At 41.4% G+C, this 467,949-nt stretch overlaps 3 protein-coding genes across 3 annotated transcripts; 1 reads left to right on the forward strand and 2 right to left on the reverse strand.

Moving 5' to 3' along the window:
* Nucleotides 1-127,033: 127,033 nt before the first annotated feature.
* COL4A1 (collagen type IV alpha 1 chain) lies at nt 127,034-255,413 on the reverse strand. Its single transcript, XM_086482085.1, has 52 exons — nt 255,351-255,413; nt 198,692-198,742; nt 180,689-180,778; nt 180,554-180,598; nt 178,971-179,015; nt 178,799-178,861; nt 178,644-178,697; nt 178,472-178,498; nt 177,084-177,167; nt 176,909-176,971; nt 175,829-175,864; nt 175,228-175,269; nt 173,055-173,144; nt 172,447-172,482; nt 172,239-172,298; nt 169,994-170,038; nt 169,717-169,770; nt 169,198-169,239; nt 168,241-168,334; nt 167,530-167,565; nt 165,775-165,939; nt 163,816-163,911; nt 162,799-162,882; nt 161,990-162,060; nt 159,154-159,345; nt 158,140-158,308; nt 157,778-157,870; nt 157,577-157,681; nt 155,992-156,089; nt 155,136-155,286; nt 154,692-154,805; nt 154,116-154,283; nt 153,474-153,563; nt 152,726-152,878; nt 149,788-149,886; nt 149,607-149,696; nt 148,607-148,746; nt 147,600-147,730; nt 147,419-147,495; nt 146,584-146,682; nt 146,012-146,062; nt 143,933-144,118; nt 143,140-143,273; nt 139,581-139,653; nt 138,836-138,907; nt 136,488-136,616; nt 134,967-135,065; nt 134,605-134,817; nt 132,942-133,119; nt 130,016-130,130; nt 128,817-128,989; nt 127,034-127,115 (listed from the first exon to the last, which is right to left on the reverse strand). Exons 1-52 carry the CDS (start codon nt 255,411-255,413, stop codon nt 127,034-127,036), a joined length of 5,010 nt encoding a protein of 1,669 aa, XP_086338211.1.
* A 723-nt stretch (nt 255,414-256,136) lies between these two features.
* On the forward strand, nt 256,137-399,441 carry COL4A2 (collagen type IV alpha 2 chain). Its single transcript, XM_086482086.1, has 47 exons — nt 256,137-256,180; nt 256,314-256,374; nt 297,926-298,006; nt 348,539-348,673; nt 348,756-348,800; nt 350,928-351,044; nt 351,757-351,828; nt 353,377-353,412; nt 353,505-353,567; nt 355,872-355,907; nt 356,577-356,618; nt 357,124-357,198; nt 358,442-358,486; nt 359,654-359,716; nt 361,283-361,327; nt 363,100-363,153; nt 363,418-363,484; nt 364,948-365,049; nt 365,434-365,589; nt 366,619-366,711; nt 367,009-367,175; nt 368,500-368,572; nt 368,657-368,763; nt 369,644-369,845; nt 370,616-370,675; nt 371,461-371,523; nt 375,047-375,154; nt 377,048-377,269; nt 379,492-379,653; nt 380,230-380,400; nt 381,520-381,663; nt 382,913-383,038; nt 383,370-383,551; nt 384,978-385,041; nt 385,426-385,500; nt 386,095-386,202; nt 387,172-387,279; nt 388,606-388,677; nt 389,075-389,200; nt 390,578-390,694; nt 392,263-392,424; nt 392,560-392,658; nt 393,342-393,488; nt 394,104-394,220; nt 395,052-395,243; nt 395,588-395,874; nt 399,187-399,441. Exons 1-47 carry the CDS (start codon nt 256,137-256,139, stop codon nt 399,439-399,441), a joined length of 5,148 nt encoding a protein of 1,715 aa, XP_086338212.1.
* A 6,321-nt stretch (nt 399,442-405,762) lies between these two features.
* RAB20 (RAB20, member RAS oncogene family) lies at nt 405,763-433,668 on the reverse strand. Its single transcript, XM_086482087.1, has 2 exons — nt 433,497-433,668; nt 405,763-406,590 (listed from the first exon to the last, which is right to left on the reverse strand). Exons 1-2 carry the CDS (start codon nt 433,666-433,668, stop codon nt 406,070-406,072), a joined length of 693 nt encoding a protein of 230 aa, XP_086338213.1. The 3' UTR covers nt 405,763-406,069.
* Between the last annotated feature and the right edge of the window lie 34,281 nt (nt 433,669-467,949).

Raw genomic sequence — 467,949 nt, forward strand, 5'->3', positions numbered from 1 at the left:
TTGGAACTCCTCACACGATTAGAGAAAGTTGCTGTTACCACATCAAAGGCACAATATCATAACCAGTTTAAGCCAGTTTGAAAAGTCATGGCCACTAATGGAGCAAGTTCTTCCCCCTCGTCCTTGGCCACAAGAGCCTGCTGCCCCTGCCATGCTGGCACGCAAGGTGACATGGATCAATTTGCTGATCTCACTAAATACCGATCCTAACAAAAATAAAAGGGTGTATTTTAGCTGGATCAGAGGAGACATGAATGCAACATCAGGACAAAATTATAACTTTTAGGAACAGTGCAGTCTTAGATCACCACCCCAATGGAATGACTGATTAGTGACTTTGTATTCAAAGAAATCTGGTCTGTCTGTGGTTAAAACTGCTTTTGAACACTTTTTAAAAAAAGAGTCTGTGTAGTCAAGTTGCTTTTTATAAGCCCTATGCTTTCTAATATAACAACTAAAATTTTCCAAAAATTTCTAGAATTCTAAATATTCTAAGTCTTGGAATATTTATGATGGTGTTCCACAACAATAAATACTATATCTTCTCTTCATTATATCACTCAGTGAAGGTGATGTAAATCAGTTATGTGCCCATGATCTTAACTCTTGAACTACTCAGAAAAAAACGAAATGGGATTCAGGCTGACTTTTATGAATGTGTGCTGGCTTTATGCTAATTCTCAACAATGAGCTTATACAATTAACAATTGTCAAACTACTCTCAGATCAATATTGAGTTCCTAATTATATTGGTAATTCTTCTGTCTTGCATATCTGGTGCCAGGAGAGTGTTTCTTTAGCATTGATAGATCAGAACTTAATGACAGGAGCAGCCAAGTTAGGCTTATTCTTTTGGCCCTGAATAAGGCTGGCCAAAAATACAATAAAGCAGTAACGTGTTGCTCAAAGGTAACATTGCTTCACAAGGAAAATGTTTAAATAGGTTTTAATTACTATTTTACTGTCTGAACACTGTTCAGATTCTCATCTATTAGTCATTGTTGTGCTTAATAGTGTTTCTTCTGTGGCTTAGGAACTTTTATAACCATAGTCTACTTGAGTACATTTGAGTTAATTTTCCTCACTGTAAAGACTGTCAGGACAGACATGGGAATGGAGAACCCGCCTGTGTCTTCTTGTCAGGATCCTCTGCCATCACAGAAACCTCATAATGATTTTCAGGTCACCCATTTTACATTGACATTCTTCTTCAACACATCTTAGGTTATTAATCCAATTTATTCCTATTAGAATATTGTTCCAGAGCCTTATTTTTCCAATGGTGCTGATAATTGTTTGATTTAATGAAATGGCAAATTGCAGCACATTGTCCCGTTTCACTGAGAAGACATTGCACTATTTATGTTTTCTATGACAAACATGATGAATTCTAGTTATAAGAGAATTTTAGGTGAAGTTTAGTCACAAAAGAACTGTAGCAACAGCAAGACCTAAATGTCTTAACTCAAATTGAAAGATAATGCATTCATCATTTTTTTTTATTGTTATACCTCTAATAAATTTAAACAATCTGTGAATTGTTCAAAACAAGGCACTCCGTCCAGCTTGCATCAAGTTATCTCTGTGGAAAACCAATATAAATGAGGTGTAGCAACTAATGACACAGGTCTTCTCCTTCCTAATGCGAGGCTTAATTTTTCATTGGTAAATCATAGTGTGCCTGGATCACTGATGGCATAATGGGGAATTACATTTCAAATTGACTTTAAAATTAGTTATTTCCTTTACACTTTTAATCATTTAATAACTAGGCACTTAAATCTTCAAGTGATCATTTGTATTTCATTGTCCTTCCTTTTCAGTACTAGGTAAGAAGTAATTAGAAAGCTATCTTCTTTGCAGCTCCTTTCATTTTAAAGTAATACCTGTTATTATGTGTGTAATCAGAAGCAGAATGGGATAGTTTTAAATATATAAAATTAAAATGGAATTACATCTCATAGCCGCAATAAATTAATAAAAAGAACACTGTGACTATTTTTGCAAAAAGATTCCTTAAAATTACTCTAGAATAAAAAAAAATCTTATACTTATTTTGCCTTGTATTTTATTCTGTAACTTGTGTTAGAAATATATACATATATTTTTTAGGTTATTTTAATCTTATTAACTAGAATGCTACTATAAACTACAGAAAACAAGTGATAAATTTAGTGTGTATCTTATAAATATATTAAAAAACAGAACATTAAAAAGATCTTTTTGAGTGACAAAACTAGGAGTAGTGGCAATTTCACATTTATGAAATGGAAACATTTTGTTGAAAACATGTTCTAGTTTCAAAATGAATGCAAAATTATTTTTTTATATAATTAGCATACACACTTGCAAAGGTTCAGATAAATTTAGAATTCAGTCAAGATGAAAAACTACTTAACATGCACAAAAAGGGACCGACAATTAAAGAGCGGAAGGGGGTTAGGCACAATAGTGGGAATACATAATTCAAAATGACACTCAGCAATCTACTTTGGAATAATATTAGTTGTATGCTGATTCTCCTGCTTGGCAACTCAGAACATATTTTGACTCAAAACAGGAAAATAAAAGGTACTTCACGTAGTTCTGTTTGGGAGGATGGCAAAACCTGCAACATTCTCTGTTTCAGGAGAGATCCCTATCAAATTAAATAAGACTGCTGTCTTTCACTTGGTTTTCACTCAAAAAACATAATTCACTTATGCATAAAATTCAGTGCATATTTCTTAAAGTCCTCAAAATATCCACCCCAATATTTTAGCTCATGAAGGAAAAAGTAATGCAGCTTGACATGGACTAGTTTGAAACAGACGAAAACAAAAAGCAGGAAAAAAAAAAAAAGCAGAGGAAGCAAGTTAAATGAACACATTATGGAAATTCTAAGTCTTTTCGGGAGACAAAAAAAAAAGATGCAGTTAAATTATTCTTAGCTTGGAGTTTTATTCAGATGTTTTCTTAAGGCTTTCAGAGGAGGAGAGTTGAGGAGGAGAACAAACCACTGTGGAATAGCTGGAAAACATAGCAGAAAGGACAGGATATGTGGCATGAATGATTACAGAAAACTGGCAGATAGTGACAGAAGAGTCAATTGACAAGAGCAAAGGTCAGCATAAAAGAAATCACTCTTAAGGCCCTGAAACATGGAGGAAAATGTCTACACACTGAACAAAATTGTTTATTTAGTTTTGCTTTATAGCTGCTGCATTATGAATTTCAGTTTCTGTTATCTGGATAAGACAACTTTACTCTTCGATTCAGACCTTGCCAGTAAATTAAAATATCTGATTTTCAACACAACCCTTCAGAAAGAGAATATTAGGTAACATAGGGCCGATGAGTAAGTATAGTTATTAAAATGAATCTAATCTAATGTACTCCCTAAATCTAGTAGTCATTTAGTTCGTTGTTAGACTCTCAAAAGCCAAAATTAAAAATGAGCTGACAAAAAAACATATTTAAGAAGAGCAAGTTTGAAAAGAACAAAACATTATATAGCTCCAAGCTTTGCCTCATGTTCACAGGTAGTGATCAAGTTACTTGCTTATTGATGGTGAGTGAGGTGGCTGACCATTAACCTTCCTGGATGCTATCAGACATTGGAAACGCCTTGAATCCTAACAGGTATCATCAGGTACCAACGTTTGAGAGCCCTTTAGTTTCTTGCAACTATTCCGCGTTAAACTGCTCTGCAGCCACAGATAGTTCTGTTCAAGCAGCTGTTCTGGCCAGAGGTGGTCCTTCCTCATCTCATTATTTCTGCCTTTTACTCATAGCTTTTCACAGAAGTAGCTCTGGGGGTTTGCACTATCCAGACTGACTTTGACAGAAGTTAAAGAACACTCACTCATGTCCTTCTGCAGACAGTGTTACAATGGTGAGAAGGTGGGGCCCTGCTGGCTCTAGCACAGTAAAACCAGAAGTAGTTGACTGTTTATAGGCTGAAGTTTGCATTGTGCTTATGGGATCAACTTAATAATTTAATAAATTAGCGAAGTAATGTAAATACAGGTAGATACTGCTGAGGGAAGGATTGTAGAGAAGCCTTTGTTTTCGTTTTTGCAAACCTGTGAATAGATGAAAACATAGAAAGTTCCATTACATGTTTTGAACATTGAATAGGTAGGACATACCTCACAGACCTTCAGAAAGATAAAAAACAAATTCCAGCATTTAGAAAGTGTTTCTTTAGCAGACTGTCTCATGTGGTTGTGTCCTTGGGGACATGGAGAGATGTTCACTGCAGAACACATGAACTTAAAGATATTTTTCATTTTCTAGCTGCCTAGCATCACTTCTCTATGAGACACCACTTCCATGGCAGAACAAACCGTGTTGAGTAATCTTCATCCACTGCAGTGCAACACCACTTAAACTTATTTAAGCTAGTTTTTCACTGAAGCAAATGAGGTGTATTCATGTAGTCAGTTCTAACATCGCTGAACACTAACCTCCAGCAAAGCTTCTTGACAACTGAAAGTGGCAACTTTTTAAAATCAGTCTGTTGAAAGTCAGTACTGGTTATCCAGGCTACAAGTGATCACTTCCTGCAGGTCACTGCAGAAGTGTAAAAACCAGCAATGTCTTAGCAATAGCTAAAAGTAGGGAAATTACATCATTGGCAGTTCTACCTCTACTCTTAGACACCAGAGGCACCAGTTGGAAGCCACCTTTTATTAAGGTGGCTTCTAAAGCCATAGGAATATTGAGCACTGAGGAGTTATCTTTGGTAGCATCTCCTTTGGTCAGCTCTTTTACTTATTGGTATGTTTTCAACGCTGATTATATGATGCAGTAGACCTGCTTAGTGCAAGTAGGTGGCAAAGTATTTGCCTGATCAGGGATACAAGAAGCCAAAGTGTTTAGTGAATGAAGAAAACAAACAAAAGGACCAGTATAAAACTGCTATCTCGAGTTAGAAAATAAAATGCAGAACTTCACCTACCATGAAAATTTTATAGAATGAATATTAATGTTATGAAGAGAAGTAGGGTGGATTTGCATTATGTATTTGACTTGTCCCTGGAGCGCAGAGACTGACACAGACTTGTGACTGCATTAACTATAGCCAAATTTTAATTGAAGATGATTGATTGTTGAGCATTCTGTTAATTAACCTTTTTATTCTGTATTTTCCTACAGAATCTGAAACGTCATTTCAAAGTAAGTTTTCGAATTTAATCATCAAAATATATGGGCATGCTCTTCATTCACAAAAGATGCCTTGTAATAGCAATTCAGGAAAAAGAAAACAATGAACGACACATATAATACAACTAGATTTGAGCTCAGAAATGGTTTCATGAAAAAACGAAAAAATATTTAAAGCCGGGTTAGTTACTTGTCATTTCAAAGCTAGAAGCCCAATCCTCAGAAGCTCATAAGGGACGGGTCCTCATGATACAGAGGTAAGGTCTCACAGCTCCATTTTAATTAAAAAAAGACAGTAAATTAATTTAAAAAAATTCATGCCCAGAAGAATCTTACACCCCACCCCATCTAAATGCAACCATTTTGAGCTTTTATTTCTCACCTTTATCTTGGATTCGAAGTTAAATACGTGTTCAACCACAAAATAAAATTTCTTCACCATTTCTGCATTATTTGCTAATAGGTTTGCGCAGTATATCTGATTTCTCATCCTGGCATAATACAAAGGTCAGATTTCTGATATGAGTGATTGAAATAATTTGCCCAGGATAAGAAAGGTCGCATGTTTCCTGGTGCAAAACAGCCTCTTCCTAAATCATGTACTTTTCTCCAGCATTCACATGTACTGTGAAGGAACATTCTACATACAGTGACATGGAGAAAGGGAGAGATCCTTCTCCAGTTGATACTAGTCACCACAAGCAGCTGTTCTACATCTAGTCAGGCATCACTCCACCGCTCTCCAGCTGCCCCACAAACGGCATCTTTGAAGCATCTTGTCAGTGACAGTCTAGTGCAAATTTCAGCACCTTTACTTTACAGTGCGAAACAGATCATGATTCACAGAAAACTAGAAGGAAAACAAGGCAGTTAAAATGATTTACTTGTTTTGGGACGGCACACTGTACCATTCAGATTGAGATTTAGGGCAGGATTAATCTAAACACTGAAGTCATCTCAACACTGGAGAACTAAGCCAAATTGTTTCTCTGCACTCCCTCAGTGTGTGTCCAGGAAAAGAGATAGACACCACCAGACGGTGATCACCCCATCCTAACACGACTGTCAAAGACAGTGTGATGAATTGCTTCCTAAGGTACCTATCTCTTTTCACTGAATACAGAGGAAGCACAGACTAGACATCTTATTTTATAGGCTAAAATTAGGTGAGATTAAGGCTACCCAGCTGCTCCAAAGTCAGACAGCATTTATTTTCCTTTTATGTACTTCATGGGGGTGCAGATAGCAGGATCAGGAAAGGGTGAACAGAGCTCAGTGAGTGGGTAGTTGTTCAATATTTCTTTTTAGACTCATCTCTCAACGTGTGCCCCATCCATTATTTACTGAACACTGCACTGAATAGAGAATCACTCATTTTCTCATGGGCTTTTCCATGGTGCTCTCATTGTAGTACTCTATTTCTCTGCAAATATTAATGAATTTATCTTCCCAACACCCTGGTGGTATTATCATCTTCCTCTTACATGTTGTGAGTGGAAATGCTGAAAAAAAGTAAAAGCCTTCCTCTGATATTGTTTCCCCCATGTAACATGTTTCCAGCTGGATTTTTCAGAGTATTTAGCAATTTTAGGCCTTCATAAGGTCAAAGTACAGTTCCTATTCACTTCTGCTGCAATTATTGGTGCTTAGCATTCAGCTGAGTAGTCTCTAGGTGTTTTAAGATGGATGCCTAGAAAAATGAAGAAAAAAACGGGACCCAAATGCCTCCATTTGAAGGTCTCTGCCGTATTCATGACACACTTTCCAAAATTTGCAGCCAGCAGATTTGGGCCTTTTTGACTGTTCAGCTTTGACTCATTCCCTTCTGAATGCACTTCCTGTTATTTCCCTCCTGGCTGGGAGATCTGTGGCTTTTTGGGCTGCTCGCTGCTAGATGGATGCTTCATATATCCTCAGACATAAACAGCTACAATCCAAGCCATGTCTGAGGTACCCTGCTGATGTGAACAAGCTCTGCAGGACTGTGCCTAGATGGAGTGGAGGTGTATACTGTACTGGGGACAGAAAGAGCCCATCGGCAAGTTAAATAAAGAAGTCCATAAATGGAACTTGAGAATTGGACCCCTGATCGTCGACATTGCTGGCTCTTCTATGCCTAAAAGAAATTCACAGGGGTAATTATGTCCTGGACCTTCAGAGCATCACAGAGATCACAGCGCGATGTGCTTCACGGCATGAATACCCATCTTGCTTGAGGAGTTGTGCCTGAGCAGTGTGGGCATAAACCTCTCCATGCCACTTCGTTTTGGCAGCAGGAGCTGGTCCTTGATTCTCTTATTTAGCAAAAATACTACTCCAGGGCTGTGCAGTGAGAGTGAGCCCTGCTGTAAGACAGAATGACCTGCCAATATCTGGCTGAAGGGTGTGACTCTCCTCTTTCCGCAGCTCTGCCCGCATAGTGTCAGGCTTGAAATGAATGTATGGAACAGTACATGCTCTTCTACTACTTTGTTGTGAAAACACTTGTAGTAGTGTGTTGTAGCTGGGATGGGCTAAAGACATAAGAACAGCAGGGTTTTCAGGAAGAAATTCTATTTGTTATTAACTACGAAATAATTAAAAATAATTTTTAAATCGCCTCACTCTGTAAATCATGCTTATAATTCAAAAGCAAGCTTTTTTTTCTTTGTTAAACAGCTCCAACCCCTGAAAATAACAAAAGAAAGCCTTTTTTTTTTCTGAAAGGGTTGCTGCCAGAAAAATGTTTTTGCCAATGCTGTGATCTGTCTAGGCTGTGTGGCAGGGGTACACCAACTGGTTATGTTAGCTGAGTGAATTTCAATTACCCTATTAAAATAAAACAGACTGTTGCCCTTAAGAATAAAAGAAAAAAAGCTATAGGAAAAATTTAGAATAGAAGTCATCAATATCATGGTCTGATTCTAATTTAATCAAAGTTAAATCAATATAAGCACAGTTTTTATAAAATCAGCATAAATCTTGTAAATGGATATAAAAATTGAATAAATATTCAGTATTGCTAAGCCAGTGGATTTCCAAAGTTAAATATGGGATTAATCAGAGTCCATCAGTCTTCATTTTCCATCTGAACAAATATAAAGAAATTTTATTTTATCAGCCTTATTGATCATTTTTACAATTGACATTGTTTAGTTTGCACAAACCACTCGTGCATTGCTACATTCTTGCTTTTAATGCAAATATTTTGTGTAGGAAATTGTGCAAAAAATAGATTTGACATTGCACTGCTTCTGTATTCACAAGTCCTTCTTTATCTCTGCATCCATTAGCTGACTGCAATATGGATTTATTTCAGTCTGCCTCTTGCACCATCAAGGTCTTTAAATGAAGTTCTGCCCCTGTACATGAAAAGACTTCTTAATTCGTAGTTTCACATTATACAGAGATTAACAGTAGAAGGTTATTAACAGTGCAAGGTTATTAAGAGCATGTTTAATATTATTTGAACGATAGCAGAATCCCATGGAATCCCATTTCAGTATAACTTTATTAGCGACAGAAGTATTCAGCTAATTCCATGCTTTTCCTAGAATGACCAATAATAAATTACTGCAATTCAGTATGCATTTTGAGCTCCTTTTCAGCTAGCAGTCGACTATTTTGTGGTTTATTAGAGGCTATGGCTGCTCAGTGTAAGCGCTGAGAAATTAATGCACTTTACCAATGGCAAAGCTAACAATAGTGTTACTATTATTTCACAGAAATATCTTTCTGGTTTACATATAGTCATGGCAGACAGATTTAGAAGTTTTTGAGTTCAAGTCTAGCATTCAGTAAGCTAATTTCCTAAACTCTGATGAGAGCCAGATCTCATCATGTTTCACTTCAGTGTAATCCAGGGAGTAAGAGAACGGTGGAAGCATGGAGGCTGATTTGGTTTGTAATCAGCTAATTTGGTTTGTAAGGTGCTAGAGGTGAGAATTTCTGGATCTAACTGGGGCTTACAGTTAGCCACTCTGAGCTTTGTTAATAATCCTCAGCAGAAGGTCTTCGCCCCCAGAGCTCAGCTGACATCAGGGATAGCCCCTGAGCGTCTTTCCCTCTGCCTTGCCACAGGCACCTACATGGACACTGACCCGACCAGACCTGTGACTAGGAAACCCTCTCAAGATCCCTCACAACACCTGTGCTGGAGGATCGTTCCACCATCAAACCACATGTCAGATGTTTACATCTTAAACTGCCATGACTGTTTATAAAGTAATCATAAGTCTAAGCTCTTAATCAGCACCTACGCTGAAAACACCATAGACTTAGAGGAGTCAGCTAATACATTAAGAGCATACACCTACTCATTCCAAACAAAACTCTTCTTCTCCTAGCCCAGGCAATACTTTCCCCATAAAGCTCCAGAATCTCACAATAGGTCCCAACTCTTATTCCTTTATGATTTGCTCACAAATTTCTGGCAAAACCAATGTAGATGTGCAAATATGCACTTCTTTAAAAACACTTGTTCTAGCTAGAAAGATAAAAGGATGATTTGCTGTTGAAAGATAGACTTGTTTTAATTTTGTTACCAAACTATGCTTAACGCTAGGAGCCTTGTTTTAACAGCACTTTATTTAAATTCACTGCTGTTGCACAGCATCTGAAGCATATCCTGTGGGATGCTCATATAGATGAGCCTCTGGCAGCTACCAGTGGTTTTTAATTTTCATATTGTCCGGCCCTACTCAGACCAGGGCTATAGTGTAGTTCTACACTTGATTTTCTCTGGTGGCAAAACCAATTTAATAGATTTTCATCCTTTCTTGCTGCAGTTACTCATTCCCTCTCTTGTACCACCATTTATCACCTCCTTAGCCACGCCTGTGTTGCAGGACAACGTGTGTTCAGTGCCATGCTCTAAATTAGATTAGTGAAATGATCTGGGTTGAAAAGACATTTCTTTTTCTGAAGGATTTTTCATAGTTTGGAATGTTTTGCTGATCCTATTGAGTAAAATCTTATCAATGACTCCACTGCTAGAACTGAGGAGATAAATATCAGTAAGGGAATGGAAGCAAGCAGCTAGAGAGGAAAAATTGGCAGAGGGAAAATTGACCTCCATCCTTAGATGCTGTATGTTTTAATTCCTTCTCTGGAGAACCAGAACTCCTGTTTTCTATGATATGGAAACCCTGCAGTGCAAAGAAATCTTGAGAACAAATTTGGTAATAACTGAAATCCACAGAGCTGTAAAAATCCTGAGAATGCTTTGGAATTTTTATTCAGACTAGAAAATTGTTATTTGTTTCCTCAATTTATTGTCTATTCAGCTTTCTGCCTGGCTCTTGGATCCGCAGCTCTGTGAGAACTGACTTTGCACTTTCAATTTGAAAAACTATTTTTCTGATTCAGAAGGGGGTTTTGCTCCACTGTCATGCACAACTTCTTGTTGCCTGACTTCTTTTCAGCCTAAGAGTATGAGATAATTGACACAGAACAAACAAAAGCTTGAATACAAAACCTATGACATTTGTGAAATGAACAGTATTTCTGTACACAGTGCATAGAAATAGACAAAAAGAAATTGTTCATTCTGTGGCTGAGATCCCAACAAACAATGAAAACCTGGAGACACCTTGCCTTTAAGCACAGGCAATAGGTATGTAGGGCATACCTACCCCGTTGGAGTGATAATATTTTTAGACTCGTGTTCAAGTACGGATAGCTTTGGTAGCAGTTACTTTGCAATGAAATATCTAGGTAGTTCAAGATAAACTGATGCACTACATGGTCTCTGAGGAAGAGCAGAAGTTCAGCAAAATTATCGAAGGAAATGGTGAAAAACAGAGAGTATTTTAGCCAACTTGTCATATGACCAGAACTAAAGAGGAAGGCAAGGTCAAGGAGGTGACAGGCTGGGATATCAGCCCATGGGCAGGGTCAGGATCAGGCACAGTGAGGGGAATCAGGGCCGGACACAGCCCGGGATGGCTGGGCAGGGCTGTGGGGATGGGCACAGGCTGATGCCAGGCCTAGGACATGGACCCATGGCTGGGCAGGGCTCTGGGCAGCTGGAGACTGGCCCTGCTGCTGCTGCATCGCTGGGGCAGGGGCTGATGGCCCCGGGGGGCTGACATGGGGTCCTGGCCCATGGGCAGGGTGGAGGAGCCCTGGGTTGGGTGGGGACAGGGAGGTCCTCAGTGCCCTCAGTGTCATGACAGGCAGAGAGTCAGGTCAACGAGTGGTGGGGTAAAGGAGGATAATGTCTTAAGATAAATCTGCCAGAACTCATTTGTCATGAGTTAGGTGAGAAATTACAATGAAAAAACCCACCCTACCAGATTTAACAGTTTGCTGAATTCAGTTTGTTGTGATATTGATATAGAAGTAAAACAAACTCTACACCTCTAAGCCACTGAAAAGCAATCATAAAATTACTGTGACCAATAAACATACCACAATGGAAACTGAAATGAGAAGTAAAAATTTGAGGCCTCGTCTTGTCCTATATGTGAGAGGAGGGGAGTCTGCTCTATCATTGAAAAACATTACAGGGAAGATTTTGCAGAAAAAAGTTCTTGCAAATATGTTTTCATTCAAGCCTGCCTGATCCTGCCTCCTTCCTGCTCCCACTACATTCCTGATTAAAAAAAGTATAGGATTTGATATGTGGCTCTCTTGCTGCTCGCCTTTCCCTCTTATCTCGTGGGTCTCTGTAGGCTATTAACACCCAAGGGGAAGATAAATCTTTTGCTCCCTTGTGCCTTATTTTATGAATAGGTAAATGTGTTTTTTTTTTTTAAAAAAGTGTAAGTAGAGAGCCATTTGGGGCAGGGGGGTGTCCTATCTTGAAAAAATAGTTTCTCATTTTTACTGGAAGATTTTCTGAAGGACTGAAAAGCTCTCTGAATCTTTGACAGCAGAGGGATGGGCGGTGAATTTTACAAGGGCAGCATCTGGGCATTCGGGCAGGCGTGCCTGCTCCAATCCCCCCGCTGCCTGTTCCCCTTCATCCCACCCGCATGTCAGTCACTGAGTGGCAAAGGAGACTGAGGAACCAAAGATGCTTACTTTCACAGTTACATCAGCTTGTGCCTAACAGATGTGTCCATCTACAAACCTCCAAACAAGAGGGCTTGGTCCGTAGAAGCACTGAGGTGTGGGAAGGATCTGTCGTTCCCATTAGACAGCTGCCCGTTTTATTGTGCTCTCTTCTGAGTTCCCTTCATTCAAATTCTTGAAGAAAAGAAAACATAACTTTGCTTTTCTCCATTATAAACCCCACTGTACTTTGTTTGGAGATGGTTATGAGAAGATCATTGTTCTAAGCTACTGGGTTTAACAGTTTATTTTGAATTTGAGATAAGAATGGGTCCTCTGCAATTCTCTTACTGCTACTTTTGGAGAGTTTGTATTTTATATGAGGCTGTATTGCATCAAATAACTAAACCATGCTTTTTCCCCAGCGATAGTTTCTAATTACTGCTTAACTATAAAGCCGAATGAGGAATTAGATGGCCAGTAGAATGACAGAGACTTCGACATAAACATTCAAAATGAAAAATAAACTCACTCGGGAGTGGAGGGGAGGAAAACAACAACATATGCAACCCATTTTATAATTCAGGACAGTCTTGAACATTTCAGCTATTGCTTCAGCTTGGCAGAACTAAAGCCAGAAAAAGGCAGATTACCAGAACTCGGCAGCTTTAGGGTTTGTGTGAAGACAAGGTGATTTATTTTGTTGACTTTCTCTAGTGAGTTTTATGTTCTGATTTGTTGATGTATAATTATGATAATAGTTCCATACATCTAATGTAAAAAGTCTTTAATTTCCAGGTATCACTTTCAAGCTGTCATTTCACAATATGCTGTCCCCAAGCACTCATTCCTGCCTCCCCATATTGTACCACCTCCACAGTTGTGTCAACACAACTGTTCGTGGAACTGCAATCTAAACTGGATCACTGAACTGATCTGGATTAAAAATAACATTTGCTTTGGAGGGGACAGGGCGTGGGAACGAGAAACTTAAGGGCAGAAAAGGGCCGACTGAGGTGGGGGGAGGAGAAAGGGTGGGAATTCATTAAACTAGTCTGACCACTGAAGTTGAGCTGTTGCAAAACTGAATTCATACTCACCTTTTAGCTAGCACAGCCATGCTTTTCACCTAGTATTAATAAAATCAGACACACTGAACTCTCATTCCCATTACATCTAATGCAAACAAGGGGAGAAATTCCATGAAGAGCTTATGACCTGCCAGTCAAGACTATCCATTCTATGTACTGTTCATACTATACCAGATGAGTTAGTAGCAAACACCACCACTGCAAATGTCTAAGCCAGACCTCAGGGAGGTCAGTGAAGGTATACCTTGCTAAATAAGCAAGAACCAGGGAGTGATCTCTAGCCTTGGTCTTAATCATCCCCACAGGTGATTTGTTATCTCACTCCCCAGCTCTGCACTGGCCTGTCACATCTTGCTCATTTAAGGCAATTCTTATATAAAAAGGACTAACCTGAAGCAGTGTGGGTACAGGGCAGTGGAGACACGTGGACTTCAAGCCAGTTACTCATTCCTATCCCACTTTTGTTATGCAATACTGAGTGACCTGACCAGCCGCCCTTTGCTTTCAACAGGCTTTAGGTCAGGATGCAGAAACTGGAATGCCAAAAGTTGCTCATACTTGAATTGCACACAACAAGATGTAAGCAACACATATACTTGTAGCCCCTCTGTATATTTTGCTTAAAATAGATCTGGAACTAAAGGAATTCAGGGATTGAATTAGAAACCGACTCAATGAAAAGATGATTCCTTCTTGTAAAAAGTCACCACGATTACCCAAAGAACTGGAATAATAATTTAATGATTTGAGTATGTCAAGTAAAAACTACAACCAAACACTGGAGTGACCCACACATAATTCCCTTCTTTATAGCACAAGTATCAACAGCACATAAAATTGTAATTAAATATACTAGCTCATCTGCCATAGGTTAATCAAATAGCTGCTAATATCATTGCTAAGATGTCATCAGCTTGCATAATGCTTTTGTCATATCTTAAAGTATTACTTCATGTATTTATGTCAGCTTTCTCCTAATGGACAATCATTTCCCAGATGTCACATCAATCCATATAAATAAAAAGCCTAAGTAATTTGCTAACTTGGAGCAGTGAGGGTATAGTTAGACTTTTGTTATCAGAACACCCTTGGGATTATGGCTAGAAGAAAAGTGACTCTGTTTAATAGAAAAAGATATGATCTTATGTCCCCTTGTGAAGAAAACCAGTACCAGCAAATTAGTGTTTCCCCATTTTCTAATCATTATTCTTTTACTAGCTGTCAACCCACAAATAGTTGTGATTTGCAATCTAGCCGGTTCTGTGCTAGGATACAGCCAAGTATAATATCTAAGTTAACATATCAGACATCATGTTTGGTGGAGAAAAAGTCATCAATGTTTATGATTTCTCTGAATGTCATGCCTGTGAACACTGTCAATGGAGTAGTGGGTTGTGATTGTAGGCAGAGACAGTCAAATGCTCTTTCTTAATTCTGCTTAAGCAAAGGTTGTTTTTCGACAAGGTTATGATTGTCACTGTCATAGACCAATTAGTGTCCTGTGTCTTATCTTTTGCCAAAAGTGCTATGTAATACTTCATGTACTGTGGCTCCCATATGGAACATTTGACAGTGAATGACTGCACAGAAATAATTAACCAGGCTTGAATTTACCAAGGGAGCTACAGGGGCAATAGGGTTCCTTCTAGCACAGGATGCCATGGTGTGTAAGCTTTTGCCTCGTGTATCAGGGGCAGAGCAATGTGACCGTGCAACTCCTCCTTCTGATCATGGATGTCTTTATCCTGTTAAGAAAAATCATTAGGTTTTTTGTATTATTCCAATTTCTCCCACGGGCACTGGACAGGTAAAGAACAAACCCAAAATCCACAATACGAAACTCTCACTGCAAATTTTTTTCACAGAAGTAATTGCCAGATTCTAACTGAAGGCAACCTACATCATTTTTGAGGAATGAATCTACACCCTCTGCCTCAAAGTAGAGTTGCAGAAGGGAATGACAATCTTTGCCTACCTGCAAATGCCTCCACATTTTTATAACATCCAAACAATGCAATCATAATGGAAAAGAAGATCCAGTAAACAATAGCTCTGTAAGTGTGTTGTATGAAGAGACACAGAGTTCAAAGACTATGATTTAACTAACTCTTAGAAATGGAAGAAACCAAGCAGAATGATTTTCCAAGTTCTGGAACAGGAAGACCTGCAGTGTCTAGAGTGACAAGCAATTTCTGGGCCATGGTTTCACACCACAAAGCATTTATCTGCAAGATTTTTAGTTCCATGTTCAACCTCAGAGCATGGTGCTACAAACAATTTTTCAGCAGAGCTGAGGCTCTGCTCTCAGCCACATGCCATAGGGCAGGGCGGCAGGAGAAAGGAAAAAGAGTATCTCCAGCCAGTGTTCTCACTGAGAGCTTTGTGCTATGACACCACATCTTGAGTGTATTAATTTTCAGATTCTCACATTAGGTAAGTCAAAAGACTGAAAAACACAACCTCTGAAAAATGAGGACCTTTTAATAACAGTTCAGATTAAACTGCCAAAGACTGAGACACCAAAATTCATTAGTCACTCAAAAAAAGAAAAAAAAATATATTTATCTCTAGGAGTTGTTTATCTAATTCCTAAAGGTAAAGTCTGCCAGCCAAGGAGTACAAAGATTATTCTTTATGGATTTTGGTCTGTCTCAGGCAAGAAATTTTGTTTTAATTAACTTTTCTGATGTACAGATATCAGTTTCTTCTTGTAAGCATTGGAAAACTCTGTAGGAAAGTGGTGGGTTCCATGAATAAAACAAACGAATTAAAACCTGCAAAACATTACTGGCAAGCCTGACCAGAGAGTTTTTAAAGCTAGAGCTAAAGCCATTGCAGACAGCAGATGAAGTTACTGTGAAATAAATTAATTGTTTTGTGGAGATAGCTGGCAGAAATTATATTCCCTTATACACGGAAAAACAGAGTGAGAACTATTTTAAAATACCTAGAAGCTGTGGATTTAAGCCAGTTTTCCAGCAACTTCATAACTAATAAGATTTATAGAAAGCATAGGATGTCCTGTGTTTCTGAATTTATAACTAGAAAAAAATCGGCAACACTGTCCAAATACATATATTTTGCTTCAAAATTTATCTGTAAAGTAATACAACTTGTTTAGATTCAGATTAAAAATTACGTTTAAAAACTGCAGCCTACTGAATGGGGACCACCATGACCCCTGTTCAGGTATCAATAAAAAGCTCAACAGGATTTTATTAATAGTTAAGAATAGTGTTCTCAGTTTCCCCAGCATGAGTCATGAAGCTGAGTAGGCAATTATGTAAGACAGTTTTTGGTAAGTATAAAATGACATAAAATGGGTCATTTTAGTTAGAAAAACAGGACAATTTTATGAAATGCCATGTTGTTTGCTCCCAACAGCTTCAGTAAATATTAAGGTTGTCTGTATCTCAAAAATTAAGGCTTGTTTTGCTAAAAGTTATGTTGATAAATTTTATTGGTAGATTACTGCATATTACCAAAATATATTAAAAGCAGATTGCCAGATACTAATAAGGATCCAGGAGAACAAAGAAAACAAGATGCTCAAGGACAAGATTCCTGGCTGGTGTAAATCAGAATAGTTCCTAGATTTCAAAGAATATATATTAATCTATATCTGGTAAAGATTTCATTCTGTAAGTGTACACAGATGCAGACAACACTTTAGTGAATTTGGTTTTTTCCTGAAGGTCTACATACAGATTCCTGCTTATCCCATCCATTCTCACTCACAGCAACCTGCACATTCAGAACCTACCCAATGTGATCAAGAATGGGGAAAACAAAGCCATAAATTATCTATCCTCGGGAAAGGAATTTTTGTTCCTGTGTTTTGTTGCACTTGAGGACTTACCTATCGAGAAATTCTTTCTGGTCTCCAAGTAGGAGCTTGGCAGTTTCTTTATGAAAAGCTGCACTTTGGCTAGGATCCCCTGACAGGAGGAACATCGTTATTGTTGAGCACACAGAAGCCCTCAGAAACCAAACCACCATGCTCACTTCCCCATGGATGACGAATTGCCTTCTGAAAGGTACCAGATCAACAAAACTGTAAGTGCAGATAAACGGTGGGCTTATAGAAAAGCAAATAGTTTCTCAAATTCACAAATACCTTTGAAAGCAGATGGTGCCCATGTATGTCACCAAAGACTAGTTCCTCAGCAGTAAATCCTGTAGAAGTATGGTGTCCGGTAGAAATAAGACCAGCTGCATGTCCAAAATAGCTTGTGATACAGGATAGGCTGAACTGTTAGGAAATTAATATATTTCAAAGTACATATGTTTTGTACATGAGGTCACTTCAGGAGGGCCTTGGGAGTAGGTTAACAGAGTTAGCAACTTCAGTGGACAAGGACAGAGAAAGTTAAATTGATGTGAAATATGAGGGTAAGTGGTTACATTCTGTGCTCTCAAACTAGCATCTGGGGAAATAAAAAAAATCAGCAAGAAAAGTCTCCGAATGGTGGTCCTAAACTTTTAGGATCAGATATGTCTGTTCTCAACTCTTTAATTTTACTTGCAGACTGCCCCATGCCCTTTTATTATGAAGGTTCATGGCAAGCAGTTTAAATGTTTCCAAGGACCAGAAGTGGACAACTTACCACAGCCTTACATTACTCAGTCTGGGAATGGCATAATTCTCATTTACTGTTGATGATCATCTAAAAATGTTTTATTTTACAGACAGCTTATTGGACTACTTTCAATTGTCCTGAAATAAAATGGCAGTGACGGCTTAAGGTCAAAGTCTGAAATAATGACTTACATGATAAGGACTATCTCTACGAGGAGCCTAGGAATGTCTTTCTAACCTCCCTCCTCCTGACCACCATCAAGTTTGTAGCTGACATACTAGGAATTTTATTTGCTGTCTTTGGAGCTGAGCAACTATTTTAACACTATTGCTTATATTCTTAATAATTTTAAATAGCAGTTCTCTCAATTATTCTTTAAAAAATGTCTAAGCTATCCGCCAGATGACTCCATCAGAGAAAGCTTTATCTCTCTTCTCGCTCCTTTGCTAAAAACTGACAAAATGTATTAAGAGATAAAGTGAATTCTGTTGAGCATATATCTATTTTGTGATAATCGATATTTCACTTCACATTTGGTAGAAAAACTAATTATATATCCTTAATTTAGTCATTCTGAGGTAGATTTTAGAAGGGAAAAATGCACGGATTTGAGAAATAGCAAAACAAAATATATCCCTGAAATTTAGTTAAAGGATACTGACGTCACACCACACAGAGGAGCTGGTAGGGGACACTACTTTCTACATCTAGTCACCTGTCATGTGTCAGCATCTTCAAGGTTACCCCTCATCACATGAGAGGCCTCAGTTTCCACTGAGCATGGAGGCTACTATTACAGCAAGCTTAAATCTAGAATGGTTGTCCTCCCCCGTTCCTAAGTGTTTAAAGCGTCTGTGCCTATCTCATAAGCTTTTTCTGGCCTAAGGACTTTTGCTATTTTACAGTTCAGGGTACAGTGTGTGCTGTGCTCTGGAACATCTACTATCTGTATATCACATACAGTTGAGACATGAATCATTCCATGGCAAGTCAATTACTTATTACATTACAGATTGTCCCTTGCTTGTAGATTTCTTTCTGCCTGTGTTAAAACAGCTAAATCTTTCTGTATACTACTTTTATTAAACCTAAACCCTGCAGATATATTGTCTTAGTTGCCTTATATATTTTGTATCAAACTGTGGCATAATAATAAAAAAGAAATAATTTCTCTTTTCTTCAAATTGACGCCCTCCTCCCCCCCGAAATATCCAGATATTTAAGAGACTTCTGAACGCATAATGATCTTGAAAGACTTTTGGCATACAAAAAGAGAGTTTGAACTCTGAAACAAAATCAACTTAAAAAGTTATAAATTACTGAGTATTGCTATCAAATCACACAGCCTATTTCTTAAGCTCCAACAAACAAGTCCGTTTATCTTTTGAACTCAATGATCTTTCCTCTACTTAGTTATAATCATAGATTCTGCATGATTTTGGGACAATCACTGAAGCTCAATAAATTCCACAATTTGCAAAAAAACCTATCCTGTTTTCATGTCATGAATAGAAAGAAGTCAATGGACTGCTTTTCAATGGAACTTACCGCCTAGGAGTGCCTAGTCCCATTGGACATAGTGGAATGACCTTGCATTGAAGTGAAAATATGACTTCAGAAGCATGATTTCTCAGTACTGATTTTAGAAGATCTGGAAAAGGCAAACACATTACTACGCCTTGGGTACAGACCTGGGTGTGTATATGTTGGTTTCGATAAAATGACACAATTTATTTATAAGGCATATGTAATAATATCATCATTGATACATCTTGGAAAATTCGTGGACTTTGTCATATATGTGGACATGCTTGTAAGTCTGTGTAGTGGGTTTGTCTGAGATGGAGCCCTCATCATGCTGTGCTGTGCAGAGGTAGCTAGAAAGCTGTCGATAACACACCAGTGTTCTGACTGCTGCTGAGCAGGTCTCACACAGCATCAAGGCTGTCTCTCCAACATTTCCCTAGTAGGCTGGGCATGGAGAAAAACCTGGGAGGGGATATAGGCAGGACAGCTGACCCAAACCGACCAAAGGCATATTCCACACCATATGGTGTCTGCTCAGCAATATAAGCTAGGGAAAAGAGGAAGAAGGCGGGGACATTCATTTTATGTTTGTCATCTGGAGCAACTGCTACACGTACCCAAGCTCTACTTCCCAGGAAGTGGCTGAACATTGCCTACTGATGGGAAGTAGAGGCTAAAACTCTTTTGTTTTCCTTTGCTTCCGTGCGTGGCCTTTGCTTTTGCTGTATTAAACTGTCTTCACCTTGACCCGTGAGCCTGTTGTTATATTTTCTCTCTCCTGTACAGCTGAGGGTGAGTAGAGTGATAGAGCGGCTTTGGTGGGCACCTGGCATCCAGTCAGCATCAAACCACCACAGTCATTTTTAGCACTCATCGTGGGGCAAAAAGAATTCAAGATAAAGATAATAATTGAAGAGGTGACAGACAATACATGAACTGAACAATGTTAGAGAGTGGAATGATTGTGGGACATATATGATGTTGTAATTGTGGTGAAGAGACGAGGAGTGTATTGTGTGTAAATTGTCCATTTTCATTCCATGTTGTGATGATAATTTAATTTTGGTGTGGGGAATTCTTTTTGTTAGTGTGAGTGAAGTTTGTGAAGATTGTGTGATGAATGTGTATTTTAATGATAACACTTAAATATGTGATTCACAGAGGCGAGGGGCGGAATGTAATGGATTTGAGTGGCAAGGTTTTGATAGCGGGGTTTACAGGAGTGGCTTCTGTGAGAAGCTGCTAGAAGTTTCCCCTATGTCCAATAGAGCCAATGCCAGTTGGCTCCAAGATGGACCTGCTGCTGGCGAAGGCCAAGCCCATCAGTGATGGTGGTAGCATCTCTGTGACAACGTGTTTAAGAAAGGGAAAAGTTATTGTGCAGCAGTAATTGCAGTGAGTGAGAGGACTGAGAGTATGTGAGAGAAATATTTCTGCAGACACCAAGGCCAGTGAAGAAGGAGGAGATGCTCCAGGCAGCGGAGCAGTGATTCCCCTGCAACCTGTGGTGAAGACCATGGTGAGGCAGGCTGTCCCCCTGCAGCCCATGGGCGGTGGAGCAGATATCTGCCTACACCCCATGGAGGACCCCATGCCAGAGTAGGTGGATGCCTGAAGGAAGCTGTGAACCTGTGGGAAGTCTGCACCGGAGCAGGCTCCTGTCAGGACCTGTGGCCTGTGGAGAAAGAGAAGTCCACACTGAAGCAGCTGCTAGTGACCCCATGGGGAGGGCCATGCTGGAGCAGTCGGGTCCTGAAGGACTGCACCCCATGAAGGAGACCCACGCTGGAGCAGTTCATGAAGAACGGTAGCCCATGGGAAGGACTCACGCTGGAGAAGTCATGGAGGACTGTCTCCCGTGAGAAGAGACCCCACATTTGAGCAGGGGAAGTGTGTGAGGAGTCCTCCCCCTGAGGAGGAATGAGCAGCAGAAACAACAGTGTGATGAACTGACCCCAAACCCCATTCTCTGTCCCCCTGTGCCGCTCAGGGAGAGGAGGGAGAGAAATCGGGAATAAAGTTAAGCCTGGGAAAGAAGGGAGGGGTGGGGGGAAGGTGTTTTAAGATTGGGCTTTATTTCTCATTACTCCTCTCTGAGTTGATTGGTAATAAATTACATTTTTTCCCAAGTTGAGTCTGTTTTGCCATGACGGTAAACACTGAGTGATCTCCCTGTCCTTATCTCGACTCCTGAGACTGTTCTTATATTTTTCTCTCCCCTGTCCAGCTGAGGAGGGGGAGTGATGGAGTAGCTTTTGTGGGCATCTGGCAATTAGCCAGGGTCAACCCACCACATATTGAAAGCCATTTAAAGAATAATGCACTCATCAGGCACAGTCAACGTGGGTTCACAAAGGGAATGTCCTGTTTAATTAATTTGATATTCTTCTATGATAAGGTCATCTGCCTACTGGATAAAGGGAAGGCAGTGGATGTAGTTTTTCTGGATTTTAGTATGGCCTTTGATACTGTCCCTCACAGCATCCTTCTGGGTAAGTTGTCCAACTGTGGGATCACAGAATCATAGAATCATTAGGTTGGAATAGACCTCTAAGATTATCAAGTCCAACCATCAACCTAATACCACCATGCCCACTAAACCATGTCTAGAAGCGCCACATTAACATTTTTTTTTTAACACTTCCAGGGTTGGTGACTCCACCACTTCCCTGGGCAGCCTGTTCCAATGTTTGACAACCTTTTTGGTAAAGAAATTTTTCCTAATGTTGAATCTAAACCTCCCCTGGTGCAATTTGAGGCCATTTCCTCTTGTCCTAAGTGGTTTACAGTGAGCTGGGTGAAGGACTGGCTGAAGGGCAGAGCTCAAGGGGTTGTAGTGAATGGGACTACATCTGCCTGATGACCAGAACGGGCCACCACCAAATTCTAGGGCCTGTTCTGTTCAATGTGTATATCAACAATCTAGATGCAGGAGTTGAATGCACCATTAGCAAGTTTACTGATGATACCAGACTGGGAGGTGCTGTTGACTCACTTGGGGGACAAGATGCCTTGCAGAGGGATCTAGATAGATTGGCGCATTGGACAATGGTTAATGGGATGAAATTTAACAAGTCCAAATGCTGGATCCTGCACCTAGGACAGAGTAACACTGGGCACAAGTATAAATTGGGAGAGGAGTGGCTGGAGAGCAGCCCTGCAGAAAGATTCTGGGGGTGCTGGTCAGCAGCAGACTCAGTAGCAGTCAGCAGTGTGCCCTGGCAGCCCAGAGGGCAAACCCCATCCTGGGGTACATCAAACACAGCATAACCGATCAAAAGAGGTGATTATCTCACTTTACTTAGCATTAGTGCAGACTTACCTCGAGTACTGTGTGCAGTTCTGGGCCCTGCAGTTTAAGAAGGAGGTGAAGCTTCTTGAATGCATCCAGAGGAGGGCAACAAAGCTGGTGAGAGGGCTGGAAGGCATATCCTATGAGGAGCGACTAAGGACCTTGGGCTTATCTAGTTTGGAGAAAAGGAGGCTGAAGGGTGAGATCATTGCTCTCTACAGCTTCCTGAGGAGGGGAAGTGGAGAGGGAGGTGCTGATCTCTTCTCCCTGGTATCCAGTGACAGGATGTGTGGGAATGGCTCAAAACTGCACCAGGGGAGGTTTAGACTGGACATTAGGAAGTATTTCTTTACCAAGGGGGTGGTTAAACCCTGGAACAGTCTTCCTAGGGAGGCGGTCGATGCCCCAAATCCATCAGTGTTTAAGAGGCATTTGGACAAAGCCCTTAACCACATGCTTTAACTTTTGGTCAGCCCCAAACTGGTCAGGCAGTTGGACTAGATGATCATTGTGGGTCCCTTCCAACTGAAATATTCTATTCTATTCTGTTCTATTCTGTTCTATTCTATTCTATTCTATTCTATAGATGCAATGTGGACATACAGTTCTGGAACCATAATAAATCTCAGCAAGACAAATCCAAGTGCTCTCTCTTTGCATTGCAACAGCTGCCGATAGAGTTGTACCACAAGTATTGAAGAGAGCTCTATAAATATTAAAACACACTTATTGGGACACTCTTACACACTGCAGCCTTGTCATCTGTAGAGTGGTCACTCCAAGTTTATTCTAAGAAAACTTGTTCCACAACCTCACGTACACATGTATGCAGAAAATAGGCAGAGACTGAATATATTACTTGAACAAATCTTGTCAATACCTCATCATTAAGTAAAGGTAGTCTCACAGCAATTTCAGTGGAAGATGAATTGTATGTATCTATCCCTATAAGTAATCAGTGACAACCAAATAGTAACCCACTATACATAGAGTATATATGAATTTACATAGCATTTATCACTGATCTGGAATATATTTTCTTATATTTCTTGCTATTGTAGCCAAGAATTTTACATTTAAGTTAAAGATCTACAGTTCACATTTAAATATGGAGGTGTGTCGAAAGCCATCTGGTGAAAAAAACTAAACAGAAGTTTATTTTATTTATTTATTTCCTTTAGACAGCACAAGAGAATGCAAAGAAAAGTTTCTACAACACATTTTGCATCAGGGTGTAACATTTCTGCTGTGCATTGGTGCACAAATTCCACCATTTACATTTTTGTTGGTAAAAAAATAAAAGGTCAATGAGCTGTGATAGTTTCCAGTTCAAACAAACCAAATGCATTTACATAAGAGATGTATTCATGGCTTCCATGTACTGCTTTATCAGTAGGAGTTAACAAGGAGGGATGTGGTTTCCCTGTGCAGGGCCAACGTTCCACTCATACTAGCAGAGAGTAATGCTACTGAGGTTATGAACATCCCTTCTGATGTTTCAAAGCTTCAAATCGAGAGAGAGGCTTGGCAGGTAGCAAAAGCCCAAGCAGTATAAAAGGCACAGAACACTGATATAGGAGCTTAAATTAATACAGTGTTTCATTCCATTATATTAAACCCCCCTTTTCACAGTGAATTCATGGAGCTCCTTGTTTCTGCAGTGAATAGTTTTCAGCAGCAAAACTGAGCAGACAATAAGTTTATGTACTAATTGTATCTTCAGATCTAAAATGAGTGACATCATAGCATAAAAATCAGGAATAGTCATGAGGTACAGGTATGGATTTATGTTGGAGTAGTAGGAAGATTTTTTTGTCAGTAAGTTTTTTCCTAAAACCCAGCTACAAGGTGATAAATATAAAATACATTTGTCAAAAGCCATTAATGCAAGCCAAATATGATATGGCTTGGAGAAAATTTACACTTGGACTGCTAACAACAGAACCCATCTTCAAGGAAGCCTGCATTTAGGGAACACACCTTTGTACAGCTTTATTCCACAGCACTAAGTTACTTGGCAATTTTTAGTCCCTTTTCCTCTCCATGTCTGCACAGACTTGGAATCAAATATTTTCCCTGCAGTGAGCTTTGTCTACAAGTTTTGTGTATTGTTTTAATTTTAAGTACTTGGCTGGTAGTCCGTTCACAGCAGTAGTAGCATTATAAACAAATTGAGAATGCCACCTTCCATCTCAGCAAAAAAATGAAAAAAATTAAGCAATAAATATGAGCTGAAATAAATTCTGCAGACCCTGAAGACACTATTTGTATGAAATTGCAAGTTACCTGCGGATTCAACAGCCCGTTCCCCTTAACTTCAAAGAGCTGGTGTCTTTAATATGTCAAAATACTAAGTAAGTATACTTTCTAAATCTGTTGTCCTCATTCCGGTATGTTGACAGCAAAATTAGGGAAGAAAAAAATTAAAAGACCTCTGTAATTGTCATGATATGAGAATGCCAAAAAAACCCCAAGAACAACTTGAAGTCAATGAATTTCTGAAATATGTAGAAGCTCTGTCAAAACATCATAACTTAGATTTTAGAGAGAAAGGGAAAAAGGTACTTCAAGTACAGACCATGAGAGATACTTTTAACCAGGGAAACAAGGCAGTAGTCATGTTGCCTGCAATGAGAAATGTCTTATTAAATTAAAGGTTTCTTCCCTGTTTTCTGTAGGAAGCTAGAGAGCCCAATTCCTGTCCTGCCAGTGTCTGGTTTTACAAGCAGCAAAACATTAAACAAAACTTTAGCTTTCCTATAACGCTAAATGCCCTTAGGCCTCAAAAGAGAGGCCAAAGAAGGACAGTATTGCTCTCTGCACTTTTTGACAAACGTCAGCCTATTTCTGCAGTCCTTGACTCAAGCAAGACTCCTGGTAGTGCCAAAATGTCAACCACGCTCATTCTGAGGCCCAGGCAAAGCTAGGTTTGAGCACCTCTGCTCTTTGGAACATCAGGCCCTCCGTTGCTAACAGGATAACATGTGTGTTTTCCATGTTTGCCTGGGAAAATAAGAATTTTCTTCCTGTCATACAGATGAAGTGCCAGAAGCCAAATATCACCTTAAATAAAAATAATAAAATACAAAACACTCAGAGCCAAAATACGATTAATGCTGTATTTTTTGGGGAAAATAAAAGAGCTAGAAAAGTACTGCAGAAGGCTTTTAAGCCTTAACCTCTAGCGAATAATTGGCAGCAAATGCCTAACAATTTATATGAGGGAATAAAAATATGCTTTGTGTGTGTATGTGTGTTGGCTTTGAATACCACGATCACCCTCCAGCTAAGGAGCCATTTACATCTGCCAGCCAGCAGCCAGACACCAGTGGGGAGTTGGCAGAGCCCTTACGGGCTCATTGTGTGCAAGTCCAGCCAGTGTGCAGAGCCAAGACTCCTGCTCGGGCTCTCCCCAGCAGCCAGAAGAAGTGGATCCCCTTGACTAGCTAAAAATGACCTCCTTACCTGCCGGCCGAGCCCAGAAAGGTGTTGAGCTTGGGTTAGTTCAGATGGACACTGCTCCCCACACAGCCCACAATGTCATTCCTGTGGCTGTTGGTGTATGACCTGCTAGGGGCTCTTTGACAAAGTCTAATAGATTTCACTCAAAAGTTTTGACTGCCTCAAAGTTTCAGCCTATGATTTACAAGCTTTCAGTGTACTGCAGTCCTGATATGTAAAGCAAAATGTAGTTATCGGAACAGTGTCTCCTCCTACTATTGTTCCAGCAGAAAAAAAACAACAACCAACCAAAAACCTGAAAATCTAGTGGACCTTTAAAAAGTTATTTATAGACAAGAACAGGTCTTGTCTTAGGGCAAAGTCAAAAACCCTATCTTGCAAAGCAGTAGCAGAGGTAGAGAGCTGGTGGTACCTGAAGGAAAAGAACCTCAGCTCAGCTCAGCCACATGGGGTAGTGATTCCATGGGGCAGTGATTCCATGGGGCAGTTTGCTTTGATTTATTTTCTTGCAGTGAGGGAGAGGGAGTTTCTGGATACAAGTTTTGCTGTAAGTCAGCCACATGTGGGTTGTGGAGGGGAGCACAGTGCGATACCACGATTGCCACAGGGTCATTGGGGAATAGGGGCAAATAGACAGAGAAGAGGCCTTCCATTGAGTATGGGAGATGAAGCTAGAGAAGACAAGACCACCCAAGGCAGCTATATGATGTGTGTGAAGTAGTACTGGTGATGAAACTTCCACAGCAAGCAAAAGCCTGTTGACCAGAGCCGAATTCCAGTGTCACAGCCCCGCCACCACACTAATGGGAAGTTGTGAATGAGTCTACCTCTTCCTTTCCCCAGGCATTTCAGAAAAAACTTGCTTTTATCTAACTGTATGTCATCTTTAGATGTTACCCACAGTCACAGAATGTGATTCATTAGCATATTTATGAACTGAAGCAATCTTAAACATAGATATACATTATACCTAGAAATAGAAAGCACCCAGGGTTCAGCTCTGCAAACATGAATGCATTTTGTCAACAGACATACAGTGTATCATGACATTCACAGTGATGGACATATCTCCTTCAGTTCCTCAATACATTGGTCCTAAGCAAACACGATTAGTCAGAAGGCTATGGCACATGCCATTTTGTATTTCAGACGTGATCTTTTAAACAACTCGATGAGATTATATTTGCATTTTGCAGGTGGACTATGAAATGGTGGCAGCAAGTCTAGAATTAACACTCTCTCTTTTGTTTCATTCAAATTTGATTTTTGCTCTCGTTTTCTTCAGTCTCCAGGAAAATTTCTCTCAAGCTCAAATATACTGCCAGATGATATTTTTACTGTCCTATTAATTTTATTCAGGTAAGTCCTTTGGAAGTGGGAAATTAAAAATTATTTTTAAACTAGCTAGGGTATGAGGTGGAGAGGGATGGGCTACAGCTGAGATTTTCACAATGTGGAAAGGATTTTTGTATTTATAAATGAAAAAAAAAAAAAAGTTAGATTTCGAGGCCACTGATAGAAAAATGTGAAGATTTAGTGAGTTTTTATTTGTCATTACCAACCACAGCAGTCAAGATTCATGAGTCAAGCAAAAATTAATGAAATTGGCTTAAATGTCAAGTTTTACACGTGATAAATTTGAAGTTCTTTGTATATATGTCTGGTTTTAAGCCTTGAGCATTCTTTATAGCAGTGATGGCTAGAAAACATCTATTAAAAAATGGAAAATCTTCTACATCTAAGGGAAAAGGTGTTAAAGGAAAAAATGTAACGAAGCTCTGTAAACTGAAGTATTATCTAAAGTTTTGGAACTGTGGAGTAAGTTCAGTACTAGAAAATGCTTTGTGATAAGAGATAATTTGGATCTGTCATCACCAAAAATGCTGATGTTGGGTTTTAAAGTCCAAAAAAGTTTCATTTTGAGGGTTTTGGATTTTGTCTACAAAATAGTTTTGAGGCGGCTACACTGAAGAAAATATTTGAGCTCAAACATTATGATTAATAAAAAGTATTGTGATCTATTTTTGTGACTAACCTTAGTAACTTAGTCTGGAGCATTTCGGAGCCCAGCACATGCTTTGTAAGTGCAGTGAAAGAAAAATCTCATGGGAGGAAGAGAAGTTCATCCTGCTCCTATGGAGTTTCTGATGTTCAATGGCAGCAGGGAGGGAAATGGAGAGGGTCAAAAGCTCCGTACCCTGAGGCCTTTCTGGCGAGCAAGGACTGCACCAGCAGCAAGCTCCTCCCAAGTTCCACAGGTTTCTGCATCCCCACCTCTGAGAGGAAACCCTTCGGAGTGTAGGAAAAATAAGTCTAAAACAGAAAATAAAACTCCTTGAGCTGTCTGAATCCTTCATTCAGTAAGTGGATGAGGAGATAATTTTGAAGTAGGTAGTGAGCGATGTTAGCAAATGGGTAGACGGGAGCGGATGAGTGATGAGACAATGAATAAGGATGGAAGGAATGGGTGGTAGGTGTGATTTGAAAGGGCGTATCCCAGAGATGCTATTTTACAGCCTTAACAGGACTCCCCAGCAGAAGATAAAAAGAAGCAGGAGAAGCACCTGAGTCACCTGCAAGATCAGCTGTTGTCAAAGCTTTCACCGCCTTCTTTCTTTCTTTTAACATCTGCATCTTTTATGCAAGGATTGTAACAATTAGGCCTCTGAAATATACTGTCATCCCTAATTCCAGTCTAATTAGGACTTACTTACATGCATGTCATGATCTCATTGAATGGAGCTTCTAGAGAGACACATGAACACCTCCAGCTCTGGTAGAATAAACTTACAACACAACTCCTAAAAAGGCTCAGGCTTGTGTTCCCTGGCCAATTCAGCTGGGATAGCTTAGGCAGCTTGCACCCGCAACTATCCCATCCCTCTCCCAGCAGTGGCTGAGCCGGACAGATACACGAATCACCGCTGTTTACAGTTTGTCCTATAGTCATAAACAGAAACTGGTAGTGGTTTTATGCTAATGCTAATCAGACGTTAATATATCATGCTGGAAATTACAGCAGTGGAGGACTGGATGTCAACCCTATTTAAACCTCTGTTTTATTGTGGTTGAAACTTTGAGCAGGGTGGGCAGCTGGGACAGCAGCCACTTCCCAGCTAAATCTTTTTCTAAACATGAGTCAAAGCCCAGACTTAAACAGTCTTCAGCTCATGTCAATAACACTGAGATCTTAATAAGTTTCAGGCTGTTTTGTGACTGAGACTGTTGCATATTACCAGCAACGGCAACAAGCACTTGTGAATGATTCGAAACCTGTTTTTAACACATCCTCTGAAACACAACTCCTTGGAACTGGTAGTGTGAAGAATCCACGTTTATCCTGCATCAAACATTCTCATGTGAAATCTGACTTTTGTTTCTAACATCATTTACCTGTAGCATCATTTACGTGGGACTGTAAAGGAGCGCATCGGACCAGCATTTGAAAAGTGTGGTGTACTGCAACTGTCCAATTCTGTAATTGATTTCCAAAGTAGTGAAAACTAAGGTTTTTATCTTAGGCCTGTGTCTCTTCTAGGTCATTGACAACCTGAAGTAGAGTGTAGCCTCCTTTATGGCTTAAGGTTACACAAAAATATCTAGAGTACCTAAATGATCCAGAAGTTCCACTGCCAAAGGTAACACCCTCACCTTTTGCATCCAGGTCTAATTTAATGAGGTTTAAGATTTCAAGCCTTCGAGATACTTCAAAGAATAAGATTTCTGTATGAATGTAGGCAATTATACCTGATGAGTTTAAAAATAAAAGGAGAGAAACATTTAGTTAAAAGCACTTTTAGATAAGACTACCTGTTTCTTAATGCCCATGACAAGCTCTGCAGTTTGGTTTATCTCCTCCTGTTGCTGCTTGTAAGATTTCCATAGGAAAAGGCAAACCTGCTGAATGACTGTACAGGGTGACAAAGAATATCACTGCTTACAGAATGTTGCTTCAAGGACTCAAGCAAGGAAGAAGTCACAAAGTTTTTCTTTTGCTCCCATCTTTTGGTAACAGAACAGGGAGCTACGTTATAGAAAATATACAGACAGGGACAGAGAGAGAAAGAGATTTTGTCAGGAGAAAGGAAGAAGAAAGGAGGATACCTACTCATCTACTCTTGGGAAAAAAATTTTAACTGTATATTGAACCGAACATCAGACTAAGCAGCCAGTAATGACATGCATGAGTGTTGTATCTTGCAACATAAAGGAGGAAAAGTGGTTTTAAAATGCTGACAATAAGTGAATGAATGAAAAAGATTTGCTATCCAGAATGAAAGACAAAATAGCTAACATGAGAATCTGCCTTGTTCTGAAAATAAAGATTAAAATAGAATCTTACAAAAAAACCCCACAACAACACAGTAGAGAAAACTACAGGTGTTACATATTTTGGACTACGACAAAGCTTTGTGAAGGACGGGGCAATATTACTGCACAGCTGCTCCAGCTCCATCACTTGGTCAGTGGTCTTTAGTAACAGCGACTGCAGACCTCTCTGCAAAAAAGCAGAGAGAAAGAGGGAGTTATTTTCCTCACGTTGGTCAACAGTGAAAATAAAACCCTTAAATCTTTTGCTGATTTTTATGACCTCATTACCTCACCAGTGCTCACAGTAGAGAGTATTGTGTAAAGCATAGTTCCTCTCTAGAAATAACACTGTTACTAAGGTAAGGTGTTTTTGTAAGAAAGCCAGTCTTGCAGTCGTATCACGTTACAATGCATCCCGGCCAAAGCGAATGGAAACCTGCAGCTCACAAAAAAAAAAAAAAAAAAGAAAAAATCCGTTCTGCTACTTGCTCTTCCTCCATAAGTAAGAAAATAGAGTACGAAACAACTCTTCTGGTGACGCACAGTTCAATATGGTTGAAGTGTTATAATGTGTTACTTGAGTCATAACTGACAGGGTGCCAGCCTTACATTTGTTAGAGCAAACAGAGATCAGCTTTAAATTTCCGTGCTGTTATGCAACTATGCTATTACTTAAAGGACTACTTGTACTCAAACAAGAAAGGCCATCTACCTTCCTGTTACAATGCTGATATAATTGCCTCTACTATAGACACATTTTCGTGCACGCACATATATATTTAAATACAGGTATACATGCAGCATTCTAACTGCTCTATGGAATTGCTCACTACTTGGCCTTCAAGGATCCTCCCTCGTTTTTACACAAGTTTGAGGCCTGGGGTTGCTGCAGCTAGTGAGGAAAGAGGTGACCACATAGACCAGCTGACCATGCAGCTCAATCCTCTACCAATCTCAGTAGCCAGCAGGACTTACACACTGAAATGTAAGAAGGCAACTATCGTATTTGCTGCTGCTAGTTTCTCAAAAGCTAATGCTGTTATAACTTGCCTCTCACTTTCATTAATCAGTAGTTAGGACAGTCACTGTATTTACTCAGTCTCTGTTGGCTTTGTGGGAGGTATTCACTAATAGCTCAATGTACAGAAAAAATACTTTCAGTAACAGTATTTGGAAGACTGTTAACAAATAAAACTACCACATCACTACTGAGAGTAACTTGATCTCCAGGTTTCATTGGGCAAGGGATTACCTCGCAGTCTAGAAATGACAGATCCTAGGGTGTACCTCCAGGATAGCCCAGGAAATGGTTGTGCTTAGGTGTCACCGACACAGTCAGAAGGCAGGCCAAACTGACAGAGCCTCCTGAAACCCAGAGGGGGCTGGCCGTGTGGGAGCTGCTTGCCTTTAGGTACTGCAGCAGGCAGCTTACTTCCTTTCAGAGCCTAAATCAAGATAGCAGTGCTATTCTAGCTTAGCTTATCAGAGCAAATCATATGACTAATGATTAATCATTCAAGTATTTATCACTTCAGTATAATTTCTGCATACTATTATTGGGGTTGCACCTTCACTGGTGTGGCCCAGGCATGATTTGAGCTGACATTTGGGGAGCATCTTTCAGCAAAGAGCTTTAAAGAGCTTGAGAGCCTGAATACTGACAACAGGTGAGGCTGCTGTTGGCTTGGAAGCAAATAGAGGAACAAGCCATGACAGCTGTGAGAGAAAGCAGAAGCAACACAATTTGATATCGTCTCCAGGCTGCCCCTTCAGGTCATCTCTCCAGTCCCAGGGCTCTTCATCCCCCATGATCTGTGAAGGGAAGAAGGCTAGTGGCAGGGAATGTGGGCAAAGGGCCTGAACTCGACAGCCCTGAGGCATGTGCCGCTCTGGCAGTGATCTGATACTGCTTGCACAGCCCCCGGAAATGTACTTGCTGCATGGCTGTGCTCCATCTTTCCACCTCACCATATGTTTCCTCATGCAAGCAGTGCAAACACTTGAGGTGTCTTCTTTCCTCAAGGAATCCAAGGAAGTTTGTGCCTCACCTTCTCTGGCAGTGAAGGCATAAAGAAAACTGAAAGTTAATCGAATGATGGTATCTCTTTGGATTACAGCATCTTAAGTTCATTTCTGTCCTTTAGTTTCTTCAATCCAAATGCTGGAAGGGAGAATTTCTTCTCAAAGAGTTGTGTCATGGGACTTTTCTCTTTCTTCAGCTTTTGATGGAGTGCAACTTTCACCTAATTTCTTTTCTGATCTGCTCTGGGACAGCTAACTGGGAAAATAGTTAACTCTGTTATCATACTGGTATTTCTGGATTTCTCTACAGCCTCTCCATCAGCACAGGTTCTCTCTCCCATTTCATTTTTCTGTATTTGTGTAGGCAATCCAAGTGCTGTAATTTGTCCAGTCCAACTCCTTCCCTAGTCTTTTCCACTAGTTGCTTGTGATTCAGTATAAAATACTTTTGTCCTACCAAATGTGTGTGAGGGTTGGGGGGAAGAACATGCTCTACCCTATCTCAGTTCCCCAAGCCAAGTTGTGAAGCTGTCAGATTAATTTAGGATTTTATTCAGAGGTTGTTGCTATTGGTCTCTATGAAGGCCACCATCTACCTTCCCTTCACCTTGCAGTGAACGGAGAAGATGGGGCTATCACAGAAATGTCAGGGCTAGAGACCGAGCATTTAATGCAGACAAAAGAATTAGTCTTTGGCTTATCATTGAAGGCAAAACAGAGTGTATCTGGATTCCAGTCCTTTATTCCACCTTCAGTTTTGTGTTTTAAGTAAAATAGCGATTGGATGACATATAGGAACAAAGGACTCCATGCTCTCATGTTATGTCCACTGAGATGCAGTCTCATATCTTTCCATCTCATTCCTCAGAAAGGCTGAAATCTCTTCTGTACAGTAACACAGCTTTAATTGTTGGGTGAGAGAAGCTGGTAGAGAATGGCATGGAGAGATAGGAGATGTTGATCTGAGGGCACTGAAGTGGATTTTCCATTTCCTGAATAGATGCTTTGACCACTCAATTATGAAAGAAGAACACTACTTAATCCAGTTTTTTAAGAAGTGGCAACAGTAACATTGCTTGAGGAGCCAAATCCTGTGGGTATGTTGTAGGTGTGCTCTAATAATGCTCAATAGATTAGGATCCCCTGGTTAATTATGCACAGTGAAGTTGAGCAGCTAGATTTCAATCACACTTGAGACTGTTCATAGAGGGTGAGTGGGAAATGCATTGAGTTTCCATCAAGGAGCTTGCAAGTCAAGGCAAATGGGAATCTAAAATTGAAGGTTTGGTCCTATACATTTGCCCTTTTTTTTGGGTCCTGCTCCTTAAGTCCTGTCTTACATCTCAGCCTGACTTGTAATGGTGTCTTCTTGTGACTCCTATCATAAGAACAGGAAGTTTCTACCATGCTTACTGTTGGCCAGAGTTCCGTGAAAGTGTGACAATGAATGACACAGAAAATATGAAACAGCATGAAGACCCACTTCTTACTGTCAGAAACAAGTCAGATGGCCATCAAATAAACAAGACCAGTAAATACCCCTGTCATCCAGCCCTAGCACCTGTCCAGGAAAACCTAGGTTCCCAAATACAATCTCAGACTTTTTCTCTACAATCACTTACTGACATCTCATCCTCGTAAGAGGAAGGCAACTTCAAATTCCACTCTTATTGCCTTCAGAACTGAGTCCTCACTATTAGATAATCCAATGCCTTCCTCACTTTGGGTCACATTCAGGCAGCTGTTACAAAGGGAATGCTCTCAAACTGCCATGTGGCCAGAAGGTTGTCTTTTCCCTTCAAAAACTTCCTACATAAGGACAGAGCAGGAACAGAGTTTTCTGGTATGATTTAAAGGGCAGAAACTATCATCCCTGTGTTTGTATACGGATGCTCTCTTGCCAGGACAAGCCAACATGATGCACATACAAATCAGTGCCATGATTACTTTCCTACTTCAGACTACAGCTGGTGTTTGGCATTCGTCAGCCAGTTATTTACTTACCCAGTTATCGTGTCTCCGCGGGGGATTTTGTAGACCAGCAGTACAGCCTTCCCTTCTCTCTCACCCTCCCAGCATGTGATCTACGGTGCCCTGAGATGCCCCCATCACATAGCCACACGCATGCACATCAGACACATGACTCCCGCACCCTGGACCACTGCCAGCCATCATTTGACCCAGTTCATGGTATCTTATACTCAGTCATGGAAGAAACTGCACAGCCTGTACTTGCATTCCTGTGAAGACGGCTTAAGCTTGTGGACAGAATACATTTCACAAGATACGGCATGTATAATTTCTGATGTTCAGGGTATGTGTACATATTAAAATAAAGCTGTCCGTAAGAATTTGTGTGTGCTTGTCTTGGGATAACTGTGTGCAGAACCAGGATTTGGTTTTAGGGCAAAAGTAAGAGGAGCACTGCCCTGCAGGCATTTTAAAAAATATGACTCTTAATAAAGTGATGATAGTCCTATTTTTAATTTGGCTTCTGTGTCTGCTCAGTAACGATTTTTCATAATGATTTATTGGCCTAGGCTTTTTGCTGTGCTCTTCCTGCTAACACTTTAGGAACAGTAAAAAGCCTTGGTCCTAAAGTTTAGTGCTTTATAGATGTATTCTGGAGAGAAATATCAAAAAGTGGCTTGAGTTAGCCAGATTTTTTTGGCTATCTCATTTCTGCTTGGCTCAAGGCTTACTTATTAGACATTTTCACATTCATATCCCTGGCAATGGAAAAGCTATACATTCAAAAATCTGGCACGTGCACAAAGATGTTCACTGTCGTTCACGAAACATTTCCTAAGGTTGTAGTTGCTTGAATTTCAGTTCCTTAATTAGCAGGATGCCTTCAAAAAGCCATTTGCAGGGTTCTTTTCACAGTTGACTGTTCTATCTGAAAAGCTTCTCCTAAAATTAGATTTACAGTGGGGCCTGACCTGATATATCCATGGATTTCTAAACCAGTTTTCTTTTGCCACTCAGAATTTTTGTCCTGGTTGAAGAAGACTCTATTAACCAGTGGTCATTTTTGATGCACAAGTCAGGTACGAAGTAAAGCCAGCACAGCCAGGATGTGTTGACCTTATACCATGTAACATCCAGTCAGTAGCTTATGAGTAGTCAGTCTGACACTATCAAAAACTAAGTCTTGGTGCATGTGTACAGATAATCAGCAGGTCTGACATGTCCCAGAGGCATTGTCCTTGGGGTGCTTGCTCTGCACGGTAGGCATGCAGAACTTCTTGGACACTAGTACAGAAACCTTCACCCATCCTGCTGTCCTTAAAAGTTTTTGTCTAGACAAGAGAACATTTTTGGCATAATTATTCTCTTGCATTTTAATTTTACATGCAAATAATTAGAACTGTGGTGTTATAATATCATTTCAAGCAGGCCATGCAACTTGTACAGACCTGAACAAAACTCTTAGAGGCCATTGGGAAAATAAAAGAAGCTAAAATACTGACAAGTCAACAGAGTATGTTACATGAAAAAAATAAAAGCTAATGTAGTTTTAAACACAACACTAATTAATATAGATACTGAAAGCTGATGAAGGAATATGGTCCTCTTTGACAGCACTGTGTCTTTGGACTGATTGACAGTAACTGGTTACACATGCGCACACACAGACACTCATTTTTGCTTTGGAATGTATTCATTACCACTTTTAACAGCAGAAAGTTTTCTACATTTAGATAAAGCAATGGAAGGTTCCAAGGAAATAAAAAGAAAAGGGGGTGTTATTGCCAGCCTACCATTCATTTCCCTTTGTACACCACGTGTGGTACAACTGTGTGTGGTGCCAAATAAAGGCCCCAAAGTAGAGTAAGGAATTAATACAGATTAAAAAGATATACTTTTTCTGGGTGTTTTTCTGGGTTATCAGTTTCTCAGCCTGTTTCGCTGTGCAGCTGTACAATGGGAGAGCATACGGATGGGGAGATATGACATGTGAACTCGCTCTGCCACAAAAATAAATGTTCATCTAAACGGGATCTTAGTCGATTTATCATTCAGGCAAGTAAAGTAGTTCATTGCATTTGATGTGTTGTACTCAAACTATAAAAAATTCCTTATCTCCTTAGTAAATATTCAAACCTGGGAACTCAAACTTGATTTATTTTTTACTCGCTACAAATACATCTGACATAATCATCTAGCTTTGTAGATGTGCTTGAAACAACCGCACACACTCTAAATGGCTTTAGGAATGTAGAAATATAAGAATTTTTAGTAAAATTACTGACATCAGGATTATGTGAGTAACCAAAATCTTAACACAGTCTATGTATTTTCTTGTTATTCCTATATTCTAGAATGACTCCTCTATAAAGACAGTCTAATTTGGAATAGAAATAATTTCATTTAGGATATTTACCCTGCTTTGTAAGTAGAGTAATTATTCTGGAACTTGCTCATTTACATTTTGGATTAGTGCCTGCAGAATGGCTCAGAGGAATAATTATTTTGGAAGAGCTATTCTGATCGATTTCTGCATCTGAGGCCCTGCAGACCACATGTGTCACCAGAGGCAGTCCAGAACTCCACAAAGCACTAATTGAGGCCTTTGACTTAAAAGGCTTCGACACTATTTGATCTAATATTTAGAATTAACTATTTATAGTAAAAAAATACAGTTATCACACTTTTAGGGCACTATTTATAACAAGCTAAAGACAGTATACAATCATTAAATGCCTAGTGTAGGAATTCCAGTGCAATACAGAGGGGATGTGTTTGACTACAATATGCTGTTAGGGCCTTGATGGTCCCCATGAAAAATGCTTTGTGCCATGACACACTGGGTATTCACTGCTAAAATATAAAACTCTTAAGAAAGATTCCTGGCTCTCGTGTGTAGGTACCAGGTTTTCACTGAGGTGGTCAACAAGCTAACTGAGAAGCCCAGACCAAGTTCTTTTCTTCAGCGTAGCACCCACAGGATGCCAGCCTAAGATCCCGTGGTGGAAATGTCCACCAGCACAGCACCAGGGATGAGGGACTTTCTGGGCAGTCAGAGCCTTATATCTCTGTCAAGGAACAAGAAGAGTAGGATGATTCCTAGTTTATTTGTGCTGCTGGAAAATTATAAGACTGTACACAGTGTATCTCTGCATTGATATCATGGCTCACATAATTTCTTCCCATGGAAAAAACCCAAGGTAGCATATGCCAGGAGCAAAAATCTCCCGAGGGATCGTCTTGTGGAGAACTCCTCATTCCATTGGGATGGAAGAAATGCTTGTCCTACAGGAATGATTGCGGGGTCTGCCCCAAACAGTGTACTTGCCAGAAACTCAAGATTTACACCAGTAGGAAGGAGAAATCAGAACCTATTCATTAGCTGTTCCATAATAGATTTAAAAATACAAACTTGCAAGGTCACTTACATAAAGCCTGCAATACCATATGCTCAACACATTCCAGAACACCAAACACATGAATCACTGCAGTTATATTCATAAAAATACTCTTCTACTCCCCCAGCACATCACACAATGATGTAGTTACAGGAACTTTTTTCAGGTGGCAGCTGATTTAAGAGGTTCCTGCATTTGCTGCTTATTCCTACCCCATAGCTATAATTGATCACTTCCTCAGTTGTGCTGGTTTAATTCTGTGGAGCTCTGCCAGCCACCATACTGGGTTTTGAAAAACTCAAAACAACAAACAAACAAAAAAACCACCAATAATTTTTGCCGGTTGTTTGAAAAAAACCTTGGGTTATTTCAGTGATGTAACTGTTGCTTCAGCACTGCTGAGGGGGCAGTGACCTGCTGTTCAGTGACAGGAATAAGCAGCCAAAGGTGGGGAAGGTAAGAGCTCTTAAACCAGCTTTGCAATCAGAGACAGCAACTTGATCAAGATGTATTCTAGAAGAACAGCAAGAACAGGGACGTAAGAGAGCATGCCACCACAAAGCATCCTTCTCAGAAACTTTTGCATGATTTTAAACAGTAAAGAAAATCAGTAGCTGTACAATAACATGGCTGCATAACAGTGACAAACCTATGAATGTCCTAAGTCATAAGTGAGAGAGATGGGTGAGTTGGGCTGGGACCAGCACACAAGGGCTCTATATCTTCTTTGATTATTAGACCTTCTGAAAAGCCTTTTTAAATGATGTAGAATAATTAAAATAGTAAAGCTGAATATTATCAAAACATTTTATTAAGTTAAGTTTTTTAACTTGGACTCTACTGAAATGCTATTTTACCCTAGCCCTTTTAAAAAGCTTTCTGTGTGTATTCTCTGTGTGTGTGTGTTTATATATATACATATATATATATACACTAGCAAATGGTATGAATCCTCATCTGTGTTTGCATTGTTTGCCCAAGCATTCAGACTCAATAAACCTGCAGGGTTTTTTCTCTCTTTCACTGGAGTAAAACAAGGAAGCCTCAGTGGAACTGACAGAATTAAGCCATTCTTAAATAAGCGCTGGTGAAAGATGAAGCAAAGCCTCCATGCCTTGGTATTTAAAATGAGGTCAGTTGGCAGACAAATTTCCAACGTAACTAACTTACTAATCAATACAGAAGAACTCTCATTTGTTCTATAAAATTAATTCCATTTGCTTAAGAAAGTTATGGTGTTCTGAATATTGAATGTTAGAATAGATGCATGCGTGGGGAAGATGGAATGCAACTATGATCAGTGTTTGATGGAAGTTTTTCAGGAAGATATTGCTTCTTCAAGAAGAGATAATTTATCTGGGAGGAAAGTAGGAAAATTCCAGTATGATTTTATGTGTTTTAGGGCTCTTGGTGTGTTGTTGCATATTGTTTTACGAAAATAGAAATGCAAAAAACCTCTGAAAACTTAATATGTTCCAAGAGAAAAAGCTAAGACATTCACAAATTAAATTCTTCTTTAACTTACTTTTCACTGAAAAACAGTTTTTCCATTCTACTGCTTTTAGAAATCAAACAGCAGGAAATATGGGAATGAATATTTTCTTTATCTACTGTTTGATGGAAAGACTATCAGATGGAAAGACTATCAGATGGAAAGATATGTGTCTTGAGAACTGTTGTCTCTAGAATAAGAATTTGATCATAGATACAAGGGCCTTTTGATTCTGTTACAAGAAACTATTAGTTTACGAAGAAGGCTCACAAGAAGTTCTGTTTCAGTAAACAGAGTGGAAGCAACGAGGTGCTATTTCCCCACTGGCAGCATTATGGGCTTTGATTTAGTAGTGGGGATGGTACAGCTGAGGGTGGTTGATGTGATTAGACTCAGCCCTCTGCCCTGCTTCTTCCAAGAACTGAATTTGCTCATCCGTATGAGAAGACAAAACGGATACCTTACTGCTATCTGCAGCTGCTTCATGGAAGGGTATAAAGAAGATGGAGCCAGACTCTTCCCAGAGAGGCAAGGTGGAAGGAGGAGAGGTGATGGACACAAGCTGTAACACTGGGAATACCCTGCTTGATATAGGAAAAATATTTTCACCATGATGATGGTCAGATACTGTAACAGGAGCCCAGATAGGCTGTGGACAATCTGTCCATGGAGATATCCAAAGCTTGACTAAGCAAAGCCCTGATCTTTGAGCAGGTGAGTTGGAAGAGACTACCTCCAGCAGTCTGCCCCATTCTCTATCCTCTGCTTCTGTACAGACAGCAGATCTATTTGTGAAACCACCCTGGAAGCACTGCTGAGTGGTTCTAGGTAGCTGTCACTAGCTTTGATTTACCTGAGACGTTTAGGCAATGAACTGAGACATTTCAGTACCCAGCTGATGGGTGGGCTGGAGTTGAAGGAGCTGATTTGGCATCAGAGCTGAAGTAACCTCTTGGGTTTCCTCAGTTATGCCTCCCTTTCCTAGTCAGGTACATCTCAGAGAGGTCCCACTGATGTCTCTTTGTCTCCTTCTCTCTCCAGCACTCTTAATGGCTGAACTGGGGACTTTATGGGTATTATTGGTATAGAAAGAAAAATTTATTTTCTGTGATCTTACATACAGACCCACAATGTGAATGTGTATCCAAATAACCTGTGTCAAGGAAAGAAAGCTTACTTATCTGTAGGTACTCTACCATCATCACTCTCTTTAACCTCAGAGTTCCTATTTGGTTTTATGCCTTCTGTTGTTTTCCACTCATGCAGCTAAAGTAGTAGTCTGGGCTCTTATTACCCTGACTGCCTCAGAGTCCTCTTCTGTGGCCTCGACAAGAGCCACTAACATCTGTTCACAATGCTGCTGCAGGGATGGCTTTGATTTATCACTATGACAACATCATCAGTGCTGCATCCCAACACGGCTTCTGCTTTCTCCATTGCATCAGTCACTAAGCACTTGTCTTCAAATCCCATCTATAAAGAAATCACTTGCTCCACTGCTGGACTGCAGTTTCCTCTAGGATGGAGCTCCAGCCATGCATAACACTAAACATCAAGTTTAGGAAAGGAAATGAAAAGTTGTGGTGTATACAATGTTAAATAAGGATGGATCGACATAGGCTGAGTGTAATAGACAAATAGGAACTGAAAAGTTTCTGAGAAAGGTTAGTTGTATTATTACTTTCTGTCATGTTAAAATTTTTCACTGGCTTTTGAGGTTTACCCAAATGAGTGGGGGTTTTAAAAGGCTTTTAATAAAACTTTTCTGCTGCTTAAACTCAGAAGTACTTTACTTGACTCAGAGGAAGTCACTGACTGAGCTGCATGTGGCTGCTGGAGGGATATAGCACTATGCAGTGGCAGTAAGTTTGTCAGAACCTGGCCGTAGACATAAAAGTCCCCTTGAAATACTCTCCACTTACGTCCTACTCTGACTTTAAATGCTAAATGTTATATTCGTTTTAGCAAAACAGCTTTTCATTGAGACAAACAGGACAATGGAGCTTCCAATTCCATACAATGATATGTATATGTGTGTAAATTTCTGTGTTTGTTATGTACTGATACAGAAACTTGACAAAGCATTAATTTTGCATATAGCACTTTCTGAGCCATGCTTGATAAAGTGCTGCACTTGGCTACAATTCAAGATGTAGCTTGATATTTATATGCTATTTTACATTGAAATATGATTGCATGCTTTTAGATTTACAAAACTCTAGTCTTGCCAGGAAATTCTTGCCTGTAAAGCTATTTTAGGACTTTATCAGTTAAAAGGCTTAAGAGCTAAATTTTGTCCTCACATTGACTTAAATGGATACTGCATATGCGTATTCAGAGGCAAGCTTTGGCCTTAACTTTGATTTAATTGTTTAGCATGGTTAGAATTACATACTTAAAAATCCAGGGTGATTAATGAGTCTGGTGACAGTTTGTGAACTCCTAACATTTCTCTGATGCTTGGAAAAAGCTCTATATTTCTTTCTCTGACACACTATACAAACAATAACTTAAATCCCCATGTGGTTTCTATCTGTCACAAATAGAGATGATTTAAAAGTTTTAATGAAAAACTGACTTTGAAAAAGAAAATTTTCACATAGCATATTTCCTTCTTTCACTTTTTCTTATCAACCAGTTAAACAACTGAAACGTTTCTAGTGTTCAGAATCAAACAATTTTAGTATTGCACAGAAAATTTTAAATATACCTGATTTGTTTTCTCCCTCAGTGAAGTTTTTGTAACTGTTTTGTAAAATTCTGTGGAAAATATTTACTGTTTTCTAACTGATCTGGAGACTTGAGCCAGAAGAGCAAAGGCACTTGGTCAGTAGCTGCTCCTGGCAGCCATTACAAAGTTAGCAGCCCATTGGAATCCCCCAGGAATCCAAGCTTTAACTTAGGAAAATAAATATGTTTCCAACCCTAACCACTCCAGAAAACACTGAAAATATGGACTGGAAGTAAATCAATGTGTTGTTCCTTTACTGACTGTGCAGACAGCCTGAAATAAAGCCTGGAGAGATGGGAGGGACTAGTCTACAGTAGACTACTACCTCAAAATCCTTGATATCATCATTCAAGACTTAGCATCAACTGAATTGTAACTGTTTGTCATTTTAGCAGCAGCATTCAACTAATGTGCATGCATTATGATTCTAAACCAGCTGTCAATCTTCTCTGTGTGAAGACTGCCAGAACATCCCCCAAACCTGAAAAATATAACACATTGATTTTTATATCACTCAGAAGTCAAGTCACAGAGGGCCTTGTTGCATAAACTGCTAATTAACAAAGAACAAAAGGCTAGTCTCTGCCCTAAGGAGCTTGCAGTTTAATTATGATTGGAGTCAGCGTGTAAATACCAACAGAAAATAAATGAGCATAAGGGCTCACTTAAGATTTCTCCAGGGAAGCAGGTTTAAAAGCTGTCCGTCTTCTTTCATCTCATCTGCTTCTTTCTAGAGGTGATTCCATTTAAAAAACACCACCACTATTTTTAGTACAGGTTTGGAGGGGCTGTTAGCTTAGGTCATTTCACTTTTTGGGGCTGAAGTGTAACCTTGTGGGGAGCGGGATCGGCAAATCTGATGGGACAGCAAGCAGTGTCCCATGAGCAGTTGGTGCTTCAGCCTGAGACCTGCCGGTGCAATGGAATTGCTGCCTTTGGGGTTGCAAAAGGGGACCGCTGCCAAAGAGCACAGCAACACAGCAGGGTCACAGGGGTCAGCTCAATAAGCAGCGGTGTCAGTGTGTCAGCTCCAGGGAAGAGTCTCAGAACCAATAATGGTGTGTTTACAGAGTGGAATAGCAGCAGCGAAAGCACAGAGTAGTTGCTTGAAGCATCACGGGTAGTGAAGGTCAGACTCTTTGACAAAGAGGAGGTGGGAGTCAACGTTTCCTTACTACATGGGAAGATAGAGGCCAAATAGGAAGAAAATCGGAACAGCCTGGAAGATGAAGCCTGGTCAGTTAGGTATTGGCTGCATAATAGCCATTGTCAGTACAATGTCTTACAATTGTGAAGTTAAATGGACAAGAGCTGAAATTGTGTTATTTTATCTCAAAACTATGAACATGCAACATTAGAAAGAAAATGTGAAGTCAAGCAGCAGCAGAATTCCCCATATTTTGCAGTGAAACATGACAAATTTCAGTGTCTGGTATATGGCAAACTGCACCTATATTACAATGTGCTGGCTATGGGACAGGTTACCTACCTTCTATTGTCATACAGATAAAGGAGCAGCATTGTCTTTTCATTATAACACACCTGACTTAAGGGACTGTTGTTCTGACAGTGATATTTTTCTCTAGACATTATACATACAGTAGCTATTATACAAGGTGGAAAGAACTCTTCTCTAAGTCTATTATCTGTAAACTCCAACTGGGCCTTGCTGAATCCCCCATGTAATTGTTATGCTTTGTTCAGCTTATAAAACACCTCTGTAGACCACCACGAATTTATGGTACATGGCAGCTTTAAACTAGTTTGTAAAGGTTTAAAGACAGGAGTTGAATTCCCTGGATTAAAATTAATTTTAAATGCTTCAATGGTGTAAGCTCTCTTATTGAAGACTGATGTGCCTGCAGGCTCTATAAAACGCTGGCATTCTAGGATTCAGAGATATTCTCTGAGTCAGGTTGCTAAAGGATATCACACACCAATGGCAATTACCACTCTCCCTTTTGTGGTCACATATGATGCCATAAAACGGGCCCCAGACTTCCTTATTTAATTGCCTGGTTTCTTTTCATCTCAAGCACAGCGCAAAAGAAAAACATTTAGCTCACCTTTGTAAAATAGCGCACACTTTCTTACTGTTACGCCTTTGAAATATTGCACATGACAGCGAATATTTAGAGAATTTCATGAATAGCAGAGACTTGTAAGCAGCTTTATCCTGGGGATATTTATTGGCCCAAAGCTTTGGTGGCATCATGCTTCAATGGTATTGAAGAGGTAAGACTAGTTTATGCTGGTGAATGTGCGTGTGAGCAGACTCTTCCCACCTCAGAAGGGTGACTTGTCTCCTAGCCTGGCTACCTAAGGAACATGCAATTGATGTGCAAGTCAAACATTTGCATAGTTTTCATTAGACTGTTTTGAATGCAGAGAGATGATAATGCTATTTTGCAGCACTATTATCATATTGCATCTTCGATTTGACAGGTGATACACGTCCTGGACCCCAGTGTGATCTTGGACAAATTGCTCCATGGAACGGAAAAACTGCATGTTTATGCCTCAGTTTACCCAGCTGTGTATTAGGAAGAGTATAATTTATAGAAATCCTGCCATCCTCACTGAAAATGGTTGGAGAATCACTCATGAAGGTACTAAGTTAGTGTGAAGTATTTAGTATTGTTACACAATTCAAAATTAACAAAAGATATTGAAACTTTTCACTAAACAATGAAAGATGTTGGGTTTGCTAGGCAAGCTCAGTGACAAAGACACCACCAAGATTGGCTATGTGATGTCTCAACAGCCACCCAGCGTAAGGAGAAACAGGAATGATGTGAGAGGTGGTGAGCAGAGGAGGAAAGGAGAAACGATCAGAGAAGGGAAGCAGAAAGGAGAATGGGTGAAGTGAGGCTCTCCTTTGCTGCATTCTCCTCTGGTATGACCCAAAGTTGAAGTCCAGGGCAATGCAGTTCTTGCTCAAATGGCTGGAATCAGATTGCTGCAAAGCAGATGACACTGCACCTCCCTTTCACCTGGCTGCAACCTCTGTTCAGACATAGAAAATCTGCAGAGACACTATATTCCGCATCTGTTAACCAGTGCCACCAGTAAGCCGCCTTCCCTGACATCCTGTGTTGACCTACCAGTCAATCCCCAATACAGAAGGCAGCCAATGGTACCATCGTATACTACCACCTCCCACTCACCTCCTTCTCTCTACAGCACTGTAGCAGGGCCCAGGAAATCCTTCTTCAAGGAACGACTTATTTCCCCTTTTTTGCCTACTGACAGAGCACAGAGATGGTAAGCAGGCATTTTGCTCTTCCCACTATGCCTGAGCTGCCAGCTTCTCCCAAGGAAGCGTCTGTCGGTCTCTATGTAGGTCTGCCCTTGCGCTAGTCAAGCAGGAAAAAATCTGGGTCCCTCTGATCTCCAGGCAGCAGGATGTCAGTGACAGCGCCTACAGAAAAAAAGGAAAGACATTTTTGTTAAGACACACATTTTCACACCTCAGAAGATAAAGCTTCATCTGTTAAAAGTTATGAAATAGTGGTTAATATTTGTCCATAATGAGCTCTGCACTAAAAGATAGATTAAAGAAATCATTCTTTTTACCCATTTGGCTTAGCAACAAAAAAGAAGAGGAAGAATACACCCACAGTAATAAAGATACAGGCTTTTAAAGTCTGTAATCACTCTGTTTTGCAGAGAATGAATGAATCAGAACTCAAGGAGCTACAGAAAAGAATTTCAGGGGAAGCATGAAAACAGTTCTCCTCCATAGTTGGATAATCTCACTAATGCCTGGAAAAATAAAACCTCCATATTCTAAGATTGAATATTTCCTTTTATATTCCTTATACAAATTCATATGTCTGTTCCCTAGCACATATTGCCACTAGGCTACCCGTTGTTGTTCTTGTGCTAAAGAGGATTCAGAGGCAAAAATGTTTAAAAAAAAAAAAAAAAAAAGGAAAAGAACCAAAACCTTCAACAATTAGGTCACCATTCCTTCTCTGTTAGCTGCAGGGGGAGGAGGTGAAGAGCCCACCTTTACGGGCTGTCACTGCCAGACTGCTAGAAATTACTGTCCTAGGGACCTGCTTGCTGAGCTACTTGGATAGTCAGTCCCTGACCCACATCCATCAAAAGGAGCCAGGTTAAAGCTGAAACAGGGTAAAAAGTGCTAGCACAAGCAAATCTGCAGAGGGGACAGTGTTGGGGATTGCCAAGCACTCCCACTGTGGCATTGCTGCTGTCAGCAGAGGACGTGTGGTCAGTCTCTCGGAGCTGAAATCTGTGGGGACTTGACAGTCTTTAAAGGGAAGGTTTCTATTACTGAACCTACAGTGTGCTCAGCCTGGTGGTACCTAACAAGCTGGCACCCCAGGGGCGTGAGACAAGTACACATACAATTAATTCGTCCTGGTGGTATTTTCATAAGAGAGTGGTTGCACAGAACATAAATGTATATTTTTGGGAAAGCCCAGCCATGAAAATATGACTGCTAGTAGTTAACCTAGTTGATGAAAACAGAAATGAAACGTCTTAGTCTAATTTTAGTGTGATAAACTAGGGATCGAGCTCCAGCTAAAATATAAATGCACTGAGAATGTAATTCTGCGTTTCATCATACTTACTTAAAAAATTAACTGATATCTAGAACAATCTTTTGAGGAACTCATTTTGCATTTGAAACAGTTGAGGAGCTTCTCTAGGATTTTTTATTTGGTTTTTTTTTGTACCATTTGTCTTGCACTTAATATCGCATTCAGAGACTAGCTGTGCTTAGTCATTCAGATGCTCAAGTCCAAGCGGAGCACTTGTGAGGGGGTATAGGTCCTTAATCCTGTGTCTCTAACAGCCAAACACAGCTTTAATTGTATTGCTGTAGAAGGAATGGCCAAAAGATACATTAGGCAAACCTTGCAAGGCTATGTAATATCTTTTATTAAACCAGCCAGTAAAAAACAGACAGCTTTTTGGATAGGCCATCTTTCTTCAGGCTTGAAATCAAAACTTTTGTATCGTCTTCAGTAAATGTTACTTCAGGATTGGATTGGCATGGGAAATTGTTTCTGTCATAGATGAGAATGAAAGATGACTGATCAACCACTCATCAGTTTGCAGAAAGAATCCCCACAGAACAGTGCAGGAGGAGAGGTGAGGTTCATAGGGGTGTGCCTTACATCTGCAAATTTTTCTCCCAAGAAGATGAGCGAGGTTCCCTTTGTATGTGCACTTAACTTCAGTATATACCTGGCATATTTGATGGTCACTTTTCTTTGCAGTTCTGAGCAAAAATGAAATATTACTGACCCTACAGCGTAAACAGGTGTTAATTTATTTAGTATGCCTTGTGACTTATTGAAGCAAAACACAGGGGTCTGTCATACAGGCTCACAAAGTCTGATTTGATTCCAGAGTTTGTCTCCCACTTTCCCCACCACAAAGGCCCTACTCCATGAATATATGCACAGTTTATCTCCTATCCAAATTAACTGGTCAGCCTCTTCTATGATCAGCTGGTTGATTGTACTAGACACAGAAAGGATCTCAAATATGTGCTGAAAAAGACAAATTCTCCCAGGCTACAACCTCACATCAAAGCTTCTTCCTTCCCACCACACATGCGTGTGAGGGATCTTCCAGATCTAGTGGTCCAGTGTGCAGGGGAGCTCCTGTCATATGTACTAATCTACAGCACCTTGTGCACGGGGACAGAACAGACTTAAGTCCAGCTGAAAGACAGTAAAAGCTACCATCAGGTAGAGGTGTGCTTAAAGGTAATGCATACACAAAACATCCTTCATTCAATGTATACAGAAGCAGCAGTTAAACATTCCTTTGGTCAGTGGCAGCTGCAGTACTAAGATAATGCCCACAAAGCAAGAGCAAAACCAAAGCTATGTGAACTGATAGGTTTCCCAGGGGCTTGCTTGCAGAAACAGGATCCAGTAGTACTGATTTATTTTGCAGCTGGGTGTGAGACAGTCAGAAAGTGAGTACAATGCCAGGAGGAAAAGAGAAATCCAGTAGTGTGTTGCCTTCAGGCAGTGCCTTTTTGGGTAAATGATATTTGGGGGGGGGAAGTACTAACCAAAAGGACATGTCTGAATTCCTGAAAATGGAAGCTGCCTCCTCCTCAGTATTACAACGTTCAGGAGAACAGAACTTTGAAATGATTTTTTTTTAGTGTTTAATACTTAAGACTGTACCAAAAAAATTCTTGATCCACAATTAGCTACTTCTTCTAAGACAAAACTATCCTGTGAGTTCCAAATATCAGCATTGGGTGCTTGAACCAACAAGCAAAACAGAGTTTCCATGGCAAACGGAGAAATTTCACAGGCAAATGAGGATGCATTTGTTCAATGTGTTTTGCCTTAGCAAGTTTGCAGGGAGTGTGCAACAAATCCACCTCAGTTATTCAAGTCCTTGTACAGCACACAGCTGGCATGGCAGCATTTTCTTTCATCAGGTTAATTTTAAGACAGGACCAGAGACATGAAACTGTAAAGATTTTGCAATTTTTAATTAAGAAATTGTGCAAGTATACGAACAGCCACATGATGAACAAACTAACCAGACATGAAAGAGTTATGTTTACACAATATGTACAGTAATAAAAGACTCGTGTAAGGAGAGAGTTCCCCTCAACCTACTAGAAAACAGTGTATCCTGAATTACCTTTCACTGCGCTTTCATGAACACTCTCATATTTATCATCATCCTCTTTATCAGAATTACAAGCAGAGCTGAGCCACATAAAACTTGTTGGCAAAAAGTGAAGAAGACAGCGGGCATTGCAAACTGTACAGCACCCTGAGAACAGACACATTTTCTGCCAAATTAAAAAACAACACAGCATATGCCCGTGGATGGAAATGCAGACATCACTGGAGGAAAAACTTGGAAGTTTCCACATGAACTTTACCTCCTTCCTTTCCAAGACGGCAGCTGCCAGGCTGCCTGTATCTTGCAGCGCTGCAGGGCCCGAGGGCAAGGCAGAGCCTTGCAGCTGGCACTGCGTGGTGGGGCCACGACCAGCTGCGCTGATGTAACGGCCTGATTAAGGATTAATCCGCAGCAAGGCGGCAAGTTGTACTTTACCTGATCAGATGATTAACCTTTGTTTCTGAGGAAGGACTGGCTGTCATCAGGAAGGGCACTCAGATGGGCCCATGGGGAGCAAGAGACTCCTTGGCGTTTTTTTCTGTAGACTAAGTGCCCAGATTTGAAAAGCACAACACATGTAAACAATGAGAGGATGAAGGAATGGCATGAAAGCACCATGTTTATGAAAGCAGAGAACCTTATCCACAGAAACACAGTCTTGTATAGTCAATATTGATATGGCCAGACCCTTAAGAAGAGGCATGAAAAGAACTTGGAAAATTATTATATCATCTATCTCTACACATTTGGTTCAGAAACTGTTCAAACATGGGCAAATTTGCCCAATATTAACACACAACTGCACTCTGTGGAGTTGCTGCTGCCCTCTCCCTTGTCCGCCAGACCCTTTCCTCTCCTTTTAGATTTCCCTGGCTCAGTGGAAGATCATCAACCTACATTTGGGTAATAAGCACTACAGAGAAGTCGTGAGAATGCAGTACATAAAAAAAGGAGATGTTAAAACAAATGGAAAAGGTATATTTAAAACGTAAAAGTTAAAACAGAATTTTAAATAGCTAAAAGAAAAAAACCCGTATTTTAGAAAATAACCAAACTACCTGATAAAAACTCTGATTCCTTTCCTGATGGTAAGCGGTGTGTTATTCAGTGAGATCAGTCAGACTTCTAACAGATTATGAAATTTCTTTAAGTTTATTGTAACTCCAGCAATAGCAACAAGAAAATGGCTTGAGTCTTATTAAAAGTGGTGCTGACAATATAAAAGTTATTCCTTGAATTTCAAAAGCATTTTCGAGGAGATTTAAAGGAATTTATTTAACCTCAGAAGAAAAACTTGAAAGGTTACAGCTGAGTGATAGGACAAATCTTGGGCAGTTTTTACTCCAAAGGCTGCAATAACGATTCAGAACTTCCTTGAATTATTTGAGAACTAATTCCAGAATTAGTCTTGTTTCACACAGTGTAATTGAGATCAGAACCAGGTCAGAGGTTTTCTTCATGTTACCTCAACTGACTGTTTAATAAACATGAGCATATTCCCTTTTTCTTTCACTGACAATATCATGGACTAACCTGGAATTATTAACAGGTTTCTCCAGCACTAAAACTGACTAGTAACATTGCTAGCATTGTTTCAAAAAGTGCACAGTGAAAGAATATTTTCTCATGGGAAGTAATTTAACACCAGTGTGTAAAAAGCTGCTCCTCAAAAGGTATTGTGGTTATAGGTGTACACATATATATCATTTAATGAGTTCCTATACAGATGTATTGCTATTTCATCAGAAACTACCACCTCTGATGACAGGTGTCTCTCTAAATTTGACCCTATTTATTTCAGTTACTTCTAACTGAAAATGAGGGGATCTGACATTACTCAACCACATAATTTGTAATTTAATCATAAAAAATCTCTGTATCCTGTTGCACGGGGATGGTATTCAAATCTCTGCCTGTTGCAAAATATGTTGTTGTTTACCAGAAACGTGTAAATTGTACAGACACACAATGAAAATGGTTGAAATTATGTAAGCAAGAAGAATAAATCTCTCACATGGATTTTATATTATGGCATACTGGATTTCAGCTGAAAAAGGACAAATTTCTAAAAATATCCATGAACTTTCATGCACGCATGACCCAAAATTTCAGTTGTTCTTTAAGAAAGTAGAAGAAAAACAAGTTCATCAATTAGATATACCCGGTAAAGAAAAATTATTATTGTGGAAATGTGCAGAGAAACATCACAGTTACATCACAGTTACTTTTCAATCGTTTGAAAAGGTAATATTTTTCTTTGCATATTTTAAGCCTTAATCTACACAGAAACATCTATGTTATGGATATGACTGGTTTCATAGGTTATGCAGGTAGCAATCATATTTCACTATATGAAAAAATTATTTAACTAAGTTGTTTTGTGTTAGTCTGGCTAAACTACACATATCCTGTCTGTGTATCCACACATTTTAAGCTCTAAATGTATTCACAATATTGTACCCAATTATTATGGCAACTGAGAATGGTATTACATTGACATTTGGGATCAACATCATTTATTAGTTTATAAAATATAAGCCATGAAAATATACTTTTTAAAATTATTGAAAGAACTGAAGTAGTTTTAAGGTCAAGCATATGATGTCAGCATTACTTTTACAGTGTAATTTTTAAGATAAAAGATTTTATTAAAAATTTTATTTAACATAGGAAGTTTGGAATAGAAAATCTCTTCTTCAGAGGATTGCAGAAGGCAGTGCTCGCTGTTACTGCCTCTAGGCCTGACCACAGAAGAAATATGAAATATTGAGGAAACATAGCTTCTAAGATACTACAGACTGAATTTTCACATCGTATGTAATATTCTAAGAACAATCCTAAAATAATGGGAGACCAGATTGTTGGTAAAACAGCTTGTAGAGAACCATATCTAACATCCCATCCTTCCTTAAGACCTATAGAATGACCCACAAAAGACACACAGTCTTCTTATATATTTATTGTAATCTACTTGACAATGCTGGATATAACAGGCTTAGCAAGGACAGTAATTTTACTTCTTTTTTTTAAAATTTTTCTTGCACTTTTTAAAATAATTTCCCAGCCTTTTTAAAAAGACTTAAATTCTTCTGTCAGCCTCAACAGATCAGCATTCCACCATTATTGAGAGAGTAGGTAGGTTGGTCAGTACTCTTATGAGCAACATTTTTTGTATGGCAAAGTTGCTGTAAATGCTGTACAACTGAGGTCAATGAACAGAGAATCAAACAGATACAGTTCTCTACCCTTACTGTCTTTGTAGCACGAGAATTAGCATTTAACAACACAGCACTGATTCACAGACTGGTTTGCCACCCTGAGTCTAACAGGAATTGTTTCAGAGAAAGGTGAAAGAAAACTCAGAATGAACAGCTGCATAATTATCTAGCCATGGGGGAAATACCTATCTAACCTCCACCAGCTGGTAGTTCTCTTACACCATAACACACCATAGGTGTGTACATTTCTTAGCCTGTCTAATTAGCTGTGAATGTTCTTATTATCTCTATAAAAGTCTAATCATTTTTCAAATCCTGCTAAGCCCTTTGCCTCAATTATCTTCTAGCAATCAATCCAAATAGATAATTACGTGTTGCATAAAGAGCATTTCCTTTAAAACATGTTTAAACTTGTTGTTTCCCAATTTCACAGGGCATCCCCTTTCTCTCATGTTATGAGTCCCATGAAAGAAACCACCCAATTTACATTCTCTCTCTATTTAAATTTCCAATATTTTATCTCTGTCTCTCAGTCCCTCTTACTTCTCTCTTTCCTAGCACGAACTATCTCACGCTCTCACGATGCAGAGGTTTCTGCATAATCCTCGTGATTTAAGCCCATTGCCATGAAACTTCAATTCAGGTTTTGTTTTGTTTTGTTTTGTTGTTCTTAGATGTGACTACCATCATTTGGCAAGCTCTCAGTTTACATAACCATATTCTTCTCCATCTTCTTGTCTATCTTAGCATTGTTTGATTTCTATTACTGATGTTACATTACAAGCAGATATTTTCGTTACAGTTCAGATGGTGAAAAAATGTTTTCCCTGCATGCTGACAGTCACTTTTGACTCCAGCAATGCTTAGATGCTCTGTTTAATCTGAAATAGATAACATTATTTGTCAGACATAGCTACAATTATAAAAATTGTGAGACAGGCTTAAATAAAAGCACTTTGGATTTCAGGACTGAGTGCTTTTCTATTAAGGATGGTTCAGACTTTTTCAACAAAACATTTTTATTATGGAATTCAACTTCTATTTCAAATGTTCTGCCTTTCTAGAGAAACATTCAGTGGTAAACTTTCTACGTGTGTTAAGATCACACGAAATTGTGACAAAAATAAGTGTGCATGTGTGAGAATGAGGGACAGAGGAGAAAGATTGCCAATGCTGTAGAGTCAGAGCTCTTCCCTGGGGTGGAGAGTGCAGAGGTTCAAGACTTTGAGTGCTGAAGTCCACTGATACGTGCTTGGCTCTCCTGTCTACCAGGAGCTCCTGGCGTTTCAACAAAAAGCTGAAAGGATCCAAACTGCTCAAACACCAATTTTTCATACAAAATGCAATTCTTGTTTTTTGTCAGTCTCATCCCTCAGAATCCGCTGTTGTGCTAAGACTTTCACAAATAGATATTTTCTTTGCAGTGCTTATTTGCTTCTGTTATGTTACATTCATCTCGGCATTCTATAATTCTAATTTTGGTTACTGCTCCAATTAATTTACTAGTTACTGAAGAACTAGTTTCTCTGGTTTTGATCTCATGAACATCCCTTACAATATTTTTGAAAGAGAGATGCTGCCTTTACTGCTATCACATTTTTTGGTACAGAAACTGATTGTAGTACATTGCTTTGTGTTTCTACCCTTCTTTTCTCATCTACCTCAGAACTGCTCCCCCAGAACTGGTCACAGAATTGTGTTAAACTTTATTTATGAATGTTAACTATTATTTGTAAAAAGTGCACAGACTTCTCCCAGCTACCTTCTTGCTTTTCTATCAGAGACACATTTCGCTGCACATTTTAATTTTTACATGTTTCAGGGACCAAAGTGATAAATGTTTATTTTATTTTATTTTATTTTTCTTTGTAGCTGGCTAAATAAGAACTAAGGGAAAGCTGGCCAAGGTATGTGAGCTCTTGGCTGTACAGCTAGAGGGGTCTACATAGAGAAACAGGCTGCTGTAGAGCTGGCAGGCAGCGGGGTTGACAGGATTCAGTGAGTCTCTGGTGCCAAGGCAGGGCTCAGCAGCAGGGATGGCAAAAGTCTGCCCCAGACATACTATGCTTTTCAAGTAGGAATTGCCCTGAGAGAAAAGGGTGGGAGCAGGGCAAGCAGCTGCTGAGAGTCAAGGAATTACAGATCAACAAGCATGTATGGCTCATGCCACCGGTTGTCTGGAGGTGGTCAGATGTTGATGAAGGTGGGTCTATTATAACTTTAATTTGCTTTTGCTGACAGCCATGTAAACAGTATGCGCAATCATAACACAAAACAACTTGAAGACAGAGTTGTACTGTTCTGAAAACCTGAGGTCCCCCTTGCCTTTTCAGATACCTAGGCAGTATTTTACAAACACATCTAGTGTACGGACTTGATAGACTCCCAAAGGCCCCAACCACCAGCCACCCCCAACCTATACACTTAGGAATATTGAAGTAATTTCCCCAACAGTTTTTGAAGTTTTACGTGATAAAGCATGAGGACAGAAGCTGGCATTTATGACCCTACAAGGTGTAAGGCACCTCCCCCTTTCCAAGGGTACTGTCACTTGCTGTGAGGCCTCCATGAGTGTAGGCTCAGCAGGTTTCACCTGCACGCAGTGCATGCTTGGCACTGCATCGTTCAGGTTTTTAACACTTGTGTAATGATATCTGGTACATGGCCACTGTTCAGCTCTGACGTGTCAGGGCAGTTCTGTGTGGAAAGAGGCTTTGGGGAAAACTGTTTAGGTGAGGAATGCTGTGAACTCTTCCACATGATGTTGGGTTTTTGCCCCACAGCATTATTCTCTAGCTCTCAATAAACCTCTGCCCTCAACCATCCCAGATTTTGGCAAAGTGTGTCTTTATTGTCGCAATAGTGGTGGCTGTTCTCTCTACAAACACACACATACTCCAACACAGAAGCTAAAGTTGAATTTTGTCTTTCTAGATGGGAACTGATGAAGACTTCACCCTCACTGATGCTTGGCTTGCTGACCTTACCCATGAAGGTGGGAGTACTAAAATGAAGACAGTAGAAGTTGAGCTTCTAGATGTTGTGTATATTATATGTATAAGCAGCACAAAACTTGGCTACCTGGACTTCACATGCCTCATCAGCCAAGTTTTGGATCTGCAACTCATAATGTAATTTGTTAGGAACATAGCAACCTCTAACATCTAACCTTCTCAGGTGCAACCATACCTAATCCCCCTGTGAGCAGTAACCCATGTGTGGCAAGTGGACTCAGTTTCTGGATGCTAACCACTTCCACACCAGCTGGGTGTACTCAGTTTCTACATCTGCAGTGTTAGTGGGCTTCTCAGATGCAGACCTTCTGTCTGTGCTTTCCTTGGTTTTCCAGGCTCAGGAGTGCATGTGGCTGAGTTTGCCAGAGCAGAATCTGCAGTTCTGCTTGCCCCAGTTCGTTATGCATGAAGCTTTCATGCCAGGGGTGTACAAGTCCCAGCTTTAATCCCTGATTAAACCTGGCAAAGTGACAGAGAAGGAAGAAACCTAAACTTAACTGAAGTTTGCTGACTGCTAAAAATCTTCACATATATATAAAATTCTAAAAATTCTTTTGATATAAAGCACCAAAGAATTACTGAGATTCTGTTAGTCTGGCTTTTTGCTCTTTCTCTAAGTCAGGAGCTCAGAGCTTTGAGGACGAGTTCTTTCTGTCCACTCTTTGCAGCCACTTCTGGAAGGTGTGATATTACTCTATTTGCTCAGGTATTTTCTGTGCACAGTCAGGTGCCACATGCTTAGGCCAGCGATGAGCACTGGTTTGCCACAGTTTTAAGCAAGGAAAATATAACAGGTGCAACCAAGTTTTTGAGAGCAAAAGCTGGGGAATGCTGTGACATAAACAAATAAAAGCATCCAATTTGTCTTGCTGAACTGATCGAGTGGGAAAAAAAAAGCCAAAACCTTAGAACAAATGAAACTTGAAAACAAAGAGGTCATGGAAAAGAAAGGATAGATGTAGGCATTCATTACAAAAATGGCACGGAAAAAAATCTATTATTACTTTTTCAGGCATCTAAGATGTGGGAATCTGAGGTTCAATTTCCTTCTCTGTCTGAAAATATTTGAACCCTTTCCTCTCAGTAGAGAGAAAATGCTTAAATACTCGTTGGTACAGAGAGAACAAGCTAATGGGTGTTCTGAAGGAGTTTGTGCATCGTTTCAAATGTCAGATTCAGCGCATGTTTCAGGATCCCATACAGATAGAAAAGCGGTAGCTAGAGAGACTAAGAACTCATGACCTATTTCAGAGCACTCAGACACACTGCTTGTGGGGCTCGAGGTCCAGGTGCAAATCCACTTAAGCAGAGAAAAGAGCAAGACCTAGGCCTTCTGGGCTGTTAGCAAAAGCTCTTTCTCCTGGAGAAGGGGTGAAAATCAAACAAATGTAATTTCATTTCCTTTTTGCAAATAAATAATTCAAGACAAAATTCAGAACTCTCTTTTTGTGCTCAGCTATAATGTCTTAATGCTTTTTTTTTTTTTTTTAACTGTTTGTCTCACTCTATTTATTTGGGTTAGAGAGGTTTTTTCCATATGAAATTTTTCCATAAGTTATTCAGAAATGAAGACAAAATGAGCTCTCATGCCAAGCTGGATGTTGGCTACTTGTGCAACTGTTTCCTTAAATACAAGTCATTTCTGGGAACACCAGACTTCTACCATTACAAACCAGCTACATAGCTTCTCCTGGAATAAAGCAAATTCTGCTGTCTTAAGTATTATCATTCACCTGTAAACATGCATGATACTTTTGTAAAAAAAGGCAAATCATCTCTTTGTCACATCATAAAAGACACTATAAACTGCAACGATAATACCAGGTCTGTCAGAAAGTCCCAAGCAAGTGAAATTTTACTGTTTATGGGTTCCGGGTGATGATTACTAGGGTGGATATTCTCAGGCATGTCTGCTAGTTGTTGCTTGAAGCCTGGGCACCTTTATTCATTCATTGACTAAACACAGCGTGAGTCATTAGCCTTTATATTTACACACATACACATACGCGTAAGTACACACACGCGTACGTACACACACACATGCCCTGAACAGCTGGGCTTCTAAAAACTTTTAAGCTATAAACATTAATAATTAATTCGCTCTGGCAGCTACCCGCGCTATTTCCTTCTAAGTCTTTCATAACATCTCCTGAATACCTCCTCCTCGCCTTTCTCATCAATGGGAATTGTTCTGCAGGCACACCCACCTGCCAGCACACACGCACGCTCACACACGCATACGCAAACACACGCAGAGTAAACTGAAAATGGTAAATATGCCATTCAAGAAGGCTGTAATGGAAATAAGTTTCCAGGGCACAGAGTAAGTCATTGTATACTAAAAAAACACAAAGTGTTGTTCTTTTATGTCAGCTCAATGTCCCAGCTCTCTTTGCTCACTAAGACAAAAAAAACACACACAAAAAGTAAGTCAGAGGAGAAAGTGAAATAACTTGTGAAATATTTGTCAATTCAACTCTTTCATTAGAGAAAATAATTAAAATAATTATTTCAAAATGTGGAAATACTTTTCTTGGGAAAAAAATAAATGAACAGGCACCTGACCAGCTCTGACAAATGTCAGCTGAGGGCTTAGATCAAACATTAAACCTTCAAGTGTCTTTTTTCACCTAAGGTGGTAATGCATATTCAGCACGGATTAGGAACCACAGATTTAAAGGTATTTGGGTGCTTAACTCTCATGTTGTCAAGCAGTCATAGACTTTAAAAATTTTTTTTCAATTGAAATTAAAAGTCTAAAAATAACTTTAAACCACCATAGCTCATTCTGAAGGGCATCTCCCTGCTAAATTTAACATAATTTCTTAAATGACTCCAGGATAATCAGTCTTCCTGCCAACAGGAGCCATATAGCATATTTGCATGGCCAAGAGTCATAAAGTACACACCATATACGCAGGAGATCCAAGGAAAAGAGGAACACGAGGGCTAGTCCCAGGAGGCAGGAGGTTGTTTTGACAAAGGGTCTCATTACTCCACCGTGAGATGTGAAAAGGACATGAAAGGCCCGTGCTCGAGTCTGCAGCCTCCTCCCCACTCCAAGGTCTGGGTTGCCCTCTGGCCTCAGCTCCTGTACAACCTCGAGTATTTAGGGTTGTTCTTACACAGGTGTCTTCTCCAAACTGCTTATGAGCCATGTGCATGTTGGTTACCTGTGTTCAGAAGCTGAGAGACAGAGAGACAGAAAGGGAGAGAAAGTAAGTCTCCTTTATTAGGCAGCTCATCCTAACTGTCTCCATTTAGTGTCTAGAGAGACTGGCCTTACGAGGTTGTGGTTAGCCTACATGAATAATTCCCTGTATTTTATTAACTTGAATTCCTCATTCTTTTTCAACTGGTAAATGTATTAAAAGGAAGAAGATGGCAGCTGCACCGAAGAAAGTTGTGTTTTAGCCTTTGTTACTGCTGTTTGTAGGTTTATACTTGAGCATCAATTATTGCCATTGTTCATTGTTTCTTCTCAAAATAGAGAAGACAACCCTTTCCTGCCTCACAGGGATGCAGTGGCATCTAATGAATTCTTGTGTTGTATTTTCAGCTGCAGGTTAAAGTACTGTGTGTAATGGACAAAGACAGCACTTTCAAACATTTTTCTGGAATTGTGAATGTTCTTATGAACCATTGTTCAAAGAGCACTCTAACGCTACGGTGGTGAATGAATGGACACAGAAGGTGTAGATGTGGATGGAAGGAAACTGTCAGCTTTTCCTCCATCAGAAGCAAAGCTTCTTTTCTTTTTCTCTTTTACACATCCAGATGTTATTGCTTATCTCTTTCTATAATGGGTCACGATGGATACACTGTTGTAGATTCCAGTTTCTCCTGCCAGTCTGTATTTTTGCTGGTTACCATTCTCACAGTCAGCTGATAGATGTAAGGAAACACAATTTCTTCTTACCCTGTCTAACATCTAGTCTGTGCATCACCATGGATTCACACCATACGCCTACTCACTTTTTCACTTTTTATGTTAGGTAACTAGTTAAATCTACTCTAAGCATTAGCTCAAGGGATCAGAGAGAACAGTGCTTATTTCTAAATAGGACTGAGGAATTTAACAACCATTAAGAACATCTGTAGCTATGCTTCTGTCCCCTTCCTGACACACAAATTTGTGCTGCCTCTGATCGCCTGGAGGGACAGGAAAGCCTCCATGGCATGCACCCAGTTCACATCTGGTCAGATAAGTTTCAGTGCTTTCACTATGTTGGCCATGGCAAGAGACATGAAGACTGATAGGCAATTTCTGTAATTGCATGTGTCTGAGGAACTATTAGCCAGCGAGTAGGGTTCCTGCTGTTACAAATATAACAGGCGGAAGAAGTGTGCTGTCAAAATGAATTAAACACAGCTCTGGTTTAATTAGCAAATTGGGACTGCATTGCAACTATCCAAGTATTTGTACTGAAAATACACTTTAAGTTGCATCGTCTAAAATAGGAAAAGGTCGCTTCACTTGTGCAAACGAAGGTACAGGTCCCAGCTAGAAAGAGCAGAGGCACACAACCTCTACCAGACTGCTCAGAGATCATTTTTTACTCATCCTCACCTCCAGCTCACAAGAAGAGCAACAAAGATGCCTTGAGCAGGAAGGTCACTGCCATCGGCCATGCTTAGTCCTAAAGCCTTGACTGCAGAGGCACAGAGCCTATAGGGAGTCCTGTTGGTAGGGAGTCCCTCAGGGAGGGCACAGACATTAGTGGCTGTTGGGAAAAAGTCTAGTCCTGGCATGGAAAACCTGGATTGTGTATGTACCTGTGCAACCCTATGTTTGCCCACAGCCTGCCACAGCTGTTCCTTGGAAGAAATACCCTGCCCATCACTGTCTTCTGTTTCTTACTTTACCTTGTTCCTAACTGAAGCTTTGAATTTTGTTCTTCATTGGGAATGAAATAGTACCAAAGACAGAGTGCATACATCAAATATTTATACAGGATCTTCTCTAAGACTTGAATCGAGCATGTGGGGGTTGTGGGGGGATAAGTTGTCCCCTAATAATTTACTCTGATATGCTCTGATTTTATAACACGGACCGTGTTTTGTACAGCACTCTAGCAGGTAATATGTAATTCAAGGATAGTAAACATGCTTTTTTTTCCCCTTCTGTATCCGTCAGCCTGCATTGCTATCATTCAAAAACCTGAATAGCAAAATGTATAAGACACATAAAAAACAGGAAAAAATGTGAATATTTATTGATAGAGCTCAAGCTTAGAAGGAAAAGGGTCTGATGAAATGAGACTTTGGTCACATGAGCAATTCAGATTAAAATAAAATCAGCCCTTCCTTCTTTAATTCACTACTTCGTGGAGAGCAATTAAGGAAGCACAGAGTGCAAACATTCCTGAGTATCATCCATCACCTGGCTAATCTGCCTGCCAATCTGCCCAACCATACCTTTCCACTATCTGTTTCCTCTTTCTCTTCCTACCTGCCCTCTCTACCCTGTTTAGATCCCTTGTTTAGGGGAGCAGAGAAGGTGAAAGGAAGGAAGGAAGACAAAAATTTAATAAGAGAAGAAAACTAAGGAATAGTTTCCCCAACTGAGTGGAGATGTGTTAATTTACAGGTATGGCTGATGATGACTTTTCACAGCTGCTGTCTTTTATCACCATCATCACAAAGGTTAATCCTAGCATTTCCATTTGAAGCAATGTCTTCCTGATTTTCTATTTTAGAACATACTGATCCATTCTAGGACTCATTTTTCAGATATACACATGGACAGGAAATCTTTTAGATCACTAATGGATCAGGAAAAAATACCTGTGATGTGACTTTTCCTGAAGTATCTGATACTGGCTGCTGCCTGGAAAAGAATGATCCATTTCAATCCAACAGCTTTTAAAATCTTTCTTATTTCCCTGTGGCATAGTGTCGTCACCATTTGTTTTCCTCACCTTATCCCCAACCAGGTTATCTGAGACAATACGTAGGAAATGGTTAATATTCAACTACAAATTCAAAAATACTTTCGCACTCAAAGCATGTTGGGTATGATAAAGGGTCTGAAAGGAATCAGAGGAGGCTCAGATGCACAAATGGTTATGTCAGTATACTCCCACACCTCAGGGAAGTATCGAGTTATGCAGAATATCCCTTTATAGACACGCTCACTTCCATTCCACAGACATCTGATAACATCTACATTTTAGCATATGAAATAACACAAATGAGTGTTATAAACAATAGGAGAAAGAGAGGATGTCGAGCATAATATTTCTAATCTCATGACTTAGTGTAGATAAACTATAGGAATCCAAATCAAGTGAAGCTTAATTTCTTACTGACTCATTAATAACAGGAATCCCCACTGCCATGATCAGCTAGTGGCTACCCCCAGGGTTGTGGTAGAAGGTCCTAAGAAAAGGGCTCAGGGAGGAGCAGGTAGCAGGGAGATTCATAAGCTATACTGAGAATGTGTTCCTTATGCTGTTCAGAATGGGAGAAGAAAAACAAGGACACCAAGATGACTCTTACCAGCACAGCAGGGCACTGATAACACAGGGTTTTTAAAACGGGATTTGCTTTGATTTATCTCTCTTATGGCTCTGCCAATCAACCAGGACTGCCTGCATACCAGAAATTACTTCCTTGTGTTCCAGGTAGAGACCCTGAGCCTCGTTTGCCACAGTGCACGTGTGGCTGGACTCTGCTGGCAGCTTCCTTGAAGGCCCACAGCTATCAAGGGACTCTTCACGCCAGGTCCTGCTATTAAAAAAGGCAAAAAGGAGGCAGTGTGCAATATCGTTTCCTCATCTGCCCATCTGAACTCTGAACTGGCATTTACTCTTCCTTGTTTTGCAGAATATCACTCAGGCCTGGTTAATGCCTTCTCACTTTATTCGAACGTCTGGTTTCCTATCACCCTTTTTTTAGCCTGAAGATTCTTCTAGCCTGTATAGAAATGGTACTTGATATTTGATCTAGGATTAAGCAGGTCTGATTGTAAACACCTTTTTTCAGGTGTTTCAGGAGATTTTGGTGCCCGATAGTCTGCAAAATCTCAGCAACAATTCATCTTGAAATATTGGAGAATCTTGTTTCCAAAGAAATGCATCAAAAGAGCAAAATGAAACAAAAATCTCATATTGTTTATCATCATTACACTCAATAAGTGTAAAAAGATACGTAAAACTTGAATACTTGTGCTTAATTGTTGAATTAGATAAAACTCTTAATTTATGTTCCTACTAATCCCTCAGGTTGTAAGGAACAAAGTTAGATGTGATCACACAGCTGAACCTCAGACAAACACCTTGTGATGATTCATTGATGTTTATCCAACTGGAAGACACAAAGTAGTGAAGAGGAAATTGCCAGACACCAAATTGGAAAGCTTTCGTTTAATTTTTTAATAATTATAATTCTATGTCAGAAATTTGCTTTTAAAATATGTTATTATGTGCAAAATTTTGCACGTTATCTCCTAAAGAGAGAAAACAGAATTGATTTAAACCACAGCCCTTTGTTACACCTTGGTGGAATAAAAGAATCCAGTCCATTTTTTTCCACTTTGCTCAGTTCCAAAAGTATCTTTTAAGAAGAGAAAGGAAAAAAGCACATAGATGCAATATGATAAGTTTGCTGTCCCAAAGTACTTAGATTAATTCTGTTGAATCTTTTCAATTCTACATGACTTTTGGGAGGCATCTTCTTGGACCACATACTGCCAAATGAAAAAAAAAAGGCCCTCTACATATAACTAAGGAGGTAGGTTTGCCATCAACCTTGGCCTTTTTGGACACAGTAGGAGGCATCCAGCTACAGCGCAACATAGTAAGTTCAAGGGAGGCAGCTTACAAGCCACATCCGTGTTACTGACCTATATATAGATTCTTCCAAGTTCGCAGGTCCAACTTTTATATTGGAGTGGGTCAGATGCAAAAAAGCAGCCCCATACCTGAATTTCTGAGAAGAGGAAGTGGGCATGGAAACTAGACCAGGCATCCTGTAGGTATTACACCAATCTACAATGTCACATCTCAGCTACAAGGCCAGGACACTAATGTCAAAATCTTAGCTTGTTTCGCTTCACCCTCTGAAGGCTGAGAAGAGAGTGTGAGGTAATGTCTACACGGACACTGTGGCTTGTAACAGGTGTGAAGTTTTAAAGACACTTCTCTGTTTCCCTCCGTTCCAGCATCTTGTTCCAGGTGGCAGAATGATTTTGGTGTGCACAAATTAAATATCCCTTGGAGGAAACTAAAATGAAATCGCCGCTTCAGAAGGGCTCTGATGCTCAATGGAGACAGTGGGTTTCGAGCCAGGGTGTGGGCCACATTGTCACTAGGTGTTACGTAAAATATCCATGCTGTGAGGAGTCTCTTGACTCTTCCACAGATCACACAACACCATAAACCATCTCTCCTGCCATGCAAAGGAACAACTGCCATCTCTGCCTTTCTGTTCACCAAAACCTGCTATGCGTCAGCTGCTTTTGAGAATGAGCCTTCATCTTCTACAGGGGTGTCTCTGGGTTTGCTACTTTTCCCTTGGTTACCAGCCCTACCTTGTCAATGTTTCCTTTTCCAACTTGCAATCTTTGTCTTGTCTGTCAAAGTATCAGCCACCTGCCCATTCTCCTAGAAGATTCACAGAGACTTGAGGAAGTAACATCTTTCATAAAACTGTGAGATGAGCAGGCTGAAAACTTCTGGAGCAGTTGAATAATACAGTGGCAGCATCAGCAGGTTGCCAGCAATGTTGCATGAAATCAAGAACAGAAGGGAAGATTTTCTGAGACAAATAATCACACTGTGGGGACAGGAGAAGATCTGTGTCCATTACAGACATCTTTAAAAGTTCCGTGGCTGGGAGTCCACCACAAAGTTGGCTGCTTGTTTGAACCCCCATAGCCATGGGTCACAGTGCCACTAGGCCAGTACTGACATGGACACCCCACCCCTAAACCCTGAGGCATGTGAGGGCATTCTGAAGGGCTCCTGCTTTGGCCACTCCCATCATGACCTGCAACATTTACCCTCTCTCAAAGATAACTCAAGCATGGGTAAGGGTATGGTTTCTTACTCATGTCTCTAGGCTGGGAGAAGAAGGAGTGAATCTCCAGTGGCTGTATTACAGATGTATATTTAGAGCTGTGGTTTAGCATATTGCTGGTCTGATCACTTTTGCAAACTATTCTCCAAGCATTATAAGCTGCCAAAGAATTTTTCCATGTAGCAACTGTCTGCATCTGAAACCATTCATCCAATCCCACCCAGCAGGAGCATCTAGCTCAGTCCAGACATCCAGGCAAGCTGGAAATGTGGCACGCCATGGTGATTCATCCCTCTTAGCCTTCTTTGGACTAACACTCTGGCATGGTCCCTTCCCCTTCCTGTATGCACTGGATTATCAACTGAAGATGTAGTGATGGCACCGTGCACAATAACACTATGGCTCCCATTCCTGCCTTCAGTCATGAGACTGAAAAGCAGATGCTGAAAGGTTTCTCTGTATTTACAACACAAGGATGCTACTGCAGTAGCAGCTGGCTATCACTCCTCTCCATCTTTCTTCCACATTCTCACACCAAAAAAGAAGCTGCGTGGTTCTGCATGCTTGTTCACGCCCAAGTCATTCCAGGACTTCCCATGATCATGCCTGTTGTTCCACAGAAATCCATTATAGCACCAAATAGTCAATCAAGTTTTTGAGAAAATGTGCTTCTAGGATCACAGCATCTAGAGCATAGAAGCAGTTTTGTTCCCTATTTGAGCAGGCAGACTGCAAACTGAAGATAATCTGTGGGTCTTGTATTCCTGAGAGAAAAGTGGAGAGATTAAAGGGTTCTCCATCATATTTGCAGGCTCACCACCGCTTCTAATAGAAGTCCACATCATGGTGGCTCATGACCTGGAGAGACATGGGAAAGTGGACATATGTTGGCATCAGCAGCAACTTCAGTAGTTTGGTTACTGGAAGGAGTGCCCAGCAGGGGTTTGCACTGCCCCTGTCGCACACAGCCCCAGATCATTCCTCAGTCTGTCAGGTGGTAGTAAGGCATCCAGCAGGTTTGTGACAAATCCTGAGGGGTTGCCCTCACTGCAATGAAAAACTTCATCTACTGCCTCTGTGAAGCAGAATGTCTTGGTTGAATATATACACATTCCAGGCAGTGAAAGCAAAGTAGGGGATCATTGTGAGCACGGAGGAAGTTTTTTGCTCTCACTACCCAACAGCAACTCTCTGCTCTGCCCCTCTCAACACTTGAACACTTGAAGCTTCTTGCTACTCTGCCTTCCTCTGTTGCAGAGGTTAACTCCCTGCTGGAGACTTTGTCTCCTGTGTCAAAGTGCTGGACATGGCATAGAGGTAATTAATCAGTACCTGGTGGGCTATTGAGACCTTGGCTTCACCTGCTTTTCAGAGGAGTCTGTCAGGGTCGAAAAGGGTCTATTCCAGCTCTCCAGAAAGCTGTGCCCATGACAGCTTGGAAGTGGTGTAGAGGATGACCACAGGCAACAGAACAGGACACTGCACCCTCAGAGGTACAAAGGGACTGACAAACTTCCTTTCTTCTCCTCCAAGAGCCCTCTCTTGAAGATGTGGCTCAGAGATTGCCTCATTCTTCCTTTGCCCACCCATCCCAACACTGGTCTAAGCAGACGGCTCAAGAGGCCACCCCAGAGGATGGAGCAGTGCCTCAGGCTCAAGGGAACACCAAGGAAGAAAAGAGAGACAATTCAGAGCCAGTGTTACAAGGATTATTCCAGATGCTTAAAAGGTACAGGACCTCAGGAGCAGGAGAAGCGATAGCAACAGCACCTCCTCCACCTTTGTTCAGAGCTTCAAGCCCTAGGTTCCTGGGAAGAGAAGGAACTGGAGGAGAAAGGGACTTGAAGAGAGACCTCCACACCAGCAATAGCAGGTAGACAGCCTGGCAGAGAGAGAATAAGCTCTGGACAGCACAGTGACTGCTTTCTTCTCTTCATCAGGCACAGTTACAGGCATTGTGTTGCCCTTTTGATTCGGCCATGTTAGCCAGTTTTTACCAATGTTATCCCTGCTGAGTTGTGTTACAACACTGACAGCAGTGGGCACTGTTCCTCAGAGGAATGTTCGAACTGTTGACTGTGTTTCCTTTCCTACCCCCTGCATTCCTTCCCTATCCCTCTTTCTTTGTCCTTGCTCCTAAGCAGTTCTCAGCTTTCCCACTCTCTACCATGTTGATCTCCCTACAAATGATAGAGCCTGTCAGCTCAGGAGGTGAATTCACCTGTGCTAACCCATTTCTGCTTAGCTACAGGTATTTCACCCTGATCTAAAACTCTGGCCCATCCTAGCATGTGCAGTACTTTTCTTCATAGGATAAGAGCAAGCTGCTGGAGAAGGAAGTATGAGTTGTAGACACTGATGGCCCATCATAGCACAGGAAGGGTGTAGTATTGGTTCCTTGAATAGCTGTGTCATTGCAGAGAGTTTGGCCCCTAAGTGCTTCATGTGTGGGAAGGCAAGCACAGTTTCTGGGACTCCAGCTTTAAGTCCCTCTGGGGCAAAGGACATCAGCAACTTGTGAGACTGGAAGGGCTCAGTCTCTCTGTGAACTGAAGATTTGAGGCAAAAACCTAGGCACAGACGAGATGGGAGATTTTTTCCTAAAATTTGAAAAGAATGAAGGAAGAGTAAGAGAGAGTTTTGTCTGACGTGGGAGGAGAATCTTCCTGATGAGGGGTCCCTTCCCACCGTTCAGGGCCAGCTAGCTCTGCTACTCCAACACATATCGATTGTCCCATCCCCCAAGCAGCTTCAACTAACAGAGCCTTCAACAAGCTTCCCTCCCACCACTGTGTCTGCTGCCAGCTTCCTGCAGTACCGCATGCAAGCAAACCACCCTTAAGGCCCCCTTCTCTTGTCAGATCTTTGCTGAGCAGTGAAAAACACACCCACCCGCAGCCCCTTTCACCTGAGCTGCATGTATAATCTGGCTGCTACATCCCCCAGAGCAGCTACTCCAGGAAAGACCTCTGAGGGCAGGAGACTCACCTCAACGGAGAGTGGGGGTGGTTTCCTGAGAGTTATTGAGTCAAAGCACATACTAATATGCAGAAAAAGTCATAGGAGGCAGTGAGAGCTAGCAAAGACTTAGCTAAATTAACTATGCTGAAAAGGGGTGGTGTATTGAGTGCTACTAGTGAGCAGCTGATGTTCCCCCTAGGGCTATAGAAATCCCCTGTAGCCTCTCCTGGAGGAAAAGGAAGACTAAGCAGACCTAAAAGACATTTCGTTTGTTTTTTTTTTTCTTTTCTAAACTTTCTGATTTCCATTATGAAGTTTCATTTCTGGAAAAGATGGGGACATTTAAATGTCTTGTCTCAGATGCTCTCCATCAATAAAGGAACAGATAGCACCCCAAGCATGCATGTCATGCTGGGTGTTTTGTGTGCAGAGTGCAACAGGTTGTGCGCAGTTTTTCTGAAGAAACTGTTCCTCACAATTTCGGTCCAAAATGCATTCTCACACAGTCCTGCAGGGCACAGCAGGCCCCCATAACTTGGAGGACATTGGCATTAAGGCTGCTCTGCGTAGCCCTCCACCTTGCAGTGTGTTGGCCAAATGCACGTGACTTGCAAATGCAGTAAGAAGCTCCCTGCAGTAAGGGAGCATTCCCATCCTTGGTGGTGTAGTCCTCAGCACAGACTCGTGATCCAGTGATGCATGGATATGCAGCACCTCTACAGGGCCTGTGTGCCCTGAATGATCCTTGGTCAGCTTGAAAAGATGGTCCCAGCACACCACCGACTTCAGGGCCAGAGCTGCAGAAGGCATGGTAAACTCTATCAAGGTATCTTGGCCTGCCTTGGACCTGAACAAAAAGTGGTGGTAGCCCTTGCAGTCTAGGTGATTGTAGCTGCCATGCACTGGAAAGTGGATGGGAAAGAAGTGCCCTGCCCCACTCCCCTGTGACACAGGCTGTTCTGCAACCCCTGGATTGTAAAGGGATCAATTTTGCTGATGTAACCTATTTGCACTATATGTAAGAAGCAGCTGTGGAGAATGGTCTTGGAGAGCTTTACTACATCCTACCCATAGTGCACTTTCCCATCCCACACTGGTTAGCCACAGACCAGGCTTTGAAGTTTATAAGGCTCCGCAGGGCTACAGCTGCTATTCTGAATACAGATACCAGCTTGCAAAATTTCATGTGAGGATGGTGAGGTCCTGGCACCAGCTCACAAGTGAGGTTTTTGATGGTGCTCCACTGCAGTGGGAAATTTCATACTCACTACTGGTCATCCCTGTGGTGATGTAGTTCCAGTTGTCTCAATTCAACACCAATCCAGCTGGGCAAAGTAGTCAGAGCAGACACAGAAATCCAGGAGTGCAAGTGTCAGTTCCCTCTGGCTATCCTGCTGGGGTACCCACCGAAGCCACAGAATTCACTCCTTGCCTGCAGCGCAGTGCAGCAGACATTGTGCAGGCTATGAGGAGGGAGGTGGATGGAGGTGCAGGTGATGTCCTACAGAGACAGCATGAGCAGGAACAGAAGCGATGCTTTCATATGTTTGACCTTACACAGACAATAGCTGTGAGGAATCTGCTGTGAGCAGTGACATGAATCTACATGAGGCAGATGGACAGTGTGGCACTTCCTAGAGGAACGTGAGATTCAGGAAGAAAAGGTCTGAAACACAGATTTTCTTTAGAAAACTTTGAAGCACATGTAGGGGCATTCAACCGGAATAAATCGTATCCCAGATAAGCACCAAACTGCCTGTAAAGGATGTAACACAAGAGTCTCAGAACTGACTACTTCAATCTAACAATCCAGACTTATTACTGAAATTAATTTGCTAATGTAGGCACAGCTTGACTCTATTCCATTAGCACCATGGAGGGAGAAGGTCTATTTAAGCTTTCAAGTATACTTGTATGAGAAGAGGTACAAATAAACAGGCTATTAATGTTATATCTGGAGATTAGAAAGTTTCTGATCTTCAGTGCAGTGAGATCCTGGAACAGCTTTGCAGTAGGAGCTGTGGCAACAAATTATAACTACTGTTAGCTGGAGCTAAACAGGCAAAAAGGGATAGAAATTGTGGCTGACTGTAACAGCCTGAGACTGAATTATGCAGCTAAGGCAGACTCCTTCAGGTCCATAGTGCCAGGTACAGGTGAGAAAATCCCAGGGTCCGCTTTGGAGTCCTCCACCGTGGACTACAGCAATGGACGTACTTAAGGGAAGTGAGTATACCCACCACCTTTCAGCTGCCTAGGAAGACAGGCTCCAGGTCTTAGACAGCAGAACTAGCAGGAGGTTGTGGTAGCCTCTGGAAAGTTGAGGTGACATGTGGGTTCCACAAAGTGTCACTGCAACTCTGTTCCCTCTACTAGCTTATGGTGTTGATAGACTATGATGGGGTCAGCAAAGCAGAAGCAGACAGCTCAGTTGTGTCTCTGTCTATAACCAGAATCTCTCAGTAGTTAACAGAAGCACAGTTTCAAGAATGGAGTTTGATGAGTTGTTTGTGAAAGCAATTATGCGACATAGTTTATTTTTAGTTCCCCCAAATCAGTGGGAAAATCTTCCATTGATTCTGAGAGGTTTCATTGCAATCCCAGCATAAGTATATGCATTACAAAGGAAAACAAAGAGTAAGCATCCTCAAATCTTTATTACAGTTACCTTTGCTTTTGCAAAATGTAATATCTAATTAAGTTTATATAAATATATATATCTTTAGTGTGCATATTTTCTAAGGCAAACAGTTCTCCATTTTCATTTGTCTTCATTTCCTGACAGTTGACAGAAGGAAATATATCCATACTAGGGTTGTTTTCCTAACTTAGCGAGAGTAACTAGCATGAATATCTGAGACTGCTGCCCTGCTTTGTACATTTTCAAGACAACATTTCATCTTCTCGTGGCCATGCTATTTAAAACCACAGGACCTCTACCTGGCTTGTTTCAACACAGCTTCTTACAAGCAGCATCTTAGCTATCTTCACTAATCAATACACTTGACATCTGTCTAGATTCATTGAGTCAGAGACAAAGAAAGACCATTATATCATGTAATCCAACCTCTTGTATATATGTGTATATAAATTATAGAGATAGTGCTTGACGGAAACCTTTAAGTTATACTTCATTCTCTCTCATTTTATCTTTTTTGTCAATAGTCCATGCATTGCAGAACCTGTTCACATGCACGTTCTTAACGTCTTTCCAGTTTAAGGATTTGGGTCTAATCTTTCAAAACCTTCCTACATAGTTCTTACTCAGAGCTATCTTATTTTAAAAATGAGAATATTTTCATTGGCAGGATTGGTCCAAAGATTTTAAATTAGTTCAAGACAGTTTCCTGCTAATTAGAGAGGAAAGAGCTCCATCTAGCTGTTTTGGGTCCAAAGGTGGAGGTTGGCATGAATATGTGCCAGAAGAACATAGAAATAGTAACAGAAGGACAGAACATATCCAGTTCTGACATCTCACAACTCTGTTTTGGAAAAAAAGAAAAACACCTCTTTCCAGACACTTTATCAGTACTGCATTAATATTAAAGCAATACCAGGACTAATAAACAAATGCATTTTAAGAAGATATTTGGAGGCAAGGAGAATCTTTCCAACCACAAATGCACATAATTTGCTTTCATTTTAAGACATAATTATCCCCAGAAGAAAAGGTACAATGAATTGGAGCAAAACAGTCCACAGTTCATTTTGTGTGCCATCTTTTGTTGCATCACCTCTTCCGCACTAATAAATAAACATCAACTGCACAGTGAATAGTTTTCAAATGATTCAGCAGAAGTTATTAATGTTTCATTATTATTTCTACTGCAGCAGTGCCTGAAGGTCCCAGTGGGGAATTGAAACCCCACCATACAAACAAATAAGGGCAGAGCTGGTCTGTTTGTGCGGAGCTGTGACTGGAGCTCGCACACAGAAGGCCAGCCTAACTTTAAACTAGCAGGAGTGCTGTTACTACGTAGCTATGGCAGCACAACTCTCAGCTTGGGTTACGCAAACCACCTGAGAAGCTGAATAAATAACTGGACTCTGTGCTACCTCAGCTATTTGTCAGGCCGTATCCAAGGTAGCTACTTCAAAGCATGTTCAAATACATCTGCACAACTTGCAGTGATATCTCTGACTGCCATTACTCTGACAGATGATCACATTCACTGGTCAACAGCTGGAGCAACCAAAGATTTTGTGGGTCTGCACTATTCTGTAGCTGCTTTTTCTACTGCTGACGGTCACCACCACCATCACAGAAGAAATCAGGCAGAAAGCCATGTGCTTTGCGCTTTGGCATCTTAATCTGGATCCACTGCTATCAGCAGCTTAAGCATGAACTGGAACAGCCAAGGTGGATTCTGATCTGCTTAACCTTTTCAGGGCAATAACTTCATGCAGGTGGTTACTGGTGGTGGCAACCAAAGCTAGCGCAGTAGCCTAGTACTGCACTCCTCTGCCAGGGGAGTGAAGGGGAATGAAGCAGTAAAGCAGGAAAGAAGAGTGGCTTTTACCAGAACAGCCTTTGGAGGCAAAGCATATACCGTAGGCAACACAGAGTGTTGGTTTCAGAACTTGTAAGAAAATACTTGTGCAAATATTTTAACAATATTATTGAATAAATTCTACCTTGAGTTTATTAATGAATAAACTCTACTGAAGAATGTAGCTCTAATTCGGCTGACATAAGCAGCCCATCCCTGCACCTTGCCAATAGCTACTGACCAGCCACAAAGCAAATAAATACACAGTTGTCATTATCAAAGTGCTCCAGAGCATTAAGCATGGCACTCACTTTTTTTCCCCAGGTATTTATACACACACAAATTGCTGTCATCGATGCGGCTGTTGTAGATAGTGAAAAAACAGAATACCTGTGAATGCAAGTGTTGCAGCACTGACACATAGGAAAACATAGGCAATACAAGGGGAAGTTCCTAATGGCACAAGAAGGCAGAGATGGCAAAGATTAGTCATCTTCTAACAGGAAACACTTTTAGATAAAAGAGTTTTCCAAGCTTCAACACAGTAAGATTTATTTCAGATTTGTGAAGGAGCTGAAGGATACAGCTGGAAGACGGCGATTGAGAGATAATGTCTGTCTTCTGCAACGCGAAACTAATCTACAGGACTCAACCACAGAAACTTCATGGGAGGATTCAGACAGTTCTAGTGACCTTGCTTATTTGCCTCTGAAAAAATAGAAGAAAACTGATCAAGTCTTCCACTGGTCCTCATTGAACTTTAAGAGTATTATAGAAAATCCAGAGTTTGCTGTGCAGCCTCTCCCTTTCCTAAAAATTTTAGATTAAACTTTGTGTCTGAAGTAGATTTCCAACAACACAACTATTTTATACACCTCTTTAGCATGTGAATTATCTATTTTCCCTTCTCATGAGTGGGAACCTTCCATGATTGAGAACCATGCTGTAGAAAGACATAATAAAAGGTTGTTTAAACCATTAAGGAAGATTTTAAGAACTTTTAGGGCTTTCTGTATCGGAAATAGTATCTTCATTAGACTTTCTGTCCTGGCCACTTCTCCATCCAGTGGAAGTACAATGCAATCTGGTTTGGTGTAAAAGTGTCACAGACAGAGCTTTACATAAAATTTTTACATTGAAGAGTTTTCTGCTTCTTCCTGAAGCAACTGAAGGATTGAAAATGTACAGAGGGATCATACAAATGATCTTACAGTCACTTTGGAAAAGGTTTGAAATTGCTAAGAAGCACTTGTAGTTTATATCTGAATTCTCCCTTGGTGGTATTCATATGCTTCATGTGGGCCAGAAGAAATGGAATTTAAATCATAAAAGAAACATCCTGGCTTACATGAGGTGGGTTTCCATGGCATTTGGATGCCATAGGGATAAATTATATCCACTTCAGTGCCTTCTAACATGCATTCAGAACAGCACCAGTGTTATTCTAGTTCCCATTTATGTCCCATTTGAAGTGTGAACAGCAACCTATGAATACTGCTGCTACTGCTCTCCCCTCCCCGCCCCCAAAAACTGTGGCTTGGAGGAGGCTGCTCATCATACAAAACATGCCTGTACAACTTTTACAAGTCTCTTGCTACTTGCAATTTATATGCAAGTGAAGGGTTATGAAATGGTTTCAAGAAAAGGATCTGGCTTTCCTGAACTAAACCAGAGTTACTTCTCATTTCCTGAAGTCACTTACTCCTTGGCTGTGTTGCTGAAATGTTTTAGGCAGTGTTGTATTTCTAGATAGTGGGTTTTGGTCTGGTAAATGTCTTTCTATTCTGACCAGTATACATGCAAATTAATGTCCTTCTTAATAACAGTGTTACGAATTTCCCCTGCAACACGCCTTTTGCCATGGATTTCTGAGTTCTACCTTGTCACGTAGTGTTTCTAGAACTGCTTTGCAGGTAGAAGGAACTATTTAAAACAAACTGTGGGCACACTTTTAACTATCATTTTAAATTTTATTAGATTAATGTGAGTAAATCTGTAAACTGTAAGTAAACCTGTAAACTGAGGACTTACAGAATGGAACTAGCTTCCATTTTTGTAGCTATTTCTAGCACTCCAAAAAAATTGCATTGATCTTTGTTAGTGTTATGCTGTATCTGGCAGGGATTTCAAATTCTAGTCTGAATGAAATGCATCTTTGTATGTATTTGGCTTTGAAAGCAGATAGCCAGCACAGAAAGACAGACCCTAGGCACAATGACTCTTGCACTTGCAAAATTAGCAAAGTAACTTTATAAAACGAATGACTGCAAATATAATGAAGAACAAGAGCAACCTTAAATCTTTAATTCAAGGATGATCATGGTCATGCTAAATTCTGTGACAATTCTAAATCTTGAAGAACTGCTGTAAAATGTTCAGCTCTTTGGAATCCCTTTTCATCTTCATTGTGTTACTGATATTTTATAAGGATACAAACCTTTATAGCACACTGCATTGCCCAGTTTCATATGAGTGCAATAAAATCTTCAGGTGGGAGTATCCCTTTAAGATGGCATTATACCCACCCAAAAAGTGTGTTTAGTTTGAAGGGAGCCCTTTGGCTTCATGGCAGCAATATAAGGTTCTTATGCCCAACGTGGATCACAGAGCAGATGGAGGTTGTGTGAGTCATGCTTATACACACCTGGGACTTTTAGAAGGTCCAGAAATGCAAGGTAGGACAAGAGATGTGGCAGATGGATGCAAGGTCTCAAAAAAATGGAAGAAATTTTGGGGTTTATATTAGCCTCTTAGCAGTTATGGACTCAGGCATATCAGTCTGCAATGTATTGCTGAACATGTCTGCTTTCATGAGATCCTTGACAAAGTATCTGTGTAATACAAAGTCTATCTCTGTCAAGAACACAGCTTCCCCCTCACACCCCCACTTTTACATAGTCTCAAAAAAGACACATCAGTTCACCAAGACACAATGCCTTCAATATCTTCCATCAGTATTTCCCCTCCAGTCCTGCAAAATATTGCTTCCTTCAAAGAGGGCCTTGCAGGAGATGCTGCAAATGAGTACATCATGATGACCTACAACAGCTAGCATGCTGAATATGGACACAGGGTTATTAGGAGAAGGTTTTCATTTTATATTCTGGGACGTATGCCCCTTGTTCAGTTGTCTCCCTCAAGATTCAGAGTGCCAAACATTTTCCTTACCCTTGTTTCAAAACTAGAGCAGGTCAGGACTCTTCCCTTGTCAGATGTAGCTAGAGGAACAGAGGGTGATGACAGCAGTCTCCTCTCTCTGCCCAGAGACTCCACAGGTAGGGGATAGCTCTGGGGTGTGGGAGACACAAGGCTAAAGGCATTCTCCAGCTCTGATCAAAAGCAGTCCACAGGCATATGGTAACTAATTCATTCAGAGGCATCAGGTAGAAAGGAGAATAACTCACGTTTTCACCTGTAATAGGGACACTCAGCTGCATGCTGGTGGATATCAGAGCTACAAGGCTCAGATTAGCTCCCAAGGGGCCTCACTGGCTAAGGTGAGCATCATTCCCCAACCTGCCCTCTCACTTCTACCCCCTTTCTCTGGCATGTCTTCCACACACCCCTTTTCAAGAAGAAGAAGGTTTGCATGAGCCTCACAGTATGTGTGCCAAACATAACCCAGTGGCTAGGACAAGCCTCAGAAGCAAACAGGGCTTCTCAGGGCATCTCCACCCATTGTGTTTTCCAGCGAACAGCCGGGGTGGCTTTCTGCCCAGCTCATAGGTGTTTGCAGCCCCACCACTCTGAGATACTTTCCTCTCCCCACACACTGAAGAGAGGGGCCAGACACCTGGCTGAGGTCTGCCACTTCAACACAAATCTGGACATCGAAAGGTGACATGCACAACCTCTGAGCCCTTTTGGGGTCCCAGCGTAAGAGTACCATTTGATGAGTCTCTTAGTAGTTTCTGTTTTCTTCCCCAGAATCTAAAGTTATATCCTGAGTTTCAGCTAGCAAAGAACTGAAATGTCCAAGTTACCCTCTAAATATTAACAGACTGTTGAGAAGCGGAGGCCTTGCCAGTTACCGCTTTAACTTCTTGGACTGATTTAGCAGTGTGTAATGCATTATCAGCTTCATGCTGGCAGCTCATGAAGAATGGACCCAGTTTGCCAGAAAGGCAATATATCAAAATAAACATGATATTTAAAACAACGCTAGAATATTATCTACCGTGCCCATTTCTTTCTGAGGACAACGACAGCCTCCAACACCAGTCTGTCTTGCACTGACTGTATCTTACCCTAACATATATTAACTTTATGTCCGGTAAAAATTGTCAGAGGTAGTACCCATACTGCGTGAGTTTTGTCCAAAAGAGTAAAAACTGTCTAAAAATGAATTGGATGTGAGGAAATGGTAAAGAGATTTGATCCTTGAAGAAAGGATGGCAGGTGGGAATGCAGCAAGATCAGCAGGGACAATTATGATCAGAGCAATGTCTGCAAAGTCCTAAGAGGGGAGCGAATAGCCCAGTCTCACCTCCTTCTTAGCATTGATCTTGCTGGAGACCTACTGGCAGAAGCTTCACAGTCAAATGAGATAGCCAGATTAGCATACACACTTCAAACAGATCTTTATTAATTTAGTTTTTCTGACTAAAATGGTTTCAGAGCAACCACATAAGCCTGTCTGGTAGCTGACTAGAAAGAAAAAACAAAGAAATCGTATGATCCTACTGCATGGAAAGATGTGGTGTGGTAACCTTTTCCACTGGTTAATTCGGATAGTGGCAAGCATGTTAGCTGTTGAAATGGTGACTTTAGGTCCGGAAAAGAGATCTATCCCCAGGCTATCATGAATGCCTGAAAGGGTACAGAAGGGATTGTGATACCCTGCTGTAACAGCCCAGGAATATGAAATCATCTAATCCAGAAACAAGGAGTTTTCAAAAGATCCTCAAAAGATTGCCTAGTTCAATCCCTTCATTCCTTTCCCTGCCCCTCCTCCAAAGTCTGCTCTTGGCTGATGTTCTGACCTACTCTTTAAAATCTCCAGATGGAGATTCCAGCACTCTTCCAGTGCTTCTCCGGCCATACCATTACAGTGTATTTCCTAGTGTCTCAACCGTCTCCCCCTTACTGGAGTTTAAGATCATTCCTTCTTTCTTTATCAGCCATCAGCTTGGAAAATAGATAAGCGTAGCTGCTTTTTAGATATTCAAAATCTATTAAAATTTTCCCCCTCCGTCTGCTCCTCTCTAGACTAAACAGCCTTGGTACCTTCAATCTTTTCTCATGGGTTATGTTTTCTAGACCTCTACTCTCCTGTTGCTTTCCTCCAGATTCTTTCCAACTGGTTCACATCTTTCCAGAAGTGCAGTGCCAAAAACTGACCTTCCAATATCTGATATTCAGGCTGAGTTTATACAAATAACCTAAGTTTGAATGATAAGCAGTGTCTGAACCTAATAAGTCAGTAAAATTTGCAGCATAACCCAAAGGTAGGTTTAAAAATGAAATGGAAATTATGACTTTGATTTTACTTTTAGAAGTTCGGAAGTTTTTGGCATGTGTTTGAAATACTGATGTGTGTGTTTGTGTATATATATACATGTACACTTTTCTGCCAGTTAATACAAACATTTATAGCTGAGGCCATAGCTGCTGTTGTTCTTCCTGTAACAGATCTGGATCTATAAATAAATATTTGAAAAGATGAAAGATTAACTTCACAGCAATGAAAACTTTGGCAGATCTCACTGATCGTTCACATATGTAATTATATTCAAAAGGACAGTTTCCATTACTGCTGTCTGAAAGAAATCAACTATAAGCTATCATACAGTTTTTCTCCCAATAAGCTTACTTTGTCTTGCTGGAGAAAAAAAGTCCCAATTAAATAGCTGTTTGTTTTGGTTAAAATTTTTGTTTCTTCCGATTAGGAATTACATTAATTATCTAATTTTCCCCTTCCTAACTTTAGGAAGCAATGACATCTTTGTGAACAGTCAAGGAATAATGGAAAAGACCTAAAGTCACCATTTCAACAGCTAACATGCTTGCCACTATCAAAGAAGTAAATACATAACGGGTGTGCAGCACTATGTGTACTTTTCCTTTCACGTGCAGTGGGTGGAAATTCTCAATTCTAAAATTACTGGAATTACATCAGACTGTAACAGTTTGTTCCTTTCACAATTTGTTTTATAAAGTTCTCATTCCTACATGTGTGCTGCTTATAGAATGTCAGTCTTGTTTGTCAAAGGGTGCTGTTTGTGTAATGAATACTGTTTCTCCTTGTGTCATTTTGTTTTTGTGGAATAAATTGCTATGCAATAATGTTTTATAGATCAGTAATATCCACCCATCCTTTAAAGGCTCTTAAGGCTATGGCTGCACTCCACAATGCAGTGCCAACTTCAGATATATGATCTATCATTAACTGATTCTCAAGAGCCAGTTTGCTAGCGAGTTAGCAAGCTAGTAAATTAGAAAGGAAGTTTGCTTTCTGAACACCGGACCACTGTGCAGCGTAGAAATTCTTTTGCAGGTCTACCCTGAAAATAGGTGCAGGTGGTCCACAGCAATCCTTGAGAGAGTACGTCTGAAATACTCTCCAGCACCAGATACCTACCTCTACATCTACAGTTGCATTGAAAATTCACACGCACCCCAATCTGAAACTAGAGTATAAAAGTCACTACAAACAGGTTCTTATAAATGAGGTTTGGGGGAAGGGGTATGAAGCAAAGTGCCTTCAGCACCAGATCTCTTGCTATGGATTCTTTTTCTTCAAAGAACGCCAACAACATTCATAAAATCATTGTCCTTAAGAAGAAATGCAGATTTTGAGTCTTCATTTACTGGAATATTTACAAACTTCTGGTGAGGAAAGAGAAGGAGGCAAACAAATCTAAACTGGGCTGAAAACTTAAAGTAATAAAGGTGTCTGATCAGAACTACAGCTTGTACTTACAGATAGTTTTAAAATTTTGTCATAATTACACAGATTATATGAAGTAGAATGGCTACCAACAATTTAAGGAATAAGAGTGGAAATTATATTTATATTAAGGTAACTTCTCTACACATATATAACCCACTGATAACTGACCTTCACTAATGGAAGAAGAAAAAATCATGTTTTGCTTAAATTGCTTCAGACCTTATTCAAAAGAAGCAATCCAAGAAAAAGTAGGCATCATTCTGATTTTTCATGCATTTCACTACTTTTATTTTTTGATGGCTTCACCCAAACCCATTATCAGAATTCTTCAAGGCAGAGGGAGAGGAACAGAAACATTTCAAGGCAGGAACAGTCAAAGATTATGTGGAAAAAGAAAACATCAAACCTTTCAAAATTTAATAGGCACTTGGACTGTGTCAATAGTCTTTGTTTTATGAAGCAAAAGATCAAAACCAGAAAAAAAAAACTTGATAAAAATCATCCTCCCAGAAGAAAAAGGAGGTGTCATTTATGGATTAAAGTAAGCTTCTGGCACTACTGGCCTTACAGTTGTCGGATGTCATAAGGAGACTCCGGTTCCAGATGCCAACCAGAGAATAACCGTGTTCAAACTGCGGTGAATCAGGTCAGCACTTTTATTGATTTCGTAACATGCATGATCACTGAGTTTTGACTGAGATTGGCTCTTATTAACCATAGTTCCTACATGATGTCAGCTGCAAGCTGTATGAACATGAGTGGAGGCTCACACATGTCACGACTGACATGCCTGTCAACTATTCATTCTGATAACTCTTTGCAAAACCTCACATGCAACTCCGTTGATACTGTATCTTTGTCCTGGCATACATGTGTGCATATGATGCTTTAGTAAGCACAAAACTCTTAGCAACAAGAAAAACTAAAGCCATGAATTAAGTAATTTTTTCCGAGTGACAGTTTGGATATGCCAAACTAAACCTTGAAGTCCTGCTTCCAGCAGGCATTCCCTCAAGAGATGTATCTACCATGGAAAACCACTAGCCAGCTTCTCTTCCATCCCAAATGAAATGTGAAGTACAGTTGGTTTTAAATTAATACTTTTCAAAAACATACAAAAGCTAGGCAAGTAATAGCTCAAGACTTAGATTTGAAAAAGACATAGGCCTCAATCAAATCAGAAGTTCCTAAGAAAATCCCAAGATCTAAGGAGGTAATTAATATTGATTCAGAGAATTCTGAGACTCCAAAGTCGACTGAGGCCAATATGACTTTGAAAGCTTATTTAAAAGCTTTTGATGAAGGACTAGACTAGAAGAGGGGGTGTTGGTGAGGAGGCATGTGGATTGTCATAGCTCTTGCTTGCCCTGTCTTAGACTGTGTTCATTGCTGTTGCTTTCTCTATGTAAAGAACACCAAAGCAATTATTCCAGAATAGCTTTGTTAATCTTTTTATCGGGCTCCATTAAGAATATAGTAATTATGTGAGATTATAGCACATCATTAGCCCTCTAACAATAAAAGCCCAAACCCGCAAATGTCACAGTTGTATAGCCATTGTCTCCTAATCCACAAAGCTTTCACGCCATGAGATATTTTCTGAAGATACTGATAATTGAACTGATTTCTGAAGAGTACAGCTCTATCTGTGAACAGGAATTAGCAGCACAGATGCCAAACCTGACATACAGGTAAGCCCCTGAGTGACATACAGCAGGGCAGGGCTGGGGTGTTGTAGACATGACATCCTGACAAACATCAGTGAGAGGCAGCAGCTCCCAGCTCCTGGGAGAGAAAATGTAGCATCTTGCTTTCTGTGAGAACCCCAGGGAAACCTCAAGGGGTTTACATGATAAGTCCAAAGCTTGGTGTGTTGTGGACCTCTGGTGTGAAGGAGAAATGTCTGACTTTCAACTTGCCATCTCAGGGTTCCCAGCCAGATGCTGCAGCACGGTGCCATTATCAGCCCCTTTGCAAAGACAGACGAATAGGATTTCTAAACGCACCAGGACATTACTGTGATCAGCAGCACTATGGATATCCACCCATGCTGCACAAAAGGCAATTTCACGTGTGTGCATTTTGGCACTTTCATGCAGAGATGAGAAGCAATGACCACACGTACGTAGGTGCAAACACACAGCCTGTACACAAAGCTTCATGAAAGGAAATGCACCTTAGAAAATATGGGCCCAAGATTATGCAGAGTGCCTCTAAATGGGTTCTTGCAATGTACACTAGAATAATTTAAGAGGTTATTACTCTCAGCTGCCTGCCCACACAGCCAGCAAGTCTGCCCAAAAGCTAAGACTTACTGCAGTTTCAGTGAATACACCAGGCTATGACCTCTGTAGCTGAGAGAAGGGTATATCACCCTTTCTGCTGCCTCTGCTGCTGGGGTAATAATGCCTGGCAGGAAAATGGAGCAGGTATTTTAAATCACTCCTACATGAATAACGAAAGTTCGTCTTGAGGTACTCTCAGTAAAGCCAAACTAGAACACCAATGTCCTTACAGTTATTTGCTGCCCTACACCCTCACCTGTGGAGGCTTTGAAAAGTTCAGAACCTATGAATTAATCCAATAAAGTCTTTAACACTGATAGATGTATTAAAATGGGGAATGAAATTCATTCCTTCTGTAATTAGCCAGGAGAGGAAAAGCAGGTAACAACAGATGAATCGTGTATCGAGCGTCAAAGGGAAATCTCATTTTCTGGAGAGTCTTCCAGCTTTCGCATTCCTCTGGAACATCCAACACGTCTCTCTTTCTGACAGTGGGGTTTTAAATAAAGAAATGCTCTAAACTAGAGCCAGAACCTCCAGGAGATCTGGTAGACATAACATAGATCCCATTTACATGCCCCTGATTGTACTCAATTCTGTAGTTCAGGCTTCTTATCTCTGTTAGTATAACTGCAAATTAGCACAATATGTTCTTTAACCAACCATGTCAGCAGACCCCACATTGCTTGCCAAATAATTATCTTCAAACTTCAAAGTCACCCTTGGAGGCTTTTATGTATAGCACTGTATCTTTTAAAAATAAAATTCTTATATATTCTGAATCTAAGCAATGATTAATCACCAGCTGATAGAGTTAAACCATGTCCTCATGTGAATGCATGCACCGAAATAGCTTGCTTTGCAGAAGCAGGGTGATGCCTAGATGAAACTGAGAAGTGAGAGCATTATTTTTTATTCAAGATACTGTCAGAGAAAAGAAAGAGCCTTTTTCTGAGTGAGACAGTTGATAGACAGAAACCACCCCTCAAAACACAGGCAACACGCAAAACACAGGCAACACACAAGGCTGGTCAGAACTGACACAGTGACAACATCTGATGTGACAGTAATGGGGGTAAAATCAAAAGAACAAGTCAATTTGGCACAAACCAAGAATTACTCCTGATATTTCTTGTTGAAGCAAAGGGAAACCTTGAGAAAATTCTTCAAATGTTGCATCAAATATTTCATTTTATTCAATTCTCTCTTAGATGCTGGTAATAAATGTAAAGAAAATGGTGAGTTGGAGTCACAACAGTAGCAGGAGGCTGCAGGAAAGGAAAATCAACAGTTATTAGGGCATGTACCGTGTGGGAGGACAGGTACCCAGACCTCAGCTATACTACTGCTCAAATGCATACCAGTACAAGTAGGTTAGAGAGTCAAAACTGCACATTTTTGTCAGAGATTATATCAAAAGGCCATCTGCCTCAAGCCAGGTGGCTAAGGCGTTTCTGTCACACGTGGGTGACGTAGCTCCAGATGACCTCAGCCCGAGAAGGGAAATTAATCCGAATCTGCAGCGAGTCCCCTAGGGCCTCCACTACCACGAGACTAGCCTCAACCAAAATGAAACTACACAAACTAAACCAAGACTTTTCTGATTATCCGTTTTTTTTTTCCCCCACTGAATTTTGTCCTGACTTGATCAGCATTCCCAAGACAACTGCACTCACATGTCATGAGTCAGGCGTCCGTCAATAAAATAAAATGATCCCCTACTTCTGCCTGGAGCCTGGAGATAAGCACTGCCAGGATGGGGATGGGTAGGTAGCGGGGCAGGTACCCTCTGATGGAGGATCGAGTGTGTGATTTATTGCACAACCCCTCACGTGAGCAGGAGCACACAGAGATTCGATGGATATCAGACAGCAAGCACTGAAGGTGAGAGTTTATGCTGAGGATGTCGTTCTAGAATGAAGCCCAGCAGGGAAAGTTCTTTGCATGACGTGCTGCTGGAGGGTACTCCCAGCAGCAAGTAAAGAAACTGGTTCCCCCATCCAGTTCCTTTCAAATTCATGGCAATAAGGATCTCATAGCAGTTTGTCCTGTTAACAGAAACATCCTGTGCTGCCCTGAATAATGACTAACCCTTGGTGACAAGCAGGACAACAGAGTGAAGCCTGGAGCATGAGTAAGATCTGTACTCCCCAGGACTGTTACACATAACCGGCTCACCAGTTGCCTTTGCTTAGGTAAATGTCACATGTACTAAATAAAGGCTGTGACTAATCGATTTCTACTGGGAAGGAATGAGGAAAAACAATTGTTTTGTTGTTGTTTTTATTTTTAATACATCCAATTACTGTAGACTAGCAACAGTTGCCAGGACAAGCTGTTCCAGTTTCATTCCTGGTGCCAGGGAAACAGACCATTTTAAGGAGTGGTTCGTACGGGCAAAGAAACAGAAATACCCAAAAAGCTGGAGTGTCAATATACAGTAAAGCACATTTAAGAAAGCTGGCAAACTGTTTGGGATTAAAGCCCCTGAGAGAGGCTGCTGAGGTGAACTATTACAGGTTTATTGTTGATCTGAATTTGCGAACAGCATTTGAAAACCCGGCAGAACATTGGTGAGATTTATCTAAGGGGGTCTCCACAGAGATCTAGCTTGCTCTGATCACAGCTAAATTGTTGAAGAGTTTTCGGATCTACCCTGAATTTTCTCCAGGCATGGCCTAGTAATTACTTTCTAAACCACAAGCAATAGGAAATTATTTCGTGTATGGGATTCAGCTGGAAAGATACAAAGCCCTGCCAGACCGACTTCTTAACTTCATGAAGTAACAAGAAAATTCCTGCTAAAAGAGTTCTGCTGCTGCATCCCACCTTCCCCACTGCCTTTAGGGTTTCATTTGGAATTTTATTTTCAACAGAGCCTCTGTGCAGGAAACACGAATCAGTTAGTACAGCCCTTAGGTTCTGGATGGAAAATGGTGGTTTGTATCCCAGAGTACTCACAGCAGAAGCATTTTAGCCATAGCTAGATATGAGTTCAGTCACAATAATTATGAATATGTATTAATTATGAATAATAATATTAGATAATATATCTAGACAGGATTTCATTGCTTCTTGGATTCAGAATAGCCGTCTCAGGTCAAATTTCTTATTCTTTAAGGTTTGAAAAATTATTTAGGCAAACTTATACTGCTAACGTAAGCAGCCGTATGCTTATCTCAACAACCTTTTAGAGTCAGCAGAAGTTAAATGAGTCTGCCAGGTTATAATTCTTTAAAAAACAACCACAGATTATTAGCAGTATTGTCAGCTCCAAGTATTTCAGAAACCAGTCTCCTCTCTTCATCTTTTCAACTACAAATCTCCCACCCTTCTGGCTCCTTGATGTCTGTTTGGCATGGAGACAGTGCCCTTCCACAAGGGGAAGACAGACAAAACCAATGAAATTAAATTGCCCTGTGAAAATTTGTTGTGAATCTCTTTTTGGTGAAATATTTCTATTCCACTGGGAATTACAGACTATTTGCTGTACATTCTTCTCTGTAAATAAGGTTTATTGTTCAGCCTGCGTCTTCCGTGAGACACCACACTATCCTCTATTAGCAAGAGATGAGATTGCATCTGTGGGACTGCAGTTCAGTTCGTGAAGGGGAATTACACACAAAGAAGAAAGAAAACCCCAAATAGCCTTACTATAACTTCTGCAAGACTCTGCAGTGGAATATCTGAACTGAAACTTGTGATCAGTTCCTACCTAAACCCAAGTCAGTTTAAAGCAAGGATTTCTTGTGAATTTTTCTTCTTGAAAACCCAGTTTTCCATCTGAAGCAATTTTGAAAATGTATGACTAGTCATCTACCTGCCCCTCTAAGATTTTGTCTAAATTAGATAAATCCTTCACAGTCAAGATTATGTGCCCTATTTGTTCTGTGCAGTACTCAGAACATTTATGGTTCCCATAATAAACACTTCACCTTTTAGATGAACAAGAGTAGATATCTTAAATTCTGAACAAAAAAACCCTCCAACAAGACAGAACAATTCCTTCTTTCACATGATGGCATATGTCAGCTAATTAGCCACATGGGACAGTGAACACTGCAGGAGACACAGATGGCAATTTGGGGCTGATAGTCCTACAGCAATGGAATAGCACATTGTTTGTTGGCAGAATATATTGCCATTTTTGTGCTGATGTCTGTGGAGTAATCATAGCAGCTCTTGGTCTTGACAGTTACAGCTTCTCTCAGAATAGATTCTTATAAACTTACTTATTATTACTTTCTTGAAAAGTTCATCTTCATGATAACAAAAAAATAAATATACTACAGCTGTGTAGGATGTGATGGGAAGGTTTGAGTACTCTTCAATTTATGGATCTGCACAGGTACTTTGGTTACATCCTAGCTCTATTTTGCAAAGAGATGCACAGTTTACTTTCCTTGCTCTTTTATCCCAAGACCATATAACGGACAGAGCATGTGGGATAGATACACTCTCCAACTATGACACCAGATTAGATCATCAGGAAACCATGCCGCAGGTTACACTATGACACACACCCATGCAGATTACCTGTTAATTTCTTAATAGTATAGCAAAATAATCATGAATGCTTACTTTAGCATTTTGGGACCAACCTCTCTAATCCCTCTCCATCATCGATAAACTCATCTCTAAATATTAAGGGTTGTCACAGAAGGCAACTATCGCTATATTGAACTTATCATCCCTATATTAATGTTTTTTGATATATTTCAAATTCATTTTAAAAATCATTACAGTGCTGGCACCATTGAAAGGCTCTGTTGGTGACTTGGCACCCTTGTCAACTGGTCATCATCACCCTGATAGGGGAAACTGGGAGGGACCAGCTCTATGATCATACTTCTGCAGGTTTTAGATGCTGATCTTATTCATGCCAGGCATAATGGAAAGCAGGAAAACCTACACTGACTGGAAACATCTCTTGAAGACTTCCCATCAATTTTCAGAGCTAAAGAATGATTCAAGAATTTCTCTGCAGCAAGATGTCTTCTCTCATTTATTTCTGAATGCCAGTGAACTTTCATGGGTTATGACTTTGCTGCGAAACTAAACAGGGCCGTGGATCAGCCACAATGTTCATAGGCTCCCTTGCATAGGTAGCTCCTTCCAGCCAATATTCAAGCATGATTCAGAGGAGAACATAGGCAAAGGCCTACTTCCAGTAGAGACAATGGGTAAGAATGGCTTATTTGGTTGAGAGAAGAAAGATTTTAGCTCTGTCATTTCACTGACACTTGCTTGGTGGGCCAGAGAACACACTCTACTCTTCTTTTTCAGTGGGATACACGTATCCTTCAGGACCTGCCCTTTTCAGATCTGACTGAACAAATTTCATGGAAGTAACATCCTCACCAGTTCGTTCTAACTGTACCTACAGAGGTGAGAGTACCAACAAAAGTCTGCGTAATACCTTGAGGAAGATGGGCTTATAGTTTGCCTATTAACCTGCTTCCAAACATAAAAATCCTTTTGCTTTCTGGCCCAGAGCCCTAGAAGGAGAGTGCTTGCATTGCAAGCCTCAGTCTGCTCCTGCCCCCAAGCCAGAGCATGCATCACTCCCTTTAATACCACTTCATATTTCTCTGCCAGGCTTCTCCTTTCTGGAAACTCTTCTCCTCACAATCTCTTTCCATCACACCCCTGATATTCTTCCAGACCTTCTCTCATTTCCTGGCTGTTTTCCCCAAGCCTCCATTCCCCTATACCTCCTCTCACATCCATTCATCCTTTTATCTGGCTTCTCTTTTATTATTCTGGTAGACAGATTATTCCTGAGCCCCACGATGCCAACAAGTTCCCTCTGAGATTGCGTTCCCCGAAATTTCCTGTTATTAAACCCTCATTCGACAGGGCTTGTAACACCAGCTCTTAAGAGCTAGCACACTTGAGTACGATCACAATCTTAGATTGCATTGCTACTGTAAGACTGGAAGATATGCCTTAGGAAAGAAGAAACAGCTCACTTTCTGCAGGAGACTGTGTTCTTAACAGCATATGACAGAGAAAAGCAAGACAGCACCAAAGCCAGACCTAGCACAAATCTACTGCTGTGCTCATAAAAAGAGGAAATGTTGTTAAATCTGTTTCAATGAGGTGTTTTTATGGGATGTTTGTTCCTGCAGCACAGAAAGCAAGCTACTTTTCCTGGAGCTCTAAGCCATAAAAGGTTACCTGCCTCCTCCCACCAGAACCCAAAGAGTCACATAAATGATTGATGAATGCGTTCCAAATGCTGTGAAAGTAGTTTAGTTAAATATATTGAATTTGATGAACAGAATCAATTATAAATGTGATATAAACGGGTGCAAACACCACAGAAGTTTCACCTGCTCACACAGGTTTTGAATTAAGTACTCTTTAAGGAACACTTCATAGGACAGCAGATAAATCACTCAAGCAATAGATTAGGAGAAAACCCATATCTGAAGACAGGAGGACAAGCAAAAAGGTATTTGCAAATCATTTGCTACTACTGGGAATTTCCAAGAGAGGACAATCCTTAAATATTATTGCCAGAGCTTGAAACTTTGTGGACATGAATTTTAGGCTTCGTAAGTGTACGGAGGGAAAAAAAAACCTTCTCTGGATTTGAAAAATCCTTTGTCTAGAGGGCAAACTTCATTAATAACGAATTTTGTATTCTTACTGTTACAGGAAAAAGAGGTAGAAAGATGTACTCAAGACCTAACAGCCATTTCAAATTTCCAAGGGAAACATAGACACTGTCGATAGTACATCTCATTCCCTTTAAACATGCAACTGCTTTTCAAATTCCAGAGGCCAAATATATTACTGAAATGTCATATGCTTATAGATCCTGTTACCTTTATTCAGCACCCTGCTCTTCCCACCTCCCTTTCCTCCGTCATTACTACTTAGTTTGTACAGTACATCCAGGACACAGACCTCATTTCCCACTGGTGCTGAAAACAACTTGGAACACAATTAGCCTTGTCAAGTCCTTCACTGGTATGCCATATAGGGCTGCCAGCTTTCCAAGCAATTCAATAATCCCTAGAGCACTGCCGCAGGGTTTGCGATTAACAGAGGTGTTTACATGTCTGAAAATGTACCAGGCTAAAAATAGAAGTAATTTTCTTAGCATCCTGTGATGTTGGATTTGTTCTTTTCTCTTTCTTTCCATTTGCCAGATTGACAAATAAAGCCTGTTTGCTTAATTTCTTCAACTGATATAGGAGATCAACAACAACAAAAGAACAGCATCACGGTTCTGTGGTGGCGGAGGAAAACAAATCCCAAACAAAATACTCTCTGTTGCAGTCCAAAAATAGAAGAACACCCAAGAGCGCTAGCAAATTGATCTTTGCAGCACAGAGCATAATTCCAAACTGGGATGTCCAAAGGAAGGGGTGGTGCTCAGTATCCCCACGCAGACTTTTTGGTTTGAAGGCAAGGCTCTGCTGCTCCATGGGGAGAGGTGAGAGGCATACACAAGTACCAGGAGTGCTTCTGAGCTCCTGGTGTGAGAAGGCAAGTAGGTAGATTCATATTTAGTTCCCTTTGAGTGGATCATGTGGGATAAAGACTTCCCTAGAAAAGAGCAGCATGAAGAAACAGTGCTCTGGGAGTTCCTGGAAGGCTGGCATCTCTAAAAGGAACATTTACATTTTTTGTACTCTTTTCAGAAGGATGGTTTGCAGAAGGCTAGGGACAGAGCTGTTCTTCCTCCTCCCACCCCTTCTAAGGCAACACATCTCTCAGGAGCCACAAACACAGTCCCTGTTGCTTAGCAAATGGGTTCAGCTCCTGGAGACCACTGCTTGGCTGTTGTTTCAGACAATTCCCATTTGTCCTTGCTAGGGCAAATAAAATCTAGCAGTGCTAGCCCTGGACTGGGAGTCTGTGGCACTTAGCCTTGGGCTGAGGATTGGTTACTGAACCTCTTTTCTCTTGCAGTAGAAACTCAGACAGACTCTCGTCCCTGTGGCTACCTGTTTAATGGTCACTGCCAGGCTGAAAACCTCTCCTATAAACATCAGGAAAACAGAGCTCTGAAACACTTAGAAAACTTGAGCCCACTTCATGCCATAGAATGGGTAGGAACAAGTCCATGCTCATCATGAGCTTCATAGGAGTGAAAAGAACAAATTTCCTTGAATTAAAAGTGCACGGAGAGCATATGTCAGAACCAATGTGCTTACATCTGCAGATTCCTAAAATCCTAAATTGAGTAAAAAGCCATGGGTGATACTAGCATGAGACAGTACCAGTCATATCAGGGTGACAGTTGAGTGAATTCTCCATTCAGCTCCATCCCAGCACAGGGTCTAGTGTGATGCAGTTTGGGTCAGCTCTGAACTAGGGCTTGTTCAGAGCACAGTGCTGGATGATTTGAATTTCTTTATCCTGGGTCACTGTAACCAGACCTGGTTTGATCATAGCAACTGCTTGTTCCAGGATATGCCCCCATTTGGGCTTTTATGAACTGTTGTCAACTTTTCAGCTTTGCTCTTATTTATACTGGGTGATTTAACTCTTAGATGGGTTGGTTCTTTCAGTGCTGTGCTTGTGAAATCGACAAAAGGCTACTAAAAGGCTACAGACCCAGATTCTTCCAGAAAATGTTACAGATTCATCTAGTATGGTTCTTCATATGCTGCATTTAGCATTTGACACTCAAAGCTGACCGAGAAGTAAATACATTCACATGTCAGCGGGTTACTATAGGTCATTTCACAATTAGAGGTGTTGAAGATCACAGGTGGCTCCTGTGTGTTTCAGGTGGTAGGTAACCCCTACACATATTCTGAAAGACATAATCATCTTTGAAAACTGAAACCTTAAAGAGGGACAGAGGTGGCAGGTACTCCTTTAATCACAGGAATAAAGCAAAATTCAGGAAACCAAAATCAACAGCCAAAATTTTCCCTATGAACGCATTGCTTCCAAATATCCAGGGCTCAGGCCTCAGAGTGTTTTAAATGGTGTTACATGGGGCAAATTCCTAGTGAAGCCAGTGTAAATTTTATCCCTGTAATTTTTAATGGAAAGAGGACTTATTTTACCTCCAAATCACAATCCACTCTATATCTGTTAAAGTCATCAATTCATCTTTCCCTGACTCTCAGCACAATTGCTCACAGTATAATGTGATGTAAAAAAAAGATTATCTGAGGACTCTTACCCTGTGATATCATTAATAAAATGCCTGTCTGACTTTTGGTTCCAGAGTTCAGCAGGAACAGTCGTTCTTTTTGTCCCCAGGTGTTTATCAAACTTAACACAAATGGCCTAGTACCAGAAGGTTGCTCTGTCCTTCTAGGACGAGAAAAACAAGCATCTGTAGTTTCTCTATCAGTATTTGACAGAATGGCCTAGCTGTGAAACAAAGGAACATTTTGATACTTTACAAGCCAGTGTTTCTTCTGCTGTTTTTAGTCTCCTGAAGCCTGCCTCCTGCATGGTAACGGTAAAGCAGCAAACCCCGACACGTTTGTTCCTGACTGAACTCTCCATCAAAGCATTTATCTTTCTAGCTAGTACCCGTGGACAGGAGACACAAACTTGACTAGCAAGACTGGAACAAATTAAGACTATGAAGATTTTTAAATATGCTAAAGGGAGATATCACATTTTAACAGGCCAAGTTTGTAAAATGACCCCTTCATTCTGGCATCTTACCACACGATTTCTGTCACTCAGCAATCAGGAGAATGCTTCAGCTGCCAGATGAAGGAGTCGCCTCTAGTTGAACACACAAGGTCTGATTATTCACTACAGTGTGTGGTGTGACCAGTTTTCCATCTCCAACATGAGCGCAAAATCCTCCTCTTCAGATGAGAATGTTATTTTTATTTTGTCCTTCTTTCATTTCTACGGGACAACGTATGGCGTGTGCCTGCTGACAGTCACTTTGGCATGGTTAAAACACGGTGTAAGGGTCATATCCACACTGTTTGTGTGGCTGATCAGCAGCTGGGCTTCATACTGTGCATGAAAAGAGCTGAGGACATTGCAAACGGATTGAAGACAATTCCATGAAGAATATAATTTTCAGTTCCTTTTCTTTCATTTCCGTAATTTCCTCTCCTTTCAGACAGCTTCACAGATATTTGCCATGGCTGTAACATTTCTCTTTATCTAAATATATTATCCACATTTTGGATAGATTGTTAGGAGGATCATAAAATCTTTCATCCCTCTGTCTCCAAAATCTGAAACGTATCTTTCATTTACTCAGTGCCAATCATAGGAATGATATCTTGCCACCGAAAAGATTTTATCCCCAAATCTAATTCACTAAATGGGTCACTTTAATGGGTGACCTATAAATGGTAGACAGACAGCTCTGGAACGAAAATGTGGCTACTTAGCCATTATGGCAAAGATCAGTAGTTCACAACTGTGGAAATACTGAGGTAACTCAGCTTTCCTAGATGGAAGTGTAGCATAAAGGAATGAGAACTTAATCCCATATTTATAACCCCTGGCTGAAGCTGTAGACATATGTCCTCTTCCAAATCCATCTAGGTCAGCTGAAGATAATATCATCTCCCCTTCTCTCCCAGCTGTTTTTTTACCACAGCATAGCCAGCGTTAAGGGTGTCTTCTTGTACCTCCCTATCCTGGGCTGCTGTAGGAGTTCGAAGGTTTGCATATAGTGCAGGTTTTTGAACGTCTTTGCCCTGACTTTTAAAGACTTATATCTAGCTAAAATCACCCATGCACCTTGTGACTCTGTATCATATCTGCAGTTAATGAGGCCGGTCAGATTCAGTGCATATCTGATGTAAAACCACAGAAAGCAGGTACAGAAGGTCTGACACTTCCAAGAGTTCTGCTGGAAAATTCTATATTAAAGAATCTTTACAAGTAAATATGAACAGCAAAAATTAGTACTGCATTTATTTCAGTCTTGTTAGAGTTTAATTTAAACTGTAAAATCATCTAGATGATTGTCTGTCCCAGTGTTGCCACTGGAGTTTTGCCACTGGAGGCAGGAGGGAACTGGACCCTGGAATTATACCTCTCAGGCTGGTTTTGAGCTTACACTGAAAAATATACAAATGTGATGTCCCATTTTCTTTCTTCATTGTTTTTTTCTAAAGCCACTCACACTTAGGGAAGTTGTATATTTAAGGCTGTGACAAATGAAGCTGAATGTTTTGACCTGTGAACGATATTCACTGGAGAAGCTCCTAGCAGAATGTGCTTTAAATATGATATTGTGTGAGAAGTGGTATAACGACTGTGTGAGTTTCAATCCCCTTTACATTTTATTTCTGCTAAGGTCAGATTCCAGTGTATGATGTGTACTCGTTCGAAGTTCAGTGATCTATAAATAGCAAATGCTTTCAAGGTTTACCTTACTGGTCTTGACCTTATTGAAATCCCTGTTGTATGCACTGAACATAAAGAGCAAGCCACTTGACTCATAATTCATCACAGTGTTCAAAAAGGGTGCTTTACAAACAAATTGACATGTACAGAGTTCATTCTTTTCTAGTTTTTAGTTTTTATCATTAAACAACAATCAAAACTATAGAGGTGTACATTTTAAAAGCATTTTCTGTTATATATAGATCAAACATTTGGTCCTCCACTTATTTTGATATTGAAGTTATCCGTGGTGTAGTGTATTACCTCTTCCTATTACAGTATGACTAGAAACTGCTGAATATTTACAATATCATGGCTCTTGGGAGATACACGTGAGATCATTAATAGCAGATAGTATAATACATTTGGTCTTCTTTTTCAGAATATAAGTAGAGCTAATTCTGTGTGAGAGCAGGTGTTGGAATACTTTTCTGGAGTGCTAGCAGTATGGCACTCAAGATCATTCTGGTACAGAATTAGCTCTTCAAAACCCATAAAATCTGCTTGAGGGAAATAGATGGAGATCTTTTTTTTTTTTTTTTTTTTTTTTTTTAGTTACACCATTACAAGCCATTTCTACCTTACCTGAAAAGCCAGCTTGTAATATTACATGTAAAGATAATCTGTGCTTACCTTGCACTTCAGGCTGTGCATGTGGCTGTGTTTTATGAAAAAAAAATAATAATGTGCACCTTATTTTGTAACCATTATCATGTACTTCTATCATGTGAATAATGGATTGCCTAAGTAGCAGATTTCTGGGAGTCACTAAGCCTCAGATGGCAGATCATCACATGTGTGCAATTTTTTTCTATAAATAACTTGCTCATCAGGGCCTGAGAATATATGCCATATTAAAACGGTCCTTCTTCTATTTGTGGCCTAATTTTCAGAGAATGTTCCTTGTCCCCTCAGAGCTCGCCTGTATTGCCATTCTCCCCACACCAACACTTTCTGCTGAACTGATCCTTTTTCATGTATACCATGAATTCTTCCATCTTTTCAGGTTAAGTTTTCACCCTGTGTACCTGCTTAGCAGTAAACTTCTCCAAAACTTAACTGTAAGTGTACAGGGGAGATTTGAGCTTTAATTTTTCTCCTGTTGAAACACACCAAATACTAACCAAAATATATCGCATGACTTCACTCATAAAAACGTCTCTGATAAAGTCTGAATAACTGTGCAGGGCCTGGGATTCTTGTAAGGCGATTTCCTAACTTTTCGATGCTTGTAGTATTGTGTGAGCCTGAGGCTAAGACCTTCCATTTGTTGCGGACCCTGGTCCTTTTGCTCCACTGTCAACAGTTTAGCCTGAAGTAAATTCCTTTACTAAGAGGCACTGGCACTTAGAAGCACACCACCTTCTCTTGGAGATCATGCTCTATGGGAACAAACTCAGAAGAGATGCAGACAGTGGTGTAAATTACCCTTAAGAGTAGTAAGAAATATTTAGGCTGGGCTCAGCCGTTGTCAGATTCTTCACCATCGGCTGAGCGGCAGTAATCCTGTGTATGTGTAATCTTGTAGCAAATGTGAGGTAATTGGATTTAATTGAGCCTGCAGTAATAAAGAGTTAAAACAAGCTGAATTATCTTGCATTTGCTGCAGACTAAGAACATGCAAAGGCAGATACCAAAGCAGCTGGTGTGTGTTACTCTGGACTCGTACAACTTCATTGTGTGACTGAGTCTGCTGTGATAGCTCTCAAAAACCGCAGATAGGATTATCTGCTGTGATACTAGTTATACCAACGAGAAAAAAAAAAAAAAAAAAAAAAAAAAGTTAAAAAATAGACCTTGAGGCAGATCTGATTATGAGACTGGCTAGACCACAGCACTGCCCTGCGCAGGCAGGGGAGCAAGAGCTGAAGGCAGTGGCAGGGCAGGCTGGGCCCTCACCCACCCAGCGCAGACCCACGGTCCCCAATGACCCCAGGACAGTCACTGGGGTCTGACAGGGTGTGGGGACAGGGACAGGCCGAGGGAATGGGCTGGGATGTCAAGTCGACCAGGCAGGTCTGAATCAGCAAGGCTGGGCACAGACACTCCGGTGGGCACCATGGGCCAGGGCCCAAGAAGAAAAGGGGTCCCCAAGGCCAGGAGGCCCCCAGGCAATCTTCTCACAGCCCTCTCACCACTAACGGGCCCTAAATTGCTTCACAAGCAGGCCAAAATAACCATGCTTGGAAAGATAGCAAACCCTCAATGTACTCAGTCCATGCAGCTTGAAAAATAAATGGAAATTGTGAAACAAAAACTACACGGACAGCAAAGAAGCAGCACGGGACAGAAGGAAGGCACATGTATGTCCTTTCCCTGGCTAACTGCAGGCTCAAGGATTCAGGGAGAAAAGGTGTAAACAGCTATACAAGTGGCATAGGGACATCTAGAGCACTGCAAACAATTCAGAATAAAATGGAAAAAGATCTGGAGACCGTTTCTGAGATCCTACAGAAAGTGTCAGAGAGGCAGAGAAATAGACTGGGTGTCTTCAAAGATTGCACTGCATCCACAACAAATTACTTTTTCTTCCTCTTAGCACACTTTCTGGGAAACATGAGCCTTGAGAGCTTTCATTGTACTTATTTTCTTAATATCTTCCACACACATTTTCTTAAATGCTCTTTCTCCCATGGTAAACAACATTTTAATCAGGGACATGTAAATAAACACTTAGGTCCATATTCCTGTCTACATGCGAACTAAGCAACAGAGAAGGCAGTATCAGTGAGACGTGGTTCTGGTCTTTGACCCTACTGGGAGACTGACTCCATCTCCAGCACAAACTGGGACAGCTTGAAGTTCACAGTAACCTGAATCTGGATCTCTGGAGCTGAGATGTATCCTAAAACCAGGATAATGTGTGTTAGAGCACACGGGACTAAGTCTGTCCTTGTGTCAGTGAGTCCTTTACACACCTGGTTAACTTTGCTTCTTTTTTCCCTTGGACCAACACATATATGAAAAGTAACTGGAGTGAGACCAGGTTCCTCCCTTACTCTTTTTCTTGCAAAGACCTGCAACACCCAGAGACCCTGGAAAGTTACTTCTCTGTCAGCTAATCTTGGGTTAGCCCTAACAGACAACACCTTCACAGCTACAAGAGGACAAGGAAGAAGGGGTACTTCTGATGGGGTGACATGAACAGAAACTGCCGGTGGCACTGAGATTTCACCACGTACCAGCAGGTCAGAGCTCACACAAAGGCTCTGGGTAGCTCTTCGCTTCACCATCTCATCCAGGGTGGTAGAAATGGCTCCTCAATTCCTCTTGCAAAACAGCCCCACCTCTCCCGGCTCTGCCGAGTTTGGGACTTTTTTGGCACCTGGTGCAACTGGCGGCCAAGCGCACACACCCTGGCGTGCAGGCTGCCAAACAGCTCGCAGCCCAGCAGCAGCAGCCAGGCAGGCCCCATGGTCTGTCTAGACCTCTTCGCAGCAAAGGTCTCCCTGAACAACCCAGATTAACCATGCAAGGTCCAGGCGAACAACTTGGACCATGCCACACAGCTCTGCACTCTACAAACCTCTAGGATGCAGCAAGATAGCTGAAATCCCAAATGGCATCTGTCTTTAAAGCTCTATATTCTATTAGCAAATGGTCTATTAATTATACCCCAGTGACTAGTTGTAGCAGCAGTATCCAGTCTCTCTAGCTAAAGTAATAAAAATAACCCAATCACTTCTCTGGTTTTCCCCCTCAGAAAGCTGCTGTGCATTAACTCAATCCATCATACAAAAGATTTCATTTTGTTTCTGCATTTCAGCCCTAAAAGGAGGCTGTCAAGCTTTTATGATAAAAAAATAATTACCTCCTTCAACAGTGGTCCCATTTAAATGGATGTTTTAAAGAGACATCTTGGGTGTATTTTTCCTTTCTTTCACCCTGACAAGAAGAAATGAAGCATTTCTCAGCCCATTATTCCCTCTCTCTTCCAAATTCACATAAAAAAAAAAAAAAAAAAAAAAAAGCTGGCCATATTTATTATCTCTTATCTCTTACAAATGGTTGTTTGTTCAGTCAGAACTTGATACAAAGCTAATTGAAGTCAGTATGCTTTTTGAGCTGTCTTAATTAAGTCCTGGGTGAGGTGACACCAAAACACAGTTGTCAGTGTAATGTATTTTACTAGAATGTTCAGTAGTTGGTGTTTTAAATCAATAAATGATTTATTTTTCCTCTCTATACTAGGTGGGATTGGTAGCAACTCCTGCTAAGAAGCTTGCCTGGCACTTTCTATGATAATATTCTTAACAAGACTTCCCATTATAAGATTTGTCAATCTCTACACATACGAAAGACTTGATTGAGGCAGACACCAGATGATGAATTTTTGTGGAAAATTTGGCACAGCAAGGTCCGGCCACCCACAAGAGTGGGTGTGGGGAAAGAATAGAGAACTGTACTTTTTAAAAAACTTTTAAAACCTGTTCTTAAATCTGGAGGTTCACAGAAGGCACTTAGAATCTAAGGGGGAGATGAGTGGTTTTTTTCTGTCCAGCATGGTCCAGTTATAAGCCTTTGAAAAAGAGTGATTTCATCTGTTGTTTAGAAATCTATAGCTAGTTGTGTAGAAATTGCACCCTTCCTGCACATGTTCCAGGTGGAAGCTGCAGAGGGCAGAGCAAGACTTCAGTTTTACCTGGGCAAAGTGGAAAAGGAAACTGGAGCTGGAGCGGCCAGGTCAGGGAAAGTACTTCGGGGGAAGGGTGGGAAGGGGGCTGTGGGCAGATGGAAGAGGCAGCAGAAGGAAGGACCTTTGGAGGCAGGACAGGAAGAACAAGCCTGAGAAGGGAGATTTGGACCTGGCAGAAGTCTGGAGCAAGGGGAAGAGAGATGGAAATGGGCAGTTTGGAGGGTGGTTCCTGAGAAGGAGCAGGAAACAAGCATAGTTAGGAAAAGAAATAACAGATGGGCAGAAAAGAGGCTAAGAATGGCCAGATGGAGAGGCCATGGGCTATCCTTTCCCATCAGACTATCAGTGTACCTACTGACATCACTAAATTTCGGAGGAACACCCCTGTATCAATAGGATAGAAAACCATTCTCCAGTATGACATTCAAAAACACGCTTCAAATCGTATGCAAGTTTCAGGTCTTATCTTTCTCTTCACCTCGCCTCAAAGATTTTTCTCCCATCACTTGTGTTTCTTGCAAAGCTCCTAAGCTAGTGGCTCTGAGGTTCTTTCCCCCTTGCCCTTACTTTGCTGTCTTTGTTAGCATTAGAAAGATAGCACAGGGGAGCAGAAGACCAGCTGCAAGTGTGTGTGTGCCCATACAGCTCATGGCTAATTCAGCCCTAAGCACTCTGTATATTACATTTCTTTATAGACTCCTACCTATACTGTAGGAGTCTATATTTACGTTTTAATACTTTACTGTACTAAATGGGCAGCAGATCCGGTTATAAGAGAACCTTGCAGCCACCCAGTCGACCAAGAAGCCAAGGAGCTAAGGAGGGAGAACTGGGGCTATTACTGCTGGACTCACAGCAGCATACTCCATCTGTTTTGGACTGCTCAACCCTGGTGCTTGCAATGAGTGTCCAAAGCACCAGCTGCTGTTTCTAGGTGCAGCATCTGGGACTTGCCCCTCGGGTTGGTGTCACAGATCAGGGGGTGAGCTGTGGAGTATGTGAGACGAGTACAGGAATCAGTCAGTGGTTTGAAGAGAGAGGGAGGACTGGGATTCTGTAGGAAGGAATAGTGTCCATAGATTGGGCCGTCCCTGGGAAGGGTGCCCAGAGAACAAAAGCATAAGCTGGAGAGGGTTGATCTAGGGAAAAGGGGAGGGGGTGAGGGCACAGAAGGTGAGAGACGCTTGAAACAGGGGTAGGGAGGTCTGGTTTGGGTACTCAGGGGGCACATGCCCATACAGTGTGTTGCTTTTCTTTCCGGGATTTCCCAAACACAAAATTATGTGCATATGTCACACAGTCCGGTATCTCTGGGAAGTGACCCACTGGATAGAACTTTCATAGAAAATCTGATTATGTCCAGAAACACGTACATCTTCGGATTTTTCAGTTATATGGCAGTGTTTGCTGTTTCTGTGCAGTGACTATGAAATAACAGACAAATGTGCATTAAGAAAGAACAAAGGACAAACAATGTCTACTTCAGCATTATTGAGAGAGGAAAGAGTTTATGTGGTGACAGTGAAATAATTGTCTTCACATGAAGTACCTGATACACTTAAATGGTTTTTGCTTTTGAAGACTAATTTCCCATCTTAATAAGATTTGTGTGACTAAACAGCATAGAATATAGTATTAAGAGAGCCTCATTCCAGTACTTCAATTATCTATCTGGCCTGTGAAACCTTATTTCTGCTATAAATAACTGCATTTAAAAATCCCTGGTTTAAAGGCAGTGATACTTAGTATAATATTAATTACAGTGCACTGCCAAGCAGCCAGGAAAATGTTCCTATAAGCACTAGATGAGCAACAAAGCATAACCATAAAAGGAAAATACTCTATAGAATTGACATGACATAACATGTCACCCTTATGACAGAATTCCCAGCATATCTACATACTAGCAAGAAAAGCAGAAATCCTATGTGATAGCTGTATTCCTCTCTGCTTTCAGTCTAGTCTTAGAACGGTTTTTATAACCTGCCTCCAGACATACTACTTGAGATCATTTCAAGTAGCTAATCAAATAGCTACAGCTTTATTTTATTGGCAAGTGCCATTTGCATTGTATTGGAGAGCTGCAGAACTGGAACCTGGGGAATCTGGGGAGCAGTCACTGTGAGGGAGTCAATTCACCCTCTGCGGCCTAGGAAGTTCCTCTAGGTCTTGAGGTAATAATTAGTAAAAGAGTTTTTGCTTTGCATGTTGATTGCTTTGTTACATGCAGCTACTCTGATACTCAGTAATTCCACTGAGATATTTTCATATCTGATGAGAAAATGCAATTAAACACGGCAGCAACTCTACTGTGGAATATCACAGAATCACAGAATGGCTGAGGTTGGAAGGGAGCTCTTGAGATCATCAAGTCCAGCCCTGCTTCTTAAGCAGGGTCAGTAAGATTTTAAGTATTCCCAAGGAAGGAGACTCCATATCCTTTCTGTGCAACCCACTCCTGTGTTTGACCACTCTCACAGTAAAATGGGTTTTTTTGTGTGTGTTCAGATGGATGATTTTTTTTTTTTTTTTTTAATTTGAGGCCATTACCTCTTGTCCTGTCGCTAGGCACTACTGAAAAGATCCTGGCTTCCTCTTATTCACGGATATTTGTACACATTGGTAAAACCCCCCCCTCAGCCTTCTTTTCTCCAGTCTGAACAGACCTGGCTCTTTCAGACTTTTCTCATAGGAGAGATGCTTCTGTCTCTTCATCAGCTTTGTGGCTGTTCACTGGACACTTTCCAGTATGTCCACATCTCTTGTACTGGGGAGCCCAGAACTGGAACCAGCACTTTGAATGTGCCACAAGGGCACATTTCTGGCTGCTCATGTTCTGCTTGTTGACCCTCACATAATTTTCTGCAAAACTGCTTTCCAGCTGAGTAGCCCCCAGCATATACTGGTACACGGGGTTATTCCTCTGCAGATGCAAGACTTGGCATTTCCTTTGATGACATTAATGAGGTTCCTCTTTGCGCAGTTCTCCAGCCTATCCAGGTCCCTCTGAATGGTAACACATCATCTGGTGTATCCACCACTCTTCCCAGTTTCGTATTGCTTGCAAACTCAATGTGGGTGCACTCTACCCTGCTATTCAGGTAATTAATGAAGATGTTGAACATTATTGGTCTCAGTATTGACAGTATTTGCCTCAAACTGGGCTTTGTGCCACAGATTGCAACCCTCTGGGTCTGGTCATTCAGCCAGTTTTCAATCCACTTCACTGTGTACTTATCTAATCTGTACCTTGTCACCTTATCTATAAGGAGGTTGAGGGACACAGTGTCAAAAACCTTACTAAAGTTAAAAAACATTCACCACTCTCCACTCGTCCACCAAGCTAATCCAATCATTAGAGAAGACCAACAATCGTTTAAACGTGATTCCCCATTTCTAAATCCTTGCTGACCAATCCTGATCATCTTTTTGTCCTTCACATGTCTGGAAATGGTTTTCAGGATTAGTTGCTCCATTACCTTCCCAGGGATTGAGGTGAGGCTGACCAACCTGTAGATCCACAAATCCTCATTCTCGCGCTTCTTGAACACAGGAGTGACATTTGCTTTCTTCCAGTCCCCAAAAACATCCCTCAGGCACCATGGCCTTGCAAAGATAATCAATAGTGGCCTTACAGTGACATCAACCAGCTCCCTCAGCACTTGTGGATGAAATCTGTCAGGGTCCATGGACTTCAGTATGTCTGGTTTGTTTAAGTGCTCTCTAACATGGTCTTCCTTCACCAAGGGTAAGTCTCATGCTCCAGATTTTCCCACTGGTCTCAGGGAACTGAGATATTCTAATATTAGTTATTCTTATATAGAAACAAATTATCTTATACATAAACGAATACACAAATATATAACATTTATTTATAATAAATATTAGATAGATCCTCCAAGCTACATAGGTGTTTTATTTTTTATTAAAAATATCTGCTTTAGTCAATATATATAAAATAGTATGTAATATTCGAATACTCAGGGGGGACCTGCAAGCTTCCTTGTCTATAAATTGGTAATTTGGTATTCTGTTGAGTAAGGAGGCAGCAAGATATGGGCTGCCACAAACTTTAAAGAAGCATCAGGGAGGAAGTGTGAGAAGATGAGCAGGCTGTGAGGGGTAAGACCTGACCTTTCCTGCATTGGGGAAATAGTGAGAACTTTTTCAACCATTTGATATGAAAAATAAAAAGATTTTTTTTGGTTGATGTTGTGGTTGTTACAATCAGCTTTCCTCTCCTGCATTTATTTTCATGGGCTAGATTCAGGTCTCTTTATCCACTCGTTAGTCTCAATACCCTGCGAGTCAGGGGAGTGCTGGCCGGGAAGTGCGCGGTGATCCAGCTCAGCATTCCAGAAATTCACATTCTCCAGTTAGGTACCAACAGGCGCATTTATGAAAATGAAAGTTTTTAGTACATTATTCTGGCATTTCATAGTAGGGAATCCAAAAAGCAATTTTCAGTCTTATAAAATTGTTTTCCTATCCTGCAGCCTGAGCTGCAGGGCAAAAATATACCCTTCCACAACCCCACTGCTTTCAGCTGAGGTTTTCCAAGGCACTAGAGTCAGCTCACGTAAATCAAACAGCAAGATCAAAGGCAGTGCTGGAAAGACTCAGGCTATCAATTATGATGGAGTATAATAAATGGAAGACCTAGTGACATTTCATTTTATATCACACATGTAATTGTCAGGGCTCAGTGACACGACACTATCAAAAAGTGGTGTGGTTCTTCTGAAAAGCGCTGCTGCTTGATTATTTTTCTCCCTTCTGAGTGGTTGCATCTTTCTAAAGCCCTGAGCTTCTTTCTGAGATGTGGTTTCTTCTCCCAGCATAAAAAGTAGTTTGTTTGTGGACTGCCCATCTAATTAGAAAAGCAAGCCACAGATGTTGTTGAAAGAGAATTAAATTCCGTAACTAAGCCTCTACTCACTGAAAACATACCTCTCTTGGAAAGGCTGCAGGAGAACTGTGCCACAGCTCAGCTGTTTATAAGCAGCCTTCCATTCACTCCCGTCTCTGGGACCAGATGTGACAACAATACCATCGGCCGCTTGCTGTTCTCCGCTCGCCTTTTGTGCTCGTGCTCCCAAGGTCCTCTCTCACCACTTCTGAAGCTCAAATCTGTGCATGGCTGGCTCTACCCCAGGCCACACTAAGTTCTCCTCACAGTATTGGGAAACGCCTCATCTTACAACCAGCCCAATTATTTTTGTTGTTGTTAATTGCAGAGCAAGTTACTGTTAATATGTGTCAAGCTTTTACAAGGTAGCTATCAATTAATCTTGAATTCTGAGATGACCAGTCAGTTTGAAGTACATTGTAGTAATTTCAAAGAAATAATGGCAGTGGCAAACTCGGGCCTAAGAAGAACATATGTTTAACACAGATGGTACGTATTCAAACACTTGTACAGTTGAATCCGCTTTTAGAGTCTACAGATATAGCCACCTTTTACATATACTGTAAGAAAGTCAGATTCCCAGATTTCCATTTGTACATCAAACCAGTTATATTATAGCCAGGTGTCCTGTGTACGATCAAATTGTTCTGTTCAAAAACAAAACCAGATTGCTATAATAGGATCCCATTGTATCTGTGAGATTAATCTGTCTTAATACTAAGGAATAGCATCTGTTTTCAATGGAACAAAAATACCTCAGCCAGTATAGCAAATAACGCTGTAAAGTTTCCAGACTTTCCACAGAAAGGATTCCTTGGTAAAGGTGACTTAGGCTTCCCATGTTTCCACATTGAAGACTGTGATTCAGACATTTCCTAGGAGGGAATAATTGGATTGGCTTTGTGTCAGCAAAATGAAATGTTTAAAAAAAAACTCAAACCAACAACAAAAAAACACTATACAAAGACAATTTTAATTTAAAGTTGCAGAGTTGACGGGCTCATGAAACAAGGCATGGCAAACTAGATAGTGGAAGAACGTGTCCTCTGATTCCTTTAAAACACCTTTTACAAAAGCTTTTTATATAACTGTGGCATAGGTCCTTCGTAACACAAACTATTCCTTGTTTTGAGCAACATTACAGATACATATCTTGAAGCATATTTTTAACCCTAGGATGACGTTAGGTCTCATCTGACCACAGTCCATGACATCTTCAGAAGAAAGGTTACATCACTGTAAGCAGTAACTGGCTACTAAGTTTGACAGATGTTTTAATACGATGTAAATTAAAAGTCTGGTCAGAACATTTACAGTAAGATCTGTTGTTAGCATCAGTTTACCTGGTTTCCTGTATAAGAAACCTTCTGATATGGTTCCTACACACATCATGCAAGAAACTGAAGTTAGTTCCCTCGGGCGGGAAGCAGGAACACTGTATAGTGACCCTGCTTCTGCAAAAACTGTCAGGCGTAACATTACTCTTAGGTGTTGTCCCACTGAAGTCAATTAGATTATGGCAACTGTCCTGTCATGCACAAGTGTTTGCAGGGTTGGAGGCTGCTGATAATGGCAGCAAAAATGAGAAGCTTTGAGGATGGAAGTAATTTTAAGGGACAGCTTGAATGAAAATTGCTTTAAACCAGCAAACTATTTTTACGTACTTTCATTTTAAATGAAATACACAATTGGTTTTCAGATAGACTACACATCTTACAAACCAGCAGCATTTCCGACTCCAGGCACTTGCAAAGGTTTTAAAGTTTTATGATTGTGGAGTTATTTCTAAATATTTTTGAGTGCTTGAGATACTTTGTTCTTGAAAATGGACATGAATTAAGCCATGTGTTCAAACAGGCAGTTCAAAGACACATTGAAACAATTTGTATCAAACAAAAGGCTCACAATGAAAGGAACAGCCAGTAAGTATAAAAGCACAAACTGTTTAAAAACAAAGCAAATGGAGCCAACGTTTTACCATCACTATTAGACAATCAGAAGGAACTTAAACAAGTGCTTCCTTTTACTACCATTGTCCATGGTTTGACTAACCCCTCCCTGTGACACTGGTTTTACCAGTCCTCCTCTCCTTTCTGTTCTTCTATCCCCAAGCCTTTGTCTCCAGAATGAAATGCTATGCCGCACAGACAGCTCCCTGGAACTGGTTTTAGCCCAGCCTCCTCACAAGCAATATAAGTGAAACTGGAAAATGGCCCCAGAATAAAAGTGTTCATACCAGTATGAAATCATTCAGATAAAGTTGCACCACTGATTACATGAATATTTTTTTTTCTTCTGTAGACCATACCTGAATCTTTTCAATTCCTCTTCTGGAACTAGTTCCCTAGACTGGGCTTCACTTCATCTGGTTTTAGATGTTTAGAACTCAGATATCAAAGTGCAAGTTGCTCAGTCTTACCTCCCCTTGTGGTTAATTTAAAAAAAAAAAAAAAAAAAAAAAGTATGTGAAGTATGTGTATCAGTTACTACCAGCAGGTATACCGTAGTATCATCTTGAGTACCATTTTCAGATTACGTGGCTCACTTTCAGTGAGAGCCTGTATATACATACACCTGTGAGGGCAGCAATAACGACTAACTTGGAATGAGCATCTGTATGGGAATCATATCAGGTTTAAAACATCTAAATTTAGGAGACCCTGGAAAGCGTCCCAGCGGCTCATTTTAAAACAAGTATCTAGGATTCTATTCATCTGGTTCAGATGTGCCCCTAGACATAAGTGTCCAGCACCCATTTCAGATGCATGCAGGTATCTGAGACATCTGTGGGCTGGCAGATATAATACAGACCTGTTTGTCCTACTCGTTTCAGGAGAGTCAGCTGTAGGCCAGATGGCACAACCCAGGGCATCTCAACTGGCACTAGATGTCTATGTTTAGACAGCTGAATCATGCCCCAAGCAACTTGTCTGCTGAGTTTCTCTCTGGTTCCCACTGACTAAACCACTGTTGACAGCAGTGGGAGCTTAGACAAGTGGCCCATATGTAACACCTATATACCGTAACCACAATTTAGGCATCCCAGACTCACACTGAATCCCACCTATCACTTTAGGGTGAGACTCATTCCTTCCCTCAATTTGATCTTGAATGCTGTGATCACATTGACCATATGTCTGTGGATTTAATTGATTTCCCTGTAGTCTGTATTTTTCCTATCTTGATCACAACATGCTGCTGCTTAAATGAGTTTGCCTTATCCTTCCCTTTAGTCATATCTCAGAAAACCACTCCTGTCCTGTGCTCTGTTCAAATTTGAGCTCCAAATAGGTCCTTCAAGAATAAAATAAAATCTGCATAGTCATGAAACGGGCATGAACTCAGCCTCTTTAACTAGGCTGGGGTCAATACCCACAAATGCAGAAAATGTGGTGAAGTCTGGCCTCCGGACAGACATTCTGCTCTTGATACAAATGTGTGGTTTTCACAACAAAATCATGCCATCCAAAAGCATAGTAAACATTAAATTTTTCTGAGCTAAGCTGTTTGAAGTAAATCACAATGTGGGGAAGGGGAGGATGAATGTGTTGGTGACAACTTTCCAACCCTAAAATCAGCAGTGACAGAGTTTTGCTGTTGCCTTGCCTTCTGGCTGATTCTCAACACCAGACTCTGCACCTCTGTCACTATGTTCCCTCACCTGACGAAAAGCATTCTTTCTTATTTTTATTCATTACTTGGTTTTGCAACTTTGACTTCCATTCCACCATACATGTAAATTGAAAACCACTAACCCATATACATACTTTAAATAGAAGGACGCATAAAGTCAGTAAAGCCTAAAAAGGCATTATTTTCTCTGTTCTTTCATAAAAAAAGTGTTTTTTCTTTTTTCTTTTTTAAATCATGCATTAAGTTCTATGCTTCAGGCCTAATCTTGAAAATGCATACACACATGAGAAATTTTAATCATATTCTCATTTGAAATCAAAGAGATCATTCACATGTGTTTGCAATATCACATTTTTCAATTCCGTATAGAATCATAGAATCATAGAATTATTTAGGTTGGAAAAGACCCATAAGATCATCCTTGAATAGGTTCACCTTCTTATTAGTCTGCAGAGTGCTATGTGCGTTTTGAGTGCAGTTCAGTACCTGCAAGATTTATCTTACAAAACTGTCATCGGTGAAAAGGACCTTTAGCTGAGCAATAGCAGGTTAAAAAGTACACAAATTGAGATTCAATAGCTGTTATTTCTAATCAGCCCTGATGTGAAGGAGTGAATTTTATTCTCTTTCCTAGCAGTTGGCAGTTTCACCTTGTGACTTCGTGTCTTATACAGTTAGCAGAACAGAATGGCAGCTTTTACTTGTGAAGTTATTGTAAATGTTATTCATAACAAGCTAATTTGTTGTTGTTCTGCTAAACTGGAACTCTTGTTTCTCAAGGGCATTTACTCATTGTGATTGTGAACTGTTGCATTCACGTTTTATGTTTGGTTAATCTAGTGAGCACTGTAACCTGACTTGTCCTCTCTGAGAGAGTGGTGTGATCATAACTCAGCCCTGAAGGGTGGGGTTACAGTCTAAAGTCTCTCAGAAAGGAAAAATAGATGGTATTTACCCTGGGTAAAATCACTGCTGTTATACCACTGAAGTTTGGCTCAGTACCAAACAAGTCATGAAGAAAAGACTCCTAGCATAAAGAAAAAAACCCACAACAGAACATGTCTCACTGATAATTCTATGTGTGTGAACATACCAACGCAAACAGAAAGGCAAAGAGGCCTCGTGAAGATGTTACAAATATCTTGAGAGTCTTTCTGTGATTTGAAACTGGCTGCAGAAACTCTACTGCTAAGCAAAGCTGTTTCCTTATGAAAGTCTCAGGCCCTGTGAGAATAAAAACTATAATCTTTATTCAAAAAAGAGGCTGCTGCTTAGCAATTTTGTCAGTCATATAACTAACTTGCATGGCGTTGGGTCTGTGTGACATGTGACTGTATGTTATAGCAGCAAGAAGTGAAACAGAGGCATGAAGCCAGAGCAAACGAGCAAGTGAGAAATACACGGCTGTGGAGCAGGGACCTACACCCAAAGCTTGAGATTCAGATCCTAACACCAGAGAATACGCTGGATGAGAGTCTCCTCTGGCCCTCCCTTATTTCAATGGGTATTTTTTTCTTTGTGAAGGGGGTTTTTGGTCCACTCCAGTAGAATTCACACAGCAGCAGCACATCTGCCAATGTGGGTGGCCCTGTGCGCTCTTTCACACTGAGAAACCGAGGCTATCTGCAGGGTGTTGTGAACCACCAAGACAGGCATGATTGTCCTCATGCTCACTAAAAACATGAAGTAACTGACTGCTAAATAACTAAGCATACTGAGTTCACTTTAAGCTGAAATAGCAAAGAATAATAGCAGGTATTCATTTAACCTTAACTGGTTCTGAGCCGAAGGATTTGGCGTTAAAGAAATCATAAATTATGTTTATGTCCTGTGACAGACATTTCAGGAGTGTCCAGACTGCACGTAGAAGTGAACTAACTAATGCAGGCTAGCTGCTAAAGTTTAGAAATAACCTGCTTGCTCCTCACTCCCCCATCAGAGCCAAGGGCTTGACAAAGTCTTTTTGGCTGCATGTCTGGGCTCCAGCCGACAGCAGCACATTACACGAGCCCGTGTGTAACATAACTGGTTTCAGCTGGCTTGCAGAAAAGTCCCTTGAAAACATCATTCCTGAAACTTTCTTTTCCCAGCTAAGGATAACAGAAGTGACAATGATTACATAATGTTAATGTGAAGTTTATAACCAGCCTATTAACTAATCTAAATAGCAGCCTCATGCATGTTGTTCTGCACACTTCCAGCCTGTTTTCCAGGCTGGGGCTAAAGACCTCAATTCAGGTAGTATGGGTTTGGTGTAAACAGTAAATTCGTGCCTAAACTCACAGTTAATCCAAGCCCAAGCAGCCCCCACTCCCCTAGATTTTCTTCAACCCACAGGGTGGATGTGAATCAAGTTTGGGCTCACTACATGGTTAAAGCCATGTTCAAACAGCAGTGTGGGAGTATCTACTAATCTTTGGTCTTAAATCAACTCTTCACATAGCTCCAGGTTCACTGTGACTTGGAGATCTGTTTTTCATGTGGCAACCATTCCTGTATCTGTTAAAACAGCAGGAGGGAATGGTCCAGTCTTCATCACTATAATTTCATAGTGGTTTTGTACGGACCCTGACCATCCTGTCTTTTCTAAGTGTTTTATTATGTATGACCATTTTCTACCAAGCTGGATTTATTTGGTTAAATGGATGATCCTTTCCATCTGCCTGAGTTCACATCCACTAGACTGTGTCCCACTGTCCAGCTGCATAGCCCCTCTAGCTCTTCAGTACTAGATAAAGGATTCAAAGTCCAGGATAAAGTTGCACTTAGAACTTAGTGAAATAACATGTCAAGCAAAAGCAGATTTCATTTGCTCAATTACCTGTTTTAGCTGTAGCGTCTTTTAATAAGATGATATCCTTGCAGTGAGAATAAGATTTTACAACAAGGACATAGGTTTTCTTTCTTTCCATCCGACGTGCTGAAGATCCAGAGATCTCTTCCAGTCCTATGCTACTTAACAAACAGTCTGTCTCCTTTGCTCCAGGATGCAGACTTTTTCTGTGACATCAGCATGGGCTCCTTCACTTCACTTGGCTTTTCTTTTTGGCATATATGACAAAACTTAGCAGGTTGTCAGTGCAAAACACAGATACAGAATGAAGCACTGTTCAAGCCATTTGCCTTCCAAATTTCCAGGAAATTTCATCTCTGTTGGTTTTAGCGACTTCATTCTGCCACTCAGAGTATTTCATGCAGGTAATATTAGTTCCCAGTTAGCGTCTGGATTTTTTTCAGAAACAGCTCAGAGCCAAGGGCTCTGACAGAGCTCTGCTTTGTCTAGTATCTAGCTAATGATCAGCATTGTTGTCTTCTGGAAAATGGAGGACAACTAGTTTCAGTGGTGTATGCTAAGGATTCTTAAAGGTATAGCTAAATTCACTTCATAAGATCTCTGATTTAGAAGCGAAGTCACTGTGTTACTGCTTTTAATAGTCATTAGATTCCCACAGCTAGCAAAAAAGTAACTTTATGTAGTAGCTTTTGGGTTAGTAAGCAATTCTAGGAAACAGGTAGGGATAACCTTGTATTTTACATATCAGTGTAAATGTGTCTCTTGGAGAATCATCTTTCTTTAGCACATTCCTGGACTGCCCCAAGTGTCCTGATTAATTCAAGTCAGGTGGCTTAGCCTTGTAAGTTATCTCTTTGTCAGGATGAAGATGGACACTAACAGGAGCTTAAGGGGCAGATTTTGGTTCATTTGTTCTCTGTCTCTTTTTGAATTAGCTGCTGTAAGCCATTTAAAACTTTGCCAGTATTCCTTTTCCTAAAAAACTCACACATTTAGGATATGAAAGCAAATAGGCCCAAAGGGGTGGTAGGCTTCACTTCAGATCACATCAGTACTGGGAAAGTCTTCAGGAAAGCTTGTAAATGTAGTGATGTTGCATTTAAATGACAACAAAGTGCTTTGGTTTATGATACCTTGTTGGATTCAGGGGTTAGAGCCACTCCTTAGCCCCGCTGCAATTTACAGCACAGACACACAGAAAGAGGCCACTGCCAGGCATCTCCTCTGTGCTGCTGTTTCATCTCTTTTTAGTGACAACGAGATGCAGTACAAGTGTACGGGACTGCACAACAGGGGGGTACAGGGCTCAGCTGGGAATGAGAGCCTGGATGGGGAACTACCTCCTCTCAGAGACTGCAGAAAGAAAGGAGTACACTTTCTGAACGGGAGGAGGTACAAATGCATTAAAAATGCATCCAGTCATTACAAATGCATCCTTCAGGTAAGACTCAGATTGTGTTACTCAGTGAAGTGAAGCAGGCAGTATGAGTGTTTTCGTTTTATGTATTATGTTTGATGGCTTGTTTATTTTCAGTTTGTGTTGCCTTTGCTTTGGATACCGCATTTGTGCACAAGTGTTTATTTCTCTTTGCATTACAAGGGCAACCTTCCCTTTCCCGCAAGAATTGACTTCAAAATCTGATTCAAAACATGACACTGTGTGCTGGATGTTAACCGCTTCTTCGTGATTCTCTCAAAGGTATGGGCTTACCCCATACACTTGACGACAAATAACAACATCCTAATTAACTGTTACTGCAACCAGAAACTTTCTGTCTCTTCATCTTTTTCTCACCTACCATATCCTTTCCCACCACGCTTTGTCCAGTTCCTCAAAATGATGAGCACCTGCACAACCTTGATTACAAGTTCAGCAAAAAGTGAATTCTTTGATGCGCACATTTGGATGGTTTACAGGTGGAGAGCTCATTTTCTGTTAACCCCACTCCACTGTTAATCCCACTCCACTGTTAACCCCACTACCATTTTCTGTTAACCCCACTCCACTACCACAACAGTGTACAGCTCAGCTTATTCAAGGGAAGCTGCCTTATCTCACTGAGGCACAGATGCGTCCTGCATCTGAGAGCAGCTGAAGCTACATCCATATATCCACACGCATCCATATGCACCGCATATGTACATAAGTAAGAAACTGGAAGGGACCAATTGGGCATCCCTCCCACATATCCCCGAATAGTCAAGCAACATTTAGGGAATTTACATGAGCTTCAGAGGTCTGATTCTGCCCAAGAAAGGTAGGTCAGGGCCAAAATAGGCAGCTGTTTTCACAAGCCTCTTACAGAAGTTTCCGAGTAGAGTGGGGAACAACTGTAGAGCTCATAAGTCTGGAGGATCTGAAGCCAGTGGAAAATCCCTGAGAAACAGCCTTAAATTACAGCAGTTCCTATAGCTGCTGTGGGTTACACCCAGCAATGTGTCAGTTGCTGGAACGCGGTCAGTAATGGAGTGAGCACACCTTTCCCTGCCTCGCCTGCTTTTTTATTTCTCAGAAGACTCAAGAGTCTCTTATTCTGAACCTCTAGCACTAAGTTAATAAAAATAAAGATCAATGATTAACTACACATGCTAGGTTTTACTTACTGGAGCATTTAAAAATGCTGAGAATGCAATTTCTCAACCTGTGGGTTGAAGCAGTCGATGGGGAGGAGGCGCAGAAGCAGCAGAGCGAGTACGGAGCGGTGCAGTAGGAGTAGGAGGTGTAGCCTCCTCAGTGAACTGCAGTTGCCAAAGGCATCACACCCTGGTGGGAAAGCTACAGCCCCCGTGTGTGGCAGAGACTTCATGGGCTATCAAAGAGTGGCATGTCTCCATACAGGCACGATGGTCACTGTCTTTCAATGTTTTTTCCTAGAAAGCTGATGAGGAAAGGAGCCTTGGATTTTGCAACCTGGACCCCATTCATGTAAGAAAAAGAAAATCAGACTGAGGAAATAACGACAACATAGTGCAATATCACTGATCAAACCAAGAATGTGCTAGAAAGGTGAGATCAAATTTGGAGGGTCTTCACAGAATATTTTTATTTTTCAGAGTGCTATATTCTCCATATCTGTGTCTTTTTGATTTACTCTCTTGCCGTGGTCCCTGCTCTACATTTAACTAGATCTTCCCCAGCAACATGGAAAAGTATCTTGGTAATTAGGGGCTCAGGAAGGCTGTGGCACCAGCACTGAGGTCTAAAGCAGTGAGTCTGTGGGATCCCACTGACTAAGGTGTCAGATACCGCTTCTGAACCTGAAACCCATTTCTATGAACCATGATGCTGTCCAGGTTCAAGGGTCTTTGAAGTACACAGGCTTTTATACTGCATTTATAATACACTTGGTGAGAAGCAGTTAAAAAATGATAGAGTAGATGTTGCACAAGATTGGAAGCAGTGAGCACAGATAATACTGAAGTAGATATTGAAGGTACTGAAGGAGAGAGAAATCATGGGTACGATTAGTGTGTGAGGATGGAAGGGAACTCTGGAGGTCACCTTGTCCATGTGTTAGCTGTATTGTAGGAAAATACCTTAGGAACATTTAGAAAGAAGGCCTCACTTTTTTAGGTAGCAACAAATGAATGACACGAGGCATTCTTCACGGGAGCTTGAAAAAGTACAAATAGTTACATCTGGGTGAAGAGTTAGGTAAGGTAACTATAGAGACCACAAAATATTCATATAAGATGACGGTAAGAGAGTTGCCACGTTAGAGCTCATTTTGGTGGACAAGCAAATATTCACTGCTGATTTAGAATATTAATGCTTGCCTGTATATTAATGATCATGATTGGGTTAAATTTATTTGACCACAGTACTGCTACTAACCAGTATTATATTTTATCAAGCTTTAAACAGTCGTTTTTTAATGTTTAAACTAATTGGCAACATAATAGATGGGAATGTATATATAGAGTGAGAAATGTTTTAAAAAAGCACGAGGAAATGTTTAAGAACTAGTCCTTGGATGCTAAATAAAAAACTGTGATTGAGCAACTGTGAAAAAATGCAATGGATTAAAAAGAAAAAGATGCAGAGTGATAAAGAAACCCTCAAAATCAATATTTAGCATCTGGGAAGGAAAGAAAAATGTCAGTAATGATCGGTTTTAACTTTAAAAAGGAATGAGATAGCGGAAGCTGAAGGAATCAGCAAAATGTCACCAGTCACAGTGAATGACCAATCAAATTTAAAATGATAACAGAGCTTTAAAAAAAGAACAAATTAGAAACAAAATGTACTCTTTAAGTCATGCTCAGGTCCGTTACAGGATACTGGTGGTGAACTGTAAACAATGATGAAAAAAAACCAACCCAGAACTCTTAATTCAGTTCTTTGTTCCATATTTGAAAAGAAACACTGAACTATTCTGTTGGCAAATTTGCCATTCACAGTAAAAAATGAGCAACAGCATCTGCTTTATTTGAACACTTCTGAGTCAATATAGTGTATGTTAATTTATGCCAGTGGTCAAGATACATGGATCTGGGTTACTGTCCCCAGCCAGGATTTATCAGCAGTGCACAACTGGATGGGAATAGCATCACTGGAGGAGAAATATTCTTCATGCTTTTATGTCTAATATTGCTGGTTAGAATAATGGAATCATAAAACAGTTCACGTTGGAAGGGACCTCAGGAGGTCCCTCGTGCACCCCTGCCCCAAGCAGGGCCACCTGTGAGGTCAGACCAGGTTGCTCAGGGCTTTGTCCAGCTGAGTCTTGAAAACTCCCAAGGATGGAGCCTGCCCAAACTCCCCGGGCAGCCTGTCCCTCTGCTCCCCGCCCCCCCCCCCCCCCCCCCCAGCCTGCCTGTCCTCACAGGGAAAGGTTTCAGTACCCAGCCTGGACCCTTCTCGTTCCAGCTCATGCCTGCTGTACCTTGTTGCCCTGCCACACGGAGCTGTGAAGGGCCAGGCTGCCCCCTCTCCATCCCCTCCCCGTAGGCACTGGGGTGGCTGTGAGGTGCCCCCAAAGTCGTCTCTGCCCCAGGTTGGACAAGCCCCGCTGCCCCAGCCTCCGCCCATGGGACAATGCTCCAGCCCTGAGCACTGCAGGGGTGACCTCACTCCAGGTTATCGGTGTCTTTCCTGCACTGGGGGACACCAAACTGGCCACGGTACCCAGATGTGGTCTGACAATGAGTGCTGGGCAGAGGCGACAACCCCTGCCCCAAGCTCCTGGTGGTGCTCCTGCTGATGCTGCCCTGGATGCTGATGGCCGTCTCTGCTGCCAGGGCTCGCTGCTGGCTCCTGCCCAGCTCTCTCCCCCAGAACCCCTTCCTCAGAGCTTGTCCCCAGGCAGTCTGTCCCCAGCCTGTATCACTGCAAGAGACTCTTCCTTCCCAGATGCAGGACTTTGCATTTTGTTTCTTGATTTTTCATGAGGTTCCTGCTGGCTCATCCCTCCAACCTGTCTAGGAGCCTCTGAACGACTGCCCTTCCATGGAGAGTGTTGTCCGGCCACACTCAATTCAGCATTAGCTGCAAACCTGATGACAGTGTGCTCCACAACCTCCTTTAGGTCACAGATAACAACATTAGGCAGCACAGGTCCCAGGACAAACCCTGAGGAACCTATCCCATTGTGTGCTCCAGGCAGAAAATGATCCACTGACCATGACCCTCTGAGCCTCACCATCTGGTTTCTTACAAATCTAGCTGTCCACCCAGCCAGGCTATAATACCGCAGGAGAGAGTGTCAAATGTTCATTTGTTCACATGGATATGTTTTTGATACCATTTCAGACGTTCACTCAGGTCATGGTTTCATGTCAGCGTTCAGTCACAACATGGTTTAAAGTAAAGCCATGTACTCTCCTTCTCTCCCAGATAAATTTGCTCCTGAACAGAGGTCTTCTGTTTTGGTCTTAAGATACTTCATCTGCACCAGAACCTCAGACTTCCATGAACTGTGGCCTCAGGTACCTGTGGGTCATTAAGAGCAATGTGGAACTGACTTTTTGGTACTTCATGCTATACTGGCAATGCTCATATAACACACTGAGCAAAGGCATGCTCTGACCAGAGGATTCTTTCTTCCGTTTTTCTCAAGGACATGTCTCCCCTCACATGCTTATTTCTCTAAAGGATTACAGAAGTGGAACCATTTGGTCCAGAATTCAGGTACTTGAGCAAAAGTCCAAGTCTTTTCACCCAATATGCCTAACAGTCATTCAAAGGACGTTCATGATTAAAACCAAGGACTATGGTAGCCATGTGGCACTAAGACTTGTTATTATTAAGATAGAACGGAACAGAAAGTGATGTAAATGGAAAAGATGATGGATGTTGACCTCCTTGAAGGTATCTTCTTTGTGGAGTATGTGAGTAGTTATTTGAGTTGCGTGCACTGCCATCTACAGGTTGTCGATACAGCACCTGCCGGGCAACGTTTTGGGTTTTTCTTTTTTTCTGTCGCTGACCCTGGCTTCTGTTCTGTTTTTCTGCAGTCCATGAACATTCCTTTGGGTAATGGACATCCTTGGACTAGATTTATAGTGACAGTGACCTACAAGTCATGCTGATGGAAAATTCATTATGATTTGGGATTAGTTGCTAATCTTTGGGATTATTAAAACTATACCACTTGGACATTCTTCTTTTTCTTTTAATTGCCTGTGTTATGAACAAAGGGCACAGCCAGTCTAGCATCTGGTGTATGTGTATAATTTCTTATGAGCATTGACAGACAAATAAATACAAGCTATTTTCAAAGTGACCTTCTCCTTCCATCCATATTAGAATGTTCTGACAAAATTCATAATTGACTGAAGTCTTTTTATAGCAGCAATGAACATATGACCAGGGACAGAGTTTCCAGGCTGCCCTGTCTCTGCTCAGTTTCCTGTCATAGCCATGGCTCCAGTTGGGCTACATACGATCAGGGTAGCGATCTCTGGCAGAGAGCAAAGACTCAGCAGCCTCCACTGCAGGGATTTGACTTCACAGCGGATAGCATTTCTAACTGGAAATAACGACACTTTGGAAGTATCTAGCGAGCCCCAGCTGGCCATATGTCCTATTGTTCACAGAATGAAATGGAGATTAAGCCATCAGCAGTAGTCTACAGACAATTTGTTCTTAAATTCTAGAAAAAACCCTATTTGTTCTCTCTATAACACATTACAAAATTATATTGATTTTTAGTACAGTTTATGGTTCTTGCTTCATCTTATGGTAAGAAAAAAACTCATGGATTCATGACAAAGACTTAAACTATACTGTGAGCTTCCTGGCAATGGCACCAATTGAAACAGCTTCTTGTTACTTGACTATAATACAAACCCCCTTGAGTTCCTCTGGGTGATGAAATAGCTTCTTGCCTTTCAGTTCCTGAAAGACTGAACAGTGTAGCAGGAACCTCAGCAATCTGCCACAAAGAAAGAAAACATAGGACAGCTAGCAGTTTGCAATTTTAACCTCTTTTTGTTTGTTACCCAACGTATCTTCACATTCCTCTGAAAGTATCTAAGGACCACGATCCCATCTAACAGGGTACCAGTGTGGAAAGAAAATTTTGACTCATTTAAAAAAGAAAATATCACCGTTCTTTGGCAATATGCCAACCTGAGACACATAACTGAGTGCAGTCACTTGTGAAATAATTAACGCTCGCAGTGGCTTGGTCGATGTGATAGTTTGAATGACAAATGCCACTGCATTCCTAATGTACTCTTCGTGACCTACACATAGACACATATCAAATAACATGTGTAAAATCAGGCACTTTGCCAGCATTCAGCTGCCTAGGCACAGATGAAGAAAGTGGAGCAGAAAAAGTGCCTTTAATTTTAGTTATGATTGATTTTGTGTTAGTACTGCAGTGTGAATCATTATATAAACATAGTATTATCATATGGTCTCTTAAGATGCTTCGACATTTCAGAAAGAATGCTTTTACACATCTGCAAAGTACTGGCAGTAATTGGAAGTGAGTGTGGACACAACAGCAGCAGCGAGTGTGGGCAAGGCCTCAGAGCAGGCACTGAGTGTGTGAAGAAGTCGGGCTCTAGCTCTACTCCCAGCCCATGGCTTGCGGGTGTCTTTGCCTCAGCTCCTCCACCTGTAGAACAGGGATGATCAATCACATTGCCAAAGCCTGGAGCAAAAGGCAGCGTGTAAGGTGGAAAGCTTGGCATTTGGTGACATTTTTGTGTTTATAGTGCACTTTGCTGTGGCCACTGAGAAAGGACGGGAGCAGCAGGTAAGGAAGCAAGCCAGGTGCTTTCTCAGGACACCCAGATGGCAGTATGTGCCGTGTCAATGATGGCAAGAGCATGTATATTTCCTGCTTCACAGGAAAATCATTCATCCAAGCAGTTTTTAATCCATGATATTTAACTGAAGTCCATTTTGTTTACAATGTAAGGAAATTGCTTTTGCTACTGGGTACAATTAGTTATTTAGAGAACATATCCCAAAAAGCGATCTTGAATGTATACACTTGTTATACTTTGAAAGACTTCTGGAAATTCATGTCCGTAAAGTAGTAGGTAGCAAGCCAGAAGAAGACCTACAAAACTGAAAGATTAAAAGTAGTTCTTAGAAAGCCGATCAACTTTCCCACATAAGAAAAAATTTAAGTGGCAAGCTCTTCACAGAGAAACCCTTGGTGAGAAGCTGTATAATTGGGCCAGGAAAATTAATATTAAAAGAGACACTGCAAGCTAGGCTGTATTTTTTTTTAAGTAAAGGTTTTTGTTATTTGTCCTTGCTGTTTAAACCTTTTCCAAGCAGACTAAGAGAACAGAAAATTAATTAAATCAGATGTTTATAGTTTGCCTTTAGAAATGGGCAGACTTTACATATATTTAGTAGAGGAACATGAGAGTGTAGAGCCTTACTCAGCACCGTAATTCCTGCTTTAATGTAAGAAAGCAAGATATCTTTGCATCATTTTGTGGAGCATTTTACTGGCTCTTGTGCTTCCACCCCGCTGCTCTTGTTACCTTGTCAAAAGAAGACTTATTTTGTTGCAGAAAATGTTTTTGGGTCTATTGTTCTGAGAATTAACTTCTAAGCAGGACCAGATGAGGATGTGCCCCTAATATTGACACATAGATGTTACACCACCCCGAGGCAAAACGGAGGAGCAGACATTACATGGCGTTGTGGTGTTTGTCTCTGAATAGTCTGTAGAGGCAAAGGACAGGGAGAGACAGACGCTTGGGCTAACACACAGGGCACGCTGAAGAGAATGAGATTTTGTTGGTATTTTTAACCATTATATTGATAACAGAGAGCAAAGGTCAGCATAGATGGTGGTTGAAAAGGAACAAGTCTCTTCAGTTTGCTTTCCTTTCATCAGGAAAACACACAGTTTGTACACCCAGCCACAGCTTTCAACAACGGACTGGCTGGAGATGAGTCACTCAAATGAATAATCCTTTTTAATCTCTATGAAAAACATCCTGTTAGTGTTGCCATATTCTAGGAATTGTTATAACAGGAGCAGCAAAAGGATTAAGTGCTTAAACCTGTCCCACCAGTACAAGTTTACTGCAGCAGAATCTCTCTGTCAGTAATGAGTCTCCACTTCTCCTTACAAAAGCAAGAGAATATTCCTATTCTGTGTTTCCTTCTCTGTAACAAGCCCTCTAGGACCCACCAATAATATGGCTATTTTAAAAAATTAAAATCTAGATCAACTCACAGCACATGCTGAGGATGAAATAAAAGTAAGGATCACAAGTTCACCGAGATCAGACCGGAGGCTGTTCTCAATGCCTTTCACTGAGAGCATTACACTTCTGCCAACAAATCCCCCGGAGAGCAGGAATCCTGTAGACTCAACACTGTCCTTTCTGTGCTTTGCAGTGCGGTAACGTGTCTCTTTCAAAAGGTGAGTGGTTCTAGGAAGTGATTAAAATATGTAGGATATTCTTTATATCATAAGGCTGAAGCCTGTGCTTTCAGTACCAAATGCAAAAAGGCTGTCAGCTATAAAGAATGAAAAAGCTATCCAGCTACCTGACAGGAACGATTAGTCTCATGAGCTACGAAAATTGCTAGAGGAGGCAGATGACTGCTTTGTTTTCCCCACAATACTTAAAATGGCAAGAGCTTGCTAAAATATTTAGTGTTAATAAAAACTGATGACAAGCTCTTATCGGTCTCCTTTCCAGAAGTGAGAGTTCAAGAAGATTGCCTCCTTTCACTGGCTCTGTCACATTAAGGTATCAAAAGATGTTGAAGGTGATACAACACAGAACCCACGGAGACATCCTCAATTAATCTCAAATAAACTGACAAGGCTTTATCATCAACAGGTGGCCTAGTGATGCTTGTTTTGAACCCTTCTTTTTAAATACGTCACAAGGGATTTTTCAAGGTGCTCAAGCCTCAGCAGCTCTGCTAGTTAGTGTGAACTAACGTTGACTTGAGCAGAAGCAGGGTGGGATGACACCAGCTGTATTTGCACAGTAGGGCAGGTGTTGTGTTTGTAGACCATGCACCTTGGCCATGTCCCAACCCCAGTGCAAATTTACCCCACAATGCACCCTGCCAGTCCTAACTCACTGACGGCCCACATCATGAACCTGCTGGAGCTCACCACCAGCTTGCCTGCCCTTTCCTGTGCCTCTGGGCTTCTTCCCAAAAGCAAGTGGGGTGGAAAGGGAAGAGTCTGCACCTGTACCTCCCTTCAAGGTGGAGCTGAGTCAGAGATAAAATTTGCACCTAGATCTCCCCAGCTCTTGGCACATCTCCCACCTTCACTGAGTAATTAAAAACTACAGAGCAGAACTTCTTAACTCTTACACAGTAGGTTCACCCTTCTGTCAGCTGAATTTTCATAATGTTTTGGACAAGTAGTACAGATGATGGGATAATCATTCTTAGATGCAAAATATATATAAAATTATTTTTATATATATAATAAAATATTCTAAAATATAGAATAAAATATATATTTGGTTTATATATGAATACATTTCTATATACACATAATCCATAATAAGAATCCCACCTGAACATAGGAGGGCAATATCTGACAATAGGAAACTACAGACACAGCCGACAGCCGTGCCTTTCTTTTCATTAAGTGCTAACATAGCTTGGGTTGGAAATCGTCTTAGTTCTTCAGTCCTGCCAGCTCAGGCAATCCCATCACATAACTACGCCAATTTGTCAGGCCTTAACATTTTTTTGCACCTACATTTTTTATTTAAAAAACAGCTCCAAATCCCCCTCCTTTGATGGTGATAAAGGACTCTCCATGCTGAATTATTTTGTGGTAAATTTACACCAAATTTACTAAGTCCATTCTCTATTAAACAGGAAGAATTTTTAGTCCCCTTCTTGAAACTGTGTGGAGGAGATTTAGGCTTCTGACTTTGGAAAAAGGACAGCTAGGATGGATCAAGGAAGACACTTATAAAAGTCCATATGCCAGAATGCCTGGAACATCCTAGCCTAGCCATCGTTCCTGCTTCTATACTGAGTCTTCCTGGAGCCCAAAGAAAAAGAGAGTAACATGCTGTCTTTCCTGAAGAAAATTTATTGCCTCATTTCATCTATCATTAGCTCACTTCAAAGGCTCTACTTTGAATACCATCCATTAGTGATTTTCTTCTCCTCTAGGAAAGTGACTGAGAAGACAGAAAGCAACTCTCATCAGGTGCCTTCTCTCACGTAATTTGACATCTTATGTACAATACCCACATAGCTGCTGCAACTCTGGATTCTATATAAGGCTGTATAAAGTAAAAAGTCTAACAAAAGTTATGCAATATTAAAAAATACAAGTATTTATTTTTTTCACCGCTGTCCAGGAGTGCCAGACAGTTTGGGGCAGAGCTGGTCCAGGAATTAAAGGACAAGACTTACTTTCTAACTAAGCGCATGTAACTTCATTTCCATTTTTCCTGCTTGTAAAATGGGAGCCATGGCATTGCTATTGTAAACAACATAGAAATATATGAACAAAAAGTCCTGTACATCAGTTTGTTCCAAGTAAAAGTTGAAGATAGTTACTACTAAACTGCTACGGGTTTACTTTATAACTATGTACATAAACAGAGCAATTTGTCTGAGTTTATGGCTGTTCATAAGTTAGTATCCAAAGTACTTTCTTACAGGAAGCAGAAAAAAAATTAGTTGTCGCAAGTCTATGCAACTACATAAAATTAGATTCACTCTATAAAAATGACAAGAATCTCCTTTACTGAACCTTAGTGCCTCACGGAAGAGGTGTCCACGTGTGAAAGGAGGTATATGATCTTACACATTCCCTCTCCTAGTACTTGCTGCCACATGATGAGTTAATATTTGAGTAGACAGTGCTGTATCTATGACACCTGTTCACCAGGGAGACTAGGCCAACAACTGATGTAATCTACCTTATTATACACTTAATGATAGAGGAGAAGTGCTGCTTTTTCAGGTTCCCACGTCTGCTTTTCATTTCCTCTCCTACACATTCCTGAGGGGTCATGTTCAGTGCCTTGCAAGAGCAAACAAACAACTACAAAACTTCTCTTTCAGGAGCAAACAAAGAACTACAAAACTTTCTCTCTATGATTCTTTGCAATTTGCCTGAAAAAGAGGAGAAAAAATTTAAAAATTTCCACTGTACTGTGTGTTTCTGGAAAGAAATCCACTTCATGTTAATAGTTATTAATATAGACATGACAGCTAGATTTTCCTGACTACAACAAATCAGGACAAAACATACCAAAAAATGCATTGTTACTAAAGCTGCATGGAAGAGCCCACGTTTTTCATAGTGGTGAATCAAGCGCTTGGCCATAGCTTCCAGATCCTCTTCACAAATGTCCTCTCAGACAACCTCAGGCTTTGACTAGTAGGACCTACTTGATTTTTCAGGTCTGTTCTCTGAAAAAGCAAGTGGCTGTAAATGAAACCTTGCAGGGGCTCCAAAGCACCCCATCTGAGCAGAATCCCAATTATTCTCTCTGCAGAGCTATTCATCCCTGTGCTCCCAGTGCCTTCCTCTATGAAATGCTTCTGACTTGCACCACTAGCAACCACAATAATCTTCAGAATCTGGATATAACTTTTATTTAAGATGTATAAGGTTGTGTTCAGGAAAGTCTACTCAACCAGTGCGATTTCTATTATTTTTTTCAATTTGGCTTTCGTAACTTCTGTAGCTTTCCTCTTAAGAAATCCCCATCTTCACAGGGAATCCCTCAAATTCCCTCCTAACCGTAGGTGATTACAGCATTCCAGGTATTGCCTTTCCTACTCTGAGTAACTGCTGTCATAATGTGAACATACAATGCAGAGAATATTTTCTCAAGTTTCGATTTCAGATTTTTCCCTCCCATTTTACACAGGTCACCATCTCTCCCTGAAGTAAGATTTGCCTTTGAACAGAGGAGGAGGAGAACTGCAGTGTATTTTTATTGGAATGCCAGCACTTCTTTTTTTTTTTCTGTGTGTTTTTTTATTGGGAAAGGAAGGGCTGAGAATAAGACAGGGTGCATCTTTCACTGCCCTGGGCTAGTTCCTTTCCTTAGTTCATAGACAATGCTAAAAGGCTGAGATGGGATTAGCTTTGAAGAGATGGTTGACAGTTCCCAATTGTTGATCAAAGGTAGTCAAAAAATGGGTGAAAAACTGTAGTCAGTCTATGTGGAAATGAAAGCAGTCATTTCGCTTGTAGGTGTGCCTGTTGAGGTACCTAGAGTCTTCACTCACTTCTGTCTGGTACTCACCTGTCAGAATTCACACAGATGCTGCAACACATCTTCCATGCTAGGATAATACAAGGTAGATCTCAATAGACCTATAAAACAATACGTACTGAGACTCCACTGGGAATCAGTGTCTGAGCATCACAGCTAGTGTGGGGATTCCCAGATACATTTTTGACAGTGGTCCACAGAAACAATTCTTGACACGGGATTCATGTGATTGCTTTTCAAGTCCCTATGATTTTGTTGCCACTTTGATCACCTCCCACAAACAGGTTCATGTCCAAAATTAGGCTGGAAAAAATGCCGCTATAATTATTCAGAGGAAATAGGAAGAGGGGAACATCTTCCACTGCCAGCTACCATGCCCACAAAGATAATAAAAGCTTTGGCAGAAAGGAGCACTGGGCATGTGCTAGCACTCTCCACTTTGAACCTCTTCCAGGAATCGATGGTGAGAAATAACCACTTTGGTGTGTGCCTGAGAGGTATGTTCTAGAGAAAGCATGCAGTGAGTTACACCGATCTAAAACCTGCGTGCTAAGAATAATAAAAAGGTTTTATCAATGCTCTTTACACTGTTTTACAAGGACTTTCTCCCCTGCCCAGGCCATTTCACATGTTTATTTACTACAGTGTAAATCATACTTCATGGAGATGAGATGACAAATGAAGGCTGCCACAATTCTGCATGAAATGCAACATGTTTTCTTAGGCGAGACAGGAGTTGACAGAGCATCAAATGATCATGTTCCATCTATAACTTTCACTCTGTCAAGTCTTCTGTCCTCTGCACACCAATTATAATAAATATAGCTGACTGCATACAGCCAGAGGAAAATGAAGGCAGCTCTCTAACATATGTAAAACTAAAAGATTCAGACATTTGTAAATCTTTTGATAGTTTACATAAAAGCAACGCTCTGTTCTCTTTGGTTTGAAGACAATAAGAAGCTGGAAAGGAACACATCTTTACAAATCAACATTGAAATATAAGTAAGAGTATGCATCTCAGAGTAACATCCTCTTACAGTGGAGGCTGAAAACAGAAGGTGGTGTCAGTAAGCCTGGCTGGGTGAAATGTCTCTACCATAGGAAGCATTTCTGAGTTCATGAGAAGTAGTAGTGATTTATCCTCCCACACCTCAAGCAACACAAGTGTATTGTTTGCTAGACAGAAATAGCCAAAACCCACACAGCCCTCTCCCTGCATTTTTTGGAAGGCTTTCTTCTGGCACTCTGAAGGAAAAGAATGGTTTAAGAAATTATACTTTCAGGAAATTATTTTTTGAGGTTGTTCTGACCGTTAGTACATCTTTCACAAAGAACATGTGGTGCTTCTTGCTCAGCTGTTAGTGCTAAAAGTAAGTTTGCGTATTATTTTTTATTTATTATTATGCTGTACAGACACCCCCCCTCCCAATATTACAAACTCACAATTAACATCAAGTTCATACTAAATAAACTTCATACTAATGGATGGGTGGAATGATTTCCTTCTCTCTACACTCTTACCTCAGTCTGAAAACAGAGGCTGAATGCTTCCATGTGCCCACTGGATACTTCTTTTCTTAATGATTAATTATATCCCAGACCACCACTGGTCTCAGCATTAGCCTGAGCTTGACGGTATGTGTTTAAGGATCCACAGTGGTCTCTCCATGTCCCCACTGTGTTACCTAATCCAGAATGTGAAGTTCCTAAGGAAGATTATTTCCGTATGAAGGCGGCAGGAATGCAGCCGGCAGCACATCGCTGCTGCTACGTGAAGAGCAGAGGAAGCCCCACCGCAGCCTCAGGATGAACGCTGCTGGACTCCGTCTGAAGGTCCAACTGCAGGCATGGCCAGTCGCCATCACTGGAGCACGGGACGGAGATACAGGCAGTTACCAAGCCACTTGTGACTTCAAATTGTCAGGGGTCTTTCCTTGTGCCAGGTGCCATACGTTCTGTTTCCTGGGTTTAGCGGGTGCTCTGGGACCCGTGTGCCTGGCCCTGTGTTTCACATGTTTACATTTCAACGTGTGTAGTCAGTGCAGACTACTCGAGATTTGTAAAACATGAAAGGCAGGAAGGGATTTTCAAAAAGTCACCCAGCTTTACAATTTCAGTCATGAAAAGGTATGGCTTTAGTACAATTACTTTTCCGGGAGCCTAGTATGGGGATATTGTTCTCAGGAGTCCTGTTTCATAGAGAAAAAGTGTATTTCATCACAGAAGTCACCACTATGAAAAGGATAAAAGATACCATCACAAACTGAACGTACATCTGTCAGAAAAGACACACAGGCCGAGAGATCATTTGTTTCAAAATATATATTGGATTTTTCATTATATTCTATTTTTATTTTGCCTCTGTATACATTATTTTAAATTTTTTATTACTGAAGACTGCCCCATTCCTATTTCAGAAGGAAAATTGCTGCCGACTAGAACATGTCAGAGTAGAGACAGAGACTTGGGAAAACAGAGAACTGCCAGGCTGCTCTACATTGTAGCGGAACAGAGAGCAAGGCAGTTGTTAGCGTGAAGTCCCGAGCACCAGTCTCAGCACACAGAGAGCACGGGCACCACCTGCTGTTTTAGAAATGTATTTATTTGGGTCATGACAGTCACTCTTCAAGTCCTGCATTCAAAAACAGGCCCACTAAACAAGCTGTTCTTCTGTAGGAAAGCCTTCTGCCGACATTTAAGCTTATGCAAAACAATTGTAACAAATGATGTGTTTGCAGTTGCCTGTTCACACAACGAACTGTACTGTAGCAAAAATAAGTGACAGAATATGGGATACTTACAGAGTTTCAGAAGCAAGAAAGGGTTTCACACTTCTGTTCTGCTTTAATACATGGGCTCTTCCTCACCCAGGGCATCAAAGTCTAGTGTTCATAACAGTTTGAGTAGATCTGACTGGTATTCAATAACCACAGAAAAGATTACTCAACTGACTTAAGTAGAAATACCATCTTTAGTATGACAATGGTTTAGGTCATTTTATGAGCTGGAGGTTATGGAATAAATAATCGCAACTAGATAAGACATCAAACTATAGTTCAAACAGTTTTCAAAAATTTTCAAAGGACCTTGTTTCCAAAATCCTCCTAGTTGAGAAAACACAGGTGAGTACACACCCAGCTGCAGCAAGTAGTCCCTTCACTAGCAGAAGGAACTGTTTTCTTATGCACAGATTTGATTTAAACATACATGCGGGACTTTATAAATTCAACTGTCGGACAGTTCTGAGACAATTCGAACCAAGCACATTAAATGCCCAGCTGACCAGGAGATAAGCTGTAGAGTGCAATTCAAAAGTCTGAGCAGCAGCTCGAATCCTCTGAGTAAAGAGAAGGCTGAATGTCTGCTTAATTCTTCCTAGATGCCACAAGGAAACACCCTACAGTCTTTCTCCTCGTGAATAACAAGTGGCACTTGGGAAAACCCTGCATCAGGCTGATTAGACATAACCAGACTCTTTAGAGGCTGCTAAGGGACTTTTTGTGAGGACTGGTCATTTATAAATAAAATGATCATCTGTTAAAACGTCTTCCATGAGAGTTAAGAATCAGTGCCAAAGGAAATCCCTCAGCCAATGTCCTCAAGGACTTTAAGTGAAAGTGAGTTCAGAACAGTAGCAGCAGCAGCAGTCTCTTCATAAATTGGGGAAAACAACAAGAAACATTAACAAATTATGTGCTTTTGCCAAGGAAAAAGAGATCACGGCCCATGTCCTCTTCAGACAATCAGAGCCAAGATTTACCTTGTCCACTTACAAGCAAAATTATATGACACATTTTCATTTTTATCCTGTGTAATTCAGTTCCAATTTGTGCACGAAAAATTCAAGGGAAGAGTGAAAAACATGTATAACGTGATTGCTTCCCATGAGCTAAAATGAAGTTAGCAGACTTTTGTAACACGTTCACATTAAACACATTTCAGCAATAGATGCATAACCCATGTTTTGTCTGTCAGTACCGGTTCTTACGAGGCAACAATAGAAGTGTCAATACAGTGTCCTGTTTTCCCCTTTTGAAGATGCTTTGTACATCTGAAAGATGTGCAAAACAAAAATAATCTAGGATTGCATCAAGCTTGTGCATTTATTGGTGGCTTATTAAAATTAGTTCATTGCTGTAAATGGATACTAATAACAAATCAGTAAAAACTTTTTCTTTTCTTCTGTTTTTTTTTTTTTTTTACACAAATAGTTTTATTACAAACTTGAATTCTTAAGAAATACATATGTAAGAAATTACACAAAGGCCTTGGCATTTGCAGCAAAAATCTTCTGGGACTTGCATGGTAATACAAGGACATGTGTCTTTTTGGACACAGATGTGCTCAAACAATGGTATCATTGCATAGAAATTCTTTAGAAATATTTCCGAGGCTACTCTGAAGATTTTGGTTTTGGCACAATATTAACAAAATTAAGGCCTTATAACTTTTCAAAATCAAGTCATTCAGTGTGTGAGTAGTGTTTAAAACCCTGAAAAATATTAAATACAGAATAAAGACTATAAGCTCAAAGCAGGATTTGCTAGAATAAACACAAATAGCTATTAACCTGGGTTCAGTCTCTGCAACTTCAGCATTGAAATGGCCTATGTAAAATGAACATTTCACATCATACTTCGGCATTTAACATCTAATTCATGACACTGAAAAGAAGAAAACTTTCGTAAGCTTCTTTTTGAAATTATAAACTCAGAGTTCGATTTGCCTAATGGTTGATATCTATATAAATTACTAAAATATTTATATATATATTTTTTCTTGACCATTGCTGAATCATTCTTTATTCCACAGGAAAGTTTGTTCTACTACATTAAGAAGCTGCATAGTACCAACATAGCAGAAACACTTACTTGCCTATTTGGGAAACCAATTTCCAATTTGGCAATCTCTTCCAGATGTAGTCCCGTTAAAACCAACAGCACTAAAGACTACAAACAGAAGCAAAGGTTTGCAGGATGGCACTCTATGTTGTGAAAAGATGGTTATGTGTTGCTTAACCACAGTCTGTAATCCCAAAACTCTTTTTTACATTAGTATTGCTTTGTACAGGAACAATAAGTACATACCCAAGAGTCTGGGATTTTGAGACACCTAGATAACAACAAACTTATCTGGGGAAGAAAAATGAATCTAAATATATAATACAAGAATGAGAAAGGGGGGTCAAACAGTATAAGGCAGAACTGCATACCTCCTAGCACCTTTGCATTTTTTCTGGATAAATGCTGACTTTTTATTCTATCAGTGCATTGCATTTATATAAAAAATACATATATTTTGATCAAAAGTGCCATTTGGCATGTCAACATTTGAAGCTTATCTTTGTTGTCTCTTCTTCTTCAGCAAGGACAGGGCCAGTAAAGCAGTGTGTGTTAGTTATGCAAGTTCCTAAAAGGCACTTTACTGTTTTCATATTGGACAACAATGAGGTACATATGATATATGTCTAGGCTTCATTGCTGTTAAACGAATAGCACCATATTGTGTGAAATTAGTTGAAATCCAAAAGTCATTATGTTTTTCTCATACAGACTTGACAACGGCTAACATTCGAGCGCAGATCCCCTGCCTTCAAAGTTGAGGGAGTCGGTTTCCTATTAAAAACAAATCAATGAAAAGACCCATTAAAGATGGTTGAGACAAACGGTCCGTTTTCAGGTTGACAATTGACAATACAAACTTTGCATGCAGCCAAGTGCCTCTTTAAGCTGTGCTGAATCAAGGTGTCCCTAAGCTCTCCAAAGTATAGGCACTTTCAAGTTTGTGAAACTATCACAAGATTAGCTTTAAACACCGTCCACTTCCAGCTACTTCAGAATTCAGTTATGTCACAATTTTCTTAACCAGAAGACACTGTTTAATCAGCAGTTTGAAAATATGCTGGAATTTGGGTAGTAAAAAAAAAAAAATTAGGCAAAGAAACTGAAGACATTTGACTGTTCATGAGTTTCTGCTAACTCTTGTGACTTTACAGAAAAATGAAAAGCCAGTAAAGGAAATTACATGATGTCTATAGAAACACAAACCAAAATCTTTAGACTCTAAACTGTCATAAGGAGTTACTCGTAGCAACTGGGAAAAAAAATATTTTCAGACAAAAGTGTGCTTACATTTAATGCCTTTCTTTAAAAAGCATTATGAGTTTATTGGAAACTGCAGAGTATTTGTGAATTATGATAGCAGGACAGGCCCCCTGATCTGGGATTATTTTATTAATTTGAAATACAGTTTCTGGCCAGAAAACGGTGTGAAGTTGGCAGGTTGCCACGTAGGACTCAATGAATACAAACAACTGTAGTGCTGACTCCTCTAAATTTTCCTCTGACCAGCTTTCCTCTTTCCTAGGGAGCCAGTCCTTACCCTAGTGTTGGCAAATGGGCTCTTTCAGCGGTAGCTTTTCTGGTTGGTGAGATTATCATAGCCCCAGTGCTCAATTTTTCTACCTACTTAGTCGACAACTATCTCATAGACAAACAGTCAAAACTGGCTAAACAACCTGCTTCATTTTGACTGAGACAGGCTAAGGAGCATTTGCAGATCTAGAAGACATGAAGAGATGAAGGGTACCAGCAGTGGCAGCCTGGACTGCGGTGGAAGAGGATGCTTGCCTGCACTCCAGAGGAATGTCTGCTAATCAGGTAAGCTATGCTGACCTAGGAACCGGTCTATATGCCAACATATTAATAAAATTCACACGAAAACATTAGACTGTGTTGAAAAATACTTATGTGCAGGAGACCAGAACAAAGCCTACTACCACTTCATTCCTGAAATGAGAACAACAGCAGGACTCAAGAAATGCCTAAGGCCTCTGCCTTCAGCTGCATTTTATCCAGACATACTTCCTCCAACATTAGGGAAAGGTAAATAATTGTTCAGCTCACTTCGTTCAACACCTGCACTAACTTCATTTGGTTCTGTTATGTGTTAACATCCACTAGGGGGAATGCTACATTATAACTTAATTTCAATCAGCATGTCAGCCTATCCCAGTTACAACTCAGTGAACACAATCAAACATAGTGGAAACGCAAACACTGTCAGAATATTCTGAAAAGCAAAATACTAGGTACAAATGACACATTGTAAACACTAATGGAAGACACATTCATTAATTCCCCCAAAAGCCATTATAATTTTTTTCTTTTTGTTACAAAAATCATTAACTGCATATACTAACCAGGCTTGGCCACAGCCAATACTTGAACCATGTATTACATTCCAGCAATATCTCTCTTATTCAGTGACAAGGCTTGACTGAGTCTCAAATACTGATATATAAATGATGAACTTACTTGAACATCTCATTCCTCTCTATAGTGGCAAGCCAGAAGCTGTAAGCATTTGCATAGTAATTGCAGGTGCCCCGGCCATGGCATTCAATGAAGGGAGCGCTGCGAAACTCCTCCAGGCAGGAACCGGGAGACGCCAGGGCCTGGCCAGAGCCCTCTGCACCAGCACTGGTGTGCTAGAAAAACGCAAAAGCATCAGAGAACGACTCTTTACCTCTTCTGCTACAACATCGATTAACTCTTTTGCACAAATATTTCTCCACATGCCTCTCCCTTGTCCTCTGTTGTGTCTGTCCGCTGTTTTGTCCCTCAGCTCAAGGAGGAGCAAGAAGGCGGAGCTGAAGGGCTCCAGAGGTGGCACTGGGTTCTCTCCGTTAACGGCAGCACAACGCAGCAGGAACACCACCTTCAGGGCAGCCGTACGCACAGAAATCCTTCAGGACTGACAGCAGGACCCAAGCTATCTCTATGCTAGGAACAGGGCAGGGCCAGCTCTCTGGCCCAGAAAGCATACAGACTGGTATGGTTTATATCTGAAGAGCTTAACTCAATTCCTGCCCCGTATCACAGAGGCCTCTCTCCCACTGCCAAGTGCTAACAGCTCTGGATCCATGCTGTTTCTCAGACCATGCCCAGACCTTGCCTGGGAGAGCGGCTGTTGATACAGGCTGTGAGCATGACAGGAAGCATGCTAACAGCTAACCACAACGGAGGACTAGGTTGGCTCTTCCAGGCCACTCCTTGGCCCTACTTATTTTACTAGTATAGATACAGCTGAAGAAACGGCATAAAAGGTCAAAAATGCCATTTGAAAACTGAAGGCTTATTCATCAAAAAATGCGAAGAGGGCAGGCACTGATCTGCTGCCACCCTAGGAAGCCACTGCAACACAGATGTAGAAGGACAACGGAAAATTGCGCTATGACTTCATTTATTCAGCACTGGGATCCTGTGCTGCAGCTGCAAAGCAGAAAGCAAGCTGTGTGCATTTCCCCAAAAGTGAACAACTAGTTGTTATTGCATTATTCTCATTTAGCAATCAGCCAGAATCTTTTTAAAGTCACCAGAAAGGGTAGAGGTCTAATGCCCTTCTAAGACTTGAAGCGACATAGTCAGATATTAACTTTCCCAGAGCAGAAGCGTAGATCAAACGCCCAAAACAAATTATTTTCTCAGCGCAGAGTATGCCCCAGTGCACTTACCATGACAAAGGAGTAACCAATCCAAAGTGAACTCCAGCCTTCAGGACACGATGGTATTTGAATTGTTTGACTGTGAACAGCTATTACCATAGCAGGAGCTTCACACACTGAGCATCTAGAAAGACCAAGTCATGAATGAGCTACATGCACTTGAGGACTAATACTACTTTTTTTTTTTTCAGAAGTTAATTTCTGTAAGGAATCTTGAATTAGAAAATGTTGTCACCTTCAAAAACAAAGGAAAATAAAAATGTTTCATTTACAAAAAAATCCAACTGGTTCTTTTTTTTTTTTTCCATTTACTTAAAGACAGCTTAACTATTAAGTCTTATTCCCATTAGCCTCCCCGTGAGCAAAGAACAAGAGACTTCTTATCTGGATATTTAAATGTATTTGTCTTTTTCTAGTCCCATTTGTACTGCAGTTTCTAAAAGTGCTCAGTGTCACGAACGTGAGAGGCAAATAGCCAAACATTGTAACTCAGCAAGTATCACTTAAAAGTGGTCTACTGTGATCAGAGACAAGTAACAGCAATCCATCACCCTAAACATAGCCCTGAGCAACTTCCAGAGAGAAAGCCATCTCTCTGGAAAATGTCTTACAAAGGTCATCACTGCTAATCTAATCTAATGCAGATTCTTCCCCATGCATTTTCCTTGAAAGTGGCTTTAATTTACATTTGTGGTCTTTACCTCCCAGTAAGAAATTTCTAGCAAAGTAACAGGAACAATGAACTTGAAAGCAACTCCAGAAAGCTATGCAGCACCAGTTCTTTAACTTCAGATAAATTCCTTGTGTCTCAGAACTGCTAAGTTACTGAATAATCCAATGACTAATTGAACCTTCACAGGAGAACCATAAAAAGTGTGAGTTGGGCTGGAAATTTTAATATGGGAGCTGGTAATAAGGAATTTGGTAGATATAATCCATTTTTTCTTGTACAGCTCCTAAATTGGCTACTGCAGTTAGCAATGATGAAAACGATTCAAACTAGATACTTAGAACTAAACAGTCTGATTCCTATCATCAGAGCAGTGAAAAGAATCAAGTGCAAAATGGATTAAGTTGGATTCTGAAGAAGCGACAGAAGCAAAGGAATTCAGAATGAAAGCCTTCTATTTCTGATTTGTGAAGACTGGCTTTCATACCTACTGCCTTCATCTTCACTGCAGAAGCAAGAAAGTTATTTTAAGAAACACATCAATGAAAGTAAGTTAGAAGAAGAATGTAAAGCTGTCTCTATTCTTGGAGCTCTGCTTTGCTTCAAGCGATGTCTGGTATTTCATTGGAAGGCCTTACATGAAAAGAAGTCCCATGACTCAAGGCAGCAAGTGACACTTCTATACCTTTTCAACTTTTGGACAGGGAAAACTGTTGGTTTAAAAGCCTCGACTAATAAAATAGCTCAAAAGAACAGTCTTCTCAGATTCCCTGCTGGTTTAAAAAATCTGTATTGCAATTATCTCACTCTCTGCTATGGCTAAAAAGAGAAAAACCCATATACACACACATGCACACATAGACATACAGATATATACACATGTACATTTTTACAGTGCAAAAGCTACTCTATATGCATAAGATAAGGCAAAATGATGGTGGGTATCTCCTTGAGCAACAGTTTCGAGAATGATTGCTAAAGGTTCTTTTGTGTGCTTGATCAGGAATGGCATAAAAGGACCACGAATTTCAGAGGCCGGTCATTTGGTCATTTGAATTTTTCTGAAAGTCAAGCCCCTTCCATTCACATCCAATGAACAATCAAAAAAATATGACCAACAGAAACTACAGTCTCTCTTGAGAATCTTGCCCTCAATCTGCCCACTCATTTTCAAAGCATAACAATTTCTATGGCACTAAACCAAAAATAGAGTACAGAGTACAACTGCAGACACAAGATACATTCTATTATGCAAAATAAATATCAAACGTTTTGCAGCAGAGTGTTTTTAAGATACCAAGGTATCAAGACTACAACCCACTGATGATTTGAATTGTCCTTTCTCTTGGATGGTATATACAGACCCGTGAAAACAATAACAGCCATCTCCACTCACATTCACTTTATATGGCAGGAGAAGGGATCAGCAAGAGCTGATACAGATTAGAAGCAATGATAGGAACCGTAGTAATGCCTGTATCTAATGATTATCATTTAAGTTATAAGTTGGAGATTCCCTTGTCAGATTCTTATCTAACTACAGTGGTACAGTTCACCACACCCTTGCTCACACCTCTGCCTTCACCACTAGGCGTATTATGCCAGGATAGTTTTTTGCCAGTGACCTTAAAATTTAAAATGGACTAAAAGTTCAACATGTTGGATGGATGCAGAACACTTATGTCTGATATAAGTGCCATACTTTATGCTAGCTGAGAATCTGGAATTATTAAAACATAGATGATTGATTTTGCAACTGTTTCCTCTAATTCAGACAATAATGGCTGTATTCAAGCAGTACGTCCAAAACAATGGAAGAAGCCCGGAAGTCTACTGTATGATAAATAATACAACCATTTGCAAATAAAAGGAAATTGAGCCCTAAAAAGCTTCTAGCTATAGCTAGTCAGAAAAAGAAGAATTGTTTTGGACAGGAATTGTGAATAAATTCAAAACTTTTTCGCCTTCAAAGTACATCACAGCTTTTGCAAACCATCATTTCAAAGTAAATCTTTTCATTTCAATTGGACCCAAAACAGACCATTTGTTTGGGTTTCCCCCAAAATGGATTTATTTTTGATCAAAGTCTAAACTGAAAACATGCACACTTTGAAATATTTTATCAAAGGAAGTCAAAATTTAAATTTAAAGGCAGGAAATAAAAACATACAGATTAAAAGCTTTTTCCAAAAAAAAAAATAAAGTACGAAACACACTTTTCACAGCCTTCTTCATTTTACAAACACAGCAGAACTGAAACCATACCTGCTGATGAATGGTCTGATGTTATCACCAGTGATGGGAGCCATATTCATTGGCATGGGTTCAGGAGTGGACAGCCAGTAGGAATAGTCGTTCCTTGATGCAAAGTTACATACGTTGTTGATATTGCAGAATAGGAAAGGCATGGTACTAAATTTACGAAGACAGCTTCCTGCTGTGCCTGAAATGTTAAGTGAAAGGTTACTTGTTAACCCATTTTTGTTAAACCATTGCCAACTGCCAACAAAGTATTTCCAGAAGCAGCTAAAAAGTAGATGACTCTTGCTTCGGAGGGCCCAGTTCTCTCAGAGGACGTGACTTCTCTTAGCTCCATAAGGAAGGAACAGGGAAAGACAAGGAGTAGCCCAGTCTTGCCTGTAGAATTATGGAGTAACTTAAGTTGGAATAGATCCCTAGAGGTCATCTATCCTAACCCCCTGCTAGTTAGATCAGGTTGCTTGGGTCCATAGGCAGCTGAGTTTGAGTATCTCCACAGAGATTCAACAACCTCTCTGGAGTCCCATTCCAGTGTTTAGGCATCAGCATGGTAAAAAAGCTTTTCTGTATGTTTCACTAGAATATATGTCTCATACTTGTCCACTGCTTCTTCTGCCACTGAGCCTCTCTCAGAAGAGTTTGGCTCCACCTTCTCTTCCCTCCCTGTAAACAGCTGCAGACAGCAATAAAGGCCCCCCCCATAAATTTCTATTAAGGCTGAGCAAACCCAGTTCCATCACGGCTGTCCAGACCTCACTAGCCATCTGTTGTATTCACTGTGGTATATCAACATCTTCCTTATTCTGGGAGGTCCAAGTCTGGGCACAATCCACCAGATGTGGTCTCACAACTGCCAAACAGAGGGGAAGAACCACTTCCCTCCATCTGCTGGTTGCACTTTTGCCAGCAGCGCCCAGTAGATTGGGCAGCAGGGAATGGGGTAGTTGTTGCAAGAGCACGCTGCTAACTCATGTTCAGTGTTGCTCACCAGGACTCCCGGGTCCCTTTCTGCAAAGCAGCTTTCTAGCAGTCTGTACTGCTGCTACTGGAAATAGCAGTCAGTCCCTAGCCTGTTCTGTTGCATGAGGTTATTTCGTTCTAGGTGTATATCTTTGCATTTGACTTTGCTGAACTTCTCAAGGTTCTTCTCAGCCCTTTTCTTCAGCTTGGCTACCTCCCTCTGAATGGCAGCTGGGTCCACTAGGGAATCAACTGTTCCTCCCAATCTGGTGCTACCCACAAACTTGCACTCATCACCCAAGTCATCACCCAAGTCATTAATAAATTCATTAAAGAGTATTGGCCCAGCACTGGTTCCTGATCAAGAACCACCACTTGGACTTTGTACACCTGATCACATCCCTCTGAGCCTGATGGATGCACCAATTTTCCATTCACCTTATCATGTACTTAGCCAGCCCGTACCTTACTAATTTGACTACAAAAATACTATGGACGACCATGTCAAAGGCTTTGATAAAGACTTTCATAAATAAACGGACACTGTTTCCACTACACACCAAACCATTATTTGTACTAACCTAGAAGGCATAATAAAGCACCAGCTAGCCCAGAATAATTACGCAGATTTGTTCAATACAATTCTACAAAAACTACAAATTTGGTTCGTTATGAATTCTAACTGAATTTTAATTTGGTCTCTGCTTACCCAGATCTTGGCCATGTGCTCTTTCATTGCCTTGTACATAAAGCAAGGAGTAGCCATGGTAAATCAGTCTTGTTCCAAATGGACATGATGGTTCTTCAGTGGTTTGACTGTGTCTGGTAACAAGGAAGCCATGAGCAACAGATGGTGCACCTGGTGGGCCCATAGCTCCAGGCAAACCTTCAGGGCCAGGTGGACCAGGGAATCCTCTGGGCCCTAGGATATAGAGAGTCTCCTTTTATCTCTACAGACAGCAGTACTCTGCCTACATAACTAAAGAAGTTAAATTAAGACACATTCATACCTAATCTGCTATGTTATTTTTCTATGAAGGAATCAAGTCTTTGAAGAACTCACGGGCTTACCTGGGGGACCATAAGGGCCAACTTCTCCTTTTTGCCCAGGTTTACCATCAAACCCTGGACTACCAGGTGGTCCAGGTACACCTGAAGGTCCTGTCACCCCTGTTGAAAAACAAAGAATAGTTATTACTGGATATTACTTCATGTTAGTTATGACTTTTTGACTTTCAATAGAGGTGGCACAGGCACACTACAGCATAAACTAAACTCATGCAGATTCAGTGCATATATTTCAATATCTAGAGCACATATGTGGGTTACTGCGAACGAAGTGATTATAGTAGAGAAGAACAGAGAAGTAAGCAGAGGGTGTGCTTCTAAAATAACTACTATTTGCCTGGAATATGAAAAGGAAGGGCAGCATTCTCTTCCCTCTCTGCTTATCATATGACTCGATCAAAAAAAGACCATAAAAAGCAGGGTCATGAACAGTGGGAAAATCAGTATTCTCTTAGCTTCTTCACAAACAGGTTTTCATATATATATATTATATCTTCCCTTTATAGATTTCTAGGGATGCTTTGAGTCCTACACAAACTCAGTAACTCTGACTTTGGGAAACAGGGAGTTAAAGCCATCAGCACCGTACCAACGTTTCTGTGGCACATCAGAAGCTTTAGATAGTCACAGCTGTCCTTTTCCTGATCACTCAAAAAGCAATACTGTGTTCATGTATTGAACCGACTACTAGAGAACAGCAACAGATCCCACAAGTCTATGCTATGTTCAGTCACTGTGATTATTACATAGCTATTTCCCAATGGACAGCAGTTGCAGAGTTGCAACGCCACCTTCAAGAGTAAACTTCCGTATCTATTGTATTAAACAGAAAGAAGATATTAATTATATTCCATCATAATTCCCCGTCATCTTCTCATAAAACAATCAGGAACAAAGCTTTCCCTTAGAAACTTAATAGCTTAAGAACGCCTCTGAGCTTCCACGCTCCATGTCCTGTCATTCTGAAGGACATGTGTCCTTATGCCAGCATTTCATTTGTCTTACTCTTTGCTCCATTCTCTTATTCCCTATGTGTTTAATTTTTGCAGTTCACCTTTTCTTTATAAAAACTGCAAAGTCTGGACTAAGAGACAAAATCTAGGACTATGGAACAAGCTTCCTCAGGAAGCACTTCCCACTCCAAGATCAAGCTGGTTTTCCTCATGCTTGTCTTCTCCCAGAGACACACAGTAACTGAGTTTGGATTCAACACTAAAAACAGAAGATACCCTAACAAATACTTTCTGTGGAAAGGATGAGCAGTGTGTTACAAGTCATTCTGCTTACTGCTGATCTCAGATACTGATGTGATGACCCCATTAAAAAATCACTGGCATGTGTTTCTGGGACGCCTTTCCATGAGCTTCAAAAAGAAGGACTCTCATCCTCATTGCTGACACAATTTAAATGGCTTATAAAAAGCTGGATAATATTATACCAAAAATCTTCTACAGTCTAGTCTACCATTGGTCTATTTTTACATTACTTAAAATGTATTTCTACTGGCAAGTTAGAAACTCTCACCTTGCTGTCCTTTGGGACCTGGAAGTCCCGGGAATCCTTTGAGACCAACTGGCCCTACAGGGCCAGGTAAGCCAGGATCGCCTTTAACAAGCTGAAAAGCACCCGGGGGGCCTGGGGGGCCTTGTAAACCTGCCAAAGTTAACAGAGGAAATCAGCACCTATTTAGTATTGCACAACAAAAAAGTGAGAAAACAATGTTACCTTGTTTTGCCATTTATGTTGTCAGAGAACAGACAGAGCCTATAGCTACAAGATATCAGTGTGTCCGAGACTGTATACGTGCATTGAGTAGGGTCATACCTGTCAAGAAGCCAAACCTGAAGTTGCATGAAGGTAGAAGACAATGGGGTTCAAGGCACAATGAGGGAAACAGCCTGGGCTGGGCCTCTGCCACTGACAAGACTCTGGTAACACCTAAGTTATCTGCATATGCTGCGGCTGAAAACCATATCGCTACCTCCTACATTCCCATCTCCCACCAGACAGAAGAGAGCAGGCCCACAGATGCAGCTCTCATCAGAAGCTGCGACCAGGGTGTGCAAACAGGGAGCGGAACTGTTGAGGGTGGCACTGGCAGTTTGCGCAGCAGTCTGCTCAGAAGAGCTGCACGCTCTGCCGGTTATCAGGCTGCTGCCTGCTCTGCTCACCAGCAGGCTTAGGCTGCAGCCCCCACAGACTCACCAACTCAGAAGCTTGAGGTCTCAAGGGAATTAGAATTAGAAGGATAACATCTTTCAAAAGAATTACCAATTTTTAAGTGGACTCTTTTTCTAGGAACTGTAAGGAGACCGTGACCTGCTGGAAGAACATGGTGTCTGCCACTGCAACTGCAAGGCTGCAGCTCAGACCCAAACGGAAGCACTACAGCCTATCTGACGTCTCCACCCAAACAAACCTGCCAAGGACTGAAATAGCTCTCCAGACCTTAGGTTGCATGGAGTTCTCTCAGCAAGTTTCTGGATGACACCCAGCTGAGTGGTGTAGTCAATACACTTGAGGGAAGGGATGCCATCCAGAAGGACCTTGACATGCTTGAGAAGTGGGCCAATGTGAACCTCATGAAGTTCAACAAGGCCAAGTGCAAGGTCCTACACATGGGTTGGGTAAATCGCTAATACCAGTACACACTAGGGGATGAATGGAATGGAGTAGACCTGCAGAGAAGGATTTGGGGATACCAGTAGATGAAACGTTGGATATGAACTGGCAATTTGTGCTCACAGCCCAGAAAGCCAATCGCATCCTGGGCAACACAAAAAGCAGTGTGGCCAGCAGGTGGAGCGAGGTGATTCTCCCCTTCTGCTCTCATGAGACCCCACTTGGGAGTATGGTATGCAGCTATGGGGTCCCCAGTACAAGAAAGACATGGACCTGTTAGAGTGGGTCCAGAGGAGGGTCATGAAAACGATTAGAGGGCTGGAACACATCTCCTATGAAGAAAGGCTGAGAGAGTTGGAGTTGCTCAGTCTAGAGAAAAGAAGGCTCCAGGGAGACCTTACTGCAACATTTCAATAAATAAAGGGTGCTTATGGGTGCTTATAAGAAAGACAGAGACTTTTTATCTTAGATAACGGCAACGATTTTAAACAGAAAGAGGGCAGATTTAGATTGGACTTAAGGAAGAATTTTTTTTACAACAAGGGTGGTGAAGCACTGGCACAGGTTGCCCAGAGAAGTTGTGGCTCCCCCCTCCCTGGCAGTGTTCAAGGCCAGGTTGGATGGGGCTTTGAGCAACCTGCTGTAGTGGAAGGTGTCCCTGCCCATGGCAGGGGGGTTGGAACTACGTGGTCTTTAAGATCCCTTGCAGCCCAAACCATCCTATGATTCCATGGTTCTAGCATACCGTTTACAGATTCTAATAATGACAAAACCTCAGTATTGATTTTTCAGAGCAGGAGATAAACACATTCATTCTATACCCAATACTTAATGATAGAACAAGGGGCAACGGGTGCAAGCTGGAGCATAGGAGATTCCACGTTAACACAAGGAAAAACTTTGTCACTGTGAGGGTGACAGAGCACTGGAACAGGCTGCCCTGAGAGGCTGTGGAGTCTCCTTCTCTGGAGACATTCGAAACCTGCCTGGATGCATTCCTGTGTGACCTACTCTAGGTGGTCGTGCTCTGGCAGGGGTGTTGGACTAGATGATCTTTCAAGGTCCCTTCCAACCCCTAACATTCTGTGATTCTGTGATTCTGTGAATCTGACCATTCAGATGCTGACACCATAATATCTGGTTTCATATTCTACATTTTTACACTGAATAAAAGGAGATATCCATCGATTAGTCACAAATAACCATTTTAACAACAACATCTGGAAAAAAAGCAAGTCTTTACATTATACCTTTAGATCCAGGAAGGCCTTGGTCACCTCGCTCACCCTTAAGGCCTGGGAAGCCAGGAGATCCTTTCGGGCCTGAAGTCAAAAGAAAATATTTACATGAAAACTCAATAAATTTCTTGATTTGGAAGGACACATGCAGAATAACCATGTACGACCCCATGACCATGTAAGGGCCATGACTTTATTCGCACAAGTACTTTTTAACTGTTTGAAAGAACAAGATACAAACAACAGCACAAAGTCACCAAAGAAATTATGACTGAAAACAAGTTGCTCTTACTTGAATTAATATTGTATTTCTCTAAATTATAAGGGTTTTTTTCTACTAATAACTGCCTTTTTTATACACGCAGTGTTTTCACATTTACGATGGTGACAGTAGCAGCAATGTAGTCACCTATGGAGACATACTGAGCCTTTGTTTCCTCATAATACAGCTATAACATTTACCTGTCCAATTCTGAAGAAAATCTTGAAAATTCTTGACTGCTAATGTCTAAACAATTGATTTTACATTCATCTTTTAAAGCAAGTGCACACTTAAAATTGGCAAAGCAAGACAACAGGCAAAAGGCAAAAAACCTTGAGAAAAATCTCAGCATTCTTGTATGCTTTTTGATGCAGCTTTCGACATCCTGTTTCAATAATTTGGAACATAGAGCCAACATTCTTTTAGCATCTTTTTTGAGAGGGGAAGGTTATGAAAGTGACACCTTTGCATACTTTTTAGGAATAGTCTTCTCACCTGGAACACCTGGAACTCCTGGAGGTCCTAGATCACCCTTTTGACCAATATCTCCTGGTAGACCAGGACTACCCTGTATAAGAGAAAATGTGAAGTATAGTTATCCTACACTATTATGATAGGACTCTCAAATAGGATGTGTATTTTTGAAAAACTATAGCAAAAATAGAGAAAAGCCATCAAGTTTAAAGAATGGTTATTCTCTACCATGATTAGATAAGAAGCTTCTTTTAGAGGAACAAGCGTGGCACCTTGTTCTTACTCCCTTATTTTTTGCCTTACAAAGATACTAGATCAGAATAAGGTCTCACTAACAGTATAGTTAATAAAAAGGTTCTCAACCATAGACTATATTGTTATGAAAAACAACAGTAAGTACAAATCTCAGCAAATAGTAATTTCAGTGCGGACCCAGTAGGTGGTTGCTAGTGAGATAATTAAATTGGGTAATTCTAGACCACAGCAGACTTGAAAACTTCCGCATTCACACGTGGAATGAAATTAAATGTGCTCAACAAGTTATAATCCTCTGAAGATTTTTACTTTTCAACAGGGCTAAAATACTCAAGGACTTAAACACTTCAAACACGATGCGAACTCCTCCTTCTGGTGAGGGGGTCTGGAAAACATGTCTTATGGGGAGGGCCTGAGAGAACTGGGATTGTTTAGCCTAGTGAAGAGAAGGCTGAGGGGAGACCTTATTGCTCTCTACAAGTACCTAAAAAGAAGCTGTAGTGAGGCCAGCGTTGGTCTCTTCTCCCAAGTAACTAATGACAGGACAAGAGGAAATGGCCTCAAGCTGTGCCAGGGGAGATTTAGATTGGATATTAGGAAAAATTTCTTCACTGAAAGAGTGGTTAGGGATTGGAACAGGCTGCCCAGGGAGGTGGTGGAGTCACCATCCCTGGAGGTGTTCAAAAGATGTATAGATGTGGTGCTTAGGGACATGGTTTAGTGGTGGGCTTGGGAGTGTTAGGTTAATGGTTGGACCTGACGATCTTAAAGGTCTTTTCCAATCAAAATGATTCTATGATTCTGCCTTCACTGTTATAAACTGCTCCCCTGAAATTAATGGTAACAAGTTCACTGTAGCCTAACTTCAAGGAAAACCAAGCCCATACTTCAAAAGACACTGTAAATAGTAATTTAAATGACTGCCAATTTCCTTTTCTTCTCTTGTCCTTTACAGACCATCTGCAAAAAGCTTGTCAGTATAGTTCAGAGTTTCTCCCTGTTTGAAGCAATATGGCAGTGGTAGTCCCCTATATAATAAAACATGGAACATAGGTGGAGGAAAGAAACAAAATCCCTTTGCTAAGTAACCTTCCGAACAGAGGTTGGAGTACCCGGTGAAAAATAATACTAATGGTAGGATTCATCTCATCACATTTGGAGAGCAATAGAATAGGCACATAAAGGAGTGATTTTTCATTTGATAAGTTAGATGTTTATATTAAGGTGCGAAGAATGGCTCGCTACAAATGTCTAATTCTTTCCACTGACTTTAAAGGGAGAAGAGATGACTAGCTCAAAAATGGATGTCAACAGTAGACTTCCAAAGTTACACAAAACAAATGCTACCCTCGGAGTGGTAACTGTGGTATTAATGAAGTAAGGTTCCCTGGTTTCCTTCATTCACATAGTCCCAGTATGGAGGACTGTTTAAAGAAATGGCCCTGGTTTTGTATCATAACATGTGAACTTCTACAGCACAAAGCAGGAGAGCTAACATTCATTCAAAAGACAATCTCATTAAAAGGGTTCTCTTAAATTACTTTTTTTTAGGTTATAATTATAAAACTGAATGATTTATTAAGAGGAGGTTATTGGAGGCTTTCCATCAAAACACTTTTTCCACAACAGTATGCAGCTTCATAAACTTTTTTTTTTCCATCAGATACAGTTTGGCAAACATTTTGTTTTGGATCTGTTCCAAACAAACAGAACTATTTCAGCATATGAAAATGATGAAAATGTTTCTTTTCTCATTTCAATGTTAAAATGCACAGATAAATCCATGGGATTTGTATTTTACGGTCTGATCTCCGCAATCATTTTTTTTGGATAGGATTTTTGGACAGGCTGTGTCACCCATGTTGAAATAAAATCTCCCTTCTGATGTAGGTTACCATGTACCTGGAGACCTGATGAGCAACTGAGCTGTAATCAGGGCAGAAGCCTGTCATATTGGGGAGGACGAAGACATTAGAAATGCATCTTAGTAGGTATCACAAGAGGAAGTTTAATTTTGAAGTAACTTGCTGGAGCATTTCACACTGAGTTAACAAACCAACACTAAGCATTGTGGCTCAAAGACAGTAAAACATTTTCTTCTGACCGAAGATACGGAATTGAAATCCTTTGGCATTTCTCATTCTTGAAAAACAGTTTTGAACTGGAATATCAACCTGTGAAAGGCTTTAGAATTTCCTGTGGTATCGAAATTTAGGTCTCTGTAGAAATATTGCAAATTCTTAAATTAGGGAAAAATATACTAGAATGTCATTTTTTAATTTACTACCTTCAAAGGTGATATGAATACGAATATGAATATGATATGATATGATATGATCTCAAAGACAAAAAGATGTAGCCAAGTTCAGTGTCAGAACACTGAAGCAAATCCTTAATGTCTCTGTGAAGTGACTCCCGGATGCAGAAAAGGATGCTGTAGATCTTTGCATTATCAAGAATAATGTGGACCTTTTAAGTCCACTGTCACTATCCTTGCTTTTCACATCAGGAACTTATTCCTGAGTCTTCCTTCCTTCTGTACACCAGGAATAGTTGACTCATACCTACCTAACTTTCTTACTCCTTCTTCCATAAATTTCATTGTTATTATTGTTGTTCTTACTGGGTTTTTTTCTCAGTAGGAAAGAGGAAATGAAAAGTTAAAATATAGAGTGTATTTTTCAATGTGGAAAAAGGCAGCAGACACTCCAAGAGAAAGAGTATAGAAGACCAACTATTCTGGGTGACTGTCCTATTCCACTTCATTCCCCCTAATATACAGAAAAGGGACTGTTTTAGATCAGGCAAAATGAATAATATATGACAACAACATATTAATAGCATTGCCTGTTTGTATTTCTAAATCAGCAGCTATATTTCATCACTGACAGTACTGAAAGTGCACTTTATTTGAAAGGTTTGATAACAAAACCAAACAGTTCAGGTATTTTCAGAAGGCAATTTATCGTGAAATATGCAACCTTTAAAATTAACTACTAATGCATTTGCAGGATTTATGGATGTGCTGCAGCCATCCTGTACTGTTAATACACTGTAAATTATATTCTGGGTGTTGTATGTTACCACTCACTATCTATAAATTTCTAATAAGTTCATTAGCTCACTGGGGCTTATTCACAGGCAGGCTTTAAAAGGAGAGAATTGAAATGTTTTCAGGCTGACTTTACATAGTCAGCAGTGAGTCCAAAGGCACATTGAGCATAAAGGATCGTTATTTTTGAATGAGAAACATCTATGATTAATATATCCATTAATTACAAGAACCAGCTTTCAGCAAATCTGCAATGTACTGAAAGTAACTTACTGGCAGTCCCTGGAAACCTGGATCACCTTTGACTCCCGGACTCCCAGGAGTCCCAGGCCAGCCATTGCTTCCCTGCTCTCCTTTGGCCCCTTTCAGTCCTGGGGGTCCTGGTGGCCCTGTCGGACCAGGTAAACCTACAAACCAGAGGAATAGAGTATTTAGTGGCAAAATTTGTTCAGAGCAGTACCTGATAGAGGACAAGCTGGATCAATCTACAGATGGGGAGAACCAAAGTAATTATAAGTAGGAGAATCTGTTGCAGGGAGGTCCATATGACTTCCCATCTGACTGGACATATGTAATTTAGCAGCCTGTGGCTGACGGAAAATAGCAGAGAGTTTTATATATATGTGCAGAGCAAACAGACGGTATGTTCTCAGGTATGAATGTTGTAGAGACACTTTGCAGCTCTGCTCTACTCTTCCCCTTAACCTCTGGCACAGGGCCACCGCCAAGGTAAGGCTGTGCTGGGCCATGTTGAAACACACTGACACTCCAGAACATAGGAACACACAGCCATGGCTGCCTTGAAACAGTAAATAAAGTCCAGAGGCAAACATGGAAACGGGAGGCAAACTCTTCAATGTCAGAAAGACTTCTGGACAAAACCAACCACCTGAGGACATAAAAGCAGCCTGTTCCAGGACATAATGCCAAACTGCCTGTGAAGGGGAGCTTTTCTTTGATATGTGAGTAGAGGATAAGCAGGCATATGCAATATTGACTATATTATTAATTAATTAGGTGAGCTTTGACCAACAGCACTACATTACTACTAAAGACAAAGAATTACCTGGAAGGCCAGGTTGGCCTTGGGGTCCTCTGTCTCCTTTAGGGCCCTCAATTGCACTTCCTGGTAGCCCAGGAAGACCTTGGCTGCCTTTAGGGCCTGGTGGACCAGCATATCCTGGTTCTCCTTTCAGACCTGGGATCCCCGGACTCCCTGGGGATCCTGGAAAACCCACATCACCTTTTGCACCTAAGATTTAAAACAACCCCAAAACCATCATTAGAGAAAGGATCACAGACACTGAAACCTTCTGCCTTATTATCCACTCATAGTAAGCTTTATTGCTTAAGAAAATATTCACCTTGCCCGTATACATTTGTACAAAAAACTTTAGGAAAACTGTCTTATTCTCCACATTATGACATAAAGTATGAGGAAAAGAGTAGCTTGACTGACACATCTTTTCTTAGCTAAACTGATCACTGGGCTATTTTAATTCACTCTAAAAATAGAGGAACATTCAGCATCACTCTATCAGTCCTTCCACAAGGAATATAAAGCCCCCAAACCCTCACTTCATTACAATTATTACTGTTGTATTTGAGTAATGCATGTTTTGCTTGACTAAGCACAAAAGGACTTCCTCCTGGAGAAAAAGGAAGTATTTTTTTTACGAAGATTTAGAAACTCAGTAGTTACTTTCAGGCTTGTACAAATAGTTAATACCTGGAATCCAGTCAAATTATAGATCATGATTGAGCAAAAAGAATATAGATTAGCTGGTATAAGTATAATAATAAAAGAAATAAAATGTATAAAGAAAACTATCCATAGCTGTTTGCCTAAAGGGAACAGGGTCTTTAAATCTTGGGCTTGTTTATTTTGGAGCTACAATACATTTGGAACACAAATGACGTCAGTTGGATACCTATTTACTATAAACCCAGACATTTTTAAATGAGCTGTGTTGACAAAATGACAGAAATGTGTGAGGTGAGAAAAATGCTCTCATAATCATGCATTTTACATAGCTCACTGAGCTACGATTAGAAAATTTGCTGATTAAAATAAGTTCTCTAACATTAGGGCTTTCTCAGCAATTTAATGACTGTTAATTACTCTGAGATGGTAAATAAAAGATATTCTGAAATTCTGGTTTTTCACTTTTGATTGTCCACACAGCTTTCCTGTATTTATAGAATGAATGAGTGAGGTAGGGCATTGGCATTTCAAGCTACAGAAGTTCTTAAAAATCCGCCATGTTGTGTTAATTTCATAGACGGACTACTCAAATCTTTTTTGTTTTCTGGATGTTTAAAATTGAAAATCTTCTAACTGCACACAAGTTCCTTTATCAGCAGCCGTTTGATATTTCTTCACTACTGTGTCTATTGCAATCTAGTGTCTAGGACATACGTGTTTCATAAAATGGAGCATGGTGCGTTACAGAATCCTTGAACAAACACAGACTCAAGCCAATCAAGCGGTTCTCACAGCACACTTTGGGAAGACCACAAGTGGTCCTGAAATTGCAAATAGCTATGTGCCCATACCCAAGCTAGTAAGTCCTAAGTCCAGGTAATAACAGTTTTCATTAAGATCTCATCACATCTCTCCTGTCTTTTGCATCTCTGCACCATGCTCCTGTGCACAGCTTATACATGCTCTACTGAGCTACAGAGGATAACTGTTTTAGCAGTGAACAAAATTGCATCCGGGCTGCACAACAGATTCAGGCAAAAAAATTACTGCAGTATCCTGGCCACGAAATTACTATCTTTAGCTGTCTGGTGCACAGAGCATCACTAGACTTCGATTCTTGCAAAATTAGTAGGTAAACAGAAATACTTGGAGTCAAAAGCACAGCACACAAATACGGGAGTTATTCATATTACCTCATCACAGCACAGGTTGCAGTAAATACCACACTATGAATAATTACCTATTTTAGGGCATATCTAACTCATGTCCAAGATGCTGCCACTGTAACAGAAATTAGTATTTGAGCCTCTCAGAATTACTGCCTGCTCTGAAAAGGCATAGCACGTAAAAGAATGAAGCAGAAAGTACGTCTGAATTACAGAATTATGTTTATAGCATGTTGGGAGGCAGGTTTGCTGCTTGTTTAAAGAAGTGTTTTACCTTTGTCTCCCTTTGCACCAGGAAATCCTGGAAGTCCTCTACCTGGAACACCTGTAATATAGAGGCAGCAAAAAATTAGAAGATGGAACAGTACTTAAATTTAACCTGTAATGAACAAAACTCTACTAAGCAAACATAAAATTTACATAAAAGGTTTATTCAAAAGTTCTTCACGGCAGAGACTGCCTTTGTTATATATCAGTATTGTATCTAGCACAACGGCTCCTGTATGACTGAAAACCCTACCCTAAGAAAATGCAAGCTTGCTCCATTATTTCACAGCTAAGTTGCGGACAGAAATTGACTCCAAAACACGTCAATTCTTTAAAGTATTGCCAGCTTTTGTGAAAGAAATTCTTTCAAGATTACGCTGATTAAACACAGTTGCTCATCCAAACGATCAGCTTTACAATGATGGATGATAGTAGTTTGCAAGACACCATATTAACTTTATTTTCTAAGGTTCCATCCAAAGCACCTTGAATCCAGCACACCCCTCTACCAGCTACCCTTGTGTAGCCTGTCTCTCTGCAGTTTTGTACTCCTTAAACTTAACATGACAGTCACGTTACCTTGTTCACCCTTTGCACCAGCTGCACCTGGAATCCCATCATAACCCGGTTCACCCTTCTGTCCAATGGAACCAGCAGGACCCGGAACGCCAGGTTCACCTGAAAAATCATTGCCATTTTCATTTCACCTATGAATCACCAGACTTATTTTTTTACACCTTTTTTCCCTCTAAAGAAAAGCTTAACTTATTCTTTTGCTCTGACAGAGACCAAGCAGATACTACATGATGACTTCAGTGTGATGTTCCCCTGAGGTTACGTCTGAATTACATCAGTGTGGAACAGGGCTCAAGTATTACAGATTTTGACTTAGCTAATTATCACGAATCTCAGTGAGTCTAGAGTGCAGGAACTCCAGCAAAAACTTGTGAATAGCACAGACCATTGTCCAATGAGATGATGTGTCCTGGGTAAACTAAGAGCACAAGGCTCCAAGTTCAAAAACGTTATACTCATAACAGCAACGGATTTGCTCTCCTCTCTACTCTACATACTCTTTAACATTTATGTGATGATGCTAATGTGGTGATTCAGGTTTGGACCCACGGATCAACTTTATTGTTTTTACATGAACTCAGAAACAACAGAACTAATGGCTATAGCAACAACGAGTCTTGTAGAAGGTGGTAAAATCTCTTCCACGAACAGTGCAAAAGAAGTATTAGCCCCACACCACACTGACTCAGATTAACCTCAGAAAACAGCACTGCCCTTTTTTGCTTATGAAATGAACAAATGCACCAGGAAATCTCTGAGCCAAGACGAACGTAGAATGTCACAGTATTTGTTTCAGCCACTGTCTGGAGGTGAACAATACTTTAAGTAACTTTTCTACCTGGTTCTCCTTTTAAACCTGGAATGCCACTTAAGCCAGGAAGTCCTTTTTCACCCTTTTCTCCATGGCGGCCGGGGCTCCCTAAAGAAAGGAAGAAGACATGGGTTTACATGCTGGATATTTGGTGCAAGTGTCACATTAATTTTTCACTGTAATTTCTGTTTTATTAAAGCATAAACACTTGCCTGGAAATCCTGCCATGCCAGGGGATCCTTTGGGACCTGGGGCACCCGGCATTCCAGGCATTCCTGCACTACCCTTTTCACCCTTATCTCCAGATAAACCTGGACTACCCGTTCTTCCTGGTTCTCCCTAGAAGAAGCAGCACACATTGTAAAATCCACACATTACTTCTGAAACAGCTTTTCCTGTTTGCAATGGTAGATGTCACCCCTCTTATCCACCAGACTTACAAAGAATTTCGTTCTTTTTCAATTTAGAAACAAAGTAATTTAGGATCAAATTTGGCATTAAATTCCACTATCTGAATTATTGACTTTTCTAGCAATTGCTTAATACCTGCACATGAAAATGAGTAGTTTTCTATGCATTTTTATGCCAGTTTTTACAAAGTCTTTTCCAAATTAGCGTCTTAACATATTACACCTAATCATTTTCAAAAAATCTTTTTTTAAGTCTTCAGCAAGTTTGCTACTGGATTAGTAAGTTTTATTTTTACAATTTTTACTTATAAATTCATGATTATTGTCATCGTATAGCTATGAAAAGAAATGTGAAACAAATGAGAATCCTATTAGAATACAATTAGAGATTAAGTTAACTTTACAAACAGTATTAATACAGTCCTCTTTTCAGTAGTATCTAAGCATTTTGTCTTCTTTGTAAAAGTACAGAAACACTATTTCAGTGTGATTATTTGCTCTGTTGTGAGAAGTCCTTTTCATTTTATTTACTTAATATTTTTAAAAATTCTTCTCCTCCCCCACATTTCTAGCACTGTAAATGAGCCTATTCTGAAGAGACAGAATAAATAAGAACCCTGGAGATAACGGTCCCATCAAACAGAATGCATCTAAACCTGCACATATGCACACTTTTCAAGCTTCTCATCAGATATTTAAATGAGCATAATAGAAAATATAATAAAATAGCTTAAAAGCCAAGAGCATCTTTTCAAATGAGGCACTTGGTACAGACAGGCAATTAAATCCTTAGAGGTGTAAATACCTTCTCACCAGGAGACCCTGGAAAGCCAATTCCAGGAAAACCTGGTGCTCCTTTGTCTCCTTTTTCACCTTTTTGCCCAGGGAACCCTGGCGTGCCTGGTGAACCTGGTACTCCCGGCAGACCCTTTTCTCCAGGTGTTCCTAGTAAGAAAAAAGGAAAAATGGGCGTATCAGAACTAGTGGTACCCTAGCAGTGTTGAGAATGATTTTTCAGTGTTGCCTTAGCCGTTTAGAGATAGAACAGCAATGTAACTCACTAAAATACCTAGTAAATTAACTTCTGAGATTCACTCTCTAAATGGGACTTTTTATGGGAAGATAAGCTCTCCTCAAAAGAGAAGGTTGTAATCTTGGATTCAGAGTAAACAGAGCTCTTGCTAAAAATAGGATTTGAATAAAAATTTATGTTGACTTGAGTAATGTCTAAGAGGACCATAGTGACAAAGGGATTCTGCTGTAGCAAATTTTTCTGTCCTCCTTTACCATTTCACCTTTCATTTCCTAAATATGCTAGGCATAAGGCAACCTGAATGGAGATAGTTTCCCTGTAGAGATACAGGTTCTTCTCCATTCTATTCTTTACCAATCCCCTCCACAACAACACTTCCCAGACCACTACAGTTTGTAATTAACATACAGTACACAGCAACTCACCAAACTTTTTAGAAGGGAGAAAATACACAAGAAGCTTAATGCAGTCCACACACTAGCAGAGACAGAGACAAACAGGTACCACATGAAAAACTGTCTGCCTGCAACAAACACATAGATCCTGCATATCTAGCTAAAGGATTCACACGTAGAAACTTAGGAAACCATCATTTTATTTGTATATCACAATAGGATTGAGAAAGCAATGTCCCAAAAGCCTGAACTTCAGACACTGCAAACAGTGCAACCATTTAGCAGATCTGCACCAATGAATGTTCCATACAGGTCTCTCATAATGTTCTATATTAACTTGTGGAAAACAGTAATAAGAAATTCCCAGCAATCAGTACCTGGTAAACCCATTTCACCAACTGATCCTTTCTGTCCTGGAATTCCTGGATCCCCCGGGTATCCTGGAGGGCCTTGATCACCTTTTGGTCCTATGGACAGCAGAGGAATTAAGAGTCCCATTAGTTAATGAGGTTTAAAATACCTGATGAACAGTCACTTTGTTGCTAACTTCAGACATACCTGGATGTCCTGGAGTACCAGGTTCACCATCCTTCCCTGGAATTCCTGGTTCTCCATATTCCCCACGTAATCCTTTTTCTCCTGTTGCTCCGTGGTCCCCTGGATATCAACAAAACAAATACAGTGAGATAATTTTTATCAAAATTTACTGTAATGCCATATAATAATCCTTCTAGTTAACTTTTGACCACTGTTGCTTCTCTCCGCTGAACAAGGGAATGGCTGAATTCAAGCTTCATACTTTGTACAGTAGCGTCACACTTGAGTAAAACACAACTCTGGTCACTAAACCAGGGCTGAGGAAAGGCTGCAAACTATTACAATTTTACAGGTGTCTGTGCAAGTTATATCTTTAAAAGAAATTGCAAACGAACGCGTTTGAGTTAGATTAATGAGTTACTTCAGAAGTGCCAGACAATATCAGGTGTTAACAGAAATGATTGATTTGACTGTTCTGCTGTCTAAAAAGGTACATGTGAACAACGAGTTCACAGCCAGAAATGTGCTGTTTCCTCAGTTCTATCTAACGTTAAAGCATCTTCATCATTCCAGAAGGCCCCACCTCTTATTCTGTGGTGTGCCTCTTCTCCAGCTTTAAGGTCCAAGCTTTTTGGTCATAACCCTTTCTGTTAGTGTTGCATATAGGTGCAGGACAACAGGTTACTGGAGATAGCTCACTGAATGTTTTTAACTAAGCAGATTTTATTAAAAACATCCCAAGATGTCCAAACCCAAACATTTTCATTAAACATCACTGACAATCTTCCATAAAAATACCGAGTCTTTTCTACACAGTTTGTATTTTAAAAGCTTTTTAAAACATTACTGTCTTACTCATGCCTAGAGAGATGAAGGCAGCTAACAGATCAGCAGAGTTATGGAGTATAACCAGGTTATTTTTCTCTGCTGGTACTAAGTACCTTTGGGTTGAAGAGGATGAAATGGGTAGAATAACAGCAGAAATTTGCAGGGTGGGGTCTGTTTGGAACCTACCCTTCCAGGCTGTGTGAGCCAGGCCAATCTGTAGACTGTGTGTGGTCAGGAAAAGGTAGCACATACAAGTTTGCAAGCGTGCATTATTAGTGCTGGAGAGATGAAGGAGTTAGAAACCAAAGAAATGAACCATTTGAATTTCTCAGCAAAGGCTTCTTTATATGCATGTAACCAGTGTGCCTAATTTGGATTTCTGGAAAGGAAATAAAACTAATTATCAATCAGTCAACCTACAGGCCAACAGCAGATAAGACAGGAATGAAAAACAACCATGTGGGTTTGTTTTAAGGCTTTTCATACCACCATATATATCAAGAGCAGAAACACATGAGAAACATTACTCTAAATGAAATCTTTATAGGCTAGGAGCCTCATCAAATACAAAAGTGCTCTCAAAAGCTGCATCTCAGCTTGGAGACTGATGCACTCCACACTTGCTCCTGCCCTCCCTTGCAGTCCCTGGCTGTCCAAACTGGGAGGCGCTGCCAATCCACAAGGCTAGGCTTCTCTGACACCAAACCAGGACATAGGAGCCCAGGTCTCATTCTGACAAGATGACTTCTGAGAACACTTTTGTATTTGATGTTCCCGCAGTTCAAATATAACATAGTACAGTTATTGGTGATTCACTGACAAACTGAAAAGTAGTCTCAAGTGCTCTGTCCTGGGTTCAACAGAGAATACGTGGAGAAATGTGCAGATGACACTAAACTGGAAAGGGTTGAAAAGAGGACAGGGTTAGACTGCAGAAGGATTTTGAAGAGGTGGAGTAAAGGTTGAAGATCAACATAATGAAGTTTGAAAAGTGTAATACACCCCATATGTGGTCAGGAGAAGTCAAAAGCATGCATACAAAATCAAAAAACAACTGCATAGACAGCAGTTCAGAAGTAAAGGACTAAGGATTATGGCTAATCACACACTGAGTCAGCTGTTGTTTCAAGAAAGGGAAATTTCATTCTAGCAGGGCCTGAGTTGATGTACTTCACTTGTTTCAGCAAAGCGCATATAACTAGGATGCAGCCAAATTGGAGAGAAGTCAGAAAGGGTAACAAGAATTGTAATTATTTCAGAAAACACGATACACAATGAAAGGCTGAGCGATGTGGCTGATGGAAATGGAAGATTATGTGATCTCAGTAGCTCCCTTCAAAGCCCTATACTTCTATTTCGACTAAAACAGATGTAATTTATTTAAAACCTCCTATAAGATTTTTAAATAAAAGAAAATCATAATTTAAAAAAGGACAAATAAAAATATATAAAATTACACTATGTTTTCTTTGAAAAGAAAAACAGGAGGGAGAATGATCTTAAACAACTAAATTTTCATGTAGTAGTAAAAATGAAAACCCAAGAATAATGCATTGTCTAAAAAACATAGTATCTCTACCATCATTAATAGAAAGCTGATTGCCTTTCCCCTGAATATTTCCAGATGTTTCTAAACTGACATAAGTTGATCTTTTGGTATCAGTGGCACACATGTGTGTCTTTCCTGAAACTTCTTCAGGTCACAAAGAAAACACGTGCCAAAAAAGGCTGCCCACTTTTCCTTCCAGTATCAGTTCATCTTCATGGGCACAACAGCGTTTCCACCACGTTTTACATGAAAGACAGCTTTTCTCTTCTGGCAAGCTCTAGTCTCTACTTTTAAAATTTCTTTTCTTTTGAGAGAGTCTTCTGATAAAAGAGGTAAAATGGATCTTTTAAGGGCAAATTGAACCTCTTCCATCCAACCAAAACCCCTTCGGTCTGTGATTAATCTTTGTTTCTATGAAGTTGAAAGACACTTGGAAAAATATCTGCATTTGCTGTGTGAAATTCTTTAATCTTATTTTAAAAACTACTGTCTAAAACTAAGACACAACTGAACTCAAAGCATTGCTGCTTAACAGTATACGAGTGTTAATTGCACTTATCCACAGTTAGAGACTGAAGTTACCTTTTTCTCCTTGATCTCCCTTTTGGCCTTTGAGACTAACCATGTCCATGGTGTCCATCGTTCCAGGTTTTCCTGGGAGACCAGCTTCACCTTTATCTCCCTTGACACCAGGATCACCCTGTGGTCCAATTACACCTTTGAAACCTTGGCTACCTATAAAAGGATAGCACAGAATATTACAGCAGCATATAAAATTTTGCAAAAACATTTAGTAGACAACAACAAATGAAATTAGCTATTTATTCAAATTTTGAGCATGAAATACTATCTCAGTTATCTCATATGAAGTGTTTTATATCAGGACTTCTCAATAGCTCTGTCAAAAAAGCTGACATATTTTTCCTGCTTCACAGCCATTAATTCTAGACTCTCAAAACAATAGGGATAGGAGTTTGGCAGTAATACAGGGCATTATTTGAAGGATTTAATTAAGACCTTCCTGCTGGCTTTTTATAATTTCAAACACAGTATTTTTCTCGGAGTAATATCTATAGCATCCTCACACCTAGCAAATCTTTACGTTGTGGAAGAACAGATCAAAGATCCTGGCTCAGTGCCCAAATACATGACTGCTCCTAGGATATGGCTTTCTAAATTACACTATTTCTAACTAACAGGAAAGTTACTTAATGTAAAATGTTCCTTAGGCCAAGCATACTCCCTATATTTGGTTATTTCCAGACTTGTCTTCTGCTAGGAAAAAGGTGGAATTTACAATCTTGATCTGGACAAAATCTCTCTCTCTTACCTTTTTCACCAGGCGACCCTCGATCTCCAACTGGTCCAGGAGTTCCTGGCAATCCAGGAGTTCCCATAACTCCCATTTCTCCTTTGGGTCCTGAAACCAAAGTGAAAGAGTGAATAACAGATATGAAGCAAGCAGTGTAAAGTACAAGAAATGGAATTATTTACTCCCTATCATATTAGGAATTGCACTACTTAAGGAAAAATGGGACAAAGAAGATGATTAATGTAAAATAGTCTGATAGAGAAAACAACAGTAAAAATAGTGTTATGAAAACCAGACAAAAAAACAGTTTGTAATGGGCTTTTGACAGATTCTTAAAACTTCCTATTACAGTAAACAACGTTGTCATTAACAACGGTATTATTAAAATCACATTCTGTCACTGAAACTGTCAGAATAATCCCCTTTCATTATTACAGGCTAAAAGCTAGTTCCTGCAAGTTGCTGGATTTGATCCACCAAAGGACTTGAGTAGCAGTTCAGTTACACATGCACAGAGCTACTTTACTGACGTCAGCCTGTGTGTTTTCCCAAGCTTGGGCTCTTTGACGGATCAATTCCTAACTGAGTGAAAGGGCATGCTACCACAACTTCATAAAACAGTTGTCAAAGATGCTGGTTTCTGAGGGAAAAGATGTTTACCTGCTGATCCTTTCAGTCCGACGGCTCCCTGCGGACCCGGCAGGCCGGGTAACCCCACAGACCCTGGTACTCCGGGCTGGCCCTGGCTACCTTTATCCCCTTTTGGTCCTGGCATATCTAGACCTGGGATACCAGGGAAGCCCCTTTCTCCTTTTATTCCAGGAAATCCTAGGAAAAACAGAAGATACAGGATTAGTCCTTAATAGAGCACGGGCAACACCGTTAACAAGAGTACGTGATAATGTCCACCTGCAGTTCAGAAATTACATAGCATGAAGAATGAAGACTCAAAGCCAGACAGCAGAAATAATCCTAATTTTCTAAGTGAGGCTTTAACCCTGTATATATTACCCACCTATGACCTGAGGACACTGAACAAAATGGCAGGCGTTTTCACAGGAGGCTTCGCCCTCTGTTTTGGACCACATGGAGGAGGCCCACCAACATGCCCCTCCGTGCACCCCCACCAACCTCACATTGAAAAACAGTTCATGAGCAACACTTTTGCCAACACCAATATCTATTCGTGCCAAAAGTCCGCTCCTAAGCACCTCCATAGGCGTGTTTTCCTCTCACCTGGCGGTCCCTGGGGTCCCGGTTGTCCAACGGGTCCCGGTGATCCCTGTGGGCCCAGCCCCGGTGCGCCCGGAGGGCCCTGCAAGCCTTGCAGTCCTGGGAGGCCAGGATTGCCTGTTGGGAGACAGAGATCGAGTGTCCTCTGATGTTATTTGAGATCTTGTTTGCCGAAGATGCTAGACAAGGTGCTTTGGAAGCACTTGGCCAACAAGACCTCATTTCAGCCTCTAATACCTCCTGCCTGGTCTCGGAGGAAGGGCGGCTCTTTGCTGCTAGCATTTGTTACCAGTGGTTGGTAGGAGAAAACAAGGGGAAGGAAAAAGGGCAATACCCTGAGATACCAGTAGGATATCTCAGTGATGAACAGACTTTTTGCTGCATCTACGGAGGAATGACTTAGAAAAGAAACAGAAATACAGAGCTGTATTTTTCTGGCAACGTTACCTCTGAATCCTTGCTGTCCAGGTATTCCTGGAAAGCCTTGCTCACCACGTAAGCCAGGCAGTCCTGGATTTCCCTTTTCTCCAGGGATGCCAGCTGGGCCGGGGGGGCCTGGCAATCCCTTAGGGCCAGGGAGACCTACACCAGGTTCACCCTAGCCAAAGAAACACAATAGATTTGGAATCAACATATCAAAACCAAAAATTCTTTCACTTACTGTATTTTAAATCTCTCAGAGGCGAAGTGCTATACATGACCAAGTGCTATACATGACAGGTCTTATGAGGAGCAGCTGAGGGAACTGGGGTTGTTTCATCTGGAGAAGAGGAGGCTGAGGGGAGACCTTATTGCTCCCTACAACTACCTGAAAGGAGGCTGGGTATTGGTCTCTTCTCCCAAGTAACAAGTGATAGGACAAGAGGAAATGGCCTCAAGTTGCACCGGGGGAGGTTTAGATTAGACATTAGGAAAAATTTCTTTATTGAAAGAGTAGTCAAACATTGGAATAGGCTGCCCAGGGAAGTGGTGGAGTCACCATCCCTGGAGGTGTTAAAAAAAAGTGTTGATGTGGCACTTAGACATGGTTTAGTGGGCATGGTGGTATTAGGTCAACGGTTGGACTTGATGATCTCAGAAGTCTGTTCCAACCTAATGACTCTTATGATTCTATGATTCTCAGGAGATAACCATAAGCCCTTTAATGTTAATGTCAAGCATTCATCCATCTACTCCTTTGTGTGCATAGTGGGAAACACAAGATGAAGGACAACTTGTTTTTTTTTTTAAAGAGCAGGATCTTTGCACACATTCCTGTTAACATGGGCAGTCATAGATAACAGTATTAGCAGCTGACACCTACTTTTTGACCTTGTAAACCTGGTACACCTGGCAAACCATCCAGGCCAGGCGTTCCTGGAGTCCCCGGCAGACCAGGAGAGCCAGGCTGACCTGGGAAACCTATAAAACAAAACAAAACTCACATCATTACTGTCTCTGCCTGTAAGCGTCTACTGTTTCTTTAAGCCTCTACCTGAACTATTCATGTTCTCACAGGGACGTGTTTAAAAAGGTCTGCATAGTCTTTTATGTCAAACTTCCCAAATGTCTCAATAGAGATCCAAATGCTGAGTTTCATGCAGCATTTGGCTTCTGATGAGAAACAACCACTCAGACAAAATAAATGCTGAGTGTCTCTTCTTAAATGAATAGCCTTGTGCGTTCATGTCATTGAGAAAAATCCTGTCTGCAAAACTGGGTTCCCAAATCTTCTTCATAAAAGGCAACTTAATGTGTGGGGCATCAGACTGAGGGATGCACAACAAAATCCATCTGTGAATCAACACCTTTAGTTCAGTATATGTCGTGTGACACGTCCTACACGTCCCACTGTGGGTTGCACACAGAAGGTTTCTACACCATAGCTGGCCCATGCAATGTGCCTTGGGAATGCAGAAAGGAATACATACAACATTCTGCAAATCACTTAAAGATACAACTCACTCAACAACAGCACACACTCAATGAATTGAGATGAAGCTCCTCTCCTAGGCAAAGGTCTCAGGGAGTTGGAAAACCAGCTTTTAGGCTAAGCCCCAGGAAAGTCATTAGGCAGAGCTGAATTCAAGGAAGAGTCCTTGAAAGAAATGTATTTGATATGTCATTCCTTTCTTGCTGGCATCAAAGAGCATACAGCAATCTTTTTCCAGACGCAATGGGCCTCTTCTGTTCATGTTCATCCCATGCCAGTCTCGGAGGAACTAGAAGTGGTCACAGGTATTCACTCTTTCTGACCCTCCCAGTTCATTGGTGTGTGGAATCATAATAATGAAATAATAATGAAGACACACGACAATTTCGGGGATTGAAGTGGCTGCTAAAAGTTCAGTCATCTAGTTATAAATAAGTAGCAGCACTATGAAATACATCTCTCAAAAATCCAAAACTAGAATACGAACATTTAGACTCCCTCTAAGCTATGTGCATACCCTGACAACGGCCATGCAGGGAAGACTAAACTTACACTGAGTAAGCTGCTATTCTAACCAAACCACTCTCAGCTGCCTGGGACACAGCAGATCTGCTAGCTCTGGCCCAAAAATGTTATAGCTATGTCAGCATGTTTTTTTGACCAACCCCACACAGTGCTTCATTTCTCAGAAAGATCACCTCATCTCCCAGCAACCTCAGTCGCTTCAATGTAAGATACTGTACTATATCACTTTCTATTCTGGCAGTAGCTTTGACACTGTCTGTATTTGCACCACATCACCACACAAAGCAAATGTGTGTTGAAAGTATGCTTATTGTGGTGCTTGCAGACTTTTGCCAGGGAGGTTCTTCAGCTGCCCCTCTCAAATCTCATGCAGCCAGTGCTGGATGATAGTGCAGGCCCCCATCTGCACGCCAGTTATGCCAGCTCTGTTAGATGGATAACTTTATCTTACCTTTGGGTCCTGGAGGTCCAGGGAATCCTATACCTGGCTGCCCAACAGCACCTTTTTCTCCTGGCAGGCCAGGTCTACCTGGAAGCCCAGGGTTCCCTTTGTCACCTTTGCAAGTGAAAACAAGACAAAAGTTACTACTAAGGCTAGCTTCTGGGGAACAGAGCCATTATGATCACTAGACAAAGATTAAGACTACTGTACCTTGGGGTCCAGGGAAACCAGGTGGCCCAGGAAGGCCATCCGCCCCAGGAGGTCCGGGGAGTGGTACAGTTCGTCCTGCTTCACCTTTTGCTCCTGTGAATGTAAAGATATTTACGATAATTATGTACAGGAACTGGTGAAACTAAGCAAGGGAAGTTTCACCTAAACCATCCCATTTGACCTAACACTCTTCAAGAAAACTGCCCTCAAAGATTTGCAATTGTACTGCTAAAAGCAAACACTGATTTAAATTAGAAAGTCTCTTTAGTCCAGTCTTAAATTCTGGTGATCCTCTAAGCTGTACCACTTAAAGAGCACAATACTTTTTTTTTTTTTTTTAAAAAAGCATACTGTAGCATTACCTGGAAGGCCTGGTAAACCCGGGGTTCCAGCAAAGCCTCTGTCTCCTTTGTCACCAGGTAACCCTGCAGCACCTATCCCAGGAGGGCCAGGAAAACCTCTTTCACCACGTACTCCAGGGAATCCAGGTTGGCCAGGGGGACCACGTTCTCCTTTCAAGCCAGCTGTACCCTAATTTTTGGAAAGTATAAGTGTACTTCTTGCCTAATTGGCAAGACAGAACATGCTATCCTCTCTCTTTGAATGTTTTGTAACTTGGATTTAGCACAGGTATCTGTAATGCTGAAGAAAGTGGATTTTTTATCACTGAGTTCAATGGAAATATAACTGGGTTCCACATGGAATAGCACAGGGAAATCATGCCTAGAGTGCAATGCTAGGACCTGCATACACTGGACCATGTAGGCTGTGTTCTCAGTGGTGGATCTGGGAGCAGAAGTGAGCTCCACATTCAGCTCCACATCCGTATCAGGTGAACTCTCTATCAGTGCAAGACTATGAAGCATTAGTTTCCACAATAAGAGAACTATGCTAGAACAGAGTTGAATCTTGTCTTAACAATCTCTACCTGGATAACTGCATTCCTTCAGTCATCTAAATCATCCACACTAGCTGTCACTATCAAGCTGTGAGAAAGGGAGAAAGGAACAAAACTATTGTCCATGCACACAACTTTGTGGGGAGAGCAACCTTGCTCTATACTTCTGAAAGTAACAAGCCATGCTGACTGCATGAGTCAGATCACATATTTGCAAGACATGTAAAAAGAAAGGGTCACAATCTAGCTCTGACATAGTCTGTTGAAGTTCCAGGAAACTGGAGTCTTCCTCTGAGGAAGAATGAAATACTCAAGGTAAGGACAACATGTGGAACAATCAATGAGGCCAATTAACATAAAGCATGTATAGGGCATAAAAGCATGTGAATTCTGATCTGAAAGACTGAATGTATAGGACAGTATGTAAATGTAAATAAACACACAGTAGGACAATATGTAAACATAAAGAAACACATACCGCTGCTCCTTTTGGACCCTGGAGACCTGGCAATCCATCTTTTCCTGGTCTTCCTTCTCTTCCAGGAGTACCTGGTTGTCCTGGGAAACCAGGATCTCCCTTTTCACCTTTCAGGATAGAATCATAAGAAAAATCTCCTGGTTCTCCTTTTGCCCCAGGGCTGCCCATAAGTCCTGGAGTGCCGGGGGGGCCCTGAAATTTCATAAGTTCAGACGTTATCAGTTGCCCTTCCAACCCTTCAACTGATACAAAAGAAAACAAATCTTCATAAATTACAAGTTGACCCAAATCAATTCAACTGTGAAGTTTTTGATTGAGGAGGTCAAATGAGAATATTTTCCAGGACACAGCAGTGTGAATAAAGAATTAATGCAAACCTCCATGTCTTGACCGTTTTGTCATTTATCACATCACAGGTATATCATTTTAGACGGTGCGTATAAACTTACACCACTTACACAAGAACTGCAGGCCAGGACACCAAAAAACTACTCTGAATTTTCAATAGACTACCCATTGGATTTCAGTTATGCATATTTATACGATGTTGAGGCTTTATTTTAAAAAGGCATTTTCAGAGTTGAAGTATCTGCCCCACCTTTAAATGCTGAATTCTGTAATACTGTGCAATCTATTTCCCTGATGCAAATGCAACAAAAGCATCTCTACATTTCCATGCTAATTTACAATACCAGCAGAACTAATATAGGAAAATAACACACTTCCAGTACGCAAAGACAAACTCAGCCAAACTTACAGGGTTAAATTGCTTATATAAGCCCCACCCATAATTTTCTTTCTTTCAAAACCTTTTAAATCAGCTATAACATTCATCAAATTTCTAGACTGTATACAAAATTAAATTAGTTCTCTCATACAAACTCAAACGTTATTTGCACAAGGGCCAAGGCTAACTGAAGGCTGAAAGCTTCTCCCTGGGTAGTGTATTTATGACATTTAGTTGATGTATAAGTACACGTTTCCCTTCATTATTAACATTCATTGATTCTGTACAATTAACAATCACAGTCAGTTGGTACTATCAGAATACTATGCACATGCTCAGAAAAGAGTTTTGTAAGCTTTCCTGGGACGAAGTAATCTTACCTAATAATATACCTATAGGATTTCCAGAATTCCAGTTTTTCTAGGACTTAGATGAACTTTTCTCATAGGAACAGCATCTCTAATTTCAAGTGAATCAGAGCTACTCACTAGGGTAGTAAAGCACAAACTTCATGGGTAAGGTCCACTGCTTATAGCTGATATGTGCCCTCTGCTTAAACCTGAACTAGAACACAGTCAAAGGTAATCTTTCCACGAGCTTTGGTGGGTCCTGGATCAGATTCTGATGCTGTAGCATGGCTCTAAACATTGTGAGCTTGTAAGGCTGGCCTCTGTGTAGTTTTTCCAAGCTAAACTATATGCTGGATCATCACCTGGCTGAACTCTGTGGAGCAAAACAAGCTTAAAAGCATTCAGAACAGCAACCAGTTCTTGTCTGATTAAAGACACGAACAGAACTTAAAAGGCAATAAAAGGAAAATATAAAAGTGTGGAAAAACATGTGCTGGGAACAAATGCCAGGCACGAAAAAAGCTTAAATACATTAGGTTGTCTTTTATTTTTCTCCACTCTCTTTTACAGATCCCATTGATGTTATAGTAAATTCAGTCGCTGGGTAATACCATCTTATTTATTGTGGTGGAAATAGAGAATGGACTGCATCCTAGGTAATTTTCATTGGCTGACTTCAGGCATCTAGGCTTTATTTATATTCAAGGGAAGAAATAGATTCCTACGAGTAAGGAACTCGTACAGGTGGGTTGGTTTAACGTCTGAAGGTGCCTCTCGCTCACCACTGGTAACAAAGGGAGCTTGCACAACTCCAGTTTGTGTAACAGATAGTGCACATGAATGTCACGTGTTACCAAAAGTGATCAGCTGGAAGGAGAAAACAGCTTTGGGAAAAAAAGTCTGGGAAGACTGACAAACTCAGGCTACTTACATTAGGTAAGGTGTCAAAATCCATGTTATATACAGGAACATGTACGCTAAGGTAGGTCTTGACAGCATATCACAGTGTACGTAGGGACACTCAAGTGAACTCTGACAAGATCAAATGTAGTTGTGCTAGTACAGTGCTTATCTAGGAGTAATGTGTTACATTTTAGATGAGTGCTACGCTTATGGCTGTTCTGCTTCTGATATCCAGCCTTATTCGCTGAGAGTGTTTTGTGCTGTGTCAACATAAGTTACAAGTGATCATATTATCAGGATACCATCCACTTTCACAGCCTTCCTTTCTTTCTTCAAAACTACACAGCTTTCCTGCTAACTGATCTATGTTTTATGGAAGACACTGCACACATTTCCCAAAATTCAGACAAACTGCCGAAGCACATCACATGCTACTATTAGATTGCCTACGCTACACTAGATGGCACTGTCTGTCTCTCAATATATATGTACACAACAGCAAAGAGTTACTGGAATGATTCACAAGAAGGTCAGGGTAAGACCTGCATCTGTTCCCTGTGAAATTCTACTTTTTACCCAACTCCTCAGCTTAACTTGCTCAGCCAGAAGACTGTGTGTCCTGCTGAGTTCCTATGACGGGCAAACACAGAAATATTACTCATTTCTGACAGCTCTTTTTTTACTCTCATAGCTCAACCACACTGCTTCCTAGTTTATTTTGCTAGGCATAGTTCCTTATTATATCACTGTGCCGGTCTGTTTTTAAACAGAACAATTACACAACCACACCGATGATCACATGTTTTGTGCTCACACGCCCCGTAGGACACACAGCAGTTGGCAAGGCATTACTTACAGGTACCCCTGGAAGGCCATCAAGTCCAGGTAAGCCTCTGTCACCCTTGAAACCCGATTGTCCTGGAAAACCTTATCAGAGAGACAAAAATGCAATTCTATTTATTACATGCTTTTACAAATAGCATGTACGTGAATTCTTTGTGATCCTTCTCAAAGTGTCTCATTCCATCCCCAGTTACATCAACATAATGGTGCTGAAGTCAGTGAAGTTGTCTGGATTCCTGTGCTTATGTGCTGTATGTGACTGCATTCATAAACTCAGAAGTTGGTGATTCATTTGTCTTACGAAGGAATTCACCTTACTATTTAGACCTATCATGTAACTACTGCAGTCTTGAAACTACCTACACCGTATTAATTTCTGTTAACAGCCACTGGAACAAGCACTAGCTATGATATCACAGCATGTGGCACTGCTCTCATATGGTAGCAGAAAAATAGTAAGTTTTTCTGGCCACAGAATTTGATGCTAGGATTGGAAACATAAGTATGGGCTGCTGCCAAGCCTGGGCACATAGGGCAAATGCTTCCCACATTATTTTTCACTTTCACAATCTTCCGTGAAAATATCTGGGCCACAGTTTGCAAAGACCCTCCACTGTGGCCAAGTTCTGCTTCCTTGGTAATTCTTGTTGATTGCACTGGAAATTTTGTATCAGGCCAAAAATAGGAATATTCCATGCTCTTTTCGTTAATTTCACAAACAATTTGATTAGTGGGACAAAAAGTAATTAACTTTATCATATATGCTGCATTTTTAGGTTTTAGCCTACTTAGTTCTTTCTCAGGTAGTTAATGAGATTTTACCTGATGGACCTGGTGGCCCTTGTGGTCCTGGAAGTCCAGGAGGTCCTACTTTATCACATAAGGCACAGGCTTCACCTTTGTCACCTGAAGAAGAACCCCAACAAAATTAATGAGTAACAATGAAAAGGTTTAAGGCAACTGCAAGCAGGTGGATTCAAGGGCAAACGTTAATTTAATACACTTCACGTTGAAAGAATAAAAATAAATGTGCTACTTCTAATGACATGCTTCAAAGAGAATTTATCAGCAAGCTGATATTCATATTCAAAATTCTTTAAATTATTTAAAGGAATGGCATGAAAATCAACTTAAGTCTTATCCTAGGGATAATATTTAACAGAACAGTTAAAAGGGACCAGGATGAAGAGGATCAAAAAGAAGAAAAGAAATACACACTGGGTATAGAAGTAATAAAAAGCTTAAAGCAGAAAAAGCAGAACCTCTATAGTCACTACGATTTTGCAGTTTTAGAAAAGCACCGAGCAGAATGAGATTAGCAAGGATCAACCATTGTGTAAATTAGTGCAGCTCATTTTTTTATACGTCCATTTAGTAAATGCTGCTAAAACAGATGGTTTACAGTCCTATTCATAGGCACTACATTTTTAGCTTCAATTATACTCATGACAATGATTCATAAACCATTTCCATTCCCAACTCATCTGCCCCTCTCTAAATCTTCATCTCAGAATTCACGTCTTAAATCGCCACAAACAGTTCCAATTTACGTTTCCTTTCTTCCCAGCTCCTCTTTCAGCCCTGCGCCATCCTGTATCACTTTCTATCAAGCCATAGGCTAAGTAAATTGTAAGTGAAGTTTGCGCCACACGACTCGATACACAATATCCTTCTTTTACTCACCCCAGACTCAAGAAACATCTTCCAGGTCCATGAACTACATGTTTAACTAACTTCAAGTACACTTTTCTGGATCCAGTCTAACTTGCCTAGCCTCTTTACATACCCAAGCTCCAGGGTACAGAGCATTAGAAAGCAATCACTTTAAAATAGTATTACCTTTCTCTCCCATCTCTCCTGGAAATCCATCTCTTCCTGGAAGTCCAGGACTACCTGGTGCACCAGGTTCTCCCTGTTGGCATTGATCGATTCCATCTGCAATGGAAATAAATAAAGAATAATAAAGAATTAAATAAATAAAAATAAATATAAACAAATAAATAAATAATATTGTTTGACAAGTGCAAGTTTCCATTATAGGGCTGCATTTATGAATGTCCCAGCTGAACATTATCTATGAAGAGTGATAAGTCAGGATAGCATTTTACTTTTCTATTTGATTTACTTGGAAAAATTGAACTGGGATTCTGTATTCTGATTCCATATATACTGCTTAAGAAATCCTGAGAATTACAGAGAAAAGACAGGCTCTGCCATAATAAGGTTACAAACAACTTTCACATAAAATCTACTTTTATTGTAAGTTTTGTCTAAGAAAAGTGCTGTGGGTAAAAAATTGCTGGTTTGACCCTGAAGAGAATGGAGAATACTGACATTCTGAAGAAATTTCATTAAGTAGAGTTTTCTGTACCCTGACTTATGTTTTCAGTGCTTTAGCAAACTTTCTAGGACACGAGCGGCTTGTTAACATTTATCACTTCACACTGATCAAGCTTCCTGAAAACAAGAAACTTCATATGTTAGGAACTGAAATAGGTAACAAATGGGAATATCTAGCAAGCTTGATATGAGAATATAAATTGTTCTTACTGTTTGATGACATGGCGCAGGTTCTGACCCAACGCAACATGACATCATTTTGGCCAAAGCCAGTAGTCAAAATGTTAATGTCAAGTTTGGCAAACAACAGTTAAATGAAAACAAATTGTTTCCCATTATGCACTTGAAGAAAGCTAAAGAAGTGTCTGGCGAAGAAGCAGAATTAAGCAGTGACAAAAACATGTTGTATGAAAAACAGGAATTGCTCTTATTTTTAGGGCAAGGTGAGATTTAGCTATTTAATTCCATATTGTAGGTGCTGGATTTCATACTGCTTCACTGCCAAATGCAGCAACAACTAGGCATCTTCAACTGTATTCGAATAAAGTACTTTTGGTTTAGCAATCCATTGAGAATAATGCTCCTTTCAATTGTTTTAGACTACCTAAACTACTGTAGCGCGGATATAATTCTTTATGTTCAAACGACAATTTAACTCACAATCTCATTATCACCTAAAGCAAAAGTTTTCCTTCATAAAAGAGTTAAAACATCAGTTGTAAGGAGCAATTAAGCACGGACCACTTTCATACATACTTTTTTCATTGCTTCATTGCAGAGTAAAATCAAAACATTTTTGTCTAAAAATGCTTCATCAGAATCTAATTATACATAGCTGTGTAATGTTGTAACCTTACTACTAATATTATTATGTATTTGTCACATCATTACTAGCTTTCCATTAACCTCTATAAAGCATGTATTGACCCCATTCTCTTGTTAGATAATTTCATTTTACAATAAAAACTTCTGGTAGGCTAGTATCCCTGTTCAATATGTTACATAGATTTGTACTGCAGGCTTGTAAATTGTGAACAAACTGAACAGCTGTCTTTTGTGCTAGCTAAGTGGAGAGCTTTATGCTAAGAATGATTACTAGTATTTTTTTAATTGAAAATCTACAAATATCTCTAGGTTGGCACATTAGGACACAGAGGAAACCAGTATGTATTAAGGTCAATTTTTTGGTTATATTTTAACAGTCCACACTAAACTTGTGAAGAAATGTTACAAACATTTATTTAGCAAAGAATCCTTGTCCCACGAAGAGAACAAGCAGCTTGCTGCACTGTGGAACAGCTTTTACTTGGTCCACTAACAACTCAGATATGTTTCTTCTACGATGTAGACGCATTCTGATTATACCTTTTATAATCTTGTCTCTTTTTTATTTTTTATGTACATGCAATGTGCATTATTGAGTTTTCATTGTGAAAAGCAACTGAGTGCTTTACCGACCTGTTTTGCCTGGAGGACCTGGTGGGCCAGGCAACCCTGGGGGACCTGGGAAACCATCTCTTCCAGGGGGTCCGGGTAAAGCGAATCCCGGAGAACCCTTTTCACCTTTTTCACCTCTCTCTCCAGGCACACCAGGTGATCCTACCCTGTCTGGAAGTGGTCGACCTTTGGACAGGTAAAACATACATGAAAAAAGTGACAAGTGAAAAGACGGTAATGTTATCCACATATTAGGTTTCGGAGAGAAACAGAGAAATGTTAGTGCAAAATAAAAAAAGGACTGTATTTTTACTATTGCTGATGTATAGAAAATTTGTATTATATACTCACTACAGCTCAGAGTAACTCACTTCGGTTAGGTTCCCAGATAAACACACTTATTCTGTACTAAGTGCCTTTCTGAGATTTAGCTGAATCAACTTTTGCTGGGTAGTAAGCAGTGGCGACACAGGAGTTGATTTAGCTATTATACTTAGAAACTATCACGCACTTTCTTATCTCATAATAAAGCAAATCTTAAACACACCTAGAAAGGGACAGCGTGTCTAAGAACTTCAGTAAATAAGTATTCAACTTATGCTAGCAGATTTCAGGAATGCTAAAAACCAAAACTGTTTGTAGAAATAACAAGAAAACAACAGCCAATAAACAGAAGCAGTTAAACCGATAAAAAAAACCCAACTACTTAAAATCTCCTTTTAGCTACTTGTACAGTCACACAGGTCTTCATACTTTAACGAGTTATTTCAGTTGACAACTAATCACTAGACTTGATCACTAAACCATTTTGAGCCTTCAACAACATTGCAGGAAGATATGAAAGTCACACAAATCTCAATTTCTGTAGGGTAAGGACAGACTAAGAGCTACCATTCTTCTTGTCTTGTCATGCAGAATCCTTTAGGGACTATTACAGCCTGCAGTATATAGTATCTCCCTGCTAAATAGTGAAAAATTTCCTGGAAACTATCTGACCCTGGTTCTCATGAATTTCATATGAAGCTCGCTGTCAAGCTAGAAAATACGAGCGAAGGAGGTAATGGTAGTATTACTGCAGGACGTGCTAGAATCAGGTTTCCACAGATGATTTGCTTAATTTTTAAAAAGCAAACATCATGGTTTAGTTCAACATTTGTACATGTGCATGTATACATACAGCAGTGTTGTCATGGATATGAAGATGCTAAGATGCTGAAAAATGTGGCATTTGCAGGCAAAAGAAGTAATTTTTATTAGATCAAGTGACATGGTCAAAAAAAAAGCAGGAAGCCTTCAGGAATGACTTTGACCTAATAAATGTCACTATTTTTCCCTGCAAACCTTGTTTTATTATATTTATGAAAATACATATAGAGCTGAAGTGAGAGCAAAACAAATTATCTACATATCGGCATACATACATAGGTACACATGCACATACCCACACACATATTCACATTTTACAACACTTCTTGCCCAATGGGGCCATACTCTTTGGGCTATCTCTGACAACCTGTGCAGACTACTTACTCAGTTTAAGCAGAAAGTTATGAGGGCTCTACACAAAGAGCAAGGCTGGAACACATCAGAGACATGAGAAAAGCAATCTACAGGAAGGGTCTAGGGGGATGATTAGACCCCCGAAGAGGCCACCGCCCGGGTGTTCTGTAAGTCAGGCAGTAACTGGCAGCAGCTAAGGAGATAATCTCTCAGGACTCTTCATCCAAGAAGAACACAAGAAAAATGTGAACAAATTCAGTGGCCATAAATTCATACCTGGAGGTCCTGGAATTCCTTGTATACCAGGGAAACCTTTAGAAAGAAAGGTTTTCAATTAGGCAATGAAGTCAGCAATCCCAACATCAGTGAACTACTATTTAAGTACTATTTAAGTATGCATACTGTTTAAGGACACATTACAAGCTAGTATGCCCTGAATCAAAGGTTAAGTTAAATAATCTATAGATATCTGCAAACAATACATTTAAGGAAAAGGCCCTGGTGCGTGCCATCTTCTCCACTAATCTTTCTTCCATAAGGTAAGGTCTGTAATGGGGAAAATAGGAAAGGGAATTCTTGATTTCCTCTGTTTACTAGAATTTTGTAAATTATGCAAGCCAACTTTAAGATTAAATTTCAGCTACTGACTTTTTTAAAGGAGTCTCAAGATTCTCTGCACTATTATCCTCTTTATGCTTGTGCTGGTTTCCATTTTTCTTAAGTAATCTCAGTGGATCATTTAACTGCCATAAAACCAGATCCCAGTTTATCCTTTTCTAATGTATAACTAAAAGGCAGTCGTACTTATGATGAGAAGAAGTGTCCTACAACTAAACCAAAATGTAATAACCTGAAAGCTATTAAATAAATAACTGGAACTTCTCACTGTCACATAGAGCTCCTGAGCTCTCAGATTTTAAATCTAATTTCCTTTAATAACAAAACTAAAAGCATAACTCAATCAAAAAGACAAGATGAAATACATACCTTTTTCACCTTTTTGACCTTTCAGACCAGGCAAACCTGAAGCTCCAGGCTCTCCTTTTTCACCAAAGGTATCTACCGGTCCAGGATCTATAACCTGAATCACAGGACAAAGATTAGGACACTAGAAACACAACTGTGCCCTCGTTTGTATCTTCCCCATCTTGACCTGATGGTACAGAGGCCATTTTGTTTTGTAATAACAATTTTGAGCAGTTTTGCTACACTTGCAATTTCAGCGATACGTAACAACTGCTGTGAGAGGGTTGTAGCTGCTGAGGAATTACCAGAGAAAATAAATATTTCCTGTTGTACTAAAATTCCTTCATATCAGCAGTAGGATTAAGTGGAGAGCTTTATAGCACCTTTCTGAACAAGAATGATTCCAAGAAACCTCAGCATGGTCTAAGCACTGACCCATTAGGCTTGCATTACCCATAATTTTAAAATATTCTGTTCTGGCAATTTCTGCTAACATTGATCTGATCTTGACATATAGGATAATAACATTTACAATAAAATATTCAGGAAGTATGCACATTTTTTCAAATCAAATTAGCAGATGTTGGGAATTTTCCCCCATGTTGGGGAAGCAACACTATCAATGATCTGTTTGTTGCTGTCTAATCCCATTTTTTATTTGAAATGTTGAAAAAAACATAAGACTTTTAAACTGTCTTCTGGATACTTTGTATTGATTAGCAATGCCTATCATTTTCATATTCAAAACATTTGAAATTCATCTCTGTTGAGAGCTCCTTTCCCAAATTTCAAACATACTGAAAAGAACTGTAGCCAACTTTTGTTTCCATTAAGAAAAAATAAGGACATGACTGATCAGCATGAGATCAGAACATGCATAGTCTCTCTTTTCTTCCTCATTGTTTGAGCACTTTTGACTTTCACAAAATTTATATTTTCATTTAAGTTTAAAATAAAGTAAGAATTTATTTTACTTACTCTTCCTGGAGGTCCTGGAAAACCTCGTTCACCTTTGTCACCCTAAATCAAAATACAATTTACATTTTAAATCTAGATCAGATTTTCTTCCCCACAAAATAGGATTTCCTTAGCAAATAAACACTTTGATACAGATTCATACAATTTCCAAATTATAAGTACCTGGATCATTATAATAAGGAGTAAACAGTTAGTTTGCTGTCCTGTATTGCTTTGCACTATGTAAAGAGAAACTGGAATTTTTAAGAAAGTATGTTTGTGCATATGCTGGCTGGGCAAAGAGCTTGTGAAAATAAAACTTGCATTAATCTATTCATGTAGGAGATCTAAACCAGGGATACTTAAGCTACCTTAATTTTGACTTTTCCTAGTCTCTGAGTGATGACTTTACAACTTAGTAACTTTGATTTAATATTGCTTTGTGTGCATTCATTGCTTTAATGCACACCTATGAACACGCCATACAAGCTCTTAACTTCTCACTCTGTGTGATGGGAAGCAAAGGCCGCTACTACGCACCTTTGTACCAGGCTCCCCGGGTCGTCCTGGAATCCCAAATCCACCAGGCAAACCCTGTGTGTAGAAGACAGTAAAAGCAGAAAAGACAAATATAGTTGCATTTTAGCCCTGGAGGCATCAGAGGTTTAAATTTTCAAATCAGTCACTAAGTCAGCGAAAGCAACAACTTTTAAGTAAACAATTCACAAGGCTAGAAAATTTCAACCATTTACAATACACAGACAGTTCTTTGTTGTGAATGTAAGAAACAGTACTGGAAATTCAGTAAAATACATACGGGTTCTCCTTTTGGTCCTGGATCACCATCTTTTCCAGGCTTTCCCTGTAAAACACCAAGTTCCACTCTGCTTAAACAGATGGCCACATACATGAAGTTTGTAAATACGGTGGGTGAAACACTAGAACAGAACAATCACTACTGTAATGCATTAATCAAAGTGTGCTAACACAGCTCACAGTGCAGCGGGTATAAAACAGGCCAGCTGTCACTGCCTGGTCCCTATGACACTCAACATCCTACAAGCTGTAGAATTAAACAAAATCCTGCAAATCTGTTCCCAGATCCAGGAAGAACATTCCTTGACTGGGAAGTCAAGGAGGCTTCAAGACAAAATATATCAACAGCACAGGAACTGGAAGCAGACCCAGAAACTTTTCCTTTCATAGCAATCCCTTTCTATATGTCTGTACTCTTCAGCCTCACAAAATCTTTATTCATAGACATCTAGTGGCTCAGTTTCAGCAGAAGCCTTGGAGAGTGGCTCTGTATCAGATCGTGTGTTAATCTAGTGGTAAAAAACCCTTCCTCTAAATCGAAAGCTATAATTTCAAATCACAAAGCAGATGATAACCTAGAATCCAAGACTTGCTCTTCCAGAGCAAAACTATTCACTATTACACCACTGTGTTAGCCTACAGAGGGGATTATATTACCTTGAGGCAATCAACAGGTATGTGATAAATAACCTAGATGGACTAACCTACTTTTCAGTATTCCCTTCCTCTTCCTATGGGCTACGAAGGGACTGACACCTACAGTTGTGTCCTGGTTTAGGTAGCCTAATCCACTGGAGGCTGGCTTTTAATTGGTGTCACAGTGCTTAGATTGTATGTGTATCATAAGCAATATGAAGATGTCCCATAAAACCAAGAAAATGTATATAAAACCAAGAAGATGTATATACTTAATACACAAAGTAACAGTGCATGCAATTCAGTCTAAAAAAATAACCCCACCAGTTTAGGTCAAAAAATTCCATCTAAAACAATGCAATTGAAGGATAAAAATGACACAACAAATGTCAACAGGCCACCAGCAGCTATGGTATCTTATAAAGAAGGGTTACAAGTAATTTTTAATGATTAATTAAAAATATGATCTGTAAAGTCAGAAGAGTCTTCTAATGTACACTGTGATTGGTATTAATCATATGGTTTGATTCCATGAAACTAGAATATCAGATCTTAACATCTGTTCATCTTTCAAGCCTCATCTTAATTTCAGAAGTAGCTATGATTTCCTTGAACAGCAACATCTGTATATAAAATATCTTAGAAACTTTGTTCAAGGAACTCTGCAGAAACTGAAAGCTGTTATTTCTGAACAATTCAAAGATGTTCTGGTTTCCTCAACAAGTTCTAGGCCAACATTTCTCCACTGTTTCAGCTTTCAACCCCTCATTTACTGTAAGAGTAAAAATACATGCATCATAGCAAAGATAACGCCATCACGTATGTTTATTGGAAGGACGACAGAACATTTGACCTTGAAATACAGCAGAGACGGACATGTTCTCTTTTCCAGATTGAAGTACAATTCAATGCCTATAGATGCCCTGGGTCTTTTTCTAACAGTTTATGAAGACCCACAATTTGAGAAACAATACTTCAGATACGTTTGCATGTAGCAAACGTGTGCTTTTGCTATCAGCCCAGCTATGAAAGATATAGCACGACTCATGCAGAAGTTGCATGGACAAGACTGTGATAAAGGTCAGACTACGCAGATGTAACAGACCTTATGCAAGCATCTACCATCAGGCTAGAAACCAGCAAGTAGACATATCTCAGTCATCTAATTCCTCTCATTCATCATCATTTGTAGGAAATGGTACCTTTAGACTAAGCAGGCCTGTTTTGTAGATTGCATGTTTAAGAGTATTTGAAATAAATTCAACATGTTCCATTTACCTAAAGTCATTCCTACAGAGCGATATGGTTTGCTTTGCTTTTCCTTCTGTTCTGGAATGACTTAATCTTGCTTCAGTTGGGATCAATGGAAGTCATGCCTTTGCCTTCAGCACTGCAAGCTATTGTTAGGTGTCTTTAGTTATCTGAAAGCATTTTACATACTAATATTACTGCATGTTATTACTACCTGGACTTCACCTGTCCTACAGCAAAACTTGATTGTTTGAAAGACACCAAATTTGCTGTTTCACTAATGGTTACTAAGTTTAATCAGCTTATGGAAACAACACAATAACTGTAATTATGGTATTGATAAAGTTAAGCATACTTACACGTGGACCAGGCTTCCCAGGTTCACCCTTTTCTCCTTTGAAACCTGAACCTGGCAATCCCTGGAAAATAAATACACACCAGATTAAAAACACTGACAAATTCTAAAGTAAATTTGCTTTCATCAAATATATATAAAGATATTCAGGGCCATTATCAGATTCTTCACAGTTTTTATAGTAATAAAAAAAAAATCTACACAATACTCACCGGGACTCCCTGTTCACCCTTTTCACCTGGATCACCCTAATAAAATTATTAAAAAAAAAAAAAAAGTAGATTAGTAAGGAAAATCTTAACCATTATTCATTTAGGTTGTAAATCATTTAAATTTTCATGTCAGCAGAAGCACATTTAACCTTGTTCTCCACTTCAAGAACAATGCCTAATAGCATGATGTGCAAGAAGTTAAACATGAAATACGAATCTGCTAAGCTAGTTTATTATACTAGTATATATTGCTTATACTGCCTAATACTATAACTGAAAAATTCATTAGCAGTCAGATTCCATGAATGTGATTCTGCATATGAAAAGTCCAGTTTAAGCTACTTAAATCAAATTTTTAGAATACTTGGTGTTTACAGGACTATGCTTATCAATTCTGCTTCCTCAGAAAGCCCTCTGCTGTATGCGTGACTTATTTATGTAATTATTCATGCATTTATCATTTATTATATATTTTTCAGAGAAACTTTTTGAAACATTGACTGTAAGCGACTTAATATTTTCTTTTTTCTTTTTTACTTCTGTTTGCTAATTCCTATTGATCATACTTTAATGAAGAGTACAAGAAGATTAATCATTTAAGGTCTCACCTTTTCTCCCCTTATGATTTCACTCCCTTTTTCTTTCATATGTGGTGCTGGTCCTGGGGGGCCTGGGGGGCCCCTTACCCCTTGTTCTCCCTGTCAACATCAAATCCAGGATAGTCCACTGAAAACAGTACTAAGACCAATAACATTAAAGAGAACTAATACTCGCTTTAAAAAATACGTATCTAAATGGGTTTTTAAAAATTCTTATTTCAGCAACATCAGTCAGAGAAACGGTTACACACACAGTTATAAGAGACACAACTATATAATGGGTGACAGACAGAAACTGCCCTGAAGAAAGATCTCTGAATCTCCTGTTAGGGTGAAGATTGATTAATACCGAGTATCAGGAACATATCCAATTAATTATTGTAAGAGCACAAAAGTTTCAATGCCTCCTTTAAGAGGAAGGAGATTAGGAGGAAAGAGGTCAGGTATAGAAAGTCAATGCCTAAGGGAAAATGTTAGTCCAAGCTTATAGTGTTCCATCAGCTTTACAACTGTCCGTAAAGGCCAACTTAAAGATGATAATTGTGGAGCATACTTTTTTAGTATGTATGCGTCCATAGCAGGGTCAGAACCTAATCTCCTTATATAATGCAAAAAGCACCACCTTTTACAGTAAAACACCTCCGAAAAGGTTTGATACGTTTCTGTCAAGAAGTAATGCATAGCAATATCATTAATTTTTCGCAAAGACAAACCTGAGGAGTCCAGGAAATCTCCACATCTATGACAAACATTTTTCAAGAAATTTTATAAGTTCACAACATCAACGGGTGACGTCGCAAACAATTCTATCCATTAGGAATTGTGTGGCTCAAACTGCATAAATAAGGTAGTGGACAAAAAAACCCACCTAAGTAACATAATTTACTTATACTTCAAAAGGCCTCTGTCAATGACACTAATGAGAAGCTTCTGGAGAAGGGCTCAGACACACTATCAATTTACTGAATAACCCATGACTGAATGCGTTTCTTGGCTTCTGAAAACACAACATTAAGGCATTTTAGCCTAGACCTCTCAGAGGGAGTGGTAACAGATTAAACCTAACATGTTTTACCTCCCATTTGATGCTGGTTAAGAGAATAAATGGGATTCTGCAGCACATTTTGGCTTAGTTTTGTTCAAAAGCAAACCAGTCTGTGTGCTCTGAAAACTGCTCCTGGTTGAGCCAAAATACAGTAAAAGGGGACAACTGAAGGATCTGATTCAAAAGTATACACTACCAAATCAAACTAAAGCAGACAGGAGCTCAAGAGTCCTATCAGAATTAATTCTGATAATTCCGGACAGCACATTAAATCTCATCCCTTAGAACTAAATCAATCTCAAATAAATCTCATTATGAGTCCTAACACACAGAGTAAATGTTTCCAGATCTGCCTACTGCAAAGTCACAGCTGGGAAAAAGGATAATGACCTCAATTAATTTCAGGTGTAACATCATCATGAACAAAGTTCATGACCATTCATAATGTTTGTTCATTTGGTTCTTGGTGAGGCCGCACCTCGAGTACTGTGTCCAGTTTTGGGCCCCTCTCTACAAGAAGGACATTGAGGTGCTGGAAGGGGTACAGAGGTGGGCTACCAAGGTAGTAAAGGATTTGGAGCATGTCTCATATGAGGAACAGCTGAGGGTTCTGGTGCTGTTTAGCCTGGAGAAGAGAAGGCTGAGGGGAGACCTTATTGGTCTCTACAACTACCTGAAAGGAAGTTGCAGCAAGGCGGGGGTCAGTCTGTTCTCCCTAGTAACAAGCAACAGAACAAGGGGAAATGGCCTTAAGCTGCACCAGGGGAGGTTCAGGCTGGATATTAGGGAGAATTTCTTTACTGAAAGGGTTGTCAGGCATTGGAACGGCCTGCCCAGGGAGGTGGTGGAGTCACCATCCCTGGAGGTGTTTAAGAGACGGGTAGATGTTGAACTTAGGGACATGGTTTAGTGGTGTTGGTAGAGCTAGGACAAAGGTTGGACTCCATGATCTCGAAGGTCTATTCCAACCAAAACTGTTCTACGATTCCATGATTCAGGTGTAAATTACAGATTTACTCAAGTCTTCAAAAAATTACTCATTTTCTCCACTGACCAATTCCAACAGCTTATTTATTTAAAACAAAGTATCAAGAATATTTCTGACAGCTGTTCTCTAGAAAGTTTCAAGAGTCTTACCTTTTCACCTTTGGGACCCTGAAAGCCCAAGCCCATGTAGCCCTGAAAATATAAATTACACATACTTAGTCAACTTTTATCAGCAGTGCATACATGCATTATGCATACATACACACATATGAAGGTATTTTGTACACGGCAAAAGTTAAGAGAGGATATAAAAGACAGAACATGTCTTTTAAACGCACATGTAAAACAAATAGATAATTATGCCCTAATCCCCCCTGCTGTTTTTTTTAAGTCCTGGTTCATGGTAATTCGTGAAAAAAACAGAACTAAATTTATCAGATAATTCTATTGCCAGTATGCTCTTTTTTTCAACGTTTTAGTGAAAATTTTTATATTACTTCAAATAATCATAGGATGTTGTAAGTACTACTGATCTGATCAAGTCTGATGACAGATCTAAATAAATTTGAAAAACCCCCTACAAAATGTGTTAAAAATCTCTCTTTATGATGCCTATTAAAACATAAAAATAGATTCCAAAGTGTTGAAAACCCCACTCCTTTAGGACTATTAGTTTCCAGATTTTTGTGTCTCTGGTGTGCCAAATATATAAAAAAAATAGACTTAATCTTTATAATAAAAAGAGTCTTACCTTCTCGCCTGGCAGTCCTGGTGGCCCTGGGGGACCCTACAAGACACTGCATTTTAGCATATATATGTATATAGTACACTAGGTGGAATAATGCATTATTCTATCAAGACAGCAAAAATGCAAATCTTTCCATTAAACCAAGATGTAAAGTCTTTTTCTGCTACTGTGCGTAACTCACAGCTTAGAATAAATAATAAAACCAAACAGAATCCAAGACACCTCATCAGACCTCGTTTTGCAGTTAAAAGTGTTGGACCTAATTAGCATCTAGACAAGAGACAATCAAAAAGAAGTCTATGGTACTGCACTGTAAAATAACTTTATTGCTGATTTTTTTTCTTTTTTTTTCTTCACTTTTGAATGCTAAATATTTGTCCTCACCTTTCTTTCATTAAAATTGTTCTTTTTCACATCAGAAACCGCAAAGCTTGACTAAACTGTACTACCATTTTCCGTTACATCATTTTCAGTTTTCTCCAGAAGGGTAAGAAATCTCACACAGCTCAATTTAACAGCCAGAAACACTGGGTGGACTTTTACCAGATGAAAATAACTGATCCCTGCTAGTGTTACCTGCATCCAGTACAGGAAGAGAACATATTAGGTATTTGTTAGACCTGGTAAAATGTCAAATAGCTGAAATGCCTTCAGCATTTGGCAATTACCATAATAACAGACAGTTGATATCCTGCTTTCCACAGTACTACTTACTGTGGTTGCCCATAAGAACAACCTCAACAAATATTTTGATTTAGATCTAGCTGCTAGGTTTGTGGTTTATCTTCTATAAATTAAGTGGGGGAAGAGAGGAGAGGAAGAATAGCTATTACAATGCCTCCCACACAAAAATACCCTCCAAGCCTGCAAGAAGAGAAGATGACTGTAGGAGCAGCTGCTATTGAAAACCTATGTTACCTAGTCATTCCTGCTACGATAGAGTCCAGGAGGCTAAACAGGAAGCCTCGAACCACAGGTTATCTTTCCCAAATCCCAACAAACATTGGCTATAAACACCTTGTATAATCTTCCTCTAATAAAGCTCTGTAAGTAAAGTGCAAACCATCATGACAGAAAACTTACTGGATCTCCTGGAGGCCCTTGTGGCCCCATTGGTCCCTGAAACCCTGGAGTTCCAGGTGGACCCTATAAAAAATTAAAATGGCATAATTAAAAAGTGATATTTATTTGGTAATTTCATAATGCTGATATAATTTTAATTGAAGCTCACTGCTATTCAAATATCATTTAGACTTACAGGTAGTCCAGGTTGGCCAGGAAAGCCTTTATCACCTTTTAGCACACTAGGAGGTAAAAGACCAATCACTTCACCTGGATCTCCCTATAATAAGAAAAGAAAAAAAAATACTTGAACATCCATTCAAATACATTCAAAAACACTAATATTGAGATGAGAAGAAAGTTGGAGCTATGCAAAGTTCAGAATCATCTGGAAAGCTGTCTTAAAAAAAGTCACCTGACTTCTTTTAATTCAGCTGAAACACAGCAAGAGATAGTAAAATTTAAGACCTTAATTGCCAAATGTCCTTTAAAGCCACCTGAAGAAATTCCAGTAGCAAATCTTCCTTCATATCCTAATTTCTTATACTGTAATGGGTAATCAGAAAGATTTTCCCACCAAATCTATCACAATTACAGTGTCACCACACAACTGGAGCATCTGACCTGTCTGCTGAGAGAACTGGTAACCTCTCAAGCTCTTTTCCAGGCTGAGATCTTCAGTCTGATACCTAATTTTGACATAAAAGCCATTTATGGCATCCTTTTTCTTCAAAAAAGGAATCCACTTTGTCTTACTTTAGAAAACTATTCTGATTGTTATTCACTTCTTCATGTCTCTTTTTATTAATAGCACAAATACCATTTTTTCCTGCATTTTTGTACAAAGTTGCAGTATTGTAAGTGATTTTATTTCAGGAGTTCTGTACCTATGCCTAGGGAAGAAACATTCAAGTACTTCAGTGCTTATAGACTAAGTCAGTTCTTCACTTGTGAGTGAAAGAGAAAAGGGCATTTTACAACTTCAGGTAGTCATGTCGTTACAAATCTGAGACTACCTTTAGACTTATATTTAGCTTACAGGTCCAAATGATATCTGTCCATTTCAAAGAGCAAAAGCTCTCTGTTGATATCCAGTATTTCATTCTCCAGTTCACCTAGTTAGTTAGTTAAAGTTTTTCTTCATGAAAACTGTTTAATATGCATTGGATGCTTCTCATATTGGGGGCTATATGACCTTCTTCCACAAACATTATCTGTGTGAAACTACTTAGAGAAATGAAAGGCCAGTATCAAAGCAAATGTTTGAACCATAAAGCCTATCTAAATCTGCATACACAACTGGGTGGCCACCATCCTGTTTATACATAGTTAATGATATGTACTACTTTTTTCTGTAATACTCACACTTTTAAGACCTGCATGGAACAACACATATGTCCAATGGTTATTAACTGGAGGTCACCCCACTGTCTTTAGTGGGACTGCAGAACAGAGTACAAACTTAAACATGGCAGTACTACTTTTCTGTCCTTAAGTAAGGACTGCTAGTCTTAGGGAGTGTAGATTTCACCTTAATTCTTATTGTTAGAAGCAGGATGTGAACACACTTAGATTAAAATGTACCTTCATTCCAGGAGGTCCTGGGGGTCCCTGTGAAAACAGACATATTTGATGTTATTGTTCCTCAGTATTGTATATTTTACATCTTATACTCTATATCACTTCATATAGTTATATTTGCATTTCAAGAATCAGGGTCGAAACAAGCGAATCAAGCATGAAAGAATCTACTTACTATGCTCCCAGTCAGTCCTGGTAAACCTGGGGGACCTACTGGACCTCTTTCACCCTAAGGGGAACAGAGAAATTGGTTTTGTTTGGGGAACATATGCTTGAGGGATGTTTTTATCTCAACACAGAGATGCTGTTATAAACATATATATATGTCACCTTTGTGCCATTACATCCTGGAATGCCAGGTGGACCAGGAGGGCCATCTTGTCCAGGAATGCCCTGCATGAAAAGAAAGTAAAGAAATTAGCGATATCAGCAATAACACAGGTCGGATGTCATGATTAAAATTTTGATGTTCTTTGTAAAAATACGTATACTTCATACATACAGGAAGGCCTGGGTTTCCTGGAAAGCCTGATACTCCTGGTGGGCCCTGCAATGGAAAAAAACCATAAACTGAAGGGACAAACCCACCAAACAGCAACAACAAGCTGCAGCCCAAGTCACACCTCCAACAGTCAAAAAACAAGTAACAGTTTCTTTTAAACTTCTTTGACAAAATAGCTCTAATTTTCAAAACCTCTCAAACATGGCACTCATTAATCAATAACTGAAAGCAACTTTTTATGTTTCTTTAAGTTTTTAAGCAGCAATATGTATTTATTTCAAAGGGAACTGGACCAGAGCCTTATGTACAGGTAAAAAGGAATGCAGAGGTGCAGAACCATCGTGCTCAAAATGAAATTTACCGTAGGCACCTCTTACTAGCAGAAGAGGATGTTAATACATTGCAAAGATGTTTCTCTATCTTTCATGCTCCACACCAGTCTATCAATTCATCCTTATTATCAAAAAACCTACTGGGTTGAGATAACTCTTTCTCCTTGAATAGCTTTTCACTGTAATGAATCAGGAGTTTGACTTGGCACATCATTTTCATCCTACCAGCTTATTTATTCATGTAGTATTTCCTAATACATGCATTATGAAGCAGAAAAGATGTATGGGAATCCTGTGCTCAGATAGTATATTTGCATGTTCTAATCGCTAAAACACAGTCTACTTGCACTGTAGCACACAAACACATTTGCCAGGAGATGCCAATTTACATTAACACTCAGGATACCCGAGGCTATCATGAACATCACAGAGTGAAATAAGGATTTCTTGATTTAGCAGACTACCCTCTCTGTAATAGCTCAGAAACTGCAGTTGATTCAGTAAATTCGATGTGCTGCAGCAACTGCAGGCAAACGGAGAACAAAACTGAGACGGCATTTTGAAAATCTGTGGACAGGAGGGTATAGCTGAAAATGTATGCATCATTACTGGCCAAATCATTTGAATCCTCTTTGATTTGAATCTTCATTACATTACAAAACATGTAAATGCTCGAATGAGCTTGGTACCTCACAAAATCCCAAAAGACAAGGCTCTGGCTAAAATAATATGCTAAAAAAAGCATTATATAAGTGGCACATTAAACAGAAATGACAAAAGGAAGGTTACAGGCAAAGTCAAGAGATCTTTGTCCCTGGCTTTAATTTGGCTCTGCATCTTGTGAGCATTTTTAACATGTATGGGCTCATGGGTGTTCTCAGCTTCAAGGAGGTTAGATGGCAAAGATAAAGGAGAATTTTGCATGAAGTAATAAGGTTGGTTCATATTCAAGCTGGAAAAAAGCTTCTCTGCATGTCAGAAAAATATCAAAGGCATACTAAAACCAGTGCTGCTGATACAGTGGTAAGTACCAGGTGAAAATGCAAATGGACAAAGGCACTGACTGCCCAATGCAGAAAGAACTTCAAAGGCAAAAGCAAGAATTTTGAAATTATTGTGCAGCACAAGGGATGTCACTGATTAACTCAAAGAAGAAACTAACCTCGTCCTGCACATGAAGGCAGCCATGCAGAGTTAAAGCCTTACAAGGCTGCAGACATCAGAACTGCAAAAAAGTAAGTTAGAACTCACCCTTGTTCCCTTTGTTCCTGGCAGTCCTGGTTCTCCAGTATCACCCTACAAAGGAAAAGAGATAGCTTTGTCTTTCCTAGGGAAAACAATTTAGGGAAATCTGAGTGTTTCGCACACTAAAGCTTAAGTTCTTACCTTAAGCCCTGGTGGCCCAGGGGGACCTTCAGGTCCTTGCATTCCAGGAAACCCAATCACACCCTGTAGTCCCGGCAAGCCTCTTTCCCCCTGTGGAAGAAGAAAAGTCATTAGCAACTAAACAATTGAAGTTGCTTCTTCAAGCAACCCACGTATCACTGTTTCCATGCTCAAACCTGTTAGGTGGTAAGAAGTTATATGTGACAGCAAACATGTCATGTTGGTATTTGTAAGAAGGATTATTATAAACAAAGAAATATTTCTAGTTCAGTACTAGGTCGGCAGAGGCTCTGTGGCATAATAGAAAATCACGCTTTGAATGTCAATGAAACCTTTTTTCTGTCTCCCTAGATAGCATTGTTCACAGCATGTTTATACCCCTGGGATCAGGAAGGCCACTTTCCCTCTAATAAGACTTGTCTGCATTCCTATAGAGATACCACTAAATCCTGGTAGAAAATCTAACACCCCAAATTGGCAATTAAATTCCTGAAAACCGCAAATATCACTGTTCAGTCACTAATGTATGAATGGCCAATACAACGCCTCTTCTTAATCATCCACAACAGCAGATTTTGGAGACCAGGCTTGTCACTCAAGTCTTGAATTTCAGGGTGGTTGAGAAACAGAATGCTTCAAGATACAGGATCTTCTCAAGAAGCTGAACACACTGATTGTATTTGTCATCCTTTAGGTTCTTCTTTAATGCTGTATGGGATATCTGTGTTTTCTGTGCTGTCCCTGTCCCTACAACCCCAAATGTATTTAAATCAGACAAATCTAGAGTCAGAAAATCCATCCACACTCTAGATCAATATTGCAGCTATTATATATTCACTATAATTGGACTCCCAGTGAAACCAAGAGGAACACTGTCTGAATAAAGGCTGCAAAATCTACGCATAGGGGAGAGGGAAAAAAATTATGCATGTCAAAGTCTGAAAACAGCAAATCAAGCAAATCAAATGCCAAACATTTCATGTAGGAAGTAACCAGAGTTGTCCTTTCAAGGTGTGGTGTGAAACAGGCAAACACTTCATATTGTCCAAAAAATGTGGGAATACTGGATGAATAAAACATTAATGAGCAACTGCAAAAAGAAAAAGGTATAAAGGTTTGGACAACAATCAAAAACCATGGCACCTGTTTTAGGAACTCAAAACATAGCCCAATTTTCAAAAGATACGAACAAGAAAATAAAATTGACAAGGTTCAAAACACACAAAAGGAAGCTATGCAAAAATTTAAGTATTTTCAGCAAAACAGTGAGATGAGATTGCTATTTGTAATTACCAAACAATTTAGTATTTGGATTTTAGGATGGTGAATAACAAGAAACTATTCTCCTGTTTGTTCAGGACAAAGATTCCCAGCAATACGGTAGTAACTTGCAGGGGTCAGCTGGGGACTGAGCACACAAGAGAAGAAAAACATCTAAGTCTCGGAGAGCTCACTCTTCAGGTAGGTATAACAGGCATCTTGCAAAGAAAAGGTTACAATACGCATGGCAGAGGAAACAGTGATGACCCACAAACATGGTGCTAGTTACAGTTTCGGAAGATGAGAGGAATTGGGAGATTTGTGGAGTTACTGGGTTGATGTTGGTTTTTAGCTCCTTGGCCAGGATTTTGTTAAGAAGTTGAAAAGACAAGGGAGAAGAGAGGTGATTGACAGGTAAGAATAGCAGGGCCAAGGAGAAAGGAGGGAAGAAAACTATAACTGAGATGGTAAGAGCATGAGAAAGTGAAATCAAAATAACACTCACTTGTTAAATTTTCTTGCCAGGAAAAATTCTCCTGCTGCTTCTCCTCTCCTTCCTCCCACAAGAATAAATTTTTCAATAAAAAGATACTTTCTGAGGCAAACAGTTTTTCCTTGAAGTGCTGAAATGGCATGATTGCCTCTATCTAATCCCCAGTACTCTTTGTCATGGTTTGAGAACAAAGTGGCTAGTAACCCAAATCCAAGGCAGCGTGTCAGATCACAAAACACAGCAAAACAAAGCAAACAGCAGAACAGTGGAAGAAATATATTTCCAGGTCAGCTGAAAGAAGTAAAAAGTCCAAGTTCTGAAGTAACTAAAACTGTTTTGAAAAATATTTTAAGGAAGAATGTATCAGTATTCAGGACTCCGAATAAACATTGAAGTAACTAAAAATCTGGAGGCTGTCTGAAAATGTTAAAACAGATTACTGAGGTTCTTAAACCCACATCTTGGCTGGCCAATTGGCACTGCAGGAACAAGTCTATTGCTACAAAATCAGATGTTGTGTCACTTCAGACCAGGATTTCACACTGAACCCTGGGGATCTGCTCTCATGACTTGCTGGGATATGGACTAAGGAGGGAGAAGACACTCAAGTACATAGGGTTTTCCATTGCTGAAGGAAAGCACAACATGTACAAATGAGAAGAAAACAAGAGTATTTTGACATACAGAGAGAAGTACAAGTCATGCGTAACACAACTAATACTTTCTGCACTCAGGAGTTCTGTCCATCTGAGGATTTCAACACTCTTTGAACCACTGCACCCTGCAACACACAGAAATAGTCTTTCCTCCATTCTTAAGGAAAGATAAAACTGAAGTTTACAGATCAGATTTTCATTTAGTCTAAGGTTCCCTTTGGACTGTTCTGGCACTGTAAAAGGGCCTTAATGTGCCTGTAAATCACTCACTAAGGTAATGACCACTTCAGCTTGCCAAAGAGGTTAACTCAAGGCTTGAAATAAATAAAAACTTGGGCTTCCAAGGGAACTACACTCAATTCTCTAAAGGCTGTCTTCAACCTCCCAGGCTACCCTGTCTGAGGGGTAAAACATAGCTGCAGGAGCAGAGCCGAGACCATACCGAGTCACTTTGAGCTAAGATACATCCAGGTTTCCCTAGAAACATTTCATTTTACTGACTTGAACTGTTAGGCCAACAAGAAGAACAACTGGCTATTTGTCCAGGACTTCTGGACTTCCAGTCAAGCTACTGGATGTCCCAAGGCCCGGAGAGTGTAACTCTTGAGCATGTGGAGGCTGTACCGTCCCAAATACTGCAGACTCATGGTTACTCATACTGGAACTGAGCTCATCTTTTTGCCTGTGATTAGCCAGAGGGAAGTAAGGAAACAAGACTCTGTGTGTGAGAGCTGCTGGATCCCTCTCTGCATGCTACCTGCCACCTTGGCCACTTACTCTGACAGGGGAGCATGGACTTACACACTGCTTACACCTCTTCCTCTGCCCTGCTTTCCCAATTGATTTTACTGCAAAGCAAGTTTAGGGTACGGCAGTCCAAAGTAAGTATTGGGTAAGTAGTCCAAACTTGTGCAGTCTCAGGCTACACAGTTAATGGGACCTTGCTCCTCCATGTCATCCACGGAAACTCAAGAGAAGTTAGGGCAACCTATTCCACCGAGACCCAGTAACAGACCTACAGGTGTCTCCTTGGTTCCAGTCCCTTTCCTTAGCCCAGGTATCAGACCGCCTCTTTATACAACAGTCTTAGAAAACTAGTGTGACTAAACTTGTAAGGAAAGAAGCAGCACTAATGAACAAAGGTCTTACTTCAATACTTCTGCTCCAGTTACTACCAACCTTCAACATGCAATATTGTTTTGGCATCAGTGAAATTACACAAAATTACAGTAAAATTCTGTCAGTCTCAAAGTATCTACACTGAACCAGAGAGTACAGAAATGCCACCATCTAGAAGCTGTAAAGTCATGTGAATGCAGAGCTCCACGTGTCCTAATGTCACTGGGTAGATTAGCCCGCAGACATCACTGGGGCAGCAACATTTTACTGCTGCTTTCCTACCCAAAGTGGCTTATTTGGAACTTCAAGGTCAGATGAAGCTATCACTTATTATGCTATGCAGTACAGACATAAGCATGTCCCGAAGATGCCTTGCACTGCAAGGAAATACTTGAGCAACATCCTTTCCCTGCTTGCCTGTCCAGTTCCTTTCTTCACTCAGTGTTCCAGCCAAACAGCCCAATGGCCAGTGTTTGCACTACACTTACGCTGCAACTCATTAAGCATCCACACTATATAAACTGGCAAACACCAGATCACCGCTGCTACCCCACGTATTTTTTCGGTCAGCACTGAGATTTCTAGCTGCTATGTGCGAAAAGCATGGGACTCTGACTGCGAGGGCTATGTATTGTTCAAGTTCCAATATTCACAGCTGCAAAATCTTGGCAAGTAATATTGAAAGAGCTTCTGCTTCTTACAAATCAATTCATAAGACTCAAAAATTAAACCAGATGTAACCAAGTCATCTGTACCTCTGCTGATTCAATGCAAACTGTCAGAGAGCACAAAGGAGAATTCATTACTCAGCTCACAAAAGTTAATATTCTGCCACTCAGTTGCTGAAAATGCGGAGGTGCTATGTAAAAAGACAGCAAGTACTCAGTCACTGTTGCACTCATTTAATAAGCAAGATGCCTGTGTTAGTCCAGCTTTTGTGAAATGCATCCAAATGCCTTTTCATTACATAGTTCAAATTAAAAGCAGCTGAATGGGCTTCTAGAGGTGAACCTGTTAAGTGCATAACTACACGGGCTGATATCGTTTCTGGCACCTACCATTCCAAATTAGTAATGAAATGCTGTTTGACACATGAAACAACCGCAGACTACTAAGCAAGAGAGTCACATGAAGTAAGTAGTTTCAGAAGATTCAGCTGTAATAAATTAAGTGTTGAATGGGGAGGAAATAATCACCACCCTACTATAAATTATTTCCCCTATTATTTTGCCTGGGGACTGCTGGACTGGGAGATTTTAGACTTGAGAGACTGGTAACATGGATATAAATCAACCGTTTGCAGAAGTGTGGGCTCACAGGGTGTCTGGGTCCATACAAATATAATGTTCTCAGGCTCTCCAGAGACTCAGGCACGTGGTAAATAACAACGTGCAGATCTTCCCGAAGCCATTTGAAAGATGCTTGATTTGTCTCTGCCAGCAATTGCCCTGCAGCTGAGACGGCAAGACAGACACATGCCTGCCCTTCAGCCAAGAAGGATAAAACTCGGTCTTACGGAGAGATGTCATAGGGCAGCTGAGCTGATCTACTCAGCAAAGGTGGCTCTTCTTCTCCTCCTCCTTTCAAAGGAATGGTGTCATCTGACCCATCTTTACACCAGCTGGTATGATTCCCTCAGCCCCCACTGCAGCAGTTCAGATCACCAAACTTACTCGCTTTTCTTCAGCACTTGCTCCGCCCTCAGTGAGCTGAGGAGCTCATCAGGTGGCCAGGCCGCTGCCAAAACAGATGCGAGGAGGATGTAGCAATGCAGGATGCAGGGCGGAAAGGCAGCAAGAGCAGCTTCTCACACCAGCGCAGTGGGGTTTGCTGGAGTTCATCCACCAGCGCTCCTCAGCTGTGCCTTCGCTGCAAGAGGAACTGAGCTGGGAGCCAACAAGCGCTTGACCTTGCCAGAGAAGCCATCTTCAGACCAGTGTTGCCACTGACTCCAAGGTCGTTACAAGCTCAGACTTTGTCTCTCGAAACATACGTGCTCCCCTCTTCCCAAAAGGTAATGTTCATTGAACTGAAATGTCACCAATGGCATGTGTGGCAAAGAAATCCAGCTGCTTCAAGATGAAAATTGAGGATGCAGTTTCCAAAAAGAGAGAAATAGGGCCTGACAATTCAGCATTCTTTTCTACTTTTTTCTTATCCTCAGTCTGATTCTAGAAACAGTCTCAAACATTGCTTTTGAAAGAGATGAGTTTGAGGCCTAGGTGCAACTGGTAACAAGAAAATCTATAATCCAAAACATTCATCACACCTTGATGCTCCAGTGTGACCTTGTCAAATCTACAGCGATGCACAAGTGCCTTGTAGTGCCCTAGATGGTTTCTACCCAGACTATCCCAAGCCACGTAAGAGGTGAATGCAGAGTCTGTATTTGCTCCTTCAGCTGATGTAACTGTGAGTGCCTGTGAATGGGCTGCAAGGTGTCAGACCAGTAATTGCACTGCACAGTGGGAAACACTATTGTGCAATCTGAGTAGCACTCTCAAGTCACTGTGTTTCTCTCCAAACTCTTTTAAACTTGTGTGGCAGAATTGTAATTGGCTCAGCGTTAGAAGAAATGGAAGCGAGGAATATCCAGCTCTTTATTAAAAGAGTATTTTTAACCACCAGAGGGAGCACTGGCCCTGAGTATCTTTCGGGATTAAAATAAACATGTACAATAAATATCATCTGTTTGTCCTCAGCTGCACTTACCATTTTCAGTACTTTATTGAAAGTGTGAAGTGGATATCAGTCAAACAGAATTATTGCTATATGCTCACAGCACAGCAAGTGTCCTCAAATGCACTAAGGATGCTTAACATTACAAAATTCCCACTGCACATTCTTCAGCGCTAGAATCTCTATCTGTGCTATAGCTATACAATTCTGGAGCCACACAAGTAACAAGTAATTAATTACACAAACATAACTGAAGAAATGCAAACAATCTGTGTAGGAGCTCTGTAAAGATCTTGGCTCACCCAGAAGTTTTCGAGATGAGTCCCTGACAGTATTCAGAATGGAAGAGGGGGGTTTTGGGGACAGTTGGCGGGGGGGGGGGGTAGTGGAGAGTCAGAAAATTCTGGATTCTTGCACTGCCAGGAAGCATCTGAGAAAGCTCACTCACGTGGAAGCATGAATCCAGCATTTTTGGCATGACCAACAGAAGGAGCAGCCACGACAGTTTTACATCACCTGCACAGCTCTACAGCCAGGCTGGCTATGGGCTGGATGAATCCCCTGCACAACTTCAAGCATTACCGAGGCCACTCTTCGTTATCTGCAGACACGTATGTTGACAAAGTGCTACACCAACAGCTGCTGGGGAACAGCACTCTCTAGTCAGGCCCTCTCTGCCACAGTGCTAGTTCTGCCATCTCCTTCTCCCTTTGCTCCCTCCCTGGCGACTCTCACCTGTGGGACTCCTTCAGTCCTGCAGCCAAACCAGCCCTCAGGCTGCACTTTGAGGCGGGAACACTGAGAAGCACCCACTTACAGTGCAAAAGTCAGTGCCATACAGGTTCACACACATAGGGGCAGAAGCTGCACTCTGATCACCAAATGATGGCATCTCACTCAGCTCTGCTTCTTCATTCCCTGAAAGGATTACTGTTCCTACTGTGAAAGTATGTGTTGCTGAGCCTCATGAATTTACAGCACTGGGGAACCTGTGCAGTCTGATACAAAATGAACCCAACCTGTCAATAGTGAATCTATCAGTATAAACACTTAATTAGAGAGCTGTTCAGGTTTATGGTTCACGGACTGAGCCTGTGCCTCTGCCTCCTAAACATGAAAGAATGCTTAGACTGAAAGCATATTTCAGTGTCGCCTCATGGCTCCAGAGCATTCCTCAGGAAGCTGCTAAGTGCTTCCCAGGAGTATAAAAATAGAAATAACAATCTTTGATTATCCTTCTCTCTACATATCAGTATGTATGTGCTTAGTTGGTGTGCAAGTAAGTGGGTGGATATACAGTGTGTCTGAATTTGATTTAGAAGTTGGATAAGAAGTTAAATAAGCTGACTGAACTGAAATTAACATCCAAAACTCAGTCATGGCTACAGATCAGCCTCCATTTAATCAGTGTCAAGCAACTGGTTGCCTATCAGCATCACACAATTTCACTTAAACCAGCTGCAAATAATGGCCCCTCTCTAAATAATTTACTGAGCCTTCTTTATATAATTCCTCTTCTTCCTCACGTTGTAACTACTTCCCTACTTTCCAACTTCTGTACTCAGTTTTTTCAACTGAGATGCCCGAATTTCCCTTTTAGGACTTCTTGAGCCATACATACTCTTAACTTAAGCTCTCAATGTTTCCTTACATCTGTGAGTCTTTGGCCAATGTACTCTTTGTGCAATATTTTAGTCCAGTGTAGATAAATGATACAGATCCAGAAGTAAGTAGGATACTGAGGAGGAACGTATTGGTACTTCCAGCAAACTATTATTTAGAAGATTTTCTTATTTTGCCTCCATTAAGGAAAAAAAAAAAGAAAAACAAAAGTCACTGAAGTTTAGTGGGGTACATACACCTTTCAGTCGTTCACAAAAAATAACATGCAAGACCCATAGTTTGAACATTTTCTAAGCCAGGAGTAGTCCACCTCAAAGCATGATCAAGAGCATTGTATATGAAGGACACAAATATGAATACAAGACTAACACAGAGCAGAAGCCAACAGACAGCAAGTTAACTTTATTTTCCAACTGTGGAAATCTGCCTGCACAAAGCTTAGCACCAAGGTATGTGCTTCATTTTCTTTATGTTTAAACTTTTCTTGATTTGGGAAAAAAAAAAAAAACAAACCCCACAGAGCTTCTGATGTTGGAGGAAGTCACACAAACCTTTTACCAAAGGTGTGCATGGTCTATTTCCAGATTTTTATTTTCCCCACACCAGATGTGGGTCAAGGAGCCTCTTCCCATCGGTTAGAGCCACCCTGGGGAATAGAAGAACCTCAAAGAACCACAAAGGAAGAGGACATTTGAAGGACAAATGCCATCTACACTGTAAAAAAAAAAAAAAGGAAATTCTATCACCTGGAGACAGGTTGAATCAGAAGGGTGCTATATTTCCCACCCCTTCTAATCATCTGTTGAACTCATTAGGTCTGAGTAACTCTTCCTTTGTTTTATTGCACATTGTGTTAAACCACTTCCAGTGTTGAAGGTCCAAGAATATAAGGGGTAAAAATGCTCCACACCCTTCCTCCTTCATTAGTGAAAATTATGTGGCATTTGTTTGCATTTGGCACTGTTTAAAGGCTTACATTTAAAGATGAAACAGCAGGGGAAAAAAAAAAGTCTTGGACTTTTCAGGTTTTTTTAATTTATTTTTGTTCAGATCCTAGACCTGGAATGAAATGTGACGTTACATGCAAGTTTTATTCTCTTGCCAAAGGTTTGTCACGGACATATTTACAGAAAATAATCTCTTCCATAAATAGTAAAAACATGGGCAGCTGGTCCTAGACAGTACAGACTGCAATAAAGTTCTCATAATGAAGTAGCTCATCTCTTAAAGAGTACGTGACAGACAGTACTATTCTAGACAGTGTTATTCTAGCTGCTTTTTTGGGTTAGGATTGAAATGGCATTTCTGAAGCTTTAAACATTTTGAAAGTTGCATAGGAGTAAAATATCTTTCCAGAAAAGCTAGAGGAAATATTCTGGCTTCTGACTTTTTATCATGAAAATACCACAGGGCAGATAATGTTGTGCTTCAAAAGTGTATATCAACGTTTCTTCAGTTTAATCTGCCTCCTGACTCAACCAGATCCATTAGAGAACAGACACTACAATATAATTTTTTTGTAGTACCTCGAGGGTTGTTCAGCCTAAATCAATTAAGTTAACAAAGATGCAATAAGCATTAATAATAACGAAAACAAATATTTTCCTTATTTCAACATTGGGGAGGATATTGGCGTCGCTGTCAGTGAATGCCAACCAAAAGTTGCTCTACTGCTTAGCAGGTGCCTTTAAAGTTTCATTTTCGACAAAAAGAAAAAAAAAAAAAAAAAAGAAAAAGAAAAATGAAAAAAAAAGGGCAGGCTGCGTGCCGGGCCAGCCGGAGCATCGGCGAGCCGCGCTCGGTGACTGCCACCCAGAGGAGCCCGCGGGGAAGCGACACGGCCCCCGCCCCCCCCCCGGGATGTGACAGTCACACGGGGCCGCTCCGGCATCGCTCATCTCCCGTGCCCTTCCCGAAAGCTGAGGTGCCCAAGGAGGGGCAGGGTGCGGAGGCAGTTTTGCTACCAAAGGTTCGCCTACACCTGGAGAGGTTCACTTTTCCAAGCACTATCTTTTTCCTTTTTATCTGAGGTGAAGTGTCCCTCAGTTCCCTTGCCTTGACATCGACATAATTTCACTGCATTTAATACCTTGACCTTCCTAAAGAGATCCCTTTGGAGGAGTTTTACGAGGCTTCGTGTGTCCTTGTTGGATTTCCAGCTCCCACCTCCACGCTTTCAGACAGAAATGAATCCTTAGCTCACGAAACTCGTCAAAGGTGCTGCACACACCTTGGCAGCAGCACTGGCCACTCCGTTCGCTGCTCTACTACACCAACCATTGGTATTCTTCCCTTTTTTTCACCTAATTCCTGACTGCTCCTCTGTATCAGCATCCCTCCCCTCCATTACTACTACTTAAACCCATTTGATTTGCAGGTCTGCGGCATCTTTCAGTCCCTGCTCGGCAGTCGAGCAAACTGTTCTAACAAAACTAAGGGTTACCAAACCCCCTCAAGGCTTCCAGTATTCTGCTAACCAGCCACGAAACAGTTTTGCTGCATCCGTTTACAGTCAGTAAGAGTGCTGACGGAGAAAAGAGTGAGACGACATCTGATTTGATGCCAGTGTCTGTGTTCACTCACTCGCTCAACTCAGTATTTACTTTAACTGTGCAGGCTGATCTTTGACACAAGCCTTGGTGAGAATTATTTTCGTTGGCATATCAAAACATTTTAAAATGTTCCAGCTAAACTTCAGTGGAAGCTGTCACATGCTTTCTTTAAGAGCTGCAAAATTTATGAGTAGGTTTTGCCGTTCTAGTTACTCTTAAATATTCTAAGGGACAGAAACATGATTTTCCAGATGGGAGTCTAAGTTGGCTTTCCCTTGGCTTTCCCTTAATTTTGCTTTTCCTCTGTTGTTAAAGATGATATAGGAGAACATTTTACCTGTTACTGAAAGCTAATAATTATTTTCATCATTTAGGTTAACTTTCTTTGCTACATTGTCTATAATTCAATTTACTTACTGTTCTGTAATACTTGCTCAGGTGTTATATGTGCCTGACAGGAAATGTAAAACCTTTTCAATACCTCTTAAAAATGCTTTCTCAGCTGGTCTTGCTCCTTCTGTAATAGTAAGCTTCTCTCTTGGCTAAACTAAAGAGGTTCTCCAGCTGGTTAGGAACTTGCTTGTGTGATAAAGTACTCCCCTATCAGTTTTTTAGCAGCTACTTCAGGTTTTGTCTTTGAAAATCCCACTTTCATGCTGCTTCTTACTGATTTGTCTCCTTCCAGGCATATATGGTTACAAGTTTTGCTATTGCTTCTGCTGGAAGTGTTCTTGAGAATATTGCATGAAATTTGGCTTTTTACCCTTTCTTAATGAAATCCAAACTTTAAGGGAATTCAGATCTGCTTTTCTGCAAGCCAGCATCATACGGCCGGATGTTTTCAATGACTAATGTAAGTTGTGACCTCTTACTGAAAACATAGGTCTAAAATCTGAAATAGGAGGTAGCTGAGCAAAGAGAAGCAAACAAGTAACTACCTCGAATATGAGATTAAAAAAAATAAATAAATCAAAAACGAACCCCCAAACCACTTTTTGCTCTTGGTAGAAAGACTAGAAAGCGACTTGAGGAGATTATCATATTACTGTGTTCCCTAGTAATAATTATACATGCCCAGGTTGCTTCTTTCTAGTAGTAATTGTATATGCCCAGTGAATACCGCTACAGAGAAAATGTAGGCAGAGTCTGATTATTAAGTGCATCAACTATTAAATTCTTGTGTGGGAACTAACATATCACAGAACCCTCAATTATAATGACTCGTTTGGTCTGAGATCCCCAGCAAACACAATATAAATTGAATGGCAGAATGATTTAAAGAAGCCTGAGGGGTAAACTACAAAATGTAGCTACCGCTGTACCACAGACATTTGCTGTCCCAGAATCTACACCCACAAAACCCCGTCAGCATCACAGAGTATTAGCGGGCAGTCAGATGAACATAGAGAAAGCAGAAGCAGACTGCAGGTGCTGCCATGCATATGACCAGATACTAAAAAACGGCACGCCAGGACTTAAGTTTCATAATCATAATGTAGTCAGCAGATAGTGGAAGTGAGACTCCGTTTGCCTGGACTAAATTTTAAATTTGGGAAGACTCCAAACTACACACGGGTATTGCACAGGCGCTGGGCGGCTTCTGCTTCCCAAGCACGCAGATTTCAGAGAAGTAGAGATCTCACAGGTCTTTTCTCATCTTACTTTGATCTCACATTTGGGAAACTTTACTGACTTCACTGGAGGCTCACATGCTTCAGATCAAAATAAGGCCCTGTAATCCTTCGAGAAACCATAATGAAGACATACACCAACAGCAGTCGCACAAATGTAAAATCAAACCCTGTGAGGCCAGAGAGCATGTTTTATTCCATGAACAAATGCCTGAGATTATTATTAAAGCAACACCTTTACAAGCAAAGGTACGCATCTGGCAACAGCTGCTTAAAAGGTCATTTTATGCCAACTGAAATACTACTGTGTGACAACCTTTAAAAGTCAGCTCTGGAAATTAAATATGAGCATACTCCATCACACAGTATTACTGGGATATCTGCTTTTATAGCACTCTTTCCATAGAGGTAAATTCATCAGTGTAATCCACTAGTTTGTATTAAAGATATGTACTGTACTGAGTACAAAACTACATCTCACTATAGAAAATGTTGCCAGAGACATTCGGTTCCAATTTGGCAAACAGGACAAATGGTTCCAATGGCTATTTCAAATGAAGAAAACCTGATGGCTCCAGATGCTACTTAGCAGTTTGGTCTGCAAGTTGGGAAACTGTGGAAAACTTTCAATACTAAGCACATCCCGCTCAATATTATTTATTCAAAGTCTTTTGACATGTCATTCTTTTCAAGAATAGCAGCTTTGTTGGTGTGCTCTCTTTACGAAACATAGATGTTCCTTTTCCCTGATTTGAATTAAAAGGATGATTTTACTCTGAGTGACATAAAGAAAGGCAAATCAATAAAAATATACTATTGTCACTGCAGAATTGTCAAAAACGTTATGACAACAGCCTGATTTTCGAAACTATTTATAAACCACAAGTCTCCTTGAAGAACACCAGATCTGCAGCGGATCAGTATCTTTGGTTGCTTTATTACAGTCTTCTGATTTCCCCCTTTCAGGAATGGTTAGATGATTTCGTATTATCTATTAGCACTTTCCAGACTACAAACACAACCTTTCCTCCCACATTGCCCATCAACCCTCTTGTCAACTTTATGTCCCTCTCTGGGATGTATAATCTAGCTGTGCTTTCCTTGGTGTACTCGGTTCATAGCCTTTCCAACTCAGGCATGAACAGGTAAGTTCCTACAGCAGCCACTTAAAAAGAAACACTGAGCAAAACCATGGAAGAACTGATTAAAACCTAATAGTAAACGTTGAAATAGTGCCAATGGAAAGTGTGAAAATGAACATTCTTGATTAAAAATGTCCTTGGTTAAATTTTTTTTATAAAAATTATTAAAATACAGGTTGAATACGAAAAGTAATTACTGATTTGCTCCACTAGAGGAACTGATTTGTTGCCGTCTGATATATTATAAAGGAAACTCAGAAGTACTTAATAGTGATATTCTCACTGACTGCCAGAGCTTCTCCCCAGCAAGGAGTTTTATATTGTTTTAACTCACGAATATCACAAATATTTTCCTCTATCAAAATAGATAGAAAAAATAACAGGAAAAGCCTTGAAGGCCGTCGCAATCTGGTAAATCCTAAAAACCAAATGAAAACAAATACACAGGGACACAGTCGACTGGAACAGTCAACTCTTCATTACACAGAGAACATGGAAGCACAGTCACCTGCAAACAGCAAAACCTTGTGTGACTTTTAAGACTGTATGAGTGCGCAGGAGAGAAAAGACTGGTCACTGCTCCTCTTGATGGGGGACCACAGAGATGTCCCAGTGACTGTCAGCCTAAGCCAGTAACAGAGCTACCTGGCTTCCACACCCAAAATGGCTCAAGCAAAGCCAGTTTGTGTATTTCTGCAGCATGGTCAATACACATGGGGATGATGTTTGTATAATAATGTAGGTATAATAATACAGATCCAGTCTCAGAATTAGGCAAACAAAAATACTCCAATATAAAATGATTTGCTAAAGTTTTCTTACATCTCAAACAAAAAAGCTCCAAAAGCAGCAGTTACGTAAGAGTTAATTCTATTCTTAAAATGTGCAATACTTCATGTGCAATGAATGGCAAAATCACATTTGATACTCTTCTGACTTTAACTTTTAACAGGTAAATGCTGAGGCAGCGCAATCATCATAAGGTATTTATAGTAAAGAATGAGAACTTATACTTTAATGTTATTCTAACGGATAAGCATTAGAAGATTAATCGTTCTGTATTAGTTACAGCAAAGTTCCAGTGCTACCTTCATTAATACATGTTTATGATATGGAGTAAAATGAGTTTCATGAATGAAAGAATGAACATTCTTGTAAAAAGTCAGTGCATGGAGAATTTTACTCGGCTCTATACAGTCTTTGTTCTAAATGGTAATTAAATGCCTAACGTGCTTTTTCTACACACATTAATAGCTAGCACTTCTTACTGCCACAGCTGCTTGAAATTGTTCTCAAAAACTAGGTAGGCATAAAAGAGAAAACATAGCTTCTGTCTTCTTCCGAGTAACCCAGTAAAACGTAGGCAAGCATTCAAAACCAATCAGTTTAAACAGATCTCACACTTTAGCAAGGTTAGAAAGAACAGTCAGTTATTATGCAGAAAACCAAATAAAAAGTGTAAGAGGAAACAAATGAAGATGTTTTAGGCTAATCTATCTAATGGAAAACAGTAAGGTGTTATTTATTATTGTATTATTTTAGCAATATTATGTTTTTCTAAAATTTCTGCACCTTTTGTTCAGCAAATACTTGATACTTGACATTATACAGCTTAAAATAACAGCCTGATGTTCAGTGTAATAATAAAGGCTTTATAGGATAAGAGCCATCTGTTGCAATTGCACTCACTTTCTGAAATTTTCTGAAAGGGATGAAAACCCTTAGACTTTGTCAATTATATGCCCTTGATAAAGTATGAGTCATCTTAAAGGAGTTTGGCAGAGATATGCAATTTTCATGGAAACAGTCTATTGAGAGAACATACTGAATGTATTCTAAATATGACCATCCAAAGGGTCATATTGATGAAAAGATCTCAAATGAGAGAGAAAAACATGGCAATGTAATTTACTCCTCCATGTCCGAAATGCCATTGGGTAATATTTCTTCGGCATTTCACAGCCTTTAAGTCAAATACTGTTTTTCAGCACTTTTTCTGGTGAGATCATTAATATGATTATTTGGCCAAATGTATTTTAATTAAACCCCACCCCCAAATCACAGGGTCTGGGACTTCTTCCCACACGATGGTAGGAAATATATCTCCAGATGTTAATAATTAAGGCATTAAAGGGTAAACCCAGCACCCACTTCCGCAGCTGCTGAAGCTCCCACGGCAGTAAACTGGTGTGGTTACACATTGCTGAAGAGTGTGGGTGGATTGGAAAAGTCCCTTCAGCGTCTGTGCACTTCTGCACAACATGGAAGCCAGATCAAAAGGATTTCCAGTGTAGGCAACATGTTGGCTGTGGACAGTGCAGGGCAGAATGGGTATGTGCTTCCCACGCGAGTGGTTACGTGAGAAGCAGCGAGCAGACGTTCTCTAATGTGGTCTCCTGGGGTACCACAAGAGCTGGGCATAGCAGCCCTCTTCTGGCCTGGATCCTGGTGAGGATAGATTCACACAGATCTCTGAGGTAACAGGTACCACTACTGATGTGTGCATTAATGGGAAATCTGTTTAGCAGAGACATGTTTCAAATCCAAATGTGTTGGTTGGAAAGACTATTTCTAGAAACATTACAGAGGCAAGTAGGAAGGATGCTTCCCTCGCTTTCCCTCACCAGCTTCTGTCTTCAGGCCTGGGACTGGGTAGCAGGCAGTGCTTTTTCTAGACAGGAATTAAAGGTAAAGAATTGGGATGAAAAGCTGCGCTAGGCTGAAACAAAGGTGGGGAGCAGATGTTTTTAAATGAAACTCAGTTTTTTGTTCAAAATCCTACGTACACATTTGAAAGCCCCAGAGTGTTAATATAATGAGAAAGCATTGATATATATTGATCTGAATCAAGTTACTTTCGGATGCATTCCAGAACACCTTCAAATGCCTTTCATGAATATTGTTTTCTAGGTATAACTATTCATTCACCTCTCTACACATCTCTAATATCAATAATTAATCAATTTCCTACACAGTCTAAAAGTATGTAAATATTTCACTATACACATTCAAAATCAGAGAAGTTTGTGATGGAACCCAGCAGGAAGACTGAGGCGTACACTGAGTTGCTGGACAAGTTTGCATGAGATCTGGAATTTACTATGACTTCTGTTGCTATGGACTGGTATTCTTCTCTCTTCTACGTTTTTAAATAACTTACATTAATTTGAGGTAGTTTTGGCTTCTAGTGTATCAGATGAGCATCTATTTCTTTCAAAGAGAACTTTTTGAGACTCTGCACTATGCAAATTAAAAATGCCAGCAAGAGCTTTAGCAGAGTCAGGATTGCGGCTGGAAATAAATGAAGCATAAGCTTTAATACAATTTATTTCCTCAAACTATCATTTTAAAAAATGATCTAGTTACAAGATGCTGGCATACTCTGTGAATTGAAAACTAATGGCTTTCAACAAAAGAGTTATAATGTAATATCTCTCTCATTCTGCAACAATTCATTTGTACTTTTTACTGAAAAATAAGATACAAGACGTCAAGGAACAAATTCAGAGTTCCAAACCTTTCCCAAATCTTTGCTTTATTTGCTTTTAATATATAGCTGACTTTTATTAAATGGCTATTAATGGGTCATTAAAAAAGGAGACTTCATCAAAATGTTTTGAACCTCAACAATTTTTAACTGTCTCACAAATTAGTCTATGTTTTGTTACCAGGAAAATGATCTTTGCTTGGGTCTCCAATTAAGTCATTTACATTCTTCTGGAAAACACCAAAGAAAAGCCACCAATAAACATTCTTAAAACCCTCATCCATAAATATGTAGCTATCACATGTGAGACAATGTAGAACACCAGCTGTATATTTATTTTAAAAACCAAAACAACCCCCCAAAACAAACAAAAAAACCCCAAACAAACAAAAGCCCCACCTCTTCTAAGCACTCCTTTGGGTAACCTAAACAACTTATCTTGAAAAATGTTTCCAGTGCAAGCACAGGATGATAAAACTTTTGGTTTGCGCTCATTTATAATGGTAGATATACAACACATGTTCATGCACAACAGAACACAATGTAGATTAAAATCTCTACAGCAAAATCGGAGGAGATAAGGAGAGTGATTGAATGTCTACAATATTTACAAAAGTGGGTAATTTGCAGGGGGAATTCATGGAATGCTTAAGTACGCTGTATTTTTTCTTCACTGTTACTGCTTTGAAAGAAGCCTTTAAAGTGCCTTTTCTGTTTCATACACAGTTTGGATAGCTGAACTTTAAAACTCATTCGCAAGGTTCTGTCAAAAAGTTTTAAATATTATTTCTTTTTCTTGTCCTGCAACACATATTCTGTATTTGAGTTGATTATTAAACTCCTTCTTCCTATTGCAGGTCATTGCCTCCCAGGGCTAACCCTGGTCAGGGTACATTGCTTATGATGCATCACAGCCTTCCTGGAGAGCAATCTGCACAGCGGGCTGGAGGGGAGCATTTCTGGACTGAACTGCTCGCTTCGCTTCCAGAGGTGGTCAAGATGTCAAGCCTGCTACCCACTGAAAAGACTGGAGGTGAGGTCTAGGAAAGGTGAGAGTGCCAGGTTAGCATTCCGCTCGATGGGGAAAGAGGGAAGGCATGGCCAAGCACCGGGCTAGGGGCTTCACCCTGCAGTGAGGGCATTTGGCTGCGTTCTACCCCTGGCTCTCCCGCCCTCTGCTGCTGCAGACACCGAGATGGCTGCTTTTTGGAAATCCTGCTGAAGAGCTCATGGCCTGGCCTTGACAATGCCTCGTGGCAGCGCAAATGTTCACTGAAACCAATGTCTCACCTGCCTCCCAGTAGATTATACACCGTGTGGTTCAAATAAGCAATAGAATGAGGTGGAGAGAGCTGACTCACCTTTTGCCCTTTTACTCCACTGCAGTCACATTTTCCACAACCAGAACAACCCTGAAAGTAAAAGAGAAATTGAGAATTAATTGTCTGAACTGGGTGACAGGCAGAACATATCACAACAAGCCACGGATGTCAGCAGTACCATCCTGACCGCAAAGCTGGCCAGCATGGGGAGTGTTCGCTTAAGCCCAGTGCAATACTTTGTTGTCTTTATATAGATGTACATTTCTGGTCTCAGTACAGTCCAATAAAAGACGCCTTTGTAAAAGACGAAAAAAGCCTGCTACAGTTTTTAACCATAGAAAACTCTTATATTACTCCTATATCACAGCCTTTTGGGCCACCATTTAAAAAATAACTAATTTTTGTAGAATACACACACACTCTGCATCTAGCAATATGAATGTCTCAATTTAAAACAAGTGGATTCTCCTCTAGGATTCTACAGTCACACATTCAAAGCCCAACAGAATATTTAAAACAAAATCAATCCAGTCAGAGAAGCATCTGTTTAATATCAGTTTGTTAATAAATGGCTTGCGTTCTGATAGGCACTTAACCTCTATAAATACGTGCCATTGCTTTGAGGGGAAAGGGATGGTGAAACTGCAGTTCATGATTTATTTTCTACACTTAAGGAGAAAAATATCAGATATGAAGAATGTGGGTTTTGTTTCTTTTCCGAATACAAAAAATATTGTCTACACCCTCTGGGTGTTTACCATGAGATCTCTTAGTATCGATTTACTACATTTTTTAATCAGTAATTGTCAATCTTCAAATAGGAAGAGAATAGATTTTAAAGGAAGTTAAATATTGGTATAATTACCACACACAGGGAACTATATCAAGAAGTACATTTGGACACATTTTATGAAATAAAATCAAACCATAGCCCCTCAAGAGGGAAAACTGTTCCTAATGTTACATATGAGATACGGAGGCAATTGTTAATGTTTACTAGCCAAGCAATGCCTAGCTCCAGGGTTCTGGTCCTGTTTCTTACATCTAGCATATTTCAAGTGATCTTTCTCTCTTGCCCTCTGTAATGACTAACAGCAATTATCATTATGATGAGAAACCTTCCACTCAGTAAAAGCACATTTGTTGCAGCAGGAGAATGCATAGAAAACACGAATAAAAATATAACCAGTCTGAATTATTCTCAAGTAGATACTATAGAGATCCTTGTTTTCTGAAAGGCTTTCCTTAGCACAGCCCTCATGGGGTTTCTGCACTAAAGTCAAAATACAGCCAACTTGCACCTCCAGAAAACAACGGTACTTCAGCATAGATGTTGACGGACTCCCAAGTCTATCTGGATTCTGTGAAGTGAAATTCTGGAGAGCAGGTGGATGGGAGGATTTGGGAAAGTGGTATTTTCATCTCAGGAAGGAAGGAAGATAGACTGTGCAGCTAGTCCTGACAGCTGAACTCATCACATGAAATAATCCTAAGAGCCACTTCCCTCGGAAGTGAGGGAGAGATCTTGATGTAGGTGTTTAAGGAAGGGAGCTTAATATTAGTAAATGCTACTAAAAGCTTTCATGCCTTTGTTCACAAAAGCCTTAAGATGCAAACTTGAGACATTTGGGGGTTGGTCTGTTTGGATCGAGTCAACAGCAACCATAAGATTGGGATTGCTATGACATAATCATAAAGAGCCACTCATTTTTTTGCAAAACATGAAAGGTGATAACATATCAAAGAAGTCAGATTGACACACAGTTAAAACCTTATAGTCGCTTTGTGCTACTGAATTATTTCTGTGCGCTTAAGTGCATCTGGGCTACTTCACACTTTCCTCCTCATAGTCATGAAGCAACTGGTGAGTAACTCAGTAGTCTATTGCTTTTACTATTGTCATGCTCCTCAGAAACAAACTAGGATGAAAAGCAAAGCGTTTGTATCGCTGAATATTCCACCAACGCACACAAGATCCTTCAGCAGCCCCATCAAGCTGTTATCTGGAAGCAGTCAGGGACGACACCTCTCCAGAGCCAGCTCTCAGCACGGATGCTGGGCACTTGTCCCTCCACATATGCAGGCTTCACAGTTTACTGGGACCTCGGTATTTCTGGGAAATTAAGAGCAAATGTAGCTAATCCATTTTGAATTTGGAAAAACCCCAATGAGACCAATAAACATCATCACTCTGGAAAGTTAAATAATACAGCAACATTTTTATTTGGTAAATACATTTTCTTTAAACGTGAAGCACTAAAGAGAAATAGGGGTTTAATAATGAAAATAAAATTATTAAAGGTGTCAAATAAAACTGAAGTACCAGCTCCTGAAAAATCTGTTGCTTTCATTGAGATCCTTTTTGTTTATGTGTAGATCCACTGAATTTGTTGTTTGAAGTCAAACTTTCTCCATATTCACATAAAGCAAAAATAATTACATTTGTTTCTCTTGCATTATTATGGCATTTGACCATGCTATATTATAAATGCACAGAAAAGTGAAAATTAACACTAATTAGAATGAGTATCTATCATACTGCAGAAAGACAATTAGACCTGAAAATGACGCCAACACAGGCTGCAACACCAGCTCAGTACTGACCAGGAGGGAAAAGCACCAGTCATGGATTAAACTGCTTTACTCCTTGTGGTACACGGTTATGCCTGGAAAAACATCAGGCCTCCCATTTCAAAAAGTGGCCCAGTGTGACCTTTCTTAGTTTTTCAGACCTGATGAGATCACAGCTGGAGGACGTATGCTTGCAGCTCATACTTCCTCCTCCAGCATCATGTAGAATGTTATCAGTTTTATCAACACATCCCTTAAATTCAGAAGAAGTCTGTTTTAATTGCATCTGGGAATGTAATTAAAATACGTCATAGAATCATTATAAACATCTGTTTTCAAGTTAATCCCCGCATATTTCCTTCAGCCTGTTATTTAACAAGCACTGTTTTAGAAAAAAAAAAAAAAACAAGTATGTTATTTATTTTTAAGTTGGGGTTTGTTCTTATATTTAGCATGGCCGGAAGAATGGACTTGTGCTTTCAGGTCTCTTTTCGTGCTCCCAAAAATGATGCCATTATATTCAATTTTTCCTGTTTTAGAATAACTAAAGGCAAGGAAGGTAAGAAGGTACTGAGCATCAGGGAGCACAGCTGCATAACGTCCTATTTGCAGTCAAGTCCTGCAGCCTGCTATGCCAGAACAGGCCACCTGCGCTACAAAACCCTGCCTTTACTGTACAGTAGCATCGTCTCCTACTGTCACTGACTGCAGCCTTTGCAGGTAGATGGAAGGTTGGCCAACAAGGACAGCCACTACTAGATAGAATTTCCCTCAGCTGAGAATCTGAGGGATGTGATAACATCCTGCACATACCAGGAGGAAGTTATGAGTTTCTTTCTCTTGATCCTCTGAGAAGGTGGGAGGGCAAGACTGGAAACACCTTATAGATCTAAGGTCAATTTAAGTAGGTCAAAGGGGCATTTAAGTAATGAGGTGAGAAACTGAGAGAGAGCAAGATAGGTACAGGTACAGCAGGTACGGGAATCAGGGTCTGGGTTCACCTAACCCAGTGTAGGTACAAACATCTCTACTAGTCATTGCAGTCTCCCTTCATTCAGTGGCAAGAAACAGGCACTTCTAGTCTGGGACCCATCTCACCTATTTTGGATGTTTGCTTTCAGTGGAGATGAAGTACATCTTGGAGGACTAAGCAGGAGAGAATGAAATGGGCAGAAAGTAGTATGGGCTATGTATGAGAACAAGGGGAAAAATGCAGAGAAAGGAGGATCAAACAGAGGGCTAGAGGTTACAGACAGAACAGGACAGTGTATAATGATAGCTCTTCATTCCTTGGAAAGCGTTAGAAATTTAACTGAGTATCTTTCAAACTGTGAACAAGGAGATCTGTATTTCTGGTACTCACTTAGGAATGACTTAAGAACTTTACACATTCAAGTCCTAAGTGGGAAACTTCACCCTGAAGTAATAAAGATAATCATCACAAGGTAAATAAATCAAAATTACGCAAATTATTACTTAGGTCTAAACTTTTATGATTTTAAATCAGTCTCATGATACAAAGAATCCAGTTCATGATTTCCCACCACACATGACTAGAGATAATGAGACAAATGAAGAGAAATAGTTTTGTCCTGTCTCTCAGACATCCTCTTTAAAGCAACGCCTTCCCCAGGAACTGCATGAAGCTTGGAGCAATCACTGCCAAAACAGAGAAGGAATGGTGCTGGGCAGGAAGAATAATCTGTGGTGGGGAATGAAAAGGCAGGCTCTTTATCCCTTGTCCAGGAAGCAGTTACAGACTAATCCAAAGATTTTGGCCAGGCGCACCGTGATATCTCACCTATTTTGCACGCTGAGCTAGCAGTTTGCAAATAGCCATAGCTCCCCTGCACCACAGGCCTGCCTCTCACGTAATATTTGACGACATTAATTTGATCTTACTCCTCCCACAAAATATCAGTCAGCCCAGAAGCAGAAGCTCCTTTTAGCGATACAAATTGCTTCATTTCTTGACAAGCATTTCCGTTCTGTTTCATTCTCCCAGACTGTCTGCAACTGATAAGCTTAATGAATCACACTAGCAAATCACTATTAAGCTATAAAAAGATTACATCCCTTCAACATCGCACATATGAATGTTCTACACGCATACTGAGTATTTACCTAAAGGACAGCAATTAATTTACTATCATATTAGCATATAGTTCTGAAAAAGTGACACTCATGATTGGGCGTCCCAACCTGGACCTCCACCTGCCATGAATCACATATCAAGCCTCAGGAGTACTAAAGACCTGTGAGTGACAGAGCTGAGAAGGCTGCTAAAAGTTCCTGCAGCAGACAGAAGAAACTCTGCTCTGCAATTCAGCCTGGAAGACATCTGTCAGACCGTAGCTACAGACTTTCATTGTGTTTTGCCCTGTTTTTCCACATCCAGCTACTTTCCTGGCATTTGAGGACTATTGCTTGGAACTCGCACAGGAACGATGCAAACAGCCAGATGAGCAGCCTAGGAGGGAGATGACTGCCATATTTGGACATGCACCATTTCTGGAGGCTACAGAAATCTCCAAAAAAATACAAAGGCCGAGTCAGTTCTTGGATGCTCCTCTCTCTTACAGAAGTACATTTTTCAAGACAAAACATAGTTCTTTTTCCCACAACATCAGCTCAGACTCTGCCGGCTGAGTTCCGTTGCTGAGCTGCCTACCAGCTTAGGTTAATTGCATAGGTATCAATCGAGTTCAAATCTCACCCTGTAAAGCACACGTGTAAGGCAGAAATCAAATAAAATTCTCACTGTTTGCTTAACCCTGTTCATGTTGAAAATCTTATTCCAGGGCATACAGTCACTTCTCCCACCCAAAACACTGTGTCTTTCAAACGACTGGAAATCCTGTAAACAGGTGAGTGGTGAGACTAGCACAGATATCAAAATCCTGTGACTATTCACAATGTTTGTAATTCATAGCTGAAATGCTTCAACAAGTAAATAGAGTCATAATTATGTCATCTCATGATTCATTCATTATGAAATGACATATTCTATTTAGACATGAGACTTAAACTGGATGTGTTTTCTGATGAAACAGTGAAGATTTCCCACTCTATGTTGCTTAGTTCACACCCCAATTGGAATTGTTTTCCAATACAAGTTCCAAGTTCAAACACCAGCAATGGCTATGCCAATGGGATGGGGATGGCTGTTTGACAGTGACAGCTTTATGTCTGAATCTCCTCCCTCCACACAATCCACCCTTTCTACACCGGGGAAGGCCAAGGCAGACTTATCCCTACATAGCAAACACTGCGCTTCCACCTACACATGCGTACAACTCACGCAGCTGACAAAAGAGCTCGATCAATAGATGTCTTTAGTTTCACATCGCACCAAATACAGGAATAGGGAGGCGATGCCAACCGCAGGACACTTATCTCGCATTCCTCTCATATTTTCTTCTCTCTTCAGAATGTCAAAATAGCTCCCTGGCTGTATTACTATTCTTGTCTTTAACCTTTAGATGTAACTGTATTGAATGAGCTGAACTGCTCTTTTGTATGTGAAGTACCATTAGAGGAAATCACTGCTATATTCCAGTTAATATTTTTTTAACTAATTTTGTAGCCCATTAACAACTTAAAAAAAATCATGTTGCTAAAACTTCTGATTTACACTTAGCTACAAAGAAGAGGATAATAAAAATATCCAGACTGTCTTAGCAAGTTAGCAAAATTTAGTTACTTGTCTTTGTAATATTAGATTTACTTTAGCTTATGGAAACAGATGGCTACACTTTAACAGCAAAAAATCCTCTTTTTTTCTTAAATAAACATACCAGGATGAAAAGCTTCATTGTTTCAGTATCTGACCATACTGTATTTAAACAAAAGGATAACAATTGTGATTTGTAAGAAATAAAAACTCTCACCTATTAAAAAAAACCCAGATGACAGACTTACAAACTTCTAGTTCTGCTTAGCCACAAGTAACAAGGTATGTATTAGTATTAACATCTAGTTACTAATACTAATACTAATGTACTAGCTACAACTGCATTTTGACACACTATTTTTGAAAGGTTGTTATGTGTTGTTATACTGGTTGACAGGAACTCTGGGGGGGGGAAATTAAATTTGTCCTCACTAAACTAGGGTTTTAAAACATATTTGTAAAAGTGTTGGCAAAGCAAACTGATTGCTCACTGTGAGTACATCATTCTTGTTTGCCATAATTTAAAACCAACCAACCACAAAACCTCAAAGTCCCTCTCCTTCAAAATATTTGAAACTTTGCATTAAGTGTTTGACCCAGACTTAAGAGTTGTTCTACCATACACTGTTTTCTGCCTCACTCAGAGGTTCTGAGCTCACTGCTCTTAGAAGAGGAGGAAACCTGCTGTGCTGTGGAGCATTCCAAAGACAAGACTGACCCCTTCTCTCCCATTGAAATGATTTCATCTCACATGGCACACTGAAACCTTATTAGATCGGAGGCAGGAACCTAGCATCTTCCTTCCTTAATGTCAGTCCAAAGCACTGGAGTATAAAGGCATTTCCACACTCTCTCACCCTGCCTCCACAACAGCTGGGTAGCTGGGCACTGAACTGCATTACCCATGCGTGACAGCAGCCCTCCCAAGCACCAGCTGGGAAACAGGTACTCGTCCACAAGCTGAAGAGTGGATTCAAAGCCCCTCATTGCACTGAATGTGGGCATCTGTAAAATTCAAGGAAGCAGCCATCAGGAAAAAGCAACTCTTTTGTGAATCCAGGTTTTTATTTTCTTTGCTCATAACAAATGAAGAAAAATCAGAAAAGCCAAACTGTACTATTTAAACATGCCTAAAAAGCGTCTCTGAAATTGTTTTTTTCTTAATAATTTTATTATGCTTACTATTTTAGCTTTGACTATTTTGTTCATAGAATATGGTTTAAATATTTATTTCGGCAATTCTAAAATCAAATATTCCATCGAATCACTAACTTGCTGACAAACTCACCCACTTCTGACCAAAATGTACCAGCTAATAATTTTTAAAGGTTATACTCTGTCTCCATTAGTGTTTGAATTGGTATTTGAACTCGAATTGGAATTTAGTTCAAATTGAAATCTGAACTAAAGCAAGTAGAGGGGTATATCATCACTATTCTCACCCAAAAACATGAGCAGCTTAAGTGTAACGCCTAAACAGAAAACAATACTTCAAAATGAATAAACGACTAAGGCTAGTTTGAATCACAGAGACTATTATTTTTTATGACAAGTAGCATTAATCGGTGATTAGAATGGAAACCTCGGCATGAGCACTCGCAAAAGTACTGCGGGAAGCACCGGAAGGCCAGCTGTGCACAGATGGGCTTCAGTGGGGCTGCCAGCTTCGTGACAGTCAGAAAGGAGAGAGTGACTTGGTGCACTGTCTCTCACCCTTCGTCATTCTCATACCCTCTTCCAGGACGAGGGTAACTGCTGCTGCTTGGCGATGACCGTGCTAAAGGATTGACCTTGGTCAAATGCCTGAAGAGTGGGAAGTCTGTCTCTTGCGGGACGTTGACACAAAGCCAGTTGTCCTGGAGTGACAATTTGAACTTCAACCCTCAAAACCCTTCAGGAAAAGGAACAGTGATCAGGCCCAGTCAGCATGGGTTTATGAAAGGCAGGTCCTCCTTCACTAACCTCATCTCCTTCTACAACAAGGTAACCCGCTTAGCGGATGAAGGAAAGGCTGTGGATGTTGTTTACCTGGACTTTAGCAAACCCTTTGACACCATCTCCCACAGCATTCTCCTGGAGAAACTGGCGGCTCATGGTCTGGATGGCTGTATGCTTTGCTCGGTAAAAAAAATGGCTGGATGGCTGGGCCCAGAGAGTGGTGGTGAATGGAGTCCAATCCGTTTGGTGGCCAGTCACCAGAGGTGTTCCCCAGGGCTCAGTATTGGGGCCATTCTCTTTAATATCTTTATCAACGATCCGGACAAGGAAATCAAACGCACCCTCAATAAGTTTGCAGAGGACACCAAGTTGGGCGGGAGTGTTGATCTGCTCGAGGGTAGGAAAGCTCTACAGAGGGACCTGGACAGGCTGGATCAATGGGATGAGGCCAACTGTGTGAGGTTCAACAAGGCCAAGTGCCGGGTCCTGCACTTGGGTCATCACAACCCCACGCAGCGCTACAGGCTTGGGGATGAGTGGCTGGAAAGCTGCCCAGTGGAAAAGGACCTGGGGGTGCTGGTCGACAGCCGGCTGAACATGAGACAGCAGTGTGCCCAGGTGGCCAAGAAGGCCAACAGCATTCTGGCCTGTATCAGACATAGTGTGGCCAGCAGGAGTAGGGAGGTGATGGTGCCCCTGTACTCAGCACTGCTGAGGCCGCACCTCGAATCCTGTGTGCGGTTTTGGGCCCCTCACTGCAAGAAAGACATTGAGGTGCTGGAGCGTGTCCAGAGAAGGGCAACGAAGCTGGTGAGGGGTCTGGAGAACAGGTCTGGTGAGGAGCGGCTGAAGGAACTGGGGTTGTTCAGCCTGGAGAAAAGGAGACTGAGGGGAGACCTTATTGCTCTCAACAACTACCTGAGAGGAGGTTGTAGCGAGGTGGGAGTCAGTCCCCTTTCCCAAGTAACAAGTGACAGGAAAAGAGGAAATGGCCTCAAGTTGTGCCAGGGGAGGTTTATATTGGAGATTAGGAGGAATTTCGTCACCAAAAGGGCTGTCAAGCATTGGAACAGGCTGCCCAAGGAAGCCTAAATACCATCCCTGGAGGTATTTAGAAGTTGTGTAGCTGTGGTGCTTAGGGACATGGCTTAGTGGTGGACTTGGCCATCCTACATTAACATTTGGACTCCATGATCGTAAAGGTCTTTTCCAACCTAAATGATTCCACACTTCTGTGATTCTAACATTGCCATGCCTTCATTTTCAGGACTTAAAGCAGAGAATAGAAATTAAGCACAGTTCATATATAATTGGTAAACCCATCAATTTCAGATGTCTATGGACAGATAAATAATAGACAAAAGGGAACATTTTGTGATTTTATAATGTTAGCAAGCTTCACTCTTTCCTCCTCTCCCAAGTCCTTTCCCTCCTAATAAAGAAAAAAGTTGGCAGCTTATCGTCATATCTTCATATCCTTTTTTTTTTTTTTCCCCCCTCTTTTTCCCAGCAAATCATGGGTAGACTTTAACTATGACTGTCCAGGGAATTCCCTGAACCAAGCGAAAGCTTATTGGTTTTACAGCTTTCACCTCCTAGGTCACCAAATTAAGTTCAGCTCTAGTAAGCAATCACTGGAAGTTTCTACCATGTAGTAGGCTAGTTAAAGTCATTGGTTGTGTCATTTCCGTGGATCCAGTATTCACAGAGCACAGAAGAACAGTGTCATTCAAAATGTCCCGTAGAACACCACCTGCCTCTGGCTGCCAAGCCAGGTGGGAACAGCTCTCCCCTAGGTCCCAGGTCATATCTGCCAGGCCTATGTAAATATCTCAAAGGAGGAAATCAGTGCAACCCAACGATCTGCAAAGGCTCATTAAACCTTGCACGGGTAAGAACTAAAATACTCATTCTCCTGAAGACCTCCTTTGGCGTTAGGTTGATGATGTACATGAGTAGGACAGAAGAAAGTAGAAGTGGTCCCCGCTCATTTCTCTGCCAATGCAGAGCTGTTCTCCTAATAAATCTTTAGCTTTAGACCAGATGAAAAATCTCCTGGAACAAACTTACACAGTGGAAGACTGTGGCACTTCATGGTTACTGTTCTGTCAGTGCATCAATTAAGCATCACTGTTGGTCTGGGGGAAACTTTAAGCGAGTCCCAAATTAACATATAGATAATATCTGAAAGGAATGGCAAGTTACTGTCTGAAATACCAACATGCATGATGAAATTTGAACTAATTACAACAATTCAGCTCTAGTTTTATTTAAAAGCCTTGTACAATTTTCAGAAAAACAACTGATTTTAAGAAAACCTCTACAGAATACAGCGGAAAAAAATTCATTATGGCTCTTGGGACGTAAGGGGCTGTTTGTAGTTTTTGGCAGTGTTTCTTCTGTTTGTCGGGGCGGGGGGGGGGGGGGCAGTTGTTTTGTTGTTGTTGATTTTCATATTACCAGAATCCTACAGGATGTTCCTACAAAAATTGCAGACAGACCACAGATTCTTATCAGAGATCTCCAGTGTATTTTAGCCACTCAATGGAATATTAGTTAATTTTTAAATGCCTAATATTAATTATTTCAGAAAACATTTATTTTGTAAGTTATCATCAGTTGGAAGTACTTCACTAAAAAGAAGTTAAAAAAGAGAGCCACATCTTCTTTGTCAAAAGAACACCAGATTGCTGGGGCTGAAACTTTGCTGCTAGGATGTAATTTTTGACATTCTTTTCCAAATTCCCTGGGGATCTGTCCTGGAGGGAGGGTCATGGGAGTCCCCTGAAAGCTGCCCTTGAACATGACTTTCCTGTGGTGATGTGAACATCGTTTTCACAAAGCAATGCAAATCCAAGGGGCTTCCAGTTAGTTCACAGGAAATATAAAGTTATTCCTGTTGTTCCATATTTGGACAAAAATGACATTTAAAGCAACTGTTTCCTCTAAGTACATTCTTTTACAGGAAGCACTGGCAACAATCAAGGTATTTGCTTACTTAGTGCAATTTTCAGACTATCACATTATAGTACTTGGTTCTGCACAGCTCAAAGCAGATAATTGGTTTGTGAATACTAATGGTGTTATCCTTAACCTATAAAGCCTCCCATCAGCATTACCTACTAGCAGGTCTGTTTCCACAGGCTGCCAGATACTACTTAGCCTTCAGCAAGCAGAGAATACCGTATTTACCAAGTGAATATCAGTCCAGTCAGTTTTGTATACCCTTCTCCTATTTAAGAACTTCACTTTCAGTTACATTTTCAAAGAAGTAAAAAAAATTCCAGGTGCCAGCAGGATCATCTGGTGTTACAGTCACTGGTGTTACTTCACCAACACCTGAGGATTAATTAGAGCATGCTCCATGACTTTCTGACATCCAGCAACAAGCACTTTCAGGAACACAATCCTAAATTCGATAATGGTAATCACTGCCACTAATCACCACCCTGCTCTTCTACTTTGTTAATGGGCAAAGTGGAGCCAGGTGATACAAGTGAGAAGCTCCCATTCCTCATCTCGCTAACTTAAAAAAAAATTGAGGGAAGGACAGGAGAACCTGTTGCAGAAACACCATGGCTGTTGCAGAGCTTACCACTCGCCTCACACACAACTACTCTGGTGCATACAAAGCAAACTGCCTCTTGTCCTGCATGACACTTATCCAAACACCCCGCCTTCTAACTTGCCTTTTTAGTGTAACTAGCATTAGCAGTTACTAAGCATATAAACTGAAGGGAAACCAAACATCAAACTTCATTCTCATTCATGAGGCAGAGTGATTGCAGTCTCCGAAACAAATCGTGCAAGTTTGTTTTTCTTGCTGCCTTCTGGGATAGATCCGCATGACTTCCAGCACCTGCTAGAGGTACAAGGCTGGATCCAGCTGTAGCCTGGCAAGATCGAAACAGTGTCATTGCAATGGTGTCCCATAACTGCTGCCTTTGCCAGAGGTGGCCAGTGATTCCAGGGGGACAGGCAGCAGTCTCCTTGCTGTCTTCTCAGTAAACCCACACCCGCAGGCCTGAACTGCTTGCCAGAAATGTCTCGTAGCTTCTCTGGCCTCTGGGCTTTTTGGTGTTTAGTGCACATCTGCATTTTCACAAGCATAAGAGTACTCATAATAAGTCTGAGTATGGGTGCTCCGTGTCATCGAAAGCCTGCCCCAAAGCAGCTCCATCAGTCAGGCAAAACGCAACACCACCGAAATTAGGCAGAGGCAGGAGTGGCCACCAGCCCAGCAGGCAATGCAGCCCCTCCCAGCCATCCTCCACCTCCCAGCGCTCCCCCAACCCAGGCTGAAGACAGAACCAGGCTGAGAGGAAGCTGCCATGGAGGACTCCCTCCTTCCCTCCTCTCACACACAGCAGCCCTCTCTAAGCAGCAATCGGGAACATGGGAAGAGGTGGCTGCTGCCACTGGAGCAAGCCCTTACGCCCACAGCCTGGGCCCAGCCTGGCCCACCAACAGGAGGACAAACCACAGCAGTGTGGCCACAAGCCAAGCTCGTTTGCTGTGGGACAGTTTCTCAAAGGGTGAAGAAGAAAAATGTCCCTGTTAATGGCCACGTAACCATTCTTCCTTGTAATACCATTCCTCCACGTAAACATGCTTCCTTGCTTGCATTTTCATTTACCACTGTGGCTAGCAGGACACGAATGCCTCGCTGCTGTTTTAGGCACCAGGTGTTACACCCAGTACAGCAGCCTAGCCATGGTGCTAACCACCTGCAGAGCTGGCCTGCATGTGCCACCATGGGCCACAAAGGGCTCAGGACCATCCCTGGGGCTGCGGAGCCATCGCTCTGATGGAGAGGACATCTCTTCGCCACGCTGTCCATAGCCATCGCTAAGTCCTCCCTTTAATAACCGGTACTCGCCTGGCCCCTGCAAGTCCCCATCACAGCAGGGAGTGGAGCAAAAGAGCAAGTCTTCAGGGGAGACGCAGCCCTCCAGCAGCCCTCCAGCGCCCCAGCCCTCGTGAAAGCTTTTTCTGAAGGCAGAGGAGATGCCTCAGGAGGGATACACAGGAAGTCAATGAAGCCATTTTGCAAATGTTTGCAGCGAGTCCATGAGTGGTGCTTTCCTTTCCGTTAGCTGATAAACATGAACGTCGACATAAACAAATACATTTAAAAGTAACAGCTTTAAAACAACACAGTGCTTGGAAGCAGAGGGCTTCTTCCTTGTCCATCCTTGCCTAGACTAAATAAACTGAGAGGTGAAATCCTCTTAGATGGGATGCACACCAAAGGACATGAGAAAAACACAAGAAGACAAACTGGGCTTTCAGGCTTGGGCCCAGAGAAGAAACCCAGGTGACGTATGATCCAGCACAGATACAGACTGCTGTGTTTTGAACTCATACTGCCCAAGCACGGCTTTCCTCTCTGGGGGCTCTGAGCACTGCATTTTCACTTATGCAACTCTGAATTTCCCGTTAACACCCTCCTGCAGTGTAATTCATTACCAACGGAGCAGGTTGTGTGCATGTGCAGGTAACACCATCACCCTGGGCTGGATCGTGCCCAGGATGCCACCTGCCTCCATGTCACATACGCTGCATGAACAGTGTCTGTCTGCTCCTTCTTAGTCCTCTGCTCCCCATCACCAGTTCCTTCAGCCCTCCCCGAGTCTGATTTTGCATGACCTAGGAAACGACGCAGCTTTATGGGGGTAGGCAGTACCTGCAGCAAGGGCTCTGCACGTGCACTGGCAGCAGTTCCTCAGCAGATACAGACTGCCACCACAGAGTCGCTCCCTGAAAGCTGTACCTGCACAGCATGAACATGCCCCATGCACAGCCCCGTCTGACAAGACATGGTGCAGCATCCTGTTACCAAGATTTGCCCCCCTAAGTGTCCAATGCTGCAACTTCCATAAGGAAAACCTTAAGGTAAGTCCCCAATGACCTCCATGGCATGTTGCAGGTATATATGACTTCTCATTAAAATCCTTCCAGGAAGATTCTGTCAGATGGAGTATTTAAAGACTATCAAATTTTGCTAGACTGTATGCAATTTTTATTGCATGAATTTATCAGAACTGCCTAAATGACTTCTTGACTAAAATAATGACCATTTCATGTGACGTCTTTTCTTCTGAAAGTAACCTCAACCTTTTCAAAAATTGTGACAACAAAATAATAAATTAATAATGATTAATATAAACAATTGTAAATACAGTGTTCGTACTTCACAACACTAGACAGGAGGTTAGCTCACTCACCTCCTCAATAACAAAGGGAAGAGGAGTCAGGTAAGATAGTGATAGCCTGACTCTGGCCAGCAGACTCAACAGAGTCATAAGATTGTTAATGAGCAATTAACTGGTAGATTTTAAGAATGTTATGGTATTCTGGAAACAGCAGAAGTAACCACAACAGTTCAACATCCTGATCAAACACAGGATTTAAAAAGCATGTAGCATGTTTAGTCTACTTATCAGCCAGCCAAAAGTTTCATTTTATAAACTGACTTTTCTTCCCCACAGATCTCAAAGCTCTTCCAAACAGGTTCATTCTATGGCAATACCACTGCTACAGTAAAAAAGCTGCATTTAATTGCTATAGTGAAAGATTTCAGCCAGTTGTCGCAGACAGCCAGTTCTAAAAACTGCAGCATCACAGGGCAGGCCTAAAATTGGAAGAATATTTCCTAAAGTGAAATCTGTTTTAGGATTGTTTGCATTATAACCCTAACACAATTTTTGGACTGGAAGCAGTACCAGAAGTTTACCCTACACCTTTCTCTAAAATATTTTAACAAACCGTCAGTCAACAATCTACCTGGGCATCTTCTCTTAAGCTCCGAATTAGAACTTCGGTTCAGTTAACCTAATAATTTTTGCAACAAATTGTCAGTCATTTATCTGTTCGGACTCCTAAAAGGCCATAAGGGGAAGCATTGTTTTCCCTGCTCCTTAGCAGGCCACTGAATTCTCTTTTTCACTCCTGTGAACGATGCCATTGACTATGAGCTGCGTTCTCTTCAGGTCACATCAGTATCTTTTCTCCTAAAGGCTGCACGCTGCAGAAACACTTCACTCAGTTCTAGTTACATTTCAAAGGACATTGCTCTATATTTAAAGACTCCAGATGGATATGGCCATGGCTGTTGAGGAGTCCCAACTTGAAAAGCTCACAAAAGCCCTTGTTCAGTAAAGTAGCAAAGACTCAACTACAGCTCAGAAGCACAAAGACAACTAACCAAAGGGGAAAAAAGTGCTTTTTATTTCATTTGCTCTTGCAAGCAAATGATCCCAAAGGCCTCTTCATTCCTCTCTGAGAAGCACCAGCTAAGTGGTAATACTCAGGGGCTTGTCCAAGTGGTGTCCTTTAAGAAAGGGCCTAGAGATAAGAAAAAGAGGAAAAAAAAAAAAAAACACAACCAAAAAGAAACCCCAGCCCTCAAACTACCTGTAAAGTTCAGCATACTGACAGATAATTGATAAGCAACCCCCAACTCACTGTTTCAGTTCACAAGTCCACTTTGCAAGAGCTTTACAATGTCCCATGGCTGAGGCAGCACCTCACATCTGGAGCAAGGTGCTGGCTCTAGATCCTTCACAGGCAATGGCAGAAGCAGGGAAATATCTCCCTCTGTAAGCAACAGCCTCTCTCTTTCACAAACACACTTGGGCACCCATAGTTTATGATGGTTTATGGCTCCCTTGTACCTAACTTCAACAAAAAGAATGAAGATGAGCTTTACCACAGCCTAATCTATGGATTGCAACACTCCTCTGAGAATTAGGAGCTATGGAGAGGAATCCATGACTTCTGCTACTTGATGAGCAGCACTACTACCACACTACCACACTGGGATGTAAAAGCTGACAATGACTTGTATGGCTTGCAAGAATTCAGGGCACTTGTGTACATTAGGCTTACAGGGAGTAGATGGATCGGATCACTTTTGGGATGTTGCCGGCTTCCTCATTCATCCACTGAACATCAAACTTGCTTGGGAAGGAAGGGGAACTTAGATGCAAATTACGTGGTCCAAACCTCACACTTTGTCCCATTAAATCCACACCTGAGGTGGTTACATCTTCTGTTGGATCCAGTTCTTAGTCAGGGCATAAAGGATTTCAGAGAAAGGCAATGCAAATTATCAGTGTAGCTTTTATTGTCTGGGAGCCCTAACCCTCTAACTCACTCTGAATTCAACTCTTACATAAATGCACCAGAATATTCATATTGGCAGAAACTATGTCAGCTCTTCCTATACAAATCAGTTCTTTAGTCCAGAAAACATATTCACTTGCAATTGGATTGTGACATTCCAGATGTACTGTGACATTCTAGATGCACATTGCACTAGATATGCAAATAAGCCTATCTATTAAAAGAGCAATTGGTCTTAAAATCAGTAACTAAAGACTAAACTAGACTGATCGTCAAACAGCTTGTTTTTTTCTTTTTCAGCTGTGGAAGTCACTTTTAGTAACATAGCTGGTCAACTGGATTCTTTTGGCATTTTTAAAACCTAGTCAACAAGGAAAAATCAGTACTACCCACATGAACTCTAATTTACTTGTCTGGCCCAAATGAAAAACAGACACAATTTTCTCAAACCCATATTTTTCAAAATGGACATTTGAAAACCTAATTTTAATAAAAATTTACATGTTGGAACATTCGAGCAAAATAGCAACAGGAAATATTATTTTAGTGTGCAACATTTGCCAGACGCAAAAGGAAACAAACTTGTCAGTCCTCTTTTTCTTTTATGTTTCTTTGTTGACTAGACAGGAAGCTGACAAAAATTGATTTTTGTCCTCTTGTAAAGCATACAGTGTGATTTTTATTGTACCACCTCAGTTGCTGACTACATTTGGTAAATAAAAACATACTTCATGAGCATCCAGGGAAGTGTTTAATATCTGACAGTTTACAGAAATGCCATACTAATTAAGTACAAAAAGAAAAGTAAATAGCTTTCATTGCAAAAACGGAAATAATGTGATCTAGAAGAAAGGCTGAAAATCCATTCTTTTCTATGGCAACTTCCTGAGTGATGGAAAAGCTATAGCTGAGTAAAATTAAACATTTGCCTAACCTGCATTCCACATGTAGGGGTCAGCAGAAGTGCAAACATTGATGAACATTGAGATATAGCTGTAAATATTTTGTGAGCAGTTTATTTAAAAACAGTAAGAAGCAGCCAGATAATGTTCAGCTATAAGATTTCTTCCACTTACTAATAACAAGCAAGCAGACACAAACAGGCTTCAACATCCTTGCTTGCTATTTAGAATGAAAAAAATAAGCTCAACCTTCCAGCAAAAGCTCAATGCTAAAGATCTCATTCTTTGTGAAAAAAATTAATCAAAATTTTCTGAAATCAATAAACATGGGTTATTACAGAGGAGGGCTGAGTATCAATAAGAGGCTCAATGCACCCAAATGGCAAGACGAAGGACGCAACAAAGGCCATTCCTCCTGCAACTCACTGAAGGGATGGTTCACAACAGGTAAAGCCACAGAGCCCAGTCTTGGGGATACCTGCCACAGGTTTGTCCTCTCTCTTCTGCAGCCTTAACTCTACTCTTGTGCTGCCACTGGCACACACCAAACCCATCCTGGGATTAAACTACATGAGGATTAAACACAGTGAGTTTTTTCCTGGTTTTTTAATGGCCCATTTTAGCTTATTGAACTACCTTCATGCTGGGGTCAATCTAAAAAAACGCCGCCACAGTGGAGGGGCACGATGATGCAAGCATGACCACAGGTTGAACTGTCTAGGAACAGTCTTATGGGAGGGGGTTAAGATTGAAATAGGCTTCACAAGTACTTTAGTTATCAAAGGCAATTATTATTTGATAGGGCACTGAGATAAATTGGTAAGTTGATATACTTATGAACTACTGCATGCAACTGTGACAGAAAAACATGGAGATCCCCAGAGTTTACCTTTAAAATTAAATACTACTGGTCATACTGATCCAATGGCACCTTGGCTTGTATTAGAAATAGCATGGCCAGCAGGAGCAGGGAGGTGATTGTCCCCATGTACTCAGCATTGGTGAGGCCACACCTCGAGTACTCACTTTTGGACATCTCAACACAAGGACATTGAGGTGCTGGAGAGGGTACAGAGGTGGACAACAAAGATGGTGAAAGGCCTAGAATAAGTCTTATGAAGAGCGACTGAGGGAACTTGAGCTATTTAGTCTTAAGAAAAGGAGGCTGAGGGGAGACCTTGTTGCTCCCTACAACTACCTGAGAGGACACTGTAGCGAGGTAGGTGCTGGTCTCTTCTCACAGGTAATTAATGACAGAACTAGAGGGAACAGACTAGAGCTGCACCAGGGTAGGTTTAGGCTAGACATTAGGAAACATTTTTTCACTGACAGGGTTGTCAGGCATTGGAATAGGCTGCTCAGGGAGGTGGTTGAGTCACCATCCCTTAATGTGTTCAAAGGTTGTTTAGATGTGGTGCTCGGAGATATGGTTTAGGGTGTACTTGGTAGAGTAGGGTTGACGGTTGGACTTGATGATCTCAAAGGTCTTTTCCAACTTGAATGATTCTATGACTCTATATTCCCTTCTCCAGTAGTGCAACTTCCACTTACTAGAAAAGATACTTCTGGGTTTTTTTTGGAATTGGTGAAAGGAGGTTCAAAGTATCTCTAAAGTTATGCTGGTCTAAAATCGTGAATAAATTTGATAGTTATTTTCCATTTTCTATACCAGTATGACTTCTGTTTAATAGCCTCATTCCATATTGTTTTGTAAGATATTGTGTCCTGGTTGTTTTTTTCAAAATAGGTTGACCAACTTCATATTGTTATGGATATCAGCTGAATTCACAATAGCTGTTAATTGTAATGTGACTGCAGCTTAGCCAGCCTTCTTATTTGTCAAAAATGATCATACATCATGGCACTACCAACATGGCTGCATGCCATAGTTTGCAAATTTCAGGGAACTCAGGCAGATGTTGAAAAGAGGCTTCCTAATGCTCTTTCCTGGAACCTTCCCAGGCTGGGAACACCTCTGGAAGATGTGTCATTCAGACCACATCTAGCATTACACAATCTGTAACTTCGCTAAAGAAATTTAAAATCTCTAATTACCTTGCATCCTTAAGTGTACATGCTTGCAATCTGCAGTATGTTCCTAACACAAGCATAAATACAAGAAAATTATCCTCAGGTAATGAAAAGTTACCTGAAGTCATGTACAAAAGAAATGTGAAGACTCACACAGTCCTAATCGACAGGCATTTTGCTAGAATTAAAGCTGTTTGCAAACTATAAATTAGTCTAGCTGTTTCAGAACATTCTGAGTAGATTCATGAATGAAAAAAATGTTCAGCTTAATTTCACTACAACAAGAAATGCAAATATTGACAATTCTGAGTAACAAGTGCCCTCAAAAAAACAGGAATAAATGTGATAAATGTAAGCAAAACCACCCAAAGTCACATCACGAGACTGCCTTTCAACGCCAGCACATCTGCAAAAGTCATATTAAAACTTGAAGTTCAGAACATGTCATTCTCATGGCAACATCCTTAACGCACCAGATGTATTCCCAAATCACTCCCCAGAACAGACCACACTTTTAAGCACATATCTAAATAACACTTTTTTTAAAAATCCCATATTTACGCTGCGTGAAAAGTTAAAGAAAACTGAAGTCATTAAAATCAATTGATCTAGTTACTAAAAGTGGCTTGTTAACCAAAAGGGCATCAATGCCGTCTATACATAACTTTAAAATTGTGACTAGGGCCTTAAAGATGTGTTGCAAGTATTCATGACTATCAGGGCCCTTTCATTTTTGGCACAGTTCTTTAGATTGGAGTTATGTGAGTTTATGGATATCTAGGATTATTTTTTTATTTAAAAAGTGTCTTCCCCTTGACTGTGTCATAGATCAGAAATCTGCAAACTAAAGATCAAACATAGTAGATAAATTTCAAAGAAACTGAAGGGTAATTATTTCAAAACATTCTTTTTAAGCCAAAATAACACTTCCTCTGGGCCCAGCTCACATTTCTTGCACAGGGATAATGGTAACTCCATTTGGATTTGCTCATGTATCATTTTTCTAGCTGATGTAATTCAAAAGTTGAAACAGAAAAAAAAGAGTCAAATATTAAATAATTCAAGCTTTTAAGGCTGATTCAGTGTGTTTGATAAAGTTAGCATTAGCATATTTTAACAAGACTTAATATAAGCAGAAGTTTTATAAGGGAATCAATCCCTTAATCTCACTCATGCTCACTTTAAAGAAGATAACTTATTTATATTACATTTTTACAATATTTATTGTTCCCTGTCTCTAACAGTTTATTTGATCTTCAAGCAAAATAATTTGGGTTTGAAAAGTACCCTATTAAGATGAAGAGAAAACATTTCATCAAAGTCATATATAGTGCTAGAAAGAAACAGAAGTTACTTTTAAATAAAGGACTTTAATAATTAAACTGTGCAACCTTCAGTAGTTCTCAGTCATCGAAATGGAAGAGTTTACATCCCTATCATCACACACAAACAAAACTGGAAGCCCAGGAAACATGTGGAGCAAAAGTGCTCTCACCTACAAAAAACAGACAGGTAAGCTCAGCCTATTTCCCTGGCAGTCCACACCCCAAAACCATCTTGACAGACTCTTGTGTTTAACTCTTCCTTCATTTCTTCATGAAGTATGACCTCTATAAGCATCACCCTAGGCTGGCACTACTCAGAGCACTCAGGGGGGAGAAAGGAAAGCAGGAAAAGGCATCAAGATGTGGGATTAGGAGCTCTGGCTGACAAATAAAGCAGCATGGTTGTCTCAAGGAGGAGAAGGATGCTGGGATTCCAGAACCTGCAGGCATATTCACAGAAGCACAGTTAAGGCCATAGGTCATACATCGCAATTTTATTCTATCTGGCTTTCCTTTCAACTCCAACTAAAAAAAAAAGCAGAACTAATTTCTGATCAAGAGACTTCAACAGAATTCAGAATCCAAGCATCTGTACTCACAAACATGCTCGTGCCCCAGCATCTCCCAGAAGGAACATATCCCACAGCGATTTACAAAACATACATGGCAGCAGAACAGCTATGAGGATGGACGCTGTTTGCCAAAACAGAAAACGCACCCAGACTGAAAGAAGAGATGGCTGGTTTCTTTGTTTCATATGCATCCATAGTATTAGAGTCCTTCCCACAATTCCCTCGAAAAAGAGACAAAAGTGATGGCAAACACGCCATGCGAGTCAAAAGGCCTTCAAGAGGTTCTGAACATCCAACAAGTTTTGAGCAACTAAAGGAGAACATTGCTGGAGAGGGGCAACACTTAGAGCATCCAAGTTTAAAAAATAAAAGTCATGAGAAACACTGCTGGAAAAGACAAAAACACCTGCAAAGCTTAGTTTAGCAACAGCATTAACATGTACTTCCTCTGTACAAACCAAAATAAGTCACAGTTTTCAAACTTGCAAGGCACAAAGCAGATCCACTGCAGCAGATTCTTCCAACAGTGTTGCACCCATCGCATCACCTAGCACCCTATGATCAGAAACTCCAGAGTACACAGTGATTTTGAAAAATCTTGTTACTCGTTTAGATTTGGCTACAGAAGCATAACCTTGGGCACCCATTTATTTAGTAAATACAATTAGATTTTATCTAATTTTCCAAGTCAAAGAGCTTTAAGAATTGAAGAGGCACTCCAACTACCCAAAATAAAACAAGATGACCATGAATTCTCTAACATCCAGTGTAGGATCCTGTCTTTACTGCTATTTATTCCTAATGTATATGCACTCAACACAGCAGTTTTGTTTCTCACATGTGAAAAATTTTACATTCTCTCTGAAAACCAGCACGTTATGACACCATCTCATGTCTCCACACTTGGCAGACTTTCTGAAAAGATCCAAAATAATACAACCAAAGTCAAGAGCTGCTTGGGTAAAGACAGTTACTTTAACTGCAAAAAAAATTCCAGTTTTAGCTCAGAGGCAGGTCATCATAGAATGTATTGAAGTAGTCTTCTTGAAATGTCTACATATCAAAAATATGAATGCTTTTACACCACTCAAATCAAGGCCTGATGCCACAGTAACTCGTATCACTTTTTAGATCACAGAATTACCATTTCATCCCTTGGAAAAACTCTATACAAAAATAGCATCTGTGGGAAGATGGAAACATTAGGTGATTAGTACCACACAAGATTCTGCTATACTCATTAGGACAGCAGCCTTCTTCCTTTGGTCTTATTTTTCACATCCTTCCTTCCTTTTAGATGGCTGTGTGTGACCATTTTGTAAAGAAGAAAGCATCTGAATTTTATCTTTGCAAAATCTCAAATTTATTATTTCCAGAAATTTTAAATCATTGTGGAGCAGTAATGGAATATAAAAAATTACAGGTATTGCAATATTTGATTCTTATCCAGAAAAATGTGTATTCCTTTTACAAAAAACCAAAACACTTAAAAATGTTTTGTTCTCTTAACAATGGTGACTAATTTCAAATACCGCATGAAAGCGTTCATTCTAAAGTCAGAAGTAACCTTGACTTACATACTTTTTTCCCCTTCTCGTAAATTCTTTTGGTCTTTTCCGTTTTGAGTGCTACTTCTAATATATGTACAACCTGCCCTGAAACATCTTAAATACTTGAATCACAAGCAAACTTCAAATAGGCTCTAACAAACAAGTGTAAAAGCACAGAAAGCTTTAGATCATTTCTGACCAGAAGACGCCACTGGCAGTAAAAGGTTGACCTAAAGGTATTGTTGGCAGTGAAAAGCTCAAGGACAAGCCAAACTGGTCTCCAAATGCTCAAACTGTTCTTTTCTGAAGAATCCTTGGGTTGGCTTCTTTTACCTTCACACAGAGCTGGACAGGCACACACCCAAGCTGACAGACATGTTGCCAGCTCCCATCCCAACCCTGCTCTTGGCAATCTGTGGTGCGCCCTCACTAAGCGTGTCCTGTGTATGGACTTTCACACCAGAGACAAGTACCTGAAGACTTATTTTATAGCTTACTTGTACAGTAACACCACAGATTTGTTACACCTTGTAAAGGCATGCAGCATCACTGATACTTGGTTGGTGGTCTACTCTGCCTATTCACATTCTTTAACTGGATGCCACAACAAGATTTGAACTCAGATGACCATGAAGTGGCAAGAGATGGTCTAGCAACGCAAATGCAAGGATGGTAACCTGGGTAATGGAGCTAGAATTCATGAGCCTACTACTTAGTTTGCACGACCATTCTTAAAGCAAAGTTAACTTACAGTATGAACTATAATGTATAAATGCATCTCATAGATGTGATTTGTAAGTCAGTGGATTAGTTGCACAATTGTAAGATTTCAGACAGCAGAGTTGCCGTATCATAAATCCCAGTTTCAAAAATCACACTTCAAAAAAACAGAAGTGGAGGAAAATCCCTCAGTGGAAATTATTCCTTGAGAAAAAAAAAAAAAATGTTTTACCTGTATCTTTCAGAAAAATGATTAGAAATTTCTGAGATGACTGCCAGAAGTGACAGTCACTCATAATTACATAGAACAGAAATACTTACAATGTATGCAGCACACTTCCAGAAAGGGAATCCAAATTTCCTACAGCAGGAGCAGCTGTAGGAAAGACCCTTCCTTTTACTTAGCAACCAGCCAGTTGCTGTTCCTCCTCTCAGTAACAAGGACTTCTTTAAATCCAGCTCTGGAACAGACAATGTCATCTTTTGTTGTGCAAACCCACCCGAAAGGACAAACTGTGACCATGGGACCTCACACCTTACTCCTAAATGTCTGAAACACATATGAGGTGTAATTGTTTCTTCTTATCAGCAACAGTTCATCTTCTCTCTCTGACATGGTCTGTACTGAGTTATTAACAACTTTGCTTTGTCCCTCCCTGTAACACTAAGTGCATTAGTGACCAGGTATGACAATCCTGACTTCCTCATATGTGGGTGACACTCAAATGGAAGCCACAATTGTATCTGCATTGGGTGATGCAAATCGATCACACACAGGGTCTTGCTGAGATTAGGACATGGGTTAGATCCAGCGTGAGGATGCTTAATTCAGAAAAGAGATGTGTTGCCTGAGAGGTGGGGGAAGTTAGCTGGAAGAGACTGCACAAGTAGTATCAACTCTATAATCCCTTAGTGTATGACAACTAAAGTGAAAGAGAGGGGAAATGTAACCTTTACAGAGTATACCAGCTTTCTGGAGACTAATAAAACTTTCAGGCACTAAAGGACTCCCATGGTTTAAAAACAACAACAATAAAAGTACCAAAACCCCCTACTTTCAGTTGTCTCAGTACAGTTCCAATACTCACCGAAGCTTTTCCTGCAGTTAGAGCAGAAATATGATGAGGTATAAAAAGCAGAGTAAGAGTAATTTAGAATAGCAGCTTCACACACACTTGGAGAGAGTCATATGTAGGTCTAATAAAGGATTATCAGATTCAATTCTGAATGTTATCTGTTTATTTTAAATTAATGGTGGCAGTATGTTAGCCATTTGGGCATCAAATATCTTATTTAATTTATAATAACTCCTAGAAGTGTACATTCCATAATAAAATGGCTATAAAAATAAATTCTGCTTACAGGCATCACCTTAAGAATTCTTGAAAGGTACTTTCAGGATTTAGAAAAGTGATACTTACTGTATTAGAGAAGTGGATTATAGAAATGGATTATTACAGAAACGGATTTTCTACAGTCTTTGCCTTTCCCTAGTAAAAATAGTATTTGAGAAGTGTATGTTGAACAATTGCTTTTCAGTGACTACACTGAATACTGTAATATTTGTCATCCTATTTTCACTTCAAAATAGAAGCCTACTCCACTTTGTATTTTCACTTTCAAGAAAACCAGCTGACTTTTCACGTACTTTCAGTTTTCAAAAATTAGTCCCTGGCAATGATATAATCTCCCCTCCGAACCAAAAGATATTAGATTACAATTACAAAGCACTGAAAACAGGAAATGTTGCAAACTCTGACACAGTATTAACTATGCTGGTTCAAATGACACTGTGAAATTTTCTTAAAGGTGGTCAGTCAGCACTTGTCTGCATAGCTTTTTGACCCTTGACTTCTAGGAGAGTTGCGTGAGAAACAGCTTCTTTTAACGGTGAAGTCATCACCAGACCATATGGATCAAGTAGGGATATTTAGGATACTTCAATAACCATGCCTCACTTGTATTTCATTACTGAAGGCATTACAGTAAGAAATCTAGAAACAAAAAATAGAAAAATAAGTCTTCACTATGCTCTCTTTGTTGACAATGCTAGAATTGGCCATTGACAATCACTTGGCCAGCTGGATATTCATGCCAACGGAGGCAAAAATTTTTACTTATTGTGTGGATCTTCGTAATGCATACATTTCATTTCAGTGAACTCCCCCAAAGACACAAATCAGATAAGCTCCCACTACCAGTATTCATTAGACCAATGGACAATCTGGCTGTATTGTCACCAATTTACTGAAACAGTACTGAGAGCACACCACTCTCCATGAAGTTTCTTTTACACGGTTTACTAAGAGAAGAGAGAAAATATTTCTAAGAAAAAAAAAGTGTTCTTTAGAATAGCAGCTTCAGCAGCAGGTTTGGGATGAGCTACCTCACCAACTGGGATGAGCTTTGCTCTCAGTCTAGCATCATGCACTCAGGATTTAACCAGACAATAAAAAAAGATAAAATACCAAACTTATTTTAAATATACGTACATTGCAAGTACAAGTACCAACATAATTCAATGACATGCAAATCAGCAGGGGGCGGGGGGGGGAAGAAAAAAGTCAGCCCTTTAACCAAGATTAACTGGATCAGCAGATGAAATGAAGCACCCTCCCAGGACTAGTACACCGGGCAGGATGATGGCAAAGGAGCCTTAGGGTAAAGATGACAGGGGATGGGCTCATAGGCAGCTTCAGAACTGGACAGGACTGACAGAGAAGAGCAGCAGCAATCAAAACCCTGGGGAGGCTCTCCATACTGGGAGACCGGGAGGACAGAAATTGCACAAAGTCAAAGGGAAACATGGGAAACAGTTCTATTTCTGTGAAAAAAGGGCCAAATGAGAGGACGGACTGCAGAGGCCACCAGGACAAGGGCATCAGCCCATGGTACCTTGGGAAAGGTGAAGATGATGTCATTAGCTGTAACCCAGGGCAGATGGAGCAAGGGTGGCCTACAGCAAGGGAACCAGCAGAGTCTCCTGTTGCTGAGGAAACAGAGGTTTGAGACAAGAAACGGAAAACTGGAGAATCTGAAGGAGTTCAATTTGTAGGGTGAGAGTGGTGAGCGGGAGACATCAGGCGGAAAGAAGTGCTGGGAAAAAAGAGGATTCCTCAAGAAGGGCCAGAGCAGAAAACTGAGACTGGGTCAAGATTGTGGACTAGAAAGAGAAGAGATACTATAGGGAGGTCTCTCTCTCCACCCCTGTCCCTCCTAGTCTGTGTGCGTGGACACACACACAGGGCTGCCATTCAACCCTAACCCTCAGTTAATTTTTTGGTTTGCTATCCAAAATCCTTCTCAGCTTGGCTTACTTTCACAAATAAGCATCTCAAATTTCTGTAAATCATAAGTAAGGGGAATACAGGCTAAGTTTTCATCTTTTTCTTGGCTACTAAATAATGAAGAAAACCACTGAAAAAAATAAATAACTGTTTGCACGTCTCTATTGAACTGTGTTTGCCTGCAGTTTAGAATACCAAAGATCTGGTTTTTTACTATTATAATTACACACACAAAGTCTAAGCTCTGAAAAGAAATGTTATCTCAAATTACAAAGACACGTCACTGTAACAATGTGGTCGTCCTTTTCGCACTAGGGGAAGCATTATCTTTATAAGAAATACATTGCCTAAAAAAAATGCCTCGAGATACTAAATCCATGGCTCATGTAATTTAATGTAAGCCACAGATACGTGCAAGGTCATATGCTAAGTAAATTAAGAGAACAATGTATTTGCTCTGTCTTCTTGCTTAACTCCCGAATACGTATGTTTTGTGTAAAACATAGGCAGTCTGAGAAGCTGCGCTACGTGGGAGGGCTAGCAAGAGGGCTGAGGAAAGACCCTTTCAAAAGACAATGGAGTTTTCTTTGACATTGACTGGCATGTTGGCAACAGACATCCCTTGCCCTGAGAAACATTAAAACTCCTCTCTGCTTCTAAACAGGTCTTCACTCAGCCTCACTTCAGCCACATTCACTGAAGTTTTTCAAAACGGCCTCGTAACTCCCATGCGCATTCAGCCTCAAACACGATTAAAAATTCACAGTTATGGGTAATATGAAGAATCTGGGAGAACGGTAAATTTAGCTACAAAGAAAGAACAGCACCCAACAGAGGTAAGGCCTTTCTAAGAAGTTTTTTTCTAAAACTTCCTGTTTCTCTGATGAAAAAAAAATCTTCGCTAAGATTTCTTCTTGGGTTTTGGTTTTTTTTTTTTTTTCACTTTTCTTTGCTGAGATTTGAAAAAAATGTAAACCAAGGGTCAGGAGGAACAGGCAGCTGGGCTCTCCATCTGGTGCACAGCCCTAAAAGAAGTGCTAAAGTTCATCTAAATCTTTTGTACATTTATTTTTCACTCAGTTTGAGGCGCATTCAAACAAAGCCATTTTGCTTGTAACAATCTCCCATAGCCTCCTTTTAACAAAAAAATGAATTACTGAAAAGGACTTCCCTCTTGCATCTTACAAAGAGGGAGATGGCGAGCAAAGAAACAAATGAATATAACATGTGAATAGATTTGATTATTTTTCCAAGTGTTCACTGATGCACACTGAAACTGAATTTAATTGCCAATGTTTGACACTGCTATAGGACACCATATATTGCCTAGCAGGCCTTCACTTCCTCTAAAGCAAAATTAATTTCTCTGAGGGTATCTTGTAGCTCAGTGTCTACATGTTAGATTTCTGCTCATGTACATTAGCAGTTAAGAACCACGTTTCCTCTTTAAGTTAAAAAACTAGAAAATAATATCTGAAAAGAGAAGCCAAGAAGCTACTAAGCCTGCTGTGTTGCGGAAGGATCAACTACACCTGTTCCTCATAGTGCTTGTCTGGTCTTTCTTAAAACTTACCAGTTTAATGACCAACCCGAATCCTTCTCCTAGCAATTTAATGATTCTTTCCTTACCTGCAGAACAGTGAGAATTTATTCTTACCCACTTCTCACCAACTTCTTATACAGTGCAAGACCTGCGCTTTCTCCTCTCATCCTTTTTTCCAGACGGGGTACGCAAGCCTCCCATGGAGGACTGTATGCTACTGTCTCCCTCCATCATTTGCATGTGACATTCGCATCACGAAGCAGATGAGACATGTTAAAATCATTACTGAATGCACTGTTATCTGCTGCTTCGTCACTCACCACTTGTTACTGGGTTACAGAGCCACTGAACTGATTTAATACGGCTGGTGCCAGCATAAGCCGCGTGGGTGTTTATTTACACGGGTGCTTCCACTCTGTTTAGTCGGCCAGGGATCTTTTTGGGGAACTTGAGAAAAACTGATTAGTCTCGATTAGTTCATAGGTATTCTCTTCCCACCTTTTAAAGAAAAGCAAACAAAAGCAAGTATTACAGCTGCTCTGCCTAGACTCCTACCTCACATCACTTCTCAAAGGTGACAGCTAATGATTGTAAGATTGCAACAGCCTACTGGCCAAAAGTGAAGCCGAGTCTATCTCAGTCAATTTCAGTCAAACAGTCACTGCTATCACAGGGAATCATTCTGTTACTCACCAAAAAAAAAAAAAAAAAAAAAAAAAAAAAATTTATCTTTTCACAAGCTAGTGAGCTGAACTGGCTCAGAGTAGGACAATTACAGCAACAAGAGAAGTAATGAGAGTACCAGTGCTAGGAGTAAGGAGTTAGAGCCGATCGGGTCATGTGTAACGTACTACACCTTGGTAGGTCTTACAGGCTGGAAGTTCAGGCTTAAGTCCATGGGCCAATTCTGTAGGTCTACCAACGTTTGATGTTACCACAGTCACCAAAAGTAGAGCTCTCCTCTCCTACCAGCAGCACAAGCATGCAGTGGATTGGGTCGGTGAAAGTCATTTTCCAAAAAACTAAAAGGGTTTTTAAAACATCAAAATTTTTGAGCCAAATCAACTCCCTGCCCTGCTTTACCATGTAACTGGATGAATTCCCACAGCAGTACAAGAAGGGGCAGAGTTCAGGAGTGGGAGTAAGCTCCTGGGAGTGGGCAGGGGCAGGAGAGAAAGATTGCTTCGTCTGATCGCTCTGCAGCTTAAAAAAACTAGACTGTGAGTACTGCCATGAGTCTGAGTCATGAGGGTCAAATGATTTTAAAATATCCATCTAATTTAAGTAGGTTCTAGCCTGCTCCCTCCCAAAGACAGCTCAGATTCCTGATGATGCATGCATTAACCACCTGAATATGTAAGCCTCACTCATCATGAGGTTTTCATCTCCAATTACTAAGGTGCAACTTTTTGCCTTTGGTTTTCTCTTACCATCTGCAAGCACAAGGAGTATTCTCTCTTTATTATGCCCCCAGTTCATTTTATCTCATTTTGCCCTTCCCAAGTTTGTCCCTGTGTGCTTGTGGTACTTACCTGTAATGGTTCCTAGTAATTTGGCCTCACTGCCATTTTCTGTGTAATGTGCTCCAACTCACTCAATCTCTTCAGTGAAGCTCTCAGTTAGTTTCCTATCATGCTTTCTGTTTTTCTCATTGTGGTTGTATAGTTTATGCTGCTTGAAGGTCTTGTTTCCAATAGGATCCTACCAAAGCATCCCTGAGTCTACTGAAGAGAACCTACTTCAACTTTATTCTTTCCACAGTTTTCTACTTCCTCCCCTTTCAGAAATTATGAAAACTCTAATTCACAATCAGCACCAACCATAATTCACAATTCATTGCCATTTTCATAATCTCTAGAAGTTGTCCCCAATAGGTGAAAAGCAGATCTAAAAGACCAATAACTCTAAAATACTTCCTAGATGTTTATTCCCTTTTCGGATTAAAAAGTTGCTCTGAATTTCCCATTTTCCTATGACAAACACTACACCAAGCAATTGCTGTATCTTTATGTTAGGGCTCAGATTTTTAGGATGTATGTTAATAAACAGGACATTAAGTAATAAAAACTGTAAGACAAGAACACAAACTAGGAAAATATGCACTCACAATAAACAGCATTATGAAACTTCATAAAAATGGTGGCACAAATGAAAAAGCATTTGATTGTCTGTCCATTCTGATTTCTCTGCCGCCCCCACAAATATCCCTGGACAGCAGACACATTATGCCTCTTATTATAAGGATGTGTATCTAATCCATTACAAGGCATGCTTGGTTGCACAGCGCAAGCTGTAGTAAGCTGTTAGGTTAGCACCAAGCCAAACATTACTCTCAATGAAAAAGAATACGAGATGCTGGAGGGGGTAAGGGGGTGGGTGAGAAATGCTTGCTATATTACACAGTGCACTGGGTAATAACATTACTTGAAGCATGTGAGGGAAAGAACCTGGGAGAGGTACCTTGTCCTAGATGTTCTAGCTGCACTTCAGCCCTAAGCATGGAGTTTTGATTTCTCCCTTATTATCTTTCATCCAGTTCAGTACAGCACCAAATGAACAGGCCGTAGCTACAAGCATCACTTGCAATAAATGCATTATCCATATTAACCACTAATCGACAATATAAATAACTCTTCCAATTCAAAACATGGAAGCAGACACGTTTGCTTCAGACTCAGTTTGCCAACCAAAAAAAGCCCCATTCCTTTGATGTAAGATCAGAGAATGCTGGTTAGTCAAGGAGGCCGTATGATCTCAAAGCTTATTTAGCTTGTAAATTCTCAGGCAGTCATCATCATTTGTTCCACAGTAAAGACCCATTTAGTGAAGAAAAAAAAAAAAGGACCCAATGGGAACTTACTTGCCTGTTTTTGGTTATTGAGAAGACTTTCATTGATATTCCTGGCTTGGTATATTTTTTCCACTGTACACAAAGATGACAAAGGTCATGCAATACAGCATTTAAAATTTCTCATAGAAAATAAATGAACCATGACTCATACATGGGTACAGCACGTTCTTTACTTTTTTCCCTAAAGTAAGAGATAGTACCAAGTTTTTGTTTGCAGCTGCACAAATGGAATATGAAAGATACATATTCCTGAACATATGTTTCTAAAATTCACAGTGGAATAATTATGCCGAAGTCTTCAAAACTGAGCATACACAAGGCAGTCTGGAAGAACATCAGTAATCTTCAACAGTAAACATCTAGTGACGCACATCTCCAACATGTTGCAATATAGAAGATTAAGACAAAAGCCATCTTCAATTAACAGATCAATGATGGCATCTGACCATTAGTCTTCCAAGTGTTAGTCACATTTGGTCAGCACAACAAGGGCTCCCATATGTTATGTCTTCACTTTCCCCTTATTCTCCTGTCTAGGTAGATCTCTGATAATCATAGAGTACTGGGCCCTGGGCAGAAAGAGAGGAGAGGAGGGGAGACTGGGCCAGCACAACAACTGATGGAGGGTAGGTGAGCTGGTGAGGAGGAGGGGGGCTAGCCTCAAGTGGGAGGGTTTGGGGACAGGAAGGTTTGAGGGACATCTCTGTGTCCCAGAGACGTGCAGAAAGCGTGTTTCTGGGTGCACAAAACCAGGAAATATAATGGAGGGGTTGAACCTGGAGAAGAAGGGCTAAAAGCAGGGTTATGGGACCACCACCATCACAGTCACCTTCCCCTCCCCCTTTTGTTTCCCTGCTGTCACCTTCCTCCCCACTGCAGCAACAGGGCCCTCTCTCAGGGAACAAGTGGACACAACAGAGGCTTACTTCGGTCCCCTGCTGCCCTTCATTTGATGCCAGGAACACGGCAGCCCTCTGAACAGAAATGAGTTTATCCTGGGCAGATGGGCCCCATGCCTCCCACTTGCCTAGAGCTAAAGCAAGGTAGGGGAGGGAGAGCACAGCACCCAGCACCAAGGGCATCCAGACTCCCAAGTGAGCTCCGTCATGATGGCCATCAGCTACCTCTGCATGGATGCTTCCTCTCTAATCTCTCTTTCAAGTGATAAAACTTTTCACATGTGAAGTCCTCTGTTGTCAAATCCATCAGTCTTAAACTTTAGGGGTAATCATGGCCCACCTGATTTGGATGCTTTTGCCTCATCAAACATACTCAGATGCACAGAATTTCATTTATTGCACTCTATATTAAGTTCAGTAACTAACATACTAACTTATTAACTGAAGAAAAAAAAAATCAAGGCAATGAAGTACCCTACATCTACAGGCTTAGGTAGCTTTCATTTGCTGAAGCAATTTTGTGCTTCATAAATCAAGTTGTATATTTAACCAATTTAGGTTAATATGTGTCAGGGAGCACAGCAGAGGAGGGGGTGGACATTTTAGCCAATCTTTTAATCGACTCCTGAGCTTCAACTATTCAATCTCCTGCCTTTCAACCCACACGGAGGCTCATCCTGCTGTCCTTAGGCTGGCAGAAAGTTACAGTATTATGAAAAAGCCGAGGCAACAAGGCAGAAACACAAGCTCATTTCTGTTATGTCATGTAAAGTTTTGTTTAGTGCAGACATGAATTAAATTGGCAGATCAATTTAATAGAGCAGAACACATGAGTGAAGCGCACGACGGCTTGCGTTCCATTTCTGTGTGACACAGCGCTGCCCCTATTAACTTCAAATTATCTCCTTTTATGGGCCTCGAGCTTTTTGTATTTTTCACAACTGTAACTGGATGACGGGTTAAATACTCGGAAGAGCGCAAGAATGGTTTTCTTCTGCAGCCAACAGAGAGAGGGGAATCGCTGAACTCACTGCTTCTATGAAACAGGAAACTGCATTTTGGGTGCATCTGGTTCACGCTGCTTCCCACCATCACCCTTACGCAGCCATGGTTTAGTCTCCCTGTCATGGAGGGAACAGGAAGCTCTGTCAATGCTTTTGCTTCCAATTTTCCACCTGGTTATTCAAAGTGTGTTAAAAGTAAAGAACCCTTCCCAAATTCATATGCCTATATTTTGAAACAGGTTGGTGAGAATTTTATTTTACAGCTATACTCCTCTTTCCACTTGCCCACAAGCAAAACCAGGCTAAAAATCTCCACGGAAGCATTCCCACAGCTTTTCAAAATCAAAATATCACTGACCATCGGAAAAAAGCAGGTGTGTTAGTTCAAGCCCACAGGACAAAAAAACAGGACAAACACCAGTGTGGAGTGGAACCAGTGCCTAGTCCAACTTGCTTAGCATAAACAGTGGCCACGCTGGATGCTCTCTCCATCTACCACTTTCATTGCTGAGAAGGATACTGGGAAAGGAAATGCCTTTCCCTCGTTTCTACCTTAGATAAAATCAAAGGCAGGGAGAGAGCTGAGGATCCATGCTCTCCACAACACCAGAGCCCAGCACTGGCAGCAAGCGACATAGAAAGGTCACTAAAGCTCAAGAGTGCATCTACAAAACAAACAGTCAGAGGAAGGCAGCAAAGCCCAGAGCCTACACAAAGGCATCTTCTTTTCTCTCCTCATCTGCTGGAGCCATCTCTCACCTACAAAAGCAACTCTGTAGACGCTAATGCGGCCTGTAAGTTGTATCGTTCTCTGCAGTTCTTCCATTTAAATACAAAGAGGGGCTCAAACCACAGAGGTGAGGAGGTTCAGTGAAACAAAGATACCATTTGCACTTAACTCAGACCACGCAGAGCTCAGGCCTCTCAAACAGTTTTAGAAGCAGCTGCTCTTCGAAAGACCTTGCTTCCGTGAAATCCCTTTCAGGCCCAAATGTCCTGTTTCTCAGTGAAAACAGGCCTGTGCAAGATTCAGATTTTGACCTAAAACTGTAAAAATTTTTAATGAAGCAATGATCCATCTAAATACTGAAATTTATAACTTTCCTGAAAAAGCATATGCACTGCACTTTAATACTGAGGTGCCATACTCTGCCCTTGGGATATACTATACCCCATACTATCCCACTTGGGTTCAGAATAACAATTTACAGGAGATTGGTTCATACTTTCTCTGTATACTACTTTTTCTTGACTTTTCCACCAAACTATGTGGGTCCAGCAGAGAGGAGGTGATGGAGGGGAAGGAGGTTGGTGAGTTTTGCCATCCTTGTTGGTACATCTAAATCCTGAGTGCCTGAAAATGGAAGTTGATGTTTCAACGCCACTTTGGCCTACTTTGTACATAGAGTAAATAACTGGAAACAACATTTGCGTTTCTTCCTTGTGGCACACATTGTTCAAGTTAACAGGCCCAGCCACAGCCCCAGCCAGGAGAGGGGACCTCTGGTACTGCTCATCTGCGTACAGCCCTTCTGGGACAGGTAGGACTGCGCAGGGCAGCACTCACAGTCACCAATTGAAGCCTTGGTGACCCCTCGATGGCATATCCCATTGCTGGAAAGCTGGACAAACCACCTGGTGAGAGTCCACAGCCTGCTCTGTCTGATCGGTTCTGCACTTTGAAAAAGCTGGTTCGCAGCCAGGAATAAATTTCTACAGATTACAGAGCATCACAATAAATCTCTCCATCTTCTGCTTCCAGTGTATGGCATTTTTTTATTTTGCCTTCTCTAACACACAAAATCCATTCACAGCACATGTACTTCACTTAAAAAATTAAAGCCAAACAAAACTATTGCACATACAGCCCCTTGAGGTACAGCTGAAAGAATTAACATGGTACAAAGATCACAATAATAGGAAGACATAATTTAAGATATATGTACTGCAGAAGTCATAATCTAGGCATCCATCTATTTCCTACTAGCTATAATCAAAACTGCTCTACTGTGAAAACTAGACCTACCTGCTAACAAATATATGTACTAATTCACATGGTAGACATCCCAGACTTCGGAAGAAATAAAGCCTGGCTCTCAGCACACACGTACATGCACAGGCATCTCTATTGATATGAAATTATGAATTAGAAGCAAAGGAGCTAAAGGCAGAGCTAACAACACAAATGTGCATTAGCAATTTGAGTCTAAGGATGTAAACTTATTTAGGGCGAGAACAAGATTTGCATTATATTGGCATTACTTCACTTTCATACTGTTGCTTAATCTGTATATCTAATTCTCCACATAAAGCTTGACTTTGTGCTGCATAAGAAATGCCTTTACACTCCACCAGCAGGCTCTGTCCGTTCTACAAAAAGCGAACATCCATTTATTTCATCTAAAGGTCAAAAGCGAAATGCCTTTGGGAGATCCCATGCAACCTTAAAATAAAAGTCGCATTCCTAAACCCCGAACTATCTAGAATGCAACACAATGTCATTATTATTCCTTTGAAAACATAAAACAATTACTTACTTATATTAAAAGCAAAACTCTTTAAAAGAAAAGATCCTAAAACCCAATGAAATACCAACAATGAGAATTTTAAATCTTGCTCTTCAAAAAGCACAACTTTTTTTCCTTGCAGTTTTATGCATTATGGAAGTCATAACACCCATAAACATTTAAAAGACCTGTGATGTAATTCTAATATTTGTTTACTTTGAATTAAAAGAAAACAGTTCTTACTCAAACACCAGTAGTAAGCAAAGCAGCAACTCCCATCATTCCTCAAACTTTTTAGTCATTCTTACTAAACTGTACGTTTATGCCATGATACCTACCTGCAATTATTCATCAATATTTACTGATCCCATTTAGCAAAATCAGAACACAGACCTCCAATGGAGCACGAACATTGGGCTGCCAGGTTTCTTCTAGTTTTCCCTTTCATTTCTTAGTTTTAGCACAGCCTTAAGCCCAATGTTCAAGATCTAAACTTAAGGTCACTGAAACTGTGGGGAGGTTTCTAGTCTTTATAAGCTTTGAAATTGTTGCATGTACAAGCTGTAAAACACCTGCTATAACACTACACTCAAGCCTTCTAATTTTCCCTTTCTACTGTATTTCCGCTCAGCCTATTAGTAGACTGAAAACTATGTATTTCTTTTTGTCCTAAGGGCTGTATAAAATTACATCACACTGCTTATCCAGCTTTGCAGTGTCAAATTACTTTATTCAGGAAAGGCATACAATGATCTTTTGAGACAACTGAGACTTTTTTTTTTCATTAATTACTACTTTAAATAGATAATTAGAAAAATCTCACAATACACTCTGGGTGTTTAATATGTTTATAATGCACACCAGCTTTATAATTAGTTTTGAGGTGCTCACTGCCATCAGTAGACAGCTGGGGCAACCCGCTACCAATGGTGCATAGAAGGCACTATGTGTAGAAGGACATGCCTTGTCACAGTGCCAATGCTGATCTTCTGAAAGATATTCTCTAAGGAGAAACGTGCTTAGTAATAGTAATATACAATTTTCTATTACCACAGATAATTCAAAACAGGTTGCAAATACCTGCATCTGTCTACATGAAGCCTAAAAATAACTGTGTTATGGTTTTACCACTGGTCCAGCTGAATTCATAGATTTTATCACTTTCCAGTTGCTTCAACAAAGCTTTTAGCTAGTTTTAAAAGCTTCATATCTATGAGATGGAAAGCAGGTTCGCAAGGAAGTCCTGTAGTGTCTGACCTTACCATTTTCTCACCGCAATTTTAAGCATTGGAGGGGACAGTGATAAACACAACACAGAACACCACCAAAGCAAAAACCCATGGAACAATTTCCAGGGAAAAAGAAAGACAATTGATCCATCAGCTCTTCCATGTTTTCAGACATAGGAGTTATATCTGGCGATAGTTCAACAGAAAGACAGGAACACCAAAAGAGGAGCACAGACTAAACACTGCTGTTGTAATGGGTACATCAAACAGATTAAGCATCTTGTAAACTGGGAACTGCCTGGTCATCAGCAGTTAAAAGGTAAAATGCTCAAGTACATACAATGCTGACATCAAAACCTGTGGTTTGCTGCATACACTTTTCTTGCTTATTACAGGCAAAGCTAGTAGCCCTGCCAATGTATGTATGTACGGTCAACTGGCTTCATGCGAAGAGAGAAGGGTAAGACGAAAATGATAGTCAAACACACTGGGACTGCACTATCAGGGCAAAAGAGTGAGAAGAAAAAGCATGACAGGTAAAATAAATAATGTAAAAGGAAAATAACCGATACAGTCAGAGGAAAGACACTGGGCTGAGAAACAGAAGAAAATGTGAAGAGTGCAGTCTCTTTACTGCAGCAAAACAACAGTCTGGATGAGACATGGAAAAATGAGTTTCCATTTCATCACTGCATTCAGTAAGTAAGTACGAAGCCTTTGAGAAAGGATTTTAAACACCACACCATTCTCCTGCCCCGAGAAAGTGATGGGATAACTGAAAGCAGCAGTGAACTGGTACATCTGGTCAAGGCAGGTGATTCTGCCTCTCTACTCTGCCCTCGTGAGACCCCACCTGGAATACTGCATCCAGCTTTGGAGCCTCCAGTAAAAGAAAAACATGGAGCTGTCGGAGCGAGTGCAGAGGAAGGCTACCAAGAGGGTCAGAGGGTTGGACACCTTTCCTACAAAACCAGGCTGAGAGAGTTGGGCTTGTTCAGCCTGGAAAAGAGAAGGCTCTGGGGAGACCTTATAGTGGCCTTCCAGTGCTTAAAGGGGGCCTATAAGAAGGCTGGGGAGGGACTTTTTACAAGCGCCTGCAGCGATAGGATGAGGGGTGATGGCTGGAAGATGAGAGAGGGCAGGTTTAGACTAGATATAAAGAAGAAGTTCTTTACTCTGAGGGAGGTGAGACACTGGAACTGGTTGCCTAAGGAAGCTGTGGCTGCTCCATCCCTGGAAGTGTTCAAGGCCAGGTTGGATGGAGCCTTGAGCAACCTGGTCTGGTGGGGGTTAGGGGGGGTGTTGGAAGTAGATGATCTTTGAGGTCCCTTCCAACCCAAACCATTCTGTGATTCTATGACTCTATCTCATCACAACGTCTGTGGCAGAGCTACAATTCACAACATTCCCTTCCTGAAAGTGTCAAAATGGAAACATGATGACATTTTTCTTTTCTTGTTAGATTCACTTTATTCTTTCAATTATTTTTGAAGGTTTTAGACGAACAACCATCTTCCATGGTGAGCTAAGGCAAATTAGGAAATGCAAAATTAAGGTGCTCTGTGAGAGCTCCGTATAAGCCCTGCCTTGAGCAGAGAGTTCCTTCTTCCTGAGCAGCTCTCTTGCTTTCCTTGAACAGGCTGAACTCATTGAATTACTATTGCTCTGAAGCAACTCAAGCCCTCCGCACCAACCTGGTCTGGCCAAGCTGGCACCACCTTCTCTCCCTTGCAGCCTTGATGTCTAGCAAGGGAAAACGCTTTTCTTTTCTGAGAACGGGCATGAGCTGTGAGAGGGCATAGCCATCCCTGTCAGCGCCAGCCACACTTAGGTCAATTTAAACAGAAAATGAAGTCCCAGCACTAGGCTCTGCTATCATAAGGCACGCCGCCTGCATGACTGCTGCTTGGTTGCTGCAGGTACTGGAAGATGCACAGAGAGCTGAGGCAGACAATTGCAAAGACATTTCATGGTTAAGGCAGTTAAGTGGTGCCCTGGAGAAGGGGATCCAGTCCCTGCCTCTACCATGAAATCCCTTGATGATGTTGCACAAATCATTTCCATGCTTTTCCGAGGCAGTCATTAATTGTACATTCCCCATTTGCAACGTGTTTGGTGTTGGATCTTTTCTCAGACCAAAGATCTCAAAGACTTGGCTTCAGATTAAATTACTATGTTAAAAGCAAACTATGAAATGCTACTGAATGCTAATTAGGAGGTACTTTTGACATTACTTTCTCTATGCTTCCTCTCCCAAAGAGTCAACAAATGGCTATGAAATCTTTAGGAAAGGTTCAAGCATCACTCTGGCTCACACAAACAGAATGGGGTGAAATAGCTGACCACAGCAACACGCTGCCTCTTCCATCCACGCATAAGCTTCTAAAAATCAGCGCATCACAAAAGTGAAGCATTCAGATATTATTGTGATAAAAGCCATAGGAAGCTCATAAGAAGCTGGAGGCAGTTTTTCTGCCTTCAAAGCACAACTTGATGATAAGATCTCAAATAAGAAACAAGTCCAAAAAGGAAAAAAAAAACCTGCATCCTCCCCCACTCAGTGAGCACAGTCTGTTCTGTGTATTGAATGAGATGGGATCCTGCGAAATCCATCAAGCAATTAAAGACTAGTATGATGCGAGAGGGGCCATATTTAGGTTGCACAGAGCCTGACTATTAAAACAGAATATTCTTTAAGGATTTTCTCTGTGCGAAGATATCTTAGTGTCATTACAGCATACGGACAGCAGTAAGAGGGAAGCACACTTGGCTACACATCATACAAACACATTTAATGGCCACCACTGCTTCACACTCAAACAAACAAGAAAGGCAGCAAGACTGCAATTTGGGGAAACCAGCTAATAGCTGGCTGCGACCAGAAGGTCAGCCCCACTCAAACTCCACCCCTCCTTTAGGTCAGTCCACTTCTAACGTGAAACCACACCTTGAAGCTGTGGTTAACGCAGCTCCTGCAGCACAGCCCAAATCCCTGCTGCTGTTAACAGCTGTGGTCTGGACCCGCTCCCACTCCCTCTCCTGTGCTAACGCCGACCATCACGCAGCCAGCCATACCAGGAGCCAACACTGGGAACCAGCTGGCCTGAAACGGGCTCTGGCTTACAGCAAAATGAACGCTGATGCTAACATACATGAGGAAAAGGAGTGGAAATGTCTCTTTTGGGAGCCCTGCGGGATGCAGCAACTTTAGCATCAGCCAGCAAGTCAGTCCAGCCTGCCTCCCTATCCTTCCAACCCTGTTAAATTAATCACAAAGCTTTTACAACAGAGAACAAGTATCTTGACTCCCAATATCTTGCCAGCATGGTCAATCTATTCTCCTAATCCTACTATGACAGCTGAATGAAGGTTTCCTCAGCAGCCTGGCTCTTCTTATCACTCTTAGGAAAAGCAGCAGATTCTTTTCACCACTGATGGGTTCTGCTACACCTGCTTCACTGGTACTTGGTATTACTGGGGCGAGGAGCTCACAGCAACTAGGAGCTTTTTTAGTCTGAATTCAACAAAGAAAATTGTCTGTACGAAAAAAAATAGCACTTACAAAAGCAGAATCACTTCCACACCTCACTTTACAGCCATGTTTAAATTTCAATGTTTCTTCTGCATATCTCAAACTCATTGCAATTTCAAGGGAAAAAGACAGCAAAGCAAGCTGATAGGATGCTTGCTTTGCATTTCCATCTCCATTTCTGTATTTCAACACCTAAATACAGGAAAAATTACTTTCATAACAATGCTAGAGTGATTTAGTCTGTGTAAGTGTATCCAAGACAGGGAAAGTATTTAAATGCCCACCAGAAACAGTGAGTAGTAAAGACAATGAAAACCAGAAGCTGTCTGCCATACTTCCTGAACCAGACTAACATAACTTTTCTAAACAAAAAAAAACACATAGGGGTGCCTAAAATTTTGGGATGAGAGGTAGTTTCATGCCTTTTACTTTGTTATGCCACACTTATCTCACCCATACTTCAACTGATGGAGTGTACAACAAGTATCCCTGAGAGACAAAGTACTACAGTATACAGATGTGCCTATTTTGGAAGCAGTTGGATCACTTTTCCCAACGAGGTCAGAGTTTTCGGACCAAAATAATAGCTCTACTGTTTGCTATCCAGCTGAGAACAGCTTGGATTCTCTATCTTGTCCAACTCTGTCAAATTAATCATAAAGAATTAAATCACTCCTCCCTTACTTTTAATTAGCAGTGGGGGAAGAGGAGAGCAGGTAACATATTCTCATATTATGACATTGAACTTTTGATAGTTATTTAACAATCCAAAGCTTATCATCTGCTAGCAAGTCTTCCCTTTTTTCTTTTACTTTATTTCCCCTTCTTTCACTGGAAAGGAATTTCATGTTCAGGAAACTGGAAAAAAAAAAAAAAAGTTAAAATTTCCATTTCCAAAAGATTTTTTTATTTCACTAAAATAAATTTAAAATAGATACCTTGGCTTTTTTTTTCCTCAGACAAATTGGCAGGCATCATAAGACATGTCGGTTTAAAGCTATTCTGTCCAATTACTTTTATTTTTTTCCTCTACACAGGATATCAAAATTCATATCCATTACTTTTACTCATCCAAATAATTCAGTGAATACTTGCCTTTTCTTGTAAAAAAAAAAAAAAAAAAAAAAGACTTTTCTATTTTGGGGTCCTAGGCACAAACAATTTATAAGATATGCTCTTAAATATACTGTAGTTAAAGTTAGGAACAATTTTGTTCTCAAGGAGGGTCACAAAGAAATAGACAAAAGCTTCAGATGGAAATCCCCAGCTAATCCTGTGCACTATCCTGAACTCTCTGACAAAATTTCCCTTGGCCATCCCTCTTTTTCCCATTCTGATATTTAGCCTCTTTATTTAAAGTTTTTGTCTCTGTGGTTACTGTAGAAACACCTAAAAATGAAACAGCAAGGGCCAATACAGTGAACAGCTGACAACCCAGACTTACATGTTAAGTGACGGGTGTGAGCTGTCAGATTTTGGGACATGAGCGCAGCTTTTATTCCTGAAGCTGGTGATACTGAAAAATTACTATTCAATCTAGATCAAATGAATTTTTATTACACACTTTCAGGCTTTGTATAATCCCTGTCAGAGCATCACACGACTGACTTATATCCTACTTTGAAGATCAGGAAGTTTTGTTATCCTTGCTTCACTTTTGGGAAAGGGAGACACAGGGAAGCTAAAAATACTGCTTAGGGCTGCCAAAGCAGCTTGTGGCAAAACAGGGAGGGGACTCCTGCTCCCACACATGCAGCCAGCCACATTCACCTGCAGCTGGACCAGATAACGCCTGCAACATCTCCCTCAGTCCACCAGATCAGCAACAAGCTGACCTGATCCTATGACAGGAACCAGATAAGCAGCTGATCAGCTTTACAGAGCTAGAAAGCCACACTACTTGCTCAAACAGGGTATCTAAGCAGCCAGCTGGAGCTGCTCAGGGAGAATTGTTCCTTTTACACACCAAATGAAGAAGAGGAAAAGGAAAGAACGGTACCAAGAGAGCTACTCTAGGACAAGCTCCATATAAATATGCCGGATACATCAGGCTGCAGTACCTGAACCTGTTTGCAATTCTGCTTGTAGCTGGGGGAGCAATTGGATGTGCAAGGCAGGGGAACCACTGGAGATGCAACAATCACATTGGATCCTTCAGAGAAAAAACGTCAGCCCTCGCTGGGTTTGTGGCATGGCAGAGTATGTCTGCAGGCAACATTAGAGATTTGTTTCTGAAACAGACACTACCTTTGGACAGGGCGCAACATCCATAGCTTCATATCTAAAAAGGTCTGATGAACATCCCAGAGAACAAAGCATGGAAAATGGAAAAATAAAACCTTAGACTGCACAGTGAGAAAGTTCATAATTTAACCTGAAAGAACAGGTTAAAAAAAACCTTTATTTTTACCACAGAGTCAGAATCTAAGTTATGCCAACTGTCGGCAAGGGAAAAGAAATTCATTGGAACCTGTTACTCTTCCTTGATTATCCATCTAGATCCGCGGTTCCAGCTTAGAAGTGAGAAGTCCCCACAGGGGAGTATCACACTTTTCCTGAAGAAAAATAAAAGGGAATGGGGGGAATGGTGAAAAAAAAGTATCCACAACAGATCCTTGCTTACCAAAACGAGGTTTTATCTACATTATGCATAATGCATCTCTTAGTCTTAAAACGAGTAAGCAGTGCTAGATATGTTTGCATGAAATCAATCATAAAATACTTTTGAATATTACATGTAATATTGAGGGCGTTCTATTAACAGATATTTTGTGAGTAGCCACCAACGGCATATTTCTGGAATTAAAAAAAAATGCTGAAAGAGATAAAGTGTCAGTATTAACTTGCAAACAAAAATTAAAATTTCAGAGACAATTATGTGCACAGGTATTTCACACTATAATTAAAAAAATAAATAAATAAAGGAGATGCATCTGGTGAAACAATCTTAGTCAGGAAATAAAATATGCCAACATATAGACATCACAGTGCACTTTGCATAGGACTGAGAATGGTGCAGACTGCAGTGCAAAGGAATTGTGTTTGGCTGATACTGCTGGTTCCAAAATGAAGTTGTTTACTCAAACTATTTATAATTTTAGAAAGAATTCTGATAAATAAAAGTACAGCAGTAATATTTTTATCATTACACTAGCAATTATTTTACTGCCTATTCTGAGACAAAAATACATAATGTACATTTCTTTTCCAAATTTTTTCTCCAAAATTTTCCTTTCCAGTATTTCTTGATAAGGCCTGGAAAAAGAAACAAAACCAAAAAGATGAAAGTCACCTTTTATCCCTAAACATTTTAGGCTGCTTTTTCCCCAAAACATATGTATTCCTGCATTTCACAGGGGTTCTGGATGCTGTGATCTGTACCAACAGTCAGTAGCCCTTAAAAAAGAAACAATACACCAGCTGGGCACAGCCACAAAACTTTCTGGGTTTCGGTCAAACTCCCATTCTTAGTCCCACTTCCCTGAAAACACCTCTGGACTAAAACACTACCAGAAGATCCCAACCAGTCCCCTTTGCACAGTTAAGAGTTACAATGAGAAAAGCAGATACCAAGACATACATCCACAGTCTTTGAAGCTAGTGCGAACCGTTCAAGTAACAGTGGGAAATACTGAACCGAAACCTATAGAAAAGGTTGCTTTGTACTGTAGTGACAACATTTTGGAAGACAACTCTTTGTTAATGTCTTTATTATTTAAAAAAAAAAAAAAAATCTCTTTGATGACTCAGCCTAGAGCCCCAGGAGGTATTTCTCCCTTGCTAATTTACCTTGATCACTACACCTAAGCAGTTTCTCACCTGTCAACACATGCAGAAGCTCTCAACGGCTTCCTGACAATTAGACAATATATTTTAATTGACTAAGTTTTTAGGAAGCGATCAGCACATCATCACTACATCCCAACATTGAAACAAACATATATGAAAAAAATAAAGCAGTTACAGACACGACATTGGATTTTCAGTCTAGGGAACAGGGTAATGCTGCTTGAAAGGGAGCAAAACAGGCACAGGACATCTGACCAGCCTCTTTTTTTTTTTTTCTCTCTGTAAATCTGTTAATATCAAGTAACTCTCAGACAAACAAGCTGATGAAACTCATTTTCACTCTGCTGACCAAGACCGCTAACCTAATTCTCTGCACATAATACTTCAGTGACAGATGTAGTTTCTCATGTCATAAACAAATTGCTGAAACGCACTAAGAGTAAGAAAAGACACATAGATCTTACTGACATGTTCTGGCCTTTTTATGACTTGTTCCCTCCCCTTTCTCATTGCCTGTAGGTTTTGAAGGGGATGCAACAGGCATTGCTCTTGCTCCCTACTGCAGTCAGCCGGCGAGTTCAGCTTCGAAGGCGACTCCAGGCAGGGACAGAGCAGCACTTCCACCTTGGCCTCTACTGGAGATCAAGTATTTCCAGTCGTGGTAAGACAGGCCAAGGATGCGGGGATCCCTGCCAGTCATCCTCAGGCTCACGGGAAGCAGTGATGGGATGTGGAGCCCACCAGCTGACCCGCGCTCCTCTGCCTCTCCTGTGGGATGAAGGGCGGCGGATGCTGCTGCTGGTCCCTCAGGAGCACATCCCTGCTGCTGGCCAGCCCAAGCCTCAGCTGTGCTCCTGCTGCAAACGCAGGTCCCAGCAGCCAGCAAAAAGCAAACGGTGCTGATTCACCTGCAAGGCTTTCTGTGTAGGAGGCAATAGCCAGGGAAGAAAAAGCCACTATGCCTTTTTCGTACGCCGCAGTAAAGCAGGTGTAAGGAGAAGGCTGAAACGCCACCTCTCCCACAGGGAGCATGGGGTGACAACTAAGTGCGGCTGTTGGTCTTACCCAGCCAATATACTCAGAAATTATTTCTCCACTCAGCTGTTGTCTCAGTATTCCACCACAACGTGCAAAGTGCCTTGACTCTTCTACAGTTCCATCCCCTTCCCGCCCCCCAAACTGAGGCATGCAAACAGCCAGTCTAAAGAAGCAGACACCTGCGTAAGATCAGGCTTCTCCATGACAGACCCAAGTCTTACACTTAATGGGTCACTAAATAATTCCTGCAGCCAGTCAGATATTGAAGCATCAGTACCACAATTCAGTCAAATGACTAATTCCTATGAATCATCTCACTCGATACTGGGCTATCAATTGAATAATTGGTACCAAGGGAAGCACACAGATCACTGCCCACCACCAGCGACAACTTTAAGATTGGTTAATTATGAACATACATCAAAATTCTGCCTTTAGTGTGGTGTGACTCAGATTCTAAAAATGCTCTCTTGGCAGCTTCCATCTTATACTATAAATCTAAGCACAGGAATTCTGCACTTTACACTTTCTATTACAGCAAACAACAGTGATGAGAAACAGATCACTTTACATGCAATATCATAAATTTTGTTTTAACTAGTGATGTTGTACCCAAGCTTTACATTTTACCTAACATTCCAGAAATTCATTAGTTGTCTTTAGGTACAGAAAAACTCCTATAACAGGCTCATGCTTTAAGTACATCGCAACATTCAATTCTTTTCAGGAATACTTAGAATCATTTAGGTTGGAAAAGACCTTTAAGCTCATCAAGTCCAACTGTTAACCTAACACTGCCAAGTCCACCACTAAACCATGTCCTCAAGTGCCGCATCTACACATCTTTTAAATACCTCCTGGGACACTCAACCACCTCCCCGAGCAGCCTGTTCCAACACTTGATCCAGTAATGTATGCAGCTTCACAGAGAACTCATTCTCAGTCTTCATGACTGATTTGATATGATTTATATATCTTCAGATTTAGAACACTGAAGTAATTTTCTAGACAGCTGAACCACATTTATCAGAAACGTAGGGGCGTTACCAAAAACAATAGAAGACATGACATAATCACATATGCACCTTCCCATATCAATCGATTTCATACATTTCTCTTGCACAATATAGATACACACTGCGCCATGTGTAAACCCGTTCCATGTAATTGCCCATTACCGTTGCAATGATGGCATGTATCTGAGCGAGCACGGGGAGGGAAATGCACAACTTTTCCCATTTTGTTCATGAAATGTTCAGACTTTAATCTATGACAATGAATGGGGATTTACAAAAACAAAGAATTGCTTATGGGGCCTACGGTACAGGGTAACAGGCCAGCTAACAAACCTGAGCTCAACAGAAGATAGATTCTCAGTACGTAGCCTGTTTTGGCACTGCATTAAGTTCTATGTGCTGTTCTCTTTTACATGCTAAAATGATTCTATTTAATTTTAACCAACAAGAGAATATTTATCAAAACAAATAATATTGAAATATTGACATTAAACAAAAATAAAATGTCTTCTGCAGAAATGGAGTCCAGACCTTCAGGTCTGTCAATATACATATTGTGTGAGTGACTAAAATTGTCCACAGCATTGGTAATTTGCAAACTCTGGACCAAAACGCTGGCTTTTGTTTCAAGCTGCACAGGCACCAGGGAGATCCCAGCTCAGGCCTTAACACAGGTTCCGTTAGTCCTGATAATATCTGACATGTGTTTTGTGCAGTTATACCTTCTGTGGGCCTGGAAGCATCAAGGAACAGTGTGTCTACAGGATCACACAGACCCTCTCCTCTTGCTCTCCCATTGCCAAGTCCATTCCAGCACCAGCAGCTCCTGTGGTATCGGTGAGAAAGTGCCTCTGAATGCAAGGAAGGTGTTCAGAACAAACACCTTTTAGTAGGTGTGTATGTTACCCTTGCAAAGACTGTGGTGACACAAATGGGTATAAAGCAATCACTTGCTAGGCTTGTTCCTTTCAGGATTTCATTTGAATACGTAAAGAAGAAAACATGATTTTTATAATGATGGCACACAGAATCATCCTCACAATATTTTCGACCTGTGCAGTTTTCTGGCTTTGCCCTGTCATCATCATCTTGTTTGGTCTCCTTGATGCTCTAGGAAAAATCCTTCCGCACTTGTAGCACCTTCAACTACTCTAAAAATAAATTAAATGGAAGCTGAAATCATTAGCAGCTTTGAGGAACTGACTCTGCATCTGACAGGACAGAGGTCACTGAGCTAGAATCATTTCAAGGTTGGCGGTTACCTGCCTGCCATGTCTCAGGGGCTACCATTCCAAGCTTTTCTATGCTCATGACACATCCAGTCCATTTGAGATCACAAGCTCTGTGCCAAGCAAGCACACCATTCCTGGAAAATGCATCAAAAATCAGCATCCACTGTTTGTCTGACCAGTGTGAATCAGAGCACATTTTCAAAGGCATGTCCCCAGCAAGATGGATTTGTTTTTCTGCATGGTTTGAACTATTATTTTGGCATTCTCAAGAGCATGAGACGAGACATTATTTAACCCAAAGACTTTAGGCAATGGTACAACATTTGCTATATCACCAAGGTCCATAATGGGAAGTAAGTTTCAAAATAGCAATAGAAAGTCACAGACAGTAACATCACCAGAACGCATGTCTGAGTCTTCCCCCAGCTGGGATTTACTAGTAATGATCAGAGGAACAACCCCTTCCAGGCTGGGACTGCCAGCTGGGGGGGTCCTTGCAACCAGTGGCAGGGGCCAGGAGGCAGAGTCAGCTCCCACAGTTGTTCTATAGCTAAGCAAAACTGCAAGTGCAGGGCTCTAGCACTTAGTCCTTTCCCTCTTTCCTGACTTTTTCTTTTTGTAATACCAGTTTTTGACAGTCTCCTCTAATCCCTGGCTTCTGGGATCCTCCTTGCCCTGGTTTCTACTCCACCCCCTTGGGATCAGTCACACAGCCTTGACTCCTCAGAATCACTGCACCATTTTTTAAAAAGGATAAAAACATAGGCTTCCTAGGACAATTTTAAGCAATATCACAAGCATTTACGTAGTTTTAGTCTTCCTTGCCTGTTTTTATAAACTGTTAAAAACACATGTGTATATACAGCTAAAAAATATTCTGAGTTTTGGCCCTTGCACATGCATCTTGGCTTTATGGCAGCCAGAATTTACCCTTTTTTTTATTCTACTAGCAGATAACTGACTTACCATTGCCATAAAAGGGACAGAGCTTCAAGCACAATATGAAAATTCCTGGAATGTTTGAGTCTACCCTCACTTAGCTGATTTTTCCCTTAATATGTGCACTATGAATACAAACCATTAATGTACTAATTTTTCTTCAAACTTTTGTTCTAATTCTTTACAGCCCCGTAAGTCCATACCAGTGTAATTTTTCAGCCTTATTTGGGTTTCATTACAATCTTAGGATTTGTTTCAATGCTTTTAGATTATCAAATATTTCAACAGAATCCTTCACTAGACTAGAAAACAAGTTTTCTTCCACTAGATAAACAACTGGACTAACAAGACCAAAAGATTTTCAATATCCAGTCAGCACATAGCTATCCAGTGAAAATGGGCTAATTTGTTTTATCCCTTAGCTGCAACTGAAACATTTGCCATGACAAAAAAAAAAAAAAAAAAAAAAAAGCGCCTTTCTCAGTTTGGTATCTGTATACTAAACCAAGGACCCCATAAATTATCTATTAAAATAGAACCAGCTAATAAAATAACACATTTTCCCGTAGGTTAGTGATTATTTGCATGAAAAATTACATACTTTACTGTGAATTTCCAACATGAATATCTATAGAAATAACCCTCACATAAGAATGGCATCGACTGTACTGATGAATTAGAACGCTGTCATCTCCTAAACCATTTAGAAATGCTCTACCAGGTTAATGCCCCACTGTTAAGACAACATCCTCACATACAAGAGGCATAGGAGAGGGCACCTTGGCTAGAAGTAAGGTTGAGCATCTTGGTGAAACCACAGACCTGCCATGTAGCCAGAGAGATTATAAATCCCACAACAGCTGAGACAAACATAGGCAGAGAAAAGGCTAGACACTCGTTTTTAAAGGTAGTAGAGGAGAGGCAATGTTAGTTGCTTCAAGTAATTGTCTTCTAACAAATGCTAGGGAATACCACCAGACTCCTGACAGCTTTTTAAAAAAATAAATATCTAGAACTGATTTGTGGCTTTCAGTTTATCTCAATTCAGAGATGAAGTACGGACTCTGCAAACTTGAGCTCTTCAGCACATCTCCTCTGCTGCTACTTTAACAGCTGGACAGGGTTCTCCACTGGGGTGACAAACTTTACCTAAAAACTTATTTCTGCTTCCCAGTTGTAGCATTTGAAATGTTCTTTCAGGTATACATTGTTATCTACAGACAGGATAATGGAAAGTTTGTCCCATGCTTAATCTATAAAAGGCTATATGTCTCCTGAATGCAAAAGACCTAACTCACTAGGTTTTTAGCTAAAATATTCTAGTTCTTCCTACTCACCCTTGTGTATTAAACTAATTCTTGTATTTATTTTAGAACTTTGATAATTTCTTCCACCAGTTCCCTCTCAGCCATCTTGAAAACTTTCATCTCAAAACGTTGTCACTGCTACTAGCGGATGAAAGCCACATGAAGATGAAAGAAAATGAATTATTACTTTGCAATTTGTTTACTCTGCACACTTGACAGCACTTTGTGTTTCATCCTTTACATTGTTCTGTTGAAGATGCACACCCTTCCTCAGCCGCTGCAAGAGGCTGTTTGCCAGCAGCAGTAAAGGTGAAGGCAGCAGGGGCACACAGAGAGAAAAAGGCAGAGGAAAGGAGGGGAACAGAGGATGTTTAGTAGTTCTTCTCTTGGATCCACCCAAAAAAAACCCCAACCCAACCTACATAAAATTCTATAAAAGTAGCTGAATAACTTTGCTAAAAACACAGTTACACCTTCTACTAATCAGGTTGGCACAATGTTGGAAAATCTCACACCATGTATTTCAGAACATGTGTGAGGACAGCATCCTTTAGATATGCTCCATGAAAGTAACATAACAAAAAATAAAAAATAAAAAAAAAAAGAAACCCCATCTTTTTCCAACTCTTTCAGGTCGTCCTTCATTTCATCTTTGGCCATGTCTCTTTTATTATGTTACTGTAAGGCAATCCAGGCCAAAAAAAAAAAAGGAAAGATTTTTGCGGGCTGTGAGGCGAGGCTGACTCATCTCCACCAGAGCGCGTTCCCAGGCTGCCGGCTCCCACAGCACCTGCCACCTGCTACTGCGCTGCAGCACCTTGCAACCAGAACTGCACCGACGTCACTGCAACACCCCAGCACGGGTATAAAAGCAGGACTCAATTGTCATTGGAACTCATAAGTACAAGTTTTCAGACACCTGATGACTTGGCAAATTAGAGGTGAAAAGGGGTATTTCTTTCATCTAAGCTAAGAAGAGCTAATGCAGCCTTAAGGCTTACAGTGGTTTTTGGCCATGTTAGAAATACGATAGAAGCAGGCACAATGTTAAGAGGTTTCCTCAAAAACACATATTTGAGATACTGGATCAATCAAAGTGGCAATAAGTGATTCCAGAGCTGAACAGAGTATAGCAGAAGTACAAGGGACTGGAAGCTAAAGTGCTTTTAAATGTATACTACTGTACTTTTTTTTTTTACTTTTCAATTTAGAAAGTTTATCCAAGCTCCTCCTTCTGTAAGAGAATATGTCAGAGATAAAGGAAGATTAAACAGTTTGTTGTTTTGGAAACAAAAACGTTTGGTTTTTGAAACACTTACTCAAACCTGTTTACTTATATACATATATTTTTCTCAATACTAAATAGAAACTTAAAGCTAAAATGGACACCATTTTTTTCTGATGAAATCTTTGATCATCCTTTATCTGTTTACACGTGTCGGATAAAAACAGACAATGGTTTTTGCATTATCTACCTATACTCTTTACAAAAAATACATCTGCCTTTTTCTTTACTGCAAGTCACTTCAGATTAGAATGGAATAATTGACATACTGTAATTTGTCAATTCAAAGTAACTGACATATCGACAATGTTTTATCTTGTTCTGTATTTTACTTCCACTCTGTCCAAGATACTGCTACATAAAGAGTTTTGGAGGGCTAATGACATGTCTCTTCTATATGTATTAAATCGCCAAGGGAAATTCCAGCCAGTCACAACCCAGAGAAATAAAAAATTTATCCTCCCACAAAGATCGTTAAATTGCAGCAGTACTTCACACTTTCAACTACTCACTAAAGGCACAAGTTGCTATTCCAATCAGGTCATAGCCCATGCCCAAATTCTTCCCTTGGACCAAATTTTGCAAGGTGTTAAGGGCCTTTGTGATGGGAAAGTCATCGGAAATTCTGGGAAGGGAGCATTGCGTAACTTTTAAACACTGATGAAGTAAGTCAATTTATTCTCATGTTGAGGTTGTTGAATCTTCCTTTGTTTAGTCTAGTTCTATAAAAAGAACAATATTCATAAGCCTGTTCCCAGTGATGGTTTCTGACATTTTTAAATAATTGTCTTAGCTGCTTACAGCAGCTACCCTACATTGCTCTATGTGATCAAGGCAACTGACAGTATATACATCCAGCATAACCTCAGGCGTTATATAACCTAACCATATCCCAGGATTATATATGCCAAGTGGACAAGTTGCAATGAAACACAGCAGTAGTCCTGCAGATCTCTGATACACACAAACACTCAGAGGCGAAAACTGCTACTTGGGATGACAGTCCAGGAATGCACCTGCGTGTGCTGACACTCAACAGCTGGCTCCAGGAATGAAGTTCATGGAGATGAGTCAGGACTGACTGCTCAGGGTGGCTCAGGGACTGCACTCTCCAACACAGCCGGCAGCAAACAGGCATGTGTTCCCAAAACAGCCTACCCTTCTCTCCTGACTCTGGCACCCTGTGCCGTGATGCCATGGAAAACGTGGCCAGAGGGAGAGGGGAAGTGGGCAGGAAGGACAGCAGGGACAAAGAGGTTCTCCTGGGAGCAAGGAGTCACCAGGTCTGCCCACTCATCCCCAGAAGTGCCCCTGCATTTTGCTCTGTATAGATAGTGACCAAACGACACCCCACTGCTGGGGGTGGACAGGTTGAGTCCAAGACGCCACTTCCCCAGCAAGCACTCCTCGCCACGGGCTGGATGGCCACCTGCCTGCCCAAGCTCTCATGGCCCTCTGTGGTGCACCCTTGGCCACCCCAGGTGTCATACCCCTTCCTGCCAAGCCATCTTGCTCCAAGAGGAGGAAAGGAGAGTGCTGTACTTCTCTTCTTCAGAACCTCCTGTACACCACCATAGCCTGGCAGGGGGAACCAAACCCATCTCCCATTTCCCTCTGAAGCCTTCTAGCCTGAGAGCTCCTTAACTTACTGCAAGTTCATTTGGGCCTCTCCTTCTGACCACATTTTCTGAATTGAAGCAACCATATCTCCATCCTGTATTAAAACCTGTCAGGGTTTGTTAGATGTGCTTTTGGTATTGACAAGTCCTTGAGGACATGCAGGAACAAGGATGTCAAATGGCCTTAAGGGATAGGTCTCACAACATGGAAGACAGTAGCAGCCCTAGACATGAATGGCTGCAGAAGGCAGATGCGCAGCCTAACCTTATTTCACCAGTAAAAGCACACCCAAGCGAAGCGCTGCCAGTCATTCAAACTCAGTCATACAACTTCTCTTCAGCACATGCCAAGCGCCCAAGTCATTTTTCTTATCTGCTCTTGGTTTATGTGCCCTGTACATCTTCATCTCAATAAACCGTGTTTTTAATGAAAAAGGAACGGAAAAATTGTTCAGATTAGTTGGAAGCAATTTATTCTTTTTCCTTTCGGCCTAGAAATGCATGTGTCAGACTGCAGCCTCAAATACGATTTAAAAATAGGAGGAGTGACTTGAGGAAGGCAGGAGGGTGATGCAGCAGAGCTGCCTCTGCTCAGCCACAGGAGGGACACAACTCCCCAAACAGGGCTTACCCTGGGACAGGAACCTCCTGGCCTCCCACCAGTGCATCCCCAACTGCCACCACACACTCGGCTCCAACAGCGCTGGTGGAATCAGCATTGCCTTTGTGGAAAAAGTTATGCATGCTTTTATCACTGTTTTGGCCCGGCTTCTCCTAGTAGCTGGATAGAGCTCGCTCTCAGCTCTGGCCCCGTTCCCGTTTTGCCAAGACTAAAAGTGGAAAGGGAGATGGGTTGGGAACTTGGAGAGACCGCTAAGCCCACGGCCGAGCAGCGGCAGATAAAGCATCTCCCCCGTTCCCCCAGAGCTACATGGCAGCCAGCCCACTTGTATGGAACACGACTCGCCCAGGGCTCAAGCGCAGCTGGAAGACCTCACTCCATTGTCGAAAGCACAGGGACCAGCGCGGCAGCCGCATCAACAAGGTACCGAAACATGAAACCGGGATTTCCACGACATTGTCATCTCTCAACCAAGCAGTACTAATGTTAGGAAACGGACTTTCTTCAAAGGAAACGGCAGCCTGAAGAGTGTCAGAAATGAGAGCCCCTGCAGAGATCCATCAAAACAAGCTTCTCCTATAACTGCCTCGTGGGAGAAGTCTCTCAGCCTGACCTGGAAACATCTTAATCTACTGCCCTGTCTTCCACTCTGCTCTCCTTATACTTTGACAATTAATCTCCTGAGAAGAACACAGAACAGTACAAAAGCCCAGATCAGCTATAATTAATATTTTAATTATAATTGGTCAGTGAGCTTCCAGTGCCACATCTGGATGCATTTTACAGTGCCACATTACAACCAGTGGGAGCTGCAACAGAGCAGCTCCCTTTTCTGTACTGAGGCACATGATTTTGACAGTAGCTGGCTCAAGGCTGGCTTTCCTATGTCAAATGCCTCTGTCAGAGCAGTCCTTCCAAATCTCCTTGTATGTATTTAATCACGGGTATGTCAGTGATAAAAACAATTTTTCACTCTGCCAGCCCTGCTACACAGCAGAATCGCTGCCACCAACATAGCACGTTTGCATTCACAGGTACGGTCTCAGGTCTCATTTGGTTACGCCTGCACAACCACAATGCACTTACGAAGAAACTTTTTTTTCCTGTGAGGGTGACCGAGCACTAGCACAGGTTGCCCAGGGGGGTTGAGGAGTCTCCATCCTTGGACATATCCAAAACCCAGCTGGACACAGCCCTGAGCAGCCTGCTGTAACTGGCCCTGCTCTCAGCGGGGCGTTGGACTCCACGATCTCCAAGGTGCCCTCCAGCCTGAGCAATTCTGTGACGAAGGCCACAGAGTAATTAAGACACAGCAAGACTTTGGCTTTTAAAAAAAAATCTAGATCATACAAGCTACTTTGGGGCAGGAAAGAACCCGCATCATTTTTTTCCAGGAGAAAAGAAGTTGCTCCATTCAGCCTGTGGCAAACAGCACTGCATACAACCTTGCCTACCACGCAGTCCTCTGCTAACACAACTACTCTTTAAATGTAAACAGCGGGAACACTCTCATCTGAGGACAGCGTGAGCGCTGGGCCAGCTCTGCCAGCTCTCCAAAAGCAGCAGTAAGAGGTCCTGCCCAGATGTACAGTGGATCACACCACCCAGCCACAATACTCAGAAGCATCAGCCTGGCTCAAGGACCTCCAAAGAGAAGCCCCTCGACCACCACCCACGCCTGGTGTGCTGCCGGCCAACAGCAGTCTCCATCGCCTTTTGGGTAGTTGCTAGTGACAGGCAACAGCGTGGAGCTGCGGACAATGCCAACAGAACTGAATTAATTGAAAGGCCACCCATGTACGGCTGAAAGTTTATCTAAGGCGACATAACTGCAAGGAGCTCAACTTCCACAGCACGCTTGTGTTTCCTGGTGGTGCTGGTGAGGAACTGGAAATCTGCAGTCAGCATAGCATAGAAAGAACGGTTAATTATGGGGATAACTTCACCATATAATTAGCAGCTCCAGATTACATTTTAAGGAATCTTAATTTTAATAAAGCAATTTATCCAGCACATACCAGACACTTCTAAAACAGAGCCTCTTCAGAGTTGCTACAGAAGACCTGAAATTGTACAATTGATATTAAAATTTGTATCTTCTTTTAATAAGCACTTGTACTCTTCCCTACAGAGTTTTCTGTCTTTGACAGCCATGGTTTACCCAATGCCTTCAATTCACAGCGCAAGACAGGACCATATCTCACAGACAGACATTTTTACCTCCAGAAATACCGAAATCAGAACTTGATCGTGAATCATTCACTTTAAAAGACTTTAATTAATTAAAATTAATTATATCCTGAAAGGAACAGAGTTTAACCAGCTTAATGCCAAGTGATGGGTAAATTGCCTGAGAGGTGCATCACTGAGTGATTTACTGCAATCACAGCAAGCCTGATATTATCAGCCCAGGAGCGACAGATAAAGCATCAGGAGTTCAGCGCATTTCTTACTTCAGCTGATTCAAGGCACACATACCATCTGCATGGTCACACAGAGGTATTGTAATTCATTACAGAACTTAATTTCACCTGAAACTGCAGAAAAAGTTTAAAATAACCCTTTCCCATACTTCCTTCAGGGATTAAAATGCTAATATAAGATCTTACAGCAGGAAGCACAACAAAAATCCATCTGCCCATGCCTACTGATGAGTTTTCTGCACCCCTGAACCTCACTACTACCGTGTCACCCTAACCAAACACCAGAAAGCAAGGAGACACCAAGAGATGACGGATTTCAAATTATTATGTCAACTGCCCTTTACTTAGAGGTACAGACAGAACAGCACAAATACTTCAGGAGGGCCAGGAAAGAGAGCCCTTTAACTTAAGGACAGCCGATAGCTAATAGTGATAAAATTAGCTCCCCTAGCAAAACCTTCAGACTACTTGCATACTTTCGATTTTAAATGTCTGTGGCTCAATCTGGCTCCATCGGGAAAGATGCCAAAACTCAACTTTAACCATTAACATCAAAATCCTTCCTGGCCTCCAGCCCACTGCCCATCGCGGGGGTCAAAGGAAGCGAACAGGGCACTTCGAATCCAAGCAACCAACCACTTTTTTTTTTCTCCCCCCCTCGCCCCCCTCCCCCCCACCCCCCCAGCCCACCTTTGTTGGTTGTTTGTTTGTTTTTTTTTACCGTGAAAACACAACTTGCCACTTTTAAGTCCCATGTGGGTGCGCGCTTTCTACTCGCTCCCCGGCCCGCGGTGCCCCTCGACGAGCCGCGGGAGGGCCCGTCCGGCGGCGCCAGCCCGGACCCCGCCACCGGCCCGCGGGGAAGCCGGGCCCCACGCGCGGTGCCGCCCGCCCCGCTCCGCGCCCGCGGAATGCCGGCGAGCGGGCGCGGCCCCGCGGCAGCGGCAGGGCAGCCGGGCATCCCCGCCAAGCCCACCTGGCTGCTCCGCCCTTCCCAGAGCGGAGGCCCCGCGCAGCTCAGGCGGGGGCAGACAGCGGGGATGGGGGCTCACCGCGCCGCCCTCCGCGGGCACCCCGTCCCGTCCCGGTCAGAGGGTCCCGCGGGGGCACCCCGTAGCGCAGCCCGGGGGAGAGCCGACACCCCCCCCACCCCCCCCGCGTACTCACCGCGGCGGACACGGCGCTGAGCTCGGCGCTCAGCAGCAGCCCGAAGCCCAGCCAGAGCCGCATGCTGCCGCGCACCGCACCGCGCCGTCGGTCCCTGGGCGGCGGGGTGCCGGCGGCTCAGTGTGGGGCTCCGCGGGGCCGGCCCCACATGCGCGCCTCTCCCCTCCGTGGCGGCCGCGGCGCCTGCAATGCCTCGGGGGCGAGGGACTCGCCGCGCCGTAACCGATGGGCGGCGGCAGCCCCCTCTCCTCCCCCCGGGCGGGGACCCTGGGAGGGCGCAACCTCGCCCGCGCCCGCTCCCCGCCGGCCGCAGTTCCTCCTCCTCCTCCTCCTCCCCGCCGCGGGTGGGTGGCGGGCCGGCGGCGGGGGGGGGGGCGGGCGGACGGGCGGAGGCGCTCCGCTTCCTCGCCCCACACGGCCGCTGCCGCCCGGGAGGGCACGGCAGCGCGGCGCGGCGCGCAAGGGTGCGGAGCGGGTGTGGGGCCGGGCGGCGAGAGGGGCCGGGGCAGGGGCCGGGGCCGGGGGCGCTGGCTCTGCCTGGCCCGTCGGTGTCCGCGCCTCCGCGGGTGGCTGCGCGCTGGCGGGACGCCGCTCTCTGCTCCCCCGGATCGGATCGGCTCGGCCCGGCCGGTGGGGCCGCTCCCTGTCCCGGCGGCGGAGTCGCCGGGCCGGGAGTCCTCCTCCGGCGGGACCGGCGTCACATGCGGGTTCTTCTCTGCCTTGCAGGGGCGGCCGTCCGGCGGGAGGAAGCCCTGAGCTGAGCCCCCGGGCAGGGAAGGAGCGAAAATGGACATCTCGCCGCTTCCCGGTGCACGTATTTTTATTTGTCAGTAAGTAATTCCGCTCGGCAGGCTTTTGGAAATAACTCTTTTTAAAGTCGTATTGTCACCTTTAACTGCAGAGTTTCATCACGTGCTGGTTTAGCGCTAGCTTAAATGTCGTGTTATTCACCTTTCCTTGCAGGGATCTGGGGCTTCTGCTGATCCTGATGGAAGTTGTGCTGTCAGCCGTCAGAGTGGATGCTGTAAGTAAAATACCTTATGACTTCTACTGAGGAGAAAGAGGAGGAAAAAGCAGTTTCCTTGGTACCAGAAAGTGAGGAACTGCATTTTCCTTTGCCAGATGGCTTATCTATCATTCTGTTAAAAGAAACAAGCAACAAATCATCTCTGCAAGCCTTACAGATTACTGCCTTCAACAAAATGATGTTTAGCAGAGAGGCGTAAGGCTTCAGCATCAGGTGGTCTGAAGTATTCCACTGTTACTTTTGCTCAGATTGGGTAATTTGTTAAAGCGATAGCAAAGCAAGCCCCACAACTTCTTCGTTTTCATAAGAACAGCACCAAAAATGCAGTGCTATAGATACCAGAAAGTACTTCGGAGAAGTTAACCTGAAGATGAAATATCTTCAGTTCAGTACAGACCTCATCTGAGGACTGAGTAGTTGAAGCTGTGGCTTAGTTTTACAAATCAGAGGCATGTTTATAAATTAATTGTTTAAATTAAATTATTAAATCCAAAAATAGGTAAGTGAAGTGCTGTACAGGTGGTTGCAACTATCCACTTGAGGTGTCAATGTAAACAAGTTATTAAACTGTTTGGTCATTGTCACAAGGATGTGAAAGAAGTGAGAGATAACATATATGGGAATGCAACATTTGCCTCTTACAAGCCTTGGTGAATTTAATGGAAAGACTGGCATTAATGCGAGTCGGCTTTGGATCGGGCCTGCGTACAGCGGACTGAAAGGTTGCTAAAGACTTGGCTTGTGGCTGCATTTGTCAGCCGCCAAGTGTGGGTAAGGCTCTGTGGTCTTGTGCGAATGGGACCTTGATTACAGTTGTTCAAAAGCTATCCTAATTATATTTTGATCCTACTATCTGCAACTTTCACCCTTTTTTTTGTGACTTTCGCTCCTTGTAGATATCTGATGTGGTTACACCTTTGTGGTGAGGTGGTGTAATATATTAAGGGATGGGGAATACTGGGGCTTTTGCAGCAGGTGGTGTGGCACACAATAGTTCTGCACTCAAGCTGCAGCTGGCACATAGCACTTGCCCGTTGGTCTGCGTGGCTGGTTGGTCTCTTCGCATCATGGCTGAGCAGGAGGTGGCAGGCTGGGGACCCACAGCCCCATGGGAAGGGACACAAGCGAGGACCTTGAGTGTCACGTGCTACTTTTCTTTGCCATGTTTTGATAGAAACATCATTCTGCTGAGTAGCACTGCATGGACGATAATATTACCGCATGCTATTGAAACCAGAGCAGGCTGGTGATAAGGCCCAGTAATGAAATCACTGGGATCATTTGACCTAAAAAGGCAACATTTGTGGTACGACTCTTCTTTTTATGAAGTTGTGCTGCAGCGTGCATAGCACGATGCCTGAGCTTTAGCTATAGCATGGGCTAATGCATTCTCCTTCATGCTCTTGCTTGTAGAGTGCAGGCTGCTGCGTTAATGTAGAGGTATAGCGAAGAGGTGTTCGAGCTACCTCAGTTAGTGGATGCAGTCTGGTCATGCCTCCTTGGATCTCCACATGCTGGTTTTCCCATAGTATCTTGGAAGAGTAAATTGGCCTATTTGGAGGTCTAATATCCCTGATTTAATAGTTCCTAAGGTGGTGGCTGTGTAGGGGATGAAACACTCCAGTGAATGTGAGTGAGGAAGTTTGGTCATGTTTCCATGAAAAATTAGAGCTGCATTGCCACCAAAATATTTATCCCATTTTCCACCCATGTGCCACTCCCTTCCCTTGGCCAGCACAGGTCTTTCTGTAGTCATGTGGTGAAATTAATTGGAAAATTACTTGTTTAATCAGCACCCCAAAAGAGAAGGGGGGAGGCTAAGTTTATCCTGGATTAGATCACCACCTGTGTTCATAAAAACTTGGGCCGATACAGGACTGGGAGCAGGCAGCTGGGGGTGAGAGGAGGGGTGGGCTTGCTGTGACAGCTCTGGTCGAATGTGTTTGCAAAGTGACAAAGTGGGCATGTGTGGGAAGCAGCAGCACCTGAGTAATTGCAGGTGGGTTGCTGGCAGTCGTATTCTTTATCATGCAATCCTCTTTGTCACTTTAAATCTTCTAGTATTTGTTACACAGATTAATGTGATAGTGTTGTGCAGTGTTTTATTATCTTGGATTAAAAAAAAACCCTGCTATGAATTATTAAAGCCTGTGGGACCTGATCTTAAAAATCATGGTTCTGCCTGTAATGAGACAAGCAGAGCTGCTGAGTTTGACAGCCATATATATGTGAATGAGTTACAGCTGCTGGAGATAAGTGTTGTTGAATGAGTGAAATTGCACATAGTTAGAAGCTGGAATGAGATTAAGGAGAAAGCCAGGAAGGAGAGAGAGAGAAAGAGGGGAGCTCGGAGCATTTGACTGGATGCCTTGCCTGGCAGGCAGCTGCTAGCTGTAAGGGAGAGGGATGTTTCTCAGCAAAGAAAGAAATGAGAGGAAGAAAGAGGAGGAGGATGTTTAGGATATCTGAGGACTAGGGAAGAAGTGCTGTCTCTGGCAGGAGAAGAGGATGCTGGTTGCAGGCTTGAAGAGTGCTAAGGAAGAGGAGTCCCTGCATGGAAACACTAGGAGGGACAGCCAAATGGAGTGGATCAGGCCGCAGTTATCTTTAGCACTATCTTTTGGCATATGCTGGCTGGTGATGTTAAAGGCCTCAAATAATGTTGGAACTACTCTAAATTGTAATTTTAAGCTTTCATGTGGCTTAAATAAAATTAACTTTTGTTAACTACCTGAAGTTTAGCCAAGTGCCCAGATTTCTTCTCCCTCTTTCTGTTCCTGCAAATATATTACATCCAAATATAATTCTTGGATTTTTTTTTTCTTTTCAGAGAGAATGTATCTTCTGCTAATGCTGATTTATTTTTTCTTCTGTCTTACTCAAAGCACAGTTCTTCTTAAGTAGCTTTAACATTTGTCAGATAAAAGCAAATTGAGAGAGAATAATGTTAGAATAACATTTGCAAAAATAACTACAAGTAACAGATCACAACTGGCATTTAAAGAGGAGAATGTGTATGAATATATAGATTAATATAGAAAGAAAAATAGAGTCAAAGTAGTGCATGAGATATAATTCTCTTAACTGCTGTGACAGTCAAAGGGATGTATTGGGGGGATGGCATCAAAGGGGGAGAAGCAACAATCCTTGAAAAGAGAGGATAAAACCAACAGTTTTATCTAGCAGTTTAACTATCTGCTGCTTTCTATCGACTTCGTAGTGAAATTAGGTTGTTGACCTGGGTGCCTAAGTTATTGCTCTAAGTTAAAATGTGTTGATGCTCTGTGTCTATCTTACGTCCAGGCTTTCCCAGATGTGTCCTGTTTTATTCCATCTGGAAACTTTTGTCTGGTTGAAACAGGAGGACTTTTTACATTAACCCAGGATTTCCAGGCTGAAAGAAGCCAGGATGGAGTCATCACTAGGCCCATCCTGCTGGCCGTGTCCACTGTGAATGTACGCACTAGCGTCACAGTGTGCAAAATGTAACAGCGCGTGCGTACTGCCCAGGTCATCTAGGAATGAGTCATCAGTCTGACGTATCGATTTCTTCTGCCACATTACTTAGTGCATGCAAAGGGAAGCCATCTCTTCGTGGAAATACCAGACTCCCTACCTGTGCACCGCTCAGAAATAGCTCTGCCTAGGAGATCTCCCAAAGAGAAGTGTCACAATCCTGGTTTAGGATTTAGAACAACTTCATTTGAGGCGTTTCCACACTGGCAGACGTGGCTTATTTGTAAGTGTACAGTTTGGCTTGTCTTTGAGTAAGAGTGGTGTTCCATAAGAAAATTGGACAGAATAATGATACTTTCCAAAAAACCAGCATTTTGGGGAGCCTCCCAGCATATGTGATTGCTTTATTCAAACTTTCTTTGAACCCTGAAAGAATTATTGGGTAGTTCAGAGAGGACTCTTTCTAAATTCGGTCATGGAGCTGTGAAGAAGGGTCAGTTCCATTAAAGAACTGTAAGTCCTGAGTGAAGGAGGTGACATCTAGACAGCTACACAAGGCAAACCCCCTCACTTTCATGAACACCAGCAGCCATGCCTTGATCTGGCAGTGGTGTTTCCTTGGTGAGGGTCACAGTGTTCATCATGCTGTATGTAGATGGGCAGCAGGACAGCTGCCCAAATGCAATTTTTGTTTTTTTCTTTTATCAGAGCCAGGATTTCACCTGTCAGCATCATAAGATGTCAGGCAGACTGACACACACACTGCAAGTATTGCATACATGACAATGTAGTCATGGTCCATAGCTTTAAATTCCTTATTTCTGGTCCTTTCTTTCTCGTATGCTGTCTGTCATCAGTAAGAGGGTTTCCTTAAATGTCTCTTTCCCTTGTTATTCCTCAAATTCTCCTTGACATTTTTTTTTGCTGCTGTGGCTATGAAACCAATACTCATCCTAATTTCTTATTAATTAATCATTCATCCTAGGAAGATTTCTTTAAGAGCCATTTCTGCTATGTCTGTGTGGATTAAATTAGAGAGACTATTCTCTGTATACAGTCATATCCTAACACTGATTCAAGTTATTCATTCAAGGACTAAAGATGAGTTACACCAAAAGCAATGTATAGTGTCTCGCTGGAGTTCGCAATGAGGAAGAGGTTCTCCTGTGTGTCCGTGTTCTTTAATCTCTCAGTGCAAAGCCACACATAGATTCTTTACTTACTTTTTTCTTGTGAGTAGATCAGAAGCATACTCAATGAATGTCTGCAATAATATATTCAGAGTAATTCTGTTTTTTAGAGTTATTAAATTGCGTATCATATAGTCATGCTGCATTTGGTAGGAGAAGAGACAGTTCTGTCAGCTTCCCATATTTCTCAGAGGTTAAAAAGTTGATACTGAGAGACAAGAGCCATAACAAGGTAAACTAGTATGTAATAAAATGTTATTTTTGTCACCTTACTCTGAAAGTAGCTGAAGCGGTTTCAATAATTCAGCATCGCTTTTCCTTGAGCTTTTAAGTAGCACATCTGGGTTTTATTGTGTAGTAATTGCACCACAGGAAGTCTTTACGCATTATGGTACTAAACCTACCATGTATTTTTTAAATTTTGTGCAAAAAATTATTTATAAGTCCAAACAGATTTGCCTTACCCAAAATGTAAAGCTGCATTGTGACTTATTCAGTGATACTATAAGCAAACACATATGTATAAATATTTTAATTCAGTAGTTTGGAGCACAGTTTGTATTAGTGTATCTTTTTTTCTTTTTGCAGTAATGAATTTCTTGTTTGGGACCAGACTATTCTTTATTAGTTCTTTGCTTTTGTTTTTCCAAGCCAAAAATTGGTCAAGGAGTGGAACATTCTTCATATTGTATTACACTGATCCAAGATCTTGGGAGAGTTCAAAGTTAATTTAGTAGCTTACGGTTACGATATCTTTGCTTGCCAAAGAAGGCAGCTTATCTTCTCTAACCCCTTCTCCCTTAGGAAACTAATGCCTTGTGCTATTCACAGTACCGTCTCTACTCCTAAGGAGCAAAAAGTGCAGTGAAATTTGCAGTATTTCCTGATGTTTATCAACAGTTATTTTCTTTAAAATGGCAGCAGCTAGTTGACAGCAGCAGTTGACTCAGCTCAGAGTGAAAGTATGTGATTTTTATCATGCCAACATTTCTGAGTGACTAAGGACCAACGTTGTTGATTTTCACGTGCCCTTTTTTGTCCGTTTGGAAGCTGAAGGTGCTGGTGTGAATCAGAACCGTGGAAGGTAGCTCCTTGTTTTCAGACCCTAGAAATGATGTGTAGCAAGGGAAAAGCTCTAGCAGAGAAGTTAATGTGCAAGCTTGCATTTGCACGAGTAATTGCACATACTTCAGCTGAATCATTGTTTTGCAGCACAGTTTCCCCTCTTCAACAGCTAGCAGCACTTCATGAGGCCACTGCGGATTCTGGACACACGTGTTTCAGTTTGTCCATACTGGGAACAAGGGGAGATGCAGACATGGTTTCCTCAGCAGCAGGGCAGGGCATGGAGGCTGGGGTTGGGTTGTGAGCAGGGCCTTCACCCTCCTGGCACATCCCTACAGCACCCAGCAGGTCCAGGGGTGGTCACCAGGGTCAGACACAGCCCTGGAGTGCTGGGAAGGGCCATGGGGATGGGGATGGGGACGGGCCAAGGCCAGGCTGGGACATCAGGTGGAGGTCAGGGAGGCCTGTGGCCGGGCATAGGCATGGCTGACCCCAAGCCGCTGGCTGAGCCGAGGGGGAAGCCCCACTTCTCACGGCCTTTTTCCCACACATTTCCCATTTCACACCCCTCTGCAAGGGAAGGCTGCACAGCTGCACCAGGAGCTGGCCCTTCGCCCGGGTGGCCAGCCCCGGGGCTCCCCTGGGGCGGGATGGGGGAGCGGGCCCGAGGCCCTGCCAGTAGCGGAGGCGGACGCAGCTCTCGGTGCAGGCCGGCCGGCCGGGAGGAGGCCAGGGGGCACGAACCCGCATGCTGGCAAAAGCAGATGTGCAAGTTTAAAATTTGGTGGAAATTTTAGGGAAATTTGTTTTAGGAGGGCCAGGACAGAATTTCAAAGCTGACCAGAGCCTTCTGTGGGAATTGAAAGGGCAGCATTATTTGGCTTTTTTTCTCCTGACAGAGCAGATGCTCCTCAAAAAAGGACTTTTTATCAAGAAAAAAAAAACGAGACTCAATGTAAGTTTACCAATTAGTTCTATTTTTATTTTAGACATGCAAGATGAGAAGAACATTTAGATCGTATCAGTTACCAAGGATGTACGCTTACTGCGATATTTCAGGCATCCTATCCATAAATGATCCCAACCTTTATTTTGAAGTAGCTTTCTGAAGTCAGTAAGTAAAGATCATTCAGATAAATAGGGCTTGGCTTATTTTTGGCAGGTCTTAGCTGCAGATCATGCCCACACCTCCTCTCGCCCTTAGTTGATGGAGCCAAGTAATAAATTCTTTATTCCAACTATACTTTTCCTTTATAATTCACCAGGCTTTTAAAGGTACTTTGCTGGTCAAAATTACCTTCCCACTATATGATCAGGCTGTATACAAAAAAGGGATGTCAGGCAAAGTGAAATATTTTGGATACGGCACAAACCCTTCCATTTGTCCTGTTCTGTGAATGGTTTTGTTTTGTTTTGTTTTGTTTTTTTTTATTCTTTTTGTTTGTGCCATTAGAAAAAAACTAACTGCCTCAGGTTTAAGCTTTGTCCTGAAGCGTAGCTCTGAGCTTGTGAGTCTGTATGTCCGACGCGGCTCCTGGAGCTTGCGTACCGGCTGTCAGTGCCTGGTGCGGCAGGCAGAGTGGTGCGGCTGCCCTTTTTCCAGCCAAAATGATTCTATGATTCTGCCTGTCCTCGGGATCCCTTCTGCCCATCCTCGGGAGGCTGCAGCTCCCGGCTCGGCAGGAAGCTGACCGCCTCGCTGCATGCCCCAGCCTCCTGAAGAAACACAGGCTTGGAAACAAACCTGCTTTTCATTGGGGATAAAAAAAATAAATAAATTTAAAAAAAAAAAAAGGCACATCTGTACAAACTGGTGATTTGCTGGGAGTCTCCATTGTCAGGTCCTGCCCACGCTTGCTGCTCATTGCAGCCATGGGGAGCAGAATTGTTTCTTAAGGTAGGGGCTGGAAACTGGGAAAGCTTAGCAGGCTTTAGCCGCCACGCTCACGTGTGCCTTGCTCTCAACACAGTGTTGGCTCCTACCGCTCTGCCTGTGCAATCCCCGGGCATGCTGCGAACAGATGAGGAAAGGCATTTTTACAGTCGAGCTGCAGCCTGGCTGACCCCACATAATTGATGTTCAGCCACCTGGTCTGAGTCTCACAGCACCCCGAACACATGTGCGGAGACCCCAGGGAGCAACTCCGGGAGGAGAGCGGAGCTACTCACCAGGGCTGCCGTGTCCCGGGCTGAGCCACGGTGAAGGGAGTGGGCAGAAAGGAATGCCGCTCCCGCGCAGGGCTGGGAATAGCCGCTGGGGCCACGGAGCATGGGAAGCCTGCATATCTCCCTGAGCCGGCAGCCAGAGAAACAGTCTGCTGGAAGCGGCCCAAACGTCTCTGCATGACACTTAGAAAATCGTAAGTGACACTGGCTGGAAGAAGGAAGCGAACGGGGAAATGTAAGTGTTTCCCTTGTGGTGTGGGGCTGAAGCTGGGTTTTCCCCAGGTGCTTTGCAGGTGTGTGGTAAGAGTAGGCGTGAAGGAGTAGGTATAAAGTTGCCCAAATCTTCTGTCCTCTGTAGGTGCCCACGAGGTAGCCAGCACATCTGTTATCTCTTAACTCGCTCAAGCTCACGGGCTGCTTCCTCTCTGGCTGAGTCTCTTACAGTAAACCGCAGAGTCCCAGGTGTGTTCTCTGCCCTTGTGGTCAGTTGGCACAGTCTGTCTATGTCCATGACAGTAATTAGCCGTGGTAATTAGCTTCCTCGGTTTCCAAAACAGAGTGGCCCCTTAGAGACTTGTCTGTGGTCCTTACATTGTGCTGACTCCTGCGCCATGCCCAAAAATGTCTTTGCTGAAGCAAAGCAAGCGAAAGCTTTCTAGCCCAAGCAACAGGCATGCAGAGGATTTCTCTGAAAGCAAAACAGTACAGATGGTCAAGCTGCAGGGCACAGGGCTACTTGATACGTTAATGTAAATGTGGAGCATATGTGCCTGACTCTGACACTAACGGGCTGGAAATCAGGGCCCACGCTCGTTTCTTACACGCATCAGTGTATTGGGGACTTTTTACCTGAGAAGGGATGAAATAGAACTGAGCTGTTTTATGGTGAGGTGCATAAAACATCAGCATTCTGAATACTTGTGGCTTGCTTTGCAACAGTATTGCTGTGTCACCCACACAAATAGGAAATTTATGCCAAGGAAAACCAAAACCCCTCCTGATAGTTTTGTTTTAAGCTTTATGCAATGTTTCCTGGCATTATCGTGCCCTGTTTGTTGGTATCTACATCATGTGAGTAAAATAAAGGACAAAAATAAGCATTTAAATAGATGTAAATGTCAACAGGCCACAAATCAAATTGCAAAAGCAGAGGCGTCAAAAAAAACATTCACTCATCCTCTTTGTCATGCCTAAGTGTTAGGGAAAACAGTCCTTCTCAAGGAAAGGACAGTGACTAGAATATGTAGTGTTTGGCTACATGCTCGTCTTCTGGTGCCTTTTGCTGCGCTCCTCAACCACACTTTGATCTGTTCTTGGAGAGTACAAACACTGCAGTGCACCTCCTTCGACTGCCTCCCTCTCCTGAGAGATCTACATGGAGCGGTCATATGAGTGGAGTGGCAAAAACGCGCTTTTTTGCTTTCTGATTTTAGATTAAAGCCAAGGATGAGTGAGTAGTAGAACGTAGGGGGTTTGATTGTCCTCAGTTGCTATGAACTGTTGTCAGTCATGCAGCGTCAGCTTCCAGTCCAGGACTTTTTCTTATTTTTCTATTCCAGTCCTTGCCTATGGCAACAGTTTTGATTTTTTTGGCGGATCACAGCCTTTCTCCCTTATCTGTGAAACTATTAATATTGCTTAAAAAAAAAAAAAAAAAAAGTCTTTTATAGGACTCTTGCTTCAGTCACAGGGAATAGGGACAGGGCTTCTTGGGACTCCATCCTTTCAGTGACCCAGGGACTAAGTGGATCAGTACCCATTTCCAATGAGTAAATAAACATAATTAGACTCATAGAGTGTGAAATACAGGACTATTTCCACACATCAAACTATTTATTACTGAATCTTTTCCAAGGGATTATTATCTAAATAAATTTAAATGGCCGATGGACTAGGGAACAATTGCAAAAAATTAGGTTTCTCTTTAACGTTGATTTCCTTTTATGAATTTTTGCCATCAGATGAAGATCCAAACATCTTACGCCATCTGTTCAATGCAGGCTGTGACCAATACTGATCTGATTATTTTTCTACGTAAGAGGGGAAACACTAAACTCTCTTTGTTGTTACTCATGCATAACAATCCTGTTTGTGCCTTCAAGCGGATAAGATAGTAGCCATTCTTGGTAACGTATGTTCTACATATGTTCTACAGTCTAAGTTGTTAGACAACTTCAAGGAAATGTTACTTCAGCTTTCGCAACTCTAATCTCTTGCTTGAGGTTTGTATTGTCCCTTAGGGACGCAGTACTACATAGGGTCACCATTGAATAGATGGGTGATTAGTAAGGTAGCTTGAGGCTGGATCATAAATCACTTTGAAGACTGGGGCTGTAGTCTTGAATTTGTCTGAGTGAGGAATCCCTGTGAGCCCTACAGCAACATGCTTGCATGATCCTGCGCTGCTTAGTAGGTATGCAGGGCTTCATGCTTTGAACCAACTGGTCTGTTGGTTTTTTTCCCAAAGGGAAAACATGCAGCAGTTACTATGACCAAATCCCAGGCAGTCAGAAACATCGTACTGGCATGTTGGGAGCTCTTTGTGTATAGTTTCCATGAGGTGGACTCCAGGCTTGTTGGCTGCTTCATTGGAAGTATACCATCTCAAATTAGGGATGATGTAATTTTTACTACTTCTTAAGGTATTGCATTTTCATTTAATGTGATTTCCATGTTAGTCATGTATCATTCACTGTCTTCCATAAAGCCAGTAACATGCGTAAACAAGGAGAGAGGAACTGAAGTACAGCCGTCATTCCTTGCGAATGAGAGGTAGACTGAGATCTGCCCCAGCCCTGTGCCCTTAGCCTTGAGGCTACCAATCTTTCATTAGGCTTAAAAAAAAAAAAAAAAAAAAAAAAATGTTCTATTAAGACAAGGACACATAACTTCATAGAATAGCATAATTAATTTGGGGAGATTAAAGCTCATCCTTCTCAGGAGATAAAGGGATATAAAAATGCACATGTCAAGTAGTTTCACTGCTCGCCCTGCAGACATAGTCTGTAGAGAGATTACAGTGCTGCAAGCAGACAATGGGCAACCCCATAGCAATCCATTCATCTATGCAGAAATGTCAACTCCCAAGCCCATTTATGTACATACAGAACAAACAGGATTTTTTTTTTATTACTTGAAGAGGGACAGGGATGTCCTGACTATTCAGCTCTCATCTCAAGATCCCCCACTGTTTGCAGCTTTTCTTAAACACAAATGTACTGTTTTCTTTGAGGAAAGTCCTATTCCTCCGTAGCTGAGAAGCCAGGCCCGGGATCTGTTGTCTTTTTGTGGTCTGATTGTCCTGAAATTGTTTCAGCTGCAGAAATCTTGCTGTTCAATCTCAGAATTTCTACTGTATCTTCCTACTTCCAAGCTTGCCTCCTGGCAAAAGGGAGTGCTGTTTTCCTCCAAAAGGCCATGGGAAAATGGTGAATTAAAAGTGCAAGGTTAGGTTGTTGCTTTTTTTTTTTTTTCTTTATTTTTTGAATGAAAGACCAACTCAGTTTTGCCACAGCTTGAAGAAATTTCCTTTTTTCTGGCACCTCAGAACCAAATGTAATTTTAGATACTCTGGTTAGCCTTTGCAGAGAGCCTGGTCTGTAAGGTCAGCTGTCCTTTGCGTCTTTCAAATGAGCAATGTATACAAAGACTGTGCTCCAGAGCACAAGCAGGAAAGGCTTCTGACCTTTTGATCTGATCACTTGTTCCCAAAATCTCTTCATGTCCAAAAGCAGCAAGACAAATACCAGAAAAAGAAACCTGAGGAAAGGGAAAGCTCCAGCATTTCACAAACAGGAGCGGAGAACAGCTCCCTGAGGGGTCCAGCTGCAGGACAGAGCTTATGACCGAGCCTGTGAGAGACCTGGAAGTGCTGGCCACTGTAGACCCCCACAGCTGTCCTACTTCAAGCAAGACTGTCAAACTGTCCATCGGCCTGTGCAACAGCAGAGCCACACAGACTGTCTTAGAACATAACCCCAACGTGAGCGCTGTAGTTGACTAACTAGGGAGCGCGAGTAAGTCAGGACTTGCTGCCTGTCCATGCCCATGGTGTCAGTCTTCCTGCAGCCGTGGTGCAGGTGAGCCATGCCCCAGTCTACATGATGTGGAAGATGTGTGTGTATTGCTTGGCCAAGCACAGGGGGGAGAGGGAACTCATTCTCCCTGTTAGTGTATAAGCAGGCTGTTAACCATTTTCTCCTCCTTTGCAGTCAGGACACACATCCTTGCCACAGTTGCATTACATTGCCTGTAACACCTCTCAACTTTGAAAATAACAAGGAAAGAAATGTTACATCCTTCCACACTCACAATAGCATGCCATTGCCTGCTGATTTCCATCACTACAGGTTACTGAGCTGGCTGCCTTGCCAAGATAAAAGTTACTTTCAGTAAGCCCTGTGTTTCTGCAGCTAGAACTTTCTTAATGAATTCCTTTAGCAGATTTTACAAATATACTGCAGCCCACGCTATTCAGGCCAGCTACAGTACCCAAGATGGGTCATTTGACACTTGCTTTTTGAATCTCTGTGCTGTATTGCTATGTGCTGCATTAGACATGCCCCAAAAGGTCACATGTTTCCAAAGAGTATATTCAGCATGCTTTGTAAAGACTTAGCAGTGTGAGATCTTGGTATATTATTGCATGGGTTCTGTCTAATTATTAAGGACATGTGACCAATTGCTTTGAGTCTAAATAACTAAGGCTGAAGAACACAATACTTCCCTGGCTTAACTGTTTTGTAATGATTAACTGTAGTGTTATGAGAGCCATTTCATGCCACCAGCTTTTAAGCAGAACAGCGTGTTGTCTTCAACAGAAAATTCTAGTTTAAGTTGGTGCTATCAAATGGTCTAACGTTTTCAGTCAGTTTTTAAAGTGAAATTGCAACATATTTGTAGAAAAGACCTTTAAATCAATGAATTTGAGCACACTTTGGATCAGGCCACAAGAATTCAGCCTTTTTTTGGTTGCTGGGAGATGCCACAGAACACAATAGGATTGACTGAATTTAATGTTCAGGGTAACAATTAATAGAAATGCTGCCTGTGCATGCTGACAGTGGTGTTTAAAGTTAATCATTACTGAAATTCTGCTTTCCAAGTCACCCTCAGGTAATGATGAGTGACTTAACATTACCTACATCTTTTGGCTTTCCTGGTTTTGTAGTTATATGTCATATCTCTCTGTCTGAGCTGAGAAATGTTTTACTATAAGCAGGTTCAATTTTTAATTTCTAGGAACCAGAAGTTCAGAATAGGGTCCTAGAAGAGTGAGTCAAAAATATGTCCACAAACTGGTCACCTTGCTGGTCAACCACTGAGGTTATGTCTGGGGTTGAGTTAAATAATTATCATGTGAGCAGCCAGCTGGGAATTTTAATCATTTCAATCCTATGACACTCCATACCATTACACTTTCTTACGTAAGTCTTACAGCACTGAACTGTTAGCTCTTTTGTGTCTCATCTGCAGTCCTTGCCTATCATCGGTTGAAAGTACAGACTCAGTTTGATAGAGTACACTTGATTCATGTGGTGCATTGGTGTAAAGAAAAACATGGAATGTATAAAACAAGACTAATATTTACAACGTAGGCTGTGAGAATTTCCTGAATTTAATTCATGTTTGAATTACAGCGCTGGTTTTAGAGAAATGTCCCATCTGTATTTTTTGTTTTTCCGATGTCTGAGAGTCTATCACAGCCCTTGCTAAGTTGTTCCAGTAGTTGATTACTCTCACAATAAACAAACACAGATGTTAGACCACATTGATTTAGGTTTAAAAATCTGTATCTGAGCTTTTGTTTTACCTTTGCAAGGTAGATGAAAGAGCTCAGCATTACTAGTTTCATTATGTAGATACTTTTTATATATATTTATATATATGTGTGTGTGTATATATGTGTGTATATATATATGTGTGTGTGGCTTGTAGCATTTAACTCATTTTGGAGCATTACAAGGCTGGACGTGGAGCTGGAAGAACGGCATGTACATGATGTCTGCCGCCATTGCTGATGACAGTGGTATGGGCGAAACAATTGCTTTAAACCCCTCTTCTCACTTTCTTCTTGTGAAGCTACATAGATAGCCTCCTGCAATTCGTCACTAAAGAAGCCTGTATTTCAAGTCTTTGACCATTTCCTATGGCTTTTCTCCAAGTCCTCTTCCGTTCATACTTGAAATTGTCAGTCACAACTGGACCAAGCATTTCATTAGTCTTAGCTAAGAAAATGGCATAACCTTCTTGTTTCTATTTAGTACTACTCAGTTTATACAGCCAAATGCATTATCTGTTTCCACTGAGGTGTGGTACTGGGACTTCCTGTTGAACTGACAGATTATCGAGACTCTGTTACGCCTCTTGTCAAAGAAACAGACACCCCAAAAAGAGTCCCTCTTACTCTGTGTGCCCCAAGTTCTTTTGTTTATGGATACGAATTTACAATGGGTAGTGCTAAAACGCATTTTATTGCTCCCATTTTAGCATTTAATCTAGATTCTATTTTATTTTGTTGTACCCCATCTTGATGACATCAGTTAACTTTGTCAGTGAAAATTTTATACATTCTTCTGCGTAACTTATGCAACTGCTCAATAGCATTGGGTGAGAATCAGTCATTATGGGGTGTCACCAAAGCCCACATCCCTTTAACTGAAATTTCATCTGACACTTAGCAAAATAGCCGTTTTAAACCCATTTAAGATATATTGTGTGGATTTTGTTTGATGGTAATTTTCTACATGATTCATAATCAGAATGTTACACAGCATCAAGTCAGAGTGATGCAGTGAAATTGATATCTTTCTTACTCCATGAGAACAGTTTCAAGAACAGATTTTCTCGTAGTTTTTAGGTATTTTTAATTGTGTGAAAGTGCAAGTGAATATAAGAAATTTGCAGAGTACAGCAAATCAGAAAAATAAACCTAGTTTTTAAATCACAGCCAATTAAGGTAAAACCCCCTTCTTTTCTCATTTCTTACATACCTGCCATAAAACCCATGGACCAGGTATTTTGTCATTGACGCTGCATAATTCCCCTAGTGATGGCTATTGGATTTTGCAGATGTATCTGAAAAGCAAATGTGGCCCTATATGTATGTTGGTAGGCAAAGAGCATCGGAAGCATTCTTGCCTTCAGGATAATTACAAAATTGCTTCCTTTTTTGTCATCCACCCATGATGCCATCTAATTTTATGTTCCTTGGCTGCTAGCTGTTAGCCTCATTAACCTTACTTGATAGAGCGTTCCAACATTTATGATTCTCATGTGAAAAATGCTTCCTGACGGCTGGAATTTGTTTTTCTTTAATTTCTACCTTTGCCCTCTTGTCCTATTATGTGTACTAGGCTGAAAATAGTAACTTGAGATTGGTGTGCCTGCTCCTTGCAGTGTAATGAATTCCAGTTAATTCTCTTGCCTATTGTTTCTCTTAAGATAGTTGTGGTGATTTAAAATTATTTGACCAACATTCCTACTTACTTTCACTTAGGTCCCTTGTGCTTTTACGTTTAATAATTAATTCTTCTGTGGGAGGACAAGAGGAAATTCAGATTTGTATCATTCATCAGTTGGCCTATTTCTACAAATGTAAAGTTACCCTGATGTTGTTAACTTCATTGTCTTACTTGGCATGTGGAGAAGGGCCAAGACCCTGTTACTGTGGGCAGTATAACTTGACATTTGTAAGCTTAAAATTTCATCAGTCAGTGCAATTTTACTCTAAATCGTGGCAAAATCCTAAATTTTAAATCTGAATCCAGTTCAGCTAGGCGTGATGATCATTGTCAAATTTGCAATGGTGGGAAGTATGAATTTAATCCCCATTCACAAATGAAAGGGGTTTTTTCCCCTTTTTGGGGTCATACAGAGACTCCTGTGTAATACATTCTACACCAGTAGCAGCAGATCTTTCCATCCAGCACAGGTCAGCACAAGAAGTACCACCGCAAAGGCAGGCGATAGCTCCACAGAAACAGAGGCAGACATCTCTATTTTTGTTATATTTTCTTCATAGTTTTGACATTATAAAAAGGTTAGATATTGGTCCATTAAGAGCTACTAATAGAAATTAAGGATTGGTCTGTAATGCAGCATCTTTTCTTTATATGGATGCAGATTCATTTGAAATTTTATGTGATTTTGGGACAGAGTGCATTGTGCTCTGGGAAGCCTGCAATATATACTTGAGACTAATCAGAAAAGCTACCACACTATTTCAGTTGACTTCTTTAAGATTATGTTAAGTTCTTTAAGTTAAGCTGATCTAGAGCTTGGTTGGTTTTTCTCTTTTCTTTCTATTGTTTACTTTGTTGTTTCCTGATATGGGCTTCACAGAGTGAAGAGAGAAACTCAAACTGTGATACTTGATACCTAGGAAAAGAGGTCATCCCATTGAAGAAGAGAATTGTTTACAATTGTTTACAAACAATTCTCTCCAGTTAGACTTTTTAATTAAGTTCATAAAGGATGGCAGTGCGAATAGGAAGAGGAGATTGTGTGTTACCTAACAGGGGTCTTTGTAATAAAATAATGCAAAGAAACAATCAATAGTGTACTTAGAAAGCACAGCTGTTCTTGGACTGAAAGGATGAAATCACTATTACCATTCACTGGCAAGTATTATGTTGTAGAGTCCATCTCTCTGGATTCGATTTCCTCTTTTGAGTTCACGGTTACCAAAATCAAGAGTTTGTTTGATGGCCTCTGCCTTATAAGAATATCATGCAACCAAGTATTTGCTTCTTTGGAAATAGTTATTTTAGCATATATTGATTGGAACATTTACACCTTTGAACTCATGAAGATGCACACGCTAAAGGCCGTTTTTGCTTTACTGACTATTTAAAACCTATTTATAAGAGTCCACCTTTTGGCTGAGGTCCTACTTTCTGTATAGAGAAGGTATTTTCTGAAAGGTTATCTTGCTTGGGACGAAGTTAGTGGGTTAATCAAACTGTAGGTTTTCCCTATCTGTACATGCTTGTATAATATATGTCATTCATCCTACATGGAAAATGATCCCTTCTGTGAATTTCTTTACTTATACTCTAATAACTCACAAAATGTAGTATCTTTCAAAGTCTCCTTTTAGGGAAAGTAATTTTTTTTCAGCCTGTAAGGAATACCAAGCAGACAGACAATTCCAAATTTCTTCTTTTGCAAAAATAACTGTAGGTCACACATTTGCTGGAAAGAAGGCTATACTACCAAAAAAAAGTATTTACTGAGTCAAGCATTCCAGTGCCAGGTTCTCTTGGGAGGTATCCCAAGAAACAGAAGGAAGCCTTCTCTCAAGCACTGTAAATTTAATGGTTATGATATAATAATAGGATCTCCTCGAAACTCCATTACAGAAACTAATTCCACATTTAAGACAGTAAAATGAAGCTTCTCAAATAAATCAAAACGTTACTGAAATGTTTCTAATCCTTGCATTTGTTTTCATACTTCTGAATGTATGCCACAGGCATCCATCGCTCCTTTTGCTTGCTGCTAATCCAAGAATTTCTCCACATCACCAGGAAAAGTGAACAAAAGATGCTCTGCAGCTGAAAAACTTAGTGCCCCCTTACTTGATGTGAATTGTCAACCTGATAAACTCATTAATACAAGGTTTTCACCTTCATAATGGTCAAAGTACTGCCGAGAGTAAATGTCCAACATGCAATGCTTCCGAGAAGCTAGATTTTTAAAAGGCTTGGCTTCCACTCACCCAACAGTAGTCATGGAAAGGCTCTGCAGTTCGTCAAGGCTGAGTGTTGGGGAGGAGGTACCCCTCCTGGGCACAGCTGAGCCTGTCGCATGGGGGGTGTCTAGAGAGGCACGACAGCTGGATCTGGTTGTCCTCTGGAGAGGACACCATCTGTGTCTCTTCCCTTGTTGCAGTGAGTGTCAAACAGGCCCTTCTGAGGTGTCTCAGCAAAGCACCTGATCTTCCAGGTATCCGTAGCCACTTGTCATTTAGAAAGTGAAGTGCGTGTTAACATGGACTCAAGTCTTTGCCTCCAAGCACGCTAAATCCCCGGGCACTTTGCTTGTAACGAACCTGCAGGGCACAGTTTAGCTGTGTTTCGTGGCGATCACATGCCTGTTAACAAGAAACATCTTCCGCCTTCTCAAATGCACCTCTGGGGTGAGCTGCCCACCGGGGGAAGCTGCTGCCAGCAGCTATCAGCGTCCGCCACGGCCTCTCCTGAGGCGGCTTTGGCTCAGCCCTTGCCCGGTGCCAGGGAGCTGGGGGTTCCCCAAAGGACATGTGACGCCCCATGCTCTGTGGTGATCTGGGGTCAAGTGGAGGAGGGAGCGTGCCTGCTGAAGTGAAGCGCGCCGTGCCGGGTATTTGCTACCTGGCTCAACACCCGGGTCCGCAGTCAGCGGGGAAGCAGGGAAAGCCTCCGCACAAAGGGACACTTTGGGAGGATAAGTACAGTGTGTGGTTCTTTTAATCATTTTTAAGCCCAAGTGCATCTCAACATGGTATTTTTTTGCTAAAGAAAGATCAGGAGACAGGAAGATGAAAGAAATCTAGTAAAAAAAAAAAAAGAAAAACCCACGGAGAAAATGAATTATAAAAAAAACCCCGCAGCAACAGAAGGAATGATAGTGCTTTGTTTATTCTTTCCCTTTGAGCTTTGTGGACATATAATAGATTTCCACTTCTTGGTCCTACTTTCTTTTTCCTCCTCCTCTGCCCTCTGTCTTGCTTCATTTTTTTCTGTGACCATTAGCACTGTGGGAACCTACCACCCACAGTGTCCATTCATTGCCTCTCCAAAGAGGCCCGCAAGTGCACCCACCCCACACAGGCTAACCTGGACTCAAAGGGCAGCACGATGTTGTAGCCTGAAGCCAGTTACTATTTGTATAGCAACACGACATTGCAGGAAAAGAGTTCAGTCATGCTCAATTTTGCTTCTGGTATTGCAAAAGCAGCACATCAGTGGTGGAGTTGTGCAGATTGGATGGAACTAATTATATTAAATTGTTCCATAGGAACTTTTTTAAGAGTATTGCATGTAGAAGAGCAGGCTTTTTTGACAAGAAGTTGATTCATATGAGGCTTCATGGAGCATTTATTTTATCTTTAAGAGTTCAGGTCACCTTCTTCCATGAGAAAACTGAGAGCAGAAAATCTTTACAAAATTCCCTGAAGAATTTCCTGCCCATTTCTTCCTCCAGGCATTTTCCTTCCTCAGCCTGGAAGAAAGAAGCTGAATGGGTAGCACAAAATGTGCAGAGAGCCCAATTCCTTCTCCCTCTCTGCCCTTCTGTGTCCCCTGTGACTATCCTCGGTAGTTAATTAAGAAGAACACCTCTGCAGGATAAATGCTTTTCATCGTAAAGGTCAGAGAGCCCCAGCCTTTCATTCTTAGTTTCCAGTTGGATGAGAGGCAATTTTTTTTCATATATATAGCAAGTGCTCCTAAAATCTGATACTGAAGACTGGGGAAGATCAAGGCTTGTTATAATTTCAAGGTATATGAGGCAATACTCTTGCTTCCCTGAACTCGGTCCAGCTTGTTTTCCTCCATCTTAGATTTTACTGAGACCACCAGAACACTCCTGCTCAGGGCAGGCAGTTATCTTTCATCATCACTAACGACGACAACTGAGTTCCTGGTGTCACAACACTGTTATTTATTTTCCCTGCTAGGGCTTCATCATGCTTTTAACCAACTCTAGTTAAAAACATCTGCTAGACAAATTCCTCTGGAAAATTCCATATACAGCAAGAATAGAGATAAGAGATAAGTTTAAAGCTACTTTGCATACTTCTGCTTAAGAAAAAGCATCAGTACAGAAGTTAGTCTATGTGGCTTTTTTTAATACAGTCAGAAGATTCAGAGTAGCAGTTAAATGATACTTCTTTTTTTTAAATGTGTTCCTTGAGATTTTCGGTTTCCTAATTCTGCTTTCTGCAAGTCATTACATTTTTCTCTCCAACACAGTCTTGCCATTACAACTACCTCATCTTTATGGTGGTTATACAGCATGAATATTCTGAATTATCTGCTGTATTGTTGTGGCTTTCCCATAGGCAGGTCTCAGGAGTAGCACTGATGAATATTTTCCCTTCATGGGCCAACACAAGTGAGGGAACTCTAGATCCCTAATACCAAAGCTCAGCCTGCAGACAGGCTGGTTGACCTCTGCTGCATGACTTGGGCTGCGTTAAGGAGACAAATGGTTGTGACTGTTGTTTTCCAGTCTAAATGGACATAACTTCTATTTTTTTCTACTGCAGTCTCCTGTGTGATTCCCAGACTATTTATTTTACAAAATAGCCATATAGCCATGCTATTTGAAAGTGGTACGTGTGCGCCGGCCGGAGCCAGCTCTGCTCCCTTTAGCTGCTATCTGCCCATAGGCAAAATCAGAAGTACCCCTTTCTACCCCCTAGCATGGACATACTGCAAAGAAGCCTGTAGCATATGTGGATGTGCTCCTCCAGCTGAGGATGATGGAGCTAAGGTGTTATGGGAGTGAGTGTATGTAACAGGAGGATGAAAGAAGTGATTGCACAGGTTTCAATTTGTGAATTCAAATTCGTTCGTGAATTCAAAGATAGATGCACACACTTGTGAAGCCAAGAGCTGTTGCCGTCATTCAAGCAAGTCTGGGAACCTCCCTATGTAATATTACTTTAACACTGGAGTTCAGTTTCTTTCAGTTCAGTGGCTCCTCTTTTTTTTTTTTTTTTTTTTAACTTGGGTGCGAGTCAGCTCCCTGTTTCTTAACTACAACTCTTTTTCTGTTTACCTGCTGACAGTTAGACATGTAAGAGAACAAGAATGATGGAGGGAACCATTCTTCTCATTATTTAGTTAGAAAACTGAGTCCCAGAAACCTTTCTGCAGTCTGTTTTTTCTAATTTTAGACTACGCTGAACTTACAGAGATGATATTTAGCTTTGCTGGTTTTGAGAAATGGAAGAAAATGGTGTTATGTCCCTACGTACCCCTTGTGTCTGCTTACATTTATCAAGCAAAGAATGACAAATATGCTAACTCGTTTTGTCATAACAAAGTAAGTGGTAATGGTGCTGTTCTCTAGTCCAGGCAACCCACATTTATTTGCTATTCAGCCACCCCGGAAAGTTCATTTTGCTGCCGGCTGCTCACCAAGGATCAGTCACAGAGATAACAGAGGCTTGGGAGCTCTCAGCAGTATTTGCTCATTTGCAAATGAAAAAGCAAGTGAAAAATGTTATTGTTTTCTGCACCAATAGCCAGGAACCTGCTCCACACGCTGCTAGGTACCTCTTGTTTTCATCACATGGTACGTGGTGCCGTGCCCTAAGGAAAGGGAGCAGCTGAGTGCTGGGAGAAAAAAAACTTCAGTGCAGGAAAGGATTTTAGTGACACAAGACAGAAGTCCTCCATGGGAAGGCTATAGCCTCAATGAGGTCAGATAGCAGAGTGATACCAAAACTGCCTTTCGTATTCCGTTGATGCTCCTCTGCTTTTGACTACCGATCTGCTGCAGAAGACTGTGCTACAGCAGTAGTGTCTGCAGGCTCCAGCTGTACTTGGAAGGCAGCTGGAACAGCCTTGCTGGTCTTCATGGCCTGCAGTCCTGTCAAACCACCTCCAAGCCTTATCAGATCTCCCCAGCAAAGCAGAGCTGGGCAAGCCTCCCTGAGGCGGAGGTGTCTCAGGGCATGGGCGCCTTGAGTCTGTATGGAGGCATGGAAAAGAAAGTTGCCTGACCTTTCTCTTACTACTGTTTTCCTGAAGGTGTGTGCTACTTTTAATCTAAAAGAAAGGAAGCCACGTTTCAAACGTATTTAGTAAATTTCATGGAAAAATATCTGGAAAACATTTTTTCGTACTCAAAAAGAATAATAACTCAAGTGATCTATCATTTCAATACTGAAGTTTTTCTGCACTTTGTATTTACATAGAAAATATGTTGCATTCATGTAACTTTTTCTGACCTGACTGCATAGAGCTAAAACATGCAGTCGGATTTGGGAGAACTTCTTTTTAATGAAGTTTAAATTTTTGTTTGAATAAAACAAAAATCAAAATTAACACCAGTATAAATAATCTTTCCCAACTTTGCCTTTGCCTTGCTTAAAGGCTTTTATGTGTTATGATGCTGTTGTTGCTGTCTGCTACCACACACAATTTATTTTTGCTATTTTTGAGCCCAGGGATCACCAAAAAAAACAGTAGCGGAAAGCATATAAATGCATTTTTAGGCACTATATTGAACTTTCAGTTTAAGATTTACTAGAAGCAGAGTAGTGAGCTGTTAAAAAACAGCATAATGAAAATTTTTGGGAGTACTGATCTTGATCAGCTTCTCAGATGGTACAGTTTGCAGCTAGAGTTATTTAGGTAGGATGGACATCTACCCTGCAGTGAGCAAATGCAAAGTACGCATCCTGAGCTCTGGGACTGAACTACGCCACAAAATACATACCATGGGTACTCCATTATGGAAACAGAGCTTCTTTAGGATGACATACTAACACAGTTTCAGCACTGCAAATTAGAAATAATACTTCTGAAGCTACTGTAGAAATGTAGGCAAGGAGGGTGCTTATATCGAAGCTGGAACATGATGTCCAGGCTGCAGTCGTGCGGCAAGGTGCACTGGGACGGTGGGGGTCAGTAGCAGTTCAGCTCATGGCCTGTTCACCTCCCATGGCATGTCAAGCACTCTTTGCCCAGTTTTTGAAGGCTGTCCGAGCAGCACCCTTACTCAGCTCTTGAGAAGTCCTGGAGTCAGAATGCAGATGGTATGAGAAACACTGCCAATGTCTTTCCTAGATGATAAATATTTTATTAGTGTGTTCTGCACTCGGAGGAACGGATAGTTCTGGCATTAGAGGCCAAAGAAGTTTTATTATGGGAAAGCTGAAAATTCTGCATGTATTCACAGCTAGCTCTCCAAAAAGAATAAATTCCTCTAGAATTTCAGTATTCACTGGAGTTTCTTTCCAAAAAGGAAAACAGAGAAATGATTTTTTAAAAAGCAACATACCTGAATTAATACTGAGAATAAATTAGCACAGTTCATGTGATCTCTTTCAAACCCAAAAACTCAACCAAAAACATGTAGTATCTAAGCATGTACTTGAATAATATTATTTTGGCATTTTATAGTTACAAGTAAGCTTATTATTACGAAGTAATGGACAGTGTTGCATTGCGCCATCTCGGATGCATCCTTTTAGTCACCTAGCTAAGTGTAAGGGTCTATTTAAGCAATCTGTAGCCAGGTCTGCAATCCAGCCATCTGTGGATTACATATATACGTTTTGCTGTCAAAGGCTTCTGTTACAGATAAAACCAGAAAGGCAAAGCCCGTGCTGTTCCCAATTTGTGTTTTTTGCATAGAGGTACTCCACTGGCAGCAATGTGGCTTGACAAGGTGATTGCAGTAGCAGCCTTCCTGGCTGAGCTATCCAAGTGATAAATTGCTCTTCATCGCATCCATCTGCGCATGAGATAGCGATGCTTCTAGATTTGAGACCTGCTCATCTGTGTTGTTCCTTTGAAGTCTGTATCTGCCCACATCATTCAGGTAGACTGATGTCTAACCCAACAGGGAATTCAACATGAGAGAAACCTCTCTGGCAAGAAGCAGTACAGATCAGAATCAATTTTAGCTCTCCTTACCAAAAAAAAAATCCCACCCTGCAGAGCCAAACAAACTGCACTAGTTTGAGCCTCCACCCAGAACTCTGGCAATCTCAATTACGCTCTCTTATTGAGCAGTACTTCCCTCCGCAGGAACAATGAATCAAACGAAAGGGCCTAAATAAATAAATCTTTACACTTCCCTGTTCTTTCTACCTCCCAGTTAATCATACGTCATTTTGGAAAACCCAAGTAATCCACAGCAGGAGGCAAAACTGCCATCACGGAGTACGTTCACAGCGTCAGACCGTCCTCCAGGAGCTGGGGGGTGACGGCTGCGGTGGCTTGCCGTTTCCTCACGGTCCCCCCCACCCTGCAGGAGCCGGGTGCCCAGGTCTCGCAGGGGGTGGGTGCCGTCTGCAGCCAAACCTGCTCCAGCCCTAATCCCTGCACGTGTTCTGCCACGCTGAGCTCTGCTACTGGTTTTGCCATTAGTCGTTGCTGCTGCTGCTAAGCTGTGCCTGCTGTGCTGGCAGCCAGCTTCCTGACTACTCCCTTCTCTGGTCTCTTCAGCTACCGTGCAGCCATCCCTGCAGTGTTTCTGGTCCTTTACAGAAAGTGCAGCAGTGCAGGGATCCACGCAGAGCCCCAGCCACACAGAACGGGCTCACTGAATTAAGTCTCCTTTCATTCCTAAAGGAAAAAAAGAAAGGAAGAAATAATCTGCTTGGAATCTTTTTCCCCACATAGACACATTTTTCCACTTCTTAGGACCAAAGCAGTTTATTGAGACTACTGTTTACTCCAGGGAGTTTTTTCCAAATGTGTTTGTGCATACTATTTTCTACACTTTTTAACTTACTTGTTTTCAAACAAAGGACCAAAATGCTAGAAAGTGAATATTTGATTAAGCCTGATACATCCTGAGGAAAAACTTCTTTACGTTAAGGGTGGCAGAGCACTGGAACAGGCTGCCCAGAGAGGTTGTGGAATCTTCTTCCCTGGAGATATTCAAAACCTGCCTGGATGCAGTCCTGTGTAACCTGCTCTAGGTGAACCTGCTTTAGCAGAGGCATTGGACTAGATGATCTCCAGAGTTCCCTTCCAACCCCAGCAGTTCTGTGATTCTGTGTGATTCTGTTGTTCCCTTCCGTCACTGGCAGATGCCAACAGATGTTCCTTCTCTAGGCTGTGGAGAAGAGTCGTTGTCCATGGGAGTTCTTGGGAAGTGGCTGCTCTTCAGACCATCTGCTTTCACAGGAGAAATTGGCTGAGTTTGTCCAAGCTCCTGTTGCTGCATGAGGAGTTTTGAGTTCTGAAATGCCTGGTTAGCACTTCCATGACGGAAGTTTCTTAAGTTACTGGTTTTTGTGTTCTCATGCCACACTCTTCTCAAGGTTATGCAAGGTCCAGAGGTGAGGAATTGCTACCAAACAGATCAAGTTTCTAGCCTGAAAAGAAGTTCTGAAATTACCACAGAAGGCCTGCTCATACACGATTTCTAGTACCCTTTTACAGAGCATCCAATAGTCCAGATAAGCTTCAGATAAGTACTCTCTGTTTTGGGTGCTTATCTTTAACTCCAGATCTTTTGAAGTTTGCCCGTCACGTATTTAAAGTCTGTGTCCTTGAGCTTCTTCTAAATGAGACAATTAACATCTCTTTGTGTCTTCTCAGAAAACCCATGTGCTCATTTATGATCCCCAGATGGAAAGCTAAATTAACCCTGCTGTCATTTGTTGAAGTATTACCAAATGACATTATTTATACTAGACTTAGCCATAAGTCTCTATTTCCAGGGGCGGTGTGTCCTAGAATAGTGCAAAAAGGATGTTTTTCTTTCCTTTCTGTCTTTGAGGCATGAATAACATAGATAGCTGCATCTTTTCTTTAGGATCTCAGAGGACAATCACTATTAAGAAGAAGTTTGCAGATTATTTCAGCCTGCAAACTTCTTAATAGTGAGGAAGTTTGCAGGCTGAAACAATGTAAAGATATTTATTTAAATGCCTTTTTCAAAAGTGTAAAGAACAGATAGCAGATCAAAGATCTCTTTTTCACCAAAAAAATTTTGTTTTTCTATCAGTGGAGGTTTTCTAGCTCATCATTACCTACGGCATTCTTGTCACCACGACCACCAACCATCCCACCCTTTTTCTGGTACGCGGACAGCAGTTCCCCTCAATGCTCTGAAGGTCTCTCTGCCTTTTCTCTGATTTCCTTCCTTCGAACTCTCCCTTCACATTTCAGTGATGTAAAACAGCCAAGATAAGAAATAGCTGTCTCTTCCCAGGAGGAGACTGGACGGATATGCAATTCAGAAGAACAATTCCTTTTTTCCTACTACCTTCCTGGGATAGGGGGTGGGGGTGCGGGGTGGGGGGAAGTGAGAAGTAAGTTAACCTCCCTTTTGCCAGCTGTGCCAGCTACTCCTAGCAAAATAGACACAGCAAAGCATGTCAGCACTGTACTGCTGTCCACCTGAACACAAAGAATTGTTAAAAAAAGATCAGGTAGGAAACAGGGGTGGCTAGTAACTTGGTTTTTTGATCGAAATACAAGACTCAACAATTGTTAGTATAATGCAGCCTGTTACTCTTTTAGCATCTGGCATAAACTGTGGTCTTCAGTCATGTAAGTCATGTTTCATCTAGGTCCCCTGTTGCTAGAAGAAGATGACAGGAGAGAGTTAGGGGTAATAGTCATATTTGTTGTGGTTTTATACAAAGCATAGCATACTGGAGTTTGGGTCTATAGGGGTTAAATAAGTAAATTTGTGTGGAGGACGAGGGTTTCTGCTATTGTGAGATTTTAAGAGTAGCTTTTTAGATTATTTTTATATTATAGCTGTGGCTTAATGAGGAAAACACAAGAACTAATGTTTTCTTAGTTACCTAAAGATAATAAAAAACGACAGAAGCAGAAAAAAATTTCTTACTTGCTATGGAATCCTAGCTCACATACAGTAGCAAGAATTCACCGCCAAGAATATCACACTTCATGATGGTCATGCAGTTCTCCAGTATGCGGCAGGTCAGTTTCCATGATTAAGGGATACAGTTGGATTGATACAGGCACAACTGAGTTCAAACCTACTGGCTATTTGAACTGGGAGATAGTTTTGGGGGATGAGTAAGAAGAAGCAGGACATCAGAAAGTGATAAGAATTGCTGGGAAATTTGTTACTATAAATAACCTTTTTCTTTCCGAGTAAATAGGAGAAGGGAGTTCCGTAAGGGGGCTTTATTATTACCATACCAAGGTCTTCAAGGATTGTTTTTGTCAAGTCCACATTCTTAGTATCTAGCCTAGCGGCATCAGTGGTGACCTACACTCCAAAATCTGTCCTGTGTATAATACAGACGCACAGGAACACCTATAGGAAGAAGCACTCTCCAGAGCTGCTAAAGCCATAGTGTTCTGCAGGAATCACTAATGCCACAAAATAAGGGTTAATGTTAGTGTGACTGTAATCTGCTTTAGGGAGTTCTCCGAATGATCTGGTGATCTAGGTGTTGTACAGAGAGGAGGAAAGAGCACGTGTATGCATAGGAAAGGTGATGTGCAGCAGTCAAAAAAGTCTGGGGAAACTGAAATATTATGCTTTGGTTATCAGAAATAAGAACTGCAGAATAGGTGCTCTGAATGGACTGTGTGAACAGCTGGTGCCGTGAAAACTGGGAGCTGTAGAGAAATGGTCCAACTGTGCTAAAAGATTGTACTTCAGCAGCAAAACGGAAATATGAACAAAGGTAGCAGCTGATCTGTGATCTCCTGATACTGAGAAGCAGTTGCCTGAGTGGAATCAGCTCATCAGAAGAAACAGAAAAGTAAGGAAAAAGAGCCAGAAGAAAAATTATTATACTTCACAGCTGGAAAATGAATAATGCTTGTGTGTGTGTAAATACACACTAAGGAAATAAAGAGGATGAGGTTTGTAGTAAATGCCTTCAAGACTTGTTTTAGCATCTTTCCAGTTGAGTTAAACGGGTTCCAGGATGTGATGACTAGGGAAACCTTGTTCTTACCTTTCAGAATACGAAAGGGAAGAGATTACAAAGCAAGCAAGATACACAGAGAGTGAGAATTTTCTGGGGACTGTTGCTCATCTCATTAGATGGAGAAATGAGGTTCTAGTTATGCAGCTTGCATAATCAGTGCATAAGCCCCTCAAATGCACACTTAGTGAGATCTATCTGTGAAAAACAGCTGTTGCTGACAAAGGGTGATAGGACTCGAAACCTCATTACTGATCCAGCATCTGTGTCAGTACTGTCACCATTTCATGAAAAAGACCTGCCTTTCAAAAATCAACTGGAATAATTTGTTAGAGGCTGGGAAAAAAAGAATACAGAAGGAAAGATGTAGTGAAGAGGCAGCAGTGAAGTTATTTTACTGTGCTTTCAGCAGTTCAAGCGTTGAGTGTCTTTTATAAAAGCAAATGGTGAGAGACAATTCTGCTAGTAGGGGAAACATTGCAGAGTTCTTCCAGAAACTTACTGCATTTGAGATCTATCCTGCTCACAAAATATGGCATAGGTACTGACTTTGCCATGATCAGGGTAAAGAAAGACAAGAACAAATACACAATTTTTCTGATATCTTCTGATGCCTGAAAATGAAGCTGTGGCTTTGTGTGGGAGAGCAAAGGGACCCTGGAGAACAGCCTTGACGGTGGTTGAGCCACACCAATCGTAATGATTCACTAGAGTCCTGATTCCTCAGTCTGTATGTGGAGAGCTGTTTTCCTCTACTAGGCTTTGAAGTTAAGCAGAGTCCTGCATCTTATGTCAGGTAAAAGCCACTGGGTTTTTATGTTTCAGAGCTTAGAGAGGCCTGACCACTGCCCTAATAAGGTGGTACCTACTCAAGATGTCAACAATCTCGTTACTGGTCTCTAATCTGAAGATCTGTTCCAAGGCATGAGATAATGATCTGTAAAGTTTCAGGGAGGCAAGCAAGGAGATAGAGCTTGGATTTTTTTTTTTTTTTTGAGCAATATTGTGACCCTTTAATAGGAACATTGAAGTCCCAGGTTATTTCCGCACCATTGCTGATAAAGTGTTTCTAAGATCCGTTCTTGGGCTTTGGGCTTCTGTCTCAAAATCAACATTTTGAGCCGACATCACCTTGACAACACCATGAGGTGCTTCATAGAAAGCTGCTTATGTCACAGCTGAATGCATACATGCAGTCTTCTGGTTGCCTCTGCTGGATTTCTAATTCAGAGTTATATTCTTCCTGAGTTAGGTGGGGTGTACAGCTTATACAGGAAACATGTTCTGAATAAAGTATTAGTTACCAGTTGCTAAGACCTTTGAGCTCAATGAGCACTGTGGGATCTGTTCTACCTCTTCTAAGAGTCAAGCCCATCTCATTTCTGATACCTTGAACTACAGGTGTATTCCTTACTTTATTCTTGTCTTTTTTCTACTCCTTACTGAGAAGGCATGAACATTTCCAGATTTTTGAAGATCTAATTGAAAAAAGACAAGCATATAATGAAAAAGGATGTGAAAGAGAGGCCAAATGACATCACTTAAGTCAGTTTGAAGAAGCTTGATATTTGGTTGTTTATAATCTCAGTATGTTAGTTGTTTGTACTGTGATAAGAGCATTTTTGTTGTGGAGACTGAGCCACAAGACTTATTGCAGCAATACAGACAGTGTTTGTCTGTTGGTTAGGGAAATGGACTGGAAGGCAGGAAGGTCTTGGGTCCTAAACCAAGCTGAACCAGTGACTCATCATGCGACTCTGGGAAAGAGCATTTAACTGAGTTCTGCAACATTGCAGAAATGAGCCCAGCTGCCGAACTGAACCAAAGCAGGTTGTAAGTCACAAGTCAGTGGTACATATGGGAAAGATGAGCCTTTTTTTCTTATTCTGGGTAAATGTAAGTTCTACATTATCCGCTCCCGAGCCAATGTTTCACAGTGTGTTCCTGTGTAGTCAAATGGATATTTTGAAGGAAATTGAAGCTCCCCTCTCAAAAAAAAAAAAAAACCTTCCCACCTTTCCTGTGAAATTTATATAGAAATGGGTATGAAGAATTAAAACGTCCAAAGAAGAATCTGGCTGTTATTTAATTTTTAGTATCCAGGAGAGCTTAATTTGGCCATTACAAGCTTCAGGTTTTGACATCTACAGATACAAATACATAAAATAAGCATTATATTGAGCTATAGATTTTATCTCCTGGGTAGATAAGTAACTAAAACAGCTTTTTGGTAGAACTGGGAATTGAAATGTATCATGTAAGTTTTATGAGCAGGTATTATAATGCTTATCCTGTTTGAATTTTTCAGGTGTTTCTTAGGCACATTGGGACATCTTATTTGCAAAATAAATAAATAAATAAAAAAGGAGCTTTTGCAAGTCCTTTGTTTTCTCTTATGGGAAAATACAGTAAGACATTTTACTAATCAAAGGTATATGGGTGAGAAAGGAGATGATCACTAATAGTTGACTATCAGTTTTTATATCCACAAGGAAGAGATCGATCTTTTTTCTGGACACCACCTTCTGTGTTTTAGACTACCTGCCTTGACCTATTGCAAATAGCAAAACTTTCACAGAGGTCTGCATGTAGTCCTGATATGTCAGATCCTCTAATATACCTTCTTTATCTGATACATCCCCTGTAACAACCTGCTTTACCAAAGGCTTTTACCAGTGGAAAAACTGATCAACTTGGAGCAGAGAGGAGAAAGCTCAGGGAGAAGGTTAAGTTTTGAAATCTAAGCTGAAAAGGGAAATGGGTCAGTAAGAAAGCTAGTTCTCATGGGCTTTTTCTTGAGTGAAATAGAAAGGAAATGGTGGGTGTTGCATCTGACCAAGCAGTTAGCAGTAAACACTTCCATCATCAAATGCAGTTCTTTTTCCAGTTTGCAAATATCTTATCCATTCTTCTTACTTTTAAGGAAATACCACTCCAGTCCTGAGAAGCATTTCTGAAAAATTGCACAGCTAATTTCCCGATTTAATATTTCCCGTACAGTCATTTGTCTAACAGCCAACTCAGTTTTCAGAGCCAGGGCTGTTACCCTGGACTAGACTTACCCATCAGCATGTATGATAAAAGCAGTGTCGGTCAATCTGTGACATCACTGATAAACCTGTGTGCATCCATTCCTTTCAAATCATGCTCTCAGTGTTATCTCCATACTTCCAGTTCTTGGTATATATTTCTAATTGCGATTTAGTAAATAGTTCTGCAGGAAGAACTTAAACTCAGCTCTCTTTCTTTCTCTACTATATTTGATTCTGCAGGCACAACAGGATTAAAAAAAGGCCATTAAAAACTATCACCAACCTCACCCCTCCCAAGGGGGAAAAAACCCAATCTTCCAGGATCTCTGAATGCCTAAGAACCAGGTCAGCAGATTGTGGATGTAAACAGCTGTTCTTCAGAGGAATCAATTTATAAGTGCAGTTCACACACAATCAAGCATTTTTAAGTGATTATAGAAAACATGAAAGTGGAATAAAATCTCAGTGGTTATGCTTACGTTTCAAGAAACCCTGGCACTGTTGCACTGCTCTGAACAAATGCAGACGATACAGCCATGCAAACAGCTGTATGGCTGGCTTCTATCAGTCCCTTCCCCATGAGCAGGGCTAGTGCAATTGCATTGCTGCTGATTCAAAAGCAAAAATCTTTCCTACATTGGCAAGTTAGTTTGTTCTTAGTGTAATAGGTGCAGATGAATTTTCAGAAATAGTGGATGCATAGCTGAAGTATAATTTAGCAACTTTTCAGGATTACCAATCACTAAGAATAATATGTTCTTAAGTAAGTTTCCTGAGTCTGCCAATTTACGTAGGTGAGTAAACTAGACAGGTCAAATAGCTGGCGTGGTTTATAAATAGACTAAAAAAAAATCTCCATATATAGAATAGCATCCAGACTTTCTATTGTTTGAAGCAAATGATATCATTATTTGGATGTCTTTCCAGAACTGAAAATGACTAGACTTCGGAAACTAAAAGTAGTTAAATATAGAAATTGCTACTTTAATGAGTGGATGCTGTGTTTCATTATTATGCTACTAGTATGTGAACAAATGCCTTTCTGTTCTTAGGGATGGGAAGGGGGATTTCATTCCAGTAATATAAGATATTGGACAAAAGCCAAATGCCGATTAAGGGATGACAGTGTCTTTACCCTTATTCCTTATGGAAAATATTTTTGATCCACTGTGCAGTGTGGCTGCACATTTGAGGTGGTAACACTGTCCACTAACTTATGCCTTGCATAAGCCTTTATGCTTCTGCAGAACAAATACAAAATGCACAGTGGTTTGCATAAATAATGTAATAGAACAAAAATTAGAAGAGAAGCAAACTTTCAGTGTAGTTTGTCATCACAGACTCCCGAACAAGTGATTATGTCTACTTTGCCAAGTCAGGGTGCTTTTTTCATCACTGATAACTAGAAAACACTTCTGACTCCTGCAATACTACTTTTTAAAACCACCTAACTAGCTTCTGTGGAGATACACTTAATTTCTAGGGATGGGGTGATGGGAATAAGGGCTCCTCTTAAGATGTCCCAGCACTCTTGTTCTAAAGACCACCATCCTTTTAGATGAGGAATGGCGTGTTGAATGCTAGATGAGAGTCTGTTGTCTCATAAGAAAAGATAATAGACTAAAATAATATGCATCTCTTAAAACGTACATTACAGAGATGGAATCAAGTTTAGCAAGATATCAAAACAAATTTTAACTTACTGACAGAGATTTTCCTTCAGCTAGTTCTGCATTTTCTACCTTTCTGTCAGATTTAGCTAAAAATTCCCATTTGAGCAAAGAGTTGGTTGATATGAAGTCACCTAAATTTAAGCATCTACATATTCACAAGGTGTCCGAATTCTCATTATAATCAGGGAAGCTAATGGATTTGCCTTAACTAATAGTAATAATTAATGTATGCACCTTTGCCTACCTTTATTACTATATTTTCCAGCTTCAAACTCTTAGTAGACTCCTATCTGTGGCGTTTTTTTCTGCAAGCAAACCTGCTTCTTAAGTTGGTAAAACTGAAAATGGAGTGCTCATGAGCAACACTTCTGTTGTCCTTCTGTAATCACTGTTGGCCGTAGGTGTCAGTTGATGACCATGTAGCATTTTCCTCTTTGTGAGATGTAAGATATTTGCAACCATGGCTGCACACTCTTCAAGGAGCTTAGTTCACCTGACCCGTCACCTCTGTCTTGCTAGCGCATGTTCAAGCCTTAGTTAATGATTAAGACAGAAATTGTCTTTCCTTTAAGCAACTAAGTCACCTGTCTCAAATAGAGAAGTGCCAGAGGACATTGTTCTTCCTCCTCTGCATGCAATTTTGTTCTAGGAAAAGCACTCTGCATCTTAACCCGCCTTCGTGCACATTCATGCAGAGACCTGTGGCTGCTTTTTAGGATTCTCTTTCCCATGGCATTACAGATTATTCAAAAATAAGCAGGAGTGATACATTTTTCTATACTGGTGACTAATTTTTGTTGTTTGACATTTTAAAATGTTTTAACTGGATTTTCCTGTCTTATATTCTAGTCACTTTCTTAGGATGACATATAACCATCTCTGTGAGGGAAAAAAAAAAGGCAAAACACAGCTGAATCCAGCTTCATTACCTGTAAAGTATGAGACCCCCATTCACTGACGTCTTGACAGAAAACTGTGCCATGGCATATGCTGCTTGCTCGGAAGTGTACTGTTTGCAAACAGCTTCATGTTGGGCAAGTGGGCAAGACCCCTGGACAGTTACTCAAATATCTGTACGGTGTATTTAGGCAGCTTTTAAGATTTACTCTCTGACAGAGCCTCTTAAAGACCTTACTTTTGCTTTTTTTAATGCCTGCTATATCACAGCAGCTCCTTCTAGATTCCATCTGGTTTGCTGGGTAAATATGTGTTTGGATGAAAGCCACAAAATTAGAAATGCTTTTATGAAAATGTGAAGGGTTAAGTTCACACTGTATCATGTCTGACTTCTGCAGTTGTTACAAGGCAGTGTCTGGAGGCTGCAACAAGAGAACTTTTTAATTTGGAGAGGGGATGGTAAATAGTACCTCAAATAAAGTGAACATGTGGAGCTGTGAAGTTTCACTTTGAAATGAAGCTATGCAGCCTTCAAATCAAGGCTACTTGCCAAAAAGTTCATATAATCAAGAGCCACAAGCCAGCCCATAAGAGGAAAGTCTTTTTAGCTTCACTTCTGAGAGGTATAGAATTCATGTTTCCCATTGCTGGCTTCAGGATACTTGCTGAAACACACTTGAGAAGACGAGTTTCCATCAGTTGGGGTCTTGTCAGCATCAGAGGCTTTGTATTCTCTTGCCCTTCCTTCCCTCACCCCAAACATCAAGCACGGGCCTCCCCGTCCCTGGGAGCAGTGCTGCTTTTGAGTACTCCTCCTCTGTTGACATTCCCAGGCCCATCAGGACCCAGAACCCAACCAATCTGCCTGCTTGCTTGGCAACCTGCCTTCCAGTTTTCTCTATACCTTCATTGTAAGAGGGAGGTGGCATGTGAAACTCCGTGCCAATTGATAATTCATAATTAGTTGCCACAAGCATTGCTATTCTCATTGCATTGGCAAGACTTCACTAGGCAGTTGTTAGGAGACCAGCTTTCTTAGTATGGCTGGTGGTAAGTCTTTCCGTGTTCCTCCTGGGACTGGTTTCCTCCTCCAGGGTTTTTTTCACTGAAGGATGTGTAAATACATGGCTCCCCCTACTTTTGGTGGGAAGCGTAAACATTCATATGATGCTGAGGTCACGCACTAGATTATTCCAGTTGCCATGCATCCAGTCTGGAAAAGGTTCTGGCTCCCATTCAAATATGAAAGAAAGAATTATTTCTTAGAGAAATAATTCTCAGAACAGTTGGAGAGAGGATCCACACCCACATCTTTTCCTTCCTCTCTGAATGTGCCAATTTATCTCTCCCTTTCCCTCGCCAATTAAGGTCTTCACAGTGGTCTTACTGTCCGGTGCACTAGTAGCTGCTGGATTGCAAGCAGGCGGTTTCAGATGGCTGGTTCCTTCTTTGGCATTGTAACTCTTAAAACTAACAGCGTTTTCCAGACCAAGCCTGATGCTGGGCAATCCAGGCCTCCCCCGCTGACAGCGTTCTCCCTACTTGTTTTAAATTGTTGTTTATACGTGTTTCTAGAGAAATAAGTTTGGCATCGAGGCAACAAATGTTTTTGACTCTTTAAGGAGTAAAATGCTGGTTTTGAGCAAATACAACTGTTCAGTCACGCTTGAAACTGTTGAAGTTCCTATCTGTCTGCTTCATCAACAGCAGGAGTACCCTGTTGTACTCCTACTTCATTTTTCTCTCCTTTCTTTCGAAAGAAGCAGAAAATTGATGTTTCTAAGTCAGGGCCTTATAAACCAAATTTGAAATTAATGTGAGTTTGAACAGCTGAAGGTCAAACATGGAAACAGAGGTCCGTACTGGAGGTGTGGGCCGGTCTGGTCTCCCTGGCGCTGACACGGAGGGCTGCCTCGCAGGCGTGCCAGGAATCCCCTCGGGACTTCCAGGCTGAAGTCTCACGTGAAGCATCCAAATGTGCTGCTCGCTGCCACGCTACAGAGGCATGCAGTATGTCAGCACCCCCAGTCGTAGTTCAGCTTTTCAGCAAGCTCCCAGAGCTTCTGAAACCTCTCTTGGTGAAACTTAGCCAGCTCAGAGGAGCTGCTGTGATTGATGGAGAGAACACAACTGCAACCTATAAAACTTTATCAAAGAAAATGTTGGTGCGCGGAGTCTTTTGATTCCAGGTTGCAATATTTTCATTACAATTTCCGTAATTTTTTTTGAGCTGTATGTAAGGAAATGGCTTATATTTCCTGGTCTTTCTGTACTCATAGAACTGTACTTTGAGGTCTGTCCTCTGGTTGCCTTTGTTCTTTGTCAGAATACCAGCCCTTGAAGTGAAGGTACTTGAATGGGCACACAGAGATAACAATTACACAAGCGTGGCCAAGATTAGTAATAAATAAATCATTAATGTGTGGAAAAGTTTAAAGAGAATGGTATATATGTTTCTGAGTTTTTTAAGCGTCTGGCTAAAGGAAACTGCATTTAAGTTGTCTTTTGTTGACTGAAGATGTATAAGTACAGAAGAAATACTGTTTGGGGACAACAAAAATTATAAGAAAGCAAGAGGGCAAAAAATGATTTTGTGTTGGGACACCCACATTTTCTGCTTGCTATTTCACATACATAAAAATGAGAAGGTATTTACACTAGGCAAATATACAAGCTTTCCAAACATAGATGGCAGTTACATGTTTTCTCTTGCTTGTGTTTAAGTAGTGTTCACATTCCTTGAACCATCAATCTTATATTCATTCCAGCACAGTGACCCAAGAATATTAAAAGAAGAGTTGGAAAAGCCCTTCTTCTGCCTTTCTGTGTATTGCTTTCCTCATTCCCTTTCTCCATCCATTCCAGCCTAGTTCGCAGCCTGCTGATTAAAGCTTTCCCAGGTGCATGTTTGATTTTCTCCATCATAGAACTGCAATTAGGTCTCCCATTTTCTAAAAGACTGTGAGGACTGCTGTGCTATTGTGTGCAATGAATGGGGCAGAGTAAAGCTGCTCCCACTCAGTCTTCTGAGTGGGAGCAGACCCCATCATCTTCTTCAGCTCTGTTTTAAAAATAAAGGAGCTGTAAGCCCATTTTCCAGTAGATCAGGCTTTGTGAGCTGGACATACTCATATGGCCCCTGTGGAGATATCTAAGGTGGTAAATAAAAGAGAGCAGAAAGTGAATTGTAGATATTAATCTGTTCTGGACTGCTCTGTCCTGGTCTTTGCAAGGTAAGTCTGCTCTAGAGAAGCCTAGCTTTGAACACTGTGGACCTAAGCGGATCTGTGCCACTTGCCCACAGAGCTGGGGGTCTGTCTCCAGCCCTTCATGTGTGGTAGTTTCTGCCTGGTTTTCAGATCCCAGAGCAAGTCAGCTGGAATCCACATGGTTGGGGCAGCACATACTTGTACGTGTGGCCAGAAGTGAAACTGCCCTCCTGACAGCAGGAGGAGGGGATGGACAGGATGTTTTGGTGCCTCCAGGATGACGTGGAAGCTTTGTAGAGGGGTCTTACTCTGCAAATCCAACTCTTCCCCTTTAGATTGGAGATGTCAGATGTAACTTACGATGTTTGCTGATTAAAGAACCTAATAATACTTTAATTGGCACTGTAACACACTGCTGTTATTATTAGTCTTAATTCACAACTACATCACTTCAAGAAACATTGAACTACAATTCTATTGCGTATTGTTAGTATTAGTATTCATAAAAAATTACTATAAAGAAATCTTGTAAATCCCACAAAAGGGCTGTTGTGTTGCAATTCTGTTGGCTTTCCTCCTGCAATTGGTATTCAGGTATAAGCCTATCTTTCCTTATAAGTTTATTCTTCTTACTCCACCATCCCACAGCAATTCTTTCAAGGATGAGCCTGGTGGAGAGACCTGTGGACTCTCCCAAGGGGGCTCCTGGTGGGCTTGTGCCTGCAGGTCAGCATCATTGCTGCCTGAAGGTGTCCCTGCTCTTGCTCTTAGCATATCCTCACCATCTTCATTCTTCACCTAATTGGATGCCCTATTCCTCTTCCTTTATTTTCCACCTTTTTACCACCCTTGCACCTCCTTTTCTCTGCCTATATTCCTCGCAAACGAACAGCCTGCTCCTAGTTACTTTTTCCTCATTGGTCCAAATTTTGTTATACTCAAAAACTGGTGTTTCTGACACTATTACCTAGACAATTTTGGCTCAATATGGTATTACCACTAGAGTTGGCTAAATGAGACAGCCTTGCCTGCAAAGGCTGCCTTCTGACCTTGTGATTCATGTTGGTTACATTTCATTTATGTTACATATTTTTGGGCAGAATTATCATACTTCAGCCTTGACTCCCCAACCTAATTCTAGTTAAGCAATACCTCACCTTATGCAGTGAGCTTGCATACCAGTGCAACAGTATAACCCATTTTGTGTTTATCTTGTGTTTGTTTTGTGTTGTGTCTGCTCTTAAATAGTTTTCCTCACACACAGTGTTCCCATCAGAGGCCATAGCTAGCTTTGAGGATGAGATCTGGACACTTACTGTAGAATTCACCTCACCTGAAGCTGGACATCTGCACTGTAGACACGTCTCAACCAGTTACCCTAGGGTACCTTTCTAGTCCCCTCACCCGTCCAGCGTGAGATTTAGCTCAGATACCTGAAATAGATCTGTTGAGATTCTGTGATAGTCTACAGTAGTAGCCAGATGTTGTGCCTGTATTGCAGAAATCTCAAATTAGATTATATAAAGCCAGTTTATAGGCTTTGCCTAGACTCTGGACTTTTTAGAGATAGTGGAATTTGGGATCATCCAAAACATGAGCAAGACCTGGAATTGAAGGTTTTCTCAGCAGACAAATTCAGAACTGGGGGCTATTGCTAGTCTTTGCTTGCACAAATCCTAGAATACCACTCTGCTGCAAACACACTTTTCACCATTTAACTGCATATTGAGCAAATCGGGAGATTCATCTCCCTGTCCTTAGACTCCTACATGAGGTGGATGTCTGTATGCAAGCTAGTTACCTCCCCCCGCCTTTACGGTTAAGAGAAAGCAGTAGGCGCTTTCTAGGAGAGATGCAGTTGATCAGTTTAGGTGCCAGTGTCAGGATGGGGTGAGTTGTATCCTAGGACTCACTGTTCTGCCCACTGACCAAAAAGGTAGTCCATGCACCTGTCTCAGATCAAAACAACTACAGTGGGTTCTCAACATTGGTGTCATGTTCCCAGAAATCTCTTTTCCTCAGGACATAAGTACCACGTAGTTGTGGTACTTTAAAACTGCATTGTCCGTCACTAAATTTTAAACTGGGCTTTTTGCATTCTAATTATTGACTCATGCATGCCCATTTGATTTCCCTTCAACTCCATTGTATGCCCATTGTATGCCCAAGTTTTACAAGGATCCTGAACAGATTTATTTTTTAAAATTAACAAACTTTTAAGCCATAATGTTTTATACTGTAACTTCCCAGTAGTGTCAGATTAAATGACAGTGCAATGATCTGCCTTCAAGAAATAATAAACATTCATAGATAATAAAGTAGAAAATGCTACATGTGACTAAAAGCTCCCAGAGTCATCCCACTATCAGTCAAAAAGTGAAGAAGTAAAAAAGTAAAAATAAGGCAATAAGGAAAGCCCGAGTATAATCCAGAAGAGGTGTATTAATGCTGGTCTCAAATGTTTTCCCATTATGTTCCCTACCTTTGGACAATCTTCCAGATTTTTCTTTTCATTATCTGAAGAATCTATGTGCATAAAAGGACATAAAATGAGAAAAATAAATTAAAAAAAAAAGCTTCCTAAAATTGTGGAAGAAAACAATTGTGTCCCCACATTAGCTGCTGGTATTGTTACAGCATGCAAATTAAAATGTTGGATGGTGGATAGTACACAAACAATAGACCTTGAACTTCTCCCAGTTGAAATAAGCATTAGCAACCTCCTTTTTTTTTTTTTTTTTTTTGCAAGCACACAAATATCTTGCCATAGTTCTGATTCATACTCTATTTTCTGCTTAGCAACAGTTTACCAAATTTAGAGTCACTCTCCTAATTAAGAAGAAAATAAACGTATTGTTCTCCTTGTTGTTTTCTCAGTAGGCATAATTGAAAAATCACATGATAAAATGTATCTGTCAGTCTGTTGCTGTTAGGCTGGGAAATACTGTTATTTACAGCTCCAACCAAAACAGAACTCTAAAAGTTCAGAATTTATTCTTAGTAATGGCAGCACTGCTTAGCACACTGCTCCTTAATGAAGACCTGCATCCTGAAGAGGAGTGTGTGCACACAGGCTGTACATCTTCATGGCATCCATAAAAATGAATAGAACTATTCTTAATTTCTGAAAAGGAATTGAGGAGGAAACTCTATGAAATGAAGGATCCTGAGAAAGAGGTGCACATTTCAGCTGCAAATAGGTTAACAAGAAAATGGAGATAGTGAGTTTGTGACCATCCAGAGTGAGTTTGTGACCATCCAGATATTTAACTAAATAATGGACCAACCTGAGCAAGCTGCTGGAGTTTATAAAACTGTCTTGGCTTATTATTTCCTCTAAACGTAAAGCAGAGTTCATAACATGACATAGAACACTGTTACGTCCATGAAATAATTTCCTGAATCAAACACCTAACCTTTAAATAGCTCGAGGCATGGTTTCGGTTCTGTGGACCTCTTCTATCAGTATGAATAAGCCTGCTTGTTTCATTAAATGTGAAAATTAAGTATAAAGCTGAAACAAAAGTATTTTAATATGTGACAATAGTTAAGGCACAGACATGAACCCTCTCATGACAAGCATAAGAACTGGTTTGGGGAACTTTGTATTACTGCTTGTCATAAGATTGAGAGCCTGTTGTACAAGTATTACCAAAGGAGGACTTAGGCAATGCCTGGTACCTGCTCTGTACCTTTTATTCATTTGGCTCCCAGGGAGGAATCCAAAGCCTGGAGCTGTGTTTTCAGGTTCTGGGTAGTGTAACGGCAGAAGTGGACACCTAAGAAATGTGACCCAACAGCCCCAGGTTGAGTAGGGAATTGCTTAGGGCTGCGTGAAAAATGCTAAGCATGGCAGTGTTGGTCCCTTTCTGTGTTTTAACTCCTTGAGTCAGGGCTAGAGGCAGGAATGGCAGCATCACTGCCTATTTAAGCAACAGCATAGCAGTCAGAGCGCCCGTCTTTTTTGAGGGGCTTGCTTATACCCCTGTCATCTCCCTTCCAAGTGATGATGTGGTCAAGCTATGAAGGAGGCAGGAAGGGTGAAGGGACCGTTTGTCCCTGCTGCAGCACAACAAAGGATTCAGCGTTCTTTTAGCCAGGAGGAGGGCAAGCGACATGGAGCCTGACTCTGCACCCTACAGCTGGGGTGCCTTGAGGTTTTATCTAAGGAGCAGTGCATGTGAAAATGAGCAGCCACCCTGAATGAGGGGCTGTGGCTCCAAGACATCCTTCCTATAGCCACTAGACTTCAGTCCTTTTCTCTTTTTCTTCTGGCTTTATTAATTATTCACTGGGGGGCAAACCAGGTTCAGAAATAGCAGTGAGAAATCCCTTCCTCTTTTCCCAGGTTACTTACTAGGCTGCTGGGGCGTTTTCAGGGGTTCAAAACACTGGGCTTAAGTGGGCCACAGGCTGGTCTTCACAGTATTCCTAATTATGAAGTTACAGTTATACAAGTCACACCACACCATACACAGTATCTCTGCTGTTCAGGTTTCTGACCAAGAGTGGCTGTGGCCGCTGCATTTCGTGCAGGCGGTGTGTGCTCGGTGTAATAGGAGCTGGCCTGCCTGTTGAAGTCCATCCAAGGATTTGCATGGAGTGTTGCATATTTTGTGATACATACATTTGCGGCCCAGGCCAAGATGATTCTGGACAAGCAGGAGAGGTGTAACTGCATCATTTGCTTCATCTAGGTCTGACTTGTAGGTCACAGTGGTTGGTTGCTAGCAAGTTTTAAGTGCCTCCAGAATAGGCAGCCATTGAAAAGGAGAGGGCAGGAGTTTGGCTTGTGATTTTGAACATGATACCTATGTCTTCCTTTATGTCCACTCGTAAATATTTTTAAATGTAGCAACAATTTAGAGCACGCATAGAAGGATGTGCTTCATTGTGACCTAGGAGTTAGTCGATGTCCCTGAAGAATCCAAGCAGCTGCACTTCTGTGATACGATATCTGTTGCATGTGTCAAAAAGATGTGTGAGATACTGCTCAGTGTGGAGCTGCAATGTTTTGAAAATGTGGAGGGAAATTAATAGAGTAGCATTATATTTCTTGATGCTGATCTCCATGAACTGAGAAGCCACTCACGGCTGCTTCTAAGCATAGATTAAAGAGGTTTCAACTGCAAGTCACGTAGCTGATCCTGGTCTTTGCTTGGGCAAGTTCCCAGCAAGTCTGCTAATCAAAGCTTATTGTGCTGTGCCAGGTATTGTAGCTGATACATTTTAACTTTTGTTTTATGTGTGTTCTGGTTTGCAGGGTGGAAAGACTTACACAGGACCATGTGGAGGCAGAGACTGCAGTGGAGGATGTCAGTGTTTCCCTGAAAAAGGAAGCCGTGTAAGTAACATTTTTTCCTGTAAAACACTCTTGATGGTACCAATTCAACACTGTTTGCTATAGGTGGACTTGCATCAGACTGCTAAGAGTATTCAAACAGTTATTCTTTTTTAGGAAAAAGTTATTTTTGTTTCATCTTACTTTCTCAAGAGCCTGTAGCTTTGAAGAAATACTTTTTTTATGAAATATAGCAGGTTCTTCTCTCAAAGATCGGGGCCAAGGGACCTGACAGCCATGACAAGCTGATCAGATCAGAATTTTAGGCATGCTATATGCTAGAGCATCATTGGATTATGTGACAGTGCTAAATGAATATGGGCAAAATGACTCAGTAATGTTCTTGAAGTCTTTCTAGCAAAATGGTATCTGATGAAAAGATATCCCATACGTGTGAATTCCGTTAAAGCAAAAGGGAAGCAGGCCTGCAAAACCTGAAATCCCTGCCGGAAGGGAACTGCTTGGGACTTCTGGCATTAGGTTGTTGCTGATAGTCTGCTCTTTGTTTTGGGGAATAGTGAGGAATGAGGCAGAGGAAGGGAGATAGGGTGGAGGGGATTAGCCACCTGCCACAAAGAGCTCCAAGAAATAGGGCAGTTCCTATCCTGTATGGCTTGGAGCCCTGGCTGGCAGGCTCCTTCTGTACAGCTTGGTCTTCTGCAGCTGAGACAGTGACTCAGCCTTTTCCATCCACCCATCTCTAAGAATAGGTCAGGCAAGAAATGTGGTGGCAGGTCATATGCTTGCTCTGCTATCACGAACCTCATAAGGTTTTTTAGTTCTTTGCCTTCCCTCCATGCAGCAGGCCATCAGCTCCCGTTCCCATCGCATTCCTCAAGCTTGACTCCACGTCTGAGCAGAGAAAGAGGTGGTAGGAAAGTCACAGTGTAGGTGGGAGACAAGGAACACACTTGTTTACAGCAGAAGTCCCGATGTCTCCATGGCAGTCAGATGATCCTTGGGTTACCATGCCATGAGGACTGTAATGGTTTTATACTCCCATCCCCTGACCATGATCTGCTGATGGTCTGCTTTCCATTACAATAATCTAATGACAAACTGGTGAAGCTGAGGACAAACAAGCCCTCCCCAGAGACACAGCTTCTGGTGGGGCTCCCTCCAGCTGTAGCTGCCTTACCCTCATTGTCCAGCACATGAAGTTTGGTGAGTGCCTCCTGCCACTTCCCTCCAAGAGCACTGAAAGTCCAAAACTGATGCTTTCAGTGTCTTTTTTTTTTTTTTGGTTCTAAAAGCAAAGCATGGATGTAATTGTTCTCCACTAGAGTTTGTGAAAATATCTGTTGCAAAACTACCAACTTTTGTGACTGAAGTATTTTTTGTGTTCCTTACTGACTGAATAACCTTTAATTTCAAGTTGCCAAGTCTGCAAGACAAAAGAGGTAGCTAAGCAAAAGTAACTGCATAGGTTAGAAAAGCTGAAAAAGTTAAATTACCAGACTAGAGAACCAGTCAGGTGCCACTGACAAGAAGCTTCCTGTGAGTTGCTTAGTGTCTAGATTGGGAGGTGGGGGCAGATTTTATGTTCTTGCTCATCATTCTCACTATTTGATTTATCTCATGGAAGTAAGTAACCCCAGTAACTAATCACACTGGCCTCCCTTTAAATAGACAGGAAAAGAGAGGAAAAGAGGTTGTTTAAAACATGAATTATATTTTGCTTCTTGTGGTTAATTGTGCATGATGTGAAGGAGTATGGGGGAAAGTGATTTAAAGAATTTTGTAACATTCAAAAATTGAATTTTAACTCTCTGAAATGATACACCTCACTCTGACTCAGCATACACTGCGTGTATTTTGTGTCTGCTGGTCTCTTCAGATGTCACAACCTCTGTTAAACATCTGGTTTAAGGAACAAGATTGGCCTTTAGAGACTAGTCAGATTTGGCGTAGCTTCTGGTCTCATGCTAATTCTCAATGGGAATATTTATTTTCACAAAACCTCTGTATAATCTGGCACGACACACATTTTCTGTTCGAGGTGACTCATTACATGCACAATAGACATATTGCGTGTTTGCACTTGTAAGAGTGCCTGAAGCAGTGTGTCAGAGCCTGCTTCTGCAGTGACTCAATCTCGAGACTACAGAGCTGTCACTTGCAAGGCATCTGGGACTCGGGTGGGAACAGCGCTGCAAGGGTCTGCAGCCAGCTGTCAGCCCTACCATCCCCTGAAAAGTCACCAGTTCATGACAGGTCTCCCACAACCAGGCAAACAGAAGCACTGTCTTTGGATTGCTGCTACTGAATGTATATCAGAAGCTGCTGAATGAAGTAGATTCATTGGAGTCATATATACAATTGCGAACTATGAAAGTAGAAAAGGTCTGAAGAAATGCCGACTTTTTGTTTTTATGCGCTTCTACTTCATTTTTTGCCATTGCTTCAGTTACAGTCTTAAGGTACAGCATTTAAATGAAGATGCTTCTCTTTATTTGCTGTCTTAATCCAATGGCTTTTGTTTTTAAAAAAGTGTTTTCTGCAAAATGTGCCCACTGATATCTTCTGGGGGCTCTGTGCTAGAAGCAGAGAGGCACTGTCTGTCTAGATGTATGAGGATTCAATCAGGCTTTGGTGATTTATGACAAGTCTCCAGATGCAGGACAGCTGGAAGCCCTGTGCTTCTGTCTACACTGCTTTTGGTTCGGGACTGGTAAGGTTAGGCACAAACACACAGGAAAGTTGAACTGTGTTTCATACGGGCAGTTTCTAGGGACAAAGGGCCACCTAGCACAAACCAGTGCATGTACCTAGCAGGCCTGCTGGGAAGAGCTATGTAGGTTTAGTTTTCCCTCCACTCTTTTTTGGCTGGGCTTGGCCCTGCAGCTTTCCCTGAGCTCAAGACACAGCTCAACGAAATCTAATGGGGATAGGAAGATGAAACAGCAGAAGCTTCATGTGCCTGCTGTGATGGCGGGGGAGCTACTGCAGCAGGGCAAAGGCAGCAGCTAACTTACAACCTCCTGCCTCTCATGAGAGCTGCTCACGGGAACGTGAAGACACGTGCAAAAGGCACTTTCTGCCTCATTCCCAGGTCTAATTCAAACATTCAGAGAATCACAGGACATTGCTGGTAACCATGTTTGCAATTCACAGCAAATGCCAAGCTGTTGCTTGGAGAAGTTTTCTAAAGGAATGTCTTTCTTGGGCCACACGTGATCTGCTTGAAGTTCCTACCTCCTGTCTCACTTTCGAGTTCACATCTTTGGAGGAAAAAGAGTAAAGGGAACTTCTTCCATAAGCCAGGCTTTTTCTAGTGTCTAATGACACTCTAATCTTAGTTCTTCTTCACTGAAGCCTAGTTATATTACTTTAAACCGAGGTGCAAATACGCAGTTTATCTAACTGTACCTCATGACTGATAAGGTCGTTGGAGCTGGGGCTGCAGGAGCCAAGACCAGGGACCAGCCTCACCCTCATCTCCCCTTCTCACAGCTGGCAAAAAACTCAGCTGAGTTCCAGAGAGAATCAAAGCTCCTGCAGGAGAGTCCAAATCCGCACAAAAAGAAGGCATAGTATATGCCTTAGTGGAGAGCACAGGGTGAAAAGGGACAGGAAAGACAACAGACTCATTTTCTCCCTAAGATGAGACAGGCTCATCTTCTTATTTTCTCCTAAGACAACTTCTCCTAAGTTGTTCTCCTAAGACAAGACTCATCTTGTCCCTAAGCTATATGTGGAAAAAATACTGTAAGGAGTACCCAGGGAAAAGAGAAAAGGGAGGCACTGATACAGTATTGAAATTCTGTTTTGAATGAAACCGAAACCCTGGACATAAGGAGAAAAAAAAAAAAAAAAAAGTGAAAAACTTCTGGTTTCTTTCTTTTTCCTCTAGATTTTTATTGCAACTCCTAAAATTTTGAGATTTATAGTTCTTTGCAGACCATATATTGGTCAGAGTACAATATATGCACCTTTAAAATCTGTTAAACATTAATGCACTTATGTAGGAAACAACAACTCCTTTTAGTACAATGGCCAGCTGTCTGACTTACTGAAGTTCATAATCAGCCTTCACTTCATAATCAACCTAGAAGGCTTTGTAGAAAGTGGAAGTGAGTAGAAATCTTTTTGATCTTTCTATAGAGTGAGAAAATGCACTCTATTGAAATCTCACTTTGTACTTTCTATCTGAGTCAAGCGTCTAACTGTGCTCAAGCCATTTAGCCATTGTTTTTGCCAGGGGCTGGAATAATGGAAACGGTGAAATGAAAAGACAGCTTCATGTCCCCCTATAAAGGCCACTTTTTGGGAATGCCTAAACATTCCTTTTTAACTAAGACTGACATGAGGGTTCATTGTAACTCCTTTACAGATATCTGTTGTATTGCTTTCGCTAATGCAATGGCCAAGGGTAAGCTATTACCAGTTCACCTATAATCACTTCCATCTGCTTTTGGGTGCTATACAGTTGTGAATCTCATGTCTGATCTTTACTTGCAAGTATTCACTACACCAGTTTAAATCTTGATACATGGACTAGATGTAGCAGACATTTTTATTCATCATTAAAAAAAATCATCAAAATACAACACTTAAATATTCTGAAGTGAATACCATTCTTTTATCTTAGGGAAATGTTTAAATCCAATAAAATAATTTTCTTAACTGTTAGTGAAATTCTTGAACATCAGAATTAATTGGCTTCTAAGCTGGTATAATGGCAGTAGTCCTTTGTAACTTGCTTAGTGTAAGTTGATATTTCTGATGGAATCTGATATTTGACTCTATTTTTACAAAATAAGAACATAAGAAGTGTCTTCCCAAATTAGACCAGTAGTTCATCTAGCTCACTACTCTGTCCCCAGCAGTGGCAGTAGGAGATGCTATTTAGGGGGAGCACAGAGGTGTGGCAGCTTTCTGCAGCCCGTTTTCCCTGTAGCCAAGATCACCCTATTAGAGACACGATGTATTTATATGTTCCTTCAGTGTCTGTGTTTATCCCTGATTTTGTTTAATCCTTTTTTGAAGCTGCAGTAACTGTGTGTCTTCACAACCTCCTGTGGCACCAGGCAGTTCACTACTTAAATGATATAAAATTGCCGTCCGACCTGTTCTAAGCCAATCTCCCTCTGGTTTCATCACGTACACCCTAGTTCCAGTGCTGTAAGATCGGGCAAGGAGCAGTTCTGCATTTACCTTATTTGCTACTTCCCTTATTTTGTAAAACTCGGTCATATTCCCTCTTGGCTTTCTCCTGTCCAAAAGGAAGAGTTGCAGCCTTTTTAGGTTCTATTTTGAAGGCAACACTCCAACCCTTAGTCCTTTTATTCCTCTCTCTCTTCTGCGAGACACCAGACTGTGCACAGCACACAGGATTATCAGTGCACCAAGGTCTTACTTAGCAGCAAGTTGACACCCTCTGTTTGCTTCTCAATGCCATTCCTGATGCCCCCCAACACTGAAACCTATCTGCCCACCCAGTTTGGTGAGGTCCCCAACCCCCATCAGCAGCAGGGCATTTAGCAACCTGAGAGAGGTTAGGGTCATTTATAGACTTGGATGTTTCACGGTTCAGTCCCTTGTCAAGCTCACTGTTGAAGTCTTTACTAGAACCAGTTCCAGCACCCGTGTCCAAGAGGACCCACTGCTGTTGGGTCTCCATTTTAAAATGTGACCATCAAGCACTATTCTTTTCTTCCTTTAACAGCCTTCAGGAAGAGAGCACCTCTTTTCCAACCCCAAGGGTATTTATTTTAGAAAGTGTTGAAGTACTTTGTCAAAGCCATTTTGAACATCCAAACATATTTTGATCACTAGGGCCTGCATTACCATGCTTATCCTTGTGCTCAGTTATTGTATTCTTTAAGGTAAACTACTCCCCGGCCAAGCAGGAGAGTCAGATAACTGGCCCATAGTTCCCAGGGTCTCCTCTTGAGCCTCTTTTCCGCGTGGGAGCGTGGTGGGCACCAGCCTGCTGGTGCAGTGGCAGTTTGTAATGATGGGTTACACAGCTGGGCCAGCAGTTCTGCCGTTTCATACTTGAGTTCTTTCGGAAGTCCCAGGTGAATGTCACCCACTCCTGGTCACGTAGCGATGCCTGCCTTATCTATTTTATCTACTACTTCCTTTATATTTATCTGAAATTAATCTGGCTCACAGAATAGCTTGGATTTGGGACCTTCCCAAACACCTTCAACAGTAAAGACCTATGCAAAGAAGTAGTTACATTTCTCTGTTACGGCCTTACCGTCCCCAAGTACCCCTTACAAGCCTTTGACATCACGTGATACTGCTGTTTCCCATGATGGCTTCTTGCTTTTCTTTAAGCAACTTTTTACTATCAACTTGATGATCTTCTGCAAAATATTCACATGCTTTTTTAGCCATCCTACTCTTGATCTGGTTTTTATGGGCTTTCCTGTTCATTTCAACAATTTTTAAAATGCTTTTTCCTTACAATGACCTCCTCAGCTTTTTTAATGAGCTATGTAGGGTTTATATTGAACTGTTTTACTTTCTTTTTTGATATGTGACACGTAGTTCACCAGGGCTTCTAATATAGTGTTTTTGAAAAGCTTCCAGGTTGCTTTAGGCTTCTTGCCTTTTTGACTGCTTTTTTAGGATTTTACTGGTTTTGTGATTTTTATATTTCCCCTTCTTGAAATAGAATATCTGTGTGATGTATTTGTTTGGCTTACTCCATCCCACTGCAGCATTAAGTTCAGTTTTACTGTGAAGCTATTACAGAGCAGTTCTCCCACTAGTACCTTTTGAAGCAGGTCCTGTGCAGCACTCGAGACTGAACCCAGAGCAGTATCCTTACCTGTGGGTCCCAGGGCTCACCACCACCCTAAGAAGCAGTCAGTTGCTGTGTCCAAAACTTTCGTGTCATTATCTCATCTGGATGAGGCATTGTGCCTGACAGCATGTTAGTAGTTGGAATTTGCCTATATTACTAGCTGAATTAGTTTTGCAGCTTCTCTAATTTCACTGGGTATTTCATGATCAGTGTCTTTAAGTGGGAAGTCTTAAATACAAACCAAGCCCTACCTTTCAGTTATTTCCACCCACGAGGATTCCCTAATGCTCCCCTCTGCCCCTAGTATTTTTTTTTTCTGTTACACTTTGTTTTAGCCTTCATATGCTGTGCCACTGCCTGGGCTGTATCTCATTTTCTGTCATTCCTGTAGACAGCCTAGCACCTCTGTATGCCACTTATTATCCTTTCGCCAGCATGAGATGCCTGTTATATCAGGGTTGTCATTTGTTGCCAAGTAGTATAATTCCATAATCCTACTTTTTAGATCTCTAGCATTGCTGTAGAAGCATTTACAGATTTTTGCCACTCTCTGTGCAAGCACCAGTCAAGTGTCGTTGTAAAATGGTGTTATTTCCTTCCCTATTTATTTCATTTAGGCTAATCATTTCCTCTCTTGCCTTTTCAAGAATGTATTGAACATTAGCCATGTCTCCCTCCTAAGTTCCTTCAGTCTTAACCAGGTGCTCCACCATGGCTGTCAGTCTTTCCCCTGTTCCTAGTTTAATCACTTCTCTGTGAACTTTTAATTTTCAGTAATAGCAACTTTGTTCCATTTTGACTCAAGTCCAGCCCATTCCTCTTGTGCAGGTTTCTCTTGTTCCAAGGAGTTTGCAAAGACTTCAGTCTCCCACACAGCAGCCTTGAGTTAACCCCCTAGGACTTCCCTACTCTACTTTCCCACATTAGTGGTGTATCATAGATTGTGACCAGTGGTTCCTCCCTTCTACCAGACTAAATACCTAGCTGAATGTCTCGTGGGCTCTGCTACGTTTGCACTCAGCAGGCCTTGCAGTCCTCTCAGCTGTTTCAAACCCAGCTATCTTTTTCAAATAATGAAACCTCCCACTGCCATCACCTGCTATGTCCTCTCCTGGAAGGTACCCTCTGCTCCAGGAGCATCCTCAGACCAAGTGGACAGTATAATCAGCTGGAGGTTAGAGTGTATTAGAGATTTGATCTTTCATTCCAAGCTGACTGTTCACCTTTGCTCGGACTGACATCCTCTGCATACATGTTTAGTCAATATCAGGGGGTTTTTTTGGTGGTGGCCATGTGAGGGCAGCCACAGCAGAGATGCGACTGCCCACCACATCCTGGTAGGCCTTGCCTGTAGACCTCTTTCTCTCCAGCTCAGCCACTCTTGCCTCTAGAGAACAAATCCAAGACTTCTGCTAGGACCAGGGGTCACACATACAAAACCTGCCTCCTGGATCTGCAGTAACACACCTTGCATTCTGTCTGCAACAGAGTGGTCGCTGCTCTGTTGCTCAGCTTCTGCCTGCATCCTAAGCTTACAATTTCTTAACTCTTGAAAGTTTATGTTAGTATAACTCCTCCTTTGAGAGCTGAGTGGGATTACTTTTCCCTTTCCCTGCGCTACCCATGTTAAGCTAAGCAACAAGGAAGATCTGACCTCACTGAGGGGTACCTAGGAGTCATCAGGAGAAGGCAAGCTGACCTAAGCCAGCTGATGCAAGCCCCTCCATTGTCAAGGAACCACCTTGGCAGTTCATACACCCTTCAGACTTCCCCAGGAAGCCACTCAACAAACACTCAAATCCAGCGAACCCACCACCAAAAGAAACCCCACTGATCATGCAAGCCAAAAATTCACAAAGCTTGCTTGCCTTGCAGTGGCCTGCTCTTGCTTGTCTTTCTCTTTTTGTTCTTACGTTGATGAAACAGAAATGGCTTGAAAAATGTCCTATCTGCTCTCCAGTGTTTGCCGTATACAAAGCTTTGGGAGTGAACTTGATCACGTATCTTCTGAAGTGTTGTCAGACTCTGCACTAGAATGGATATGAAGTACCAAAAAAAGATAGTTCAAAATGTCACATTGCTTCATATGCTAAGGTTAAGTCTCTGGAAACTTGCAGGATGAGGAGCTGCCTTCAGAGGGGAGATATTTGGGGGAGGTATTGTAATCATGGCAGATTTAAAAGCAAAATACCTATAATACTGATAAGCATTATACATGGACAGGAAGGCACCCTTCATTATTTCAATACTGTAATCAAGTCTGGTATGGTACATTGAGATTTAATTTTCTTTTTTTCTCTAGTGGAGTAATAATGGAGAGCAGCTTAGTGGTGACTGCAAAAGGCAAAGAGTGTTACCCTAAAAAAGTGTTTAATGGTGTTAAGCTAGATTGTGCTTTCAGATACAAGAGTACAGTTCCCTTTTACACACGTGTTTAAGGGTACAGTTTCAAATGCGTGCTTTTGCTTATGTTTATACTTTCAAAAAACACTGCCCTACAAGGTCTTGACAGCATACATAAATCCCTTAAGTCTTGATATTGTTCCATAGGTGTGTAACTCTTGGGCTTAAGGCTTAATTGCGTTAACTGTCAGCAGTAAATAGACCCTTAATCTTTAGAGTTAGCTACCGAAGGCAGGCAGGGTACAGGTTTGCTTGACAGAACTTGAACTTGAGTCAGTCTAAAACTTAATGCCTAGTTTATGACCTAATGTTTTACTTAGTGAAAATCGCTTAACCTGGACTACGTTGACTATCAATCAACCATGTAGTTGCATACTCGTGTCGGTTGCTAATTGCTGTCCGTTAGTACATTCGTCCTGACATTTTTTTGAGTGAAATATGCATGTTTCCTTTTTTTTTTTTTTAGCTCTGTTTACACATGTTTAATCAACATTGGAGATCTTTTTGAACTGGTGGACGGAGGTTAGATAACTTTCCCATGAGCAAGAAGCAGTGAATCCTCCTTCGATATATGCGTTCTACACAAAATCTGAGATTTGAGAAGAGTCAGTGAAAGGTTTTTCCTCAGAATCTATTTCAAATTAAAAAATGCAGAATAGGTAAGAAAAAGCAGGGTGTTTTGTTTCAATATATGCAGGAATGCAATTAAATTTTCATGCCAAAATCACGTTTTCATTTGTAAATTGTAAAGAATGTTTAAAAGATAAACTCAAATGGAGTCTTTCTTTTGAAGTCAAACAAAATACACACATTAACCAAAATTTTTTTTCCCCTCCTTTTTATTCTTTCACTCTTTTGAGGAGTATTTCTGCTTCAGCCAGATGAATGATATTTGATTCTGTAATTAACCTTTAAAAATTGTATATACTTGTAATCTAAAGGACTACAGTATTGTTAAGCCCATCCCAGACTGACAAATTGCACTCCCTGCTTTTTGCTCCAGCCCTGAAAGCAAAATTCCTCCAAAACCTTTTCAAATCAACTGTACAGGAGAAAAAGAATGATACTTGACTGAAAGGTAGTCAAAAGGACAAATACACCTTTTTATTTCCGTTTTCACCTTCATCTTTTAAAACTTCTGTGGACTGACATACATTATCTCCAGCAAAATAACTACAGGTATGCAGCATTCATACAGATACTGCACTTTCTCTCTAATGCCCATTGACCTAGATTAGATCTGTGCAGATACTTCTCCTACGAGCCTGTATCAAAAACCTTTGCACTCTCAGTTGGTGTGATGAGAGAACAATTCACCAGCGTTGGACACAGCTCAAGAATTAGTGTAATCAATCAAAATGAATACCAAGGTTATGGTTTAAACAAAATTATGACTGAAGTAAATGTGGTGGATTAACTCTATTTGTAATGCAGATTCAGCTCTTGTGTTTGAAATAACACCATTTGATGCCTTTTGCATTACCTATGGATCCCGTTGATTTATGGGCTTGTTACACTCAAATAAGAAAACAAATCTTACGGCAGTTTGCTGATAAATTGAGAAGGCATTTCACTGGTATTTTAGGAATATATTTTGAGGGCAGCATTTTTAAGAGTGTATTTGGCCATCTGCATGTCAAATTTGAAAATGGAGAAAAAAAAGCAAGAGAAATCACAGTAAGGAATCAAAAACCATTTTATTGCTGAAGATAAAACAAGACTTAAAATTGACTGCAGTGAAGAAATAATAGAAAGGAGACTTGTTGGAGACAAGTAATGCAAAGTTAACTTTGGTCACAGTAGCTGATGCTGGGATATGAACCTTTTGGATGTAAGTTGCAATCATTTAAAAATATTACCATACTGGTTTACTTAAAATTAAACAGCAAATTGTTTTCGTTCCTCTCTTCCTATGAAATACTGAAAGTATATTTTGCCTTATTTAGAAAATAAGTACGTGCAGATAAGCAATTTCATGACTGTCTACTCATTTGTAATCTTTCCACTCATTCTGGTCAACAGTGTCTGCAGAGCGCAGTACATTCTCATGTATCATTGATATTTTTGTTTGGTTTTCACATATGAATTACACTTCATTACGGAGATGAAATGCACTATCAGGATTGTTTTAGGACAAATATACCGTCCATTTGGTTAGACTGCCAGGCTTTGACATCTGACAGTCAGACAGCGCAACTGCTGCGCAAAAATATTTTTTGTGCTTTTGGCCAAGTTTTGCAATATCTGCTTACTGTGAGCAGGAGTTTAAAGAATGTGCAGCGAGTGGATGATAGGCTTGCTCTGTAACTGGGTAGCTCACACAGGCGTCCAAGGGGGATAATCCAGGTCATCTTTTAGCACTTAAATTACACTCTAGAGAGTGTAAATGGTTTCTCATGACATGTGTCCAAGGCTTTACAAGTTTCTCAAATGGTGCTTGCTTCTATTTTCTGTGTCTTTGTCACATGGGAGCAAGTAACATTGACCCATTTTCTTTTTGTCTGCTTTGGTAAGTACCAAAGTATTAGTGGAATCCTTTGAGTCTGACCTGGAGAGACCAGAAATGTGGGAATGGGCAGGCTGTCATCACGAACAGTATCTGCCAAGGCAGACAAGCCCATTCTCAGCATTTTCTTATTGACGCTTAGGAGAATAAATGTTCCTTATTTACCTCAGTTTGTACGTAAGCTTTCCAAATACTTTTCAGTGTCTTTGCATAACGACTGGGGCTGTGGAAGTATATGTAAGTGCTTCCATTATATTGATCTGAAAAAGGATGACAAGTGTTAAAATATCTCACAATTAGATACTCATTTTGAGCGCATGCAGAAGGAAGGTCTTGAAGGATAGAAGTCTGTGTTTTAGGCATGGAGAACAGCTCTAAAAAATAAGCTGCAAGCCCAAACCAATAAAACATCCGTGCAGCATTTTTTCTACCACAGTCTAAAATTATTTTTCTATTAAAAGATTGTATTAGTCTGTCGGATTCCTTTCTGTCTAGTATTATCACAAATGCCCAGGGAAGAAAAGCTCTTTGAGGTTTTTTGTGGGGTGGTTTTTTTTTTAGTATGGGTCATGATTGTTTGATGAAATTCTGGGTCTAACTACTTATTTTATTAGTTAGCAAAACTAATTTTTGCAAATATAGTATCACTGGTTAATGAGATATTATCAAGCCTTGTTTAAAAGCATGTTTATTTGGCCCCAAGGTTGTTGGCAAATCATAGTATCGGTGGAAGAGCAAAAAAGAAAGTTCTTGTGCTCACTGTCCTCCCCAGTACCCATAGTGCTTCACTCCATTCAGGGTACAGCAGCCAGTATACTCTTTCTGTCCAGTCTAATAAGGACTTGGATGTGTCTGTTTTATTTTCTTATGATCCAAATACCCCTTTTTTCCCCCTATAAACCACCTCCTGCTTTTGGCTGTTTCTCAGTTTCTAGATCCTCTTCTCTGAGATTTTATGACCTTTCTGTCATCTGCTCCCAAGCACACAACATCTTTTCCTTTGCCATTTCACCAGCCTTTTTGTGTTAAAGGCTTCCTGTAAAGGACTTTCCTTCTTGGTTGCCTGGAAGAGGAATCAGAGAAGCCATTTTTGTGAGATGAACTCGTCCCCCCACAATGCAGGGTACCACGGTCTTCACAGTTGGCTGTGCTTGGCTGTGTTAGGAGGTAAGCTCCTTGGGGCAGGAGCTGTTGGCGTGTGGTTCTTCGTACGGTGCCAAGAGCATTGCTAGCACTTCCATGTTAGTGGCAGAGGTAGCAGCACACAGAGGGGCACAGTGGCAGCTTCTTTCCAGTGGACAGGGACTCCAGCAGCACAGGGCCCGAAGGCACCACACCACACTGTGGGTGTCGGACCCCACACCACGCTGTTGGGCCTGTGTATGTTGATTATTCCGGTATTTAATGAAGGCATGCGCTGGCATGCAGGTTTATGGATAGAACATATTTTCCACAGGAAACTCTTCACTTCAAATATGACTGTGCTGCTACTGGAGAGTATCCCTTACCACTGTGAGACTAACTCGCTTTCCATTCCAGAGCACGCTCTTCCATGTGCTTGGCACAGATGTGCAGTGTAACACCATCTTGCATCCTTTTCCACAGCTTTTATTTTACTTTATTTATGTTTGTTAGGGACTTTGCACAGTGGCAGAGGACTTTATATTTGTTAGGACTTTGCACACCATCAGTATGCCCTGCAGATGGGACAGGCTAAATTGCACAAGCCCAGCCTCATCCTTTTTCAACCTGTCCACACAGACCGGGGCTGCAGGATAGAGGAGGAGTGGGCTCTCCCGGTGTGACAAGGGACAGTTTCTGGTGCTGTCCCCTGTATACCCTCCTCCTTAGCCCCTGCCATCAGAGCAGAGGGAGAGGTAAATGTGCAGGCTGAGGACAGATCCATTTGTTTTTCTTGTTGTTATGAAGCCTCACAAACCAAAGTGCAGAGTTTGCCCTCTGCTAGCTCATACCTGGTGCTGCCAGCAAGGTCTTGACTGCACTGTAGAGCCACAGGCACGTAAAACCGCTCAGGATTGCCTGAGCCACAGCTCCCTGTGCAAGTCCTCTCTCTCCTTCTCAGCTGGCTTCTTTCTTTCAAACAGTTGCAGAGTTGGTTTTGCTAAATGACATAAGGTTATAATAAATCAAGTGAGAAGATTTGTGCTGTGCTTCCTACTGTATGGGAGAGGTCCATATGGTTTAATTACTTCCTCTGTACATCAGATATATGTGTATAAAATCTCTGAAGTCATGTGTAACTGCCAAGATCCTATGGTGTGGTTTGAAACATCCATGCAGTGAGCTCTCAAATGCTGCAGATGTGCTATGAAATACAAATGTAAAATGGAAGAAGTCAGTTTTTCCAATTAAATAACAGCGTTAAAATTAGAGAAGTTGTTGGAGATACCCAGAGTTCAGCAGAAAAGTGAAGGGGGGAAGGACCAGAAAGCTTTCTCAAGGGGGGGGGCACAGTTTTATCATCAAAGGAGAAGGGAGGAAAACATCACACTGCCCAGGAAAACAGCAGAGCAGCCTGAGGAGAGGAAGCATGTCTAAGAAAACCACTTGGTGAATTGTAAAGCCACCTGAAGAATGTCATCATAAAATATAGCTGCTGCTAACAGCAGACCTTTGGCCACCATAGAAAATTCTGCTTAAAAAAATGAGCGGTTTCTGTGCCTGCAGGCAAAAATGCAGAGGAGAGTAAGTAGACCATGTGGACCTGTAGACCCAGGGTCATGGATGCTTCCTCTTGTCCCTGGCAGGTGGCAGAGGTGCTGGGATATCATCAGCCCTTGCCTCTCCCGTCCTTCTCTTTTTCCCTCGGACACCACACACGCCCTCACAGCTGATCCAGGGTGGGAAATGTCAGGATTTTCTCTGGGCAGAAAGGGGAGGGGGAAAAGGAGACACGATGGTGGTTCCCCAGGACAGTACCTAGCTCATGCTGCTCCATGGCTGAGGCAGGGACAGCCCTCCTCCCACTGCTGGCCTCGGCACTGCCATGGTTGGCATCTTGGCTGGAAGCTGCTCACCCCTGCACCTGTAGAACTATTTTCTCAGGGCCTGGCAAGTGTGTAGTGGCATATTTTCTATCTGGCACAACAGCTCAAGCATCTCTTGACAAGAGGAACGGTATGTGTTGGAGTGATGTTGTTAAAGATGCAGGGCACCTCTGCAAGATCAAGCACCTCCAGGGCCTGATCTGCAGTGGTAACCTCAGTCAAGTGTGCTACAGAATGGGCTTGCTTCTCCTGCCCCCTGAGCTGCCGTCCTCCCGCATTGTGCCTCTGAAGCCGCCTGAGCTATTCCAGATACATGAAGGTTGAGAATGGGTCTGTTGGAGTTAGTCTGGATCTGTGGCTACCACCAAGGCTAAGGAGGATGGGGTTGCTTCATCAGGAAGCATCCGTGGGAAGGATCACGGTGCCCTTGGACCACCCCTGAAAGTGACTCTGACACCGCACCAAGAGCCAACACTGACAACTTAGCGGGACACTTCAGCTCGTGCCCCGCCGTGGTATGTGGTATGCAGAACACGAAACATGCAGAGGGATGGGGGTCCTTGCCCTTGGGGGAAGGAGACCCCCCTGTCCCCTGCATCTCCCTCCTTGATGTGTCCAGTCCTTGTTGGAGGGACACATGACTCTGCTACCACAGGAGTACTCTCCTCTCTAGTATAGCCATCAAAGATATGCGTTGCTGTCACAGTAATAGTTTTATTAAGTAATAGCTTCTGCTGGCCAGTGCTAATTCTATCAGTCATATATACATTTAATCATCAAAAATACTCTAAGTAATTTCAGTGTGTCCTGCCTAAGTATGACAGTTTGTCCCCTCATGTTTACCAAAACTAAATAAACACTAAATACCATTCTCAGTAAGTACACTTTTTTTTAAAAAAAAGATTATTTTTATCTGCTTAAAAAGCCCCAACACTCTGTTATAAATATACACATATTGTCTGCCGAGTCTGTGGGCTCGGTTGCATTTACACAGCTGCAGTATGGGATGCTGTTTACTCTCCCGCTTGCAGACATTGTGTTCCGCCTTTTCCCTGTAAGGATTTTCCTTCTCTATCTATTCTTGGTCCTAGACAGAGACCTATCCTGGTATAAGTACTGACTTCAAAGATCTTTTGTGTGGTGTAAATCAGAACACCGACTGGCTGAATAAACTCTCCTGCAATAAGGCATAGTTGTAAAGCTAAATGTGTTCCTGCCTCTGTGTACTAAATCAACAGGAGTCCTTTTCATTTTTGTGGAATAAACATACTTCTCTGCCGCGTATTTACAATCGCGCGAACAGCACTCTCGCAGCCACTTGTGAATCCTTTGCTTCAAGAGGAGATCTTTGATGTAGAGTTCTTTCATACTGTAAAATCTCTTTCAGATTCGTAATTCTCTAAACCAAATTTCTGTTGAAGATCTTGAGAAGTGTATGCAGTTAGAGGCTGCCTAGCTGATATCCATGCCTGGTGGAGTACAATTTCTTTTTCAATTCAGTTAAAAGCATTCCCATAATGAAATCCAATGCCTAGTATTAGTTTATAATTCTTCATCTATTCTTGCAGTTTGTTTATTCAAACATCTACCATAGTTTTCAGAAAGGTTGGTCAGCCTGTGTTTTCTCAAGTATTATAATCTATTCTTATCATGAATTGAAATATAAGTCAAGCCTACTCTTTAAATAGCCATTTAGTTCAAGGAAGAACTTCCTTAAAATTCACTCAGCAGGAAGACAACTCAGATCTAGGGTCTTGTAACATCTATGAATGAACCAGCCTCTTTAAGGGAGTTCATGATACCCTTTGACCATGTGTTGCAAATGAATCCCTTTAGCTGCAGGCACATATAAAAAGTTGCGGGAGGTATCCCACCCCAGCTGTGTGCTTGCCGACTAGATCACAGCAATTTCCGCCAGACACAACTTGGTTGAAGCCCTGCAAGAAGGGCATTTCTAGTTTGATCACTTGTTACTGTGGTTGCTGGTCTGGTTAGCTTTCAGAACTCAAATTTGGTGAGAAGTAAGGTTTGGCTTATTTAAGAGCTCACTAAACACCTAAGAGTTCCCGAGAAGCGCAAAGTGCGTTTCATGAGAAAGCAGAAACATCACAGGCAGATTTTATTGTGTTTGACCAAGGGAAGACCCAGGTGTTTTAAATCAAAGCTGCAACAGTGACGAAGACATTCCAGAGGGTCCAGGAGGGAAATGCTTAAGCTTCCAGCTTACGTTTTTGTGAGAACCTTTCAGTTTCTTGTAATGGAAATAGGAAATAGCCATCTTTGCTTGAATCTGACTTTCAAGGGAGAATTGAGATAAAACCATCTAGAGCTATTAATCTACTACTCTCCAAAGCTAAATAGCATCAAGACTTCCTTATTAGAAGTGCCTCCTTCCATGGGCACAATGCTTTTGTCGTAATCACAGAACAAACACAAGTTTCCTTGAGTTGGTTAGGATGGGCTGGAAGGAGGAGAGGGTGGTAGTCAGAAAGAAAAATTGTAGAAGTGTACATAGTGGTATGTAAACTGAGCAAAATGCAAGTCTTTCAAAGAAGCCACTAAAATTTAGATAGGCATGAGGTAAGCAGTGACAAAGCAAAGAAAATCTCAGCAACAAACTGTTATTAAGAACCAGTAATTGAAAAAAAAGATTTGTCTTGTAACAAGTATTTTTTCCCCGTGAGAGGAAATGTTGCACAACCCGTAAACACTCCAGGATGCAGAAGCATCTGCCAGCTGATGACTGATGAATTTCATTTACTTCCTATCTGACTTCTGAATATTTGGGCAGACGAATATGCTAAGAATAAATTCTGATGGGGGCTGTGAGACAATCCCTTGCTTTGTTTGTGACCCTGAAACTTAAGCTAGTTTAGTCTATGGCCAGAGCATATGCCTTTGTATGATGCCATGATACTTGACTTGTCACGCTCTATTGGCTCTTACCAGCTTTTAGCCTGACATTTGTGCTCCTCTGGATTCTCTTACAGCCAGAGTCAGATGTGTCCCCTGAAATGATGCAATCTCCTCTGTTGCTGTTAGTGTGATAAGCATTTTTACTGCTTTGTGGCTGGTGGATATGGAGCCCGAGTAACATGAACTGCACATTTGGTTTCCGTTATGTGCTGCTATGTGTGTTCTGTAACCACTTCAGGAGGCTGTTACTTTTATCACTGTATTACAAGATCGTTTTCTGTGTTCTGCCCCTCTCCTTTTGGTTGGGGTATATTATGTATCTCAACTAGATCAGATACCTAGGGGTAGCCCCCTTGCCCTTTTTCCTTCGTGTCTGTAACCTCAATCTTTAGGATGCAAAATTGGTATCTGTTGATATTCACAGTAGTTGAGCTGCGGGTTACCTGAGCTGTTGTTAGGGCTTTTTTAATGAAGAACTCTGAACAAAATTTCTTCCTTGGTGAAAGCTAACCAAACATAGACATTCAAAACTTGAACAGAGCATTCATGAAAGCTTTTCAAGGGAAATTTACCTTATCTTAACTCCTCTGATTTGACTTACTGGGTATCTTTCAACTGCAGTGGCAGTCACCACCTATTCCTCACCTGCTGTCCACATTTCCCTCAGAAGAGCAGGTAGTCAGCAGCACCCTGGCACTGCTGAATAGCTCTTAGATGGAAGCGCAAATTCAGGTACAAAATCCTCACTTGCTTGTCAGTCATTAATCCTGTGTAATACATCTCTTGTGTAATCAAGAATCATATATAAAAAAATGTTTCAAATTGCAACTATTCTTACTGTTATTCCCTTTATGCATTATTCTGTACTTATACTACAGCCATCTGTGTCCCCATTTGACCATAAAGTCCCTCTTTCACCAGTTGCCCATCTTTTTTTTTTTTTTCGTCCAAAAAATCAGCCCCTTCTTGTGCTAGTACTCTGAGTCCCCGTCTTCCTGCACCACCAGAGTCCATCTTTCCTCTCTGACTCCCATTACCAGTCACAGTCAGACCACACCAACCAATTTTCACAACCTTGCTTCTGGTTTCTCAGAGACCTCCAGCCGGCAGCCTACTCCGAGCTCTTCACCCAGCGTGCCATCTCCCTGGGCATGCTCCACTCTGCCTGGATGCTGACTGGGGAGGGACAGCAAACCTGCTCTGAGTTTTCGTATCTATCCCATGCTGGTTTGGAAGAGGAGCTATAGAAATGGTTCTCCCTGAAGCTCTTCTGCTTTGGGGTGGGCATCCACCCAGGTGTCAGCAAGGCTGACACCACTCCACGCAAGTGATCAGTGGGGGGTACGACACAGACCCAGCCCCATGGGACGCTCCATCTCTGCAGAGCCTGGTCCTGCCGAGGAGCTGTGAGGGTTTGGGCATGCTTCAAAGCAATGGGATCTTCCTGCGTTTCAGCCGCTGAAAATAAAAAGCTTTACCGATTGTATGCAACTTTACAAAGGTTTATGACTTGCCCAAGTTTCGGAGGTCAAAAGTTGCTTCCCTGACACAAAATCTTTTTCCTTAATGGAGCATGGGGAGGGAAAAAGAGTCCTTCAAAGAAAGAGGTCCCCAAGGAAGCACCCTAGAGACCAGGGCAGGCTTCTACCATGACCTGGCACCAACAGACAGTGTAGGCAGTGCAGAGGGTTAGAGTGCCTTGGCTCTTTGGATTTCTGCATTTACCTTTGTGTTAGAAAACTTAAGAGGAGCATTTCGCATCTAAAACTGGTAACTGGCGGCATGCACCAGCTCAAATTGTTTTCTGGAAAGTGCGCTGTGGAGAAGAGACAGATCAATTAGACTGATAGATAATAACAACTTATGGTGTTTGGAGTTCAAGATTATCATATATTTAACTGCATGCACCACACCTTCTTTTTCAGATACCACCACTCCAATACATTCTTTCCACCTTAGATTTGAAAGATTAAAGGGAAGAAATAGTTGGATCCATGTTTTGGATAGTACATAGCAGTTTTGTGCATTTGTTTCTCTGGAGAGAAGGGTTGTGAATCATATGCATTGGGAACAAATGAGCACTCCAAACAGGTGCTGCAGTTAAAAACTGTGGGTGAAGAAAAAAAAAAATCACTTCTTTTCAGTATTTTACCCTTTTATGTTTTTAGCCAGATGTCATGTGAGTACTTTGGTATTGCTTTCGTGATCACTCTCTTGAAGTATTACAGAAAGCTGAGAAATGGAAAGAATATAAATGTATGCACATTTCCCAGATGAACTATGTTTGCCAATCAGTGCATAGGAACAAAGTGAGTTAAAAGTCAAAGTACAGAAATTCCTCTGAGCATTTTGATTATGAGAAGATTTGTAGGGCTTTACTGTAATAACTATAAAATACTTCAAACTAGTTTCTTAATGTCATAGCATTATTTATTTTTAGAGCAGAGTTCAGAAAATTTTGAAAGATTGTATATAACTTTTTTTGTGTGTCATGGCTCCTTCAAATATACATATGTATAATTTTTCTTTCAGAAGTGATAGATTGCCAAGTTGTCTGACCTCTCAAGAGAGGAAGTTGGGAGGACAGTTTAGTAACATTTTCTTTCATTCCCAATGTGGAATAAGATCAAAAAATATGTATTTTAAATTCCGTTAATAGCCTTATCTTTTCTAAACCATAAGGTACTGGCAAAATAACAGCACAAGTAAACATGGCTCTTGATGCACCACATTAAAAAAATGGCTTTTGTTTATGAAAACTTTTTTTTGTTGTACAAACTTGTGGGAATAATGTTGTATTAATGGTAGGATGTTGACCTTTTCCAGCTATGGAAGATAGTCTCAGAACAGGATCCAGGAAAAACAAACGTGGAAACTACTTAACTCCTTAGTTGTGTGCCTGAAACTTCGTGAGGAAGCATTATTTAGACCTAGGCTATTGTACTTACAGATTGTGTCAGTACATTAAAGTGCCACACACACACAACCATTTTCACTAAGCACAAAGTTATCAAGAGCTTAAGGAAACAAATAACTTCTGTGAAGAAGAATATTGCTATAATTTCATGTAATAAATGTAAAAATATGCAGTCATCTGCTATTGTCTGTGTTTTGTCTACATTTATTTGTAGTCTCCCGGGTCAAAAGTAGGACAAATTTTCTTCAGTTTTTAGGGTACACAGTGTAGTGCTGCTGAACAAGAAGTTATACTGAGAAAAAGATTGAAAACAAACAAGTTACCTGTTACTTTCGACTTGAGCTCATGCTCCTCTCATAGGCTAAAACTATCCCCTCTGATTTCTTAAGTGAAAAACACCACAACTCAAGTGAATTCTGTAGAAACTGTGAATGCAACCTTTCCTGTAGAGTCCACCTTCACCTCTGCTACATTCATTCCTGAATTGAGAGCTAGCCACAAAACTTAAGGGCTACTGACATCTACTCAGGATGTTGAAACGATGCTTGGAAGGTGTATAGATGACTGTTGGTAGTTTCTCGGTGGACTAGAGAGAAACTGGTGAAGGTCCATGCTAAGGGAAGAAGTATACTCTCTGATCTGCCTGCGCACCATGTCTTCCTCTTTTTGGACCAGGTAGTCAGATGTTCTACAGATAGTTTCTCTTCCATTCCCATTCCTTTGCCCACACATGTGTCTTCTACAGCCTCTCTGATGTCAGTAGGTAATCAGAAATAAGTGTCAGATCTTCTTACAGGACAATTATTGAATATCAGCATCAGCTTCAAGTAGAAAAGGGAGCTACCCCAGTTCATATCATCTGGACATCTCACCCATCTCTCTCCGCTAAATCTCGTTCTCTATTCTTGCCAATCAGTTTGTATTTGTCATTATGAACAAAAAAGACCGATTTTATTAACATCAAGCAGTCTTAACTTTTTCTATAAACTGTGTAAATCAAGAATACATAGGCTGAAATCGAACATTACTACAGTGTACCAGTTCACCTTTTAGAGTGACCTATGCCCAGCAAACAAAGAAAATCAGAAACATTGTTTTCAAAATAGGTTTTTTTTCCCCGAGGAGCTTAGATTTCTATGTTTTCTTTAGTCAACATGTACATACTACCTTTTAATTACCAGAAGTGCACTTCTTACCATTCTGGGGCTCCCAGGCCTGTTGGGAAACAAGGTACTTCAATACATATATTGTTTGTCACTAGAGAACCTCAGTATCAGCTTTGCATAACATGGGAGTATGTGAGACATTATTACCAAAAAAACAGAAGCAAAAAGCATTTCCCTCTTATATATACAATATTAAATTGTCCCTCCTCCTGAGGTGGATTGGCAACCAGCTCATGAAGCAGCTCAAGTTCACCCTACTTCAGTGTACCAGCACTGATTTTGGCCCAGCTGTATGTATGTCTGATAATCCAGTAATTGCTGCATGAGTGTCTGAGTGTGAGTGAGCCCACAACCAGTGCATGAGCAGAAATGAGGTGTGGCAGTTGCTGCAACCTCCAGGCAAGCTTTCCTCCTTGTAGCCTTGGGCTATCAGGAAATGTTACTTCCCTTCTTGGCTTAGCCACAGACTCCTGGTCTGTGGGAAGGAAAGTCGTAAAAAGTGAATCTCTCAAGAGCTCAGTTCTCTTTAGTTACCTAAGTACAACGGATTTTTGAAAGTGTTCAGCAATGAGTTATGTCTGTTGTGTGTTGATTTTTGGTCATCGTACTTATTTACTGAGAAGTAACTAACTGGGAGTTGAGGGCTCCTTAGGGAACTTGGGGCCAGGGTTTGGTACCAAGTATTTGTGGAAACTAGGTTCTTGTTTTTTGGTTAATACCACTGTGGTTGAGATTCTCAGCCTTAGTAAAGAAAATATGAATAATTTCCTCCATCAGCCCTCTGTTTATTTACATTGAAAGCTCTCTAAACTTACTCAATGTGCATATAGAGTGCCTCTCGCGTGGAGGCCTTGATCTGTTTGAGACTCTGTAAACAGTACAACTAATAAGCACTTACTACATTTGACAGGACTTTTTTTCTTGTTTGTGTCCTAGCAAACTGTAAGGTATGCCATTTCTGCTACTGCTGCCAGCAGATAGGTCTAACTTTCTCCTAAAGATCTCCAATCATGGAGACTTCCCCAGCAAGCTGATCAACATATCTGAAGTGTATGTACTGGTATTTCAGCTATTATGCCCCACTTAGTCTTTGCTACCACAGCCTAGGGAGAGCTGACTCATTCATTTATTACTAGTAGGTAAAGTTTCTTGTATTACCGACCATTCTTTATTATTTTCCTCTTGACTCTTGAAATGCAGCGTCCAGAACTGAACTTAGACTATCTGGCAAAGAGCTTATCAATAATGAGAAGAGCATTGGGATTACTTCATGTGTCTTATGGGATATGTATGCCTGTCTACAGTGTTCAAAAACACAGAGGCGAGAAAGATGATTAGATGAGACAACAATCATTTCCATCTTGGATTACGTTGTTGCTGTGGCATCCTTTCAAATTTCAATCTGGTGTTGGACAAATGTTTATGTATCTGAATATTGTGGTTCAATATTTAGTGCAACTTTTATTGCTAAGTAGCTACTGGGAGCTATACCTAAAGGATTTAAGTCTGAGGAGGTGGAGAATTGTTTGATGGACTGTACTACTATCTCTGCAACAAATATTGTTAGGATTGTCAGTCAGTATGACAATTCTCTTCTCCTGCTAGAAGGTTTCTTCTGTCCCCATTCAGAACCTCACACCATCCAGGAGGCTCTGAATATTTCTAGAAAAGTGCCAGAAACTGCAGACTCCAATTGGTAAAAGGTGGGGAGCATGAGAAGAATGTGACATTCACCAGGAGTTGTGGAAATCTGTGTATCCCCCTTTGGGTTTTAATATCATTTCCCTTATCAAAGTTTGGAAGGAATGCTTGCACAACGGTACATCTTGTTTTGATAGCTAGGTAGTAAATCAGAGCGAGGAGGTATTAATGTGTAAGTGGCAGCCTGTAATTGCACAGCACAGTGTGGACCCACAATAGTTTCTACACATGCAGCATTGATGACTCCTTGACTCCCTAAGATTCCAGAAAGTGAGAAAAGCCTGTTTAGGACTGCCTTTTCAAAGCCAGTCAAAACAAAGTAAGAGTTACAGGGATCTTAATCAATCCCCGCCAGTTGGCCGAAATGACCAGGCACACTTTGCTTAGGTCAAAATTTTGCTGGAACATGTCAGTGAGTGAGAAGTTCATTTGCAGTGTAACTATGCCAGTAAATAGCCAAATCATAACACTTGGAAAACTCAGTAGACGGACAGCTCTCCCATTTGTCAGCAGCTACTTTTCCAGTGCACTGAGAACTGTGGGTGGTGTTGGGGGGTGTTGGGAAGGTTTTGGGAGGGGGGGTTGATTGGAATAGTTTTAGTATGATGAGGACTGTCTTTTAGCTAATCAGTGGTACGGGTGGAATTTTATCTCTACTGGGAGGTGAGCTCATTCGCCTTTATTGACCTCAAATCCATGTTTAGAAAAAAAAAGATCAAAGTAGGATGCATTCTTCTTCTTGATGGCTTACTCTTACAAAACAAAATTGCTTCTTAACCACCCAGTGTCTCCTGAAAATTAGCAGTGTTTTGATTTCGGTCTGTTTTGTACTTTCTTCTGAAACAAAAAATGCAAGCCCTCAGATTAGCTCTTTGTATTTCTGTCTGATTTTCAGTGATGGATTTTAGAGGATCTCACAGCCCATAAAAGTTTTATCAAAGTACTCCAGCCACCTTCTTCGTGTTGTTGTTTTCTTTCTTCCTCTCTTTTAATACTAGGTTATAGAGTAGCAGTAAGGCAGAGTGTCCTGTTCACTCTAAGGTTCACCAAAACCCAGCTGGCCATCCACGCTGCCAGGCAAGGTATCTCCCAAGTCTGTATAGTGCTTTCTGACCCTGCTTGTCACTAGTTTTGCCTGTTTGTTTCTCTTTTTCTCCCTGGCTATCCCCATGCCAACCCCACCCTTATCTTTTAGCTGGTGCTTTTCTCTCCAGGAATGTGCACCTGGTGAACCTGAAGATGCTCTTCTTGCCAAGTGGCTATTTAGTGAAGAGATTTCAGGAGGGTGTGGGAGTGGACGGTGAAGGAAACAGAAAGAGGAAGGTTGTGGATGTGATTTATCTAGGAACCGGCAGCAGATGGCTGGGACTAAGGCCAGAAGAGGAGATGAGCAGCAGGGAGCAGGAGGGAACAGTGAGCTGGGCAGCGGAGGAAAGCAGTCTAAACGCAGCAGGGCTCAGGGTTGCACAAGGGGAAGATAACGTAAGTCTGTTCTATGTAAATGTTTACATGGTGGACATGATCTTTGGTAAGCTGTCATGGAGCAGAAGTTGTCGTGTTTGTGTTCCTCTCCCTGTTTGAATAAAGTTGCTGGAAACAGAGGGAATTGGGGTATTGTCAGTGTAATGTTTTGTTTGTCTGAAGGCCAGGTTAAGCTACAAGGTATAAGAATGCCCAGCTCGCTCACCACAGGCAGCCAGTGTGCTGTTGAAATAGACAGCTCAGTGCTGGCTCGGCCTCTCTTGCCGTGGGCACTGAGCACCCAGCCCTCTCCCAATGGTGTCAGTGCGGGAACGAGGTGGCCTTTCCTGCCGTGTTACTTCAGGGGAGAAGGTGGAGGAGTCAGGGCGAATGGGCATTATATAATCACATCTTGAGTTTGGCTGGTCAGCAGCAAATGGCCTTTGTTTCTTACGTACTTGATTAAAAGACATTTCTCCTAAGCTAAAATGAATCTGGTTCCCAAATCAACTTTTGGAAGATTTTCAACAAACCACTTAAAAATGCAGTGAGGACTTAGCAAGATAAATCTTATTTTAGTAAATAAACTGAATCACAATTTTCCAAAGCTGCTCTAGGAGTGGATTTTGTGAGGCTTCCTGGGTGACAGAGAGAGGAATGGCGGTGAGCACTGGGATCCAGGGCTCTCTTCATCTGTTTTCCCAGGCTGCAGGAAGGCTGCCGGCACTGGATGGACTGAGGATGGAAGTACGTGCTTCTGTGAGATGGAAAAAGTGACTCATCCATCCTCCTCCTTAAATACTGCCTAGGAAGGACAGTGCAGGCTGGATTTCTGTGTCTGTCCTTCGCTATAGAGACCTTTCTGTAAAGGAAGTGTGGCTGGAGGAAAAGGGAGGAGGTTAGAAGAGCCGGGTTCCAGTCTCCGCTGGTCAAGAAGCATGTGTATAGCCAGGGGTGAGCCCCAGGGGTGAGTCCCACAGCTTGCCCCACAGAAAGGCTGCCTATCCTACCGACTCTGTGAAAGGGAAATTCCTTATGTAAGGAGTCACAAACTTCTCCCTTCTGAGTTGGCCACCTATAGCTCTGCCAGCTGTCACACTGGAGGGTCTGCTCCAGGCTGATCCTGTACTTTGAGATCAGACATAAAAGTGATGAGGAGAAGGATTTCTTAAGAAGGTAACTGAATAGGAGATGTTGTATTTTGTTGGTGTTTCAGATAGAACTAACACATACTGGAAGCACCAATAAAATGAGGAAATTCAAAACTAATGATATATCACTCTATAAGATACATTGTAGATTTTACTCCAGCAGTTTGAATTTAATTTTCTTTTTCAATTAGGCAGTTGTCAGTAAGAGGCTTAAACTAAATTTAAGTTTGTAGATGCATTCGTTACGAAGAAATGCTAAACACATTAAGATAATAATCCAGTTTGTTCTAAAAGAGCATAATGAAGGAATTCAGTGAATGGGAATTACATAAACTCTTCCATTGGTGTTGGAGGACGTGATCTATAAATTAGGAGATTGAGAGTAAACAGGAAATTCCACAGAACAATTTCAGGATAAAGAAACTATAGCAGCAGATGGAAAGATGTTTCTGTTGGAAGATTTTAGAGGTTGGTTTTGATACCATCTACCTTTTTTTAAAAAGAAATGACCACTCCATGTTTTAGTTGTTAATTTCAGCTGTGCAGTAGCGGAGCAATGCTGGCACCAGCTAGAACAAAATGCTGCACAACTCTTGTCAAAAGTCTCACTTTTTTTAATACAGGTCACGCTTTTTTTCCCCCTCTGTTTTTAGTTACATTGGAAACTTTGTGGGCGTGGTATGTCTGAAAAGCACCCTAAATATGTTAACATATGGACAAGCATGTTTGAATATGTTTCGGTTTGCCTTAGGGTAGAGCAAGTTAACAGATAGATGGAAACTCAGCCTTGCAATGGAAAATAATTGAAGCCTTTATGCCTAATGTATCTATGTAATGTAAAGGAGGTAGGGGTCTATTTTCTACTCATTTTAATGGTATGGGTCAGGCTTCAGTAGTAACTCCCGGTAGCAATTAGTCACAGACTTACTCAGTCTTTTTATTTCACCAGCTTGTCAATCTCACAACAAGATTCAACTTGCTTTCTGCAAGGATATTCCCAGAGAAATATTAACATTCCTACTCAATAAAAATAGGGCCTTTCAATATTAAAATAAAAAAAAACAGACAGAAATGTTCATGTCCACAAGTTATTATTATTTTCGTAGCAACTGCTTTGTAAAACAACAAAAAGCACCAAAAAAAAAAAACAACAGAAGAGAGACTAATTAGCAAATAGTTTGAATGCTTTAGATAAGGAATCATAATGGCTAGTAGGAAAGAAGAAACCTCACATTTCAGATAGTTTCTCAGCAAGCTGCATAATAATGTCCAAACATACTTCCTTTTGGCACATGTCATTATATGCAGACAAAGAAACAGGAAAAGATTTTTTTTAGTTCCCTGTGTCAGAAGCATACACTGATGGAGAACTCAGCCATAAAAATACATTATTCTTACCAAAGAGAAAAAAAAATAGCCTCGGTTTTGTGCAAAGTGCTGTATTACAGTTGGAGCGATTTAACTCTGAAAAGGATGCTTTGGTGTATCAGGTTCTGGTTTTCAGCTATACACTGTCTTGACTCAGGGTTACAGATGTGCTCTACAAATGCTGATGGAGTATAAGCCAACCTGTGGTTGATAATGAAACATGGCCCTTTGCTATGCAGAGCGTTAATTTTCAAGGCTGCTGTAGACATGGCAATAGACAGAAAAGCTGCTCAGTGCAGCCGACATTGGGCTTCTCAGTTGCTCTTGGATCTAAGTATAGAAAGCTGCCCATATCACATTTCTCTCCCTGGAGGTGGACCTTCAGAGAGTGGAACTCAGCAGGCACACAGTAAGGATGATGAGCAAATGTGAAAGACCTGTGGTTCCCCTCCTCCGCAAAAATGGACACCTGCATGCTTGGCATGGAGAGCTTTCCGTGTGCATATGTGTGTGTTTGTGTGTGCGTGTGCAATGCAAGACTGCTTAGTCATGCTTTTACTGAACAAATCACTCACAATTAGTATCAGTTTACTGTGAAGAAAATTAGTGTAAATAATTTTAGCAAAATTTCTTTCTTCTTTGTAATATGAAATAAAAAGATAAGCATGAACTTCTTTAATGAACAGTTCCAAATTAGTGTGGCAGAGTGCGTTACAGCTACTCTGCTGTCACTGTTATTCGCATAGACATTTGATCCTAGTCTGAAAAGAGGACTTTACTCACTGAAGTAATGAAAATAATGAGAAAAAGATACAGTTTTGCCACTGCAGAACATGCTGCCTATTGAAGCAACAGCGACTTGAAGAAAGAAGGTGTTATCCACTGATACAGCTGTAAGAGCTTTGCCAGTGTTAAGAAGGAAATCAATGATGGAGGTGAGAATTAAACTACTCAGACCTGCAGACTGTTAGTGCAATATCTTAGCTATGAAATTGTCGTAGTGTTCGTGGGGCAGAGGAAAGGGAAGAAGGAGGCAAGGAGCACCTGTGTCTCATCCTGTTGTACAGTAAGGAAATGGGTGAGCTAATCATCTGGATCCAGGAGCTGGGAAGCTGTGCTAGGTCTTTTTCTTTAAATGTAGCCCAGGCTGAAAAGGAGGAGCCAAATTCAATCCTGCTCTTCTTTTGAAGACCAACAGCAGTCGAGACCTCCACATTCCCCTGTGAAAATTCCAGAGTATTCAATGTGAAAAATGTGATTTCTTGCCTTGTTGAGATGTGTTTTAAATAGCCTAGCTGGATCGCTCTGCAGGGATGCTGATGCCACTCTAATTAAAACTACGCAAGCAGTCCGGCTATGATGCCACATTAATCTCAACAAGGATATTCTTCAAGTGCCCCTGAATATTAAACCTATCGCAAGAGCTCATGTAGGAGGAGATGATTATGCAGTAGCAACTTTGTTTAACATTTCTTCACGTCTATGGCTAACGATGAGTTCTTGAGTGCGCTAGACACTACTAGAAAAGGGAAGGATTTTGCCGCTCCTGGCACTGAATATTATATACCAGCAGAAAAAGCAAAGATTTATTTTTGCTTGCTGAATGAGAGAGAGAACGAAGTGCTGAGAGCTCTGTAACGTTTCATACTCTCTTAGACGCAAAGAGCTAGATGAATATTGTTGGAAAGAATGTGTTTATACAAGAATCATATTTATCTCAGAAGCTGGACTCCTAACATCAGACGAGGCATGGGGTGAAAAAGCTGACCATGTAATAACTCAGCAAAATTCCTGCTTCTGCCATGTATTTGAGTAAGCTTCACTAACTTATTTGTAGTGGGTCCCTTTCAGAACAACTTACATACAATTTGTTTGCAATAAACATTTGCATATAGACTGAGAGAAAATAAAATACATTCATTAAGAAAGCATTGTTCTCCAACTTCACATAACTTTCCTGAGACAAACAGTTGCAAATGGTACTCTTTAAATGCATGCATTTGAGGCTTTCAAAAAAATAATCACCCAGCTTTTGGACAAAGTATCGGGCTCAGCCTCAACCTTGCACTACATTGCAGGTTGTTGATATCGCAATCTGGATGGATTCTTCTGGGATCTCAGAGTGCATTCCCATGCTCTTTGACTTCACTGATTTAATGGTAAATGGCACATTCTTGGAATGCTTTCAGCGGAAGGATTCTATATAATACGGATAGAAATAAGCATGTGAAATAGTTTGTATTTTAAGCAGAGATGTTATTCGCTCTTGTTATATTACTGTAGTTTCTTTCATTCCCATGTTATTCCTAAAGCTTGTTGTGAGAGATTCTGAGCTATGAGAAACTGCAGTTAAATTAGCTTTTACTCTAAACTGCTTTCTAAGAAAAAAAGGAGAGATATTGGAAATTTTCCCATCACACATCTGTTAGATGTTAGACCCAAATTTGTTCCCAGTTCAGCTGCACTGGTCTAGCACTGGAGTGGTGTAATTGAACTCAGTGGAGTTAGAGATGACAAGGCAATAGAGCTTATTGCAACATACTTACTGTTTAAATAGCAGTGATGGCTGTGTACTGAAAGCTAAAATAATCCCAAATTAAGCAAATCTTATAGAGAAAGGCAGAGAAATCTATGAATCATAGATTTTAATGTAAAGAAACTGTAAATGGCAAGAAGTTGACCCAGAGAGAACCTTATTCTAGCAGCCTTCCACCATCGATCTCCCCTTGCAGTGGGAACCTTTTCTGCATCCACTGCTGCAAGCCAGTGAATGTCCTGTTCCAGCACTGTATTCAGTCTGTACTACCTTTTGAGTACCCTTTCCTTTTCCACTAATTCTTTCAGAAAGAAATACATCTAAATCTGAGTTCTGATTTGCAGCCTGTATGCTCGCGTTTCAGTTCACATGAAGTTTAGGGAAAATAAAAGTTAAATGACAATAATAGCCCATTTAATTAAGATGAATGCGCAAGCTGTTACCTCCTTCACTTTAGTTATCAAAGCCATATTAGTCAGAAGCTACTGTTGGGAAGAAGGTGAAAGATAAGGAAGACTAAATGCCTGCTCAACCCCCTTTTAGAAAACTGCAGCAGAGAAAAGGGGAATTAAAGCTGCTCTGTAAAAGCAGCTGGAGAGGTTCCGTCCAGTATGAAGAAATCTTAGGCTGGAATAAGGCCAGGAGAGCCAGCCTGGTGACATTGATTCCATTCACAGCATAGCAGGTGTAAAGGGCGGGACACAACAAGATCCAAACCTGCTGTCCTCAAGCATAAAAGCAAGGAGACTACTCTTGGGTAGTGTATGGCAGAACAAATGTTAACAGAGCAGATTTTGCTGACCTGAAATATTTTCAAGACTTGCAAATATTTTATTCCTAAATAAGGCAAAACTGCAAAATTTTTTTCAGAGGACTGAGATAGAAAACCACATTTAGAAAAAGTAGTACAGACGTGGCAATGCAGCTGTGCTCTAGGCTTGAACCTGAGCTTCCCACGTCTCCTATGAGTGCTGTAGCCATTGGCTAGCACAAGAGTTGGCACCTTCTCTCATTTTGACCAAAACTCCTATTTTGGAATTGGGAATTCTGTCCCATATTTCCCCCCAATGTCTTCTATTCAAAGAATCCTTTCTGACAGTGGTGTTTTCTGATAAGAAAACATTCAGCAAAATAATCCTAAACAGCTCTGGTTTTAAGGCTGCTTAAGTCCAGTGCTGAACTCTCTTTGGACCACCCTCAGCATGAGTGGCTTGTGTGGCTTTATATTCCCAGCTTTGTTTAGCCCTGCAGATTTAGAAAAGCTGCAAGTATGCAGTGGTTGAGCTTGTGTTTCACTTTGGTTTTTCACAGCAAGAAGAGTGATAAGCTCTTGTATGGTCTACTTGGGATCTGTAGGACTCACAGCACTTAATTGTACAGATTTTTTGGCATTCATGTCCAGCCTTCAAACATAGTGTTTCATGACCAGGACTAACTGCAGCTTATTCATTGCTTTACCATCCATGGGCATAACATTTCACTCCAAGTAGTGCTGCTGAGAGCACACTGTATTCCTGTTAATATTACACGACAGCTTGAGATTTTTTGGAAACCTCCTCTCTCAGACTGTTTATCCATCTACATTGATATTTGTCTAGAGATATGTTTTACAGTCTGTTTACTTACAAATGTGTCAGAAAATTGTTTACCAATAAAATGTGGATAAAAATATTTAGTGTGTGTGTATCAGTTGCCAGTAAATTTTTTCTATCCGAATTTTTTAAATGTTAAAAAATATATGCAAAACTGAATACATTTCAGTGCTAACATGTATGTCATTTATTGGGGTATATTCAGTTTATTCTGGCTCCCCCATAATCAAAATGAACTGACAAAAACCCCACTTATTATCTCCATTTGGACCAGTAGAGTGCACCATTTGGACCTCATTTCCAGAATCTTTTCTCACGGGAGTTTCCCACTTATGTTGTGGATAGTCTCTGTCTGAGCAACAGCTGAACAATCAGGCAAAACCACAATGACTGTTGCAGGCAGCTGATTATAATTACTAGCAAAAGTTCTAATCCTTATTTCTCCAGCTATAGCTCCGAATTTTTAACTAGTAGCACCACATACAAACATCATTATGATTATTTTTGTAGGTTTAGGCACTGGGCAGCGTAGACAAATTTTGGAGCAAGTTCACAAGAGTGACTCAAAAACTCTGCCGTGACTGCAGCTTGTAGGCAGTTTTGCAGGAGGCAGAACAGCATCTGAACAGCAGTGGAAAATTATTTGAACTAATCAAACTAACTTATCATGAATGAATAGTCTTTCTGTGGTGTTAATGAGGAGGGAATAGACTGGAATGGTGTAGGAGAACTTAAACAAGGAGCTCTGTATTTCAGGCTTCTGATAGTAAGTGTCCTTGGGACATGCGTTTTTCATAGTGTTTATGCTCATTTTTAGTGTCGTGGTCTTCATGTAGGGGATTAAAATGAATGTCTCCAATTGTTCTGTGAATTTTACATAACTTTGTGAAGAAAACTGAGTACCGCACACAAGCTGTTCATTTTGTGATATTTGTAGAGCCTATTGTAGATCAATAGCATGGAGATGGAAAGTCTTCTTTACACGAGGAAGATGGACAGGACTGGCCAGGATTGTAGGTGTTAAAAGTACCGGGTGCTACCCCATTCCTGTCAGTCCAGATGAAGACCAATGGAAGGAAGACCTGATTGTGTAGAGTGGCATCAAAGACTCCCTTAGACAAGGCAGATCAACAGCCCCCCATGAAGGAAGATCTCCTGTGTTCACCCCTTCCCTCTGCCCTCCCACTCGAAAGAAGGTGGTACAGAGATGGATGTGTTGTATTCCTTGTTTCTGCCTCCCAAAGAAAGCTGAAGAAACTTTTCTGGCAGTTGCTGTGAGAAGCAGCTAACAGTTTGGGACAACTTCATTCGAGCAGTCCCGTTTAGTAGGCACCACCAGAAACCACTGTTCTCTTTTTTAGAGTTCAGCTGTCCTATTGGGTTCCTGTGGTCCTAGGAAGGACAGCAAGGAGAGCAGCCACTCTGCCCAGCAGCCATCTCTCCCTAAAAGGAACTGATGAGCTTTGGCCAAGAAATTAGCATTGGCTTAATTTAACTAGAAGTAACTGATACTTTGCATTTTTTAGGCTGAAGTAGCAGGACAGTGAGGTGAAACCAGCGGCTTCCTGACTTCTAGGGCAGCAGCCCTACCAGGAATGCCTGTTGGTGGCTCTTCCATATGCTGCTGCACATCAGGATTATTTGTTGGTGTAGCAGTGGTGGAAGAATCTCTGAAAGACAAAATTTAATTTTTGAAGAAAGGAATCAGTAAGTACAATTTTTGAAAGTGTTCATACCTCAACTTTATTACGAATAATTATTCAATGTTACACCATTTAAGTCTCCTGAAGGGTATATAGGAGCATTTAAAAAGAGGAAGTTTTGAGTACTTCAGATTGCTTTGCAGATTTTCCCTTGCATCTCTGACACTCCTCAACCATTGCTTGCAAAAAAAAAAAAAAAAAAAAGAAGAAAAAGAAGAAGCAGGTGTGGCTGCAGACAGCGGACCTTGAGTGAGGCTTTGACAGTCGTATCATATAATCTCTGAAATACAGTATTAAAGTTACCTGAAAAGATAGGCATATTTGGGGCAATATCTTGAAGGTCACGAAATGCCCATTTTTCCAGAGTCGTTGTGTCCATTCAGTGGCTTCTTGTTGTTGCTGATAGTCAGCTTTGCCGTGAGGACATGCTGAAGTAGTTCTCAGATTTCTTTGACTTGTGTCCACTCAAAATGACCTGCAGGGTGGTGCCCTTTTGATATCTGGGTCTGCTTAGAGCATCATGCTTCAATCCCCACCGTCTAATGCGCCTGATGTGTAATAAGACGTATTGATTACAGCTAGAATCTCGTCTTTTCAATAATGCTTTTTAACTCATTTCCCAAATTTTAAGATCAACTGTGTCATCAGTTTTTTAAATCTGGAATTAATACTGATGCATTTTACTGAACATATCCCAACAGATTTAGGGAAAGAAATGTTTAATAATGTAAAAGCATTTTAAAGGAATACTTCAATATTTTCTGTTTAATCTCAGGGATTTAACTGATCTTTTTCTCTACGCATCTTTAGGAGGGTGCGAGAAGTCCCACTGCTGTGTGGCTTCAGTTGTTTTAAATTTCTGGGTGTTCTTATAATTATGAGGGTGGAAGCCTGCTTTAGTTAGCACGTGACTGAATAAGGCTTAAATTAAGTCACAGCCTGGCTTTTCATGTTTACATTTTTATCACTGTTTATTATTATCCCAACACATATCTTTTTCATTTCTTCTATGAAGCTGCACAAAAACTCTTCAGAAATGTTCTTCCAAGCCTCTTCCTTGGTTTTCTCCATGAATAAAAGAAATGTCTGTGTCGAAGGATTGCTGCTGATGCTGAAGCAGTCTAATAAAAATAATTAGCAAATACCAAACTGACAGAAATTCACCTCAATTCAGAATGGCCTGAGACCTGCGGCTTTCTTGAGTTGAGAGAAGGATTGAGATACCCACGTGGGTTTCTGCAAAGGGTGGAAGAGGACTTACTGTGGACTTCAGAGAGGTGAGTGTGAGGAGGTGCTGGGTACTGACTGGAGGGAAATGTGCTCCTCGACGGGTGCTTCCCATCTTCAGTTCACTGCACAGGAGTGATACTGCTGTTAGCTCAGTGCAGTCCAGTCTCAAGCCAACATCAGTACCTGCACGCACTTACTCACTGAGGAATGAGAAGGCTGTAGTTTTGCCTGTTTATCCTACAATCACTCTTTAATATCAAGCAAACATTAAAGTAAATTTTGTAGTAATTTGTTCTTTAATAAAATAGCTGCAGTTTAGCTACTGTTTGGCTACTGTTAGTCTAGAGAGAGTGCAGAGAAAAAGCAAAACAGGGCAGAAAAAAGCAAAAACAAAACAAAAAGGCTATCCATACTTAATTTTGTTTCCGGTAGGTTCCCTATTTTGTCCTGTGAGCACTCCACTGGAATTCCATCTTTTTCGACAGCTGAAGCACCGTTCAAAGGCAGCATTGTCGTTGTGGGAGATGGAGGTGTGCACTTGAACAGCGTTGTGTTCTGGCATCAAGTCTGTCTCTATCGGTTTTCTTCCCAGGGGTTTATGTGTAGTTTCACATCCCTTCCCAGCTGCCCTCCACCTCAGACATATAATTTCTAACATCTCTAAATAGGATTAATAGCTGATGCGTGGCTGTCAAGGCTTTAGAAAAGCTGATGTCCCTCGGCATGACTTCATGGAGCGTCTCTTGCCCCAGTTTGGGTCTTTTTCCTAAAGCTTGCTCTGGTTCCTTAGTATTACTAATTTGTTCATCTGTAGTGAATGAAGAGATCCCCGCATACTGTCAGGGTAGGATTTAATATCCATTTCTCTTAGTAAGTTAAAAGCTGCATTCCTTAAAAACATACTAATTAATAGCAGTATCTTATATATGAAGGAAAGTAGTGCATGTGCTTTATAAATAACATGGACCAGAAAAGACTAGAAAGAAAGCCAACCTCACAACCTTGCAGTAACAGCATTTGAAGGAGGGAACCACTGATCCTAGCATGTGGGCATCCCTGCCTTCGCTATGCTGGCGGAGCTTGCCATTCCTCCAGGGTCTTCCTCACCCTTCCTATCATGTTCCCTGCCGTTTCCTACTTTGATCCAACTACTTTCAGCTGTTTATTTTGTACTCTCAACTATTTTTTTCTATTGTTTATGTTGTCAGCGGCAGTCTAGGGCGGCAGTGTTCTCAGTGCAATGGAGGATGTTGTGCCCTGCCATCAGTTAGCTGTTTTCTCAAGTCATTGTTGATTTCTACTGTCAAGGATTAGATATTCAATTGGGTAATGAGATCATCAGTTCTCTAAGATATGACTTGAATGAAATAGCAAGTTACTTAATTAAACAGCTGAAAAGCAGTCTACCAAGTCTAATCTTTTGCTAGATCTTGAAACATATTTCCAGCTATCTTCCTTAACATTTCTCCTGTATTTTCAAAATATATTTAACTTTTTTTTCCCCAGATTTTCTGTATACTAAGATCTGAATTTATTGGGGAAAATTCAGTCTAGGAGGGACCTCTGCAGAAATCTCATAACTGCTTTGCATAAACTAAATAAAATTATTTGAATTTCTGTGATAATTTGAAATCTAAGACATCTGTATCTCAATGTCTAGACAGGCCTTTATAAATAACCAAAATTAATTGGGAAATTATAATAAATCATACTTCTTTTCAGAATAGAATCATTTTATTGAATTATGAAAGGAAAGAGTTTGTAGGGTTTTTTTCTGTCCACAGTCTATCATAGTTAATAATGCAAATGCTTTCTCTATGATGGATCATTAAAATTCTTACTGTCTTGCGTAATCCCCATTACTAAACTGTCCTCTTTTAGAATTAGTTCCATCTTCTCAAGGTATCTAGTGTGTGTAGAAACTAGGTAGATAAAATCATCAAGATCATCAAGCCAGAAAGAACATGCAAATAGGCAGATTTCTGGATTTCTTCATTGCAGTTGGGTTAATATTTATGGAACTAATGTTGCATTAACCCAACCAGCTTAACTAAAAATAAGTTTTCGTTGATGCTTAATAAAGTGCTTGTTACTGGAAAAAATTCTTTCAGCCTTATTAAGACAAACTAATTTATATTCTTCTTTTCATATATCTGTTCCAAAGTCTGTTGTGGATTTCTTGCTTGTTCGGAGGTGGCAGGGGGAGTAGGAAAAGAAGTATGGCCCTAATTCAAATTCAGAGAAGATGAGTATCTCCATCATCTTTCTTTCTCTGATTCTTTCTTCAAATTTCTCCTTTTAGATGCACTCTATTTCCATTATTTCTCATGCCAAAAAGCAGTGAAATATCAGACTGTGTTCAGAAAAAAAGTAATTTTTTTTCTCAGGAGTGCTTACATTTTCCTGTGGAAACAAATAACAGCAGAAACTTTTTCGTTCAGAACTGCAAGGTCTGCATGAAGCCGTAGAGTTGGTCCAGCGGGGTTTTAGCTGAGGTTATAAAAGCATTGCAGAACCAGAAGCCTAGCTTTTCCCGTAAATACTGAACCCATCTAAATTGTAAAGATATGGGAGACCTCACACGTACACAAATATGTCTGCAGCAAGCTCGCAGCTATTGTATCCCCAGGCACATAGCTATAAACTTGCATTTTGGCTTTTGTTAATAATGCTAACTTTACCTGAATAGTTCATAGTAATTATCAGTGTTTAACAGTAAGGAAGTATACCATCTCACATCAGTGACTCCCTCCCCTAATCTGTTTCAAAGAAACTAAACTGCTTTATGGCTTGTGTTAGATGATACACAGCGATCTGAAGACAGCAAACAAAGGGAGAATACATACATACACAGACAGAAAAATTCTGCAGACGTGACAGAGAGGAAAAAATCTAAGCAATAGACCTGGTGAACAGCTGAATTGTAGGATCTTGAGGATTCTGAACATCGGGTGTGTTGCCATATTTCACTGAATCACAGACTGGTGGAGGTTGGAAGGAACCTCTTAAGATCATCTAGTCCAACACTCTCTGCTCAAGCAGGGTCAGCTAGAGCAGGTAATATTTGGTTAGTCTTCATTATTGTCCAGGTAATTTGGGGATTACCGATCTCTAGGCTGTAGTGACTCATTTAGCCATCCACATTATCACAGTCTGTATTCAGCACTGTAGCGCTCAATAATGATAATAGATTTTGTTTAATTTCATATAAAAAGTGTTCTTTGCCTCTTGACAAAAAGCAATAAAAATATAGGCATTAGCTTGCACAGGAGGGCTAGCATTGGCTCTTTTCAGAAGCTGAGTAAAAGCCAGATGCAGAAGAGGTAAGAAAGTTAAAGTTGAAACATTTTTTCATGGAGTAAGGGAAGAGGGAGGTCAAAAACTCAGAGGAGCTACATGAAGTGTATTTGTTACTGTGTCTGTCAAAAATACAGAAGACTGATGCTCCCTGTGTCAGTTGATATCATTTCAGGTACCTGGAGGATCCAGGACCTATAAATCTAGGATACAGATATTCTGGCATTAGCTAGTTTTTTGGAAAGGAGGAGTAGCTTCAAATTTATCTATTGCTTCCTTTCATCTTTGCCTGTAGCGGACAAGGTAAAGCAGAAGGAGGCATCCTAGCAGAGGTCTGGGGTCATGGTTAACCTGTAAACTGCGCCATTCTGACTTTTCATCACCAGCAACTCAAATTTCCCTGTCAATAAATGCAGCCTCTCCCATTAGGCTGATGGAAGCATCTCCGCAAGTACGTTATCATAAGTTAATGAAGACAGTGCATCACAGTGCAGCACTAATTTCTTTGACACAACTAATACTGCAAGTAGACCATGTTTTAGTCAAAAAAGCACTAATTTAAAAAGCTTGGAGGCACTCCAGAATCAGAAGCTGAAATACTGAAGATGCTCTCCTCAGGCTGAAGCCTGAAACCAGTCCCCAGTGATGGGACCTAGATGAGTAGTCAGGACAAATTCTTTAGCAATCTGTCTAGTATTCCCATAGAACAGGAAGGCTCCTTCTGCTGTTTCTCCTTGTGTGGAAAGCTTCTCTTTTCTTCCTCATTACCTGCATTTACTATCAGTTAGAGAGCAACCTTAATTTTCTCCAGGACCTGTCAAACTGATGGCACGTCCCTCAAGTAAATGCAACTTGCCATTGCAATTTAATAATACTTTGGCTCCCCCAATATCTGCAGAATGAAAAGGGGTAAAGGATCTGATTCTCATCCTGATCTTCTGCTGAAGCAGCTGTCTAGCCCACACTGCCTACAATAAACAGTTAAAAAATTTCCAGTAGCTTTTGAAATGAACATTTGAAATGATAAATAGTCTTTCTCCTTGAACAGCTGTGGAACTGTCTGCGGCTCCGGAACATCGTTTCCCATGAGTGATGAGATTTTGGAATCTGCAGAAGATATATGGGCACTCTTGGACCCCATTATTGCTACCTCAAACCAAGTGTAACAGAAAAACTAGATCTTTTGTAATGGATCTGGAGAACTGTACCTTCCTGTTAAAGTTTATACTCCACTCTTGACCCTCTTTAAGACTGTTACCACAAGTTACATTCAACAGAGATAGTTTGTTTTTTTTTTCAGGTAGATGATATAGAACTATTTCCTTCAGGATTCAAAGGAAAATATTTTTGCTCTCCTTCTTTCTGATTTAAAGGGAAAAAAAAAAGACTTGTGTGGGTTCACAGAGACTTCTCCAAGTAATTGGTTGCTATAATACTTTGCCAGATCATTTACCTTCCCTAGATCATTCAGCTTGATCTAGTACTGTCAACTTATAAAAATCTTCAATGAATCTAAGCATACAAAAGACAGGAAACTTAATTGTATTATATAAAAAAAATTTTTTTTTTATACAGTTTTCAGTATTTCTATTTACCGTCTGACGATGGCAAGACTTCTCATAGATTACTTAGATTATTTGTTGGTTTTAGACACAAACCCAACATGCAGCCAGGCTCAGTTTAAAGACTGTCAAACTGATTGCGTTAGAATATTTGTGATGCTAACAAGCCGTATCCACTGGAAAGCATACGGGTTCATTTAGCTTCAGTGTAAGCTGACTCAACAGCGGGCTTCAGAAGAGTCCCAGTTGCTGAAACTTCTAGGGCATCCGCATTGATACTAACATCAAGATTAGCAAATCATGTAGAGAAGACAACTGTGCTAACTCCATTCAGATGATCTCACAGCTCTTGAGACCCATCTGTCCAGAAGTGTTAGGAGAAAAAATGATGTCTCTTATTCTGCATCAACAATGATTCTTCATGTTGCTGCACACATCTGCCTTAAAGTCCCCTGTCCTCCCTGGTGGTTCAGAGCCAATCATCTGGCCTTGCTGGGAACTCAGAGACCATCCCAAACTGTAAATTCCCATGACTGGAGTGTGAGGGTGTCTAAGGTCTGCACCGAGTCCCTTGTACATGCTGCTAGAGTGTGTATTCTGGGCTCCCATGTGAAGAGGGTATCTCGGCACACAACTTACTAAAACAGTCACTGCCTCTGTAAGAGGTTCTTTCTACAGCCAGTTAAAACAGCCAGTAGTAACTTATATTTGCATGATCAAGTCAGTTTTGATAGCTGTTCCCACCACAAAAACAGTTATGGTTTTGTTTAAACAAAAGAGAAGCACAGAATGGAAAAATTGGCATATGATAGACTGAACTCCTGCAGGGGTTTTAATTTTCACATACTCTTAAACTCATGGAGCCTAATGAGCTTAACATTTTGGCCAGTTGCACAATTTGGAAATTTCAACAGTGAATGGTTTTTGGACAGAAAAAAAAATGTTCTCACAAATATGAAAACTGAACAGATGTTACGATTGGTGCTTCCAACGCCTACTGACAGAAAACATCTGTGTTGAACTTCCTGAATTTTAGGATCTTGAGAACACTCCCACACACCACTGAAAGCCATTTGAAAGCAATTGGGCTGGCGGATTGGCTTTCAGGTCTATGACTGAATGTTCTAACACAAGCAGGTGTTGGTTGTTGTCTTGCCTTGAGGAGCCCAGCTCGCCAAGCAGCAACCTTACAGCTATCTGACCCACTGTGTTATGCAAGTTTTTAGCATTTTGTGTGAACTGTGATTCATAAAAGTCATGAAAAGACGTTGATCTTAATATTATGATGGTAATAAAATGAAGGGAATGAATGCAAAAATGAAAAAAAAAAAGAAGATTTTTATGTAGATACTAGCAGATTAGGAGGATTGCACTGCGTTGTATGGTGCCCTGGAAAGTGTCTGTCTTTTTTAATCCTGTCAAAACCCATGTCAAATGAACAGAATTTTCTTGTCTTTTGAAAACATACTTATTGTGCTAAAAACGTGTGAGCCATTTGCTTTCCCTCAAAATGCTCAGTCAGACATTTCATAGAAACATAGAGTGGTTTGGGTTGGAAGGGACCTTAAAGACCATCTATTTCCAACCCCCCTGCCATGGGCAGGGACACCTTCCACTGCACCAGGTTGCTCAAAGCCCCATCCAGCCTGGCCTTGAGCACTGCCAGGGAGGGGGCAGCCACAGCTGCTCTGGGCAACCTGTGCCAGTGCCTCACCACCCTCACAGTGAAGAACTTCTTCCTAATATCTAATCTAAATCTCCCCTCTTTCAGTTTGAAACTGTTACCCCTTGTCATATCGCTACCCTTCCTGATAAGGAGTCCCTCCCCACCTTTCCTGCAGGCCCCCTGTAAGTACTGAAAGGCCTCTATAAGGTCTCCCTGGAGCCTTCTCTTCTTCAAGCTGAACAACCCCAACTCTCTCAACTCTCTCAGCCTGTCCTCACAGGGGAGGTGCTCCAGCCTCCTGATCATCTTCATGGCCCTTAATGGTTCCATGAGCAAAGTCTGCCCTTTTACATGAGCAGGATGCAGCAACTGTCACAGAGTAACTGGGAGTTCCCTGCTTCCTCCTGCTCCACACCCATCGTCTTGATATTTGTCTAGTTGTAAGAGCAAATTTGGCAAGATGATTTTCCTCTTTAGTGAATTTTTGGTTAGCTATCAAACTAACCTTCTCCAATTAATCAAATAGTAATGAATGTTTTGCAAGGATAAATCAGTGTCATTTTAGTGTCTGTAATGCATCATTAGCTCATGATCTCAGCTTAAATTGATTCAAAGTAACATCTCTACATTTTTTTAGTTAACTCTTTCTTAAAGACAGTATTTGGTTGGAAGTCATAGGGACGATATTTATATGTCAATAGAAGTTTTTTCTGGTTTCATACTTGTCTTAGGTTGGTGCTCTCAGTTTAACAAACATAAAGTGAGTAACTCTGTTAATCACACTTCCACTCTCACACTAACCCAGAGCATCTGTGTAGGTTGCACAGTGTCAGGCCAGCCTCAGCTCTGCTAGCTCTGCAGGTTTCTGAGACCTGAAGGTTTCCCCATGATCACTGTACATCCTGCCAGACGTATTTCTGTAGGCAGAAATTTTGTTTGCCCTGAATAAAGATAGAAACTGAGTTAAGAAGCTGTATAGAAGCACTGGTATTTATGTGGCTCCTAGCAGCCTAAAAGAAACATGTATCTGAATAGCCAAAAAGGAAGCAAAGTAGGGACCAGATGGTACACTTGGACTAAACGGATATGGTTTTGAGCACCCAATGTTATCAACCGATCACTTTTTTATGCTGAAACATTTCTGACTTCCAAGAAAATCCTATTTTACACCACTAGCAGCAATGGTTCTGGCATATACTGCCTGCATATTTAGTAAATTTATTGCATTTATATCCATCTCTTTTTTTCATGTAGCATGGTATTCATGCTCAAGTTTATTTGAGTCTAAATCCTAACTGGTAAATCCACAATTCCAGGACTTGGTCTTTTGGAGTATTTCCTTCTTGCACGGTTTAGAAAGCAGCAATATGGAGGTCAGCATTTGAGTTAGGGATCTAAGCTTCTTTTATAGACAATTAAGAAAAATTAGTGCATTCAGGGTATATTTGTTTGACGTAGTTTGAATATCTGCGTTAGGCTGTATCATGCCATAAGATGTCACCTTCACACGATGGGAGCTTTGGATGACTACACTGCATGTAGGTAAGCGTCTACATCTGTTCAATAAATACAATCCTTAAAAAAAAATTTGGTGCCTTTCAAGTCATTACAAGCCCTGTCACGTCATTTAGTAGAGTGTGCTCACTAGATAGATATATTTGCTAATACATGCCTTAATTCTGATCCCGAATTTCCCAGTTTGTCTGTGCAGCCATACTTCAGCAGAGATACTGCTTTGTACTTTCAGAGGTATCCCCTTACTGAGTCTGCATACAAAACTGCCCTTCCCCTTTGCCCACCGCTTCCTTCCCACATCTTCTCCTTCCTCTTCTCCTTTCTTCTACGCAATAACCTTTTGAAGACTTAGCATGGAAATCCTCATGAGGTTTTGTCTAGACTTGCCCTTTCTGATGTTTATCTTTGAGAAACCATTGCCATGGTCCCAGTATCATTCTTCCTGCAGCAGCTTGCAAAGCACAGAAAGCATTTCTGACATATACTCCTGTGGATTTTGTGACATGAAGAAACTTTTAACTGGTTCTTTTGAGTGCTTGACCTACATTCCAGTGTATATTTTCTTTTACGCATGTTTTATCTTCTTGGGTGACATAGCAACTTTCTGGAAGATCACAAATTAGATCAAACCGTGGGAACAGAAAACAGTATAAAATTATTTCATTTACTGACTACAGAAAAGGGCTGTAGCTTCTGGTAAAGCGAACCCTTTCGTAGTTCTTTTTTTATGAAGATTTAATGTTTATTCCTTCCTTAATTAAAAAAAAAAAAACCAACCAAAAAAACTTCTGCAAGCTGAATCACTGCTCTGGAATTAATGTTAGTGTCATTTGGTCACTGCTGTCCTGAGAGAAAATGTCGCATGTCCAGACAATGTAGTTGAAAGAGCAGCAAATTGTTACCATGCCACTAGGCTGAACTAGCCTCATTTTTTAGTTATTTTTAACTTAAAGTGAATTTTATAATTTTTTTGTTTACTTTTTGGTATAAATAAAAAAAGCTTTTTAACAAATGAGAAGGAAAGTTCTTTCTGAGAAAATGAGCTGGAATGTGAAACTCAGCTAAATAACCTTCTCTGAAGTAGCAAAAGACAAATTAGAAATAACCATTAGCTATGTACTTTTTTTTTAAAGTCTGCTGACTCTTTAAACACAGAGCTACTCTGTGTTTAAGAATTGAATATTGCTCAGCTTAAGGCACATGAGAAAGGTTTGCTTCATTTGCTTATCAAATTCAAGTTAGATCACAGAAGTCCATCCCTTCCTAATGCTCGTAACCATGTGGTGGCAGAAGCTAATGCCAGCCTTACAGTAAAATAAGATTCAGAACATAAATTTGAGAAGATTGTGACATTAAATGTAAATTTAGCAGCCACTGGAGAAATGAAATAAGAAGTTTTTCCCATTCCTCTTAGAAGACCAAGTCCTTCTGCTACATGAAATAAAGGGTGAACGACAAAACACAAGCACTTCAGGAAGCCACGCTGCTCAGTTGCATGATTAATTTCATCCCATTTCATTTACACTTTCCCAGCTGTCTCACTGCCAGACATTTTGCAGTAAAGCGTCTGCTTTTGTTGCCTTAGACCTTGCACAGAGACATTTTGATCCTACCTGAACTCCTTATCAGATTTTGTGAAGGCTGAAACACGCTCTGGAAACGTGCACCTGCAGTGGTCGGGGTGTGCAGCAGCAATGGCTGGTGCCATCTAGTGAGGAGCTTCTGAATGCTCACTGCAAATTGAGGTAGATCATCTGTCTTTTAGAAAATAGTCGTTATTGCAGGCCCAAAGACACAGAAATAGAGTGACATGCTAATATGTTTAACAACCAAGCCTGCGCAAACTTCAGGAGTTTTTCTCCCAGATAATCTTTCTTCCCGGTGGCTAGCATTACTTATGTTTTGCCCTATGGATTTATATTTTCTGCCATTCCACAGATTGTTTTGGCCTACTTTTCCCAGGCAGTATTGCAAAAATGTTTAGATCTTGCTAAAACAAAACTCTGAGTTGCTGAGGTGGATGGAACCATTCAAACTACATTATCAATGTACAGCATAATGATGTAGGGTGTAGAAACGTACCAGTGTCTTCTGCATCATGGTAGATGTGCTCATCAGTGACTGAAGTTGTACCCAGCAAAGCTTTTGGAAGCAAATGTTTTAAACTTGGCTTCTTCCAGTAACTCCTGAGAAGTGTGGGTAAACAAAAATTTCATCTTAGTAGAGCTGTCAGGAAAGGGAAGACTACAAGTGTATCCCTGCCATGGAGAGATTGTGCAATGATAACCAGTTTAAGATCCATGGGGTCTTAAACTTGTTTTGTAATTGGTTCTGTAAATAGTCGGAGGGCATTGTGTGACGAGCTCTCTGGAGATCTGTCCATCCTGGGCAGCCTTGGGCTGCCAGAAGCAGTCCCTGACTCAAAATAAACCAGTTGAGCTATGGCATCAGGATACTCCGTGTACTCTGCTTTTCTCTGCCTCTCAGCGCAAAGCTGTGCAGCCCTGTAGCTGAAGTATTTCGCGCACAGCGCGCACTGCACGGAGCTGAAACCCCAAACCCTTCCCTTACATATTCCCCTCTTATATCTTCAATCCGTAAATGGCTGGGTTTATGCTCCAGGAGAAATACCAAGTGACATGCCCATCCCAGTGTGACTCAGTGTGCGACAACAGGGTTCTTGAGGTTGTTCCTTATAGTTTGTATTTTGGGGGTTGGGGGAGCACTAAGGTCATACATTTTTTAGTTGGGCTCGACGATTGCTTTACTATGCCTGCCTCCATGGAAGATGCCTCAGAGAATCACAAATTCCCTCCATTTTCTCCACATTCTCCACATCTTGCCAGTATTATGTTTAAAAAATTTTCTGTTTCTTTCCTGTGTGCCTGCAGAGATGCCTTTTCCTGGGTTAGCACTTTTAAACAGCTCAGAAGTTGCTCATTTTCCTTATAACCAATTTTATTCCCTGCTGAGTTGCTCTCTGTTCTGCTTGCTAGTCTTCCCGTATTGGGGCTGCATTGAGGTCCTTGCTGTCACATTCTTTCCCCATCTGTTCTTACAGTGACCGTTCCAGGCTGAGCCCTCTTAGAAAAAGTCCCAGCTCCCACTTGTCCGTCGCGGTCAGATCACTCTCCCCGCAGGAAGTGAACTTGTCCTTTCACCAATGACCTTTTTAAAATGTCAGGGAATTAACCTCCTTTCTTCTTGTCCACTATTAAATAAATGATGGCCAATGTACGTGTGGGGAATACTGAATCATCACATTCCATATACCAGAAGCAGTTGCAAAAATGGAAATCTGTAGCAAAATGTGGAGAAAAGGACTCAATGACAGTGAAGCTCTGCAGTAATTCTGATTCTGTCTCTTCTTTATTCCAAATCAACAGTTTTCTCCTTTCTTCATATATCCATGCTGGTAGGTGGATTTCTCAACAATTCGTGATGATACTCTTGTGTTTTAAAACCTTTGGAGTAAGTACTGTCATTTATTATATTCTTATGTGTATAGCACCTCAAACAATTGGTTGCTCTCAAAATTAGCACACCCTCCTCTACCAGTTTTGTTTCCACACTGTAAGTTTAGCAGTAAATTAGAAGGAAGAAAGTATTGCAACATGACATCTCTTTCATTTGACTGAGCCTAAAAGAACTGGAAATTAAAGTTCAAGCTGCAAAACATGAACATTCAGTACAGATTTAAAAGTCTATTCAGGATCTTCTTAAGTCCACTGGGACGTAGTTGCAAAATGCAGTTATTAAATTCAATCACAGCCCCGGCAGCATTTTCTTTCATGCACGTCCCTGGAAAAGCGACAATGTATATACAACGTTGCAAATATTTTCTGGGAAGATTTCCTGCAGGCTTCCTAAATTTCTGACCCTTGCTCCGCTCTGTAAATAGCTTTTGCACATGGCTGAGCTGTCCACATGAATCGTGCGAGACCTCTTCCAGTCATCTGAAGTTGCAGGACTGCCTATTTAGGAGTGCATCCTGACATTGGGAGCTTGTAATTCATCTGAACAGTCATAGAAGTTTTGTATAAGAACAAACTAAAAACTTCTTGTTAGTTTTCAAGATATTCCGTCAGCCCACTTCTTCCTTTTCTTTTCGTGTGCTCCCTCCAAGGTGCTGGCCATAGGATGCCACGCACACTTAGGTAAGCCTCTTAGCAGTGGCCTGTAAATCTGGTGGTGGGTTACATGGGGCAACCATGCCATGCTCTGGATTCAGGAAGAGTTCCAGTTCACCCCAGCAAAATGGGAAGCCTTCTGCCAGAGAGCACCAGGGGCCAGAGCGCGTTGCTGGCATTGGTTTATCATTTAAGGAAAGGAAGCACCAGAGAAAGTACTTTGTGAGTTGTCTAAAACATGACAGAAAGGGATAGATAGCATATTTCCCTAGGCTTGCTTTTTTGTTTGTGGGGTTTTTTTTTCCTTTTGACCTGGAGGTTTAATCTGGACATAATTTCACAGCTTTGGAGAATTTTCTGGGATTTCTGACCCTCCAGGAGCACAAGCAGAGCAGTAGCATGTGTGGCATGTTTCACACGGGGTAATTCAGGGCTCTAATAATTGAGTCATGCTTTATTTGACTAAACCTTTCAAATTGATTGTCTTTGCTTAAATCTCTGCACTGACCTTTGCAAAAGAGAGAACATTCTTAGGTCATTTGCTAATGAAAAAGGGGCATACTTGGTCAACAAAAGATCTAACATAAAGAAAGCAGAGTAAAAGCTGACAACTCTGAGTTAGCGAAGGTTAACAAAGTTAATTTAGTTAACAAGCCAAGGTACTAACTGGCTGAAGAATTACACAAACATTGTCATGATATTAAGTACTTCCCCAGCTCTGACTCTAGACTTATGCTGAACTGGTCCCAGAAGGATCAATTCTCTTGACTTTATTGCAAATAATATTAAATAACCCCTATTCCTCAACAAACAAATGATCAGATAATTACCAGGAAAGCACAGGGAAGGGACACTGGCATTGCCCAGCTCTCTTCATTGTTTTCTGTTCCTTGTTTACTTCTTCCTCCACACCAGGTAGGGAGATGGGACTGGAAGTGGGGCAGTGGTATTTGGTGTAGGAATTCGAGAGGTTACCGTGTTCCATGTAATACCACATTTGAAGTATTGCAGCTCTGCATGGCCCCTGCAGAAAGCCAGGCACAGATTTGACAATTCTGAACATAACCGGCATCTTATCAGAAGTTACAAATTTTACACGCATTCTGCTTGCAGCCTGCTGCCCACAAAAGGACTGTAGTAGATGGCACTGAAGAGATGATTCACATATCTCAGGTGGATAAACAGCTTTTGGAATTTCGGGTACTTCAGAAACAAAGTGGCATTTTCAGTGTACAGGATCTATGTTTTCCTTTCTTTGTGGAAGTAACTGAAACATTTTACTTTTAGAACCTCTAAAAATTAAATTGAAACTGGATCCAACTCAGATCTTTACAGCTGAATTTGAATATTTTTTTCTGTATTCTTCACGGATGTATGAGATATATTTTCATCCTTTTTAAAGGTTACTTTTGAGATTTGGGTGTATGGGGAAGAACAAACTAGATTAAGTATTTAATTAAGTTTTAAGGCTTTATAGTAAGATGGAAATATTTTATGTTGATATTTGCATAAGAATTGATACTGCTCTACAAAAACAATGAAGAACACACTGTGCATTTCTTAAATGAATGAAATATCTATTATTTCCCTAAAAAGGCAGTTTTATGGTATATGCTCATATGTACTCTCTCTTAATTCCTTTATACTTAAATTTTGAGCCATAGTAGGTAGGAAAAGTTGAGAAAAGGCTTCTTTTTCCTGATCTTGGAGCTCACATTGATGAATAGTGGTTCAGATTTAAATCGTTATTCTAGTGCTTCTAATCAGCATCTTTCCATTTAAGTCAGGTAACTAAGAAAAGTATGTCGGCTGTGGATCTGTTTAGACAAGGGTCTGCGCCTTTATAGGATAACTTTTAGAGATTCACTGATTTTTAAAAAAACGATGTAGAGAAAGACACATCTGTAATAGCCAGCTGTGGCTGGTGTAAGGAAATGAGCAGATACTTGTTCAGATGCATATGCCTCCTGCCAACATGAATTGTATTATAAGTATCATATAACCTTCTTTACTTCTCAGTTTGTTAACTTGAAAAGACGTTGACCTCCTAGCACCTAATAATCCACATGAGCAGGCTTAGTGTAGAAATAGGGATGCAATATAAAGTTGGGCTTGGTTGTAAGCAGAGCAGAGATTCTTTTTTACGCTGACAGCTCAAACACTTAAATCCATGGTGTCCTTTGGCAATACTCCTAAACCATCTGTTTTGTCAAATTAATCATGACAGTATAGCAAAAGATCCATACTGTAAGAGATCCATCCTGGTGACTTGTCCCAAGGAACTCCATATAATTCATTCTTCATACTGGCTCATTCCTAGTCTTCTTCCAAGAAAAAAAGTTGCACTGAGTATTGTACTTCATTTGACTATGTCAGCTTCTCCGTATGGACTCATTTAATACAATACAGTGAGATTTAAAATATAAAAACCTACTCCAACTGTTATGACAACATTTTCCACAAAAGCAGTGTGGAAAATTGATTTGTTTTTCAAACTGGAAGTAAGCCGTATTTCAGTCATAGTGTTTGTTTGGGGGTTTGTGGTATCAAGACAACTCTTGCATATATAAATGTTAATTATAGATAGATTGTTGACAATGAAGTTTTGAGAATGTGTCACAAATGGCCCTATCCTTCAATATGAGAATTAAATAAATTTTGCCTAATATTAATAAGGCATTATTCAATATCTTTACTACAACTTCCTGAAATCAAAGAAATTAGGATATCTTCAGATTCAATTCTTCATGTCGCTACACTGCCCTCCTTCACTCCTCCCACCTCAATGGCATTAAATAAAGTGGAACCATTATCCTTCTTGGACAGGGATTGCATTCATCTTCTAGATCTTTCTCGAGGCATGGGTGAGACTGTAAGTATTTTATACTAAAACAAGGTGTTATTTTTTTATCAGCTCATTTGTATAAATATATATCTGTTCATATTTTGCTGTAATTCTTGCCTAGTGAGATATGGATGCTGTTGCAGACTAGTCTGTGAAAAATCTAATTGCGTTTTAAAAATACTGTCATTAGAATCGGCTTAATTAGAACGTCTTGGTAAATGGTGCTTTGCGCCATTGAAGCATATTTCTCCAGAAGAGATTGCAGCAATTTACTATTAATGTCAGCCGTGCACTGTGCACTGTAGAGCATACAAAACATATGTGCCTTTGGTGACACTACGTCTGGAACAGTTTTCAAATACTTCGGTTCACACATCTCAGACATACCGTCACAACCCATTACTTAAACCACCATTGTGTCATTTCAAAATGATTTTTTCCCCCTCTCGAGCCTTGTGATGTTGGCAGACAACGGGACTATTTTTAAACAATGTTTGAAGTGCCCCAAAGAGGCAAACCAGCACTGGAAGGGAGAATGACAAGGAAGCCCTGCATGCAGCTCTTCAACCTGTGTGGATTCATGTGCATCTAATCATTTTCAGGTTCCACTGTTAAATAGAAATATAAAAATTATACCCTATAATACCATCCCCAAAGAGTCCGAAATTCCTGCCATTAAATACCACAAGGCTCTGTTTGCAAGAAATAGGGCCACTATTTCACAGTTATGCGTATTTTTCTTGGTTGGAGTGTAATTGGTTATGTTGTAGGTCAGTGAGAATCATTCTTCAGAAACCTTATTCCAGAGAAAACACTTTTTTCGTAGAGTAGCCATGAATATTCAAGTAGTGAATATTGATCTGAGTGTTAATTTCCATGTATTGATTTTGTGATGCACAATGTGGTCACGTGGAGTGCATGGAGTTTCTCTGTGTGGTGTTTCCAGATGACGTTCATCAAAGAGTCTGTCCTACTGGAACGGAAAGAGATTCTGTGTTTATTTTCTCTTCAAGAGATTGACTCCATCGCAGCAGTGATAACTAATCCAGCTTCATGCATCACAACTCTTCCTAAATAAATGCTTTGTTATTACTTTTATCAGGGCCAGCCAGGACTCCTTGGATCCCAGGGATTCACTGGACCACCAGGATTGACGGGCATCCCAGGAGTGCAAGGTCCCAAAGGTCACAAAGGTGAAAGAGGATATCCAGGAATAAGTGGACCCAAAGGAGAAGTGGTAACTTTTGAATATCAGATGTTTTAGCTAATGAGCAAAATACTGGGCAGAACATCTTTTTAATTGTGCTGTTTCACTCTAGGGGCAAAGAGGAGTCACTGGATTCCCCGGGGCAGATGGCATTCCTGTAAGTAGCCAGTTACCTCATCTTTAAGAAGTCACCAACTACAAATATTGCAGGCTTGTTTAAAGCCTTTGTACTTTAATTAAAATCTCTGGGCTAAATTCTGCATCAGCCACGTACACACTTTCAAGCTAAGGACCTTTGTTGAATTGAGTGGAACTGCAGCAAGAGAGCAGAATCTGTGCTCCCTCTCATTCTCTCAGATAAATTGAGGTCCGTTTGCTTTGTCCTGTGGAGAAATCCCCTTTTAAAGGGAACAAGAACGGATGGAAATTTCCTGTGTCCCTAGAGTTTACCCAGCTAAGTATGTTCTTTTGTAGGGAAGAGCTGTGAGATAAGTACTTCACATCTCTTAAGGGCGAAGGACACCAGTGGGTCATTCCTTAATTATTTCAGAGTTGCAAAGCACAGAGACCAATGATTTTAAGAATACTAACCGTTGTTATTTGCTTTATAGCTATATGCCATGCTTGAGGTAGTCTTAAAAAACTCACTGAATACTAAACAGTGTCAAACTTTGAACAAATTGACCAGGTCCATGAAACTGAAACATTCAAAGAGGAAAACCGGGTAAAGTTCACAGCACAGTATTTTCCCAGCTTACACTTCTTTACATCTTGTGTCATAAAATAACAAAGAAATCTGAGTCACTGGAATCCCTGGACAGAGTTCCCAGGCTTGGGTTTCCTTTGTAGTGCTCCCTGACACCGGGGCCCCGCTCTGCAGCCCACGCATCCACATCCATTCTGCTTTCACCGTTTTTTGTTTCCAGAAGAGCTCCCTATCGAGTTTCAAGGCTTTCTCTCTCACAATCTTCCTCCTCTCGCTCTTTCTCACTCTTAAAGGAATAGCAGAAGACCCCATTTCCCATTCCTATTAACACTCCTGAAGCCAAGGATCTTGTTCATCTCACCACATCATACTGAGCTTTTTCTAAGCACTCTGATGTCCTGGGAAGGAGAGTAAATCGCTCCCCTGTGAAGCTCTCTGTTGCTATAGTTGGGCAGCTTCTCTTACCTCAGCAAGTTTTCTTTTTTAGCCCTGCCTTCCCAACCACTGCACATTGCATTGTGAGGGATAAATACCTTCAGACAGTACCTGAACATGCATGCTCATTGTGTCCTGTCCTCAAGCTCCCCTGCCCTTCCCACTCGCTTATGTTCTCTGACAAGTTTTCTCAGGCCAAGACTTAACACTGACTGTCGTTGGGCAGATAGATAGGCACGTGTACGAACTGTAATGGGACAGTGCTAGGATGTGGGGCTGGAGGCCAAGAGGGGATGGTGGCAAGCCTGAATCTCTTCTGGGGTGGGGAATGCCAGTACTTGATGGAGCTAGGTAAGGACATGGACAGATTTATTTTTCTTCTAAGTAAGGGAGCAGAAACAAAGAGAAAACTCTTGCTCTAGATAGAGGAGAAGGGAGAGTTGTTTTGTTAGTTTCTGGTTTTTCTGACTGTGTCCCCCAGAAGAAAGAGCTGGTCAAGGGCAAGTCTGCTTCCCATCAGTTCCAGTGCAAACCAGAAGCAACAGCAGTTAAGGTGGATGTAGGTACAGCAATGGAAAAGCAGTTTGAGACAGGAGTAACTGTGTATTAGAGGCTCCGTCTGGAGGTTCTGCGGTGCCCCCAGCTCCCTTGCTTTGAGCCTTGCTATGCTTCCCATCTCCATACCCACAGCCTCATCACAACACTCAACCTAGCTCCAAAGCATCTCTGACTTTTTTTCCCGGCTTGGAGGCAGTTCAAAGCCAGTGAGGAACTTTTCTTCCCACTCTTCCAGTGTGAAGCACTGAAATGTTTAACAATCCCAGTTAAGCATTCTTAGTGGCTCCCTGCACAGCAGCCTCATCTGGCTTAGTTCTCTGCCTAACAGAGCCTATATTGAACATAGCTTTCTTACCCTTTCTGAAAGGTCCTTCACTACTCATTTTTTCATGCTGTCTGGGGCATCTGGTTCAAGCTGCAGCTATATTAAAAAAAGGCACTGTCTGTTTCTGTCTTTGAAAATCATCGTTTCCCATGGATCCAAGCCTTGGGCTTAATGTGAGAATGTCTAAATACTGTGTGACCACAGGAGAAGGAAAAGTAGAAACAGATGGATAGATAAACACTTTTTTTTTTCCTCAACAGGGTCATCCAGGGCAGCCAGGATCAAGGGGGAAACCGGGTCATGATGGCTGTAATGGTACAGTAGGTGACCCTGGTGATTCGGGAAGTCCCGGACTCTCTGGTTTCCCTGGTACCATTGTAAGTAGCTGACAGTAAGTCAGTACCTGAAGCTAAAATCATTGCTGAAGTGAGTTTCATTCACATGTGTGTTGGAAGCAAACGGGACATCTCTTCATGGAGCTCCCTTTTGGCAGAGCAGAGCATCTGTGCGGACTTAACTGTGGACACACTGCACTATGCTTAGTTATTAAATTGCAACCAGCGCTGGGAGGTCTGCCCAGAGTTATACCTGTCATGTAGGCCTTGCGGAGAGATTACTTTAGGAAAACCTGTACAGCTTTATCCAACAGCGAGAAAACAATATTAAACTCACAATTCCTGATGAAAGTAACCTTTTCCTTCCTTACCTCATGGCCAAAGTACTGGCTTTCCAATATGTAGGAACATGCTGAGGTGAGCAGTGGGGCTCCTGGATTTACCAGGGCACGTGTCCACCCTGGGGAGCTGCATCTGCTGCTCTAGCTAGGAGGTGCTACCCCATAATACCACTCGCGGGTAACGGGGAGTTCTTCCCATGTAATTGGAAATTCATTCTTTTATGTACTGTGAGGGTTTACACTTTGTTTTCAAACCTTGAATTTCCAAAGCGAAGCATAGTCTCTGCCTTTAAAGAGCAGTATGTATATACTCATGACAAGCCCAACAAATGTTTTTCGTTACTGTTAGCTGTTTATGTGTTAACATACCTGATATGAAAACTTACTTCTCTTATTGTTTTGGTCACCTCCAGGGAGTCCAAGGGCCGAAGGGCCAGAAGGGGGAGCCCTATATACTGCCACCAGACATCGCAAGCCGGTACAGGGTACGTCTGCAACTCCTGTGAGTTTGTCGTGCTCAGTACAGTTTTACAAGCACATGATGGAGAGTTATTTTCTCTTACGCTCTGACGGACGTGTCCCAAGAGGCCCACTTCAATTCCGTGTAGGCTTTGCAAGGCGGCTTCTGCTTTCTGTCGTTACAGCAAAGTCTGTCTGATACCCAAGGGCAAAAAAATCACCACTTGGTTATTTGCAAGGAATTCCAGCCTAAGGTGGATTGCAGAGGCGCTGGAAGATGTTGTAGTTCAAATATTACCCTCTTTATTCAATGACTGCCTTTGTATCATGTGTGGCAAAATCATTCCTTTGCCATAGTTTTGTCCATTGAATGGTTCTGTTTAATATTAGCATCCTTTCTGTGTAATTTTCGTGCGGGAATTTGGTTAACTTGGGATAAAATATGCTTCAATATATTATTTAGTTATTTGGTAAACCCCAAGTATTCCTATAGGTGCTTTTACTGGGTCTAATCCTTAAAACTTATTTTGTAATTACTTGTAACTTTTTCTCATATATATAGTCATGTATAATTTGAAGGTATCAGGTAAGATATCAGGTAAAGATAAGGGGTTACATATGCTGATAGAGTATAAATTGTGACAAATTTATGTACAAAGCTACATCTGAGCTGTACTCAGCACAGAAGGGATCTGCTGACATCATTTATGTCTATTTTCTGCCAGTGATGAGTGACAAAACAGGTTTTTATGTTGACATATTTGTAAGTTGCCTGTATTTTTTAATGTAATCTTATTTTCATTTCAGAAGCTCTTTTAATCTGCACTTGTTAGTAATTAGGAATGATTAAAGAATGACTAAGTAATGATTAAGAATTGCTCAAGTATATTGTGGCCAAGGATGGATACTGACACCTGTATTAATTTCAGAAAGTACTTGGTTCAAAAAATTATTCTGTTAGCTAAACTCAAATTAACTAGATAGTTAGGATGCTATGCAAAATGATTGAAGGTGTCTGGACTGAATACCTCATTATTTATGGGTCTTTGCGCTAGAACATTTTTGGATCCAATTTCCAAAAAACATTTCAACATGTACTGCAGTTAAAATATGTGGTCACTGAAAACAGTATGTTCCAAATGCTTTTAGTGACTCAGAAGAGAATCAAAATGATTCAGTAATTCCCACGCAACTGAAGAAAAATGAGCTTGTACATTTCAGCTAAGGATATAGCCCTAATTAAGCCACTGGTTAGATAGGATTTTTCAAAAAGGAATGAAACGTGGTCTGTTGTCCATTGCAACCTTGTAGTTTGGATCCCTGACTTCCCTAGCCAACTTCGTACCCTCCTACTGTATTGCATGCTGCTGTACTATATATAGAAAGTACAAAATCCATGTGGCCCACACTCAGTTATAACACTTGTAATGAATGTATCTGTATGTAAGGGTTTGCGTAGCATTGTATGTTGTGATTAGTTTTTGGAATCAGAAAAAAATTAATGAGTGAGAAAAAAAATTATTCCGTTTTGTATATAGTATTTACTGCATTTTTTACTTCTTTGTTTTTTTTAGGGAGAACCTGGGGATCCAGGGTTCACTGGTTTTCAAGTAAGTAGTATGACAGCAAATGTGATAAAGTGTCAGTAGTAACTGATATCAAAACGACATTAATTGATGGTTGGGGTCTTTTTTATTTAAAGGGACCTCCGGGTACAGTGGGTCTTCAAGGACCTCTTGGTCCAAGAGGAGAGCGAGGAAGACCAGTAAGTATATTTAAATGTTCCATAGGAAATGAACCTAACAGCAGAATTATCTCAGCAAGTTCCATTATGTTGGATTGTAACCCAGCAAATGGATAGAAAAACCAGGTTAGAAATAGCAAGTAGGTGTCCTTGGATGCAAAACCTTTTAAAAAGCACTGTGAGACACTGACTCTACAAGGATGGGTATTGCAAAAAGAGGTATAGTTTCTTTCATCCTGTATTGCCAGAGGCTCTTGATTTATATTGTATTTCTTAAACCTCCTTGAAAGAGTCTTGTTTATAAAGATTGTTCAGTGCTGTCCAGTCTACATCCCCTTACACTGAGTTATCAAAGATACCAGGACCTAAATATGTTATGTTTTCTGCTCATATAGGATACTTATGCTAGCTCTCCACACTTCCCACAGGAGACTGAATAGGTAACATTCTTCATTAGTATTTAGAATACAATTTTATTTTTAAACTATTTTTCAGTCATTTTTTCCAAGATCAACATTTACAGCACTGACATTGATAACTGTTGCTGAATAGTTCTTTGGGAAGATTCTGTTCTCTCCAGATACCTTTTTCTACATTTCTTATTACCCCGGTTAATAGTTTTATGGGTGAGAAGCAGATGTTCAAATTCAATATATTTCTTTTTCATTAACTTGCTTTATTTTCCTGTAAGAAAACTTTATAGCATTTGCTTTTTTTGTTTGTTTTGTCAAAATTCACTTCGGACCTGGTCTACATCACTGATTTGAGGCCGGGAGGGGGAAATTAATTCAGGGCTTCTTACACCCAGCCTCCACAGCTGTTTTCAGGGACACCCACCTCCAAAAAAAAAGTATTTCTAGGACTAGTTCCACAGCATGCTAAGCCTTTCCAAAGTTAATTTTCTGCAGTGGCCTGTTCTATCATCTGGAGTAAGCTGCACCTTGTCTTTCTCCTCTGGTCCTCCTGAAGGGAAATCTCCTCAGTCCTTTGCTTACTCTTCCTCTAGAGTGAACCCACAAAGTTCGTGAGCTTCACACAGTTGCCCAGTCTGCAATGACTCATACTCCCAGTACGCTGTCTTGAATGTTAGGAGTGATATGAACCATACATGTTCTGAGCGCTATGACAACATCCCTCTTGTTGCCATCTTGGCAATATCTCTTTTGAACGCTCTTCCAGAGTGGATGGATCCCCACCATCTCTAGCTCTTGCCAAAATACATCCAACTATATTTACTGTCTCGAAAGCTGTGACTCACCTGTGAGAGGGACCTGGGAGCATTTCCCAGGTCTGAGCCTGCACCATTCCTCTTCTCTAAGTCCTAGATCCTGCACAAAGGCAAGCATGGCTCCCCCAAGTCCACGCAGGGCCTCCAGGTAGTGGGATGCCCTTCACAGTACATCTGCCTAATAGATTAGGCAATGGCTCACGGACTACTTGACTAACCAAAACTGTTTCAAAAGATTTTTTTTCAGAACAAGTCTATTGTTCATGCACACAAAGGTGCGTGGCAAGGCAGAGATGCCTAGCAAGTTCAGGTCCCTTTGGAGCCTGAGTGTTACTACCTTTTCCTTGCAGGTTGGGTTTGATTGTGCATAACCCAGTTACATCTGCTTTGGGGCTCAGTAGGTGGACGTTTCCAGCTGCAGCTCTCTTTTCTATGCCTCTTGTTCACCATCTTCTTCGCTGAATAGCTCATGCTTCTTACTCACCCCACCTTTCCCACTTTTGACAGAGTTTTTAACGTGTAGAGCCCTTTGGAGCCTGTTAACTACCATAGCTGACTGAAGCAAGGCAGATTGTCTGTCAGCTTAATGGATTTCCTACTGTTCTTCTTGTAAGACTCTGGCAGCTTTTTCTCCTGTTACAGTTTCATTTCCCACCATCTCCCCTTGGTTTAATTCTGTACAATACCAGATAGGTAATCTGGGATGCATATGGTAGTTCAACTCCCTTTACAGGTGGATGCAGTACCAAGACACCAGTCCAGTGAAGCACTTAAAGGCATGCTTAACTTTAGGTATGAGCTTAAAATACTAAGTCAGGATCCAAAAGCACGAGTTCTTATTACTTGAAATAAAAATAGGATTTCTTTAGGTCTAAGATGGGAGACTGTTATTCTGATAGGAAAGATTATGATGTGACTTAGGAGGGTATTTTTCAGAACAGTAAACACAAAATACGGTGAGGACAGCACATTGAATGCTGAGGAACACATTGCCTTCTAAATATATACTTTTATTTCAGACATAAAGTAGCTGACCTCCTGCATACATTGATTAGAAAGCAACATGTAACTTGCTCTCCCCTATTGTGTTTCCCCAGGGACCACCGGGGCCCCCAGGACCACCAGGACCACAAGTAAGTCTTTGTCTCAGGGTTGTTTATGTTGATTTTGTGTCACTGAGGTTTGTCCAAGACCCACTTGAAGGCAGTAAAATAAAGAACGATAGGCTGCACCAAAGGCTGTGAAGCACAAGACCTTCCGTGTTGGCTGCATACCACAAGAAGTTAATCCTACACTGGGATCGCCTGCCCTGAAAAGATTAAACCAGTTCTAGAGCCAGATTTAATTTGCTACTGTAGTCACAGTAGCTTCCCAAGAACAGAGAATCCTTGCAGTCTTTGCAATATTCAGTTATATCTCAGCGGAAAAAATGCATTAGTTCATCGTTCCAGCCCACTTAGGTATTTTTATTTAACTTTCAGTGCTATTAAAAAATTTGCAAAAGAAATGCTTGGTCTTTTCACAACAGTACTCAGTGAATGACTCAAAGTCTGTTGTAAGAAGCACTGGTAGCATGAGAATTTAATTAGAGTTGTCTTTCTGAATGTTTAGGTCTATAAAAATACTTCTAAATCTATAAAAATTCTTCAAGGTAAACATAGGCTATTATTTAATTGCAGTTCTTCAGTGGTGTCCTACAGACTTGTGAGCCTGAAAAGGCTTTTAAGCATGTTTAAATTTGAATTTTACATTAGACAGCTGTGTTGTGCGCTTAGTAAATCTTGACCTATTGGTTTTTGCAGGGCAACAGGGGCCTTGGCTTCTATGGAGAAAAAGGTGAACAGGTAAAGGAAAACTGATGAATTAATATCACTACTAAAGGACAGGTTGATTTTATTTGCTGTTTTCAAAGGAACCTATTTTAAATACAGTCTTAATTTGCTGTTGTATTATGTAATTATAAGAGAAAAACAAGCAAGTATTGCTTTGAAAGTAATGATAATCTCCATAAGGAATGTCATAGCTGAACTAACTTCTACGTGTCTAGATCTAGCTGTGCCCTCATTTACACCAACACAGAGGCAACACTTCTGAAGTTTATAGAGCCAGACCACTTTATGTAAAGTGATAACCTTTACCGTCATTCTGGAAACAGACATGCACAAGAGCAAGTATTGCTATATGTTAATGCCAGCACAAAATAAATTTGTCTTGCCATCAATTTATTCAGAGGTTTAGAACCATACTTCTAGCAGGAGTATTGCTGCAGTTCCTTAGACCCTGTGCTGATCAACAGCTTGACAAGGTGTTATAACTGTTAGCAAATGTATCCCTGTGCTTTTCCTGCAGGGTGCCCCAGGTCCTCCAGGTCCACCTGGGCTTCCTACAAGAGAACTGATGGGTGTCCCCTTTGACAAACACAAGGTAACTATGGAGTATTTTGCTGAAATACACAAGGAAGTAAGAGCTCCGAATACCAAAACTAAAATGTTGCATAAATGTGCTTTTACATATAGTACTTAGAAGACTTTAGTATATCAAAAGAGAAATCTGCTACTTGCCCATAGCTTGGATCATGAAGTATTTGTTGAAACTATGGTGGCTAAAATAATTCAGAAAGCACTTCTCACAGAGCAGAGGTGCCTCAGGCAAAGCTGTTCTTTTTTCTTTAAGTATGCAACTACTGGCCATCACTCACATCTTAGCGTTTCACAAGCAGAAATACCTGCTGAGAAATCATTTAGTATCTTATTTTTACAATAGTGAGTGAAATTTTCTTCCTGTAAAAGAATCATATCTTTAGGGAAGCTATCTGAGTTACTGTTTGTTTATATAACTTATCTATATGGTCCAGGTATTTGTACACTAACAATTAAGGCTTGTTCGTATGTATTGGAGAAATCTTCAACAGCAACATGCAGTTCATTCTCATCTGTTGTTTCTTGCTGGGAGCAGACATGCTCATACGCCGTATGCATATAATCTGTGTCAGACTCCAACCTCCAGACCAGTAGTTTTTCGTCCCAAATTTGAAGTTAGAAAGTTCACGTGGCTCATGTAATTTCTGCAGTAAGATAAATAAATTGCTATTATACTGAAAGATCAAAAAATGCCTTTGACAGTCTGCTGTCTGCATTAAGTTATGTACATGTTGGCATTTCCATGACTAAGCAGAGATGTCCGCATGTGAGCTACTTGTCTGGAGACCCTTTATATTCGGTGGAGATATAGTCAATATAGCAAGAAGACTTTAGGCTGTGATTTGTCTCATTCTAACAGAAACTCTTACTTTTGATCAGACAATTCACAGATAATCAGTAGGTAAAAATGGGAGAATGTGCATTTATTTATAAGCATTACTCAGGCACTCACCACACAGACATCTCATGAACAAGCCTGGAAACAGCCTGAAACGTTCCTAGAAACCTTTTCAGAAAAATTATGAAATATTTTTTTAAAAAGCAACTTTAAAAACTTCTTTTTCTTTTTAAAAAGCGACTTTAAAAACTTATTTATATGTATTTCATATGACAAGTGTATGAATAAAGAACAGCACAAGAGTGGTGTTTTTTCTCTTGATAAACGTTGGTCACTTTGTGTTGCAGAAAAGTTACTGAAATGTAAATGGCAATGCCTGACGTGCTGAATACTTTTTCTTTATTGTTAGGGTGAAAGAGGAGAACCTGGACAAAAAGGGGAAGCTGGAATTCCGGTGAGTCAAATGGAGAGGAACAAAGACAAACAATAATATTGGAGTTAGTACTGGTGCATTCTTCATTGAAGCCCTGTAACATAGATATGGAACAACATAAGCAGAGACACCAGTTCTGATGCTTTAGAAAAAGTGAACAACATGATGTGTAATAACTCCATAGTGCAATCAGTCATTCTCAAACAGGTTTATCAAAATAAAATTTTCCCTCACACACTTTCTTAATTTTAGCTTTAACTGTTAATAAATCTCTTTCCTGATCTGCTGGTCTGTGTTTAAAAATTCCACTAAATTTCACTAAAAAAGTATATATGGAAATTTTCTCAGTCCTTTTGGGTTTACTCCCCAGCACATACAGGCTTTCGGTCCCATTGGTCATTACATCGTTCAGTAAGCGGACGGTAATCCCATGTGTTGCTGTATCATTTAGAGCTGTCAGCCAGGCTTGATGAATGTGGTTTAGTTAACTCACAAGCAACCTCTAGACTGTCTAAATAGCCTTGCCATTGAGTGGTTCCTTTTTACTTCCCAGAGTGGTTTAAAATCCAGTCTTTATCAATCAGGAAAGCCTGAGCTTTATTTTCTCAGATGGTCTGGTCAGCTTTTCCACAAGGTTGTGGGAGAAGGTCACAGCGTGAGCCCTGATACCCTCCGTATGCAGTTGCTAGCCAGTTCTTCAGCTGTTGGTCAGGATTTACATGTAGAATTTTGTTGACTACATTAGCAAAACTGTAGATTTTATGGTGATGTAGCAAAAGGGAGTATGTGTTTCTCCTTTTTCTTTTTTTAATAATAGGATAGATAGCAGCATGCCTGTGTTTGCCAAATAGCTCTCTGAAGCTATGGTTTCGGCATGATTTGCTTAATTGGTTGTATAGCTGAACAATTGCTTTGGTTCTTCTGAAGAGTTGCAGCTACAGAAGAAGGAGGAGATGATAAGGAGATGATAGGGTGGCCTATCATCGTAATGGCCTGCTCCTGCTATTGTGGTGAAGCAAGCACGTTACACTTAATTTTAAGGACAACAGTTCTTTCACATGCAGCTATTATTAGATCCTCCGTGTGTTACAATGATGTCTTCTTCCTGTTTAGCTTCCATTAAACAGTGTTAGAATTTTTTTGCACATAATGAAGAAATATGTTGAACTTGCTTGTAATGTTTCCTAGGGAGTACTTCTCTATGCTCCTGAAAAAGGTGAAGAAGGGGTAATGGGCTTCCCGGGACAAAGGGTGAGTCACTCATTAAAGGTAAAATTCAACCAGCTGAATGTGCAAATCCAAGCTAAGTGTTTGCCTTCAGGAACAACTACAGAAATGAGGTGATCAGCCCACCAGGTTGTGGCCAGCTCTGAACTGCCTGATACAGGAAAGCAAAAAGACCATTTTGAAATGATAGCGGGAGGAGAGGGCCGCACGGGCCTCACAGATACGGCTATACGATCATTGGGAAGCCCTGTGATGGTTACCCAACCTTAACTAAAGCTGTGCTCACTAACCACAGCTACTGTCCTGGGCCTCAGCACAGGCTGTATTTCACTGTTCCCATCTTAGCTTTCTTCAGACTATGGTTAACAGACATGCCTTTGGCTCCGGTGACTCGTGACCCCAGAAAAAAAGTTAATTTAAATATGATTACCTTATAGCATCTATGGGTGCTTTTTTGGGGACAGTGTTTCTAAAGTGGTTAAACTTGGTGAGAACAGTACTTAGCATACTTTTTGTCACAGTTTGAGGCTGGGCCGGCCACTAACGAATGACAGACGCTCTCTACTAACCCCTCTCCCCTCCCAAAAGGGAAAAGGAGAGAGAACAAGAGAGAGAGACTTTACGGTTTGGAAAAGAAAACTAAAACAGCTTTAATGGAACAATAACAATAAAAGAAAAGATAATAATAAGAATAAGGAAAAAATGAAATATATACAATATGTACAAATATATACAAAACCAATACCGAACCCAACTCCCCCCACCCTGATGACAATACATCACCACCACACCGCAGGGCTGGCACTGGGGCAGTCCCAGGCTGGACTCGGCAGCAGACAGGGATGGGATACAGGAGCTGGACTCAGGCACTGGATTCAGGGATGCACGGATCAGTCCTCCTCAGATGTCAGCCATCGAAGAAGAGAGGAAGAGACGAAGAGAGCAAGACCCTCGTGATCTCTCAGCTTTGTACTGAATATGACGTATATGGGATGGAATACTCTGTTGGTCAGGTTTGGGTCACCTGTCCAGTTCGCTCCTCCCTGCAGGTGTGACCCTTTTCACTCCCGGCACCCCAACACGCAGCACAAGATTTAGCAGTGACCTTGGTTGCCATAAGAACAAGTATAAGCAAGGGCCTCTCTGCATACCGTTCCTTGGTACGAGCTATAAACATCAGGCCTTATCACTGCTAGGAGCAGTCACTGTCTGGAAAAACAGGCTGCTGTTTTAGAAAGTGCTGTTAGTTAGAGGAAACTTAACTGAAAAGTTAAAAGCACTAAAACAGAATTAGTTCTGATTTAGCCCAAACCAGGACACTTTTAAAAAAAATCTCAGCCACCTTTCAAGTCTTCATGGTCAATTTACAATGTAGTGATTAAAAGATAAAAGTCAAATACCAGATTAGAGTTCAGGCCTGTTCTGTTTGCACCATACAAAAATGTCATTGAAAAAGTATCTGAACTCCAACTGTTAGTGTTAGAGTTTCAGGCTGTCAGGTTTATTTTATCTAAGAAATAATAATGGTTCTTAACCATTAAGATGTTAGGATGTCCACTTTATTTTGCTAATTTTATTGTGCATTCATAGGGACTGCCTGGCATCAATGGTTTTCCAGGACTCAGTGGAGAAAGAGTGAGTATTTCATAGAAGATTGTTGTTTCTAACACATATGTAGACAAACTGTCTGAAAAGTAAACTGTAGAGGACAAATTCTGCTGTAATTACACCAGCTGTATTCTAACAAATATCATCTGGATTCATCCATCATTATAATTTTGGGTCAGTTACTTTTCTCATCAGTGAGGAAAAAAAAAAGTCTAGTTGCTTAAAACATGAGCATGTATTAAGAGCACTGCAGGGAGGTGTTATTTTCATTGTTCCCATTACTACAACCGTCATTTCTGTAATTATCTTCCTACATGCAGAAACTTACTTTTTTTGATAGTTCTCTGCAGATGTGGTTGAGATGTATGGTTATCTTGAATATCTCAAAAGAAGAAGAGAAGGAAACTGATAAATATACCAGTTAAATCTCTGTCCCCATGGAAACACACCCAAATATTTAAAATAGCATTCTGTCACACATGGAAGAGCTCATACTTTCTGTTTGGTCTCAAAAAAAGACTTCTTCAGTCAGCAATAGGAATCACTTCCATGAGGAATTCAAATAGCTGTGGGGTGCATGACTTCTCCATCCTTCTCCATCCCTAGTTGTTTAAGGATTTGTCGTGCCACCAAGGTGTAACAATAGTAACATGAAAACACATGGGACATGAAGCACATGAAACATGAAAAATAGTATTTGCACAGCTATTCAGTCACAAAACCTGGTGGTGTGGAAGGGAGTATGCTATCAGTGATAGATACATGAAGAGGCTGATGCTAAACCCATTAAGTCCCACTGGTTGACCTTAATGTAGGTTCATGCTCCAGTCAGAAATGGTCGGTGGCTTCCTCTTGTTGAGGATGAATCTTGGCAACAATTTTAGCTGAGGGTACATTGGGTTGGATGGAGTATCATTGTATATCACGCGTATGAGAGGGGACAGCCTACTCAGTGTGCTGTTCACAAGAACCTCCTTTGTTGATTTTTGAGTGATTTGATTTTTAAGAAAGGATGGTTAAGTCCTGCCTGCACACAGATGAAGTTGCAGTTCATTAGGAAGCTGCTGGCTTCACTTTTAGATCACCAGCTCCACCTAGTGTAAAGAGATTTTACACCTGATACTCAAGAGGCTCCTTTTCTGATGGTGTGATGTACAGTTGCCATTTGGAAAGGTCACTGAAGCATGCAGTCTGATTTGTGGCATCTTGCTGCTATTTGTAGTCCTTCAAAACTGCCCAAGTGACTTACAGAGATGGTTATTAACATTCAAGTTCTGTGTGGGATTGTACCCACTGTGAAACTTGGGAGATGCTGAATTTTGAAAATGCGGGCTTATAATCTAACTACTGTGAATTATACAAATTACTGCTTTCAGTGAAACTGTGTTGTTTGATATTGGCTGATGATCTGGCCACTGTTTTCTACTAAAATTCACCTTTTTAACACTAGTCTTTTTCCAGAGTACGTATGAACATTTTCTGTAGAGAACAAAAGTTGTCAAAGAGCTGAGTAAAGCACACAGAAGAGATCATCTCTTCTGTATCAGCATCATTGAAGTCTGCACTTTGCTGCACTCCCAGCAGCTGAAATATGCTTTCATGTGATAGTACCGTGTTTTACCACACATGTTTTAGTCCACATGCTTTGGATTTCAAACCTTTTAAAAAGACTGAAGTGGGCACAACCTTAAATGTCATAACATTTGCTGGGCTAGGGATGAAAGCCACCTGCTACAGACCAAATGATTTTATTCTGTCTCCGATAAAGGAAAAATCAATGATTTTTATGTGTATTACAGGGTTTTCCAGGATTTGATGGTCCACCAGGTGGCTATGGTCCTAGGGGAAGCAAGGTACTGCTTTACTTTCATTTGCTAGAAGTAATAAAGCAGATGTCATTTTGCTTTCTTTTCTGTCATGTAATAACACTTGTGTTTGTCAATCACTGTAGAACCAGTTATATGGTTTGTTAACTTGAAATCTCTGAGTTTTCTCAAAAGTCACATCAGTGCTTCTGAAAATTTGTTTCTTTGTGTTTCCTGAGCATACCTTTCCATTTTAAAAGAAATTCTCTAGAATAATGTGCTTAGATGTGATACTTCAACTTCTGTTAACAGGGGGAGTCAGGTGAGATCGGACCTCCAGGACCAGTTTCCTATTTTCCTTCCCGCATCCCAAGGAAAGGTACGTCTTCTTTGCTTAGACTGCTTGTTTTAGCTGCATTTTACTACCTTCTACATAGATCAAAACCATGAAATTCTGATAATTCAACATCTTAAAAAACTGTGGTTTGCTTAACTGCTCCAGAAGGTATAACTGCCTTCCGAGAGAGTGCCCTAATCACCTTTTTGCAGGCAGGTGGCTTCTTTGTCTCTCCTGTTGAAGCTGGATTGCTATACAAAAGGCCTCCATGCATTAGTGGTTGGACTCAATGATCTTAAAGGTCTTTTCCAACCTAAACAATTTTATGATTCTTGTGTCCACAGAGAAGAAACAAGCAAAAAAGAGTGTGACTTTGTGGTCCAGTGAAAGGAAGAATGAAAGGGTCTGTCTTCTGCATCCTCTTTCAGAAGCTCTGGATAAAGTGCAGCAATGGCAGCACAGCAGAGACAATTCTTATAATCTAGTATTTGGGAAAAAAACACACACACACACCCCAAAAAAGCCATTAAAAAAGCCTGGAGGAATAGAAGAGGATTTTTTTTCCTTTTTTAATTTGACAAATTTCATTTGTGATCTTTTCACTAGGCTCGTAGCACCCACTGTCAGGTGTCCTGCAGAGCTGTGGTGGCTCTGGCTGGCCAGACTCAAAACACATAAAAGGTGATATCAGTTTGCCAAGGCCAAAACTATTCCAGGGAAGGTGCCTGCAGACAGCAAGGATGCCATTGTCCCAGCCTATGTCCTCATACTGTTGAGTTTACCAGTCTTATTGAAAGCCAGGGAGTCTAACAATGAATGGTTCGCTTCCTCCCAGAGAAAGGGGGCAAGAGGCCCAAAACAATGTTCAGCTCACACCAAATACCCTGCCAGGCTTTTAGGAGCAGGAGAGACTATGTAGAGAGAGGAGGAAGCAGGCAGGGAGCTGGAAATACCATATGTCCTCCAGTATCATTGACCTTTGACAAGGGCACGATACTTTTTGCAGGTTATAGCTGGGCCCAGGCAGATGCTTTTGGTACTGGGGAGCAGAGGAAAGCTCACATGTCGTACATCTGTTATCCTGGCAACTTCTTGTGGGAAAAGGAGGGGCTTTCCTCAGAGAGCTGGTCTACTGTGCTTCCCAGGAGCAATGCAGCTCTAGTGACATATTAGTAAGAGCTGAGAGATATTCTGCTTCTTCCTGGGCTTGGTGGCTCCACAGCATTCCTGTCACAGGCCATGCTCAGCTCCCAGCTATTTGGGCTTTACAGAAATCTCTCAGATATATTTCTTTATTCAGACTGAGGTAGCATGAGGTAGCAGGATTTTGCATTTCTAAAGCTACCTTTAAGAACTGGTTGTAAATTGTAATATTCTCAAGCCCTTGAAGTGCCCAATTTTTACTTTTTAAGAACTGAGCCATCTGCAGCTATCACAAGTCAGCATTTATGGGTCACAAACAGCATTGCACTGACCTGTTTTGTGGAACTGGCGATGTCTTTCAGGTGCAAGAGGTGATCCAGGATTTCCAGGTGTTTCTGGACTACAGGGAGACCCAGGAGAGGAGGGAGATCGTGGGCTGCCTGGTCTTCCTGGATTCTCTGATGGTAACATCCCAGCAACACATGTACCCAGAGCTTAACTTTATGGCGAGTTTTACCTGACACAGGGTCAGGATGGGGGAAGTAAATGTGCAGACCGTGGAATACGTAGTGCAGAGTGGTAGATAACTAACTGCAGGGGCAAAACATTTTCCTTCGGGCTCTGGCAAAACAACTGAAGTAGAGATGATGACAGAGCCTTGCTTCAGTAACTGTTATTGATTTGCTCAAGTGAAAAGTGCAGTTACCATTTTTGCTCTACGCTAAATATTTCCACTTTTCCTTGCATGCTAGATGCAGTTGCATTAACTTTCCCTTCTGCCACATTACAGCTCTTTGAGCAGCGTTGTTAAGAAATTGTTCTGAACTTCTTCCCTGGTTCTGTTTCAGAGGATGGCGATAAGCCAGGCTTACCTGGAGAAATAGGGCCAAAAGGCGAAAAAGGTGAAGTAGGATTGCCTGCTTATCAGGCAGGCCCGCCTGGGTTTCCAGGTAGGCACGGCACACCAGGACTCCGTGGTCCACCTGGTCCCGCTGGATCGCCTGGTAAGTGCATGAAGAGAGATGATGAGAACTCACAGGAACATCTTTGCTTATTTTAAAGATAGCTGTTGACAAGGCAAAGTGAGAAAGTAGGTGGAGGAAATGGAATTAAATGGGTGGCGGGGAGGACACACAGGGGAGAAGTGTGGTATGCTCATCAATGAAGGAAAGGTTTGTATGGGTTTTAGACATTCCTGTCAACGTTTGAAAAAAAAAGGTGGTCAGTTTTGGGTTGGGAGAGGGATACGAGTGTCAAGGAGTGTCTGAGAGAGCTGGATTTCTTCCTTAGTCTGGAGAAAAGAAAGCTAAGGGGAATCTTACTGCTATCTTCCCCTACTTCTTGGGATGTCATAGGGAAAATGGAACCAGATGCTTGACTAAGGAGCACAGCAACACGGCAAGAAGCAATGGTTACGAGCTGCAACAAAGGAAGTTCTGCTTAGATTTTAGGAAAGCCTTTTTCATCATGAGGGTCGTCAGACAGTGGAACAGCTTGCCCAGAGAAGTTGTAGACTCTGCGTCTTTGCAGGCACGCAATCCTCAGCTGGACAAGGCCCTGAGCAACTTGCTGTAACTTTGAGACTGGCTCTTCTTTGAGCAGAGGGTTGGACCAGAGGCCACTTCTGACTGAGATTGTGCTGTGCCTCTGTGAAAAGCACCACACTGCAGTGCGAGAGCCGGAGTGAAGAAAAGGATGTGCAGGAGGTGATCCAGAGCAAGTGGTCTGTGATACCGCAAAGTAGGTTGTGCTGAGAGAGAGGAGCAAAGGAATTCGGAGTGAGAGAGAGCAAATAGCAAGGATCATCTGCCACAGCAGATGGAGGTTACTGAGAACGGCTGTGGGAAGCTGTGAGAAGAGGGAGAGAGGAAAAGAGCAGGGGGTAGATAACAACAGGCTGGGTTAGACAGTAAATGGCATTGGGGGAAACAGAAAAGGGCAGATGCGTTGCAGCTCAAAGGAGTAGGGTGGAAAGAGAAGAGAAATAAATCTACAGTAGATTAATTTATATTTTTGTTTAATTAAACTTCTAGGTTCTCTCTTTGGATTAAAAGGACAGGAGGGTACACCAGGAAGATTTGGCATGCAAGGTTTCCCTGGGCTAAGAGGACCAAAAGGACCTAAAGGTAGGTTATAACATAACTCGATAGATGATCTGCTGTAATGCATTGTGTAAAGCTCCCGTTGTGTTCAGTCTGAGTTTATTGAACTATGACATGTCGGGGACTGACGAATTTGATCTGGGGCTAACACAACAAGGAATCATTGTGTTAGTTTCTTCTAAGAGAAAAAAAAAAGTACTTTTCTCAAGTATTTGAGAAACTACTCAAGTATTCTCAAGTCTATGTATAAAATGGATAGAGCTGAACATCTTGTTTGTTGTGACAGAGCATTCTTTCTTCTCTTTTCGATCCTTTCCTTAGGCGAAGAAGGGGATTGCAGTAGATGTCTAGTGGGTGATGAAATGAGAAGGGGCTCTACTGGCCCCCCTGGCCCTCCTGGCTTTCCAGGAACCCCTGGCCAGCCTGGGAGGAAAGGAGAACCTGGTGATCAAGGACCACATGGTATTCCTGGCTACCCTGGACCAAAAGTGAGATACTTGTTTCTTTATTGCATAATTGTATATGCCTACTAGGAAAAAACCCAACAAACTATTCTCCATAGCAAAACCACGAAAATTACAATTTATTTCTTTCTGTGCCACTTCCAATAGCTTTCAGATTGCTATCTACAAACACTGAAAGCCAAAACTTGCTAGGATGGAGGTGAAAATAGGGTGTTTTGGGAAGAGCAAAAGATTTTCACGTAATCCAAAGTCCACTTTCCATTTAAAAAAAAGCTTTTTCAGCAGAACCCTTTCAAGCAGCTGTAGTACTGAGTATGATCTGACCATCTAGAAGGGTAACAATTCCAGTAGTAACTTAAGGTTGTTGCTAATGAGGTGCGTATGTCAAGCTAGTGAAATGTAGGTTCTTGTTGACAATACATCAGGTCTTCCTAAAAACCACCATTCAATAACCCCCAGAAAAGGGCTTTGCTTATAATTGCTTGCTTGTTATTTACACTTGAAGGTGCTGTACTATGTGGTATGCTAACTGCATCATGGTACCTCACAGTCAGAACTGACTTCAGGAAGTCACATCTCTCAAGATTTTAGAATAAAATTTTTGTAAAGCTGACCCAAAACTGATTTTGTTTATGCAAAGATGTCAGAGCAAACATAATGTTTTCAGTTAGTGCTTTAGGCTCTTCTGAACATCAAAAAAACAGACTCACTCACACCGGGCTTAAGTCTGGCATTTTTTTAGACTTAAAATTAAATAAACTTCTACTTGATTGTGGCGGTCAAAAAAAGCAGAAAAAATGCGGTGTTTTTTTTCTGAAAATTCAAAATACTTTTATGAAAAATTCTGCTTTCTAGAAGTCATGAAAAAAATGATAAATATTTTCAAAAAGTTCAGTGTTGAAACTTTCATTAAAATGTTGCAACTTCTGCAAGCTATTTTGCCTTTGAAATGAAGAATTTCAATGTCTTTGTCCCAGAATTTAAGTTACCGTAGAGGAGACAGTAGTATAGGCGTATACTGACACAGCATAGCATAGCAAAATATCACTCAGCATCAAAGCCCTGACTTTGTCTCAGCGTTTGGTCTGCAACAAATTTAAAGTAAAACAATTTATCTTAAATATTCTTGGTCCATATTCTTAGGCAGAAATTACTCTGTAATTCTTCAAGCACATTCAACAAGTTACATATACGGACAATAAATATACTTAATCTAGATCAGATCTGTATCAATTCAATGAAAATAAAACTTTATCCCAAGCAAAGGGTATTCTTTTCTGCAGAGAAAGATAAATTAGAAGCATCTGTTTCTTTTTTTTTTTCTTTTTTTCAATGTATGTAACACCAGGGATTTTCAGGCCAAGATGGATTTCCTGGACCAAAAGGACAAAAGGGAGATTCTTTACACATAACTACTAAAGGTAGAGTAAAAAATCATATCGTGTGTTTTAGTATTATTTATACATTTCATGAGAGATTGGTCTCACAATGAAAGGTCTTCTTAGGCACCAAAGGAATCCGAGGAGATCCCGGGCTGCCTGGTATCAGAGGTGAAGATGGTTTCCCAGGCAGAGATGGATTAGACGGTTTACCAGGACAGCCTGGACTTCCGGTAAGTAGCAAATACAGCTAAATCATCTCCACAACACTCAATTACTAACGCATTTAATTCTGAGGGGTTATGATCACCAGGCTATCCTCCTTTCACAGATAGTGAGGCACAACTAGACAAGTTTTGCTGGTTATTGATATATTAAACTTCAGGTTTACTCTCAGGGTTTTTAGAACAACTCACTTTCTAAGCTCCTTCTGTAGGCAAAAGAAAAAGTTAAATACCTTGCAAGAGGAATTAATCTCGCCCGTCATAAATGCTGTTTTGGAACCACTGGGACGCTCTTACATCATATTTGAAGGTGGGCCAGAGCCATATTGACCAATCTGGACCACAGTGCTTTTTACTACTAGTAAAGATGGTACTTCATGTTACTTCTGAGGATGGAAACATTTTCCAGTGATGTTCATAAAATATTGATTCCATAGTGTAGAAATACCACTAGAGGAACAAATTTAAAATTTGCCCGTTTGGACACAATTTTATGTCAGCTTTTCTCAAAGTCTCAGAATTAAATGCCACACCAGAACTTCTCTAGCGATGCATGCAGTTTCCCCAAAACCCACTTACACCTTTTCAGAAAGGGCAGTAAGCCTCTCCACAGCAGTAATTCATATTGCCCAAGTGCCATTCATGGGCCAACATTTTTAAGGGAATGCTGCCTCTAAGAGTGCTTCTCTCGTACCTTTTCTGCCATGGTGTCTAAGTTAAAGTCAGATTATTTCAAATATATTTTATTTGCAATATTGATTTAAAGAGCTGGAATGCAACACCTGAGGAATTACTGCTTATAAGGTGTTATTCATGCATAGTTCAATTATTTGAGTTTTGTTTGTTTCTCAGCAAAGTCAGGAGTGACACCTCTGTTCACTTCCTGCAGGGTGATGGTATCAGAGGGTTTCCTGGCGATCCTGGTTATCCAGGTGAATTAGGCCCAAAGGGCTTTCCAGGAGAAGCTGGCCTGCCGGGTGAAGGATTTCCTGGTGCGAAAGGGTACCGGGGTCCTCCAGGTGACCATGGACAAGATGGTAACCCAGGATCTCCAGGTCTGCCTGGTCTGCCAGGAGAGCCTGGCCAACTAGGTAAGAGACATCACTCTGTCTTACATCAAAGCCATGAGAGATCATTACTGATTTGTGTGCAGCATCTGAACAGCAGACTGTTGGAAAGGCAGTGTTTGGTGGGAAGTTCTGTGGGCAAAAAGGGATTGCTTGTGTTAGTTGTCCAGAAATCTTAAAGAAGGAAATATTTCAGAAGTCCCAGTAGTTTCATTTCAGGTATTAAAATAGCGTGAATTAATGTGTTAGTGCCAGCAAGTAACATCTTTCAGGTTTCAAGCAGTTGGAGGCAATGGAGCAATGTCCTGCCATCGGACTACTCACACATGGTGGTTTTCTCTGGTCTTCCCCATCCAATATAATCTTTTACCTGGCCAGAGAAAATCATGTATCCATACTTCAGAGCTCTTCATGGTATCTCTGCAGCTTTCCAAGTCCCTTCCAGCATAAGAATGCCAGGGCTACATTCACAAGAGCCCAAGCTCAGAGTTTTGTTGCTGGATTTCAAGAAGCCTGGCAGAATATTTAAGACAGAGCAGGCACCTGCCAACTCTACACAGTGCGTGGGACACATAACCTCCGAACTCTGACAGGGTTAGGTTTCAGGCCTGGATCTAATTAATATGTGGATAGACAGTTCCAGTATGTTATAGCAAATAGTTTGTGTTGTAGTATGCATAATACATAAGAGAATACGTTACCTGATGTTGTAATAGACATTTCGGTTAGAACTGAGAGCATTTTTCAATTTTTCTCTGTTAAATAATAACTGTCTTCCCATTCTTTCCTCATAGACTGTGGGCAGGTCATTGAAGACTTTTCTAGAGGAGATGGAACCGAGCCAATATGGTCAGGTACTGTACATACAAATAGCTTGAATATATTTTAATATTTAGTCTCATGATGCTCTTATGGCTTGATTCTTTATGATGACTGCTTTGAATGCTCTTGATTGTAAACTATTTGAACTTCAGGTCACAAATCACCATGTGTATACTGTACGTAGTTCTAAAGTAATTTAATCAAATTGAACATATTCTGAAGTTGTTGTAGTTTTAGCTTTACAATTCAGAAATACTTTATTTCATTGCTCTTGAATGTTTATTGTGACAAAATTATGATTACCATGCAATCTGTAACAACAGTCCCAGAAATCCCAGCCCAAGAAAATTTAAGCAACTTTTTTTAAAGAAGAACTTTGAGTGAAGATTTTCAGTGCAATTTGACATATAAAGAAAAAAACCCTTCATTGGTGCCAAAAACTGACTTGATTGCTTCAGGGGTATAAATTGCCCACAGGGAAACAAAATGTCTGTCTTATTCTGAAAAATACAGTCATCCATGAGGTTGGACTGCCCTTCCCATGCCGGTCTAACTAGAGCAGCCACCAAAGCCCCTGTAAAATTGGCAGAAGAGCAGCTCTTGGGTTGGAGCTCAGCTTGAGGGCTCCACTGAAAATGCCACCTATGACCGATATTTTTTTTAATGAAGAATAAAACTTTTTGTTTGTTTTTTATTTAGTGTTTTGCCTGTTAATTTCGTTCATCTCCTGTAATGATGTTGTCACAACTGCAGGAACAGAGCTGATGAGAGGCAACATGTGAGCACGTACAGTGCAACTAAACCTCTCTGTTTGCAGGTGAGGGCTGTGTGAGGCCACCAAAGGGATCCCAAGGCAAGCCAGGACTGCCTGGAGCCACAGGTAACATACTGCCTTCACCTTTGTTTGCCGCATACACTGCGTTTTGAGGGAGATCTTGCCAGATCGATTCAAGTTGGGTCTTAGCAGGCAGCAAGTTTTAGAAATTACAATGGAGGACAGCATTAACTTGAAGCCAGCAGAGAGATTTAAGCAGCGTGCAGCCCAGGTGGCTGCACCATTCCTGGGCTAATTATACCTTCGCAAATGAGTGTCAGCCATTAAACAGAATACAGAAAGGACAGCCCATTTGCTGTTCTCCCCATGCAAGTAAGTGAGAGTACACGGAGAGAGTCTATGAGTTTATTGGTAGAGAGTATACCAAAGTCTCTCAGAGCTCAGAAGGAAAAACCTGTCCTCTGAGAGCAGGGTAATAAAAGGTTGCAATGGAGGCCTGTGGCAGATCCTTCTTACTGTTCCTCCTCGTGTGATATGCAGAGCGTCATCAGCAAGAGTGAGCCTAAAATCTTTAACGCAGCTTGGTGTCATGGGCCAGGTTGTCTGACGCAGTGTGGTTGCGCTGTCTGTAGCCACACACACCTTCCTTGCGGAGCTGGTCCACCCTAGCCCAAAGGGACCATCTGGTGATCCTGGGCCTTCCCAGCACTGAGGGTTCCCTACCTCTTTCCAAGAGGAAGAGCAAGAGGAGGTGGTGACAGGGTCTGAAGGACGGTGCAAGGTGGAATTGAGAGAAACACGAACAAGGTGTGCTGAGTGGTCATAACAAATGGCCTTGAAGAGGGAACCTCTGACCAGCACTGGTAGTTCCTATAAGCTTATGTACTTCCAGCCTAAGCAATAAAGCTGGTTTTCAGTAAATCCTTCTCATCACCAGCTGGTAGATGTACTGACAAAAACCGTAACTGGGTCCTTCAGAGTCTGGGAAATGTAAAATTCTTGATGCACCCATTCTTGTGCCCCCTGTGCTTTAGCCAAGGTCAGAGATCTCGACTATAAATTTTAAGGTCAATTAAATTTATGGCATGCATGGATTGATGGACTGACTTATCACAGACTAATGGATCTTAAAAGGGAACATTTTATGTCTGTTGAAAGATGACGTGTATCTCTGACCTATGTTTCCTTAGTCCTAATGCCTTAGTTCGTTGTTAGGACCAATGTCTCTGAAGGTTGTTTTGCTTGCCAGCTCTGTAATTTTTTTTCTGAGTATGATGATTTGTTTTATTCTTTCATTCATATGAGCTTGAAGGCTTTTCTTTCAGTGAATACAGTCAGATTTAACTCCTAGCTGTAAGGCTGCTGTAAGCCAAGTGATGCTGTTTTCATGTTTTATATTTTGTACTCTTGGTTAGCTCTTTAACAAATCCTTCTCTGTCTTCGTCAGCTTATGTTCTTTAGTAACTTTAAGATTTGTTTTGCATGTCTTCCATCCAAAAACTGGAAAAGGCCCCTTGCTGAGCCCAGTGCAGGACTCTGTTCATAGCCACCTTTCAACCTGAGACAGTTCTGGAGCTGGAAACCCAGGAGGAACAGGCCACATTTTACAACTTTTCGCAGCTTCTTGTTGCCGTGGCTGTATCAGTCTAGTTTCCTGGAGCATCATTCCTACCCACATTCTCCAGACTGATACAAAAGCAGCAATACCTCCTTTACACTATTTTCATTGTCTGCTTAAAGTAATGTGGTTTTGCCTACAAGATTTCCTGCCTTCTTTTCAGCCAGGATAGAGCTCTGCTATAGACAATCAAGTCTGTCAGTATCCTAGGTGCTGATGGCACCCAGTATATGGAGCAAGGAGTCATCTTTATAGCCTCACACCTTCATGTCCTTGTACTCCTTTGAAATTCTTGGCAACATACACAGCCCACCTTAAGTTACATCCTGGTTATTCAGTAGTCTCAAGACCTACGTGATCACTGCTCAATAAAATGTTTAAGTTGTCTTCTGTTTCACACATTCAGCTAAAATGCTTGCAAACTAAACATCGGTCTAAAATAAAAACTTTTTCTCACTACTGTTTGGCACAACATGTTAACACCGGCTAACACCGCATAATGAGTTACTGAAATATGTGGTAAGCAGTGGTTGCATTCTGCATCTGCCACCTTCTTTCTCTAACATTGCTTTTTATTTAGTGCAATACTGAACAGAATGAATGAAAGTCGGTTATTACCAATGGGAAACAAGAACAAGATGCTATTTGAGTAAGAGACGCATTAGAATTTTTCATTGAGACCTGAAAGCCTATGATTTTTCCTTTTAATTGCTTTCTGAGAAGTTATTGTTCATATATGAGAGAGAACAATAGTCCTGTATGGCACTGGGAAAATGCTATTCACACTACATTGGCTGCCTACGTGCCTTATTTGTGGTCTTTTTAAAGGTTTCCTTCTCCCCTTCACAAACAGCAGCTACCACTGCAAAAAATCATGGTTAAATAATGGAAACTGAGAAAACTAAAGTGGAAAAAAGTGTCAAAATGCAAGTGGTATTTTCCTTGGTTTGTCATAGTTGGAGGTGGAGAGGAACTTGCTTTCAGTGTAATAAATAAATGAATTGTAGTTCATGGTGATGCTAAGCAACAACACTTAAAATGTTAAAGCATGTTGTTGACCTTCAAGCCTGAGCTGGGAACTTAAAGAGTTTGAGGAGCTGGGGAGCATAGGGAAACAAAGCATTCCACAGGAATTATTTCCAAAGAACTTTACCAAAAATCCTGGTCTTGGAATACAATGAATGAATGAGACTCATGTAATAAAATTATTCCATGAAAATAATAAATACGTAAATAAATAAACTTAACAAAATAATCCTAGGAAATGCTTGCAGGTTTTGAGATGCTAAGGAACAGTAATATTTGCTGTTACCCAAATATCAAACACTACGTCACAGGGAAGTGAGGTCTCATTTTACCTGTCAGGAGATAACTCAGTATGAACATGAGTTTGGTGCCAGAGGAACACTTTTTCAGAGCACAGCCCCTCTTTTGCTACTGGAGCTATAGACCTGTACTGTTACAAATGTTGTAAGTAGGCTAGTTAATTTGTATTCAGTTTCTAGATGATTAGATCTAACCTTTAGCCTTATGTTTCTGTTTTGCGGTTATCTACACCAGTCTGCTCTTGTTCTGTGAGCAGTTTAGCAGGGAAGGGAAAAATTTGTTCCTCCTACAGCATCTCATCTGTGCCCGTTTGTGTTGAGCGTTCTTCTTTGACATTGCCTTTTGACCTTGAGCTAAAAGCCTTAATTTACAAAATTTTGAAAGCCTCCAAAAGTCTGTGGGACTAATTATTTTCACCCTAGGAGTCTCCATATCGTTAGTCTTTAAGTCAGGTTAATCAATGTTTGTCAGAGCACTTAGCCTAGGTTTTTGGTCCGTGTCTTGGGATCTTGAATGCTGCTAAAGAGCTACAGTATAGTCCCATTAAATTTAAAAAAAAGGTTTCATCTTTGCATCTGGAAACACATCGTGATGGTATTTATCACTACCTTTTCTTACATTATGTGCACATTCCTCTTTTGTTTGTTCAGATCACACTCTCTCACTTTCCTTTCTATAATTTAGGTGCAAAAGGTGCAAGAGGATTCCCAGGTGATCCAGGCCCAGTGGGATACCCAGGGCTAAATGGTACACGAGGTGACCCAGGTCGGGAAGGATTCCCAGGTCCTCCAGGTATCTTGAAATAATTATACTCTTTTGACCTCTTTATTACAGTCACTGAAATACAAAAAAATTGATTCCAGATATATTTTCACTTGTCTTCCCTTCCACTTTCAAACAATAAACTATTATACAAAACTGCTACGTTCCAAATCCAAAGGAGTTTCCTGCTACTTCTAAAATGATGAAAAGTAATGTATACACCAGCCTTTTAAAATCTGCTTTATAGTGCAAAATTATAAATGTGACAGTAAAAATTCATGAAGTTCATGTAGAAATAAAGAAATTGAATAACAAGATATTTCAGATTCCAAATGGAATATACTCGGAATGATGATGCAGAAAGGAAGAAAACACTAGTATTAGTATTTCTATTTAACTCTTTGCAGCATTAGTATAAATTATACCCGATATATCAAAGGTGGAGTACTAGCTACTCACCTTGCCCATAGGCGGATGGGTTTATGAACAGTGTTTGCAAGTGTTCAGTGCCTGTCATATTTTATGCTAGTCTGCAATAGGTACAAATTAAATCCCAGGGCTTCTGTGTCTCTCCAGAGGTTCCAGGATGACCAAGATACATCAATTAATTGCATGTATAGTTGATCTGTTCATAGATAGTAAGTCAGATGAGCCTGAAATTGTGACACTGCACACACATATAAGCTGCAGTGGGTACGTTCACGGATCATCAGTCAGTCCAGCAAGAGTTACTGCCAAAAACTGCCACTTCGCTGTGGTTGAACAGGTTCATTTGGTCAGAGAAATGGGCACTGAGTTTTTTCTGTAGCACACTTCAGAAGCCATTGATGCAACATGTTTTAGGAGCTCTTTAGATGTTCTCTCCATCTATCTGTTTTCCAAGTCCTAAATCCTCACAGATACCAAAGTGCTGCAAACTTTCCCAAATCCAGTGCCCAGGTGCTGCTTTGCCCTGAGGCAGCACACAACCTGAAAGTATTCTCTAGGCTCATCTACAGCATCTGTAGGAGCAAAAGAGAAAGCAAAAGAAGGGTTAATGCATGTCCTGGTCAACAGGCAAGGGATGCACCATAAAACATGGCTCTGTGCAGCGTAGGGCAGGACCATGGACCTGGACTTCCCCTGCTAAGCTCTGCACGATGCTCCAAGTGCTAAATTATGCCTCCCCTACCATATGGCTCACAGGCCATAGGGTGGTCAGCACTCAGACCAATTTTCTGCAGTCTTCCATAACTGTCTTTCACCAGTGCTTGGACTTAACTTCCAGTCCAGGTCCAGTTTCCTAGTCCACAAGAAGCCTTTCCCCTGTCGTTTGTGGTAATGGGGGCTTGTGCCCTCCCAGTCATTCACCTACAGGGTGGAGGACAGGGATGGTGGCCCTCCTTCACCAAGAGCGTGAAATGATGGGTGCTGGCCCCTTGAGATGTGTGGGGGACAGCAACAGCAATGACCCATCTGGGCAACTCCCCCAGGTCTTCCCAGTTTACCGATATGCATTCACTCCTCATTTATTTTTTAAAATTTGATGCCCTGAAATGCCTTAACCCTGCTGCGTAGCAAACCAAGTTTTTATACAGGAACTGGTTGTTTGCCCTTACAGAATGAGACGTTTATAAAATGATGCAATATCTGTGTCAAAACAGTTGCACAGAAGTAACTGTGCTTGGACCTGTGGATCATTTGTCACCCAGGCACTAGCTATCCTGAGGGGTCACCTGCTGATTTCCACATTTGGTCAGACGTTCTTCTAAATGCTACATGGTTTAAAAACGTTTATGTAACACTTTGTTTGATTCTACAGGTTTCTGCTAAGAACTAGGGGAAATTACAAGAATATAAAAGGTGTTATGATGGTGTATCTTGGATTTGAACTCCAGCATTTGTCATGAACCCTGCGATGCTTAGTCTCCGTTTTGTTTGTAGGTTTTACTGGGCCCAGGGGAGACAGGGGCCCGAACGGTCTTCCTGGACTGCAAGGGCACCCAGGCCTTACAGGAAAATCCGGTGCTCCGGGAGCAGCAGGACTGAAGGGCTTTCCTGGTGATGTTTTAAGAGCAACGACAGGTTCCCAAGGGGATGTCGGGCTCCCTGGCTTCCCAGGGTTGAAAGGCATGCCAGGAGATCAAGGAGTACCAGGAAGCAGAGGTAACAGCTACTTCAAATAAAGAAATGTTGGAGTAAGAGTGTGGTATAAATGTAGCCAAATTACAGAGATGTGAGAGTACTAAGAGACCGTGTTAGGATGCATTAGAGGTACTGATGACCCCAGCATCAAATCCCAGTGCCTGATGATCTCCCACCCCTTCCCCATCTACCTCAACTGTTACCAATATGCCTGGTTCCTCCAAACACCTTCTGGGGATCCATTGCTTATGACCAGCACTCCTTCACGTGGCACTACATTAAATCAACTACAACAGGATAACAGAGAACCAGATTTTTTGTCATCTTTGTTGTGTTCAGATGTACTGTTAATTTTTCCCACTGTAGTTAAGGGAATGGTGATGTAATTATTATCCTGACTTTTCACTTACATACTGCATAATACTGAGGTTGTTTCCCACAGCAGAAGATGTTTGGATAATACATGGCTTTGCAGAATAGCACGTTACACTAGTGCAGAATTTGTAAATTTTAACTAAGAGGAGATAGATTTTAGTAGATGTTAATAAGCCATTTTACCTGGTCAGTCTTTGGGCACTGAGGAACAAGAAAAATATGACATTATATACTTATTAATAACTTTAGGGTGACTTTATTTCGCTATTTCACAGAGTTGAAAAAACATGCTAAAGTCCCTATAGAAAACAGAGAAAGCCATAATTCCTCTACAAAATCTGACACTGTCACTTTCTGAAATCTGTGGAGGACTTTCAGAAAGCACATATGGGACTTTAAGCATCTCCTGCTACACGGTTTCAGTGCTATTTGGAAACATAGTTAAATTTAGGACTGCTGATGACCCTTCTGCCCTGTTATGGAATTGAGAAAGGAGTAGTAATGATGTGAGTAGATCAAAGCAAGGAGATGTATCACAGGAACCTGTTTTGGAGACTCTTCTTATGATTTTCAATACAAATGAAAAAAAGAAAAAGAAGAGCATCATCTTACATGAGTTATTTGAAGTGAGGAGAGCTGCTTTCACCTTCAATAGAGCCCCAGAGTGAAGGAAAGGGATGAAGGCAGCTCTGTGACACTTGGCAAGTTTGAGAAAAGGCAGAAAACATCACTAACACCTCTGAAAATGTGGAAGAAATTCAAGTTGAAATGGATTAAAAAGGGAAAAAAAAAATTGTTTGACTTTGTACCTTCTTTCTAAGCATTTCTGTAGAACTAAGTTTCCAGTAATAACAAGAAAAAAGTACAATGAGAAGAAAAAGCATTACTAGTTTGTCTGTTCTTGATTTATTTTACAGTTCTGACAGAATGGCTCCCAAAAAAAGCATGTGAACTTTTGTATGAGCCATATTTTTTTTAGTTAATATGAAGTGGCTAGTGATTCCTTTATATCATCTATATAGGCCACTTAAATTACTAGCCCCTCAGAACATAGAGCTAAGCCTGTATTCTGCTGTTGAGAAAACTCACCTGATGTGACCTCAGTTGTAAAGCACACTTAACTACAGTCAAGGCAGTGGACCTACACTGATCTAAAACCTGAATAAAGAGAAGGACATCCTCTTGGCCTGGATTTTAAGTGCCATATACTTTTGATGACTTGTACGCTGCTGCTTCTTCAGTCTGAATTTAGAGCAGGCGTTACCTTTTAAATCTTGACACCCCCTTTGCTCTAACATCGTAGACAGGTAGATTTTTCACCCAGTGCACCATCATGTAGAATGAGGGCCTTTTTGCTTAGGAATTTGTATGAGTCCTGTAACAACGCCTTGTAATGACCTTACTTGAAAATTGCTGAATAATAACACAAAACCAGAACCCACTGTCTGCCTTAAATGTCCCCATTCCTGCCTATCACATTTTAGAAAAGATACAGAGCATTATTTCAGTGGTTCAGTCAACTGCTTGGTTCGATTCGTACAAAGATGTATGTGATAAAGAGAAAAGATCAATTACAGAATTATTGGGGTTAAAAGTGCAAGAGACCTGCTCCGTCTATATCCACCTGGTGCCAAATTGTTTCCATTCATTTGAAAGAGACAGTCAACCTTTCCGATGCAAATATTGAGATCAGTACCAGTAATGTCAGTTATTTTATAACTAATGAGCAGGTTTTTAATTTTCTTTTCCTGTTCTCACTGAATTTTTCAGAGGAAAACCCTGAAAGACTAGTGCATACACAGAAGTGATATGCAGTAATCAGCTCTATAGATATTTATGCTCTCTAATGCATTATTATGTTTTTTTAGGAGCGGATGGTAACCCAGGTTTGCCAGGACCCAAAGGAGATCCAGGGCCGCAAGGTCTCCCTGGTTTGATGGGATTGCCGGGAATACCCGGAACACGTGGATTCCCAGGGCTACCAGGAAACCCTGGGCCAAATGGCAGGCCTGGCCCTCAAGGACCTATTGGTGAGGAAGTGTTGCTGCCCTGTGTCACTCCTCCTGCCAGTTCTCTGTGGCAGGGCAACTGTATGGTTTCCACAGCAGACAGTTAAGCTTGGGGTTGTGGCACATGCCATGCTTTAATTCCCAGCCAGGGATATGACAGTAGTAGTGCAGCCACTGTGATTGCAAATTGTGCTGGTATCCAGGAGGGAAGTAGGGGTGATGATGTTCCTCACTGGCAGAGCTGCTGCTTTTCCTTCTATAGCCATCTACCAAGCCAGGTCAGAGCTTGCTGGTGGCAGACTGGGGGAAGGGAGTAGTCTTATGGAAAAGGGGCTTCATTCTTAAATTAAACAGGAGGGGAAGGTCCTGTTGGGAGTGAGTATAGAACCAAGCTGGTAGCAAGACTGGTTTGCACTGATGAGCTGCTTTGTCTTTATAATCATTTCTGCAGTTCTTTGCTGAAAACAATCCTAATTTTCCCCCCTCCACGTGAAGCTGGTAGGATAGCAATTTTGTCCCTCTTGAGCTACTTTGTGTGAAAATACCACGTATGTCCAAACACTTTTTAATCTCCCTGTTCACATGTTCACACGGCAGGTCCACCTGGTGCTAGGGGAGAAGATGGTGAGCAAGGTTTTCCTGGCCCTGTGGGACTGAAAGGTCTGTCTGGTGACAAGGGTGAAACAGGTCACCCGGGATTACAAGGTATACCTGGTGTGACTGGTCCCCCTGGCATAGGCGGAATGGATGGCTTTCCAGGAGATAAAGGTGAGCTCCGGACAGCTGCTTTGAAAAAAGTAACGTTGCTTAAAGCTTTTCTGTGCTGAGATGAACAGGACACGTTCTCTGCTGGGCTACCTCTGTTTAAAACAGAAGAGTTAGGCTCACGTGCCTAATATTCCAAAATCACTGCATTGTGCTTGGCAAAATGCTAGCTTGTGACATGCAGCCATCTTCAGAAGGGCAATGACTGTTTATTTCTCCTTTTAAAAGATATATAGTATATTTTTCTCTCTCCAAAAGTCTTTTCCTTGTCCCAGTCCCTGTGGCCCTCAATGAAATTAAAGAGAAGTTTCCCCAAACCTTTGCTTTAAGGTTTTTTAAAGCTGTCAGTTGTGTACTGAGCAATTCCAGACACAAGACTCAATGTCGATTTTTACCAGGATACTAATCTTACATATATAGATCAGGTGAGATTCTCACTTGCCAGCCATGAAAACGCTATGTATAATGCAAGTTGTCTACATCACACAGGGAGATTCAACTCCATGTGAAGCCAAGTTAAACACAAAAGAGGGGGACTGCATGCCTAAAAATGCATGTTGCAATTTCATCAGTTGGAAAGATAGGACTTTTTTCCTAGGACAACTCTGGAGTACTGATGAGCTTTCATTTTAGAGGAATGAAGATCTATCTGTTAGCATGTCCCGTGTAAAACAGCATCCTCTTGTTTAGAAAAGAGAAGTATGGCAATTTTTGGTGAGAAAGTGCCAACCAGTCCTAGACCCATGATTTGTGTCTCTACATGTAGAAGAATGGGCTGACCTTGCGTGGAACCAGGTACCTTTCTCCAGCACATCTGTAGGAGAGGGGTTGAACTGATATTTCAGAAGGAGACACTAAGTTCTGGTCATCTCTACAATATCTTCTCTTGGCCAGTTGAGACTGTTCAGTGTACCCCTGCTCTGCTTCACCTCTCAGAGAGCTTGGGTGGCTTGGGTGCCTGATCTAGAGCTGCAGATTGCCCCAGGCATCAAGGCACCCAAAAACAAGTGTTGCTGCACTGAAGTTTTCATACTCTTTTAGTCATGCATTGCTGGTTCACATTTACTTAGTTTGCAGAAATCTGAGGGAGGTAACAGTTCTCCTCCCCTTCTTTCTTTAAAGGTTCAAGAGGTTCACCTGGCATTGATGGTTTCAAAGGCATGACAGGCCTAAAAGGAAGACCTGGCATCAAGGGAATCAAAGGAGAATTTGGTCCATTCGGGGCTCGAGGCGATAAAGGCTCACAGGGCGCACGTGGCTTTAAAGGTATTTGCTTAGGGGTGGTACCAGCGTGTTTGCTTTTCACATCTGGAGAGCTATTTTACAAGGACACAAAGATGAAGATGACACATTTTTCACACGGTAAATTTAGCTCAGACATTCCTCCACCTATTTCACACATGGGCCTCTGGCTGAGAGGCCTGGATGTTAGGCTCAGGGAAAGGTTACTTCTTTGTGAATCTTTACACGCTTGAGGTTGGAGACAGACATCTCATTGTTCAGCTGAGCTCAGATAGTGGCACCTCTGGGCATGTGCAGAACTCACCAGAGCCTTTTCCCGGGAAGCGTAAGGTGTTTGGGGGAAAAGGTTCAGGTTTTGCTCTAGTTGCACTGCAAAGGCACTGAAATATTCAGAAAACCAGGCAGTTAAGTAATTAAGTCAGAAACGTATCAGTTGATATCATCATCAGTGAAATGCAAATGGTAACACAGTCCTCTTTTCTTTGCATACCATTATCTTTAAATACATGCTTTACCACAAGGACAAAACGTTCTTTCTAGCGACCCTGAGATAGGTACTTAAGAAAAACCAGTCTGCAATTCAAAGGTAGCAAAACAGTGCTCCCACTAATTCAGGGGAGGTCTGAGCAAAAAGCAAGTGTGAAAACAGCCCCTGCAAAGAAAAGTGCAAATATACTTCTTTGTGAAGAAGTGTAAGACAGTGCATGATCACAGGTGACAAGTCCGGGTGGCTGGCCTGTCTCTGCATCCCACAAAGAACTAAAGACAGTCATACAGTCTATTTGGCTCCTTCCTTCAGGATATTATTTGCTAACATTACCAGTAATCTTCAAATCAAGAAAAGGAACAAAATTCCTGGTAACAAATCCAAACACTTTCTTTCACCCAAGGCTTTTTTACTGAGAGTTTCCCTTTCATTGGAACTAACCTAGTTGTCTGTGCTTTCTCCAGTGTGCTTTTTGTTTTTTTATAAACACATGATACCTACCTGGTCTGATGAGAGATAAATTATTTGTTACAGAAGAGTCTGGGTCCAGCACCCCAGGATTGTGTGTACAAAGGTTTAACTCAGTTTTCATGTTTTCTTACACTTAACTGTTCTGCAGACAACGTTGTATTGACACTGGTAACTTTTTATGCAAGTGGATTTTCCATAGCTTGTGCAAGATTATCTATTAATCCCTTTTTGCTAAATTCACTCTTCTGTTCACTTTTTCCAAAACGTTGCCACTGACTAGCTTTTTGTAACATGGTTGGGTTTTTTACCTTTTAGGTGACCGTGGGGATCAAGGCCCCCCAGGAGAACCCCCAAAGCTCAAGCCCAGCATGATGATGGAAGTTAAAGGTGAAAAAGGAGATGTTGGAGAAAGGGGCACAAAGGGATTCTTTGGCTTAAAAGGTCAGTGGTCACAGCAAAACAAAGCAAGCACTATCGATCGCTGTCTTTTCTTAGTTACCCTATTAAATGTTCCCTGCTCATCGTCCCACTACACTGCAGCCCCCCCAGCAAAGTCTGGCAGCGAAAGCTGAGCTCCTGGCTTCGTTTTCCCAGAGCCACCCCCGAGGAAAGCTTTGCGGGGTTGAGTCGCCTGCGTGCGCTGAGCTTTTGTAGTAGCGCATGGTGGTGCCGTGTTTCGAGAAGGCCACGAGCAGGTTACAGACAAGCAACTGCACATCAGCCTTCACAGCTTTTTAAAATCTTCTTTATTTTTCTTCTTCCTTGCCTGCAGGTAGCAAGGGAATGCCAGGTGTTCCCGGAAAGACAGGAACTCCAGGGTCTCCTGGGCATCCCAGCTACGTGGCTGGTGCGAAAGGGGACATCGGCGCAAAAGGGCTGACAGGTCTGAAAGGGTATCCTGGTCCAGCTGGCTCTCCTGGCATCAGAGGCTTCCCTGGCAGCACAGGAGGCAGGGTGAGTTCATGCCCATGAGGGAATAAGGGTGTCCTTGTGCTGGCATTCAGCTTCTGTAGGGAGTGGCTTGAAATAGTGCTGAACAGCTACAATGCAAAGATAAAAATGCGATAAGAATTGAATAAATAGATCAAACATTTTTGCTTGATCCCTCCAATGTTCATTAAGCGGAGTCCTTTCCTTTCTCGTTGGGAGACATCCAAATTTCATGTGCTAGCTTTTTGCCGATAAGGGCCCAGACCTAGGTCATTGGTCCTGTTGCCGTAGCTGTTCGTAAAAATTACTCTCAGTGCTGGGCTTACTCTTACTTTTCTCCCAGGACTGATTATACCACTGCCAAAAATTACTCACTGTCACTCATCTAACAGTAAAAGGGTCTAAGAATCTCAGCTCCTAGAGGGTAATTCACTGTGATTCACTTTGGCTGCAGAATAAGTTACACTGGAAGAAATAAACTCTTGCAAAAGGCCTGACAGTAGCCTCACAGACATCATTTATTTAAGAGAGCCAAAAACTATGTTCCTTTCTCAGATAGCTTTGCCCTTAAATTTCAGCAGGGCTTTTTCCTAACCAGGGACTGCAGGACTGTCATGGTTTAACCCCAGCCTGCAGTTAAGCTCTGCACAGCCACTCACTCCCTCCCTCCCGAGCAGAATAGGGGGAAGAGCATTGTAAGGGTAAGAGTGAGAAAACTCGTGGGTTGAGATAAGAACAGTTTAATAATTGAAATAAATAAATAAAAATAATTTTTAAAAAATGAAAATGTAATGAAAAGGAAAAGAAAATAACAAAGGGAGAGAAATAAAACCCAAGAAAGACAAGTGATCCAAATGAAAACAATGGCTCACCACCAACCGGCGAATACCCAACCAGTCCCCGAGCAGCAGCCCGCCAGCCAACCTTCCCCCAGCTTTATACACTGTGCATGATGTCATATGGTCTGGAATATCCCTTTGGTCAGTTGGGGTCAGCTCTCCCGGCTGTGTCGCCTCCCAACTCCTTGAGCACCCCTAGCCTGGGAGAAGCAGAAAAGGCCTTGACTGTGTGTAAGCGCTGCTCAGCAGCAACTAAAACATCCCTGCGTTATCAACACTGTTTCCAGGACAAATCCAAACATGGCCCCATACGAGCTGCTGTGAAGAAAATAAACTCTACCCCAGCCAAAAACAGCACAAGGACTCACTGCCATGTATGTGTAATAGGGTGTTCTCAATTTCAAACTTAAGTCTTTGCAAACATAGCTTGTCCCTTGGTGTGCACTGGTTTGGTTTAACTGATTTCAGCCAAATGACTCTATAAAGTACTACGGAAACTCAAAAATGGTAAATTTAGTAGCCTTTTTTCAGTGTTTCCAAACTGTGCTGCTTGGAAGGTCGAATAAATCCTCATCCTCATTAACTGATACCTGTTTTCAATCATATGATAGGGGGAAAAGGGTATTCCAGGAATTTCAGGCCATTTTGGTACTCCTGGCTCACTTGGTGAAATAGGTGAGTTTGTTCTCTTACCTGAGCTCTCTTTGTATTCATTACCCATCAAATGCTCAACTTAAGTCCTGAAGAGACCTAAGGGGTCTTCAGTCTTAAATAAGTCTTTGTACAGTCTTACAGAATGATATTGTAGATGTGAGAGGCTGTGAAAAGGTTAATACTGTTAATTTCATGCAACATGTATTGTCCATGGATAAATCCATCCATGGCAGGGAGGACAGCTGTTCTAGAGACTATTTTATTCTTTCTTTGATATACTCCTCTTTTATTCTAAAAAGATAATAATTACTGAATTTTGCCTCGGAAGTTTCAATTCCTTCAAAACAACAGGAAATACTGTTTAATTTAAAACCTTACTCATGTGTTCATTTTTGTTTGAAATAGGTGAGCAGGGAGAGACTATAAACTTACCAGGAATGCCAGGCCTTAAAGGGGAAGTTGGTGTGCCGGGTTTAACAGGTATTAATTTCACAGTTGCTCTGGATGTGTTACTTTTCACATACTAAAATCCACAGAGGAAGGGAGGGGGAACTTACCATGGGCTTTTGATGACTGTTGAGCCTGTGCTGTCATGACAGCTCCTGAAGAGGGTCATCTTTTCTTTATTGCAATGAGTATGTACTACATTTACCTCTTCAACTGAGAGTACAGTTATAGCAGTAAACATTAATCACATGCAACTCCAGTAAACATATCTATATAATGTTTTGCCACTGATGACAAAAGGAGCAAAGTCAGGCCATGACGAAGGAAGATTGGATTGGGTTGGTTAGCTAATGTTTTAAAATTTCCCTGCCCATGCAGCACACTTGAATATCAATGTCATATTCCACATAATTTGGGGAGTACTTTTAAAAGCAAATTTAATGATGGTTTGGCCAGCATGCTGTAGACAACTATTCATTCTCCCAGATTATGCAAGCACCCAGACTAGAAGAATGTCTTTATGTGTGAAGACCAGGACCCATTCAGTAGCCAACTTCACATTATGCTTTTTAGCTTAGGGTTGTGTAGAGAATATTAAAAGAATATACTGGTTTTGTGGTTTTCCAGGCACAAGAGGAGGCTCAGGACAAAAAGGTGAAGGCGGTGATCCTGGTTTCCCTGGCATTGACGGCCTAAAGGGCACACAGGGTATCCCTGGCTCTGTGGGACAGGAAGGTAAAATATTCTTTTTAACACTCCAAAGAATAAAACTGTTTAAGAGCAGAAAGAAAAAAAATCTCTTTTCCTTCGAAAGGAGGTTATTAAGGTTTTTTTTAATATGTTGATCATTCTGTACGTTGGTGAAGAGCAGTGAAAAGGATGCGGAACTCATGGTAGAACTTATTAAGAGGAAATTTCAAAAACCTAACTCTGCTTCATACCAGTTTTACCTTTTTATAGCTATCATGTGTCCAGTCAAAGTGTTGTATTGCTGACATACTCAGGTATTCTAGTGCTGTCTCAGTACTGCAAGGAGGTGGGCTTTTCATTTCTGCCATAAATGAAGTCAATATTCCGCAGGACCCAGTTACGCAGGAGCCTTTGAGCCAGGCTTGTTGGCCGACTGTACAAGAGTACTGGGGAAGGGAAATCAGATTTGGCTCTGGCCGGATCATAAACTCAGGGCTTAAGAACATGTCATTGCAGGAGGATCATGAAAATGCTCTTTCAGAACGGTTGCTCCACATTTCTCTCATATAATTATAGGTCTTAGAAACTCCAGCCACGACTGGAGCGGTTTTGGTAGGTACCTCACTGGGAAACAGTCCTTGTCTGATCAGCTTTCTAGTCAGAGAGTCGAAACAGATGCAGCAGAAGGGGAAACAGAGGTGCACAGAAATGAAATTGCTTATGGTAACTGGCAATAGAAGTAAAATTACCATTTTAATTGGAGGAGCCCACTGTATTTCTGAGGTTGTCAGAAACCTGAAGTTTGTAATGAATTGTTCTGTTATACCTTCCCTCTCCTACCTTGGCTCTCTTCAGTTTTCTTCCACTTGGATGAGCAGCGCAGTGTCATACAATGACATTCGGAAGGGAAAGACTTCATTTTGCTACCTGGGAGAATGAAGGTAGCACAAGTCCATGTTTTGGGCCATTGGTTTTAAGGACACTCATGAGCAATGATTCATTCTTGTCACGCAGGTTTGCCAGGACTGGTCGGCGCCCCAGGGCAGCAAGGAAGCCCTGGGACGCCTGGATTCCAAGGTGAAAAGGGAACTCCCGGCTGGCCTGGCTTACCAGGACAAGCAGGTATTCGTAGAGCTTCAACTACTCAGTCGTTTCAGTGTGAGCCCTTGCTATTGTTCCTTTGGGGTGAAGAAGAGGAAAGGGGTCTTTCGGCAGTTCAGAGTGGCAGAGTTCCCTCTAGTAAACTTTTATTCCTCATAAAGTCCAGGTGCATTAACCAAGACCCACGTGGTTGCTTTCTGATTTATGGCTTCTGAAGGACTGGTGTCTACTGAGCTCACTTTAACTGCTGATGACCTCCCTCAGCTAGGAAAGCAGTTTTCAGGAAACATTTTCATGTTTCATGACAGCTGGGAAGAAAAAAAAAAAAAAAAAAAAATTATTTAAAATGCAGCAAGAGTAGTGACATACAGCATTAGAATATTATAAAGTGGCACTAGATAGCAAACAATATATTTGTCCTACATCATCATAAAAAACTGTGAACTGATCCAATGTCTGGTTTTAAGGATAAATGATTTATGGCTCAGAGAGAATTCTGCTGTCAAAATACAGGTGATAGTTTGAATGAAGCTGTTTGCCTGTACAGCTTAAAATGAAGCTGTTTGCCTGTACCGCAAGAACCAAGAATCTTACTGGTTGCCACCTAATTCCTTAATATATTAAGTAAACAGATTTTTTTCTACAGGACAGCCAGAAATTGCCCTACTTTTAGTAATATTCATCTATCTGAATCTGCATCAAATCTAAGCTAATACAGTTGTGAAGGCTGCCTTTATAAACAGTTGAAGAGGGAGACGGACAGTTATTTTTGTGAAGTTTCAGTTGTCCTCCAGAGCTTTGGCCATTGATTAGAGATGCCTGTCTAGCTTTAACATCATGCTTAACACTTTGTCAGGTGCAAATAGATGGGATAAATTTTACCTGTAGCAGCAGCAGCAGCAGCTCTTAGATATTTTGTTAGGGTTTTGTTGGGGTTTTTTTTAAACGACAGAGTTAATTTCTCCTGAAGAGCGCTTCATTATAATCACATTTAGAGCCTACAATTATGCCATAATTGCCTTGGTTTGAGGATTTTGAGAAACTAAATGGTTATTAACAAAGTTGTGGCAGCAAGACTGGAACTAATGGCATGCTACGAGATGGATTAGAGAGATTTTCTAAAAAAAATCTTATCGTGAGTTTATTGGATAATAACAAAATTTGCCAGTCACAAAACCGTGGTGTGGTGTATTTCATAATAAGCTTATTGTAATCAATTAATTTGCATATAATACACAAGATTTTAACACAGAGTAGTATTTATTTAAGCATTTGAATTTTTTACCTAAGAATATATACAGACTCATAGAAATTATTATGCTAATCATGAATGTAATTTTAAAACAGGCTTGCCTGGCTTAAGAGGAATCAGTGGACTACATGGTTTACCAGGCACTAAGGGCTTACCAGGATCACCAGGTAAGTGAGGCTCTTTTATTCTGCCTGCTCGTAGGCACAACATTGTGTTGGCTGCAAGTTTGGTCAGTGAGATTTTTGCAATGTGACTTTCTTAACTGTCATCCAAAGCCCAATGTGGAACTTGCTTCATTATTGTGGGCTCTGGCATATGACTTTTTGTACGCTGTGTGCTAGCACACGGGTGGATTAGAACACAACCTCAAATCATAATTTCTTTCCTCTTACAAAGGCCTCACGGACTTTTTTCCCATTATGAGCCATTTTTTTGATGAGCCATTACAGACTCATGTATTTAGTAAATCCACATGCTCTATACGTGTAGGTTAGCATGCTGATCCATTGTTATATACAGAAACATTTCAGCTTTCATCTTAACTTTTTTTCATCTTAACAACAGGTCCAGATGGCTACGGCTCTGCAGGTTTCCCAGGTGCAGTGGGTGACAAAGGGGAAGCGGGAGAGCCCAGCAGAGTGGAAGGCAGCCGAGGACCTCCGGGTCAGAAAGGAGACAGAGGTGTTCCAGGTTTGTGTGCTGGAGAATGGGATCTACTTACTATTTGTTACAGCTGTGGGTGTTACAAATGTCCCAAAATTCAGTGTAATGTAGACAGTTGTATAGGAGAGCTCCCGATGTGGGGAAGGTCACTGTTTGGAGTTAGTGCTGCAGCTCAGCCAGCCCTTGCTCAGAAACACCGTTGTGTATTGCCCAATGCTGGACCAGCCAGCGCTTCCAGGACAGCCTAGGTCCTTCCCCATGGTAGCAGCATCTTGCGCTGCAAATGCCAGAGGCTACTCTCAGCCATCAGCTCCCAAAGTATTCTTAATGAGGCTCCAGTTACACAAATGTAAGGCTTTTCTTTCTTTCTTTTATTGCAAATCCATCAATGTTTACCTTTCTTCTGGAAGCCTGGCTGTCCATCAATGTGTGATTGTCCCGCTGATCCCTCCTGGGCTCTGTTCCCGTGCACAGGGCTTTACTGGTACGGTCACCTCTTGTGCAATGTGAGCGTACAGCCTTCTGACTCAAACCCATCTTCTTGTAGCAGGCTGCGCTTATCTCAGTATGGTTCACCACCAGTTCTTCTTCCATCAGGGAGCCACCAGACTGATGTTATGGATGAATCAACTAATTACAGGGGATTTTAAAAAGTTTTCCAACATTTTGGCTCTGAAAAGATTAAGAACTGGTATAGACATAAAACCTTACTGACTTTTGGTTCCAACTCCTTGGTTCAATGGCTCATTCCTGTTCTTTTGTGTTATGCTTTGTTGCTACTAACTGCTGTGCCAAGTCAAACGCCATTCTGAGATTTATTATCAAGCCCTCGAAGAAAGAGCTATCTCACTTATCTCATTCATGTTTGTTTGTCAGGATTAAATATTATTTATTTTTTTACATTAATAAATGAAAGGGGTTTTGTGGCTTCCTGACAACTTTAATCTGCTATTGGTGGGTCAGATTTTTGGCCATTTAACACTCTTCACCTATAGAGAACTTCAATTCAAACTTTTGGTTTTAACAGACCCCAAAAGACCCTGTGTCTGTGACCCCTGACTCTGCAGGACACACAAGAACAAAGCTGCTTTCTTGTCTGCTTCAGTATACCTAGGATATTTTGAGTACTTTCTGTCTTGAAATAATATTTTACCCGGCAGACACAAGATTATGAGTATTCCACACAGCTACCCAGAGAGCTATGGCACAGAACTACTATCCGGTTCTTTTAAGAAAAACCTCCACAACATCATCTGAAAAAAAAAAAAAAAAAAAAATCAGTGAGAACTGCGGGCATTTTCCATTTTGAAAATCCCATTCTTTATATTCTTTATACCTAGTCTAAGGTGAGTCCTTATTGTGCATTTTACTTGCAGTACTGAATATTTCTTCTCTTCCTTTCAGGAGTCCAAGGACCCTTTGGCATTCCTGGGCAGGAAGGATTTCCAGGGCCTCCTGGGATTTCAAATATATCAGGATATCCTGGTGATAAAGGCTCCCCAGGTCTAGATGGAGTGCCAGGTAATTCATGCCTTGTTCCCCTCAGACAACAATAGAAGATTAAGTACTGGGTTAGCAACAGTAGTCAGTGTTATTTCTGTCTTGATTCAGTAAAATATCCCTATTAAACACAACACTAAAGTGCCTGAATAATTGTTGGACAGAACTAATGGGTACGTAAGATAATAGGGACAGACCTCTTGAAAGCAAAAGGCTGTTCCTCCCAGTTGTCCTGATGGGTTTGATTTTCATGCAAGTAAGAGATTTAATCAATCCAGAATTCTCTGAACAACTTTCAGAAGCATTATGCTCATTTACTACTTTAAAATCTGAGGTCTGTGGCAGACTTGCAAGTCTACGGAATGCTTTCTTAATCATTTACAAAATTTTCCAATGTGAAATTACCATGCGAACTAAGTTACATTGGGAAGCATTAGCTTTTCTCTCTAAAAGTCCATGCTATGAGCCTGCCTCTCTGACAGATAGGGAAGTGCTACTCTGTGTCTCTCTGTATTTAGAGGCTGATATACCTGTTGCTTATTGGACTGCACGGTCATTTCAGATTGTAGTGCCACTGTGAAAAGCTTGTAGCGAAGTTGTACGTGTCCCACTATCGTCTTTATATGATGCGTGGAAATATTAATGTAAACTCAGCAAAAACTTAGAACAGGGAAACCAGCTGAATACCGACACAATACCTAGATTTCCAAATGAAAAGAGAATGTTAGTTGGCCTAACTCTGCGTACTGATTACCACTCTCCAGGCAGTCATTGGATTAAAAGATAAAAATAGAAGCAGTCAGGAGAGTGGGAACAGGACCATCATCTCCCAGCCAAAATGGTGAGACAGGCATGGCTTGCTCATACTTTGCCACATGAACCTTGCATTCGTATCCCCACGTGATCTGACTTCCAACAGGCAGCATGAGGGATGCCCCACTCAAAACCCTAGTTAGTAAGTCCCTCACTCCTCGGAAACAAGGTCCAAATGTCTTCTTAGGCAGCAAAGGTAACTGAAGAGAAACCTGCCAGGTTTAGCTGCCTCAGGCAATATGTAATTCTGGAAAAAGAAGCTGTTCCCATAATTCCCAAGACAGCATGAAGTAGTTATTTGTATCCAGATGTTCAACCGAAGCACTAAGATACACGGAACAGTAAGTCCTTGGCTTATTTACCACCTGGCACCAACTCAGGTACTCGCTGCTCTCTGATTTCTTTCTAGTTACTTGGAGAATTTAGGATGAAGCAGGGAGGCATCTAGTGAAATGGGGCATTTGCTGGGGAAGGAAGAGCTCATGGAAGGCTGTATCTCAGCAGACACCCCACTTCTGCTGAAATCTTGCTTGAGATGACACTGTGCTTTGCGGGAGCTTCATGCTCTAATTCCTCTGCCAGCGCAGCAGACGGGTGTGCCAGCCTGAGCGCAGGACCAGGAGTGCTGAATAAGTCTTTTGGGGAGCTAAGCATTAGCTCCCCGCTTAAATTAAGGAAATAAAACCTGATGGGATACAATCAGCTAGTACTGTTATTTTCCCCTGTGCCCAGGCCTTAAGTATAAACAGACTACAACCTGTATGTGCTCTAAACAGGCTACCCAGGACTACAGGGGCAGCCTGGAGTACCGGCTCCCCCAGGAAGCAAAGGAGAAAGTGGACAAACAGGTGTGAGTGGACAAATTGGCCCAAAAGGAAGTAGAGGTGATCCTGGATCAGCAGGGGGACCTGGCGTTCCTGGGTACCCTGGACCAAAAGGTAAGGATGGAAACCGCTGATCTTGGCTGGGGGCAGGGGAACCTCATATGCTACAGCAGCTTCAATAACATGACTTTTGCACTCACTTGATCCGTGTTGAAATGCAATAATGCCACCTGTCATTTTGCATTAAAGGTCGTAAGGGTGAACAAGGTGTCATCGGCTTTATGGGCACAGTAGGATTTCCAGGTGACTTGGGACCTATCGGACCCAAGGGAGATAGAGGACTAACTGGTGAGTGATGCGTGACTCCTTTCTAAACTACTCATTTTGCAGCCCCACACAGCTGATCTAACTGGCCCTGCTTTGAGCAGGAGGTTGGGCTGGATGACCTTTACAGCCTGCATGATTCTGTGTGACCCCTGGCAAATTCCAGCGGACAATGCCTGAATTCAACATGGGTAGTCAACTTTTTGCCTTTATAAATTTGTTTGTATGCCAACTCCAAAATCAGAGCCACTTTCGGGGTTAAAAAAAAGAAGAATTTCTGATCTAAACTAATCCTCCAGAGTAGATATACTGGGTACTTAGAAATATCTTTACAGTCCTTCGCTCCATCTATGCCATCATGTATTTGTGTCTCCTGAAGCCCACCAAAAGATGGTGCTGCACCTCAGAGAGCTGTTGGCTGTTTGGGGGGAACTTCCCAGCTTCCTGTGTCATAAATGAGGGAGCAGTAGCGTCATTCATTTCCTTCTGCTTATCAGTGTGCTGTCCAAGAGAAGACAGTCCCCATACTCACATTATATTGCCCCAATATAATAAATATAGCTGCTATACCCAAGGTGAGTTGCAGACCACAGTCCCTCTCTCACATATGCAGCCAAGTAACAGCAATATATCTGTGGATGAAAGCACATTGAGGAAAATACAGGGAAATTTTTTTAATCACAATCTCATCTTGCTTATAATCACAGGATTTCAGGGCCCTCCAGGCTCTCCTGGGCTGCCCCCTCTTCCTCCAAGGCTGGTTGCTGAACAAGGTTCACCAGGTCCCCGTGGAAATATAGGACCTCAAGGAAGCCCAGGAGACATGGGACCTCAGGGTCCACCAGGCGATCCAGGTAGGAGTCGCACACTCAGAGTGAAAGCTCAGTTCCCCTTGACAGAGTGAGGCCACCCAAGCACTGCTTTAGCTCTCTTCTGCTTTAAATTCTGTTAAGTCAGAAAGGAGAGCCAAATTTGGGTCTTTCAAAGCTAGGGCTTGGCTTTCCTCCTCCTCCTAGCATTCAGAACATAAGCAATACAGGAGAAAACTTCAACAACACTCACTTAGCCAAAACAACATCAGATATGGATCTCACTTAAATCAAGATTGAATGCCTTTGGTGGAAAGGTGCGCGTCCTTGCGGGCGTGCTGTCAGCGCAGGGAATGTCGCGTTGGTGATGTCTGGATGGGATGCAGTGCACTTTTTGCTGCTAGCCTCATCAGAGATGCACGGTGGTAGCAAGAGTGAAAGATCAGGGTTGTGGGGCTCACGTAGTCTTGATCCCAGCAGCCTTTTCCAATGAAATCAGTGCTCTTTGCCTGAGCAAGAACCACAGGATCTTGCCTTTAGTGTAAATTGGTAAACCTGGCAGACAGGCCCAAACATGTGCAAGTAGGCCACCTGTTAACGACGTGTGTAGCAGGTCACTATCTCTGCAGTCACTGTGCTTATAACCGCTGTTGGTGCAAGGTTTCAGAGGCTCACCTGGAGACCCAGGACTCCAGGGCAGGGGTGGCATTCCAGCTCCTCCCGGCTCCAGAGGTGAACAAGGAGCAACAGGGTTTCAGGGTCCGGTGGGATTTGAAGGTAAGAGATGTCACATAGCACTTCTTCCCTCTTTCTCATTTCACTGCCATAAATTGTTCTGTAGTTACTACATCACTGGATGGGGAGGAGGGGAGGAGAGAGAAAGTTTCTGTCTTCACAGATTCATCGCAAGGGACAACTAACTTTTAACAGAGTTATCTTAAGGCAATATTTTCAGAATAAGTTTTGATAGATGTAGATGTCAGTCCACTCATGAGTTCGTTTTGATCCAAGTGTGGTTTTATATTGGTTTTCTCTTCAGTATTTCAGCCTAGTGTTTTACTAACAGTACATTCATGGAAATGAATGGTTGGGTGGGTGATACTTGGATAGATTATGTTTAAGCAAATGTATTTGTAAAAGAAATACCTGTATCCTTATCCAATCAAAGAGCAGAATGATTGCTATCTTAATTAGCTATGTACACAGAGAAAAAGGTATTTGTAGAGCATAGTTTTAACCATATGAAGCAAATGCAAGCAATTCAAAAACCATTGGTTAATCTTGGACGAAGAAAACATTTTAGAGGAAAAATATCCTCATCTGTATTGTACGAAGTATGCTCAAATACATCAGAACTTTGTATGGGACTTTCTCTGGCTCCAATAGTGAAATACAGAAACTAGGGAGCCTGATCCAGCACCAATCTACTTCAGAAGCAACTGCTATAATCCTAGAGCTGCAGCCCTTTTAACAATAACTTACCATAAGAAGAGACATCATGTAATTAAGCTTTGTTCGTCAGCAGCTTAGCTGGAATATCAGCTAGCATCAGAGCATTTGTGGGAGCACAAACTAAGTTGTATCATTTCTTTCTCTCCTGCTTCTAAGGTCAGCCGGGCCGCCCCGGCAGCCCCGGGCTGCCAGGCATGCCGGGTCGCAGCGTTAGTATGGGCTACCTGCTGGTGAAGCACAGCCAGTCCGATCAAGAGCCAATGTGCCCAGTTGGCATGAACAAACTCTGGAGTGGATACAGCCTACTGTACTTTGAAGGACAAGAGAAAGCACACAACCAGGATCTAGGTACGTGCAGGTATTGCTGCAGCAGCCTTGATTCCATCTCTCTGGCTGAAAAGAGCAAAACCAAAAAATAAATAGAACTTAAGAGAAAGCTGGGACTTTAGCAAACAGGCTTAGGAAATACCAAAATGAGAAAATAAAAACTAGACGAGTGCATAGAGTGCCCCTGAAAGAGCTCCTGTGAGTCATAAGCATTGTTCAAGGGGACCTGTAAAGCAAGTAAACCATTCTGGGCCGCAGGGTTTTACTGACACATGCTTGGGAAGGAGCAGGAAACTGAAAATGTGCATTGCCTTCTGTGAGAATGATTGCCATCATTTCTTTTTTTTTTCCCTTCTTCTTCACAGGGCTGGCTGGCTCCTGTTTGGCTCGTTTTAGTACTATGCCATTCCTCTACTGTAACCCTGGGGATATTTGTTATTATGCAAGTCGAAATGATAAATCGTACTGGCTCTCAACTACAGCACCTCTTCCAATGATGCCTGTGGCAGAAGAAGACATTAGGCCATATATCAGTCGCTGCTCAGTTTGCGAGGCCCCAGCTGTGGCAATTGCGGTCCATAGCCAAGAAGCTTCTATTCCTCACTGCCCTGAAGGCTGGCGCAGTTTGTGGATCGGATATTCCTTCCTTATGGTATTTGTTCTCCAGTGTCACATTTTGTCTGGCACTGGGTTTTGAGTTTGAGTCGTAGATACTAGGAAGGCTGCTCTGTTTTAACGCCATCAACACCAAAACCATGCATCATACTGGGGAACCAGGGAACTACAAAACTAGTTTCTAGGACGCAAAAGAGGAGAAACAACATTTCTGTGAATTGCAGGGAAAATTGCCTCTTGTCAGACTAGCATCTGGAGTCCTTACTTTATGTACAAAACAGTGCTTCGGAGCAGAACACAAGGACAGCTGTGGATTAACAAATAAAATTGCACTAAGGTGCAACAGTAGCCTGCAAAGCATTTTCCCAGCTAAAGGTTGGGAGTTACTTGTGTAAATCACTATTAAGAAGCTGATCTGGAGGAAAAACCAACCAAACAAACTTTTCCCCTTCTTTTGGAAACTTAAAGTCATTGATGTGTGGTTGAAGATTTAGAAGCCAAAGTCCTTCACCTCATCTGGAAAGAGAGCCAGCCTGCCGTTGTTTTTAAAATTAAACTTCAGTTGTATCTCTGATGGCAACAAGAGCTGAGCTATATATCCCATGGCTTATAAGTTCTCTTAGATCTTGCAGTCTTATAACTAGGAAACGGGATGTTACAGAAAAGCTTAGCGTTAGGTGTGCAGTGGAAGACTTACTGAAGGTCTTCAGCCTGGCCTGCTTTTCTTGCAGGACTGGGGCCTATAAAAAAAGATGAGGGCAATCTCTTTAGCAGAGCCTGTTGTGATAGGACAAGGAGTAATGGCTGTAAACTAAAGGAGGGCAGATTTACACCAGATAGGAGGAAGAAATTTTTTTATTACCAAGGTGGTGAGACACTGACACAGGCTGCCCAGAGAGGTGGTAGAAGACCCATCCCTAGAAACATTCCAGGTCAGGTTGGACGGGGCTGTGAGCAACCTGATCTAGCTAGAGGTGTCCCTGCTCGCTGCAGGGGGGTGGGACTAGATGACCCTTAAGGGTCCCTTCCAGCCCAAACTACTCTGATTCTATCATTCTGTGATTCTGTGACTGTAGAGAGGGATCACATATGCACTGGAGGGCTTAGCATGGTAAAGAGCGGCTCAAATGTGTTAGTGAATGATGTGACAGATGCTTGTTTTTCTGACTTGCTTGATATACAGAGAGTCAAATCCTGCAACAGTATGCCTATGTTGTTAACTCATTAAAGACTGGACTGAATGCTGAAATAAACAGGGCTGGGGAAAAAAATTAGATTTCTCTAGCAGAAAACACCACAGAAGAACAATAGCCAATCTTACCCGCAAGCTATTTCTCAAAAGCCAAAACCTTACATTTTTCAGTAAATAAGGTAAAGGGAAATCTGGTATTTTTTCATATAATTACAGGGAAGAAAAAATATTTTTGAGAGGGCAGGTCAAATGTTTGACCAGCCCTGTGTTTGACCTTTCTTTTGTTTCTATAAAAAGCCCCTGATACCAATCTCATAGTTACTTCACAAGAATTCCAAGGATTAATTAAATGTTTGCAAAGTCCTGTGTAAACACTGAGCATTGTTAGGAGCAAAGTTATCACCTTAGTAAGAACCTTTTGCTGGGACAAAGTCTGCTAGCACCAAGGAACACACAATGTTCACATTTTTCCCAGCTAGCGTTCAGAGCAAATGGAGTGTTTGGTGTACACATTTTTTGCTTCTCAAGCAACTGTGGAAGCACAGCACACTCGTGGGTATCTCAGAGTACATACTGTTTTACTTCCTTGGCTTAAATTTGTCACCTCCTTCCCCTGAGTACGGTACAAACATCAAAGGTCGTCATGGATTCCAGCCCAAACAGCTGTAGAAGTCAGAAGATTTCGTGTAGCCAGGACACTCCGCTATCATGCATCCTATAAAGGTAGAGGGGCGCAAGCGCAGCAGAAGGATAGAAGGCCACGGCCAGTACAAGAAGCGATATTACAGATGCAGAGTTGAAGCTTATACACTGAGCGTAGGAGCTGCAGTGCTCCTCCTGAGGTTGTCGAGCGGATCTGCTCCCAAGCCAGGGCTCAAGTAGCATGTACAGTTTTTACTAACTGTTTCCCAGCTCCAACTGCAAAGGCCTCAGAGCTATTGATAGTGTATGCTGCTTCTTATCAACTTTGTTCTTGTAGAGGGATACTAGAATGGTTTTGCTCCTGAACTTCATAGCTTAGTGAATCTTGCAAATTTGTAAGAGCTGCAGCTGTGGGGTTTGTGGGGTTTGTTTTTTCTTTTGGGGAGAGTGTGTTGTTTTGTTGGTGTTTGGTTTTTTTTAAAAAAAAAAAAAAAAAAGCTATCTAAACCTCAGCAACATGTAACAGCAGCCAGAGATCAGAGTCCTTTACTCTGTTAAAAGGAGGCCACTTCTGTTACTCATTTATACAAACACCGTGGGCTTCTCGCAGCATAAACCCAGCCAGTTACAGCTTGCACTTTTGTAGTATGGTGTTTATTAAAGCATAGGCAGGCAGACATATTGGATGCACCCAGATTTCTTCCTACACTTACAAAACTATTTAGCAACTTTATTTTCCAGCTGCCTTCTTTTATAGTGCAAAATCCTTCCATATTTAACAGAAAATTAAACAGCTTCACTTAAAAACACGGTTGTACAGTTCTTAAGGGGACAGAAGAAATGCCTGGTTTGTTAGTGATGCCTTTGACAGAAGAAAAGTAACATTCAGTATGCGTCAAAAGTAACAGTTGAGCAGTGTAAAGATGCATGATTTTGGTGTAATTTGGTGTCAAAGAATATGCCATAGAGGGAACTAGTTAGTTCTATGGAAGCTAATTTTCTTTCCAAGGTGCTCCTCCTGTGCCATGTAGAGCAAGACAGACTTTATAAGTAGGGAAAGTCAAGTTAAATATGTGGTGGAAAGTTCTTCTCAGTGAGGGTAATCAGAGGAACAGAGGTTGTGGAAACTCCATCCTAAGAGGTACTAACAACTCGACAGTGCCCTGGAGCAACTGAGGGCCACTTTGAGCAGGGGACTGGCTGAAGTGTCCTTCAGTGGGCCCTTCCCACCCAAATCATTCTCCAATTCTAAGACTTACAACAGTGAAAATCTTAACTACAGAAAATAAGTTTGTCAGAAGAGTTTAAAGTGGCATCAGCGTATGAGCTAGCTCCTTTGTATGGCTAAAGCACAGCCAAGCCCTTAAGCCTTACAGAGTTGCAGGATTAGCTGACTCTGCTCTGGAGATACGAATTAGGAACAATTGTAGTGGTTTTTCCCTTTTCCCAGCTTTAAGTTTTTAACAGCATGACCTGTGGTCGTACTCTGAACGCTGCCCTTCTTGTCTCGTTTAGCACACTGCTGCTGGTGATGAAGGTGGAGGACAGTCACTGGTTTCTCCTGGGAGCTGCCTCGAAGATTTCAGAGCGACTCCTTTCATCGAATGCAATGGCGCGCGTGGAACCTGTCACTACTTTGCAAATAAATACAGCTTCTGGCTCACTACGGTCGACCAGCCCTTCCAAAGCAAGCCCTCGGCAGATACACTCAAAGCAGGACTCATCCGAAGCCATATCAGCAGATGTCAAGTCTGTATGAAAAATTTATAGAAGTCTTTCACAGTATAAGGAACCTGCTTATCGTGTAGTTCTTATACAGTGAAACCTTCCGTGATGGTCAGACATCTGAATAAATCATGTTGGTGCTTTTTTTAACTTATTACCTCAAAAGCTGAATGGAAAATTAATTTTTAAAAGTGTCTGTAAAAGCGAATTAACTGTAACACAAATTAAGTCTAACACACAGAGTAGTGCTGTGTTCTCATACTACACAGTATATATACATTTTTTGCTAGTCTAACATTGCGTCATTTGCCAAATGAGACAAATACTCGCAGCTTTGAAACACCAAAAAAACTTCAATAATAAATGGTTACCTTGGTCAGATACCCACTACATCTATTTTAAGAGAATATATGTATCTTTTCTATTTACTGTATTTGTCACAAAAGTAAACACTTAACAGCTGCAGTTCTGTAAATTAACGCAGAATGATCAAAGTGCTAAACCCTTGCAAAATACTGAAAATACACTCTGGAAAGTGCTTATGCCCAGCATTGAAACCTAACTTTGATTTAGTACTTTATGCTTGGGCATTTCAAACACACCTGAAACAATCATCTTTTTATTGTATTTGGTTTTTTCAAGCCTCACCCTGCTTTAGCACTTAACCACTCTCTATAGCAGAGAAACCCACAGGCCTCCCAAAAATAGTAACCACAAAACGCAACCCTGCCTATTTTGATTAGGGGACTATATGATGAAGACCAGCATTTTATTTTACAAGCTTGACGATTTTTTTTCCTAGACATACCCCAGGCCAAAGGATCATTACAATGGTCACTTGCTCCACTGTGTTGTGGACCTTCATCTGTGTCACACTGCCCAATAAGCAGCGGCACCGAGTGGGTTTTGCATTGCAGCTTCCCCCCATGAAACCAAGCCACTCATCATAAACAGATTTTAGCCACGTACTGTTGGAGCAGCTATTGCACATAGGGTAGGTTTTGCAGGAGAGCGTATTGCCCCATGCCGAGTGACCTTCAAACGCAGAACTTCCAGATCTGCCAGTTGAAGGCATGCTGTCCTGGCGGCTGGGGACACGTGGCAGTGGGATGGCCACCGTCCCAACTTGCACGCAGCCGGTCCTTGCAAAAGCAAAGGGGAAGGAAGCAAGGCATTTCTTTGGCACCATCTTTTCCAGAGAGAACCAGGTTCGACAGCCAGCCATGCCAGGCTTGATAAATGGCCAGAATGGCTAGCTCTTTCCTTCTGGAGAAAGAAGCAATTTAGCCCAAAGTTGTCTGTCACCACTGCGAGAGGAGGGCAAAAAAGGGTCAGCGGCAAATTTCCTATTCGCATAGTCTGATTATATACCTGACTGCTTATAACTGAACTCGAAGAGACTTTTATAGCAATGACAGTTGATTTTTCAACAGTTCACCTCACTCCTGCTTCAGGTGCTCCCTGGCTTTTGTAATTACATTCCATCCTCACTGTATCATAAATAAAACCTGTTTTTTTCTACACCTCTGTTGACGATTTCCATTTTGTAAACGGTGTTTTTCTATACGATGCCTGTGGACTGCTCTCTTGAATTACTTTATTTGCACCTAAGGAATTAGAAAAGCACTACCAGAAAGCTCCTTCCACTGAAATTCAAACTCTTCAACCAGGAACACACTTGTTTATTTCATGGCATGCACTTAAAAAGATCCAAGAGGGAAGCTGTGTTTCTAAAATTGCTTGCTTAAGCTGAACTACTGAAATAGTATTTCATCTGTTGTTAGGAAGAACAATTTAAGCCAATAAATTGCGATGTTGGAGGTTAAAGCAATGTATTGTTCATGCTCTACAATATTCAGGAAACCAACGTTAACTAAACTTCACAAGTGTTACCTCCACAAAAAATATAAAATATAAACTAAGTTAAAGTTCTTACCCAGCACACTGCCTAATCTAGATTAGTTGCACATAGATATATCCCTAAACAGAGAACTTACCTGAGCTTGAAATGAGCTCTCTAGCCATGCTGTAGCTCTGAAAAGCAGCCACCAGACAAACTAATCACAATTGTATTTGTTTCAGCTAAATGAAATACTTAGAAATACCGCAGTCAACATGAGCCAAATCTATTGCCACGTTTGCAGTTCTTTTAAATTACACATGGCAGTAACAAACACCCAAGGATCGGGAAATTACCTCTTCCCAGTGTTGCTAGACATCAGTGGTTGTGGGATGATCACACAGTTATTGCTTATGATTTTTGCAGCATGCAACTCCGGCCGAGTGCAGCACATTCAGGGTTTTAAGAGAATTCAAGTAGAGGTCATACAAATCTGCAAAAACTGATTATGTCAACAACAGCAGCAAACTATTTGGATTTTCATGGCTAATACATTGCCTAATCTTCCTACGCAGCTAATTTATTTTGCATGTAAAACTTTAGCAGATAGGTCTTCCTCCAACAGTTGCTTTGCCTCTTAATTTTCTCTGACTCACATAAGCTGTTCTTAACAAGTTTGTTCAGTGGAGTATCGGCACAGCGTTGAGCTGAATGCACAGGCACATTGCAGGAAAAAACCAAACAAACCACAAAACCCCACAAGGTGCCAAGCAGACTTGAACTTCTGTTCTTTCTTTCTGTATGTCATGTGCCTCAGGTCTGTGTACTCACACCGGTGTTTCTCCAAAGCCTGCGTAATCACTGTTTGAGAAGGGGAGGGAGCTCATGCACACGAGCACGTGGAATACTTGCAGCAGCCAGAGGATTTCACCTGGTGAGCTAACCTGGAGCACAGCACGGAGGGGATCTGACCTACTCAAACTGCCACTTAGCTGCAAGTTTACCTCCTCCCCTGTGAGGACAGGCTGAGAGAGTTGGGGTTGTTCAGCCTGGAGAAGAGAAAGCTCCGGGGAGACCTTCTAGCAGCCTCCCAGTGCTTAAAGGGGGCCTGCAGGAAAGGTGGGGAGGGACCTTTTATGAATATCTGTAGTAACAGGACAAGGGGCAGCAGTTTTAAACTGAAAGATTGGACAGAAGGAGGGCATTTGCTACAATGAGGGTGGTGAGACACTGGAATAGGTTGCCCAGAGGAGTTGTGGATGGCCTATCCCTGGAAGTGTTCAAGGCCAGGTTGGATGGGGCTTTGAGGAGCCTGATCAAGTGAAAAACGCCCCTGCCCTTGACAGGGGGGTTGGACTAAATGATGTCTAAATGTTCCTTCCAACCCAAACCATTCCATGATTCTGCAATGCCAGAACCCACTTCCAAGAAGTTAAAACATTTTTATAAAGGAAAAAACTCAGCTACAGCAAAACAAAATGATCTTTTACTGAACAATAGTGCTCCAGCCTAGCATGTAAAAATAAAAAGTGTTTTGCCTGGGTTTGACCAAGTCAAATCTGTTTCTTCAAAGCGTGCTGTTTGCTTCCTACACTTTCCTGTTTGAAAACACTCTGAAGTATAACACACTGCTGAGCCTGGAGAAGGTAAACGAGATTATATTCCCCTTCTGTAGGTTATAGTGCACCAGTATATCAGCACAGATACGGTGAAGTCAACAGTGACATCACTTGACACCAATTGTTTCCTCAGAGTGTATCAACCAGATCGGCTGAGTCTGTTCCCACCTTACCTGACTGGGCTCATCCATGGCTGACAGAAGTAGAAAATTAGCAAACGACAAGCAGTGAACATGACTCTGCAAGAGGAGGTATCAGACTGCTGCCCAAAGAGAGGCTGGGGGGGGGGGGGTGTCACTGCTGATGTGCTGATGGCATCCCAGTGCAGTCAGCAGCAGCCCCATACCCGCAAAGGGACCAGTGGCATCCCCGGGAATGGCCACCCACACCCACCGAGGGTGAGCGGGAGCCCAGCCTCACAGCCGTGAGGGACTAGGCACACGTTGGTGCAAGACATACTGGATGAGGGGAACAAGTAACACCACCGTGCCCCATGACCCACGAGAGAAAAGCAAAAACAGGGAGTGGTGCTTCCCACCACAACATGGGCAAGGGCCTAACTAAGCCAAAGCAGGTGGCTCAGCAGCTCTGCCTGGCCCATGGGCACCGAGGGGACTCAGGCTCCTTTCACAGCCCCCATGAGACTCGAAGCCTTATTGGGGTTGTTGGAGGCTAATGGCAACCTCCGCCTTGCACGATCAGGACCTGCGAGGGGCAGGAAGCATAATGGGGCCTTCCCAACCAGCACAGCACAGATCCAACACCCACTTGCCCTGCCATCCCTCCATCGGGTCACAGCCTGGCCCAGCCACCACCTCAGGCACAGGCAGGCCAAGAATAACATCTTTTTTATTTGTCTCTAAATTTGAGAGACAGGGATTTGACAGATGGACCACTTGGTGGATAAGCAATTGGCTGGATGGCCGCACTCAAAGAGTTGCGGTCAACGCATCATGTCCAAGTGGAGACCAGCGATGGGTGACGTTCCTCAGGGGTCAGCAATGTGCGCTCGCAGCCTAGAAGGCCAACCGCCTCCTGGGCTGCATCACGAGAAGCGTGGCCAGCAGGTCAAGGGAGGTGATTCTCCCGCTCTACTCCGCTCTGGTGAGACCCCACCTGGAGTGCTGTGTTCAGCTCTAGGGGCCCCAGCATAAGAAAAACACAAACGTGTTGGCGTGAGTCCAGAGGAGGCCACAAAGATTATGAGGGGGCTGGAGCACCTCCCCTGGGAGGACAGGCTGAGAGAGTTGGGGTTGTTCAGCCTGGAGAAGAGAAGGCTCCAGGGAGACCTTACAGCGGCCTTCCAGTGCTTAAAGGGGGCCTGCAGGAAAGGTGGGGAGGGACTTTTTACAAAGACATGTAGTGATAGGACAAAGGGTCATGGTTTTAAACTAAAACCGGGTCGATTCAGACTAGATACGAGGAAGAAATTTTTTACAATGAGGGTGGTAAAACACTTGAGACAGGCTGTCCAGAGAGATGGTAGAAGCCCCATCCCTGGAAACATTCAAGGCCAGGTTGGACGGGGCTCTGAGCAACCTGATCTGGCTAAAGATGTACTTGCTCACTGAAGGGGTTTGGATAGATGACCCTTAAAGGTCCCTTCCAGCCCAAACTATTCTATGATTCTATGATTAAATGTACAGAGGTTTTTCTCTTGAGCTGTTCTTCCCCACTACACTTGTACTGTGCATAAACTTGAAAGCAGAAAATAAAGCTACTACTCTGCATCAAGTTGCTCAAGAGGACATAGATCTAGGGAAAAAAAAAAAAAAAAGAGTTTTAAATACACTTAGTAATAATTTAATTCATTATTAGGAACTGTCTCCCTATGATTTGGGTGGGACAGAGAAAGGCAACAACAAAGCACAAGAACAACAATCGCTTTAGTTTTAGAAAATTATGCCAGAAGCATCCATTGGAAGATGAAAGAGTCCCCACACAACAACTTGCTGAACTAGAAACAGGTGAGTTGCATCTTTGGGGGGTTTGGGGTTTTTTTCCCCTTTGGGGAGGGGGGAGTGGTATGGGGGCAGGGGGGCGTTGGTTGGTTTTGTTGGGTTATTTTTAGACTAGCAGCTCTTCACTCTGGTTACAGTGTCTCAGTGTGAGCTCCTGGGTCACTACATGAGTTCTTTGTTGCTGAGAGGGTTGGGAAACTCTAGAAGCAGTATTGAGTATTAGCCCCTTCTTTTTAATGCAGTCAGGAGTAAAACCTCATACCTCATTAGTGCTCCTTCATGCACCTTTCTACTCCACAAAAGGCAGTTTTCTCTTCCCTTCCTCCTGCATTAGCCAGTTTCACACCAGAAAACACCAGTCCTCCCTTCCCTTCCAGTAAATGGTAATGTCATGCATAGCTGCTAAAAATCAAAGCTGCAGCTTTGCCTGGGCACAACTGGGTATTCAACACCATGGTATCATGTAGGCACCATAAAGAGGTCTCTACAAAACACAGACAAAATAAAAAACTGCTTCCTTCCCCAAAACAAACTTTGCTATCCACATTAGAAAGAATTTCGAGAGAAAAATGAAAGAAAAACAAACTTCTTGCAATTAGAGCAGCAAGAGCTGTGATGCTGCCTGTTAATACACGAAAGCCCACTATGGAAGGAGAATTCACATTAATAAAGTCTCCAAATGAATAGTATGTATCCACAGTGATTTTAATAGTTCAGCTTCTGAATCTTACACTGTTGTATCTGACATAAAAAGACTGTAATTGATTTATTAGCTAGAAATATAAATTATACTTGGATTTTCTTTTTTTTTTCCTTAAGAATAAAAAAGTACTGCGTGTTCAATCTTCCAAAGTTAGAATCACAAGGGGAAAGACGATAATAGCGTGAAAGCTGTCGAGAGTACACAAACAGATCATGTACATGCAACATGAAATGGCAAGTCATTAAAAAAAGTCAGACTCCTTCAAAACTGTTCAAATGATTGTCGCCACCAATTAGACTAACACACCATTTGTCTTCAGAGGCCATGGAAGCTGGCAAGTCTTCCTCCATAATTTCATTCAGATTTCCCATTTTCATACGCAGAGCTTCCCAGAAACCTTTAACGGTCAGAAGATTTGGGTTTTTCCACATACACCATTTTAGTCTATTTATTCTTTGACTTCTCCTTTCTGGTGAACTGCAAGCACTTGTTACTCCTCAGTTTGCTGGAGAGAACAATCCCTCCCCTTTTCTCATGTCATGTAAACGGTTCAGGCACAACAACCAGATTTTGTCCTTTTTGCTGGCTTGTAGTCCGTAATGTCTACAGTTTGCGGTGGCCCCTCCGCTTTCTGCCGTGCAATTATCGGGACGACCATCTCAAACACGGTTTCAAAGAGGTAGTCCACCTTGTATCCCGTTTTAGCACTGGTCTCAAAGCACATTTTCTCCGCGGCCGGAACATCCTTCTCGTCTAGCATTTTGTATTTCAGTATCTTTTTATAGAGCGCAATCGCATCCTCTGCACGGACTTGTTTTCGCACCTTCGAGCTGCAGCTGGCAACAGACTTCTCGGGTCTATTTTCATCCGGCGGTAAAGCACAGTCATCGGTGAGGTCAACTTTATTTCCAACAATAGCGAAAATGCAGTCAGCGCTCGCACTGTCCGTCAGCGCCAAGAATCTTTCTTCCAGCTCAGTCAGGCTTTGGAGGCTGTTCACATCATACGTGAGGATCACAGCAGCTGCTCCTCTGCAGTACATAGACCCGAGGCCATGAAACTGCTCCCGTCCTGGCAAAGGTTGAAACACAACAACAAGTTAGTGTGCTGGAAGCTACGTTATTAACTGAGCAAAAGAGTTTCAGGAATTTTAAGCCAACTTCACAAGTTTGGATGGAACAGTGAAGGCAAAAAAAAAACCCCAACGCGTTATTTGCAGCATTTTCAGCTTTTTCCTTCTGCGTTTCTCGAAGAGTGTAACAGTTCCACAGAACAGCTCAGCTCACTGCTTGCTCAATTTCAGAGCAGGGAATCTATGAAGATGAGTGAGCAAGCGTGTGGGACACCGCATTCACAGTTGCAGAAAGAAAAAAAAGTTTGGGTTTTTATTAAATTGCATACTAATTTATGTCACATTAACAACTACCCCGCTTGCCTCCACAGATGGCCCATTCCACCTATTTAACCGTTTAGAAACAAAAAATAAGTTCCATCGCTCCAAATTCTGCTAGATTTTATTACTCCTATAAATTCAGTGCACACTTTCAAGTATGTCCAGTTCAGAAATCTGGATCAAAGTCAGTAATCCACCACTTCCTAGGTTTTGAAGGATTTCGTAAGCAACTTAGTCCTACACTACTTGTTGACGGTTCTCAGGTACACTGGGTTTGCAGGAAAAGCCTTGTTGTCTTTAATGCTGCCACATACAGCCTGTATTGATACGCATCTCTCCCACTATAAGTACTTACATTTTTTTTAGAGTATTAAACACATAATATAGAGAACCCTAACTACATTTTAAGAATAATTTATCGTGTAAGTTGCCCTGATCATCACTCAATAACCAACAGTTAATAACAAAACATTTCTTCCTTCTCATCATTCAGCAAGTATCTGCCAGCTCTTCCAGCTAAGCCTTGATGGTCTCCTTCAAATTCATTTCTTGGAAGACAAAATTGCCTCTTCTTTAAATTCTGCGAAGCAAACAATGTTCTTCAGCAGTTGCAAAGGGAGTAAGGGAAATGAGGCAGAAGACAGACAAACAGCGTCTCCCTTTCCTGCAACCTTCCCCAAATACACTGCTGTAGCACATTCACTTTATTCCCCAAAACTCGACTGAGAAAAAGACAAAACCCACTAGATTTCAAGCAGCCATCAGAGTCAGACTTAGGTCACTACAGAACAGAAGTGTGAATAAACAAAAGGAAAAAAAAAAAAAAGATTAAAAAAGAGCCAACTATGCTGTTCTGAACATTTAAGAATCACCGTAATATTTCAACTCTTTTCATGCAGTCTCTTTGCACAGACCCTCCATTTATAGAAAATCTGGAAGCGATCTGGTTACATTCATTCTCTGCACAAAGCTACTGACCACTGCAAGTTACAGCATCATGAAATCCTTGTAAATGACTGTGGAATCAGAAAGGCAGAAGAAATTCATGCTGAAAAATACAGATCAGCGTATATCGGGAAAACACATCTCCACATGAACGTGCATGCTGTGAAAGTAATTTAGAGCCTATCTCCAATCAGGAATAGAATTTAAAACACATCTCTGAGTGACTGTAGTAAGTCCTTTGACAAACTTCTGGTGGCCAGAAGAGAGACAAAGTGTTTGTTGTTACCAGTGAAACAAAACTGGAAAACTTCAAGCTAGAACATGAAATCCAAAGCTCACCACGCCTTTTACACTGAGTGAAATTCTGGTAACTGCCAGAGAAATAGACTTGAAGAGGTGCAGAGAACACTATAAAGAGGTATAAAAGGAAGCTGGTGAGGATGCTCAGAAGCATGCAGAACTTTTGCATGAGAAAAAACTGTGGGATTTCTCAGGCTGGTGAACAATTGAAAAAAGGGTATAAACAGATGTTTATAAATTCAGGCCTAATGCTAAGAAAGTAACCCAAGAACAACTATTCACTCTTTTCTCATAACACAGAAAGTGAGGATTTCATATCAAAAAAATCATGCGTGCGGTTTAAATACTTTCCTGCACAGCAAAAAATTGGCAACAAGTGCTATAAGACATTGCAGAGGTCAAAAGCCCAATGAATGGAGTTCCGAAAAGCATTAGCCGAAGTTTAGGGAGAACTGCTTCTGTGCAATTTTGTATAACCTCCAATTTGAATTCCCCCAGCAAAAGGAATTCTTTAACCAGTGATCTGGTAGGTAGGAAAAAAGAAGGGGGGGGGGGGGGGGGAAGGATAGGCCTTTGTTTAGGTATGTTGGGTAAGGGCAAGGCAGGTTAGGATATAGGGGAGGGAGGAGGTCAGTGCTTTTACACTTTTTCCTCCAGTCTCACGTCCAAACTTGTGCTTTCAGTTGCACTGCAACCAAGTCATTAAAAGCCTCCAGTTTTTCAGCAAAAGTTTGTGCCGTGACCTACTTTGTTTTCATCCAAACCCTGATTATACTGTGGTCTGGAAACCACAATGGAACATATATCCTCCCCCGTTCTCCCACTTCAGATGCCTAAGCCATAAAATCCAGCCCCCAGAATCACTTGCTACAGCAACTGAGTACTAGAACAATACTATTACTTGTTTCACGGAATATGTATGCTAAACTAATCTTGCATGGCATAATATAAACCATGACACTTTTACACTCTAACTACAAACTGGCTACTTCTACAACTAGTACGTTGTTGAAAAGGGGAAAAAAACAGTAAGAAGAATTTTCCCTGCATAAGGGATTAATTATGTCAGAGGAATTACAGATAGTCTCTCTCGCTCACCCACACAGCCCAATCTACATGCAGGAAAAATGCATAATTTATTTTTGCAGCGTAGTTCCCTCTTACAGACCGCTTCTGGCACTTAAGGGCTGGAACAACCCTAGACGTGGAAAAAAAAACCCAAACTACACAAAGTATTTAAACTAATATCTTATCTGGCCCCAAGGTGCCAGGCAAAATAGTATCAGACATTACGGTGAAAATCTTACTGCGTGAGAACAGCCACCCCCTCCTTATGGCCAGTTATTTCTTTCTCTGGACCCATCTGGTTCCACTCCAACCACGTACCTTTTTACACAATTAGCTAATTTAAACTGTAAACCCCAAATCCAAGAATTAAACAATTTCACCCTTTCAAAAAATAAAGGTAACAGGGAAGAATGCCAGAACTATCAAATAATTTGTAATCAAAGAAATTGCAAGAAAAACCGAATCAACTACAAAGGCACAACATCAGGGAAATTTCTTAACACCAAGTGACCAAAATTAATTTCTATTTTTCATTTCATCTTTATATTTTGCCTTATTTAAAGCAGCTGGACAACCCTACGGCCATGTTGCTACCTGCAACACCATTAGCTTTTCAGAGGCTCTTCCAGAAAGTATGTGAAACCCTGTTCGAGACACACCTGGGAACAGTGCAGCCAACAAAGACTTTCATAGTCCTATGATGTCTGTCATAAACAAATTTAAGAATTTTGAGCCAAATTGACCTCGGTACCACAATGTTCATAAGAAACCCAAGGGAGAAAAAAGGGAAAAGTAGACCTTGCAAGAGGCCAGCCTGATAAATAAGCAAGGCAAGGTTTAAAGTATGCTGAGACTTGAACTTAAGGCCTAGGCTTTGGTCTAGCCAGCCTCCTACAGCACCCCGACCTCCCAGCTGGAAGGCAGCAGCCCACATGAACGCTTTCTCCGGATGGGCCCGCAGCCTGACCGAGCACCCCCTTCCCTTCCCAGCTGTGGGATCCAGACAGCAGCAGTGCTGGCCGCTGCTTCAGTCTCCTTCTTGGAGCTCTCCTCCTGCCTGCCGTCCCTGAGGGTAGTACCCAAAGTAGCCTGTAAAGCTGCTGTTGATGTTTATGAAAGCAAAACATTTCCTCCAGCCAGATTTGAATGTTCCTTACCTACTACCTCTTTAAAGGCTCTCACCACAACTTCTTAAGCAGCATAACTTCCCACACACACACACTCTTTCAAGAAATCCTCCACTGGAAGAACAAGTTTTAAATCTCTCAGTGTTGAGCACGTCCAAGAATGCAAAAGAGGCTGTTACTTTAAATCTTGAGGGAATAAAACACCACAAATACTAAAGAGCTAAAGAGGTCTTCCAGAAAGTACTTTAAAAAGTACTGTTGTTACTCTGATATCAGAGCCTGTGCAGGGTCCTAAATTCTGAGTTCCTAAAGCAAATACGTAGCATGGAAAAGCACACGAAGGTGAGCAATAGAAGCACACTAACATTGCACTACAAACAAACAAGGGTGCAAAATTTTCCAGAAACTTTATAGTCCATAAACCACATATCTTCCAAGGACTTTCACTATTTAACTTAATAATAATTTCACTCATTTAAGCAGGACAGTAATCTGAATATTAGAGAGGAATTAACACAAACACAAAGTATCAGTTAGGTTTTGCCTTTCAAATTCTCTTTCTGCTTTATAAGAAAAAGTCTGAACTTGAGCGTACATGAAGAGGAACAGGAACTGTGCCCTAAGGAAATAGCCAAAACAGGAAAGAAAAGAGAAAGTACAACACGCATAACAGCCCAGAAATCAATATTAGAGAGAAATGAAAACTGAGGATTCAGCTGCAGTGGATGACGGTTCAAAGGATGACCCTGATGCTCTTGAGTTACCTCAGTGGGAACAGCCGCGTGATCACAAAAGCAGACAAAGAAGCTCCTTTTTAAGGAACAACATTTCCTTCTGTTTGCAGACAAAGCAGCAAAGCTGTGACCCTTTAAAGGACATCAGGGGAAACAGTTTTGCTAGGAACTGAGACTTCTGTTTGTGCACGTATGCCGAGATACATACTGACTATCAAAGAACAAACAATAAAGGTCCCTGAAGGTTTCAGGAAAATTCCCCTGCCCACATGTGAGTCAGGCTGTAAAGTTTTGACACCGATGAAGTCAGAGTTCTTCATTACCTTGTTCAAGACTGATATTTATTCTAGGTGGCTTTATCACATTTCCCTTGAAGTAAGGAGCTTTATTAAGAACTTGACTATGCCTGTGGTGACTTGGGCATAAAAATAAAGGTCTCCATCTCAAAGGATTAACATGGGGGACGTAAATAGGAAAAAGTGGAAACAAATGAGTCAGAAAGCACCAAAGAGCTCAATTTTTTACATTTCCAGGAACTGTCTGAATACATGATTTCCCAATCCATTAGAAAAATGCCAGCATTTGGTTTTCTTCCAAGACAAAATTCCCCATAGAATAAAAGCCTGTGGGAGGGGAAGAAAAAAAAAAGCCACAAAAAACCAACCACCACCAACCCCCAAAAAACCCCAACCCCCAAAACAATTGCAGTTGAGCAACTAGAAAATTCATCTAAGCTCCACCTTCACCTAGTATTATACATTCACAATGCTACATGGTAGAGTATACTCCTGTGTATTGAGGTTTCAGAATGCAACAGACCTCTAGCTCTACTAAAAATCAAGATATTTATTTTGTTTATACTCATTACTTAGATATGAATTAATATTCAAGGCATGAACTGTGCCCCATTTCAGGAGCGCCTATTTAAGTTATTAAAATTAGATGTGGATGTCTTGGCCAAAGCAGAACATAATATAAACATAGGAAAGTAGTGATCTTAACACCTAAAGGGTTTTCATGTTTTGAAGTAGAAAGAGCTACATGTGGAAGAAGAAAATAACAGCCACATGGGTTAAGGGAACAGCGAACAAAGGAAAACTCTTAAATACAGCTCTCCAAAGAAAAAACATCAAAAAGAGTCAGTCAAGAAAGCAGACTCAATGTAATATATGATTGGGACGAGCTTACCCCATTTTTAAAATGCAACTCACTCTCAACAGCTTAGTCAAGTATATCTCACAACAAAAGATTTAAAAAGGCAAAGGGACCACCTCTTCCCTGAAATCTTTGTATTTTTTTTTACTTAAAGGACAAGTACTTTGAGCTCTGAAGGAGTCTGAAATTCCAAAGACCATACAAACGTCCCCACCCTACAAACATGAATCAGTTGGGCTTGCAAAGCTCCTTCTGCAAAACTGCAGTTCAGTGTAAGCAAGAAAGCTGCGTGAACAGGAGCAATCATTCACTTCTCACTTAGGCAAGGTGAGAAATCACAAGCAAACTGAGCCCGGTCCTTCAGACAGCTTTAATTAGCAATACTAGAAATATCACAGCCCTGCTAACAAATATTTCACTTGGACACAAAAATCCATGGCTAGAAAGGCTAGGACTTATTGACTGCGTAATCATTACCTATGAATTACTTAAACTCCCTTAGATCTGGTCTTGGAAAATCAGGGTTATTCCAAAAATTGAAGCAATTAACACAACTTCAAATGAAGGCAAGTCCTAAATTCAAAGGAACCAATAATGTATTTGAACTGTCTGCCATAGACGAGAAAGCCTTACAAACCGTAAACAGTGAAGTGAAAGATACTTTCCAACACGTTTCCCTCCATGACATTTGACTAAAAGGCAGATCTCAAGAGTTCAGTGCACCGTTATACAGGAGGAATGCAACATTATTTTCCTGATCTGGAAGTGGCATTACATTATATCACTATAATCTAGTCCCTGCTGAATCCACATACAGAAATCTTATACAATCTACTGGAAGATTATAGAATAGCATAGAATTCTACCAATTATTAAAATATTCAATTTAATAGATCTGATTTTGTCTGAACAGCCTGGTAAGTTACTTGAGAAAAACCAACTAGTTAACTAACTGGAGGTGGGGAAAGGTTTTGATGAAACAGGAAGTGTCTTGGCACTATAATCCCAAATTTATGAGCTATGGTACAACAGTATGGCTTTTATCCTGAGAGATTAAGCTGCACCCTTCTGTGTAAATAAAAATATTAAAGAGAAATTGTTTTCAGAAGTCTACTAAACTACCATCAGTGATCCAGCAATGTCTGGGATAAAACATATCCCAAAATATACGTAAACTGTCATATTAGGGAACCTAAATTTTTTACAGGAATCAAAAATAAGGAAAAATACAGAGCAATGAATAACTGAAGGGCCATTTGAATGGATTAATTCTTAAACACTTTTTTTTTTAAAAAAAAAAAAAAAGCATAAATCCTATCTTTGGAGGATAACCACTTGTCCCCTGCAAACTTATGCAGGAATATTTAACAAATTTTAAATATTCTCCATGGAATAAGAGGAGAAGCTACAACAGTATTCAGGAAGAACTGGATGAGATGCACTACCAAGCCTCAAGGCCTGTTACTGGGGATTCTGTCTCCCATGTAATATGCAAGGGAAAAAAATAAAACTTATCCTTTATTTCCATTCCTTTTCCTAACAAAACTGAGATCCTTTTGGGCATCTAAATTAGCTATTAACATTCTGCCAAGGGAAGAAACTACCCCCTGGAAAGCTAGTCCACACCAGCAACTACCACTGTGCCTTAAGAAAAGCAACTCGCTCTTCTCCTTTAGTTAAGGGCACTAAAAACACAAATCATGTATTTCTACTCTCTATCACATTTCACACACACACACACAAAGACATAGAAACAGATATGGAAAACAGGACAAAGATGGAAAAAGTAAGGTTTTAAAGAGCATAAAGACAAACTACAGGGGAAAAAAACCCACATACCCTGCATCTTGTATGAGGTTTTGCTCGTTTTGCTTGAGCTAAAAGGCAGCATATGAATTAAATTTTTTTGAGTTGTAATCACCACCAGTATGGCTGGGAAACAAATCAATTCAGAATCTTTAGAAACAAAAAGAATCACTAGAAGGCATCTGAAATAAAGAAAAAGGAGGTGTTTACTTACTGGAAATGGAAATTCCACTACACTCTATACCCAAGAAGAGTAATACATTTATGAAAAACAGCTGTATCCAGATTTCTTTAAGCCTACTTCTTTCCCCTCCCCTTTAAATATAAAAACTAAACTAAAAATAACTGATACACCAATAAGGTTTGTAGGACATGTTTCAGCAAGAACCAACAAATATGAAACAGTTAGAAGATTTTGCCCTTAAATTCTAGCCACTTTGCTAACAGCAAAGTCATTAACGCTTTCAAGGGAAGGCAGGTAATATTCTCTATATTTCTTTATAGATTCAAGCTTATTCCTAGTTTATAGCCTTTTCAAAAGGAAAGTCACCTTAACAGCCAGCTAAAGTAAATGACAGCAGCAACTATTAGTAATTTGCTTCTCCTTTTACGGTTTTCATCAGTAAAAAGTGCTCATAATTCTATTTTGGCTGTGTTTCCTTTTTTTGCTTTTTTGCTATACACACCCAGAGCAATTATAGCACAACCCATTCAAGACAGCCGTGACCAACCGGGAGAACAACGGCCTTCATGCCCCCATCCTTTCCGAGAACAACTTTCCCTCGTCAAACTTGAACTATACCAATAGGTCAAGCAGTTTCAACCGACTCTTTAATCGCTATTAAAACACCAATTCAATTAACATTCCACAAGCGATACTTTGGCACAAGTCACATAAAACAATTCTTCCAAAGAAGCTCACTTAAATGGGCCTTTTATTGTTAGGACAAATAGCACGCTGAGAAGTTATGCAAGAATAATGTCAGCGTGGTGTACTGCGCATCACATGCCAAACGCATAAAGACACGGTTAATGATCTCCAGGATCATCTGAGCTTTATCTGAAGAAGACAGCTTGATGCGATACGTTTTTCTTCAGCAAAAGGGCACACACAAAAAGCTGTTTAATAAAAGCGGCGAAACACAAAATAATGGGAATTTTTGCTATGCAGTTAGCTTTACTTCGTATACTCCAACAAGGTTATCTTTCTAGGCATGCGCTGATAGAAGCTCCAAAATAAATGTCTAGTCACAACATTTTTCTGATGTGCTAAAGAAATGACTTAAAAGACATACAGCCTTAACTCACAGCACACCTTTAAAGAACCCACAACTGAAAAACGGGTAAAAATTTGCTGTGTTTTTTTGACAGTTAATGGTGTGATCATTTACAGAGAAACATATTTTTAAGTAAATGTTTGCTTTTTAAAGGCAGCTAAAAGCTGCCTAGCACCTAAAAGCAGACAGCTAGCAGTTTACACCAGTGCCAATCAATCCGTTGTTACAACCTGCGGAGCAGGGTGAATCCCAGAGGTATCCAAAAAAGCTGATTACTGCAGATGAAACCCTCTCACCCACATCTCAACTGCAATAAACATTCCCTCAGTCGCCTTGTCAAAGCCTGTATTATTCAGTCATGAACTAGTTTAAATATTCCCAGAAACTTTTTTAATCCAGCCCTGAAGATTAGTTTGTTAATTTTCATGCTGTAACTGGCAGTGAAGACCTCCATTACTGGTTCCCAAAGACAGACACGTCAGACACACTCAAGTAAAGGAAAGGATGAAGTTAATATGAGAGAGAAGAGAAAAAAAATAAAAGAAAAAGAAATTTCACAGAGCAAGGCCAGAGATCAAGTGTAATCCTCATTCGAGTCTGATCTCCTGCATAATAAAGGTAATAGAATTTCACTCAACCCTCATCTTGTGACTGAGGAGGAATTTGTATTATATAAAGAAGTCAAAGAAAGACAAGTTAATATCCCACAAATTAGATTGCTGTATTTCAGCTTTCAGACTCTGACTTTTAATAGACTTTGACCTTCATGAAGTATCCTCTTCAAAAAACTGGAAAAAAAAAAAAAAAAGAAAACAACACACAAAACCAAAAACTAAAACACACCACATTCCCCAAAGCCCAGAAAAACTCCACACTCTTCCCTAAAAGGTATTCCTGTATGACTTAACCGCCTTCTTGTTAGGTCAGAGAAATCAACACTTTCTCATATTCAGGCTCTCTGCCTCTGGCAGATTCCTCTAAACCATTAACCATACCTGTAGGTCTTTAATCTTTCCATATTTTTCCATAAACAAGTCCTTAAGAGAGGCTTACTGAAGCTACGAGGCTACTTAAATTCTTCACTACTTTCACTCCTCCCTACACTTGGTGTACTTTTCAGAACCGCTCATAGCCTCTGGGACACCACAAGGTACCAAGAGATCAGTTTGTCATCTACTACCAACTCAATGGACCTTGTAAAATACGTATCGTTGCCCAAATGAATCTAGCTTAACCTGTTACCAGCACTCCATACCATTAGTCTCTCTTCACTCCTTGAGTGGCGTTCCTCAGACGTCAGTATTGGGATCAGCACTGTCCAACATCTTCGTTGGCAACACGGACAGAGGGATTGAGTGCACCCCTCAGTAAGTTTGCTGGTGACACCAAGCTGTACGGGGCGGTTGACACGCTGGAGGGAAGGGAGGCCATCCAGAGGGACCTGGACAGGATGGAGAGGTGGGCCTGTGCAAACCTCAAGAAGTTCAACAGGGTCAAATGCAAGGTCCTGCACCTGGTTCAGGGCAATCCCAAGCAGAGATAAAGGCTGGGCGATGAGTGGATCGCGAGCAGCCCTGCAGAGAAGGACTCGGGGGTGCTGGTGGACGAAAAACTGAATATGACCCAGCAACATGCGCTCGCAGCCCAGAAAACCAATCGCATCCTGGGCTGCATCAAGAGAAGTGTGGCCAGTAGGTCGAGGGAGGCGATTCTGCCCCTCTACTCTGCTCTGAGACCCCACCTCCAGCTCTGGGGCCCCCAGCACAAGTAATACATGGAGCTGCTCAAGCAGGTCCAGAGGAGGGCCGTGAAGATCATCAGGGGGCTGGAGCACCTCCCCTATGAGGACAGGCTGAGAGAGTTGGGGCTGTTCAGCCTGGAGAAAAGAAGGCTCCGGGGAGACCTTATAGCGGCCTTCCAGTGCTTAAAGGGGGCCTGCAGGAAAGGTGGGGAGGGACTACTGATCAGGGAGTGTGGTGACAGGATGACGGGTAACAGTTTTAAACTGAAAAAGAGTAGATACAGATTAGGTATTAGGAAGAAGTTCTTCACCGTGAGGGTGGTGAGACACTGGCACAGGTTGCCCAGAGCAGCTGTGGCTGCCCCCTCCCTGGCAGTGTTCAAGGCCAGGCTGGATGGGGCTTTGAGCAACCTGGTCTGGTGGAAGGTGTCCCTGTCCATGGCAGGGGGGTTGGAACTGGATGATCTTTAAGGTCCCTTCTAACCCAAACCACTCTATGATTCCATGATTCATTTGCAGCCTTACACATTTGCTTAGTTGGCACATTTCTAGCTGCAATCATCTTTTTGTAGAGACTCATAAACTGAGTGTCTTTGGACTAAATGCATATTTATGGCATCTATAACCAGCAATGTCTTCACCAAAGGAGCTGCACAACTCCTACATAACAGAGAAGAAATACTATCAGAGAAGACCCCTTTTATCTACAAGATTTAGCCCATGAACTAGTTTCAGCTTTTCTGGGACAAAAGAGTAGCTGGAATCTGTTCTGTTGCTTAAATAGAAAATTATTTTTCTTGCTGGCAAGAATAGATCAGAACTTACCATTCTAATAATGAAATAAAGACTGAGCTTCTAAACTCACATGAATTTTAATTTCAAAATCAAATTCCCCAGAGAAACACCAATTTTACTCCACCAATATGCTTTCTACCCAAAGTTTTAAATTTATTCATATTATGCTTTGTAACACAAGGCATTACATAGAAAAAGGCTCCTAACCACACTACCTAGCATGTTTTTGCCAGCAAAAACTTTGGCTAGACCTGCGGAAAAAAAAAAAAAAAAAATCCAAAAACCCAAACCTATTTCTAGCTAATGATCCCATCAACACCTCCACATTCCTGAATAACTTTTTCATTTAGCTACATAAGACTTACTTTTTTTCAAACCACCCATTTTATTTTCTTGATGTACTGTGTTTATTTTTAAGATAAGGAAATAACCCCAGAAGCTTCAAGCAGTTCACATTTTCAGCTGGCTGGAAGGGCAGTGCCTTGTAAATGATGAAGAGAGTTGACCTTACCCCATCAGTCCAGCAAGCATTATCATGAGTGCACCTGCAACACAAACTGAAAAAACACCACCAGCATTTATCTATTTCCCTCTGAAACCTCACAGTTGTGTAGAAATATGTTTTATCTAAACACTGAAGTCTGGTAGTAGAAATGAGGGCACGCCAGATTTATGGGACATTATCATCCTGTCTATGAGCAAATGCTCCACCAGAACTCCAGCTGAAATCTAGCATCAACACCATCTCTACTGTAAAGAAAACTTGGCAGTGTGCTTGAGAGTTAAATTTATGAAGCTCCCATATGCCTGTACTAAAATGAGAGCAGGAGTGCAAGGATGAATTTAGAAATTTAAATCTGAGTAAGTAAAAAGTAAGCTTCAATGTAATATTCTTCTGCAGCTTTGTGTTTAAAAGACAAGTTTAAACTGCTACTTAAAAAGAAGTGATCATTTAGCACATGACGTTCTTAAGGAAAGGTATGACTGGAAGCAAACCATGAGGGGAAAAAAAAAATAATTCTTCAGATTTACTTTGGAAGACTTCTGTGGGAAGCAATAGCACTGAACACTTAACCGCAGCAGCAAAGCTTGACGCTCAAATATTGCTCAGCAGCGGGTAACAAAGAGGCCAGTTACAGGATGGCTGTAAAACCACCTCGCCTGTGTGAGGTGCTCACTTCCGAGTTGTGCAAGAAGCCTTTCAGTTGTAATGCCTGCTGGAACACAAATCCATCTCCTCAAAGAAAAGGCCCTCCTACAGAAAAGTAATTAATTTTCCACAGGATGAGTTCTAAAAGCAGCTGTTTTTTCTTTCCAGTACCTGAAAACCGGTATTTTTTCCTTAAATTTACAATTCCTTTCCACAGGGCAACAGGCACTGCAGATGAGCCCACTTCTCTACACAATTGCTCAGCAGAGGCTGTTACCAAGTCCTTATCTTCAGAGTCACTCAGAAAGTAGATCTTCAAAGCCCACAGCCCCTCCCAAAGTTTTCTCTTCAAAGCGAGAAGCAGGTCCTTAGCTCAGGCAGGAATGCATGGCCCGGTCTATTTTAGCACAGTTCCACTGGCACTGAAGGGCCGGGAGGTCACTCCACACATACTGGTTTTATATTGCTCAATACAGAACTGGCAAGTTAACTTGGCTTCCACTTCACCCAAGCAAACATTGATACAGGTGTGTGATTTTAAAATAAATCCAGAGATGGGTAGGGTTAATGGAGATTGCCCTCCTAAAAGTATCACGATAAGCACTCAGAAATGCTACCACTCCCCAGGCATTCCTGTGAGGTCTCAGTGAAGAGTTAGCAAGCCAGTGTCTGCCCACTCCTTCACAGATGAGAAATGCTTCCTGGTTTTCTTCATTTTTATTCCTGTTTTAAGTTTATTTAGGTTTTTCAGCTTCCTCATTAGATACTTCACTCTTGCCTTAGATATTCTCTACAACTTTTAAAATAAAAATTCCCCATAGGATTTTTTGCAGAAGGGTAACTATATACATAACAAGTCAATCTCTACAATATACGGTATCATTTTTTGAGCAAGGAAATACCATGAACTTAATAAACATCTTAATTGAGGACAATGACATTTTAGAGAAGAAAAATAGTTCATTGTTACTGATTGCAGATCCTCTTTGGACTAAGTTCTGTATCCAACCATAAATTAAATTAAATGGTCTAATCTATTAGAAACTTTATTCTTTTTTCCAAATTACCACTTTAATCCCAAAGACATCATATGTATTTCTGCCTTCTTGCTATCAAGTCTTCAAATTCCTTCTTCCCAATTATAAGAAAACAGACCACCAACATGCAGCTATAAACTTTTTTGTGCACACCCACCCAAGAGGAGTCATACAATAACACAGTAAGTTAGCTGCCTCTTTCACAGACCCACAGGAGAGCTTCACTTACAAGAACGTTAGCGATGGCTGTACCTATCTTCCATCAGCCCCACTTCAATGACACTTCTTTCCACCCTGCTGTCGATACTTAGGAAGCATTAGCAGTGGCAACGAGCTGACAGAGCCCAGCACACAATGCTCCCTCCACTTCAGGGACATCCCAGGATACTGGCCAGAGGGTTTTAAGACACTGCAAAAAGCTCAGCCTTCAGACATCTTCAGGGATCTCCACTGTGCTTTTACCACAGCACCAGGGCACCAAAAGCAACAGCTTCTTAGCCTTTGGTAATCAGCCTGGAAGACTTTGGGGACAACGTGGCCACGTACCCCTGGGAACACACCTTCCCACCTTTCCCCACAGCCAGAGACCACCTCTTCTCCCACAGCAGCAGTACAGCTTTGTTCAGTACAGGCACTGGGGCCCTACAATATAGAGAGGGGGACCCAAGTCATATATTGGCCATGGTTCCTTTAGGAGATAAAACTAATTACTAAGCCCATGTGTAGACAGTACCTCAAGCACTATTTCTCTAAATCTTTTATCCTACTAGTACCTCTCCAGGTTGATTGGGAGTAGATGACAGGAAGAGAAGGACTAGAAATACTTCCAAATGACCAAACTTCACAAATCAGAAGTTAGCACAAGACAGAAGCTGAATGCTGATAGTCATCACTGTTCACCACTAAAAGGAAAAAAAAAAACAAAAAACAAAAAAGTGTCTACAAATCACAACATTCTTGTTCTGAAAAACAGAGACCAAGTTCCTCAAGAAAGAATCCGAGAGCTGGCAGGTTGTCTTGTCAGAAGTGACTTTCTGTGTCACACGCTTCAAGAATGAGAAATGATTCTTGCACACATAATGAATAACACAGAGTTGTCTGAAATGCCTTAGGAAGCTATGGTTCAATAGCGGACACCCACAGATGGTCTGCCCCAGCAGATACTTGATAAATGCCTCTTATTTAAGGTTAAACTATCTTCTGGTGACATGAAACTCAGCTGTAGCAGGTAACTATATGCTAGCCCCTGTTTTGTAATACCAAGTTTGACTTTTAAACCAGCCTTCACTAGCAATTCGAAAAATATTTAAACCTTGCTAAATGGGTAGAAGTAAAGGCCATGGATCTTGCAAAGAGAATGAAAAATTTTTTTTTTTTTTTTTTGTAAAGAGAAACTCACATTAGTAACATGGGACACAAACCTAGGCTCACTCAATAGGTATTTTTATTATTGTTTTAATGTCAGTGAATTTATGAGCAGGTTCTCAACTAAGAACACATGTAATTCAGTCACACATCATTTTTCCTCAAGAAAATTACAACTCTTTCTACTCTTTACCAACCACCACCAGTTTCTATTCAGCTGAAGTCTTCCTCACTGGGTGCTTCTGGATAGCTGCTACTTGTCAAAAGCAGGAGGAAGTTCTGGTGACCCAGTGGGCCACCTTCAGCAAGTACCAAGTACTGGGAGATTGTGCCAGACACACAGCTGCCACCTGGGTTTTACGGGAACGTACTTGTTCACCTCATTCTGATAATTCTACCACAGGACGCATGGCTTGTGTTTTCAGAACTTGCACTGGCTTAGATGAACGCATGGCTTTTATATTTCCGGCATCACTTCTCCCTTTTAATTCCACTTCTGGCTTCTTTGCCTACACCGTAAGAGTACATTTAGCATTCACTGTTTAGAGGCATTAATTTGAGGATTAAAGAAATTAAAGCCACAAAACAAGCATGGTAAAAAAAATATTTTTTTTTAAATCTGTCGTGTCTCAACATTCTCCAACTGGGCACAAAGGGAGTACCACAGAATAAGCTGCAAAGAGCAATGTTACCACTGTCCAGTGTCTACCCATTCAACCCTCAGGCCATGAGGGGAAGCTACTTACCAAAAGGGAACTGCCTACAGATTTGCATGCATTACATCCTTTTCTTTCATAATTAAGGCAATGAGGCAGCATCTCTAGTTCACAAAGTGCTCTGCTGCTCAAAAAGAGGATAGACACCAACTATTCCACTTCCACCGGGCTTCCAAGGCTTGAATTAAAAAAAAGAAGCTGAGCAGGACAATGTGGAAAGGGCACATAATGCTAGAACGGGAAAGGAGATAAGGGAAACAATACAAATGTGATACATATAGCTACCTACTGTGGGAGGGAAAGCTCATGTCCTAAAGACAGTCTTTAGAAGTGTTTGTTCCTCCTCACAAAAATAAGAAGTCATCATACTGGTGGGGGTTGGAGAAGCTGAGCAGTTTGAGACACTTTCAAGTTTCACAAAGTTACTTACTTTTTAAATAACAGTCTGTATCGGGGGCGGGGGGGGGGGGGGGGTGTAGGTAGGAAAAAAAAAATAAATCACTCATTATACCAATGGGGCTTTTTTGTTTTGTTTTAAAACACCCAAGTCTCACTTGCAGTAACCACAAGACTTGGAAGATGACAACTCCACTACATAGGGCTTTTTCTTTCATTCGTTTTTTAACCATAAACTGTTAACAGATTTTGGTCATTTCTCCCTTTTCCAAGTGAACCAAAATCTTTCCTCTTTTTTTGAGAGCAAATGACAGTTGAAGAATAGAAACAAATAAGTAATAAACAAAGAAATCCTCTAAAACATAACTGAGAGCCTTATTTTTAACTTCAACAATTGAGAGCAACAACAGATTTGTACATCCAGATCACAGACCCCACTATGAAGAACAGAAACTGAACTTCTGAGGGCTTTCACAACATCAGGCATTAAACAGCGTGAAGCTTCAGTCCCATCACTGAAGTAACCTGCACAACCAGAATGGAAAGTTGGTCAGCCCAAACCCCTTGGGGAAAGGGAAGCACAGAGCAGGAGCTCAACCAAAGGTCATTGCAATCAGGGCACATCATCACACGTGTATGTTTTTATACTGCTGTTGTTGAGTGGTCTGAGAACGTGAGCTCAAGAAGAAATCAAAGTTGGCCGACTATGAAAGAAACTATTACCCAGCCAACGACCAGTATTTAGACATTTGTTTTAAAGTCTATTTCAATCTACCTAACTTTTGCTTCACATTCTTCATGAAGTGTACTACACATCAATTTCTCTTGCCCCACCTCCCGAACTGTTTCTTTGGGGTTTCTGCTTAATGTATTCTTACAGGACGAACATTTGTCTGAAGGTCTAAGCCATCCATCCTTCATTTTACAGATAATGATATAATTAAAAATAAAATCTCAAGTATTTAAATATCTATGGTCAAATACTATACATGACTAAAAATTCCTATGTAGTCACCAGTTGCAGAATGTAAAACAAAAATATCCTGCTATTTCAGCTGTACTAAAGACCATTATTTTTAAACTAAGAGCAGTTAGAAGGCTGGATACCTTTTCTCTGCATTTTGTAGGAATTTCCTGAAGTCCAAAACAGTGGTTAGGAATATTAAATCACGTAACAGATTAAAGAAAACATTTCAGTGCATCAACAGGAGAGGCTAAGGGAACAGGGAGAGGTATCTACACCAGATGCTTAATCATTATTGAACAAAATTATTCCAATCTTCAATTCATTAACTTGTACACCAGGAAAAAAAAGAAGAAAAAAGAAAAAAAAAAAGGAAAAAGGAGGCATTCTCTGTAGCTGAGGATATAATGATGAGTTATGTGCACGACAGAAAAAAGCAAAACCAAAAAAAGAATTTCTGAAAAGGCAGAACAGAAACAACCTGAAAACACGGAAGCTTTAATTCACAATAAGACATTATCCTGTTTGAGTACTGAAGTCTTAAATGTGTCTCCTCCTGGAGTCCTGTACGTGAAGTTTCTACAATGCTACAAACCAGACTGAAAGGTATTTTTGCTCCAATGGAATTGGTGAAAAGGCAAAAGCTCACACACATTTTCCTATTTTTGCTTTATCTTTAAAACACTAATAAATTCAAGCTCACACACGTCTTTAGACTGTCAGCAGAGCTCTTACATTAATGGCTCCTTGGTGGCCCATGCAAAGCCAACTTCAATTCTAGTCTGCTTCCTAAGAGATAAACAGATATACCAGAAGATTAACAAACACATCTGACGATCTACCTCCCTTTAAAAAAAAAACATTAAGAAGTTATCTTCTAGATTTGCTCTTTTTCCCACGCCCAGGTAGATTAGTAGGATTAGGAAATCTTGTATGCTTATTGAGTAGGTTGTCCTAAAGGATGTTATCCTGGATCTCCTGTGGTGAAGGATGGCAAACCTTATATTAAGAATTCATTTAAATTAAGAGGAAATTAAAAAAACCTCATTTCCTTCGACCACCTCTGCTCTTAGCAGTACCACTTCCATAAACTAAGTTTAATCACCACGTTTAAATCTCATTTCCTAGGCATAGCTTCAGGTACTGCACATGAAGTTACAGCTAACATGACAGGCACAGGAAAAGGAATTTATCACAAGTTTGATGCCTTTTGATCACGTCCCAGGATGTTCCACCCAGTGGTCATCTGAAAGCAAGCAAATTATTCAGATTTGGGAAAGAAAATGAATCTTTCTGTTCCACAATTTTTAATGGCTCCAAATGTATCCACCACAGCCTCAGCGTCTTTCTCGACAGAGACCCAAACAAAGGCTACTTGTTTGGATATTTTGCAATAGTACAATGTGACTCAGAAGAGGAATTACTAAGTGTACCTTCAGTTCAGGCAGTGAAACTGCCACAGGAGAAATTGCTCGGAAGCTCACGCGGCTAGGGGCTTCTGCACAAGATAGTACTTATAGCGATGGAAACAACTCATCTATGATACAAGATGTGACTGCAGTGTGAAGTAAAGATGCTTAAACTAGCCTAAGTATTAGGAGCAGCTCAGCCAAGGCACTGTGAAGCCAGCTAGGAGTCTCCCTGGCTTGGACATTTGTGCACCATAGCGTGTATGTAGGTGTGAGATGAAACAAGAAAAGTACTCGCCATACATGAGCACTCAAAGAAGTAATTGTAAAACCATACAGCTAACAGCTAGTTACCTGCCCTGTACTTGTATTTTAAGCACCCACTGACACCTTCCTTCCAAAGGAAAGAGCAGAAGTTGATTCCGTAGTCAATAGAAAAAGACATCACAACCCAGACTACCTAAGTTCAGGCACCCTAACATACAAGACTAATTATAAGTAGCTATTTGTTTTTCATTACAGAATGTGCCTGGTACCCCAGAAATAACCAGAATTGAGTCAACATCAGTTACTTTGTACACGTTCATCTCTATGTTACAGCTAACGAAGGTTTTTGCTGTTCTGTGCAACACTATTTACTCAGCTAGAGAGAGAACTACTGAAGAAAAAATTATCCCATTCTTTCCCAGTGTCTTCCCCCTCATGCTCAAACTCTTGAAAGAATGGTCATTTCTTAGACAGCTCAGGTATGCATTTCACAAATACTAAAGTCAAACTGAAGAGTGCAACAGGGCATTAATGACTTGCTTTCTTGCACAGAACACCTATTTATGCCTTTGCACATACCCCACTAGGAGACCAGTTTTTACTGAAGTGAATAACCTGGTTCTTGAACACCCTTCTGAAATTTTCTACAGTTTTTCCCACCTGCTCCCAATCCACCAGGAAAATGAATTTCCATATGTCTACAGTTTTTGTCAGCAGCTTTGCCATTGCATTTACACAGTAGAACTAACCATTTCTCTTGTTCATGCCTGCCTGCCTCCCTCATACATTTTCAGTATTGTCACAAAGCAGACAGTCAACACTTCAATTAACCTTTCAGCTGTCAAGCTGAATACACCTCTTTCTTCAGTAAGCAGGGAAGAAAGGATGCAACGCCAAAAGCACAAGCTCTTCATTATGAAGATTCTCAGTATCGCTCCAACATATATCTTTAAAACATGGGTTTAAGATAATACTTAATCAACCAATTCAAAGACTTGGACAAACTCATTTTTATCAGCCAGAGCTGAGAAGCAAAATCTTCACAGAAAAACAAGAACACAGGCCATGCACCAGAGACTAGACAAACACATTCTTGTTCTCCCTTCCACTGTCCACTCAGATGCACTTGAAAATGGTCAATATTGTCCCCCTTTTACAATAAGACTCTAAAACTCAAGCCTCACTCCAGGCTAAAATTGGAATGCAAAGACAACCTCTCGTCACAGAAGCTAAAGGATTCCAAAGTTGCTAATGTTCATCAAGCCACAATGCCATGGCATGACACTGGACAGCTTTAGCCAGGCACAGACCTCAGGTCACCGATACTATTCGGAGAGTGCCTCACTGAACTGTCGAGTAGTTTCACACTCAGGCTAGAACAGCACAGTCACTTTGCACACTACTCTTAAATACCACACGCAAAGCGGGGATTTAACGTGAGGGCTGGAATACAGAAGTTATGAATTGCCGAGGTTCATACATGACATTTATCTTGGCCTGCATGAAGCACTCACAACAAAGCGGCTAACCTTCCCCATTCGCTTGCCTCCCCAAGAGCTGGTATTAAAATTGCACATTAGAAACAAAAGTCCTCTTCAATAAAGTTAGCCATAGCTGAATAAACAAAGCGTTACTTTTGTCTCTCATTTCTTTTTGATGTGGGTTTTTTTCCACATTTCCCTCTGACGAGGTATTTCCATATTTTTACTTCACTTTCTTTCAGCAGCAGTGAATTTGCTACCTTAGACTTGACTTGTGTGTCATATTTTTAAGCTGTGGGACACAGAAAACAACTTCCTACAGGACTTTCTCTAATCAATTCATTATTTCTTCATATTTTTAATCACATCCCAAATTATTCTGCTTTTTTTCAGGTAACATTCATTGCAGAAAAAAAGTAATCTGGTACACCGTTTCATAACAAAACCATGCTTCCAGGGATGGTCTAAAGCTAAGTCTTCATTCCTGCCTCTAAACCTGCTTCAGAGACTTTAGATACAGAGCTTGCTGACAGTGAATTCTCTTCAGGAGTTTTCCCCACGTACACAGGAGATTTTTCTCAGCAGCTAGCCATACTGTCCCTTTGAACCTCTGCTGTTACAATTTCCTTTTCAAGATGTGGGGACTATAACCATATACAGTAATCCCAGGGAAGCTGCACTATTTGTGTATGAGGCACTGGTCCTCAGCTGTCATTGTTTTACATGCAATAATTATGAACAACTAATACACAGAGGCCAACATCATATTCTACAGGATAATTTTCCTCAAGGCAAAAAGCAAAGACCCTTAGTGGCAACTGGCCCCTGAGCCATGACTCGCTGGCAACAAACTCAAGGCATTTTATTCTTAGTAATTTCCATCTTTTATCTTGTTAAGTTCCCACCTCTTGAGCAAGGTACACACGCAGCAGCCTTCCTCACCAAGTGATCCATGATGCCCAAGACATCTTTTGAGGTGATATCCCCTAAACCCTTCCAACAAGCAACCTCCTCAATTAAAGATACCTCATCACACATTCAGCAACACCCAATACCAACTGCTGCTCTGTCACCGTTTCATTGGGTTCAGGAAGACTTTCCCACGTGCAGAGTCCTCTCTCACTTTGACTAACCCACCTAGCCATCTCATCTGTAGCTTCTTTTCCCCTGTTGTAATCCTCTACTTCCAAAAGTAAAAGCCATCAGAGTACAGAGTACCTACTATTAGTCTTCACTTGTGAGGAAAATACACCACTTAACCCTACTCTTTCTTTGTTCAGTTTCAGTATGATGGAGGACCATGCTTCCTCCCCACCTACAGCCCATTTGTATGTTGTTCACTACACAGGGGAATGTTTGCCTCCAGGGCAGCAGGGAGACCAACCTACCTGGGCTGATCTCGTACTCCAAGGACCTGTGTCACACCCCATCCCAGGTTTCCCCTCAGAACTTCTCTGACTCATCCTCCTCTCCAGGAGAAAAATACGTGCAGAAGGAAGTGTCCACAGATCATCATCCATCACCACAGATAAATTCAGGGGAAAAAAAGAAAAAAAAAAAAAAACCAACCACAAAAAACACACACCACAACACAAAACTCGAAGTCTAACTAAGAAGTGTTAGGTTCCTCCCTTGCTTACCAGCTAAATACTCACACCCAGCCTGAGAAAGCCAAATGCAGGCTCTGCTGCACTGCTGGCAATGAAACACTGGGAATCAGAAACTGTGAGCAATTCACACATGCTCACCAGCACTGATCCATCAGACATCTGCAAGCCAGTCACAAGAGATGTAAGCATTCATTACACAGATACACTGCAGTTGACCCAAGCCACAGAAAAGACTTTTCCAGGCTATGTTTATTTCCTTTGTCCATACTAGCTCCAACAAGTGAAAAGTCAAAAAAAAAAAAAAAAAAAAAAAAAACCACCTGCAGGTGCAAAATAAAGGGGTGGAGGGTGTAAACTGATAGCTGATAACTGATAGGAGGGTATGAACTGATAGCTGAATATTCACAGAAGAAAATAGTCAAATCCATCCTCGCATACTCAAGATGAGAGGAAGGAAAAGAAGGGAAGCTCTTTCCCAGTTAACCTTTATGTTTCCCCATTATACTGCTGCATGACTATCTGTTGGTAAGTTCAAAACACAGCCTTTTTCTTAAAATACAATTACAGGATCATGAAGTGAACTTTATGAAATACTTGTAATTAACTGACCAGTTGGCTGCTCTAATACTAAGCCAGCAACACAGGGGACATGACCACTAATAATTAAGAAACCTTGCTGCTGGGGGCAGCATTCACCTGTCAGATGAACAAATGTCAACTCAGAGACTGAAATCTAACATACAAACAAGTTTTTCCTTTTGAAACACCAAGGCATCAGAAAATAGGCCTGAACACCCAAAAGAGTCCCACAGCATTGTTTCCTGCAGCCACCACACATTAGTATTCCTGGTTTAAAGGTGGAGCAGGTCCTCAGAACTTCAGGATGTGTTTGTACCGCCCAAGATAAAAGGCTACAAGCTAGCTCAGAGCTGCATGCCATCAACACCCAGCAGGAAGTTTTGGATTACTCCACAGTTGCTGTCAGCGCTGCCTAGAAGACAGATGTATGTACACGCACATATGCATATATAGAGCTTTGACATCCTGAGTCTCCAATTCCTTTCACGTGAGAAAGGTCTTCTGGCTGATGCTGTTGCTTACCTTCCGTGGTTCAGAAAAACACTACTTCAAACATACTACTATGAAGGTCTCAAAGTATACACTGAAACACTTTAGAGACTAGGCCCCTATCCAGCTGACTTATAACATGCTGAAAGTTCTCTCTTTTTTTTGTAGTTTATGAATTTTTTTTTCTTTAATTTCTTTGCATTAACTGACCCAAACAGAAAACAAGCAAATATAATTTGTAGCATCAGAATATAAGGAGTAAATAAATAATTCTCTGCACCAACAGTACAACAACAGCCACACTGGGTTAGACACCAGACCATCTGACAACGGAGAAACAGTCAAAAGCAGATGGCTAGGAAAAAAAAGAGCATAAAAACATGGCAAGCATATGATACTTCTCCCAAGTATTCTTACATCTGTGGCTTATTTGTTTCTTTGGTTTGAATGCAATTTCCAAATAACTTCTCTCAATGATCTGATTGGAAAACTAGGAACATTGAATTATGTGCTGTGAGCATTTACATAAGAAAATAATCAAGTCTGACAACTTCTGCACACCCATTTTATAAGACTTGCGGATAAGAACATGAAAGATTTAGACTAGACTAAGCAGCTGATTTTTCCAAGATAAGGAGGGGTGTGAATGTACAGCCAGGAGAAGAGCCCTCCCTAGAATAACTGATTTGCACTTCAGACCTACCTTGGCAGAACAGGTCAGGTGTGCACTTCTGTGATTTACTGAGTGATAATAAAACAGAAATGTACATTTTAAGCACTTTGGCAAGCAAATTTAATTCTTCCTGGAAAAAATGTGAGATTTTTCTGAATAACAGAGCACGAAGTAATGCAAGATCAGTGATGAGTAAAAACGACACATATTTTAAATACTTCAGGAGATCAGCAACTAAACTGATGCAGTACTAATACCCACACATACTTAACTTTTGATCCACCACTGCTGCTGCAAATACACTCATCAATCACCGAACTCTAATCTTATAAAACAAAACTCCATATTACAGGAACAAAACTTCAGCGTATTGAGGTTTACATTGTTACAGCCAACTGCCTAAGCCATACCAGAATAACAAATAACCATCCAAGCTGAACGGAAAGTAAAATATAGGGGACTTCTATGGAGATAACATTCCCTAAAATAATGCTGATAAGCAACAAAAATAAACATACATTCACATACTAAATATAACATGAACTAAGATTTTTTAAAAAAAAAAACCCAACATGCATTCCAGTTAACCTTGTATAATTGTGTATTTCACTGGAGTACTGAACTGGTGCAGTAGTTACTACCAAGCATCCCCTCATTTTATAGGGCAAATCTTCCACATTTCTACATTGTACATTGTGTAAAATACTACTGGGGTATTAAGGCAGGCATCTTGAGCTGGCACTCAGTATTTAGATAGGTAGGGTGGGTGCAAACATTGAACTGTACTTTTATCATGTTGCTGTACTAAAGAATTTTTAATTTCCTGGATGATCTTTTCTTTCTGGATTTCCCTATATATCCATGCACACAGAGTTAGAGAAAACGATGTATCTGTATTTGATGACCCTGTAACTGCTTCACGAGAATTCAGTAGTAACCAATGTAAAGTTAATAAACAGACAAAAGAGCTAAATTTTAAACTCCTCCTTACTACAAAAATTCCAAGCTTACTTGGTAGCCACCTGGTAGACATAAGACAGTGATACCATAGAGGAATATGAGCCACAGACCAAAGACTGCAGATATGTCATGGCCAGCAAAAGCATGAGGTCCACAGAAAAGAAAAGTAGTTAAAACCCAAAACACACAGGCTTTTGAATCCCTTCCTTCTTCACCAGGACAGGAGAAAGCATATACGTGCCCTGGGAACTGCTATTTCCTTGAAGATTAATGAGAGCTGTTAATAAACCAGAGCCCACAGGCCCCAACACAGCCTTGGCAACTTCCATCGTTCTGCAGGAGCACAAGCCAACAGGGAGACAGCGCCAGAGTCCGCATCTGCCTCTGAAGTGCAAAAGAGGGGACACTGGGCTCGATGCTAATTCCATCAATAGCAAAGAATGAGGAAGGTATGTTCTGCTGCCCTCAGTACAGCACACCACCACCACTTTTCAATTGGCACTCTGTGAACAGAGCTTCAGCAATCCAGCTACAGGAGTCCCACCTAGGCTCAGGAAGCAGCGGGAGGTTCTACTGCGGTGCTACGCCGGCAGTGGCATCAGCAGTGGCCTGGCTCCAGGGTGCAGGGGGAACTCCAACCTTCCTTCTGCTAGGAAGGCAATGAACCCTGAACACTTGCGTTGCCCCGAGACGGGTATCCCCTGGGTGCTTCACCTGGCACCTGGAGAACCACCTCTGGAGCCTTCCAAATCCCACATAAAGCTGGAACCTGAATCCTCAGCTAACACTGAATAAAATAAGAATAAACGACTGAAAAAAAGGGCTCTAAAACCAGAAGACAAAGCCTGTGAGGGACTTACTTTATAGTATATGACTAAAAAAAAAAAAAAGCAGAAGGGCATAAGGGAAATTACCAAAGAACAATCTCACCAAGATAATTCTTCTGTTGAAATGAAGCCCACTGCTAATCACCTACATGGGTCTGGCTTACTAGAAACAAGCAGCAGTTGCCTGCAAGAGACTCCCCACAGTAAAACACGTCAATTCTAAAACTGAAGTAAAATTTTTTAAAAGACACCAAAAAGGATGTAGAAAGTGTTCTTAAAACACAGCTACTAGTAGAGAACTTTCATCATAGTAACAGATTAAGAAATACAAGAAGCAAAAGCTCTTAAACATCTCCTCCCCTCCTCCAAAAAGTGTTTCTGCATAACTTTCAAGAGTTTCATCCCCTCTTCCTCCTTCCTAATTCCTGACGCAGGAAAAGCCATTTTGGACTAGATTGTGACAGAAATGACACAGCAAATGAACTTCCCTCTCAAACGTCACCCAGAGGAAACTGGAATATTGCACGATGCTGCAGCTCCCCAAGTTTCACAAGAAAATAAAACCTCCATTCTTCATATTGCCACTATCAAATTTTAACAAAATTCAGCTAAACGTGAAAACAAGAAGAATATCAAACAAGATCTTTCTCCCACGAGCAACTTAACAGGCAAGAGCATTCATAGACCCTCATTTTTCAGGGTAGTCTGGCCCTCTACATGAGGGAGCAGAGCTTCCTGACCTAACCAAGAGCAAGATATTCATATGACCAAGACCACAAACCACTTCTGCAGTCCATGCCCTCCCACCTCCTCCACCCCAAGACTCCAAACCACAACCCACACTCCCCCCTGCATCCTGGTGATGCTGCCTGCCACAACATAGCGGGCCAGACAACCCCTTGGTGCTATCCCAGACAGGAACTGCCTGCAGCCCGCGCTCTCTGCGCATTAAATCCTTATGTGCAGGCTCTTATAGCTGAGATGAAAGCGAGCCACGTCTGAAGGGCTTGCGAGCTGTGAGCATCTGAAAGTCTGAGTCTCACACCAGCTGCTATCAATAGGGCATTTAAAAGCAGGCAGTGAGAAGCGATGAACAAAAGTTGTAACCCCTCTAACTCCTGCCTGAATTTGCAGTGAGTACCCATCTACTTGGGCAAAAGAAAGCAAAACGGACCACTTCTCTGTATATCTGCATTTTGCAAAGTGGGCCCCAAAATAGTAGAGATTAGCCATTGGGAGGCCCCTTTTGGCCCGTCAAAAATGTGTGTCTTTTCGGACTTTGTCCTCCTGCCAAACCATTTGTTTCAGGCGATTGAACTTACAGTAGAGCCGAAATAACCAGGAGCCCAGGGAAGATTTGCCCCGCCCCGGCGGGGCTCACCTCTCCATCTCCTCGGGTTCTCGGCAAGGCGAAGCTGTCCCGAGCGAGGTCACCCGACCCAGCTCTTGCATGAGGGCTGAGCCAAAATTAGGGAAAAGACAGACAGACGCGCAGGGACCCCACCACGGCGGGTATCGGCGGGCCGTCCCCGCCCGAGACGGCGGAGGGGCAAGCGCCGCGCTCCGCGGACCCGGAGGAGAGAGGGGCAGCCCCACCGGCAAACACCCCGCAAGTTTCTGGGAGGCCCTTTCCGCCGGGAAACACCGGGAGCCCGGAGGGATGGAAATCACCCCGCTCCTCCGGGCCGCCCTGCACCGCGCCGGGGGTCCCACCTGCCGTGTCCCAGATGGAGATGTTGTACGGCCCCCACTGCTTGAGGTAGAAAGCGCCGCCGACGGTGCTGACCGTCTCCTGGAAGCGCCTCTCCATGTAGCGGTGCAGCAGGGAGGTCTTGCCCACGTTCATGTCCCCCAGCAGCACCACCTTCCCGTCCGGCTTCTTCATCGCGGCTCGGCTCGGCTCGGCTCGGCTCGGCCCGGCCCGGCCCGTCCTGCCGGCGGCTCCCTGCCCGCCTGCCTGCCTCCCGCCCGCCGCGGCGGAGCCCCGGAAGCGGCGGGACGAGGGCCGAGGGCCGCCCTCCGCCGGCAGCGCAAACTTCGAGGGCTCCGCGGGAGCCGCCGCGATCCAGCCCCAGCTCCGGCTCCTCCTACCCCCCCCCCCCCCGCCCCAGCCCGGCCCCGCTCCTGCCCCCGCCCTCCGCCAGCCCCAAGGGGAGGGGACGCGGGCGGGGAGGCGGCTTGAGCTTCGCGAAGCCCCTCACCCGGGGCCGCCGCCTCAACCCTGCCCCGGAGGAGCCGAGTGGTGTGTCCCGGGCGCACCGGTACCACCCGCCCTGCGGCAGGGGGGCTGCGGGCGGGCTGCCGAGGAGCCGCCTCCCGCGGGGGCGTCGGGCCGCAGCTCGGCCACGCTGAGTCTCCGGGGGGGCGGGGGGATGCTGATGCGCCCCGGGCTGCCAAAGTCTGTCCTGTCACCGGCTCCGCAGCTCTGCTGCAGCCCGAGCGGAGAGCCCGCTTCTCCCGCTCCCCGCCACCCCCCCCACCCCCCCTAGGGTGTGAATGGAGAGGCAGAAAGTTGCTCCGAAATCAGGGTCTCCCGCGGAGCTATGACAGCTGCCAGACAAACACGTTTGCCTCGGAGAGAGGTAGGTTTTCTGTAGGAATCGGGGATTATTTTCCAAGAGGCAAGTCTACCCACTTTCACAGTCAGTTGCCCAGCTGCTGTAATTCAGCTTAATTCCAATTCAGGTGACAGAATTGCAATCATTTAAATTACCCAGAGATCTAGCCTATCATTTTTGCATCAATCCTCTTCGTGCCAAACAAATCCAGAAAAATATTTTAATGGGAGGTAAGCATGTTACAAATTTTGGGAAAGGAAGGGGGATAACGCGTAGACTGACTGGAGGGAAAACAACTGCTAGAGTATTTTTGAGAGAACTTAACTGATTATTATTTCCTCTCCCTCCCCACACAAAAGTGTCAAGATAGCAGCAGTTTTCGTAATAGATGAACACACATCCTCACTCTTCCATGTCTCACGTTGAAATTATTAGAAAAAGGTTTCACATTTATGAGATGATCTGATTTTTGCTTACCTGCTGAAAAGGAACAGCAGTGTTGCAGTATTTTTTTTTAAGCCGTGCCCAGTCAATTTTGCTTATTCTGCTTTTACAGCCAAGATTTGTGGTTTTGCAACTGTACCTGGTGACACTTAATTTCAGTTCAGAATCAGATAGCCACCAGATATTAAGGTACTGGAGATAACAGAGAGAGGATGTTAAATTATTTGGGAAAAAAATAGTCTTACAAGAGACTCCAAAACAATAATACAGGATGTGATTTGGGGCTGTGTGAAATACTACATGATGGGGGGTTGTTTCATTTTCATTATTGTATTTTGCTGCAGTGTGTGCAGCCTTTGCCTCAGCTCCCTGTTTGCTGCCTGGATTCCCATCTCAATCCCAGAGTTGGGAAAAAGGAACTCGTTGAATCAAAGTGCTTCTCTAAGGTAGTGCAAAGCAAGTAGGTTTCTTCTCGGTGCCTGGTACGAAAGCATAAAAAGAACAGACATTCCCTTTGCGTGGGTACTATTTGCAAATTCCTACGTGCAATGTAAGTTACACCTTTTGAAGCAACAGGCACCAATTCAGAAAGAGAAAAGATGAATCTTGTACAAAGAGTGTAGACCATGAAGATCCGAAGAGGTAAAGGGATCCTCAGTGTATGTACTCTCACCTTATGCGCTGATTTACTGTCCACATAATAAAGAAATACCTAAAACTTAAGTATTATTATTGATTTACAGCAGTGCTTCTGCCACCAAATCATAGCAGTTAAAGCACTTAAAACAATTATTTCTGTATTTTACCAAGATTCTCCTGTACTTGAGTTATTTTCATGTACTACTGAAATGTAGCTGTTTCTGGCGTTCAAAACGAGTATCAATAGTTTCTAACAGTGAGGCAGACAAGTTAGGACAGAAAACAGTTTCAATAACAGGGTGAAAATGCAGCTGGAATTTTAGGTTTTGTTAATAAATAACATACACTATAAAAAGAGAACACCGTTCCCTTGACAGGTGTTTTCCGCAGTTGCTTGAAATAGAGACCCACATCCCCACGTGTTTGAGTTATTTGGACCTGGTACCGCAGCTAACGACTGCCACAGCCAGGGATGTGCATCATCCCACTACTATGCACCTCCCATTCACCATTTATTTAAAGGGTCACCTCTGTTCCGTAGTAATCTACCCCAAATAATCGGATGCAGTAAGATGGGAGAGTACTGTGTCTTGTTTCAGATCCTGGGGAGAACTTAAGAAAATGGTGATATGGACAGGTTCTGGGTAGGTAGATGGGCTCCCAAGGTAAGCCCTTAAATACTCGAGGCTGTGAAGTCCTCAGCAGTCTGAGCTTCCACTGGCCTCAGGAGAACAGGTTCGCTAGGCACAGCACAGCGTGTGTGGCTATTACTGCCGACGTCTCCTCGTATGAATGCGCTCCAATCCGCAGCGTACAATTTGAGTCGCCTGTTGTTAAAGTCAAATAGCTCATGATAGTCTGTAATGCAATATAGATAATAACAGAGCATACGTGAAAATATTTAGGAAAACATCAAGAGCCTGTAATTTGCTCTCTAGCCCTCAGATGCATAGGCCTATTGCAAGATAATTTCCCCAAATCACTGGGTCATCTGTAGCAGGAGGTCTCCACCATAGTAAGTATGGGCATGAAGAATGTCAAAAGTTGCTCGATAGGAAGGAATAGGGAATACCTTACTGTCCGGGTAGTGCATGTATGCAGGCTGCACACATTGTCTGGGGTCCATTTGTTTTTCATTTTAGAGCATCTGAGGACACCATTTAACTACAGTGACGTTGTTCATTGGCCTTCCTGACAGCGTGGCGACGTGGTCACCTTGGTCGGTCTCCAGATGTTCTCGAATTCAGACACCAGGGCTAGCTTACGGAGGCAGGCAACGCATTAAAGTTTCCTACCAATTTCTGTGCTAGAGCAAAACCCCCTAAAGAACGGGAACATCAGCCTTGTAGGCCAGCCAAAAACCTGAGCCAGTAACGACTGTACTAGTGTCAGGGTAACTCGACCTTTCTGGTCTCCCGCAGTATGAAAGCTGCCTAATTTTGCAGGAGAAAATTAGAGCCTGTTTACCTGTTTCCTTGCCAGCCTTCCCTAGGTATTTATATACATTGCCCTGCCTATGGGCCCCCTTTGGTCTCCAGGCTAACAGTATTTTGTAAGTTCACATGGGGTGAAATGTTTGTCACGGAACAGGGTTGATTTTTGCTGAGCCGATCTTCTTTTGGAGACAAATTGAGCAAGTGGTTGGAAGGTGTATGTCATGCCATGTACTAACTGCTGCCCCCAACGTGTCACAGGTTTGCTGTGGCCTCAGTGTTCAGCACCTCAGTCTGTCTCTCTTTTTCCTCCTCTGGCAGTGTCTCTGTCTTCTGGGTTGTTGAACCTCCATGACCAGATGTGTGCTTTCTGGAGATACTACATGGGACTTCAATGGGACTGTTGGCAGTGATAAAGGAGGTACAAACTGCTGAGAGACACACTCTGCTTTTTAAACACAGACGGAATATAAAATAGAGGCATGTACCTCAGTTATCTGGTGAATCCTAAACAAGGCCTTACGAACAAAAGAGAAGGGCAATAAGGGAGGCTTATTCCTCATCCTCAAAACGTGCTGGCACTCCAGTGGTTTATTTGTTGCACCTCTTCACGAGGCATGAGGTCACTGCAAAAGCTATGAACAGGTAGCAGTTTGTGAAGCACAGCAATTTCTGGTTTTGTTTCTGCTTATTGCCTTCTTTCTTCTAAATGAGCAAATGAGCGTGCATGCTCATTAAACAGAAATATTTGCACTCATCATCTTTCAGACAGCCCTGACTACAGCTCACTCTCAACAACATTCATCATGTTGTCACTGCTCTGTCTACATATTTATTCTTACATAGACTAGGTTCTTCCTCTTCACCCCATGGATTAGTCCACAACATAGATGCCCTAATCAGGAGAAACTGCCCTGCACTTAATCAAGAGTTAGTCTACTTCTCAAGGGTTGCAGTTCCACCCCTTTCCCCCTTTCCTTTACCCACCCCTTTTGTTGTGCTGGCACTGGCTTCTGCCTGACCCTTCCCCAAGCCAACTGAGCTTTATGAGCAGATGATGAACTGGCTCAGCAGTGACAGTGAGTAGTTTTCTGTTGATTTTGAGATCAGCGTAGAGGAGGCTGATGAGGCAGCCCATGGTTGGGGCCACTGAGCTTCAGTTCCCTGGGGCTTCAGCTGGACAGTGCTGGTTGCTCATGCCAGCAAGGTACACGAGCCTTTGCTTCCCCTTGGCAGGTGTCCCTGCTCTGCCCCCTCTTCAAACCTTGCAGCTCTTGGAGCGCCTCAGTTGTAGGGCTGTTTTCATTCACCAGGGCTGAACAAGCGTATTGCTGTATTACTTCTGCCTGGTAGGTGTCCAAATCACAGCGCCCTGAAAACAAGACCCAGCTTGAGACATCCTTATCACGGAAAAGCCTGACCTGGATGACAGGAATTTGCCTATGTAACAGGCAACTGAATAGCAGATCTTAGATAGAAACCATGAGGCAACCCAAACTGTAGATACAGCCACTGAGCTGTAGTAAATTATTTCCTGATGCACAGATACTAGAGATGCAGATGAAAATAGGGTCTCAGGAGGAACTCCCCACCTAGGTCTTCTATAGGAAGTTAGGTTAGCCTTTGTTGCTCAGCTGTGAGGCAAGGTCTGAAATCAGGCCTTCTTCAGCGAGGAATCTGAGTTTGTGAACAGCCAGCAGCCGGCACCGTGTGGAGGGAGACGCCCTGCTGTGTCCACACCACCAGCCAGCTCAGTTCTCTCCTTACTAGTAATTCCCATTCACCAAAACCATCCAAGTCCTCCGGTATTTTGTACCTATCTAGACAGATTGATATGTTTTACCGTATGAAGGAAACAGTGCTCTAGTTTTTCTAGACTTTCTGCTATACGAAAGAAGAAACTTTTTTCCTGAATTTCAGGGGGCTGAGTGTGGATGTACTCACAAAACGACATGGAAATACAGAACTGGGGGCTTGATCAGAAAGTCAGCAATTATGATTCAAAGTGTCACAATGCAAGAAGTTCTGGTAAGTGCAAAATGTGCATTTTGCATAGATTTTTTTTCTAACTGCAGCATTTTAAGGTCTAATCAGACTTCATAAACACATGAGAAACAAGGCTGTCCTACTGTTCTATCACGTTCCTGGAGATTCATAGGGCACTGCACATGGATGTGTACAGAGGTCTATATGCCTACAAGAAGTTACAGAATTATAGCCTATAAAAAGATGTATTAGGGTTTCACTCTTTCTGGCACCACGAAAGCAATGCAGTAAGTTAGCGGGTAGTAAGACAGAATTTGCTTTAGTTCATATAAATTCAACAAGATTCTTGTTCACGATAAACAGACCCACGTATCTGTGAGAAGTCCTATGGATTGCAGCAGCTCGTGAATGGGAATCTGAGTGCAGGTTTGGCAGAATCAGACAGCACGATTCTAGTGACTAATAACGACACAGGAGCCAAACAAATGAAACTTGTGACCTTTAAATGTGAATTTATTTTCACAACGCATGTTTGTGACAGTTAGAAGAACTTTATTTGCAAGTTCAATACTGTCATCACATGAATTGTTAAAAAAAGCAACATATACAGAAGTCCAGACCTATGTTTTCAGTTGAGCCCACCTTGTCACTATTGACGTTCATGCATATCAAGCTTCTGCATTTTGTACCTGAATTTTGAGTCATTTCCCTAGGCTGTGAGCCATAGCTATTCCCTATTAAGAAATTCTTGTGGTGCCAAGCTTGTCAGCATTGTTCCTGGTCAGGAAGAAAAGGCCATTGAAGAGTGTCACAGACAACTTTGCTTCAGGGCAAAATTACATCCCGTCAGGAGTTACACTTTGTCCTGCCTCTAGCCCTGTTACTACACTTTTATTTCACCTCTTGGCTGGACAAGTCATTGTGATCCCCTGTTTTCCTTCCTCTTTGAACTCCTCCCCACCCATACTGTCAGTATGCAGAGAGAAGTGGGACTTCTCCTCCAGGCACTTGTTGAAGGTCAAAAGAATTTGATTGAATTTGGCAGTAAAGAACAGCTGTCCTCTTTTTATCCCCTTACAGAAAGATAACATTGTGACCTTCAAAGCGTAAACTGATCACCGTGAAATGAAATTTGTCACAGTGTTTTCTGCTAAAAGCATGGAACTCCTTCATGCGCTCCTGCTTCATTGGTCTGGTCCTTGGGCAAGGGATGCACGAGCCCTCGGTGGATAATAGAACTTATTTAGAAAGGAAATACTAATGTAGTTAGGAGTATAAAGATAGTAATGATTTACTTACATGTGTGAAGATGGGACTTGGAGATTAAGAGAAGAAAGGATGATCAAAGTGGAATTTAGAATATGGAAATACAATTGATACCAGCATGGTTTTGGAGGGTAACACCGGAAAGTTTTGCTTAAGTTTGTAGTCTTCAAATTAGAAACATACTATATAAAATTTTCAAATCCTCTTCTAGTCCTAGTTCAGAACTAGAAAAAAGGATGCTATGATGATTTTGTTAGTAACAGTTACTTCTGTAACAGAAAATCTTCCCCTCCTAGAAAATGGAAGAGGACTCTAGCTTGTACAAGGAAGCGAAAAACACAGAGTATTTTGGATTTGGGTTGATAGATAATTAGTTGGACTTTCGCTGTGTTAGACATTATATCTAGGCACTAAAGCCTACTAAAACAGGTTTATTAAAATTGTTTCAAACACAGCATAAGGGCAACATCATTACATTTGAAATATTGCCATACTGTAATAGCCTGTAGAGAGTTCACATAAGACGCTGCATTCAGAATTTCCTATTTTTCTGTGTCTTTAACCATGTATTTATGATTGAAATAAAGTGCACCACTCGCCAGTGCATCCGTTTACATCACAGTGTTTCTGGGAATTCATTTCTGCGTCATTCTTTCCAGCACATTTTCAATTTCACGATTCAGAAATTCGCTGTTGATTGATCTTATGAAACTGTTCTGTTTTGCTTTTGCCCTTTCTTTTTTAATAGCCAAGGTTTTCATCATTACTCACCTTGGGTACTCCTCCAGAAGTCTTATTGAGATCAGTGGAACTATTCATAGCCAAGGTATAAATAAACATGACAGGATTTGACCTGAAACCACCTCAAAAAATATACTCCCACCTAATTATATAGACATAATCCTGCTCTAAATCCAAGAACAAAAATACTTTAAAATTGCCTCTAACAAACAGCGTCTACAGTTTGCAGCTGAAACTGAAACTTTTTTCTCCTGCTATAATCCAATTATCCTCTATGTAGTTCTGTTACGGGAAAATTTGATACTGATGACGTATGCTGAAGCAGTGTATTTTTTGACACTTTGTTTCTGAGTTGCTATGAACTGCATGTTACTGTTTTGACATCTTTTTAGATTGTCGATGCTGCTGTGTTTCTTGGGAGCCTGGGAAGTTACCCAGAAATGAAACCTGTTGCTGGTGATTCCCTTTATAAAAGCAAGTTGCTGAAGTAATTGCTTTAGTACCTCCTGGTCTGGCTTCAGCTCTGAAAATGTTATTTGAAAATCCGCTTGCTTGCTTTTTTCCATTTGAAATGCCAAGTGGGAGGTAAACATAATTGCAAATTGCCTTTCTTTGGCTATTTATTTATCAGTAATAACTAGTATTGTCATGATCTTTTCATTTTCAGAGCATTGCAGAAACGTAGCTCTATGTTCTGTGCTGATTTACATCATGCCATCTTCACTGAAACATTGCTTAAATCACTTATGAGAGCAAATCAGTTCTATATTTGGCCTGACACATCACTGATCAATTCCAGCATCTTTGAGTATAAGGTACCCCAACCTTCCTTCGCACATGGGTAGGAAACTCTTAAATCAGAAAGAAAACTTAGAGCTATAAAGGACAGAAGAAGGAAAATGCTCAAGGAAAAAGTTTCTCTCTATGATGAGATTTTTTTTTTTTCATATAATGTGAATTATATGTATCCTTTTAACACACAAGAAAACAGTTTCTGTGAGATAGAAGAAGTTGCAAAAATTATTAATGCTTGTTGATATTTAATCTAAACCCCAAATTTAAACAGAAGTGCTGGGTGAAACTCATTCCAGATTTAATGTGATATAATCTACTTGACTTCGAACACCTGCTTGTGTCAAAGCTGGTCTGTTTAAGGAGTAAAAATAACAGAGTAAACAGCACTTTTAGAACATACTGGAGATGTTAACGTAAGATATTGTTATTGGAGTGAGCTTGTACCTATTTAATTCAAATAAAGAATCTTGTAATTCTCTAAAGCTCAAATGAGATTACTATAAAGTAACATAGCAAGATTGCAGTTCTTGAATCAGAAAAAGGAGAAAGGAGAAAATTAATTTACTACAGATAAATGAAACTGAACGGAAAAAATAATTGAATTTAAGGGGTGAAACAAAAGGGGGGTTGTCTAAAAGACAAGAGAGAGGATACAAAGTGTAAAACAAAAGCTTCATTATAGAATACGTACACAGAAAATTAGAATGGAAGAGGCTAAAAGAAAAATAAATAGGAATATCCACTCTGGTTAGAAGATGCCTGTGACTGTAGAAAAAGCTTTCCATTCTCAGTGAAACAGCAAGTAGGGACCTGATCACAGAGCCTGTTGCTGGTCACCTGAGTGCTGAAGTATTTTCTTAGCTCTTAGGAGTACTATTAACAGTTAAAAGCATATCTAAATGAAGCCTATGCTAAAATTCTTCTGTGAAGAAGGATGGACTTGAATTTAAATTCTATTACGAGTTTTTGATTAGGATTACAAATTAGCTAAGTTCTGGACATATGGAAAATGGATAGTAATAAAAGGAAATAAAAAGCAATAGAGTACAAATGGAGAAATCACAGCGAACCCTGGTTAGTTGTGTTTCTCAGAGTGGGTAGGAAAAAAGCCACCCATTTCGGTGATCTTCAGGTCAAAGCCTGTGTTTCGATGCATAAGGCACACAAGTTCACAATGTACTTATATTCATTATAAGTACATCTTGTGATCACGAAATAGAAAAGATTTGTAACAAACCTTTGGATGAAGGCACAAGAACTGTAACAACTTAAAACTCACGGCCTTTTTAAAATGAAAGAATTTAGGCAATCCAGGGAATGGAAGTGGAGTTTGCTCTCCAGATAAAACATCTGCCTCATGGCCTCTATCCTCAAATTGCCAACACAAAGGATGAAAAACTATCAGCAAGCTAGGAATAGTGACAGTAGCCATTACAATCTTGTGGTAGAAGGTTTAAAACCAAAGGAAGTAATTGTTTTTTCTCAGTGCATAATTACATTGCAGAGCTCCTTGCTCCATGGAAGCCAAAAGTTAAAAAAAAAGATTAGACTAATAGAAATCAGAAAGTCCTGAAGCTGCTAATTCTCAGACACTTGCAGCATTTACCAGGAAAGAGCTCCTGTACACTTGCTCTTTTTCCCGCTTCAGTCCTCCTCACCTCTCTGAAAGGAATGGTTTTATGAAGCAGCCCCCAAACCACTGCAGTTACATATAAACACAAGCTGAAATTTGGGTCAGCTTGTCTTAAAGCATTAATCTAAAAGCTGTGGCATTTCAGGAGATGAAAATGATGGTTTGCTTGTCCCTTCTGTGAGGCACTGAGATTTTGAGATGCGGTCAGGGTAGGAGGTGGCTGTAGAAAGGGGCTGCAAAGGTCTCCCAGATTCTGGGTTAACACATCCTCTAGTATAGACTAGTTCCTCATGAAGGCTAACAATTGTCCAAGGCTTTATTTTTCAAGTTTTTTAATTATAAGCCATAGGTGCTCTCTTGCTTCTTGATTATTGGTTGGAAGGATCATAAAACTTAACGGTGACATGACCCAGCTAGTTGAAAGGAAAGAAGAAATCAAGCAGTGTGGATCTTAGGAAGCAGCATAATCTATACCGGATTTAAGCAAAGAAATGTATAGATAGTAGTTAGAGATTATAGAATTGAAAAGGTTTTGCAAAAACTGCAGAATTTGATCAAAACATGATGATGAGGGTAGATGTTTCGCCTTAAGCTATCTTAAATTATCTGATAGCAGTGGTAACTTATTATTCTTGTTTTTGTAGCTTCCTCCCATCTGGTCTTCTATTTCTGAGAGATTTCTCTGTTTAGCTTTTTTATTAGGTCTCCCTGGCAAGGCAGGCGGCTGTTGTGCCCCATTTGTCTCATGCTGGAAATAAAATTGAATCACAAGAGGCTACAGAAATAAGTGGTTCCTACTTTCACCCTGCTAAAATAAACATTAACTCTGAGGCCTCAAATGTTTTCAGGAGATCTGACCCAGAATTTATCAAGCACTTGAAATAAACTGTTAACTATTAACCAGTAAATGGAGGCTGGCTTTGTCACATTCTGAGATCAGGCATTGCCGAGGAATGAGATGATTCATGACCTTGACAAACTGGGTTTCTGATTGCAGAAAAAAGAAATGAGCCTCTTCTAATGGAGGAGAGGATTAGCATCTACTGTTTGTGCATATTAATTACGTTAATATAATATGATAGCAAATGCAGCGGTAAAAGTAACTGTTCACCAGGGCGTACTCAGGGGCTAACAGTCCAGGCTCCAGTTTTGACATCGTTTATCTTAATTAGCAGAATTGTACTCCAGCCTTCTTTACAGTTCACTTTTTTGCAGAAAACAAAACCAAAAAAACCTGGCCATGAGTGGAGTCTTTGGACCTCAACCCGCCATGGGAAGCATCCTATGAGAAGCAACACATCATGAAACTGGTGGGAGTGAAAAATGTCCTTTGTGCTGTGGAAACAACATTGATGCAGTTAGTGGTGGACTTGGCAGTGCTACGTTAACGGTTGGGCTCGATGATCTTAGAGGTCTTTTCCAACCCAAACGATTCTATGGTTCTATGATCTGAACTGGGCCATGGATACAATGTGCACCTTGTCCTGAAAGCAGCCTGTTGCTTTCTTTCAGCCCGTGAGACACATTTCTTCCTCATAGTTCCCAGACTGAATGGTTTGGGCACAGGCTATTGTTGTGAAAGCTGTCCACTACATCAATTTGTCATGGAAAAAGCCATTATGGATCCTACACAACTTTGAGGTAGCAGCAATTTAAGATTTATAAACACTATTACAGTAAATCATAAGATTAGGTTGAATGATTTTAACAATACTTAATCAGCAGCCAATCATCAGAGTGATTAAATAATAAAATCTGCTATAATCAACACAGTGACTAAGTTAAAGATTCAGAAATGGCAAAGTTCACCTGAGACTTACGACAAAGTTTCCTAAATCAAATCACACACAAACACACACAGATAGGGATTAACCTATGATTAAGATTTTTCTCTCTTTCCAAGTTGTAGTAAATTGTTGGTACCAAATGACCTTTGAAATCTCGCAAAATCTAATTGTAGTGAATTACTCACTGTTCTCCTTTGTCAGCCTTTGTGAACAGACAATCTTTGAACCTTTCTTCATCGGCATCTATCAGTGGACAATCTTCGAAATCCTTGTGAAAGTCTAGTCTTCGAAATCCTTGCAAAATCTACCCCGAGAGGTGTCCCAGCTGAGGGGGAAGTACTGGGTCACAGCCTGCTGCAATCCCGGAGAGCTCAAAGGGTCTCAGTTAGGATTGCTATTTACAGGATCTCAAGATGATTGACTTTGGTAGGTATTTTTTTCATTTTGGCCACAATTCTTGTCAGGTAATTCTGGTTCCTTCCAGAGCAGGCTACGATCCAGGCAGCGAGAGTTTCAGGTACAGTTAGGGAGCACCTAATCAACCCAACTCACTGTACTTGTAGCCAAGAGAAAAAAAGTGCCACATTGTCCCAGCCCACTGCACTTGTAACCAAGACAAGAAGACAATGTTGTCTGGTCCTGTCATCGCAATGTGGCCCAGGGGGTCTGCACCACCACAGCTATGCAGTCAATGAAGAGAGGTGTTTTTGAAGGCCTCCTACAGGAGACCCTGTCTGCCAACCTAGGTGTCCCCAAGATGAATCATTTCTGATTTATTAACAATGAGGTTCCTCTACTAGTGTGTTAACCCTTCAGTTAAATCCAGTTAAGATTCTCTGAATTTCTGCTTTGTCTTTTCTGGACATGGGTAAATGAAAGAATTTGAAGCAGGAGGGATAACTTGCCAGAAGAGAAAATGGGCAAGTAGAAAGGGTGGATGTCTGGGTTCCCTCTGTGGTCAGTGGAGAGAAACAGGAACCTCACCACAGCAATTTACTCCACCTCATAAACGGAGGGGGGTGAAACAACCTGCTTAGACAAGGCATGGTAAGATGGGCAGTGTTACAGAAATGAATCCTACACATTGCACCGTTTGTGAAAGTTACCTCATTCATTTCTCTTCTTTAACTGACCTTTCATCTTTCTTTTATTTTACAGCTTGAGACAACATTCTATTAGCTTTTTGTCATGAAGGAATGTAGTATTCATTTCTAGCATGTTTCCCACCCATTAACTGTACTTTTGATACATAAAAATGCTTTGGCTGTCACAGTCTGATGCCTAATCAAGCAGTGTCACCTTGGAAAATCTCCCTCTTCGATTACAGTTCTTTAGACGTGTAAGCAGGGAAAAAAAAAAAGCTAGCACAATTTAACCAGACTTTCAAAAGGCTTTAACAAGGCTGGCTATATGAGGTTATCAAAAATACTGAATAGTCGTGGGCCTAGCCTGGCAAACATAGTAAGGGCTTTGTTAATATCTGTTGTGCATTTTTTTCCTTTGAGAGTCCCACGTTTCCAGAGGTTTTTGTTTAAAAATGCACAATAAGATATTAATTTGGAGTTAATTAGAAATTTGTATGATACCATAGTTTCATGGCTGAATGCTTAAGATCATCTCCTTGACATCTTTTTCAGCAAGTAAGGTGAAGAAAAAAAATCCTTTCCATACAACCCAAATTATGTCAGAGAGAGGAGAGCTGAGTCAACGTACCTTTACTCCTTACTATTGCTAACACAGCAGAAGCCTGTGGGTGGGAATTATGACAGTCTGAACTACTTGGAGCTGTACTCGTGAATTGGCTGCAAGGTAGGCATTACCATAGAGGCGTTTCTATTTTGGCTAAGAACATGAGGATTTTAATGTGTTGCATCAACTTTGTCTCTCTGACTAAAACATTTTTCATTGGAAGATGAAAGCAGGAACTCTGCGCACACATGCCATCCCTTGTAGATGCCTTACCTGGAGCTTTGACTTGGACAGGCTGAAGAGCTGGGCGGAGAGGAACCTAATGAGATTCAATAAGGACAAGTGTAGGGTCCTGCACTTGGGGAGGAATATCCCCACGCACCAGTACAGGCTGGGGGTCAACCTGCTGGACAGCAGCTCTGCAGAGAAGGACCTGGGAGTTCTGGTGGACAGCAAGTTGGCCATGAGCCAGCCATGTGCCCTTGTGTCCAAGAAGGCCAATGGTGCATTAAGAAGAGAGCAGCCAGCAGGTCAAGGGAGGTTCTCCTCCCCCTCTGCTCTGCCCTGCTGAGGCCACATCTGGAGTGCTGTGTTCAGTTCTGTGTCCCCCAGTTCAAGAGGGACAGGGAACCACTGGAGAGAGTCCAGCGGAGGGCTGCTAAAATGATGAGGGGATTGGAGCATCTCTCATACAAAGAAAGGCTGAGAGACCTGGGGCTCTTCAGCCTGGAGACAAGAAGACTGAGAGGGGACCTTATCAATGCTTATAAATATCTAAAGGGCGGATGTCAAGAGGATGGGGCCAGACTCTTTTCGGTGGTGCCTAGTGACAGAACAAGGGGAAACCAGTGCAAACTGGAGCACAGGAAGTTCTGCTTGAACATGAGGAAAAGCCTTTACATGAAGGGTGGCAGAGCGCTGAAACAGGCTGCCCAGGGAGGTTGTGGAGTCTCCTTCCCTGGAGATATTCAAAACCCGCCTGGACGCAGTCCTGTGGGACCTGCTCTAGATGAACCGGCTTTAGCAGGAGGGTTGGACTAGATGATCTCCACAGGTCCCTTCCAACCGCTACCATTCTGTGATTCTGTGTTTTACAATTCACAGGATTTTGTCCAAAATCATGCAAGTTTGGTGACTGTGATCCTCACTTCCTCTGTAGTTATGTGAAATTACATCCTTGCAAGCATGAAATGGCTCAGAAGAAATTCCACTTTCTGCAGTTCTATGGGATTTGTAGTGAATATCCTGAGAAGATATCCTTTTGGAAGACATTCTGGAGAAGTCTATAATGTAAGTTGGTGCCTTGTCTCATTCTACAGTACATGGAGGTTTTGTGGATTTTTGTTGTCATGTCTTGAAACATGAACTATTCCAAGCACAAAAGGACGTTCAGGATACAACTGTATCACGGGGCTTGAGGGCACCTCTCTATTGCCAAGTCTGGATGCTTAAAAACTTGTGTCCTGATTTTATGCCTATAGAATTCTAGAATCATTTACATTGGGAAAGACCTTTAAGATCATCAAGTCCAAATGTTAACCCAACACTGCCAAGTCCACCACTAAACCATGTCCCTATGCACCACATCTACACGTCTTTTAAACACCTCCAGGGATGGTGACTCCACCACTTCCCTGGGCAGCCTGTTCCAATGCTTGACCACTCTTTCAGTAAAGAAATTTTTCCTAATGCCCAATCTAAACCTCCCCTGGTGCAACTTGAGGCCATTTCCTCTTGTCCTATTGCGTGTTACTTGGAAGAAGAGAATAACACTCACCTCGCTACAACCTCCTCTCAGGTAGTTGTAGAGAGCAGTAAGGTCTCAGCCTCCTCTACTCCAGACTAAACAACCCCAAGTTCCCTCAGCCGCTCCTCATAAGACTTGTTCCCCAGGCCCTTCACCACCTTCATTGCCCTTCTCTGGACACGCTCCAGCACCTCAATGTCTTTCTTGCAGTGAGGGGCCCAAAACCGCACACAGGATTCGAGGTGCGGCCTCACCAGTGTCGAGTACAGGGGCACCTTCACCTCCCTACTCCTGCTGGCCACACTATGTCTGATACAGGCCAGGATGCTGTTGGCCTTCTTGGCCACCTGGGCAAACTGCCGGCTCATGTTCAGCCAGCTGTCGACCAGCACCTCCATGTCCTTTTCCACTGGGCAGCTTTCCAGCCACTCATCCCCAAGCCTGTAGCGCTGCGTGGGGTTGTGGTGACCCAAGTGCAGGACCCGGCACTTGACCTTGTTGAACCTCATAGCATTGGCCTCAGCCCATCAATCCAGCCTGTCCAGGTCCCTCTGCAGAGCCTTCCTACCCTCGAGCAGATCAACACTCCCGCCCAACTTGGTGTCCTCTGCAAACTTACTGAGAGAGCACTCAGTGCCCTCATCCAGATCATCAATAAAGATATTAAAGAGAACTAGCCCCAATATTGAGCTCTGGGGGACACCGCTTGTGACCGGCTGCCAACTGGGTTGAACTCCATTCACCACCACTCTTTGGGCCAGGTCATCCAGACAGTTTTGTACCCAACGAAGTGTACAGCCGTCCAAGCCACGAGCCGCCAGTTTCTTCAGGAGAGCGCCATGGGAAACAGTGTCAAATGCTTGAAGCACCATACCTGTCCTTTTGCTGTCTTTTTTTTTTTTCTACATACAAGAAAACTTGATGTTCAGGCAGGAGGGAGCAGGTGCAATGTCGGGCAGGTGCAAACTTGGGCAGGTTCCCTTAGCTGGACAAGTAGGAAAATCAAGACTGCAGACATGTATACAATATACGTGCCCCAACGGTATTGGCACAGCCAAAAACTGGAGGAATTACTTCTGAGGCAAGCTTTTGCAAAGAAAAAGAAGTGATTACCACTTCTCTCAGATGTATTTTTTCAAAAGTATGTGTTATTACTATTCACCTTACAAAGTAGGATAAAACATGCTGGATGTCACGTGAATGCTCGGGATATGCGTGGCCACGGACAAGCTTGAAAAACAGAATATAATATAATTCATGTAGCAGCAGGTAGGAGAAGGAAGATCGCGGGGGGGTGGGGGTCGGAGTTTCCCTCCGGGGCCTTGCAGGGCGCCGCCGCCGGCAGGTGGCAGCACGGGGCCCCGCCGGAGGCCTGGGCCGGGGCCTGGGCCGGGGAGCGCGGCGGCCTCGTACCGGGAGTCGTTAGTGAACACCCAGCGCCCGCACCTCCGCCCCGCTTCGCCGGGGTCTCAGCGCCAGGATCTGAGCCGTGGGGGCCCCTAAGATATTTTGGGGTTCTGCTCTTTCCAGCCTTCTAAATCCCGACAACTCGCAGCGGTCCGACGGGAGAGAGCCAGGTTGTCTGCGCCCCTCTGAAGTTCCCCCTCACAGAACCGTTTTTTTCGGTGCCATATCAGGTCCCGAATGTAAACCGGCTTCTGGGCAATTCGGGCTACAGCTGTAATCTCGCTGAGGGCCCTCACAACGGGCCCGTTCGTCTCGCTGGCCTGGGGGAGCCCCTGGAAAGCCAAAAGGGCTTTTCGCTGGGCCTGGGACTGTTGAACTGACAGTAAAGTGAATGAGGAGAAATGACAGACACCCCAACGGCCAACGCCCAGGTTCAGATCTTTCTTCTGAAAACGAGGTGACCGCTAGCTAAAGTCATACAGCTAAGGGAAATGTGTGTGCCGTGAACAAGGAGAAAGGTGGGCATCGCTATAGGTGCAGGGGTCAAAGCATACACTTCCCATGGAAATTAAGCGGCTGTGGAAACCATAACTAACGAAAAACCTGTTTCTAGTGTTTTAAGTTGCAACCCCGTTACCTTTAAGTAGTCTGTCTCAATGCTAAAGGCAGCAGTACCTTTGGCAGAGCTACCATCGCTGCGTGGAGAATGACAGCCCCTCATGGACCTACTGAGCTTTCAGAGCTGGCTCCCTCTGTGTGGCTTTCCAGAGGTGCCAGTCCCACCTCGTGCGGAAGGGTATCCAGGACTGAAACGTGTTTATTGCTGTTTCCCAACAGCTAATAAATGAACTAGCTTCAAAGAATCAGGGGAAGCCCCTTGGCTCTGAAGGCCCAGGAGATTGGCTGTCTCTAAGTGTTTCCTCACTACTCTTTGCTCTCTAACTGCTTAACCTGAAAGCTCAAATACATAACAGTCATGTGGCTGCAATAAGAAAGCTTTTCTTCAGTGATGGATTAACAATCATCCATCCTGAAGAAGCTGGCAAACGAAGAAACTGACGATCAGCCTCAGCAGTTGCCTTTTCAACAGCCTTGCTCCTGGAGAGGGAGACCTAGAGCTGCCCAGAGTCTGTGTCCGGGGCTCCTACTGCTGTGGCTGCTCAGAGTGTCTCACACCAGTGGAGTGGTGGCCCTGGCTGGTGGTGGCCCTGGTGCAGTTCAGTGCTGGTCTCGGAGATGCTGAGATGCAGACCCGCATGCGCAGGGGCTGCGTGTCTCCCCTTGAACACATCCCCACTGTGCCAGTGGAGGACTACGGCACTCTTAATCCCCCTCCCTCTAATTCAGGGAACAGCAGCATCATGAAACTGCCGTAATGCCATGGCAAGTAAGGACCAGCATTTATCCTGTTTGGATACAGCTCTGCTACCACTGCTCTCAATATGAATGATCCACAAATTAAACTGAGAGCTTATCACAGCAAGAAATACCTGACAAAGACTAATGATTTAAACAGCAGAGATTACCTAGGTTATTTGCCCTCTGGAAAAGCTCCGCTGATGAGAGCTCTGAAGGTACTGTGGAGGAGATGGAAAGTCTCTTCCCCTGAAGAGTCACAGCCTAAGTCCTAAAATCATTTGTATTGCAGTGACACTGCACTGAGATGTTGGCATGCTTGGGACATTGCTGTTCATGTTCTCTGTCACAGGCTGTAGTCTACCACTGCAGTAATCAAGAATGACCCTGAACCTCGGAAAGAAAGGTTTTAGGGGTCACCAATGAATTGAAAGAGACAAAAGAGGGTATACTGGTTTTTAGACCATTGATAAAATGGTCAATCGATACATTATATCACGGAATATTCTGGTACCATTGGTCAGAAAAGTACCATTAAGTCAGCAATACAAATGAATAGCCCAGTGGAAATGACTTCCCGTGATCTCTGAACTGGAAGAAGCATTGGCAGAGGCCAACAGTCAGCTGATGGTAAAGGATTAGTCCAAACTCAATGGCCACGCAGTGTGTGCAAGCGGCCAGAGCCTGTGGCTGTAGCACCATGGTTGTCATGACAGCCCAGAGGCTGCTGCTGCCTGGGGATTCAGTGGCCAGCGAGAGACCCCTCTTCACACTGGCTGAAAATCGATGCCACGGGAAGAGTGCTGAGTGCAAGACCTCTTGGGTTTCAAGCTGGATCCGAATAGCCACCCACTGAAATGAGAAGGATTTCCTTCTTCAGTCACATTTTTTCTGCTCTGCTTTTACAGTCATGAAGTACTCTTCCCAAGGATTCTTTATGTAAAAAAAAGCAATAGACATTTCATTGTATTCAGAAAATGTTCACATGTGCAGTCAGATGCTGTTAAGATCATGCTCACTTTCCTGGAGAACTTCTTTACCATTTGTTTCTCATGAGCATAGACACTGACAGCATCCCTTAGACATGAAAAGCAATAACTTCTTTTAAAGTGCAGTTTATATTCCTTGCTTCCACTCCTACAGATGTGCCAGCATAGCATACCCCTCTGCTCCCTCCTAGGCAGGCATAAACCATGCTGAGGCCCATTTTGAACAAAACCCATGTCAGGTGACCCATTGTTGCCTGCTGGATAATTTTCAGGTTGTGTGTGTTACCACCTGGCTGAGCTGGGGCTGCTGCTGAGGATATATTCTCCTCCTGTGCTTACACATGTATGAAAAACTCCGCTGTTCCTCATCAACAGCAGGTGATGGTCTTGGTGCAGGGGCTCTGTGTGCGAGCTACCACCCCCATACCACCCCCCTATCCTGGGGCTGCCTGGAAAATGGGCACGGACCTCTGCCTGTCCCTCTTCTCCAGTCTGCCCTTTTCCCCTGGCACCAGTAAACCACCGAAGGGCAGCACAGCTGGTGCAGAGCACAGCTCTGCTGGCTCTGCGTGCTTAGCACCAATGAAAAGCCCCTTTGTGTGGAGGAAATTCTCTGCCGCCCATCTCCAGATGCGCTGCAGACCTTTGCTAGCAACTGAGCTGTGCAAAGTGGTCAGAGCAGAACAGAAAATCCAGTCGGAGCAGCACATGTCCTGAAGGCCGCAGAGCTGTGTCCTGGTGGACAGGTACGGCCGTGGCTGTGGGAATCACGGGGGCCTTCGCCTTGCGGGAATTAGCTGAGGATGTTTCTGTGACTTTGGGAAGAGGAATTCACCCCTCCTCACTGTACACAGCCTGTGGGAATGAGTGGGGGTGTTGGATTAGGCTGCTGGGAGTGAAAGTTACCAAGCCATCTTCCAACTTTTTCATCTCTATATTCCCTGCTTTCCAAGTTGCGATGCAATGTCAGTATATCTATAGCAAAAAAAATGTCTATACATTATGTTTCCTCATGTACCTCAGAAATTACCTTCTGATTGGACTAAGTACTCTGGCAGCACGAAAAAATACAGCCATTTGTATGGTAAGAAAGTATACAAACAACTCTGAGTTAGCTGTGGTCTAAATATCCTGGTGTCTTAACCCAAATCTGAGTACGTGTCTTGCATAGTGAAGGTAGAGCGCAGTAGAGAAAGAGCAACAGGGAAGCAAAAACAAGCTGAGGATTTCCTTTGATGCAAACTGTGGTGCTGAGAGTTTTAGGTGGTTTGGGGTTTTCTCCCCAGTTTTTAATTACTCTTAATGATAATATGTAGATTCTTGAATGTATTTCTGTGGTTGCTCATGGTGAGCTCTGTGGAGCAGCTTCTGCCAGTCCTGGGCACAGGAGTAGCCCTTACCCAGCCAGTGTTACTCTGGTATCTGCTGCAGCTAGTTAGAAACATTTTTCCAAGAGGTTAGCTCCTTTGTTTGCAGTTTATCAGCAATGCCCACGTGTCAGTGGGATAGTTAAAAAGAAGAGCCACTTTTACTTCTGCTGCCTTGAAGTACAGATGACAGCCAAAATCGGAAAGTGACAGAGAAAGAAGATTCTTTCAGGCACAGTATAGTTGTAAACCATTAGAAATAAAGCAGCCCAGTGACTAGCTGAAAAGTTGCCTTACTTTCAAGGAGCCAGTGTCTGACACGATTTACAGTATTGTAAATGTTAATACTACTCCAATAGTTTCAATGCAACAACTCTTGTACACAAATGGAAATTATTAATCAAGTCTTCTGAAAGTTAAGTAACTTTTATATGGGGCATTTTGAGGCCTGTAGAGTTACATCTATATGAGAATAAAAGCAACACTGAAGTCTGGGTCAAATGAAATTTTGCATGAGCTTATTTTGAAAAGTAAAAAAGAAAAATCTACTTTTATCCATATTGAAAAGGGATAATTGAACTTTTTCAACCTGGTGGCAGGCTGAGTCTTTTAGCAGTGCATAACGGGTTTGCGTGGCAAGGTTTTGGTAGCGGGGGTTTACAGGGGTGGCTTCCATGAGAAGCTGCTAGAAGTCTCCCCTATGTCCGATACAGCCAATGCCAGCCAGGTCCAAGACGGACCTGCTGATGGTGAAGGCCGAGCCCATCAGTGATGGTGGTAGCACCTCTGTGATAACGTGTTTAAGAAAGGAAAAGTTGTTGCGCAGCAGTAATTGCAGCAAGAAGGAGGATTGAGAATATGTGAGAGAAATATTCTGCAGACACCAAGGCCAGTGAAGAAGGAGGGGGAGGAGGTGCTCCAGGCGCCAGAGCAGTCATTCCCCTGCGGCCTGTGGTGAAGACCATGGTGAGGCAGGCTGTCCCCCTGCAGCCCATGGGCGGTGGAGCAGATGACTGCCTACACCCCGTGGAGGGCCCCCATGCCAGAGTAGGTGGATGCCTGAAGGAAGCTGTGAACCTGTGGGAAGCCTGCACCGGAGCAGGCTCCTGGCAGGACCTGTGGCCCGTGGAGAGAGAGAAGCCCACGCTGGAGCAGGTTTGCTGCCAGAGACCCCGTGAGGGGGGCTCACGCTGGAGCAGTCGGTTCCTGAAAGACTGAACCCCATGGAGGAGACCCACGCTGGAGCAGTTCGTAAAGAACTGTGGCTCATGGGAAGGACTCACGCTGGAGAAGTCACGGAGGACTGTCTGCTGTGGGAGGGACCCCACACCGGAGCAGGGGAAGTGTGTGAGGAGTCCTCCCCCTGAGGAGGAGGGAGCGGCAGAAACAACAGTGTGATGAACTGACCCCAACACCCATTCTCTGTCTCCCTGCGCTGCTCAGGGGGAGAAGGGAGAGAAATCAGGAACAAAGTCAAGCCTGGGAAAGAAGGGAGGGGTGGGGGAAAGGTGTTTTATTTGGGTTTATTTCTCATTACTCCTCTCTGAGTTGATTGGTAATAAATTACATTTTTTCCCAAGTCGAGTCTGTTTTGCCCGTGACGGTAAATGCCGAGTGATCTCCCTGTCCTTATCTCGACCCCACAAGCCTGTTGTTATGTTTTTCTCTCCCCTGTCCAGTTGAGGAGGGGGAGAGTGATAGAGCGGCTTTGTTGATCACCTGGCATCCAGCCAGGGTCAAACCACCACAGAGTGGTACATATATTAACACAATAATATTCCATGGGTTTGAATTTTGTTTACCAATTAAATGCACACACTCCCATCACAAAAATATAGAACATTAGGAGTAACTGGTTTTACTTGGGTACCTAACACTAGATACCTACATCAAATGGTCTTGGTAGGGCCAATGAGATAGCTGGTGCCTTCAATTATTAGTTGCTGAAACTCTTATTAAAAAGTGCATCCCATCAGGCCGAGCCTGTAGCTGTCAGGGCAGTATTCTGTAAAGGACTCTGGCTGATTATTAATTTCTAGGTTTGCTCTCTTCCTAGACCACTACTATATTCATTCAAGAGCAGAAATTGTGAGCTTCAAAGTTATTTTCCTTTAAAACTGTAGAGCAAAAATTCAGGAAGAAAAAAGTGTGTGTGTGTTTTCTGTAACAAGGGAGTTCTGGTCCAGGGTAGATACTGTCTTTTTATATAATTACGAGTGGGGCTATAAAAGAAAAAATGACCCCATGTAAAGCACATACATTAATCAAACCCTGTGCAATCTGAGCCACAGAAGGAGTAACAGAGCAGCAGCAGGGCAAAATGCGTTGTAATTCATACTGATCAAAAGAAACTGTTCCATGTCTGTTCAGCCAAATCATACATGCCAGTTTCTGAAGGCAAAACGAAGTAATGATACGGTAACGAACATATTTAATTTGTTTTTCATTTCTCCTATAGTCTCCAATCTTTCAAATGGCTTATTAAATTCCCCAAAGCTACATATATAACAAAATTTTGATAGTTGAGGTTACAGACTCATTCATGCATCTGAGCTGGGGTTCCAGCACGTCTCTATTAATTTTCGCAGGAGCAGTCCTCTGCAGTCTTTCTTGCTCTGCTGAACACTCCTAATTTTGATTCATTCAGCTGGCATTTTGAGCTGAAGGCATTAAAAAAGAGTTGTTGCAAAGTTCTTCATTAGCTTGTTGGGAATATGCCGCCCTGACCAAAACCGTAGGAGTGACCTTCTTTGTTGTTATTCATATTCCTTCGCTATTCCATCCCTCAGTTCACATCTCCAATAAAGAGGATAATGAAGCCCTAATCTTCAATAGTTTATTTGACAATCTACGAGAAACTGGAAAGAAGCAAATCACAATCATATTCTATAAATTTTAATCGCGTGCACTTCATGGGCTTTAATGGGTACGTTAGTGACGCTGAATGTGGTACTGGAGCAGATTACTTGGTTAGCCACCTCTCCCTCAGCTACAGAAACAGTTCTCTTCCAGAAAGCTGCTGTGTTTCCAAGGGCTGAAGAACAGGACTGTGCAAAAAAAAAAACAGGTAAGATGAAGATCCTGTCTTTAACAGGACTCACATGAGGTTAAGAAAGTGTCAAACCAAGTTAGACCAACCGCTGTTATCCTTGTAAGCAAGGAAATACTGCTACTGCAGCTGGCCCCCACTGAGACCTCCTCTGCTCCATACCAATAGCCAGGTCAGAGGCAGAGGGCAGGTAAATGAAACTATCTCCACAGGGTGTAGAAAGATTACTGGTGACAGACCCTGTGACTCCTGCTGTGTCACACCTTCGTAGTGTCACAAGGCACAGAAGGCAGAAAAAACCCAAACCCTTGGGCTGTTTCCACACTGCAGGAGTTCTCCCCCTCTCCCCACCCCTCCAAAAATGTGACACTGCATTGTCTGTGTTTCCCTGATCAAATGTGCTTCTTCACCAAACCATTTTAGAAGCATGTTCTGGAAAACCCCAAGCATTTCTTCCGTACTACCTCAGCTTTCCAAGGAATGAAGAACAGATTTTTTTCCTGGCTCACTTAATTGCATCCGGACACTTCCTAGAAAGTGTAAAAAGAAGCGTCTGTGTCCCCAGCCAACCTCGGAGGACCACCTGGTCAGTGCAACTGTTCAGTGAATAACTTCGCCTGCGCGGTTCTGCCGAGCTCCTGTTACCACCAGCCCCTACAAAATAACTGGGTGGCAAGCCTTTGTAAAAGCCCAGAGGAAGTTTTAAGTCTGGAGTGAGATTTTTACCATGTTCTTACACAGTGTTACCTTATGGGTTGCTTTCTTCTCCCTCTGTGGCAGTATTATGGTACTTTGAGTCTACGTTTTGCGTGCTGGGGTCGGGCATTAGGGTTTCTATTTTGTGTGCCACTGGCCAAATGTTCAAGCCAACATACTTACGATGGCACGCTCACGGCTTTTTTCCAGGCTCTTATATGTCAAGAGGTATAAAGCATGAGCAATTGCGACCAGCTGCACTCCCATCCTACTGCATGGACACCAAAATATGCAGAACATGAAACTTAGAAAATGGATGTATTCCAGGGATTTGGATGAAGAAACTGAATCCTCCTTCACTCTGAGATACTTGAATAAAATACTACTGTAGGTAGGTTTTGCAGCATAGCTGGGTGAAATGAAGTTTGAGGAAAGTAAGTGCTAATCTCCAACTTGAAATAATTTTTCAGATCTGTAACATTTTGCTAATTAATTATACACATGTTTTATGATAATTGTCTAATTCTCTTTCTAACTCTGGATGATGATCGTACACAAGAAACTTTTACATGTACTGGTGACTTCAACAACTCAGATTTAACCTCATTTCAGACTAATATGATTATGCTTTGCTTCCTTTCTCTTGCAGGTTTTGAGTAATGATAGAACAGCTCCTGTGGTTTTCAAGTTTCTTTTACAGCTTGTTGTGTGAAAGTTCAGCCAGTAAATTATTTGCCTGGTTTTCTTTCTCCCTTCCTTTATTAATTTGCTACAAAAAAAAAAAGACACTAAATTAGTCAGAATTTATCCTCATGAAAGCCGATAGTTTGCTCTTAAATTGTAAGCATCTCAGAAGTTTTTAATTCTCAATGTGTTTGCTAATTACGATTCTTAGTAATGAGACTATGACCACTGGTTGGTATTTCTTCGGAATTTATTTAGCATGAGTCCAGTGTTAGCAACATTTCTTTCTTCAGGATAATGCAAAAATAAGATATCTATAACTTAACTGGTATTCTTAGGGCTAGAGTTCGACCCAGGGTTAGAGTTTCATCTCAGCGTGGCATAATAAATGTGAGATGAACACTTGTAGATATTTAATAACACGTCAGCTGTTCCGTTCTTTATTACTCCTGGAGGAGAGCCATCCAGTCCTGATGGTCACTGTAAGTGTCTATCATCAAGTCCTTCTGTCACTTTTTCTTACATCTTCGTAGCTGTGTGCTACTCTTGTTACCTGTGAAGAGGGATGTCCAAGTTCAGTAAACATTGAAATATTGCCACCAACCCACAGTCATCCACAGCAGTCAGAACTAGTATCCTATGTTCTCCTTGAGCATAATGGAAGGAAACAGAGGAATTCTCTCTCTTACTTGCCTAAGTTTTCACAGGCATTCATTTTAGGATGACACATATCAACTTTGATAGTACATTTCCTTGGTCACTAATTATAAAAGGAGCCTACAATGACAATCTAAGGCTACATACTTTACCTTCAAACGCCTAAATTAAAGCTAATGAGTCCTACCCTTGCCGTTCAACCTTCATAGGGAATGCACCTGCCAAGAGGTTTTGGAAATGTACGCAAGCAAATACACTGTACCTTTGTCACAACCAGTGGCGTAAGCTCAAATCTGATCCCATCTACAATGAAAAAATGGAGATCAGTGTGTCCATATTTCCTCACAAGGCGTTTGTGTAGAAGGGACCTGACAAAGGCACTACAGTCAGCAAAAAAATTTCATGTCCATCCACACATGCCCAGAAGAATACCAGTGCAATCAAGCACATACTTTAAGTATTCCAGTTCAGAGTTTATTGTAGCTAAAAAGCAGCTGAAGTGGGTCTGCTACCCTGACCTATTGACTGCAGTAGCCCAGCCAAAAGAAGAAATTCTGTTTTCCCTGGCAAAGGGAAGGAGCAGGCAGCTGCTGAAATGCTTATAGCATAAAATCGCCACAGATATTTGGGCCAGTGCAGGTGAGTCAGCGACCTAAAAAGACCAACACTTCTTGCCACAATTCACAAATTCTGCTTGTAAAGAAAGTAAGGAGTGATCCTATGAACATGGTTCAACGAGGTGTAAAAGTGCAGAATCCCAAGAAAGAGCAAAAATATACCTCGTAGAAATATTTGAAACCCTAAATAATAATATTTCTTTTTTTCTTAAAAAGCAGTCAGTCCCCTCATATCTTGACAAAGTAGGCAAAAGGTATTATTTCTATAGCAACAGTACCTACAGGTTCTGGGCAAGACCAATCCTGGCCGTGCTGGACACTGGGCAGCACCTAGTAGCTGTCTCAGAATGCTCCCCTTACCCTCACTCCAGGGAGCTAACTTCAATCCAGAACCTGCGTAGATGCATTCATGAAGCACCACCTGTAGCTACTAATCATGACCAAGAGATTCAGGTGCCGCACCAGCAAACGCAGTTACAAGGAATTTTGGATGAGGGCATGCTGTTGGCGACCCATATATCCAGCTGCCTGGAAGGTGTGCTCCTCTCCCTGGAGAACGTAACGTTCCCAGCTTTGGGTCTGCAAGTTCTTAGCCCTATGCTTAACTTTGAACACATCCGTGCCCCACCCTGGAAATCAGTTTACACACTTGGGGTTATACAGGTGTGTATGTCTGTGCAGGTCCTGCCCTGAGAAAGCGCCTAAGGTGATGTGGAAAGAGGCAATGAAATGCATCCCCTCTTACTTTTGTGTTGATGGTCAATAAAGTTCCCATCGCTCCATTTGTCCCTTTAACGTAAAGGAAGTCTTTAGCAAACTGTGTGAGCACAGTCACACCAGCATGGAACGACATGCCCGTGTAGTGTGTTGGAAAGAAAACATTTTGCAGAATTAGAAAGCCACCATCTGTACATGTACCTATCCAGTACCTGCAAACCATGTTGTGGTATTTTGCTGAAAGGTCCCAGCAGCACAGGAAGCATTCTGAGTGAAGATTACAGTCCTGGAAAGGTTTCTCCTCACTGCATGCTCACCCAGCTACAATCAGGAACTTAGGAGCTCTTTACATTTCTTTATTGTGAGCGGATTCCAACCCTGCTGTCTTAATTCATCTCTCGGGCACACCTATAAGTCACAAGCTTTACTGTTTGCTCTTTAAAGAAAGGTCTCACAAATTCAGCTGCTGCAGGAGCAGAGCCTCTTCACCCCTACGCAGATTCTCTAGCAGCCCCTCGCCCATTAACTCCAAGCTTGTGAGCATTTGGGTGTTTCATTTTCTCACTTCTGCCACCTGTGTCAACGGAGACAAAGAGTCACACAGACTTGCAGGCACTCCACAAATAATTTCTTTTTGTTTTAACTAAAGGAAATATTGGAAGAACTGTGTAAAAGCTAAAAACCAAGCGCCATCCTTCCAACTCAATCTTTTTATTTTCAGACAGTGTGGCACACATTCAAGGATGCATAAAGAAGGAATGAGGAGATGCTCTATGATGAATAAAGGCAACCAAATCAGTTCACAAACACAAAAATTGGACCACTTTCAAAAAAGTCAGGTGCACAGTGAGTGGAAGCTGTTCCAAGTCTCATGCTTATACAGCAGCCAGCAGATGTTGTACATCCATGTCTGAGCAAGCAGCTGCCTTCTCATCAGTATTAAGTGTTCAGCTGACATTAAAGGGACAGACAGAATTACAATTCAGAGCTCATAAAACTGAAGTTTGCTATGTCTATGGATTATTGCACGTGCTTTTTTTTTTTCCCCTCAAAGCTATTAATGAACATTTTAAAAATTAGAAGAATCATGAGAAGAGCAGCCATGGACACATAAAGAGCTCAATAATAACATATAAATAATCTCAAACAATAAATGTGGAAAACGCATATGAAAACATCATAAAATTTCAAGAGATTAGTATAAAAAAAATATGGGAAAACACAGAAGTAGCTGCCAAAGGCCTTTGAATACAGTCCTATTAACCTCTTCCCCTTCCTGGGTTTTGTGACCTGCTTTGTAAAGTAGTTACAGGTTCGCATACCATGTCTGACAGCTCAAAAAAATCACACCACTCTTACACAAAAAACATATAAAGAGACTATTTGGTATAATGTCACAGACCAAAGTGTTGGGGTCCAGATGCCCACTCTGAGTGCATACTAGTGGGAAAGCCAGGTGTTTATGCTCATTTTCCTTCCCTGGGGCTCTTTTCCATCCAAGGAAGACCTAGATACATGAGAAAGGAGGGGGCAGTGATGTACTCCAACAGGCCCCCTGATGTGGGCAATCAGTGACTATTAACGGAGAATTTACCTTTCAGTGCACCTGAACCACATTTTCGATATCAAGGTCAAGAAAAAAATCGAAGCCCTGCCTTAAAATATTTACAATATCTTTGCAAATGTAAGCACATACTTCTTTTTAAGGAATGTAATGAACCACTCCATTTATTCATCCAGAATTGAATCAGTAGATTGACTTTTAGACTAATAGGCTACTTACAAGAGTTGGGTGAAAAGAATTTCAGCGTAAACGATGTTCGGTTCAAAACTTCTTTTATTTTATCTTAAGGGGGGAAAAAAGGCTGACACAAGGTTAGTGGCTCTGAAGGCACAGATGTTCCAGGGATTAACAGGTTGTAGCACAAAAGGTGCTGAGTGACTGGAGAGAAAACTCAACAAATTTAAGAGACTTTTGTAACCTGCAAATAATCTAAGGTCGACTGTGCATGAATTGGATTTATCTGGATACCAGCGTCTTAATCAGACATCATAGTGTTTCTCTAAGCAGCTAAATACAGCTAAGAAATTTGTAATACAGATATGTTTCTGGTGTTGTCCCACATCCTATGTACATCCTTCATTCTTCCATCTGTCCTGGTAACAAAAACGTGACCTAAACTCATACCTCACTTTTGGTCATTAGGTGTCGTCATAGAAAATAATGTACAGACCATTACTTTCCAGTGCAAAGTTTCCAAAACATTTGTCAGCACAAAAGTCTAACCCTAATTGCAAGGCTTCTCCTTTGTATTCACCTTACCTCACACTCCTTGAAACCACCTGTGGAGTCCCAGAGATGCTTAGAGCATGGGCAGAAAACCAGAAATTTAAGGGATTTCTCTCTTTCTTCTCATAGTCAGCAACTTAAGGACTTGCTAAGCTAAAGGTTGCACTCTTTGTTTATTCCCTCTCCATCAGTTTGTCTTTGAACTCCACATTTATTCTCTGCTCTTTTTTCTCCCTTAAATACATCCTTGTTTTCATTTTCAAGGGCCTTCCTAGCATGTGTGCACTGTGTTGTTATCCCTCATTCTCTATAACGACGCTGATTCCAGCCACCAACTGGCCATCTGTTGCATTTCTCAGTGCATCCCTTTGGTGCTTCCTCCCATGCAGCCATCACATAGGGGAGAAGAACGCCATAAATTTTATGCAGTGAATGCATTGTGCTTTTCAAAGCTTTCCAGCAAAAATATTGAAACTCTTATGCTCCACGTGTGCTGAAGTAGTCACCCCCATGCCGACAAATAATGACTTCTTGATTCTCTGCATTTTCCTTTCTGCTTCTTTGTATCTACCCAAGCATTGTCTCATATACTTGGATTGTAAAGTTTCCTGGGATCTTGTGCTTTTTACAAGCTTTACGTAATTCCTAGTGCAATGGGGTCTTGATCAGTGAGTAATGCTTCTAAGCATGACAGGAATTACAGACACAGATTCTAACAAAAAATAGCAGTTCTCACTCTTCTTCCGATGTTGCAGTGCCTGTATTTGACAAGCTTTTCGGTGTGTGAGTAGACAGGAAGGATCACTTCCTCAGAACGGTATGCAAAAATCACCTGCAAGATTTAAGCATAGTTTGGATACAAGGAACTCAAAGACAAGTTTCAATCTGAAGGTGATGTCTGGGTTATAAATCTGATTGACAATCAGAAGAATCATGCAGTCAGTGATTATAAAGGGCACAGAAAAGATGAAATCTTTTGTTGGGCAGACAACAGAGCACAGTCATATATATGGATTATGAGAAGATTCACTTCTCTTTCAAGCTCTCTTGCTTAAAACTGAGGAAAGGAAGAAGATTCATAGCACTGCAGCTCGCCAGGCTGCTCTGTGTTCGCACGAACAGTGGGCTGTACATCAGTCACTTTGCCCAGCTGGGAAATGCAAAAGGCTCAGAAGTCCAGGCCCAGAAAATTCACCTCCTGGAAGGACCTAATAATAACCAACATAAAGGTGCACTAGTATGTACTGATGATGATCCTGCAGTCCCTAAAATCCAGCACTGACAGCTACTCTTTTTGAGAAACATTTCTGTGGCATGCAGCCAAGGGATAGCAAGAGTCTTTCAGAGGCAGATTTTTGCCCACAGCAGATAGAAGTGACAGCCTTTAGCTGCAAACAGAAGCCTAACAACAGCAAGAGAGGACATGACCATGTAGAAACGGTGGCACAGACAAAGCTGATGATGCTTTTAAGGCAGATGTGTACCACAAATACCTTGTGAAGGGAATGTGCCATGAGGGACCAAGAACCTTCTCATGAAGTGCAAGTGAGTTATCTATGCACGTATCCTCCTACGTTAGCCTATGGCATCTATTCTTAATATCCACTGTTAAGCATTCATGTGTTCACACACCTTATGTTGAACTGCATGAGCATACTGTATTTCCAGAAATACTCTGTACTCATCTTATGTTCTACTGAGAAAATCCATTAGTAGTTAAATTCTTGTAATCCTTGTGCAATATACCAAAAAGATTTGTAACCTTGTTAGCGAACTCTGAAAAGAAAGAGATAAAAATAAAGCTGTGATAACGTCACTGTGGGTCTGTTTGGGCTTGCTTTTTTTTTTTTTTTTTTTACTTTTTAGGTTGAGTAGAAGGTAAGATAAAAGCAAAATACATGAGGAAAGTGCTCTTTCTCTTGTAAAAGAGTGTCTACATTTAGCCCATATCTGGGGCTAAACTATAACAGCTGCTTTATCACCTGGTGACCCCTCACAAGCCAGGAAGGGGAATCTGGGAAAAGGAGAGGAGACCCATGGGCTGAAATGAAAACAGATTTAATGAAACGGCACTAATATCAACAAAGGTACACAAAGTTATACTCAGCCAAATGAATATCCAGCTGTCACAATCAACCAGAGAGCAGGCCTCAGGAGCAGGGAGAAGCCAGAGGACAAACCCCAACAAGAACCCCACAGAAGCTCTCCTTCCTCAGCAAACCTTCCCCCTTTATAATGACCATGACGTTATGGGATGGGCCACACCTGCAGCTCACTCAGGTCAGCTGCCCTGGCTGACTCGAAACTGGGAATAGCCTGCCTGGCATGGCTGGGCTGTGATTCTGTCCCAGCCAAACCAGGACAATAAGTAAGCTATAGATGTTAGTGCTGGAGTTGTAAAATTTGCTTTTAGCCTTCCCTGCAAGTTCCCTATATACTCCATATGTATAAAGTGCCAGGGTGATCATGCCACATCTTTTCAATGAATAGTGTTTACTGCAGACATATCTAGCCACTCAAGAGCCCTGAGTTCTACAGCTCCTGTCTATTGCCTCGCAGTCAAGACTACACCCATGTTAGTAAGCCTGACAGACAGACTCTGAACAGATGAAGCTCTTGGGCTTCCCAGGAGCAGCTGACACCATGTTTACATCCTTCATGTGCCTACCATGTGAAAGAAGCAAGTATATGAGCAGCTTTTGGGACATCCAAGGAGGATTGCACTGAAGAATGCATTACACTCAGCTGTCCCAACCATCTGGTGCATTTCTGTGTGGGCGAACAAGTTCATAGTTTCCCTCTGCCAAGGCAGTTACCAGAGGTGCGTGGTTCCTCTGCTTCAGGGAACCCTAGCCGTCTGGGTATGTGCCAAATAGACTTGCCAATGTTTAAGAAGTCCCTTAGCAGCAGCAGGAGTGGGTCTTTGACTGACTGGCCTGGTAGGTGTCTAATTTAGGATGAGCTTGGTAGCTTTCCAGGCCTCAATAACTCTGAGGACTTGATCTCCATTGCTTGAAATGGAAGTTTAGGTATGTGGCTTACAGACAGTTACCTACATTTAATAGCTAAATTTAGATGTCTACGATCTGGAGCTGAATTACACTCCATATTTCCCGATACAGCTCATGACCTGGCAAAAATACTCAGCCAGAAGCATCTTCTGAAACTCTTTGACCTCCTTTATTCCCTTTTTTTCCACTACTCTGAAACGGTCCTTACACACACCTCTACAATTAGGTCATCTTTGTCCTTTGTCACTTTGACCTCCAACTCTGAGTCTTTTTACTCACACTGAATAGTCTAAGTGCCTTTTTGTAACAGATATGAGACTTTGGAAGCCCAGAAAAAGCAAAAAATGTATCTCCAGACTCTGCACACATGAGACGTTCATAGGTTAATGTATCAGTAAGTGTCCTTTGCATCTTTGAGATCCTAGAATCACTGAAGAGTAGTTAAGATTAATCTTACATCTAGTAAATAAGTCTGAGAAGTCTTGTGCTCTCAAGAAAATTACTATACTAGTGGATTCTGGCTCAACAGGCCAAAGACCAGGGAGGGAGAATGGCACAGAGACAGGGCACCTCCGATCAGGGTCAAAGAAACACATGCAGAAACTCGGACTTGATAGGAAAACTAATAACCTCAAGCACCTGTTAAACCTGATAAACAGTATTTTTTCCATGAAATACTTAGTGTCATGATATTACTGATGTACTGTCTTCAAATAATGTGATGTTTTTGAAAGGTGATTGATTCACTTGTACAACCCCGATGAACCGCAACAGCTCAGCAGCTTTAATAAACTCAGCCTAAGAGGGAGGGAAGTAGGTCCCCCCTCTGAGAAAGGAAAGACCTGAGGTCTCGGCCTTGACCCACAGCTAACGGAAGGATAGTTAAGCCTAAAACTGCAGCACTTCTTTTTCCTTGGCGAATTTGATGAAAATGGGTTTGAACCTGATAAACACAAGGTGGATTAAGACTGCGTCTGCACAGTTGCAAACAAAAGGCATCCCATTTTACCTCAAAAGAACGGCATTCAGTTTGCTGATTTTCCTAACCAGCAATCTCCTGTCTGCTCTGAAGCATTATAAAACAGCTCGTCCAGAAAAAACAAAACAAAACAAAACAAAACAAAACAAAACAAAACAAAACAAAACAAGAGTGATTAATTTTTAATTCCTAATGCTTTACCTCCCCATTACAGAGTTTCTTTGTAGAGAGTTCTGAATGCCTGAGCAGAAGAGGCAGCCTGTTAAATCCTTTTCAGGCTGCTACAACCTTAAAATGTGCTGCTTCGGTTGCCAGAATAGAGGCAGGACCCGTTACTAGAGGCCTCGGGGAGGTGACTTTTTGTCTATGCAAGGGAAATCTTTCTGCTTCTTGTGACAGACGAACTGATAAGTGGCTGGATGGGGACTGTGAGCGACAGCAATGGAAGGTGGATACTTGCCAGGCCAATATATCTCAGGGAGCAGATGGAGTTTTTACTGAGCAAAATGTATATTTTATTACTCCCTAGGAGTGGATCAAATAAGTTCAGCAATAATCTGGTTTCCGTATAATGGGAACAAGCCTTCACAGCCACTTGGAAGGCAGTGCCTTAAAAGACTTTTTTACAGCAGGTAACTCACCAGCTGACAACTGGGCTGAAGGCAGCTTACAGACTATTTCTTTGGTCCTCCGCCATCACCTGCAGAAACTGCTCACCTGTGGCCCATATAGTATATCGTATGGAAATGCCCATCAATCCAGTAAAAATGTGTGAGGCTCAGCGGCCAGCTGCGGTGCCTGCTCCACTGCAAAGTGTTCCCTCGTATTCAGCATAGGGCTGGAACCCTCTCTGCAAAACAAAACACAGAGCAGGGGCCAAAGTGTGCTCTCCAGTGGGACAAGAAGGTCTTCAAGAGAAAAGAAGGGCAGAGTAGGTATGTGAAGGTTAGGGGTGCTAGCCTGAGGGAGTGAGATGTATAATTAAAGAATGGGAAACGTAAAAGCAATATCCTGGAGTCCTTATTTGCAGAGTGAGGGTAACTCAAGAGGGCTTTCAGCCCTCCTTTCCCCACATGGTGTTGAAGAGGTGGGTTAGCATGACAGGACATCAGCCAACACTGCAGGCTGAAGATGATACACAACGGGATTGCACCCTCACTGGAGCTCTGCAACCCTAACTGAAGTTTGGCCTCAGGAGCTCAAGACGCTCCAGCTCGTGATCACTTCACCACCCGTTCCCCCCACCACAGTACCAGGGGTTGGCGTGGTTAGGTCTTGCTAAGGTGCTTGGGTTTTGCCACACACACCTCCTCTTTTTCCTCCATCAGGGTCCCGCCTGGGTGGATTTTGGTGAAGCGCAGGCCGCGTCTGCCTTACTGCCAGCAGCAGGAGCCACTTCTTGCACAGGGCGAGCGGGAGCAGAAGGCCACCATGGACAGCCTCAGCGCACGGCACGGGAGGCCGGAGTCAGCCGGCACCGGGTGCTGAGCCCCGACATGGCCAGCAAGGGAAGGGGCTGAGAGCAGGCAGGCACGGAGGGAGGGGAAAAGCTCTGGAGCTGGGGAGCGCCAGCGGGATGGCCTCAGGGCAGCGAGACTTTCCCCTAACTACATGGGCAGGCAGAGACCT

Source organism: Leptosomus discolor, chromosome 1, assembly GCF_034619465.1.
Source record: "Leptosomus discolor isolate bLepDis1 chromosome 1, bLepDis1.hap2, whole genome shotgun sequence".
Lineage (NCBI taxonomy): Eukaryota > Metazoa > Chordata > Aves > Leptosomiformes > Leptosomidae > Leptosomus > Leptosomus discolor.

Coding starts and splice junctions, on each gene's coding strand:
- COL4A1 (XM_086482085.1), bottom strand. CDS start 255,413: ATGCGGCTCTGGCTGGGCTTCGGGCTGCTGCTGAGCGCCGAGCTCAGC. Junction 170,039..172,238: donor CTGGGAAGCCTGGTCCACGT/GTAAGTATGCTT, acceptor GGTGTTTTACAG/GGAAAGCCTGGAAAAGATGG. Junction 143,274..143,932: donor AGGCCAACCTGGCCTTCCAG/GTAATTCTTTGT, acceptor TCTGGTTTGTAG/GTTTACCTGGTCCGACAGGG.
- COL4A2 (XM_086482086.1), top strand. CDS start 256,137: ATGGACATCTCGCCGCTTCCCGGTGCACGTATTTTTATTTGTCA. Junction 357,199..358,441: donor TCCCCTTTGACAAACACAAG/GTAACTATGGAG, acceptor CTTTATTGTTAG/GGTGAAAGAGGAGAACCTGG. Junction 383,552..384,977: donor CTGGCAGCACAGGAGGCAGG/GTGAGTTCATGC, acceptor ATCATATGATAG/GGGGAAAAGGGTATTCCAGG.
- RAB20 (XM_086482087.1), bottom strand. CDS start 433,668: ATGAAGAAGCCGGACGGGAAGGTGGTGCTGCTGGGGGACATGAACGTG. Junction 406,591..433,496: donor CTCCATCTGGGACACGGCAG/GTGGGACCCCCG, acceptor AACCTTTGCCAG/GACGGGAGCAGTTTCATGGC.